At 40.6% G+C, this 576,716-nt stretch overlaps 10 protein-coding genes and 1 non-coding gene across 13 annotated transcripts in view; 4 read left to right on the top strand and 7 right to left on the bottom strand.

Annotated features, from left to right (window-relative positions):
* Positions 1-51,523, bottom strand: part of cep89 (centrosomal protein 89) — a 56,067-nt gene extending 4,544 nt beyond the window's left edge. Inside the window, exons 1-17 of the mRNA XM_061068712.1 lie at positions 51,310-51,523; positions 50,631-50,737; positions 49,514-49,660; positions 48,699-48,936; positions 46,614-46,665; positions 45,524-45,625; positions 43,872-44,108; positions 43,068-43,210; positions 40,697-40,747; positions 40,193-40,276; positions 38,291-38,394; positions 36,640-36,755; positions 36,240-36,420; positions 35,130-35,297; positions 34,142-34,283; positions 30,206-30,295; positions 5,890-6,038 (exon numbers count right to left, since the gene is read on the bottom strand). Of these exons, the coding sequence (XP_060924695.1) occupies positions 5,890-6,038; positions 30,206-30,295; positions 34,142-34,283; positions 35,130-35,297; positions 36,240-36,420; positions 36,640-36,755; positions 38,291-38,394; positions 40,193-40,276; positions 40,697-40,747; positions 43,068-43,210; positions 43,872-44,108; positions 45,524-45,625; positions 46,614-46,665; positions 48,699-48,936; positions 49,514-49,660; positions 50,631-50,737; positions 51,310-51,348 (2,150 nt within the window). The 5' untranslated portion in view covers positions 51,349-51,523. The remainder of the gene's footprint in view (positions 1-5,889; positions 6,039-30,205; positions 30,296-34,141; positions 34,284-35,129; positions 35,298-36,239; positions 36,421-36,639; positions 36,756-38,290; positions 38,395-40,192; positions 40,277-40,696; positions 40,748-43,067; positions 43,211-43,871; positions 44,109-45,523; positions 45,626-46,613; positions 46,666-48,698; positions 48,937-49,513; positions 49,661-50,630; positions 50,738-51,309) is intronic.
* Positions 6,113-20,313, top strand: zgc:165481 (uncharacterized protein LOC100073327 homolog). Its single transcript, XM_061068497.1, has 2 exons — positions 6,113-6,176; positions 19,571-20,313. The coding sequence occupies exons 1-2, from the start codon at positions 6,113-6,115 to the stop codon at positions 20,311-20,313; spliced, it is 807 nt and encodes a 268-aa protein (XP_060924480.1).
* A 1,608-nt stretch (positions 51,524-53,131) lies between the features above and the next one.
* Positions 53,132-83,604, bottom strand: rhpn2 (rhophilin, Rho GTPase binding protein 2). 2 transcript variants are annotated; one of them, XM_061068129.1, is made up of 15 exons: positions 83,385-83,604; positions 78,236-78,351; positions 73,022-73,150; positions 67,568-67,643; positions 66,989-67,066; positions 66,337-66,461; positions 65,731-65,897; positions 63,464-63,651; positions 63,122-63,278; positions 60,961-61,080; positions 60,574-60,768; positions 59,700-59,776; positions 57,608-57,754; positions 56,339-56,494; positions 53,132-55,361 (listed from the first exon to the last, which is right to left on the bottom strand). In XM_061068129.1, exons 1-15 carry the CDS (start codon positions 83,448-83,450, stop codon positions 55,095-55,097), a joined length of 2,064 nt encoding a protein of 687 aa, XP_060924112.1. In that variant the 5' UTR covers positions 83,451-83,604; the 3' UTR covers positions 53,132-55,094. The 2 variants fall into 2 exon arrangements, with proteins under 2 accessions (XP_060924112.1, XP_060924113.1); XM_061068130.1 differs by having other exon boundaries at positions 59,730-59,776.
* A 10,949-nt stretch (positions 83,605-94,553) lies between these two features.
* Positions 94,554-120,711, top strand: slc7a10a (solute carrier family 7 member 10a). The gene is made up of 11 exons (XM_061068364.1): positions 94,554-94,665; positions 102,577-102,781; positions 104,170-104,321; positions 117,352-117,477; positions 117,766-117,919; positions 118,225-118,348; positions 118,736-118,839; positions 118,983-119,079; positions 119,220-119,369; positions 120,342-120,519; positions 120,611-120,711. Exons 1-11 carry the CDS (start codon positions 94,554-94,556, stop codon positions 120,709-120,711), a joined length of 1,503 nt encoding a protein of 500 aa, XP_060924347.1.
* A 5,205-nt stretch (positions 120,712-125,916) lies between these two features.
* lrp3 (low density lipoprotein receptor-related protein 3) lies at positions 125,917-134,899 on the bottom strand. The gene is made up of 8 exons (XM_061067666.1): positions 134,886-134,899; positions 134,705-134,787; positions 130,920-131,058; positions 130,628-130,833; positions 128,841-129,457; positions 128,107-128,579; positions 127,651-127,783; positions 125,917-126,774 (listed from the first exon to the last, which is right to left on the bottom strand). Exons 1-8 carry the CDS (start codon positions 134,897-134,899, stop codon positions 125,917-125,919), a joined length of 2,523 nt encoding a protein of 840 aa, XP_060923649.1.
* A 2,181-nt stretch (positions 134,900-137,080) lies between these two features.
* Positions 137,081-137,154, bottom strand: trnat-agu (transfer RNA threonine (anticodon AGU)). The gene has a single exon. It is a non-coding gene; the product is annotated as a tRNA-Thr (tRNA).
* Positions 137,155-141,788: 4,634 nt separating this feature from the next.
* Positions 141,789-156,655, bottom strand: dnaja2a (DnaJ heat shock protein family (Hsp40) member A2a). Its single transcript, XM_061068297.1, has 9 exons — positions 156,496-156,655; positions 154,645-154,704; positions 151,925-152,151; positions 150,692-150,772; positions 150,442-150,575; positions 150,145-150,341; positions 145,580-145,724; positions 144,050-144,177; positions 141,789-142,913 (listed from the first exon to the last, which is right to left on the bottom strand). The coding sequence occupies exons 1-9, from the start codon at positions 156,571-156,573 to the stop codon at positions 142,725-142,727; spliced, it is 1,239 nt and encodes a 412-aa protein (XP_060924280.1). The 5' UTR covers positions 156,574-156,655; the 3' UTR covers positions 141,789-142,724.
* A 4,598-nt stretch (positions 156,656-161,253) lies between these two features.
* Positions 161,254-176,142, bottom strand: LOC132998977 (neuropilin and tolloid-like protein 2; the record flags this gene model as incomplete). Its single annotated transcript, XM_061068736.1, has 9 exons — positions 161,254-162,027; positions 162,979-163,109; positions 163,219-163,332; positions 167,584-167,812; positions 171,650-171,777; positions 172,310-172,357; positions 173,394-173,642; positions 175,680-175,823; positions 176,079-176,142. Coding segments are annotated over 9 exons (1,881 nt in total), but the record flags the coding sequence as incomplete, so codon positions are not given.
* Positions 176,143-183,751: 7,609 nt separating this feature from the next.
* itfg1 (integrin alpha FG-GAP repeat containing 1) lies at positions 183,752-321,631 on the bottom strand. Its single transcript, XM_061067927.1, has 18 exons — positions 321,413-321,631; positions 321,034-321,118; positions 320,693-320,826; positions 319,566-319,620; positions 318,882-318,959; positions 318,676-318,770; positions 298,095-298,144; positions 290,365-290,446; positions 277,098-277,195; positions 264,602-264,753; positions 241,886-242,042; positions 240,205-240,313; positions 218,375-218,418; positions 216,760-216,838; positions 198,364-198,488; positions 193,432-193,514; positions 192,548-192,665; positions 183,752-183,894 (listed from the first exon to the last, which is right to left on the bottom strand). The coding sequence occupies exons 1-18, from the start codon at positions 321,588-321,590 to the stop codon at positions 183,835-183,837; spliced, it is 1,782 nt and encodes a 593-aa protein (XP_060923910.1). The 5' UTR covers positions 321,591-321,631; the 3' UTR covers positions 183,752-183,834.
* A 512-nt stretch (positions 321,632-322,143) lies between these two features.
* On the top strand, positions 322,144-433,079 carry phkb (phosphorylase kinase, beta). Of its 2 annotated transcripts, XM_061067946.1 has the most exons (32): positions 322,151-322,207; positions 323,653-323,762; positions 325,023-325,109; positions 349,024-349,162; positions 351,598-351,697; positions 355,918-356,025; positions 357,084-357,164; positions 360,461-360,576; positions 365,962-366,025; positions 369,652-369,747; positions 372,185-372,382; positions 376,799-376,856; positions 377,788-377,865; positions 380,895-381,053; positions 381,447-381,541; positions 402,901-402,956; positions 403,605-403,698; positions 413,012-413,095; positions 413,987-414,091; positions 414,525-414,607; positions 415,204-415,294; positions 419,252-419,310; positions 419,661-419,823; positions 420,938-421,019; positions 421,242-421,299; positions 421,681-421,771; positions 425,787-425,992; positions 427,032-427,166; positions 427,527-427,656; positions 428,874-428,981; positions 429,304-429,444; positions 430,475-433,079. In XM_061067946.1, the coding sequence occupies exons 2-32, from the start codon at positions 323,708-323,710 to the stop codon at positions 430,610-430,612; spliced, it is 3,258 nt and encodes a 1,085-aa protein (XP_060923929.1). In that variant the 5' UTR covers positions 322,151-322,207; positions 323,653-323,707; the 3' UTR covers positions 430,613-433,079. The 2 variants fall into 2 exon arrangements, with proteins under 2 accessions (XP_060923928.1, XP_060923929.1); XM_061067945.1 differs by lacking the exons at positions 323,653-323,762; positions 421,681-421,771 and adding an exon at positions 424,472-424,562 and having other exon boundaries at positions 322,144-322,207.
* A 39,232-nt stretch (positions 433,080-472,311) lies between these two features.
* On the top strand, positions 472,312-528,835 carry adamts18 (ADAM metallopeptidase with thrombospondin type 1 motif, 18). Its single transcript, XM_061068536.1, has 24 exons — positions 472,312-472,413; positions 472,662-472,743; positions 474,430-474,743; positions 488,017-488,308; positions 489,172-489,386; positions 490,183-490,266; positions 490,360-490,519; positions 492,293-492,398; positions 493,256-493,393; positions 493,491-493,644; positions 495,137-495,232; positions 496,817-496,965; positions 503,026-503,198; positions 504,182-504,312; positions 506,148-506,271; positions 506,545-506,789; positions 514,825-514,945; positions 517,397-517,523; positions 523,071-523,275; positions 525,008-525,202; positions 526,366-526,436; positions 526,620-526,785; positions 527,610-527,805; positions 528,720-528,835. Exons 1-24 carry the CDS (start codon positions 472,312-472,314, stop codon positions 528,833-528,835), a joined length of 3,762 nt encoding a protein of 1,253 aa, XP_060924519.1.
* Positions 528,836-576,716: the final 47,881 nt, after the last annotated feature.

Here is a 576,716-nt window from a genome sequence, read left to right as displayed (position 1 = left end):
GACTTGTTTCTCTAAAGACAGTTGCCTCTGAGAAGAAAGGAAACATGTTTTCATCTTAATTAATGATGTTTCTTTGAACATTTTGTCCGTTGTCTTTGTTGAGTAAAGACCCTCACAAACTTCACTCTCTGCTAATTACCTCCAGGCCAAACAGCCTTACCCATGGCAACCACACTCATTGCTTCCTATGAAGCACTCAGGCACAATATCAAGATGGATCTTGCAGCCATAAGAAACGCGGGCTTATTTGCATTTTGGTGGGAAAGCCGTGGTGACCAGCAGGCCACGCAGCAGCGGTCAGACCTGCAGTGAAAGGCTCAGCAGCAGCTCTACTGCCCCAGAGGAGCTCCATTACAATTATAGCTGTACTAAGCTGCACCCACCTCAGGATTTAGTCAGTCACTCTACAACGGACTTCACCCTGTCAGGCCAAACACTAACATTATCCAGTAGTATTCTGAGCAGTGGGGTTTACAAGGCAGGTCTGTCTGTGAGACCACTGCAGGGAGTAACACCAGCACTAGTATTAGACAATCAGTCACTAATTATCACTTCAGGAAAGCCTTTGTCCTCATGTTCCATATCTGAAGAGTGTGTCACTTCACCACACAAACTCACATACTTCAGTCCAAATACAACTGGACAATTTAATGTCTTTAAATATGATGTTATGCTTATAATGCTTAATCAAGTTAGTTGTGTTCAGAAAACATTTGCACAAGCCAAATAATTCTCTAAAGCTGTATTCAGGCATGCACTGAACTCCGGATAATCTACAACAATTTATCAAAAGAGGATCATTTCATGAGGATTACAAAACCGAATCTTGTGCCGGTTGCAGCTCTACAAATGGATTACGGATTATCTGTGTGAAGCACAAAACAAACCTAGAGACACGGGGGGTCAATTATTATGAATAACTTAGAAGCTGCTTTTAGAAATCGCTGTATGATCACCACCAATTACTGTTAATGTCAAGTTCCTGCTTAGCACATTTCAAAAGATTCTTGAAACTGGAGTCGCAACAACATAGATACAATAAGAAACTCAGTAGGGACAGAGAATCCGCCATGACTCTCTCTGTTTGTTTCTGCTCTGCTGGATACCGCAACCTCGGAACCACTCCTGAATGCGTTGTGAAACTAAGGGATAATGAAGTACTACTAAAATGTGTTTATCTGCATTCATGGGCTTTAGCATTAATTATGCATGAGGTTCCAAGTGTGTATGCCATTAAAATAATGTCAGCTATTTACACTGCTTATTTTCCAGTGTGTGAATTCTGGAGAGATTAAGACTGCAGCAACCGTGGGCTCCAGCAGGCAGACTGAATTTAGATCAGTTGTAAAGTAGTGACTGAATCTCTGTTTCACCAAGTTTAAACTATTTCTGAACAAAATAAGATCATCCTGCATTAAATGATCTGGGGACTATCTATAAATATATAAATTTTACATCGATTAAAAAGGACTCATAAAATGTAAACAGATATAAAGCACATAAAGTTACTATATCCATTTAAAAAAATATAATGGATCCTCCTTACTATTACTGAACTCATCGAATCCTGAATATAACATGCCTTCCAACCAAGTCTTAATTTTCATCTCTAAGGCTCAGCACATTAAGTGTAAAATAACATAATTACATTTCATTTCCAAGTTTAAGCTTTGTTTGAGTAAATTAACATGAATTTAGAATGAATTATGAGGGAGGTATATAGCCACATAACCACATGCATCGTATCCTCCCTGATTACAAACAGTCTAGTCATCACCGTGGGGAATGCAGCTCAGACAGATATCAGCTGACTCACTCGGCCAGTCGAGAATATTCCACCTCTTCACCCTGAAAATCTCTTAGGTTGCTTTGGCAACATAAGGATTGTTGTCATGCTGGATACTGAAATGTCATCCATGAACTTTGGATTCACCTGTCTCAATCTGAGTTTTGCTTCTATGTGTTCATGTCAAATTCATTGGCAGACATACATGTTCAAAATATAACCATTGTTGACAGATGAGGTGGTATCTTTGGGTCATGAGTTTTACCTTTTAACTTTCCACCAGTGGTATCTTGTGGTGAAACCTGTCCTGCAGAGCATTCTTGACTTAATGTGCAGTCATGAAGCACTTTTCTTCACAATGCAAAATATTTTCATTGACCCTCTGAATTTGTGCTCACTTCTATTTCGTAGTAAACACAACTGCTGATTTTTTCACACAAACTATTATTGATCTCTCTGATAGATTTTAGCTTTAGTGTCTTGTCATCTTTTCCTTTACATGCAGGTTCCCTCCCTCAGTCCTCATGTGGATCCAGAGTCACCTCTGTTTTGAAACCACACAAAACTCCCCAAGAAAACCGTTGTAGCCAAGTGTTGAATTACTTTTGAATTTGAATTTTATCATGATCTATGTTAAAAGGAATATCTCCCACATTGTTCTTTCTCTAGTGATGTAAACCTTCTTAAATTAAAAGTTGAGACTTGGCATTCTAATGTTTTACCCATTATTTTACTTTGAATTGAATGTGCTGTAGCTCAGCTCAAAACTATCACTGTCCTTTTACTTACGGCCTTGACTAAAAAACGTTTTCCCCCTGTTGACTGTTGAAAGATTTCAAATGAAAGCAGACCTACTTGCCATAATGAAAATACAGTAGAAACTTCAGCTACATTTATGAATATCACTCTTTCCTCACATACAGCAGACCTGACTATGTTTCTGTGGTTATCACGGGTAACACAGGACTGCTTCCTGAGCTCCTGGAAGTCTCAGGCAGTGCTGATTCCCAGGAGGCAGAGCAGTTCTCAGCAGGCAGGGGACAATCACAACCTCTCACCATCTCTCAGGAAATAAAGCAGTGGATCAGAGAGAAAACACGATGCGGCAGAGTTCCCTCTGTGGTGGTGGTGAGAAGTTTGACAGCGAGAAACCTGGTCCCAACAAACCACAAGTCAAACAGAAGCTCACTGAAAACAACTACATTGATTTTATACTGAGCCTGGTAAACATTTTCTCCAGCTGCCATCATATGGTGGTCAGGGCTTCACCCACTTGCATCTCAATGACTTACGTGGTCATGTGAGTGTGCTTGTTTGGTCATTTAGCAGATTGTGGTGTGGTGGAGGCAGTAGGTTGGAGCTGTAGGTGATTTGTGTGATTTGTCATTAAGATGCCCTCAGGGCAGAGCAGGACAGGATCTTCTAACAATCTGATTAGCTAGCTTTCATTTGATAGCAGCAGGCAGCATGCCCAGAGACTGAGCTAAAAACAGCCGTACTAACAGGAGGATGAAGGGGAAGTGGTGGGTTGCTTGAGGAACAACAAAGTAACAGCATGAGGTTTTCAAGCAGTAACAGTAAAAATACCTTGAAATAATCCCTGAAAAGCGTTTTTTAAACAATTCTATGTGCTACAGTCAAATACTTGCATGATGGGCAGATTTGCAACTACTATCCAGAACACGATATCTTCCCTTATCAGGACAATTCAATTAGCTTAATGCAATAGTGGATGGTTATCATCATTAACAAACAGCCTATATTTAAAAGGGTGCTCTTTTCTTTTTCTCTTTTGCCAGAGTGGCAACAACTACTATCAAGGTATAAGAACATATATTTACCTTCGCCAAGGACGCTATGATTCCGACTATTTGTTTGTTTTGAACATTCAATCAAGTTGCAGCAAAGTGCACACGTTGATTTTTTTTAATCAAACCATGAATATGACATGAAAATGTCAAAAATCACCCTAGCTCACAATATTAAAGAAAATGAATTACTATAATTGGATCTGCCCCCTTATCCGAATCAACACCACCACAAATTAATGGGGTCTTCCCTGACCCATATCACATGATCTTACTGAGTTTCGTGTAAATCCGTTCAGTAGTATTTACGTAATCCTTTGATCTAAACCAGTTGAAACATTACCTCCATGGCGGAGGTGATACAAATCCACAGCATACATATATGTCATTACAACATATACAGAACAAAATGCAGCTTTACCTTAACCAATTATTCCCTATCAAGTTATGTTGTTTTGTCTTAGCAGTAGGCTTTTCTCTGTTATTCCAAATTATCATGTCTCAGGCACCTTCATCATGCAAATACTTTATAGTATAGCGGATGTGATTGTTCCACCCTCAATGACATGGCCGTTACAGAGGGTTAACTGATTCATCGTGGAGAGAAGGGATCTGTGTGATCCTCAGAGATGTCAGCTTCTACCTCCTGAGCCAACAACAAGAGTGAGATTAGCACTGTATAGACACTGCAAAAACAGAGATGTACTTTAGCAAGAAGGACTGATGTCTTGTTTCAGAAGAGATGTGTTGTGTGTTGTGTTTGTGGCTGCATTCACAGGTTGTGTTGCCCTATAGTGTGTTGGATTGTTGAACTGTAATGTCTTGCACTGTATCTTGCAAATCCAGGTTTCTGCAGCTTGTAAATCCAAAACTTTAAATATGGACACCAAAACAAAAAAGATGATTAAAACAGATCAAAAACAAATAGCTGAGGTGAACTGCAAAGCAGGTCATCATCTATCATCCCCTACAGGCAGGGTTTGTAATTTGTTTCTGAAACACTTTTTATCTTATTTGTCGAAATCCTCTTCATGTCCCAATAGCCAATAATAAATAAAGTCATCTGAAAAAAATAAGAAAAGCTGTGGTCTGTGGCCCTTGCAGGACTGTAATGAACAAAGAAAAGTTCTAGTAGTTATCAGGCAGTGAGCGTTCATGTGTTTTTGGGTGTGTGGCTTTGACGAGAGGGCTGATTGGAGGGGTGGGTTTATCTATTGCATTTTTAAAAAATGACAAATAAAGCACACTGACTGTATTATCAATGTTAATAATTGATATAATCAATATTGCACAAAATTCCACAAAGCACTTGCTTGGGCAATTAACAATACACACGCCTAGTATGAAGTCCATAAGTAGAACGGTTCTCGAGATATGCAAGCCACAGATAAACAGACAGACGTCTGTGTAATTCTTAGACACAACCTGTAACATGGTTCCTGAAATACCTCAAAGAAATGTTTGTTCCTCTATTCATTGTTATTTATAACCTAACATGTGCTTTATGTGGATACCAGTATGTCTATGACAAGGTAAAATTTAATGATAAACATACGGTGGACTAGTGGCAGAAAACTTGGACTACTGGCAGAGAAGGGGTTGCTGGTTCGACTCCACGGTTCGTCTCCTCGGAGTCTCCTCGGAGTTTCGGCGGAAACTTGCCTGGATGGTGTAACGAACCTGGACAAGTTCAAAAGGACTCTTCTCCCTACCCTGTCTAGTGCCCCTGAGCAAGGCACCTTACTCCCCCAACATCTGCTCCCCGGGCGCCGTACCTGGCAGCCCACTGCTCTGCTCTGCAGTGTGTCCTGCACCAGATGGGTGAAATGCAGAGGACTAATTTCCCCAATGCATGAGTGTGTCTTTGCATGTTTGTGCATGTGTGTGGGATTAATAAAGTGTATCTTCTTCTTCTTCTTCTTCTTCTTCTACATGCAAATTTCTGTACAGCTTTTATTGTTGTATGGTCATGTCGTCTTGCTGAAATAAGAATAATTATTCTTGACACAAACAATTGAAGAAAAGAGCTTAAACGGATCTGTTAGTCTAGACGTCTGTTTCTAGTCAGTAATTGTTTTGTTGATGTGACCTGCTCTGCCTCCATGCACACCTTACTGCTGCCTCTGGCCTCCCTCCTTTTCAAAACTGCACACGCACCAATGCCTCACTCTTCTCCTCCTCCTCTCATTCACACAATCTCTCCCATCCTCCTCCCTTTTTCCTGCCCGCCAGCCTCCTGCCAGTTCTCCTCCACTCTCTCCTCCCTCTCTCGCTCTCCTCCTCATCCCCTCCTACCGTTTGGACTGCAGCAGTCTCTCCTCAGCCTCCTGTCTTTCTCTCAGCAGCCTTTGCAGGTGAAGGATCTCCCTCCGGTGAGACGCCGTCCTCCCCTCTGCTGCCTCCTCCAACGCTGCCAGTCTGGTTGACGCCTGCCTCCGGTACACCTGCACATAACACACACACACGCACACGCAGAGGAATGAGATGTGGAGTGTTGCTATGAACAAGGTGGATATACATGAAGGACAGAACAGCAGAGACAACTCGTGTGGAGGAGGGAGAGTCACACACATTTGGACAAGGTGAGGAACAAAACACACACACACACACACACACACACACACACACACACACACACACACACACACACACACACACACACACACACACACACACACACACACACACACACACACACACACATACCAGCCTGCCTAGAGCAGAGCTGCAGGTTTTTTGCATCTGTACCTGTGCTGCATTTGCTGTTTATTTGTTTGAAGTGTGTCTTTGTGAGCGAGCCTCCAGAAAAAAACAGTTCTATTTCAGACTTCTATTTAAGTTGTTGTATCCACAGATGAGCAGCCGTTGGGCTGCTGACACTTCATAACTGCTCCTCTTAGCAGTGCTGCACACACACACACACACACACTCATACAAGTGGAATACATGTTTGTTATGTGGACTAGTTTACCTCAGCGAATGCAGTATCAAACTCGCTGCCAATAAAGCAAAAAGAGGGACAGCAAAGATAAGAAATAACCAATAAGAGAAAAGAGGGAGGCAGAGGAAAATGAAGTAACTGCAATATTATGTGTGGCTCTGTGATCTGCAGGTTGGGAAGAGAGAGAAGCAAGGTCTGAATAAAGACAGACACGCTGCTTGTTTTCTGTCAGCAATAGATGTGATGTCTCTGTCTTCTTGGAAAAGGATAAATCAAACAAGTTGTTTCAACACTTTTACCATACATCCTCTTGGCTTTTCACTTTTTAATGATACTGGTCATGATTTTGATACAGATTAATATAAATGGCTGTTCTTCTGAAGCTCACTACATCAAAAAACATGGAAAAAATGGTCAATGTAATAACTGGGTACTGTTGAATGAGTTGAGCAATTAACAGATAAACTGTTACTTATAATATAAAGCAGTGAGGTACCATTTCTCAAATAGATGATTGTTCTCCTATTGTAAGTGAACAACCTGTAAAAGAAAAGTATTTGAAATCATACAGTGAACTCTTGTTATCTGTTTCAATATTTTGAATGAAAGAACATGTATATGGCTGACACTGATTTCATAAATGGAAAGTGTTTGGAAGCTTGGTCATCTCCTAGGCTATCTGATGAAATATTGGGGGAGAAAAGAGAGATGGATTGTCCAGGACAGACTTGAAAGCAAAGAACATTTTAAAAAGTTTTTCTGCTTTGTCTAAAAATAGAGGTAATGTCACTGAAGATAAAATAAAGAAAACTAACAAAAGTTTCCTTAGAAGTAATTAATGAAATAACCAATGAAAACGATGCATGAATCTTCTTTTGTATGCACTGATGCTTTGCAAGATCATACAACACACACTATAGTATATATATAAATATATAAGAAAGGGTCAGGGCTTAAATTAAGGTTAATAAACTGTAAATGGACTGTATTTTTATACGAATCGCATTCAACCATTTACACAGATGCCGCTGTTCCTATCAGACTGCCGGCACAGCTATCAGGGGCAATTGGGGTCCAGTAGCTTGCCCATGGAATATTTAGAATGCGGACAGAGGATGTGTTGGGGGTCAAAACACAAACATTCAGGTTAGTGAATGACCCTCTCTATCTCCTGGGTCAAGTTAGAGCTTAAATTTGTAAGAAAACAAGCAGTACATTGAAAAAGGAGAAAACAATAACTATTTTTTTGTATTCATTATCAGGACACAGTGGACCAATTTTACTCAAAACCAGAAATGAAATGGCTGTGTATGCTATAGTGTGTGACATTTTATAAGATGTGTGATTTGGTCTGTGTAAACAGAGTGAACTGAAGGCAAAACAATGACAGGCTAATTACCATCACTTTTCTAAAATGACCAAAGACTGAGGGTTTCAGAAATCAACCTTAGTAAAAGTGCTGATTCAATGCAAGTGGGATTGTGTTAAATAAAGTTTCACAAAACTTAATCAAACCACCACTGAAAATAATGTAACCAAGATGTTCTGACAATTCTACGTGTATGTATCAACTTGCTCATATTTACTAATATACTGACCACTGTAAGTGGCACAATCATTACAATTCTAATATTTTCTATATTTTGGACTATGCAGGGCAGCCCGAAAACTCTCTACAAATGTGAATACTTTTTTCATTTATTCATGTATGTATTTGCTGTGGTTTTCTAAAGGAGGTCACACGACAGCACACCAGATGACATGTTTGAGAAACATTAACACACGCCAGACACATTCAAAATGCACTCAAAGAGAGTTCAGCAACAGCACAGTGCCAACCTTATCTCAGCAGGGGGGGCAGTCCCTGCTGAATATCTAAATCTGAATATTGAAATGAAATGTATTTGAATCTATTCCTATTAAATACCCCGGGACAGTTAAGAGCCTTGGTATTCAACATGGCCCTATCTCCCCATCAAGCATGGCAATTCCCTGTTGTGTTCATAAATGAATAGAAATGCTATTGTATGCTGGAGAACTATAATCTGGGGGGCAAAATGTCTCCAAAGCTTGGCTTGAATCTCCATCAACCCCCCAGGGAGGCAGCAGGGCGCCAGCATCAGCCCAGCTGAAGCGGTGACATTTAGCCCTCACAACAAGCTGAGCTGAGCAATGCCAAACCAATATATCTCCCCTTGTAGCTGCAGCCCAGAGGCTGGCTGACCTTCTCCACCCAGTAATAACAAAAATACTAAAAATTCAGAGCAGACAAGTATTTCTTATACCACATCCCAGTAGGGGATTTTAGCTGTATTAAAGATGTATTGCATCAATTTCTAGCACTTTTACACATGAACAAACACTTGTCCTTTCAGATAGTTTACTAAGCACAATTCACTTATTGTACTAATCACAATCAGAATCAGAATTCTTTTGTTGGCCAAGTATATTTTCACATAGAGGAAATTGACTGGTTTGTGCATACAGCATAAAACAACAATATATAAGTATAAACAAAGCATTAACTGAAAATTTGCAAAAGAGCAAATATTAAAAAATATCGAAAAATTTAAATAAGAGATCAATGTTTTATGAAAAAGGGCAATGAGTTATTTGGGCATGTGCTGTACTAAGGTGCAGTGATTTGGAATTAGGATAGTGCCAATAATATATAAATAACACTGTAGTGCTGTGTAGAACTCTATCATCACTCTCTGCAGCAGGTTGAATTTCTTCAACTGCTGCAGGAAGAACATCCTCTCCTGGGCCTTCTTGATGGTGGAGGTGATGTATCCTAGGTCCTGTGCAATTATAGCCGTACTTACTAGCAGGACACTTGACTTGTCTCCTTCAACTTGCAGGTTTTACAACATTATTTCCCCGAAATGACCAGTCACATGATACCTATTTGTCAGAGCCAGCTGAAGTTGATCTTCTAAGTCCTACCGCCTCCTAGAAGTCTGTGTAAACAGATTAACCTTTTCTGCTGGAATTGGCTGTCTTTTGTCATTAGCAAGGAAGAACCTAGCAGAGGTAGTAATGAAGCAGTTGCATAGGGCAGGCAAGAGAACACAAGACCTTACTCCATATTCATTTATAAGAGACGAGAGGATACACAGAATGAAAGTGAGACTATGGGCCAGACTCTGTAGCAGGTGGCACAAAGTTGGTTTACTAATGTTTACCAACTATGGTTTACTAGTTGGTTTACCAGTGTTAGGCTTACTGAACTAATGGTTAGTAGGCATTATAGCAGGAGAACATTTTTTGAAGCATGTTGAAACTGATGGTTTGGTTCTGTGTATGCCCTCTTCACTGTCATTTCTGTAGTATAATCATTTAGAGGTTAAGGTATAAAAAGATGAGTCTTTTTCACTTACTTGGGCTGGATAATTTGATTCTTTCTGCTGTACAGAGCTGTTTCCAGCCTAATGGTGCCTACAAATTGCCCTTGGTTACTGCTAGCTCTGCTGCCCAGACGGGTAATTTGACGTAAATGTTCCACATTTGTATTTGGAGTATGATGTGGACCCTGTGGTTGTGGTTACTGTGGTATTGAGCTGAGCTCCTACCCACTCAATCAAAAGCAGATAGTAGATACAGAAGAGCTATTCATGACACCAGCAGCGACACTCACATTGTTACTGTCACATACAGAACATAACCTCATTTTCATAGTTTTGTTAAATCACTAACTTTAATCACTTGAACACTGAGGCACCTCTGTCATTGTCACACGTACAACCGGATCTACTTTGTTAGTTCTCGCTTGTCTCGCTGCCTTACACAGGGAGCATCCAAACTGAACCACATCCTCTGACATGCAGTAATTGCTTCTTATAATATACCTTGAAAAATGGGGTCCTGACAGTCAATTGTTTGTGTTTGTGTTTTGAATCCACAGATTTGTCTGGGTCATAGCTAAAGAACATAGAATATAGAACATTACCTGTATATCAGTCCAAATAACCACAGCTACAAAAGTTGCACAGGCAGAATATTGAATAGGTACGTCACCACAGATTCTAAAACACTGTTCTTAGATAATCCAGCCAATGAAGCAAATATACCTGTTATTCTGTCACAGAAAGTCTGCTCTACTTTTATGTAACCTTATTAAATTAGGAATTTCATTCAACTGTGTTTGAAAATCTTTGCATTAAAATATGCAATGGGAAGATTCAGAGGCTGCTTTTTTATACTTTTAGAACATATCTTGTTTTTTCCTAGAATATGCCTCCTGACAGGGGTGGAATCAACCAATTGGGATCCTTTAGAGGGAAATCACATTGATATAGGGTTGAAATTTAGGAGGCGTGTATGACGGTCCCTTTGAATACCAATAACAATCGTCTCTACCCGCTCAAACTGAATTCAAAGGAGATTTCAAAAGGTATCTATGCAGAAACATAGTTTAGGCTTAAATCCTTCTTTTTTTGTTTGAAATCTCACATCCCAGCATTGCCCTTTGAGACAGAATTGTTAAACTGGATAATTTGCATTTAGAGTAACACATCCCTTGTACTTTAAAGAGGAAGTGTATATTTTGTAAGAACAGGCCTTAAGGAGACTATGAAGGCCAAAGAAATCTGAAGTTTAATGAAAATATTATCCGCAAAGTGCAAAGTTTTGGGACCATTAACAGGCCATCTGTCAAAAAGTACTAAGCAACCAAAATACTTTTTACATCTAATTGTTGTAAACAAGGATGAAAGGTCTGCCACCAGCAGCATGAACGTAATCCTCTGGATCAATGGTATGATTCAGTAAAGGCTCACCAACAGGGGTGGACTGGCCATCGGGCATACCGGGCATAATCCCGGTGGGCCGTTGACCCAATGTGGGCCGGTCTGGTCCGCTATGTTGTTGTTTTGTTTTTTTTCTCTTCTTCCTCTCTAAATTCCCTCCAATTGGGCCGGCCAATTGGCTACAGAGGGCTAGCAGTGTGTTGCCAGCATCGACACATATTATTGGTCTATTGTTTGTCATTGTCAATCAATCATGGGCTGACAGGCTCAGAGAGCCCTGACAGTGCTGTCAATCACAACACAAACCAGGGTGGGGCGGGACCTCATTGCATTGGCGGTGGGAGTCGCGGGACGGGCTGCTGCTGAAACAGAAACTTAAAATGGATAATAAGAGTAAAAAACGCATCGGGGAAAAAAAGCAGAAGTCTCTGGAGGTGGAGGCTGCTAAATGTGCCAAACTGACGGACCTATGTGGTGCCGGGTTCACCAGCCCAGCAGCAGCAGGTGCGCCGGGAGACGAGCGAGGAGGACTCGACAATGATGAGCGAGTGGAGGCAGACATGTGAGCGCGCATTTTCAATTTTCAATACATTCTCCAAACTGGCTCGTTACTTGAGCAGCGGAGGTTGGCGTCGCACGCCTCTACCGACGGCGCACCTCTCTCTCTCTCTCTCTCTCTCTCTCACTCGCTGCCCCCTCCCTCCTGAGATGTGCAGGTCCCGGTGGCGTGTTTGCCGTCGGGGGGGGGGGGGGGGCAGCGCGAGAGGTTGGTCTATCCCTCCGCAGGTTCACCTTCAGAAATCTTGTTACGACTTTTACTTCCTCTACAATAGGATAAGAGATAGTGTCTTATTTTGTGTGCCTATAGTATAGTGGTTATACTGTGGTTTATTAATGTTCTTGGGCAGACACAAGAGGCACTTGTTTATAGTTAAATAGAAGTTCAGATGCACTGGTCCATTACTATTTGAACCTCAGCATCTAGGGTTCAAAATTGGTAAAATTATACATTATATGCATATTGTTGTTGTAATTTTTCAGTCAGTTGAGATAAATCTTGAGGAGAAACATTTTGGGTTGTTTTGTGTCTGTATAGACCTACTATAAAAAGCAATTTGCATTTTTAATTTTAGTTCTTGTACTTTTGATACTTAAGTACATTTCAACACCAGATACTTTTGATACTTAAGTACTTTTAATATGAGCTACTTTAAATTGACGTAACTTATGTCTTCTAAATGTCTTAATGGCAGATGTGCTCGGCTAATTATGTGGGCCGGTCTGAGCCAAAAAATGCCCGGGCCGTTTTGTTCTCCCAGTCCAGCCCTGCTCACCAAGCAGATATTCCGACAGCAAAGGTCAAAGCTATCATCAACTATCCACCCAGAGAGGAGTTGGCAAGAGGCAGGGACAGGCTAATAGGGAACATACAGTATTTTGAGAATAAATGTACCACCTTGTCTGACATATGATTTAATAAATCACAAGACACACACAGACATGTACACACACACACAAATGTGTAGCCATGAGCTCTCAGGGACAGTGGGGTTCACTAGGGGCCTTTTTTGTGAGATATGTATTGTGTAACACCTGCTATAAGTTTGACAGTAAAAATGTTGTAGGAGGTATATATTCTCTGTAAGTGTGGTGATAGTTACATGTTGCATTTAAGAGACCATATTTGAGGCTATGTTTGATGATATTTTACATAGATTTAACATTTAACATGACACATTTCACATTGAGCAGTTCTTCACTCAAATGGAAAAGCACGTAAGAAAAATATATTTTTCCAAATTAATATAATATTGTCACAAGAATCGGGCAGTCAAACTGTGAATTTTAATCAACAGGGAAATTCTGTTTCATAAAAACGAGCGAACAGTATATCTTCTATTTTGCCCATATTGTAAGCTACAGTATATATGCAGGTAAAACCAGTCTTTGATCTAATTCCTCTTGCCAGGACCTATGCAGAATATTGATTGTTTTGTAATCCTGGCTGTAAAGATCCAGGTCCAAATGACAGACTGGGGCTCAGTGTTATTCAGACTTCTGCAGCTTAGACTTTGCTCTAATCTTGGAGTCTTTTTTACATTATGTGAGTAAAACTGATTGATCAAAGCACTTTTTGCTTTAAAAAATTACATCGGCTTGTTATTTGTTGTGGTTTAAAGAGGCATTTAATATATAACTTCATTGATTCACGCCATGGGGAAACTCTCCTCCTGTTCTACCTCCTGTGAAAGTCAGCTACAAAACAGCACCAATGCAGCTGGAAGGGTTTCACGACGACTTGGTGGTGAGAACACACAGTTTTAACTCATTTGTCAAAATGAAATGACAAAATGCATTGCTTTAGATCAACACTTTTCTGACCTCCTCCTTACACAAACCTCTTTGGTCAAGAACACCATCATCATCTTATTCCTTTATATTTTACCCATCCTAATTAGGCTACTACAACCACAAGGCTGTTGACTGGAAAGTAAGCATGTTGTTCTGGGCCCTTGCAGACATGACTGATCCTGTAATTAATCTTGGGAGGACGGCCTAATTCAAGCTGCATGTTTTAGTGTCTGAAGGGGATAGCAAGTTCTGTAATTATAGCATAACAAAGGGAGACTAGCACAGACAGAGCAACTGGTTCAGCGTGGTCCAATGGGATGTAGTTGCAAGTTGACAAGGCCGTGTTGACTTTAGGCAAGCAAGGTCCCATGATGGATGTCTATGGGGAGCAGGTATTTCATGGTATTGTGATGATGTTATATTCTGCAGTGATATCTCACTATCACTGAAAAGGCTCAGACTTTCTTTGTACTTGCTTTCTTTTGTTCCACAAAATCTTGACTCAATGGTTTTATTTTGTCATCTAACTTATGCTTAATTTTCTTCATTGTCATTTAAGAATCACCCTATAAAGAAGCATCAATCAAATTGTGATTCTACTCATGTAGTTCTATTGTAATGGCCAACATGGCTAGCAAGCGCAGAAATAAAAGCGTGGGCTACTTAAGAAAATTGAAATGTCCATAAGCCACTCCTGCATGGTTTCCGCTGTATAATTACATCTATTTTCCTATTGGAAGGTGAACCTTCAGCTCAGTCTGAGGTCCTGAAAGATCAGGTCGGGATTTTATCACTCTACTTTGCTCTGCTCAGTTTTCCCTTAGCCATGACCACTGTCACTGTAGCAGGTCATGAGCAGCGCCTGGTTTTCTGCAGACATGACACTTAATTGTTCCTGGTCTCTTTCTCCCCCTCTCCCGCTCTCTTCTCTCCCTTCTTTTTCACCCATTTTCTCTAGTCCCCCCTACCGGTCGATGCAGATTTCTCTCCACTGTCGCCAAACTGCTGCTCATTTTGGGAACTGTTGGGTTTCTCTATGATTGTTAAGGTATTGACCTTCCCGGTAAAGTGCCTTGAGATAATGTATATTATGATTTGGCACTATACATACAACATTGAATTGAATTGAACTTGAGGCCAAAAAGTTCAATCATGGTTTCATCAAATCAGAGAAACTTTATTTTCACACACTTTCATGCTGAAGCTTTAATGCAAATTACAAGAAGGCGTTATTATATTTGAGTCAGCTGAGGGTTCCGTCTGGACACCCAGTGCCCATTGGGTTCTTGTTCACCTGAGATCATTCACCTTTGATGTTTCAGTTTAGCTAAATGACCAGCTCACTATGCAACTTTTGCTGGGCAACAGCGATTAACTGGGTTTTTATATAGGGAAAAATCATATCCCCTCAATTGAATGTACCATAAGAGAACTCCAGCCAAATGCAGATGATCAAGACGGATGGGAGGCCCCTGAACCATCTTGTGTCCATGTGAAATTTTGTTTTCTCTTTTTAATAAATTGCTATAATAAAAAAAAGTGAAAGTGTCTGAACTTTCTGAACACCTTATAGATGAGTGTAACAAATATGTGAAAGTGACAATTCATGTAAGTAAAAGCTGTTTGTGTTTGGGGGTCAAAATGTATGTATGCATGTTTGTTAAACAAAAATGTATAGGCTTGGAGAATGTGTGTGAGACCCAGACTTTATTTTCTCCTTTATGCCCCCTTATAACCTACAATATGTAACTGGATCTCTAAATTGCTCTGGTGAACAGGAACACTATTTCATTCTTTCTTGCCTCTACTCTGCCGGAATCTTCCAATTCCTAAATGTCAAATGTCAGCTACGGTCCAGCTCCTCCCCTGTGCTTTTCCACATCCACAGTGGACCTATACAAGCATTAAAATTGATGTCACACTTTTCAAATGTGACATATTTACCTTGGAGATCCAACTCAGTAAGTAACTTAGTCAATAAACCGGCAACTAGGTCAAATAACTAGTCTGTCATCAATACACCAGTCAATCAACTCAGTCAGAACACACTTACTATAGAGATGTTAATTGTTAAGATATAAATCATAGCATGCTGTGTTACATGTACTGTAAATTTAATAATGTATTGGCTTGATTTTCATCTCAAGCCACAAGAGTGCATTGTAGAGGGGAAAGCATTGCCTTACACGATGAGGACTACCCTAAAATGTATCCACATCACCAAAGGCTTCCTCCACTAGTGATAGACAAGATTGGGTTCATAGACCTTCCAATGGCAAGCTGAAAATAATGTCAGGGTTGAGAAATGAAGAATCTGGCAACAGATAAAGATTAGATCAGTTTTTGAACCAGAGCAGCTCAGCAGAAAAATGTTGTCCTGGATGACAACATGGCAGAATTGTTGTGGAACATCCATCTGGTAGGTCGGCAAAGTGATGACAGGCATTCGTGTGGAGTGTTGCATAGTGATGGAGACTGTGGTTATTAATAGTTTTGTACACAGTGATGTTCCCCCTCGCTGACCAGGAACAATGACAATGTCAGTAATGTAATTACTAAACTCATACCACAATGTGAAGCTCTAATGAGAAGAGCTAATGGCAATTTTTGTAATTGTTCAAAAAATAAAGTGGCTTTTAGGTTCGCAAATGAATGGCTGGTACCTGGTGTGGATCAACTGATTGGGAGTGTGACCTGTACATAGAGATTTCATTATTTTTGATATAATCTGTTTGCAGACAGTTTCACAAGAGGCTTAAAAGGGGAAAATGTTTGGCTCTAGTGGAAACTCCTAACTGGATGAACACTGGCAGCTGTAGAGCGATAATGCATTTTGACAGCTGGAAGCAGTAATGTGCCATTAAAGGTAACAATGAGAAAACGAACTTTTGTTAACAATATGGTTTTATTTCACAAGCTTTATAAAGACTTTAAAATGATTTCTAAGAGCCTTGAGTACTAGTCAAAAGGGTTAGGGTTAGGCAACATTTTTGTTATCAATGTAAACTCCACAGGATAGCGTGTGAATTAATGTAACCTTGAATTCAGGTTCATGTTGTATGTTGCACAACATGGAGCTGGATTTTTCTTTCCAGAGTCCTCACACTTTCCCATTTCCCCACAACACTATTCTTCCTGACATCAGAGTCAAATTGGCCGATTCTTCTACGAGGATTGATGGAGTCAAGCCGGTTCTGTCTGACATCTTTCTGACATGTTTCAGAAGGCTTTTTAAACCCATCAGAGTGGTGGTTAAAATATTGAACTGTCAGCAGGTCACGGAGAAGCCTGCTGGGTAATTCCCAATGCAACATCCTCCTTTTCAATCTATATTTCATGGTCATATTGAATGAATGAATGACTGGACTCTATTTAGCATCTTCCTGCGGGGAGGGGGACTTGTTGATGACCAAGTAATGAAGTGAAATAGGAAGTGACAGGAGTTCAATAATTGCACCAAGAGGTTAGAAAAGCACTCGGTTATCTTTCTGAAACTTCTCAGGTACTCTCCAATTTGTTGGGACTGTGCAAACCTATCCGCACCAACTAAGGGATAACTGATTATCAATTTTCCATATATTACATGTTCTTATTGGGTCTACTCCCTATCACAATCTTTTTAACACAGAATCACAATTATGATCTGTATTGCAGATTGTTTTCATGTTCTCTTCAGTATGTTCAAATTCTAACCATTTATGGACCATTGAACTCTCGTAGTGATGGTGGTGATTCTCATATTTTCTTCACAGGGGTTGATCTGTACCACAAAGGTATAGGTGATGATTGTCCCTGAGGACAAAATGTACTACACAAAAAAAAAAACAGGATTCATGATTCTGCTTTTTCTGTATGCTATTTCAAGAGTAAAGAGCATACAGAAATAACCAGGAAATATAGAAAATAATAGGACTTAATCAACTCAAAGCATCAACTACATGGTAAGATGTTCCAAAATAGTTAGTGATATGCTTCTCCATAATCCTTGAAGAATAGAGATGATATTTATCTCATATGAAATGGTAATGTTAGTGATCACACCTCTTTCAAAGCTCTCAGAGACATTCAAAAAAATCCATTAAGTCTTAGTTTTCTTTACCAAAGATTATTGAGTCTCCTATTAATTACCCTGACTGAAAAAAGATTTGACTTCTTATTATAACATAAAATATGTCTAATGTAGTGTTTTGTGTTGTTGTTTCATTATATAGCTGTTGACAACACTTTTTATCCAACCCTCTCTCTCTCTCACACAAACTCTTAGACAACTAACCTGTCTATTGGGGCATGATGTATTTAACATAGCAGAATATTTGTGGAATCATATGTGTTACTTAGCCTGCTATTAAATGTGCAACATGTGGTTTTTTTTGCATTATATTTTATTTTATCTGCTCTTGTTAGTCTTGGTCCTGTTGACCTAATGAGGCCAGCGAATAAATAGATGCTGTGCTACGTATTACAACACCATAACAAACTACAAGCAGACCATTTTTGCATATTTGTGTGTGGTGCACATTGATATTGCCATTAAAAAAAAAGTGGAATACTGTGCAACTGACATCAGAACATGTTTTTGTTGATCCAAATTTCAATGCGCTGTCAAAGCACCTGACACACCCCACTTTGGGACCAACATGTCCAAGGGTGTTCAGATGGGACAGGTGCATTTGCCTTTTACACAGTGAGAGCTGGACAAAAATGACAACTGTGTCAGTCTGAAACTAGTAAAGATAGAACCCCTAGTGGTGTCTTTTCTCCATGGAATTTGATTTTAATCTCAAAAGCTTCAATATATATGATGCAGTGTACAATCAAACTAATAAATGTATCAGGAAAAAATCTGGATACTAATTATGAAAGTATGTCAAAGGGCATGCAATATAAAAAAGCCTGAATTATTAATTAATCACTGTATTGATTTTAAACGTAACCTTGATTGCTATCATATCATAGAGAAATCTTAAAAGAGCTTTACATAATTTTCCTGCATATTATCAGCCACTGTAAAGGTCTGAGGGATAGGAAAGGTGGTGGGGGCTCTTTATCCTCATTCCTATTCATGCTCGGTGTCTATGGATGCTTGCTTACAGCTATTTGACCTTATTAATGATGACGGTGTCTTGCTGTTTCTCCGTAGAGAAAACTGATCATTTGAGTCTTCTCAGCTCTGAAGCACTTCACTAGCTATCAGCAATTATATAGAATCCCAGTGAAGCAGCTGGTATCACATAGAAGTGATACAGAGGGGACAATAGCAATGGTGTTGATTATCTGCACACACACTTGATCCAGATCACAACTCAAAATTGTCTTCATGTGTTGTGATGATTGAGTGCAAGTCAGTACTGTGTAATGAGTAATGTTGTGTGAATTGTGATATCTGAACAATAATGATGCATTTATTTTTTATTGTAAACCAAAACTCTAAATTGCTCAATGATGTAATTCAGTATAAACAGCATAAGTGAATAGCTTTTAACAAAGAAAATAGCGTTGCTATATAATTCCACAACAGGGCTTTAAGGGACAACAAATAAACACAACAACAATATAAATATTTGGTTCATTTAATTAAAAACTGCAACAACAATGTATCCTACACAAAACACTGAATCAACAAAATATCTATAAGGAGAAGCTATCTGTGCCGACTCTCCCCAAAGATCAATAGCATTACTGGTTTTTACTTTGCCACAAAGGACTCTGAGATGACACACTGATCCAATTCCCAAACCATTAATCATTCATCAGCAGCAGGTACAGAGCAGCAGCAGTCGGGAGAAAAAGTCCTGACCTTTTTCCTGTTAGGCAGACTTAGACTAGATACTGTAGTCAAAAGCATTTGCTTGTTGCATCCTATTCATCTAATGCTAGAAAACAATCTTTATCCCTATAATGACATTTTTCAATCTGTCTCTATATCTTTCTCCAGAACATGACTTGAAGATGAGCTGCCCTCAGCCTGAGTTGGAGGAGGACTGTCCTCCACCAGAGGAATTAGAGTGTAAAATTTGTTACCAACGTTACAATGCCCATAACCGCAAGCCCAAGATCCTGGACTGCCTGCACCGGGTCTGCGCCCGCTGCCTCATTAAGATCCTGGACCTTGCTGACGGGGCAGCCTGCATCTCCTGCCCTTTTTGCAGACACCAAACAGAGATCACTGAATTTAAGGTGTCAGCCCTCCCTGACGATGCCAACATCATGTCCCACTTGGCAATGCGTGACAAATCCTGGAACTCCAACCACAAGAGGGAGGTAGTCCTGACTCCAAAGAGTTTCTCCTCATCTAGCCCATCTCATGAATCCTCCAACTGTCTGGTCATCACCATTATGGAAGTGCAGAGGGACTCACAGCACTCTCCAACTCGCAACGGTAGCTCTGACATTTATGCTGAGCAGAGCTTGGACTCGGAATCCATGGGCTCGAATGGACCAGTTGATCAGGACGCCCTGTCCAAAGTCTGTAATCATGTTCCACGCATCCTGGTCTGGCTGCTGGGATTCTTATACTTTGGCTCACTGCCTCTTGGAATTTACCTATTAGTAATCCAGAGAGTGACTCTAGGTATTGTATGTGTTAGCTTGGTACCATCAAGCTTGACAGTTTGCCTGGTCTATGGATTCTGCCAGTGTCTTTGTCAAGGTATGTGTGACTGTTCCTCCAGGGGCTGATATGACACCTCTATACTGATGGGATAAAGTCAGCTGCAGAAAACAGGTTCTTTGTCTCTTGTAGATGTAGATGTAAAAGAATAGGAGGCCCAAGCGTAAAGGTGATGCCTGTAGCAGGAAACTGACTACCTGACTACTTGTCAGTTATTCTCATGCACATTATGTGCCAGTCAGTAGACCGAAGAAGACACTTTTCAGTGATGGTCTATCCTTTCAGGCTGATGTATGGAACACCAGTTTGAGGAGCTCTGTGTGTGAGAGAAGCGCCTATATCTGCATTTCTGTGACCCTATCTGTTCTGTGTTGTGTGTATGACCTAGTCTGGCATCAGATTTGAGATTAGACTTTCAATGTTTGATTTAAAAAATAATAACACTGATAAAGTCATGGACCCTCATTTATCGATCGTTATTAAGTGACAGTGGGTTTGATGAATTTGTATATTTAACTTAGGATGACTTTACATCTTGATTCAGCTCTAAACAAAAATAGCCCGACAGATGAAAGACTAATTCACTAGGTGGCATTGGTATTTACATCATGGACCACATGAACAAACAAAAAGGACAAAACCACAGTATTAAAATAGTCTGATTTAAAGGTAAGTTTATTCCCTTGGTTTTCTCTGAATACAATTATTTGATTATAAACTGCATTTATGCATGGCTGGATATTTGTCAATTGACATTATTTTAAATTTTCATTTTAAATGTCCATTATTTTCAAATGAAACAATTATTTGTATTTGGTGTGTTTATGGTAGTTTACCATGTTACCAAATATTTCACTCAATATGTCCTTTATTTATTATAGAATATTAACTTTTACTTGTTACAGCTCTAGGTAAATCAGGATCGAATGGCTGGTAGTCGTTATGCTAAGAACACCTGAACTAACTTAATATTTTATGAAGGATGTGTTGTAAGTTAAGAGTCTGTTGAACTCAGTGGTATCCTGTGAGTCTGTTGCAATGTCTTTATACACTATAGCTGACACACTGTGCGAAACAGAATATGGAATACTGTGATTCACTGGTCATCAATCAACCAAAGTTGCAATGAATGTGGACTAGTCAATTGCTCTGTATTATGGAACAATGCAAGGTATAATCCCAGACAAAGAGTGTCCATGTGGCTTTATTTTCTCACTGCAAAAAATCCACTTCATAAGGAGGTAGAGGGAGGATAATGGCAAAGCACATTTCGACATATAGTACCAAAGAGTACCAAATGAACTGTGATTTGGCAATTTCACTTTGTTACCTGTTTTAATGTCACAGAAGTTACTTTGAGAATGCAGTATGTCTGATGAGGTTGTTACTTTTGCTTATTTAATGTTCCTGTCTCCTCCTCTCTTTTTCTTTCTCAAATACACACGTGCCATTGGCCTAATGTCTTAGGTTTTTTTATACATTTTTCAATGTTTACCTGTTAAACTACAATTTCTTTGTGGGTTGAAAATAGAGGCTGTTAGTACCGGCTGTCAAAAGCTAATTTGGATAAAAACTACAATGGTAAATGAGTTATCCTTGGTGCACACACTGTTACACCTAAGCCATTTGGATTTCTTATTGGACACCTCAAGGTTGTGTCAATTATTTGCGTTCCCCTAAGAAACAATTGGAATGGGCAATGCTGCCTTTATGTTACACTGAGGACATTTGGGTTGAAGATCAATATATGAATAAAAAAATCGTCAACATCTAGGTGTTTTAAACAACAAGGACCGTTTGTTTGAAGGCACCCATTTTTCAAATGAGTAACGGTATTAGATCACATGATAAACAGGTGTTTCAAATTGCCCAGAGGTTGCCTTTTGGAGTAAATCTTCAAACATAAAATATACAGTAGCTCTGAATGTCCTCTGTTGGACAAAAGAGGAAAAATGAATTCCATTTCACAAACACTGGGCAAAAAGGATACAACAATTTGCAAAGTTCTGAATAAGACAAAAACTACAGGTGAACTGAGCAACAGACACCAAACAGGTTCGGCTTAGGACAACAACAGCAGATGATGACAGACACATTGTGAGAGCTGTGAAGAAAACCCCTAAAACAACCAGCAGTGACTCCCAACCTCCACAGGGCACGAGTGAGACGACTGTGAGAGAAGCAGAGGCCGCAAGATGCAAGTCAGTCATCAGCAGTGAGAATCAAAGGCCAGATTGGAGGTCGTGCACAGGTAGAGTTTAGAAGTTTTATGGGTTGATGAGATTAAGATGAATCTTCATCAAAGTGATGCAAAAGCCAGAGTGTGGAGAAACAAAGGATCCACTCATGATCCAAATCATACAGGCTCGTCTGTGAAGAACAGTGGAGGTGGTGTCATGGCTGCTCACTATATTTATTGATCAGCAGAGTGAACCCAGAAGTCTACAGAAACATTTTGTCTGCCAGATAACATATAGAGTGTGGATGTAAACATTTTGAAATGATATTCAGTTATGGTTCAGGCTGGCCACATTGACTGGGCTGGTTTTTCACACTGCATATGCATATTGGGGAAACCAAGCAATAGCCATGCATGTCAGGGACAGTGTAACAGGGTAACACAATCTCAGTGTAGCTCATATTAACTGCATGGGGCTTGTGTCGGGTTTGCAAACAAATAACAAAATGCCTGTTGGGATCCAACAGATTAGCATTTCACCCCCCGTAGAGAAGGAAAGGAGCCAAAACTGACAGAGGCTGCAATAAAAGATAAGCATCATGAATGAAAAATTTATATTTTGGAGTTTCAGTGGATTTCAGTGGGTTTTAGGATTGATGTAATCATTTCAAGCAAAGGTTATTCATCTAAAAAATGTAATGTTAACTTTTAAGATGGGGGTCTCAATGTAAATACAAGTAAATTTAAGCTGAGATTCTTTTGATATTAAACCAAATATCATGTACAACATGACACTAGTAATAGTATCATATACCTATAAAAGTTAGGTAATAGAGGGAAATGTATGGGACATCTTGAGTGTGAGGGAAGTGCTGCCCCATGTGACCACAGGGGAGCATCTGGAGTTTTGACTTATAGGAGTCACAATGACCTATCTTGTTGCTATAACAATCATGAAACATTTTCAATATAATTTCAAACTTATCACCTCCTGCGGTTTAAGCCTCTGCTGTGGATTTCAAAAAGTATTTTTCCTTATAGCTCTGTGGCCACAATATAAATTCTACATTGGTAGTCTGTCTTCTGCGATGTTTTGCATTCATGCCCAGTGAGTTACATTTCCAGCAGTGCAACTTGCAGTTCTTGTGCTTGGTGGTTTACCTCAGTGGATGTTTGGAGGGATTTTTTACCTTTGACAGTTACCAATTAGTTTATACACACAAGCACTCAAGCTACACTTTATTATAAGAAGCAAGTCTTCTCTACAACCTTGATAAGTGAGGATCCTGGACTGATTACTCTTTAATATGTTCAATGGTAAACTTCAGGTAAGAATATTTTTCATGAAAATGGAAACATTTTGGAAACAAAACAAATTTTGTTTCCAAAATATACCCTTCCCTGATGTTGTTCTTAATTTTCTTTTTACATTTCCATCACTGTTTCTCCACCTGTCTATCTACCCACTCCTTTATTTCTATGTTTCCCTGGTTCTTTCTATGATCTACTAATTGAAGCTATCAGCTTAGTGCCACACTTCTGATTAAAGATGCTATTAGACAATGAAATAAATTGAGGATTATTTTCTAAAAATAGCTTGTGTATTTATTATTTATATTGCTGCTGCCTGCTGATCCACTTTTTAAATGAAACACAAGTGACACAATCAGTAATATTGTGATCAGTTTTATATTCTGCATGGTCTTTCTCATCACGCTCAAATGGACTAAAGGCTGTTGATATACTTCAGACAAAAGGTGAGAGCTAATCTGCACTTTCACACCAAATGAAAATGATTGGAAGGGCACACTCTATATTCCCTTATCAGGCAATGCTAATCTTTCTATATTGTTATAAAGCTATTTCATAATGATGTCATCGTAACTACATTTATACCATTTGTCAACAAATGAGAGTCAGTCGCAAAGGTTAATCTATTACTAGTGTGACGACCCTCCACTCCACTAGGTGTCCTTCTCTCTTTATTGCTGGTTGTCTTTCAGGTGTCCTGTGGGAGTGATGGGTCATCAGGCCTGATGAGCCACACCTGTGCCCGGGCTGGGTATATCAAGACTACTCTTCCAGTTTGGGGGGGGAAATCCCTTCCCGGCTGCAGACGGCTGTACTTCACTCGGTTGTTGACTTTGGCTTGTTAAACCTTAGTGTTATAATAAATACTTGTTTTTGTTCATCCCTCGTCCGTCTCCCTCTTTGTTGACAAAGCTCCGAGTCAGGCTGCGTCACACTAGCAAGTGGTAACCCACCATAATGTCACCCATTGGTTTGTGAACTTTTGAAGGCTTGAGTTTGGGAATTTTGTCTTGCGCCATCTTTGTTTTTTGAAAACCAGAAGGGACCATATTTGGGGAAGGTGGGTGAGCCTGATAGAGAGTGCAAGGAAACTACATGCCAACCACCACTTACGATCTGCCTCTATTGGACCATACTGGCTGTCAATCTTACTCTATCTATTTGACTCTAAATCGAAGAATAATTTACAAAATGAATATCATGTTGTTAAGAAGTCTTGAAACTTACGATTGAGACTATAAACTTTAATGCTCACTCACGTTATAAATATGGAGAGAAGAAGTGTCAATTTCTCAGGACTTTCATAGAAACAGACTTGTTATTGCAATCATCATCAATGCAGGCGCCCTCTGCTGGACATTTGAGAGAGTTTCAGTTTCAGGTGCTTTTCATATTGGCTTCATTTTGCACACTCTACGTCCATTTTCTCCAATCCAATGTTGTCCAATCCGAAGTCTCCTTTCCCATTTTTAACAAAAAGCTTCTCTGAACATCCCAAAGGTTAATAAGATCTGATTGCACAAGGTCAGTTGTCAATAAAAAAGTGATATCTCCAAAGATATCTCAGATGTCTCCAAAGAGCACAACAAGGTTTTTACAGGTAGTAATGAAGTCACGCCATTGAATTATAAAGTGTGACCAGCAGGACAGAGACAAAACAAAAGGTTACAGAAAAAAGAAAAAGACATGAGAGACGGTGGCAGGTCAGACAGTCAAAAGAGATTTTATTCTCTGCCTGACTTCCAAAGCTATTTGACAGTAGTGTTCACAGTGGAGCATTAGTCCTGCTGTTTGTACTTTCCTAGAGGACCCGCCTTTCAACTTTCTCAGCTTAGTAACAGGTTCCATAAAAAACTCTTCTGTCTGAAAACATAATTGCCATTTGTGTCCAAACATAAGACAACTCTAAATCAACGTTCCTTGTCCTGGCCACTGCTGGTCATCAGTTTTATACTGAATGTTTCTTTCTTTGAAAACAGTGCTACTTACTGAGTTGACAGTTTGTAGTGAAATGCAGTTTATCAAGCACAAGATGTGATAATAAGCAATCCTTGATTCAACTCACTGCCTAGTTTTCATCTATTAAGCAGGAGAGTGCTCTAAAAACACTTAACCTTTATTTGACATTATTACACAAACTGATTTGATGAGATAAATGCCCTTAATTTAACCAATAGAGATAAGAATAATGAGGATCAAAAGTGACAGAATACAGGTAAAATAAAAAAATCATAAAATCGTATGATTAAGGTTGTAAAAGTTCTTGAAGAAGAAAGAATTGAAGACTTATAATGTAAGTAAGTAATTTCTAGTCAATGTAATTCATCTCAGGCTGACGTCAAGCAGCACTGGTCATGCACACTTGTGACCCGGTTATATTTGTACATGCACTCACTAAAATATTCAACATTTTCAGGTGTTTCAAAAAGATGGTGACATTAATTTTAATTATACATGAATAATGTATTCACAATCTGTTCTCTCTCTATAGCAAACACTTTTCAATTCATAAGGCAGCAACATGCAGCACAAAAAAAGCTTAAGCTGAGTGAGTTCTTTGGGTGGGTACTAAAAAGAAAGAGTCTGTCGGAATAAGATATTTCTATATTTCATTTCCTTTTTATAAATAATTAAAGCTAGATATAAAAATAAACATTAATTTAAATTCCCATGTGCTAAATGTTGTAAGGATGAGCAACTCATCAAGTTCTGCAGCCCCAATATGATGCAGTTAAGTACAGAGGGTTGTGGAAATCCAGCCAGGTAAAATGGTAATATTTGATTTTGATTAATAATTGAGCTTTAATATGGATAATTAATTATCCTGTGGCCTCCTCCTTTTGGACTTTTTTGTCATTTGAGGAAAAATGATTGAAATCCAGGAACTCATACAGGCTGAGAGTTCATCAGGCAGGGAGCTGACATTTGGTGAGATTATGTGCAGGTGTCATAGCACTAATACAAAATCTTTCATTATCGGATTAACTGCTGGAGTGTTAAACCCAGGCTACATTTGACTTATTTCCACCACTAGGATATTTTTATCATCTTCACTGATCTTACTATTTTTTTCTTGAGATGGATGTGACTTGATATAAAGTAAATCACCATATGTAGTAGATAAAAGAAAAATATGGACTGGGCTAGTTAGCTAATATCAAAGCTATTTAAAGTCTAATTTGAGGACTTTCAAATGTTGTGAGGTTATGTGGTGATAAGACTTGAATCAGGATTGTTGAAATTGAATTAATTTCTGTTCATAACGGTATCCTTTTCTTTTCTTCTATCTCTTAGGCAGTACCATCCCTCTTGTCCAGCATGAGGGTCATGTATTATTTATAATCTGTAAATGGTGAACATCGTTACCTCAGTGAATTTTCCGTATTACTGTTCATGTGTGTGGCTTTTGTTTGAATGATCAACTTAACTGGTGTCATTTATTTAACAACGCATGCTGGTTATTTCAGAGGTCTGTTAAACATCGACCACATATTCCGATCCCAGTTCAAAACTTTTAGATTAAAAGCTCTGTAAATGAGCTCTATGTGAAGCATTGCAGCAACAAACTTTGTAAACAGGAAGTGATTATATGAATGTTGCTGCCTTGACAGAGATCAGCACCCAGGATGCCCGTAAATGGGGATAGGGTTGGTTTTTATGTCAGTCTGACATGATGAAATAAAAACAACTAAACTAAATGATCTGGCAGGACACATTTTAAAGGCCGCAGGCTGCCAGTTGATGACCAGTGCTGAAATGTATCCATGGACGATGGATCCAACTCTGTCTGCAGACTAAAGGCACACTGCCCTGCCCCCAATGACTGCTACAGAGTGTTGTTCTGTAAACAGTGTGCAGCCAAATCCAATACAATTGAAGTAAATGTAAACAGAAAAAAACATAAAATGACTCCATACTGTTCCTGTGGTGCTATCCAAGTGTCCGGAAGCCACGACATTCATATTCCTCTCACATCAGCGTCATTTTTATCATGATTTTAGCCTAAAAGTCTTACATCATCCTCTGGAGGCGCGTTCACATGAACAGGCACACACCGGAAACACGCACAATGCACACAAGCAGTGAACTTGTCGTAATTTGGACTTACAATACGTTCATAATAAACTTTAAATAAACATTCAACCAGCCCCCTGTAGCAGCGGCAGCTAGGACTCATCAATGTATATACGCTGTTGGGTTCACGACAACGGCAACAACTGATTTTCCAGTTTAGGGTTCTGTGTACTGAGTCAAGCTTCACTGAACTTTAAATAAACAGCTCTTGTGCAGCACCAGTGACATGGCGTCATAGCTCTGTGGACTGAGCCCTGCAGGAGGTCTTACTTGCCTCGGCTCAATTACTGCAGTCCGCTTTTACAGTTTCAGAAAGAAGGCTGCATCCAGCTTCAAAGAGACAATCAAGTATCCCACTCCAAACAGGCAGGTTAACAAGGGGCATTGGACAAATCATCACATTAAGTTCCAGTTTAACATCTGCAACACTTTGAAGAAGTGAAATTCCACCTTTACATGCCATTTTAATTAAATTCTTGATACTCTGGTGGAGAGTACACAAATCCAGTATAAAAGGAGGAAAGAAAATGATGTCCTCCTATACAGCTGCAGCTTTCCTCTTTCAATGGTCTGATCACCACCAACAGAACACACACAAAAACACAGAGCTCCTTCTCTCTGGGCTGTTGCTATAGAGACACTAATAAGATTGTCAGAACCACTGAGATGTTTTTCTCTGGTGTGGCTCGAGTGACAGGAGCTGCTGATAGCTGGAACACACAGACATCCCTGGCCCTTGAGCAAGGCACCAACACTGCCACACTAATGATCATGTTTACATTCTGTCTTACAAACAAACAATCAAATGGTGGGTGTTCTAACTGGTGTTGCAGAATACTGTCAATGATACCGTGGAGATTTTCAGACCAAGGTGGCACTGTAGGAAAAAAAGGTTTCCATGGTGACTCGCTACATTAGGTTCCATTTTATTCCTATGGAGAGCGAAGGCTGTTTTTGTCAGAGAATAGATGAGGAGAAAACAGGTTCATCTATGATCATTTTGATTATTACAAACATTGACTTGTTAGTGAAAAAACATCCATGGTCAAAAACATTCAACAGGAGTGAGATCTATCAGACCGAATAAAATATGAGGGGATATTTAACAGACAAACAACCGCTAAGAGCACAACTGAACCAAGCGATAGGTTTAATGTGAAACTAAGTATTTTCAAAATTGCTTGAAGTCAAAATTGCTGCAACAGGATTCTGCATCAGATTCTGCACCCTTTGAGCCAAATTCATAGCTTTCTTGTGCGCCATTCCACTGGGATCTGCTATGGTCCTGGTGACATTAATGTCGTTATCCACCCATGTCTGCTTAGGTACGAACAGGCCCCTGTGTGGACGTCCTTGAGCAGCCCAACATTTTTGACTTTAATAGGGGCTGTGTAGAATATTTCCGTTGACTGGAATGAAATGTGGGACCGCGTACACATGCATGGCCCGCCGACCCTCGTTTTAGAGTCAATGGAACTGTGTGCATGTATCTGTGACTGAAGCGAGTACGTAACACTTAGCAAACACAGAAAGTATGTTCGACCCTTTACCCCTGCAATTTGTCTGCACATTTGCATTATACTACTCATCAAGTGTACATATACTTCTCCCCAGAGTTTACCTGCCTGACACTGGTCCTTCAGATTACCACCTTCCAACATCACAATACAGCTCTCAGTTCTGACATGTCACACATGGACCATAAAGTAACCGTGAATTTGTTTATTTCCAGCTGCTAAAATAGTATCGTGGATATGGGAGTTATACCTCCAGGATAGGGCACTGTGCATTAACCACAGATATATGTGCATATGCTGGATAACCAACCGCAGCAGTGTGACAAGGATACTCTGAGTTTATTGGACCAAAGTCAAAGAGAAAAGTACACACAGTACCACTGCTGTCATTGCTGATCACTGAGTGTGTTGTGATTCTACACAAGTTAGAAAAATACAGTCCTCAGACACCCAATGAGCTCATGGAGATGTCAATCTGAGAGGCACTTCTCTCCATCAATTTGTACTTTCTGAGTAGTGACGGCCGATAACAGATGGTTCATCAGGCCAGAAGAGTGGACTGATCAATAGGGAGTAAAGTGGAGGGTCATCCTGGGCAAATAGACATTTAGGTGAAATGTTCCAGTCTGGTCCATTGAGGAACCAGCTGAGCTGAAGTTGTAGCATCACAAGTTTGCATAGTTGGGTATTATTTAACAGGCCAGTTTTACAGAGCTATAGCAAATCTTTTAATTCAACAGCTCAGGTTAATACCTCAATAGTCGATGCAGGCTACTAAAAGACAAACCTACCACAGCAAGCAGGGCAGTCAGGCAGTGAGCGAGCCTTTTTAAAGGGGTTGATGTCTTGACAAAGTAATGTTTGAATAAATGATCTTACTTTGACATCTTCCCGCAGTTTTCCAAATCGAACTGTGCCATTCAGAATTCTGCTGATGAAGTGCTGCTTTTCCTGTTGAAGGTCTGAAGCCTGCAGAGGGAGAGAGGGAAGACGGGGGGTTACTGATCTAAGAGAGGAGCACAGAGGGAGGTAGAACGCACGTAGGATGAAAGAAAATAAAGGATTATGAGAGAGGTGGATGACAGGAAAGAAGAAAAGACTGCTGAAACTGTAACCAGTTTACAGTAGTCATGTGTAGGGCACGAACACTGGCACAAACTGTCCATTAACATGTTAATATAATCAAAGATCAAGAACTGTTAATGTTCAGGATATAAAAAAGGAAATACAAAACAACAAGCAATATTTACTTAATATCAATGTCATAAGGTCTGTACTAAGTAAAGTTCACATGTCTTTATATAATTTGAACTCTAAAAGTAGTTACACACCTGCACAGCTTTATTAAGGAGGATTTTAATTGTCAGTAAATCATATAATAAAATGGTTCAAAATACTATTATACATAAGGCTAAATGCAAAAAAAATAATGTTAAATAATAAAAATAATAATATAAAGCTTATCTTAACAAAGTTACAAAGTACTTTACAAAATACACAGAAATAAAGCAACACAGATAAAACAATACAAAGCTAAATAAGCTCATGTTTGCATGTTTGGCTTCGAAAGGGAACATCACCAAACTGTCTATTGACATGAACATAAAATATTGTTATTCTGTTAATCACAGTCCATTAATGAAGTCATACAATCAAAGTTAAATTGGACAGAATGTTAATGGACATAAACTACGCTGCAGCACAAAAACAACACATTTATACAAACAAACACACAAACACACACACACACACACACACACAGCTGGTTGTTATTAGCTTTAGACCCATTACCATGAATATGGTGTCAGTCTGACCTTCTCCACATTGTGGGTTTTTGCTGACCCTTTAAACAGTTAGCGATGGCAAAGTCCCTGCATCTATTAACATTTACAAGATAAACTTTTTCCATTCCTCTTCCAGGCACGTTGCCAACTGAGCCAAGTACAAACTGCAGTACTTTCTCTGCTTACTGATATTTTCTCTTTCAGTTGAGCTGGAGTTCCTGATTAAGCAAGCCTGTATATTATGGCTATGAGTGTATATTATGCTGATAACACTGCATCAGGGAGACCAAATGCAAGGCCTGAGTGATCAAAGTATTAACGTATATGTTTAAATAAAAGGGGGAAATATATTACAATAAACAATATTACAATAATAAATGATAAAATGAACAGTTATACGGGTCTCAAGAGTCAGCTAAGTACTATGACACTACAAGATAAGCTGTGATTCCAGTAAGGTATCAAGCCTTTGAGAAAACAAAAGATATTTTTAATGGGATGTTACAGTCTTCTGTTTATCTAGACAGGGTTCCACAACCACAGCACGTTTTCCTATTTGTTTAGTTTTTATGCTGAATGTAAATAAAATGGCTAAAAATCAAACTTATTATTTTTGTTAAGGCTCTCCTTTTTTCTAATCATTTATTTTCTCAGTACCGGTAAACTGGTACTAGAATTAATCGATTTTTATCTTTAACCAAACTGAGGCCTAGGGAAAATAATAGAAGGCTTTCATTTTCTGTTAATTGTCATCTTGTTTGGGCGTCTGTCAGCAGCCTGCTAAAAATAAAGCTACAACAGTTAGTTTACTTGACGTGAGGGTATATTTAATCCTCTTCCCTGGAGTGAATGCACCATTTTCTCAAAATTCTGTAGCATGGAGTTGGCAGTCTGTATATTTTCCACACCTGCACTAGTCTGGGACAGATTTCCAACATGAATATTATTATTCTATGTGCACTCGTGGACTAAGTTTACTACACTCGTATTCATCGAATTTAGGAGTTGCATTCAGTCCCATTGCCATTGGTTGGACTAAGTCCCTTAGATCCAGTGAAGAGAAATCTTAATGCTTCAGCTTAGCAAGTCATTTTATGCTTCCAAATATGTGTTTGGAGAAGGCACTTTTCTGTTCCAGCATGAATCTGCCCCAGTGCACAGAGCAAGGTCCATAAAGGCATGGTTAGGTGAGTTTTCTGTGGAAGAACTTGACTGGCCTGCACAGAGCCCTGACCTCAACCCCATCCAACAGCTTTAGGATGAACTAGAACGGAGATGGCGAGCCAGGCCCTCTCGTCCGACATTAGTGTCTGGCTTCAAAAATGGATGTTTTCCATGTACAATCTGGATGAATGGGCAAAAATTCCCACAGACACACTTCTGAGAAGAATAATACCTATATAAAAAAAATTAAAAAAAATAAATGTTATGTAATACCTCATTTCCCTGCAATTACAGAAGTGTCAAGGGAATATAATACACCGCGTTCCACATTATTATGCAGATTACACTTTGCTCAGATTTTCCTAAATAGTAATGCAAATCCAGTCAGTATAATTTTCAAGTCATCAACTGTTAGAGTATAATTCAAATTTTATTGAACAAACCTCCCAATGATAACAGTATTTTGTTATTGGTGGATTTTCAGAGTTTCAAGATATTTTATAGGTTGTAAAGAACTAAAAATTTTAATTTGTTGAATTTGCAGCATTAAGGTCATATTTACTGAAATCAAAAAAAGTTTGAATCAAAAACATCTTAACAGGTCAAGTTACATGTCAACATAGGACCCCTTCTTTGATATCACCTTCACAATTCTTGCATCCATTGAACTTGTGAGTTCTTTGATAGTTTCTGCTTTAATGTCTTTGCAGGATGCCATAATAGCCTCCCAGAGCACCTGCTTGGATGTGAACTGCCTTCCACCCACATAGATATTTTGCTTGATGATGCTCCAAAGGTTCTCAATAGGGTTAAGGTCAGGGGAAGATGGGGGCCACACCATGAGTTTCTCTCCTTTTATGCCCATAGCAGCCAATGCCCCAGAGGTATTCTTTGTAGCATGAGATGGTGCAGTGTCATGCATGAATATGATTTTGCTTCAGAAGGCACGGTTCTTCTTTTTGTACCATGGAAGAAAGTGGTCAGTCAGAAACTCTACGTACTTTGCCGAGGTCATTTTCACACCGTCAGGGACCCTGAAGGGGCCGACCAGCTCTCTCCCCATGAAAACATGACTCCGCCACCTCCTTGTTGATGTCTTAGCCTTGTTGGGACATGGTGGCCATTCACCAACCATCCTCTACTCCATCCATCAGGACCATCAAGGGTTGCACGGCACTCATCCGTAAACAAAACAGTTTGGAACTTAGTCTTCATGTAGTCCTGAGCCCACTGCAACCTTTTTTGCTTGTGAGCTTGGTTTAGAGGAACGAATAAAAGGTTTAAGGACAATTGCAAACCTCTTGAGCATCCTACATCTTGAAGTTTGCGTGACTCCAGAGGCACCAGCGGCTTCAAACACCTGTTTTCTGCTATTCAATGGCATTTTAGTGGCTGCTCTCTTACAAATTTCTTCACCGTCCGATGATCACGCGCAATTCTTTTGGAAATATCCAATGTTGTGATACCTTGACCAAGGTATTGCACTATTTGCTGCTTTTCAGCAGCGGAGAGATCCTTTTTCTTTTCCATTTTGCCTGAAACATGTAGCTTGCTTAATAATGTGGAACATCCTTCTTAAGTAGTTTTCCTTTGATTGGGCTCACCTGGCAAACTAATTATCACAGGTGTCTGAGATTGATTTCAATCATCCAAATAGCCCTGAGATACAATACCATCCATGAGTTTAATTCAAAAACTAAAAAATGAATGTTTATGACCCTTAAATCCAATCTGCATAATAATGTGGAACGCGGTGTATACTACTGTGAAATACAAACCTGGTATTATTTGGCCTATAGGACATCCGTAGTACCATGTGTACTATGAATTAAACAATATAATACTGTATTAGCGGTATAAGTAGTACCATGTGTTGTAGTTGGTCCCTCTCCTGGGAAATGTGGTCCGCCAGAGACATGACAGCTCCGAGATACTGCCGAGTCTGTTCCGCCTTTAAAACACACTCTTCCTTTTGCAGTTTCAATACACACATCCTCCGCCCAGCCTTCCTGGATGATGGAGAAACAAGAGATAAGAAGGGAATGGGTGAAAGAGAATTAAAGAGTGATGGAAAAAAGGAGAAACAAGTAAAACAAAGGAGCATATTGAAGAAGGGAGAAGATTTAGGAGAAATACAGGACAAAAAAATGTGGCCAAAGATTAGGGAAAGGACAGATGAGAGAACAGGAATCACAGTACAGAAGAGAGAAACTAGAGTTTGCTGAATGAGACTTTGAAACAGACAGGGTGAAAACACTGTTGGTTAATCAAACAAACACATCCTGACAGTCTACAAACTTCAGAATGAGAAGGTTCACATTAATCATAACCTTCACAACCAACTCTACAACCTGACTGCACTTCCCTACCTAGGCAGAGCTATACCAAAGATTATGCAAGATCATTAGAACTTCATGCACTAATAAGGAAAAGACAGCATATGAGTTGCCATGCATGTACTGGTGCAACAGTATGAACACCATACTGAGGGAGATGTCATTCAAACACAGTGTGTTTACTCCCACACAGAAGACTCTCAAACAAGCAAAAGGGTGAGAGCACACTTGTGGGTGGACAACAGGTGAACAGTCTATGTACTGAATTCAACGACATAATAAAATGGCTTTATACTATGCCAATCCTCTCTTATTGACTTCAACTGTAACCTAATTTGTTTTGATTCTACTTGACACATTTTTAGATAACGTTAGGTCGAATAATACAAAGAGAATTTGCAATTGATCATGGGATGACTTAATTGACCACGAATATAACTTCGAGAAGTCAGACTCATTAAGATTTTGTGTGGCATCCACACAGACAAAAGCTGACAATGAACATGGAACATTTGGTACCTATTGTCTTGTCTGCAGAGCTCCAGCTCAGCCTCCATCCTCTTTATATCAGCGCCCAAGTTGGCTTTGTCCAGAGCCAGACTCCTGCTCTCTTCCTGCAGACTGGACACACGCAGAAGCAGCTCGTCCATCGTGCTCTTGCTGCTGTTCTCCTGCTGCTCCAGCTGCCTGAGTAGGCGAGAGAAGATTATAACACGACATCTGGTACTTGGTGGACACTTATGAACAAGATGTGTCCAGGACTCTTTTAAGCACCAGTATAAAGAGTTTTGTTTGTGTAGTAATAATCCTGCTAGCTTGCATCCTTACAATGCATATTTTGCATGATTTGTTGGAAAGCACAATATTCTGTTAAAATTGTTATTCTAAACAAAACACTTTCAGCTTCTGTCCGACTACGTGATTGTATTCATAATATCCCAGTGCTTTTCTATAGCAATTAAAAATGAAAAATCCTCGGATCCTACTAGTGTTTGTTCTTCTTGTCTTTTTTTATATGCTGAAAATCAACTGAATTAATAATAAACTGAGCTGAACTTAGACGAGTCATCAAACATATTTGACGGATAACGATAAAGAACTCTGCAGGAGCCTTTTTTATTATAACTTTGCCAAGTGATCTCCCCCGTTACCGTGTAATGGGGTCCAGGGGTTTGGTTTCCTCCTTTCTAAATCACCAGCTCAATTAGTTTGGTGGGTTACAGACAAATAAAGGGAATAGGGCTCAGATATTTTCTGTTGACCATAACATTTTGTATTATACAACCAACAGAGGGAGGAGTCTATAATATTGATAAAACCCACAAATTACTTCTTAGACTCATGGATCCTTTTTTGAACATGTTACAGTGAGGAGTCAGCTCCATCTTTTCCATTGCATGGATAATAGTTGCTAAAGGGTTACACCAGGTGTTTTTGGTTGAGACTGTGGACCCAGAAATGTTCACCTTTTCCTAACAAACATCCAGTGAAAATGTGTCACCAATATAAACTGTTGTTTTCCTGTTTCTTCTTTTTTGTCTCCTGAAAATAAATGTGCCCTTGCTCAGGAGCAGAACAGCTGCTAATACTGACTTATTCATATGTTAGATAAGGAATGAGACACCATACCCTCTGAGTTTCCCAGCAATGCTGCAGTGTTCGTCCCAGGTGACAGCATCCTTCAGGCGGGCCTGCAGGACTTGGACCTGCCTTGTATTTTTCTGCGCCTCCCTCCTGCTCTCTTTCAGTTCCTCCTGGGAACGTTGATTTTCTGCCTCTAACATCATCAGCTGCTTAGACACCTTGGACACTACAAAGAGAGGAAAGAGAGGAGAGGAAACACTGAGTATAAAACACTGTCTAACTGAAAGCAGCACAGAACAGAGAAAAGGACACAGGACCACAGTGAAAGAGAGGAATGCTAAACATTTACTCACAAAGGATTGTTATGTGTAGCTGCCTTTACATTTACCTATGAAGCATTGATTCAATTTTCACATCTTCAAATCTCAGACTGTACCCAGTATACCTTCAGAGTGGTGTCTGCTGTGGTTGGCCTTGGCCTTAACGTGCTGCGCCTCAAGCTGATCAATCAAAACCTGGTTCTCTTGTAGCACCAAAAAGGCCTGTTGTTGTAGCTGATGACTGCAGAGGGAAAGAGGGAAAGTTTAAAATGAGTTAGCAGAGGGCTGAATAATATGAAAACAGCAATAAAAAAAATTATGACAAAACAAGCTGTCCCTCTTTTAATTGCTACTGAATACGTTCTTTATGAAAACGGAATCGTTTTTACTTTGAAGATTATACTTTACTAGTATGTAATACTAAATTAAAGTCAATTTAAACTACCTTAAGACCCGCCATGTTTTTTTGAGAAGGTTAAGAATGGATATGGTAAATGGATTTGTATTTATATAGCGCTTTTCTAGTCTGATGATGACCACTCAAAGCGCTTTACAGTACAGTTACAGATTCACCCTTTCACACCCACATTCATACAGTGCATCTACTTGCAGCACTTTGTTATTCTAATGGGGGGCTATTGAGGGTTCAGCATCTTGCCCAAGGACACTTCGGCATGCAGATGGTTCAGACTGGGGATCGAACCGCCGACCTTCAGGTTGGAGGACGACCACTCTACCCCTCAGCCCCAGCCGCCCAAATGTAATCTTTTAAAGACCAACTTGCAAGTTAATTCTTTTCTAAATAATACAAAGCACGTTTATTCAGGATTTTTTAGGTTCTTCAAGACATACGTGGAAGAATTCAGAGCAAAAAGTGGCGAATTTCATCAAAATCAAATGCTTTTTCCAACTTTACAGAGGGGAATCATCTGTACTGTAGAATGTGCAGTAGTAGTTGGTAGTGATTCTGAGAGGTTGTGTTTTTAGAAGATGAGTTTAATGTAGTATTGCATTGAAGTTCACCTTTTGTGATCATGCCATGTCCATCAGTACATCATGTCCACAGTTGTCCTAAGTAGTGCTAGCTTTTGTACCTGGGTGCATTTCCTGCAGGTGAAAAGATCTAACTGGGTTCCTCTAAACTTTATAAAATGAATTAATCCACTAACATACAGTGTAGTATCAAAATGTATTGATACTACATATTGCATATATATGGATCATTGTAACCACCCAAAAGTCTTGTTTTTTAATTGAATTTTTAAAATCATTGTGTTATGTACACATGTATGTTATGTTTGAAGTAGTTCAGTCCAAGTGAATGCAAGATGGAGTGAACAAGTTGACAAAGGGAAGCCTCTGGGCTTATATCAGACTCACTCACACTGAGCCAATGTTAAAATGTTTTTATTGGTCAGGGCATAAGAGGTACCACTTTCCACTCACACCCTGTCTCTTACTGCAGGTGTGTTGTGTAAAAAGAGAGTGACTTACCAAAGCTATTTACAACCATTACTTAAAACTATAAGTTTGTAGGCGTCAGCAATATTATTCCCAGAGGGATCATGAAAGCAGTAGAAGTGATCATGAATTTATAGGAGCAGAGAGGAGAATTTAAAGGCTTTATTGCTTTTGGTATATTATTCAATGCAGTATAAGCTCTAGTAACACAAAGACGAGCAAGCAGCAGGGAAATAGAGAATACAGGAGGTATAGAAAAGCAAGTGCTGAACATGCTGAACCACACACACACACAAACAAAGTATTTCTCCTTACCAGTCCTTCTGGTTGACCTCTCCGATCTTTGCAATTTTATCATGGAGTTTCTCATTTTCTTTGATCACCTCCTCCACATGAACACGCAACCTCTTTACCTCTTCCTGTGAGAAGCAGACATAGACACATAAAGACCTCTGATTTGAGCAAAAAAATAATAATCAAGAAATATAAATAGATATAATTAATTAATTAATGTAAATTATTCGACCACCACATCTCTGCAAGGACAAGATATCCACCTAGCAGAAGACGGCAAGTACGTTTGGCCAGGGGCCAATTTTTTTTAACAAAATCAAAAAATTAATATTAAAAAATGCCTCTGTAATTTGTGACAGACTGTTACAAAATCTTTAGTGAACTGATTTGCTGTCATTAAATTGTGTTAACAGAAAGAAACATAGACAGTATCTAGGTTTTGTGGAAACATCATACCCCAAGTGAACACGCTAATTTGTCAAGACAATGAGGTGAGAGAGCGCCCCGGTTGGCGGTGTGTTTATGGCATTCAACAAGATCACAGCGAGAACAAAACAGAGGGTTAAACTTCTCTATCGGCAATGGGAAAGGAGCTCATTTACTTTTAAGTGGGTTTACCTGCTTTTCAAAAAAACATGTATAGCTGTTAATTTTGGTGTTAAAAGTGGTGTAAGCACACAATAACAATAATAATTACACATAATCAGGCTTGTACCTTTATTCCCATGCGTGGAAAATGCAGATGAAATGGTAACAGGTGGGTTACGTGCTATGCAGTGTGTGACTCCCTGACATCTTTTTGCTTGTAATTTAAATTTCACGTCACCATTTAAAATAACAGCTTTGCAACCAATAAAACTAGAAAGGTGCTTTGTGAATGTACCCTTTACATTTGTACTGTAATGTAAATTTTTTAGACATGGCTGATGCCCTATTTCCCCAAGTCAAAGTAATGTTTCCCATTAATTATGTAGTACTGGCGGCCCTTCACATTTATAATTTGTGCTCGCACAGATTCATAATAAACCAAATAAGGTTCACACTTCTATGCATACATAAAAGAATTTGGTGTTTTGCGCCACTGCTGCATTGTATAGCTATTTACAGCACTATTTGCCACATGCTCGCTCACGCACACATCCATTAAGTTTTTACTGTCCACGCAGACCTTATAGTTTTAGTGACAGCTGTGCATGTACCCCCAGGGGTCATGTGTTGCAGTTGTCTCTTTCACCAAAAACTTGTCTTCGGGCATGAGTTCATGTACGTGCACTCTCCACTACCGCAATAGATTTAATACATTCTGAGGGAAATGCTGCAGAGAAAGGGAAATAAAATTGTCCTACCATTAATGGGATCTGCACCAAAATCTAAAGGGTTCTTTCCTAACCCATACCACATCCTTCCAACAAGTTTTGGGGTATTTGTCCAGTAGTTTTTGCTTAATCTACTATGCACTACTACTACTAACTCACAGACAGACAGACAAAACCAAAACATGACCTCCTGTGTGGAGGCAATAACACAGCCTTTATTTTCCAGGAAAAGCATTATTCATCAGTAAAATGATTATCATAAGAAATACATATAAATGCTTAAGGTTCGCTTTCATTGTCTGATTACAGGGATCTTTACCTAACCTTTCAGACTCTGACTGTGAGTCACAGTCAAAATCAGCTAAAAATAGCTTTCAGAAACATACCAGCACTTGAATTATAATCGCTCATGTTCCCCACCAAGTGAATTGCCAGTTTCGATCCCATGGGCTGTGTATATCGAAGACAGCAAATGTTGATTAACTGTTTGCTGCTCATGTCTCTAATATCACAGCCATTTTAACATGCTCATGAAAGCTAATGTGACAGATGACTGAGGTGGTATTAAGTAGAAACTCACATGAATGCATACAATCAGTCACTTTACCTCTGTGGTTTGCAGAAGTTCATCTTTCTCATTCATCCTGTCTTCGTATGCCAGCAGTAGGGGAGACAAATACTTCATATCGAGCTACACAAAAGAGACAAAAACACATAGCATAAATGATCTACAACATGAAAGGGATAAATCATTAATCTATTGTATAAAGGATTATGGCAGGAATAAAATAGTTGTCTAAATCTTAACCATACCAAGTCCAAATTGGCTTTATTTATCTGTTCAGCAGGTTTCCAGTCATTGTAGATGGATAGTAAACAACCAGCTATTATGATTTGGTCATTGGAGTGATAAAGCCTTGAAATCACATACTTGCATTTATTGGCTTCCCATCTGTTTTAACTTAATGGACACTATATCATCCAACATTTCAAAAAGTACTTGCCTGAACTAGCTATCAATTGATACGCCTAATGTGACTATTAACCAACTACACAGTTATATGACTGTGCTGCCATGTTAATGTAATAATACTACAATACAGATACTGACCAGCCAGGGAGGCGGAGAGCCTGTTTTTGGTAAGCCACTGATTTTGGAGCTCTGAATGAGAAAAAAGAAAGACAGAGAAAGAAAAAAAAAAATTAATTACACTGTATAGGGCTGACAATTTATATTTAAAATTCCAACCTGCTTTCGAATATGGGATGAAAAGTTTGTATTGAAGTGTAATGACCAACTCAAATTCAGATTATAGAGTGTAGAAGGGACCAACCGAAGCAGTTTTTCTCCTGATCCAGCAGAGGGCGATCACTGTAAACTTGACCTGTTGCATGCCCTCTTGAACTATCAGTCAATTAAGCAAGTAATGTTCCAGTGTTATGCTACTAAAATGGAGGGCATGATCTAGCAAAGGCGTCCTGAGCAGACAATCATGACACCAGAGGATCGAAGATACAAGTGGAAGCATTTTGGACTATACATCGTAAACAGCAATGTAACGATCAGAGCTGAGGCTGTTAGTCGTCTTTGTACCATGCAAATCCCCATAACATATAAGTGGGCCCACCTGTTCGAGGCAGCTGAGGAGGGACTACAGATGAGTGGAGAAACGTCAAGTGTTCAACCTTGTGAGACTATTGCCTTGATTGTTGGAAAATCAGGCAGCCCTATTTCTTTGGTTTAGCTTTAAATAGTGTCGTTCATACAACTACAAAGTTAATATAACACTGAAAGAACAAGAGGATTAAAATGGTAGGTTAGTGATTTGTTTCTGAATTACTTTGTTTTATCTGTGGAAATCCTCATCATGACCTGATAGCCATCAATAAATAAAAAATAAAAAAAATCTGGTGAACTGTAGAACTGTAATAAAGACAACCAATCATTGCCTTCAGAATGAGTGACAAACACAGCTAAAGCAGAGATGATTGTCAGTGCACGTTCACGTGTTTTCAGGGCGACGCTTTAAAGACGGTCGTTTGCATTTTAGTATAGCCTGCTCTTGCTAGCTTTTCTAGAATAACCAGACCTAGCTTTAAGTCTCGTAGAGTACATACTATATATACCATATACCATATACCAAACCAAGACCAGAAACAATGTATGTTAGGTGTTAGAGAAAATTCACAGGGAATCTATACCCCAATTTTCTATAGCAAAGGGCATTATGGTTTTATAACAAGAGAATAAATGTGCTAATAAATGTGCCTCTATAAGGCCTATACGGAAGCACACACTGTAAGCTAATTTAACAATTCTCTTCCTTCTCTCGCTATTGTTATATTTTACAGCGAAACTATGCCCTCGTTTTATCCCTTCATCTTTTACCTCCACCGGTCACATTTGAGCTGTCATTAATGAGGGGTTCCATGGACATCCAGCTACAAATGAAGCAAACTGGTAACGATGGGCGCATGAGATCTCCCGGTGTGAAGGCACAGCATGAGGTAGCCATGAATATAATCTTCTGCAGTGTAGCGCACACACACATTCCAGAATGGACAGACAGAAACAAGAAACTCCTTTAGTCCAACAAATCAGACGGAGGGACAGACAGAGAGTTTTGCTTAGAAGGAACCTGGTTCAAAGGCAGATTTCCATCTTAAAGGCCTGGTTACAAGAAATGGTTTTAGTGCTAAAAATGTGAAATAAAGTGATAATAGATTTGGTTTAATTGATTTAGATGACGAGGAGAAGTGATGAATGGACTACACGACAGGATTAAACAGATACAATATTTTTCTGATACTGAAATGAAGAAATGGTTTAATTTAAAGAGATACTGCAGACTTAACTGCTTTTTCAGTTGTAAACTAAATTTCATGAAGTTTTTTAATGAAATACATTATTCAATTTATTACCATATATATGAAAAATCTACATTTACGGTTTGAACAAGGTCACCCAGGTCCCAAACCGTCTTGGTCCTTTCAGGATCAATGCTTACATAGAATCAACCATTTGGGATGTCTCTACATCATGACATTTATATATGTCATAATTGTGGTGGGAATCTTGGGAGCCGCATTCATTTTCCAATCTAAACCACCACATAGTCTGGGCACGCCCCTCCATCCTCTCCGCTTGCACCGCCTGTGCAAGTGGTACTGTGTTCTAAAGGCATTTTACCCGAATTGTCAGGGAGAGACACTTGTACCAAAACTTATAGAAGAAGTTGCACTTTAACTAAGTCAACTTGAGACAGGCTGAGATGTGGAGAGTTTGCTGGTATAATTCCTTGATAGTAGTGGTTCTAAGATACAGGTAGGCCAGTTATTCTACTCTTCTACCAACATTCTGAAGGCATTGGCCCTTAACAGTTTCATGTGGGCTACAACCAGTTCTCACATGACAACGCCACTTCTTATATAGAACAAGGTACTTCTGAGAAGCAGAGGCATCTGCTTGTTTCTTGTCATACCTCCTGTTTGGACAACGGTCTGAAGCGGGTTTGGTAGCAGCTCAGCTCCACATTCAAACGGTGAACTGTCAATTTGAGAGCATCATTTTCATCCACCAGCTCCTGAGCATGTTGCCTCGCATTCTGCAGCTCTGCCTGACTGCCTGGAAGCACAATACTTCAGGCTATCAAACGTTTTTATACATTATAGAATGATTTTATGTTATAAAAATGTAAGGCACAAGAATAAGTTATGAATCTCCCTATTCTAATACATCACAAACAAGATGTGTTAAAGTCATAGAGCTTGGACAACATGAAACACAACACCCATACTAATTATTATTGGAGGAAACAACTGATGGCTAACTGAGATACTGTGTGGTGTGCTGGCAAACACTGAACTTCCACTGAGTAAACTGGTGTATAATAAAGTACATAATCAATGCATCACTAGCAGTGACTGGCAAGAAAACTCCAGTAATGTTCCATACTGCTTTCTCCAGGCCACTTGGAAATCCTAATCACTCACTTAAAACTCTCTCTTTTCTTAAATTTCATGATTCTTTTCATTGCTGCTTCCCCCTCTTCTTCTTATCATGCTAAGGAGAAGTGGCAGAGATCAAGGACCAGAGCCACATCCTCTGACAGCTGCATCTCCAGCACCTTCCTTTCACCCTCGCATATGCATCTATCTGCTGTGACTCCCTGGGTCACTCCCGCTCTGTCTTCCTCATTTCCTTTCATCCATTTGCTTCTGTTACTCCCTCTTTCCCTTTCTCAATTCTGTGTGTGTGTGTATTCCAGTGAGTTCCTCTACTCCACCTGCAGATGACCTCAGGGTTGAGGAAGCTTGGCTGTGACTGATCTGCTGTTCCAGGCGTAGCAGTCTCTTCTCCATTAGCTTTTGTTCATCTGACACTCTCGCTTCCCTTGGCAGGGCTGGTGCTGCCTCGCTCTGCACCCCACCGTGTGCCCTGCTGGGCTCTGGAGATGGCTGGGTGGGGTGTTTTTGGCTTTTGGCTTGGCTGGGGAGGTCAGTGGTTAGGATGGGTGGCACAGCTGGAATATGAAGGGAAAACAGTTAATGTGAGTAAACAATAGGTGAAAAATAAGTAGTCTTAGTACAGATTAAGGATTACTTGGTGAAATACTACAATAAAAAAAATAAAGCAAGTATTTCCCGTGGTTATTAAATCCTGGGGAGTAAAATACATTTCTCAAGCTGTTATACATTAAATAAAGTATATGAATTTGACTGTCACTTTGACAATGGCTCAGGTTATATTATGTTACTAAAACTAACAACTCTATTAGCATACAATACATGTACAGTAATAACCTGAATAACAAACGGCATATCATAAATTAGTGTTGTATGTTGTTGGTTGCTTATTGACACAGTAATACAGAAATAGGGAATCAGTAAAATCCCAGACAGTTTGTTGTACCGTTTCAAACCTTATTTACTTTAGCTGCTGTGGTTTGACTGATACTGTCCAGCGTCAACCAGAGTTAGCAATTCTCAAAGACAGCTATGAGTAATTGTGCAGAAGAAGTGGCAAAGCCACAGATTTATTTTACTTGTCTATGTGGACAAAGTCAGAAGTGAGCTTTGTGATGTGCAGACTGGGGAGGGAGAGATAGATGGGGACAGTGGGCTGTAATAGCAGGAGAGCTGCTACTGCTATTGCCATAGCTAGCAAATGCTAGCATCTACTGTCTCCACTACTGGCTCCACTTCGCTTTGTGTTTGAGCCTGACATGAGATCTTGAGCAAGCTAAAGCCTTCCTTCTTCAATTTAATAACCATGTTAATTTTGGTCACTAGAATTGTGATACAAAGTTTTAATCTCTAAACAGAAATCATACACAAATGCAGAAAGCTAAACAAGAACAATACGGACACAAGAACAGAGGAAAACATGAGAATTCAATTCACTGTCGAAAGGTTCATGTGCTGAAGTCTCTACCATTTCCTTTCTTGGTGAAGTTTTCATGCTACAAGTACCTCATCTCAGAGATCTGTTGTGACTGATCTGACATGACACTTTGACGACATATAGGAAGAGGGCAGCACGACCAATCAACAGCAGTGAGCAGTAGTGTTACCAATCAACAGTAGTATGAGGTGGATGAAAAGTAATCATAGGCAATGGCTGAAATTTTTTCGTTACGGAATAAAAGGTGATCCGGTTTACAGACTTCTCAGATTGACCAAAGGGTTTATTTACAGCTTTTTTTTTTTTTAATTCACTGAGAGCATCAGTGAGTGCACTGGAGAGAGCTCTTTCTGCTGCTGTCTCAGAAAGAAAACAGCAAGAGGAAGGGAGGAACAACCGAGGATCATCTCTTTAATGTTCAATATATAGAGACACACTAATCAAGTTGCTTTTTATCAAGGATTTAGCTAAATGAGAACAATAAAACTTAAGTTAAAATTACAAGAAAACAGCAGTTTTAGAATCTCCACCCACCTTGTTCATCTTCTTTCTGTCTGCAGGAGCTCCTCCTGATTTTCTTCTTAGAGGAATCACAGCTGGCCTCAGGAGACTGGACACTGGTTTCCTCAGTGAAATCTGTGACACAAGATCATAATTATCAAATGAATAAAATAGGGAGTAATAATAAGGAGTAAGGGCTTGATTATATAACTACATTTTACAATTAACTGCATTGACTGACATTCCCCATTGCTTGAATGTGTTGCATGCAGCCTCTATGTAGCATACACTGATCAAGGTAGGAACATTTTTAAATGTTTTAATTTGGCACCACCGAAAGCCTGAAGCCTGCTCTGGTAATAACAGCCAGAATGAGCATTTCCATTTAGCTCTAATGAGCTAAAACTACATTATGGCTGTTAAGAAACAGCGTGTTGGTTGAATCAGAGCTGTGTCTAATTTATTCGCTAAAGGCAAGGGAGTAATGTATGTAGAAGCTGCGCCTGTCCGATTCACTGTATGGACAAGATTTCTAAAAATCGAATATCCCATCTTTCATGAAGCTTTCTGAATGGACTGAGTTCCAACTATCTTTGGATTAGTGCTGAAAACTGATCAATACATTTAATATAACATGGATACATCTATTGAGTGTCACTGGGGGAGCGGTGGGGTACAACAACACCCACCACATCACAGGGTCAACATACAGAGACAAACAACCATTCACCCCTACAGGCTGCAATTTAGAGTCTGCAATTAACCCAACCCAAACTGTCAGTCTTTGGACTGTGGAACTGGACTGTGGAAGCCAGAATATCCACAAACCAGGATTCGACCTGGGAACCCTCTGGCCATGAGGCAACAGTGGTAGCCTCGACACCATCTTTTTAATAGCAGAGATTCAACAGCCAAATGCGATGAAAATATTTGAGATCTTTCATCATTTATTGTATTCAAGATAGCCTGTTGGAAATCACTAATGGTGTTGTTTAATTGTGCTGTGCAACATGCAAGTTTGTTTTTTTACGACAACCAATACATTATGAGTTAATCACTACTGTGTTCATATTATATGCCTAAAATAGTGTTAACCCATCTCTCATTGGTGTGAAGACAGTACCTGGAGCAGGCAGTCGTCTGCCAGACATCTGAGCTGGCTGAGACGTTCTGGTCTGGAACAAAGATAAATGGACAGACGGTCAGACAGTCAGTCAGAGAGAAAGCCAGTAAGTGAATTAGTCAGTCAGTCAGACAGAAAGGTAGTGAGTAACTATTGTCAAACTGATTTCCAAAGCTCTGCTGTCAGGAACCCATTTGTGCAAGGCTATTTCAGAGACTACTGCATTTATGGCCATTGTCGATGTGCACAATTCGATCTTTTACATTTATGGACACATTAAAGCAACAAGACTGAGTCGCAGTGGTGGGTTTGGTCTGAAGGAATGAAATACATGACTAAGGAAGGCTGCTCAGTTTGTTTCACACCATAATTATAAGTCTAATGGCCAGGGGCATAACTACAATGTCCTAATAAGGAATACTATAGAACACTTAAGCAGTGCAGTGATTCCTTCACGCCCACTCACATCCTCATCCTGAATAATAAACACGGCAGCTGATAAATGCGATTTTTTGTTTACAGTCCTGATTTCTTGTATATCATTAAGTATAGCCTGATGATTCTTGTGGATCTTGTTTTCATGTTGGTACATTGTTCATTGCTCTGACTCCAAAATATGAACTGCTATTCTGTGCACCCACTGCTCACCTTATATTATGGTACAAGGAACAGAAACATCATGTTGTGTGTGGATTAAAGGTTTTCAACTAACTTGTACCGAGTGTTGTTGTGAATAACCCAGTGGGCGGCTCGACCCGGCGACAACCTGGAGAGATGACTAACAGGAAAATAGAGCCCATTGGGGCCATTAGAGGTTAATCACCCAAGGTAGCAGTCTGCAGGACCAGAACACGAGCTGAACAATTTCCCACAAGTCTGTGCAGTATCTTGGGGATACAATCACAGGGATATTGAGCAGAAGCCTAACAAGAAGAAATGGCATATACTGTATAGACCATGACAAAAATACTTAATGATGAATCGGTAAGGGAAACCATCTCAGACACAGAGAGAAGTATATTTCAGATGTGTGGCTATACACTGAAGTCAGAGACTACTATGAGAAACAATTACAGGCAGCATGCAGGTTGGAACAAGACCGGAACCAAGCCTTAGGTGGGAGGCTCTGTAAAATGATTGCTGAATAGTAATTGGAGAAAGGTTAGCTAATAGTTTAATGACAAAAGCGTAAAATCGTCTATGACACAGAAATAGGAACGGCAGCCAAAAGTAAATCACAAGCAAAACTGAAGAAGTAAACGCTGACTATTGACTTCTATCTCAATACTGAAGGCTATGAGTTTGCAGTATTTAAACAACTGCATGCCTAATGATCGTAGGAATTTTCCGTCCATTGCAGTTTTTAAAAACAGATTGAATACTTTTTTATTCACAAGTGCCTTTAACGATACTATTTTACAAGGCCATCCCATCAATTACTTTATTACATTTTTCTTTTTCTCTTTGAAACATTTTCATGGGCTTTAATTTTATTACTTTTCTCCATCAACTTATTCTAAAATAAATTTACACTGGCTATTTGTATTTCTTTAACTCCTTTTATTCTACTCTAATGAATCCATAAGAATTCATAAAGTGTCCTTTCAAATTTTACATTGATTTCTTTTAATTTTGCCTCTTAGTTGTTGAATCTACCTCTTTGTATGAAATGTGCTTTATAAATAAGAAAACTGCCTCACTTTCCCTTAAAGTGACTAATCCATCACAACCCTGTCACAGTAACAGCAACATCTACATAGATCGCTTTCGACAGTTCAAGTTTATCTTGTGTACGACTGTGCCTCCCTGTGGGAAACACTGGTATCACAATTGGCTTTGTGAACCTCCAGTCTATCATGAAGATTTAACATGTGTCCAGTGCAATTCCTCTGCTGCTAGTCAATACTCCAGTTACAAGTTAACTATTTAGAATTTAAAAAAGCTCTTTGCCAGAAGACAGTTATTATTGGTGGAAATAATGTTTCTAGTCAGCTTCAGTAACAACATTTTTGCTACTTAGATTGCAGCAATAATCATTCTAGTCCAAAACTCACATGAAGACAAGATCTTTGAATAGAATACTACCTTTGGTTTTAGTGGCACAGCATAAACAGGTTCTGTGACTGAACAAGTGTCCCCTCTATCAAGTGTTTGGTAAATATGGTCTTCTCTGTCCTCTTCATCCTTCTCCTTCTCCTCCTCCTCCTCATCCTCTTCCTCATTGTCATCCTCATCCTCTTCCTTGTCTTCCAGCTCCCTGTCTGAGTGATCAGAGGAGGACAAGTGTCGCCTAACAGGCAAATCTGTCTCTGACCATCTGTCCCTGAGGAGGATAAGAAGATAATATCTCAAAAAGAATAATGGAGGAACATTAGCTCCAATCTAAATTTAATTTCACTTTTCTTGGAGGGAAAAACTAATAAAACCTTTTTAACGTCTTCTAAATGTACTTCTCACAGCAAAACTCATATTGAGGAAGCCATGAAAGACTGACATTGAATATGCAGGACCAAAGTTTCTGCTCTGGCACACCCGACCAACATATCAGATTTACGTGAAGCCTTCTTGTGTAGATAACATAATTTATATGCAAATCTTGTCAAATTTAATTGTGTCAGAATTATTTATATACATGTAGCACATTAAATGATGAGTCGATGTGCTTTCAAAGAATGACAAAGGGAGGCAACACAAGCATGGACAAAAACAGACGAAGTAGGCTACAATGTTTAAAATGTATTCTGTAGAAGAGAAAAACAGAGAAGATTCTTTAAAAACACATAGATAAAGTAAATGATGAAAGGCCTTCACAGAATCAAAATTGAGACTGAAGCTGAATTAAAAGCCAGATAAAAAAGTGTCTTGTGATAATACTAATATTATTTTCAGAGGAGGTTTACCTGGTGTAAATTGCTGTGCTAATGTGTGGTTCAGAAATTAAAGACTCTGAATGGTCACTCTCAGAGAAAGTCCTTGGTCCGGCAAGAGGGATGGCCCAGGGCTGTCCAGTGAGCGAAGAAGACAAGATGGCTGCAGCTAAAGCTGATCTGTGGATGAGAAGACACAATTCACATGAGGAGAGACAGTGAATTTGTGTAAATGGTAAATGCTCTGTAGTTTATAGTGGTTTTCTAGTCTTGAACTAAAAGAACCTTACAGTGTAGTTTTGCCATTCACTTATTCAAACAGACATTCATACAGTGTATCTGTGCAGAACTTTCTCTACCATCACTCATACATTACTTTTAATTTTACTTGACGCATTTATCCAGGGCGACTTACAATAAGTGCATTCAACCATGAGGGTACAAACCCAGAACAACAAGAATCAAGTAAGCACAATTTGCTTCAAAAAAGCCAAACTACAAAGTGCCACATGTGAGTACCATATAAGTGTAACTCTTTTTTTTTTTTTTTCTTAGCCAAGTTGTAGTCAGAAGAGATGTGTCTTTAGTCTGCGGCAGAGGATGAGTAGACTTTCTGCTGTCCTGATGTCAATGGGGGGCTCGTTCAACCATTTAGGAGCCAGGACGGCACACAGTCATGATTTGGTTGAGTGGTTAGGAGTGTAAGATTTGAACATGTCCTGGATGTAGACCGGACCCGATCCTTGGGTAGGGCGGAAGTAATCCGTGCTGTGGCACAGCCATCATGAAAAATTTGGGGTTCAGTGTCTTGCCCAAGGACACTTCAGCCAACTGCCTATATATATTGTCTATCATGTGTATCATAAAAGCACAAGAAATGTGACTTGCCATATTACAAATTTAAATTGTTTATGTTTTCTAATCTTGATACTTCCGTTAGATGAGTTAAAAACCTTGTTTCACATTCAACATGTGGTATAGTGTGATTGACCCAACAACACAAATGTACCCCTCATCTACCCTCTATTTTTAAAGGTTCAGTGTGTAAGATGTGATGCATGCAGGAGATTATAAAAATACAGGTCTTACAGAAAACAATGAGACGCAAAAGAACAAAACAGGGGTTAAGCTAGTGAGGAGCGTTAGGTACCTGGGTCTCTCAGGTGAGGGGTCTGGACTGCGGGGGGGTGGGGTACGAGGCACAGCAGGTTTAGGAGCAATAGAGGCAGCAGGGATCAAACCAGGGGCTATATGCTTCTACACAACACACATGTAGAGATTAGGTGAAGGAGAGGGTTAGAGTAACATGGACATACTGTCACACTAACACACACAGAGTGTTGGTTCTATGGCAATGATTGAGGAGGGAAGCTATTGATAATATTAATAATAATGACAATGTTAAATGGAGCTTTACAAGGAACAGACAATGAGAATAAACACTGAAACTGAGGAAAAGCTAAATAAGAAGATAACAGAGTCAGAGGTCTGATCTGGTCTGATCTGAACAATATGCTCCACATTGACATGTTTGTCAGCCTGAGGATTTATTCTGCTGGAAACACTCTGTGTATCAGATATTCATGTTCACTTTAACTGATTCAGCAACTGACAGCAGATAAACACTGGGCAATACATCACTGTTAATCATTACTGTTTTAATATGGGTGAACAAAACTAATCCCATACACAAGATGTCAACACACGTTAGCTTGAATGTTGAGTCTGCTCGGTTCATGTTATCTCCACCAGAAGTATAAACACTGAGCCTGTTAGCTAACTAGACACAGGAAAAGCTGCATGTATTCCCTGAACGACTCCGAACTTACAAACGCCTTGTCTTTGTCCCTCTGAAGTTTCTTCAACATGGTGTCAAACAGGTCTTGGACGTTTCCTTCAGCTGAGTGACTGTCCCAGGTCGGAGGGAGACCAGTTCACCGCGTGGTCCTTCAGTGTGGAAGCGTCAGGAAAGCCTCTGTGATGTTTCTCATGGTCTCTCCTGCTGGGACTCGCGATGTGAAGTTTCAGGAGCAGCTGGACTCAACAGGCTGCTGTGTTGACACGGTGACGGTATCCAGACGCTGCACAAGCTGGAGACACGTCCAAACAACACGAGCGTTGATTGGATGAGAGCGAAGCAGGAAGCCAATCAGGGACTGACTTAATTCACCTAGCAACCGTGCCCTTAACAACAGGCGGAGCGACCAACAGGCGGCGGTATCGTTCCATACAAATACACTTTCTACACATATATTCATATTATTTTATTTAATGTTCCCCCCGCTTCAACTGTTGGTAAACTGCTGCTTCTTTTTGCTTTGCTATGTTATATGTTATATGTTATATGTTATATGTTATATGTTATATGTTATATGTTTATGTTATATGTTATATGTTATGTTATTTTTATTTTGTAAAGCCCTTGCCTGCCAGGTCAAAAGATTACAGGTCCCACTTACTACGTACTTACTACATATATATTCATATTTTTTTGTTTTAATCTAATATTCCCCACTCCACCCGGTAAACATCTGCTTCATTTTAATATTTTTCTGCCTCATTTTAATATTTTAATATGTTATACGTTATATGTTATATGTTATATGTTATATGGTATGTCAATTCTTTTTTTTAAATTTTTGTAAAGCCCGTCTACTGTGTAGATGCTGCCTGCATAGATGCTGCCTGCCATGTCCCAAGAATTTCACTGATCCAATGACGCTGTCATTGGTGCATGTGACAATAAACTTTGATTTGATTTGATTTAATGATAAACTCTTTCTTTCTTTCATTCCTTCTTCAATAAATAAAACGTGATATTTATACCGCTATGTGGACTATACAGTAAAATAAGTATGATATGTAATATATCAAGTACACACTACACACATTACATTGTGGACCATTCAAATATTTATCTTGTTTTTTCAATAAGATTTAAACTATTTTAAATAACTAAACAAATCTGACAAATTAATTGTATTAAAGATCCAGATTTAACAATTCTTCAACATCTCCACATTTATCACAGTAGATCTTTGGAATGTTGGTTTTATGTATAAATATTTTGACGTAACAAATCTGTGTAGTTAAACACACTTATTCTGTGCAGGCGATTGAGAAAATATACTCCTTAAAAAAGGGTTTCCCCTTTTGGCTGTAAATCATCTGAAAAAACCTGTGTGTGTTTTATCAAGTGCTGTCATTTGCCCTGAGGAATGGTTGAAATAAGAATCCTGTAACCGAAAGCCAACAGATATGATTCTTGCAATATTCAATTGTCCTGCAAAAATAAAACTCAACACCACAGAGACTTTACCCCTTGGAGGATTCATCTCCAGCTAAACCCCACACAGGTACCGGGCATTGTAGAAAGTCTGATGCTATGAATGGTATGGATGAAGAAAGGCCTGCTGGGTAAAATTTGTATCACATGGTGTTTCTCTTCTGCTTCTATGGTAGTGGATTAGGATGCCATGTGAGCTCAGAGCTGACTTTAAACAGTAACAAACCCCTGAGTGTTGACTTAGTGAGTGACGGCTCGCTGAGGCCTGTGGTCAAACTTCATTCCAGTCATTCCCAACCTGCTCGACAGTTTCAGCCAATGAGCTGCATAGAGCCGCTCGCATATTAAAAGCAAACCCAAGAAACTTATTTTGCCCCCATTTTATTGACGTTTCAGTTTACACACATAACACAAAGACTTACCAACAACGCATTTACACCACAGTTGCTATGAGTACAGATAAGAAGCAAAGGCAATCTGAAACCTCAGAAGAGCAGGAAGCATAACCATCTGCAAATACACCAAGGGCGTTTAAGATCACCGTGCACTGTGAAATGAGAGCAAAGATATGTTTAAAACATCTTACCTCTGTTAGCTGTTTACTTGGCACTTACTAATAAGAATCATTTACTGCACATTCTTGATATTATGACACTTTCTTCATGATTTAGTATTAATGGCACTTCAGACACCATTAAAAGGTAAACAGATTGTTACATCTTCTCAGTGTTACTGTCTAAAAACATTTACATTTTAAAATATCTTTACAAAGACAACATGTATCAGTATATACGTTCACCAAAGGATTAAGCGAGGCTAGTAAAATATATTCCTCAAAGACACCAACCAAGAAATCCAACGTGCAAAAATTCACAACTTGACCATTCATAAACTACTTCTGAAACCTACATCATACAGGTAAATATATATTTTTGTGTGTACTTTTTTTCGTTACATAAATAATTTGATTATCAAATGTGTATAAGAATCTACTTTGTAGATAAAGCCATAGTCCAACACTGCAAAGTGTCAGGTGAATGTCGGATGTGACAAGGATTAAGACGGGTAGAGACAAATAGAAACCTGACTGCGGGCTTTGATCGAAGTCACTGTTGGGTGACCAGCTGTCTGGGTTCAATGCAGGAATTTCATCAGTCTGCCCACATTCTTCCCTTCAGGAGGTAAATAACCTTTTTACTGCATGACGATTCACATTACTACTGACTGACAGCTTGTGCTCGTCTTACCGATGGACAAACTACCAGACAGGGGCAGCACTGATGAGGTTAAGAATAGTCAGGTAAAGGTATAAACAGGCAAAATGGGGATGTGAAGGCATTTTGGTTTGTGGCATGACTGGTACATTAAGCAGAAATGCCAACATTTCCATTTCCAACAAGTCCCAGGCAACAAAAATCCTCAAAGGCTGTCTCACAAATACAAAAGTGACATTAATATGGAATCAAAGTATGTATATATACATTTTTTAGCAGCTTATAAAATATTGCATTCATCAATTCTCCACAGACAAAACAAAAAACTGTACGGCAAATTCTGTTTCCCTCAATCACTGTTTAACATACTATAACAAGGTTACATTTATTTATCTATTGAGAAAATATATGTATTTTTCCCCCCAAAAAATGATTAGTGTCCACTGATTGCAACAAATATTGTGGCAATGACCAACGCCTTTGCATGTACAGTATGAAACATTGTATTAAGGATACACACAGGACGTGACTGCTCAGTGCCCAGCTACATCTGTACACAATGGCACTAAAAAGGGATAAGCCACATTTAAATCACTCCCCTGCAGTCGAGTAGAGAGAACGACTCTGGGTGTGTTCTTGCAACTTTTGTTTTCGTCCTTCAATTCGTCTGGAGCGTTTCTTCCAGAAAACACAGTGAGATGAGAGGTTCACTTAGAAACCTGTCTAAGAGCTGTATAGATATAGCCTGGAATTCTATATTTTTTCCCACGGTGCATTTGTACTGTGCTGTACGCAGACTGGCATGGTACACAATGATTTTCCATTATGTTTTAGTTTACAGTCCAGTTTACTTCAGGTACTGTACTGGTGAGGTCATCAGTATGGGCACAGCCACTTTCCAAGGTAGCTGGCAGTAATGTCACATTGTTGACACACAAGGACAGCGAGCTCTACACAGACTGCTGCTCAATGTTCCAGTGAAAACACCAAAGGGCACTGACACTGGACCATCGCAGGTCCAGTATGCGTACAGCACAGCACTATATGCAGCCATGCACGGCTCAGTATGGATACTGCACAATGTCTGCAGACGATCAAAAGGTCTGCGGCTGGTTCAGTACAGGACGCTGTCGTTGTTGTAGGAGCTGGAGCTGGGGAAGGTGGGACAGGGTTTGTTCCAGGGCAGCGTGCCAGAGTTGTCTGATGTGGGGAGGCTGAGCGTGCTGGCGCTCTTTAGCCTGTTCTTCAGACCCCAGCTGAGGAAGGACGACTTCTTGGTCACTTTGCGGGTTTTGGAGTTCTTGTCTTCGTCGTCGTAGGCCAGACAAATCATGGAGTAGGTCTTGGGCAGGTTTCCAGAGAAGGTGGCACTCTTGGTAGGCTTGATGGAGAGATAGAGAGAGAGACAATTAATGGTTTATTTAGTAATCTTTCTTATTATTATCATTATCATCATTATTACCAGTTCACTCTCTTTTTCACTCTCCCTGCCTCTTCTAATCAGCTCACTGTCCATTGTTTATGGTAATCCAATCAGATTTTGCCATGATCACAATCAGACAATCATGTCTTTGCTGTCCTGTGAACCCCCCTTCCCCCCTGTCACCATTAGTCACCATGTCCGGGGCACTGGTCGAGCTTAGCAGAGTCATCTCATCTCATCTCATCAGATCCTCAACATTCTCTTGATCCCATAAACCATCATCTGTGTCTAGACCCTAGCAGGGGGTCCTATACTATGGAGCCACGCCCTCTTTCAGCCTTGATGGCATCGCACAGGGTCTAAGCATCACTTTTATTTCTTATTGTCAAGTCAATACATATTATTCTTTCTTCAGATAAAGTCTCTCCTGATTGAACTATTATTACCTGCTATCATTGCTGCTGTTATCAGTATTAACATTAATTATATCTATAAATATACCCGTTATTATTGTCATTAAAAACAACCAAGGACAGTGCATAAATACAACAACTCTTCCGGGTCTCTCTATCTCTCTTTTTCCTCTTCATCTCCCTCTCTTATCCCACTTCTCCTCTCTCCTCCATTTCTCTTCTCTCATCCAAACCAGTGTTTGTCGCTGTTTTAAAACTTGATAATACATACACAGAATCATATCAATAAACTAGTTTTAATGCTCTCTGTTTAATTCCATCCATGTAGGTCACATCCAAAGGTCTATTTCTCATGAGAAACCGTATGGACTACTAAGTAAGTCAGGAAACACTACCTTCAAGAAGAAACCTGACACTGTGTCAAGTCATCTGATACTAACACCAAATTTGCCATCACACTGTTTGAGAGATGACTTTTCTATTTTCTCTCAGTGAGTAGGAAGAAAATAAGGCGTGGCCTACCACGGCAGGATTGCTGTCCATCATGCTGACCACTTGGATGTCGATCCCCTCCTCGTCCACGTCCTTCAGCAACCGCATCACATCACTCACACTGAACCATTTGCAGTCAGTCTCGCCCACGGCAATAATGTAGTCACCTTCTTTGAGCCCATCGGCCTGAGAAAGACATTGAGGTAGAAGAGGCATAGAGAGAGGAGGGTTAAAGTCAGGAGTCCTGATGTTGTGGCAGCGCAGAGTAAATGTTTACAGTGGAAGGTTTGTTTGAAAGACTGGTTCACCTACTTTCCTTCAACACCCTGGCGGTGGAGGGGATCAGCAGAGAAAACACTGAGGTTTAGTCCCAAACAAAGAAGGGAATAAAAACTTCATAGAGTTTGTGTGTCAAGAGAACATTATTTCATAGCTGTGGGAAATCTGTCTTATCTACACCTCCTCAGCTATTTCAGTCCAAAAACCCAATCTGAGTTTGCTCGAAGGCGGATTGGCAACTCTAGAGAATCAGTTGGTTGTAAAATAAATCCTGTTGAATGCAGCATTAAACGTTATAAAGAGTCTGACCTAGTTAAGCTTATGCAATACGACTTGACTGTTTCTCTGTATAGGCTGTGGGGCGTAATAAGAGTCTGCTCATTGTCAGCACCTCTTAATGAGCAGTCAGACTGGGTTAATACTCTCTGATTCTTAATTCAATTAGTTGCCAGAGTGGATGAAGGGGGGGGGGGGGGGGGGCGCTCCAAACACTTAAAAGGCCAAATCTTGGTTCGGCGACTGACTTTAATTAATCAACAGTTCTCTAACCAAATAGGATTGTATCATTTTAACTTATTTCATATTCACTATGCAAACATGCTTTACATTTAAAGCTGTTAAATTCCACTCACTGCTGGTTCATGCTGGTGCACAGAGTTCAGATTTAACAACTTTTGCATCTGGCTTTTGTTTAAGTTTGGCAGTGGAGAGTACTGAGCTGGGCCCCTGCTCCAAAAAAACCCTGTTTGTTAACAGCTTGGACGTAAAGAAAACTGTGTTGAATGAGTTCATAAGTTAATGAAGATGAGAATAAATCATAGTTAAACTATAAAGTGGCTAAAAGACAATTAAACTGCATCAGAGAACTTTGATAATATATTTAATGATGATTTCAAGTCTCAGCAAGAGAGCATGATGTTTATACCTTACTGACATTAACTGAAACTAAAAGATGAATACATTATAGAAAACGTAATCTTGCCCTGTTCTGTGAAAGATAAGGAGGTTAGGTTTACTTACAGCAGCTGGGCATAGCGGGTCCAACGAAACCACCTGGACTGGGGATTCTCCTTTCAGGGTGAAACCCAGGTCTCTGTCTTCTGGGCGGAGTCGTAATGTCCGTGGAGCCGTCCACCGCTGCTTGGCGGAGAAGACGGACAGAGGGCCCTGAGACGACAGAGTAAGGAGATGCACTGTTTAATATTGGTACTGGTTTGACATTTTGGTGAAGGCTCCATAATAATACCTGTATAAATGTGTACATTTCAGCCCCACTTAACAGGTGGTTCAGGAAAGTCACATGACCATGCACCATATTTAAATGACCACTCTCACACAACAGATCCTCTTGGTTTATAAGTTTCTATGTTTAGTGAACAAGTCATTTTTCTGTTTTATTACTCACAGGCACATTCACAGTTTCTTTGGAGAGAAAAAAAGAGGCCTCAGTGTACCAAGTGACTCATATAAAAACATTCCCAACATACTTTATGTTTGACATGTTGAGTTGTAGATACACAGAACCTGCAGTATTGTATAAAATAATAGACGTCAAAGAATTGGTCAAACAGTAAAAAATACTGAAAAGTATCTTCTTTTCTAATCAAAGGAGATTGGGGTTTGTCTATATTGGTTAGTTATTTAGCAGCATTACTCATAAAGCATAGAACTGAAATGTTGTAATGTTGTATGGCATAACCCCAGGAAGAACCTGTTGAATTTCTGATCCAGATTTTTTTGTCTTTCTTTAACATCTGAAAATGGGGTGTAAAAATGTTTCTTGATTTCTTCAGGAATCTTGTGTGAACCTTGAGTTTATGAAATTTCTTATGAATTTAAATCGAGTGGATTCAAATGTGGTTTCATAAGGCTGTAGGCTTTATTCAGACATTGTATAGTAACAAATAGTGCTTGAAACCTGTAACTACCAATGTGGAGCTGAAATAGTAATGGTGACTGTTGGGCCTTTGCAGAGGTATGTGCTCTACTGAGTGCAATTCTAGATTAAAATGGTTTGAAAACATGCTTTTTCAAGACAAATATTTGTACTTTTAAGATGACTTAATTGAGTCATCTATTTATTTTCTAAAGTATAATACTGACTAATAACATCTCCACTAAACGGAACTGATCACAAACATATCCTACGTTCCCATTTAGACTGCTGAAGCCAACTGTTGCCTTGCATTAATACCCTTATCTGCTGGGAAAATCTCGGCTCCAGTAAAGCCTGACAAACAGCATTGCCTCTCCTACCACTTAAATTATCACCATAGCAGTTGTATGGAGAGATAGTGCAGGATTTATCTGTTCAGTCTCGCAGTGCCCGGCAGATCCCAAGGGATTACTGTCTTGCTGCTGAGACTGTTAATGAAGAGCAAGGTACCAGAGGGGGAGTTATTCAGAGATTCTTACACCTGCTACCTGGGAACAAGCTCTGTTCCTTAACCTCCATAACAGCTATCTGCTTAGAAACCTGTTTGTGTTAAGATTGAAGCCTATTTTTATTGTTATACTCGTGTCAAAAAGAGGTTAAATTGCAAGTATGCAAGTTTAGTTTACAAGGATGCAGACAGAAGATTCCACATCCATTGAAAGAATATGCCAGTGCCCCCTCACAGCCACCACCATAATATATGTCCAGTATAATAATATGATCCCAAATAAACATTTTAGTATGAGTCATCCCAAAAGAGATCAAACCCCAAGCTTTGGGGATATTTAAGAAACTGTCTTAAGATAAATTAAAATAAGCAGGAAGGACTTTATGACAGATTTTTAGTTTGAAACTTTAGCTCCTGCCATCTGCCTCTAAATAGATATCCCAATAACCTGAATAGAGTTCAAGCCAGTATCCATGGTTAGTGTTAGTTTTGCATTTATTGCCCTGGGTGGAAGCCCAGGAGGCTTTAGGAAGAAGAGGGGAACAAACGTGCCAAAGCTTCCTCGACTATCACCATTGGTTGGTTCTACTCAGAAATAACAACAAATTGACTCTAGGTGTTAAAAACATGTGAATACTTTGATTTCAGATCTTTTACTGAATAAACCAACCAACATGTACAAACAGAAAACAGCATTGTGAGTGGAAGAAGATTAGTAACCCACATACCAGCCTCTGGAAAAAGTCAGTGACTTTCACCTTTGTGGTTGCGGGAACCTCCATTTCTGCTTTGTGCTCTGTCTTAGCTAAGGAGAGAAGGGGGGAGAAAACAAAGCTGTCATTCTACAGTGTCTACTTTCACAACCACATTTTAAACAGTAGCTCGGCAGAGAGGCGGGCAGGGAGTTGACAGTGTAAACATTACATCATCTGTGTCTGGAGGCAAACGTCACTTATCACATCTGATTGCAGCTGGTGTGGTTCACAATACAGCAGAGTTTTTATGAGCTGTTTCCTCGGCGACGGAGCTCACACATCAACAACGCGACATTAGTGTCATTTGTTTGTTGTGGTGACTTTAAGGTGACTGCTCAGTTTCTATGTCGATCCCAGAGTGAATAGTCGTCACTCAAATAAAGTTAACAATCATCCTGAAGCTATTTTCACATCTCATATTTACTTTCATGATGTTTATATTGATTGTGGTGCTGCTCTCTCTTTAATCCCATAATACCAGTGGTGGGATGTACATTTACTTCATTACTGTACTTATGTTGCTTTTTTGGATCTGCAGTTTACTAAGTAGATTTATTTTGAGGTGATTTTCCCATTTATGTCACTACACATCCTCAACTATTTTGTTTACAATGCATTACATAACATTGTATATTCATTTAGTTTCATTTTTAAAAGTAATCAATAACGACAGGGGAATTGGTCCATTGATCCAAGCAGTGCCGGCAGCTAACATTAGAGCTTGCCTCCTTTAATGAGAGTAAGGGTCAAACATAAGCTCATTCAAAGAATACATTTAGTCTATTTATTTGTACTTTTACTTAGGTAAAATATTTCAGTACGTCCCCCACCGCAGCTCAACACTCACAGATGATGTCGGGTGCCTCCGTGTAGTCTGCAAATTCTTCCTCGTTGTCATTTTCGCTGAACTTTTTGAGCGAGCGCTGGTGACTGGCTTTTAAAATGTCCTCCAGGTTATCTAGCTTGGTCAAGTGGTGGCACAAACTATAAATCCTCAGAGCCTCTTCGTGACCCAGGATTGCGCGTCTGATGTGTGCTTTGCCTACAGAGAGGGAGGAAAATGTATTTATAAGATGGATGAGGGGAGGGATAAAGGGGAGAGAAGAAGAGAATGAGGAGGAGAGCCACGAGGTCGGACTGAGATGAAGAGGTAGAGTCAGGTCAGGTGTCAAAGCAACTCTTTCTGCTGTGTTCTACTGTTTACATTAGCTGTCCTCTGGGTGTTCACTCTTACCAATGCGCTCACGCTCTTCTTTGTTCTTCAGGATGTCCAGAGGAGAGCGTCCTTCGGGAAGGCGATCATAGACCTGAGACAAGGTCTTCTCCTGCTGGTCCTCATCATCATTAGGCCCCACTGCACATACAAACAACACCATGAATTAATCATATATTATATATGACAAATATCACAAAATATTATATATTTATCCATTCATCCATACATTATCTATACCACTTATCTTTTGAGTTGCAACGGTGATGGAGCCAATGAGAAATATATATATTTTTACCTCCACCAAATTTAACTGAAGTTTGTCTCTTCGAGTCTAAAAACTCATGCATACGCAGAAGTATACGCTCTGCTGAGGGCCATTCTTGTTTCAGAGAATCATCTACCATGCAGGACACTTTCTGAAACAAACAGCTAACACTACACTCACACAATGCGACATATGAAAGGAAACTGTTAACAGATAAGTCAGTAAACACAATGCATAATTCGATACAGTCAAGTGCACTGAAATACAAAATAATATATTTATCAGAGAGAACAATCTATCTATCTACCACTGATATTGATGACTCGGTCCTGAGTTGAACTTAACTGCCTTCACATCCTGGCTCATCACATTGAATGGTAAAATCTGAAGCAGCAGATCTTTCTGGAAGCCTGACGAGTATGTTTCACAGAGACCGTATGAAGCATTTATTTAGCAGTGTGTTTGTGGTTGACCCGTTAACTGAAGTGTCCTTTATTCTGTCCCAATTTCTGGGCCTAGTCCCAGTTTATAGTTCTGTGGTAATTGCTCTATTCTCCTCAGGCACACAGGAATCTGTTAATGAGCTGCCAAACTCAAAGCTGCTCCGCTCCACTGTTCCCCTATTCAGTCCCGTCCCATTCACAGTCCCGAGGAGAACTAGGACCATCCACGGTAAAGCTGATGACTATCTACTGTATTCTGTTTTAGGTTTAATCTCTCATAAATTTGAATGGTGAATATGTAATAAGAAAAACATGAATCCAACAACAATGCTAATGATGATACATATGCAGAAGTAAATGTTTATTTTATGAACTATTGGATGGAAATAACCCCTAAAATCTAGTGCTTTTAAAAGATTAGTTGTGAAGTGGATTGTTATCCCCAAAAAAAGGAGAAGCCATTAAGAAATGAAACAATATGATAAATGATTAGCAACAAATGCCACCACAGTTATTACTGCAGAGTTTTTGTTAGCTCTAAAAGCATCCTTAACATCCTCCCTCACTCAGGCTCTGGCTCTCACACTACCTCTATCTGCCATTTGATCATGTAGACAACCTTACGATGCTCCACACACTGTTATTCTCCAGCAGTCTACAGTACTTACACTTCACTCAGTCCAACTGTCTCTTATTTCTTTAAAGCTCTCTTGGCCTCTCTCTCTAAGCAGCATTCTTGGAAACACAGCCTCTCTTAACCGTGGGGTGTGTGTCCCTTAAATAGCTGTTATGTAATAGCATTGTGGCCGGCTGTGGCTCAGACCAGCCATTTAACATGACCAACGTGGTGTCCTACAACAGCAGTTTAAGAGATGGATCCGGTTTTACAAGGCATTCAAGATCAGGCAGATGGAGTCTTGTGTTTTTACACCTTGTAAACCAACAGTGGCACTGATATCAAAGAGAAAGTCTATTAAATGTTATGGCAGGTGTTCAGATGGAGAGGAGGAAAAGGTGGACTACATTCACTAAATCTTTGCAGACACTAAGTCCACCTGTAAACATAAACTCACAGAGCTAAACAGTGTGGTTCCAATGGTAAAAATCTGATTATCAGCCATGATATTTAAACCATCTTTTATATACTCTAGCTACTGCGAAGATGGTAGTTGATTGTTTAGCGTTTACAGTGTGTGAAGAGCCCACCGCTCTACTTGTTCTTACTGTATATATTGTTGTTTTATGTCCGATTGTTTTTTTATGTCCAATGCACCAACCACACCAAGGCAATTTCCTGTATGTGTAAATATACTTGGCAAATTAAAGAATTCTAATTCAGATTCTGATATAACATCTAGTTCAAAGTTCACACTATATGCAAACTATTATGCATTGTCCTGCTAAAACAGTGGTGCTCATCACTATGTGATGAGTATAAGATTTTTTATTTCTCCATGTACAGTTTACTTACGCTGGTGGTCGAGAAGGGCTGAGGCTACAAAGTAGTGTGCCATGGAGCGGTAGTGGTTGGTTTTGACTTGCGACATGGTGGACCAGAACAATGGGACATTGTCTTTGATTGGCGTCTGGATCATGGACTGATGGACTTGGTCGTAAATTTCCGAGACCTGGCAGGAAAGGGAAGACAGAGTTACTGAGAGGACAATAATAGCACTGATGTGAATAAAATCACTGGTGGAGATGAAGGATCTGGAGGTGGTGGCATTATAACTTTACATTTGAGTACATCCTACTGATGTAAAACAAATGTCTTTTAAGATGTGAGGAGTGTGTGGCCTGTGCTGGTATATACCTTTGCAGACTCCTGGGCCATTTTCATCAAGGAGGAGAACTGGTTTCGAATCCCAGGCAGTGCAGTCTTCTCAAACAGACACTCCTGAGCCTGAGCAAGCATCATGCGGATCAACATACTGAGCATGGCTGGACTCATGTCGTAGCTGGGGGTGTGGGTGAAGGTCTCCTTCAGTTGGTTCAGGATACCTGGAGGAGAATGAGTCCTCAGTACAACTCAAAAGAAAGATTCCCACTCCGCAATAATGATAGTTAACACTCATTTAATACATTTGGGATGTTCTGAGACATATGGGAGATTGTATTCATGCTTTCTGTTTTGGCAAAAATAATTAAACGGAGAGTGGATCCCAACTAACAACTTAATTTTGTGAATTCGTAGTGAATCTTTTCGAAATACTCAATAATCCATTCAAGAACGCATATAGTTTACCGGATCACAAAAAAACAAATTGTGGGGATATTTACATATTTTTCCTTACAATTTTAGAAAATGTATCTTAAACACACCAACTTCGAGTGGAGACTGCTTTTCAACCAAGGTGGTACTATTTAATATTTGTCAGCCTATTTATTGCAACGCTATTGCAAAGTTATTTTATTACCTTACATTTTGACAATCTTGATTCCTCTGATTGTTTTAATCCAACATTTAAAAATGGCTTTTATTACGAGTAAAATGAGTATTAATATGACCCTATGTTATTGTTTTGTTCTCCTCTTTTCCTGTCTCTATAATTTAACTCAATATGATTGTAAATGACATCCCTCAATATTTAATAATAATAATAATGGTTAATAATGATAATGATGGGTGTAATCTACGGCAGTAATGTCATCTTCACCATTAATATTGAAGATTGTAAATAGTTTGTCCAGCCTGAAGGACCCTTTAACTTCTTAAGTCCACACCAGAGGTAACAAGCGATTATGTGTAGTAAAACAGAAACTGAAAACAAATATAAGCAGTTTCGGTAGCTTACACATAAACATGCATTACATAAAGTACAAAATAGCCTTGAGTTGATGAACAATATAACTATGATACATGTTTTGAGAAGGTTCCACACAGAAGTTATGTGATTCCATATGTCAGATCATCTCCACATTTCCCCCTCTGAAGGTCTGCTGCATTTACTACAGTATTCAGTCAGGGAGAAAAGCTCACTGCCAGCAGTGGGATCAATGTCAGTTTGTTTCTTTAGAATTTAGCCAAAACACAAACCCTCTTCAATTAGTTTTTCATTTTTAATGGGAGCAATAAGACCATGAGCATTCCAGCTGAGGGAGCCTCCCTCTTATTTTACGGATTAAAAAGCTGGCAGCAGAGACCTGAAGACAACTTAATAACAGAGCACTGACTCCATAGTCTTCATCTGAGACTCTGAGATATCTGACTGGCCCCTCCCATCCGCTTTTGTTTCACTGGCTGAAGGGCACTGCGGCAGCCCTTCAAAAGCTAGCGTCCATTCCTGTCACCTACTGCCTCTTCACTCCAGTAACAATGCTCCTCATCCTGTTTCACTAAGTACAAGCCTAAATTACAACTATCAAAGCAATACAACCAAACCCCCTGCTCATTCAAAGCTGTAATTATAATGCCATACTCCTCGTACGAGCCAAAGTCATAATTCTATGAAGACTCGTCTGAGCTTCCTGAACTCTCTGAGAGCTGGGGAAGCAGCTTGTATGATTGGTACTTTCTGGAGCGCAGCCACATGACAAGAAGCCAGAGAAGCATCAAATGGATTCATTCTCCGTCACGTAGCCAAAGTCAGAGGGTGGAGGCTTATATAGTTTTTCAAAATAAGGCTGTGTTTGCACTCATACTCATTCACAGAACACTGTGTGCTTTTTTTGGATGTTAAGGTGAATCCAGAATGTTTCCAAGGGAAAGGAACCCTTCTTGTTCGGATAAAAAAGGGTCACCTGGGGATGTTCAGCTAATTTGCATGCCAAACCTTTAAAAGAACAAAACAATTGAGATGACAGGTTGACACTACTGTTTATTATCTGTCTTATTTTGCTTCCTCTCTATTTTATAATCACTCATCATGTGCTCCTTCTGAACAGTTTCTGTCAAAGCCATTTTTTCCCAGTTTTTCTTGTGTGTATAACTGACAGCAGATTTTGAATGGGGTCACAGATACAACTGGCTAGATAAAAGAAATTTGGAAAATAAAGTATAAAGTTTGAATGTCTGACAAAAGCACTTCAAACCGAGGAATAATCACTTTCGCCCAGTTTACCACACCCATCTTTTCCTACCTGCAGCTTTCTGGAAGGAAGAGATGGCCTCCGCCAGGCCGACTATTGTCTGTCTGTCACTGCGGGTTCCGATCTGAGAGTAGAGGGCGGCCATGTTGAAGAGGATGCTGGCCTTCTCCAGTGACAGGTTCTGTTGGCACACTGGCACTCCTGTGAATGAGTCATACCTGAGGGAAAGAGGAGGAAGATGTCACTGACTCATCAAAACCAGCCCAAAATGTTTTACACAAAATAAATCAAGTCAGGGGAAGGTAACGATGTAGAGGATACACCTAGTAATAGAGTATATGACATTTGGAATGAATATGTTAGCCAGGAGATAAGCAGGTAAATAGGGGAAAGAAACATTTTGAAACGTTATATTCAGTAACAATATATATTCTTCTATCCTCCATATTTAAAGGTAGTGATGGTTTAAAGCTGTGGCTCATCATCTCACTCTTATCCATCTCTGCTGAATGAAGTGAATTCAGCAAGGGCAGATTAAACCCCAAACATGTAATGGCTCATGTCAACTACATTAAATTACAGCTTAATTTATAATGCTATTTGCATTTCCTGCTGAAGTACATTCTATATAACAAATGTTATAGTTATATATGGTACCAGGTGAAGAAGATGCCGGTCGGGCGGTTTGGGGAGAAGAATCTGCTCTCCATCAGAGGAAGATGGCCGAAGTATTTTGCAAACAGGTCCACTCCAGCTGCGTTTCGACTTGGTGTTCGGCAAGCCTACGACATGAAAGAAAACAGATCAGATACAGTTCTCGATAAATGGCTCCAATAAGTCACAGTTGAGTTCACCAATATCACAAAAAAGGTTATTTGAAAACTTTTCACAATTTCCCCTAGCTGTCTGAAGAGTTTCACTTTTAGTCATGCGACTTTAAGATTTGCGTTTCTGAAAACTGTGCCAATTAAAAAAAAAATACACAGCAATGAAGCAGCACACTGCTGCAAATTCAGCAAGGTCTGCGAACGATCCAGAGAAAAATGATTTCAGCTGTTTCCGTGAACTACAAAATACCATTATCAGATTATTATCTCAATAATTTAGAAAATAAAAACAATCTTTTTGTTTTGGTGATTATACTGCAAACATTTAATTGCTTGATTTATGAAACTCTTTAAATACCCCGGAAGAAATGATCAATCTAAAATGCTTTGTTTTATTTGTCTCTAAAGAAACTAAAGATCACTAGAGCAAAGCAACAAATCAGAAACATATACTGTCAGATGGGGGTGTGAGTGTTTACTACCTGTCGCAGGTCCATCAGATCCGCGATCTCATTTTCAAAACTGTTGCCATCCTCACTGTAGTGCTCCAAGATAAAGTCCTGTCAACAACAGAATAAAATCATCATCTCAATAAAACTTTTCTGTACTTTGCACAGAAATCAAAGCGGCTGGTGAGAACCATCACCTGCTCAAAGATTATCACATCAGAACAACTCTCACGATGTCTGTCAACAAACCACAGGCTGCTGAACATCATAACTACTTTCTTTTTACTTTTTGTCCCTACTGACAAACAAAACACTTGAAAGGCACTTTGTAAATTCAAGCTATTATTATTATTATTATTATTATAAAAATATCTACAGTTGAATCCATGTTGAAAATGACTATATCCTTGTGTGTGTGTGTGTGTGTGTGTGTGTGTGTGTGTGTGCGTGTGCGTGTGCGTGTGTGTGTGTAGAGAGGCGTGGGTGTGAATGCAACTGTAAAGCGCTAAGTCGAGCCGTTAAGACTGGAAAAGCAGCTTTATAAATACAGTCACTTTTACATTGTGCTGTTGTAAGGAGGGAATGGTGAAACTGCGGTGGTTTCTTCTGTACCTTGAATGGAGTAGAAAAGTCAACTTCTTTTGTCTCCTTCAGTCCCAGAGCAATGAGGGGGATGTTAGCAGTTTCCCTGCACACAAAAAGAAACAGAGAAGTCATGACCAATCATTTCATTGTAATCATTATGCATATGAGGTAAATACTCTTGAAGTTTGCCTCCAGACGTGTTGACAGTGAGGACAACAACACAGTAAACACGTTACAGCAGGGCCTCACGGTAAAAAGTTCAATGCTGTGCTTTTTTGATTCCTTGACAATTAAGCAAGGCTCATTCTGTAAACATCGACCATGAGTCTACAGATACATAAAGAGGTTAATGGTGAAGAAAAGCAGTTTCTGAGGTGCGGCACATGCTATCAATAACCGAAACTCCCTTTGACCATAGACCAAGCCTGGTTATGGATATCATGCTGATGACAGTAATATTAGTTCATAATCATGTGTACATTACTGGGATCAGCCTGGTCACATCAGCCACAGCTTTGTGGCTTTAGAAAGTTTATGTTTTCATTGAATCTTAATTGTGGTTTCATGGTAAGTCTGGATTAGACAGATGGTGCTGTTCGAGCAAGGCACTGCACACACTGCAGGGGTCAGGATTTAAAGGCGAATGAGGCCCCCCCCACACGTACCGTCTTGTAAAGCTGCACAGCTTTACAAACAGGCTTTTTACCCTCATTTATTGAAACTCACCAAACAGTTAACATAAGGTGCCATAAAACACCATGTTAACCCTCTGTTTTGATCTCAGTAACAGTGATAACATTTGTCATGCTGCAGTTACCTGGAGGTCCAATCTGCCGACAGATAGAAAGCAGGTTCAGCTTGTTATCAGAGCTGAGGAAATATAAACTGACAGGTACCTGCTGCTGATCAGAGTCTACTAACCGAGAGAGAAGAATAACGAGGCGTCGCTAAATGCATTGCTCTTTATAAAAACATACCCGGGTTGCTTCAAGACATTTAAGTTATTATAAAACCATGAAGGCAGCACTATTTCTCTGCACAAGACATCAACAACAGAAGCTCCAGAAACCAAACTGCTCACACTCATTCATCACTTGTTGATAAGGCAGCATTCCTCTGGCACACTGGCTCTGTGATTCACAGAAAACCTCATTCATCAGTAACACTGACCGAGCACGGTGGAGGCTGCAGCGTGATCCATTAGTGCCTGTAGATGAGATCACAGCTCTTTTCTCTGGCTTGGACTAAGGGAGAGGGTGGGAGGAGGGGGTGAGGATATCTGTTCTGTAGGGAATCTGAAATGTTATAAGCTGCCTAAGAAGTTCACCCACCCCCACCCCCTCCTCCTCCACCACCGTTTGAAGTGCTAGTGTTCAGGACATGGAACAGGCGATCACCCAGTGCAGCCCCAGCTCTGGTTTACAGTGAGAATCTTGTACAACTTCTGATGTTTAATGAATATCAAAATGTGCAAAGTCACAATCTTAAAATTAAAGCCCCATGAACAAATATACTTGAGATTTCAAGTATATAGTCATAATAGTTTGAAATTCTTTATAAGGACTTATTCCTTGAGATGTATTATCTAGGAGATCATCAAGTATGAAAAAAAGGTTTTACGAGAATAGTCACATTTTTATGAGAAAATAGTCATAGATTTTAAGGACTGAAGTCATTAAGTTGTAATGTTTTAAAGTAATATTTCCAGAAAAAGTCATACATTTGATTTCTTAATATTGCATTATTAATAGTATCAGGAAACCTAGAGAACCCACATACTTCTGTTTTGTAGTGGTCGGATTTAAAAGTATAATTTGTTATCTCTGTGTTCTCTTCAAATTTGGTAGTTTATCAAGAAACAGTGAGATTGGTTCAAGATTTAGGTCCAGAAGGAGTCAAATTTAATACTCTGTTGTACAATCTAACCATTTATCATAGACAAGTAATTGTTTTTTGTTACAAACAACCAGTTGTTCACAGAAGCAGAGGACCTCTCTAAAGTAATCTCATATTCTAGTGCCAATGACTCTATCCACTCTATCTCAGTTATAAAGTGAATGAATCCGCCTGTGGTGCTGATATCTTAATCTGACTGTTTTCATTTGTCATCACTTCTGGATGCTGATCCAGAGGAGGTTCAGGTTGTTGTCCAGGTCAAGAACAGTACAACCAGGTACTGAACAAACATTTACTACTTCACAATTCACAGAAGAAACAACAGTTTGGTATCAAGAGTGTCACAGACTGAATATTATGATATGATTAATGCACATCATTAAAAAAAATGTATTTCTGTATTTGTTTTGTCAATTGATCAGATAGAACTCAGCCAGATTAGCTGCTGTTTTTTCATTTGGTGCTGAGAGTAGTTCACCCACTTCACATACGGCATGTGTACTGCACCAGTCACATTTACTGTACGTGCTCTCTGTGTTGCAATACCTCATGCCAAAACCAGCTAAATCTGGTCTGAGTGAGAAATACCTATTGAAGGACACTATTCAATGGATGACTGACCCGGTGGGAAAAGCCTTGAAAGGCGAGCTGAGGTTTTTGTTTCTGCAGCTAAGACTGAGGCTGTGTTTCAGGCTGAGAGGAGGAGGCTAAGTCTCCATTGTGGCCGTGCAGCGTCATCCCTGAGACAATTGCTCAGAAATAACATGGGAGAACTTTCTCTACATATCTGATATTCCCACGTACATGCTACCTGTGCACCTGTATGTATGGCCTTTTGTATATCTGGTAGTGTGAATGTGGTGACATGAAACCATTGGACTCGGCACACGTTTAGTTTTCTTTTAAACAGACACAAGGGTGAATAGGTGATGGGAGTTTCTCACCCTGTTTGTTTTCCATGCACAGAGCAGGCTGAATGTTCCCACACTCGAGTCCCCATGGTCCCATGTGACAGGGGACATTTAGGCCAAGAGATTGTACAGAGACGCAGCTGTTTGATGATGTTGCTACGATGTTCATTATTAGTAAACTAATTGTTTTTTTCTTAGTGGCTGATATCTAAAGCTATTATGCCTCCACACCGGCGACAGGCAGTGGCCGAACGCCTTATGCTTTTCAGTTGTCTGTCTGAAACAGTATCTTAAAAACACTTTGAGGCTTTATCTTCACATCTGGTAAATGTACATTTTGGACACAAAACACATTTTGTTCACATTATATTGTGAAGGTGATATGTCAAGAACACAAACATCACATCCGGCACAAACATCCACTTGGTTTCAAGGATGACCTCAGTAGCATTGGGGGTTAAAGGCCAAGGTCACTGTGACCTTAAAACACGTTTTTTGCCTTGTGAACGCTTTATCTGAGTAGTGCCCTGAGATGATCCTTCCAAATAGGCTACATACATCCACTTGGACTACCATATTAACTGATTAGATGTAGGTGGTCAAAGTCACAGTGGTTTCACAAAACATGACATCTCAAGACTGCTTGAAGGATATTCCTTTAAATTTTGAATTATAGGGTGGTTAAAGGTCACAGCAACCTCATACCAGACTGGAAATGTATACAGGCTGAACCTGCACTGGTTGGTGAAGGCATGCAACCACAGTGCAGTATTTCTTGTTTTATAAAAGATAAGAGATGGAGGAGGATATTTCTTGTTGCTTTAAGCTGGACACTAAATGCCTTCACATCAAACAAACTGTACGTTCCTGTCTGTAAGGACATCAGTTCAGTCCCAGAGTGAAACACAAAATGCATCCAGGAAAATCTTTACTCCAGGAGGCAGAGGAGGCAAACAAACTAATCTGGTCTTTTTCCACCAATACGAGTAGGCATTTTTGGTTTTATAAGGTGATCAGCAGAACTGGTACTGGAACGCATTACAAAACAGTGTCTCATATTTTTACATGCAAACAGTCTGATCAGCAGCAGGTTGATACTAAACACCTAATCATGTAGGATTTCTATCAATGACCCTCAGAACCATCACCATAGTTACCAGCACACAACACTGCAACCTTCACAAATCTACACAACCCCCCATATCTGCCCCATCGTTTTACTGCTCTGTTGTTATTTGTTGCCATTGGTAACGTGGCATCTACTACAGAAGACTGTTTATGTTTGTAGGTGTATAGTAGTGTATATATGTATCATGTGTATTGGTACCTCCTGGATGTGGAGTACACAGGCACATGCGTGCGTGCATGCGTGTGTGTGTGTGTGTGTGTGTGCGTGTGTGTGTCCAGGCAGATGGCTTACAGAGGCCTCAAGTGTTCTTGATAAAAAGAGCCAGCTGGAGGCAGGCGTACTTCAATCAAGCAGAACAACCATTTCAGTGTATTTTCAGTAATTTACCAAAAAATATACAAAGCTTTTTATCTTCAATACATTACACGAAGGAAATATAAAATTGGCCTTAATTTCTTCTTTGTTTACATATCAAATTGAGCCCATTCCACTCAAGTCTTCAGAGTGCTGTCCATGGTTACGTAGTATGTACTTAAACCTATGTGGTTATTTTGTCCTGATGTGTTTTCTTGAGGAAGTAGGAGTTATCTACAGCATACATAGGACATTTTATCAATGTCTTTATTTCCATATTCCAGTTATCAAGTCCTTTGTGTTTAACTTGACACATGACATAAACACGTGTCAACCACACCCCATAAACTTGAAAACAGAAAACACCAGCACCTATCACCGTCACTCACACACCTCAACACACCCGGTCATCAGGCTGAAGATTTTATAGTTAATGTTTTTCATGAAATCAAAACTGAAATGTCTCTATTATTGATCACTTTTGTAGTTTATATTTAAGTTTGAATGATTTACTTAACTGGTGTTATTTTTTCATATTGGCTATTTCAGAGGTCTGTTAAGCAAAGAAAAAAGCTCTGTAATTCAACTGGATACAAAGTATTACAGCAACAAAACAGACACTGTGCTTTTACTTTAAAGACAAATCGCCAAAGGGGGAAGGGACTCTGTGAAACATTTTGCCGTGCTCAGCACCTACAACACCTGTGACTGTCTGTGTCAGTTCGATAAATTAAAAAAAATATATAAATCAAAGTGATCTAGCTGCGATTTTGACCAGAATTTGTCCCTGTTGTCCATGGACTAAATGCACTTGTCGCTACTTCATTCAATTTCCAAACAGTTTAATATTGACCATAACACAAATCCAAATCAAGACCAAACTCAACACTGCACTTTGCATGACCACAAAGAATACAGATGCAAAGTATAAAGATGATTAGCCGAGCAGTTAGTAAATATTTGACTTAGTTGAACAATAACAATCCATTTAGTGGCACCAAGTCCTCTTGAACTTTAGACCATATTTAACTTCTTCAGTGTTCTCCATCTGTCCTTGAGGTTGACGTTTAAAGACAAACGATTTTGGAATTATCAACTAGATGATCATTTGAAAAAGAGCCAGTGTCTTGTATAGGAGGAGTATAAACAGTAGAATTAGATCGAAGAAGAAAGAGTCATGTTTATACTCACTGGGTGCTCTGGTAGACCTCCACTGAGCTGTTCAGTTCTTCTAGCTGTCCCATCAGTAGCTGCAGGTTGGCGTTCACATAGCTCATCTCCAACAAAACCATCTCTTTAACCTTGTTATTAGATGTGGCCCTGCTCACAAGATAGGTGGGAGAGATAGGGATGGAGAGAAAGAGAAAGAAAAAGAAAAAAGGTCAGAACATGTTTCACTTAAAGAGATGGCAGAAAAAAAGAAGTATCAGCCTTGTTATTATCCACTCTGAGCCAACCCAGCTTTCCTGCCTCTGATTATTAAAACAAGTGGTATTCTGGACCACAGACCTGCGTCACTGTTCCCTGCTGTGCACTCAGATCTACAGCTGCATTGTAGCTCAACAGCTCATTCCCACGGTAAAAATAATTCTGCACAATTTCTGAAACGAATACATTTTTGTGTTAAGGTGAAGATAAACATGGTGCTAAATCTGTCCCTGTGTGTATGTGTGTGTGTGTGTGTGTGTGTGTGTGTGTGTGTGTGTGTGTGTGTGTGTGTGTGTGTGTGTGTGTGTGTGTGTGTGTGTGTGTGTGTGTGTGTTGTGTGTGGGTGTGCGTGTGTGTGTGTGCATACAGAGTATCTATAAGGAAACCCAGATAAGGGATTACGATTCACTGCACAGCAGAGATAAGGCTGTCATGACACTCTGGGGGGGGATCCTTTGAAATGCAGAATTTATGATACAATATCACTTGCTGAGAAGACAACCTGTAATTCACGTGGATACATGGTAACACACACCGCTCGGGGTGTGACTATATCCTTATCGCTGGTTTACAGTCAAACCCTACATCTATTATCTGTCAGTCATAACTAATGGGACCCACATGTAAACACACCCCTGTGAGCTCACAGGCCCTGGCTGACTGTTGTCACCTGATTGCTCTCTCTCTCCCTCTACCCTGTAATTACAGAGGATGTTGTTTTTTACGAGGTGAAATGTGAAGAAGCGCCAGCAGCTTTTTGCTGAAGTTTATGGAAAACAAGGGTTTAGTCATTATTAGACTATTATTAAAGCCATCATAGCTGTTCAAGATCTGCATACTGTGGTGGAACCTGTGATGAATATATTAAGAATCACTGGATAAAGTATTGGTTGAACCAGATGTGTTTATTTCAACACGGAACCCAAAAATTGGACTTTGGGGGGGCGTTCCTGATGAAACTGCACCCTTCCCAGTTCAAAGGGTGCATACCATACCTAGTCTTTACAGAATGTTGCATTATGGGTTATCTGTAGCCTTTGTTGTTGCTGATGTTGCTGGGTGACATACAGTGTGTGAGTGTTTTTGAGTGCGTTTATAATGAGTCGTTCAGAGTATATCAGCCTGTGTTGGTTCGTCCAGTTTAACCTGCATGAGTGTGAAGGCTGATGTAACATGCTCTGCTGCCACTGAGGTTTATATGATCATGAGAAGTGAAACAGGGAGAAAATCGGTCAAACAACCACTAGGTCTGTCACAGATGATGAGCTTAAAAAAGTCCAAAAACTGTTAAATCTTGTCAGAGAGAGATTGACTCTTTGCGGTGACTCAGTCTGATGACTATAGTGTCTCCTGGAACAGGAGTTTGTTATCTACTGATGTCCAACAGGACAAGATGTGTGGTTTAGGTTTTAACAGTGAGACTGTGAGGGATGACTTCAGCACATAGCGTTCACTTTATCAGTGAGCATATTTGCTTCACTTTTTTTCTTGCCATTGCCAACAACCTGTTGAATATCATCCTGCAGTGCGTGGGAATAGGACTGTGAACCAGTAAGTGTGTTTTCACTCAAGATATAGCTATTCTTTTCAAAGTTTTTTATGTTTTGGTCAAGTAAATTCTTTATGGGGGAAAACATGGATCTTAGATCGGCTCTAACAATAGATATCACTGAGCTAATAAATGTTAACTTTAAGCTTCAACAGGTCAAGCACTGCTCGGCTTTCTTGCTCTGCTTTTCACTAAAAAGTGGAGTGTGTTAGCATTTCCCATATATCAGCTCTACAGTAGTTGGGTGGCCCTACCCAGAACGATAAAATCATTTGGTTTGAACTTTGATAAATTATATATTACTTATTTCACACTTTTTTAAAGGAAAGTGTGTGTGTTCTCAAAAATACTATCTCTGAGACTCTAAAACCCCTAAAAATGGTTAATGGAATAAATTGGTATCAATAAAGGCCTTGGTTGCTCTCTACCAACCTGAGAGGAGAAGAGAAGAGAAAAAAGAGAACTGGTCAGACCAGACTGACTCCACCTGTTGCTGATAGAGAGAAGAATGCAGAACCAGAGAGAAGACGCAGACATGCACACACTGTGTAACTGTGTAACCCTGAACAAATAGCAGCCTGAAGCCTCAAACCAAGTCTTAACCCTCATAAGCAGTCTGGACCCATGGGGGCCTTGATTTGACCATAGGTTGTGGATGTATTCAGTCCCCACAGTATTTAACCACTCACACACACACACACACACACACACACACACACACACACACACACACACACACACACACACACACACACACACACACACACACACACACACACACACACACACACACACACACACACACACACACACACACACACACACACACACACACACACACAGTTTTGGCAAAGAGCTTAGAAGAGATTTTAACACGTCATCTCTGATTTTTTCCTCCTGGGAAGCTGAGAATCTGCTTTTAACATGAGTAGAGGACATCGTGGCTGATCTTGAAATAAGAGAGGTACCAATGACAACCATGTTGTGGGCATACCAATAGACACAAACACACGCACACACAGATTTGGGAGATTGGAGAACTACATTCAAACCATGTATGATTCAAGGCCTTAAAAATAAAGCTGAGGGCATACCTGAAACTCAAAGAAGCACCCAGGCTGTTGTCTGGGCTGCAGCTGTGTTGGCACACAGACACAGACACAAACAGACACACAGAGAGTCCACTTGCCCCTGGCCTTGGCTGGGCAGACTATCTGAAGGACTGAAGGAATGTGGAGGTTTCTAAAGCTGACTGTAGTCTTAGACAGGCCGAACAGACGCACACACACACACACACACACACACACACACTCACACTAATCTTAACATAAAAGTTCAGAGAATTGACCAGTAATCCCAGATCCCAGTGGGCGAAGTTGAGGTTATTGTCTTATAGGAGAAGAGGTGTGTTCCTCCTGACAGGAAGCTACAGCCTCAGTGACATATACCACAATACTTTTTCATAGAAACCTTATGTCACTAAGTGCACCTTCATAAATAGAAGTATAATAATCAACTGCAATTCAATAAAGCCAGCCTGCAGTAAACACTTCTTTTACAAAGCTTATAATTTTCCAAGTCTGTTGACACTGTCAGTGAGCTGTTCTCCAGTTTATTTTACTCTGAACAATTCTGAGGTTGTAGCTTATCCACACCTTGTGCTGTGGATTTCCCGTAGAGATTAACTGCAATAATAAGCCATAAAAAGATGACGTTTAAACTCTGGATGTTTTCTGCTTCCCATTTTGGTCTCACCAGGAAGCTAATAGCTGAGAGACTTGTTTTTTTTTTCAGTGTAGCAGGTTCTGGTGGTGTTACAATCTCTTGATCTCCTTGCCCGATGTTAACAGACAGATTCACATTTGATAACGCTTCTCGATTCATTTTCAATGTCCAAGGGGATTTATCAGTAGTCAAAGATTAGAGCGCCAGCCGATCAGAGCAACAAAACGAATGACAGACCAAAGAGGGACAGAAACAGATAGAGTCTACAGTGTGCAGCAGGTGCTCCTGCTTTAGCAAGAATATAACACCCAGTTCATTCAACACGGTCTCAAATGCAGATTCTACAGACTGGAGGCTGAAGGCTACAGAATATGACTATTATGGCAATCACACAACAATACATTTCACACACTTACATAAATCTGTTCCATAAACATGCCTTATTTTGTTTTATTATTGTCATAAAAAATCAACAAATATCTTGAAAAACAAAAGTGTTGTGAGTTCTTTACTAATCAGCATCACTTACTTACACCAAGTTTCATGGAAATTTGACTTAAACCTATTCTCCTCAAAAGAGGTAAAAACAATAAAGTAAAAGGAAAAAGAGTTTAAAAATAAATGTAAACACTGCATTATTGGTCCATCTCAATCAAAGGCTTTTAAACACAGAAACAGTACAAACATGAAAGTGTATTAAAAGCCAAACCTATATTTGTTTTATAGGTGACTCTGAGTATCACAATATATATTCTACATTATACTGTTTGTGTCACCAGTCACCACAGAAATATTTAATATGCTGTTTAGTTTCTATTCTAGAAATGAAGTTAGTGTTAGTCATCAGGATGTTGAGTGTAATCACGTTGTAGAAAAAAAGTCCCTTGCATGACTGGACACAAAGCACAAGGGTTCAGAGGCTGTGACAGAGCAGGTGAGTTGCTCACATTTCCCTGTTGCATTGTACCTGACGGGAAGTCTACTCTCAAATTCAGCCATACAATCCTGAACAGGTATTTCAACAGAGAGAAGATATTTCTCATTTTATTTTCAAGCTCTCAGAGAACAGACACATTTGGCTTCAGACTTCAGACATCTACAACCAAACAGAGAACCAATGTAAAATCACAAAAAGCACACAGATCTATTTCAAAAGTCCTGGCAGGAAGCATCACTGCTTTGAGACTTCTAATAAAAAACTAAAGCCCAGGAAAATGTCTATATCTGTTCTCAGGTCACATTTCTCAGTAGCTCTTTGAGCACATGAACTGCTCCTTGTGTTATCATTTATTACCATCGGCCCACGTTTGGTTGTTTTAAGCCTCACAAAGAATTCCTGGCACCTCATAAACACGGCGATGACGGAAGAGAAGCTAGACTTGTCCCAACATCAACAGAGCAGAGTTTACGATGGGTCACATATACCACAGTGATCTAGCTGCCAAGCAATTCAGAGAAATGAATTACGCAACTATACATGATGTGAGCACAGATAATTAGAATGGCTGGTCTTCCCTCATGTAACTCCTCCAATTGCACATCTGTGCACATGTGTATTTATGTTGTGAGGTTATGTTATGAGCAGAACCAATCCTGCACTTTGTTCTCTGTATGTTTTAGACTGATTCCATCTTCCCACTAAAAAACACAATCAGACACACAGTATGTACAATGTGTTTTTTTATCGCTCATGTTGTGCTTACTTCAGCAGGTTCTCAGCTCCGGCCCTCATCCTCATCTCTTTGATGATGTCATGGTTCAGACTTGCTCGCTTGTTCTGCAGTTTGCTTCGTCCAGTCTGGGCGCATGGGTTACAACCCTGAGATGAGGAGACACAAGAACAGTCAGATCAGCAGAGAATAATAACATAATGAAATGTTGTGAGCGAGAAAAACTGAACTGAAATGAACCTGCGGCCAGTCCGGGAGGATCAAGCCTCGGTGCACCAGGAGCCCAGGTGAGCTATTGGGTGCCACTATCACTTCAGAAAATGTAACCTATCAGCTGTATGTTCTTAAATGTATTTGTATTGTTCCTAAAAATTATAATTGAATATATAATTATTAGATATGTGTGCTAACTTACAGCTCATATTTGCTGTATACATTTCTGTGATTCTTTTGGAAAGTATTTCAAATGTTTGGCTTTTTATTATTACTTATTTATCTTCCCCCTTGATTTAATAGTACATTTGTGTGTGTATGTGTGTGTGTGGACATGTAATGGCCTGTATGTGGCTGTACTGAGTGTCCTTGTTTTAACAACCAGTGTCCCAGGATCCTAAGTCAACAGACTGTCACTCACTCACAGCAGCATAGATAAACTGACCTCAGACATTCATAGTGATTGACTAACAGCACACCAGAGGTGTGGCCTATACTGTATGGAGACCTGTCAGCTCAGTAAAACCAGTTAGTTTACTGTCCTAAATCAGCATGGGAAACTTTTTCATTAACGTGATTCATCAGACTAAAATCTAATTTCAGGAGTAAAATCAGCTTCAGTTCCTGCTGAGCAGCTTCAGGGCCAGAGGTCACAGCTCTCAACTTAAACCATGTACTAGATATAAGTTTGATCATACAGATGCATGTCATCCTTCCTTTGTGCCAAGGTAAGACACACATCAGCATAAGGCCAGCTTATGACTCATGTTCAAACAATAGCCTAAAATGGTGCCACCACTCTGGTACTTAAAAAGACTTGGGTGTTTTTTCAATATTGGTTTCAGTGACTGAACAGGGGGGAAATTAATTCAAAAAACAAAAAACATCGACAATTAAAAAGTGTAAAAAAATAAATCATGTTTACACCTGTCCAAACTTTGTCTTTTCCCACCAATTTTCAACCCATTTCTCCCACTGCGTTCAAAGTAGAGAGGTCGCAGACAGCCACCTGGCTCCTTTACACATGGTGTCACCTGATATCAACAAGACCACACTCAACATCCTCTTATCCACTCACAACTTCTGCTCAGTCAATGATATACCGGTACATTGATCCCTCACTCGCTTCCCACACATCTATACCAGAGGTATCCACACTCTAGTTCACTGACCATATATACTGATAATCATGGCTCCAAATCAATATCCTTATTTATCACGTGATTAGTTGTTTGGTTCATAAAATACCAATTTTTGCCATTAGAGGAGCAAAGAAACCAATGAGTGTGTGTGTCAGCATGTCAGCTGCTCCTTTAGAGCTGGTCAGAAACCGGAAGTAAACAAGGATTTCTCCTCTCGCTGGGAACTCCTCCGATGGAGTTGTTCAGCGTTGGTGGAAATAAGCCTTGGTGGAAATAATGTTGCTACTAAGGTTCAGTAATGTGGCTCGCACACACAAACAAGCGCCATTTCATCGCATGGAGCACACACAGATTACGTGACACGTGAGAGGCAGGACACCATAGTTATCTTAGTTATATCTTAGTTTTTACAATTCTTATGTTTATGAAACCGGGACGTTATGAGACTGCAGTATTATACCCTGTACCACCTGTGTCCCTCCACCTTCCACGTGGATTTAGTGTTACATCTGAGTCATATCACTGGGAGACACTCCCTGTAAGATACAGAACAGGACAGAGGAACCTGACAGTACCTCCTGTACTGTAATAAACACGAGAGTTCAGACTGTTGTCATGGGTCACATTTAATTGGTCAAATATTTTTGTTACACTGTATTTCCCTCTTCAACCACTGAGCATCATCACCTGGGTGTTCCTCTACAAACACTTCAGCAACCTGAGAGTGTAATGATTAACCATTAATACAAACAAAAGCCTTGGTAATTACCAACTGAGCTGTATTGAGGCGGAGGACATGGTGTGGCTGGAGAGACTGGGAGCTATTCTCGGAATGACGGCAGGGTGAGGAAATTAGTACACAACAGGGTAGGGCATGGACGTATTGCACCGCGTCATCAAGCAGATCGTAACATCAAAAATGGGGTGTATGTTTGTTTAAGAGAACAAGGGAGTGAACTGTAGTTGATAGTAACCACAGCAACAGGATTCCATTTCTGATATCGAGGACGTTATAAAACATCAGCCTGTGATTACATTCCAGAAATATTGTGGCGCTCATTCAAAACCTTTTAAAATTTGTCTTTTCATCAAGACAACCCTGATGGTCTGACATCACACCTTTAAATCAGAAGAGCTAAGGGAACTGTTGTCCATTGGGAAGGTGTCATTCTGAGAACCATTCTAGTTTCCTTTTCTCTCCTATATTGTTTTTCTTTTAGCCTGCAACTTTTAGTTTGTCTACCTAATATATCATCGCTGGAAAGTAAAGTGGTTCTAGTCACTGCTGCACAGACATATTTGACATCCTGGTCTGAGGGAACAAACAGGGAACTGACCCTGTAAACATGGCTGCTAGCACTGCCAATGCCTTGCCTAACCCACTGAACCACTCAGGGAATTGAACCCCTCTTAACGTTGGCATGCTCAAACAGTGCAGCCTTTCTCTACAAGCAAACAAAACACTTAATTAGAGCAAATAATTTGCTGTTGTATAACTGAGGCCGCTTCATAAAGAACATGTGGAGGAATGGATCTTTGGTTAGTTGGTTGAAACGGGTGGTGATTAGGACTGGAAACCAGCCATTGACAGCTTCACTCAGTCCGATGAGAGACAAATGTAAAGTTTGTGAATTGATGTAAGATACAATATAGGATCACAGCTGAATTTCTCATTTGTGTTTGCCAATACAAACCCTGGTGAGGGAATCTCAGAGTCTCCAAGTCGAGGGAGCTCGTCTGCTTTGTGCACCAGGACACATGTTGTCAATTTGTGTCTGTGGTCTGGCTGAAAGACGGCCTCGGGCCAGATGCTACGTCAATGCTCTCACTGGCCGAGGAGGATGAGGGGAAGAAACATGCCGAATCGGCTTTTTCTTGTGCCATGTTTCCATCCTGAAGCCGTCCATTCAGACATCAGCCAGCTAGAGGTGAAACTTTGGATGTGCTGGGAAGGAAGCCCCGAACCACAACAGCTCCCTTGGGCATCGGTCGAACCCAGCGAGGCCTTGTAACTCATTAAACTCATTTTCACCCAAGAGAAAGTGGGGCAGAATAAATGGCAGCAGAGCTCATCTTGGCTCCGCTTAGTTGAAATTTGACCAAAAAGTTTCCAAATTGCAAATCTCTTTACCATGACACAATGAGAAAGCAGAACTCATTACTCTGTGGTATCAGCAAACGTGCAAACGGAGGAGGGCTGTGCAATGAAAGATTCCCTAACTGAGACATAAAGAGGCTAAAAGACCATGTAGAAAGACAGGAAAACATAGATGTAACAGTATTGAAGGTTTAGTCGTCCAGCTCCTATGTCTTCCATCAGGTCCAGTGGCACAGTCCCACACCCTGGATCCCAATGACCTTTTTATAGACACAGGAAGTGCAGCACAGAACCTAAATCCAGACAGCGTTCAGAGGGGGATTCGGGGGATTGAAAGACACAAAGGCCCTGTTCAGATACCCATCCAAACAAGCTTGTCTATAAAAACACTCCAGTTGAGGACACTGTTACAAATGTGGAGGAATGAGACATGGACCAGTGCATGGCAGACGGGGAGCTCAGTAAAAACACACTGGATAATCACTGAGCCACTGCCAAGTGTCTTTCTCACAGACAAGCTCCAGTCGTAGAAACATGGCAACATGAAACTGGTTAGAGAGGTTTCTCTGCTGGTGGAGCCATGAATGCTGATTGTTCCACTGATGACTGTCGCCGTATATAATTAATCTCCATAATGAAAAGGTCTTTACTTCAAACCAAATACAGACAGGGAGATTAATCGCCTTTCCTGAGTACCAATTTGGATATCACTAACATTTGCATTTCAAAAAACTTTTTTTAAGATGCTGAACATCTCCTATCATGTGCAACTCTAAGATATAAATCAACTATCAAGAAGTTCGAAGGTCCGATATTTCGAGGTTTAACACCATTCCCTAATATTTTTTACCAGGTTAACAGTAAGAACAAAACAGGTCTGACCAAGGGGGGGAGGTTCATCTGACCTCAGTTTACCAGTAGTATCAGTCAGGCCACTTGTTGATTGTCAATCACTCTCACACCACTGACAACAACCAGGGAACTGAAAAGGTTTGGTCACTGCTCTTTCAGTGTCTCTCACTATCAGCAAAAGCAGGAGATATGGCTATTCTGGGAACGCAACACATACACACACCCATACACCCACACACAAACACACACACACACACCCACATCCACACACCGACACCTGAAACTGACAGGGTTGGGCTGCTGTTGACATACTGTATCAGGAGCTCCCATGTTTGTTACAATAAATTTAAGAGCACTGACATAAAAAAAAATATATATATATAATAATTTTTGTTGTTATGTCTTGGTGAACTACAATCTTGAATCAAATGAGCAATTAATTATTAACTGATACAAAATATATATTATAATAATAAAATAATCAAAAACAAATGTATTAATATTGAAAATATAAATGACCCGGTATATTAAAAGCATTAGATAAATACAATACTAACAAAAAAACGTTTAATGTGTATTATTTAACAGATTTTATGTCAAATATAACTGTGGTTTCAGCTGATGTGTAGTTTCACACCGTAAAGACGGGCTGGCTACATCCTTGGAATACATAACCAGGTAGTTCAGTAAATGTTAATAAAATGATATGTTCGAGAGAAGAAGAGAATAATTCAAGTTCAACTAAAAGTTCAAGCAGACGCAGCAAGTTCCGGTGAAGTCATCGTTCTTCTATGTGCGAATGTAGATGTGTTATCGGCCTTTCTGCGACGCTTTGAATGGTTTGTGTCGGAAAGTGAAGAGACGAGAGTCCGCTCACCTTTCTGAAGTAGCTCCTGTCTCCTCCTCCGTCCTTCAGGCCGTTCGGTAGAAGCGTGTCCGTCATCCTGAAGACAGCCGGGACCACAGCGGGAACAAGAACCACAGCAGGAACCAAAAGTGAAGTGAAGTCAGTCAAGTTTTCAGGCAGAGCGGTGCCGCTGCTGCTCCTCTTCTCCAGGTGAGTATCCTACACCGTGTGTGTGTGTCTGTGTGCTGCTGCTCACACACACACACACTGAACCAGCTCCTCCGCTAACTCCGCCCCCCCGGAGAGACACAACGCGTGGTGCGTTCACGGCCTCACACTCCCACCTGAGTCAGTCGGGCAGGCACGTCATGGGCACGTCCACCAACAGGCTACATGCTAACTCTGCTAGCAACACTGTTCCCCCGATACTGGTCACTATGGTCACAACCCCAGTCTGTGGTGACAACAGAAGACTGAGCTGCAGAAGCTAACGTTAGCATCGAGCATGTTAAGCCAAATAAAGTCAATAACTGTTATGATAAAACAGCATGGTTTGGCTGATTCAAGACCAGAGGATGTTTTCTATATTTTATATTTTATTAACAATTAAATAATCATCCATCAAAGTGGTGATCAAATCTGAACTCAGCCACAGGAAAACATACAGGCTACAAGGTAATACTTAGCGAAGCTATAACAATAATAAAAACCTTTATGTCTTGACCAATCTATAATGTCTGATGTAGCTTAATAGATATGTCAATATATAAAATGTAACTAAACCACTGACAAAGGAACTAACAGCAGTAAACTTTTTTTACTTAATATTGCTATTTTTAATTTCTTAACTTCATTTCACATGAAGCCAGTGAGATAGATAGATAGATAGATAGATAGATAGATAGATAGATAGATAGATAGATAGATAGATAGATAGATAGATAGATAGATAGATAGATAGATAGATAGATAGATAGATAGATAGATAGATAGATAGATAGATTTTCAATGAAGAATAGGAATAAGTGAAAATAGGAATAGGTGAAAATAACTTATGTATTTTAAGAAGGAAAAAGGTTATCTTACATCTACAATGAGCAGTTTTCATGTTAATAGCAGGGCCTATCTAATGTCACTGTCCATTGTTTTTCCTCATCACACGTGGGGCTTGAGACAGATGGTCTGACAGATGCAGACATTAACATACAGATCAACACAAACACCACAAAAAGTAATAAAGTAATAATAATGTAGAGCCCCTGGTCGATAAACTGCAGTTGTATTTGGTTTCCTGGCTACTTCAATAAGGCAATTTCTGATTTCCCAGTGAGAGGGTCTACCCCTAAATTAACTCTAATTAAAGTTATTGCTTGAGGGTACAACAACAGCATTTGTGTATTCAGCATTGTCAGTCTAATTGTGTCTGAGGTGAAACAAGTGACGCTGTCGGCTTGTGTGTGGCTGGTTTTGCCAGTTAGAAAGCAGGTTAAATTCCTGTGTGTGGAAGAGGTGGTTATTAATGTCAGGGGAGGATTATTGATAACAACTAATCACAGGGGAAGCCATGGTTTGGGGGTGTTTCAAAACTAGGCTAATCTCTCTTTGTCTGTGACCTTTCTGCATGTGGAGTATACACAAAGGTTTTTAGAGCGGAAACATGTTTATTTTTAACCTCATTTGACATCTGTGTGGCTGAACTATTTCCTGTCTCTTTTTTTCACTGGATCCTAGTTTAAAAAGATTTTCAAGAACTAGTGTGTGTTTCATGCCAGCCCAAAGCAAGTAAACTTGAGACATAACATTCACATATTTACACATGTTTTCAGGGCTATGACACAAGAGATTACAACTGCACAAGATGTAAGATCTAGTTGTAATTGACCATTCACTCCACTTGGGTGTTTCTCAAAGTACAGAGCTGGAAAGAAGTTAAGACCCTGCCGAACCAGTCAAGCTGGTTATGTAAGTGACCAGCTCACACTTAAACTTGGCATTAATCTACTTCAGTCAGCTGACACATTGTCTTTCCTGTCTTCAGTTTCAGTCTACAATGTTGTTTGGATTAGAACAGCCAAAGAAAAGCAAGTTTGTATCATCATTTGTCAGCAAAATGTTTGACAGTCAGCACTTTACCGCTTCTTGTTCAAGGTCAGAAAAGAGACTAGCAACACTTGTTTGTATGTTTTTAAAAAAATATATTTGACATATTGTACGTCAACATGATAGTTTGAAAACAGGAAGGAAATGAAATGAAAGTTTAAAGAGTCCAGGAGCTTCAGAATCTGTGATTATGATGTCTCTTGTGGTTGCTGATCATGCCAAATAGTACAGTTGTTCATTAATGGACTGACTGAAAATGAATTGTCATAAATCATTTACGTTGTCATAGAAATGGAGGATGGTTGTTGTAATAAATTATGTCAACCACTAGGTGGAGGTAGAGGTTAATACTGTTTCCTGTTTCTGATTTTTTTTCAAACATTTAACTCCACTGTGCTCTTACCAACACATATTAAGACATTTGTTTGATAGGTCGACTTATCTTCTAGATTATCTGTTTGGAATAAATCATCACTATATTTGCAATCATCCTTTCCCTTGTCAAAAAAATCCAATCCCATTTATGATTCCATGATAACGCATCAAGTTTTTAGTTTCCAATTCCTGTAATGTATGAAATAAACAATAACAGCTGTCCCAACTCTGTGATGTGACTTTATGTCTGTAACATTTACAGACCCTCAGTATGACGCTGCCAAAGACCGGCTTTGTTTCTAAAGACGAAAAGTTTTTCTTGCCATGGCAGGTGCCACAGGAAACAACAAGGATGACCAAGTTTCACTCAGGAAAACCACCTGAATATATCAGGGGCGCTGTAACTGCCACACCAAAGAAATAAATCAACTGCAATTGCTACAATTTGGCATCATAGACATTTGCCTTATTAGCAGGAAAAACCACATGAAAAAAAATATAAAACAGCATATATTATTATTATAAATATAGTGTTATTATGAACTTTATTTATATAGTATAACAATTTTACAAAGTTCTTGGCAAGAAGAAAGAAAGGCAGTTGACTAAAAGGACATTGGCAACGTAAGATATGAAGCAATAAAAATGAATAAAACCCAAATAAAACAAATAGAAAAGCTATCAGTGAGAAGAAGCTTTTAAGACAAGTAGACAAAATAAAACTTGTAGTAGATCATCATTTTGATAAGCAGACTTCTGTTTAGTTTAGAGCTCACTCAGTTAATGTGTAGTGCTAAAAATGTGTAGTCCATACAGGTAATGTTATTTACCTTACTTAGGTCAAAATAAAAAATATCCGGGATCCCAGGAAGCTATGACCCATGTATTCAGGATGAACGTGCACCTAAATGTAATGCAGCCTCAATGACCTGTCATTAAATAATTTTCTGCTATGACATGTCAGCTGTAAAATTATGATATATTGATCCTCATATATTAAAGGCCTTAAAGTCTGTTGAGCTTCCGAGTGCAGCCAATATCACAGCAAATGTTCCCCTTTAACGTTTTTATCAGAAGATGTAGAGGTCCACATGTATGACAATATGTCCAGTCAAAGACATTATGGATTGACATGTAAAGTTAATGTCTGAACTACATATGCTTTTAATGTGAGTTAACCCATCAGGTCCTGGCAGAATAAATTATTCTTATCAAAAACACATTTCCCACTCAATGTTATAGTGTTTTGCTGCTGAAAATGTACAAGTGGACTTTCTTCACCAACATGGCTGCATGGTCTACATTTTAGAGTTGAGGAGATGATTTTGCTCATGCAACAATACAAATTAAAAGGTAGTCAAGTTTGATATAAATGATTCAGCTATCAACACCATCATTCTAAAAAAAAAAATTATTTTTGGCTTTCAGAAACAGATGTAAGTTCAATCATATTCAAGTCCCTGCCTGTTACAGAGAGCAGTGAACACAGAATACTTTGCTTTTCCGCTCACTTCTCTTCTCCTCACAATGCAACACAAAGCCGTTTGTAAGTCAACTGCTTCCCGGCTGCTTTTCTGAAGGCAGAGAGGGTATGGCAGTGAACAACAGGCACCGGCGTTCAACCCCCGACCCAACAGGAAGTGCTCTGGGGTTGCTATGCAGCTCTGCTCCACAACCGCAAGAACTCTGGGTTCCCTGTTAACAAATGATGTGTGGTAAAGGCCGTATTGCAAACCATTTGAACAGGCACTCCAGAAGCTCTACAGTAAGAATAGATCAATGCCGGGATGAAAGAGAGAATGAGAGGGAGTGATAGTTTGTCCTTGGCTGCAAAGTTGTGTTGGGTTCACGGCCTCATCTCCTTCCTTTCTCTCATTCCAACCCCTTTGTTTCCTTCTGTCTCTCTCTACCTGCCTTTGTCCTTCATTTCCTTTTCCTACCTTTCCTCGCTCAATTACTCTCTTTTCTTCATCCCTTGCTTGTCTTTCAACTCCTTCCCTCATTTGACCCCCTTTCCATTCCTTCCAACCTCCTGTCTCCCTTTCCATCATTATTTTTTGTTGTTGTTTTCTTTCTCGACCCTTTCTGTTCTTAAAACTTGGAACATACTAATTGGTTTATCTGCCAATTATACAAATTTTTCAGGGAATTACAAGCCTCTTAGTAGATGATATAACCAGGCCAGAGTACAATAGAAAATAATAAAATGAAACCATTTAAACCGTATTACCTATCTGCAGATTAAAATATGGATTTATTTTGAATTTTATAATAGTGATTAACAAATACTGTTGAGTAGAGATTTAATATACTGACACTGACCTCCGACCAGCTAGCGGAGGTCTTCACCTCCATATTCAACCTCTCCCTTCAACTGTCAACAGTCCCCACCTGCTACAAGCAGGCCACCATCATCCCCATACCCAAGAAACCATCCATCACCTGTTTAAATGACTACCGCCCTGTAGCACTGACCTCCACCATCATGAAGTCCTTTGAGCGGCTGGTCAAAACCCACATCTGCTCGACCCTTCCGAACACCCTTGACCCCCTGCAGTTTGCATACCGTACAAACAGGTCCACGGATGATGCTATAGCCCTCACAACACACACCACCCTCTCCCACCTGGAAAAGGCCAACACATACGTGAGGATGCCGTTTGTGGATTATAGCTCAGCGTTCAACACGATTGTGCCTGCCAAACTCGTCCCCAAGCTCAGGAGCCTGGGTCTTAAAACCCAACTGTGTAACTGGATCCTGGACTTCCTGACGAGCAGACCCCAGGTGGTGAGAATGGGCAACCACACATCCTCCTCACTGACCCTTAGCACCGGGGCCCCTCAGGGCTGCGTGCTCAGTCCCCTCCTGTACTCCCTGTACACACAGGACTGTGTAGCAACACACAGTTCAAACATCATCCTCAAATTTGCAGACGACACCACCATCCTGGGCCTCATCTCCAACAACGATGAGACCGCCTATAGAGATGAGGTCAGGGGCTTGGTAACATGGTGCCAAAAGAACAACCTGTCTCTCAACGTCTGCAACACCAAGGAGATGATCGTGGACTTCAGGAAGCTGCAGAGGGGGGGTCATGATCCCATACATATCGATGGAGCTTTGGTGGAAAGAGTCTCAGAGTTCAAGTTCCTCGGTGTGTTCATCACAGATGACATGACCTGGTCTAAACAAGTGGACTCGGCGGTGAAAACTGCACAAAAGCGACTTTACTTCCTAAGGCGACTGAAGAAGTTTGGCATGGCTGCAAAAATACTGACAAACATTTACAGGTACACCATCGAGAGCATCCTCTCAGGCTGCATCACTGTCTGGTTTGGTAGCTGCTCTGCTGCTGATCGCAAGGGCCTGCAGAGGGTGGTGAAGACAGCGGAGCGAATCATCGGCTGCCATCTCCCTTCCGTGCAAGGCAGCTACAGCACAAGATGCCTGAGAAAAGCACAGAAGATCATCAAGGACCACAGCCACCCAGGCTGTGGTATTCTCACACTGCTGCCGTCTGGGAAACGCTATCGGCTTTTGAACAATCAACACTGACCCTCTGAACAGTTACCATGCACATTCTGCTCCACCACCCATACAAATACACTTACTACACATATATTCATATTCATATTATTTTATTTAATATTCCCCACTCCTTCACCCGGTGAACACTTACTGCTGCTTCTTTTTGCAATCTGCTACTTCATTTTGATATGTTGCTGCTTCGTTCTGCTATGCTATAGGTTATATGTTATATGTTATATGTTATATGTTATATGGTATGTCATTTTTTTAAATTTTGTAAAATGCCTGTCTACTGCGTAGATGTTGCCTGTCATGTCATAAGAATTTCACTGCTCCGATGACACTGTCATTGGTGCATGTGACAATAAACTTTGATTTGATTTGACAAATTATAAATGTTCTCTAACAACCCAGAGCTTAGAACAGCTAAAGGCCTTTGAAGTCAAGACTGAATCCATGGATAATGAATCCAAGAAACATTTGTTGGAGCTTGCAGCACCATGATGATATTATCAAGGAGAATAGAGACCCAGAAACATTTGGATACTTTGGGGTGGATGTGCAGAGCAATTTGGAAGAATCAGGGGGATGCCCTGCCCTTTAAACCAAAATGACTGAAGATCCATCCACCTTACCTATCACAGGGGGTGACAACGGCCGTCCCCTTGTCAAAGATTAACAGAGCATCTAATGGTTATAATGGTAACAATGGTGTTTATAACATAAATGCCACACTAGGGTAAACAATAGCTAATGACTCCTATTTTTATTATTATATTCTGTGAACTCGAATCAATAATTTGTTGACCAGTGATGGGGAAGACGGTTGAGGTTTGCCAGATGTGTCTCCAATGTGAAGCAGTCCAAGATAAACGGAGTATATTGTCTGGTGGACAATAGTTTGAACGCAATTAAGTTTTATTTTTAACTGAGTGTCACGTTTCATGGCCTCTCAGTTATCTGTCATATTTCAGCTCCCCACCAGATGTCCCCAGACTTTCTTCCTGTCTTAATTTCCACCTGTTTACCTCTCTCTCTCTCTGTCTATCTATCTCTCTCTCTCTCATGTCCGGATGTCGATGGGGAGCTCATTCCATCATGTAGGAGCCAGGACAGCAAACAGTCATGATTTTGAGAGATCTTGGTAGCGATGTCCTTATTTTACATCCTGTATTTGTATCTTCTATTTGTATTTTGAACTGCATGACAATCTCTCAAAGTATTGGTCAGAAAAAAAAGGAATCTCGTCACAGCCACTGAAATGACTGAGTAAAAAAGGTTGAACAGCCACATTTATTTGCTAAAATATCAGAAGTGAGCTGAGTGTAAATTTATATTTCATTATGTCATTTAGTTGACGCTTTTGTCAAAAGCGACACTAGGGGCCATTCAGGGTTCAGCATCTTGCCCAAAAACACTTAAGCATGTGCTGGGCCTGGGACCTTCTGTTGGAGGATGACCGCTCTCCAAGCCAAAGCCCCCTCATGCTTTCAATTTGAGCCAAAAGTGCACACTGTTGTAATGTGCACGCTGGTTCTCTGGTATTGCCTCAGTGACACACCTTCCGAGCTGGAAGAGAGCTGTCAGTTTGGCCCACATGTGGTTTCCTGGTTGCTGGTTAGAGCTCTGTGTTGCTTCTTATGAGTTTACTCAGTTTGTATCGCAAACAGGTTAGTATGTGCATGATTAACCAGAAGAACCAGAAGAGGCGGTGTGGCCTAGGGGGGTAGAGTGGGTGTTCTCCAACAAGAAGGTTGCCGGTTCAATCCCCACTCTTCCCCATCTGCATGCCGAAGTGTCATTGCCAAGATACTGAACCCCTAAATGGCCCCTCATAAAAATGTTGAGTGTACTACAAATGTAAGTCGCTTTGGACAAAAGCGTCAGCTAAAATGACATGTAATGTAAAAGATGATATGCTGCATTTTTCTTATTAATCCTGTTAGCTGCATGAAGATGAGACTTAAAGGTGGTACAGATCTTACTAACTTATTATCAGTTATTGATTTTAGAAATTTAGGTGGTGTGGGTTTTCCTCAGGTGAGATCAACCATATAACTTCAATCGACATCTTTCTCTGTCTCTGAGGCAAGACGAAGCTTCATATCAACTCCCAAACCATTTTGTTAATTCTTAGCCGCAGTCTCCAAACTCCTGTGTCATCTTTTTCCTCCTTTTGTTATTATTCTCCACTATTTTTTTTCTGCTGCTCATGCATCTGTTCTGCCTGCCCTCTTGGTCCTCCTCTTCCATTATCCTCCTCACTACTCCTCTTCTTCCTTCGACCAAAGTTGTTGGATGCTGTGATGTCTTTGTTTACAACACAACTCCTCCCAGTCCACCACAGTATTTTGGCTGTTCCCCTCTACATCTCCTCTTCCTCGCCCCCTCCCTTCATCACTCTGAAGCCAATGTTTCAGCTTGCCTTCCTGTCGCCAACAAAGCAACTCTCAACTCCTCTCTTTGTTGGGGCCTCCTTTTGGACAGGGAGGCCAGCCTCCAAGTTAATTGTGTATTCGTTAGCAATCGCCTCCCGCAACTTGACACCTTAACTCTTTAAGCTGTAGATGAAGTGGTGTGGGTGTGTTTGTGTTTCCGGCTGGAGACACATTACTAGAAGAAAAACTGGATGCACCTAATTCAAACTAAGATTCTAACCCAATAGTTGTTGAGACGTTTGACGCAAAACTACAAATGTCAACCTTCTGGTGGCACGAGAGAAAAAGTCAAGGAATCCCCAAAGTCATTAAGGACAATTTCACACCTAAAAGGTTCATGTCTTTGTGACAATATTTACATTTTATCCAAACAACCAACTTACTTTAGGTGCAGTACTCAACATTTTTACAATTTTAATGTACCAAATGATTGTCCTCCATTGTCCAAACATTATATCGTCTGAGGCGAAGAGTGAAAGCATTCCTGTGAGTCTGAGCACCTCCGTTTCTGGAGAGACCAGCAAGTCTTTCCCTCCTTTTCTTCTTTTCTTGTTTGATGTTGTCTCAACTTCCTGCATTTGGTCTCAAAGTCGAAATTATTTAGAATTATCACAAAAATCTGCATAGGGTTTTTCCACACTGATCAGAACTAAAATATCCGACCATTTTACAACCTATAAAAATGGATATGGACATGGTCTGAAAAGTGAGGTGCCTGAAACCTGTAATCTCTCAAATGATCATCAGAGGGCGATTCTTTTTTCTGAATTATGTCAATTTCTATGGAGTTTATTTTCACAATCACTATTTTCTAATCCTTTTTGCATCATGTTCATTTTCCATACTATGGTCTCACTTGGGGAAAAATAGACGATAAAGCATTGAATGCATTGGGGGATGGATGACAGCAAAAACCCTCCAATAGTTTCAAGTTGCTGGTGAAGGTGGGCGTCGAGAGCCCTCAAGTTTTCAGTCAGGCTCCACCCCTAACTCATCCAAATATGGTTACTGCTGATTTCAAAGAACAAAGATGACGCTAGACAAAATGCCAAACTCAAGAATTCAAAATGAAGGTTTAAAAGTAAATGGGTGACATGGTAGGCTGCTACTTGATATTGACATTGCCACTCAAAAATTTGAGTCACAGATAAACCTAATCTGGATGTATTTGGACTGTGGGAGGAAGCCAGAGTACCAGGAGAACATCCACACAGGTTAACCTGACACAGAAAGGCCCTGGCACCTAAACCCACAATCTTCCTGCTGTGAGGCAGCACATTCATAATGACAGGTGCTGTCATTATGAATGTGCTGCCTACAGTTTCCATGTATTTGAAAGAACAATAGAGGTTTTAGACTAGTTTAACAGGTACAAGTAATAAGTGGAAAATGTCAAGTGCACAGTCTGTTCTCAGAGGAGATTATACTTTTATTTGAGTTTAATGCTTTTGATGCGCACGGTTAATGGGCTCTTTCCAGATTAAAAAGTTAAAAAGAAAATTGATCTTTCCACAAAAAAAGTTTACTCAGACTATTGTTATCTTTGCAATGCAATTAAAGACACATAACAATTTTTTTTACGCCAAACTTAAAAAACCTGAATTCACAGTCAGTGCTAACACTCTTGTTGTCATCAGTCTTGTCCTGGAAATGCAGTCCTTGGTGGTCCATTGTGGTATCATCAAGTGGCAGTTTAAATATGAAAATGAATCCCCTACTCATTAGAGCCTCAGGACAGAACTGGGAGAACAGCTCCCATGAAGGAGTGTCTTCGGCTGTAAGGCAACTTTGCCATCCATGCCCCTCAGGCCTCCACTTCTCTGACAGGATTTCATGATGGATTGCAGGTGTTGCTCTACTCCTGAAGAGAAACAGGTAAAGAATAGAGCGAGAGCATGAGAGCGAGGGAGAGAGCAAAAACACATGCCCATGATAATGCACATGCTGAGTTACATGTAACATTTACGTACAGAGTAATCGAAAAAGAAGAAAGATCTGCCTTCTGAAAAAGGGCCATGTCCCCTCCTGCGAATTACACCCCTGCTTATTAGTACATTTGATCATTCTGAAGTATTAAGCTCAAAGCACAGCTGTGCTCTTGGTTTATATCTATTCCAACTAGCTCACACAGCCTATAAATCATATATGAAACATAATCTGAGTGATAAGTTACGTAATATTATGTTCTTGGCAACTAACATCTTAAATGTACAGTACTGATCGAACTGGTCTGTGTGGAAGAGAACTCTGTCGACCCCCACTTCAAAAGAATGAGCAGAGGCTCAGATTACAGCAGCACACAATGACAACACACTCAACTGAATCATGTCTGTACACATTTAGAACTGGAGAAGGAGGACCAAACTGCTGATGTGTGTTCAAAGTTCAGCTGGTAGAGTTAAAAAAAAAAAAAAAATCATAATATTGATAAGACATTGAATATTTACATTTCGTATATATTTACATTTGTGTAAAATATAAAAAGTGGTTGAATAAATATCTGTTGCCTAAAATGGACAACGTTCACTGCCCCTTGGTAAAATACATTACAGCTACACGACTAGTGTCAAGTGAGAATTTCATCAGTTTACCTGATGCCAGGTAGCAGCTCGAGTGGAGCGTCGTGCGCATGCGCATGTCCTCCTCCGTTCATCAGTATGATGTTGTAGGGTCGACCCAGAGAGCGGAGCCTGGTTCAGTGTACAGTATCTGGACCGGACCGAGGCGGGCAGAAGGCACATTTGCAAGGCGGAGGAGATGGAGGACAACGAGAGCGAGACAGAGAAGAGGGAGAAAGACTCGTCCAAGAGCGACAGAGTGACTCTGAAGAAAGAAATTGGACTTTTGAGCGCTTGCGCTATTATCATCGGTGAGTGTGTGACTTTGTGTGCAGGCGAGCTGCTGGTGCGGAGCGGGTGGAGACAGTGAGGGAGACGCGAATCAGAGGGGAGAGAACTACTGTAACGTGGCGGCTGTGCAGCTGTTGCTTTGTAGTTGAAGTTACAGTATGTTGGCACAACACTTCTTCTTCCTCAGCGGGTTCAGGTTTAGTTCTGGTCCTGAGCTGCTGTTAGGATACCGAGTGGATCTCCCTGCAGTTTCCCTGTGGAGTTTCTGAATGGTACGTTGAATTATGGCACTCAAACTGCCAAAATACGCACCGAGGGTCGATTTTACGCACGGATGCTCCTCCTCTGATGTCTGGATCCAGTCCGGACTCCTGGCTTTTTGTTCATATGTGGAAACGGTTGCATCATTCGGTGATGTTCTGAAAATGGGCATGCTTACGTGGCTGGATCTTCCTACGTACCGCTTGAAACGCAAAAAGCAGATCCTCCGTGTGGTTCTGTGCCACAGCTGAGTTTACGCTCGAACTTTGACTGGGTTAGGGGTTCGATTTCCCGAGTAGTCTCACCGGCATTAATGCAGTTCCATCCAGTGACCAGCTATGACCAGCCTATACCATAAATGTACTTTTACTGCAGAACAGTAACTGTACAAAATGTCTGTTTGAAGCAGGAAGTTGTTAACTATGCAAACCATATAGCGGTAACTGGACGTATTGAACGATGCCACAACAGTATTTAGTGTAAACAACTTCAGCTGCAACAGTAAATCTACCGGTTATTCTTTATGTGTTATTATAATGTGACATTAATGCGGAGGCCTCCTTAAAGCAGCAGCTGCAGATGATAAGCGGTCTGGGTTTGGATGCATACAATATCTAGCCTCTATTTCTGGAGTCAGGGGGAGGACACGCGTCTGACTTAATGAAGGCTGTCATGAAGTTATTTTAGTCTGTTCTTCGGTTAAGAGACTTTATCTCACCTCTTTGTTATTGTCCAGCATTGATTGTTAACCGCACCTTGTAGAGTAGGGTAACACTGCTGTTCAGAAATCGGCATTGTGCCCTTTATCCTTTGTTAACATTGTCAGACAGTTTTCCAAAACCTAAGTTAGATTAACGCCTTGATTAGTTGCTACATGATGAAAATAAACAGAAATGTTCCAACACTGCTGTCTTGAATGTGCCTGGGGGCTTTCTTCATTCTCAGGGTTTTATTGTACATCTTGAGTTAATTAAACTGGCCTAACTTTCAGTACAGGCACGATTGGACAAAAATTGTCATGAGACACATGTAGTTAAAAGACAACGTATTGTATATAACAATATACAGCTTGCCCTAACTTAAATAACAGTTGCATGATTGACACAGTTAATGGTGAATAAAAGGCACTTATATGGTGCTTTAGTCCTAACAGCCGTTTAAAGCACTTTACACAATGAGTTGCATTCACTCCTACATACGCATTCTATATTGCTTCTCTGTTACATCCCATCCATGCACTGACTTATATTAACTGCTCAACAGGCTGCATCTGCAGCACTGGCAGCAGGTGAGTTAATGCAGTTGAAGTCCTTCTGATTGTGAATGGTCGTTTCGTCGTTGGTGATGCATTTGGAAGACTGAATGAATGAGGGAGTGGATGAAGAGATAGCCTAGCCCCCTTGACTTGAGGTTGTCATTCATCAGCGTTACAGATGTTTCAGCTTGCCTTCCTGTCAAGCACCAAAGGAATACAATTAAAGTCTGTCTTATGATTCTGCTTGCTCTCTTGTGTGAGCAAGTAGAATCATAAGACAGACTTTAATTGTATGCCTTTGGTGCAAGCTTAGTATCATGAGGCATTAGGAATGTGCCACTTAAAACCTACAGTATTCCCATGACTTCAATAAGTCTCCGCTGTGCCTCTGCAGACAGCCACCGACTGATAAGGTTGTAAACCAAGAGTAGGCGCACTTCTCCAAATCAAAGGGATAGCACAACAAACCAATATAAATAGAATATGAAGCCAGATTATGGACATAATATACTGTAGATCTGGTGGTTTCTTTTTGTTTTAATGTATGAATATAAACAGGTTCATTATTACAAGTAACAAACACGTTACATGAGATCTCAGTGGAAGGTACGACAAAAAGCACAATCTGTTTCATTCAGGGAGATTTACAAAGGAAAAGGCAACAGGGTCAATGTAACATTATCATTTTTATCTCAATGCCTATTGTGCTTTGATAAAAACTGTAGATGTACAATTCTCATGCTCCACTCTCAACGTACAGGACACCCACAGTCAGAGAGCTCTAATGGATATGAAGTCTAGTTGGTCTATTTTACGATTGCAACAGTGAAATGAATGATCAAATCACTCTGAGATGGAGTCACGTGTGTTCGGCTAGTGCACACCAACAACTTGAGTGATGCAACGAGAGACGGCCTACACACAGCCTCACTCTGGTGAGGTGGAATGTTGAAGCTGTCAGTGTGGCTGTTAGCTGCTGCTTCACTGAATGTAACTACTAATGCTACTGCAAACATTTGGAGCTACGCACCAAATCAAATTTAACGATCACATTCAGTAATAACATCTACAGCAAACGGATTGTACTTCAATCACACTTAATAAAGTGAAGTGTCCTCTTTTGGGTAACTTGAAGCATTACTCATATTCAGAACTGTTCATCCTAACCAAAGCTTGGCAATGTGAACCACCAATGTGCAAATAGAAGTAAGGGGCGGGGCCGCTAACAGGCAGGTAAATTAACCAGTTCAAGTGAGGATTGTAGGCAAAATGGCCAAGAAAGGTTAGAGCCCTAGGGCTTGAATAAACGACACACGATCCAGCAGGGAATGAGTGTAAATACAAAGAGCTATTCAGAGAATAAGGAATAGGTGAGTAGGTGGGTGGGGAAGAGTCAGGTGCTTGTTTAGGAAAGTCAGTGCTACTGAAGGGCAGTGGCAGTGTCTGAAATGGCAGGAGAGTTATTTTGTGTCTCAAATTGGTTTGTGCACACTGTGTACTCACTGGCACAGTGTGTATATTCTCACGAAGAAGCGCTCCAAATCAATCACAGCCACTATGCACCCACTGGAAATAATGACTGTATATATACAGTATATATACAGTATATATATATTCTAGAAGGAGCATAGTGGTGATTGGATAGTGAGTGAATTTTCATTTTTCTGTGAACTATCCCTTTAAACCACCACCTGACCTCCTCTGTTGGCTGCCATTTTCACATATTTGAAAATATGTTGGTGGTCTTTCCCTTCCACAACGTATAGGGCTACTGTTGAGATTGAGAAGAATCTTTTTGAGAGTTTTGAGTCCCACCATCCAGGTACTTATAGTGCTCTGCAATGTTGACATACTTTTGTCTAGCACATTTCACACTTTGATTTATAAGTCGTAAAGCCAGTCTCTGTTTTTCATATTGCTTGTCATATCCTTTTAGTGTTTTATCATTTTAAGTGTTTTTCGGGCAGGTGAAATATTCAACTCACTTTTATACTGCATTATTATTTTGGGTCTTGCGTAATATGTCCTTGTGTACATTTTTGTTGTTGTTGTTTGTTGTACAATGTACTCTTCTGCAGCTGCTGTAGTACTTTGGGCCAAGACTCCCTATGGGACAATAAAGTATATTTATTTTTTTCCTAAAAATATTGGAAATGCATGAATAGACAACCGGTAGATTAGGTAAAGGCAAATTAATGCGTAAATTAAGTGTGACAATATGGTAAATATATCTGATCTGTGAATAGGAAACAAGTTACTGCACCTAAGACAATAAGTTTCTGTAGTTTAGTTTTACTTTCACACAGAGGGCTGATTGGGTGATTTTTTACCCTTCTCCATGAACATTACCTCGCCAATGCAGGGAGGCTGAGAGGGTCAGTAGGACTCTGATTCATGCTTTCAGCTATGATGCCAAACTTTATGACATAACAAACACAACACACAGGCATTATATAACTGCTCTGCATCTCACCACGGCCTCCACAATCAAATCTGACAGTGATAAATGCACTGTTCAGACCCCCTCTCTTGCTCTGCATCATTAGAAAGCACTCAGAGCTGTTCTGACAGGGAAGCTGCGATTGTGTGCCCCACTGGGCTTTAAAACCCATTTAGCTGTTATATTGGACGGATATATATTTATTTTTTGTTAGGCCCCTTTTGTCCTAATGTCCGTCAACGAGGGCAAAAAACATGCAAGACTGTGCAAAACATTTTTTGCTTGGACAGCTGCTAATGTGTTAGTTTTTGTTTCATCTTTTTTTCCCCTCAAGATGGTGTTGAAAAATGAGTGCCAGGATGGATTAGAGTGCGTGACATGGTCACTTATTAGTCTGTATCTCAGCCAACTGAGCCATCAGGGAACATCTCTTTACACCAGATTGGGGGACAGCTGAGCAGGGACCTAGTGACTCATGTTTCCACCATGTCACAAGCCCTAATTGGCTTGACCAGCTCGATTTAAAAATATGTCCACTGTCATAACCCACCGTACATAATTTATATGCATTGTTATGCAAGTAGCTTAACAAGTCCAAAGGTACTGATTTCCTTCAATGATGAGTGTATTTAATAAAGCCAGATTTGTGTGGCTGTGGCTAAGGAGGAGAGCGGGTCGTCCACCTTCCAGAAGGAAAGCGGTTTGTTCCCTGTCTCCCCCATTCTGCGTGCTGAAGTATCGGTGGGTAAGATCCTCAACCCCAAGTTGCCCCTGACATTTGTGCTGGCAGTGTATGATAGGTGTTTTTAACAGAGAAAGTGCTCCACATTAATGCACTGTGTGTGTGTGTGTGTGTGTGTGTGTGTGTGTGTGCTTTGAATGGGTATTAACACTAGAAATACTGATATATTTGTTACTTCTTCCTATATCAAGCCTAAAATACATTCCTTTCATAAGGGATTCATAACATTATCTAAGTAATCATTGCCATGTGATGAGTTAGATATATCGGTATTTTTTTACTCCATGATATTTGTATTTAGGAATGAAACGATAACTGTTTTTATGGTTTACTGGTATGAAATTCCTGAGAGTTACTTATACTGTTTAATTTTATTAACAGTATTTACGATGATTATTTGGTGGATACTGACCAGCAGCAATCAAATCGTCAGCAAATCTCCAGCATGTTGTGTGTGTTGTAAACACGTGGTGGAAGGAGCGGCAGGCAGGTGTGGGCTGTAACAGCAGCAAAACTCTGGAAAGCAATCTCTGGCCTTAGCTAACAATGCTAACATCCACTGTCGCTAAATTACGTGCATAGAAACAAGATGTCGACCTTTGATAATTAATTAAAATACTATCAGAATTTAAATTGTTGTAAAGGCATAGCTCTTCAGTGAAGATTAAACGTGAAACGGAACGTTATACAAAACGTAAAAACATTCAGCTAATAGCGCTCTGTACCGTCTATTTTTATTATGATTATACTGAATGTATTTTATATGAAAACAATCTGACGACAGAATGTAAATAGTTAAACAAGAAGTCCTGCAGTCGACTATTTTGCTATAATGAAACACTGAGGGTACAGACCAGAGCTTCAGTCTACTCAGACGAGGCTGTGCATGAGATGGTCGACCAAACATGGCTAGATTCAACCCTTTACTCCGTATGGTTGTTTAAGCCGTGTTCTTTCTATTGCTATTCCTCTTGCACCCTATATAAGAAAAAGGAATTAAGGGAGATTGCTCCTGATCTAGATATATGAAAACGTTTCATCTCTCATACAAGCTATTTAACTTCTTACAATGTCAGTGATGTCACTGTTCATCAATGCTTCTTGCTGTTGCAACAACAGGTATAGTCAGTGGAGTCACCTGAGATCAGGTGTAAACAGCTGCTGTTTCGTGAGTCACAGAGGGTCAGGTTTAAATGGTTGTTAAATCTCCTGGGAAGAAGGTGTTTTTTTTAGGCGGGGGGGGGGGGACGTTGTGTTGTAGACATCCTCCTCTGTCAAGGGATAGTCTCTATACTCCGGTTTCATACCACCTGTCCTCCCTATGCAAGATATGTTAATGTTGTTGCAGCAGTGGCCTTTTTCCTTCATGTGTAGGTAAACTTCGTCTTAACCTGAGGGATTGACCCTCCGGTGTTGAGTCATGTAAATTAAGTTCATGGCCTTAACCACAACCCCTGAAACTTCCCACCAGTCAGAACTAAAAGACTGAGGGTGCTGCCCTGAGGTAGCTTTGATGTTGTGCCTTTGGGCATTCAATGAAAATTGTGCTATCATAATAATATTTAATATTAATGTTAAATAATAACTTTAATAATAACCCAGAGGTAGCTTTAATGTCAATTAAAAACATTGTCAGTTGAAGGATATAGAGTTCTTCGCAGTGTAGAGGTTGGCAAAATTCACACTTATGAAACATTAATGACGAAAGCATATGTGTGAAAATAATAAAGGTAAAACACAAATCAAACTTATAAAACATCACACTAATATAATTTAAACAGTCCTGTGCATAGCCGAGTATAATAAGCCCAGTTTTGTTACCATTCAATGAAAAGGGGGAAGGACTTTGTGTTATAGCCGCCCTTGCTGACGTCCTTAGGCAGGCTCCCTGCCTGTTTGGAAAGTTTAAGCAGTCTGCTTCAGACAGGCCTGCTTGGAGGTTGGAAGAGCTTGGGTCGGGAGAATGTCTCCCTGATTGGGTAAGCAGGTGAAGTGATAAGGAAGAGGGAGAGATACCCACCTCTCCTCAAGAAGAAGTGAGTAGAAAGAGAGAAAGCAAAGGGGGAACTGGAGTTGTATTGGCTTGGTGACCTCAAAGGCCTTGAGGCACACAGTGACCAATATCAGCCGGAAGTTGGGTCCAGGGGCAGGTTTCACACCTATGTGTGAAGATGAAGGATCATGGGAGACTGAGTTTTAGAAGCTCTCCCTTCTCTTAAGGAACAATGCAGACACGTGGTTGCAGGCTTTGACTACAGATGTAGGCCCAACTTTTGTTCACAATAGTAGGTCTCAACATGTATGAGAGGTTAGACATCCAGAAGTTTCTACAACACAACTAAGTCAAGCTGCTCTCAATTGTAATATTCTTGGATTACAATGACCTTGACAATAGAAAGTCATCACAAAAACCTCTGACCTTACTTATTGATGTGTATCTAAATATGTTACCGGTTCTGCTGTTACATTTAGTGTTTGTGAGTGTCAGCCATATATTTACTCTATCAAATATAATAAAACAAAAATGGTTGAAACCAGTGTCACACAACGCAGATATATATTGTTGATTTAAGGTGTTGTTTTAATGAAGTCACTAGATTAAACATAAGTCAGCTGAAATAAATCCATAGAGACCTATTTGAAATGGCTGGAATGTTTTAATAAGCCTTTTAGGATTTCTTGGCTGTTTTGTTTTTTCTTTGTACAACCAAGTTTTAGTTTTCATCCTTTTGTCGTTGACCACAAAACCTTGAAATGGTCGATGGAAAAGGTTCAAATATAACAAGGGATTTTTTAACTGGGAAATTTAGTCAGAATCTGAAGTCTGAGAGAGCAAATGTTATTTAAAGGAGTAGTTAATCCCAAAATGAAAATTCACTCATTATCTACTCACCGCTCCATGCCTCCATACTGCTCCTGTGGTGTCACCCAAGTGTCCGCAAACCACGACATTCATATACGACTCGAAACAAGGTAATTTACACCTTGTTTTATGCATAAATGTCCTCAGATATCGTCAGACGAGGTGCATCCAGGGACCGTCAGAAATGCTAACGTCTGCTAGCCACTTCTGTTGGACTTTAAAACAGATAATGAGTAGTTAATGAGTAAATTTCCATATCTGGCTGAACTATACCTTTAACGTACCGAGTGTGGTAGCATTTTGTGTAACCACAGGCACTCTTGTTTTACAATGGTTTGTAAATAATGTTAATCTTTGCTTTTCTCCTCAGGGAACATCATTGGCTCTGGTATATTCATCTCACCTAAAGGAGTGTTGGAACATGCCGGCTCAGTGGGGCTGTCACTCATCGTCTGGGTTTGTGGAGGGGGGATCTGTGCCCTTGGGTCCATGTGCTATGCTGAGCTGGGTGTCACCATCCCGAAGTCTGGAGGAGACTATTCATATGTGACAGAGATCTTTGGCGGGCTTGTTGGGTGAGCACTGTTGTTTTCATTTTCTTTAAACTAATAAGTCTGACATTAATTCAGCTTTGAGAAGTTTAATATTAATATTGTTATGGACATGCTTCTAAGGTAAATTTGAGGTTTGGTTTAGAGGACAGCTTGTCTGGAACCAATCCCCTCTGAAGGTCTTGTGACTTTCATATTGTCATGTGACATGTCAGCTGATCATAGAGTGTTATTATAAATCTGCTAAGGTCAAGCATGTCCAGCACCATGCATGCCTGTGGAGGAACCTCTTTGGTCCTCTGTGCACTTGTCTTGCTCACTCATTCGCACGTGTACAAAAGGCAGGTGATTTTCTTTTTCCATTAAACCTGGCAAGCAACAGCCACCACAACAGATCAGAAATAACCTCCCCATGTACGGAGGCTTGAGTCCCATGCAGCAACCACAGGTTTGGTTCTCTCCCTCTAACCTTACGTTTGCTGTATGTCCCCCGCTCCCCCCCCCCGCCTACAAAACTTAAATTCTATCTTCTTTTTTTTAAACAACCCACCTTTTGAACAAGAATCAGTTTTAAATGCTCAATTTTAATTATACCCCTACATGTAGCAAAACAAATAAATATTTAATATTAGCTCTGGATAATCCATAACTATATTACACCAAACAGGCATTTTATTTTATTCCGGTTTGCTTGGTAACTGGCTAGGGACCACAGATCAAATTCACCCATACAGCTAACATTGGCTCATTTACAGTATTTTGTCTGTTGATTAATGAGCACTTTTCCAATGAAATAAATAAACAAAATGAGAAAAATAAAAAGGAAATCTGACAAAAATCCACAGGAGAGCTCAATAGTTGCAGAGTCATTCAGAGCAAGGTGAGGCATACATTCTGGTTCCTACAATTTCCACCAGCTAAAGAGGGCCAGTGTCTCCTCATGTTACTTCTCCAATAACTAATGCAAGGATACTTTTAAGCAAGTCATCAAGGCCTGATTGCTGCAATGCTGTACAGAAATGAAAAGTAGGAAACTGTGGTTGCAATGACAGGGCTCAGTACAAGTGTGTGTGAAATCAGGATGTAGGGGACAGGGAGGCCTCTTTCCTTGTCACGTTAACAGTCGACACCCAACACCTTGTAGCTGCATCTTCTCATTATAAATCTTTGTATATAAAATATTGCCTCACCTCTGCCAAGAAGGTTATGTTTTTAATTTCCATTTTCTGTTAATTAGCAGATTATCTAAAAAACTGCTTAACCAATTTCCATGAAATTGTGTGGAGGGATAGGTCACAACCCAAGGAAGAACCCATATCATTTTGCAGCCGATCAAAATAAATGTGCCGATCCAGGATTTTTTTTCACTTTAACATGAGCTAGGGCATCAACCTTGTCTCTTTGTCTTGCAGCTTCCTGTTGTTATGGAGTGCCGTCCTCATCATGTATCCGACCACACTGGCTGTCATCGCACTCACCTTCTCCAATTACGTCTTGCAGCCAGCCTTCCAGGACTGCCTCCCTCCATACATCGCCACCAGACTCCTCGCCACGATCTGTATCTGTGAGTCACAAACAAAAAGTCTTTTAGTCCAGATGAGTTTAAGTCATAATCATTAGTTATTTTGTTTAGTCTATGAAGTTTGTGTTTTTATTATATTTATGATGAAGCTCCAGTCTCTGTATGTGGCCCTTATTTCTTAATGTTCAGTCATTGTAACTTATACTAATCAAATAGTTATTCTGTCGATCCTAAACTGACAAACAAACTTAAAGGTCCCATTGTATGAAAATTCCACTTTTGTAGTGCTTCTACACGTTAATTTGGGTATCTGGCATGTCTACCGTCCCAAAAACTGTGGAAAAACACAACTCCCGCGATCTGGTGTGGTTTCTCTATGTCAGGAAGTATGCGCTAGCGAGCGTCCAATGGGGTTATGGGCATTCTTTACGTCATTGGAAGTTTTACGTCAGCGCAGAGACCCCCACCAACACTCGACCCACCAATCGATGGAACCACAATAGATTTAAGAACCACCCACTTTATTGACCGTCCATCGGTTTGCGCCGCGATTGCATTCTTGCGAGCCTTGTAAACACTTGGATAAGCTATCTAGCAGCATGAAACGAATTCGACCACCGAGAGCCACCGCGTAGCCCATAGCCCGTAGCCTGGAGCCCGGGAGGCGAGAGCCCGGAGCCGGGAGAGTGAGCAGTTGGTGTTTTTTCCAGGTAGGAGCTCGGAGCTGCTTCACTGTGTTGATGCTGTGGTTATGCTGCCTCAACTGGATGTGACTTTGTTGTTGTTAGCAGCAGCAGCTAACGCTGGCTTCTGTGTGTGTGTTTTGCCCCGGTGGAAGCAGCATGTATGAATACAAAACAGCTTGCTGCTAGCGACGCTAACGCTAGCCTAGCGTTAGCTGCGGCACCGGCACCTCCGTGCACCGCCGCTGTCGGGTCCGGGATGTCCCGGTGAGGGCTCCTTGGAGGTGCCGCTGTTAGCTCCGGGGACGTCCCAGTGAGGGCTCCGGGACGTCCCGGTGAGGGATCCTCGGAGGTGCCGCTGTTAGCTCTCGGAGTCTAGCTTGTGTGTGTGTATGTTTGTGGCGTCCCGGGCATGCAGCACGTTTACATAGAAAACAATGCACTCGGAGGCTAACCCGACTCGTAGCTTCTGTGTGTGTCTGTCTTTGTTAGAAACTAGCATTGGAACGTGTTCAAGGAACCCCCCCGGTCTCCGGTTGCATTGTACCGGTGCCGGTGGGCTCGCTCAGCGCCAGGGTGGCGAAGCGGAGGAGGAGGAGGGGGGCAGAGAGCTGCACATTATAACTTTTGTGGCTCTTACAGATTTGCTCCACGCAGCCCGAGCTGCACGAACCGGTGCCGGTCACCAGCAGCTCGCTGCCGCCTCCGTCGCTCGCTTTAAAATAGACTCATACCCGGGGTTTTAAGTGCATTTCGCCGCAGAAGTTGCAGCAGTGTTAGCTTCCAAGGCTAGCCCCCACATCCCTTTGCCTGTGTGTGTCTGTGTCTATCTGTGTGTGTGCGTGTGTCTGTGTGTGTGTGTGTGTGTGTGAGCGCTCAGATACAATTATATACTGTATACACACATATCTAATGCATGTATTTAAATAAATGTACATCCTTATCAGAGGGTGTAGTAGTTTTAAAATTGTAGCTTCAATGAAGAAACACAACAAACAAATACAGAAATATGTGCAGGACAGTGACTTAAAATTATTTTAACAACCTTACATATGCTAAGGAGAGATTTAAGACGTGAAAGTGGATGTGTGTGTGTGTGTGTGATTGACAGGGGGGGGCGGGGCGGTGAGAGAGGGGGGGGGGGGACTCAAAAGAGGTCAATCTTAAGAGGGCTGTTTTAGACAGGGTAAAAAGGCTGTTGTTTTAAATGATCCTTGTGGTATTTTGACCAAAAAATGTTACAGACATTTCATTAAGACCCCAAGGAACCATATCAACTGTGGTAAAATGGGCATACGAGGGGACCTTTAAAACACATGGAGTCCGATGCAGAAGAGGGTATTTCCATGGCACAGGCTACGAAATACTGTCAGATGTCACAGAGTGATTTTTTGATACAGAATAGTTTGCTCCCATTACAACAAACATTGGCATGATCCTTTCATTGTGGGGCTATAGAAAAGTATTCAGTCATTTTGTGACATCAACATATTACCGAGTGCACTTTAAATTCTATGCAACATTACATATTACATGTTAAATCTCACTTAGGTAGCATTTTCAGCCTTTCCCAAACAAAAAACAAAGTATGCACTGCAAGGCATTATTCCACTACAAAAAATAGCCCAGTCTGAACTGCTAATCTCTCTTTTACAGTCCCATACAAAATGTCTCCAAAATTCAGTTTGTGCAAGAGATGTCCCCTTAAAGTAAAAGGAATATACAGTATCTACATTATGCTGTCCAACAACAAAATAAATGAAAATGTCTGGGTTATTCAATTAAAATTCAAAGAGGTCCAGTTAGAGAGAATTTCCTCAAGCAAAGGTCAGAAACACCATAATGTGTAACTTCGAGATGATTCAGTGCCATTTATTTTAAAGTAGCCTATAGTTGTATGAACGTCTGTATGAAGTATGACAAAAAAGAGAGTACAATTCAAAATATTTTAACAATGTTTATTATTTATTTTCACACTGAACTGGAGGGAACTGTCATAATAAAATAATAGTAAATATTTTTTCTTTTTTTTCTAGTTTCAAGTAAAATAAGGTTTGCATTTAAAAACTAAATAAAAGACTTTTGAAAATGGCATCTTAAAATAAACTGCTTAATTTGTAGAATATATAAATCCATTAATATTCTTAATATATAACTACATTACACATATAAGCATCTCAACAAATATTAACAAACAGCTTTAACTTTCCTCCTTGTTCCCACTTTCTCTGGATCAGTGGATGAAAGTAAACTCTACTGGGTGCTGCCAGGATTTACTAACGTGAAGACAAAAATGCATTTTTGTTTGCCTTTGATCGAAGAAATACTTAGCATTGAATGATGTTAGATCATAAATAAGTGCTCAGCAAACGAGCGAGACAAACCTGTTCCCAACTGGCTATATAGATATTAATCAAAGAAAAGGGAAAATTAAACTGTACAGGACAAGTCCAGCTACTTTCTTGTCATGGCTTGAATATATTACGAGACTGTAATTATAGTTCACAGTAAGCTGACAACATTGTCCTTTGAGAATTACTCAACAAACGTTGAGCTCAATTCCAGTCTCTGATCAACGCCTTCCCTTGAAATGTGGGAGAACAGCAATATGTTCCAAGAAGCTAATGCCAAAAGCAGTCTGTGCATGTATGTGGGCGTCATGCCAGCCAGTTTGGTCTTGTTTGCTCTGGATGGAGTAAAGGAAACAGGGGTATGGACAGGAAAGGCTTAGCAATCTGTGCATGAGAGTGTGTGCATGTGTCAGGCTAGCTTTAGCATTAACAGAGCACACCTTCACTATTTTTAGCGACAGAATGTTACAACTGCTGCTTGGTTAGGCCAGTCGCCCACTCTGTGAGTGTGATTGTGTGTTGTACCAGTTTGTGTGTGTGACTGCACACGTGTGTGCCCGTGTGTCAGTATCATAGTCAGACTACATAATGGTGCCAGCCTTTGAGGACGCCGCTAATGAGAGGGTGTGTCTACGCCATTGTGCATTGTTTCAGAGGGTCTTCGTGATGCTCCTGTCACTGAGCACCATGGAAACAGGATATGGGCAGGACACCTTGCAAATCAAAGATGGGGACTCCAATTGGCCAGATGACATGCTGGTTGCGTGTTTAATTTCCCTATTGGCTGCTTGGTACCACCCCCCATCCTCCTCTCTGGTCCACAGCATCACACTTCAGAGCGACAGGGACATTGTAGTCAGCTGTCTGTAGTTGAATGAGCTTCTGTATGCATTTCTGAAGCTTTATCAGCAACTTGAGCAGCAGAAGTGTCAGATTCTGATCAGATGGAGAGGATACTTCTGTGAGCAGCACAAGAATCATGGATGATAAGAGAAATACATATTAAAATGTCTTTCCAAACTTTTGCTTCAACATCCTAAAATACAAAAGTTGGTGTAGGTGAAACCTGTGACTCCTCTATAAGCTGTGTGTGAAGATAATAAACTGATGATTGTTATAATCCCCACCTTCAGCAATATCTTAGAGCAGAGGATGGATTTCTATTTTCATTCCAAAGTCACACATTCTTTTAGCCTTAGGTTACAGCTCTGGATGCAATGAGACACTTTGCACATGTGCTTATCTTAAATGCTTCAGACATAAACCATATACACCATCTTCTGACAAATAGATAAGGAATAACATATTACTAATGATTTATACTGATACAGATTCAGGGTATCGCAATTAGCTTTAATTAAGACGAGAAAGAAAATGCACATTTCTCCATTTATATACAAAAATACACAGCCCCATTAACAGCTGACTTGCTAAAACCTCTACTTTTAACAACATCGTCAGACTGCAACTAAAAAGCCATTTATATAGTTATATAACATTGTTGAGTGTTTCGTTGTTTCAGAATGTATTATGTGCCGCCTGAGATCAGTGTTAGGTGACTTTAGGAAAGAAATGTTTCCGCTTTCAAATATAAATTGTTAACACTTCTCAGCTCTGTGTTGACAGATTTTCTGAAACACTCGAGGAGAGTAAGTGGATTAAATGTTAACTGCACTGCTGAGTCTTACTGAAGCTCCTGTAGAGTCAACAGAGATTTTCCCAGCTAAAGGTCCACGAATGCGAGTCAGCCTAGATTACAAACAAGACAGCACTACACACACCAGCTATCGACACTATAATGTATAGTCTCAGTGATCCATGCATCGATTACACATCCCAACTCACTTATTCTGAGGAGAAATAACAGTATCAGCTTCTGCTGTTCATTCCAGCACAGCATGGTGCCAATTTAAGTCTCCACATGTGTGTCTGCCACGTCAGTTCGCTGGTGCAGCAGAGGAAGAAAGAGAAGGAATAATATGTTTCAGCCAACCAGATGTTACATTCCACAAAAACAAGCCTAAGAAATTATACCATTATTCAAATAAATATTCAAACTGCCCTTTCCATTTCATTTGAATTTGTTGAATAAAAATCCCGATGATCCGAGCAATCATTCAAACCTAATTTGAATTTCAATCATTTATATTCTAGTTATGGTAGAGTTGTAGAGACAGAGAGTGGTACGCAACAAAGGTCACCCATGTGACCCACACTGGAAAGTATTTTCAGTTGTAATCTGGATAGCAAAATATGGATCACGTCTGTGTTTACTCATCTCTTCTCTCATGACGTCTTTCCAGCAATTCATGCATGTTGGGATGAACATATGGATATGGAACCCTACGTCTGTATTTACACATCTCTTGTCACATGAAGTCTTTTCAGCCATGCTTGTGATGATGAATGTGCCGGTGTGAGTGGTGTCAGCAGCACTCACAGTCAGTAGCACAGAATAGTACTGTCACGTGTTTCAAAATTAGGGCCTTGTGCCTTGAAAAGCATAGTTTCTGTACAGTAAAACGCTTCAGAATCTCGACACAGTTCGAAAGATCGGTATTGAGTCTTCCATCCCTACTCTGGTCACGTATGATAGGTTTCCCCATACTTCAATATTTCCCATCTGGCAAACACTGATTCTAATGCATCAAACCTAAATGAAGGGAAAAGGTGATTATATCTCCAACATGAAAATTAATGAAAAAACGTATCTGTTGAAGACACAAAGACAATCAAATGTAAATACAGCACAGTAACAAAAACCTGCCATCTAAAGGAAAGACGAATGTCCTTGTGGTTTCTGACTTTAACAAACTACACACATTGTCTACACACAACTCTGAACTACAGAAGAACAAATAAAAAAATAAAAATAACTCCTGTCAACCACACAGCAAAATCAGCATACCCAAATTAACACTGTAAGAGTTGATCTTAACACTTTTAAAGTGACTATATGGGTCCACACCTCAGAGTGTTAATTTAACACTTTTTCGAGTGTTGGTACCTTTAAGGCCAATTTACGGTTCTGCGTTTTTGAAAAAACGGACAGATAAGACCGCCTCTTCCGTCGTGAAACGACCTCTCCGAGCGCTACGGAGAGCTTTTCGTACAGGTCTGATTTTTCTAACTTCTCCGTGTTGTGTCGGAGACCCGACCGACAGCTCTTGGCTGTGATTGGTCCGCGAACGACATCATTTCCGTATGACGTCATTTCCGTACGACGTCATTTCTGTTCGACGTCATTTCCGGACCTGTAACTTCCTGATTCACAATAAACACAACTACGATTCTACGATTAATGTGACATGTGTGTTAAGCCAGCGGAGTTGTCCGGCTGACGGTGGCTCGTTCGAGCACTGAGGGCATGTGTGCACGGTCACAGACGGTTATAACGAGCTTTCAAAACGGCGCTAGCAGGCTAGCGGGCTAGGCTAGCCACCATGCTAACTACGGTGGTAACAGTGCAAGAACCCGCCGTCACGACTTTAATTCCACTTCTATCATGACACTGTTTCTATAATACCGTCAGGTTAGAAGCAAACACTGGGTAGTAGTTAGTGCCGGGAGTCCCTGCTGACTCTGTGTGGAAGCTGGGAGGGGAGCTAGCTTCAAGCTACACGGAGCTTCAAGCTGTGGAATCAGCAACACAGTTCGGAAACAAGACCGGGGAACCGCTGCGCTAAGAAACGATAACATCAGCATCTTGACCTGCTGGGTGTCACTTTATTTAGTTCTGTTAGTTGCCATGGTTCAGTGTGTGGGACGCAAGCTAACAGATGTAAACAGAGACACGTGGACTTCTTCTTCCCAAATGGGGTAGGCTTCTCTGAGCTCGTCTTCCGTTGCGCCACCTATGGGTTTGGCGGTGAATTTTACACCGCCAAACAGTGGTCGGATTAGTAAAAATCAAAAAGACTCTTCGCCCCCCCGTGGAGCCCTCTCCGAGAAACGGAGAACGTAGAAGTATATAAGAGCCTTTACACTAAGTTAGTGTAAATTTGACTCTTTTTGGAGTTAAAATTTAACACTGCCTAACACCAACCGGTGTTAGTTTTTTTTAACACACTCTTCTTTTTTTACACTACTTAGTGTTAGCAATTAACTCTCTCAGAGGACTATATCTTAACACACAAGTGTTACCCCCATATCACTTAAAAGGTGTCAATATAATTCTTATATATATATATATTCCTAAAAAAAATACTTGGAAAATAAACTTTGCTAAAATAAAAAGGTAGTCATGTTTGGCAGTTTAAAAACCTTTATTTTCAAACTTGCACCACAAATATTAGAACATGCAACAGTAAGGCACAATGTATGTCCTCTCACTCTCATTCCCTGTAACATGGATGCAGCAGAAGTTGTTGGCTGTTCAAAGATTCAAACTCAAAACATCGAATGTGTCGGCATCAACCTCAGTCTCTGATGTGTCAGTCAAGCTGAGCACACCTTCAGTCACAAGTTGGGCCTGCAGACTAAATTTGTCTATTACTGGGAAAAATAAAAAAAAATAAAGTTACATTAAGTTTATGATCAACCATGTCATTTAAACATTTAGAGCATAAAAGCTTAAAAACCAAACAGACACACTACAAAAATGAAAATATTCTCTAAAATGGCCTATAAGGCTTTTTTTTTTAAGCCTTAAATGTGTGGAGACAAACCTTCTTGAAGAAACTTCTGGAAGGCAAAGTTTTCATCAATTTGTGGAATTTTGATATATTTTTGGACTCCTCCGTATTCCACCTTTGCCAGCATTTTCTACATGAATTCAGTGAATTAAAAGAGAGGATAGCTTAGCCCATATAATAAAAATATCTTACCACAAGAAATGCCAGGAGACATTAATGCAGCTACACATTTTAAAAGACAAGGCACAGAAAAAAAATATTCTTAGTTATTTTCATGTCATTGAGGGAACCCACATTGAAGTGTCTCCCAAGATAAACCATATGACACTTAGAAATATAACTCCCTCTCAAATAATAGTGATATTTCGGTGTGACCCAGTAAAAAGACATCGTGCTGTTTTGGCACTGTAAACATGAGCAGGCTTGCTAGCGTTAGCACCACTTTAGCACGCTAGCTAGCAACTCCGAACCATTAGCATCATCTTATCACGTTTTATATCTATGGTTACAAAGTGCATGACTCATGTTACAGTGAGACCAGGCATGCATGCTAACCTCTAGCTCATTAAGCAGGTGTTTGGGTGGTGAGTAACAGCGTGACGAGTAAATTTACCGTGGCTCACCATTTCAAAATGACCGGTTGCCCGAAGAGTAATATTAATATAAAATACAATATTATCAGATACTACTTCATGTACTTACCGAACAGTGTAACCGTTAAAAGTTGAGACGTAGCTCTATCTTCAGCAAACCGATTGACACCCAGTCGAGACTGAACCTGCTTCAGCAGAGCGGTGTTCGTATGGTGTAGGGGGGGGGGGGTGACGTTAACACTTGAGGTGTGAAATACAGGATCAGAGTTTATAGTAAGAATTTCGGAGTTAATATTTAAACATTTACACTTAGAGATTTGATTTAGTGACACTTCCTTTTTACACTCGGTTTTGACAACAACTATTTATCGACTGAGAGTTAATTATAATGGATTAACTCTATCCAGAGTATAATTAACTCTACTAGTGTATGTCTAGTTTAACACCAAGAATTCAACTCTTCTCAATTTGCTGTGCAGGAACAATATTTTGACTTTTGCTGCGAGCTGATACAAGTCTAGTTGTTGCCCCAGAGCAAAACGGTGCAAACCCAGGAATGAACGTGTGAGTTCACCCACAAATGAACTCACACGTCAAAAGACAATCAAGTTCGTATATTAACTTGTGACATAACTATGTGTTGCCTCATATGTCAATTGGTCTTTGCAGACCTCTTAGCTTTATTTACTTTAAGAAGTTAGATTTGAGGTGTGAATGGGAGTTCACATGTACAAAGATGAACAGTAATGACTTAATGCAGCTTTCCTTTTATACACTACTACTCTGCATAGCTAACTGTACTATGCCGTCATCGTCAGTATGTCTATGTGTATGTCCCCCAAACAAAATTCAGTGTATGTAGAGTAGTCTTTAGGGATTCTCGGGTCAGATATCTTGTCGTTGGCAGACAGGATTTGGAGGTTATTGCCAGTTCAGTGATTCCAGTGACCAGGAGGAGGCGTTCCCATGGTTGAAGCCCCCTGATATATCACAGTTTGGATCAGAATCCATTAAAAGTAAAAGCAGTAATAAGTTTAGTATTCTAGTGTTGAGGCAGCCTTCAATAGAAGTCGTGACAGCAGGACACAGATTTACCTGCGCTGTCACTTTCAAAGACAGCTGGCACCTCCTTCCTGTCAGGGATAACACAGAGGGGAGATGGGGGGTGTTTCACTGAAACACAGGAACGGAAATGTGTGTAACACCCCAAGGGTAATTGACTATAAAACACTGTAGTGTTGTGGGCAGGAGAAAGCTCTGCCCAGTGCCACCAAATCCTCCTGCCAAAAATGCACGTGTGTGTATGTGAGTGTATCCGTGCCAGCGGAAGCAGTTTGTTCGGATTTCTGTGGTAGGAGGGCAACCTTGCCTCGTTGATGGATGACATGGTTGATAACACCCCTGCCCATATACGTGCGCACACACACTGCTGTGCTACTCTTGCAGGAGACTAAACTTGTGAGTAAAAAAAAACAGAAATGAGACGCCAGGAGAGAAAGTAAGAAGTACAGTTTCAATAAGATATACATAGAGGAGAGAAACAAGACAAAACATAAAGATGAAGAAATCATAGACAAGGGACGGGGCAAAGAAAGACGAGGAGTCTAGTCAATCTTGTCAATCGTGGATAAAGGCCAAGGTAGGGGTGCTCACAAACTATATGAACTTCACCACCCATAAGGCACATTCAGCTATTTCCAGTTGATATAGTACATAATAACAGTGGGTATACGTTAATGTACTTTTTTCATAAATACCAAACATTACCACTGAGTGGCCAAGCTAACCAAAAAAGGTCACTGCCTCCGGACATTTACAAGAAAAGATGTGTATTGGCTTAATTAATTAATGTTTACACTAGATTTGGTTTTGGGCAGCCTTACTTTTGTTGAGCACTCGGGGGGGGGGTGCAGTGTTTCACATAAATCAACCAAATGTGTTTTATTTCCATAGAAAATAAATAGATGCTGGCGCCTAAATTTAATGTTAAACTGAGGTTTGATAATTAGATTGTATACATGTACAGAGTTGGGTTGGCTGTTGTTTTTTCAAATTAAAATCGAATAAACTTAATTGTTTCCGTAGGAAAATTTGTCTTGTGCCCAAGATTTGTCGGACTGGTTTGAATTTATGTCAACCGGTTTCATCGACACTCATCGTTATGACAAGGTTTTGCAAATTAAAAAGTCACCACATCAGCAGACAAATGGTGTGCCAATGATGTTAAAGCTCTTAATCCAACTTGTATTATTTTCAGTGTTGTAGTACTCAAGTCCATGAGTTGTGACTCGACTTAAGTACAGGTGACTGGGACTTGAGCATTGACTAATTTCAGACAGAGGTTGAAGACATACTTTGGCATAAGATATTGATCGTCATGTGAATAATGTAATTATTCAATTTCATTCAAGGGTATGGACGTATGGCACAACATCAAACCCTAAAGAGACTTGCTGAAGAGACGCCCGATTCACGTCTTTAAGGGCCTTAATCTTTGACTCAGGAAGAAACTGGTCAGAAAGATAACAAACAGCATTTCTGAAAGGGTCGTATGATATTATTTCTAATAATGTCTTTCAGAATCAAATTTGTGGTACAGTGGTTACAGAATAATTAATTTATATAATATAAAAATAAAATAAAACTATGCAAAAGTTTTCCAAATTCCTCTCTGTGCTGGCCCAACTCATACACATCACTAGGTTTACCTGGGAAGCCGGCTCTTGAGTTTCAGGCAGCTGGAAGACCACTTGTATCCACTCTGATTGGCTCAAAATGAATTCTGCTCTTGAAAAAACAAAAAATATCTTCATGGTTTTACCATCATTATCAACAAAGCTAGTTAGCCATGCTGCTTCCAGTTGCCCAATTTAGCACATGGTCTTCTTCTTCTGGTTAGTTTAACAGTTGATGTATATAACAGTTGGATTACTGCCATCTACTGGCAAGTGACTGGTGCTTCTCCATTTTCTTTGTGTGCAGAAAATAGAAAAAGCAGTCTCTAAAGGCTGCACATTTACTGACAAATATCGCTGTACGATTGTTTGTGGATTGTGTCAGAAGAAATACAAGTAATGTGACATTTTGCTTGTCACCAATCACAAATATATTGAGTTGTTTATGAATAATGAAATACCTGTTGTTATAGAGGCACAGATGCAGATGTTTAGATACAAATCACTGCATTTATTTGTGCATTATGTTTTGAGCTACGTAACTTGATATCTGTTTTTTAGTGTTGTGACACACTTTTAACAGTCAGTCTGAGGGAGCAATTTGAGGAGCAGGGGCATACATGATGACTTCCTACAACATACACACACTCTCTATGCAAAGAGGAAACAGAGGGTAGGAAGTCCTCAATTCCTTCTGTCTGTTTGTCAGGAAAGATGTTCTTTTTCTTCTACTTATTTGTGCTGACAGAAGAGGATTGTAGAGGATGTGAGAAAACATAGTACCATAGCATCACATGACTGTAACAGTCCTATGTACAATACGAATGAATTTATATACGGCAGACAATCATACTGGTATATGGAGATTGATTGTTGCAATTATTAAGGACACAGAACCTTTCAAAAGATGATTATAAAATGGCACTTAGAGTTTACGGTCAGTTATTAATCTCTTAATAACAGATAATTGGGCAATCAAGATCAATTTTCTCTTTTGCGATTTAAAAAAAATGGTGATAATTATCTTAATATAAGGCATATTGAAGTTTTCCATTTGATTTACTTCCTGTTTTTCATATCAACGTGTCTGTTCATTAACCAGCCCTTGTGGACTTCTGAGGCCTTGCAGAAAAACATCTAAGTTACGATGAATTTCATTCAATCATTCTGATATTAGCTGACCACTTTTATTTTTCAGTTAAAAATCTTCATCCTTCACTGTAAATGAAATTACACAAACATGTTAACATTCTAACTTTTCTAATGACAGTACAAAAAATGCGTACAGCAACTGACTTTAGATAAGTTCAGAGGAGCTGACACCAATCTAGTGTATTTGGGACTGCAAGTAAAATCAGCCTTCCCTAGCCTAACCTAAAGGAGCTCTTTATATCTACATCATTAGCAGGTCCTCCTTCAAGGACTCTGCCATGTTGTTTTTTACAGTGTTTCACATACCCCCATAGTATAAATTGTTATTCAGGTCCATACGAGGGCGTACTGTGGGCATGTTACTGGGCATCACAATTACTCTCTCCCTCTGCTCCAATTTCACTGAATCTTGAAGCATTATCCTTGTATTTCAACACGAAAATAGCTTAGAGGGCTGCACAGACCCACAGATACATGAGACTTTCATGTTAGGCTACAGAAGTCACAAGTGTTTTTCTATATAATTTTTTTAGAATAGGCTTAACAAGTATAAAACACATGCCCTCTTTGTACTGAAACTAACTTTGGTGGTTAAATAAAGTCTTTTGTGTCCTGCACAAAATGTCACCACAAATAAGATTGACTTGAGTTTTTCACACATCCCTCACTTTCTTTTCCTGTCTATACATATGTATGTCTTACACAGTCTACATTCAGCATGTTTAGATCTAAAGATTTCAGATTTTTTAAAATCATACCCAATAATACACAGAGGCAGTATTGTGGGCCTGAGCTCTCCACTCGTCAAACCAACTGATGCTATGAACACAGAACTAGTGACATTGAAGTTAGACTTCAGCTGGTGAATATCAAACTTCAACACATCCAGCTGGTGAAAAACCCTGCTGCTTTTCCCGTGAGGTTCAGGTCTTATTTCATAAAAGTGTATTTATTTCTTCTCTTTGTGTATTTGTGTGTGCACAGTGTTCCTGACCTGGGTGAACTGCTCGAGTGTACGCTGGGCAACCAGGATCCAGGATGTTTTCACCGTAGCAAAGTTGCTCGCGCTGGTACTCATCATAGTGGTGGGACTTGTCCAAATATGTAGAGGTACACACACATTGTTTTTTTGGTTAGATGGTTATTCACAATTTCATCAAGAAAGGGGAAAATGTGATTTGATAATTTTTCACTCTCAAGTTCTAATTTGGATAGAGCTATACTGTACAGCCACCTGTTTAATCAGTTAAAAAGTGGTGTTAAGTATTAATACATTTTGAAGCCGATAATCTGTGAATTACATTTTTTTACTCTTCTATTTGAAACGTATGAGCCACACAAGGTCATGACATCATTACTGTTTCAACTTCTGCTGATTTTCATCTCGCCTGTCTCCAGGTCACTACGATCACCTGCGCCCCAGTGTGGCCTTTGAGTTCCGTCAGGACCCGTCAGTGGGACAGATTGCTCTGGCCTTCCTCCAGGCCTCCTTTGCCTACAGCGGCTGGAATTTCCTCAACTATGTCACAGAGGAGATTGTGGAGCCACGCAAGTACGGCACACACACACAGACACACACAGACACACACACACACAGACACACACACACACACACACACACACACACACACACACACACACAAAGAATTTTCATATCTCTTCAGTATTTTATATGAGCTAGTATACAATAGACATCTATGTCTATACTGTGGAACATTTTATATACTAGAACTATAATAGTCATTTTAATTCATTAATTATTTTCTTGTTTATATTTTTACATAATGTCTTGTTTAATGCCCTGTAAAGCCTACACAAAGCTTACTCACAGTATATCATTATTGTTCTCAATATCAGAAACCTGCCTCGTGCCATCTACATTTCCATCCCACTGGTGACCCTGGTGTACACTTTGACCAACATTGCCTACTTCTCCTCCATGTCCCCTGAGGAGCTGCTGGCCTCCAATGCTGTGGCAGTGGTGAGCTTATACCAGTTTATTTACTGCTTAACAAGACTGGCAGTTGTCTGGAAATATAATCACTGAAACTGTTGAGCCTCTTGAGGCTGAAATTCATCGCATGAGACAGCGCCTCAAGCCATTTATTCAATCAGTAAATAAGTCAATATAATTATTTATTTATGTCTCAGAGGAAAATTTGGTGAAACGGTAATATGAGGTCAGTTTGTGACTTTTTTATTTCATCAAACTGTAAAAACAAGTTGAGTCCTATCTAATAAGGAAAAAGTAAAAACTATTTCCTCTGTACACTCAAGAACTCTCGTGAAATGAATCACAAATCAATGAATAGGTCAAACAATCTGTAGAATTCAATGATATAATACATTAGTCACTGTGTTGTTCCAGACATTCGGGGAAAAGCTTCTGGGGATGTTTTCCTGGGTGATGCCGATCTCGGTAGCACTGTCCACCTTTGGAGGAATCAATGGATATCTGTTCACCTCCTCCAGGTAGAACACACATACACACGTTGGTTTCTTCAAACAAACTACATGCCAAATAGTTTGAATTACCTTATGTGCTCAAAATAACACCTACAATGTCTCTCAGTAGAGCGTATGCCGCCTCTTAACACAAATGGGTATGTTTGTAGATTGTGCTTCTCAGGGGCCAGAGAGGGTCATCTGCCCTATCTGCTGGCCATGATCCACCTAAAGAACTGCACTCCCATCCCCGCCCTGCTGGTCTGTGTAAGTACTGTACCGCCAGGTTTGTCTATTGTTTCAAAAGTAAAAGGGAAAAGAGAGTCCCCATTTTCCCCATGATGCAAATTTGTATGATTTTTAAATTGGTTCAATATATTATTGATCCTTGTGTTCATGTCCCACAGTGCGCTGCCACAATATTCATCCTGTGTGTTGGAGAGACACACAACCTGATCAACTATGTGTCCTTTATCAACTATCTGTCCTATGGGGTAACCATCGCCGGCCTCCTCTACCTTCGCAAGAAGAGACCCAACCTACTCAGACCCATCAAGGTACACTAACCCATGACACACATAACCATGATGAAACAAACAAGATGTAACTTAAGACGTTGTCAAGACAAGAATCCCAGAAAAGGTTCGGGAAACTGTGCTCTCAAATCTCGTCTTTCCAATTTTACATGTGACAAATGTCTGGAGTAATGAATTCAGACATTTGCATTCTTACAAACAGCCCCTCTGGAAAATTGCAGGAAAATGTCCAGAGTTTCGTTTATTTTAGCTGTAAGAATAAACACACTGTTATCTAACTATCAAGTCATAAGTCTCTACAGTTTACTTCAAAGTAACTGAAACAACAAAACTCAGCCAAAACTAATGCTCCAATATTAACCTCTCAACTCATTGTCTGTAATTGTAAGACTTGTGCCACATATTTATGGATTGATCCTTACTGATAAGTGGCAGTGGTAGTTAAAAATATATTAAACAGCATGAACATTTCAAAGCTGAATAAATAACGTTAAGCTTACCTTCCCTTCAATTTTCCTAATGACTATTTTTCTTTAGTTTCAACATCTAAAAGTCTATGTGATTTATGATTGTTGTGGCCACATATGAGTGTAGACTGACAGCTGTCATCACTGTGAGTTATAACATTTATGTCAGACATAGCTTTAATTTGTCATTTACTTTTGTCATTTACTTTTGGTAAATGACAACATTGGCGGTGGAGAATATTAGAGTGCCCCCTAATGTCTCAAAGGGAAACTACATGATAATGTTTGTGTGTGGTATTCTGACAGAGGAAGAATAACACATACATTATTTTCAAAATAATAAACATATGAAGTTATGAATGATTTTGTCCTATGTATATATTGTTAATTGTATATATGAAAAAGTATGAGTTTCCAAATGTGTAATTTGTATCAAATGTTTAATAATGTGTCTCAGATGGAGAAATGGATGGAATGAATCAGTGACTGGAGTGAAATCCTGGGTTTATGATTTTGTTATGTGCAGGTGAACCTGTTGATCCCCATCACCTACCTGATTTTCTGGGTAGTGCTGCTGTGCTTTAGTCTCTACTCTGAGCCGGTGGTGTGTGGCCTGGGCATGGTCATCATGCTGACCGGAGTCCCTGTGTACTTTGTGGGGGTTCACTGGAGGAACAAACCCAAATGGATCCACATGGTAGTCGGTAAGTTGCTGTGACACTGTAGAGTACATATTGAGATTATATGAAGTTGCTCCGGCTTTTTAAAACACCTACTGTTGGCTTTGTTTTGCAGAAAAATGCACTTATGTGGGCCAGAAGTTGTGTTACGTGGTGTTTCCTCAGGGAGATCCTTCAGAGACTGAACCCCTCACTTCCTCCAAAGCCACGGACTGAGCACCACAATGAACCAGGAACTCCCTTTTTACCTTAGGAGCTGTACTTACAGTTTTTGCGTTATAATTTTTCATTTTGTTTGGTCAGTTTTTGAATGCTGAAGGGATTGTTTTACCTAAGTTCATCCATGGGTGCAGCCTGAAAGGGTCTGCAATGACTCCTCCACTATAAAAGAAGTGGGTGGTTTAATTAGGACTTCAGCACGTTAAGCCCCAAAGCTAGGGCGTGGTTTTTTAAATCTGTCTGTTTGGTAGTACTGTCCTTCCATTCCCCTCACCAGTACGCCAGGTTTTCTCCTTCATACAGATTATGAAAATCTTCTCACTTCTACTCACTGCTTCACTTCCAAGGTCTTTTACTTTTGTTACCATAACTAAATCTAATGTGCCTTATGAAACGTTTGTGTTGGAACCCTGTGTTGGTTTGTGCAGGTGTTTGGACAGCATCGTAACTTTTATGAGGTAAATCTATGCAAGCAGTTTTTGCCCTTAGCAATGTTTCCATATTACTGCTTCTATCTTCAACTCTGTTACACTAATTACTCACATGATGTTTACTGCTTGTAAACTGTGGATGAGTATTCTACCTGGCAACAGTACCTGGCCATGCTTTTTCTGTAAATCTCTCACTGCCACTTTCTCATACTATCATTCTTTTTTCATGAGATATACTTTTTAACCTCTCCGTTCTTACAAGAGATGTACACAGTGACACTCATCTTTCCCAGCCATATCTAAATGACAGTGGACTTTATGGCTTAATCCTGAGGAATGAATAACACTCTCAGAAATGAATAAGCTGCATTGTTGCGACCCATGATGACAGACTGGTCTTCTGTCTTTTTAATCCTCAGCAATCTCTTCTGTCTCTTGAGTCGAGCACAACAAGCCTTTGTTGAAACTTTGGTGCTTTGGAAATGTCCTCATCTCCGGGAATGCCACTGTGAAAGAAGCCTGAACTGCCAAGACAGTTTTCACTGGTTTCACATATTTCATCTGACGTGATGATACAGTTGTACCACCTACGTGTTGTTGGATCACATTAGCAGAATCAGCATTCACAGGTAGGTTGAGGGCTGGCAGTGGACCCTGGCTCGGTGACTTTTTTTAGATCAACTTACTGTGATACCATTGACATAATATGGTAGAATTAACTACAGTCCCACTGAGCTTCTTTCTGTTGTCCTGTCCCAATTTAAAAAAGAAGTTCGCTCCAAATGATTTGGGTCAAATTAATCTCTTTTTTGAAGTTATGATACGTTTGCCTGTGGTCCTGAAGATTCTAACAGTCTTTCATAGCACTTGTCTAAGGTCTTTATGTTGTTTATAGAACAGAAAACATGAAGTTTGGGCCTTTTTAACATGATGTAAACCAGCTGGTTGGTACCTGGATTAAACCTTTTTTTCAGGACAAAGCGACTGGGATTTTCCCTCTCCATCAAACCCATGGACGCACAATTAAGAAAACATGTCTGTCTGTAGTGTCCAGGTGCTGCTAGCTCAGTCGAGATCTGTAAATACTAAAGAAAGAAAAAAACTGTTACAAATGTTCCTGGAACTCCTGAAAAGATCATTCCTCAGACATGTTTTACATTTACATACTGCACAATTGATGGGTGTACCTCTGTTTTGTAAAAGTGTAAAGTTGAACAAGAATAACAATGTAATTGCATATTAAAACAACAACTTCTGAGATGCATCACTGTTTTGGGGGGTAGGAATTGGTTTGTGCAAAATTGACTACTCACTAAAAGAACTTTGAATTGCTGACAAGATAAAAAGTATATCCTTGTGTATTTTCTACACTACTACAAATTTTACAAATGAAGACCAGCTTGAACTTTATTAATTGCAGGCACAGGAAAACAATGATAAATCAACAAGAAAGCTCTCATGTATCATTACAGGAATTTGATCAGCAAATCTCAAAATGTCATGGTGGTATTTTCTCTTTCAGCAGGAAATATACAAATATAGATTTGAAAAATGAGAAAAATGCTTCAATACAAACGCGGTATTTGTTAACTTCAGCGTTTTAGGCGTAAGAAGCTTCAAAACCATACAGCAAGGAAAGGGGATGTCACTATCAGACCATCACATCCACCGATGGCCTTGATCCAGTGTATTTACCTGCATGTTCATACCTGACAGATAAAACTTCAACTTAGCCACAATTGCACTTATCACATAAAACTAATTAAAACAGAAAAATTTTGCAATCCACATTACTAATTATTAAACACCCCAATACAAATCATAGAGAGTCTTGCAGATTATCACTTAAATAATCATGTAAATACACTGAGTTAAGGTCACTGGAGGAAACATTTTCGTTTCACTAAGTATCCTCTCATAATAATCCCAGAGTCAAGATTCCTGATGCAGTATAGTGCCCTGTAGATCATCAGTGTCATATCACACGCAGTCAAATCTAATCTCTTCAAACATGTAAACCACAGCTGTGATCCGTGAAATGATCAGTAAAATGGGAAGGGAAAACCATTAAGGCATTTGGAAAATGTCTTTACATTACAAAGCAAGGACGGACAGCAGCTAACTATTTCTATTTAAGTCAAATATGTACTTACAGGCTTTGAATTTAAACAATAAGGCAATGCAGAATGAAATTAAGCAGAGAATGCATGAGACTAGGAATGAGTAAAGAGGTTGGGATTTCTCCATAAAATAGCTCAAAGAAGGGGAAAGGAATCAGAGCAAGTCTTTAGGCAGAAGTAATGGGGATATGGGGTATGAAGACATCTCTAATGGCACATAATATGTAGCAGCCGTTCACGATAAATGTACTATAAATTGCACGTTAAGCTCACTTGAATGAAAAACAGCAGGATAGACAAGTGTATTTAGTACCGAAACCTGACTCTTCAGCTAAACATCAGCCAGTTCTCTCTTCAGTATTAATGTCCTACAGTAAAAGAAGGAGAAACTCACTGATTTCAACAAAAAACGAAACAGGACATTCTGTTAAGTCCAACAGTGATTAACAAAAAAGGTAAGCAGTGGATGCAGCGGCTTCACAAAAAGCCTCACAGGCTTAATCTAGTTCAAGTTCAAGTTTGTCAAGGCAGAAAGAGTTGTATAAAGACTAGTATAGGTCTCCACTGGAGGCTGAAAAAATAGAGGTCTTTGTTTTAATGTCTTGTGAAAATTCCACAGCATTGATATGATTTCCACTGAAATAAACCAGCAGTCAAGACATGTGCAGCGTACCAGTGTGCAGTCAGCCGTGCTGCAGATGGACCGCTGGGAAGGAAAGGACTCTACCAACAGTCATTATTCCCCAAATTTCCTGGATATCCTCGCCAACTCGTAAATCAGAGCTCACGGGCAGATTCCCTCGAGTGATGAAAGGCTGGAGAGGAGAGAGGCTGGGTTTGATTCAAAGAGAAGCTGAGCAGAGGAAAATACTCCACTGTAACTGGACTCAATCCAGTTTACATCCAGGTTTTGCTGTTTTAAAGATGATGGTGTATAAAGATTTGAAATCCAAACACCACTTCCAAAAAAAGTAACTAATAGAGGTTTGTTTAAAGTATCAGTGAAGAAGACAAGCAACGAAAACAAACATGTTGAACAAATACTGACAAAGGTTTGGCATGGTTAAACTGCTTGTCGAATAGTTTGACATTCTTTGAAACTATGATTATTACTAATTGTCTCATGCTTATTTCATATCTCTACTATACCATGAATCTCTGTCTGTCTGTCTGTATTTGGCTCACATATCTAAAGAACCATTCATCTTATCAGCTACAGTCATGGCATTTGAATTGTTAAGGGCCCAACAAAGTGCAGTGTCGGATTGGTTGTAATCTGGACAAGCGATATGTTGAATATTAATAGAAATTGAATTATCAACTATAGAGCTAGTGGCATTGTCGACCCGGAAAAACAGCACGTTCACGACTACTTATTTTAAAAATTCATCATCACCGAACTTTGAATAAACAGTTGAAAAGCTCTTTGTGCAGCAGCTGGGTCGTGCCCCCGTGGTTCTGTGGACAGGTCTTAACCTGCCTGGGTTTTTGACCCTTTATCCAGTTTTTGTGCAAAGCTAACCTGAGCTAAACAATTACATGAAGCCATATATTAAAATATGCTGTATCAATTGTGTCATCTCCTCAAATTAATATTTCCCGAAATGTCAAACATTTGCTTTTGAGTGGTTGCATTTAGGTGGCTAGTCTGGTCATTTTCTATATTTTCTTCTTGTCAACAAACCCCAATGTAAACACCAAAACCAACAAAGTACTGTTTGTGTTGTGGCTAAATACTCTGGGCCACAGAACTCCATCATCCAAAATGCAATACTTTTGGGACAAATTCATTAAAAACACACATCTCTGGCATCATAAATGTGCACACAATTGTTAATTTTGTCTCAGTGCTAAATTCACCACCCTGCTACAGCAAATACACACCAGTTCACCAAATGTGTATAAAAGCACATCTGAAAATAGTCCCCAACAGACACTATTTACTCCTCTTTGGGATATGTTGCACCAAAACTTTACCACCATGGTATTTTAGAAAGTTATTCAGCCTCAATAAAAAGATAATAAACAGTAAAGTACATTCACAGGGAGGTGAATTGGAAAAGTACTGACAGATGGACAAAAGCATTGTTGGTTTGGGCATTAACACACAATTAGTTGACAATATAAAAAATATAAAATAATGCCAGCTTCATCCTTGAATGTGAAATGTCATATAATGATAATTATAACACCACCTCACACAATAAATTGGGGATAAGACAGGGTAGAGGCAATCGCTCAATTGTTTTTTATGGGTCACAGTATATAGCGGTGTATAATGGCTCTGGGTAACGACTAAAAGGCTGCTTTGGCGGACATGTAGCCAATATTGTATTGGTACTGGTGTCCAGAACTGAGTGTAATTTACTATAACAGTAAGTTAGGTTTAACAGTGAAGTCTGAATGCAGTTGCCTGCCCAACGAGATACACAGCACAGACCAAAAGCGCTATCAGCACTAGATGTGGGTAATTTCCTTTTTAAGTGTATAAAGAACATGAGTGGTTAATTTTCATTGGGTGTGATGCTATCCCTCCTCCATGTGTCGGGCTAAGGTACGAGTCTGACCTCTGGATCTGGCGGGGACACATGTCAAGGACACTTTAGCAGAACAGATATTATCAACACCAGGTGGAGAGTTTACTAAACTTTTCAAGATGGCGTAGTCTTCCTCCCTGAGTCTCCTTCCTCATCACTAAGGGTCCTGCTGAACCTGCAGACGCCGCTCTTGCCCTCTCTCCTGTCATCCCTGCTTCGTCTGTCCCCGATAGATACTTCCACTCTAAAGTGGCTGTCACTGTCCTCTGCTTTCACATAAGAGGACAAGGGCCCAGTGGGTGAAGTCACACCTGGACCCAGTGGGTGGGACTGGGATGTTGGTGTCTGGGAGCTGCTGGGAAACACAGGGGGGGAGATGGGGGACAAAGGCCCTAGAGGGGAGTAACGTCTCAAGGAAACTCCTTTCAAGTTAACTGCGAGCTCCAGAACAAGTTTCCTAGAAGCCCTGGGGTGGCACAGGGGCACCGAGGCTTCCTGTGGGGAGGGATGATGTCTGCTGGCGGCTGAAGAGTCACAATGTGGAGTCATGGCTCCTTCCCCACTGACAGATGATGGCTCCTCGTCCTCTGGACTGTCCGCTGACTGCGAGGAGAGAGGTGAGGCAGGGCTCTCTGGTGAGCAGGGCTGCAGTTCCATGGTGGCGGAGTAGGTGGAGCCTGACATACCCACCACATCAACCTCATCCCCCAGCTGGTCCCTGCCCTGAGGCCCCTGCTCCACCACAGTTCTGTAGCTGTGGAGCCCCAGTATGATTTGTGTGGGACCAGGGGGATCGAGCAGTAGGGCCTGGCCTCTGGATCTTCCTCCACTGTGAAACAGACGACTCCACAGATGCCCGAATCGTCTTCGAGAGGAAGAGGATGAGGAGGAGGAGGAGGAAGTGGAGCGCCGTGATGAATGACGTCTGATCTGTCTGCGCATCGCCAAACGCAGGTTCTGTAAGATGGAGGCCTGCAGGAGGAAGAGAGGAGACAGAGGAAGACACAGAGAAACAATGAATCAGATCGCCAGCAATTTAGAGCCATATTCTTGTTCTGGAGCAAAGCTACAGGTAAACACAACACAATGTAATTCCTTCCTATATTTGTTCTCTTGCACTCCTGGTTCCAAAGCAAGCTGAGGCTGTGTGGGTAGTTTTGAAGTTTATACAGTGAGAGCCTTAAGAGTAGTGAAGCCTGACCTCCGCTAAAGCTGTTACATTTTTATTTTAAGCTCAAAGTGAAATCCGAAACCATTTCCTCTGGATAACATAAATGTATTTTCCTGTTGCATAAAGAGCATGATTCTACGGCTCCATTTTGACATCTCACACTTAATGCAGTAGCAGCTCTACAGCACATGGAAGTGTATTCATCACCTGATTGATTGTCTGAAGGAATAGTTTAGATTTCTAGGAAAAATGTCTAGTCATATCAATCTTCTCATTTAACTCTTGACAAGAATGTGAATAAGAACATAATAAATCATAAATAAACTGGAACAATACCCTTAATTTACAATAGTAGATCTATAATAGCAGAAAGAGTCAATTTATCTCATATAGATAGTAGATAGATGTCATTTAACTACTACAAATAGTGGATGGATGCCATATATCTTCCAGAAATGGCACATCATATCATATCTAATAAATTACAACAGCTTTTCTGTCAGTTTAGGCCCATTGGTTATGCAGAGAGAGGAATTGGAGTGTGAGGTTCAGGCTTCCACTAGAGCTGGTTACCAAAACTGCAAAAAATTGGTTTGTCACAGCTGGGTGCTCATATCCAGAGTCACTAGAAAACACACGTATGTATGTATGTGTATGATTATGTATTGTTGCACCACCTGGGTGGGGTTATATACTGGGAAATCCTCCACAGGAGGGATGAGACCCTGGGCAATCAGCTGACCATAAGAGGGAGGGGCCTCTCTCTGAACAAACTCTGCCTCCATGCGAGTCATCTGGGTCTCAAAAGCTCTACAGAGGAGAGAGAGAAACAAGGAGGGCACAGCAGGTCAATAAAAGAGCTTGGGGTAAATCAATTATCTTATTTTGAAAAACAGTAATTTCATCCCTGTAGAGTTTGCAGCATCTACCATCAACAGCAATAAAACACAATAATAGACTGAGTGACAGCTTACCTTTGAACAGCACTTGTCATTGGAGACAAGGTTTTTTTGTGTGTTACTATGACGACATATAAATTCAGGCACAAGGCAATAAATAAATCCAGAAGGAGAAAAACAAGTATGTCAACAGTAATACAAACTGAATGAAGGACAGAGGTGTTGTGTCCTCACCTGTACTCTCTGCTCCTGAGTGAGTGGAGTTTGAGGGCACAGCCGAGGGCAATGACCAGCAGCAGGCTACACACCAGGCTCCCGATCAGAGCGGCAGTGATGACCTTCCTGGGGACCGCAGCCAGGCAGTCCCTCTCGTCGCTCCCGTCCAAGCAGTCCTCCTGGCCGTCACACCGCCACGTCTCAAAGATACACAGGTTGGTCCCACAGTGGAAGTTCCCGGGTTGGCAGTCGTAGCAGTTCTTCTCATCCGACCCGTCGGGACACCTCTTCTGGTTGTTGCAGCGCTCCGAGGCCGGGTAGCACACTCCAGTGCCGCCCTCACAGGGAAACTCCCCATCTGGGCACATCGGGCAGGCCTCCTCGTCGCGGCCGGACGGGCAGTGCCAGTAGCCATCGCAGCGCTGGCGTTCAGAGTAGCAGCCCTGGTCGCTGCCGCAGGGATGCTCGCCGGGGAAACAGTAACCTTTGACCTGGGAGTGGGTAGGAGAAATGCGTCACCGTCTAGGCACCAAGAAGATGAGATCACTTGACTGAGTGTTTCCTCTACATCTACAGAGCAGTTACTTTCTCTATCAACCATTCAGAGTATTGATTCCTTAAGATAGTTGGAAGAAAGAGATGAAGGTTCAAAGCTCGAGCAGACGGAGCTTCAAGGAGTTTCAAAACATTAAGTTATGAGGGATGGAGGGACATTTTTCAAAACAGGATATATTATCACGAGATTGCTCAACCTGGTATGTGGCGTTGAAGCCGTGTCCAGGGCTGCGAGGCTGGGCCGTGTACAGGACACTCATCTGACCCCGGCTGGACTCCAGCAGAGCCAGGCGCCTGTTGTTATGATACGACAACACCTGCAACAGATGCTCGGCCTGATGCAGCAGGCCGTCGTAGACGTGCAGTGAATCTCTGGGCCCGAGCTGCAGGTCCAGCTGCAGCACGATGGGTTTGGGGTCCTGGGTGTCCAGCAGCCAGGAGCATCTCAGCTCGGACACGGCGCTGCGATTGGGCCGGAAAAAATCAGGGGAGGCAAAGGAGCCGTAGAAGTTCCCCAGACGTTTCCCACAGGTGGTGTCGGGACAGCCGAGCTCATCGGTTCCGTCAGGGCAGTCCCGGGCTCCGTTGCAGCGCAGGGCGGCCGGCAGACAGCGGGTGGACTGGACCTGGGTGCACGGCAGGGAGCCAAAGGGGCAGAGGCCAGGCTGGGCTTCAGTGGGGGGGGGGGAGCAGCTGCGTTCATCGCTGGCATCGCCGCATTCATCCTGACCGTTGCACTTCCAGGAGTGAGGAAGACACTTCCCGTTCCCACAGAGGAATTCATCGGGCTGACAGCTGCTCTGACCCAGGTGACCTACAGAGGAAAGAGATGAACACACTGGAACTTTAAACTATCACTCAAGAACAAGAACTGACATGAACGTATGAGCCAGCACTAAACTGAGTGCAGCAACACTCTCAGATTAAATGTATTCGCCCCAAACAGCACTTCATCAGATGCAGAGGGTTTAACACATCAATACAACAAAAAGCAGCCAAAGACGCATGGACAAACACAACACACTTTAATATACTGTGAGGCTTAACACTGCCTAATGAGTTCAGATTAACAGTTTTAAGTCTAGCAGCTAACACCCACTAATTGTAATGCTCTTTGTCTGGATTACTATAAACCCTGATCCACTGTTCAGAGCCTCAAACTGTAATTTACTGAGAGACACCGACCGTCACCATCAAATTCCTGAAAACAAGCAGCCATCATCTTTGATTAGATATTAAAAAGAAAGAGAAAAAAAACGTGACATTATTGGTAATTATACTAACAAGATCAAGATTACCCTAAGCCGTATCACCCTGTGGCCTGGAGTATCTAGTTTTAGGGTCATGGTGGGACCGGCTGACAGGGTCAAACTGGTCCATGCCCCCAGTTGTAGCCTCCATCAGCTCATGGTGGCTCCAAACTAACCAGATACTCTCACATTCTGACCAGAACCAAGAGCCCAACAATGTCTCATGACAAGAAAACACATTTCTATAGGAATGAAAACACTGCTGTGGTGGGACTGAGATGGTATTTTAATTTAACTAATGTGGCAAATTACTGCATGACATGAAACTAAGCCAAAATACTCAAAGCTTGGCTTTTTTACCCAAACATTACAATGTAATGAAGTTGTATATTGTGTGATGTGAATTATTTTGGTCGATATTGATTTAATAGATTACCATATTATTTCCAGGTTTAAGTTTGAGAATTAAGATAATTCAGTTAAAAGTAATTTTGATGTGGTCGTGCACCTTACATGCATGTAACGTGAGTGATAATTAAGTTTAAGAGCCATTTCAATACATGTCCTCATTTGGTAAAATAACTTATCATGACATTTTAGTCAAAAATGGACTGCACTTAATTATGTTTCTTATTTATAATTCAGATGATTGACATTTTGTGCCTCACAAATCTAGACATTTAAATTCACTCTGGTTACAGATTCCTCACAAGATGACATCACTATCCTCTCACCTCGGATGTAAGAGAGACGGAAGCCCTGAGCTTGCCCAGAGCCGTTGGCCTGAGAGTGGAAGTAAAGCCACACACGCCCCCTGGTGGAAATGACGGGTGGAGGCAGCATGGCGCCGCACAGCCGGGATTCCCCATGCCACATGGGAGTCAGCATGAGCCAGTCTCCAGAACAGTTTCCAGACTCCGCCAAGTCAAAGTTACGGAAACTGGAGGAGAGAGTTTTTTTTATGTCAGGTGCTCACACAGAGACAGAACTCGTGTGACAGCTGTGTGTTTGAGAAGTGACCTTTACCTGATGGTGATGACCTCTCCCTGACCTCCCTGGATATGCCAGCTGCAGTTGACTCCAGCCGGGTAGTTTAAAGGCCACGAGGGGCTGTAGATCACACCCCTCCGCTCCGTGTGGACCTCCGCCTTCTCACTGCAGCCTGCTGGATGACAAAGAGACCGGGGGGGGGAGACAGGGATAAACACATCAGGGAGGTCCATCTCTGCAATCCTTCTGTACATGCTTAATGCCACCGATGAAACACTGACCTGGAAGAAGTGTTATTATTTTACAGTGTCAGGTCCTCATAAATAACTGAGATATAAATTAATAAATGTCCTCTGCAGAGTCTCACTATGCTGCTTCACATACTGACATTCATTTTCTTATTCAGCACAAATCAAATTAGATAAAAGGCTGAATTTCAAAGGCTCTACTAAAGGAATAGATGTGATATTAGACTTCCCCAGCCTGACTGTTGCACCAAAGCTCTTTCTGTGTTAGTGCAGGAGTGAATGTATATGTTTTTGTTTATTTTTTTAGTAAAATAGTTGGGCTCTATGTTTTTTGGCAAACGCTACTCAAAGCAAGATAAAATAATGACGTTGAAACTATTTTCAGCTGCAGATTAACACACACTTGATGTGCTAGTGAGTAGCATGATGTTGCATGTGTTGAAGGTAATGAAGGAATATGTCACCCAGTGCATCAGTGGGGATCAGTGATGTGTTATTAATAGTCTCTGAACAACAATGCAGCGCTATGACTCACACAGGAATAATCATGTATCATGATGCTGCTCAAAAAGACTTGTTACCAGGATCAATTGATTGAGATATTTTCAAAGTGTCAGTAACAGTAACTTCAATCATCCTTTTTTTTTTACTATTGCTTGTTTGTTTTATCCTTTTCTTTTGCAGTCACTCTTACCTTATGTTTCATTATTTCACCTGTTGTCTTTGATTTAAATGACAATTTCTCTGATGCTTTGTATTCTTGTGCTACACAAATAAAGTTATTGTTATTATTATTACAAATCTCGTCTGTAAATCTGCAACCTACGGCAACAAAACTTTTGAACGTAGCCACAACAAATCATTGCCATCTTGAATTTAAAAGGGAAAAACTACAGAACCTTTCACAAGAGAGTTGTGAAAGGTTGTCCTTTATTCATGATGAACTTAGAGTTATGCATGCTCAGCAGGATCCATACTGCTACTGCCAGAACACACACACACACACACACGCACACACACACACACACACACACACACACAGTAACTTTGTCTTTTTTTTTCTCTGATCGATGCCAAAACCTAAATACAATCACTACGACATGACAAATGACCTTATTGCCTTTCAGCAGAGCTTTGTGCTGATCACACGGGAGCCAGAACCGACGCAGCAGCAGTCAAACTGGCAGCCACGGCAACAGCATCGCCTGCTGCCATCGCACCAGGCCCCAGGGAACGCCACAGTGTGGGGTGGCCAAGAGGAGCAGCAGGAGTAAGGCCTGTGCAGAGTGCAGGCAGTGAATCCCATTGTTTTCTAATAAGTGAGGACATCAGGACGAGGTTTGGTTTTGATAAGAGAAAGTCTTAAAACCAGAGGACGGAGAATTATTCATTAACTTAAATCGTGATGTAAGCGTTACATAATTAGGAGGGATTTCATTCTTGTGCTGAGAGCTCATCTCATTATTGCTTAACGCCACAGTAAGAGAGACACTCTTAATTAACCAGAACCATAACGACAGGACATTAGCTGAACGGCTCCACCATGATTATCCAACACCAGCACACAGCGGCAGGTCTGCTCTCTCTTCTGCTGAGTGTGTGTTTGTTACAGGCTTTCCTGATGATTCAGTGCAGTCAGCAGAGTGAAACAGGAGCGGAGGTGGGGTGGAGGAATCCTTAAGACCTCTGTGATGGATATCGACGACCCAGACCTAGTAAGTACAGCTGCACAATGAGGATCTGGTGCAATGACTCTTGGGTTTTTGATTGTCGGGGGTTGAACGTCCCTCCTGACAGATTATCGTGGGAGCAGGTCTACTGCATCACATCTTTTGTGATCGACAAGGGTGGCATGAAATCATCAGGATCTTCTAGAAAGTTAAATTCCCTGGTTTTCAGTCTCCTTTTGTGTTTGGGTTGATTGGGCTGCTGTTTTATCATCTGCACCAGTTTAACCCACATCAGTCTCAACAGACCAGAATGCACTGCAGCTACATGATATTTTATTTTGAATCCAGACACAAGTATAAATGCTCTTTTGTAAGGTGTAATATACCAAACTTATTTTTGGCTCTTCATGTTTTTAGGTGACATGAATCATTCAATTTAATTAAAAGCAGAGGGTTAATTTAAACACAGAGGGTTAAATTAAGTCTGAGCAATAAAACAATATCAATAATTATCACAGAATATCAATAGCAATATAACATAGGTTAAATATCTATATACCTATTATTGCCCGGCCCCATAGGTTAAATATGATCACATTTCCCTCTGGAATGCAGTGGAGTAGAGGTGTAAAGTAGAAACTAGAAAAACTCACGTCAAGTACAAGAACCTCAGACTAGCAGAGCTAATAACAACCAGTTTTTTTTTGCGTGTGTGTGTGTGTGTGTGTGTGTGTGTGTGTGTGTGTAACGAGAGAGAAGAAAAGAGACGTAATTATTCTTCATAGTCAAACAAGTCACAACATGATGTGTTCACCATAATGTGGTGTATTCCTCAGGAAACCTTCCCTCTTCACATACACACATTTGTTCATCCGTCTTTATGAGGACACTCTGTGACATGATGAATTATTGCTTGACCACAACCGTACAAGCAATAATCTGACCCTAACCCTAACCTTAGCCTAAACCTTACTAACCCTTACCTTAACGTAACCCTAGCCCTGAACCTAATACTAACCTAAACCTAACCTAAACCGCATTCTAATATAAAGCTTACCCTAACCTTATACTAAAGCTAACACTAAACACACTACTAACCTGAACCTAGCCCTAACCTAACACTACCCTGAACCTAACCTTAACCGAAACCTAATTCTAACCTGAACACTAAAACCAAGTCTTAACCCTCAATCAGCCCTTTAAAGATGTTTCAAAAATGAAGGACTGGCCAAACTGTCCAAAAGGTGTGATTGTCAAACTGGTCTTCACAACTTGTTGCCATGAAAACTCACACAAACTCACACAGACACACACAGACACACACACACACACAGAGACCTCTAAAAACACTTTGATAATAGAAAGAGCGGAGGGGAGGGGTGGAGGGAGAGAGGGGGAGAGATTGAGTGGCTGCAGAGAAGCAGTGATGTAATGCTGATAGCAGCATCACATTTGTGGCAGAGCATCCATGTTTCCACACACAGCCTGATCATTTCACCACCACAGATCGATGGCCCCACAGGTCCGAGCAGGATGATACCCTCATCTTCTCACTCCGTCCCTTCGCCCCAGTGGAGACAGGGCTGTCTCCCACCTCTTCATCACAGGGACACGGGACAAAGCAGCGGGCTAAAGGACATCCACCACTGACCCAGTGGACAGAGGAGTGCTCTGCTGAGACAGGCTGGTATCGGAAGCTTTGTGAAGTACACGCTCCTCAGTGGTGATCCAGATGCAAACAAACACCAAGGGACACAACATCTGTTCAATGACTGTACCCGAAGCACCAGGAGCGAGCACTGCTGTGTTTCCCCAGGACACAGAGACGTGCACACATCTCCATGTCAACATCTCAGCAGAGAGGATGCATTGTTTTCTCTCTCTCTCTCTCTCTCTCTCTCACCTGCACAGGGCAGAGCGGAGCGGAGCCACATCAGCCCGAGCAGCAGCTGCCTCACTCCCATGGTCCTGCGGGCACGGCCGCTGCTATCCGGAGCACAGGTCCAGCGGTTTGCTCCACATCTGTGTCCTCCAGCACAACATCTGTCTTCATCTCACACACACACACACCGACGGTGCCTCACTGAGGAAAGCCCATTGTGTCCTTTGCAGAAGCAGCCAAGACACCGGAGTGAAGTTGGCTGAGTCATACAACGCGACTTCCGCTTATTGTCTTCAAAATAAAAGCTACCAAACCAAGAAAGTGCATATAAGGACACTCGTTAACCCTTATTCAGATGTTTTTATAAAGTTTATTTTCACAGTATGCACTATTGGATCTGTGTGATCTACCGGGAAAACACACAATAAATACTCAAAGAAGGGCTGCAGTTATATGACTTCTAAGAATGACATATATAATTTTCTATTAAAGTGAATGTAATGTGTTTTTTTCTGACTGTTCAACAAAAATACTTCTAACACAAAACTAAAACAAAGTCTAACAAAAAAAATCCATAAGCCAAGAAACACATATTGTATATTGCAAAGAATTTGAACATTGCACGACTTTATCTTGATATTGCACATATAGAAAAGAAGCCACATATATAGTAATAATAACACACTTTATTTACATATTACTTGTCATACAAGAAATGCAGCTCAAAGTGCTTTACATATAATGGATACAAATAAAAAAAGTCAATGAAAATAAAAACATGTTAATAAAAAATAACAAAAGTTATATGAGATAAATATAAGAGAACAGATTTTAAGTCATATAAAACACGTTTAAAGGACATTTAAAATAAAAAGGGGAAAAAATACAAAAATTTGAATTAAAAAATGCATAAAAACAGAAAAGAAAAAAGTTATACAAATTATAAAACCACAGGAGTGCCAGCAAGTGCAAGATCTAGTTAAAGGCTGAAGTATAGAGAAAAGTATCTCTAGTATTGTTTAGAGTATTTCTATCCATATGTTATTCATGCTAGATTATGTTTCTATTCATATTTTGTATTACTTACTACATTTTCCCCTTCTACTTCCTCTATGTCTGTTTTGAATTATTTATGCAGTGACCAATAGAAGGTACATGTTATCTTATCTCAATCTATCTTATCCAATCCACTTCATTCATCTGGCCAGATAAGTTGTAAGTATGAACATTCTTTTTATTCTAGTTGTAAGGAAAATGAGAGGGAAAGGGATTATAATTTTACAACACAGCAGCATCAAAATAAATCATTAAAAAGCATAGGTGTATGTAATTACAGGGGAAAACGGACACAAGAAATGAAACCGAAGACTACGCTGATGCAGTGTGTATTTCAAACTTTAAAAGTAGCATTATGACATATAACATATGGTCAGACATGACTGCAGTCAACGGATGGGTCTACACTTTCAAAATGAATCGTCTCAAAACACTGTTGAATGGTGCAATAATGGTGTAAAGTGGTCTCACAGACTGAAGCTTTTATTTTGAAGAGAAAGCTGTCCAACTTCCGCTCTGCCTGATCTAATCTGTGATCTGCTTGCCGCATCTCCCTGGATACAGCGGACACATTCTTCTTTGTTTATCTGTCTGGTTCTGTCCTCACTGAAGGACTGAATGACACCAGCAGTAGCTCTGATGTGTGTTTCTCACCACAAGCTGAGGCTCCTTGTTCAAATGAAGAGTTCCTGGGAGGAAGGTTCCTCAGGATTGCCCTCATCCTCCATTGTAGGCTATATATATCGTCTCAGTGCCGCCCCCGTGTGGTCAGATGCATGCACCGCAATTTTCTGACAAAGTCAATGAGCAGAGCATTTGCACAGAAGCTCCTCGGTGGAAGAGGAAGCAGGTTGTGTTTTAAAGAAGAGGAGGCAGTTTGTGTTTTAAAGAAGAAGAGGGGGAGGCGGTTTGTGTTTTAAAGGAGAAGAGGAGGAGGCAGGCTGTGTTTTAAAGAAGAAGAGGAAGCAGGTTGTGTTTTAAAGAAGAAGAGAAGGAGGCAGTTTGTGTTTTAAAGAAGAAGAGGAGGCAGGTTGTGTTTTAAAGAAGAAGAGGAGGCAGGTTGCGTTTTAAAGAAGAAGAGGAGGCAGGTTGTGTTTTAAAGAAGAAGAGGAGGCAGGTTGTGTTTTAAAGAAGAAGAGGAGGCAGGTTGTATTTTATAGAAGAAGAGGAAGCAGGTTGAGATTTAAAGCAGGAAGAGGAAGGAGGTTGTGTTTTGAAGAAGAGGACTGTTGGTTGAACTATAAAGAAAAAGAATACTCCTCTGGTACCGCAGATGGCAGAACCTGGGTTACTGTACATACAGTCTCTGGGTAGAACCCAATGGAGGAGTAACAGGGTAAAAGGCACCGCTGGGATTTGAACCCAGGATCTCCTGTTTACTAGACAGGCGCTTTAACCATCTAAGCCACGGCACCGATGGTGACGCAAGAAAAAAAATCTTTATATAGTACTCAAGCACTCAATCTGTGACGTCATGATATCTTTTTATTTCTTTCTTTTCTGCACGACATTCAAGACTCACGTTTCCATGGGATCTAATAGTCCCGATTTAATGAGAAGGACTGTACAACTAGAACAGGTTGACTCTACTGGAGGAAACGTACAGGTCAAATCACTGGAGTTTACATGTTGTTGTTTCCGCCTCTTTCCGTCTCACTGAAAAAACACCAAAGTTGCTAATTTCTCCTGCGCTTCTATCTATTCACTTCATAAAGTGTGTGATACGGTCATTCCAAAGGTCAAAGTGCATCATAGGCTCGTTACCTCCGCCTCTGTCGAGGAAATAGTGCCAGTCTTCTGAGCCCTCCACAGGAGCCGCATGGCCGATCACCTCCAACTGTTGCGCGTCTGCACGTGGTGTTACGATAAAGCTGTTGGGTACGGAGCCCCTGAGGTCCCAAATTTATGTTTTTTTATCTTATGCTTTTGTATTTTGTAAGCACAGGACATTATGTTCAGGGGATGAACAAGAAGGAGGTGAAAATGATTTGTCACATCTAGAGAAATTCCTTTATTTAAATGATTTTTAAACTTTAAAAAGAGAATGTTGTGAGTGCCATAATGAACAATCTTCTTCATCTTTTGTTAGGACTGGCTCTTCTGGACAGTGACTTCAGATATACCTGGCAGATGTATCTGTTCTCGTGGTTCTTTCAGTACCTGGTGTTACTGTCAGCTTGGATTGCCACATCTATCTCTACTGCCATCCTCTGTTCTTTGTCCACCACCACTTAGATCAGTTGATTAGCCAGAAGTCCCCCAGGATTTTAGCTCTGTTGACCTCAGCCACCTTTATTGGTATGTTCTATTTAGGGTCCTCTAATCCATGCTCAGCACAGATGTTCCTTCACTATCCCAGCCACTTGTTTTGCCCAATGTGGGCCGGTCTGGTCCGCTATGTTTTTTTTGTTTTTTTTTCTCTCTTCTTCCTCTCTAAATACCTGTACTTTCTACTCCTTACATTCTCAAAACTGGCTCGTTACTTGAGCAGCGGAGGTTGGCGCCGCACGCCTCTACGCACGGCGCACCTCTCTCTCTCTCTCTCTCTCCCTCACTCTCCCTCACTCTCTCTCTCTCTCACTCGCTGCCCCCTCCCTCGGGAGATGTGCAGGTCTGGGGGCGTGTTTGCCGTCGGGGGGGGCAGCGCGAGAGGTTGGTCTATCCCTCAGCAGGTTCACCTTCAGAAATCTTGTTAACTTTTACTTCCTCTAGAATAGTCCAGTTTGATAGTCTTCTCGGCTCCGCCAGGGCCGTGACCGACTCTGGAGGGGCCCGTCGGAGGACCTCACTAAACCATCCAATGGGGAGTAGCGATGTGTGTGGGCAGGGACTTAATCAACGCATGCACACTCCCCATCCATCTATTCCCTTTAGAATGATCCAGGTGCTCATGCAGGAGCTCGGTTCAGTTCAGTCTTTAGTATTCTGTCTGAAATTTGGCAGCAAAACGAGACTGTGTCCAGTGATTTTTTCTTCTCTGTACTAGCCCTGCATGTGCAGGCTGTTTACAAAAGAGAAACTATCTTATTTTGTGTGCCTTGTTTCCCTTTGCTGAGTTATCATAAGGGGCATTGTGTATCACTCTTGCTACTGATGAGAGGTCCATGTCTAGTGATATTTACAGAATGTTTTAGTGGTTATACTGTGGTTTATTAATGTTCTTGGGCACAAGAGGCACTTGTTTATAGTTGATTATTTGTTGTCTCTAGAAGTTCAGATGCACTGGTCCATAACTATTTGAACCTCAGCATCTAGGGTTCAAAATTTAAATTATATAATTTTTCAGTCAGTTGAGATAAATCTTGAGGAGAAACATTTTAGGTTGTGTTGTGTCTGTATAGGCCTACTATAAAAAGCACTTGGTACTTGTACTTTTACTTTTGATACTTAAGTACATTTCAACACCAAATACTTTTGATACTTAATTACTTTTAATATGAGCTACTTTAAGACTTAAGTAGACTCAAGTCATTTTCTGACGGGTGACTTTTACTTTTACCGAAGTCACTTTCAGGTAAGATATCTGTACTTTTACTCAAGTATGGCCTTCAAGTACTTTGTACTCCACTGCTCCACTCTCTGCCTTCACTGTACCAAAGTTTGTCTGTTGAGTCTCCTCTAGTCTGGTGAGTTTATCATTTTTTATGTTTTATGAAATCATACTTAATTTAGATAGATAGATAGATAGATAGAGTACTTTATTCATCCCCGAAGGGAAATTAAGTTGTCATAGCAGCCGGTATATTTGAATACAATAAAATACAATACAATACAATACAATAAAATTAAAAATAAAAGGTAGAAAGAATAAAAAAACAGAAGCACAAGATAAAAATACAATAAAATAGGTAGATAAGGTGCATTGGCAAGATGATGGTAAAAGTACTGACGATATGATGGTAATGGTATTGTTAGACAGTATATAAGAATAGTACAGTATATATAGTATATAATATAACATAATATATATTTATATATGATAGTAATTATACCAATATAAAAGCAGTATATGGTAATAATGGCAGCAACAGTATATATAATAATAATAGTAATGGTGATATAATAATAGTAATTATAACATGTACACATAAATAAATATGTGTATATAGACTTATGTAAACAAGAATATACAGAGAGTATGATATGATATATAGTAGAAGTATGAATATGAATATAAGTATTTGACTATACAATAGGTAATATAATATACTATGAGTCTAAGAATATGTATACAGAGTGTGCAAAAGACAATATTATTGTATAAAATGATATATAATATCAATATGGTTTATATGCACACATATCACATATTTGTGATGATTAGAGACATTATAATGTATCCATGTCCTTCTCAGGTTGACCACTTGACATGTGAGAGCCTGAGGAGTTGTTTTCCAGACACAGGTAGAGCTGGCAGGGGCGTCACCCTGGGCCTGCCCTTTTGGGCTGGGCTTCAGCTGCAGATCTAAAGGCTGCTTCCAGGGGCATGGGGCCCTCAGCCTTTGTTTTTCTTTGCTTCTGCACCTTACAACATACATCACACCTTATTTTCACACATCCAAACACTGTTAACACCACTGACGCGTAACATATTTTACACATCCCACTACGTAGTTAGAGCTATCTTGATTTGGAGTTAAATAAATTAACTTTTGGTTTGAGAGGTTTGTGTGTGGCCTCCCTTCTTGTTGCCATCTTTGAGCTAGGTGGTAACAGTAGTATGCATGAGAGAAGACGCCGCGAGATTTATGCACTTCTATGTGGTGTCCGCTGATAATGTAGTGGGCTGGTCTGGACAGACAATGCCAGGGCTGAATTTTTGTCCCAGTCCACCCCTGGTGTACGCTGTCCCAGCCGACATCTTACACCCTGCTACCATGTGCTGGACTGTTTCAGAGGGATCTTTGCACAGCCTGCACCTTTGGTCTTGGCTGCCGGTGTAGACCCTGGCCTCTATGGATCTTGTGCTTGGGGCCAAATCTTGTGCTGCCAGGATTAGGGCCCTAAACTGTCTGTCAGCCCAGCCTTTTCCAGCCACTGGTAGGATTTCTTGATATCAGCCATATATATATATATATATATATATATATCTCACCGGCCACTTTATTAGGCACACCTGTTCCATTGCATGTTTTAACCAATAGCTAATCAGCCAATCAAATGGCAGAAACTAGACGTGGTGAAGACGACTTGCTGCAGTTCGAACGGAGCATCAGAAGGGGGAAGAACGGGATGAGTGTGTATCCCTACATACGTATTTCCTCCATGGTATATATATGGGGTTTATCTTGTTACTTTGTCAAACATGAATACAACCAAAGCAGGCTCTCCCGGCACTGAACTGTTTGCTCTGAAGTCCTAAAGGCTCTGTGCTGATCTGGAGCTGCGTTTGTTTCCTGACACAGTTTTAGTGCCATTGATTCCCCTCCTGGCACCGGAGCTTGCCGTCTGTCCATTTCATTTTTTTATTTAAGGTTTAAATTAAATTTTGCAAATCCATCTCTAAGCTGATGAGTGTACTCTTGCCCGAAAACTGTGGACATTGAAACCAAACTACTGTTACCTGCATGACAGAAACCCTCAAGTGGACATAAGATTTAATTCACATTTTTTTTTTACATATGCATAATTACAGCATAAAAAGAAAAAACTGACTTCAGCTGCCATGAGTATGTTGTTCTTACCATATAGACACAAGATGATGGAAAACTTTACAGGTTCTGAGACAGATCTAAAATAAAAATTTAGGCATTTTAGGCAAGTTGGATTTGCTTTCAGAAGTTACTGGATTAATTCACAATTGTTGACATCTGTGGATTATCCCCCCCACTAATTCACCATGTCTGGCTAGAAAAAGTATTTCTTTTCCATTTTAGTGTTTTCAAGCTACATCTGCCAAAAAAACAATTCTGCTCATCCCTACTGTGCTTGAGTGATGGCAAAAGTGTCAAAATTTGATCTGCTTGATAAAACCACAAGGGTGGGGGTATTTTTTCATGTTGTTATGATTATTGATCAGATGCAGAAAAAGTATGACACACACAAAGTACATATTTCAACAATTTATTCAACAACTTCATAGACTTTTTACTTAAGTGTGCTGTATTATCCGACTGATGTTTTGATTTGAAGTGCAGATACCAAAGCTTTTTACATGCACATGGTCTCAGCACAGATACAGGCTATAGAGGCTTTTGTCATTTCACTTGTCATTTTTCTTTTTTAAAAATCACACAACTTTGATTACAGCAGCTGAAGAAGCTTACCAACAGTTCAAGGATAAACACAATAACCAATCTTTTGTTTGAATTAAAATATAATGAAAAAAAACTAAAAACCTATGAAGAAAATAAAGCTGTAAAAATCTGAAACAAATCCTACGAATTGCGCCGAGTGAAGTCCATGAATACATGAGTCCGAGGATCTGCAAGTCACATTTGCTCAGCTGCTTTGTCTGTGTATGCACATTTGTTAGTTCTTAAATTAATTATTGTAAATACTATGAAAACAAAATGCAAGTCACACACTCGGCAAACAAGAAACATTCCTTTCTTTGACTGATCTGGAGTTCGCATGTTCACAGGGGAATGGATTCAACGGGATGAAAGAGGAATAGAAAGGTGGCGGGGGGGTTGGCTCTAACACCAGATCACTTTCACACACAGGCGAGGTGTTCACTGGGGCAGCCACTTGTTTTGTTACATCTAGTTTATCATCTGATGTTTATCTGACGTTTAAGTTTAAAGTCTCTACGTCTGGTTTGCAGGTGCAGTGTAATGAGACTGTGGTTGCCCCAGTGAGCTCCTCACACACAGATCAAATAAATCCAAACACACAGTCAACAACAATAATAACCAACAATTCCAGGTGCCATGTTTCAATGTAATGTCTGGTCTGTGCCTGAGGATCTGTCAAGCCTTTTTCCTTCTGGTTTACATTTTCTCCCATAGTAGAATGTGGGTCGTGTGTGTGTGTGTATATGAGATTACTGGTGTGCACACTGAACCCCCGGCCCGTGGTGTCCCCCCTCTTCGTCTGAGCTATCATTGTAGGCCTCTCTGCGGTTGCCTGATGACGAGCTCTGGCTGACGTCGTAGTCCTGCAGGTCGACCTCCTCTGCGTCTCCGGTGATGATGGGCGGCTCGGACCGTGAGGGCAACATATCCTCCAGCTCCTACACATGAAGAACAGTCATGATGCAAAAAGAAACTCTACTATGAACACAACATCTTCAGGAAGAATAGGTAGTACAGTGTGAATAGTGTACATGTGTGTACATTGCACACAGTTAGTTATTAGTGAATGCAGTTATGGAAGAGCTGTGACCACTTATTATTGGATCTCACTCCACTGCTCTGTGTGAGTCTACGTGTCAGTGAGAGCGATAGAGGGGAAGAGAGCAGGCCGAGTCAGGAGGGGTCGAATCAAAGAATGAATGTGTTCAGCTACAGGGAAATATTTGACTTATTTAAGAAAAGTATTGTTTATGAATTTGTGATCAGTGTTGATAATGTGGCAGAATTCAGCTGATTCTGTGTTAGCGATGTATATAACTTAATGGAATATATTAAGTTATGCCAGTTCGTAGGTTAATTTATACAGTTGAATGAGTGAGGTATGACATCATAGCAGAAAAATAAAATGACAAAATTCTGTTGCTATCAAAGACTAAATGAAGAAAGCTGGAACCGCTGTATTGTTGTCATTTACTCAAAACAAATACATAATTAAGTATTAAAAGACTTGATTCATGTGTTGATCTAATACGTGTTGGTATGTGCAGTCTGTCTGTCTGTACATAAATGTGAACAGGACAAGGGCTTTAAAATGGGAGGAAGCGGAAACTGTAGGTTACAGGCAGTAAGCTCTCTTTCCCCACTTCATTCAAAGGCTGTAATTTACAGAACTAGTCTGTGTACATTCTGTCGGCCATTTCCTCTCAGAGGCTCAAATTTTCCAAACTTCAAACAGTACATTTAAATTGTGAGATGAGTGTAGCAAGTCTAACAGGATACGTGACAAACTAGTAGTGTTAATTAGTAATTAGGAGATTTTATAGACCAAAAAAAATACTTAAACAAGACCCTTAATCTATTTGTGGCTCTAAATTTATATTTGGTATTAATTGTACGTCCAAGCTTGTAATGTGACTTTGTAACATGACTAATAAACATCACTATTAGTATACAAATACTGGCAGATGGATGAGGTTTTAGCTCTTGTCAATAGCTGCTCTGAATGTTTGGGTCTTCACAATGGAAAACCATCACCTGACAGACAGTTATCAACGAAAGGAGTAATAATTCGTACCACAAGTTTTTCAGGGCTGATCCAGTTGTTGTCAGGGAACTGGACATCAAACTTGATATACAGATCTCCCTTCTCAAAGGGGTTTCGGTACTGGGGCATACCCTCTCCTCGCACAACCCTGACAGAGGCTGGAAAAGAAAAACATTTCATTCTATTTAATTTCATATTCTCTACAAACAGTTTTAATCATGCAGGATAATGTTATATTGCTCATTTCACAACAAATCCATGATGTTTATGGTGTAAAGGTATGTATTAATGCACCAAATGCATAGTAGTAGCCTCAGAGTGTAAGAGGGAGGTGTTTTATAACTTTTCTTTCTAGAGCTCACTGAGGATGTTGCTGACCCCAGTCTCAACTCATTTATCAAGTACTGTGTTGTGTCCTTGATTTGGGCTCCCACGTCCGAGTCTATTTTATAAAAGCTGCCTCCTTGCTGTGATCAGTTGGAACTCTAAGTGGCACTCTGAGATCCTCGGATGAAGAGTGCCTTACAAATAAAATGAATTATTATTATTATTATTATTAAACACATTACATTAAGACAGTCATTTTTTTCTCTGTCTCAGCTCTCCACCCAGACTAACCCTCACCCCAAGGACCTCCAAAGTGTGGAAACCTTAAAATGCTGGCTTGGTGATCCAGTGTGTAAAGTTAAAAAAAAATTGCCCTAAGTCAGCCCAGTGAAGGTCGTGGCTGTGCGGCAGCAAAGCTGAGAGCCTTCAGTGGTGCTGATGTAGCCAAATACACAACAGCTGGTGTCATTAACTTGGATTTATGTTGATTTTGTGAGACGCCAAAGTTACTATAAAATAAGTTTTATAACACCGCAGCACAGCAGCTCGGGAATGACTGCTGGGTAACACGCCGTGTTTATGGCCCATGTTTAAATCACTAACAAAACATTTTAGGTGACCACAGAGAGCAGGACAACATTGACATGGGTCTTATGGGCTTAGGAGTAACTTGGTGTGTATGTGTGCATATGCATGTGTGTGTGTGTGTGTGTGTATATATAACCTGGGCAGGGGTTGTGTGGCAGCAGTTAAGATGACAACTTTCTGTCATCTTATTCTGTAATCACACATTTTTTACGTTGGTATTGGTATTAAAGCTTCTGTGACTCACAATCCTAAAACAGCCTGTCAGCAGTGATGACTGTGTTTGAGTAAAGCTTGCACATCTAACCAATCAGAGCGGGCCATAGTCAGGGGTGGGAGGTGTCAGCGATCATTCAATACACAAACATGCTACTCCTGTTGCAGGCTACCAGTGAGCGCAGGCTGCTGGGAAATGGTCCCTCTAGCTACCTCCAGGCTAACAAGCTCCCAAATCCCACATGGCTGAGACAGTGAACGTGTCATGGTTGAGAGTGAAAGTTTTTAACAGCAGGGAGAGGGCTGGGTGAGGGCAGCATTGATTGACATGATCACTTTATCTGTGGTAATAAAATTTGCCCGATAAACATGTACCCATGTCACATACTGTCAATTTAACTAAATCCTAAATAAAGTAAAAAATAGTCTTACCAGGTTCAATGACTTTGCCAGCAGGATACTTCACAACGATCTGTCTGCCATCTAAGTGCTTCACCATGAACTGGAAACCGCACAGCGCCTCCACCAGGCCGATCTTATGGTTCATGAACAGGTCTTTGCCATCTCGCCTGTATGTCTGAGGGAGGGGGGGTAGAAAAAGATGGTTTTATAACATGGTTGATGAACTTTTTATGACTAAGTGACCAAAATGTCTCAACACTAAATGCAACAGACATTACACAATCAGCATCTGCTGGTGAAAAGGTAGAATCCCAAACATTGGTGCCAGGAGGGCAGAGGCAGGGGAACAGGAGACTTTGACCCTTACTTCTGGGTTTTGTGGTATATAAGAGGTAACATCTAAGCCAAGTAAAACTTTAGGGGCAATGTGAGAAGACCATCATCACGATTCACCAGCACTGGCTCTTAATACGGAGGGGTCATCCCTTGTGCTCAGTTATTCAGGAGTGATGAGCACAATCAATACTTTGGATAATACGCCATGAATAGACCATGAATGTTTTATTGCAATTTATTTTTTTTCGAACCTTATTTAAATAATTCAAAGACTTAATTGGTTACGGTCCTCAAGAGTGAAGAATAAAATGGTCTGTACCACCAAGCTACTTTTGAGTCTGCACCCAATTTACCATAATTGTATTTCTCATTAGCCGTTTTCAGGCACAACCTGCGGGTATAATCCGGAGAATTGGCTACAGAGTTTATCATGAGTTTGCCTTTCACATATGCACAACACAGCAGGAGGTTCTCTACACAGATGCCTTCACAACAGCAACAAATCCTCCGGGTTATTCAGACGAGATGTGGAGCAGCCGGGTGCAGCAGACTTGGCAGGAAGTGAATTATTAACTCTGCTGTATAGACACTGGTGTCAGCTATTTTCACCACAAACTGTATTGACATCTTTGTCTGTGTCTTCTTAGTTTATGACACTGCTTTTTCACAGAGATATATTTGTTTTCTTTTTGTTTTTTGAATTTTTGCATCTGTCGCGTGTTAGACGTGTCAAGTAAATCCAGCGGGGGGCTGGATTTACTTGCTCGCAGTGAATCCAGCGGGGGACCTCCTGCTGTGTTCTCACATCGTCTTCTCCTGGATTTCTACAGGCATTAGACTAGGAGGCCAGGCAGAGAAAGTCAGCAGAGATTGCAGAGAGTCGCACTCGGACATTTGTGTTCACACATGCTCCTCCTCCGGAAAAAATACGGGGAAACTGCAGACTTTTAAACCCTAGTAACAACATAAAGTTAATTCCAATGTTAAAACCAAACTTAATTTTGCTGCAATCTTTTAATTTCATATTGATTTCAAAACAATCTCTTTGAGGGGTCTTGAGGATTCAGTTATACCACACAAATACCAATATGTAAACTTGTGTACAGACATTATGGGCAAAATAGTAAACACATGACTCTGTTTAGACTGGGGATGAAGGATAAATGTTATCTAGCAAACCTGAAATGACTTACAGATGACAAGTCTGTTTTGTTGTATGTCTACATGAGCAAAACTGTTGAGCAAAAATATAAAAGTCATGTACCATTTCACAGATAGACGATTTGGTTTATGTTTGTGAATCAGCGACAGGGCCCACGATTATCAAATAAAATACACAATTTGTAAAAGCAAAGTGACACTCAAAGTCAAATGCAGCGGGGGACGAGTCACATCGCAGAATAGTCTCATTATTAGTGTCTTATTAGACAAGAAGAGAGTTGACTGACAGAGCGGAGGATTTGAATTTAGAGAGACGAAACAAAAGCAGTTTCAAATTTAAACTGAATTCCCAGAGGGAACCTGGTAACATTGATAAAACGTGATCCGATGACGGTGGCAGCTTCTTAAGGTAACACTATAAATCTATCTAATCCAATCAGCCATGTCTGGTTAGAGTTCCCCTAAGCAACAATTTTTTTTACGTAAACAGTAATAATTAACTTCACACTTTACAAGACTGATGTGACACAAGTCGAGTCATATAGCCAGCCATGAAACTTTGAACTTAAATAAACTTTTAGTGCGCATTTTAATAACTTTAATAACCAAATGCATGTATAGGCCTGTCACGATAACACATTTTTCTGTGCGATTAATTGCCCCAGAAATTATTGCGATAAGCGATAATATTGCCGTTTTGACACCATTTTCAACTTCTATAATGATAATGGCATAATAATGCAAGTACACCCTTTCGAAGATCAATAAACTTTTATTTTTAAAGAACACTGTAACTGGACATCTGGAAGACATTTAAGAAAGACTTTTTTATTGCCAAATATATGAACTGTTTAAAGTAGATTATAAATATAAATAAATACAAAAACTTTTTAACTTAAAACTATGAATAATATATGAACTGTTAACAAAAGTTTACACTATACTTAAATAAATAAAAATAAATACAAAACAGACACACTCTGACTCGTGACTCCGGTGCCTGAGCCAATTGAGCCCCGTGTCTCCTCGGAGACCCCTGTGTCAGACCGCTCGGAGACCCCCGTGTCTCCGCGGCTGGGGCTGTCGCAGGCAGGCTTCCGCCCGCCTTCGTCCCCCCGAAGGCTTTCGTGAAACCTTTCTCGCCGTGGTCTCCGTTCCTCCCACCCCGAGCCTTTCCAAGCCGACCCGGAGCCGTCGCGGCGCACCACGGAGGAAATGCGCCCGGCGGGGGCCAGCCAGCGCTTGGGAGAGGGCTCGCGAGGAGATCCTCCCACACCTGCACGGGAGCCCTGACGCACGCGGGGCGCGGGCAGCGCGGAGACAAGAGTCTGTCCAACGGCAGCCGCGGCCGACTGCCGGATGGGATCTGCATCGATCTCATTTTTAGCCTTATGCGAGCGGAGTTGACGGACATCCGTCATAGCGACGGAAAACTTTAATCCCTGAATTTATTGCAGCCGGCAAAAAATTATCGCTCATTTTAATTTATCGCGCAATTAATTGATTTATTGCATATCGCGACAGGCCTATGCATGTATACATTTTACACAACCTTTTAAAGCCCAAGATAACTTTTTAATTCTAAATGTAAGCTGAGATCTACCCCCCCCCCCGTTTCACTGTTTATTCTGCTGTGAATCGTGAGTAATGTTTATCTGTCGAGTATGTCACAAATATAAATCTTTGCAACACTTCCTGTACCAGTTTAAAAATAAAAGCACTTCAGCGTTTCTGCTGAATCAATCCATTAATATGCCTTTGAATATTATCTCGAGAGTGGAAGATGCACCTTTCATTTAGTTGAGCCCATAACCCGACTTCTGTTCAAGGGAATACAGAAGATATACCAGCAGACATGCTGCCAGTGTGAACAACAAACTACTGCAGAGCATTAAGGGGATCAACAGTGAAGGCTTTCGAGATCAACCAGTGGTTCGAGACTGACCTGTTGGCTACCTCTGGTGAAGATAATCTGATCCTACAGACAAGAGCTTTGACACCACCAGCTGAACCCGACTAATCAAAATAATTGCTCATGTAATTGTCAAACTTATTTAGCACAAATTTTTCTAACTTGGATTAACATTATAGCTACTTCTACAATACATCTTGCAGGAAAGAAACAAAACTAATCAATAATCCCCAATATGTTGGTATACAGCAGTGCACTGGACCATTGTTTTGTTATCCCTGCTCTAACTCTACAGATAAAAGAACGATACATTTTTGGCAATCACACAAATGTCAAAAACCTCCTAAAAAATACTTTCAAAACTGCTACTTTAGAATAAGTGTTAGTGATCAGGTGACTCTTCTTAGGAGAGATACCACTAGTTTAAGTTTTTCTTAGGAATATTTATGACACTGCTTAATAATTCAATCCACGAAATCTGTTGAAAATGGATCAAAAGGACAACACACAGCCAAAGAACAAGGAGAAAAGAGGCTTGTGTTTGAGATCGCAAGCTGTTTGAAAGTGACTTTTACTGTGAGGCAGCTGTGGGAACTGTTGAGCTATATTCACTGAAATAAATCTTTGGTTATAATGTTTTTAATGAGGTTTGGATACTTCTATACTTGGAGTTTTTGCACAAGAAAAAAATAACTGAAAATTATACTATTTATTCTAGATTCATTCCGACAAATTCTTTTGTCATATTTGGAGAAAAAAAGCCTTTAAAAAGGTATGCAAAAAAGACCTCCAATAACCCCATTCAACTTCGATACAGCCCTTCACAGTAGATCAGATGTCAGGGGCACAAAAACTTCAAATAGATGTTTCCGCACATGTGGTGCATTTTATGCGTAAGGAGAACTTCACCAAAACATGGAAACTGCAGCCTGCAAATTTTTGTATGCTATGAATAAAAAAAGAAATTGGAAAGTTGTGCCTAGGCAAGGCAAGTTTGCTTAGAACTACGGTCACCTTTATATGGGCAGAGAAGAAGTCGTAACTGACAAGTAAAATCATGATATCAGCAAATATCAGCAAAATTGTGCCCAATTAATAATATAATGACACACACAGAGAGCTCTGATGATACAGAGGGCCGGGTGAGATGAATACATTGACAGTATTGGGAGACCGGCCCACCTACCTCATGCTCTTTTTCCTGCAGGACAAGGACAATATCCCCGGGCTCGACGCCAGGAGCCTGGTCAGCTTCCCCTCCGAACGTTATCTTCTGGCTGTGCTTCATGCCTTTGTCCACGTGTACCTCTAGAATCTTCACCTCTTTCACAACTTTCTTGCCCTCGCATTTTTTACAGCGGTCCTTCTCACTGATAACTTCACCTGGGTGGGTTAGAGAAAACAAAAGTGAAGCAGGTCAAGACCTGTTGATACATAAAAGAGACGATTGATTGTGGTTTGATTCCTGTGTCCCTTTCCTTACCTTCACCGTTACAATCAGTGCACACAGACTGCATCTGTTGGACCATCCCTGGGGCCAGCTGTCTGATCATGATGCGCATCCCACGCCCCCTACATGTTGTACATTTTTGTACAGCACCTGTCTTTCCTCCCTGCCTGCATCAACACAGAGATTAAACTGAGAAACAGTAACAGGATTAAAACAGCAATAGACTATACAATGAAGCAGACATCGGTGGGGACTAGAGCACCACAATATTTATACAACTTACCCATTACAGGTGCTACACAGAACACTCTTGCTAAGTTGTAGTTTAGTTGTTTTCCCATTGTAAACGTCCTCCAGTGTCACCCTGTAGTAAAGTGCCACAAAGTTGAAGTACAATGTTAGCTTGTACTCAAATTAAAAGGTTTTAATTCATTCTGAATACAAAATATAAGTACAAACGTATCATTCAAGCAGGGCTGGGCGATATTCTATATATCAAGATATAAATAAAATCAGCTGAGCTGAGGTGCGTTACTCTACGCAGGTCAATAAGGGACCATGCTCCTCTGATTTTTTCTAAACACTCACACTCTTTATAAAAACCTGCTGAAATTATATTTATGTTTCTGGATAAACAAGTCTTTGCTTCTTCTGCAACAATGAAGTAAAATCACAAGTTGCGTCACAATTTGCGGGAAGAACATCGGTCTGCAGGAGTGTGCGAGTGTGAGAATGTGTTGGCCTGTCTTTGTCCCTTACACACAAACTGATAATCACATGTATTCGGTTATGAATCTGATGGTGTCGGATCATGACTCTGGATCTTTCCTGTCACTTTAACCCTGATGTCCTGACTGTGCGTCACTTTAAGTCTTGTGTTGTGTAGCAGATTTAAACGTGTGTCTCATAAACTCTAAAGTGACTCAAACAAACACAAAGTAAACATCAGTCCTGTAGGTGTCCCAATAACTTGATCAGTACTGGTGTTTATTGTTAAAGTGTAAAGTGATGCAGATCAGAGGGGGAGGAGGGGGAAGCAGACTCCAACAGAGACTCGGACACAGTACGACTGGACCTTTAATGAGCGTCTGTCCTGAAGCAGCACTGGTTATAATTATTCCGAGGTGGAAAACCACCAAAACAACAAATGTAGCGTAAAACGTGAATCATTTACGTTCGGTCACTTTATCAGTGCAGAGTTGTCCACCTCTCTGCAGGATCCCAAACATTAGCACGTGTGCTGCTGCTGCTCCTACACTCTGTGCTGTGTGCGTCAACCTAACTTGATGTGGGTGTAACTCTATTCCAGCCACATGATGCGTTCAGCGTGGTGCTTTTCTCATTATCATTGGCTGTTCAAGTAGTCTGTCAAAACATGGTTGGGATGAGTTCTTCAACATTTTATTACATTTCAAGTCTCATATTTCTATAGAGGAAATGTTATATTATGATATTATCCTTATCGTTTTATGGCCCAGCCCTACACGTAAGTAGTTGTGTCAAAGCTAAGTCTTACTTGAGTGGATGGACCATGTCCTCTCCTCTTCTACGGCCTCCATTCCTCGCACGATTCCCCTGACCCATGAAGCCAAAGAGTCCACCACCAAAGATGTGGGAGAAGATGTCGTCCATTCCTGCGCCACCCCCACCTCCTTCCCGCAAGCCTTGTTCTCCATAGCGATCATAAAGTTCCTTCTTTTCAGGGTTGGTCAACACCTCATAGGCGAAACTGATTTCTTTAAACTATGATTACAGAGGACAGAAAACAAAATCAACCATAAAAAATCGTTTCAATTTGAGAAGCCAGAACAGTAGAACTGCAGAACAAATGGACAGCAGGTTGAGGCACACAAAACTGCAAATAGTGGAACAGAAAAATTGTCACATTACATTCAAACGGTAACAAGAGCCATCCATTTTTTGAAAAACACTGAGGATCTTATAGGTCCTTTACATCAAAAGTAGTGGGTATTATTACCTTTATCTCATGCATAATTGCAGCAATCATTCACAGCATCATTTACTATGCTGTAAAAGCAACACGATTCTGGGCTAAGAATGCTTTAAGCTGCTGTGTGGTTACAGAAGGGTCATTAAACAACCTGCCACCTAATATCCCATATAACCCTTATAATGTCCAATAGATACATCAATATACAGAATAAGGTTTTTGAAAACAGCACAGTACAATGCTGTTAATCATGAAAATTATAAAGTAACTTAAATAATTTGAATGGATGCCCAAAATAAACTAGAACATAACTGCATTTCTTAGTCAGCACCTCTAACATTATCTCAAGAAAAACTCAACATGAGTCCATCTCATTGATATTAAAAAGGATGACAACACACATTATCTGCTTAAATGTGAGTGTTTTCACTGTTACAAAGAACCACCTGCAGGCTTAATGCTCTGAAGCGGCCATTTCCTGTAGCTTACACTGTGATCCCCTGCTGAGAAAACGGCACTCTGCCATGGGGAAAAAGATGAGATGAAAGCGAGCCCTTAATGTTCAACGTTTCCACTAATATTCCACAGATACTACATTAGAAGCTAATGACAATATCTTGTAGAGCGATGGGAGGTCCGTGATGATACTCTTGGGGGGCTCAGAAAATTCAACTGCATGGTTAAAAACTAATTAAATAATGGCAAAATGTATTACTAGGGCCTTGGCCTAGTTACAAAATAAAATTTCACTAAAAAAGGTGTGTAAATTAGGAGCATTGTCTGCATTAAAGAAATTATTAGAAAATAACATTAAAGCTGGGCTCAGACGACCAGAAGTACGATAGATTTTACACTGATTCAGCCGCGTGAAATTCCCATAAAATCATGAGTGCCGCCCTGACAATTATCATACATGTTTGATAATAACGAGTTTAAATGGGGATGATTACATCAGCAAAAACACAACAGCCAATGAGAAAGACAGAGAGATTTGAGCAGCTGATGTGGCTGCCAAGAAACAGTTGACTTCCAGCAGTTGTCTGTAAAATGTCTGAATATTCTCTGGAGTTTGCCTTTCACATATGAAGAACACAGAAGGAGATTCTCAGGTCAGGCGCATTCACAACAAAATAAACATTTCCAAAGCTTTCAGGTGAGGGATGGTGCAGCAGGCAGAGGCCCCGATTAACTTGCCATGCGCCATTATTTTCGCTTCTTGAAGTGTGGGCGTGTCTTAGAGTAGAGAGAGGGATGTCTCTAAAGATTTTACTCAATATTTGTCATTTCTATTAGGTTTTCAAACCCAATGTAGTCTGAGCTCGGCTTAAGGCTGCAAATGTATCAAATATCAGACATTTATCTGTGACAGTAGTTATTAATTATTGGGATATTTATGAATAACATATTGTTTTCAGGAAAGCAACTACTCTGACACTAAGGCACCAATCCGAGGACCGCGGACTGGACCCAGACGCTGGTTTATACGACCCAGACCATTTATTTGATTAGTTTCCATTTTATCCTGCACAGCTTTTCTCGCATGTACGGTAGCCATTTTTTAACCTGCGCAGCTTTTTCTGTCTTTACGGTATTGAATCCTGGCAGAACAGGGTAGAGTTTACTTCGCTGAACAAGAGTAAGTAGGGAAAAAACAGAAAAGGAGTGTTAAAGCTGTTTAGTTAATATTTGTTGATTGTTCATTTGTGAAATGCAGGTAAGAATAAAGTTTAAAAAAAAAGGGAAACTCAAACTACATATTTTTTACCTTCTAAAACCAAGCACTGTATTGTATTTTAAAATGCTGTTTTCAAATTCTTTCTAACTGGACCTCTTTGAACTATAATTGAATACGCCTGATGTAAAGTGTAGGAGTTTTTAGTCAGAGCACGGTTTTCATTTATTTTGATGTTGGACAGATTAATGTATATTGATATATTCCTTTTACTTGAATGGAACATTCGCAGTTCAGACTGGGCAATTTTTTGTTGTGGAATAATAATGACTTGAAGTACATTCTAAGTTTTTTGTCATAATTGTTTTTATTCAGGAGAAGATGATATATATAAATGACAAGTTTTTACATTTTATATTTTTCATTATAAAATTAATTGAGTACCAAAAAATTATCGTTAGATTAATCAGAAAGGAAAATAAATAGGTAGGTGCAGCCCTATCAGAGACACATTTTAGTTACTCTTGTTCCCATTGTCATTTAGAGAGAGAGAAAAAAAACTCCATACATTCACTGTCGATAAAAGTGAATCAGTGAATCAAGTATATCTTACCTTGTCACCATGATTTGGGTTCTTGTCAGGGTGGTATTCTTTGGCAAGTTTCCTGTATGCCTGTAGGAGAAGCCAAGAGATGAAACTTGATTAGCTAATGGATTGATCGTTACAGACATGTACTGTTTACTGGAATCACACATGACTCAAACACACGTGAAGGGATCTTATCTGCTCTTTACGCAATCACAAGTCACTCTGACTAAACCAGATGTGGCGCTGGTGTTCCAGTTTAACAGGTGATATTTGTTCTCTTTGTTCCAGATGTTGTCAGATTAGTCATTTTCATAAAAAGGCCTGTGTCTGAGGTGCGGTGATATACTGAAGGTCTCGTTGAAATAAACAACAAAAACACATCACAAGTTTATATAATATGTCGCTGTCAACATCACCATCGAACAACAATATAAACCACATGGGTAAACTCTGTCAGCTGTATAACACTTGATGTTGTTTAAGGAATCCCATGTGATCTGGTGATAGTCCGAGCACAGATTAAACGCTGCATAATTCATAACTTGCCTCACAAACTGATGCTCATCGTTCATCGTGGACCCCGTGTGTAATGAAGAATACACACACATGGCCAGCTCAATGCAAAGTTGATGATCACAGATGATCAGTCTGAACAGTGTGTTGTCAACATGACAACTAACTAAAGGTCCTCATTGTTGAACAACGTGTTGTGTCTCTTCTGTCAGAAGACTAGATGCTGTTGGAACTGTGTCAATCGAAGGAGTAACTATGACAACTCTGGCTGCGTATTCACTGATGGTGTATTTCATTTTAAAACGTTTTGTGGTAGTGTTGCGTAGTTGGCTGCATGTGTCCCCCTGTGACGTGCGTATGATGACTAATCTACAGCAGATTAACTATGGCAGCTATTCGCCATCGCTTTCTGTAACGTGCGTATGCTAATTAGCATCTCTAGCTAGGATGAGACGCAGGTGACGAACAGATAAAACTGTCGAATGTGACAAGTTGGCTAAAGCCTCAGGTATAGTTGAGTCAGGGTAAGGTAACAGCACAAGTGAAGTGAATACTGACACCACAGCCGTGTCACATCAGATCCATGACTAAACAAGATCACAAGCTGCGGCTTCAAGTGACACGCCGAGTGCCGGAAGCTAGCTGATGCTAGCAAAGCTTGAACTTGACATTAGCAATCTCATCATCAGCTAATCTCTTATTAACAAGAGCTGGTTCGACAACTGTGGAGGTGAAAACAACATTTAGGCTCCACTACAGTGATGCCAGTAAAATAGAGACAATGTCACAAAGCCCACATTAGAGTGTTAAACTGACTTCAGGTGTCGCTAATCCAACTATCTGCGACTTGGAGATTAGCTTCCTGTGACGTTGTTCAACAGTGACAGTGCAGCTGTGTTGCTAGTTAGTTAGCTGTAACTAGTCTCTAGCTGTTTGGACCCACTAGCTAACTCCCTTACTACACCTGCAACCTTCGACAGTTAGCTAGCACCATGACAACCACCGGGGCTAAAGCTAACATGGGGTCAACCGATGGTTTCCTACAAGTCAAGTTAACTCAAGTTCGGTTCCGGATGACGTTTCTCACGTAAACGGAACCGTTTAAAAATGCCAGACTGGTCAAGCAGAACATTGAGAATATCACAATTCCACTGAACCCATGATGGTTAAACGCTAGAGCCGTCACATGATCCCCCAGGCCAGCTAGCTCACCGGAGCAGCAGGCTAGCTCAGCCCTCGGCTAACGCTAGCTAGCTGCGTATAGCAACGCATTTCCTGATCGCAGCAGAGTGAAAAGGTCGAAACTCTGAACAGACATTGAATGAATAAACGCAGTTTGTTCGGCCTCTCCCACGCGGTTACCTTCTTCAGTTCGTTCTCAGTCGACGACGGGGACACTCCCAGAATGTCGTAGAGTTTGGTATCGACTACATTCGCCATGGTGTCGCTGTGGATGTTGCTGCAGCGGGGAGGGGATGGACAAAGAGACGGAGCCGGTGGAAAATGTTGTTGCTCGCCTCGTGTGTCGGTTTCCGGGAAGCGAGAGGCTCAGTGTGTCCGCTGCTGCCTCCAGGCTGCAGGCATGATGAACACACACACACATTCACTCACAGACCAACACATTACTGAAATAACAACATAAACTGATTAACTTCATGGTGCACCATAGAAGTCAAGTGCACTCAATTAAATTAAATAATCTGTACACCGTTTAATGACGTCAGGTAACATGTATCAGTACAGCTCATAACGTTCATATGCCTGGCTGACATTTCACTGATAGTGGTATGGCTGCAAGGTTATATTGGTTTGTTTAATGCATGTTATTATGTTTCATTATTAAGAATACGTGGAATATATAGGTGTGTGTGTGTTCCAGGTTTTACTAGTGTTGTGGGGACCTAAATGTGTTTACACATTATGGGCCGTTAATCTTCCTTATAGGAACAAAAAAACAGATCCCATAACGTAAATCAATACATTTTTTGTTTTAGTTTTAGGTTAGGGAACTAGTGGTTTAGGTTAATTGCCAGGAAATAAATGAAAGTCAATTCAATGTCCTCTGAAAGATATATAAATAAAATGACATATATATAAATAATCTGCAGTGGTGTGTGAGGAGCATTAGCTACTGACATGGATTTCAGTTTTGTAGACTTGACAAAGGGATGTGCTACAGAGTTAAACCAGTTTTTTAACAGGTTCGAGTCACTAGTGCCACCACAGGCCTGGGGGGCTTCTCTCTCTCCCCCATCATTGATTACTTAAAAAGTAACACAATGCTGGTTGAACTGTAGAGGAGAGCAAGTACAAATATTTGCTTATCTATGTAGTGCAGTTAAAGCGAAAAGTACCTGAAAAGCAGGGAAAGTACAGACAGAAGGTGGTGTGGGTGTGTGCAGAGCGCCTGGGGCAGTGTTCCATCAGTTCTTCACCTCTACCTGAGGCTATAAAAAGTGCAGCAGATCTGGAACACCCCCGCTCAGTCTCCAAGGACTCCATCCTTCTCAATGACCGCAGGCCTGCAGCGATAATGTCACATGTCACGAAGACCCTTGAGAGGCTGGTTCCTCAGCACCTCAGGGCCATGGACTCACTGTTGGTTGAGCATCAGGCCAACAGCGTTGTGGAGGATATCATCACCTACCTGCTCTACATAGCTTACATCGACCTGAAGAAGCCTGCACAGTGAGCATAATGTGCATCTACAGGAAAGGACAGAGCAGGCAGTTCTTACTAAGGATGTCCGGGTCCTTTAATGTGTGCACTTGGCTGCTGCAGATGTTCCACCAGTCTGCAGAAGCCGGTGTTATCTTCTTTGCTGCTGTGTGCTCCAGGGGAAGCACCGGGACTTATGGATGGTGCCAACATACCTGGCGAGCTGGAGAGGAAGGCAGGCACTGTGGCGGGATTGGAGCAGACTAGTGTGGAGACTGTGACAGAAAAGAGGATCAGCTGAAAGCTGTCACAGACAACCACTCTCATCCTCCCTATGCCGAGCTGAGGGGCTCAGGGGCCCGTTCAGCCACACACTCAACAAGACACGTGCCTCAAATCACTTGGGGGGCTCTTTCATTCCTTTAGTCTTCAGACTGCATAACGCCACAGCACCCAGTATCTTCTACCTGCACTCATTGAGACTTTATATTGCATAGACACATCTATAAACATGTACATCTATTTGTTCTATATCTATTATTCCTATTTTATCTTATTAATATTATTATTTTATAAATTGACTGAGTATACATTTTAATGCAACGCTAATTAAATGTCTCTCATTACATTCAGACATTTTACAATCAAGCACTACAAAGATTTGCAATAATTGACCATAGGGCTACATGGAGGCTTAAGAAGAAATAATTGTAATTTTGAATTCAAGTAAAGGATTCAGTAATATAATACTTTAACGATACGTTTTGACCTACAAAATATCAGTTGTTACAATTGAGCTATTTTTATAATCTTTTGCTTTTGCTCTGTTCAAAGAAAAGTGTTAAATTATATTGATTGAATCATAAAAGATCAGATTTTATTTAAAACATTTACAAAGAAAGTTGTCTATCCTTAAAACGTGAAAGTTTATCTTCATGTGTCATCTGATGAGTAAAAATGTTTTACAGTACAGATGCCATTTTGTCATTAAGTTAGTGTAGATCGACGCTTCCTGCACAGAAAGCTGCTCAGCCCCTCCTGTAGGTTTTTATCATCAGGAGATAAATAGAGGAGTCTGTCTGCAGGTGGAGCTGCTCTCATTTGTTTGCTCTGTATGATGTTTATATCGTTCCCTGTGATGTTCCCTTAAGGGATTATAGTTGTAAAAATACGCAACATGGATAATGCTTTAATTCCACCTAAATCCTTATTTTGTACTTTCCAGCTAATTCCATGAACTGTATAATTCAACAATAAGATAGTTTTCTGTGAGTTACTTACTGAGCACAGTGTGTGATGCAATGATCCATTTTCAATGACAGTTATTTTGAGTAATTCCAGCAGCCCAGCGGTGTCGGTCTGTCATCACAGCATCATATATTGATAATCATCACACATCTATGACTTGAGGGCTCATGGACCTACAGGCATCTTGCCACATCTGTGTCACAGAGGAGCACGTCACCAGAGCACAATGCATGTGGCCGTGAGTATCTGACATTTCAAAAGGATGCCACGAGCATTCGACAATTAAATGCATCATGACAGCAGCGGGAAAGTGGAATCTGCATGTGAGCAGGAGTGAGTGAATAGATGCAGAAAATACTACAAAGATTTACCAAACATTTTCTGAGAAGATCAAGAGGATCTGCTCTATCTGCAGGGTTCTGTTGTATCAGATCTGATCATATCGCAACAAACGGATTCAATCACCTTGAAAAACCTTTTTATTTTAACTCAGTAGGTTCACACACAAATAAATCATTACACGGCAAAAATAAATTAATAAAACTCAAAAACTCAAGGCAACTTATTGCACTGGATTTTTGAATTTTTAATACACCTCAAATCCTAGAGTTTTTTTAGAAAAGTCTAGCCAACGATTCATTTTTTGTTCAGATCATTTATCTTTAATAAGAGCCTTACGTTTTCGGGTTTTCCATCTGTCTATTCCCTTCACGTGAACGTGATATCTCAAGAATCTCTTTCACTTTTGATCAGTTGTCATTTCGACTAAGATTTTCAGATTAAGCAATTATGTTTCAGTAGTCAAAGGTCACAGTGACCTTATATGAATCTTGAAAAAAAGTATGTAGAAATATGTACACAGAAACTGCACTGGTGGAGGCATCCAACCGCAGTGTGGTTACTCTAGTTAGCTGAATCACCTTTTATGAATGTTTCCTGTCAATCCACATGTCACGATATGTATCTTACCTGAACGTGACATCTCCAGCTCTTTCTTGGTTATAATGAACAGAACAGCTCAACCCATGGGAGGTGAGTAAGCTCTCGTTTAATTCAACAGAATGAAATTATACAACCAGTGGTTAAAATAAGAAATGAGTCCCACATAGGCTACATGTCTGTCTCTGAAGGGAAACAGGTTGTGCTTGTTTTAAACACCCGGTTCATGGGGAAAGTGAGAAATCACATTATGTCTTGATAAGGTGAAAGGGATGGGGGTCTGAGAGTGGGATGGCTGCTATTTTAAATTCAGTCCAGGCCTCACAACCAAGCATAATTAATAAAAGATTACTTATTGCCTGAATGCCCATATGCAATAAAGCTCACAGAGCAGAAATAGTCTTTTCTTCAATTCTATTTCCTACCAAAATAAGAGTCTCTTCATGTGCTCTTCCTGAGGAGAGACTGGATGGAGCGTACCTTCTCTGAATGTGTGAGGTACGCATGAAAACTACATAATAATTATTGTAATATCACATCATTTGATTTCTGATCAGCATCAAACTCATCATCATCATCAACACCACACCATGGATTAAGTCATTTTCATTAAAAATCATCTGAGCAACATTTGAAAAAAGATTAAAGAGTTAAAAGCCAAACATCATCATGAGGCTGAATATATACTGGATCTAATAGTACATTACACTGACAAAAATAAAGACTCAAATAAATTATTAGAAGACGCACTATATATCATATATATATATATCTGTGCATGGCAGGTGAATACATGTAAAAAGTCAGTCTCTCCATCTCTTTCTCTCTCCCAGTATCTGAGCGGTTTCCTGGTCTTTTAGGCGACCGAGCAGAGAAAAGTCTGGATCTGCATGCGACAACATTCTCCTGTACGTCTCTGATGGAGGGAGAGATTGAATAAGTAGAATACTGGAGATGAAAGCAAATGTCTCCACACTTCCTGCATGTGAAATCCTTCAAGTGAAGAAGTAAACAACTTGTTTCCTCAGGGGTTCTCTTCTTCTGGTGCCTCATTTCTTGTCTCTCATTCAAATCTCCACATGTGACTGTGTGGAGAGGATCCTCCCATGTTACACACAGTACTGTTGAATGCATCTTGGATAGAAATAATAAAAGAAGAACCAGGAGCGATCAGTTTAGGATTATTGTGACTCTTTTCTTTGCCATTTCATCTTGATGAGTGAAACCAAAGATCTGCCTGCGTTCTCTTCCTGCTTCTCTTCCCCCTCTCTCCATCTAGAAGTCCATGGAAATGGAGCGCTGTTGGGGATCAACTATGGTGGTGCTGTTACGAGCGCTTGTGCCACGGACACTGAGGGTTCCACAGGCTCCCGCCATCCCACCACCGATACCTCCAGCAATGCCACTTGGCCCTGCCATGCCCACTCCACTCGGCATACCCATTCCTCCACCTGGCATACCCATTCCTCCACCCGGCATACCCATTCCTCCACCCATCGCCAATCCTCCTGTTATCCCCACTGGCCCTCCAATTCCTCCTCCTGCTATTCCTGATGGGCCTCCCATTGCTCCTCCACCTGCGGCTCCTCCTAACACTCCTCCGCCACCGCGGCCGTAGATCTCACATGGCATCTCCTCCGAGACGCGGTCCTCAATGACCTGCTGGTCGCAGTCGTGAGTCTGTGAGTGCTGCTTGTAGCCGTAGCAGCTCTTCTTGTAGCTGGCCGTGGAGTTGAAAGTCTTCATGGGCGGTGGCTTGGAGAAGTCGTTGTGGTAGGACAGCTCCATAGAGCTCAGGGTGGTGCGACTGTGCTTCATACTGCCGCCACCAGTGCCCACCGAGCCTTGTGAGCCACAGTGATGCTCGTGGACACAGCGGGACAAGGTGGAGGAGCGCCGCAGCTTGTGGAAGCTGTCCAGCTCCTCAGACAGGTCAGCAAGGTCTGAGGAGATCTCCTTGTCCCGTAGAGAGAAAAGCTCGTAGTGCGGAGGGTCAAACACCTCTTGGAATCCAGCCTTGTTGAAAACACCGGGTCGACGTGCTACAACCTGGAAAAGAACCATTCAATTAAGTGATTAGATAGACCACTAGTTCTCACACTGATACCAAGACAACAGATGTAAGAACACTTATGACTCTCCTATGAGTAATACAGGAGAACACATTTGTTTTTGAGAGATTTCTGTTCTGCATTTTTGTCTATAATGCTCTTACTGGATCTAAGTCAGTTAGGCTCAGCTCGGGAAAACAGGTAGCATCTGTGCACCGCTCATAAACTAGCAATGACTGTTTTATAATTTGAGGACAGTTTGAAGGTTGTTGCTTCTGCCAGATCACCGTCAATCATATCTTATTAGTTGTGAATATTTATCATTATAAAAATTACCAATGTTGTCCATACTTTAGGTTTTTCAATTTTGAAGCTTCAGTTATCATAGTGTAGTTTCCATAAGAATGCACCGTAACTGTGATGGTAGTGTATCAGTCCTAAAATGATTTTCATACAGTTGCAGAGTGAGAATAATTCAACGCATCAAAACCATCTGCTCAGAGCCAAAAACCTAGAGATCCTTTTGAGCATTTTTCACAATGTTTCACAGTCATAGATGGAGAAATGTATTTCAGGAGTCAGAGACATAATAACATATTTACAAACAAAAGATTCAATAGACCAGGTATAAAACCTCTTTCTGGTTAAGGAGTGCCATGAGGTAATTTAAGGAAATCACAAACACAAAAAGATGAAGCAGGTTAATAGAAAGAACAGAAAGACAACTGGAACCAAACAATTCCAGTGCTATGCTAGTGTTTTTTTTAATTTTTGTGATGGTCAGTAATGGTGTAAAATCCAAGGGATTTCTTTTTTCCTCTGTCTTCATAGCTAGATGTGGCCCCATCTGGTCTGGAATCCCACAATCCCTTTCAATTAAGTACCTCTACCTTTCTGGCTTGGTATGTTTTTTTGCCAATCAACACGTCAGTCACAAAGGACGAGTTACCTTTTTTCTTGGCTGTTTCATTTGGACCAGGATGGAGATAATGAGAAGAACCAGAACAATCCCCGACGAGACACCAATGACAGTGCCATGGGTCTTAGTGATCTGATGGAAAAGCCCCTTTGATCGCTTCTCTGCAGAGCACAAGAGGGCAAGACGAGAGAATAAGAAAACAAAATAAAGTAATGGAAAATAGAAAATGTATACGTAACAGGCGATGATTGGCAGAAAGACAATAATCACCTTTGCAGTGGTTTTCATCCCATGGGTAGACACAGTTCTGGACCCCATTGCACACCAGAGAGTTGTTAATACACATGTTGCTATGGCAAAAAAACGTACTGGACGAACACGGGGCTGCAGGCATAAGAGACAAGAGAAAACAGCATTTGTTATAACAAGCAGAAAAGCAACAGCTTTCAGTGCAGAGTAAAAGATGACGACATTGAGATAAGGACCAGAAGCTACTCATAACTGCAAAACAATAACGCAGATAAATAACCATTTGGCGGCAGAAATCTGTGGTTGCGTGTAATAAAAGATAAAGCGTTCTATTATGGTCTGAAAGCTCAGGTCTAATGGAGACAGATCACACAAAGCCTCACATCCCCATTTCCTGCAGAAACAACATGTGACATCAGGGACTAATGAAGGCAGGAGATGGCAGCTTCACTGAGCTGCAACCTTCACGTCAAGGGAGTTTGAGAGAGGGGGGAGAGGGGGAGAGCAGTTGGGTGCGTGGATAATTTTACAATAGGGACAGGAGGAGAGGGGCAATAAAGAAAAAGAAGAAAAGAAGACAGGGGGTTGGGGGAAATGGTCGAAATGGCTCTGGACCATCAGGGTGTGCAGATGGTCAGGCAGGTGCCGTGAGAGCCCCAACATTAAAGTGAGTGTTAGCGTATGAAGGCTGAGATGGCAGAGACAGAGATGAGCAGTAATTGAAGCTGGCTGCTGGGCTCCGGAGATCGATGCACTGCCAGTCAGAGGAGAGAGCGAGGCGGAGGGATGAGGCTGATACCTGGGTCCTGCTTTAGATTTGGAGCCACTGTAAAAGCTATGGGAAGTGTGGTTTTAATGTATGGCCACAGATGGGTGAACTGGACATCGGTTGAAAAGCAGTGGTGTCATATCGTGCTGCAGGTCCAGAGGAAGTCAAACCGGGGGTTGTGTAACAGACAGGCATTCAATTTAATACTGAGCGTTTAACGCTGTGTTTAAGTTTTCGATATAGTGGAGGACAGCCAATCTCTAACACACCTTCCATAATTGAGCTGAGTAATCAACTAAGCACGCAGTCAGCCATATTAATTAGTTTGAACTGAACGTTAATTTACCTTCCGTACACTGCAAATTAAAAAATTACGCTTTACAACGAGGCATGTTTGTGCAACTAATTAGATTTGATGCCTGTCAAAGTCCAAACCTTTGTAAGACCTAAGACAATATGATGTCTAAGACAAGTGGCAAATTTAATCTGAAACCAGCCGTTCATGGAGCAACACAGTTGTATCACCACAAACTGTCTTGACATCTCCATGTATTCTATGTGTGTGTTACCACTTTTTCACAAATTTAAAACGTGCTTCTTGATCATAAAAACGTGTGTATTTGCTAAAAGTAGTGTTAGGCAATTGTGAGAGAAGGGCATTCAGTGAAACATCTGACAAGTTCACATTAGAAGCTACAATTAAAACTGTAAAACTACAATTAATTTTGAAATTATCTTCATGGTTTTATATGTGAAGATGTCTTGATGGCTTAAACTCCATTAACTTCCCAAGTTATTGTCCCGACTTGAATTGGAGTTCGCCTGAATTCGTCTGCATTTTATACAGAATTAGATTTATGATTTGGATTTTTCCTTTGTTTCTATTGAATCAAGATAAATCAAGTGAGCTTCATTTATATACAAAAATATACCTTTATCTGATTATAAACGTACATATATGCAGGAGGATGTTTGAACTGAGCCTATAAAACCTTGATGTTACATACAATTTTATAAAATAAAACCACGGAAATCTGTTCGGAAGTGTTCCCATGTCTCAGTCCTATTATCAATTCTTCCCAAATTATGTTCATATGTTCAAATCTAAACAATTTCATTGATCCATTCCTTTGCTATGGGACATGCAGGATTTGTCCAGTTGGTAAATATGAGTATTGCAGCCTTGATAAAACCAACTTTTTAAAACTGAATTTGCTGGCCAGTGTGTCTGGTTTCATTGTTTTGTCACCAAGGAGACGGAATTGTGCATGTAATGGTGGAGCTGAAAGTGGCAAATTCACCATTATTTCCGGCATCTCACAACAGCAGGAGTGAACCAAGGTACCCAGCTGGCTTTTACACTTCCAACGTTCCACTTCATGAAGTCTAATTGGTTTCCAGTAATATCTGTGTATTACATCATTTTGGATACATTTCTCTCTAGCTCCTCTTATGTTTCTTCCCTGGTTTGCTATAATATCTGACCAAATTTTACTAAAAGGTACTCCTGCCTTTTTTTGTTCTTGTAACATTGAACCCCTTTCTCTTATGATTATATACAAGTCTACAAATTATCCTTTCCAAGTCCCCTTGACAAAAATGTTCCTTGTCTCTTGTTTAGCAGAGGCAGACACACTCTGAATCTTTATCACAACTGAAACAGATTGTGGTTTGCTCCACCAGCTCCCCTCTCCTATGTGCTCCACTGTGTTGAGAGCTCCGAGTCCAGATGCTTCTTCTGCCTCAGGGTTAAATAACTCTGACAAAGGGTCATGTATGTACAGTATGTGTGTGTGTGTGTGTGTGTTGAAGATGTGTGTGTATGCGTTGTGTGAGCGGCCTCCCCATCTCCCAGGTTGCCTGTAGACGAGGTCAATCCCGAGACACTGTGATCACTTCAACATTGATTATACATCTCCCGCCTTCAAAATGTAGTTTCTCAGAGGGTGTCAACGAAGCCTCGCCCTCTTCCCCCCCACAAGCTCACAACTCACATCTAAATGTATGCGCTGTGTGTGTGTGTGTGTGTGTGCGTGCGCAGGAGGGAGAGTGCATGTGTGGATTAAGGAAAGTCTTAATATGTCTGGTGTACATTTCAGCGGGGGCTCTGTCTGAAGATTAGAGCACATTAAGGATGATGGAGTGTGAAAGGCAAAACTCATCTTGTTCTCAGAGTGACAAAGATTAATGGTTGTCTCTGACCTCCGAATAAACTGTGAGCTGGTGGCTGACTCTCACCAAATAAAGTTTGGGAGTCATTCACTTCAGACTTCTCTAAGATGAACTGTGTGATCAGAATTAATGAGCATCCAAATGGTCTGCAGGATTCTCAGAGTAAAATAAAACCCCATCCTTGCTGAATTTAAAATGCCATTAAGTGCTGACTGAAATGGTTATGGCTTTGCTGATGAAAACAACGTACGCCTTCAACCAGGGTTTCAGAAGAGCGCAAGAGAATGTGGCAATTAATATCTCCTTCTTTTCAGGCTTTTAATGAAAATAGTATGGTGCACCAACAGAAACAGACATTTCCGTCTCCTTATGTTCAACCTCATTTTTTTAAAATTCCCTTCTTCTTTAAAATTTAAGCCCAATGTATAATTATTCCCAGGAGATCAATTAAACCCAATCAACTTCTCTTTCAACCAAAAAAGAGAAATCATTTTTTTTGAAAATATATATATATATATGATGAAAAACATATTAATCTGGTACATCAAAGAATTCTTTATGGGAAAAAAATGACTAATTGTTTGGCCTTCTTCTCTGAAATGACCCTTCAGTGTTCGTTAGTGGCTACTGATGCAGACAGAATGTTGAAACTCCTACAGCAACTGTTTTTCTGTTTGTGGGTAATCTAATGTGGTGACCGGTTTTGGGTGTTGTAATAAAGTGATTATATATGCTCCTTCTGTAGTCTATGATAGTGGTTATCAAATATTCCCCCAAAGTAGTTAGCTAGTGGTTTAATCACAAGGGACACATTTTGTCTAATCCCTGTCAATGTGTGATAAAGAGACAGGGCGTTTAATGGTCAGTGACAGGACGTTAAAATAAGTCTCTGATTGTCGTCTCCCTCCCTCGACTCTGTGTGCGCTCCTCCATGCTAACTTTGCTGCTGCTAGCGTTAGCACTAAGCCTGTGTAGCTTTACATGGTTATGGGTAGCGCTGGCCTGGTATTGTTGGTGAACAATAGGGCAGCCTAATTTTTTTTTTTTACTTTTTATTTCAAGCATCTGAATCTGGTCATATGGCCATATTTCTTTCTGGCTCTTGCTACACGTGTGCTGATTTAGTTCCCACCCTGCAGTGTTAAAGTCACACATGACAACTGCTTGTCACTAACAGCGGTGCCCCCTACTGCATATCTGCTGTAGATTCCCCTGCCACCGCTTAATTACTTTACCGTGCTAAACCCACAGATGAACGATTCCACTATTCACAGTGTCAACTAATGGTTTTGATAGCCAACTAGTCGGGTAGACTGTGACTCACTACTTCACAGTTATAGGGGGAAAATGAAGCGGGAACAGAGTTTTATCTTTCACTGATACAGTTACGGTGTTTAGATTTATAAGGCAGAACTCTAAAGTCGACCAAGACAACTGGTACTCACGGTCAACAAAGGAAGTAAAGAGCATGCGGAACCGGCTGAGTCGACTCTTCTCATCGGCCCACATTCGCACGACGCCCACGCCATTATCCAACATCACGTCATTGGCCACGGTGCTACAGAACTTGGCCTTGAGGTTCTCGATGGCACTGCTGCCGTCGTACACGGCCACAAAGTTCTTCTTGCACTCATTAGAGTGTTCCATCTGGTACTCCATGAAGCGCAGGTAGATCTGCAGACAAGGTAATCAGAGACGGAAATCAGTGTGGAGGCTAACAAATGCGCCAACGCCACTGCGATCTTTAGTCTCACCTCACAGCTGTCTGAACATAATCAACAGCTGTGCGCTTATGAGGGCGAATACATGAAAAATATGCTTTAATTGAATCAAGTAGCAGAGAGTCCCTGGAGTGCACTGGGATAGGAACAGGTTGCACAGTTTAGAAGATGGATAGAAGATGCTCCGACAGACAAATCAAATAACAACCAAGTAAATTGAATCTAATTTGCAATGCAAGCATGCATTATTCACATACTGATGGCTGGCTACTTAATTCAACTTTGAAAATATCTGACATGAGTACTCCCTGCTCTATCTCCTTCCCCATGTCTCTGAGCTGTGTCTCAATTCAGAGAATACCACAGGGATTGAAGAGCAGTGAACTGAAGAGTGGAACGGTGAACGCTGCAGTGATATACCAGCAGGACATTCCGGCCTGTTTCATGATGTTGAAATATTCACACAAAAGTTCCTTAATTCTAGAATGTGATGATAACAATCCAACCACAACTGCTCAGTAAATCAGTCTGATGGAGTGATTATATGCTACTTTAGGGATGATGGGGATTTCGTGATGTGACGGTTTAACAGTTCACTGGAACCAATTTCTCAGTCACTGACTATATCATTTTTCTCAGCAAACATCATAAATTGTCAGCAAGTGTAAAAAAAACACTGGCGTAACTAATAACATTAACTGGCTCATCTAAATGGAAGGCATCATTAATAATGTTAATAATTACAACACATTATGGTGGGTGATGGTGTGGCAAACAGATGAAGAAGTGTATGACAGGGCAGCATTTCCTTCTGTTCTCTGTTTGCCATAAAAGTGGATATATCTTATTAACAAAGAGTCAAACTGTCCTAACCAACATTTACATCTTGTAAAACAACCGCTGAATAAATAATGCATTTAATGTGTAGAGTGTGTGTGTGCTTTAAAAAGATTATATTCATCATTATGCTTTTATAATATACAATCACCTGAAATGATAAATTGTTGTGTTTGTGTTAGATTAGAAGGAGCCCCTCATATCGACACTGGGATCAGGACCTCTTCCACAGAGCCCTATACCATCATGTGTCTATACCAGCCCAGAGAACTAAACACTGGCTCTAGAGGGGCGATTCTAGGATCAGTTCTTTAAGGTGCTTAGCCCCTCTATGAGAATGTGACATGCATATATGTGAACACCCTTCTCCCACTGATTTCAGTAGACCTGGCTGTTTCTATCTGCTGTGACACAGTGCTGTGTGAAAGAAGTCGTTGTAGCTGTTCCAGCAAATTATACTTTCTTGACCCCACCATTCACTTATACCTCCTTTCCAAGATTTTGACCAAATACCCGGCAAGCAAAGCACATTTTTCCGAGAGGAGTATTGTAGCCGTTTAAAGCTCTGGAACCAGTTTTTTTGGAAGCTCTTCTTTGGGTACCAAACTGGTCGTGCTCAAGCACACCTAAAATATGCTAAACTCGTCTATGCCTGAAGGCCACTTAAATTTTTCCTTCATGCTTGTGAAAGGAGGAGTGAGTGGAGGGGTATGCAGCAACCTTGATTTTGTTCATATTCTAATAGATCTAAATATCTTCTGTGAAAAGCTCCGATAAATCGTGTCAGTAACTTACATGAACACCACCGTGACCTGGCTGCACCGCAGTGTCATGAGTTAGCCTCAGATGAAATGTGCACATTAAGCACACAGGCACCTGTAACCATGCAGCCGTTAAGTAGCTGCTCTCATGTTGCTGCTGGATGTGCTGCTCTGTACCTTCTGCTCCGCCGAGCTAATTTCTGGTTAGGCAACTCAGTGCTGCTGCTAAATTCAGATCCTCTTAACGGCTGCCTCACACTGCACATGTCGGACCAGTGAAATATCTGTGGGCGACAAATCTGTGTCTGTGTGGGAGGAGTGTGTGTGTGTGTGTGTGTGTGCGTGTGTTAGTCATGCACTTATGTTCACATGTGTGTGTATAAAATATGACTTTGTATACAAATGTGTAATTGCTTACAGAACTGTATGTGACAGTGTATTATGTAATTTGTGACTGAATGTGTGCATCTGCTCTGTTATACTTCATTAGATGTGTGTGTGTGTGTGTGTGTGTGTGTGTGTGTGTGTGTGTGTGTGTGTGTGTGTGCATGCATGTGTGTGTTTGTGTGAGTATATTATGGCCAGTGAATAGCATATATCAGTATGCTGATGACTCATTTAGTCATGAGGGAGAAACAGAGCAGCTATGAATTGAGGCTTGCCCGGCTATGGTTGTCTTTTCAGTGGGATTTCAGATGTCCTCTCATAAACATCCTAAATTATGAGAGCACATCAGTAGGCTTTCATTTTTTTTTTTTTTTAAATAACATTAATTTGTCTGTGTTGCTTTTCCCCCATGCTAGGCCTTTCTGTTCACACTGCTCACAACCTTCATGTATTGAATTACAATCAAAACAATAGGAGAGGATTTGTTCTCAGTGACTGGAGCGCACAATGATACTACAGCACTTGCACTCACTCAAAATGGTTGAATGAGGAAAACCACTCCAGGCTTTTATAGATCTACATCCACTTCACTGATTGTTTACTTTATTAATTACCTTTGGAACAGAACAGATCCAAATGTTACTTCGCATTTAATTAAACAGTAAGAAAAAAATGTTTTCTACTAATGTTGAGAAAAGAAACTGTTGTGTGTGTACCTGAACGTGGCATCTAACGTAGATCTCTATCTTATTCTTCGGGGCACGGCGAATGCAGGTGAATGTTGTGGGTCAAAGTTCACCAGAGATGAAATCTATATGAAGCCAGGCTTTGCATTGGCCTCGCCACAGAAAGCAACTGCTTTATTCTTTCTCTTCCTGGCTCTCACAGATTAGAAGTGCTAGTGCAGCCTTTGCCTTTCTGTTCCATTTACCACTGCTACATTCAAGCGTAATTGCCACATTTGAAAAAGCCTTCGAAGTGGGACAGTCTGAATGTGCTCTGTGTGTCTCCATCACTTGGAATCTGTGCACGACAGCAATGTGTATGTGTGTGCGGGTGCATCCCTGCTACCACCATAGATTGAACTAATTATGTGGGAAACACTGGAAAAATGTGAAGTGCAGGAACAACTTCAGTGACAGATGATGGGAACATACTGAAAGTACACAGGGTGAGTTTAGAGTAGACTCCGCAATTATTAAGAATTTCTGAGCGGTTCCACTTGATGAGAAATTTCGCAATCATTTTCTCGTCATTCTCCTTTTTTGGATAACCTTTTATAGATCTGTTCTGAGATAGACTATGGAGCGCCTGAGTCACAAGTGAGAGATTTTGTATCACTTGCTGTGACGTTAACCCTGATAACAATAATAAGGCGACATTAGGGTTTTGACCAAACACATTTCTGAGCTGGGTGTGAACAGAGCCACACAGCTCTTACAAAGCACTGAGACGGATGAGCACCATCTTCATGGATACTGAAATATAACTAAACATAACGGAGAACAATTGTACTGATGAGTCAAATGTAAAATAAAAAAATTCCAACATTGTTCAGTCTTTCAGTGGAGCCAATGAGATGAGATGAATAACTGTCCGCGAGTGCTTTAACAGTAAGAAGTCAGGATGTTTAGAGATTTTTTATCACTACTACATGTTATAAATAAAGTCCTGTATTTTTTTTGTCAAAATAAAACCAAAGACCAGACCGACAGACCTTAGCTTTATTGAAATGGATTGTTTTTTAAAGTATATAGCAAACATGAGCCACAACAACCCTCCCTACACTGTTCTCTCATACTGACCTTGGACTGAGGGGGCGCCCTGATGGTCCAGATGCAGTCCAGAGCATCACCAGGCTTCACTCGTTCTTCCTCTTCCACCTGACTGGAGCGGATAATCCCATCCCATCCGCCAATTTCAAACTGACAGTCTGGAGGACGACAGAAGAAATGTGAAGGAGAGGAAAGAAGAAAAAAGGTGTGGGAGAGAGGAAGGAGTCACACAGAGGTACAAGAGTTGCAAAAAAGAAGAAAGAAAAGGAGAAAACAGAGAAACAGAGTGAGGAGCAGAAAGTAAAGAGGAAAAAGTGTAGGGTGAGGCGAGGAGAATGACAAACAGGGAGAGATGAAGGATTTTATTCAGATAAGTAAAGACTTTAGGGTGGAGCTGCAGTGAGCGCAGCAGATCAGGATAAAAAGACAACAACAAAACAGTGGAACAAAGGCAGCGAGACAGTGAGAGAATCGCAGGATAAAAGAGGTGTGTGTTCTTTCATGTGTTTAAATTTGTGCACGTGCGTGTTTGTGTGTCCTTTTATTTCGTGTAAATTGGTGCTTATCAAGGTACATTTGTGTATTCAGCATTCACGTCAGAGACAAAGATTGCCTCCGGTAAGCTTCCAACCACAGAGGAGCCCTTCAAAAAGGATCGAAGACAAACCAATGAAATACTGAAGAGCTTACCTGGTATGGGGTTTAGCAGTCCACCCACGTGCAAATGGAAATCAGGGTCTGAAATGATAAGATTTGGAGGCACATCACTCTCAATCCACACGGCAGAAATGCGTAAGCAGAGAACACAAGATAAGATTCTATTAAGGGAGGACAGATAAAGCTGAAAAGGCTCTGTTTGAAGCTAATGTCTGTCATAGGATGGGAGACGCTGATTTCTAGGTTTAATGGGTTCAGACTCAGGAGCCGTTGAACATTCTGTTTGCTGAGAAGCAATAAAAAAGGAAGGGAGGAGGCCTAAGACGATTGAAATATTGAAAACTGTATTGGGGATCAGTGGATGTCCAGCCTGCTTTTTTATTGTCTTTCAGCCCTGGTATTAACATCCGTCCTGAGTGATCCAGTCATATGTGTCAGCTCCAAGTACACGTCTGAACACAACCAAATGCTGCTTGAATGTGTAATGAGATCTGACTTAATATAACACATTCAGAGGTGGTCTTGGTCACATTTGGCCATCTTGTTTTCACTGTGAGAACCCAAATACATCCTGGGCCACAGGTGAAGGACCGCCTCCTCAGCTTATGTCCTCTGACCTGCAACATTTTCACAGCGAACGATTCTCAGTTGATTTGTTTGTGACCATCACCACAAAATCAACACGATGATAGGAACACATTTCTAAAATTGGGGACACTTTCTTCATAGCAGAGCTGCACATGATTCACTCAGCACCTCATGACTCCTCTCTCTCAATCTCTCATCTTCTCACTCCTGCCACACGCAAACAGGCAAACTGTAAACTCAGACTGAGTTTAAAAAAGACATGATTTGATCTTCACAAACACAAATGACAGTTGAGTTTATTTGCATGCCTGTGGTCGGAATAGGAGACATTCAGGATGCATTATAATGACAGTTCTAAGTCCGTAACGCTGTCACTTGTGATCTTATCTCTCAGGACAGATGTTATTATCAGGTCATAACAGGGACTTTATAGCCAGATCCAGTTCAAAACCTTTGATATGTACATACAATAGTGTAAAAAGTCACAGGGTGTGGTGGAGTTGAATTCAAACAGTTTGGGTGTAAATACCTGCAATGAAGGTGTACTTGATGCGGAAGCCAAGACCCTCCAGCTCCTCGTCACTGGTGAACTTGATCCACATGAAACGTCCCGTTGACGTGACCAGGCCCGGGTTCTTTCCCCCGCAAAAGCGATCGATCATCGGTGAGAACCCAAACGGCCCATCACGGATTTCTATGTGATCAAAGCGGCACTCAAACGAGGGCTCAATGTAGTAATTCTTATCGAAAGCCAGCTGAATCCTTTGTCTAGGGAGGGCTTGGGTGAACAATGGAGAGAGGAGAACGAAAGAAAAACATGATAAGGATAATATTAAATGTTGCTTTTACATGACAACGACAACTCAACATGGAATTCTAAAGCAGAGATTAAATAGTAGAGTCAGATGTGAGTTCATGCTGCTACCTTTGTATGTCAGTAAGTTGGCTCAGACCTCTGTGCAGGCTACTATCATATAGGCACATAAAGCCTTATTCAGCCAATGAATATGCAGCACGGCATCTAGTCAGGTCATATCTGACTTTTCCTGAATGTTAGTATTCCCTACAGCTTCATTCAAATATGAAGGGATATATTTATAGAAAGAACCACAATGATCGTGCAACATTAACACGAAAGATAATTATATCATAGCAATTGTGGTAACTACTATTATGAACAAATTTCTCATTGCAAAGGCATGAAAGAACAAAGTCAGCTAAAATCTCACCATGATGGTCTCTTAAACCTGAACAAGAAGGTGCATGTTTTCTCATTTGCAAGCATGTGTCACGTCATACACAGGACACACACACACACACACACACACATACACACACACACACGCACAGAGGAAGTATTTGTCAAGGGCAAGTAGAGCCTGCCTTAGGAGATGAATCATACTAAATAAAGATGCTGGTGATGGGGAAGCTGTGAATCATGGTGAAGCCAAACATGACCCATTAGAGAATAAAAAGAGCGAGTTCAAGGGTGGAACATGTGTATACGTTACAGCGTGCAACTGCAGTAAAATAATACAGAAGAATCTCTTCTCTCTGTGTGACTCTGGGTCTCACTTCTTGTCTTTGAATTTGTTATCCCTCTCTGCTTGAATGAGCAGCTTGTTCTCCTGCACTTCCTGCTCTCGGTCTATCCCTTCCCTGGTGTGTTGATTCTCATTCTCTGTGTAACTTTCAATCTCACTCAATCTGTCACACACACAAACACACACACGCACGCACACACACACACACACACACGCACGAACGCACGTCACAGCTTGATAGAGAAAGCGCATCAAGTATAATCACTCGATCTATTGAGATGATGAACTGGGGGACACGACACAATCAATGATCATCACTAACCACAAATCATGATTACAAAGCAATCTGATTAGCACTTTCGCCAATCGTGAGCGTCTCTGGGTTGCTATAAGAGGCAGAACAAAAGGCTCAGCACTGCAGCTCGGATATGAATATGACTAAGGCCATTCAAGAACAAATGATAGCAAATGATAGGTTCCATTTGTTGCCTCCCAGACCGACTGTGGTGCACCACTGCACACACCCCACTGGGCTGACTGTGACAGGCACTGCTTATTCCTCAGAGACAGACCTGGGCTTGCTTTGTCCACAGGGGGAGCCCTTGAGCCATGTGTAAAATCTATTACCCACCATGGCAATGAAGAATCCCAGGCACACATCTAATCTGCATGAAAGAGAGTGCTTCACCCTCATGGACAAACAGGTCATCAGTTTATTATGAAAACAAATCAACCAGTGTCCCAGACCTCTCCTCCTATAGCTGCTAATGATGCTTTTTGTTATGCTTCCAGTGCAGCAGGTCACTAATTTACTGATGGATGTGATTATTGGTGATAAATGCTAAAGGGATGACACAGATTTGTGCAATTCAGAGTATACACCGTTATATCTAAGTCGTGTAGTCGGCAGATGTTCCATCTCTTTTTATGTTTCATTCACTAGCGGTGTCTTCTACCTTGCCAATAGAGATGAACACAGCACCAGCCTGATGAGGCCATAAGCACAATGCGCTACTTTCCATCATTTTCAAAAGGGTTTTAACTGTGAGGTGAAAACAAAATCAGGATGGCTCATTCAGAAAATATCCGGCTTGTTGCCCTCCAGAAAATAGAAGACAAAAATCAGATAGGGGCAAGGTTATATAAAACAATGTCAGTCAGACTAATGACATTCACTAAAAGAGGCAGTGCGCTGAGAGGCAGGAAACCATCAGCTGCTCTGCTACCAAGCAGAACATGAAGCGTTCAGAGGAAAAAGGAGCCAGTTGTACCTTCCAGGATGTAGACACACTCCTTGTTGGGTGGGTAGGTGTTGGGGTAGTTCGGCGACGTGAACACCCCCCCATTGATGTTACGCACCCACGTGCCACAGTCGTTCTGGTTGGGGCTCTGGGCACCATGTTCGCTCTGGACCTCTGAAAGCAGAACAGACAGACAGATTGGTTATTGAGTTGGGGGATGAATGAGGTAGAGTGGAATGAGGGTTGGAAAAAACTGACAAAAAAACTGATAGGTAATAAAGAGGCAGGAAAGAAAGGACAGAAGTGAGAACGGAGCCATTTTGTTTTAGGATACAAGTGCAGACAACTCCTCCTATTTTCAGACCAGTCAGAATCAGTTTGGGCGAAACAACATTAGCAGAAGAGAAAGGAACTCGAGCTGGAGCTTACCTTTAGCTCTCTGTGCCAGAGCGAAACCCTCTTCTATTAGGAAGAAGAGTACCCACGCTGTAAAGGAGAGATATTACACATTAGCTACAGGTGACATAAAACGCACTTTAAATCTTTATGATCAACTTATTCAGCAGCCACAGAATGTGTAACCATATGCCGTATTGATTTCAGCAGACCGTGACGAATAGTGAGCACAATATACATATCGATTCAGTTTAAAGTAATTCTCTGAGAAAGGAGGAGAGCTGTGAGAGAAAAGATAATCCTATAATGTAGTATGTAGTGGTATTGTAAATGTCATCATATCACTGCCAATACAAAATCATTCACGAATGAGCAGTAGTGACAAACATCCTGTGTTTAGTGATGAATCATCTTGTAAAAGACAAATGAGTAAGACTGAAGATATTGAATATTGAGCATTAGGGAGTTGCAGAGGCTGAAGTTCACATTTTCTAACTGTGGACCAGCAGGTTGAGGAAAGTAAAACCTTGAGATCCCTGAGATGCAATTTGCTTTGCAGGCAATAGTCCAACACAATTACAATACATTACATTCACGGCACAGATCCATCAAACTGTCCCTATCTTCAAGGATCACTATAGGCACAGTTCTAATTTATTTAAAAAAACATTAGCAGAAGGAACAAAGAACAGTATGTATCTGTCAGTGCTCCCATTAGGTTCTCAGCCATGATGGGAGCTTCAACATTTAATAGATGCCATGGGTCCAAGACAATTGTCTGTGCCTTTGCCTAAGCGATGGCCTATAATTCAAACAGATTCTAAAAATCACGAGAGACAGCACCAGAAATCTTATGGCAGAGCTGGACAATTGTTGCCAGTTTGTTCCTGTTTTTCCAGTGAAGACTCTCAAACCAGCAAACCCCAGGGAAAGAAAGGACAGACCCACTAAAAGAAGAATAAAACATTTTCATCAATGTCAACTGTTGTCATTAATTAAATGTATGATATGGTCCAGTGTTACTAATCTAACTATTGATATTCCCCAATCGTGTACTTGTTATCGACTATATGTCAACTCCCTGACACACAGCATTAATGAACTGTTCTCATCCATTGGTCATATTCTGGCTGCTTGGCTCAGTTCTCAATTAACTGAACTATGGCTGCAAATGATTGTTTTCCAGACGGACTTCCAGATGAACTGATTATTGGTTTCTAAATTCTCAATAAAGGAGCTGGAACCATTGCTTATGTGAAAAAACTAACAATTCACTCATCAAACACTATTCCAAATCTTAGTTAGTTTGTCTCAGCTTATCAGTTTTATCTTCAGCATTAAAACAAAGTGATGGTCGTGTTTTGGTTATAAAACATGATATAAATTGTAAAGAATTTAAGTGGGTTAGGGAAGAAAACGTAAACGTCAGTAGCAGGAATGGTAAAGTAAAAGTATAAGAGCTGAATATAACAATAAAATAATATATGTGCAGCCGTTGCTGGGGAACTTGAACCACCACTCGCCATAATAGGTACGTGACGGTTAACAGGAGGAGCTAGTAGGTCATTAAAGACAGATTCAAACCATCACCTCTCATCCAAGCCACTCCACTCTCACCCACTAATCTGCAGCCTCTGGGTACAATAAACATAAAGCCTGAGTATAAAAAACAGGATTACAAGCTCCGAGGATTATACAGCGCTGATGAGGAGACAGGCATTTGGGCTGAACATGACTACAGACAATAGGTGAAATATGTTGTATTACAATGATATCTGCAACAAGGGGCGAGCATGTTACAGCTTCTGCCACTGGCTCGCTCTGATAAGCTGCTGTAGACCTGATCCCCACTGAGTTCATAATAGGTTGGCCCACTCACTGCAAATTAGAGAGCGATTGTGAGCCTGGCACATTGCATAATGGCACCCAGGCAGGAAGGAAGGAAGGAAGGGAGGAAGGACGGGGGGCTGATAAACTGAGAGAGAGGGAGGGAAGGAGAAGAGGGGGTTGTAATGAAGAAGAATGCATGGTTAACATAAGCAGTGGCAGGACCGGCACATTTAAATGGACTCATTTTGAAAGACACACAATCACCCCCAGGATCCTCATTACGTCTATCTCCAGTATCGTAGGTGGAGGTATGAACCACCGCGGGAACGTTTACAGAGCAGACCTCCCAAATAACAGGCGGACGATCTATGTTTCCACTGAAGCTCTTGTGAAAGCCCATCGCTAAAGCTGCAGAAAGAGGGAACTAGAGCTGGGCAATAAAAGAATATAAATAAATATATCATTCATATATTTCATCAATAGCAATATAACAAAAGTCCATGTAATGCTAATGCACAGGGAGAAGGTATAACACATCCTGATCTACCTCAGATTTGTTAAAAGTTTGACTGTTTATCAAGCGTCTGTCCTACTCTGCTCATAAAGAAGAGCCTTTACCCCGGAGCACAAGTCATACAAGATAATAACCTAACATTTGTCATAACAATTATCAATATCCACTGTTATGAATATTTTTCATCATCATACAATAGTTGGCCATATCGTCCAGGCCCAGCAGGAACACTGCAAACAAGCTACACTGCAGGCAAAATGGGATCTAATCGTCTTTTCACCAGGGCCTGTGTCTGGAAAGGTTAACAAATCTAAATGTGTAAAAGTTATGAGCACCTACCTGTGCTGCACTCAAAAAATATCAATGATGTTGTGCTCACGGCTACAGAGCTAACAGTAAATAAGGAATGACTTAAATCTGCAGCTTACTGAATCAGAAATTGTGCATGGATGTTGGACACATAATTGACTCCTGTGTATAAACTGTGGCCCCGAGTTAGAAAAATCCTACATCCACCAATGCACAAACTGAAGAGTTGCAGCCATTGTCAGGTAAAACCAAGAGAAGATCTTGTGAACGTTCACAAATGGATATAGATAACAAACAGTCACAAGCACCACACTAAAGCATCTCAATAAACACAATATCTCACAAACTGCATCACTCATACTATTATCTTAATCCTCACTTTGCCAAATCCCCATACTCTAGTTTAGGTGTGGTCTGCAGGACACCTCCTGAAAAAGACATTGCCTAATCCCGTTGAGCGGTTTCATGACGTCACACTGGTTGCTGTTCAGCCAGTGTGACGTTCAGCGGTTCTGTCAAACGTCAACATTTAGTTTTCATCCTTGACGAGTGGTTTGACATGAGAAGGTTTGTTTTACCTGTTGTACATCAGTCACGTGGTGTGTGTGAGAGAGAGAAGAAGACCCAGAGAGATAGTACTACTGCCCATCACCTGAAGTTCTTTAAACTAACTTTGAATTAGCCTTGTTGAGGTTTCTGGCAGAACTACTGTATTTCCTTGTATAAAAGTAGTCCTTAATACCAGTACTAGACACAATGCATTTTCTGCTCCAGCAAAGATTTTACGATAAGAACCTTTAAATAAATTGATCCAGTCAACAGAAATGCTTGTTTGCTTTTATTTTGAAAAGAGTAGGCTACAGGAAGTGCTGCAAACATTTATGTTCTTGACATTTTGGACGGCTAAACATTAAAACTGATCTGAAAGAGTCTTTACGCGAGACCACGGCTGAAGCGGCAGCTGAAGCACAGCAGCAGCAGGTCTAATCTGTTAACATGGGCGCGTGTGTGCATATAACACCTGTATCTAACACAGACTACACATATTTACCTGTATATAATAACTGTATATAATATCTGTATATAACACACCCTACACATATTTACCTTTTTATAATACCTGTATATACTATCTGTATATAACACACCCTACACATATTTATCTGTTTATAATACCTGTATATAACATATGTATATAACAGACCCTACACATATTTACCTGTATATAATATCTGTATAAGGTAGCCTACACATTTTTACCTGTATATAATACCTGCATATAACAGCCTCTACCCCCCCCCCCCCCCCCCCCCAGCTACATGAACTCTCATGGAAGCAGCACCAGCTGCGGCGCGTGCCTCAGGTGTTGATGGCGCGAGGCTGCACGGAGCTGTGCGCGTGCAGCAGCGGACACGCGCTGATTGGACAGATCCATGGACACGTGATGAGAGGTAACACGAGCTGAGAGGAGTTTTATTCACACTGTTTCATGTGATTTCAAATCAAACTGTGGAATCCTCCTTTGCTTCTTCCTTCAGTCTGCACTAAGTTTCCTGTAGCAGGTCTGGGACACGTCTCCCTGGAGGTGGACCGGCCCATGTGTGGGCTTCAGATCATGTTTGACCTTAAGTGTCCATTAGAGCCATGACTCTCAGTTTAATGGACAGAGACGCTCCAACCTGCTGCTGCACAATCCCCTGCTTCCTCTGCTGCTGCCTTTTCTCACTCGAACAGTGAATAACGAGTCAGTTCTGGATTGGTCCTCAAATGAAACATCTGGGATCAGGTGAAGTCAGTTTCAGTTTCTCTCCCCTCGCAGAGACTGACTGTGCTTCAAACCCAACCGGTCTGTCTCTGTGCTCAATGAGAGGCTCAGCAGCTCAGCCACTGAAGAGGTGCATTATAGAACACTTGGTACTGCCGATGTCAGTGGAGGGCAGAGAAAATTAAGATTTTCAATAAAAAGTCACAAGAACGCAACTCGATGCTCCAGAGAACGCGAGTAGACATTGATCAGAGGACACTTTGCATATCTTTACCTGCAGATCGTCATTTCTGTCTCAGTTTATCAGAGACGGAAATTATAAACTGTCATTTCTGTGACAGTTTATCACAGAAATGATAAACTAGTATTTCTGTCTCAGTTTATCAGAAATACATAAAAACGAGGACTTTGTTTTACGATTCACGCCTTAATGTTTGATGCGTGTTCGAATGTGAATCAGCTGCAGATGAAATATCCACCGCACTAACAGGAGAACATGCAAAAAGAAGTGATGGATGAATGTATGACTCCAAGCTTTATTAATAAGAATACATAATGAGCTGTGGGCTCTTCCAGCCCAGTGCACCGGACCCTGACGCGCACCACACGGCTCCTCGGCAGCTTCTCGTCACTCACCTCTGAGCATCTCCTCTCCCGGTGTGAGTCCAACCCCAGCAGCCGCTTCTTTCTCTCTAAAAACAACCTGCTCCTCTGTCCATCTCAGGGAGCGCTTCACTAAATCCAACTTTTCTGCGCCAACAGTAAATCCATTACGCAGAGCCGCGCTCCAGAGGACAGCAGCGGCACCGGAGCAGCTCCACGGTCCGAGGCTCAGCTCGCGTTGAGGCTGGAAGATAAACGCTGCGGCAGTGCCTTTTAGCCAGGCATCACCACTGCACACACAGGGACCGGAGCGCAGGTGGAGACATGTGGAGACGGACTGATCCTGACGCGCTCTAGGAGAGGTAGGTATCCAGAGGACGCAGATGGATGCAGGGTGGATGGAGACAGAGAGAGGTGGTAGGAGTACGGAGAAGAGGAGGAGGAGAGAAGGAGGAGGAAGAGGAGGAGAGTGTCTGATCTCCGTCTGTGACAAAACTCACAAACACTCCTGAACCAGCCTCATTTATGCCGTGGGCGCTGCTGACATCAGTGAGTGGCTGTCAAGGCAGACACACTGAGGGCATCCCTGTTCCGGTCCTCTCTTTCAAAATAAAACAGTACCAATGAACTCATAGATCGTTATATTAGAATAGGTAAAACAAAGGAAGAGAAAGGAACACATGAAACTAGTCACACTAGCCGTGTTTTTTGCTATTTGCATTGTTTGGTAATTTATAATGGATACGTGCAATAACTAAGTTATGTTATTAGACAGAGTGAACAACACATATACGTTGATCATTAAGTGCAATGCAGATTGTGTAAAACACTGGACTTACTTTTGTCCAATGGCTCCACTTAAATACAGATATCTTGCAGATCAATAATAATTTAACATGGCAAGTTAGCCGAGACTTATTTATTCTCAAAGAACATCGGTCTCATTCTGAATTTGCCTTAAGTGCCCATTAGAAACTAGAATCCACATAGTTATGAATAATCAAATGCAAATATTAAATCTTAGCTTTACTTTTACAATTATTTGTTTTAATATAATTGTAGGGTTTAGGGACACAACTATACCCTATGCACCTCAGCAGTAGGATGGTATTTGTTTCCATGCTTTCATTTTTTTGGCAATATTACCTCGTTTCCGGTTCTGAGTGTGCCTCCTCTGTGCAGCTTAACACAAGTTGTAGTGCTCCACCCCCTCATTGCTTTAAGACTCTCTCTCTCTCTCCATCGGAGCCAACTCTCACATGCACACAGCTGTGACTGTGAAGTGCATGTTAGTGTAACATCATGTATGATCGCCCATGACTTGCATCAGTTGTGATCTGTTTGAGAAAATCTCTCTCTCATTGGCCATAAAGGGAAAGTCAACACCCTCCTTGTATTAATTAGCAGGGTGGCTCCTGGGATGCTGGGACCAGAGGGTTTCTCAAAGGCGGCTCCGGGGGTCTCTTAGAAAAATAAAAGGCAGTTTAATTTCTGCACGACTTCACTCACTTCAAATTTAGATAACGAGAGCGTGTAGAGATGATTATTTTGGGTGTTAATGCCCCTCTAGCTTCCCTGCTACAAAACAAACAATGTTCTTAGAAATGAGTTCCAGCGGGGGAATTTCTTACAAGTGGTAAATTACGGGTTCGGGACCTAAACTAATGTGTTTAATACAAGATCAACAATATAATGTCTTATAAAGCACAAACCGAACCAACACAAAGTCGATTGAAACAGGACAAACCTTTATTATCAACGTAAGTAAGTCAACACATTTAGTAGCTTAAACATTCAGCTGCAAGTAAAATACACAAAACAAAATAAATTACAAACAACCATTGTTAATCAGTAGTTAAAAAAAGTGCAGATCACATGGAAAGGCATGAGCTAATTCTTGTAAAATAAATACAAATGTACAGCAGATTAACTTTCAGATGACAACAAAATGAAACAAGCTGGAGGAACAGTTTTAAGAGTATTCACTTAGCCTCGGTGCAGTAGCATTAGACATTTGCAAGATGATATACACAAACTCCTTTTTGGCACTCCCATGATGCACTGTGATACAGTCAGGAGTGAGAAAGATGAATTTTCTCTCAGCAAACCTGACGGCCATTCTTCATTTTGTGGTGAGATTGGTGGCAGTAAAAAGCACTCGTCCATTTTTGCTCACATTGCCCCGGTTGCTGCTGCAGTTGCAAGGCTCAGATCGATATCACAGAATTCCCTTCACTTTCATTTCCCAGGTTATAAAATGAAGGATTCCTTAACAACATCTCAGTCAAATGGAAACAGGAGGCGAATCAACAGGACACAGACAATAGACAGTAACTCATACATGGGTTTCAAGTAACATTGCTCATAACTTGTTGGGCAATTCAACACAAATCTGTCATTTTGTCAAAATAGTCCAAGAAACCCCTGCTTTACACTTGTGTGTGATCTCCATTAGGATTTCTCTTGTGTTTCCATGGCCTTGTTGCAGCTTCTGTACTTCTTACACTGGAATGAATACATGAAATGGAGCATATATTTTTCACAGCTGACTCGAGGACTGACAAAATATCAAAAAGAAACGTTTTGCTGCAATCAGGAACAATTTATTGGCCCCTTGAAATGAGCCTGTGAGAAAATGTGTGTGTGTGTGTGTGTGTGTGTGTGTGTGTGTGTGTGTGTGTGTGTGTTTGTGTGTGTGTGTGTGTCTGTGAAGGAGGGTGGCGGCCGGGCGGAGGAGTGCAGGAGAGGATGTTCTCCCATGATGCACTTCACATGGCATCGAAATGGAAACGGTGGGCTTCCTGTCTCTTCTCTCGATCATCTGCTTTCTGATCACACAAAGGGGGAGAGAGAGAAATGCATTTAGTTTATACAAGTTCAATCTCTTTTAAAAAAATCCTTCCACTTGGTCTGAAGATGTAGTATGTGTTTGTATGTTTTTACGATGATTAATGTTGTCAACAAAAACAATGACATTGAACTGTAAGTTTAACATAAAACTAAAACCTCCAACTAATCAACTACAACAAATTATTCTGCACTTTTTTTTTTAAACAAAAATTACTATAAAAACTACAACAATAACTAATAATAAATAGGAGAAAGACAAACAGAACATATTCAGACATATTCGCCTTCAACCAACCACTTGTAAAATCACACACTATAAAAGATTATCTGCCCCAAATTTAATCTTCTTCAGAGGTCAATTTAGCTGCTTGACCTTTCACACATTTAATGAGCAGCATCTTGCATATCTCCAGTAACGTGTCAGCAGATAATGTTAGTTAATAGCACTTGTTGTAAAGGGAGAAAGTAAACAGAAGAAACAGATTTATGAGCTGAATTCATCCACAACCTCACTGAAAATGAAACGAGTGGGGCAACACAGCACCAGGGGCAACTGATAAGAACCCATTCATTAAAGGATGCACTACCCTGCTTAGCCTTATGTGGCATGAGGGAACAACCCCAGAAACTCTTCCAAACATGGAGTACAGTTCAGATAATGAAGAGATAGCAAGTGTGGCTCAGTTTAACTTAGAGTTTAGGTATGACACCTGCAAATAGGAACAATGAAGACCTTTTATAATATTTGGCCTGTTATTACTGCAGAGAACAACCATTGACTCTTTATAAAGATGAAAAACTTGACGGTTTAAAGTGTCTCAATAACCACCTGGTGGTTGGCTGCAGTACAAGTCATAAAGCCTGCCTCCTCCATGTTAGTGTATAGCACATGGACCACGTGAAAAAGTCTAATTCTCAAAGATGGTTTCTTCTCTTAACTGCAAATTTGTCTGGTTTCTAGTTTTTAATGCTATAAGCTGCCATACAGCTGAGAGTGTCTTGATTGGTCGATCATGTGTATCAGCGGGAACTTGCTACCGACGCTCCTCCCCCTGATCACTACTGCTCAACATTAACTAGATGGCAGCTTCCGTATCCCAGACGTGTTGTTCATCTTATTTACAGTCTATGATGGGAACCTATTAATCACTGATAGTAACAGGTCATCACTGCTTTTGTTGCTAACATTTTAGAGTTGACCCCAAATGCAAAACATGTCTTTAAGTGTCTTTACTTTTTCATTAATTAACAATAATCAGATGATTAGTATATGACTACAGGTTTTATATATTTTCATCAGACAATACGATTATCAGATGTAAATCAGGTGTATGAGCAAGTGTGTCAACTGAACTAAAGCCCAAGCTGAGAAAAAAGAAAAGGTTGGAACATACAAGCTGCAATATTTCCTTCAGTGCTCTTTTTCAGCCGCATCATTGGATGCTGCAGTCACAACCTCAGTGAATGTGTTCAGATTATTAAAACAGCTAAAGTGGTAAGCCCAGTTGTGTGAGGCCAGGCCTACTGTAGTATTCACTGATTAAACATGGTCACACTGTTTAATTTAATGGACCCACTGGTAGATTAGTGTATTTAGGTCTCATTTGCCTGTTCAACAACAACTAAGTAATTAAAAATGAAAAAGGCACAGGGGAAAACGAGCACAACATAAATTGAAGGTGCTGTGTGGTAGTTTTCTGTCTGACTGAAGGCAGGTTCTTGCCGGGAGTGTATGGTAGAGCCGTTTGGTAACCAATAGCTTCAGTCATTGTTGTGTTTTTACATGATAAGAGGTTTATATTACGCCCTGCGAGCAGACTGAACGCTAGAGTGACTAATATTGGAGACAGGCGGGGATGGGGCTAGCTTGTTAGCATGCTAACTTCAGTGGAAGCAAATAAGTCAGTACGTTTACATGATGGCAGAAACCCGATTTCGGCCGAAATCGGGTTTCTCTATCCATGGGGGGTTAACTGCTCTATCTCAGGGTACATGGCACTGAGAAATCCGACTCTTGTCCGAAAGCATTTCATACCCCGCTACGATAGGTGGCGCTGTTTTCATTACAGCTAGTGGTGATCCAGCCATTTCCGCTTGACCTCGTCACCACTAGCAACACAAAAACAACAACAGCCTTCAACTCAGCATGCGAGAAAGATGACGTACGGAGAGCAAGGTGAAGCTACGTCCCTCTACATGATGTTGTGCATGTTTACTCTAGGAGTACTGCGAATGCGAACGGCGCATTTGATTAGAATGGTAATGGCGAGTGCCGGCCGGCACCGGGCAGCGACATTTTATCTACGTGTCGACTTCCGGGTCACGACCAGGGAGGGAGGGAGGGAGGGAGGGGGGGGCAGGATCTCAAGCATGCGCAAAGACGTCTTCTCCAGTTGTTGTCTAGCTTCCAGAGTTACATGCGCGCGTTGTCCGATATACATCCAGATCCGATCTACTTATCTGGGGGTGGTTATCCGACTTCAGTCGGACACAAGAAATCTAGATTTGTGGAGTTACATGACATGGATCTTCGATTGAAACCGGACAACGCCAGAAATCGGGTTTCAATCGGACACATGTAACCGCAGTGACTGATAGAGGCAAACAAGAGAAATCATTGGAGTTACTTTCCTCCTCTTGGTGAACAGAAGAATCAAGTTTAATTATGAACAAAACAACGTGTCGGGGCTGTCGCACACTTTTATTTGAAATGTAAACATTTGTTCAAACGTGAAAGCATCCGACTGTCTCAAGTAGTTTGCGCTGTCCAGCAGATGGCGATCACAGCCAGCTTGACTTATTCCATCCCCTGTTAAGTTAAGTATCGAGTTACATTACATGGTTTTAAATGAAAACGGAGGATGCTAGCAAGCAAAGCCATCATCAAAGTTACGAACAAAAGCAGGGGTTGTAGAACGAGTAGAGCAACAGCAAGTGTTCAACATCAAGTAGGGTGGGGGGTGAACATATGAACAAATTGCTTGTCATGTCAAATTAGATGGAAAATGATTCTTGGAAAAAGTGACAAGCGACAACAAGAGAACATACAGAACTAGTATTCGGCAAGACTTTTTTTGTTTAAATATTTTTTTTAGGCATTTTGCTTCTCTATCTCAGCCACATCTGTCCAACAGTGATCACATGTTCCGTCTTCATTCGGTTGCCATGTTTTTTTTTTGTGTCTTCTTTGTTCCACGGGCAGTTTGTGGTCACTGATCCTGGACCTGCACCTGCCACTTTCTATCTCTGACAAATATGTGAGCGCTTTCATTTTGAATGTTAATAATCAGTAAGTATCGGCCTAATCTGCTCCACAGGCATTTGTTGGTGTATGTAGAGATTCCGTTGGGAGTTCAATCCAGCAGGTAAAGTTGTAATGACTGAGTGAATTTGTAGATAATCTAAATATTTATCTAGTTTCATTTTGAGCTCTATTAAGTGTATCCACTGCTTTGATGAAACGTCTGCTGTTATGAATAGAGCGGTGTATATGTAGCTCATACTGTGTACAAGGGTCTGATTATTTCCTGACATGAGTCATTTGGACAAAATAAATGAATATTTATTTCTTCATTTGTTCATAATCTTTCTTTCTTTCTTTCTCTCTCTCTCTCTCTCTCTCTCTCTCTCTCTCTCTCTCTCTCTCTCTCTCTCACTCTCACTCAGACTCACACAAACACACACAGTCCTTGTAAACATGAAAAGGCCGTGTAAGGATACGTGTATAAAAAGGGCTCGTAAATTGTATTTATAGGCAAAAGGCTGTTATCATCATGTGGGGATTGGAGACGGACAGACAGGTGTGATGACTGGAGGCAGCCGTGCCCAGCTAAGCTGAGAACAAGCTGACAGACTGCGGCATAGACCGCCACACCCCTCACAACATCTCCTCCCCGAGGGTCCCGCTCACGTCACATGCTCCTAATAGTCCTGATGTGGTGAGGAAACATTTGAGACAAACAGCCGCAATTTTGCATTCTTTGGGCTCTTTGAATCTTTGAAGTGACAGCCGACATTGCCCTCTATAGACTGAGAACATTTCATGAACCGAGGGCCTGAGAAATACATTCTGTAACATTCAGAGTGCATCCCCACAGAGCACAGATGATCTACAGTTGTTTCTGAACACAAGGAGAGAGCAGTTGTCGGCGCTGTGTGAACATTTGCAACAAAGGTACCAATGCTCACAAATAAAGGCACAGTGTGTGATAATCAAAGAAAGTCTGAAACCTTTTGTGATGGTCCACCAGCCGACCGATGCAATGGCCCACTAGGATTTGTCCCTGTGGTCATGGTGGCCACTCACACAACAATGAAGAGACCTCAGACAGTTTAAAGGCACAAAGATATGGTTGCTGTCATGTTTCTGATTTATAGTTCTTTTGTAATTTCGTGATTATAGCACAGAGTAATGACTTGGAGTGCTGCATATCACAAAATGCTATGAATGGTAATGTTAGGTTTCATGTTAGCTGGGCTACACACCTACAGCCTAACAGCTTTCTGGAAATTGTGATGTTAGTTTGATTACATTTTTATGGGAAAGTTATACACTACAGTATTATATTGTTATATATGGAATTCATTATATGCATTATACTGCCATATTATGCAATGACTCCACTGGATTATTTTAAATGCCTTGACGTTTGACTAGCCTTATAAACCATAAATTACATTTTTTTCAAAGACCCACTACATGTGCAGGCCATGTATTTATCTGTATCTATATATTTCTGTATCTTCATAATTAAGTTAGAGCCTACTCTCGAGATCATTTTACTTTCTTTGTAGTCCTTTATAACTACAACTGTGAGTTAAAATATTCATCTGCAGAGTAACCTGTAACTTGTCAAGTTCCTCAATATTGTACTAGAGAGCAATATTTGAGTAAAGGCATCAGTGATTAAGTTAATACACAATAGATTAATTTAACATGGAATACCACTTTAAAATGTCCTAATGATTTAATTCCTGAGATCATAATGGCTCAGAAAAGGACGGACATTGTTTTTATGGCAGCGCAGTGTAATGAGGTTTGATGGGGCCCGGGATGAAAGGGCTGAAGCACATAATCATACTTTTTTAGAGGTCACTGTTTGACAGCAATTGAGCACTAAATTACATAAAAAAAGACTCTGTATCATCTGGACTGGTGACAGTGCTGTCTACCATGTATTAACACTCAATAACTTATATGAGATTAGCGATAAATTGAGGACAGAGAGAAGTAGGTATAGGTTTAATCAATCTAACGATTCACTAAAAAACACAGTTTGGTTCAGCGAATTAATCTGAAACTTTTAACTTGTGGCTGTGACTGGACCAAATTGGATGTGTATTGTTAAGAACCAAATGAAGTGCATTGGCAATTTAAGAAAGAAAACTGCAACCTGCATCACCCCAGGCCAAGTAAACAGCCCATTTTAAACAGGCAGGTTTACAACAGGCACGGCACTATAGTGAGTTCCTCAGTTTTATACACTTCACTCTAAACATTAAAGTAAGATCCTGTTTTTGAATGATAATGACTGAACCCAGTCTCAGAGCAGCTGACAGACTTTGACATGACGGTGTCGTTTAAAGGACAGCCAATCCTCCCCAGATGTTGACTAATGTGGGGCCTGCAGAAAATAGCGAGCAACAAATTTACTGCATTTTTTAACCCATCAGTTAGGTTCCAGTTACCAGCATATTATAATGATTCATGTTGTTAATTTTTTGAGCAACATGTTTTAAGGGGCAGATGGATTGGCGTGATGTTCTTTACTTTGGATAAATAATCCACTGGGCTGTGCTGTGGTTGGAGCCTGATCTAATTGACTATCCAGGGAATGCTAGAAAATTGTCATCTTGCAGCCAGATTCATCATTAAGCTGCAGAGACATTGATTTGTGTCAATCAGAAGGAAGCAGGTGGAAAGTGAGTCATGCTGGAGTCTCAATGGGATCTAATGTCAAATCATTAAGTCTGGCCTTCATGAGGATGCTACATCTCAGGTGAGGAGAATACATTCTGCATCATAACATAGTTTCGTTACATATTTGAACCTTTCCTTTCCTTTCCTGTCCCGCCACTTCCCATCCCGACATGGGAGCGGTGTGAAAGCTGCGGTTAGCTGTAGTTGTTAGGCAGGGCAGCACATGCTTCTGCCCTCTACGCGACTTTGTTATTAAAGGAGTTAATACCAGAGGCGGCAGCGCAAACACACAGAAATGCCAAATGTCACTCAGCTGTTTGCCCTGACCTTACTGGACGCCCTGCCGCAGAAGAGGTGGGAGAAGATGAGATACGAGGGAGGACGTTAGCGACGGGTTAACAGGATTCACCCTGACTCTTGATTCTCTGGATGGTGCAGGAGGTCACACCACATTATCCTGACAGTACCGATGGATGTCCATTAAAGCAACAATACTTCAAATGTATTGTGTTAACAAAAAGTCTGAACACAGTTCTGTAGCATATTACCTCTGGTAATCCAAACCAGGTAGGGACACTACTGCTGGGATGTAGGGGGCAGAGAGACACTGTTGCATGGTTTTATACACAAAAACCTTAGATAATGTTATTATGTTTTTAAAATCTTGAAGCACATAAAATAAAAATGAATGTTGTGCTTTAGCTGGTATGCAAACTAATTCAATGTGAGTGGAAGGCCTCCATTGCTCCTTCTGTGAATTCCTGGTATAACCACATGGGTCAGAGAGCAGCATTGGAAAAGCTTTTTATCAGACAGAATAAAGTTAACCTTGGGCAACTTGGACACTCGGGCTCTGATGTTTGACTCATCATTGTAAAGCTGTCTATCTGTTTAATGTGTAAATGTATATAAAATTAATTTTTACTATTTTGGTTCTGATAGCCTTCCTCTCTGTCATTGAATGGAAGTTTACTATATTTAGTGCATTATTAAAGTGAATCTATAAATCCAACATCTAAACCAGGTGTGGGCAGGTATGAAGCTCAGCTGGTACCTATATTTCTGTTGCATGAGATGCAAACAACGTAAAAATCTAGAAATGACTTTGCATCTTAATTTGTAAAATCATGGGACTTTAAAGGATCCGAGGCAAGTGACATGATAAGGGGGATGGAAACCTTTTGTTTTCCATATCCAATCACGTTGGAGCAGGCTTTGGTTGCCTGCAGGTAAACAGTCTGTGTACAGAACAAAAGAGGGGGAGCTCCTTGACTGAAATCTATCAGCTATCAGCTTTTTAAATGATCTACATTCATATGTAGATAGCTGTTAATAGACATTATCCAAAACGCCATCTCGACCTAAAGGTGTTTGATAGCTAAACACCATCAAACACCTTGTTTTGTTTTTTTCGGGGAGAAACATTTGACTCATGTAATAAAAGGAACTACTTGGACTGTAAAGGATGTACGGAAGTGAGAGTCTTGGCCCTGATATCAACAGTCTAAACTAAAAGCCTCCAAATATTGGCTGTTGCCTCCAGAGGCTAATTTTTTGTCTAATAATAGGTCATCGGCTGCTAACTAGAGTGAATTTTCGACAAATACGTCGTGTTTGACATTTTGTCCCAAAAAGCTAATGTCTTTAGAAATTAAATGTTGTAAATAGTTAAAATGGGTAAATCTATGCACAGTGATCAATGTGTCCTTGTGGCTGCAAACCTTTCATTTCGTCTGTTAGCATGCCAGATTTTATCTCAAATGAAGTCCAATGCCAGCCCATACGACTGAACAGCCTTTTTATTTTCACTTTCCTTTTACTTCCCCTCATTACCCTCAAAAGGCTCCACACAGCCTTCAACCCCCCGCACTCGTCTCTCCTCCCATCCACCTGATCCGACCCCGCTGTATCTAGACGCTGGGTTCAGGCACCAGCCATGTTCTTTTAGGTGCAGAGTTGGTTTAGATCAAGCTGATGCTCACGGTTGTTTCCCCGAAAGAGGACAATTAGAGTGCTTCTGTGTGTGTAACATGCTGCTCGCACGTAGACACACACACACACTAAGTGCACACACTAGCACAGCAGATGGCTTGGAGAAGATGGCAGTGACTTGCGGCACCACTCAGCCCAGCAGTCAGCATTACCACAGTGCAAAACCAGACAATCCCAAAAAATACTTAATGTTTTGAGAATCAGAGGTAACTAATGTTTGTGTCTTTGTGTCTTCCACCACGCTATGTCAGGGTACATTTTCCCGCGACTGCACCGTGTTACTCAAACAACAACTGGACCAGGAGAAGCCGTAGCACAGAACACGCGTGAAAACCTGTACAGGCTCCCTGTGGGGTGCATTTATGGCTGTAGTGAGCAGCAGATCTGCCATGCTGAAAGGACAGAAGCAGGCAATTACTGCTGAATGTCCTTCCCGGTTGCGGCCAGGGGAGAGCGAGACTGATAGACGGAGAAAGGAAAAGAGAGAGAGAGAAAGCATATATGTGGGTCTCAATGGGAGGCTAGAGGAATACAGGATGGGGACAGTGAGACCCATCTGCTGCTTGTTGTTACCAATCTGCTCTCTCACTCCCACTTACACACGCACACACACACTCACACACGCACACACTCAAACACAATCACTTCGAAGCAGTAAATCATCAAGAAGAGGCCAGCACTAACTACACCTCTCTGTGTGTGCGCGTTTGTGTCCTTACCTTCTCTTTCCAATGCAGGATGCCAATAATGACGAGGATGAAGACGCACACTCCGATCAGTGCGATGGCCGTCAGCAGCACGCTGTTGCTAGGAGTCAGGTACAGTTTAGCGCTCCAACTAAAGAAAGAGAGAGGGGCAGGAAAAAACATTGTAATTACCCAATGGTACGCACTAGCAGAGATACTATCAAAATTAAGATAAAATAAATGAATGAACATCTTCACTTCACAGTTAAACAAAAGCTGGGCTCCATTGCTGATTCACGGGAACTGTGATTCCAGACATTTAGCTACTTTGATATGTTAAATATATCAACTACAATCTACCAAATGATATTGTATGTAGGACGAATACCAATGTACCAGTTTTTTATTTTGTGGGATCTCATTTCACTCGTGGTGTGCATGTGGGCGCGTTTGTGTGTGATGGCAAGTCTGGCAAGCTTGGTGAGTACACAAGTGCTATGTGGATCTGGAAGAGGGAGCACGGGCATGTGTGTGTGTGTGTGTGTGTTTGTCTGTGTTGAATAGCCATCTGGAGCTCCTCCTGGGGTTTGGGCTACATGTGAACAATGATAACATGAGAATACATGGTATGGTATGTGATGAGAGAGTGTGACAGTGTGGGAGTGTGTGTGTGTGTGTGCGAGAGAGGAGAGAATTATTTTCCAGCTCACATTTGGGCAACGGTTTTGTTACGATACACAGAGAGTAAATCTGTATTGAGCTCAGGTATAATTTCAATATGTGGTTGAGTGGTATCAGATGAGTGGCGAAAAGCATAAATGGGTACGCCTGGAATAAATTGACTCTGCTGTGACCAAGGAAAATGGGCACATGTATGGTTCATTTGTACTGTGTAATATCTTTGAGTGTGTGTGTACCTGTGGGGCTGGTCGTGTGGGAAGGGGATGACGATGAGCTGAGAGTTGGGAATGACGGCCGTCCACTCCTTCATCCTTATCTCCTGGAGAGATCGAAAAGACACATAAACTCAGTGTGCACATATTTGGTGATAGAATATAGTTACAATAAAAGCAATCGTGTTCAGATTTCCATAAGAAAAACACACACAGACACACTCACAATATGTATGTTAAGTCCTCTGGGGCGGAGTAAAAGAGTCCCATGGTTTTTTCTAAGCTACCGTGAAGTGGCTATTTAAAGCTGTAGGTGTATGAAACGGACAACCTGCTACTTGAAATAAATGAATGTTGCTTTGGGGAGCAACTCTGTTTCCCCGACGTGTGTGTGTGTGTGTGTGAGAGCTGTGGTGTGTATATCTACATGTGTGAAGTATTTCTGTGGCTGCGAGTGAGAGCTCAGCGTCCTGCAGAACAAGTCGCTATCTCAGTCTTCAAATACAAACTCTGAGGTGACTAATGGTAATTACTGTCACAACAATTTCTTTCAAGCTGTCCAGCAATGACTAACTTGATTATCATCCATTGGAATGATATTGAGTGACATGTAATCTAGTTGATTGTATTATTTAATAAGACCGGAGGAAAAAATCTTACAAGGAACCGTTGCACAAAATCACATCTGAGTTAACAGGTTATTAGAAGTGTAAGTCAAGATATTCTGAGAATTGATAATATATTGTAAAAAGTTATGAAAATAAACACAGCGACCAAGATAATAGAACTCCAGGATCTATGCTATTGCCGGAAAACTGTATAAGTTTGTGGCTCACATATTTCAATAACCGTTCATCTTATCATCTTTACACTTGGGATGTGTATTTTTAACGGCCCAAGGAAATTCAGTGTTGAATTTGGTTCAAATTGAACTTGTGATGTGATCAATATAAATAAGCTTTGAATATAGAGGAGACCAAACTCTGTAGCAGCAGCTTAGGATGTTTTACATGACAACAGCCCATTCACAGTTCTGCGTACTGAGTGGAGCTGAACTTTGAATAAACTGGTGAACAGCTCTTTGTGTAGCAGCAGTGGTGCAGCTTCAGGGTTCTGTAGACTGAGTCCAGCAGCCGGTCTTTACTTACTGTGCCTCAATCACTGCAGGTCACTTGAACAGTTTCAGAAAGAAAAATACAAACCAGCATCACCACAGGCCAAGTAAACAGCCCATTCCAAACACGCAGGTTTAGAATGGTCCCTGCACTATAAAAAACTCATGAAACATAATACACACGTCACATTTGCTTGCACCTACTCAACACTGTCCAAACATTGGTTTTGGTTTTTACATGGTGTACTTTGTGTTTGTGCTATCTGGTTTACATCCTTTGTTTACTTCACAGTCCTCTTTCTTCTGTCCACTTCTTCTTTTATTGTTATTAATTAATCAATTAGAGACAGATCCATGAAAGGGGATTGATCGTTGTGGTCAAGGGAGGAATCCTCTGGACGATATGATGCACAAAAACCCGGATGTGCAGCTGGTCTGGACCCAATGTCCGCCTCTGTGAATCCAGAGCTGCTTAGGGTATAATGTTATTGCACGTGATGGCTATGACTGTTGACGGTTTTTTGTAACGTTGTTGTGTGAACAATCAACTTTTATTTGTATAGCCCACATTCATTCATCCATCCATCCATCCATCCATCCATCCATCCATCCATCCATCCATCCATCCATCCATCCATCCATCCATCCATCCATCCATCTATCTAGCCATCCATCCATCCATCCATCCATCCATCCATCCATCCATCCATCCATCCATCCATCCATCCATCCATCCATCCATCCATCCATCCATCCATCCATCCATCCATCCATCCATCCATCCATCCATCCATCCATCCATCCATCCATCTATCTATCTATGTAAGTAATAGTGAGACTTTTACTGACTTTGAAGACTCCAACATAAGTTCACCGTCAGGACCTTAACTGCAGTAACTTGCAGCACTGTCTTTGATAATGGTTTCACTTTTCAACTTTCATTTTCAGTTTTGCAGCTTAAAGGCTCAGCATCTAGTAATACCATCCATTATAAGACATAGACTGTACTCAACCTCTGCGTACAGTTCTTTGATATCTGGGAAACCCAGCATCATCATCAGATTTAGTCTGTCTTCTTATCAAGTTTTCCTGAGTCAGATTTTGACTTCAGTTTTGATGCTGCCGCTCTCTATCCCAGGCACATCAGGGGTTAAGAGTTCACAGTGGTTATGAGATATTAATAGGGGGCGAGGGCATCAAATCAGCAATTTGAAGCTTTAATCATGCCCTTGGCTGGGAGGAATTCATTAATATCCAGATCTACATTTGGCAGATTGTGGAAGTGCCACTGCTCTTTAATTGTGGCTCTCCGCTCTCCTTCAATAGCGAGGAACTACATCTCGCAGCTATTTTGAATAAGCGTGCAACAACAGCATTGCTTTTTACATAACGAGCACATTTTCGCCGCCAGCCATTGTCGCTTAGCTCTTGGAAAGTGCTGCCGCCGGTGCGGCAACTGGCGGGGGAGCAGAGCTGGAGACGAGTCAGACCGCACCGCTGCTGCCTGGGAGCAGATCCGATCTGGCTGTTTGGAAGAGAAAAGTGTTCCCAAGTCTTCAGAGGGAAAAAGAGAGACTCTGGTTCAAAGCCAGGGAAACTGGCACAGTGATGAGAGAGCGAGGGAGACAAACGCAGAGATAGAGGGTGAGCGAGACACAGAGAAAGAGTGAGAGTGACAAGTAGGGGACTGATTAGTGAAGTAAACCACTTTGAACAGCAAAGGGAATCCCCAGGGTGGAAAATAAGTGAACAGGAGGAGAGGGGCTGAATAAGAGAGAGGAATGATTGGACAGAAGATGGAAGATTTACAAGTATATTTTACAAAACCTCTCCCTCTGCGAAACAGCAGGCAGGAACTCTAAGTTTGGAGGAGAAAATTGCAAAGGGCACAGTGGGGAGGAAAGTGAGAGAATGAAAGCAGGACAGAAATAAAGACAGAGACATAAAACAAAAGTGAGAAAGAGAGATGAAGAGAGTTGACAAACCTGCCTACTGAGCAGGGTGCTATGGCGGTCAGGATTTTGAAGCCTACCCCTATCTCCTAAAGACCTCGGCAAAGCTTCTCCTCCTCATTACAGGTAGATCTGATGGAGTTACTCCACTTCCCAAGTCCCTCTGGGTAAAAAAAAAAATCTACTCTGCATAATGGACCACATATTTAGGCATTCATTAATTCACTTTGTAGAAGGAATGGGCGAGGAGGAGGCAAAATGAAGGGGGAGAAAAAAGATCAGATTTCTTTGCATAGAAAAACAGGAGTGTGTGGAAAGGGGACAACAAAGCAGCTTGTTTGAGATGAGTGTTCTCTGTGCACCACAGTCTCCGAGTCGTGGACCGACCTATCTGCAATTCTAATCAGCTGCTTAACGAAGACCTCGGTACCACACGGGAGGGGAAAAAAGGGCCCTGTCGTGCCTAATACACAGCGTGACAAGTGCAACGTGAGCGAGAGAGAGAGAAAGAGAGAGAGGGGGAACCTAAGAGATGAATGATGATAGAGTGAGAGTGCTGAGCTGAGGAGACCTGACATTTGAGGAAGTGTAGTGTAGAAATGTAGCTGACGAATAGATTAAAACCATTAAACCAATCAATTATTTACTAGATTTATATAGGCGAGCTTGTAGAATGACAGAAGGCACATACACGACGGGCCCCATCCAAAGAGTCATTCATACATCCTCTATAATCACAGGCCTGTTAAATAAAGATATGTTTGCAGAATAATACGGGAGTGTCGGTATTTCATTCTCCAGTGAGGGAGCTCACTGCACCGTTATCATTTCCCCAAGTAATGTCATCAATCACGCCATTCAGTATGAACAGGACCTGTTTATAGTTTATAGTTTATAAAGTGACTGCTATCACCTGACAAATACTTATCTCCACTGAGCAGGGTTAACTTAATAAAAAAGACTCTTGAAGTGAAACTTGAAATAAAATCATATCAAATTAGAGACAGTCTCCTTATGAAACCCTATTTAAATTCACTAGATCCAGATTTTAGTTTGGGTCTGAATAAAATTTGCCCCAGAAAGTAACAATTATAAGTCCCCTCAATATATGCCAGACCTTTGTCATCAAGAGCCATGAATAATTCTCTGAGAAATTGACGGAAATTGTGAATAACACCCTGTCAGGCAATTTAAAAGTAAGTTTATAAAAACAAAACACTCCAGATCAAACACAGATGAAAACTACAATTGTTTGCAGAGGTTATAAAATAAAATAGTCAAAAATAATTTGCAGGATCCATAACTATGCAATCAAACGGAAGACTTGCCATAAAAAACTTAAGAGTGAAGAGCTGATTAGTATTGTGTCTTTATTTTTTGATGTTGGCATATATAATATGATCAGTCATTTAAGTAAAAAAAAGTGGATGATTCTCAAATGCTCTGGTTATGTTCTAATCTATACTATGACAATGTTTTTAACACATTATCATGATTTAATAACTGATACAAACACCAGTTGTTACATATTCTGATCAAATTCAAACTACTTCAACCAAGCACTATGTGTTTTTGCAAGATGCGGGACACTGCCATTTCTGTTCATTTGAAAAGAGAAAAGTGGTGGATGTATGACTTCATTAGACTCCTGAGTGGCCTGATACATGTTCTTCTAGGAAATAAGTATTTAGAGGCAACTTGTGCCCAGTGGGTTGACAGAGTTTGTTTTAGTTTGGATTAGAGACCGACATTCCTTTTCTTAGTCTGTGGAAGTACGCAAACACCTCTATGAAAGAACATGCTTTAAATTTAAAAAACGTACAGCCTGTAGCAGTTCTGCAGGAGTGCTGTGAAGTGTTGGAGGGATAAAACACTCTCGTATTTCCTCACCGTGTCTCCAGGCCGCCGGGGGATGCCGACATAAAGGTGGTCCAGGAAGTTGGCGCTGCGTCCAAGGCCCAGCACAGTGTAGGGCAGCTGCAGGGAGAAGTGAGCAGACTGGCTCAACTGACCGGCTGCAAAAGAGAAAAAGAGAAAAGATTGTGTTCAATAAAAAAGGGAGAATTCTTATGATATGGAACAACAGCAGGATGCTTATCTCAGCTGGGGCTTTTGCCTTATTATTATTTTAAACTGCCACTTTTTTCCATTTGACTTTTAGTCAGTGAGTTATTCCATCACTTTGTAGCCTTCACCAATGAGGTGATGGTGTTTTCACCCCTGCCCTTTTGATTGTTTGTTGCTTTGTTTGTTTTTTCTATACAAGCAGGATAAGACTTTCTTTAGAATTTCAAGATAGGGAACTGTACCTTAGTAGTTGCAGACCAAAATACAATGGCTATAAGGAGAGGTATAACTCCACCAAGACCCAGCAGGGTCTTGGTGGAGTTATGACTCAATCCAGCTGCACCAAATTTCACACACAAATGTTGAAAACCGCCAAAAGTTAGATAAAGTGAAAAGAAACCCCTAACCCTGATCTAGATCCACTTTAAAATTCAATGGGTTCTTTCATGACCCATACCTTATGTGGGCGCATCCATATAGGTGAACTAGGTAATCGCTTAAGGAGGCACTTTGGCAAGGGTGGTGAAATGTGAATTGCTGAAGAATGTTTCACTGGGCAAGAACTTTTTGTGGAGTTGACACCTGTGACCTGGGATGGAATTAGTTTTCAAAATTGAGGAGGCAGGACTTTTGCTGCTACGAAGGCCCCGCCATGTACAATTCTGAAAGTTAAACTTTATTTGCTCTCTAGTTGTTGTTTAAGATGCTGATGAAATTTCTCGCGCACATTTCATGCATGTTTGTTCGATGCACATGAGAAAGAGAGATTTGTACTGGTATTATCTAGTTTGAGAAGTGGAAATTGAATTATTTGGAAATAGCTGTGTATATGTACTGCCAAGACTCATAATATGGATCCGCAAAATTGTATCATGCATACCTTAATACTGTTGTCACTTTGATCACTCTGGTGTTGCAATAGATTGCAATGGTGGTCTAGTGCAGTAGCACTAGTTGTTATTCGTCGAGTCATTTTTGCGTAATAATGCTAAAAAATAAATCATCTATACAAGTCTCCCCCAGGATTAATTCTTTAACTTTGGGGATCCCTTAACATTTCCTTTTGTGAAATCATCAGGTCAATTCTTACGGGTCCAGTACTTTAAGACCAACATAATGTTAGCATGCCAGCATACTAAACTAAGATGGCTAACATGGAAACATTCTACCGGCTTCACCTCATCATGTAGGTGCGAGTGCAGCTGTAGACTCTTGTGACTGAAATATTAATACACTTGAGCTTCATATGACACATGAATGTTTGTTTTAAATCCAAAACTTTGGTTCCGCTTAATTCTGAATTTTCTTCTTCTATTGGTATTGCCGATACTTCATGCTGATCTCTCAGTATTTTTAGTAACTATTTTAAGCCTTTTCTTTTCTTAAAACACAAAAGGATTCTTAAACTTCTGTAGATGTAACCCAGGTCACTCTCTTGCAATCATCTTTTCAATCTTTTAAATATTTAAAATCAATCTTTCTAATCATATGTTTTACATAATATTGTCTGACATTTATCTCATGATCATACAGTGCTTTGCTGCTCTTTCTTAACAGTTTGTGAAGAAAGCCGACTGTGAGATTCACAGCTTTAGGCTGTAAATTTGGCCCGGATTTCCCAAAGAGACCATTCAAGTTTTACCTAATGCGATGTAATCAGCTCAAACCTAAGCTTGCCGGACCATGAGTGTCAGGGAAAAGACAACAACGTTCACGTTAACACACAACAGGAGCGATGGAGCGTGAGACCTTGTGTTCTGACACTAAGACGCATTATAAAAGATACAAATCAGAGCGAGACACCTGAGGCCAGGCCAGCACCTCTGCACCATTCTAATCCAAACCTTAGATTCCCGTGTCCTCCTCTCTGCTCATCTCTCCTCTCCCCTGATACATCACTTCGATTTGGCCTTACTTGTTTTGCTTCCCCTTCGTCTCCTCCCTCCTGCTCGTACCCCACCCCACCCCTTCAGCTGCTGTATCTCTCGCCCACGCCACCCAACTCTGCCAAGTGCAGCCGACATAAATCAACCTCTACGTGGTAAACAAGGAGAGGGAAAGAGAGAGAGAGAGATGGAAGAAGAAGAGAGAGAGAAAGCCTTGAGGCAGCCAGTGATCAGAACTAATGTGGATGGACTGCATATCGCAGGCCGAGAGGAGCAGAACAGTTTTGTTTCTCTTTCTCCCTCATCCTCTCTCTCGCTCTCTCTCTCTGTCTCTCTCTCTGTCTCCATTTCCCTTAATCACTGCCTAACTTTAGCTCAGTTAAAAGAGAGACGTGTCCTTCTCATCTGTACCTGGGTCCAGTCAGCCCAACTTAATGTTTCTCTCCTTCAATGTTCTTATGGCTGCCATTTTACCTTGGGATCCTCTCATTGCGATGGAAAGACAAGATCAGCCAATGGTTGAAAGTGAGAAGCTAACCAAGGTAATAACCAGACGTGGCAGCTTTGGGGTGTTAGTGCATTAAAAGCCTGTCCATAACACTGAATGGACCCATCGACCTTGCCCCCTTTTACCAGAGAAAGCTTTTCATAAGTCGTTTTTTTCTTTATCTCTTGCTTGCTTTTTGCTCTATGTGTTCTATTTTCCAAGCTTTTTACTGCTGGGTTATGGTGTTGTGACGAAGCAGCATAATTGCCATAATTCCACACCGCAGATAGCAAAAAAGAGAGCGGAGAGAGAGACGAAGAGCATGGTCACAGAGATGGACTAGTATATAATGTCCCGGATTCTAACAGACGCTGAAAATGAAACCTGGGGTGTCTGACATTTACTGAGAGGTGCATGTGCGTGTCTGAGTGGGTGTGGGCAGGAGAACTGCACCAGGGCTGTAAAGTGGAAAGCTGTGTTCTGCTGTATGAGTTATGATGTACACATGATTTTAAATCATAACTTGGTAAGTTCACTGACAAGGAGGAGGATGTAAGGTGCGAGTTACACAGTCAAGACCAGGAGTCTCATTTATACAACGGTGCGTGGGATTCATACTAAGAGAGTGAGTGCGCACAAAAGCCGGAAAAGGCATACGCAAAAGAAAATTCTGATTTATAAAACCGTGCACAGGCACACCTGAACGTAATGTTCACTTTATATATAACGTAATGTGCACAGTCCACCTGGAAAAGTTTGTACGTGGATCTGCCTTCAAGTCCACCCTCTACAAGCCCACTAAGTTTTCAATGCAAAGCAGGTCATGAATTTTAAAATATGCTGCTGACCAATGGGTTTCCACAGTGAGTCATGACAGAGTCACGACATCAAGCAATGAGAAGAGGAAGCAAAACTTTCTGACATTGACTTTGAGGTGTTTGTTAGTGAGGTGGAGGTGAAGAGCAGTTTTATGGAACAGCAGTGATGAAGAAAATACACTGATGCTCTGCTGCTGCTGTGGATCACAGTGAGTGAGAGTGAGTACGATAGAAAGTACAGAGCATGAAATAAAAAAAAGATCCAATTCAGAGGTGGAGGCAGAAAAAAAAACACCCTCTCAGAATTTGAGGGAATTTGTTGTATTGTCTGTTCGTATTTTAATCATCCAGAACTGCAGGATTATTAAATTCAGAGACAGCTGTGATGTCCCCAATCTACAGAATTTAACAGAATTATTATTATATGCTTGTGTTTGTACTGGGTTCCGTCGATCGATCTGTATGAAACTGGATTCAGTTCAGCACAAGGATCACAGGTCAATAGAATCTATATTAGATAATCCTCCTCATCCTTCAGTTGCTTGCATCCATCACGCAGAATCACGCACCAGTGTCACGGCAGTATTTATTTATTTAGAGCATTCGGACCGATTACCTCACATCAGCGGATCCTAACCTTCACTCTGGGATATTATTTGGAAAGTTTCTTCATTACTTGTAAGTGATCTCCATTGCGCTCTGTGCGCCTGATGGCAAAGTCAAGCTCACTGCAGTGATTTGATGATACATTCACAGTGTTAGAAGATATTATTAAAAACGGAATCTGAACATAATTTGCTGTAAGTTGTTATATTTTTCAATTAAAAGGTTCTTGTGGAACAGATATGCCCCACGAGCACAACTAAGCTGTTGGTTTTATTGTATATGAGGAAGTGGCTCAATAATCTGGCTTCAGTTCAACCCCTCACATCTGCATCGCCACTTACCCGTCTCCAAAACATTCGTATGCATGGAGCAGAGTTTGCATGGAGATGCGCAAATTTTCCTGCCAAGTTTGTTTTATAAATCCCAACGTTTGCGTGACAAGTGGTGTACGTATGTTTCAGGCTCCGTTATGTGCGTACGCAACGGTTATAAATAAGACCACAGGAGTATCTAGACAGTTACACATATTGTGTTCAGGGGTCTGAGCTTCAGCAGTTTGAAATAAAACAATGGATAGTACATTAAAGTACATTAAAGTATCAAATCTGAGCTTTCATTTGAGTTGGTTAACAATAATATTGAAAGACATGTATGGGAGATACAGCCCCTTTAAAAAATGGTGCCCAAATTGTATGGATTCCAAAGTAACTGGACAGATATACATTAAGTTAAATAACTCGTCATATTAAGCAACACTAGGTAGTTTTACACCTTAAAATAACACTTTAAAATCGTTTTGATGGTACATAAACTCACATTTGGGGGAATGGCATGTCTGTCATTGCAGCAGTGCCCCCTGGACACAATATAGCTTTGGTACATCGTGCTGAAACATTACGACCTGCTTTATGGCAAACGTCACACACCAACAACCAGAGCCGGGGCTAACAGCAAGCTATAAGAGACAACTACCTCACTATTCACAGTGAGGCCATCCTGGCACCAAAGAAACCGAAAGGACGTTATCAGAGGACACGAATAAGAGGAAAACAGACAGGGAACAAGTAAGAAACCAAAGAGGAGTGAACATCTGAGCATTTCACTCTGCAAGAGCTAAAAGAGGCCAAAGGATGCTGGAAAGATGACGACATGGAGTTGTCATTATTGTTATTGGACAAGCCGGTCATAAATGCTCTGCTTGACATAAGTGAAGTAGTCGACTCGATAGTTTACCGTCAGATGCCAGGTAAACCGATTTCACTGGAAGTTTAGCAAGTTAACACCTTGCTTGCTTGCTGTGTTAGCTTGTATGCTACTCTTCCACTCTGAGTGTAGTGAACAGCCACACCCCAAAAACCTTGTCAGACGACATGATTTGTTGGCTCATGAGGTTGCTGGTTTGTTCTCTGTGAACTTGTCAACAATGTATATGTTTAGAACTTTAGTGTACATGGGGAGGCTCAGACCTCGAATCGTATTTACAACAGTGAATTACACGTCCCATCTGTGGGGGGAGCGAGAGTATAGCAAGGAGGGAAACTTGCATTGTCTTTATCTTCCCTGGTGATAATCTCCCGGAGCATCACTGCAGCTAACCTTCATTCAAAATGAAAATCAAGATGTCCTGCTGCCATGCACACATAATGCATGCTATCCATACAGTCTAGTAGCACTCAGACAGTGATCAAACCGTCCAGAACAACAAAGTGAAAACTGTCCCTCTTAATCCATCCGTCTGAATCTGAGTTCACAGAATGCTTCTGTATGCCTCTGCATTTATTCCTGCTACTATCAGCAGTGAAATCAGTTAATTCCAGTTTTGTTGGCATTCTTCCATACCTGAGTCATTACAGAACCAGCACCATGTTTGACAGATGAGGTGGTGGCTTTGGGTCATGAGAGGCTCCTTTTTCGCCACACTTTCCTCTTTCCATCATTTTGATGGAGTTGAGGTTTGTTTCAGTCCATAGAACTTTGTTCCACACCTCTGGCGTTTTCTTTCTGTGTGATATTACTGGTTTGTATTTTGGTGGGGAATCAAATGTCACAAATACACCCTGCAGAGTATTCTTGACTTACTATGCAGTCAATAAAGACTTTTTCTTCACGAGGATAATTATATTCTTTTCATCCACTGGATTTGTGCGCCTCAGTTTACAAGCTACTTTGACATTTTGTACCTTTTCTGCTTTTTTTAGAATGAACCCATCTGCTGATTTTGGCAAACCACCTATATATTCATCTTAGTCTTGTCATAATCACCACTCTCAGTCAACTCTAAAATATTTAAATGTGAGTAATTTAGAGGAAAATAACATTTACTCTGGAAAAAACACTTCTTTAATATGTAGATATTTTTATGTGTTTGGAGGTCTATATCTCACACAGTTCTTTTTTAAACTGATGTAAATATCCTCAAATTAAAGAAGAGACATGGCATTTTAAAGTGGCCCTCAAAGATCTTCATTTAAATAAATATCTGTTGAATCACTGCCTATCGAGGTAACACAACTGACCCATATGGTCAACTGATGAAAGTATTGCAACACTTGTTTTACAATTTGGGTGCTGGTGGCTACGTTAAAATAAACAAAGAGTTGCTGCTCATACAAATTGTATCTTTCCTACTGTTGAACTTTCACATTAAAAAAGCAAATCACTAATTGACTGTTATTATGAAATTGGCACAGGGAATGTCAGTTAGCTTCCCACTTAATCACTATCAAAAAATATCTACATATTAAAGAAGTGTTTTTTCCAGAGTAAATGTTATTTTCCTCTAAATTACTCACATTTAAATATTTTAGAGTCTAACTATGACCTGTTGGCCCTAGAGTGGGAGTAAAGATATGGATGAAAGTGTACGGTATGGCCACACCCACTAACGTTACTTAAATTGAGATATCTCTCCATTACCATTTTTTTTTTACTTAGCTAGCAATAAAGCATTCTCAGGATTTTCTAACAGCCACCAGTTTGAGATACTGCAGTGACACAGTGGATGAGGAGTTGCAGGTGCCAGGCAGGACCTCTCCAACTATTCAGTGAGGTTACAAGTCTTTGCACTGCTGAACCCTGTTGTTCACAGATTCAATGCTTTTGTCCAGCATTAACTAACATCACTGTTGCTCACAGGATGACTGAAAAAGATCATTTGTGGCCTGACAGTGACCCAACCCTTGCAGGGACATACCAATTAAACCTCACAGACAATAACCATCTGCATAAAAGCAAATTTGAATTTCTCTTTTTCCTTTTAGTTTCACTGCCCATGCTGATTATATCTAATCCCTGAAACCCATTCTTGTGTTTATTATTAACCATGGCCTTTGTGGTCAAGTTTTTTCTTTTTGTTGGCATCATTCAGGTCGCTGACCTGAGATGGATCAGGTAGAAAAAGCAGTTCTAAGCAGCTCAGTGCTCCACACCGAACCTCTTTGGGCTGAACAGGACAGGATTCTGAGCGGATTGGACCTTCAAGCCCGTCTTGGTTTGATGTTTCTGAAAGACTGCTGCTTTGTGGTGGACGGCTTGCACTTGGCCACTCAGCAGGGTGGAGTGGCTCTGAGTCTGTGCGCATGATGGGGGATCAAGCAGGGTTACGTTGTAGACAGGGAGCCTGGCTTAGCATCTGCTGAGTGCTGTGTGTATGTGTGTGTCTGAGTAGACTGGCTTGGAAATGTGGCCATGGCTGGAACAAAGCCATTTCACAACATGGGAAGGCTGGCAAAAGGGTATTATGTAGAGCAGTGTATCGGAGTGTTTCTGTTTTGTATGTGTGTGTGTGTGTGAGTGTGAGGGAGAGTGTGCTGGTGTATTTCTGTCCTATTTCCCTACAGCAAAGCCAGTGGCGGCCTTTGCAGAGAATTCTACCATGCACCATAACTGACAGCCGACAATTCATCTCATTAGTCTCCTCCTTCAAGTTTAATGATTTTAGTTCTTTGGAAGGAAAACAAGTTTCCACATGCACACAAAAACACACCTACAGCTGTGTCCTCATGACTTCAGAGAGCATAACATTGACTCAGTGACTTGATTTTTGTCCAGATAAGGAAGACAAGTGCCCATAATGTGATGGTGTAAATAGATTCCCCATCACATGACATAATGCCTGGACCAAACACAAACACACATAAAGAAAACACACCTGAGTTGGTAAAAACCATTTAGTAAAGGTTAGAATAGGAGATTAGACGGCAATTAGTCATCAGAGAAAGAGGAAAAAGAAAGATACAATTCACAGAAGATGCTCTTTTAAAAATCTTGCCAAAAGTGCAGGATCTGGGGACAGCTCTGGTGGCTTTCATCAATTATTGGAATGGGTTTAGATTATAATTATGCTGTTGGTAAATTTACAGCATCTGTCTACTAATTCCACAAATCTATGTGTCTTTCTGTCTGTCTGTATGTCGAACAGATATCCCAAGAAGGATTCTTCTAATCAGCTTCACACATGGCATTTGTATTTTAATAGTCCGAGGAGTTGCCGAAATTTGGGATGACTCAATATTTTCATTACTTATCAAATATAAATACAAAGACAAAAAGCCCTTTTTAGTGTCTGCGGACTGAGTTAAACAAGTCTTCTTCTATGTCCTCAGATAACCTACAGTAGTTGTTGACAACTGGCAGCGATAATATCTATATAATATTATTTATATTTCACCATATCGGACTGACACAGACATTCACAGGTTTTGTGGGTAGTGATTACCTCCTCATTAACAATTTGTCTACAAAGTAAAAGCACAATGTTTGTTATATTGCTAGGATATTTTCTATTTAAGCAGAATTAAAGAGCTTGCATTTTGAAGAGTTGTGAATTTGGGTCTGAATATTGTGTCAATTGCTAAATGGATCTTTGAAATAGAGGTTTAAAACAGGCACATATCCAACTGGTTATATTACACAAATTTTTTTTCTTTGTCTTGCTGGTCAATAGTATAATATAATAGTGTACAAATGTCTCCATGGCTCTCTGTCCCTAGCACCTCACAAGCAATAACGTTCCTCTGTAGCCTGTCTACTCTTCAGTCTCCCCTCTAGACTCTGCACCATGAGTGACAGAGCCTTGAAAAGGACAGAGCCTTTAACGTAGCCGGCTCTTAAGGTCTGGAATGCTCTCCCCAGCGTCTGTGACACATCTGCTCCTCCTTTTAAGACCCAATTAAAAGCTCACCTGGTAAGATCGGCCTTTCCTGGTGCTTCATGGAGGGTAATCTCTTTTTATCGAAGTATGTTTCATTGTTGTTGCTGTTTTTCCATCTTGTTTCTGTATTGTTATATCAATATTCTTAAGCGTCCTTACGTGTCTGGAAAGGTACTTAGAAAGCAAATGTATTCTCCTTTGTTTTATTGACTAAGATTAAATTGTTTTGTTTGTTGCAATGTGGAATCTGGATTTAGGATACATCACCCGCAGTGGTTTGTTGTGTGTGTGAAATTTTGATAGGTTCCCATACTGCTGTTTCACATTTCTCAAACAGCAGAAATCCAGGTGGTGAAGACAGAATCAAGGATTTAGGGATATTAGGACTCCCACTGATATTGAGGCTAACAAACTCGCACCTCCTCATGGGCATGAGAAGGCGATAGGCAAAACAAGTTAGAAACATCAGAGAGAAAAAGAGACACAGAGGACATGGATGCCTCTGAGGGAGCTTCAGCATCCTAATGTGTTTGTCTGTGTGTGTGTGCGTCTCTCTGTCTTTTTGTGTGTGTGTCCATCTGCTGAGGTCTTATGACACATCTTCATGTAAAATCTCATCCTGTCGGGAGGTTTAACCACCTCTGGACAGACAAGCAGTAAGGGTGAGTGTGTGATGTGTAACATCAGCCTGAAACTGACTCAAGTGTGTTAATGCATGGACACTGAAGGGCATATAATTTTTCATACAATAGAAATATAACAAATCAAGATTAAATGAGGAATCTAAAATATTCAATATATGTAAACACAACTGTTAACAGAGACAACATCTGCAAATCCAGTGAGAAATACACAAATATTATGATCCCAGGTGTTCATCATACAGTGCTGGCACACGCACGCACGCACGCACGCACGCACGCACGCACGCACGCACGCACGCACACACGCACGCACACACACACAGTCCAACTCGCCTGGAGAGCCCCCTTTAGTGCCCACACAACGGTGTCAAGATGTGTGTGTGTGGCTTTATAGTCATTCTGTCAATCATCATGCAGCTTTGCATTGCCTGTGTACTGCAATGAGGCATGTCAACACCAGTACCTGCCCGCACAACACCTGAAATGACACTGTGTGCGTGTGTTAGTGTTTCAACGTATATTATTAAATGTTTCAACGTATATTACTATGTTCCCTTTTCAAAGATGCTAGATGTCATTAGTTTTGTCATATCTTCATAGCTTATGGTGATGATCAATCAAATCTTATATTTTTTGCCATGTTTTCTTAATCTTTTTAATGATTTATCTATTAAGATAATAACAAATGAAACAAAATGATTGGCTGAGATACATGTGACTGCTGCTGAGGTGTTGTTTTTGGAAAGCACCATTTGTAGAGTGTAAGTTTGGCTCTGTCCATTGCACTGAAATGTAGGAGGAGAAGATCAATAGACAGACAGCCATGTCACTTAGCTTGGTTTATTTAGCTGTTTACTTTTCGTGGGTGTACAAACATTTTTTCAAACGTTTTCTCAGGACTTTGCTAGAAATATGTTGATTTTACTAATTTTTAAGGTTTTAGTCGAAGAGTTTTACTAGATTATGTTACACAGTGTGAATAATAGGTTGACAAGCATTTCAGTCATATGTTTAGAGACAGGAAGAAATGGCGGCAAATTAAAAGCTAAACAGTCCTTTGACACTTCATGATTCTATAAACTGGTGACAGAGGAAAGATTACGGGGTGAGAAATATAAGAAAAAAACGACAGATGAAAGCGGGAGGAGGGCTGGAGGAGGGATGGGGAGGAGAAGAATGATGAGGAAAGAGAGACGGAGGAGGGAGGCTAAGGGATGAAAAAATGGGAAGAGAAAAAGCACACTAAGACCGATCAATAGTAATTCTCCATATCTCTGCAAAAGGGTAGCCTCTCCCCTCATTTTTTCCCCACTACACTTCAAAATGTATTTCTCTCCCTTCCTCTCTTCTGATTTCTCTGAGCTCTTCTATGCCTGTGTTCTATTGTTCTCTTCTGTTTCACCCTCATTTTCACCCCTCTCTGCTTTCAGCTCCATCCTCTGCAATCTCTCCTCTTCTCTCGTTCCGACTTTTCATCCACCTACTCGCCTATCACAGTCCCGTATTGTGAATTCTCCCTGTGTGCTCCAAGCCGATATTCCATAAGCTGTGCAATAAAATGGTTTGAGGATAGGGTAACACTCACTATTGACCTGATGAGGACTCTGAGAACAGGAGTATTCTGTGTCAATAAAATCAGGATGACAGTACGTGCAACAGGCTGGTTTTTGCGACTCTGCTTGGGGCATTGGCATGACGTAGCATTACCCAACATGAATGTCTACCCTCAATGTACAAGTCAACACAACTCAACACACGCGAACACACACAGACTTGAACACATCCATTGAATTTGCATTTAACATTTTTTTGAATCTTTTAAATGTCTTAAAGGTTAAGATATGATAAATAAGATTGTGGATGAGTAGCTGCAGGTGAACATGTGTTTTTTTAAAGGTTGTGTATGCATGTTCACCGAATGTGTGTGCTGTTTGAGAGTGTGTGCGTGAGCCAGTGCTAATCCGCTGAACTCATTAGCCTAATTGGACGGTCTGCAGAGAGCTCCACATTGATCTTTGCCTGATATCATTCTCCTCCCTGTGAGCTCTCACTCTTTTCTCTTTCTGTCTCTCCCTGTCCACCCTCTTCCCTTCTCTTTCAAACATACTCCTTCTCTTTCTTTATCCTTTGTATCCTTTCTGAGCACAATGAACTGGCACCATAGACACACTGGCTCTATCTGGACAGCAACTAATTGGTGGGACTAACAGCCAAATATGTTGGGTTGAAAGAAGCTAAGGCAATGAAAGGCAATAGCTGGATGAAGTACATTTATTAAAGCAATGATGTGTTAAATTTGAAAAGCCTTAGTGGATGGTATATTATGACAAATCAGTGAGTTGCTTCCAATGATATGTCTTCCACAACTTCCCAGGAAAGCAGTGCATGTTGCTGACTGCTACTGTGATACAGGTCATTAGCTAATAACTGAGAAGATGTTTGTTTTCACCAGTGTTAATGTTGTTTATGAAAAGTGACAGTAAATTATTATTGAAAAGAAAAGAAAAATGACACAAATAATCTTTTTAAGAACCCTTTTTCTGTCAATGAATTAAAACTGACCAACAATGTGAAAGATGGACAAACAGACATGTCTTCACGGACAGTCTTTATCAACAACCTGGTTTTTCGAAGTTTCCCTAGCTGCTTTAAAAATCTCCTGTTGCTGTGCTATGAGTAACACCTTATCTGGTGTTATATGTTTGTTGAAATGGAATAAATTAATCTAGAATCCACTGAGAAGAAAACAGCTGAGAGAAAGTATGAATACATACAAGTAGCATGATATTTATAAAATAATCACTTTTAATCAGCTGGGTATAAACCTATGTTTGCTGCTTACAGGAAATGTTCCACAAATCATGTCAGTGATCCGTTAAATCCTCCTCTTGCATTGTAGGCAGCTGCAGTGGTGCTAGGTTAGCAGGAATGAAAGGGGGGGGGGGGGGTCAGTCCAAAAAGCTGATGTAAGTCATAACCACAGATGCACAGAGCCCAAGCAGTTTTGAAGAACAGTGAAATGCAGTGGTTTAAATTTTAGCAACATTTTTATTTAGACATACAAATTCTATTTTTACAAAAAATTAGACAGAAAAACTGAAATTTTGCCTTTACCCTTTGCATTACAAAATGTGTTTGGGTGCATCTAGGTGCAAAAAGTGAAGCAGTCTGAAAACTGAAATAAGATGATAGTATGTCGTGACCCTGTATCAAACAGTAAACTGTATCTACTGATAAACAAATAATCAAACTGTTTTATAGTCAGTAAATATAATTTTTTTCCCCCTGATATCTTTAGTAGATTTATAAAGAGTTTATTCTTCTGATAACATCTAATAGAGTAAAAGTATTTTTTCTCTTCTGTTACTTTATAAAGTCAGAATCATTTTTTTCCTTGTCCTGTTTATCATACAAAAATGTTCACCAGTTGTAAATGGTGTGTGTGTGAGGGGTAGGCTGAAACAAATCTAATATTTGAGGAGGCAATAACAGTAATATTTTTTTTTTACGGTGATTATAAACTCACTGTTGCCACGGAGAGCCAGAAGCTACCTCTGAACACTGTTCCCTAAAGTTATGTGAGTAAGCAGGGACCCGACGGGAAAAACACATGGCTGTTTTTTTTCCCGCTCTGCATCCCCGAGAGTGTATGAAGAGGTTGTTAATGAATAACTTCAACTATACATCTCCACCACCCCACCTGTCTCTGCCCCTTCCTCCTTTCCTGTCTCAGCAGGAGTTAGTTGATAATGAGGCATGGTGTTGTCAGAATCACAGTCCAGGCTCATCCATCCAAGCTGCTTAGTAAGGGCCCTGGTACACCACTGTCTGGTATGTGTACACATACACACACGCAAGGTCATGAACAGACAGATGTCGGGGTACACACACACACACACACACACACACACACACACACACACACACACACACACACACACACACACACACACACACACACACACACACACACACACACACACACACACACACACACACACACACACACACACACACACACACACACACACCTTTCAGAATGGCTGTTGACTTTTACTTGTCAGAGAAATGCATTATCACATGTGCCTGATACAATATGAGCTGTATGAATGTGCAGGTAGTGAAATCCTCCTCAGGTATCACCCCCCAGATTAAAGATAGCTTTACCTTTCCTCTCCTCTCCACATCAAAACTATCTCTCCTTCCTCTCTTCATCCTACCAACACACTGATCTCCTTTTTTAAATCATTCATCTCTCATATCTCTCGATTCTGTGCCTCCTCAGTCCCTGTCTCTATTTCTCAGTATATTATAATCTCTCCTTTCCTCTCTCTCCTCCTTTCAGGAGGGTGAAGGGTAAGTGAAGATCGTTGGGCCCCAGTGGAGAGGCCTGGACATTGTGTGAGTTGGAGAGTGAGTGTGTGTTTGTGTTTGTGGGTGTGTGTGTTTGCGTTTGCCCCATCATTGCTCATCTCTGGCAGTCTCTGTGGCAGTTCCCCAAGCTACAAGCTACAGAATAAATACACTTTAAATCACCACACACGCACACGCACACGCACACGCACACACACACACACACACACACACACACACACACACACACACACACACACACACACACACACACACACACACACACACACACACACAGCCTGCTCCCTGGCAGCACTTTGCTGCTGTTAAATGAGGGGTCTGGGGAGTTGTGCCGGCAAAGCCTTTGGCTACTCACACTCTCCTCCTCTCTATCTGTGCATTCAACACACTCAAACACACACCGGGAAAAATAAACCGGAGTTATGATGGGCAGACTATAGTAGAATATTATAATGTTGACTAAATGTCTAATGACTAATCCAGAAACACAAATAAACAGGAAAATTCATAGTTACATGGCGTTAGCTTTCAAAGTCAACCACCACTGTGCTTATTTATACCTCTTAGAAAGCCTGTGAGAGAAATTGCAATATGATTTAATTGGATCAATATTCCGAATTTCCCACCATCACTGACATACTAGATCTTAAAACCATAACAAACAGTAGGCTACACAAAAGCAATTCAAATGCTTAATTGGTAAAGGTAAATACAATTTGATTTAACAATTTTAATGTATCTAATATTCATACACAATATTAACATTAACAATATTTTTGGCAGTTGTGATATCAAACAACACATCACTTAGTTTGTGAAGACATTTCAGATTCATGCTTTAACTAGAATTGCAGTCAGTAGAACTCAATGAAGGCCAACAGTCCTCTTATATTCAATCTAGCTCCACCAAATTGTACACACTTACCTATCCATGTATATGGTATATCCATGCATTATACCATATTTGTAAAAATGTAAATATAATGTAAAAGAAAGTTTACTTCCCTGACCTGATACCATATCCTTCCATCAGGTATGTGGTTATCATCCAGTAGTTTTTGAATCATCCTGCTAACTAGTAGACGGACACACAAACATAACTTCCTTGGCAGAGGTAATAATGAAACAAAATGAACACTAGTTTAGTAGCGAACAACTTCAACCAAATCCAGCACCTTTTGAATGGACTGTGACACCGACTGCCTGGCAGAAATCACCCAACATCAGTGGTCAACCCCACTACCCTCTTGAGGCTGAATGGCAGCATTCAGAATCTTGAGGAAAGCCAGGGGATACACTTAGATGCTAGTGTGCATTATGTTATGTCCAAATACTTTTAACCATGCAGTGAAAGTAAACAAACATCCATCAATCCATTATTTATACTGCTCATCCTTTACAGGTGGCAGGGGGAGCTTGAGCCAATCCCAGCTGACATAGGCGAACGGCTAACATTCATACAATGCATTATGGTCAACACTATAAGAATGGCACAGCTGTCAGGGACAATTTGGGGTTCATTATCTTGCCCGAGGACACTTCCGCATGCTTGATGGGAAAAGACTGGGTTCGATCCGCTGACCTTCTGGTTAGAGGACGACCTGCTCAGGGGTATCCACAGTGACGTGCCTATGCAAATCACTGGTTTCTTTTCAGCCTCTCACCGTTGTATGTTTTTAAACCCATCACCAATCTCCACATTCTGTTGGAGTCTTTATCACTACAAATTCTCTGCAGTGGATGTGGGTGCAGGTGGTGATATAGCCCTCCCCTGCTCTCCCTCGATCTCCACTGTTTCGCTTTCTCTCTTTGCCTATTCAACTGCATATTTGAAACCAGTGGAAAGTTTGGGAAGGAAATTAAACGGTGTGTAGCATCACACTTTAAGTCTAAATACAGGACTGGACCAAATACACCTCAGTGAAAACTGCAGCCATTAGAGGACTGATTTTATTGCCAGGAGCTTGAAGCTGTCTATTGGGGGTAAAATAATAATGTTAAACTGTGATCTATGTATTCGTTCTTTAAAAATGAATGATTCTAACTGCGCCAACAGATACGTGAAAGAATGGAATCTGTTAAAGTGGGGATTAGGCTGTACACAGGAATACACGTGCACACACACAGACTATATATATCCCTGACCCCAGGCTGTCAGCGCATCTTGTCCTCATCCGGCTCTCTGTCCTTCCCACAACGTAACATCAACTAGGTTAACTGTAGCTAATACAACACAGCACTGCCGTCCTCAATGTCTCCATACATCCCTCTACCTATGTGTTTCCTTCCTTCTTAATTAGTGTGAAGCAGTTTGAGGTAGGTGCAAGGATTATGACCTCATCCTCTGGATACCCATTGATCCTACAACTCACAACATGACAACGATACAAGTCATAATTTATGTGACAAGATGAGTTGTGACCAAGCCTCATATGTGGTATCTACTTTCTTAAACCCAAAGGTACAGATATTGACAGGTAAAAACAAAAGAGGGAGTCGGCCTCTGAAAAGTGGAGCTGCTCTTACATATTTAAAAGGTTTGTCATGAAACCAATTGGTCTTAAAATGGCGAAAATGTTCCCTGTATCCCCACCCTCACAGCCCACCCACAAGTTGGGGACAGGATCAGTTTCTGAGGTTTGTGACACCACAAACCTTGACTGAATCTTTTGTTTTCAGACTTGTTTTCGTTTACTGCAGTATTAAGGTGGAAATACTCAGCCATGGTGTTGACTGCTAATTTGTCTTTTATCAGAGAAGGCACAATGGGGACATGTTAAAACCCTCTCTCGGCCAACAAGCAACATAAATTCACTGTCAGTGCTCTTCATCACCATGTATCATCATCATCATCATCATCATCATCATCATCATCATCATCATCATCATCATCATCATCATCATCATCATCATCATCATCATCATCATCATCATCATATTCATCATCATCATCATCATCATCATCATCATCATATTGGACATCACTGCAAAATTAACCTTTAAAAACACAGGTCCCTTCTAGTTGGAGATTTACCTTGGATGTAAATCAGACGACAAAATGATTGTTGAGTCTCACTTTGGTGTTGAAGAAACTTAAATTTCCCTAATTGTGGTTGTACACCTTCACTTTCCAGTCAAGTTGCAGTTGGCATCTATGTATTTTCAGATGTAGGTTATATAAGTAGTGAATCCTTGAAGGAATTCTGTCCACATGGCCAACAGCTGATGAGCTGTGCTCCTGAGGTAGTTTCCCCAAAGTCCGAATTGCAACTCAAAATGTCCATGTGTCAGTTAAAGTCATTTTGAAAAAAATTACATATTTTCACAGAGGTTTGTAAAACCATCTTTCCTTTATTCTTCTCTGGTCTTCAGTGGACTTATCAAAGCAAGTTGAACTCCAGAGAGAAGTTGCGCAACAAAACTGCTGCTTTGAGTACAATAGAATGTACTGAATGTATTTTGTCATAAGGATCATATATGGTAACGACTATGCATGACTTATGCAAACCATGTTTTTTGAGCTCACAATAACCTTCACCTTTTATTGACTGCCATTGTTGGCAGGGATACTCTTGTTGTTCCCAGAGTTTTTTAAGCTTTTACTTTATTTCTCTAGCCACTGTAGTAACTCAAGGTTTAATGTTTGATTGATGTTGCTGGAAAACCTGTACTTATCTTTTATAAATGAATCCTGACAAGCAATAACATTTAGATTTATCACAGCATTAAAAAATGCAAATGTAAGCGAGACCTGTATTCATAGAGATTCAGTAAAAACTAAGTAACCAAGCATGTAACAAGGCCTTAAAATTACTTGTAAAGTGTAGAAAGAAAAGGTGTGAACTAAAAGCACGCCCTTCCGTGGTACCATGGAGCTTATCAAACTGATTTACTTTCCTTTCAGTTACACAGCTTTTTAGAAAGTTCTTCTCTCTGTCTTTTCTTTCGCTGCCCTCTCTGCCTCAGCCTTTGTCTTTGAGGCATAAAGGCTATTTTCACATTAATAAAAAAAGAAAAGCTAGAAAATAAAATCAATATGTTGCCTTTTCTCCACATTCTCCCCCTTCTAAAAAGCCTGTGGTTTTCAGCCTGTCTGAGGACAGCTGTCATTGTTAGGAGGTTAAGTTATTAATACGTAGATGACGTGGATGTAAAATAAGCTCAGGCAGTGACATTTTCAGAGAAGCAAACATCGCTCTGTCATTTCCACAAGCTATGCCTGAGAGACATTAGAAGAAAAGAAAACACTCACCTGAGGCATTTTTCAGGTAACCTTTGGAGTCCACTGTGGTGTACATGACATAGGGACCTGGCTGGTTAACACCAAAGGGCTGAAAAGCACACATGCAAACACAAATGAAAAGAACTGACAAATTTTGACATTTTGGAAATGTTTTTTTCACATCAGCTGCCTGTCAGTGAGGACGAGAGAGGACAGGGGAAAAAATAAACATTGAGGGGCGACGGAGAGGAACAGGGGAAGACATGAGCAGGAGTGGGCACAAAGACTGACAGACACATTGTCACCACGGCGACCTTGAGCACTTTTTTTACAATTTTACTCACTAAGCGACACGACAAATGTCTGATTTATCTGCCTCAAATCTAAAATGTAAACAACTGTGACGGCCGTGTGTTTCTGCGCCTGCGTGGGCGGACACAGTGGGTTGTGTTATCTCTTCATTATGAAAGGATGACAGTTATAAAGAGATCCGCCGGGCCAGCCTTCACTTTACATGAGCTAATCATGACACTGTTAACGCATGCAAACATGCACACTGTGACAGAGACCTGGCCCTGTAAGCTGTGACACTCGGCAGTCGGGTGAGGGAGGAATAGAAACGAGGTCAGAAAAGAAACAGAGAGAGAGAGTGAGAGAGTGAGAGAGTGAGAGAGTGAGAGAGTGAGAGAGAGAGAGAGAGAGAGAGAGAGAGAGAGAGAGGAGCAGACTGCTGGGCTGAAAGGAAGACAGCGGAGGAGAGGTGTGACTAAGAAGAAGAGGAGTGGGAGAGCGAAATGAAAAGATAGACAGGGTTGATGGATGGTGAGAGGAGAGGAGTAGAAACAGCCGCGAGCTCCACTCGTCGACTGCATTCATCATAGCTTTCAGTTAGACAACAAGCGGGTGGAAGAGAAGACAGAAAAACCAAAACAACTCTAGTACCAGCAGCCTCTTGTTGGTGTCAAAGCTAATATGTTTTGCAAAGGACTTTCCACGGGTCAGAGGAGGTGGACGGAGTTGATGCTATTGTCTGCAGTGATTCCACCGTCCAAGAAATGGGCCAACAAAATACCAGCTATGTTAAACTCTGAAAGAGGTCATGTAATGTTTTTCATGCAAAACATTTGACCTCATTCAGACTTAGACAGTGACGTAGGTCAAACCTGCGTCAGGAGTCTATCTGAACTATGTTAACATGGCCACCAATATTCGGACGAATTTACTTATTCAGTATTATTTTGACTATGATGTTATTGTTATCAAGCAGTTATTAGATATTGAAAAATATATAGCAAAATGCAGTGAGGACGTCATAATGTGATTAAGACCTAAGGTCAATATACTTCACAAGACTTATTCTATTATTGCTTATTCCGAGATAAACCTCATTCAAGTTAGGATAATCAGAAAATGCTGTTTAAACGGCAACATCGAATTCAGACTATTTGCTTAATCAGGTTAATAATAATCCTCAAAAGAAAAACTAAACAGAACTTAAAAGAATGAGACATTTATCATAACAATTATAGATGTTTACTGATATGACCATATCACCCAGCCCTGCCATTTCACCACACAATACAATTTTTGTTTTGTCATTAAAGAGGTGGACAAATCAAAAGGAAGACGCAGACAGATTTCTTACCTTCACATCTTCTGGGCAGCTATTGGAGCAGAGGCCGCTGAGCACTGAAAGACACGGAGGTGGCAGAGTCAGACATGTTGCTCAGCATGTGTTACATGACTGGCACAATAACACTCGTCTGTGAACCATCTATGAAGCTGCCGTTTCTGTGCCCTAAGGACCACTGTATCCACACGTATCAAACATCAAGCAGTCAAACTCACACAGAGAAATAAACCTTGATAACACAATGACTTCAACAGCCGAACAGCCACAACTGTAAAAAAACAAAACAATTTATATTAACTGTGCTTGAGGATCCCTAACACAATTCTCACATTTTAATCATCTTTGTTAAGGTCGACCCTGACAAAGCAGACAAGTAAAGAATGGATGGAGGGAGGGCTATAAATAAATTGCTAGCAATGAGAGACATAGAAAATAAATATGCAAACTATTAAGAGGGCACATGTGTGTATGTGTGCGTGCACACGAAGAGAGCATTTCACTCAGCAGGGACAAAATCTGCTGAATTGCTAATCAGTTATTAGAGAAGTGACTTTATTAACATACTAATGGGGTCCTGGGTCTGGGTTGCCTTGATTTGCCTGATGGAATCACGCTGAAGCCCAATACTGTGTTAATAAGGTCTGAACCCAGTGCTGCAGTAAACAGAAGCCAAACTCATTGCACCCATTCAAAAGGAACATTACTGTAGGCCTGGTTCATTCGCCTAGACAGTGGGCGGGTGGAAACCAAGTGCTCGATTGTTCATCACAAATAGTCTGAATAAGCCATATACATGGCCAGAATTGTAACTACTTTATAAAGGCTTTTTAGTTGTGTATAGGCTGGTGTAATGGGTTGTTGTACACATAGATGAATGGCAGAAGTCACTGGATGCTCAAAACAACATGATCTCCGTTCTTCCTGACAATTCCCTAATTGTTTTTGTGCACATTTCAATCATCACAAGGGTTCCCCTATCCATTCTTCCACAATGTTTACAGATATTTATAGAACTGTGCAGCACACCATTAAGCATTAACAAACTACTCATAAAGGCCTAAATAAAGGAAGCAAGACAGTGTTCTATTCTTCTGCAGCTGCTGTCTCACCAAACAAATGTGTCAGTTCACACCATCTCTTACACACGAGTGAAGACATCCAGCCCACTGATTTAAATTCGACCACTTTGGTCCAGATCAAAATCTCTTAACAGCTACTGAATGTATTGCTTAAAACATATGAATTACATTAGTAATAACTTGAGTTTGCCTTTTATGACAACATGAGGTAAACATTGGTATTTATGACTGATGTGTATGGAGAACTACAAAACTGATTGCTGTGAAATTTTCTTTTTCACTCAAAATAACTCGGGTTACCCCCAAAATCGAAGACACCAGTACCATTCCCAAAATGATGAGCTATACTGCGTTAAATAGGTAAAAAATCTGAAACTAGTGCCTGCGCCATCTTGAATACATGAGCAGTGCTTGTGCATTGCAGAGCATCAGAATTTTTATTTTGGTGCTCATGTAATCAGGTTAGCCACACTGCCAGTGTGAGACATGCATCTCAGGTGCATTGACTGCGAGTAAGCCACGCCGTTCTTCTAGAGAGTCAGGGTCTTGCCTATTTTCTCTGCGTACCACATTTGTTTCAAAACTAAATATATAGTGAAAATTCAGTTTCACTTTAGTTTCATCGTCTATTTGTCAAATATGTCAAAAAAATACATATTTGCACACTTCATGTATCCGTCTCAAAGTAAAAGCACTCAAGCATTTCTGTTGACTGAATCCCGTCATCTATTTACACCCGATTTCTATAATCGCAGGACTGGTAAATGCAGGTCTTAATACTGTAGTGTCCTGGTATTTTGTTGAGTACATAGGCTACTTTTATTGAAGGAAAAACAGTAGTCAGACCACAAACCTTATGTAGCAGCTCAGCTGCAGACACGCAGGAGACTCAAATTTTGAGAATATGCACAGTATCACAATGAACTAGGTTTCACTTATGGCTCAGTAGATGTTTCATTAACACATTATTTTCCTGTAACTGACTGTAATTGGACTAATGTCAAAACAAGGTGTGACCAAGTACAACATTTTATTTATATAAACGCAGTAGTGAAGGGTTGATGACTGCATTGCACCATTTTTTTCTGATCCCTCTATGTGGTAACCCTTCCATCATTTTGTGTGAATAAACAAGAGGATTTTTTTCCACCAAAGCTTTGATTTAAGAAGAAATGGTGTACGTGGGGACAAAGCAAATTTGCTTCTTTGATGTTCACAAGCTTATTAAGTATATGCCTGAAATGGAATTCAGATGGAGCTCCCATCAAAGACAAACATGTGTACATTGACCCCAACTGACCAAACTGCGTTTCAGTCACTGTTTGTTTTGATGTCATTTAACATGGCTTTTCGAAGCATATTCTGTAATCACATACTAAAGGTACTCTAAGAAACTTCCAGTAATTGTTTGCACTTCAAAATGTTTTCAAGTCAAGGGCATGAGAAGAGGCCTGCAGCTACATCAGACCATTCATGTTGTTCTATAATGACTCAGAAACGTACGTGAGAGAGAAATCTGGAACCTGTAAGGCGACTGCAGTTAGTTTTGAGAACTCAAGGCTATTTCTGGCTCTCCTAGTACCCCATAAAAGCTGAGTTGAATGAAGTCAAAAGAAACAAAAAATCATTAGGTGATTTAGTTCTGAAGAATCAAAGCCTTTAGCAAAACCAAAGGGAGCCTGACGTATTCGCAGCAGAGTGGTCAGAGACAGCCCTGCCTGTAATCATACCACTCATCAACTCTGAGCAAAAACCACATCATCACATCACAAGCCTTTGGACCAAAGACGTCTGGGAAGGACACCGCTGATCAATTAATCAGAGGGGTCGGATTATTCATCGTTTGAGGTCAGGCTATAGGCACCAGTATCCCTGACACTGTAAATCAATAACACACAGGGATTAGACTGCCATTGGTTTGAAGTTGGTATCATTTGGGATTATCTGGAAAGAAAACACAGGACGTAAGACAAAGACAGGAGCAGGACTCAGAGCCACCACACAAAGAGTCACTGCATATCCCCTGATCTCCTCTGCTACAAGTTTACTGTATTATTTCTCCCAGGTCATTTCGCAGCACAGAGGATGTTTTCACACATTACAAAGCAACTGTTTTCACTTCAGCAGTTTTCTGTCTTAATACGTTTGTGTTGCCATTGCAGATCATTTGAGAAAGCTGAAATGTGCAAAAAAGTACACTTCCTACAGGAGTCAGTGCATTTCTGTGGGCTGCAGCACAAACTGTGAACTCGTGTCACCATCAGTGTTACAGAAAGAGATGTCAGTTCATGAAAGGACCGATGGGAACAAACCATGTCACGCAGCTTGAGCATGCACACACGCCAAAACACACACACAGGTTCGTGCAGCTGTCCTTATTAGGACTTCCATTCATTGTGGACAGCTTAAAGGGATAGTTCACTGAAAAATTTGAATTCCCTTATTATCTACTCACACCACTATGCTGATGGAGGGGTGGGTGAAGTGTTTGAGTCCTGAAAACACTTTAGGAGTCTCATGGGTAAACAGTGCTGCAGCCAAATCCAATACAATTGAAGTAAATGAAGCGGGACCCCTTCTTCAGACGTAAAAAAACCCGTCTCCAAACTGCTTGTGTGGTGTCATCAAACTGTCTGGAGCCCTGACATTCATGTTCAACTTGAATTGGCTTCATTTACACCATGTTTTAAGCCTGAAAGTCCCCTGTTATCCTCCTCAGGGGCGCTGGCGTTCACATTCTCACGGACACACAAGAAAAAAACGCAGACACTTTCCCCCAAGGAAACACTTTACCCACCCCTTCATCGGCATAGTGGTGTGTAGATAATGAGTTAATTTTCATTTTTCGGTTAACTATCCCTTAAACCAAAGCCGTATTTATCCCTTACCTTAAGCATGACCAATTATGCCTTACTATTATAATCTATTAAAAGGTTTGTTCACTTTTCTTAATTTATGGGTTTAGTTATGGCATTATGTGGAGTGCATTGTAGTTCATGGGCCCACTAGTCGAGGATGCTGGGGCATTTTGCTGGGTTTTGATGAGTCTCCCCGGATTTAGTTACAATCCAACTAAACTACATACACCAGAGGGGCTGAATTAAATGTTACCAGGTGAAAGTGAAGGAGCTAGCTGATGAGAATATGCCTTTCATCGTGAGATACATGTGAGTTCCTCTTACTTCATTAACCCAAACCATAACCAGGACATCAAAGATAATGGTTTGGCTTGTTCGTACTGAGCTTGGTCCCCATGAGGTCTGCTGGTCCTGAAAAGGTCAGTGTTTATGCTGGAAAAGATCCTACTGAGGTAATTGATTACCTGGATTAACTGATGCGGAAAAAGAAAGAGAGGAGGGGTATAGACATAATCTGCATGAACGCAGTCCTTCACAACTTAATGGGCACGCCGTCGCTCCTGGAAGTAGATGACTTGTGTCAGGGTGGGTATTCGTGCGTTTGTGTGTATGGGTGTGTGTGCGTGTTTGAGTGTTTGTAAGGCAAGGCTGTCACTACAGAAGAAACTTGAATCCAGTATTACTTCTGTGAGGCCGCTTTGTTCTTCATACTTCAATCTATGGTTGACATGTAACAAGTATGTAACATTTCCTCCGTGGCTGAAACAAGATCCCTGGAATAGCTTGCACACATCCTGTGAGGTACAGATGATGTTTCTCGCACGCACGCACACACGCACACACGGCCTCCATTAGACTGAGCTAGCCTATTTTCTAGAGTAATATTAAGACTGATGGCAGCTCTTTCGCAGTACTAACATAATCAAGTGGAGGACGAAATGGTCTGTGTACGTTGTGTACTCTGTGTGTGTTAACATCACAGCGAGCAGCATTTTTATTGTTACTAAAAAAAATGCCTGTCTCTATGATCTAAACATTTAAATAAAGTCGGAAAACAGAGAAAAATAGGGATTGTCTGTTTATGTGTACAAGAGAAAATATAAATGTGTGCATATGGTGATGCAAAAAATAATTAGATAAAATAGAAAGGTCATTTTCCAGACCTCCAGAAGAATCAGGAAGCTTCTGTTTGCATTTGAGATTAAAGTTCTCCACCAATGAAGTTGTGTTTTCACCCATCTCAGTTAAACCCACAAATGTTCTATTGGATCTAGTTGAGCACTAGGCTCCAGAAATTAAGATTGAAAGATACGGCTTTAAATTTTGTACACATGCAAAACATAATCAAAATACACAAATAATAACACCAAAAAATCAACAAGGAATATAGTAATCCCACCCCATGCCCAGCGTCCAGGTAAAGGACCACTACAGATCATCACAGCAAAAGGTCCTAGAGGTTCACTGAGAACGTGCACCAAGCCTCGACAACCCACTCTCTCATCCCATGAACCTGAGCAGTCGACAAGTGCAAATACTCAACATCCAGGCACAAGAAGAGAGGAAGCCAGGAGGCTTCCAATGTGTGGTAACCAGCCCCCTCTGTAAGCCCTAACAACAGCCGAAACCTAAAAAGTCACCCAGACGAGTGCAACGTGTGATAATGCAGCCCGACCCCTGAGGCATGGAATTAAACAAATATTTCCATCAATTTCTCTTAATAATATATGAATGTTAATTAAAAATATTAGCTATATTTAGGATTGTTTACCCTTGGCGGAGGTATTCGCTCCACTGAGTGTCATTCTTGTTAACATCATTGAGGGGTGGAAACTGTGTAATATCCCAACAGGGACACATTCCTTTGAGCACAGTATTTAATTACATACAATTCTTGAACATCGCTGAATTCGAAGTCAACACGCTGGTCTCCCGCTGAGAAACTCACATCCCCAAAGAATGGTTTAACTGGCCTGTGAGAGATCGGCTTAACTGGTTCATCCCAATTAGAGAGTTATTTGACGAATCCACACAGTTTTAAATAAATGTTGCCAGTCACACATTGTGAGGGAGAACACTGTTTTCCATAAAACAAACCATGATGTCACAACATTTTGTTCTGTGAGGAGTAACACCAGATGTGATCAAAGATCGAGATTTGTAGAATAATATGATGGATGTTTCTTTTTGTTAAGAATCTGATCTTCCAAACCATGAAGAACTATCTGGTTTAATAAAGCACCGCTCAGTGCGTGAGTTTATGGCCAGTTTAATGACCCGAACTGCTTTGCTCATCAATTTACATGTTGGGCCGTGTCTAGCTTCAGTGGCAACGTGACTGCAGCTGCCAGTGATTCATAACTCAGATTTAATATTAGAACCACACTGATGGCTTTGGATAAAAATGCCTCACATTGTAATATCTGCTGTTATTGGGGATAAGAGGAGCTTCTGCGTTCCTAATCCGTCTTGCAAGTTTGTAGTAGGACACCAGAAATCAGGTCATTTCTCACTACATAGAACTCACTTATTGGTGTAGTGCAGTGGTGGAGGAAGTACTAACGTTTAGTACTTAAGTAAAAGTACAAGTACACAGGAAAATATATACTTAAGTAAAAGTAAAAGTACTACATCAACAATCCTACTTAAGTAAAAGTAAAAAGTACCGGCTTTTAAATTTACTTTAAGTATTAAAAGTAAAAGTACTCACGCAATGGGTTGTCTCTCGATGTCTAGGCTGTGCCATTTTGATAAAGAATGCATATATAGCTACTGGTAATACTCATGCCTCTACAGATGTCACTACTAGTAATAATTATAAGCAACAGGCTGTCTGTTGAATGTTTCAGCAAAACAGGCAAGGTTGTAGTTCTGCTGCCAAACGCGCTGTTGCAGGTATGGCCTGCCCCTTTAAGGAACGGGCCCAGAGAGTGACGTAGTGCACCTGGGTAACTTGCGCAAGAAGTGTGTGAATACGAGAAGTGAACGAGCACCTAGAGGTGATGAGAGTGTTGCTCCGGTGGAGTCAATAAATAAAGTGGCGGCGTTAAAACTAAAGAAACGTCTCCTCCTCCTTCTTCACGGAGTGGTCCGGACGGCTGCTTACCGGCCACTGTGTGTGACTGTGTGTGTGTGTGCGTATGTGTGTTTGTGTGTGTCACCCAGATGCGTATGTGTGTGTGTGTGTGTGTGTGTGTGTGTGTGTGTGTGTGTGTGTGTGTGTGTGTGTGTGTGTGTCACCCAGATGCGGAGCTGACGAGTGGGCACCCTCCGTCGTCCCAGCGCTAAACAGAATAGCTGATTAGATAGTTATCAACTATGAACTTTAACAGGAAGAGTTGAAATGTTTGTTGGCGTGTGTGTGGCTGCGTGTGTGACTGTGTGCGTGTGTGGAGCGCTGGCGGAGCCGCTCCGTCACAGCAACATTTTAGCGAAACTGTGTTCATAAAATGTAACGAGTAACGACACATATTGTAGAAATGTAGCGGAGTAAAAGTATAGATAATAGCTGCAAAATGTAACGGAGTAAAAGTAAAAAGTATGCACTATAATTTTTACTTAAGTAAAGTACAGATACGTAAAAATTTACTTAAGTACAGTAACAAAGTAAAAATACTTCGTTACATTCCACCACTGGTGTAGTGTGCAACCAAATGCCGGGGGGGATTGTAGAAAAGTTGCACAAAACTGGGGATGACAATAACCTACAAAATTACTACAAGTCATCTACGGAGGATTAGAAAAGTTTTTCTTGTTTTCTTTACTGCAATACATTTGTGACAGCTTAACAGTTCTGAAAAGAATTGAGTTACAACTGAGGTGTTTGGTTTCGGGTGCCGACGTTTAATCATGATCTGTAATTTTGAGCATTTATTAACAAGCACAAGCAATGATTTTATCTGGTTTTCTAATGAATATCAAACCAGACCTCAAATTTTAAGTATTTTACTTAATAGAAAATAAACACCTTTGTCTTATCTCATGTAGATTAGTCGCTTTAAACAAAGTGGAAACTGTTGGCATAACTCTTAGTTTATGTGTTAAAGGTAGAGTTGGTAATTTGTTGCCGAAACACCAACTCTTATTTTTCCTGACAGCCATCAAAGAATTAACTTCTCTAAAAAAGCAATAACAAAAACAAAAAGCTTGTATCTGTGGCCATAACAACATTGGGACCGCTATGGTTAAGACCGAGTGAAATGATTGGCCGGTGGACCTGTTTGTCCCTAAACAACCTGCTCGCCTGTGCACTCCATAACAGCTCTCACTGCACATTAAGAGTCTTCAAAAGCTGGGGGGATATACATGGCTGAATCCGAGACGATAGTCAGAAGTCAGTGAGGGAGTGATGTAAAAGTTGACTTCCAGCAGTCGCCTGTCAGTGCACGTTCATGTGTTTTAGGGGCGAAGCATTGATGAGAGGGCCGATGGGGTGATACCAGTTGCACATTTTCAATGTATAGCCTCCTCTTGTTAGCGTTTCCAGGATCTCCAACCCGTAAAGAACATTTACACAATTTTAAGTTTCTTTTATCACTCAGTGTATTCTTGTGTAGCACATAGAACACTGTTTTCTATTTTTGATAAAGCAAACGTTTGATCAGATACCAAACAAACTGAATCAGAACACTGATTTGAAATCAACCTTGCAGCATGAAACCGTCATAGTTCCCAAATATGCTCTTTCACCCACTAGAGAAAATACACAGCAGCATGCATTAGTCCTCACAGTGAAGAGAGGTGTAAATATATTTGTGAAACTGCACTTATAAATACACAATCCTGCATGCTTGTCTTCGTTTCAAATATTTTTGTGTTTATATAATACTTGTCTTTATCAAGCAGGAGCCTCACCTGTAATTGCAGCCTCATTGGCCCTCTATAAAAAGAAACTAAGGGGAGCCATGGTAACTACATGCATACGTCACAACTCAGTCTCTAGCTGTTGGGTCAGCTGACGTCACACACACACACACACACACACACACACACACACACACACACACACACACACACACACACACACACACACACACACACACACACACACACACACACACACACACACACACACACACACACACACACAGACACACACACACACACACTCATAAACACATGACTACACGCACAAGCGCACACACACAATAAAGCATAAACTGTGGCGAGCAGATCTTGACAGGGGGGAACATGCCATGCCGTGTCAGCACTAGTGACTACAAGCGCAAGTCAACGAGAGACGAGCAGACACACACTGTACTCGCAAACACACTGACAAACAAACACAACGATATGGCATTTGCTCAGAGATGCTAATCACATCTCATTGTCCTCAGGGTGCTTGTGCTGACCGCAGGGCTGCTCACAGACATGCACAGGCACGACACATGCCCACATCACCCCCCCACACACACACACACACTCACACATACCAACACAGACTTTGACTGACAGCAGGCTGACATCTTCTTTTGAAATGCAAGTTATAACTTTTGAAATGACCACTTGCTCATTGCTAAATAATACATGTTAAAAGGATAATCCAAACACTATTGGTAATGTACACATAGCATATGTGTGACAAATCAAAATATTACACAGTTATATAGCATTTCCCGCAGGTAAATAAACATAAAAAGATATTTTGATATTATTAGTAAAGGCTGTGCAGTTAAGAGCTGTCACACAACAAACTGTCTCCCATTTAAATAGTTGCCTCAACAATGCACAACTGATATCTAAAATAAAATCTACAATTGTCCGTATGATACACACTTTAATGGCTACTGTCTGGTCAAAGTTTAAGTATGACAAGGTACTGCTGAGGGGGATTCAGATCCCAGAGGGAGCTTTTTATGCTCGCTGTTCACATTGGGTTATATTATTATCATTATCACATTGTGTTGTTTAGTCACTGTGCCTGAACAGCTGGCAATGGCTTGCACTGTGTTTCACTTTTAGATGAACACTAAATATATAATGTGACCATTATGGTAATTGGCCATATCAATTAGAATAACATGCAACCTCCTCACTGAGGGTAAAGGAAACTTCATCTAAATGTTAGTTATGTTTTTTTCTCATTAAAAGCATAGTAAGTGAAAGTAAGTGAACATTCAGCGTGTGTCACTAGTATCAAGTCCAACATTTCTGTGCTGCGAAAGATCCAAACACACTTTCACAAACACAATACCAGGTAATAGCCCTATACAATGTAAAGTATGTAACATTAACAAACAAAGCACTATCTTGACATTACATGATTAAAACAATACAAACATTAGTGATGACTGATGTTCGACAACTTTGTAAAATAAACCCTGTACATTTACTTCTTTCCTGTACTTCACTCAAGTTGATTCACTTTCAGGTTATTTTCTCTTTGACTCCAGTGCATACATCAGAAAATATACCACTAATTTTTTCATAAGGGAACTGTTCCACCAACCAATCAGAGTGGGTGGGTAACATAAGACCCAGCCATCTTCAGCGAGAGCAAAGTGTGACTGCAGCATCAGCATCACTGGTGAAGAAACATCAAAAATGGATTCAGGTGCCATCGCCAGGACTCAGCTGTTAATTAATATGACAATCAGGTGTTTTCACTTGCATCATCTGCAGAGTTCTCCATTTATATGTCAAAGTCTGTATTATTGTTTAGGAATAAGGTTAACCTCTGCAAGTAATTATCCTCTCAACACTCAACGGTACTTTTACTTTTAAAATGTAAAATGTTTGAGTACTTCATCCACCACTAAATAAAACTGACTGGCCTGCAACAACGCTCCATATTAGCAAATGGCAGATTCAAAAGCCAGCCCGCTAGTGTCTCCACTGCTTGCTGTAGTCTGGCCAGACTCAGTGGGACTTTGCCTTGGTTAGCAAGTTGTCAGTTGCTGAAGAGAAAAATAATTTGCAGCTGATTTGATTAGCCGTCAGAGCCATAAATCAAATGTCATGCTCAAGTCTTATTCAAAATTAGGTGCTGGCTTGTTTTCATCTTCCAAACCACTACCCATAATTTGCTAATTGGTCTGTCTTCCAGCCACCTCAACTCTCAGTGGATGTGGTCCACACCAATAAAACTGAACTTGATAAAACCTAATAACATACAGTCGACTTCATTTTAGAAGAACTCCTAGCCAGTGACTAATTTGTATTGTTTTCGTATGGATCTACCATAAAGATAAAAGGTAAACATTTTACATTGGGAGAGGAATCCCTGCTATTTGGCTTTTGGATAGAAGTTATACTTTACTAAAAGAAAAATATGAAGCCTTGCTCCCTACAGGTAATGAATAAAAAGGCTGTAATATGTAGTGCACTGTATTGTATTTCCTGTTTGTGGTCACATTTGCAGGCAGAGCCAATAAGTCTTCATCTGTCAACAGAAGCTGCTGCAGGATGCTATTTTGACAAACATGGCAGCAGCCACTCCCACTCAGTCTCTGTGTGCTGCAGCAGAGAAACAACATTCACACCCATTTGAATATAAGCAGCCTCCAGTCAGATCCTCCTCCGGACGACAGAGCAACACAGACTTCATGTATATCTCCTTGTTGTCATTTGTATGAAATGAAAAGAGGGAATAAGAGCCAACTCTGACTGGCAGACTGCAGAGAGGCGGAGAGGAAGCAGGAGGACAGGAAACAAGACATTTATAGAAAGGAAACAAGAACGGAGGCACAGTAGAGGTGAGAGCGAGGTAAAAAACAGGCTGAGAGCATGATAGGAGCGGAAATGAAAGAGGCTAAATGAGAAAATGGGGAGAACAAGAGGGAGAGTAGAGGAGAGAGAGGAAACATGGAAAGAGGGAAAAAGAGAGCTGTATTCGGTTCAGGAAGAGAAGAGATGAAAGGAGAGGTGAGGAGTGGAGAGAGGAGAAAGAGAAGGGGGTGTGTGGGCCTGAGAAAAGCTCCCAGATGTTTCTCAATGCAGCTAATCTGCATCCTAATAAGTCAGCAGGAAACTAATCAACTCATACAGTTCTGCCTGTCAGTCTCTCTCTTCATCTTTTTAACGCTCAAACACACAGACTCCAAACACACACACACACACACACACTCACACAGTCGTGTCTCCTTGACTTCAGAGGTCATCTTTCCTGGACACTCTCTCTAACCTTAACCATACCTAAAACTTGTCTAACCCTACCCTCTACACTAACATTACCCTGACCTTTAAAGAGTTTCAAATTTAATAATTTATGGGGGTTCCTGAGCTCTCCTGGTAAAGTGGGTGCCCTGCATGGAGGCTTTAGGAGGCTGCAGCAGCAGTGGGTTTGGATCTGACCCGACCCTTTGCAGTGCTCCTCCCCTAATCTATATCTCTAGTTGACTTTTACCACTCTGTCAGTAATGGCGAAATGCCCCCAAAAACATTATATAAGAGAATATGACTTATGGATTCACATACTTCATACATGTGAGGTGCTCTTTAGATCATTCTCTCTAATGTTGAAGTTCAGGATTTCTCCTATCTCTACCTCAATCAGTTTTTGAATTCGCATGTCAAATATATCACTTATTGCTCTTGGTCCCAAATTCCAATATGGACCTGTGGAAAAATTTATTTGCAAGATGGAATTTCCAAGATCTAATTCTTACTCAAACCCTAATTGGACAGACCTCAGGATGAATAGAGCTGATTCAAAATGTGAGTGGATCCGACAAGTGAACACAAACACTGGCCGTGATTAATGAGCAACCACGTTCAAAAGGAGTAGATGTATAACTTGATCTTTCCTACAATTAACAATTCACACTCCATATCTTTCTAAAAAAGACAAAAACTATTTTACCCGTGATGATTAATGCAACACATGATCACAGCTTAACCTGAGTCTATAAGAGCCCATATGAGTATTGGACCTATTAACAGAAATCAAAACAGCGTAGGGCTAAAATGTGATCCCTTGAAAATAAATGTAATTCAGACTTGGCCTGGCTCAGGTTGTAGGAAGGGTTTTGTTTGACCATTGTCATGATTGCGTAATTGTCACTGCCCTATTGATTGGTTGCCTTACACCAAGAAAGCGTGTGGAATGTTAGCCTGTCAGACACAGACAGTAAAGAGCCAGCTTATGTCTCTCATGTGACCTCAAGATGAAATAAACAAAATGAAGAGTGGCGTGGAGTGACAACTTACTGAAATGTTAATAAACATAAGCAAGAGGCTAAACTAGTCTAAATAATAAAAAGTTTGGAGAGACGTGGTCAACACAAGTTATCTTTATTTCCTGTGAGATTTTAACTGACACTTATATATGTCAACAGTAGCATGCTACCTGACGTTAGCCTCAGAATGTTTACTCTATGCTCGGCAGCACTGTCAGCTGCTCCGTTCTCGCTGTCTCAGCTGTTGTAGTTCTGCTCGGAAAATACTGATGTAATCGTCCCAATTTTGAATCCTGAATATCAAACATGTTTAATAATTTTCGGGACGGCTCAACAGTTCAGGAGGTTTATGAATGGCTCTGTACCCCTCACACCACCAGATAATCTGGGCCAAACATCGGTACCATGGATGTTCCATACTAGCTTACTCCTCCAATTCCTAGGGCCTGAATTATGGTTAAATTGGCCCAAAATTCCTGTCGTCTGAGACCAGCTTAAGTAGTGCTATTAAGAGGCAAGGAGAGGGAATGCAACACCACTCTGCTGGAACTTAAAAGGCATCCAAAAGATAAAAAATAACTTTTAATCTGTTTAAAGCAGACAAACGCTGGTACAGCAGTTGGCATTACATTATAAATGAGTTCTGACAGTATCTTTTGTGCACAGCTTACTGATGGAAAAGCTACCCCTTCAGTTGATTATATTCCTGCAGCCGTCTTAAGGCAGCTGGAGAAACTTCTGGAAAGACAACCAAAACTGCAGCACTACGCAGAGGAAGACTATGGTAAGCAGCTGAGGGCCCAAGACTAAGATGCACAAGATTTTCTGGTCTGATAAAACCAGGATTGAACTGTGTGACCTCAGTTATCTGGAGGAAAACAGACATGACACTTTGAATTTGGTTGTCCCTCTGGAAATCTCTCTCATCTCCACTCAGGATCTCTGGAGCTGGGCCAGAGAGACCATCAGGTTCTTGGTCACCTCTCTTGCCAAGGCTCTTCTGCCTCTGATTGCTCACTTTGGCAGGGTTGTGTTCTGCCTGTTATGCAGGAAGCATTGGATTACAGGAGATCATTAATCCTATGACTCTGCTTTCCAACTCTGTGTGCAGGTTTCTCAGTGGTTCGTGATTTATTCTTGAAATGCCTCACAATATACTGCGGCACCACATTTTAAAATTTAAATCAGGATACAGAGGAGAATTACGACTTGAATAACCCTAACATTATTTTTCATTATTTCTTTGTTTAACTTGCTGCTGTGTTGTGCGTTCACATCATGTCACTGTGCAACATCCAGCAAGCAGTATGATTTCCCAGCCAATTTTTCATTTGTTGAGCTGTCAAACTTTAGTGTGATTGGCTCAGCTGTTTTCTGGAGCTGCGAGACCAGCGGTGTGACTGACTGACACATTTATTAATCCCATCTGTGTAACACCTCACACAGTCATTTTGTGATGCTGCTGCAGTCAGTATGAACCACAGGCAGTTTTTGAGTCCAAAACCTGCCAGCCCCCACGCAAGTTGAACTCACGGGGGTTCAATTTATGCATATGGACTGTGTACAGCATGTTCTTGCCAAATTCAAATGAAAGTATCTCGTCTTTTCAACTCCACAAAAATTCTTTCATTAAAATGTATCGTATCTAATCTTTACTGTATTACATCTTTCAAATTCAGTTTTATGTTAATAGTGTTCTCGTTGCTTGTCATTACCATTTTTCTGTTCTGTGAACTACCCTGAGCAAACATTTCAAGGTCTGCATCCTTTCTTAGCTGACAGCCGAGGAAAATGTCTTGAGTTTAACAGATATTTGAATTAAACAAAATGGACCAGACGGTTGTGCCCACATTAAAGGCAAGGTATGAAAGGTGAAGCTGATCGTGTGGGATGCATCTCACAGCAATTCATCCAATTAGGGCTGAAACGATTCCTTGAGTCAATCGATTACTTAAAATCATCGATTCAAATTCTTTGCTTCGAAGCTTCATTTAATCCACATACTGCCGGCAAATGTCTGTAGACGGGCTCTTGTACTGCTCAGTGGCCACTGTGTTCCACATTGATGACGATAACTGTTGCACAACATGGTGTTTAGAGGGCAGAGTTCCCCCCTAGGTGCCAACAATTGCCTGAGAAAGTTCACAGATTACGTTGCCTTTGCTGCCCTTTGCATTACAAAGGAATCGAGACGACAGAAAGCATTGCTTATAAAGCGAACTACATTTACCCCATAAGTTTAGTTTTTCTTCAGGTGCTGTTGAAAAACTAAAATAATTTCTTGTACGATTACTTGATTCATCGATGGAATAATCAATAGAATGATCGATTAATCAAATAATCCATAGCTGCAGCCCTACATTCCAATAGTTGCTGAGATATCTCAATAAAAAAAAAAAAGTCAATCTCATGGTGGTGCTTAACTCAGAAGACTAATAAAGTCATCAGAATATATCAGCTGGGAACCGCAAATCCATCAGGTAGACGTTAATATATTCATCCATTCATCTACTGACATATAAATATCTATGGTAAATGAGTTTCAGTGTGAACCCCAAATATCAACATCATGGAGCACTCAAGGTAAAATCAGGGGATCACCAATATCTGACATTTTAATTTTCTGGGGATCATTAATGTCTCTATACATGGTAATCTATTACATAATTGATGAGATATTTGAGTCTGGGCCGAAGCAATGCACCGATAAAAATCCCTAGAGGTCAGATAACTAAAATATTAGCCACTCAAACATTAGGATATGGTCAATAAATTAAATAAAACAAGTAAAAACTATGTTAGCATTGATTCATTACCATTCCATGCAATGAATGCCTGGGACATTGAGTTAATAGCATGACTGTAAATGCATGTTTTTTGCAGAAAACACTGAAAGGCGATAAAACTGAAGTTCAACTATGATTAAATAATGTTCAACCAACCACTTTGAGTAGAGCCCTTCTTGACGGAGTGTCAAAACAAAAGGACAAACGGGGCTGATGTGCTTTTTTCTTGGCTTTCAGGATATATATGTGTTTTTAAAGAATGGCATCATAGCTGCCAAGACTTCAACTTGGCTGCAGCTTCACTAAATAATATATGCTCCTATGGCAACAGAGGTAAGAACGGGTCTTGATGGAATGCACCAGTGAGTGAAGTACCGCATGTTGTGCACATGGGAGGATAAGATGTCAGAGCGGAACAGGTTCAGGTCATCTCAGTGTGAAAAGCCCAGCAAGAGTCCAGGCCTCTGGCAGGCAGAAAGGCAAGGCTGCTGTGTGAGGCCAGCCTGTCATGAATTTATCCCAGGAAGTCTGTGTGCATCATGTGATCTTACCTTTTACTCATATACTACTCACACGCACATGCACACTCACACGCACTCACACACACACAAACGAACACACACACCTAGTGCGACACAAAGTCAATCCTTCAGCGGGTGTTGTTCAATAAGGCTCAGGGGAGGGTTGAGAGATGGCATTTTGAGAAAACAGGATACCTGATTACACAACAGAGGACTGGATCAGCCTGCCTGATACATGACTGGCTGATATAATGTGTAAAGTCTGAATCTGACTATCAGATATGCTATCAAACACAACTGAAAAAAAAAGGTAACAAACCAATTCACCTTCTGGGGTTTTTCTCGTAAGGTGCAAGCCTATTAAGCTGGATTCGAGCTCACATTCACCAGGGAGAGGAATGAAATGTCAGCAGGTTGTAACACTACTTTTTTTTGATTGCTTGTTGTTTACTCACTAGTCTGCATTTGGCTGGATGTAAAAAACTCAGCACTGACCATGTATAAGATATTAACAACGAAAATGTAATTAGTGAAGTTGAATGTTGAAAGGTGGGAGAGCTGAAACTGTTCGCATCGACAGGGGGGAAACAGGCAATTTGGTGTGGGTGTATCTGTGTGTGTGTGTGTGTGTGTGTGTGTGTGTGTGTGTGTGTGTGTTTGTGTGTGTGTGTTTGGTTAGATTTGCTGCAGTGAAACGAAACATGGATAACGAAAGAACAGTCGCGGGTAGAGCGGTTGGTACAAAGGGAATTCAAGTCACAGCAGGAGGAAGGGGGAGTCAAACTCACTGACCTACGTGTAATGCACAAAGCAGCTGTCAGAATATCTGAAAAAAACACTTGAGTCAATCCACTGAATTTGAAGAAAATATCAAATTTTGATATCTATTACCAATATTGAGACTGATATTTAAATTTTATATTTGTCTTATATGTAATGCTCTGCACACTTATATAATGCACTCAAATTGGTGATTTAACTTTTTTTGATGAGATTGATCTTCCCGACTTGTGGCTGATGATTTTGGATGAAACCTTCATCATTTGTATTACCTCTGCCAAGGATCTTATGTTTTTGTTACTGTAGGTGTGTTAAGGAACATCTTCAGAGCCAATTGCATTTAATTGGTGGAAGTGTGGGGTATGGGTCAAGAAAGAATACATTTAAGTTTGGTGGATGGATCCCGAAGAAGGTGCGGATCCAGGATCTGTTTTTTCACAGGATAATTCTCTCTCTTCTTAAACTTAAGGTTAGTTGGTGTTTCTGAACTAAACAATTTTTTATCTTATTTGTTAAAATCCTCTTAATGTCCCAATAACCATCAATAAATAAAGTCATCTTTAAAAATAACACAGGTGTCTGTGTCCCTTGTAGAACACTAATAATAAAGACCAATCATTTCTTTCAGACCAAACAAAATGATAAGTTAGTGCGCATGAGTGGAGTCTTCAGCCATGGAGACGCACACCGGCTTCTAGCAGTTGTCAGTCAGTGCACGTTCATGTGTTCTGGGGGCATAGCTTTGAAGATTGCCGATGGGCGGGGGTGGGATGTATTGGCTGCATTTTTTTCAAAGTGCCTGCTCTTGTTAGGAATCTTATTTTTCAGAATAACCAATCCCAGCTTTAAATACATTGCTCATGAGTGTTAAAGCCTAATCAAAAGTGTGGCTTTTGCAAAGTAAAAATTACACTCATTCAATTTGAAAATGATAAATCTTTCAGGACCAGTCTGGACATGGCAATATGTAAAGGACATGAGCATAACAGGTAGATGATATGTTGCACACAGACTTCAATTGGACAACTGGAAACCACTGTATCCTATAACGGTACCCAACAGTTGCTTCAACACCTGGCATCTTAAACAAAGGACCCACAAATTGACCATGCCATAGACCCTTCTCATGGCATACATTTTGAAATGTCAAACAGATTTTGTTTTTTAAAAAGTGACCCTAATATCAGTCCTCGCATCAAACGTGCATCATTTTGAATAAATGATTGTGATTGGCAAGACCTGTATTAGGATGGATGGAAATCTGTCTATATGTAATGAGCTTGCTGAATTGTCTGGTTGTGAAATTAGTCTATTTAGGTCGACTCCCTGTGCAGTAGCTACCATGACGTCCAGTTAGCGTCTAGTCTCTCTAATCTCCTGCAGAGACGTCTAACCTTATCTTGAAACCCCAGTGCTCAAGGAAGTCACCTGAACTTTCAAAAGTTCCTGTATAAAATGTTTTTATTGATTTTAGAACACATAAAATGGTTCTAAAATCAACAAAGGATGTTACTGTGTCAATTTTAGAAGCTCAGTGTGATGCAACTAATCCTCATCTGACATAGTCTCATCATTAAAATCATTGTAGAATCATCCATCAAAGTTGGGCACAGCTCCCACATCAATGCAAGGTTGTAGTGTGTCATTCATTTGGCCAAGAGAGAAGTTGGCTACTTTATCACATCAAAGACCTGTATCAGGCCCCCCACAAGGATTCTCACTGTTTGACTTCCTACCTCTCAAATGATACTTCATGTGTACTGTTGCTTCATCTTGAAGTGTATTGTACCATTACAGTAAAGACACTAAAAACCGTACAAAGATGAAACACATACACAATTCTGGACTTGATAAATGCTAAGAAACTCCACAATGAACACAGCCTAGCCCACAGCTGTTTTCTGACTGACTGGAGGCTATGTACTATACCAGCCTTGTCATTTTATTAATTTAACTTTTGCTAATTACCATAAAGTTTCTGCAGGTTTCAACAAGTGCAACAAATACTAAGAGCTCAGACGCTCTGGAGCACCCTGAAATATGGCAGACTGAGTCAAAAGGTTCTTTAAAATCAAAGCTTAAAATGTACTTCGATCGTACCGCATTCCCTTTTTTTACCTAATTCCAGTATTTTTTATTGTAAGGTCATGCTTAAATTTCTGAACAGACAGGACAAATTTATTTATTGATCAGTCAGCGTGTTTACATTGGTTATTTCAGTGAAATGTTTCTGCCCCGCACTCAAAACGGGGGAGTAATGACTGTTTACATGCTTGTTTTGATTGCGTCAAGAGTGAATTAATTACAATGATTAAAATCATGGTTATTTTGCTTTAAGTGGGTTCCTGGTTACACTACGGTCAAAGGAGTGTTTGAAGGGCTAGACGGCCACTCCCCCTACATCACATGGAGAAATGGGACAACACTACCCCTTCACGGCCACACACAAAACAAAGGGGTAGGGCCAAGTGGTAGGGCTAAGGGATGAATTGGGTCAGGGGCAAAGACTACCCAGTATTTAAGACCTAGAATATAATATTCACAAATATTTAAGACTTTATTTATTATTTTAATCTATCTATCGATTTAAGACCCTGCAGAAACCTTGCATGTAGTATAACCATTCGCTCCTGCTATGAACTTTTTGTTTGTTAGTGTTGGCTTTTAATGTTTTTGTTCTCAACATGTTTGAATAATATCAAAAAAACGGATGTTGCTTAATGAGTAAAAGTACCATATAATGTATCTCAGGCGGTTCTTTATGTATTTTACAGGTCAAATTTGCAAATATGTAATACAGGGCAAATAATATTCATTCTTACACATATTTTAAGTGTTTTAGTAAATGATGTGTGTACTGGTGTGCATTTACAAGGGCATGTAATGATTTATGAGTGCGTTTGTGTGTGTTTGTGTGTGATTCTGAAAGCAGAGGAGCTTGAGTGGCCCATCCCTTCCCAAAAGACTAAACAACAACTGTTCGCCAACTGTGCAGAAATGAGCTATGCTCCTTTTCTTACTAATGAGCAGTGCAGAGTGACAGATTAAACTGTGCAAAGGCCCACCCTAGAGTGGAACTATTTTTGCTTTCCTCAAATGTCACTAGGTACTAACGCTGTACCAATATTTTGACTTCAAAAGAGCATGTCTTGATTTTTAGTCAAACGCTCTTACAATAAAGAATAAAAGAAACATAATCTATTAACTACGAGAGAAATAAGACGTGTGCCAAAAATATATGGAACTATTTCTGAGTGTTGAGAGCAGATATTGATGCTACGGCTGATTCTAGTCAGACATTATCTGTGACTGAAACGGCACAGATGACGTTTGCCATTTCTTTCGAATTAGTTTACATTCAGTCATCTTCAGTGCACAGACAGAATAAGGTTAGGAAGGAAGGAAAGGAGTAGGTTCTACTCTGGCATTTCTGACACCTTTATCAGTCAATAAAAGATGGTAAGTGCCACATTACATGAGGAGAGAGCGAGGAGGAAAATGTGCATAAATATGTAAGTGTGGCTTTGAACCCAGGGTGTCGTTTGTACCCAACATTTGTAGGACTGAAACTGTAAAATCATCAAAATTAAATAAATAAACACTTCACGGAGGTATCATTGATTTATAACTATTTTCATTTGCTGAAAATCTGGCATGGAATCAATCTTGGCAATCAAATACTAGAATTCCAGCACTGTGGTTGTATGCCTCCACCAACTAGTGAAGTTTCTGTGTACATATGGGGGGGGGGGGTTTAGGGCTAGGTGTCAGAGCTGACGACCGTGTCGGGCTGCTGTAAACAAAATCAGGTGATCTACACAGTCCTAATATATCACATACACAGGGACGTGCAGTCTCTTTGAGACCTTTGAATTACAGGCACCAACATCTAATCAGTTCATCATGGAGGCCAAGTAAACGTTAATACCAAATTTGAAAACATTCCATCAAGACGATCATAAGACATCACGATCAAGAAAAACAAAACATTCTTTAAAGGCCACCATGACCTTGAACTATGACCACCAAAGTTGAATCAGTTCTTCCTTGAGTCCAAATTAATGTTTACACAGAATTTGAAGGAATTACCTTAGGGCGTTTTGAGATATCGCGTTCATGAGAATGGGACAAGCTGATGGACAACCCGAAAAATTCAACAAAAATAAAGAAAAATTGGTGCTATGTAAACAGTAACAAGACCCTGTCCTAATCAACAGGTTAAAATGACCACTTTCACTTTGTAGGCAATTACTGCCTCTAGAGAATCTGGAAAGAAGTCGGAGGCAGAATTTAAAATGGACCTTTGGGAGAAGGTGCATTTACTAGAGAAGTTTTGTGCTGACTGAGACTTAATTTAGGCTAAAATAAAAGAAAAATGCTCAGGCAGGATTCCTTTTTTCTAAACCACCAACTGAGAAGCTCCAGGCTAAAAACGAAAATCTAATTATATGTCAGATAATAGTCATCTGCTTTCAAGGGCTTAAAAAGAGCTGCCCATATTCAGTGATTAAAATTGGTGTAGGAGGGGCTATCATTGTGCAAGAAACACACTTAATCATTAACTATTTAAATTCCATTTGTGTGTGTGGTATATGAAAAGAACAGTTGGGTCATCTTGCTGCAGTTGGCCGTTTCGAAACACTGCTATAGGAATGAGAAAAGGAAGGCGGAACAGAGCATACTGAGCAAATCAGTCACTTACCCATCACTTTAACGAAGTAGGCGTCAGCTTCAAAATTGTTCTTTAAAGCGTGGATGATCAAGTCATTTTTGCCCGTTGTCTGGCTCAGAACCAGCATGTCTAATATACCCTGCAAATGAAGACAGGCATATAGATAAGGGACAATGAGAGCATGGCATGTGTATATGTGTGTGTGTGTGTGTGTGTGTGTGTGTGTGTGTGTGTGTGTGTGTGTGTGTGTGTGTGTGTCTTCTGATGTACATTTTTATCCCTCTAACACCCTGGATGACTGATCCAGCATTATCTTATCATCTCTATTCTTTTCTCTTCTCTTCACCACATCCCTCTCTCTCCTAATCCAAAACCTCTGTCTCCAGGGTGAGAGAGAGATGAAAAGAGAGAGAGTTGAATTCAACAGACAGACCACATAAGCAGTAATAATTAATTCTGATAATACAAGCACATACATAGATTGCCATAAAGCTACTGCACGATGTGCATTGGAATCTGGGAGCAAAGCTTGGAAAACACAAAAGGGGGGCTTGGACAACTGCATGTATGCAAATTAGTTAATATGTGCACGGAGTGTATGTACGTCTTCTTTTCTATGTACTCTACTTCTGCAAGACTGTATCATTAGGTTTCTTTAAAGTTGCTGCGTGGTGTATTTTAAAAACAAAACACATCATTGTCACTATAGCTTGGAATCGAGGAAGAATTACATGAAGATAGAATCTAAGTATATAATGAAAGCTTGTACGGGTGTGAAAAAACAGCAGCAGCAGAGCAGACAAAGAAGATAAATAAGCGCTTTGTCTCGTGAAAACAATTGCTGGCAAAGATGGAGCAAAGTCGGCTTACACACAATCTGCTGTGCATGCTCTTCACTGCATTACTGATCACAAACAAGCACTAAACTATACATGACACTGTCCCGGCCTTAGTCCAAATCTGAGCATGAAAGGAAATATTTATAAACTTAAAATCATTTTTGTTATGTCAGTTGAGAAAAAAGCTTCACACGTAATCCACTTTTCTGCATTAGAGGAATCAAGTCTTGTTGTATGCTCTGTGGGGTTTAATCAGCCATTTGGCATCAACGTATAACGCTGTAGACAAAAGGAGATGCCAGTTTACTTGCATATCTAACTGTCTGACACCACTGTCCATGAGAGACTGAGAGAGACACTTAAAAGACACGTGGCAAGAGAAAGAATGAGAGAGAGAATGGTGTGATCCTGTATAGGGCGGTCACTTTTTCTTAAAAAAAAGTTTGAATGGATAGATTTGAATATTTCTCCCCCCTCGTGCACGCAGTTACATGAGGTTGAACACTTTGAAGTTGCTCAGCTCGTCAGTGGGGCTTCCGCGCTGCAGCTAACAAGTGAGTCCACAGATTTGTTGTTGTTGAAGAGACAGTCAGTTGCATGGTACAACGATAACAAACAGCCTTTAACATTTTGTTTTTGTCTTTGTTGTCTACGGCGAAGAAACCAAAATACGTCCACATGCTGCTTCTCAGATGCTTTTGTGTCGTGATTGGCTGTTCAGGACATCTTCAAGAAGCAAAGTATATCTGACAGTTTGACGAATATTCCCCCATGTTCAAATGATTGTTTGCATTGTGAGTAAAGAGTGACAGCCCATGCACAGTATGACCAGAGCAAACCCAAGATTATTAGAGTCATCAGAAATTACTCACGTCCTCGTAGATGTCAAAGAATGTTGCCATTATTGCATTTTGGATGGCTCCCAAATCTGATTGGTCCCAGTGGATGTGAAACATTCTTCCCACACTATGGCAGCTGACGTTGTTACAGGGCACGTTCTCCAACAGGAAGGCCTGCTGAACACTGGGACTAGGAAAGAGAGAGAGAGAGAAAATGCATGTTATGATTTGATTCTGCTAACAACAGGATGCAGTGCTTGCTCAAATGCAGCATGTTTATATCATCAGCAGATCAGAATGACAGTTTCTCAGCAGAATCATGGCCAGTGACACAGGTATAAAGTATAAAGTATAAACTGGAAACTCCCTCTCTCACGCTTCATTCCATTTCTGAATCTGAATCTGATCCTGGTCCCTGCACACACTGTCTTAGCAAGACATTTCGTACTTTAGTCTGATATAGGCGTATGGTTTTACTTTGGCTTTTGAATCTAAATGGCATTTGTTAGATTTTACAGCAAACATCATGGAGCCAGAAAGTGAGCATTTGTCCTGATAATCAGCGTGGGAACAACTAAGTATATCCATACCTCCACCCACCCTGTAAAGCACTGCAGCTCCAACCAAGTGTCACCTTTCAGTGATAAAAGAGATGTCAGGTGGATTTACTCAGAAGCCAAACTGTAACCTCAACACATGCACTAAAATATGCACATATAAAATAATGAACATATTAATTGATGTGCATTTATGTTTGTTTTTTTTTGTATCTGTACTCAAGGGCATGGTCTTTTTAATTTTTAGAGCTGGGATTGTTTTTTCAAAATTCCCCATACATTTTTTTTCCAAATCTGAGCACAAAATCGATTGAGTCCAGTTCTTAAAGACCATTCCCTTGTATAAAGATAGGTCAAAAAACAAATAGATTTGTAGTTGTTCAGTTTGCTGTGACCACACCCTGTATTCAGCATCTTTTTTCACAACACATGGTGACTAATGTATTCATGATAAAATAAAACCCAAGCAGAATTTTTTATCCAGCGTTCTGCCTGCACTTTGTGAGCTCAGACTTTGTCACATTCTCCCTTTAAATCTGTGGGAAGATTGAATCCCCCTCTTTTTTTTCTCTATGTGCCTTTCTAGCCCTGTGTACCTGTTCCTAGATCTCTGTGGGAGTGGCGACCTGAAACTAGATCCGACTGAAGAGCCTGACTAAAAATAGAATAACCGTGAAAGCCCTCCCTCTCTCAGGATTTTTAATTACCCCTCCCCCCTTACTCTGTCTCGGGAGTGGAGGTGAAGGCCCACCTCAAGCTATGAGCCTGATGGGACTCCTGTAATCCAGGATGCCTTGAGAAGTTGAAAGACTGTGTGAGGCGGTGATGGAAAAACATTAAATCTGCCTTCCTTGCAGTAAAACCTGTCACTGGGATAGATAGAGGTGGAAGATAAGGGATAAAAAAAAGAAAATGTGCTCCTTGATAAAAAGGTGGATTGATTGATTACTGTCACTCATATTATGTTGTCATATAAAATGCACATTTGTTGAGAGTTTAAACTAAAGTATGAGCAGTGAGTTAGAGACAGAGATAAATACATGTCCCCATATACGACGAGACTGAACAAGTTTATCTCATTATCATGTCTCCTACAAAAGGGAATACAGAGAAAAACAGAAGCTTTCAGCAGAAAAACAGCAAATTGGGCGATGCCAATTATGACACACACACACACGCTCAGTGCACAGTAGGGGGCAGATATCAGGGTGATAAATGCTGATGTTACATAACAGCTGGCAATAAAGCAATACAAGTGGTCAAATAGGTGCCTGAAAGTGCTCCATAAGCCTCTCCTCTGTTCTCAATCTGGCTTTAGGAAAATGGTTGCTAAGTGAACAAACAATAACAGAGTGCAGTTATTTTATTTTATCATATTCATTCTTCTAACATTCTGTATCTAATGGCTGCTTTGATTGCAGTTTTTCATTTTCATGGTCATTTTGGTGGCACTGGATCTTTTGTGTCATGCATGGTGTGTTGCACGGAGAAGGCAAATTTTGATGAAACATTTAAAATTTACCTAAAATGTTACCCAAACAGTGTATTCTAGCTTTAAAAAATGGAAAACAACTTGTTTCGATAATAATTACATACAGTAAGACGACAGTATTGGAACATACTCCCTAAAACTGCTGTATCCTCCTCTTCTCATGAACATTTTTACAATCTTTGTAACGTCACAGTTGCCTGGGCATTAATCCAATTTATGTTTGATTCAGGCTGCATGGTAAATAGCATTACATTTGTGTTGAATGGACTGTATTAATATTGCACTTTTCAATGTTATCAACCCCTGAAAGTGGTTAAGAGTTCCTTTCACCCACACACACACACACACACTTTCATACAGGATTTCTGCACACTGCACCTTTTTCCCCATCACCCAGCATTCATACACTGTCAGCAAAGCCATTAGGGGAAATTTGGGATTTAGTATCTTGCACAAGGACACTTCAGAATGCAGACTTGAGGTACAAATGGGGATCAAACGGTTTGTGGACGACACGCTCTACCTCCTGAGCCACAGCCGCCCTTGGATCACATTCCTCACAACGTCACTTTTTTTCTCCACAGAATATGAATCATTATTACTGCATCCAACTAAGGGAAACAAATTCACTTGTAAATTTCAAGTGCTATCTTAAATTCCCCCCTGACATCAGCATCAACAGTAAACCTTGATATATGAGGAGTAAGTGCAATAATCTGGTTATTGTATGGGCAGCAAGAAATCCAGAAATACTAAAGTTATTGGGTCAGGCCTCTACTTAGCTCCCGATAATTACAACATCTGTATTTTAAATAGGCAACGTGCAGCAAAGTTCAGAAATTTAATTAATTTTTAAAGTGAACACATAATGCTTCAGGCGCACAGATTGAAATGGTCTCAGTTGAGATGACAGTTTTCTCTGCAGACGTGCTTGTGATTCAGGATGTCTGCATCGTTGTGCGTGGGGGGAGAAGGCAAGGAGGGAGGATGGGGCTTGTGCTGGTTTAACTTTGGCTGTGATTACTTGATATTGGCTAGGGGTTTGGTTAAAGGTCATTCTGTGTAATCCATCAATACTGTGTCTTCACTGAAGCCCCCCTCCCTACTCAAACGGCATAGCTTTAACAGTGAATGTGGCCGGTAGTCACTGAGGACCTGCAGGACCTCCAACTCTTTCTCAGTAAGGCGCTGTGTGCGTGAGTCTGTGCGCAAAAAGAGATTTAACATTTAAAGTTTCAGGCTGAACTTTAGACGGCATTTGATTGTTATTCACCAATGTGTGTGTCCTTTCTGAGATTTTTGAACTTCAAAACAACATCTCCCCAGCACTGCAGGGGGGGTTGTGGAGATGAACTCAGGATTATGAGGTGGAACACACACACACACACACACACACACACACACACACACACACAAAAACATTTAATCAACATTTCTTCCCTTTGTGTTGACCACAGCTAAATTAAAGCATCATTACCACTTAAAACATGGCATTTTAACCATTTAGCAAATGTCACATATCCAGCCAAACACCAAAAAACAAGAATCACTGCTGCTCAGTCCAGTTCAAACGGCCCCATTTCGAAACAGATTAGATGGATGACAGAAACAGCTTCATCAGCCTCATCATTGTTTGTCTTCATACTGACCATTAAGAACTCTCTTCAGAATGTGTTTAAAATCAAAGTTTAATTCTCCTGATCACAGGTCTGATTCAGCTGTCCTGATGATCACAGGGGGCGTTACCGATTTGTGGCTGATTAGAACAGATCATCCTTTAATGTGACGGACTTACAGACATACCAAACATGTTTGATATTTTCCGATTCGAGATCTAATGCTGCCGTATGAAAAGACCAGCAATTGGTTGGGTGAACAGAAAAAGAGTCAGTAACTCGATGTTTTGAACTCGATGAAACAAATGTCTGCCTACAATGTAAATAAGACCTTTGTTGGGTGGATGGTATAAAATGGGGATAAACTTGAGAAATTGACAACAGTGTGAGTGCATGTTTAATGTATCCAGGGAGACATAAACATTTGACATTACTCAACAAAGTTTAACGAAACTATGTCAATACAACCAATAATCATTGAGAGATTGCATTTGAAACATTGATAGTGGCCCTAAAGGACACTTCACAGGATCACAGAAGCCATTAGGATCCATCCTCAGGGCACCATGAATTTATGGACTAAATTTCACCGACAGGTCAACGAAACGACTTATGGACATTGCCATCCTTAGAGCCAGAGGACTAAGAATCATAATACAGAATTACAGATAACCTCACTTCTTACTAAAATGTGATTTATAAAGTGCAAGAAATTACTAAATCTGAGCTAAAGCCAAAACAAGGCCTTTACACCACTTACAGTCTTAACACTAATATCTCTCTATGCCTGGGGGCCTCCATTATTGTATGAACCTGGTGTCAGCGCTGATGTGTGTGTGTGCGTGTTGGTGTGTGTGGGTGTGTGTGTGTGTGTGTGTGTGTGTGTGCGCGCCTGGGGGAGTCTTCAAGTGCTGCTAGCTCTATCCGCCTCCCTTCTAATTGGCCTCCAGAGGGGCATGAGGATGGCAGGAGGCTGACCAGCTGATCACACAGATGACCCTCCTCTCCCTCACCTCAACTGCTTGGAAAGGCCAGGTGTCCACCTTTACTGTTTGCTCCCCATCCATCTCGCTCAAGCTGAGCTATATTAACCAGGCCACCTCCTTCACTATATCCTTCTGTTCCTTTCTCATTTCCTCTCATCGTCTCATCTACAATTGTACTTTCTCCCCCCCTCCATTCATCCATCCATATGCCTTTCTTCCAAACTTAATTCCCCCCCCCCCATCAATAAAACACTATGGACTCTGTTAAAATGCTCACAAGTTGCGCTTTTCCCCCAAAGCATTGTGTGGGAGCATTTGATAATGCCCGTTACAGTTTTGATGATGGAAGCAACACAGCGGTGCACTCCTCTCTACTTTCCTTGACATTTTTTACCTTCCATCCTTGAGTTAAAGCTCTCTGCTATCCTCCTCCACCTTCCTAACCGTCTGATAAAGAGAATATCTTTCAAGTTAGTGTAGTGTGAACGGAAGCACGTCCCTTTCCACCGTCAGCATCCATCTGAGGGGTAAGCAGAGTTGAACTGGCCTGCAGATTTGCCATAAGACTAACTAGCCAGTCATGACTATAATAAAACAAATGTTTTAATAATAATAATATGTATATAAGATTTATACAACTTGAACAAACAGGCAACAGCACCTTGCCAGCTGTGCAGTAGTGGGGGAGGGGCAGTGAGCCTTAACAGTCAGTCTGTGGACTGAGTTGAACATGTCTTCTTCTATGACCTCAGATAACCAAGCGGAACAGGTGTTTTCACTCCCCGTGATGATTAGCAAGCATAATCAGATGATCGAGACACTTTGAATAAACAGGCGACTAGCGTCTGTCCACGGGGCGACTGGGATGTTCACGACAACGACAACTGCTTTTCCAGTTAGGCATTCTGCATCTAACCTGTCAAATATAAGTTAAATTGGAATTAACTTAACATTTTCTACACTGTTTTAAAAACACCCACAAACAAACACTGCAGTTGGAATGACTCAGGTTCATGTGTCACCTATTGACAGAGATAGAGAGAGAGAGGCTGACAGTGAGAGAAAGAGACGTGGACCAAAGGTGAGCAAAGACAAGCAGTGGGCAGGTCCACGTAGATGAAGTGACAGTCAGACAGCGATATGTTGTCAAGGCCCTGAGGCGCTGTGGTTTCTCACTATGCGAGCCACTGTGGTGATGAACACAGGCAATGACACACAATCAAAGTCAAAGTACATCCTTTGGTTGTGTCATTCCTCCACACGGTCTGCTTGCCGTCACTCACTGGTTCATCCTCAATGTCTCTCCCTGGCTGTGACTGTCCCACAGACGGGTTTGCTACCAAGTAACCTTTCTTTTAGTCATTCCTCATTTGATTTTTTGTTCACAGCATTATACTACAACAGGAATTTACAAATTAGTTTGTTTTACAGCTAGGTTATACGCAACTTTAATTAGAAAAGAAAATCTGGTGCAAAAAGTGCACTACATTATCATCTCCATCACTTGCCTTACAAAGTATTAAGTATTGCTAGCAACTGCAGATTTGCGTGTATTGCAGGTCATAGTAAGGTTAAGTTAGTGTCGTTAGCTTGACAGTGAACAAGCTAGGGAACAATGAAGACTTAAATAAATTTGAATTGTTGAGTAGCTACGAACATGAGTAGGACCAGGAGAAATTTCACTGGTAAAAAGCACTGGCAAAGCTGGGTCTCAATCTGGGTGTAGGGCTTAATCCCCATTTGTCAGCACAATACTTTAACCCACTTTAATACACAGGGATACAAGACAGACTCATAGCTTTGCTGTCTTTAGCTACGCTAGCAGAATGGCCTCTGGGGTTGCAATGCAGTTGGACAGGTAACCAGTCGTGAATGACAACATATTTATCAAATGTTGTTATTCATTTAAAAAAACAGTTCTATTAGTTCTATTAACATTATCATGAACCTCAGCTGTACTTGGTGTTTATATACTTAATAATGTAATATGGTTAAAAACGTGGAAATAATAAAATACAAAAATCGAATTTGTGTTATTGTTATCGATATGCTAGCATGCTGACATTAGCATTTACCTCACTTCTCAACCCACTATACTAGTTAGAATTATTTGCTGAATACATGGTAAAGACAAGTATTTAGCAATAACTTACGAAGTAAGACCATTAAACTGCTTTTATTGAAGCATTTTTTGGGGGTTGGCCAGAAAACATGGCTCCATAATAAAGTCATACTTAGCAAAACCTCTCTGCCAACATGATGATTTTACTACATTCAGTACATTAACATCAGTCGTTCCCCAGCTCATGCTTTAGCTACAATAACTAACTTCAATTTACAGATACCTATGCCTTAATTTCTCAAAAGATCTTCCACAACAACATATTTGAATTTCAAAAAATTAATAGGATGATGATAAGGTGAATAACCAAACCAAGATTTCTTGAAAAGGGTTAGTCAAGTTTCAGCATCTTCAGCAGAACCCCCCACTACGTTTTCAAGCATGAGATTACTGCATTTAAACAATTTTGAAATGTTATGTTAAATAGTTGGTGGTTTTCTTATTAATTTAAGATATCGAATGGTTAATAGCACATTTTTCTCTAATGTGTATAGATATTTATTTCTGCTTTACATGGACTATAATGAAGCCCACATACCCACCTCTGCAGATTTTACTGTAATAGCTTGGAGGGCTGCACACTAGAACGTGGCATAATTATTTTAAACCTATCAACACTGCATTCCATTATACTCTAACTGAGCAGCTCCCTAGAAAGTGAATTTTCTCTGTTGGAATGTCATCTGAGGCCACACCAGCCTCTCTCTAAAAAGGTGCTTCTTGAAAAGAAAATAATGGAGAGGTCTAAAAAGGCAAATGCCTCACACTACTACGGCTTCCACCCTAGTATTAGCAACAAAACCGAGAGACAAACACAGCTGCCATACAGAGCTAAGATACAGAGAGAGATGGATTTTTGAATAGCATTGCCTAGCAACAGCCTGCTAAGCTCTAAGCAGTTCCATGGTCGGGATGCATACTGATATATGGAGACAAACACGCATAAGCATTCAGAGCAACACTAAAACCTAATGTGATGGAACTCATCACAAGGTGAAGAGCAGTGAGCTTTACATAACCAAGAATACCAATTGTTAGTCTGCTCTGATTAGGCACGGATTGGGGTGTTGTCCTGACTTAAACTTCAACTCTGAGTTTCTTACATGAAATTTGAATTTTGTAGAGAAGTCGACATTACAATACCGTCACGTTAACTGATTCCACTGCAAAAGAAAGGAATTAGTATTGTGTTTTTCAGTCACCCATATACAAGACTATATATAGAGTAGGAGACAAGAACAACTGAAATTGAATTATATTGACCAATAATGTTTAATAATAACAATAATAAGCATATTATTGAGAATATTATTGATATTGTATATTTGTACTGGTGTGGGGTAAACACGGATGGAATCTAACTAAGTACATTCACTTAATTACGGTATACAAATTTGACCGACTACATTACTTGAGTGTTGCAATTTTCATGTTTCTTTATCCTTCTACTCCAGGAAAATATGTGTACTTCTATCCACTTTTATTTTCTATCTCACATAGTTGCTAGTTACTGTACAAATTAAGATGTTTCCATACAAAACATATTAAGAGACAACAGTAAAATCCTGCTCTTGCATGAATGTGTGTGTACTAATTACAGAAACAACATACACAGAGTGCATTTATTGTGAAAATGGCCCGGTTAATGTTCAGCCAGCATTATTGAAAATTAAGTTTAAAATGTTATTGTAAGCAAATGAAGCCTGATTGAGCTCGTCAAACTTCACACAGGCATGTTGTTAATCTCACCAACTGATAAACAAACAACCACCTGTAATGTAAGCTGTATTTTTTGGCTGGACGTTTGAAAAAGTGACGGATCTGCTTCCCTGTCGCTGTGCTTCTAATGCTTCTACACCGGGCCTATGTTCTCAACACGATGACTGTTGCAGTACTCTTCGTCACTGCAGGGGGCGTACATGCATGTTTACGTTTGTACACGCCATCACATCACAAGCCAACATGACAACACACACAGCCCTCTGTTGCCCTAGGTTACAGCGTCTCACATCGGAGAAACATCTGATCTGGGATTGGACGTTTTAAGAAGCTGCTGCATCACATGGAACCGTTCTAACAGCATGGAGGAAAGAAACCACAGAAACTCAGTCAGTTTGCAACAGGGACTGGACTTTGAGAGTGTGCAGACAGCGAAGGCTGAACCTTAAGGAGACCGGAGAGCAAGGGTCGGGTGACAGGCAACAGTGAGAAGGGGCTGGGACAAGATGAGGCTGTGCTCTGAAGTGTCATTAAATGATCAGGAAACAATAATGTTGAATTTGTCTCAAACTTTTAAAAATCGTGTGAGTAAAACCTACATAAAAAGGTGTGTGAAGGCTATTTGTATTACCCCCTACCACAGCCCTGTGTGTGACTAGTTTCTGTTCGTGGTTGTTGACCCCAATAACTGGAAGTCCGAAAAGTTTAATAAATTAAGTGTAGATTCAGATCTGTATCATGAATGAATGATAATGATTGTGTTTGCCATACAATGATATGTACAATAGGTTTTTTGAGTAAGATTTCTTTTTTTGTTAATGCCTTTTGCTAAAGTTTTAACTCAATGCCCAATGATGACAAAGCAGAAAACATAAATCACAATACATTTCACAAACATTTCACATAAAGTATTGTGACCCTTTGCTATGACACTTGAAAGTTAGAGTCTATCTGTGGTAAACTCAATGTATTCCCCATGGTCTAGAAAGACACAGAGCTGTCTATATGCAGTCACACAGCCGACAAGACATCAGAGCAGGTGTGTGACTGACTATTTCATTAAATGTGAGCTAAATGTGTAAATGTTAACATAGTAGTACCTAATATAGGACCAGTGTCAACTATTCCCAGTATTTAAAAGTATATTTTCATCTGGTGCTTTCCATGTGATTCAATATTTTTTTTGGGTATTAGATAGATAAGTGTAGATAATTAAATTGAGGCCCAGAGAGTAAAAGAGTCATCACAAGATATAACGCAACAATAGTATTGGTCAGAAAAACAGTTATTACATATTTTGCCCAAATTCCCCAAATTTGAATTCAAGAGCAAATAACAACTACATTAGATCAAAACCTGGACTGACAAATTAAGTATAACACTGTACTTGTCCCACTAACCCCAGTTCTATGTCGGTGCATTGTGATGCAAGAATAAAGAACATAGAGGAGTGTCAGAAGCAGAACAGTCAGGCCAAGACTAAAATTGGTAACAAACTATGGGAACAAGCAGTGCACTGAGTACACAGCTGGTGCAGTCAAAAGGATTAAAAGGTCGAGTTCAGTGGGAGACACTTCTAAATCTCAATGGTCACCATCTTGGCTATGCATAGGAAACAGGTGGGGAGAATCATGTATTTCAAATTTGAGGAAATGGCAGCCAAGGAAGTACTCTTTAACGGTGGAGTAATGAAACAGTTCACAGACATGAATGTAAAACATTATTTTTGTATCATGTGAGCAACAAAGATGAAGGATGTTTTGGTGGGTAACAATCACTGTGAAATGTTGCAGTCATCACTTCCAAAGAGTGCATGACTGTGACTGATTTTGTGGGTCTAAAGACTAAGAAATTGATTTGAGTTTAGCTGCACTCTTCTGAAAAAAAAATCTATCTTTTCCTTTAAAAGACATGTTGCAGCATGACTTTTCGTCAGCAAGACCTTTGTTGTATTTTTTTTGCTGGGCAACACCCTGCAAAAGAGGTTAACCACATTATTCAATTACTGTCAGACACTCACTGACCTATAGCCTGAAGACATCTACACTTAAATGTGTGCTATGTCTGTGTAGGCACGAGTCTGTGTCACATCTCCTGAAGGCCTTTCCTGTCTTCTTGTTGATTTACACAACGTCAGAGACACAGAGTGACATCTGACCATTGCATCTTGATGGATCCAATCAGTACTATCCGTAATCCCCGGTTATTATTGGGATGTGCTGTCAGGTAGTGGTGTGAGATACAACAGAAATCACTTAAATTCGGCCGTCTCCATCTGTGACCTAATTTCGTATTCCAGAAATAGCTTCCTCTCACCACATACTGCTACATGCTACATGCACACTCTTGCCTACACACCCGCACACACACATGCACGCACAGCAGCCCAGTGGAGGGTGGAGTGTGACATTTAGACCATTTCTCCTGCGATAGGGGGCTCTTATGAAGCTGGGGTGGACCATTTCAACATCAAACACTCAAAGCCGGCAGGACGCTCTGTTCCCCTGAGGGCACTGGGTGAATGGAGTGTGTGTGAGTGTGTGTCTTCCAGTGAATTCTGGGCCTACCTGAGCAAAGAGAGTGGCTTTGCTGGCGGCTGCTCTAAAATATAATCTAGTATATAAAAACAGACTTGTAGTCTAACCACATCTTGCTTCAGGGAATCATTGCTTTAGTCATTGTCATCATAGCAGGGGACTCTAAAAAGCTGCAGGAGCTTTGTTCTCCAACTACGTCATTACTGACTTAATCTAATTTAGTCACTAATGTAGAGATCACACTTTGCTGTGCTGCTATGGAAATCACGCTGCATGCTGGGTGCTTCGTTTACCCAGCGATTATTATAATAGCGACAGATAAAGTGCTTCCATTTTGATTCTTTTCGATGAGCATACAACTACGATTACTACTGCTCAAAAGGCATTTTAATGTCAGGTGTAAATGGGGTACACAAAGAAATGCAGACACCAATATTGGTTACAGGAGAGCAGCAGACAGCACACAGCTTACTGTCTAATCCAATCTACATGACTATAAAGCAAAGATATCTTTCTCTTTGTGTAGGTCTGTTTTTGCTCAGGTATGTGTCTGACCTTCCTTCACATATTTTATTTATTCTGTTTAAAATTACAGGGACAATGCACATTAGTAAATATTTCTGTAAATGAGCCAGTTTAGCCATTTTGGATAATTGTCAACTGTAATCCCTGGGCAGGTGTGAAAACAGCTACAAAGGCCATAGTACATGACACATGCACACTTCATACGAACACATAAAATGTTTGAAAACTGGACATACGTAACATTTGAACACAAAACATAAAAGCACGCTAAGGCCACTTAAATCTACAATTTATAGTCACAAACTTGATTATCTTTCAACCATGATTTTAAGTTAATTTTAAATAAACAAAATATAACACAGTCTCTGATAGATGCTGGCAAACTGTTCAAAGTGTGAACTGCTCTAACTGAGAAGGCTGACTGCCCAAATTTCATCCCCCTAATTTTATGTATTTTATTATATCTCGAGAAGTGTTCTTCCTTTCGACTTCTTACTTGATGGGTTCATTGCTGTGGAATTTTGGCACGCAACACATTTACCATCAATTAACTTTGAATAATGGGCAGCTCTGCAGCAGTGGGTTGCAGCTTCAGGGCTCTGGACTGTGTGTCATGTTGACAGCCATGATCAGATCCGTGCAGCAGCCAGCAAGAAGAATATTTCATATGCCATGCTCTATACATCAATATGAAAGTGTTTTGCAAAGGACTCTGAACTTTACTGATAACCACTGTTTTGTTTTAAACCCATCCCTTTGAATAGAGTAAATTATTTCTTATTGTTTACTTTCTCAACATTTCGTTATGCCACTAGAGTCCAATTACTGCTTCCTACTGACACACTGAACAAACGAAAAGCACAACAGCTGTCCAGCAAACAGACAAATATCTGATAATCTGTGCACCTAAATCAATTTCTGAGTGGATATTCTGGTGCAATAATCATCAGTTTTAAAAGTTGAGAATTGAGAGTGAAATGACATTGTCAAGATTTCAGTATCTACTTATTGCATCTGAGTGTATTCATTGAGCATTTGTTTGGATGAATACTCACAGTTTGATAAAATGATGGGAAATGAAAAACAGATCCCAAACACATCCGTACTACAGAACAGAAAAGCAAAAGTAGTGCAGATAAGGTCTGCACTTGACAAAACATAAACTGTAAGCTTAATGAAATGAAGGACATCCTAATATTGACAATCTTTCGTTTGGTCTGAATGTTCAGACATGTCAGGGTAGCCTATCTACAAACGTAAAGTATAGGTTGACAGTGATGACAACACAGTGCACGTATGCCATACACAAATGTTGAGTCCGCTCCCTACATTGCTATGAAATCAAAACTAACCAGATCAAACGTAAACAATGTAACAAAGAGGTTTAGCATCCTATCCTAAAATTAAACACAAAGTCTATTTAGTTTCAGCAGTAAAATAAAGAAAATGTTTGCCTTACAGACGGAACGTAAACTTTATTGTTGGAGTAGCAAAGCTGCACTGCTCCGAGCAGCAGAGGAGGACATCAGTGGAACTTGCTCTTGTGTTTAGTGTGCATTCCTCATTCATCTGTCTGGATGAGTCAATGGCTCGCTCAGGGACACACATTATATAATAATCCTATAATTTCTTGTTCTGTTTCCTTTTCCTCCAGTGCTAGCGTTCACTATTGTTTTACCATTCTCTTAAAAAAGTGGAAAGCAGGGGAGAAAGGAAGCAATTATGTGAGGAAGAAAGCAACAAAGACCTATTATATGAACATCTGGGGATTTTGCTGACTTTTTAAGTGATTCCATAATTTATCTTCAGTGTAGACTGTGGTTGAATAAGTAGCCACTGGTGCTGTACGATGACTTGCTCCTCCAAACAGAACAGTCAGAAAATCAGTACAATCTAAAATTGTTGTCCGTTTAGGGAGCTCTCCTCCCTTTCTCCAAGCAGCTGTCTCCAGGCATTACAATATTTCACATAGCCTTGGCAACACAAACAGATATTTCTCCATCTCTCTCTCTCTGTGGCACAAATACTGGACATACACAGTCCCTCTCTCAATCCCTCAGAGATCCTCAAAACCTTAAAGGAGACTTAATTAAATTTAAAAGTAAATGGATGAGCAAAGATGGGGCTGTTATCTTTATTCTCAAGGGTGGCATTGTGTGTTTCCATGGAGGAGGCATCTCTTGATGTATTCAGGAAAACACTCTGATGATGTACTAATTTATGGGGAGGGAAAGAGAGAGGGAACAGGAATGTACACAAGCCTATTGATTTCCTGTGTGTCTGTATCTGTACAATGTAAGAGCAGGTGGATGGTGAGATTGTTAGTACGTTACTTTAAGAGTCCTCCGCTATGATGAGTTTTTCTCACATTTGTCAATTTAACAGAGCCAATATTGTAAAAAAAATGTACAAACGTTAAAGGGCACTTTTATAACTACCTTGGTCTGGACCTTCAGACTTTTCAGTTTGGTCTAAATAAACAATTGAAAAAAACAGATGTGAAAGGCGCTCAAACCTGTGATCTTGGTCCAGATCAAACTAAACTATCGTTTGGTTTGTTTTCGGTGTGATAACACTTCTTTGGATGGTTCATACCTTGAACCAATTGCTGGAATTGGAGAAAACATTAAAACAATAGTAGAAGAAAAAGAGGCGGGAGCCGCTCGCAGGTTTGTTTGAAGTCTTCAGCTCAAACAATGTACCATTTGTAATGTTTGAACAAGGATGTTCATTTGGTGCATTCAAACTACTTCTGAGTTTCTCGTCAGAGTTGGTGATGCTGGTAGTAAGACCAGAATGATCAAACAGAAGTCTTTTTGTTGAACAGATTTAAAAAAAAAGACTACTACCCACCGAAAAGACAGAACCCCAACGTCACACGCATGCAATTGTCCAAACCAATTAATATAAGGTATAGGTAGTTGCAGCCCACTTTAATTATGACAACAAGAGGCATGTATGTATGTCAAACAAATATCTTTAGTGCGCTCCCTAAATTGCAATGTCAAACCAACCGTAACAAATGTAAACTATTAATCATAGGAGCCCTCAAGAGCTTTTCGTGAGGAATCTTGCACTTTTGGACCTACTTTATTACTTGGAATGTTACAAATAATATGAGATATATACACATTATATATCAGAAAGGCAGCACCTTTATAAAAATGTCTATGTTACAGCAAAAGTGTATGTCTCAAGTTAGAATATGTACTGATCATGCAGTGAGAAAACCACAAGAGACACCAATACAGTAGCCTCATGGACAACATAGAATTCATTTTTGTTCAAACCAGAAACAGTTGGTTTTTTAAAATTGCAACTGTCATTTCCAACAACAGATAACACCTGTCTTCTATATGAGCGTTTGTGTAGTAGGTGGCATTTACCTCTAAAAGCCTGGAGGCAGATTTAAAGGTCTGATCAGTATTTTTCCTCTGACATTAGCCACTCTACGCAAGCTAAGAGAGCAGAGGGAGACAGCTAGTGCTGCCCACGCTTCGCATTCATCACTTTAATTCGACCACCAAAACAAAAACACTCCACACACTTCATTAGCAGAACAGTTTAACACTTCTACAACTGCAGCAGCACAGTGACTGACATAAAGCTCTCCACACCTGTATGCATACAAATGCCCTTTAAATATTGACATGAACAAACAAAACACTGAGGATACCTGTGGAACTCAACACCTACACACATGGACACACACACACACAGACACACACACACACACACACATTCTTTCATGTATCTTAAATGCACAAATTACACAAAATATGAGAGGTGGTGGTCGAGTAACAAACTTGCTGTTGCTGTTGAAAGAGAAAAACACAGATTCAAACTTCTTTATCTATATAGTAACCAAGATAGATTTATTTTCATTCTTTATCTGAAACAGGGCGTATGTGCCCTAATAGTATTTAAGCAGGTGGGGAAAATGTTGCTGCTGTGATTTAAATGCTTCCTGAAGCCAGAGCCAGACCACAGGAGATACGGCATGTCCAACAAAAATGTACTATGGTATTTCTGTTAAACTATATCTGACAATCAATAACGGATATGATGCTATCACAATTCGTGGGGGAAGATTTCAACCACTACCCCTCTTAACTTTCAAGGGGCACGATAACCCTCAAAAACAAGGAGCAAGGTTAGGGGTAGGGAGGGGTGAAATGGGATTACACTGAAACAACCACTGTAGGTTTTAAATGCCTTCGCCACATAGTTACTGTCTCCCCTTTAATAAACCACTGGTATGGATTGTATTAACATATTGTGATTTGTGTTAATTTATTACATTTTCAAACAGTAAATTAGTTGTTACCATATGACTGTCTGTAGTAATCAGAGAAATTATGCAATGAAGGAGCTTGTATCACAAACATCCCACTTCCTCTGATGTCCTAAGGGGCCAAACTCAAAGAGTTACATTCCCAATCTCTGCAATCAGGACGATTTTTCTGGGGATATTAGAGCTGCAAAATATGGAGAAGAAAACCTCCACGACAGCACGTTATACATTATTAATTAGCTTTAACTATTCAGCCGAGACAACAAGACACTGCTGGAAATAAAGTAAGACAAGCATTAAATTAATGAATTATTCTTTCCACAATGGAGCACGTTGGCACAGCCTATTTCTATCGCGGATACCAAGATGACGGTAGCTGCAACAGATAAACCAGGAAAATAGAGTGATTTAGAATTCCAGCTGCTGAGACATAACCACAATGTCTCCATAGAAGGGCAGGAGCTTGTCATTACTATGCCATGTTGCCGCTCACTGACTCATACACTTTGAAAATTGTCTCTTTGAAGGTTTCTGATGATGGGAGTGACAAGACAGCGAGGGATGAAGAACTGCCTGGAGCTGGTTGCCACCAGCCTCCAAGGCAATACCCTGAGGCTAAAACAAACAAACCATATCCATATTTTAAAATAAAATCAAGGCAATTTTTGTTTTGGAATCTACCTACTAATTTCACAATCTGTCAGTATGTATCTATGTATACATATCTATATGTATGTGTGAATATCATATCTCCTGAGTCCTGAACCCTTCATCTTAATGGCTTGACACTTGGTATCTGAATTCTTAGTGGCCCAGGGAAGTGAATTGATGAATTTTGTGCATATTCTGTTCAATTTGAATTAGAAATCTAGTAAAAACCGGCAACCAGCACTCTGTAGCAGTCGGTAAGGGGCGGGGTAGTGTAACTGGAGGCTGAGTTGAACATGTCTTTTTCTACATCCTCAAATAAACTACCGCAGCAGTTGTTAACTGGGTCAAAATTGTCGCCAGACACTAAATACATTTTTTTATTTATTTAGTGAAAAGCATGGACTATTAAATCGTAATTGCAAATAAGCCAGGTAACTTCACTTTGCACCAAAGAGTGTTTATCAAAAGACCTGCCCAAAACGACGAGGAAACAGACAATAAAAAGTGACAGTATATTGTAGAACGGTTTGAGGAGGACACACTAATGACAAGGAATAATTCTAAAATAGCTCCGGAGCAGTAACACAGGCTAAAAGAACAGACCCTTTGAAAGAGGCAGGTTTAGGACAGGCAGTGAAGGATTACTAGTAAACATAATGTAGTTTGATGAATATATCTTATTTACACTGACATCGAGTAGTCTTTTCTGAATGTGCTGCAGCTGTCTCGAATGAACAGTGGTTTGTAAGCATGCTGAGTTAAAGGGTGTTAAATCATTGTGTAAGGCATGAGCGGGTAATGAGACAGCTATGGCCTATAGTAATCTGTTGGTCTCATCTGACTGGTGGTCATCTGCCAATGTTACAGGTCACTGTGAATGATGACAGCCTTGGCTCTTTAACAGTCTCCGATCTAGGAGGGGTGCTGATCTGCTGGAAAGGGAGATCGCAGGGAAGGTGATCTAGCAGCTGTTTTTCTAACACTTGAGAAACACATGGTGATGTTCACATTTGACACAAGCATACGCATGATTATATCGAAGTTGCTTGCGGCAAATCGCACATTAAAGCTGACCTATGCACCTTTTAATCAGTGTATGGATGCCACAGTGCAGTGGGGGGGAAAAAACGCATGATTGCAGCTGAAGATAATCCCATTCTATAAGAGCTTATGTCTGACACATACAATCCTATAGCGCACACACGCACGCACGCACACACGCAAACACACACGTCATGTGAGAGTGACCCGTAGTTGATGTTGTTCCAAGAAAATGCTGTTATTTACTGATGTATCAAAAGCACAGCAGCAGGTGCAAGTGTTAAATACTCTCTCAGGACAACTGCACCTCATACTGTCCTGGTCAAAATGATTGGCACCAATGAATATCATTTACATAAATCACAATATCTCCAATTGGAATGCAAATTAACCTATTTTATATAACCAGACTACCAGAATATTTTTGTACAATGCCCAAGGTTGCTAAAGAAAAGAAAAACAACAAAATTGAATTTGCCTTATAATGATATTATGCAAACAGAAAATGTGCCCTGGACACAACTATTGCCACCCTTCATTAATATTTGGTTACAGAGCCTTTGGAAGCAATGATAGCCTTCAATGTTTCTTATAATCAGCTAGAAGCTTTCTGCATCTCTCTGGTTTTAGTCTCTGCATTTAAGCTCTTTTAAGTTGCAGGAGTCCGTTTTGCATGGCAGATTCTGGAGGTTCTCAATGGGATTCGGGTCAGGACTTATTGCTGGACAGGTCAAAACAGTCGATCTTTCCCTTTAAATCCACCTTTTGAAAAAGCAAGATGTGTGCTTTGGATTGTTAGTCCTGCTAATAAAGTCCCAAGACCTTCACCTCACACCTAGTTTTCTGATGGCAAAAAACACATTTCATTCTTAAATGCCTTGTCTTTTCATCATTCCTTTGATACATTTAATGCCTTCAGTACCACAGGCAGGAAACCAGCCCAACAGCACAATATAACTGTTTTAGCATAGGCAGGTCAAGTTTGCTTTTATCTATCAATAGAACATTATCCTAGAAAGACTGTGAGTTATCTATGAAAAGGTTTAGCAAACACAAGGATTTTTGTGTCTTCTTGTCAGCCGTGGTGTCCTCCTCACATTTCAACCATGGAGAATGTTTTGGTTTTCTGAACGGAGTATGTAAGAACTGAAACCATTAAAACAGATTGTGCCGCAGGTCAGCTTGAAGCTCTTTAGATGTCTATAGTATTTTCCTTTCAAACGTCGAGTTTTTGATAAGAGTTTATGATTTTCTGTCTTTTTATGCAGTGAAACCATAATTTATTAATTAATGCAGATCATGTGAACGCTGAAAATAAATATATCTTCCCCAAAATGCCAATTTTATTTTTTAGCAAAAACACCTATAAGAGCTACTTCCAGCAAGGAACAACGGCCTAATTTTATTTGGTGTGATTCACCCCAGTGCTTAAAGCCACCCCAGTGCTTAAAGTCTTAAAAATTGGATGGATGGTTAAAATGGTTTCACAATATTGGATCTGCTTACCAGACCCATTCTCTTTTTGCATAATTTATTGTGATATTGATTCATTTTTAATCGGATTTGCCAACCAGTGTACACTCAATAGGCCAGAATGTGTATTCTGTTGTTTGCAAAGACTTTTACTAGGTATCAGCCCCTCTAGCATCAATTATAGTTTCCAGGTTTCTTGGGTAAGTCTCTACAAACTTTGCACACGTGGATTTGGGCAGTTTATCTTTATATTCTTCACAGATCCTCTCAAGTTCCACCAGTCTGGAAGGGAAGCATCTGTGAACTGTCAGACTCTCCACAGATATTCTATGCAGCTAGGCTTTGACATTTCCACTCACGGAGAAACGGAGTCCCAAAGCTACTCCAGCTTGTCTTGGCTGTATGCTTTAGGTTGTTGTTTTCCAAGGTGTACTGTTGATCTCTCTGTATTTGGCTTCATTAATCTTTCCCTCACTTCTGACCAGTCACCTTCTTCCTGCCAATGGTGAAGTTCCCCCATAGCATGATGCTCAGACTGCCAATACTTGAATGCAGCAATGCCTAGAATGGCCAAGTGAGGAGCAGTGCCTGCTGTTTGCCTGACATAAACTACTGTGAAAGACCCTGTGACCAGGATCTTTCTGACCCAACTCAGATTGAAAAGATGGCTATATCAAGGAAATGTATTATATGTTTAATATAATTATATATTTGAAAAAAAAATTGCAATTTTATCAATTTAGAATGAAACCTATAACACAAAATCTTCATAGAATAAGGTCTGAATAGTTTCTGAAACCAGAGTTTATCTTGAATCATCTGTACATACAGCCGTTCATAAATGGTTATCTATTGGTATGTTTGTACATGTGTGCTAATGTGTATGTGTTTAAGGTGTTGTACAGAAAGTATAAAAATAAGTAGGGTAATCAACCAAAATGTATTAATAAGATAAATAACACCCTATATGAGGCAATATAACTAAAAACACTGGTATATGTTTCAGTTGTATCCAACAAACCTGAACTGTGTCAGAAAATAGTCTCTTAAATGACCTCCCAGCTCTCTATTTATTCCTTCTGCTCTCTCCATCTGCTCATTGTTCCATTGATTCCACCCAATTAATCTCATCTCACACCCTCTCTCCTTCCGTCTTTCTATTTTGAACACTTAAAAAGGCATTTGTTTTGATGATGGTGACGCAGACTGGCAGGACTTTTATCTGAAATGCAGCTATAAATAACTACTTGGAAGGACGAAGGAGAAGAGATGGATAGGGAAGAGAGAGAAAGAAGGACAGGGATGGAGAGGGAGTTAAAATAGAGTGGAGGGCTGTGCAAATATTTAGTAAGCAGAGAGCATTTGGTTAGAAGGAAATCAAAGACAAAGCGAAGGCCGGTGCATGACAAAGTGTGGAGTGCAGCTGAATCCAAAGCAGGCAAGAGGACAAAAGGCATTTTTTAAAATGTCTTTAGAAAAACAAAAACAAGCACATCTCATCACTAAAACACGACCCCGGAAACATTGTTAATTTGTAGATCAGAATTACTGCGACTGAATTGACTTGTTGGAGCTCTATTTAATTTGACTGCTCTTTAGATCAAAGAAGTTGCCATTTAAACAGACGATACCGTTGGAATTCATTCGCCTTGTTCTGGTGCACGGTGGTAGAAAGATGTCTGGTTTTACTGCCTCAGGGATTCAAACCGGAAGGCATCTAGGGATAGTCCTCTAACCTTTGAAACCATTCTTCTTTCTCATCAACCTGACCTTTCCTCTCTTCATCCCTTCTCCCTCCATCTTCCTCTTTCCTCCATATGCTGAAGATGTGATTTTGAATGTTTCTGTTGGAGTGCCACAATAATGACAGGGCCGAGTACAGGATTAAAATGGTCGGGCTTAAAATGAAAATGAAATTGAGAAAAGGGATGGAATAAAGGGTGAAGCGATAGCTTGTGTGATTAGAGGTCATTTCTAGATGAGGATGACCATAAAGAGTTAAGCCTGACCAGACTTACAATGATTATATAGAGAGTAGACAAGAAAGTAGGGTTCTGATGCATGTGTGTGAGTCTTTTGAAGCTCTTAGTCAACATCTTACTATTTCTGACAGAGCAAGCACTCAAACACTCTCTAAGATATGCACACACATACACACACTCGGCCCAATCAGTATGCACAGACAGCCTTGACCCTTTTGGCTATCTTATCTTCATCTCTGGGGCCAGATAATCCACATAGGTCCTTCAAAAATAACACACACCACACACCACGCACACGCACACGCACACACACACACACACACACACACACACACACACACACACACACACACACACACACACACACACACACACAGACCATGTGCAAGTGTCCATGGTGGCTATGTCCTAGCACATGCTGTAATGATTTTTTTTATAGGGCCACCTTATCAGTTGTCATGTCCCTAGACTGAAGAACACCCTCACCTTAGCTGTCCCTGTTGGTGCTCTAGTAAACTGGATGCAATCACTACTTAATTATACTACAATGTCACAGATTCTGATTGCAAATCATTCTAAAATTGTTGTTTTGTATTGTATTGTGTTCTGCATTGTGTCATGAACGTCAGCGATTATATAAATGTATGTCTTACTTATTCTTTAGCTAATATCTTAAGGTTTATTGATTGAATCAATCTATTGCTTGAAAACGACTATAAATATATGTATGTTCTGTTTTATTAAGAGTTGTTTTTATCTTTAAAAATAATCTAAAATGGGTAAAGATGAATCAATCAAATTTGATTTGTACAGCCCATATTAACAACAAGATGCGAGTTCCACTTCCGTTAATCCTTTCTACAGCGAGAAAAACAAACATAGAAACGTTAGCGAGCCACATGTGAGGAAACCCTCTCCCAGAACGGAAAGTGCAATAGGTGTTGCATGTATAGATAATAATTATTTTCTGCCCATGTGTATCAGCATTAAAATGTGCAGCCGAATGGAGAGTCAACTGCTTTGTTAAGCCTAGCAACTTATACTGAAAAGTTTAAAACACCACATCATTGGGGCGACTGCTGGTAATGAAGACATGTACAGTAATTTCACAGTAATTTAATGAGTAAATCCGCCCTGCATGTGTCATCTCGTGGAAAAAAACACATTTACAGTTCTGAAAGCCATTTAAGTATGCATTTTCAGTTATTAGGTGTCCAATCAATTCAATTTTGTGTTCAGCTGGAATACTATAGTTAGTATAATCTCATCAAAATGGGAATGTTACATGACAAATTCATATGATGCTTACAAATGAAGCCAGTGTTCATGAATGCTGAGAGAACGTGGATTTGCATGAAATCCATGATTCTCATGACATCAGATTCCTAAAACTAGGGTAATAGCATTGCAAATGATGTTTGTATGGAACTGTGTTCTACATATGCAGGCCCTGGGCCGGCACACACAGTGATGGCTCCTGAACTGAGGCATGGTACTGGAAAGATTAGTTGGAGGGGGGGTCAGGGACCTACTTGATCGAATTCCAAGGGAACCCCAGCCAAGTAAGGATTTCAGCAATATCTCATTCACTTAGTAGACATTACAGACTTTTAAATTAAGAACTTACACTAACTTGTTATGTGTATAAGCCAAAATGATTACGAGACACCTCACCAACAAACACGACCCAATTTGAAGACTTGTGAGAGAAAATATTAAGGCTTAGGTGAGAGTGTGTGCATATTTTTCCCTACCTTCCACTGGTGTTGCGCAGGACCACCAGGGCATCAGGGAAGCCATCCAGGTTGTAGTCCCCAAGGTGCAGGGCCAGGGGTTGGATGGGGCTCCCTGGCACAAAGCTCCAAACTGTTTCCCTCTGCTGGAAATCTGACAGTATCGGTACCCACTGTAACAACATCAGCGAGAAAATAATGACACTGATCAGAATTCACCTGTACAACACAATAATAGTGACAGTAGATGATGATAACCAAAATTAAGAACATCTAGAACCCTTTTAGTGAGCATAGGACAGCAAAAGCATTGTCAGCCTCCGATTGGTTAGTAAGGATAAGAACATCAGAGTAAGCCTGTCAGAGACAGAGTCCGCTTTAGTCTTCCTGAAACAAGGGCCTGCATATGAAGAAACAACCATGTGCCACTCCCTGAGTGCTGCAAGCCAGCAGCTCGGATAGTGAAGATAGTTTCGCACCCTCATCTGTGGGCGCTTCATCCCCGCCAGGGGTCAAATAATTATCTGTAGTCAAATAATAATTTGACTCAAACACAACACTCAATTGTCTATTTCACAGCATTTACTGAGAGTCCAATACTTATCTTAACTTTTAAAGCTTTTACTTGAGAAGTAAAAGCAAATATTATTTGCTGAAATTTACTTGTAGATCATCAAATCAGCAACTCCTCTCCTTAGTGTTTTTTTCCCAGGAAAGAGCAACATATGACCAAATTTGGCAGAACAAATCAGAAGTAAACAAAACATAGTTGAAGAAAGTGGTCTAATTTCTACTTACACCAATATCAAACTACTGCTGCATTACATTCATATGTGTTAAGTTAAATTATAATCATAATAGTCTTGCAGGTGCCCTGTGTGTGGTCATAGCACTGCATCAGACAAAGGTCCTGAAGAAGCCCTCAAACTCGTCTCAACAAACACAAATACAGCATCTTTCCCTCATCATGACAATTTAAGTGTTGAGGTAATAGGGCCTTCAAGGGGGTTCTTGTTCTAATGCTACAACTGACTGATGTTTACAGAGGGAAGTAGTCAAGGTGAGGAGGTACACGTAGTAAACTCCATAAAAACAAACAGCACGCTGGAGACAGCACTTTAAAAGACCTCACTGAGACCATTATCACCTCTCACTTAATATGAACGCTATTTCACCAAGCAGCTGCATCATTTCTCAAACACACTAAAGGCTTAAGCCTTAACTCTCACCATTTATGTCATACCACCTTTCTCCTCCACTGTGTCTTTTGCAAGGTAACAGAGAGAAGCTATTCTTTTTCATTTTGCAGGAGAAAGATTTTACGGCCCATTTTTTTTTCTGTGAATTAATTTTAATAGAGTTCCAACCATCGGCGGGTATGCTAGTCCCCTTGCTTTCATTAGTGCCAATTCAATGAGTTGTTATCCAACTCCTGTGAATTACATATTGGAAAATACAAGAGAGGGACGTGATACCAGGAGAGAGACAGAGAGAGAGAGAGACCATTATCATTGCTAATTCACACAGCAACCAATCATAAGTAGCAATTCCGAGGAAGTGTGTCTCACCATATGGTACAGTACAGTCAGTTTGGTCCATTAATTGTTTCTCAATAGTCTAACAGAGTCTACTTATACTCCAGCTCTGAGCACATACCAGTGTGTTGGGCTGGGTCGGAAATCAATGCCTTGTTCACTCATTCACTGCTCATCAAAGAATAGTCACTCAATTGTAAACTTTAGAATGAGAATTTAATTGCATCTCAGGCGCTCAATAGTCACTATTTACGGTTTTATTTTAGATTTAGTAAGGCGAGCTATAGAATACAACATATGGCCTTGTGAACTCTTCAGCAAGGTTTTACTCCATTTTACTTCACTTAAACCGTGTTGGGCACAAGTCCTTCTCCCAGTGGCATTCAATACATTCATCACAGCAAAGAGATCACTAACGACTTGTCACAACAAATACCAGAAGGGGGTTATCACTGTGGATGTGTGTTGGAATATTTGGTTGCAACAGTTTGACTGATAAACATACACTACTAAATTAGTCAAGTCATGGAGACACAACCGTGTGTGTGTGTGTGTGTGTGTGTGTTGTATGTGTATCTTCGAGGGTCATTTGGCCAGATGCTGGAGATTAAATGTATTCATGAATGTTAAACAGTGAGAGCAGGTGCAGGGGAGAGTCTCCAGAGGGAACTCACCAGAACTGCCACTAATAGCTCTTAATAAGACCAGCATGGCTGAGAAAGACAACCACAGTCTATTATCAATTATTTTGACAATTATCACACAAACGTGATGTCACACATGTGGGTAACCTCCGAACCAGCTGTGCAAACTTTATGACCACAGGCCCTGATGTAGAGTTAAATGTGGCAGCCATGGTGGTGAGGCTCCAGCAAATCGAGGAACCTCAGATTCAAGAGGAGTTATGCAGGTTCCATCCTGAGAGTGCTGAGGGGATCAAGGGCGTTTGACCATTCTGTCCAAATTAAAAATAAATAAATAAATAATTTGTGCAGTAAAATAATGGCTGTGCTACCTACGGAACCCTATAAAGTGTGCGGGATAGAGTTGCTGCTCCTTCACATCACAAGTTTAAGTTGGTCGGGCATCCGATTAGGAGTACCTGGTGCTTTTCAGAACTAATTTGAGGGGTTATACATCTCATCTGGTCTGGAAATGCCTCAAAAGAAAGTCTGGAATTCCCTGTTAAGGTTGCTATTACTCAGCCCCAACTTCGGAGATTCATATAACCTTTTGATTAATCAACACAATAAGGATTTTTGGTCTGACTCAGCCACCAAGAAGGTTTTACTGAGACATTGTAATAATTACACAAGTAATAAAAAATGGTGTACTTTGAATAAGAGGAAAATAATTCTGACATGATATTCTGTACCATCAAAGGTTTCTTCAGAAATATATTGATTCATATGTATCAGATTTGTTGATTTTATACCCAAGATATATCCAGACATTGAACCTATTTCGCATTTAGCATGCACAACACACTTTTCAGTTGTTATTTTAAATGGCAGTACAATTTAAATGACATAAACCTAAGCTCTAACAATCATTTTTCTTGATGTATTATAAAGAAGGGGTGTAGTTAAGCTCCATGAATTGAAGAGAGTGACTTGAACTGAATGAGGTAAGTTGACAACAATGAATATGCACCTCTACATACAGATGGTGTTATATAAACAGTTGCAGACCAAGACCAAGGTTGAATCTTTTTTTTCATGTTTCGAATGAACTCAGAACTTGAATTAGACACTAGAGAGTCAAGCTGTCATTTAATGACTGTTGAGTGATGTGGAAAAGCAGTTTTAGAGGAAGACTGTCTGCCATATGGGCATTAAGCTATAATATAAGGATTTGATTAATCCAATCAAGAGTGGATAGGTGTACTGGAAATGACCACAAGTGAGGACACCCGAGTTGCGGACGCAGGCAATTTTGTAGCCAGCAATCCCAATGCTACACATGGGCACACATAAACATTTCCATTTGCCCACACTGACATGGGAGGAACCATTATTACACAGTTAAAAAAAAGGTTCCAGGGGGAAATTAGTTAATCTCAGTTATTTATAGTTCAGAGTGAGGTTCCATAAACTTTATTAACTCTGAGAGTAACCTACAAGAGCAAGAGCTGGGGAGAGAAAGTAATACAAGTTATGCGATAGGAAAGGATTGGGTGAAAATTAGAGACACGCACCTAGTTTGAACGATACATTACTGTAGGTCCAAGTGACGGCTCATAATCCAAACTACATTTGGATCCACTCCGAAATCCAGTATCTCTTCAATATAATAAACTAAAGATAGGAATAACCATGGCATTCCAGATACGCTAGCTTGAAGAACTGCAGATATATGTTGATCTCATAAATACCAACTATTCATTAGCTATCCTTTAAGCTGATATTTTCACATAGCAGGTGGCCATGTTTTCAAAAAGCAGCAACATCTTCAATTTCTTTGCTCTTCACAAAGCACATAAATTCACTGGCGAGTTAATCTTTAAACTGATGTCCTTTGGTCTGTGCTCAGTGCTGCCGTGATGTTCTCTCTCAGGACAGAGTGAGGCCTTTGCTGGCCATCAGTTTTATCAGCAGACCGCTGTGCTAGTGTTTACCCTGAGGCAATCAGTGTACTGTCAGTTGCCTTTTTTTCTTAATGCTGATTACAGGAGGAGAGAGAGTAGAAGTGCGGAGAATAACAACAGCATGTAGTGAACAGTGCAAAAATATAGACAAACACACGCAATGAGTCAATTATGCGTCAGGTTAAATAGATGTCTGCTCTGGCACGGCAAGATAGTTGATGGTATAAGTAATCTTTAGTCTCTAAGTAAAAGTTTATCGCTGCATTGCAGCAAAGGGAAGAGGTACAGGTAAGAAGATGATGAAAATAAGTTGAAAAGAGAAGAAATGCAGCAATTATGGTGGTGTTTTATTGAGCACTGCAGCCTCACAGCACTAAGGTTCCTAGTTCGGATCCTGTCTGCATGTTCTCCCTATTCTTTAGTGTGATTCTCCCGGTACTCCAGCTTCCTCCCACAGTATAAAGCAATGCAGATTGGGGTTAGGTAGTTTGGAGGATCTAGGTTGTTTGGAGGCTCTAAATATGAAGTGTAAATATGAGTGTGAATGGTTGGTTCTCCCTGTATGTTGGCCCTGCGATATGCTGGTGACCTGCAGCTCCACCCTTGACCCTTGAATGGATAAGCTGTGTAGATGAGGGATGGATGGATGGAAAGGAGAAATGACCAGGTAGATCAAATAACCTGATACAGAAACAATGATACCCAAACTATATGTGAACATACGCATTTGTATTCAAACATACAAATGAGAGACGCTTCGTCAGGCAGGAAAAGAAGATTAAAGGAATAAATCTTGTGGACTTTCAGGCTTGTGTTGTGCCATTCAAATATCTGCTAGCCCCGAAATTCATATTTGACTCGAAACAAGGTCATTTACACCGTGTTTGAAGCCTTAATGTCGACCAGAATATTTAAAAAACCTTTAAAACATGGTGTAAATGAACTCTTTAGAGGCGAATATGAATGTCGGGGCTTGCAGACACTTGGATGACACCACAGGGGCAGTAGGGAGGAATAATATGTTTTTTGCTGTTCCTTTTTTTACGTCTGAAGATAGCTCATATATCGTAATATCTTCAGTTGTATTTGATTCGGCTGCTATACTGTTTACCCTTAAGACTCCAGCAGTTTTTTGTGGACTCAAACACTACACCCACCCCTCCATCGGCATAGGGGTGAGTAGATATTGATTGAATTATCATTTTTGGATGAACTATTCCATTAAGCTTCATACTTTAGTATTGTCTGTCTTAAGGTAACTGATGCATTATATTGTTTACTGGCAAAAATGCTTGATTGTCTCTCTCAGATATTACCTCATGACAATAATAGGTGATGATCATGTTGTGCGAACATATGGCAGAACAAAAGTAGATGATTGAAGACTTAATTGTGGGTAATTAGCAGGTCACAGCAGCAAATTGGAAGTCACAAGATCAGTCTTTCTCAACCGAGCAGAGGAGGGAAGTATTAATCTACAGCACTTTTCCCTCCAGCAAAATGAGCGTGTTTACCCTGTTTTGTTTTTATTGCTCAGCAGTATTGTGTGGGGACTTTGGGGCTGGGGGAATTATATGGGCTTTGTGAGGATATTAAAGGTTTCTAATCTGATCAAATCATTTTTTATTTGTGAAGCTGCAATGGATAGCCAACCTGACACAGGAGCTCCTTAAATAAGTCATGAAGCAGTGACTCCCTCCCCCGTGGCTGCAGAAGATTTGACATTTAATCAGTAGATATTGCAGATTATTTCAAGAATGTCAAGTGTGTCTCTTTGCAGATTAATCTGTGGCCAAACGTCCTCCTCGTCAAACAGAGTGCTACTTAGTCTCAATAATTCGATACTGACGTTTGTTGGTTCAAATGTCAACATATTAACATTTTGAGAAACAAGTATGAGTGTGTGTGTTGATGTGTGTTAGTGCAGAGATCCACAGGACCTAGTTAATGGAGATGAAGACAATGATGTGATTTGCACTTGCGAAGTGATCTGATACCTTTAATGGTTGTGAGGAGAAAGATCCTGCATACAAATGGGTTTTTATCAAACAGCAGGAAAACCCAGAGTGTTTGCAGGCAGCTCATTGTGGCCCGTGCTCGCATGCAGATACACACACAAACCATGGAAGCCTGTATATAGAAGCACACATAAAAACCAGGAGGGGCACAAACGCAGACACCCTCCCAGCCCAACATCCCTTTCCTGGCTTTACTGACGACTAAAGTGAAAAAGCCACGGCATGCTCAGAGACTCCCATTGATTCAACTTGCTGGAGAGAGATCGCGCTTCATTAGGCCAAGAAATTAAAATGCGGGCGGCCTGTGGTGGAGGTGGGAGGTGGGAGCTGCGTTTACGGTGCAATGTGGGAAGGTGCTGTAACATCAGCAGACACCACGGCTGTCCAAGGCAATAAAATAAAGGCAATAAAACAGGCATGTAATGAAGCAATGGCTTTTATGATCCCAGTGATATAATGACTGTAATGCTCATCACATTAGAACTGGCACTGAAAGACAGCATGGGCCTGAACCAACGAGTGCGTGGGGAGAGCACACGACTGCTTCTCAGCAAAGCAGAGGTTCAGCTATATTCCTGCTATAAACTTGGCGACCGAATGATATTAGCTTTCATAATGGGTCTATATGTATGTAATGATAGTTTTTTGGGGGATACAGCGTCTGAAATATTTGACAATATATTATGGTTTGCAAGTACAGAATTGGCTACACAGTTACGCAGTATTTATAGTAGGAGTTGATGCAAGTATCCTGAAATACCAAGGCACAGATAACAAATATTGAAATGTTATAAAGAAACTGCGACAGTTACTACTAATTCCACAAATGTCTGTCTGTATCTGGAACACATATCTTATTAATTGTTCATGTTATTGGCTCCACACATTGCTTACTAACTTCCTTACTTACTATGTCCTCAGATAAACTATATATACATATATATATATATATATATTGGACTGACACAGACTGACCCGTGACGGGTGCTGAACTCCGTCATGGAAACAGCATTCATAGATTTAGCAATTTATTTTCAAAATCAAATGTTTTGCTGCAAGGCCTTGAATTCAGCTGAATTACAGAGCTTTAATTTTGAAAATCTGTGAATTTGGGACTGGAGATCGTGTAGCTTGCTTAACAGACCTCTGAAATAGCTAATATGGAATGTACGAAGAAAATAGCAGAAGTTGAGTCAATCAGTCAAACTAATATATATATCCATATTATATATGTAAACGTAAAACCCATAAATAGTAATAAACCAAACTGGTTGTATTTTACGAAAAACATTGACTATAAAATCTTTATTGCAGATAAACCAGGTACGATGTAAATAACATTTTCTAACTTCACTCTGCACCATAGACTGTTTATAAAAAGCTAGCACAAAAACAATAAAGACATTACAGTATATGGTGGAACTGTTTGCGGAGAACTCACTGATGAATTGGAATAATTCTGAAGTAGCTCCAGAGCTTTAGCACAGGAGAAGCAAACAGTCTATTCCAAACAGGCAGATTTTTCAGCAGGCACAGCACTCTTTAGTTGGACAGAGAAAATATAAACTGCTCTACGTGGATGTTCTTTCACGATAACACTTTGTTAGTCCGACACTAGCAATTCTTAAATGTTATTTTGGGAACATGAAAATGGATACAAGAGTTTCCACCTTTTTGTTAAACTGAACTAATCACTCAATGAATTATCATCAAAATGTAACTATGCCCCTATTCACTCACATTGTTGGACAGTTCCTTCAAATGGCTCATCTGTTTCCCCAGTCCAGCTGTTTACTGTTTGTTTCTCAAATTAGATTTGTTGCTAAGCATGTGTCCAAATATTCAACAGCACATCATTTTTTAATCAAAAAACTGTTCATCAAATCTATGTTCCAATCTCGTCTCATAAAACCCAGCTGGTTATTTAGATTCACTTCCCATCTGTATTAAATGACACAGGGTAAACCAACTACACAAAAATGGCACTGACAGGTCCTTAACCACATAAACCACGAAACAGACTGTATTTTATTACCAGGTGGAAATAGGGCCATAGTTTGTCCATCAAAACTAAAAAAATACAGTCAAGAGCCAATGATGGAGCGAGACCATATGTCTTCCTGTCAACTGGGCAGGATGGGGACGCTGCTACCTGCTGTCAGTGTCACCTCTTTGGCCACTGACTGACCGGCTGACTGGGATGACTGGGAGGAAGCTGTCTGGCTCATACTGGCTGCCCTTGCACTGTCTGGGCAGCACCAGTAGGCATCTGGCTCAGCCTTTATAAGGGGCGGTATGTGTGTTATGCATGAGTGCATTGTCAGGGTTTTACCAAGAGAACAAATATGCAAAGAAATGTGCATAAAAAAACAATGCTAAGGGAAATTGAAAGATGCCAAGAACAGAATTGGTTGACTCAATATAATGAGTTCTGTTTGTTAGAAGGAAGCATGGCACGCATTATTAATGGAAACAACCTGCTTCTCCAACCTATTGATAAGAACATACAGTGATATTAAGGACATTAGTTTGTGTGTAATTACTTTCCTTCTGTCTTCAGACACCACAAAATATAGTCAACATTAGCAAGTACAAAAGAACATTAACAACAACCTGGAAGCTTGTCAATGTTTCTTCCTGCAACAGAGCCAGGGGATCTGGCCTGGAGCCAACCATTGGCCAATTTTGGTCACTCAATGCTGGATGGACTGTGTTTGAGAAAGTTACGGTCCAAGACCTTTGAATAGTAATGTTTATTCTATAATTAAGCTATGACGGATGAAACCTCATCTGTCTTTAAGTTTTCCAACAAAGCAAAAACATGCACTGACAAAGTTGATGTTGAGGGAACTTCACTGGTAGTATATGTACACATAGGAGCAGATAAGGTTCACTTGATTGGTAGTTCATTCCTGGCAAAATTTCTTAACTTGACTATGCACTGTATTATGGGATAAAGAAATTAAATACAGCAGCAGATGTTAGTGTGCAAAGGGAATGAGAGAAAACAAATCCAACTACGTAGATGTGCTCCGTGTTCCAATTATTGCAACATTAAGTAAAAGTTGTTTGAGAATTTTGTCATAATTCTACTACTTATATACATAATGGTCAATAGATCCTTCAGCGTTGAAAGATATTCTTTTGAGGGGCCTCTGTGTTAACTGTTGTAAGATTAGATACATTATTCTATACATTACATATTTTACTTTAACCCTTTGTGTTTTGTGCCGATTTGTGTCTCCATTTATTGAGTGGCTCAGATCAATTTCTAGAACATGTCAAAACAGTATATTCCAATATTCTGCAATGTAAAAAAGGAAGACACCTGTTCAAAGTTAAAGTCTGAATATGTGTAAATCTAATAGAATTTAAGAAATAGACAATGGATAATTATTAGGTTAGATAAGATTAGAAAACATTATTTGTAAAGCCTTGTCAGCAAAGGTTTAAAAATGCTGATACGTTGATCCGCCTTTGCCCAGCTCTGCAACATAAATATTCCTGTGCTGAACTGGAAAAGAGCCAAGAACCTGAAATATACACTGACAGGCCACGTGCCCAGACAAATTCATCGCTTATTCTTATAGAAGTGCTCTCAGACATTCACCTTTTTTTTATATTTCTATGTTACAATTTCCTTGACAGATGTAACGCCCTGTGGCGGTATCCAGTTGCATTGCAGAACATAATAGCATAAAGAAGGGGGTCCAGAGTCCAATAAATGTGATCAGTCTGCGTCTGAGACAAAACAGAATTAGGCAGGGAGGTGTAGGGAGCCCCCTGCAGTTTCCTCCATTATGGTGAACCAAAGGGCCTGGAGCTGCTGCGAGCGGAGGTACAGGCAGGGCTTTAGCTGAGAGAGCAGGAAGGACAGAGTGAAATGCTGTTTGTAGATGAACTATTGACACACGCTACTTTCTACTCAGCGGGAACTCCATGCATACCCAAAGGCAGCTCGCCACTTCTTTGCCTGTATACTTATCATTTGCCTTACTCACTCTCCGCCCCTCTTTTCTGCATTTCCCGCCCTCATTCCGTCTGATGGGGTACTCCTCTCAATGTGGTCATGAAGGAAAAACAGCAAGAGATTAGATTTGTTTTGCCCTCTCTCAATTTCCTTCCTTCCCTAATCTGCCTTTCCACTCTTCTACTTTCCTTTTTTCATTCCAATTTCTCTTTCTCTTCTTCTTCTATGTTCTCTATCTCTTACACTTCTCCTCCCTCTATCTCCTCTTCCATTTTCTCTATCCATGTTGGTGGGCATATACCTCTCGGGAAGACATCTGCTGACTCGCTGCCACATTAACATTGCTGGGGAGCCGCTGTTATGGAGCCACACACGCATGCACTCCCGCACACACACACACAAACACAAACTGACAAATGATGTGAGATCGTGTGTAATAACAGCTCAGAGTGTTTACACCACAGATAACGACAATTTGATGAGATCATTACTGTGATGCAGAGAAACAGACCAACTGCACATGTGTGTGTTGGTTTCTGTTGAAGGCGGTTGTCATTGTGATTGTACGCACACCATTTCCATAAAAGCACGGCATCTTCGAGTGAGGCTGCTTTCCTTCTCACTCCGCCCACCCTTCCCTCTCCGCCTGTCTCCCTCTTTGACAGTGATGACTGTCTTTCAAACACATAGCCGCACAGAACACAACATGTGTTCACTTTATCCATCAGTGCCTACAAGTCCTCCTCTCTCCACTTCCCCTCCTTCCCTTTCCTTCAATCATTTTTTTTCGTAGCTGACAGGCAAACAAAAGAAGGCATGTCCACAGGGAGTGTGCGTCTGTGTACCTCTGTGCGCATGTGTGTGTATGTGTGTGTGTGTATATCTTTTGTGTGCACATGTGTGTGGGGGGGCGGACATGCAGATAAGCCTGTAATATTTCTATTTTGGATTGAAAGAGAACTGGAAGCTAGTTCTTCGGTGGCAGAGGAAGGATAAAAAAGGACCAGGGTCTACTGCCAACTGGTAGGATGCAACTGAAAAGAATCACACAAGATGGTTCTCTACGTGGGTGGTGGGGGTGGAGGAGAGTGTAAGGGCAACTGTGAGAGAACATATATGTGCATGTTAATCGTATGGGACTGTGTGTACATATCTATTACTTCTATCTTGCACAGCTCCGTAAACAAAATGACGCCTGCTGGATCAGCCCCCGATGTCTTTCTAAGCGAGAGACCCCTGCAGTGAGCAACATATTTAATGTCTTCCTGAAATAGACAGCCATTTTACCGGGAAACAGTGGCTCTGGCATTGCAACAGAGCCACTGGTGAGGTGGTATTCGTCAGAGAAGTTTGAAAAAGGCACCTGTGGTGGAGGTTCAAACAAACACAACCTGAATTGAACCTGCCATTGACCACAGATGAAACCAATCAGATCTCCAATATGAGTCAGTCTCTTGGAATAAATAAAAAATATTTGCAAAAAAAAATCTGGATAATTTTCTTGATCAAAAAAGAAATCAACAAATTTAGTGAGAAATTTAAATAGCTGTCAATTTCATTTATTTCAACTGACTAACTAATTAACATACAATATAACAGAACTGACATGTTGTTGTTTATAAATTAAACATATGTCAACTACTTGTTTTACTATACTTCTACAAAAGTGCAGAACACTCATTCCACACAAATGTTTACGAATGTAAAGAACTGAAAAAGCTATTTTATATTGTTGTAGATTTTCAATACTTGGAGATGTCAATTTTTGCAAAGCTACAAATGAGGGCGCAAAACCAATTCTTAATATTTGTGAGATACAGTATAAGGACTTCTTCCATTTTTTTATAGCTGAGGTATTGAGTATACTTTAGGAGGTGCTACATGTACAAGAGTTTGCATGTTCTCCCCGAGTCTTTGTTGGTTTTCTCCACCTTCCTCCAACAGTCCAAAGACATGCAGATTGGGGTTAGGTTGATTGGAGACCCTTAATTGATTGTTATTGTAAATGTAAGAGAGAAAGGTTGTTTGTCTTTGTATGTTGTCCCTGTGATGGACAAGAGACCCGCCTCTGGCCCAAATTCCCTGCGGTCCTCGCAGGATAAGTGGTATAGGTAACAGATGTAGAAAAAATGAGCAATTAATGTAAATGAAGTTGAAAGCAATCAATTATATCCATAGTTTGCAGTCTACCTCTGTCTCCTCTGACCATGAAGTGACAACTGAAAGAAATGAAACTGAGCCGAGCAGTGTTCAGAAGGGAGTGTTTTTAGCAGGAGGGGCAGAGAGAACAGAGGAGTTGAATAGCATGGGATAAGAATAGCTCACAGAACAATGACAAACGAAAAAGTGGTTTACTGGATAGATAATGAACTCAGGAGAGTGACTTGTATATGTGTGTATTAATTACCTCTTGTGAGCCTGACTTGGCCAGGTAGATGGCACTGCGCTGACACTTTGGTCCATCCAAACACACAGGGAGGAGGTGGTCCTGATAGCCATCACCATCTGCCAGAGAAAGGACAAAGAATTTTATTTTTATATCAACAATGCTGAATTGTGCCAGTGGGAAGCCGCCTCCATTGTTTTTTAAAACTGTGGTATTTTAATATTTAACTCCATCACAATACCTCAGATTTGTTCTAGAGTCGACTTTGAGCTCAGCACAAAGAAAGTTATGAGTGTTTTTTTATTTTTTTATTTTACCACGTGTGAGATGGATCACAGGAACACCTGCTTGTTTCCTACGAGCAAACACACATCCAAGCAGCGCTCATATCTTTGAATAATGTCAGTTCACTTGAAGTATAATTTTCTTCACTGATTTTAATCGCTATTAATTATTATTATCGTAATACATGCAGGCTTCATCGTATAATGTATGGACAGGTCTTCAAAGAACACACTAGGTTCACAGCTTCACACAAAGATACAGACATACACACACACACACACACACAAACACACACACACACACACACACACACACACACACACACACACACACACACACACACACACACACACACACACACACACACACACACACACACACACACACACACACACACACACACACACACACACACACACACACACACACAAACACAAACACACACACACACATACAGGTTTGTACTTCTATCCTAGTGAGGACACTCATTGGCACAATTCATTCCCAAGCCCCTGACCCTAACCCTAACCATCGAAAACCAAATGCCTAACCCTAACACCAAGTCTTAACCCCCAAACAGTCCATTAAAGGTGGGTCAGAAAGTGAGGTCCGGCCAAGAGGTCCTCACTTCCGAAAAATGTCCTCACTCCGTAGGTTGTAGGCTTAAACTGGTCCTCACAAATACAGCCGTACAAGAGCACACACGCACTAAAGATGCCAAGAACATTCCATAATTTAATGTTGCTTAATTCTTTCAAATTACTTTTCACCACAAGGATGTCTGTGAGAAGAGAGTTGTGACCTACTTGTTGTTTTCCCATCTTCAGGTCCTCAACTTTGTGAGGTAACAAATAAATCAGCACATGAAAACCCATGACAATAAATGATAATGTTGCAGAGAGGAAATAGAGACATCTCAAACTAGTCCAAATTGCACAGATTAGAGGCGCAACATAAATACAATCACTCTCTTTATGCAGCCCCGTGTTACTAAAGACGGGTGTGGTGACAACTGAAGATAATTTAATATATTTTATTTACTGTTGGTCGGACTGAATGGGAATAAATATTTAAAGGATGGTGAACATAAACACCAAATAAAAATGTACGATTAAGGCAAAACATTCAGCATCTCAATCCCCCATCAAGGGAAGGATGTTGTAGTAGCTCACCTGACAATCAAGACAAAGACCATCTTTGAGAAAACTGTATTTAACGTGTGAGTTTTGTTTAAGTTTGGTGCATGTGCCATCCACTAACATGGAGGCAGAATTTATTTATTTATCTGTTTCGCAGGCAACAACAAAGTGGAGTTCAAGATGCTTTAGCTTCACTTTTAGGGAGCCACCATGTGTCCAGTCTTTTTTCTTTTACCTTCTATGATTGTGAGCAGCATGTACTGCTTACTGTCATACTCAAATCATCTTTTAATTATTAAAAAAATTATCTGTATAATCAATAATGAAGATGATAATCAGTGGAGTCCTGAATATTATGCTAAATATATAATGCATCAGTGCATCTTGAGTGAGGTTCTTCATTTTGACTACCTAAATGTCAACCTACAATGAACCTTTGTATATCACCTGGTGAGTTCATAAATACAGTGCACACGCACTCAGGGGTTGTCATGCACATTGACACCAGACATAAAGAGGTGAAACTGCTTCCAGGCCTCTCGTCACACAGCGTATCTGAATCTGTTTCAACAGTGCAAGTGCAAGACTCCCAAACAGATGTTGTGCCATGTGGAAGGGGAGAGCTGTATGACACTGATGATAAATGACAGTACCAAGCAGGGGAGGAGGAGAAACTGAACGTGGCTGTCAGGGGCAACTATGCAAGAGGCAGAGGGGGGAAGAAGAAGTGAGGGAGATAATGAGAAACAGTGGGATAGATATTACGTCAACGAGTCCTTAAATGCACTATTCCTTTTTGAAAATCATTCTCTTTAAAAAGTTGAACAAAACAGTAAAGGTCCAAATGTTGACACATTTGTTTAACATTTTTGCCAGTGTCTTATTCTAATTTGAATTAAAAGGTTAATTGAATGTAGGATAAGGAAATCAAATCACACACCCATTTTTTATTCTGTGCATTCTCAGGAAAGTGTTGCATACAATTTAAACAGATTTTATTTATCTCCTCCAACATATTTATGGGTTAATTGCCTAATTGTTTTTAAACTCGTTTAGTGTAGTACATTTGCAGGGGGTGAAATCAAGGAAAGCAAGCAAATACCATTCTGACACCACTACATATTTGGTAAAAAAAATGTAATAACGTATAATCACCATTGTCATTACTGAATTGTATTTCTATTGACTTACTCATGGGGTGTTGCAGCAAATTGAAACACAAATCAGTTTGCTTGTGAGAGGGTTTGTGGATGACAGATATTTAACAGTCTTTGTTACAAAGTGGAGGTGAGGAGCTTTTTCAAGGCCGAGAGGGTCAAACTAAATGAAAAGATATTCAGACTCTGCAGCTTTAATTTGGAACATTCACTCTTTTACAAAGTCCCCTGACTTATGTGCAAGTGCCCTACTTTGATTATTTCCTAACTATTTTGCTAACTCCCACTCTGCCTGCATTCTAAAGTGCACAGCCGTTAACACACATCTTCACAAAAGGCTACAGGCCTGCTTCAAATGTCGACTACCGATTATTCTGTACTGGCTAGAATACAAACTGTGCTTTTTTGTAGACAAAACATTTAGATGAGGGCAATGAGTTCGAATGAGTTGCATCACTGTGGGTGTGATGGAAAAAAGCTGGGACTGAGTATGCGAGCTGTATTTTGCAGCAGATAGACACAGCGGTGTGTCGATAGGAGCACTGGAAGCAGAGGAACAAAGCAGCAGAGAGAGAGACAGAATTCAGGACTGAATCAGCCTAACACAGGTTATCACTCACCATTCTGTCTCCCATGCTTTACTGTCAGTTCTGTTAAACACAGGCAGGTCCCCTCCCTGTGTCCCTCCTGTCTTTTCCTCCATCACTACCTTTTTTCATTTATCTATTCATCTGTCTCTCTCCTTCATCTCCTCCTCTTTACACTCCCTTCTCTGTCACTCCCTCTGTTCCTCCCTTCTCACTGTTAATGGCTGCGTTTTTGTCTCGGTAATTTCTCCTCCTCTTTATTCACACCCATTTTCTGCCTCCCTTCTTTCCTCCCTCCCTACCACTTTTCCTCTCTCCCTCCTGCTGACTGTGTATGGTGTGATGGATATTGGCTAAGAGAGCCGCAGAGGGAGGGAACTGCAGGTAGGGTTGAAACAGAGAGGGCTTTGAAGAGAGGAAAGACCTGGGAGAGGACGCAGGGAAAAAAGAAGAGAAAATAGCTAAAGGCAAGATAGGAAAGAGAGAAAGAGAGGGATGAAAAGAAAATACACTGTACGAATACACACTGGAATTCAGAGTATACAGCACGGCGCCAGAAACAATGCAAATTACAATATGCATGCATACGCAAAATGGTGAGATGCTTTGTCTCATTATGAACCCTATGATCTCATAGAGCAGAGCTTTGTGCGTGTGCCACTGTCAAGTGCGCAGTTTCTATAAGTGTGTGTGCTAAAGGCGTAATAGATTGTGAGGAATGTGTGTCATATGACATAGATCTTGAAACTCAAGACTGAGAGAAAAGAAAAACTATTTCAATTTTATATTTAAAACAAATTAAGCAAGTTTGCAAGCTTATGAGTGAATCTTGCTTTGATATTCTGCTCCAGGTTGACTCGATTGTATAACATCATTTTCATTGATTCATGCTGTTGATTGCATATTCTGACTCAGCAGAAATCCAGACTCATCAGAACTGGCTGCATTTTTCACTCTTCAGCAGTTCGGTGCTGCTCAGTCTGTGTCCACTGCATGAGTGGAATCTGCGGTCTGCTGCTGTTAAAGCTGATCCACCCCCGGCTTCTACATGTTCTTCTCTCTGAGATGAATTTCTTCTCATCACAGTTAAAGAGTGGTTATCTCAGTTACTGCAGCCTTTCCCCCCTTTCAACTCTCTCACCAACCAATTGATTCAGTCCACAGAACTGCTGCTCTCTGGGTGTGTTTTTATTTTCACTCCATTCTGATTTGTCTCGAGAAACTGTTGCGTGCGAAAATCCCAGGATATCAGCAGCTTCAGGAAAAAGACAAACTCAAATTATTCTTGATTGGCTAATTGTATAATTGCATGAAAAACAGGTGTGCAAGTGTTGAGGACTGTTCTAAATACCATTTTGTGGCTTTGAAGCTTCAGAGATAATTCACTGGGACTGTGTTGGTGAATGGTTCTAATCAACAGGCCCCACTACAACTCCCTGACCTTCTTGACCTTTTCTGAAACCCAGTACGCACCTGTCCGTTTCAAAATCTGTGGCATATTATAAAAATGTATAAAGGCAACATGATAAATCCTGAATTCCTCTTAAAATGCCGAACACATGTACCATGCCACACTGTAATGTTTTAAAATGACTTCAAAAATTAAGTGTTAATTAGTGCGTAGATCGCTGTGGGTGGATTCTTATAATTGAGAGTACTACTTATGCATAATTACTGAGCAGTAGATATTAGACTATGAAAGAGGGAGATGTGGGTTTAACCTTTAATGAAGGACACTTTCGTGTCAGATGTGCGTTGCCGTTTGCATATTCAGATGTGCAAATGAATATCTGAATTCAAAAACGGTAAGCCTGGGAGACTGCAATTTGCATTTGGACTGGAATATTTTTAAATGCAAGAAATATCACAAAATGCTGCTTGATTAAGATATTTTATTTTTCCCTTTGCTGCATTTAATATGGTCTGGAGGGATGCCTTTAACAAAAATGCAGATCTATGTTTTTTTATGTGATGCTGCTTACACAACTTGCTCGGGTGTTTACTCGTCAGGCAGCACTCCAAAACCTCTGGATTTTTCTAACAGGTAAACCCATTTCAAGGAGTGTGACACAGAGAGAGAAAGTGATGGAGAATGTTAAACTGGAAAAGCAGAATAGACGGGTAGAAAACTTGACAAGGCAGCCAAAAACAAAAAAACTGTGGAACGTATGCAGTGGTTACAAAGAGAATGAGGCAGACAGGGGAGAGGAGGAGGAGAGGTTGAATGTAACACAATATAATAAGATGAGTGAAGGAAAGAATGCCTGAGGGGAGAGCAGAGAGAAAAAGGCCGTCCTGTTAACATGCTGACTTACCTGCACGCACACACGTTCGCATGCAGACGCACACACACACAGCATGATGACAGCCTTTCCTATTTTAAAAATCATTTCCAAACACAATCCCGTCTCGCTGTCTGAAAATTTCCCTATCTTAGCGAACTGCTGGTCACAGAGCAGCCTCCCCCCATCCTACCTGCGGTGAAGCTCGCTGACACACTTCGTTGTGGGACTTTGTTGCGCTTTACCTAATGATGAATTATGCATCGGCCGCTGTCACTTTGAAAAATGCAATTACCTCAGTGATAAGGCAGATGGGCCTGTTTTGTCTGGCATATGCTGTGCATCTATTAAGAGTTTCAAGCTGGAAACAGCGGCACAAGCCCACAAAGACAAGGCATGAGGACGGGTTACAGTATGAATCCATGAACATATACATACGCATGTACACACACTGCAGGTTTAGCCAATGTTTGCCAGCCGTGGAAGATACACAAAAACATCACTTCACAAAAATATGTAAAACGAGCAAACATAGCACTCAGATCTTAATGATTTCTACCTGTTTGGTGTTTACAGTATTTATCATTGAGAGCATGATTGCTCTCTTGTCAGTCATGCAGCTGAGAGGTTAGTGTCAGTTTTCTATTATTACTATTATTTAGTCAAATTTCAAAGCATGGTATTCGATTGATTGCGAGTGGTACTTATTAAGTGTCAAATCCCTTAGTGTTCAGTTAAAAATCACCACACATTGACAGTGAACCTAGGGTTTAGATTCAGCTTTAAGGCTAAATTAATGAAATAAAAGATCCCTGCATTTATATCTACAAATTCGTTTTTCTGAGAATGAGATAAAGGTTTTTAGTATAAAATCTAAACTTAAAGTCACTGAGCTTGAATACAAAGTCTAGTTCTGCTGGAGTTGGTCACCGGGAAAAAAACTTGAATGAATAAATAAATAAATATAATGGCCCTTAGAAGAATGCACATCTACACTAAGACCCTACAGTCCCCTAATCAAATCACATTTAAATTCACTAAATCCGGTGTATTATTTGGATCTCATAAGTAGTAATAAAAAAAAAAAAGTATTCTCTGACAAATCACTGATTCTCTGAAGGAGATCTGAACCAAAATTGAAAAGGTTCCCCCCTGACTCAAACTACATCTTTCAAGCAAGCATGTTAATCCTTTCACTGGTTTTTGCATAATAATTAAGAGTGAAATAATAACCTTCTTCACGCGGAGGTTATAAATAAAGTTGTCAAAGGTTCTACTAAGTAGGTACACGTACTGCAATTAACACACAATGCCACTCAAATTAGAATTGGCAGTTAACTGTATATGTGAATGTAGAAAGAGAGAGAGGGCCTCCGTATATTGTCTGCATCCCTTATCCTTTAGAGCTGCGGGGGGTGGAAGGGGGGGGGGGGGCAGCGTTAACCCTGGACAGACAGCCCAACACACTGACATTAATGAGAGAGAGCATGCGGGTCCAAAAGCACATTCAAATTTGAAAATTTAGGGCCTGAAATAGATGGATTGAGACCATCAAAGATACAGTATATGAGAGTAAGATGGCACATACGCCATTAGCTATGATGCTTCAGACACCAAATGCCAAACTCACAATATGAAAACATGTTACACATAACATTACATGCAAAGAGATGCTTGGGCAGGTGGTCTGGCTGCTCCCAGCAATTCAATGACCTCCCTGCTGATGGAAATGCCAGGATATGTGTCACTACACAATCTCAACACAAACTCAATATTTATGACTCTAACAGAAGACAATTACAGATTCTGAGACAGTGGTAATCATAACAAACTGAACAAACCGAGAGGCAGGAATAACTGAAGATAGCTACATAGGGAATTAAATATATGCAGTCAATGGAATTATGACTTAACTACTTTAAAAAATTTAAATACACAGTTCTTTGTGAATCCCAGAGTGACTGCAGTTTAATAAATTAGCTCTCCAACAGATCCTCGATAAAGCTCAACACCACAGAAAGGAGGCAGAGGTGCAGCCTCACAGCACTGCATCTAGCCAGCAGAAATATGAACACAACATAACTGGGATGACACTCAGCAGCCACTGTTGGTTGGCAACGATTTCCTTTCTAATGTATAGTTTAGAATTATTATTGCAGCGGTTATTATTGCATATTATAATATATATTATTTCAAATCCAAATATATAAATTGGAATTTGATGACAGATACAGGGAAGATTGCAGTGGGAGACAGCGAGCGAAAGGTAAAGGTAGAAGGATAGAGGGAGAATTAACACTGATGTGTGATGGAACTAATTTCCTTTCTAGATCAGACAGGGATGCGATGCAGCTCTCTGCACTGCCTCCTCCTCTCCTCTCCCTCCTCTTTTCCATAATTCTTTCATTATCCTCCCCGCCATCTTCACCTCCCCACTTTCCAGATCATCCAACAGAGCATATACTCATATTTTTATCCTCTTTACTATCTCGGCTCATAATATCTTTGAAGTGTGCCGTTCCCACTTCACTCTTTCATTTGCCTCACTTTTTCTCTTCTCTTTCGTTCAGCCTCCCTGTGGTCATTGATTCAAGGGAAAGCCAAGATGTGCTCTTTAGTTAGCCTGGAGTGAAGCTGGTCATCATAAGATGGCAACACACAGAGAGACAAACACTGACTGATAATAACACCAACAGAATTCCACTGGTGGACAGGCACATGCTGTTATATTGGGTAGGAGGTAAAATAGGGGAGGATGCAAAAAACAATAGCACCTGAGCAACCTAACAAACAGTGGTATATACATACATATTAGCTACACAACAGTTAATGTAATTTCAACAGATTGGATAACTGGACGTAGGAAAAAAGGATAACTAAACATATAACCAGTGATGCTGGTAACGTGCTACTAAGTAACGCGTTACTCTAATCTGACCCCTTTTTTCAGTAACGAGTAATCTAACGCGTTACTATTTCCAAACCAGTAATCAGATTAAAGTTACTCCTCCAAGTCACTGTGCGTTACTATTTTGTCTACTTTTTGTTCCTCTTATTATCATCTACACAAACGTGTGCACTTCTCCCTCTTACTCCGTCACTCGCTCACATAAACAACACTTCACTTCCTCATTGCCCCCCCCCATCCCCAACACAAGCAGCCAATGAGGGCCTGACATCCCCAACAACGCCATCCTATGTGTCCAAACAGTCACATGTCCCACCCCGACCCCTTCACAGACCCTCAGGATATCGGAACTCTCCTTCAACACAGTGTTTTACTGAACATACGTCAAATCCCGTCTCTGGGAGTGAGGTCATGTAGCCTATGCGACAATTAAGTTGAATCGCCCTCGTTTCGTGCCATAATAAACAAGATCCCTACTACTGTCAATGCCGGGCTGCCTCACAGAACAGCTTTTTGTAAAACCACTCCTTGCATCTCTAATGCTGTGAACAACAGGTACAATGTTCATAAAACATGTTGAAAAGTTACATTTATAAACAATGTAGATCATAAGTAGTAAGTTTTTCCATTACAGTGTTAACAGTTAAATATGTCAGGTCAAGAAAGATTGTCATTCTTTTATTTTTTATAAAAACAAGTATTTATGTTAAGTGAAGTCAAGAAAGACTGTCTTTATTTTATTTTTATAAAAACATGTATTTTTTCAGGAAATAGTTCAACTTCAACTTAAAATGTCAGGAGATACATTATACGTTGTTGTTGTGTACATTTCTGTTAAAAATGCACTTCTAATCAAGTGAGTGTTGGCAAAACCGGTTGTCATTTTTATGTTGAGCCGGCGGGGGTGTTGTCGGCAGCTGCGGAATGTAACTAAGAAAGTAACTAGTAATCTAAGTTAGTTACTTTTAAAATCAAGTAGTCTGTAAAGTAACTAAACTACTTTTAAAATCAAGTAGTCTGTAAAGTAACTAAGTTACTTTTTTTAGTAACTGTGGCAACACTGCATATAACTAGCTATAATATGGGACAACAATATAATAATGTTTACAGCCATGCTAACAGATCTGTTAATAATTTGTGCTGCACACCCCCAATCGAATCGAGCAGAACCGACCAAATTCTGTTGTGTGTGTGTGTTTTTTGGGGCATGCTGTGTGTCAGAGAGAGAGAGAGAGAGGGAGAGCGAGAGATAGAGCTGAGCAGCGGAGTTAGAGTGTGTTTGTGGGTATGTGGCACCGTTAACTTTGCCACAAGTTCTGGGACTATCTTATAGAAGCTACGCAATTACTTTACACCAATCAACTGCTCATAGTGACAAATGTGGCTGGGACGAACATGATCACTCTAAGTGGTTTCCACTCTACTAGAATTTTAACAGAAGGCGGAGGTGGCACAAAATTCGACAGAGACAGCTGCCTTGCAATTCTCTATGCAGAACAAACCTGTAGCCCCTATCATTTGTTGGCACCTCTTATATGATTTGTATTAAGTAGGGTTTGTTTATTGTCACTATATTTTAATGTAAATTTGTTCAAATACAAATTAAAATTAAGAGAAAATTGTACTAAAATACCAACTCGATAATGCAACAGCACACTGTCTACAGTTTTATAGAATATTTAACTAAAAAACAGTCTTTTCTATAAATAGATTTTATGCAAGCTCTTTTAAACTCTGTAGATATACTTAACATGGCCAATGATTGGTTTAGACTTGAATACTTGACTTTTGCCTACCTCACAATCTTAAACATATAGAGAATATGTATATGTGATATACTGAGGTATCACTTCAGCGTTCACTTGAGCTGAGTGCATGTTTGTTTTACATCTACACCAGATTATAAAGGATAGAACAATAGATGCTTCAGGCTGTAATACATCCACCACGGACAAGTGGCATTTAAATATTGAAAGAATTTGTACACAAGACTTTGAATGTTGTTTTCCAATTATGTTGTCAGAGTCAATGTCCTCTTACTCATACTGAGTCTTCCATTGAGCCCAATTTATTTGATAAGAAATCCTAACTCTACTGTCGTAAGAACAGAGAATCTCTCTGTTTCAGCCTGACAGTATGGGAGACACAAAAAATAAAAAAGCAGAGAGATGAATGTGGTTCAAATTCAAATCTGATATTAATTGATTAGGTAAATCTGATGAAATCTGGCCTCAATTGCAAACATCGATTCAATTATTGCTTATAACACCCATATTATAAAGTATTTACTATCAAATACTATTACTAGAGTAGGAAGGCTCTGGTGAATATTTATTATTCTAGAGGAGAGAGGTTTAGAGCCTCTCTCCTCTCAAGTTCTTTTCCAACAATGTAATTAAGTATAAAGATCCATGTGACACCTAAAGCTGTTTAGATGAAGAAAAGAAGGAGGAACAAGCATGAAAAGCGAGTAAGCTGTGGATAGAAAGCAAACAGCAGATCAAGAGAAATAAAGATTGATAGCGACAGGCGAGGAGGGCTTCAATAAAGCAGACAAAATGGGACCAACAATTTGTTTTTTCATCCGGCAAGACATCTCTCTCTTAGAATTTGATAGATTATGATAAGCGTGACCCTCAAAGGATCCAATCCCCAGCTAACGAGGGCAACGTCTTGAAGTGACATTTCAGAGCCCAGGGGGAAAAAAAGAGGAAAAGATTAAAGAAATGAAAAGTTTTTGTTGAGATAAGCTTAAGCTTTAGATTTAAACAAAAAAAGATCACCGCCCGAGGGATGATGACTTTAATACATACATGTTTGCAAAGCAAATTGCAAAATAGGCAGGAAGTCACACAGATTCCCTCATGACACACACACAAATGCGTGCACACAAGCACACACTACCAAACACACACACACACACACACAGGTCATTTCCCCTGCGGCTGATACATTATTGGCAATTTGGGAAGGGGAAGTTTGTTCACTAAATATTTGATGGACACCCTTAGCTGCAGTGAGATTAACAGATTAATCTTGTCAATAGAGTTTCATTGCAAAGCTCTGTGTGCATTTGTGTATGTTCATGATCACAGGAGTCACAAAAGTTAATTATGAATGCACCCAACATTACACAACTGAGGACAGCACAAAGCTCAAACTTTACAAAGGGTCTTTATGTTATAAGAAAAATAAACAACTGAAAAAGGGAAAAAACAACAGTAGCAAAGCTAAATATGCTGTAACTGTAGATAGTTACCTGATTTTCATAAAATAATTAAAGTACTATTTTTCTCATAAAATAACCACAAGAAGTCCTGTGATCTCAGTTGATTTAATTTTCATTGTCTTGTAGGACGAATCCAATTATATATTTTGATGGATTCGGGTTTGTTTGTTAAGAATCAATACAACAGAGTCAAGCTGCCTAATCCAAGGGAAAAAAGATGGAACATGAGTGGAGGTACTGCGATATCTCCCCCTTGAGACATTCAATAAAATGTTCATTGTTTTAGGACAAGCTAACTTTCCTCTCTTAAAAACCACTGCTGCGAAAAAGAACAGGGCTCAGCTTTAAGTCCAGTGACACCAGAATTAAAAACACGGACATTTTGGGGGCAAAAATAGTTACCTTCTATGGAACCATTCCCTTCAGTGGCTTGGCTTTTAGGGGTGAAGAAACTCTGTCGATGCCAGTTTTGGTGAACTTTGACACAATCATTTTCTCCTTTGACCAACAGAAAACAGTTGTGACCTTGTGTTGGTGACCTTGCTGTTTTGTTTTGAGGAAAGCTGGAAACATGAGACATGTTGCAGCTTGTTAGCTGAACTGCACACTCTGCTGTCTCACTATAAACTGCCTCACACAGAGACATGGTTAGCAGTCAGTTGCAGACAAGAGTCAGTGGTCCAAATGCAGTCTGTTGATAGGTTGCTGACTGAGAGCGAGAGGTTGTCAGCAACACTAGTTTGCCAACCAGCCACAACATTTAGAAAAGCCATATTTTTCAAAGATAGTATCAATTAGCCTTTAGCTTGTCTGGTTCAACCCATAAATTGCATGTACAAATATGGACGACATGAAAGCTCCCAAAAGCTCAGTATCATGTGCTCAGAGTTTCACACTCAGAGTTATTTACATCTACAATGGGAGGTCTCCTACCCTTGGTCACCTGACCAGCTGCTCGTGGACATACAGCACATTGTCTATTTTGGAAGCAGAAGCTAAGAAAGAGAGGACTGTTACTCAACCCTGTACTAAATCCAGGCTGTTGTATACCATTAGGTTGTTTATCAGAGAGGGATCTACCTTGAAAAACAAGAATAAGAAGGCCCCTCCTCTGGCTGAGGAGTTTGCTCATACAAGAGCGACCAGCGGCCACTTTGTGGGGCACAGGCTGCAGCCTGGAGATTACAGAGCCTGCAGAGATTTGCTGAGGATAAATGTAAAGCTGAGCAAAAACAATGAATACTACTGGCCAAGATTGTTTTAGGGGATAAGATGTTCAGAAAACTGTGGCTATATGTGGGATTGAGTGTGTATATCAGAGTGTGTATCTGTGTGTCCATGAATAAGATTAGCCTTTCTGGTAAGGGCCGAGCATGTGTGGTGTGTGTGTGGAAAAAGAAAGTTGTGTGATGAGAGAGCTGTAGGGAAAATTCCAGAACCCAAAACTACGCAGCTTCAAATGAGAGGTGAGCTTGGAACGGGAAAGATCACCCACACATATACACTCATATATATGAAGTGTTTTACTGTAAGTGTGTTAACACAGTGTTTTGGAGATTTTACATTCTGATTGTCTAATAACAAACCAAATCCCCACAGTACAAGCCACTGATATAGGTTTATAGGTTCTGTGTCTCTCTCGTAACCACACAAATAAAATACACTGGGACTGTCAAAATGAAAAATCTCTGTCTTGCTCACCGAAGTCGACAAAGGAGGACTGTCCGACATTGTTGGCTGGTGGCTTTGCTGGCATGATTTCAGATTTGGTGAAGTTCCCGTCCTGAGAGAGAAAACAAATACGTAGAGAGAGAGGGAGAGGGAGAAAAGAAGAGAGTGAAGGGGATTAAGCATTGTCATAAATAATCATACATATTGGACTGTGGGCTGCTGTTGTCTTCACGTGTCATGAATAAGTCAACTTCAGTCCAATAAATGTAGTGTATAATGTCACAGATCCAGTGTCTCTGGTATGAGACATGAAGATCGAGAGCAGGTGTAACAATTAGCATAGTGTCTCTATGCTACAGGACCAAGGTTCAGGTGCCTTCAACAAACTATTGCAAAGTAACACAGGATGGCTTTTGTGGGTCTGTCAGTGTGCAGTGTGTGCATAAACATGAGAAGTGCATACATGTGCAAAAGCATCATTGCTCAGGAGCTGTATATATGAATATATTAATCAGATGCTGGAAAACCACAGCTGCATGCTTCTAAATAACCAGCAGACTGTGAGCATGATTTTTCGGCACGGAAACCTCCACTGAATGATGACATTTTATGACTGCATGCACCATACATCTTAAAAAACTGTGGAGCATATATCCCCCCAAATAGAGATTCATATAATGACATGAGATCAAATCTGACACGGTTTCAAAAATTAACTGGGAGAATTAGATATGTTTAGAGAAAACATTTTGCTCAGGTAACTCACTGAATGATAAAATGTAATTTCTGTTACATGCAGCTTGAAGCAGATACACTCATTGCAGCAGGGAGTTTGAAGTAAAATGTTAAAAAATATGAGCGAAAAATGTAATAATTCTTAATTATAATATATTATAATATAATCTTATATAATAGAAAATAATATCTTTCACATCTCCCAAGAGGTCTCAATAAAAACTCAAAAATGTGTCCAACCGATATTTCTAAATCTAAATCTCAAAATTGACAAACCAGAAATATTCTGACCTTTGTTTAACATTTATTTAAACATTGAGGTTACTCATAAAATCATTTTAGATAAAAAAAATTCAGCACAAACTGATCTTCTGGATGCAACCAAGGCTGTGGTTATTTTAAGAATTGATCAGATATATGTGTAATGTCATTTTAGTAAGTGTTGCCCTCTACATAACATTACACAGACCACTGTTCCCATGACACTCACATTGTAAAGCAACACACTGTCAGACTCTTCAACATCTACTACTGTCTAATGGTATCGGGACGTCCTAGTTTGAACTAAGGTTTTCCCAAAGTGAACACGTGTAAAACACTTGTTGACCGTGATTTTCTCTTCTCATCATAAATCTGCTCAGCTTCTAACAACAGGCAGAGTGATGGGAATATTTATTGAGAGGAAACTTCAGAAATGCCAGAAAGACCTGTTAAATCTTCTGGAGGTATCATGATTCTTATTCCTCCAGACAGACTGTCAAAGAAAGTGCCATATTGATCATCCTACTGGCAGACTACCTCGGGACATTTAGATTAGCAGACTAATGAATATTGCTGCCAATGTGATGGTCCAGTAGATTCATGATGGTGTAACCTGAAATTTAGGTCGGTTAGTACATCAATATTTTGACATCTGAAGGAGGACTTCCCCATGACCGCTCATCTTTGACAGGAATATCACACTTATATTGAATATATTGAATCTGGAGACATTTGTTGAAAGAACGAGTGACAGGGGAAAAAAACATGTAAAAATCTTAATAATTAATTGTAATACATTTCATGAATCAATTTAATGATCAAATCAACTGTAGGAGGCCTCAAGAGTTATATTGATTATTGATATGAGCTCATTTATTTCTTTGATATCAATTAATATGTTTTTTATATGAGTTTATTATTTGGGGGGGTTTATACCTTTTTCATATGCTTTGATTAAGTTAATTAAAAGTTGATTTTGAGTTTATACATTTCTTTGATACGAGTTTGCATGTTAGATCTTTTTATATCCGTTTAGAGTTTTTTTGGATATCCGGTTAGGGTTTTTTGGATATGAGTTTGTACAGTTTGTTCTATTTTAGCATATCTGTTTATTTTAAGCAAATAGTTGTATACTTGTGTATTATTTGCTTAATAGTTTGAATTTAGTTTTGGGGGGGAAAAAGGAGATATGTGTATATTTTTTACATATGAGTTATTACTTTTGATCATTTACAGTGAAACCACCCTTATGACTTTAAAGATTACATTCTGAATGTTACATGGATTTATTATCTTTCAATTCCAGCCTGTATGCTAATAACACTTATATCAATACTGACGACTGTGACAGAAACCCTTAACTTCACAGTAGATATGTAATTATCACAGTTATTATAAACAAACTTTCAAATAATATAATGCAACACATACAGTGAATTCATGAAACTTTGGAATAAGCTATAATTTACTAAATAACTTATATTAAGATACAGACAACAACTCTCTGTCTTACATGCATGTGTTCAACTGAACCATGGACAAGAAAATGACAAACTGTGAAGCTGATCTGTTCAAAAGCAGGGAGGGTGAACACATGTCAATCAGATTAAAAGCATCCAAACACACCCACACACACGCACACACACACGGGTGTTAATTCTCTATGTGTTGAGGATGAGATCTTGGTGTGATTTACTGGTGATGGTTGCTTGATTGCAATGTTGCACATGTCATGATTAAAACAGTGTGTGTGTGTGTGACAGTTTAGAAACAGATGATTGATGTGTGAAGATGAAAGGATTAAGCGTCTTGTTATTATCCTTCCCTTCTGTTCATATCACATCCAACACATGTAAGGCAGCCACGCACGCACACACACGCATGTTTCCACATACACACACATGCTTACGTGTTTTTTGTTTGTTTTTTTTACAGGAGAGGGAGTCTGGAAACCGTACAATTTTAACATGACTACAACAACAAAAAATCATGCAGTATTAATGACAGTACTAATGGGGAAAGTGTGTTTATGTCAAGTAATGTGCACTAGAAACAATGGTATTAAAGGCTGGATCTACTCAAAGTGCCAGTGTGTGTGACACTGCAGACACGCAATGTATCAATATTTGATGTATGGCTATACTAGCCAGGATAAACCTTTTTTCAATTGAAAAAGATTGTAAAACAAGGTGCCGGGCATTACTAAATAAAGCCTGTCAAATAAAACATATGATTATGCATTGAAGAAGACAGATTTTTTTTGCACTGAATATTAAACTGCAATTGTGTGTTGACTGTCATACAATTATATAAGTATCAAAAGAAAACAAGAATACACCATGTTTAATAATAAATGTCAGAATTTAAGGATTTTCCATCCGATAGCAGGGTAATTGGTTTCTCTCTATGTGGGAAGGCCTATGTAAGCTCTACTATGTGTGTATTATGCATTTAAACCCAGAGGGAACATGTGTAATAGTTATGACTAAGCCAAATTGGCATGAAATTAGCTATTTTGTGGGTGGCCATTTCATTATTTTCCTGTGTGAAAATAACAAAATTAGAAACCAGCCCCACAGATTAGTTTGTTTAAGTGCCCAATAAAGCAGGATGTTAGGGTGTTTCCGATGTAAACAGAGTTCCTCCTTGTAATTGACCTTCCTAGAGGTTTACACTTAGCAAGTCTCTGACTGACGTTGTAATCCTCACTATCGATTAATCGGGATGTCTCTGTTTGCCTCTCCTTGTGTCAGGGTGGTAAAAACCAGCAGATGTGTATATTTCTTTGTATGAAAAATAAAAATAAAGAGACACATCAAAAACATTGCTATTCAAATGCAGCTGACTGCATTATGTCCATGTGACTAAGACAACAATCACTCACTATTTAACTTAATTATTATATCAATCATTGTAGAATTGCCTTTTAAAACCCCTTGACTCTACCCGGCTGCCAATGAAAACACCTCTCTTCACTCATCTCTCCCTGGCTTGTTGTCCCACACCCCCCACCCCTTCTGTGGTTGCCTTCTCCTGTGTAATCGCAGGAAAACAGAGGAACAGGAAGGGATGGAGGGAGACTTAGGGGGAAAGAAAACAGAGAAAAGTAATTAAAACAGAGTGCTGGAGAACAAGGAGTGTGCTGGCCTGTGACCGATAGATGCGGCTGCATTGAACCGAAGACCGCAGTGGGATTAACAGGGGTCTAATGCTCTGAGGATGCTGGGCCACTGCTCGGCCTTGTGTGTTTGTGTATTTATTTGCGAGTACGCGAGTGTCCGTCCAGGGTCATATATCTCACGTGTCTTTGGATGAAGAGTATTTCTGAATGTATCCAGACGTGAGATCTTATATTTGGGAATTTGAGGAAAGGAGAAAAACCTGAAAATGTGGCAAGATAGGATGAGAGCATTTGGCTTTTCCATAGATTGAAGGAGAGAATGAGACGAAGGGCTACAGCTAGACTGCAGAGAACAAGATTCTCTCCTGACAAGGTTAAAACTCATTCTGTCTGTAACTGAGTGTGTGTTCAAACTTGGTCTTGTTCCCAAATCCCCTCGCTCCGGTTCACCAAACAATGAAACGTTATCAGTCAATTAGCAGCTGGGACAGTGCTCACAATTACAAGACACACTGCCTGAGACACTGACCCATACTACAGAGAGAAGAACTATTAACAGATTGAACGATAAGTCAATTATTATAAATAAATGACAGGAAGAAAAACAAAAGGATGCTTCACACACACTCAGGGAGACAAATGCACACATCTTCTTTCGAAATATGATCACATAAAATACACAAACACTGATGTCAAATGGCATCCTGTTTTTACTGAGGCGTATTCTACATTTTTCGTTTTGCTTTATGTCAGACAAACACAGGATTACAGATGAAACAACAAGTACCCAAAGAGTGAGTGCCAAAGTTGAACACTTTAATAATAAACATTTTTGATGTTTTTATTTTGGCTTTAGATAGAAATCTGAATCAAATTACACAGTCACCAGATAAAAGATTTATGCTGTTTCAAGCAAATTCAGTAGTTTATGTCAAAATAGCAAAGCACAAAATCCTGCTATTGAAAACTATCAAGCTAGGCACACGGTCTAAAGCCAGATTAATAGCTGAAGCTCAATGACACTCTGAGCTAATGCTAATGTCAGCGTGGATGTGCAGAGTGATAATACTAGACTGGGGGATGTCATTAACTAATGTAATGGACAAACTGACATTTTAAACTTAAAGAGGCACTGGATGAAAGATCAGCAGACAAACTTTTTTTGGTCATTTAACAAATCATCTTCTGGCGCTCATGCAAGAAAAAATGCGTATTCATTGAAAAGTTGTCAAGATACAATATTTGAATAGAATTCAAAAATTCTAGAGCACTTTGGAGTAAAAGTCAACCCAATTTCTTGCTTCATGGATTTTGAATATAAGTTTTATGGATATTTTTGCAAAACTGAATTCACATTTAATAAAAAAAAACATGCGAACAGTGAAACTGCCTTATCACCACCTGGTGGCTGGCTGCAGTATATGTCATACACCCTCCTCCATGTTAGCAGACAATTGTTTTAGGTAATTCTTATCAAACTGATGAACGTCCAACTGATCATGTTCCTTTTAACTTCTGTTTCAATTACGTATTTGATGAAACAGGGTGAAACTTCATGATTGACAGCTGAGACTGAGCAAAGCTGCAGACTCTGGCTACAAATGACGTCTTCGGCGTAAGATGGCAGCCTTTATATCTGAGATATTTTGCGTTCATTTCTGGATAGTAAGAGAAAGTGGAGACCCGTTGTCCATCTTTATATACAGACAACCCCAGGGACATCGCTACCAAGTTTGTTGGCAATTCATCACAGAGTTGACAAGATGCAGCAATTCAGTCTCGACCAAAGTGCTGTCCTGACCGACTGGCAGACAGACACTGCCATCCCTACAGCCGTGCTGCTCACATGGCTAGAAACACAGATGACTTTGGGCTTACAGCCAAATGAGTTACTTGAAAAACCGCAAACTGGACTGATCCAGAATATTCTTTGTTTTTTCCACTGGAAATGTTCTTGTTTCTTCCCCTCACCTGATCAACATTCTTGCCACCCATCACGGATCCTCCTGGTCTTCGGGCATGGCAGTTTATTTGCAATGTTTTGCTCCTGCTCGGTCTCTCTCTCACTCTCTCCACCTTACACACATTCTGTCTCTGCCAAATCCTTCAATCTCCCTCTGTTTCTGTCTTCTTCCTCACCTCCTCCCCTTCCTTTCTCCTGTTCCCTCTCTCTGTGATAAGATAGACTACTGTTCGCCTGGTGCCTCAACCTGCTGAATTTCAAATAGGCCCCTTCGACAAAAACCCTGAGCCACGGTCTCCCCTCTCTGCTCTCCCAGAATATTAACTAGTCCTGCAGCAGTGCCAACAGTCCTGCACCCCCAACCCCACTAAAGCTTTGTAGATCAGTTTGTTGCAATAAGGAAATAATGACTTGATGGTCGATGGGTCATCACTCTCTGATCACTATGAGAATACCTTTGGTTGCGTTTAACAAAAGCACACTTGACCATTTCGATGGTTGCAGTAGTAAGTGGCAATCAATGGCTGAGATGAAAGTAATCTAAACAAAAATTATCATTAGCTCTGTATGTCTGCTTCACGGAAAACATAAGCTGCTTCCAGACATGCATGCAAATCTGGACATTTTCCTGAAATCTTCCGGAGGGACTGTATGTTAGAATGCAAATACCAGAGTCAGTTACTCCCGACATTTTCAAAAACTTTGCTTGCTTTCCCCCTCATAAAATGTCTGAAACATGTGAGAGCACAGCAGGAAAATGACAAAAACATTCACAGTGAGCGAGTGGGCGTGCTCTCCCCAGGACCCACCCCTCTGATCTGTATTGCTGCTTTCAGACATGCACGGAACTCCGGAGATTCTCTGCACTTTCTCTGGAGGGGGTGCATGTATGAACACAAATGTCTGAGTGAGAGCCCTTGGATTATCTGTGGACTTTCTCCACCTGGCCCCCTGTACCAAGTCTGCAGAAAGCGTAGATTCCAATGTTAGTGGGAATCCGAAGATATCTAGAGAGTTTGTGGCTATAAGAGTCGACACCGTTGCCTGTGTGTTGTCAAGAATATCGTGGGAACCCTGCAGCAGAATTGATGTATTACTTCTCGCCTCTGCCTGCTTCACCCGGCTGTTCCACCTCTCACCTGAATAATGTGGAGGGTTTGTTGCTGTTGTGAACGAATCTGTGCAGAGAACCTCCTGCTGCGCTGTTCATGTGTGAAAAGCAAACCGCGTGTAAAGGCTGGACCCAATTCTCAGGACGAGTAAAAATAACCAGGAAATATTTTGACAATGAATTTAACATTTTTGTCATTATGGTCAATGTACAACAATATCATATATTTGCTGGTTTTAACATCCCATCACTATCTATTGGGGATTTTGACCACAGGTATTTCAAACATCACTGGTGTTTTTGGTCCTATTGAAAGTAATAACTGCAGCAATGTTTCTGTAATATATCAACTTTATAGGAGGAATGTGATGTGTTATTTCAAAAAGAGAGAATATGAGCACTAACTAAACATATATGACTTGATTTCTGATTTCTACAAAATGATGATGCACACAGCACTCATGCTTGACTCACTCATGGCTACCCTGACTGAACTGAACAGGAACTTTCAAAGACAGGATTTAGAGACAAAGGAGGAAGTTGGGTCCAAGTCCAAGTAGACATCTTACCTTGCTCAGCCAGGTCTCAAATGCTGGGCCTTCAGTTGTTAGGAATAAATCTGTGATGAGACGACAGAGAGACAAAAGAGAGAGTGCAATTCATGAAGCAATAGGTCGATTTGTTGGGCAATAATAATCCAACAATTGGGTCCGGACATATTCCGTAATTAATGTCTGAAAATGGTTCAAGTATCATTGTTGCTATGATGAGGCGAGAATTAGCATTATTACACCGACTCCAGACAACATCAAGAATTATGTGCATGGTAACTTTTATTGCAAATATCAGGACTATTTGAACATTATCATGTGAAAAGGAAATCACAAAAGGTGTAAACGTCATACAGAGGGAGCCTGGATAATGATAAACAGCACAGACTTATACATACAGTACATATAGCTTTCAACATAACTCTGGAACTGACAGCGATGGTTCAATATAGGTGGGACTCCTCAAGTTAGAGATGAATTGACTTCTTAAAGCATCAAAAGAAAAGCATATGAAAAGAGGGAAAAAGGATAGTCAGGGAAATACCAATGAAAGCAACAGGATTTCACTTTGCTTACTGGAGGCTTCACCCCCTGGTAATGCCTGTAGCTCACTCGTCTGGAACCCTATAACCTGCACATGTCCTCATATCATTTGCTCTTGAAGCTCAGGCTGCAGGCTGCAAGTCTAATGTGGTTTTCTATTTGCCTCTGTGAGGGGACATTTACTTTCATCACTGCATTCTCCGGACTGCGGTTCTGCCCTTGTAATTGGACATAAAATAAATATTGGCATTGATCTGCCTTTGGGCCCCGCTATACTCCTACTTGTTGCCGTGCTCTGCATGGGAATATACAAATGATAATGGGAAGAGGGACTGACTGGAGGGAAGAAAGGGTGGAGCAATAATGACAGGGAGAATGATGGTTGTGTGTAATGATACTGTATATGCAGCTGTGGAAATATACATGGCTATAACCAGACTCGTCACTAAAGGTATAATATTATATCCAAAGAAAGCAGTTCACTTAGTTACAAGTGTAAAACCCTGTTTCTGGTGAATTTGTGTTTCTTGGAGCAAGTCTATTTAAGTCAGCCCTTAACTCTTATGGTTGATCTATGAAATGCTATTCCATGATTCTGCTGTACTCAGGGTTAGGGGGCAACTCCAGAACAAGAAACTCTGAGGAGGTTTCTCTTTTCTTATTTCCCCAGACAACTGCAAAGCACCATCAACCTAGCTGTGTGAAAGCTGCTATACATAAAATATTTGATAGACTGATTGGTTGAGAGAGCTCTCCTCTCCAGGAACATCTGGTCAGCGAAAACTTTTAAACCTAGCTGTTGATGAATATGTGTTTCATGCTTTGCAATTTCTATCCAAAGTCATTGTATTTCCCATTATGAAACATCCATCTGATGATCAGGATTAGATATAATGAACCTGGACTCGTAATCAATACCATTCAATCAACTATGAGTGCCGTCACTATTTATTCAAACTTTGAACATTCACCCAAACATGTGGGTGGGGTAATATTTGAACTTTAATGACCAGCTCTAATAAAGAATATACAGTCTAAAAGTGCATCAGACCATGTGAAGTGTATCAGCTTGCCCTATAATGCTCCTATGTTTTGCTGCACTAGCAAGCAAAGCAGACAATGATCACACCAAAACACAACGTTACGGCAAAGTAACAAACGATGGTAAGGCTGTTTGTCAACTTTGTACCATGCAACCATCTTACTCTTCAGTTAGAACACATCTGCAGACACCTATTAGCGTTCCACTGAAGTGAGGGCAGTAGGGGGAGGGGTGTTATTCAAATACATTAAAACAAATTGTGCTAATGCCAAATTAGTTCAAACTGACATTTCGACAACTTATTTTGTGTAAGAACTTACAGTAAGAGTTTCTATGGTACAGACTGTAACCAGATATAGATCACATTTTACATACATTTTCTAGTTTTATTAAAAGCTAATATTTATAATATTGTTTTTTAACGATTGATTTTATTACATAATTAGTGGCTCTGTGACTTTGTGTGTGTTCACAGGAAAATGATGGTGGCGATTTGAATAAACCAAACTACAGCTGCTGCAGAAAGGTTGTCATTTTCAAATTTCTGACCAATACCCCCAACCATGATTCAGAACCACAGACACACACGCACAGCCTTATGACATCATATTTAAGACCCAATTAAAAAGTCAAACCTTTTTTAAGATGCATTACAGTTCAAACTAAACTTTTAATCTTTGTTACTTTGTGGATTTGCAGACATGTTGCCCACACAGACTTTTTACAAATGCAAATAATGTTAAAAAAAATGCATGCATGGATTAGGCAAATGAGCGCACACACACACACACATACAGAGCGTATATGTGCTTGCCTGCATTACTTAGTTTGTATGGGGGCGCACCGGGTGGTGTGTTGATGAGCTTGGTTAATCAGCCAATCAGGCTTTATAGACAGAATCCTGTTGTGATTGGCTGATTAGGTGTAATGGCAGAGTGTCAGTGAGAGAGGCATGGGGCAGACAGAGGAGCTGCACGGCGACATCTTCATCTAGTAAACACTTAACATTCTCGTTGGGGGGGGGGGGACTTCCTCTCTTCGCTCCTCATCTCCCCAATTGCCTCTATTCCATTTGTTTACCCAAGTTGACAACTGCAAACTCTTTTCTCAAGTAATTTCTCCTCCTTTAGTCCAACGTGACACTGCTGTTCACTTTGCTGGTATGACTCTGACCACTGTTCGGCAATGTACTAATGGTGTAAACTCTTGACATTAAAGTTGAAAGTGCCTTTGAGTAGCACATTGAACTTCAACCTCCTTTCTTCTTGGACACTGTAACACATGAACTTGCTCTCTAGGAACACGTCAAGAGGAAAATAAACACGTAAAAAAGCCAAATCCATTCACTAAACTAGCAATAAGAGCATTTTAATGTGATTCTCTTGGCATTAGTCTCTAGTCTCTTCTGCTTTCCTCAGGGTTCCTGCCACGCAGTAGTCAACACAGTCTCATAAAGGGGTAGCTAGCAATATAACTGTTCCCACCATCACTCACTTTAACACAGTTTTACTGTTTCAGGGATTTTTACTGCTCCGCCAAGGGTCTTTAAGGGCCTCTTTCAAGTTAAAGCAATATTATACACCCCAAGCAGAGACGAACAGAAACAAAGTGGAGGCTAAGTGAAAGTCATTTGTGTAATTAAGTAGTTTAATTTCATTGCCATGCTTTGATTTCATCTTCAAATTAGTGTACTCACAAAGCATACTATTACACTGATATACCATTAATCTTTCCAGTTCTTCTGTTCAGTTCTTCAGTCATCCAAAAATAAATGTACAAATATTCAACTATATATGTCTGTTGTTAGTATTGAATCTCCTGGACAATTTACTGATAGTGTAGACCATGTCAATTAATTCAACTTTGAATGGATACTACTTTTTCTTTAAGTTGGGTGGCAAATTCTCACCTCTGAGTCTAACTTACCATTAATAATAAAGACGATGCTAATTTAAAAAAGGAGGATTTGATTTGTAGAAACTGCAGAAAGATGTCTGATACTTCATCCCAGGGTTCTGCTAAACTGACCCAGCATCTAAAGGCTAACTTGCTAAAAGCTGCTGAATACCTTGTCAGTTGTCTACAAACCAAAGTCTTTGGCAACTGCTAATGTCAGATTGAATGTGCAGCCTGCCAGCACCACAGGGAACAAAGCCCAATAAAATAAAACTCCTGTGACATGACACCAAAGTGTGTTTACAGGTCTTAGACAGTGCTATACTGCATACATGAAAACTGTTTATAAAACTTTTTGGGGGCCCTGTAGGAGCCATGGGACGTCGGATACACTGTCTCAAGGGATGCAGTGGTTGGTTGGGGATGAAGATTACAATTGTGAAAATGAAATAAATCTGGGAATCTGGATCACACACAGTGATGATGATACCAAACATCTGGAGCCTGCTACTTGAGGTCTAAGGTTGAGTCGGATTTTGAGCGCCCAACACGTTGGAGTTGCTAGTTTAAACCTACAGTTTTGCACTTTAATATTTGAGCCTTTATTTACATTTTGTTTTGTGATGCATTATACGGTGACATACAGTTTGTTGTTAGCAAAATAAAATTAACTGAATTGAAAGGGTCAATTTGATTTTTTTGGAGGAAAATTTATCGTTTAGATTAATCGACTAATCGATAAAATAGTCGTCAGATTAATCGATAGAAAAATAGTCGTTAGTGGCAGCCCTACTTGCTGTATAGCCCCGCCAGGCCTATACAGCACTGGGGGAAACCCTGAATAACATCTGGGAAGTGGTGTGGGGAAGTTTGTTGTGTGCAACAAACAACGATAACACTGCTTTTTTTGTATCTTTTACCATGCAACTTCCCTTCTCTTCAACAATTATTTGGGCTCACCTGTAATCTATCCACCAAAGTGAGGCAGCAGAGGTGGTATCACAATTGAGCAGAGTGTTCAACTTTGTCTAACAGCATCATGCATTCCAATATATTCCAACGAATTGCCTGCCACATTAAATTTGTTAAAACTTAATTTTTTGAAAAAATTAGGGCATTGAAAAAGACTTTGCTGAAGGCATCACTGACGATTACTGGACATTTTCAATGCTTCAAGAAAGCAACATGACTTACTGATGAGCTATTGCATTTTCTAAGGAAAGATAATTGAAAATTTACACAAACCATCAGTTCTACCCAGGTCATCCAGTCCAAAAGTGAATTTTAAATTCCTACTCCATGCAGACACACAATCTTCTGCTGAAACAAAAGGGTAAATCTGCCTACACTTTCCAATCCTGCAACAAAACTACAGCACGTTAGACAATGACAGAACTGTCAGACAGACAGGATGAGTACAGAAGTGAAGGTAACACAAACAGGATTTTGATAAAAGGTGATTGCGAGGCCACACAGTAACATCAAGCAGGCACTGTGGCTGTCCTAGTATCATAACGAGCCACCAGTAATCCTGTTAGACCTGTATGATTGCTGCCAACCAACACGACCATCAAAGCCAGCTAATCCCATAAAGCCTCGGCTCAGAAGTAAAAGACGAGCAGGAACAGAGCTGAAATGTTGCAAACTGCCAAGATGGCCTGAATCAAAGGATTCATGAGGCCTGATTATCTCTTCCAAACTATTCCTTTGAAATCATTTAATTTGCATAATTTTAGGGCTAGATTCACATTTGCCATCATTCCAAAAAAGCTGTTCCCAGACAGCTGCTACATTTTTTTCTGCAAAAGTGGCGCAATTTTAGCAAAATTTCTTTGGTCATTACAGTACAGTGATTCGCACTGACACACTCTCAAAGCAACGAGGATCCCTGGGTTTGAATACTGGTTTTTCTGGGCTCTTCTGTGTGAAGTCTGCTTGTCCTTCCAGTTTTACTTTTCTCTGCCTTCCTCCCACCGGCCTATACCATGCAGGGCAGGAAAATTGCCCTTGAATGTATGGCTACATACACTATAATATGTTTTAGCTTTCACACTAAAATAATCTCCTTCCAGTTCAGCGCAGTATCAGAAGTAATCTCCATCCATAACACATCTTAAAATGCATATCACTATTGACAAACAGAGAGTATGCATATACCGCGTAAACAGGAAGCTGATTGTCTACCTGCGGCTGGTTGCAGAAAATAGTATGAACTAGGAATAAAAACAGCAAAAAGCTTAGCATTCTCTGTTGGTGTAAGTCGTTGTTGTAAGGACCAATCAGACAGACAAAAACCAGTCCAGCAGTGTTTTCTCCAAAGTAGTGGGAACACCAGGTGTAAATGTAGCAAGAGTGTTTTATTTTAAAACAAAAACACATTCATGTGGATGTAGCCTAAGTGTCACCCATGGTGTAACCTGCGTCTCCAATAGTGTCAGCTGGGATTGGCTACAGCCTCCCTGTGACCCTCAATTGATAAGCAGCATAGCTGATGGATAGATGGTTGAATGGATGTGGATTACTCCCTTCTTACACATGAAAGTCTGTGTTCAACCCTCTATTGAAACCATGGGTACTGCTGTGATTTCATTAGAAAACCTGTCAACACAAATTCCTCAATCAAATACATTGTCCATTAAATACTACCACTTTTTGACATTGTTAAATGTTCTTTGTAATTGGCCTTATTCTGAACTTGTTTAATTTTTCTTTGTTTTTTCCCCCATTAATTTAGAGTTGAGCTACTGTGCAGTATGCTTTTTATACCTGTGCTTTGACAAGTCTTTATATTGCTACCAAAAATGTGGTTGTGTTTCTACCTGTAACTACACAGAACCGCAAATGATTTAAAAACACACACATCTTTGTGCAGCTAATGCAATTGTTCTGGATGCAGCTTCATGCATCGGTTTTATTTATACTCATGACAATCCAAACCTAGAACGACAGCACCGATCTGGCCCTCTGTCGCATGAGTACATAGACACATTTTAAGTATAAGCTAATACCGCTGTCATACTCAACCACTGGGAAAAGATGCATACATAATTGAGGTATATAAATGTGTTTGTGTGTGGGAGGGTGGGGTTGCATAACATCAACAGGGATTCAGAGCTCTAAGTGGTATGTCATGTCGCCGGGTAATTAAAGACATTCTAACTGTGAAGGCTGGAGCTGCAGCTACACAAGGCATCAGAAAGCACATGGCAAAGGGAGACAGAGAGAGAGAAAGCAAATAATACCAGATGCTAGGGTCACCCAGTTTTCAAGGTGCAGCTGAATGTAAAACAGGCTTACTAAACAGAATCACTACAAAGCAAAAGCATGCTCATCCTTTAATTGCTTATGAGGGAATCTATAATCACTTGATTATTTCTTTTGCGTTCTTCCACAGATTTTTCTCTCTTGTTGTATTTCATTTTCCCGAACAAAGACAATTCAAAAACGGCCACACCCATATGAACAAGTACATGATGAGCAATCGAGTACCACAAACACACAAACACTCACACTGTATGGCTGATTTCTGCACATTATTAAAATATTTGTGTGTGCATCTGCATGTGAATTACTTTGTCATCCGGTTGTGATCCAGCCAATCATCTTCAATCAACCGCTCCTTTCACACTAAGACAATAATTGCAAGTGTGACTGTTGCTAATAGCAGGGTGTTAAGAGCAACAGATGCTGCAGCTCAAGTACACTGAAACGAATAGCACAAGGTAAACTGCAACACAGAACTGAGATGATACTGTTCGTCTCTGTGCTGTTACTGTTCAAACTGATAGTCCATTTGCACAGGAGTAAATAAACGGTTTGTTTTTCGTCTTGGTAAGGAGTGCTTCTAGAATAAAAAAAAACACATTAGCGCTCATGATTTTAAGGATTTCTCAAAAGACCATTTCAATTGATCCTTGAGAGATTGAGGAGAGCACATTGGTGAGCATGAGAGAAAGAGAAACCTCAAGTAATTTCAACAAGTCAGTCAGGCAGGAGTCAATCCTGTGTTCTCTATTAACATTTCTGCTGCAAGCACGTGACATGTGTTTGGGATCATCAACGTGAAATGCAAGCTGGACTTGGAAAAGATCAGTGTATTGCAATTCCTAATTAAAAAATGTAAGTAAAGTGAGTTAATCCAAGTTAATACTGAGGTTTAGACTGCTGAAGAGAAGAGAAGAGAAGAGAAGAGAAGAGAAGAGAAGAGAAGAGAAGAGAAGAGAAGAGAAGAGAAGAGAAGAGAGCATGGGGAGATGAGTGGCCCTTGAGTTATTCATAGCCTCTCCATCAGATTTGTTAAGGGGATTGGAAGCAATTTAAAGGCCTCCGCTGACTGTTTGACTGGAGCAGCATTATGTCTCTCTATTCCATTATGTTGAGCCGCAGTGTGGGGATAAAGACCAGGCTTCCTATTAGCCTCTGTATAAACAGATAGGGTGATGCTAGGCGGGTGCTAAGACTCGGCGGAGCACGAGAACTCTGACATTGAGAAGAAAAGACAGCAGCAGGGGAGAGCCTGTACTATCTCCTTGTTTTGTCTCACTATCACTTTCCCTCTATCTTTGTCTCTCTGCACACGCTGACCCTCTTATCTGCAGCACTCGGTAGCCCAGGACAGTAGCATCATTGCTGTGGATCAAGAGTTTTGTGACTCAGGAGCTCAGACAGACAGAGAACAGTCACAGGTCTTTACCGAGGTTTGGTAAAGACCTGTGACTGTTCTCTACAGTGGTGCAACCTGATAGATAAGACTTATATCAGAAATTTTCTTTCACATGATTTGTCAGCTCAAAATAACGCCAGGCCTATATTTTAGAATTTGGCACTCAGAGCCACAATGAAGTCCCTAATTGATCATTAAACTTTCAAAAAGTTAAATGGGGGAACTTCAAATCCTGGTGTGATTTCACCTGACTGTGGTCATTTTTAGTGCACTGACTACCATCCTCCATCCGGTTATATTCTTTCATATGAAATCACATTATTAAAAGGGCTTTTGTGCGAGTTTTTGCAATTGACAATAATAGCAGAAAATATTAAATCTTAATTCTACTTAATTCCTCTCTTAGGCAAGCCGTGTCCAGGTGTAGGAAAGCAACCCTTGTTTTGCCTCAATTTCTATCACTTTTGTGTCTAACGTTCGGGGAAATTATTTGGAAAATTTGGTCCAGTCCTTTTCCAGAGTTTGCATTTCACACAGCAGGTGATTGTCCAAGGCAGATGCATTGACAACTTGAGTAAACATCCTGAACATGCAGGTTAGGGGTGGTGCCTGAAAAGCACTCAGTCATGAGAGTCATGAGTCATGAGTCAAACAAGTTCCATTCACATAACACTACAATCATCATACAAGATATAATTTGAATTCTTGTCAGAAAGTAGTCTGATCCCCTCACTTTTTGACCACTCAAAGTGCTTTCCAGTTTTGCCATCTATTCACACACACACATTCATACAGTGCATCTATGTGCAGCACTTTCTCTATCACTGTCGTCACAGCCGTCTGAAGCAATTTAGGGTTCAGCATCAAAAGTGTCCCAAGGACACTTTTGCATGCAGAAGGGGAGGAGGCAGGGATAGTACTGCAACCTGCTCTACTTCCTGAGCTATAGCCACACGCGAACAACAACATTGTACAATGTTTTTCAGTATTTTGTTGAGATAATATAATGTTGAACATAAACTTAAAGAGGCCCTGTGTTACAATGAAAACATTTGCTATAGGTGCACTCTTGGGACCAGAGGAGAGGCAGGGTATCCTCTTTTATTTCAAATGACAAATTGATTGTTCTTGTTGCCTCTCATCACAATAGCTTCCACATTGTACTGTAGAAAACCTTGTACAACTCTCCAATCTCCAAACCTCCATTTCTAGCATGTGCAGAGGTTTATCCTCCTTTTCGTCTGTTGATTTTGGCTTTAATGGTTTCCTTACTCTTTGTAAATATCACAATAATACTTTTAATCAGCCTCACGGTAGAAAAGCAAGTGAATTTCCTACATTCTGTGAAGTCCCGCCCCTCTCTATTCTGATTGGCTATAGTTCTATGTTTGGTTACAGTTATGGCAAAATGGTTGGAAAGCCAATCAAAGGCAGAGTGGGGAAGGATCTTTACAGAAGACATGGCAGTTTCGGATGAGGAAACTGATGACGCATATTCAGTGAGTCATTACAATATCATAAAAACCTTTTAAACTTCCCCTCTCCAATCTCTTCTTGTTTTCCTTTTCTTCTCCTCCTCCTTTAAGCACTTATCCAGTCCCTGTTCATTGTTTTTTTTTGTCTGGACAGGAAAATTTGAAGTGAACAACGAGAGTTACAGTAGCATTACATCCCCATCCTCGTACCTGTAAAAGCCCTTGCAGCAGCAGTAGCGGTGCTTTATGCAGGATGCAGTGCAGAGTAGATCTGACAGCCAGCACCATGGCTGCAGCATTAATGTCTGATCCACTGTGTGTGTTTGTGCATGTGCATGTGCACTGTCACTTCACTCATCATCACCACCCTCCAAGCTGGTTGGGTTAGGGTTAGCGTGTGTGTGAGCGCGTGCGTGTTGGTAGGGCAACATTAAGTGAATTTTATGACAAAAAAAAGGAAAAGTACAACATAGGAGGACAAAAAAAGCAACAAAAATTAGGAAAAAGAGATGGAGATAAGGGGAAACACTGTGATAATGTGATAGAAAAAAAGAGAGCAGGACAGACATAGACAGTGAGGCAGTGATACTCTCTTTTCGTCATGTCCCGAATGCCCCTGAGCAGGTTATTTGTTAGCCTGTTACTCAGTGAACAAGCTGTGACTCCTATCCCCCATTGGCTGTCAAAGAGACACACGTAGAAATTCACAAACACGCACACAAGCAGACACACAGTTGTATGCTCTATCCCCTCGGGGCTGCTGGGGAGATGGGCTGAAGGAAGGCTGCCATGCCCACTGATCTCATTGCGCTGTTTGTGGAAGTTAGGGGACAAATGTCCACTTTGTGTGTGTACTTAAGTTGCTCTGTGTGTCAGGGCGTTTGAATGAGTCTGACCGTAACGAGGAAAAATGAGAAGGATGAAAGCACAGAAAAATCTTTGCACTGGCACTTGTATCTTCTTGTGTATGTGTGTCTTGTGTATATTTGTCCATAGTCCTGCCATAACCCATCCTGCAGCATATCAGTCAAGTCCTCTGTGTTTGTCTGTTTGCATCGATTTGCTCCCTCCGTCTGTAACCCTCCGACTGATCCATGCCTCAGCTGGACAGCAAGAGGGCCTTTGGCATTCTGAGGGAATGCCACAGCCGTCACAAGTGAAACAGATACTTTGCCTCCAACAGATATTGTGGGTTGCAGCACTAACTTCAAGGCATTATGATTAGTCAAATATGCAGACCTTCAAGTCCAATCTATTGATATCTGCTGCCTGTTCCAATAACAAAAAACAAACTGATAAAGACAGAACTTTAGTTCTTCAAAACAAGCAAAACTACATCATTAACAATACTTCCAGTGATCACACAAGCTGATAATCCCATAGAGAACAAATCTGTTATAAATATCACCTGTAAACAGACAAACTCTTATTTGATGCTATAATAATGGTGTGAAACATCATGGGTGACAGCTGAGAGTTTGAGACTGTCTTGTGATTGGTTGAGCGTGTGCATATGCCGGTCCTCAGTAACACTTCTTCGTCCTCTGATCGCTACTGTGCCACATCTGGTTCCAAATTATGTCATTGGTGCAAAATGTCAGAATTCGTATCTAGGATATTTGGCTTCATTTTTGGATAGTGTGAGGAAGTGGAGACTCATCTATATATGCAGTCTATGCTCTAGTCAGTACTTAGTCTTAATAATGGCAGTTGCAGAAGAATCTGACACAGCTAAGTATATAAGTTTCCGAAGACCCCAAGGCTTCGCAAGTATAGGGGTTCTATTCACGAAACAAATGTGAATTGTACATTGGCAAAATTCTGATGGCATACAACAACAGCACAAGTGGAGAAATTCAGACTTTTCGAGCCCTACTGCATCTATAAGGTGGGCAGCAGGGATGCATGGAATACATAACACAAGTGTGGTGAGGTGCAGCATATAAACAAAAGGCTGTACCAGGACCTTGTATATCAGCATGACAGCGAGTAGTCTGCCCTGCAGCCTTCGGTAAAAAAAATAATATATACAGTATATATACATATATATGCCAGCATCTCCTCCAGGTCCTTTGTACCTGTAGGCTAGAATGGCCTGTGCAGACCTCTACATAAAACTATGTTTTAAGATAAGACTTAAAATATGATACTGTAGCTACACAATGTGTGTCTGCTACTGCCGGCGGAGCTGCTGGTTTATCTACTGCATTTCCTTCAATACAAGTTGGATTATGTACAAAACTAAATACCAGGACACTATGGTATATAGACATGCATCTTCCGGTCTGTTGATAACAATCAAAACAGAGAAATGTATCTTTCAGTTTTAATATTTATCTGCTAAATGTGACATATGTAACGTACTAAATGGTTGCAACAATTTCTTTATGAGTTTCTAAATAAAAGCACTCCAGAGTTTATGTTGACGGAATCCACTCTTTTGTTTGAAAATAGGTTTTAATTGTGAAATATTTGCAGGAGAGGAAGATGCATGGCTTCATATGTATCGTACTGGCATATATATTTGAGTACACAGGACTACATACAGTTTTATACAAGGACAAAGTCATAGTTATGGCCATATTCAAGGCAAAGCCTATGTTAAAACATTGTGCTGCAGTAGCAGGTCCTCTGCAAAAGACATATTGTTGAACTGAGAAGCTAAATATTGTGTACTGAACAGATGCTGTAAATATTAATTGATAATAATATAAGTGATTATACACTAATGAAAACAGAATTATATATTTTATATACATTTTCTGTCTATAAATCCTTCTAAATTCTCAACAACGGACCTTTAAAGTAATGAGTAACACCATGAAAAGACCAATATCAATATGGTTTCAATCCAAAATCATCTTAATTATTGGACCATTCTGAAGGGTCACAGCCATTCTGCCAATAAAGGTAAAGAGGCCATTAAAGCGGTGACAGCAATATTAAATAAAGCATCTATAATTTCTACTGCAGAAAATTATTATTGATTATATTTTTGTAATGTTCCCTCACAATGTTTTCAAGATGTTCCTCAAGATTTAGAGTGAAATGCACAATGTCAGAGTGTCCCTTTCAAAGGTGTGGGGCAGAGGGAATTGAGCAGGCTGGAGCCAAATCTTCACTGGCCACCTCTGCTGATATGTGGCCCTGTCCCTCTGCTAGTAAGGAAGCAGCCGACTGTGAAACGAGCTTTTCCAAACTTGTCCAAAGCCCACAGAGACGATTTACTATAGTGTCAAAAGACGGAGCAGAAGAAAAGCTTTAAAAATATATATATTACTGTACTGCTACCTTGTCGGCTGGGGGAGAACAGTCGGGATAAGACGTGCTATTACAGACACTTCACTTTTTAATGCAGTGAAATATGTCAGTCACTTTTGAACCCTCAGTTAAAATGTCTGACAAAGGCTGAGAGGTTGAGAGATTTCTTCAAACATGCTTTTCTCTTTATTATTTTCCCCATAGGCTACAACCTGGCTTGCTTAGTAACTCTGTTGTAACATTTTCAATAAAGAAAGAATGCTGTCCATCAATGTCATGGCAACCGCACTGTTTTACATGAATACCCTATTTCAATACCAATGTCACACACATACACAAAGCTTCACAATTTACAGCATAGAAACTGATGTAAACTCAGACATGCAACTTTATCTCTCACAAACACATACAGGAAAATCATTAAACTGTAGCAAACACCCTGATGTTTGTTCTGATGTTCAAACAGTCACATTAATACACCCACAGGCCTCCCGCACATAACCAACACACACAGACACTCAAGCACACAAATGCTCAGATAAATGCAGAATCCAGTATGGGAACAAAGTGAAAAGCTGAACAGAATAAATCCGTCTCTGAGCCAATATGTCGGCCTACTCCACACTGAGTGACTTCCACACTGATCCATCAAAACGACTCATTCACAAACATGGCAAAATACCCCAGCAGAGAATGGAGCTATGCTATTCCCGGAAAAAATAATCTCCTAAAACCATTACAGGGAACAACGTAGGTGCAGTAGCTACGGGGAGGATTATGGCCAAACCCTCTCAAAGACACAAACACACACATTTCATCCTATTTTGTTCAACACAACACTCTTTATGCTGCACTTGTGCGTCTATGTAAATAGAAACAGTTCACAAAACTCTTGTAACAAGCAAAGAAGAGCTTATTCTATGGACTGGAACAAACCGTGTACAGTTTATTTAAATGTGTGTGTGTGTGTGTGTGTGTGGATTTGAATGCGTGTTTGTGTGCCAACATCAAGAGCGACAATCATTGTATTACCACTGAATACAGTGATATGTCTGTGTCTATTTTTGTAAACTAATTTAATTTATAGAGGGCACAGTACAACATGGCATGCATGTGAAGAATCAGAACCTGTAGGTGAGAAGATGTTCGGGCCGGAAGACTGTTTTCAGTTTGACCAATCACGTTTGAGCAGATAAACATTCCGTGTGGAGAGCAAAAAAAAGGCAGAGCACATGGACTAAAATGCATCAGCTACTGGCTTTTTTATTTATCCGCATCATATGCTGTTTATAGAATTAGCCAAAATATTATCTAGACCTGAAACACTCAAAATAAAATGAAAAGCTGTTTGTGTTTAATGTGGAGAAACGTTTGACTTGTGTGATAAAGAAACTAGTCGGACTGTAAACACTGTACGGCCAACGGAGGACAGCACTTGGCCTGGATATCCGCTCTCTTAACCAGAATTACCCAAATATTGCCTATTGACCACAGGGGCTAATTCATCCTCAGAGGTGATGGACTCTGAGATTGCTCACAATGCAACAGGCTCATGTTTAACAAGTTAAATGTTTACCATTTTAATAATCTTAATTAAGTATTTTGCATGCCAGAACTACAAATTAAAATGTGATTGTGTGCTCCAAATTTGTATCCAGTCCAACCATATAAGGCAGATATTTTACTGGATATTGAAAAAAATACTAGTACTGACCATGATTGTCTCCAAATCAAAAAGGTATATGTGTCAAATATCATGGCAATCCATTGACAGAATATTTGTGTAGCTAAACCAGGGGATCGGTCATCCCATGGATAATGAATGTCTGTGCAATATTTATTTCAATAGGAATCCATTGAAAAGATGTTGAGATGTCATTTGTGACTGGAAACATTTATGGTAGACTGACAAGATCATTATCCATTGAGTCAAACTGTATGCATATCTCGAAACACATCGTTTTAACAAGACGTTGAAAGCAAAGACTACGGTCACAGTGCTGTGAGTATCAGAGAGAAAATGCTCTGCCTCATTTATTCCTATTATTCATTTATCTGCAAAAACACTCATGCTTACCAAAATAAACACGGCGTCTCTTTTGCCTGTTTGACGCTGCGCCAGCTTTCCTTGAGGCGGAGATGTTACAAACGAACCACACCTCAAAGGGCTGGCACATCGCACCAGGCGCCCCTTACATGCCTGTGAGCTCACTCCAAATCATTATAAATTGGGGGAAATTAGAACATAGGAACAGAAGCATATGCAACTGAAGTGTTAATGCAGATGTAGGCTACATGTGGCTGTGGTATCTGAGGCTTTAGCACCAGGAGATGTTCTTCTCTGCCTTGGAATGTGTACACTGAAAAGACAGTTGTTTAGATACTTGAAAACAAGCCCATCTACCAATTATGCCTTCTTTCCACACAAAGCTTTTCCCTCCACTGAAAACAGAGACTTCGAAAGCCCTCGCCACAGTGGATACATTTGTGTGGATGGGGAAACTTATCAAAAACACAATACATGGCTTTTAGAAAATGCCTCACTCTGCCATCCACATGTAAATGTAATCCCTGTTTAATCACTTATTTTTCTTGACCACCCTTGTTAGGTGTTCTCTTCCCCAACCACCATCACTACTGCATTATTAGTCAGACAATCAACAAACCACTCTGACACAGAGTTAGTTTAATTGGATGCTGCACACAGCATTACCATTCCGTTGCCTAGCAATGGAGCCTTATGCCAATATTCTTGTCTTTGAGCATGTTTTTCCCAAAATGGTTCTATAATTACTTTGCAATTACTACCATGTCTTTCTCAAAACAAGTTCTCATCGTGCTCGTCATTCCTGAATAGCCGTCCTCTTTCTGAACTGACATGATGTGATTCGGCACTTGTGAGCTACTATGATTCTGTGCAGACAGATCTAATACTGGGCTATACTCCCAATGTATATCAATCAAATAATAAGGACATCTCCTCTGGTCATTTGGCGATTTGACAATTACAAATGATCTTAGTACCAATTCACATCAGCCATCTTTTCTTAAAATGGAACATCCTGGCTGTCCTGCAAAAAGCTAATTGGCTGTCACTGTGGAGAAAAGTAACCTGAACAGAGCAATTACATCTACAAAGCAGTCAATGCTTTATGATGTTTTTGCTTTTGTGGTAAAAGACCAAGACATTATGGCAATATATTGTACATAGAACTTTATTTCATGGTAACATTGTTTCTAGGTGCCAACTAAAGATAAGCAGGTTTTTTTTAAATTCAGGTAGACCCAGTAAAAACAGATGATTGACTCATATCCCATTGCCATTAGAGAAGACTTCCTTTCTGGGGTTCTTCCACCGGTAATGCATGTTTGACATCATAAATGCATCAGAAACATAACAAACAACAGAAAAAAGCCCCATGGAGAGCACTGACAATGGAGCACTTTTCGATTTTTTACTACAGTCCCTCTTTCAAACCAAACGGTGACTGAACAATTTTGGATCACTTAGAAGTTCAATGCTTGTCATAATGTTACGCCAGAAAAGGTGCAGGGTCAGCACTGATATAGAAGAAAACGAGTGAATGCCAATTGTATTGATTTCCACTGCAGACAAAAGCCAGAAGTTAGCGGGTGTAAGTGTATTTTTCTTTTACCACTGGGAAAGTAACTTTAAAGAGGAAAATCAGTGAGTCTGCGAGGACTGCAATCCATCTTCTAAACTTCTGTTACATGCATTTAACTCTTCCTCTCTCCTGCCTTTCTTTATAGTCTTATGACTCCTTTCACTGAGTATATTTTCTTGAATCAAGAACAAAAGTAATTGAATGAGCACCAACAAAAATTACCTTCTGTAGAGGCCTTAAATGTGTGAGCACAGAGGCAAAAATAATAACTTGTTTTTGCAACAAAACAGCATCAACTCAAGGCTGTAATGAATGCTTTGCTGTTACAGACAGTGGCTGGAGGAGGATGATAGCAACAAAAGAGATTAGGAGCCATATGCAGTGTGCCGCTGCCAGGTTGGTTAACTGGAGAGTCCGTAGTGGGCCAAAGAAGGCCTTGACGGCAGCCAGGAAATAATTCCAGACTTTCCTTCATTGAAAGCGAGTTCAGACCTTAGTGAGGTCAGCCAGTACACTATCAAAGGACTGTTTACAGCTATGACACTGGTCTGAGATTGGAGTTGGAAACAGCCCTGAAACTCCTTGGACTGCACTGACAAAACACCTCACTGTATTACTTTAGTAGCAGGTGCAAAAGTGAACACTCAGGACTTCTCGACAAAAAAACTATGCATAAAAATTACGTGAAGTAAGGTGTGACCTTTTCAGACACCAGAATTTGCTGAGAATCCCCTCCCATCGCCAGGTCAGTTTTTCACCCATGGGGAATTATACTTGATTTCACGAACGTGCTAGCAACTTTCTCATCTCGCTGTCTCGCCAGTTTAGCATTTTGCAAGATTTTTGCATTCTGCACTGTTGCTAGTTTTTTGCAAGATGCAAAAAGCATGTACACAAACGTGCATTGATCTTAACACGCCACTATCCTCAAGTTCAATACGCAGAAAAGGTGCTACAGTCAGTAGGCAGGCAGCCAAAATAAGGAAAAGAAGAAGAAATTAGGTCAATCACCTGAGTGTCATGTTTCCATCACTGCCAATCAGTGACAGAGCTGACAAAGACAGATGTTACTGGGTGTTCATTTTTTTTTTTGGCCAGTGGAAGAGGGGGCTTATGATTCCAACTTGAATTAATATTAAACTTACTAACTAGCAGGCCACAGATTGTCTTCAAAACTGATCTTTCCCTGGATAAGCCGCACTGTGATGCTCCAGCAGGTGCTGCTTAGAGGAGCAGGTGGTCACAACAGACAGTGAGCTGAGCTGTGCTGAAGCCTTACCAAACGCCCTGCTCACCCGGCCCCTCCCACCCTTCCTCTGCTCTTTATCGTTCCATCCATCCTTTTCTTTCAGACCATTCATCCAACCATTCATCCTCTCAACTACTCAGCTTAATTTCTCCCTCACTTCCTGCATACTCTCCTCTTCTCTCTGGCGCCAAGCCTCCATCTGCATCCCCTTACAGACAGTGGCAGCCAAGGAGTCTGACATCCACCAGATGTACAGTGGGTTGTTTTTTTCACGTGTTTTGCTCCTCAGGCTGTTAGTCATGTAGCACATTAACCCACAGAAGACTGAAAATAAGGATTTTATCATCACTTTTAATGACTGTATGTAAAGATGGATGACATGACAGCTCCCCAACAGAGAAGCCACTTGTCCTCTCCCTGCTGGCGGGCTGCAGTATAGGTCATATCCCTCTTCTTCTGCATGTTAGTGGATGGGACGTGGGCCAAGACTTAAGTCGACAAAAGAATACATAAAATACTTATTTCTCAAAGATGGTTTGAATACCTTTTTACTTCAATATAAACCAGGCAAAATGACTCAGTTGACACTGAGACTGACTCATGATTGGTCAATTGTATGCATTCTAGGGGCCTCACTATCACAGCTCCATCTCCTGACCAGTACTGCACAGACACTGGCTACAGCCAAAATGGCAATGTTAACATCTGTGATGTTTTACCTTCATTTCCGGAAGGTGAGATCTGATTTCTGAAAGAAACATAATTCCAGCTTTTTTAAATGTAATGCTTCATCTGCATTAACTGTAAGTTTGTCTGCACTTGCTGTAGCTCTAAATGATGCCATTGACCAAATATGACAGCTATTGTACATTACGGGATATTTTGGGTTAATATCTGGGTAGTGGTATTCTCCATCTTCATGTGCCGTCTCTGGGTGGGATTTAGTCTTTAAAATAAGCATGACCTTCAACCATATGAACGGTCTCTCTAACTAATTCATTGAGGTTGATAGATAATAATGCATTTATCCAAAACACAAACATATATTGTGTATATGTCTGGGAGTCGGAGGACGGGGATATCAGTAGTCCATATTTATATCAAGAAAAGGATGTCAGAGGTGATTTCTTACAGCAGACAAAAGCAAAAGAAAGTAGACAGCTGACAAGCAGAACAACACTCTGACTGACAGATGAGTTGCAGTGAATTAATTTAGTACAAACCAGTGATGTACGACTAACACATCCAATCTCTTTTCAAACAAACAAAAAACAACAACCAAAATATTGCAACCATTATTTCTTTTCTTCAGTCTCTCTCAAAAAGTGCGTTTTTGACACTCTCCTAATCCCAATAGATTGTATTAAATATGAATATAAATCAGCTCTGGTTAAACTGTGACAGCCCTGGGAAAAAGAGATACCTGCAGTGAGTATGACATGACTAAATCCTCTCTGAATACCTTGAACACAAGGATTAGTTTCCAGAGGAAAGAAAAAATCCTACCATAAGTCTAAGTGACAGCGCTACACTTAGTGGGCAGGGCAGGAGCGAGATGCTGTAAAACAAGAACGAGATGATTTCTCCATTCACTGGTTAAGAAAATGGCTCTTCCCTTCTCTATAAGACAACTTGAAAAATGTTGGCATAGAACATATGTTTCGATCTCTGTCTGGTTGCTGAAGTTCTTATAGAGGAGCATGAGAAACTTTGTGGAAGTCACTTCATGAAGCAACGTTTGTGTATTTGCATTAGGATTAAAGCGTCATCACTTCATGTTTCCTATTGAGATCAGCATGTTCTGGGGCAGAATTTATAAACCAGACAGCAACAGAAAATTAGGAAATCATTTCACCGACAAATACCCGGATTTGATAAAAGAAGGAGATCATGGATTTTTGTGTCGCATTAGAAATAATGTTTTACTCATAATGGCAATTTCCAATAAGCACGTACTTTATGCAACAGTTACAGCTCCGAAAATGCTTGAGTTTGAAGAAATTGCAAATGAGCTGCTAATTCAAACACCATAATTATAAGTTAAAAAAAACAATAAAGAATTTTTGGATTGGAAATTGTTCTTTACAATATAATTTGTACATAGTTTCACTAATTCAAAATCATTTTCATAAGCTCAATTAACAATGTTTGATGACCAAATGTATTATTTATATAAATAAAAATATAGGGAGGAGTAGTCACATGCTTTTGTACAGTTTATCAGGAAGGATGAGCAATATATAGCAAATATAACACCATGCATGATATTTAAAGCAAACAGGAAACAGGTCATTAGTCAACGACATAAACTTAACAACCTGTGATGCCATTGAGACACGCTGTGTTTTTGTTCTTCAGATACAACTTCCAGACATTAGACAAATAAAGCAGTGGCTTGGTTTCCCACTACAGAGCAGAGATGAAGAATGACCTGCACCCGACCTGACCTGCCAGAACTGCACAACTCAGGAGAACTGCTCATGAGGTTGGGAGCTAAAAAAAATCCTTTTAAGTACAATGTCTATTGTGATATGACATCTACAGGTATCTAAGGTGGTGTGTATCTAAGCTCACTTCATGCACCTGCCATCCTGAAAACAAACTTTTTATTTTCAAAGATTTCAGGCCTAGACAGAGAAATAAAGAAAAAATAATTGTATGTACTATTACATGACCTTAAGTTTGAACTCCAATTAACAAATTCCCTTCCCACACAAACCCTGAGAGATTAGAAAATAGTTTGGGCAGATTTTTGCTAGAAATTTGAAGATTTGAAGACATCCCAGAATTACGCTGCAGGACCTAAAAAAACAGCAAAAAGAGGACTAAACATCACTGACTTACCAGCTGTCAAGTCCTTGTTGAGGTCAATGAAAGCGTTAGAGTGAAGGTTTCGCATTTTGATAGGTGAAGTCAGCACATTCTGCCACACTTGAACCCTAAAGGGCAGAAAAACCATCAGGCAACAGCAGGATGTAAGAATGTTACAAAGAACGAGAACAACAGAAATATACATGTTGAATGATAAGTCAGTTTAAGGGTTACATTACCTTTTGGTGAGATAGCAGACTTCAGTAAGTGCTGAGTCGGTGACTCCAAAAATATCTGGGACCATGTCCCCATTGAAGCTGTGGGACAACACACTAAATTAGAACTCATGTACAGAAAATGCTCTTAATAGAGTTTTTGCTCACACAGGGAGAGAGATATAGAGGTCTGGACCCAATGGTTTTGTTGTACTGAACTGCACTATATTGAGTTGTTTTAAATATACATCTAATAATTCCATAAATCTCTTTCAACCTGTGACTCAAATATCTCAATAACCGTTCATCTTATTGACTTCACACTTGGCAGTTGTATGTCAAGGGCCAAAGAGGGTGCAGTGTTGAAATTGGTGAGATTACAATATTAATATTTTGAATAAACAGATGGTCAGTCGGCGGCTTGACTCATATATGTAAGTGACGTCTTCGGTCATGACAATGGTGTGGCAACGGCAACGACAATGATTCTCCATTTACTGGTTCGGTGTACTGAGTCTACCTTCAATGAACTTTGTCGGCCTCATACCTAATAAACGTATTATTTTAATATTGTCTAAAATGAAATACACAAATACAAAAAACGTAAAACTGTTTTAATTTGATTCTAAAAAACCTAAACACAGCCATCATTTTGAGCAAAATATCTAAACTACAGTTTATATGAACACAATCCTGAGGGATACTTACTCCATCACAAGGGGTTGATCTGTGAAGGTCTTGTTCAGTCTGAGCCAATCCATATCTACAGAGGATGAACAGAGTGAACAGGCCATGAGCAAATCGAAGCAGAATAAAGAGTGAATTTTCAACAATATATCACTGTACACGTAACTATATAGAAACAATTTATTAAATCATGTTAAGTCATTTCACAGATGTCCTGTTCTGGGGTGAATGACAACAGGCCACACAAGCTCTGTTCTATTCAAGCCACGACATTGTAATTGGGAGCTGGCATAAACAGTCCCAACACTGAAAAAACAAATCCAGCCATCACTGAGGGCAAAATTATGACAATGTAACAGTGGATTGATTCAGAATAAAAGCCCAAACGGTGCCACATGTCATTATACATGATGACGAAAACGTGAGTGCAGATTATGCTCATTTCAAAAATCTGAGGTAAATCAATTATGTCTTTTGACTCCTCACTGTACTGCACAAAGGATTATATCGACATGTATAGCTTTGTAACTTTGCTATTGATGAATATTACAATGCGACATTTACTACCTCTCTCAAGGAGGTTATGTTTTCATCAGTGTTAGTTGTTTGTTAGTTCAGGCTTAAACTAAAACTACTAAACAAATTACCACAACATTTAGTAGCAGAATTTGGTAAAGGTCAGGCAAGAACCCATTAAATTTTGGTGCTGATCCAGATCAGGGGGCAGATCCTAGAATTTTTGCCACTTTCTTTAACATTATGAGATAGGGTCGTTTTCAATATTTCCTTGATTTATCTAAGAACAATGAGTGAAGGCTTTTTACACCTGCTGTATGGTAACAAATGGGGAGAGACACCTTTAACTGAAGCGGAGAAACTTAGTGTGTACTATAATTTAAGGAGACTGTTGGGCCATAGCAGAGGTAAATGTTCTACTGAGTGCAACTCTAATTGATATCGTTTTATAGCCCAGCCGAACTGTATATTTGATAAATATTACACATTATTACACATTTATTGGCGTACCACTGCACATGCTTGGTCAGTTCTATGAGCTAAAGATGAAGAGTAACCCTGAGATTGCAGACCCCACCCAGGGTACATTTAAGTGAGAAGTGTGCAGCTTCCTCTCGCTGTCGAAGGTTTACCTAAAGTCTGGTTGTTCCCCCAGAAGATGAAAACAGATGTTGCTGCTGGGGGGATGGTCTGAGTTGTGAGAAGAACATCCATCTGTGAGTCTCCATCATAGTCTCCAGGAACCACACTGGTGATGATGGTGCTCCTGTCGCAGGAGGAAAGACTGTGTGTTAGTGGTCACATGGTCACATGGTGCTCCTTCCGCTCCTATACAAACATGTCCCTCCTACAGAGCAAACATAACCTCCCTATGAGGAAAGACACCTTGTACTGAAGGAAAGAAAAATGGAAATGAGGACTTTGCATATTACAAATGTTACATATTGCAAAATTAACTATTAATATGATTTACCTTGGCAAAGAGCTTTTAACGTTTTGGACATGGGGCTTGAAGTAGGGTATTTTTGGGTCCGCCAGGAATATGACCAGTTCAGACTCTGAAACAGGAAGAGGTCAACAACATGCATATTAATTACTTATTAGTAAATAAATTAAATGAGCTGAAGCTTAGTTCCTCTCCGTCACAGTCTCTCTCTCAATCGTTTGTTTTACGACACTGGACGTCAGACACTCAACAGACGAATTAAATCATATTTGCGTTTCGAAAGTCAACGTCTGTATCATTACTGCGACACCGCTGAATAACATTGTATCTGTAAATAATGTAAATGTCGCCGAGTCTCACAGTACTCGGGGTTAATTAGCAGTAAAGTGCTGAGGCGTTCACGTACGTTCTCTGATCATGAAGATGTCTGTCTGTTTATCCGAGTTAAAATCCCCAAACGCCGCCACCGTCCCGTAGTTCTCGGCACCGAAGAGGTCCGCAGTTACATCCTGAAGAGCTGACGTGTGGTACCGTCCTACAAAAGCTAATAAAAAAGCCAAAGTGTTTAATTGTGATAACCACATCCTTCTGCTCTTTCAGCTCCCCACAACAACACCGATTGCAGTACGGCACTCCGCTTTACGACAGGCTGGACGACAGGGTTTTTCACTTCAATGACGCATTATGTCATAAAATCCATCTTCAAGTTCGATATGTGCTCTTAGGTTCTCATCTTGTCTGAAAACCCGGAATAAACGTGCAAGATAAGGATTAAATCATGTGAAATCAGCGTTTTCTTGTTTACGTCAGTGTCGTGCTCCCGCACGTTTGACAGTTGACAGCTGTATCAAGCTAGCTAGTGTTAGCTAGAGCTAACTCGGAAAAGGAGGAAGTTTACTTTCAAACTAAATGTATAGCATAAATATAACTTGAAATAAACATAATATTGCAAACATACCACATTAAAATTAGCTTATATTAATGTGAATGTAAGCTCAAATAGTAAGTAAATGGTTTATCAAAAGGTCACGTCAAATTGTAAGCATGGCTGCACGGGAGCAGAACTGCATGTCTTTTATTTTGAAAAACGATGCCGGAAAAGCTTAAACGTGCTAGCGATTTGGACGCTGTTTAAACATGGCGAGCCTGGCAGATGTCGGTTGGAAACTCCTGGAATTCAAAGCCCGATCAAAACGATCAGGTCTGACTTATTACTTTGCATGACCCGTCCGGTCGTTGCTTGAGTGCCGCTGCTTGTGTGACACTGTTTGTGTGTGAAGCCCCTGAACGTGACGGTGCTAAATAATATGACTCGATCTGCCCATTTAATGTGTCCACTGCAGTGACGGTGCAGGCATGAAAGGTCAGAGGAGCTATATTAAGGTCCTCTCACCAGGTCTGCTTTCACTGTCACATCTCACCCTGAGCTTACTGTGTGTTGTGTGTATGTGTGGGTTTGTTTGTGTGTTTGTGTAAGCAGACTGTGGCTTTCATACACTGGTAAACACGTGAAGGAAAGTGGTCCCACTGTATCACAGCATTTAACAGTGTAGGGATACAAACATCACAGCAGCAGGGGGTTGTCACCACCTGTGTTGACACTATCATTTCTGAATCAAGACAAATCCACTAAATTAGTCTTCCCTACACTCTGATGTACCTCAAACATAATACATCCATATCATTGTAGGATTGTAAACTAATCCAGCTATTCAATCTGTAGGCTACGTGTTTTCATCCTGTTAGTTATACTTCAGTCCTAAATACACCGTCCCCATAGCGTTATTACAATTGCTTTGGATTGAAAACTCAATCTGCTAAAAGGCAGCATGAAGGATAATTGGAGTCACACAGATCCTTAATTTTCTAACAATTGAACTAACTATAATTTGCACCTGTTTTCCCACTTGACATGTGACATTAACTCAGCAGTATAATATTCTGAAACCACACCGTCTTCCAGTGGCTGTTATGCAGCATTATAGGTCATAATTTGTCAACTGACCTAATTCACTGCCGCAGTTATTCTATTACATTCCTTACATCGCCCTCCTAATGATTCACTATTACTCTACATTTCTCAAGGGCAGTGGTGGATCTAGAATGTTTAGAAACCAGGGGCCATAAAGGTGCCACAATTTACTCTGAGGGGTCAATTATATGTCCAAAATCCATGTACAATTCCTGATCCAGTGAGGTGCACATTTAGGTCATTCCTTGTTTACTGTAAGCTCTATAACTTGGAGCAAATGTACAAATTAATAAATATTTATTGAAAATGATTCTTTGTTCAAGCACATTGTATTCTTTACAATCATTTAGGAAAAGAAAAAAAACCTCACAAAAGTAATATTTATCGTTAGTATTGTTTGTAAGTGAGAGTAAGACAACTGATAGTACAGAGGCACTTTAGAGCCAATCAGATTTCAGCTGAGGCCACTGCCCCCCTGACCTTACAACTGGATCCACCTCTGCTTAAGGGTTAAAACATCTTTCAATCCTAATTAAATACAATCCATTGTCAATGTTTGTGCTTGTTGCTCGTGATGATGGTCATCATTATAACTCCATTGTGTAATTCATTGTTGATTCTCGCATGTCTAAATTCTAACTGTGCTACTAACTCCTTCCTGTGAGTTGCTGTAGATTTGTGATTTAGCTGAGAGAGAGGGACGATTGGCCTTAATTTCGCCTTTTGAGAATGGCTGATTCAGGGGCCGCGCCCCCCCGGCCTCATCTGGAAGTTCTCCGACTCGGTAAGTAGTGGCAGCAGATCTGAGGAAAGCAATGTGGTCAGCCAGGCAGAGGAGACATAGGGAGGTGATCAGCAAAGATCATCAAAGGAAATAATTTTGTTATCTGAACATCAGAAGCTAGCTTATTATTTCATGATCACAGGAAAACACCTTTGCTTAATACATTGAGAAATGGAAATACCAACAAATAAACCCTATTATTTTCAATCCTGTATGGTCATTGAAGTCTTGGATAAAATGTGGATATGCAGAATAGTCAAACATTACAAATAATTTAATATAATTTGATTGTTGAGTCTTTCATGTGGTTTAAGCTTTCAATCATCTTGTTATTCTTGTAAGGATGAAAGACCCATAGATGACACCAAACTAAATTACAGAAGTCATATACAGTATTTTACTGCATTGTTAATGTTAAGGTTGTCAGAGGTCTGCATCACTCAGGTTTGTCATGTGATTGTTGAAAACCATCCATACACGACAGCCCACATTCTACTCATCTGAAATGAAAGCTGGAATATTGGACTTCCTATGCTCTTTAAAAGTGTTATCTGTAAAAAGTGATGGATTGGCTTTGTCCCCTGCAACTTTTAACATGATGGAAATTATGCTAATTTCAGTTTGAATGTGAATTTTTCAGTACCTGTGGTATTGACCCAAGGTCAAACCCATTAAAATGCAAATCTCAGCAGTGAAAAGTCTCTGAAAATAGAGAAAGTCTTAGAGACGGGGGTTTCCCTCAAACTCCTGCCTGCTCGCGCTCAGCTCAGAGGGAAATGTTTGAGTATCTGCTGGTGAGTCAGATTACCATTTGAATTCATACGCTCATGGCCTGAATATTGTTTTGTATGTTGAGCTGTCTGAGTTGCAGTGTGTTGCAGTGAAAAAGCAAATTTACTTATGGCTTGTGTCTAATGTGTTTTTTCCTCTAGTGCTTATTTTCCTTTATATTCATTGAAAAATTGGGATGATTTAATGAAAGAAAATATCCATAAGCTATTGCTAGCTGCAAACCTTTGTTCATCTGCATATTGGAATATAAGAAATAACACAATGGTCTCAAGAAAAAAGAGTAATAATCATGCAAATTTAACAGGAAAGCTATCGATGCATTGATTTCACCTGAGGCTAGTTTAGTCTTTCTTGAGGCGTAATGTTTATTAAAGCAAGGAGAAAAGGATCCATGGACAACTAAAGCGTAAAATAGAGGAGAGCCACACTGGTAAAGTTAGTGTCTAAACAGATGTCTTTCTTCACCAGGTTCCATCTATGAACCTCTTAAGCTGTCCAGTCTCCATCGTGAGGATGAGCCCCTATGGGAGAAGCTGGACCGCTACTACAATGCTGGTAAGTACAGTGGCGTTAGTGGCATGAACCTAAAAATAAGGACACATTTATAACACTTTTCGCATTTCTCTCAGTTATTCAAAGAATATTTGGTTACACATGACATTTAGCTGTTGCAATTGATCCCAACCCAAGGGACAGCTGCAGATCTGAGATGGTTAAAATGTGTTAGAATTACAGCAAATTTCACTTTTTAACTTTTGCACTCTGTCTCAGTAATTACAGTAAACCGATAGTATGTATGATTTTGTGTTATGCTTATACGCAAAACCGACCTTCTTTGAGTTAAGTGCAGATATAACAGATGTTGTTCAGTCTCTTTATATTTCAGTATAAGTCAGGAAGGTGGAACAAATGCACTGCAAAGTAATTTTAATTCAACATATTATTATAAAATTTCAATTGTTCATTTTGAAAAACTAATTTTATCGTTCTCATTGTTTGTTTTTGTATGGCTGCTTAGCTTAGGAACAAATTATTACAGCTGCCCCCTTATTTCAGCCATAAAAAAACATTTTATGCTAGCTACACACACTTACAAACTGATTTTTTTTATTAACACCAGAAAATGCAGAAACACCTGATGACTCTTTTGAACACAACTGACGATATGTCCTTATCATCTACTTGTGGTCGGCAACTTATCATCAAGCAGGAAACCTTCAAATGTATTGACCAATGTTCTAAATAGAAAAAGGTCAGGAACATATGACAAAAATGCTTATCATGAAAACAAATTATTTCATACATCTAAAATAAGTTTTCAGCAATAAATGCGGAAGGAACTGCAAGATGACTTAAACAATCTGCACTGCCCTCAACCACCAAACCAACAGTTTTACGAAGTGCATTTTGTGAGACTGAAAAGCTAGGAACTGATCATTTCAAGGCCTGACTTCAACATGGCCACACTGTTGCTCTAATGTATGCAACTGTAAAGGCTGCAGTTGTTTTGTCATTGCCAATATTCCAAAATTACAGCCTTGGGTTTTGTGATTACATCTTGCAGACACACCATATTGTTTACAGAGAGATTGCTCTTGGCTGGCGAGAGGAAAAGTAATGCATGGGGGTTTCCTCAGTGCAAAAAAAAAAAACATTTACCCAGGATGCACTGACTTGAATTTAATTTCATGCAAAGGTGCTCTTTGTTGACTTGGCACTGCACCGAACGCAGTTGGCAGTGTTTCACAGTGGGAACTGACTGAGGGATCCTGTGGGTGCTGATGCTTTAGAGGCTCTTAGATTGACTGAGTCCTGGTTGCAACAGATATTGAGAGGATGGCACATGCATACATTTCTTTTAATATTCCTCCAAAGGACAATAAATCAATCATATTCACTGAATAAAGATTTTGACGTCACTAAAATGCACAAATATTTACCCGTACTAACTGACTTTGAGAATCTACCTGAACTAAACAACTTAGATTGCTGATTGAATACAGCACCTTTTAATGGAGGTGTGAAAGAGGTAAAATGACTGTGTTTCTGAATGGTTGTTTCAAATCCCTCGATTCAAGCTGTTAAGACAAACTTGAGAAGGACAGAAACTCAGCGACCGATTTACAAATCACTGGTGCAACCCACTCCAGGTGATGCTGCTGGCATGAGTAATCAATAATGGAGTCTAGAGCCTCGCTGCAGCAGAGATAAATACACATTAGTCCTGATTACTGAATTACCAGAAGCTGTGGGTGCAGCACTAGATCAGCGAGAGTAACCTTTCCAGGACACAAGAGGAACCACACCTTACCGCCTCAAAGCTGAATACACAGCACCCTTCCATTTCTCATTCAACAAAGTATCTCATGTTGGTCTTAAAATGAGATGTGGGTCAGGAACCTTTATGGTGCTTTAAAGTCTGAAGTTAATAGCACAGTATTTAACTTTTATTTTAAGAGGGCACCTCATGTAGGTTTGATTCCTCCTTGACTTACAGTTGTGTTGCTTACTTTGTTTTTACACACTTAACAATGTGTGTGTGTGACTCATTCTGTACTTTTGATATGCTTATTCCCAGCAAGTAATTGAATGTATAACTTTATATATATACAGCGTGACCACTACACAAAAGTGAAGCCAAGACATCTGGATCGCCCCTTGGGGGTTGGTTTGTTGTATAGGTCATAAACGTAGTCTCCTCTTTAATTCATTATTTGATGCTAAACATAACATCCTCAATGAGTCCAGATTGATTGAGCACAAGTATCAGAGGGACCTGAATAACATTGTCCCACTCCCTGGTCACTCCCGCACACGCTCCAAACAACTTCAAAAGTGCAAGAGGGCAGCGCTTTTATACAAGTGGAGATGCGTTGTCCGTCTTCACACACAGTCTATGGATCAGCCTTGATCATTTGTACTGAAAATAATTTGTGCTTTTGCGTTGCCTTGTGATGGCAAACTAGATTTATTCTCCTTTTTATTTCACATTAAAAATCAATATGGGTCGAGGCAGAGAGCCAAAGAGGGGATATGCCACACACGCACACCACTTCTTCTAAGCAGATAGAGTTGGGTTTAGCGTGCAGACAGCCGGATCATGCGTTGCCTCTGGCTGTGTGTGGCCCTTAGATTCTGGTAATACAGCTCAGGATGCTGTCCCTGAGGATCAGGGCTGGGTTTTAGCCACTGTGGACGTAAGCCAGGCTTTTGCTCAGCTGCTCTTTTTGACGTAACAAAAATGTATGATTCAGTACCGCACACTAATGTTGACACGCTCTAAGGAGGAGTTTATCCATACCTTTATACTTCAATCTGTCTCGCTTTTTCAAGACAAATTGATGTGTAATAATACATATTTGGTAAGCTATGTGCAGATATCCCTTTATGCACTGTGCATAGTTATAGGGATACAAAAGAGAAACATTACATAAATAGTAATTTAGCAATTAGTCATGCCTGATGCGGCTTGCCAGTGCATCTCTAACTGTGACATTAAAGTGATTACAGACCTCTTGAACTAAGACTTACTTAAAGGTGGTACTTAATTTGAATTTGGCAGAAGTTCATCAAAAAACACACGATGATTCCTGGGATAGATCTGCCTGAGTAGGATCCAACTGTTGGATGCTCAGTAATGGGAAGATGCATTTGTTGGAGAACCTTCAGAATTGAACAGCCTACTCCCACCGCCATGACACAATCTGTGTTTATATGCAGCCTCTGAAGGATGCGGCCCCTTTATTGAGACGCAGCTTCACCTATAAATCCTCCATCATGTGGTAGTTAAAAAGTTATTTTACTTACTCCAGCTTACATTGACTGGACTGTAGTGCTGGATATAAAAGAAGTATAGGGCTGACAACTCCCGAAAATCAACAGAACTCCCTCTCAGGCAATCCTCTCGTCAGAAGTAGGTTCAGATGGAATCAATTTGGGTTTGACAGAGAAGGAGAGAGCACTAGATATAAATAAATGTAAGTATAGAAGTTATATGATTGTGTGTGTGAATGACTCATGCTGCAAAACACTCGTAAAGATTAGAAAAGCACTATATAAATACAGTCTCACTATGCACAGGGATGCTAAGGGCTACAAAACCAGTGGAAGTGAATCACAGTTGGAAACAAGTTGCTGTCATTGCCACATTACAGGATTGTCTAGAAAATGTCACATTTGTTTTTTTCGTCTGTAAACAGTTTTGTTTCCCTATAACAGGTTTGTTTGTACACTTTTATGCACAAAACTTTTTTATGCTGACTGATGTTTATGATACTTAAGACTCAGTATCCATCAACAATGCCTAACAGGTATAAAATGCCATGGCTGTGAACAGTAGAGAAGAAAAATAACATTTATAGATATTCAAGAATACAAATCACAGCTCTGGGTCAGGATTCAACTGGATTTACTTAATAGATAGATGAAAAATTACAGCTTTGCCAAAAGTAAACTCTATATGTATTCTTGTGTCGTGTTGTTTCATTGTACAAATACTCAGAGTAAAAGTAAAAGTCACTTCCTCTAACCCAGGTGTGTAAGGATTGGGTGGTTGTCAATGCGTCCTGAGTTAAAGCTTTGGTTCTGGTCTGGATGAACCGTTTTCTCACATGAACGCATTGCAGGCAGATATGACACAACCCAGTGGTCTGCCCTGATGAAGACAGGGTAGTGTGTGTGTGTGTATGTGTGTGTGTGTGCACTCACGAACCTATCTAACAGTGGTCTTCGGCGTCGTTACACATTCACCAACAGGGGACCATGGAGCCAACAGGGGTCATTTTTTAGGTCCACTGTTGGACATGCTTTAAATCATGTTAAAATCATGTTAAAAACCATCTGGTGAATTTTTTTAACTTTAGCCAAGTGGGGACCTGAATGTGTGTGTGTGTTATAGTCAATGTTCAGCTGTGCCCCTGCTGGCTGGAGCAGGAATTTCAACGACCCATTCACACACGTCGCTTTTGACACCCCTCTATAGTGTGAACGACTTGGAGCCCCAGCAGCCTTTCAGACTGTAGAGAGGCTGTCAAACAGGTTTCTTAGTGAAGAAACTAGTACCTTGAAACATAATGTTATTTTTTGAAACAAGATATTAAGGTACAGTTTTAATGGATGTTTTAAGTTTTAAGCTCAACACTGTATTAGGTATAATACAAATTGAAAAATTTGGAAAAATTGAACTCCCAGGATAAAATTAGAAATAAAATGGTCAGCATTAGAACATTTCCTTTGAATTTTGATTATCAATCAATCAATCAATCAATCAAGTTTTATTTGTATAGCCCACATTCACAAATAACAATTCGTCTCATAGGGCTTTAACATTGTGTGACATCCTCTGTCCTTAACCCTCAGCAAGAGTAAGGAAAAACTACTAAAAACCCTTTTCACAGGTAAAAATATGTAGAAACCTCAGAGAGAGCCACATGTGAGGGATCCCTCTCTTAGGACGAACAGAAGTGCAAGAGATGTCAAGTGTTTAAGAAAACATCATCAGGATTTTTAGCAGCATCCATGAGGGTAAACATTTTTCGATTATACACTAAAAACAAATTGGTCATGCTATTGTTACTTGTCTAGTTTTTTAAGCACAGGGTTTTAATTTTACAATAAACTTGTGTGCTCAACCTGTATTTAAAGGAATTTTTTGGTTGATTTACATCACAGAAAAGGGTCCACAGTTGGTTTATATGGAATGACAGGGGTCAACTGTTGGCTGGTATGTAATGACACAAGTTCCCACTGAGTTAACATGGAGCGACATACACACTCCAGCATGTATGAATAAGAAAGAAATAAGAAAAATTGATAGTTCTTAAGAGAAAATTCTCATCTAATTTAAGACAGACATTTCCAATAAAGAAGCACTGCTAATATTATCATTGCAGATTTTTTTTAAATGTGGGAATGTACTGTGGAAACTCAATAGCAACCTTTGATGATATAGTGTGTAAGTAAACCATCAAAAAAATACTGATATTAACGTATTGGCACAACAATTAAACATGCATGGGAAAATATAGGAGGAGGGGGGAGTCATCAGTTTGTCTGAAATACGAGGAATAAGTCATCTATAGGATAGATTAATCGTACTAAGTCCTATGTTAAACTACTGGAGCACACACTTCTACAGTGTATTAATTTTTCACCCCACTGGTGTTTTATATCCTTGACTGCATTGTTGTCATGAGAAAAAATACTTACACTACTCACAATTTGACACGGCCTGATGGCAGGAGATGTCATCCAATATCACCCTAAACTCAAGTAGACCACTTTTACCAATGTCCAAAAACTCACCCGTAAAACATTGACTGTAATGACACAGATTTACTGCAATTACTTCAAAAATGTAGTTTTTGTCTTAATAAGTTTCTGATAGAATGGATGGGGAAACATAACAAAATCCTGGATTGTGTTAGATCAGAACTAACCTTTAGTTCATGTTATGATTATTCCATTCACTAGCAGATTTCTCCCCTGCATTTCTGACAATCTGATGAATCCTAAACTCTCATGCCATGTAAAGGTGTTGTTCCCAACACCTTTTCTACTGGTAGACAATGGAAGCACCATCCCCCACACTGCCGACAGTCAAGGGCTGTCACAGGTAACCTGGCACAGATTCACATTCCTCACTCAGTTCACTCACTTCTCAGAAGCCAGTTCCACAATTCTAGCTTAAAATTAGGATCTGTTACATACATGAGTGCTGGTGACTTCACTACCTCAATGTAGAGGAAAGTTTTTGTGTCCACATCATAGACTGAAGACCCATTAAAATCTTTTAACTCTACTCTTCTTATTTCTAACTTCGAACAGACCTAATGTCTTGTGACTAAGGATCTGAGAGTTTGCATAAAGTCAAAGGGGCACAATAAAAGCTGTTTTCATTTCATTCTGATTCTAAGCAGAAATGGGTCTAGATACTTTCCAGATATGGATATGGACTGTACATACAATAAAACAATCTAATATCAGCTTATTCATAGTATCTCCTTTTTGAAGTGGATTATGACCAGTTTAACTAAGTGTGTTCAGAGCGTGGCAAAATGTTATCTTTATCATTTATTATTAGGAAAGTGTGTCTATTCTTTCTTATGTACTTTTCATACAATAACCTTATGCACATTGTAGTAAGCAATGCGACAAAAAGTTTTCTAAGTAGAGTTAAAAGATTTTAATGGGTCTTGAGGAAGACACATTTGGAGTGACGTCTGGGAGAGACCTTTGACCTCCAGACACAGGTCTTGATTCCTGTCTGTTTCCTCCCCCAGGCAACTGGATCCACCTTGATCACTATGTTAATGTGTGCCCCACTATATCAACCTAAACTCCAGTAGACCACTTTTACTAATGTCCAAATACTCACCTGTAAAACGTTGACTATAATGACACAGATTTACTGCAATTACTTAAAAAATGTAGTTTTTGTCTTTAAACGTTTCTAATAGAATGGATTGGGAAACATAACTAAATCCTGGATTGTGTTAGATCAGGGGCCTGTTGTTCGAATGAAGAATAAAGAAATCCAGCATAAGTGAAAAAGCCAGGTTAGACAATTAATTATTAAAAAAAAAAAAACTTGAGAAAATTGGAACTGGAAATCCAGAAACACATGAATAGGCCTAATAATGATGGAAAAAAATAACCTAATAAATATTGTAAATGCTTCATGTATTTTGATTATTGTAAATGTATTTTGTTTGTTTAAAAATCAGGCCAAAATGTACATAAGAACATGGAATAACTGTATGAAACATTTATTTCTGATAAGAGTGACTGCTGAATTCACAGATAAGACAACACAATCAATTAAGCCTGGCTGTTAGCCTGGTCTGGAGCAGGCTTGCTGCAGAGAATAATAGCAACTTGAATTGTAACTTGCCAAGGATACATTGAACCTGCTTTCTATAAACCGACCTGAGACTAAATTCAGCCAGGATAACCAACATATCCCGGCTTAATCCCTTATGAAGGTTTAGAAAAACAGGCCTCTGGTGTCTAGATGGAAGACACAGAGCCTTTATATGAGCTACCATTGCTTGTCAGTAGAAATGTTGTCTGGTAACAACACCTTAACATGGCATGAGTGTTTAGGATTCATCACATTGTCAGAGATAATGGAATAACCCCAAACAGCCCACTGTTGAACTACTGTGACACAAATTTCTACTCAAAGTAGCTCTACTGGAGTTCATGACTACCTGTCTTCATTTTTGTCACAGGCAACACTAATAAACTAAACTTTAGTTCATGTTATGATTATTCCATTCACTAGCAGATTTCTCCGCTGCATTTCTGACAATCTGCTGAATCCTAAACTCTCATGCCATGTAAAGGTGTTGTTCCCAACACCTTTTCTACTGGTAGACAATGGAAGCACCATCCCCCACACTGCTGACAGTCAAGGGCTGTCACAGGTAACCTGGCACAGTCACATTCCTCACTCAGTTCACTCACTTCTCAGAAGACAGTTCCACAATTCTAGCTTAAAATTAGGATCTGTTACACACATGAGTGCTGGTGACTTCACTACCTCAATGTAGAGGAAAGTTTTTGTGTCCACAACATACACTGAAGACCCATTAACATCTTTTATTTCTAACTTCGAACAGACCTAATGTATTGTGACTAAGGATCTGAGAGTTTGCATAAAGTCAAAGCGGCACAATAAAAGCTGTTTTCATTTCATTCTGATTCTAAGCAGAAATGGGTCTAGATACTTTCCAGTTATGGATATGGACTGTGCATACAATAAAACAATCTAATATCAGCTTATTCATAGTATTTCCTTTTTGAAGTGGATTATGACCTATTTTAACTAAGTGTGTTCAGAGCGTGGCAAAATGTTATCTTTATCATTTATTATTAGGAAAGTGTGTCTATTCTTTCTTATGTACTTTTCATACAATAACCTTATGCACATTGTAGTAAGCAATGCGACAAAAAGTTTTCTAAGTAGAGTTAAAAGATTTAAATGGGTCTTGAGGGAGACACATTTGGAGTGACGTCTGGGAGAGACCTTTGACCTCCAGACACAGGTCTTGATTCCTGTCTGTTTCCTGCACCTCCCCTCGGACGTCTGGAGCCGCCTTGATCACTATGTTAATGTGTGCCCCACTATATCACCCTAAACTCCAGTAGACCACTATTACTAATGTCCAAATACTCACCTGTACAACGTTGACTATAATGACACAGATTTACTGCAATTACTTAAAAAATGTAGTTTTTGTCTTAAAAAGTTTCTAATAGAATGGATGGGTAAACATCACTAAACCCTGGATTGTGTTAGATCAGGGGCCTGTTGTTAGAATGTAGAATAAAGAAATTCAGCATAAGTGAAAAAGCCAGGTTAGACAAATAATAATAATAATTAAAAAAAAACCTTGAGAAAATTGGAACTGGAAATCCAGAAACACATGAATAGGCCTAATAATGATGGAAAAAATAACCTAATAAATATTGTAAATGCTTCACGTATTTTGATTATTGTAAATGTATTTTGTTTGTTTAAAAATCAGGCCAAAATGTACATAAGAACATGCAATAACTGTATGAAACATTTATTTCTGATCAGAGTGACTGCTGAATTCACAGATAAGACAACACAATCAATTAAGCCTGGCTGTTAGCCTGGTCTGGAGCAGGCTTGCTGCAGAGAATAATAGCAACTTGAATTGTAACTTGCCAAGGATACATTGAACCTGCTTTCTATAAACCGACCTGAGACTAAATTCAGCCAGGATAACCAACATATCCCGGCTTAATCCCTTATGAAGGTTTAGAAAAACAGGCCTCTGGTGTCTAGATGGAAGACACAGAGCCTTTATATGAGCTACCATTGCTTGTCAGTAGAAATGTTGTCTGGTAACAACACCTTAACATGGCATGAGTGTTTAGGATTCATCACATTGTCAGAGATAATGGAATAACCCCAAACAGCCCACTGTTGAACTACTGTGACACAAATTTCTACTCAAAGTAGCTCTACTGGAGTTCATGACTACCTGTCTTCATTTTTGTCACAGGCAACACTAATAAACTAAACTTTAGTTCATGTTATGATTATTCCATTCACTAGCAGATTTCTCCCCTGCATTTCTGACAATCTGATGAATCCTAAACTATCATGCCATGTAAAGGTGTTGTTCCCAGACAGAATTTCTACTGGTAGACAATGGTAGCACCATCCCCCACACTGCTGACAGTCAAGGGCTGTCACAGGTAACCTGGCACAGTCACATTCCTCACTCAGTTCACTCACTTCTCAGAAGACAGTTCCACAATTCTAGCTTAAAATTAGGATCTGTTACACACATGAGGGCTGGTGACTTCACTACCTCAATGTAGAGGAAAGTTTTTGTGTCTACAACATACACTGAAGACCCATTAACATCTTTTATTTCTAACTTCGAACAGACCTAATGTACTGTGATTGTCTTTAAAAAGTAGAAGTCCAATGCTAGGTGGCCCCCACAGGGGTTCATATGGGATATTAGGTGGCCAAAGAGTAACTTTTGGTCCTGCTGGCCCTGATAAAGTCACCTACAGCATCTGTCAAAACCAGCACAATCTTTAAAGAGGGCTTTATATGTCAAATTTTGTTTTGCACATTGTGCTCTAAAACAGAAAAGTTGATTCCCACTTGCATTGTACAGAATAACTCAAGTCCCCTCTTTGCCTGAAACTAATGACAGTGGTCCCCTGTTAAATGGTATAGAGTGACACATTGGTGGTAATAGAATAGAAAACATGGTAATAGTGTGTATTCTTTCTTATGTACTTTTCATACAATAACCTTATGCACATTGTAGTAAGCAATGCGACAAAAAGTTTTCTCAGTAGAGTTAAAAGATTTTAATGGGTCTAGAGTTGGAATCCAACTAATACCACGCCAAAATCCCATATTTTCCCCTATTAACCTCCCACATGACAGGTGTCCACTGTTGGCTGGTACATAATGGCACAAGTTCCCACTGAGACAGAATGGAGCGACATATACACTCCGGCATCAGTGTATAAAGAAGAAATTAGCAAAACTGATAATTCTTATGAGGAGATTTTCATCTAAACTGGATACAAACATTTCGTATAAAGTAGCACATCTAATGTTATTATTGTAGATATAGTGTGTATAAGTAAGCCATCATCAAAAGTTACTGACATTAAGGTATTGACACAGCATTTAACATGTTTAGGAAAATAGAGGAGGAACAGAGGGTCATCAGCTTGTCTAAGATACAAAGGATTATTCTTCTGGAGGGTGAATTAAGATCACAAAGACCGATGTTAAACCACTACAACACACATTTCTACAGTCCATTAATTTTCACACTACTGGAGTTTTATACTCTTTGACTGCATTGTTGTCATGAGAAAAAATAACCAACTCAAGGTTTGACATGACCTGATGGCCTGGAGCCACACAAAAGTATTTTTGTATTACATTTAAATTATAAATGTATCTTTAAAATGGTCAATTTAGTTTATTACATCTTTATTTACCCATGATGGAGTGTGTATGTCGCTCCATGCTATCTCAATGGGAACTTGTGTTATTATGTACCAGCCAACAGTGGACCCCTGTCATTCCATATAAACCATGTGTGGACCTTTTTTCTGTAATGCAAAACAATAAATAAAATCCATTCCTATACATATAGATTGAGGATGCAAGTACATTAAAATTGATTGTCTTTAAAAAGTAGAAGTCCAATGCTAGGTGGCCCCCACAGGGGTTCATATGGGATATTAGGTGGCCAAAGAGTAACTTTTGGTCCTGCTGGCCCTGATAAAGTCACCTACAGCATCTGTCAAAACCAGCACAATCTTTAAAAAGGGCTTTATATGTCAAATTTTGTTTTGCACATTGTGCTCTAAAACAGAAAAGTTGATTCCCACTTGCATTGTACAGAATAACTCAAGTCCCCTCTTTGCCTGAAACTAATGACAGTGGTCCCCTGTTAAATGGTATAGAGTGACACATTGGTGGTAATAGAATAGAAAACATGGTAATAGATGTATAAATTGACAGTAGTTCTCAAAGTCTGACAGAAAGGTATTACTTAGTGTTTGGACATTTTTATCTTTTGCAAATATGTTTCTTCCTCTGTGTCTCTGCCGAGGTAAATACACAATTTGTACCAGTAGAAATGTAGAAATGCAGATAGAGATTTTCTCATGGGGGGGAATGGAATATAATTTAATTCATGTTTTTTTTTATAGCTTTAGTCTTTGTCACATCAAGATTTAAATGAGTGGGTGAACTGATAAGATGGATCTTTAAATATCCTTTTATGCTAGATCTGACAAAGGCTGCAGGTCACTCCACCATTAAAATGTCAGTGCCTATGTCCTTTAAACTGTCCATGTTGAAGAAAAATTTCTGACAACAGTATCTGGGATCTGTAATTCATATCAAAATAAAATAATTCAACTCTTTAAGATAGATTCCAGCTATGCAAGATTGTATCCACCTACTGTGTGTTGTCTAGAGAATTTATCTTTTACACAATTTAGAATACAGAAGGTCCCCTCTTGTACTGCTAAGAATGACAGAGGCAATGCAACTTATCTTTATTAAGAAAGAAGAATTTATCTACATTTAAGTCCATATAAAATAAATTGTGTTGCTAAACCTCAGACCTTGATTATTGCATGCTGCCATGTTACTTCTGAATTGCATGCAAAACATTATTTATTCTCAGATCGGGCAATATTATTGTTTTAGTATTTGTATTGCAGAGACTTGTTTAAATAATGATAACAGTAAAGTTTAACTATTCAATTTTGAAAGAAACCCAAGAAAGTCATTGTTGTAAACAAACCACTCATTAGGTTAAAGAATGGGCACAGACAGCTCCAATGCAGTATGTGGAGGTCCACTCTTTGATAGGTAGACATCGCTCAGAGATCCAAGTCCCCTCTTGGCAATTTTTTTAAAAATAATTAAAAGTCACATTTTCAGTAATATTATGGTAAAACACCTTAAAAGTAAATGTTATATTCCATTTTTAGTTTTTCAAAATAAGCAGAAACATAAGACCCCTCTTGACAGGGTACCATGATAGTCCACTGTTGGTAGAGTTCGTGTGTATGTGTGTGTGTGTGTGTGTGTGTGTGTGTGTGTGTGTGTGTGTGTGTGTGTGTGTGTGTGTGTGTGTGTGTGTGTGTGTGTGTGTGTGTGTGTGTGTGTGTGTGTGTGTGTGTGTGTGTGTGTGTGTGTGTGTGTGTGTGTGTGTGTGTGTGAAATGCTATGGCTGTTTGCTTGGTGGGTATTCATTAGGCTGCATGCGACTGTGTGCTTGCAAAATAACAGAAGACAATAAACAGAGCTTAGTGTACAACAGGTGTAGCCATCAGTAGGAACTGATTTGCTGCTATCAGCGAGCGCAGCGTTGCCTCCAGCATCAGCTGCGTGGCAACTCCATAGATTTGCAGAGAAAAGCCCCCGCCAGATTGCAGTGTGTTGAAAACGCAGCGTTGAACATTGGGCTTGTTTAATTGTTGTGTTGGGTGGCGGCTGGGAGCGCTTGTCCAATTCTAGCGGGGAACAAAGCCAACATTGTTATCGCCAGCACCCAGACCTGCCTGCCAATATACCTGCTTTCTTTCAGTTTCAGGAAGGAAAAGAGGTGGAGAGGGGTGAGGCTGGGCTGACAATGACAAATCAAACCAGTTAAATTTTTCCTCCTTTCTCTTTCTTTGTTGTTTTGTTACAAAGCCGCCCCCCAGCTCAGTCGAAGGCAGCGGTATTAAGCTTATGCGGCTCTTGTGATAGGGGACTTGTTTTCTGTCATCAAAGAAACAATATACAGGGGGAAAGTTTACCCCTATCTCTTCTAGTTCATCTCTCCATCATCTCCCCTCCTCTTTCCCTCACCCTTCTATGGTTTCGTATTTATGAGGCAATGTGGCTACACTCCATTGACTCACCCTGCTTGCTGATAATACTGGAGGCAGAAGGCACTCTCGCTCCGCCGTCTGGCTCACAGCGATTAAGGAATGGAGGAAAAAATAAAACTCTTTTTTTTCTTTTTATAGTTTTATTATTAAAGTTATTTTTGTGAGTTTTCTTCAAAAATATATGGTTGTCTGAACTCTCCTTTGTAATTTTCAATATTTGATTCTCTTTCATTCTTTCCTGCGTTTCTTATTTTTCAACTTCTCACTCTCCCCTCACCTTCTTCAGTGTTCAGCCATTTCAAACCATTTCAATTATGTTATGTGTCTGTGATTTACTCCCTCAGTTCACAATCCTACACATGAAATAGTAAAGTAGTTGTTCTCAAAGCACTTGGATTTTAATTGTCGTTGGATTTGTTTCAGTAAAAACAACTAAATATAAAACAAAATCAGGATAATGCATCTATGGTTGATGGTGCAAGTTGTGACACTCCAGTAAATTAGATTAGATTTCTTTATTTATCCACACAACGGGGAAATTCACTTGTTACAGCAAAAAAGAGAAAAACAGAATTTAAATAACAGTGCCGAAGCAGCAATAAAAAAGAAAGATCAAAATATATACACTACTAAACTACACATAATGAGAGTAAAAATATACAGAAAACAAAAACAAAAAAACAACCTGCAAAACAGACACTGTGCAAAAGCAGGTACTGGGGAGAAAGTGGAGTGATGTAAGTGTTATTGTAATGAAAACAAAAGTATTATAAGTAATATTGCAACAGTAGTGACCATGATACAGAAAAAATAATTAAAAGTAAGTGACCATAATATAAATAATACTACAAGATAGTATAAAGGAAAATATAAATATTGCAATGTAACCATTATAAGTGACCATGATATAAATATAGATGTAAAGTGTTGAATATTATTGTGCATAGTAGTGATCTGAGTAAAAAAATAAAAAATAAATAAGAAAAATAAAAATACAAATACAGCTATGGTGAGAGGTTGAGTGGAGATAAAGATAATAGACAGGGACTACAACATTATCAGGTGGTGCTGGTGTTGTAGAGCCTGACTGCAGCCGGGATGAAGGACCTGCGGAACCTCTCCTTCTTACACCGTGGGTGTAACAGTCTGCTGCTGAAGGAGCTGCTCAGGGACCCCACATTGTCATGTAGGGGGTGAGAGGTGTTGCCCATGATGGACGCCAGCTTGGCTAACATCCTTCTGTCCCCCACTTCCTCAATGGAGTCCAGAGGACAGTCCAGGACAGAGCTCGCTCTTCTTATCAGTCTGTTGAGCCTGCTCCTGTCTCTGTCCGTGCTACCCCCCCTCCAGCAGACCACAGCGTAGAAGATTGCTGAAGCCACCACAGAGTCATAAAAAGTCCTGAGGAGAGCCCTGCACACTCCGAAGGACCTCAGCCTCCTCAGCAGGTGGAGGCGGCTCTGGCCCTTCTTATAGAGGTCATGTGTGTTGTCGGACCAGTCCAGTTTGTTGTTGAGGTGAACACCCAGGAATTTGTAGTTCTCCACCACCTCTATGTCCAATCCCTGGATGTTCACTGGTGTTAAGTTGGATGCTTTTTTCCGGAAGTTCACGATCATCTCCTTCGTCTTGCTGGTGTTCAGCTGAAGCTGGTTGAGCTCACTCCAGCTGACGAAGTCTGTGATGACCGCCCTGTACTCCAGGTCATTCCCCTCAGGAACACATCCAACGATGGCTGTGTCATCTGAGAACTTCTGGATGTGGCAGTGGGTGGTGTTGTGGGTGAAGTCGGAGGTGTAGAGGGTGAAGAGGAAAGGGGAGAGCACCGTACCCTGAGGGGCACCTGTGCTGCAGAGCACCACGTCAGACACACAGTGATGGAGCCTCACATACTGTGGTCTCTTGGTGAGGTAATCCGTTGTCCATGCAGCCAGGTGTTGGTCCACTCCCACGTTCTCCATCTTCACTTTGAGCAGTGAAGGCTGGATGGTGTTGAATGCACTTGAGAAGTCAAAAAACATGACCCTCACAGTGTTCCTGCTGTCCTCCAGGTGTAGCAGGGATCTGTGCAGCAGGTAGGTAACTGAGTCATCCACCCCAATCCCAGGCTGGTAAGCAAACTGCAGGGGGTCCAGCTGTGTGCCCACCAGCAGTCGTAGGTGTCTCAGGATAATCCTCTCCATCGTCTTCATCAGGTGAGAAGTCAGGGCAACTGGCCTGAAGTGGTTAGGCTCCTTGGGGCGCGGCGTCTTCGGCACCGGGACCACACAGGAGGTCTTCCACAGGGCTGGGACTTTCTCCAGGCTCAAACTTAGGTTGAACAAATGCCTGATCACACCACAGAGCTGGTCAGCACAGTCCTTGAGCAGTCTTGGACTGATACCATCCGGGCCCGGGGCCTTCCTTGCCTTGATCTTCTTGAGTTGGCTTCTCACCTGATCATCTGTTATAGAGAGGGGGGTGGAGGATGACTGTGGTGGGGGTGTGGGGGTGAGGAGTGGTGAGAGTCTCAAGGGGGGATGATGATCTGGAGATGGGGTGGGGGTTGGCTGGTGGGGGTCAGGTGTCGAAGGTGGCAGGCTGAGGAGGGGAGGGGGAGGGGGGGCTGGCCAGGAGAGGTGTGAAGAGGGGGCAGGGGGGGGGAATCAAATCTATTGAAGAACAGATTCAGTTCATCTGCCCGGTCCTTGTCCCCGCTGGGTTGTTGTCTTCCCACACCTTTTCCGTGGCCTGCAATGGTCTGCAGCCCTCTCCAAACGTCCCTGGCGTTGTTCTGCTCCAGCCGCTTCTCCAGTTTCTTCCTGTAGCTGTCCTTCCCCTTCCTGATCATCAGCCGGAGTTCCTTCTGGACTCTGCGCAGCTCCTCTTTGTCCCCCGATCTGAAGACCCTCTTCTTCTCGTTCAGCAGGGCCTTTATCTCGGGGGTCACCCAGGGTTTGTTGTTGGGAAAACACCGTACCAGCTTGGAGGGCACAGTGTTCTCCTCGCAGAAGTTAATATAATCCATGATGCAGTGGGTCATGCTGTCAATGTCAGTGCCATGGGGGCTGCAGAGTGCCTCCCAGTCTGTAGTCTCGAAGCAGTCTCTGAGCCTGGCACTGGTCTCCTCGGACCACTCCTTAACAGTCCTCTTCACAGGTCGTTGTTTATTCACCACAGGGGTGTAGTCTGTGACGAGGTGAACGAGGTTGTGATCCGAGCGACCAAGCGGGGGGAGGGGGGATGAGGTGTATGCATCCTTGATGTTTGCATACATTAGGTCCAAAGTTTTATTGTCTCTAGTGTGGCAGTTCACGTACTGGGTGAAGGTGGGAAGAGCAGAGGACAGAGGGGCATGGTTGAAGTCACCGGAGATGAGGAGGAGGGCTTGGGGGTGCTGGCTTTGAAGATGCGAGATAACTGTGTGGATCCGATCTGAAGCTACAGCAGCGACCGCCGAGGGGGGGATGTACACAGTCACAACAATAACATGTGAAAACTCCCTCGGGAGATAGTATGGCCGCATGCTGACCGCTAACAGCTCCAAATCTCTGGTGCAGAGCATCTCCTTGACGCTGGTGTGTGCCGGGTGGCACCATCTATCGTTAACCAACACAGCGATCCCACCTCCTTTCTTCTTACCGCACTCCGTTGCTTTTCGGTCCGCTCGTACGAGTTGGAAGCCGTCCAGATTTACGTGTGAGTCCGGAGAAAGATCAGTCAGCCACGTCTCTGTGAAGCACATGAGGCTGCATTCCCTGTATTCCCTCTGCAGTCGGGTCAGCGCCGTCAACTCTCAAAAGACAGAAGCAGTTAATTGTAAAAACTTCTGCTGTAATTACGGAATGGTCTTAGAAATGAGCTACAGCAAATGAAAATACATTTGAGAAACACATTTCAAAATGCTTAGGTCATGCACATTTACATCAATAGCAAGACCAATACCAAATATGGTCAATGTGCAACATGGAGAACATTGTTGAAAGCTGTCGTGGAACTGTAATGTGCTAATTAGCATATCCATGACATCATCATGTCATATTTACATGACTGTTCATAGTTTATTGTCATATGCCGAAGCCTTGCACAGGATTTGAGTCAAATCACCTTAACCCAGCCCTAACACAGTTATAGGAATAGTGCATTTGGGAAATAATCTAAAATGAAAAACTAGGAGAAACTGCCAATATACCGGGATCTTTCTAAATTAATAAAAAGCCACCAGTAGCTTGTTTGATGATTCACAGTTTGAGATGTTTCCTGTAAATATTTATTGATGAATAACAGCAGTGTGAATATTGGCCGAGGATAACACATCACTAAGCTAGTTGTTTGTCCATATAGCATTTTTGATAAGCTAAACATCCCCTCCTGCGTTAGCTTTCTCCAGACATGCGATGGATACTGATCTCCTCCTCATCTCACCATTGTAAAGAAAGCAAATTTCCCCAAATTATTAATCATTCCTTTAAAAAAGTTCCCTCTGAATTTTTATTAAGCTGTCAGTACTGTCAGCATAGTAGGTTTTTATGGCCAGTGTATTTTTCTTTTCACTAAACCGTAACTCCTGTTTAAGACGTTATATTGAGGGAACATTATGTTAGCATCAGTAGAAGTAGACACTGGCATGAAGAGTGAAAATCACGTCTGTGTATTTCCAATTTCGGAATCTTGTAGCATCTGCTGTGGAACTGTGCAAAAGTCATCTTGCTCTTCCCTCTCAATTGTTTTCTCTTTTCAATCTATTTTGCAGTATTTTTTTCCTCGTTCTCATCATCTTCTCTCATTTTCTCCACCCTGTCAGTGCAGTGAAATGGCCCATTGTGAAAGAGCAGATTGTGTGCGTCTGAGACATTAGCTGCTGATTTAGTGGGACATTAGCTTGATGGATGGAACAAAACTACCAACAACAGTTGATTTGCATTCCAAGAAACTTGGGATCTGAAAATGAACACCGTTCAGCATTCTCATCATTCATGTTCTGCATGTAATGATGACTTCCACAGCACTACTGTATCGCAAAGATGAAACCATTGCAGTGTCCGAAATCACTCACTTATCAATATATAGTGCGCTATATAGTAAGTTTACCATTTTGTAGTGGCGTTTGAATGTTAAGTGAAGTTTTTTATACCAAATATATTGCAATAATTGTTCCCCACAATGCATCGTGAAAAGTAGTGTCACTTACTGAGCAATATAAACCATCATGCATTGCAATGCAAATGCAATGCATTCATGCATTGCGCTCGCGGCAAGAGATGAGAGGAGTGAGGGCAGCAGGAACAGCCCGTCCTGTCGTACCAATGTAAATACAAGCAGTGCAGCACTTCATCTCACAAACTGCGGGAAACAAGTTTATTTTTAAATAAATATATATTTATATATAGTGAAGTAGGGAATAGTGAGTGAGTGGGTGATTTCGTACACAGCCCATAAATCCCTCATAAGTTCACATTAAGCAGTATCTTAGCACATTAACTCTTCGTCATGTTATCCCAAAATAATACGTTTGTCAGTATACATAATTGATGTCACAAAGTCAAGGTTTTTATTTGGATTTCTCCTGACATAGACCCCAAAAAATATGAAAATTCTAGCACAGGCTTTGACTAATAATATATCTATAACAAAATTATTCTATAAGAAAAAACTTTTTTTGTGAAGGGTAATTTGAGAGGAGAATATTATCAAATACTTTTTCTTAATGGAATTGTGGTTACCAATACACACAGCATACTGACACGCACCAGTGTGTGATAGCCAATCGATTTTATGGCCTTTTCCTTACTGCCACCATAGTCACAGTAAAGCTAGGCTATACCCAGTGGCTATTAACAATACAAATGCAAGCCAGATAAATGAAGGGTATTGTGTGTGTGTGTGTGTGTGTGTGTGTGTGTGTGTGTGTGTGTGTGTGTGTGTGTGTGTGTGTGTGTGTGTGTGTGTGTGTGTGTGTGTGTGTGTGTGTGTGTGTGTGTGTGTGTGTGTGTGTTTGTATGTGAGAGAGAGTTTGTGTCTCAGCATGTGTATACACTTTACACTTAATTTGCTCTACATTGAGACCAAGTGTCCACACAAGGGCACAGAAATCAATCCGTATATTTGTTTTTGCATGTGGGCCACTTTATATTCAGCATTCATCTTTTCAAATGCAGTTACTTTAATAAGTCTAGCGTCAAATTCAGTATGAGGCAGTTGAATCTCTTAAGACTAGTAATACAAATGCGTGTGTACATGTGTGCATGCTAGAGTGTACACTTCATTAGTCTGATACTACGGTGGTGGACTACCTGAGAGGTTTATTAATAATGTTCCTTATTCACCCCCTCCACCTCTTTTATCTCACTGCCAGTGTGACTGCCACCTTCAATTGACCAATACACACACAAGCAGGCAAACCGATTGACATTCCCGCCCCTTGTCTCTCTCCCAGTGCCCATTACTTTGATGCTTTTTATTTACACACACACACGCATGGACAGCCGCACGCACATGCCTACACACTCACACACGCTCTCTCTTTCGTGTTTCTTTACACACACAGTCTTCTCTATCTCTATTTCCCCTCTTCTCTGTCTCTTCCCATCTCTCTCTCTATCATTCTCCTTCTCTCTGACTCGCTTTTGCTCTGTGGCAAACAACAGTGCAGAATGGATGTCCCCTTCATTTGCACCGGCATAATGTTCTGATGAAAAATGAAGTGATCCCTCCAGACAGATTAGTCATCAGTGAGGAGACCTCTGCAGGAGAGAAGGATGCGGGTGTGTGTGTGCTTGCGTCTCTGTGTGTTTGTGAAATAGATAAATTACTTTCCCGGAGGCCTTCTGTTTGAGTATGTAATATTTCAGCATATATTATTGGAGACTATGATGTATTAGCAGTAAGAGCTTTCCTTCATTGTCCTCTCCTCTGTAACTAATGCCAAGCATGAACTTTTGTGAACTTGAACCATCTTAGTTTATCTTTGCTCGTCAGTTTCGTGCAGTCAGAAAGTCATATCCCTGGCGGAAAAAGGTCTCCCCTAATTCCAAAGAAGTTACCTTATTGTGCACTAGAGAGCTTTCCAGTCATTTTGATTACACCAGCAATAATGAATAGATGTTGGTCCCTTAAAGTTGATAATGCTAGCACTGCACAGTAGGAATTCAAGCTTATTTTACCGTTGCACCCTCATCCCACTAAGTATTCATCTGATCAAGAGATGTCCAAACAACTCAATTATCTTGTGGGCTGAATTCCATCTCTCTGTTATTATGTAACTGCTGTTTCTGGGCTCTGTAGGACTTTATTTCAATGCATTCATTTATATAGCCTGGTCGGTTTTAACCAAAATATGTAAATGTTCTTTTATATGGACATTATCAGACTACTACTGGGCAGATTCCAATCAGGTTAAAAGTGACATTATAGTCGACAACCTTGTTTTTTCATACACTAGTCTATTTTGAGATTTTGGGCTATTTTGCTTCTCAAAAGTGTTTTCTTCCAGACTATGAGGAAATAAAACATCCCTAATACACCTTTTGTATCTGCAGATTTCAATCTCAATTCAAATCTTTCAAAGGCCATTTTCCTGAAATAAGTTCTGTCATGCTCTTTGCCAGAAATCACAACTTCTGTAACACCTCACTTTCCAGATATATCCCTGTCTATATTCTGAAGGTCTGTATTGAGAGGTTTTGTTCATACATAATTCATATTTTATTTGATTTAGTTGCTGTTGTCGCAAATCATTTTAACATTTTGTATTTAGGTTATTTTGAATTTGTAAAACAATTAAGTTCATAATAGTCTGAAGTGAGGACTACAGTTAGTTAGTAAGGAGAAGAAGGGCATACATTATTAAAGTCCTCCGATGGGAATAAGCTTTGTAAAGTTGTTCATATGACCGTATGGTGTTATGATACAAGACATATAAGGAGTGAAATAAGTTAAGGTTTATCTGACATTAGCAGCATGTTATTAGCAGTTTAATAAAGTAATGAAGATGAAGACTCATGTTAGGATTATGTTACAAACAGAGTGAGAGTGAAACATACGTACATCACCATTTTGATACTTTGATTTGACGCCAACCTTGTACAATTTACTCTTCCTCACCCTTTTGAGTTGGTTTCTGGTTGCTCCCTATTTTCACCGGCACATTGTGTAGCACACAATAGCTAGCAAAATCAAAAACAAGCAGTAGATTGCGTGTGTGATGATGCAGAGTCGCAGCTGCAGGCAAGCGGCTGAGAGGTGGGTGGAGATAGAGGTGGAATCCATTTGCATAATTATAGATTAGCAAGAACTTAATGAGGCAATGAGTTACCTCCAAGACATTTTTCGGTTGTGATGGGATTCTTTTCAAAACAAGCTTCTAAATATATAATTTCAAGGAACAGAGAAGATGTTTAGGGGTTTAATCGATGCCAGAAGAGACACTGGTCTCCAGCAATGCTAGTGGCTTTTACTAGATATAGTAGCACTTTTAGCTACATGCTAATACCAGCAAATGCACTAGTAAGGGTTTATTTCTTTCGTGACATGAATTCCTGCACAAAGTTTGTGTCCAAAAGGCTTCACAGGAGTTACGTGCAGATAATTTTGACCTGTACTATTTAAGTTGTAGTTGACTGTTAGTTATAGTCTTATTTCATATTAACTAGTCATGTTATTTTTCCTCAGTCAATTGTCAAGGAGCAAGATGTTGGGTTGAAGTTTGTGCTCGACTTGCAAACATGCACCATCCATGTTTCCTTGGTTGATGTCTTCATTTCCTGATACTGGTGCAGAAGTTGAGAAAGACCAAAGTTTTTTTCAATGTTATATTTGTTAACTGTTTTAAACACGTGTAAGAATATCTAAGTCTCCCAGAGAAAGATCAGAGGTCAGATTCAGCTACAGAACTCCACTGGAGCTGGAATGGGATCAGCATATTTTTCTTTTAGAAGTTGCTTCATCCGAGTAGAGGAATAATAATTATCTCACGCTACTGAGATGAGCTGTTGTGACAAATGAAAGTAACTGTTTCTGCTTACAGTCATGTGAGTCAAGTCTGGAAACATATCTGTCTTGCCAGTGTGATGCAAAACACTGACATGGACAAAACTGCCTCTTTGCAGCTTGTCCGGTCACAATATAAGTGCACTGAAGTTAAAAGATTATATTCTTCACATAATTATTGATTTTCTTCACTGTTGCAGCCATTTACACTTATCACAGTTCACACTTTGGCGCATTTAAATAGGCATTCATCTGTTATCACACTCCATCTGTTGTCACACTTGCACAGCGGATGTTGTAAATATCTACATAACACAAACTGAACAAGCTCCAAGGGACTTTATTACATGAACTTAGGTTTACTTTGATAAAAACAGAAAAGTTGCAGCCTTTTTATGCCTGTGCACCAGCGACAGCCATTGCCGGAGGCTCTATGTTTTCATGTTGTCCGTTTGTCCCACTCTCTTAAATGAAATAGCCTATCACAGGAATGCCATGAGGGAATTTCTTAAAATTTGGACCAAATGTTCCCTAGGCCTGAAAGATGAAACGGTAACTCAATAATTAATTAACTCATTAGGACAAAATTCACTTAATACATTTGATTCAATCCCTTTAATGTCTTTACTTTATTAATCTGGGCTGTAGCCTGAATATAAAGAGGAACGACGTGTCTCGACTTTCTCCCGCCATCCTGAAATGTAGCGAAGTATCCAGGATAAGATCACCGCTATCGTGTTCATTTGGAGCCAGAGTCTGCAAAGTAGTGTTTGGGGAATGGAGCCGCGGCTGCGATGTCTCATTGATGCACACACTCATACAATCTTGAGTCAGACTCAGCTGTCAATCATGATGTTTCACAACAATTTCATAGAATCAGATAACTTATTAAAACCAATTGAGTGGAAAAATTAACACTTGAACATACATCAGTGTTATAAGAGCAACCTAAAATGAACGAAACCATCTTTGAAAAATAAAAAATTGGACATTTACATTTACTTTTTGGCCCGTTTTCCATGCATTTAAATGAAAGCGATGTAGATCTATGACCTACACCGCACCAGGTGCTGACCAAGATGCTTTGTCTTCACTTTGGGTGAATGTCGCCCATCTAACCAGTATATGGTCTGGAAAGTGAACTGCATCTTATATGGTGGGTGGAGGGATTCAACCACAAGAGTAGAATTGAAGTTCTAGATTGAATTGAACCAAAAGTAAGATTTAACTACAATTGTTTGAATATGCATAAAATGTACAGTACCTGCATCTAAACACTGGATCAAAAAGAGGTTGTTTAGGTGTGAGGGAGTGATGGAAGTGATGCTCCTGCGTAGCAGTAAAAACAGACAAACTAAGATCATGTAATGTTTGTGGGCATGAGAGTGTGTGTGCTCTCAAAAACAGTACTGTCAGTAAAGACTGGAACTGAATAACCTACTGTCACTTTAGATTGATAAAGTCTGATGGAGCAATGTGTACTGGCTTGTTGTGTTACATGTGCTTTCTTCACTGATGTTTTAACTAATAAGAGAACCATCATGCAAGAACTGTTGAGTCACAACTTCTGCTTTCTCTCTTCATCTAGTCAAGACAACCATTCTGAACTACCAGAGTCCCACCACAGGCCTTTTCCCTGTCAAAACATGCTCCGAGTGCAAAGAGGCCAAGGTCCGGGACTCCCTGTATTGTGCTGCTGGTGCCTGGGCCCTGGCCCTGGCCTACAGGTTGGTGTATGATGTACACACACATGCACAAGGAACAACACACCCTGTATATCAGCTTTGTACTCAGACTATCTCAGACTATCTCATAGAGATTTATTTTAGAGCTGAACACTGTCCATTGCAGACATACACAAAATAAAGACTTTTATTCTTTCTGACTTTCTGCCAGCAACCAAAGATTGTTCTGACTAAAACAACAGCATATTGTAGTAGCTAATGCTAGCTAGCCTATTGTTATGCATAATATTGTGCTAAAATGCTGACAGTAAAGCTATATACCTCAGCCAAAAAGCATTTGGATAAAGACTAACCACCCTTGCTGCAAAAGTGACAAATATCACTTCTGATACATTCATCAAACATAATGTGGAAAACAGACCAAGAATCAACACTAAATTCTGTTACAATCATTATTTCACAATATTCTCCCCCATATCCCTTTGTCTTGAACTTATGGTTTTGATAAACTCTCAGTAAGTTTCACACTTAATGACCCTGATCTTCAATCTGCCTCTGTATTTTGAAGGTTTTACCTTTTAAGCACACTTTCCTTATTGGTTCGAGGAGAATAATTTCACTGAGAAGAATCAATGCCCCACATTCCTTCAGCAACTGTCCCCACTCTTGATGCCTGCAGTGATTAGTCTCTAAGAAATTCCACAACGTGAGCAACTAATACAACAGAGAAAGTGGAGTAGTGTGGATGGAAAGAAAGATACGGAGGGAGAGCAAGAGAGACTGAAGGAGAAGATATAAGGCGGGAGTTGGAGGTTAAGGTGGGCAGAGGGAGGAATCAAGCGAAATGAGATTGAGGGGGAAGACAGGGGTAAAAATAAAGTGTACCGCAGTGATGTGACCAGCGGCAGATCCCAGTCATCAGTCATGGCTGCCTCCTATTAGAATTGTCACTGGGATTTAATTAAGATTATTCTCATCTGACAGGCTTGGCTAGTGCCATTACTTACTTCACGCCCAGCTGCTGTGGGTATATGTTCGAGTGTGTGTGCGATTCATTGACTAAACTGGCAGTGGGATTTTCCGCAAACTTCTTCCCTAAGTAGCCATGGTACGTTTTTATCCACTACCGTGTCCAGTCACATTCAATTATTTATTTTATGACTTTTTATGCGTTATAACTTTTTAATGGGGGCTGGGCTGTTTTTTAACCTTACTGACACACGTTGTATTTTTCGGATTAATTGTAATTAAATTAAAAGAGCTGGGTATGTTCCCGCAACCCCCCCGGTCACTCGAGGATCATCTCATGCATATTAGATGCTTGTACTGTGGGAACAGGACGTTGGGAGATGAAAAGCCGCCTGCTTTACCCTCTGCCTACAATCAGTTTTGATGTGGAGGGTCACATTTAAAAGACAGCGTGATTAATGCACCGCGTAGCATGGAAATTCAAACAGGTTTCACTTCAGTGGTTTGGCTTTCCTTTGTCGATATCCAAAGTCATTATTGGGATGACCTTTGTCATGAGCATTTCAGATCCGCCAGCCCTGACAGGAATATACTGACTGCCACCGCAGCCATAGGTGATTGATATTTGAGTAATATGTTGCCAAGATTCCTCCCTTAAGATCGACACCGCAATTTTAGTCCACAGGTGATTTTATTACTGTAGCTTCTCTTTTCATCAGAAATTGTAATGATACACCTGTTAGCATAGTATAGGTTTAAGGCTTTACAAATTGCAAAATGTTTTTTTAAGCCATTGTTGCATGCCACTGATGAGATTTTAAGGCAGTCAACCTTAGAAATACTGCTTGCAAAGTAAAGCAAAAGTTGTTAGATTCTTTGGAAGGTGCTCACATAGAAGGAAGATCTATTGTCAGTAGAGGGGGCCTTCAATAGGGTCGGACCCATGACTTCAAATCACCTTTTGTTTTTTTTATGGCTTAGTTTGTCTTCATAATGTATAATGTCTATTTTTGCTGTGTTAAGTTACTTTCCTTATTATTTTTGCAGATAGAGCTGGGAAAAACACAATTTATTTCTGCGGTGCACTTCTTCTTTGACCTGCATTTATTGTCGTATTGCATGTGAACAGTTTTCCTGAGCAAACACTGGTTTGCAGGATCACCAACATTTTGCGTGCATTTCTTTTTATTTATCCAAAGAAAGTAGTTAGAAATGGAGACATCTTTGAACTGTTTTTGATTTTATGGTTTAATGATTAAGTTCAAATTTAAACATGCTGTAAGTGCATCTTGAAAACGTCATCTTTTGAAGGCATTACTCTCTGATGTCTTGTCTGCAGCCTGTCTGATCCTCTGACTGCTGATTGCCTTATTTACTTTGTTAAAAACATATTACCATTAGAGAGAGAAAAAAACCCACTATAATAATAAGACCAGCTATTCATTGTTATCTTTTAAAAACACTGTGTCCTCCCCTCATGTGTTCTCCCTCTTTTCTCTGCTGTGCAGACGCATCGATGACAACATGGGGCGAACCCATGAGTTGGAGCATTCTGCCATCAAGTGTATGAGAGGGATCCTCTACTGTTACATGAGACAGGCTGATAAGGTGAGTTTTTCACTCAGCTCTTGCCTTCACACTGCGTGTTTGCAGAAAAGCACCTCGCAATTACATGCTGTATTACAGATCAAAGTCGTCTTTACAGAGCTGCTATTCATCAAAGCCACTCAGAGCTGGAGCACTGGACACATCTGGTTCCACTTTCATATCATAACAAAATGACAATGGGAGTCGGCTGCTTTAGTCCTAAGGGCTTAATAACCAACAATCTGTTAATTGCCAAAGACTTTAGCTCTGAAGGGGAAAATTTCACGCCGCGTCTGTTGCAGACTGTGAATGAAAAATTGCGAAAACTAACCATTTTATGCACCTAAAGCAGAACCAAGTATATCCATTGTATGCTGGTTTTTGATTCTTCACGAGCAGCATCTTTAAACAGAGCGGCCTGCTGTGCCACTGTGTATGTGCATGTGTACAGTGTTTGCCTTTGAAAGCCTTTGTGTTTAATTTTGCTTCGACCTTGACGACCTAATTCAGGGGAGAGCTTTTCTGTGTCTTAATTACAAAGCTGCGTTTACACAGTTAATTACACAGAGCAGCTTTCGTTACAGGCCTGTCTCCGACGCTTACTGAGAACATGGCATTTTTAATGGAGACGTGACACAGGGCCACTAAATACCAGCAAATATCCCTGAGCAAATACAGCAGCTGGTCCCCGCTGTCATCCTATATGATGGTATAAGGAACCATGGTAGTCTCCTTTAGACTGTTTTATAAAGTGTTTTTTTCTTCTTTTTCTTTTGATGAAGAACTAGTATGAGTAGTGACTCATACCAACTATGTAGGAGTTGGTGGAGTTCACTGTATGAAGTATAAAGTGATGCAGATGCTGCTACCGAAGTACAGAAGTATAAAGTCATTCCTCAGATAGAAACCTAAGAAATAACATTAATTAAAACAACACATATGCTGGTACAAAACATAATCGAACTGTATTTGGGTTATCTATAAGTGTAGTTAACTATATATACAATTATATGCAGACTCACAGTGAGGTTGTTGAGAGCAGGTGGACCCAAATGCAGGAGCAAGGCAGGAGGCTAGTCCAACTCAGCAAAACTAAATTTAATGAAAACATAAGATATAGGGCAGGCCCGGCAGGAAACAAAAAGGCAAACTCAAACTGTTTAGGACAAAATCAAGGCAGGAGAAGGATTCTGAAGCTGACAGAGACAAAACAGGCAGTGACTAAACCAAGAACAACTAATCAGACGACGCTGCAAAGACAGAACTGAGGACTTGACTTAAACACAAACTGAAGTGATTGAAAACTAGAGACAGGCGGTACATGACAAACAGGTGAAGCAAATCAAGGCAACAAACAAAACTGAAGTGAAAAACGTAAAGGCAGGAAGTAAAACACAAACAGATGAGGGAGATTATAATTCCAAAATAAGTCACAGATCTAAACACTAACCCAGGTTAAAGTCAATAAACCAAAGAGTCCATAAAAAGAACCAAAATAGTCTTCAGGGTCAGAGCAGAATCATGAAATGATCTTGCAATATAATATCCATACGTACTGACCTCAGCATTATAATATTTTTCTACTGTTTAGGCAATCACATATGTTTTTTCTATCTATCTTTATTTAAGAGTGTGGTATATCAGTTTCGGAGCAGTCATTTCATACGGCAGCAGCATGATCGTGAGACGAGCTGAAGCTGGAGCGCAGGGAGTTTGAGAACAAGCAGGGTCTATTTGAGTGCAAGTGCAGGGTTTTGAGGGACAGCATTACAAAATCTACAAGTCCTGATATAAAACTGAAAGACCGTGCTCTTGAATAAAGATAGGAAGTAATAACATACTTACTGCATTCGATTCAGGTTTGAGGAAGATTGTGGTCTGGTTTTATACAGAAAAAAGTTTACCACAGTGTGTCATGATAATCACAAAGTTGTTATCTACAATCAAAGTAACCCTTGATGTTTCTCTGAATTCAAACCCTGTTGTGCACCTTACATACCTGTCATCCAGCCTCACCACCTCCAAGCAACTCCACTGATGTTCATAAATGTAGCCTAGGTAGATTTTCAGAAGTGCCTCCAATAATTTTAACCGTCCTCTAGAGTAAAAAGCCTTATTCCTGACTCCCTGCTGTCTGAACTTCTGCAATTATCTTGGCTTTGTCCCCATGTAATCATCGTTGAATAATCAGAAGTTACAAGCAGCCATTGGTTTGATGAGATGTTTTGGTTGGCTGTAGATGCAAAATAAATGCATTAAGGCGGACTTGTACAATAGCCTATTACTATGTGGAGCAGCAGGCATGTCCTGTAATTTGAAGCTTGTAATGCTGTATTGCAGCACTTGAAAGAATAAGCAGCATGTGGGGCAATTCAGAATATTCTGCGAGTAAAGAGCCACTTAACTCTGTGGCTCGGCTTGGACGAAAATCGGAGAGACATAGACTAAAAAAGTAGGTTTTACATTGTGTACATAGAGAGCTAACTCTGTCAGCAGCTTACACTATCTCCCTCTCAGTCACACACACACATTAGGCGCTGTGGGATGGCAGGAAGTGGAGCAGTTTAGGTAAAAGTGGGACAGAGGGTCTCCACTATGACCGACTTGGAGGAAAAGCGAGAGAGGGAAAGGTGGGCAGAGGGAGTGTCCCAGAGGAAAGGACAAGAGGAAAGCGTGGGAGTCTGTGAAAATGAGAGCAAGAGGGACAACAAAGACAGAGACGGATGAATAATCGAAAGTACTAGGAGAAGAGAGGCAGAAGTGAGGAGCAAGGGAGGGTGGGAGGTAGAATGAAAAATGAAGACTGCGATGGGGGACTTGACGATGGAGAGAGGTGGGGAGAAGAGAAACAAACGAGGTAAAAATGGGACAAAGGGCCAATTATTTATAGCTCTGTGCGATGGGGCTGGTGGCCTAGACGTGATTCAGTGTGTAGTCGAGTCCATGCGGCAAACACACAAACACACAAACACACACAGCCACCAACAAACCACTGCACACAAAAACACAACTCAACATGTTGATTGGCCCTTATCTGCTTCTTAGCAGTCTGTGTTATGTTGAGCAGTGTATCAGCCCGGGTTATTGTTCACAGCACAGGCACACGGCGGACTGTTCCAGTTCATTTCATGTGAGAAACAACATATTATGTGTGTCACTGGTGTGGTTGGGGATTCATGCATTCCTGAATTTCAGTCTAAGGCTTCACGCTTTAAAGCTTACTTTTTTTAGGGACTAGAAGAAGCTGAGTTGGCCCCGAGTGGTAGCAGAGGGAGCAGGTGCCCTTAATATCCAATAAACACAGCAGCCATTGCAGCATAGACACATTCCAGCACGAAGATGGATCATTATCGGGCATGACCTTAAAACAGAAGGTTTCCAACTGTGATTAAAGCTGCCGCTGTGGTAGACTGTAGCTGTGTCCCAATTCAGGGGATGCCTCATTCAGAGGAAGTGTTCAACTCTTTTGTTGGTTGCGTAGGGGATAAAAAAGCTGATTCGTCATCAGCTCACAATCGCCCCGCAAGGAGCAATTAAGTAGCAATGACCGAAGGTGTATAAGTCCGAACCAACCAACACTGGAAAACCAACAACAGATCTGCAGTTCGGTTCAGTTGTAGCCTGGTAGATTGTCACCTTCTTTGAAATAAAATTAATGAGAGCAATAAATCCTGGGATAGGTTTACTCAGAGAAGGATCAATCTTTACGGAGGACATTTATTGACAGTAAACGCCCTCTGTAAAATTTTGTGTTTCTTTCAAATCATCCCTTTTTTTTTTTTTCTTTTGTTTACATTTCGTGTCAGTTTACTTCCTGTTGTCATGTGTTTCCCGGCCTTTTAACAATCCTCGACTGATCTCCACCTGCTTACCTGCCCCTGCTGTTTTCCCCCCGTTGAACCTGTTTAAGTAATGCACTGTGTTCCCTTGTTCTCTGGCAGACTGTGTGTGTGTGTATCTGATTGTGTGTGCATTGCTCTCTGATTTCTTACTTGCCTTTTGGTTTATTTTTGGCCCGTGACTGTTTGACTCCATCAGACTGCTGACCTCAGTACGACCCTGGGCTGTCTGAGTTAAGATCTGGCTGTTTTGAAGTTTAGTCTTCTTCCTGTGTCTTTCTCTGCACCTGCATGTCAGTTTGTTTTTACACTCTGTCTCTCGCTCTCTTTTATTTGCTCACTGCTTTCCCTCAATCTCTCATTCTGATCCTCTCATTCTGTCTTTGCATCTCTTTATACTAGGTGGAGCAGTTTAAACAGGATCCCAGCCCCTCTAAGTGTCTGCACTCAGTGTTCGACGTAGACACCGGTAACGAGGTTCACTCCTACAGCGACTACCACCACCTGCAGGTCAGCCATTGAGCAGACATGTGGAGAAATCCTTCAACAAAAAAATCCTTTACATATATGTAAACAATGTATAGTTGTGTTTTGGATGTATGCATTACTATGTATGTGTATATATATATATATATAATCCACTTCAATAAAATATCATGATGAATTGCTCATATGTAAGGTTGCTGGTTTCAAAGAGTGAATCTTCCTCATAGACTGTATATTGAGATGGATGACATGTCTCCACTTCTACGCACGACCCAGATATTATGCTAAAATATCCTGGATTATATGAATACAGCCATTTTACATAGAAATATTTGGCATGTTCTTTCTTGTTGTAGTTTGCTTCATGTCCCATCCGTTAACATGGAGGAAGCAGGGTTTATGACCTATACAGCAGTGAGCCACCAGGGGGTGATCGAGACGCTGTGGCTTAATTTTAGGGAGCAGTCATGTCATTCATCTTTATATACAGTCTGATTTAACAATATTAGAAATAAGTGGACTGGCTTTGGTGAGAAAAGAAACTCAATGAGAAGTGACCCTCTTAGTGACAGCTTTATTTGTTGAGTGTCATGCAGGGGAATAAAAGTGCCACTTGCTCTTCTGACCTTGGCATACATGTACAGTTGTAAAAGGGACTTGACCTCAGAGGTGAATGTGCATTAAATTGGAAATAAACGACTTATTATTCTGTCAATGCAATGGACAGAGGTCAATTTGGTGTGTAATGTGTGGATGGAGGGTGGCCAATAAATCAATAGAGGTAGATGGAAAATCAGAATAAAACCACAAGGTTACTTGCCTGTGACAAAGGAAAACACAGAAATCATCAAAGCTGTATAAATGTTAAGCACTTACTCTGTATCCATTTATTTCTTGGCTGTTATTTCTTATTACCAATACAATGCCAAAGGCCTAATAGCGAATATACTGCTCGCGCCTCAGTCACAACAGTCTGTATGAAAGAGGTGTATTGGCAATTTTGGAAATATCACACAGTGTACAAATGGCATTTTTATATATCTTTGGTATGTCATCTCTCCTTTCCTCTGTTATTGCTTCAGATCGATGCTGTTTCTCTGTTTCTGCTGTACCTGGTGGAGATGATCTGCTCTGGTCTTCAGATCATTTACAACACTGATGAGGTAAACAAGACACTCAAATGGCTGCTGAGGTGATTGATTTATGGATTTACACCCTGACCTTTTGATTTTATCTGATCTTTTGTGTTTCATCTACCAGCAGCAATCAGTGTCCATCTTAGGTATAACCACTGACATCATTTTATAATAAGTATAATAATAATAAGTAATTTAGATCAATTTTCCTAGCTGAATTGGAAGTGTTTTTAGTCTTGCAAGTACAATATAGTGGCTCCAGCAGTGTCTGTCAACAACATTGGTTGAAACTGACATATCTTAACTATTGTATGCACCCTAATACCGGTAGGGTGAAACCTACGGACTGGATCAGTCCTGGCTTTTATTTAGTGGCAAGAGCAGATCTAAATCATAATTTGTCTACCTGCTTTTTAAGCCAATTACCTGCAAGAGAAAATGCATAACCATCAGCCTCAAGAGTTCTTGGCTTGTCATGCTAATCACAAACTTGCTAACACTAACATTCTATTCTTGAATGGAGAAAGCAGTAAATATTGGTCCTGCTAAATAGCAGCATGTTAGCATGTTCATTAGTATGCTGATATCAGCATTCAGTTCTATTTCTGTTTTGCCTCAGGAAGCTGCAAACATTTGGATAAGCATGCTGATATTAGTATTTAGTAGTTACAGTTTTGACTCAGGAAGCATGGAGTGTGGAGTTTTAGTCTTATTTATCCTTACTTAACTTGACAGTGAGTATACTATCTGTCTTTGAGTATACTGTCAGAAGTTACAGGTAATGGCTGGATGGATGAACATGTTCTGTAATAATATGAACTGAAGCCTCTTTAAGCTTTTCATTTAAAAATGTTTTTGTGAAAATGTATCACTGTAAAACAGTGTTTACACTAAAACTAATTTTAGACCCACTGATATTCACAAACATACAAAAGTGTGATGCCACCGCCTCAGGTTCCAACTAGCTGCTTTAAAGTGAGACCTAGAGGTTTATAAAGCCAGTTAGATGTAACCTAAATCCCCCCCCAGATATCCTAGAGCCGACACAAATGTAGGATCAGGGGACAGTATCTCACTTTTATAGCTTGGCTCACGTTTATATTTTTTCTGAGACGCTCAATCTACTTTCAACAGGGAAACGTTTCGATGATTTCATTGTGGGGGCTTTAATGTTCTTCTGGGAATCCAACCAGTAACGTCTTATTTGGCAGCACACCAGCTTTATTCATGACTACCACTGAAAAGCTTATTTGAATGCCCCTTTCTTAGTTTGATGTATCTGTCCGCTGTCAGTTTTTGTCTTCTTTACGCTCGGCTCCTAATAAACCAACAAGGTGATGCAGCTGTTACGTTTACGCGCTGTGCTGTTTACTGTGTGGCCTTCAGGAGCAGTTGGAACTTCAGTAATTCTGTCACGTTTTAATAGTCGGCTCATTTGCAGATTTACTAACTGCTACAGAGCGACAAAGTTTTTACTGCTGGTAATGGAGTTCACCCTTTGTTTGCTAGATTGGGCCTTATCTTAAAGTGAGGACATGACCAGTGGGCACTTATAAATGGGAGCGTGCTGTCTTCACTGTGTTTACACAACCACTCCTCAATAACCTCTCATTTTCCTTAATTTTCTCAATCACGGATGGCAAAGGAGTTGACATATTGTATTGTTGTCTGAGGGCTTTCCTGTGTCTGCAGCAGCTGTAATTTGCATGTTTAAACAGTACTTATCGGGTTGTGTAATTCCAACTGAAGCAGTCTGACCCCCCATCGTCCTCCGCCACCCACCCTTGTATGAGCAAACATCAAATCCACTGAGCAAAAAATAACTTGTGATTTGTGGTCCCACTGAAATGCATTCAATTTGGACTAAACGCATTATTATTTTGTTGTGAGCTGCCACTGCTTGTGAGGTCCAATGGCGTTTACTTTACTGAGCTGGAAGCTGCATTGCAGTAATATTTTTTTTTTATCCTTGAGGTGGTAAAGAAAGGCTGGTGCATGTGCACTATCAACCTCTTTCCAGATGCCATTTTCAGTTTCATTCAGCATGAAATGGAGCGTCTCTTTAGCTTGCAGGTATCTCCATCTTTGTGTTTTTTGGTTTAGTTTTTTCAAATGATACACGTGTACGCATTTTTTTAATATTCATAAGATGATGGTTCTTGAGAATGTGTGCAAACACCCTCCAAAAGGGCGACAGAGAGCCTTGTTTGGCTGGTGGGCAGTAACATTCATTAAGATACCATTAAGATACTAAAAAGTGCCCCTATTTAATCACTCCTCTCATAAAACCCCAAATAAGAGGCAGAGCAAGCACCTTTCTCTCTTTCTCTCTCGTCCCCTGCCTCGTCTGCTTAGCTCCTTTCTTCCCTGCCCTCCTTCCTTCACAATCTGGCCTATTTAAATCTTCACACAGGTTCTATCTACTTCTATCTACTTCTCTCCATCTTTATCCTTCACTCTATCATCTCTCTCTTCTCTCTCCCCTGCTTTGTCATTTTAGATTAAATCTCCCATCAGTCAGGCACACACACATACACACACACACACACACACACACACACACACACACACACACACACACACACACACACACACACACACACACACACACACACACACACACACACACACACACACACACACACACACACAGAGACACACACACACACACACAAACATACACGCTGCTACTTTCAGGTCTTTTTAATCATTCAAGGCCTTTAAGTCATCAAACATTCCTTGTCTCTCTCTTTCTGCTTTTCTGGAAGTTCACATTGGTTTTGAGTTGTATTTTTCCGCCCAGCCCATGTGACCAAGATGACAGTTACGAGAAACTTCCCAACTTTGTTAATTATAACTTAGAAATTATGAGTCCACTGTCTTTTTTTTGAGGTGATGGAATCAAGGATACTACTGATTGGTGCCTGGAGTCTGTAATGAAAGGGTGATTAAAAATCTGCCATTAATGGAATGAAGTTTTGATATGTGTCCCTTTAGTCTCATGAGAAAATGATGCTATAGCTATACATGCTACAGCCATTTAATTACACCTCGTGTGTGGCTGCAGGGCGAGTTTGAGCGTGAGCACTGATGAGGAATCGGCTTTCATGTCTACTTTACTAACCTTTCCAATGAGAGCGAGAGTCACACACCTCAACCCAGATCAATATCAAAGGTCGCGCATTACTGTATGTGCATTTACAGCAGACTGTGCATGTTATATGTAGCTGCAGCAGAAGATGTGTGTGTCTAAGCTGCTGTATGTTTGTATGCAGGTAGTCTTTATTGCCTTCCTGTGTTTGATTTGTGTTTTCTGTGTGCAGGTTTCCTTCATCCAGAACCTGGTGTTCTGTGTGGAGAGGGCCTACAGGGTTCCTGACTACGGCATGTGGGAACGAGGCAGCAAATACAACAATGGCAGCACTGAGCTGCATTCCAGGTCTGTCAATAGCTCAGCAACACAGGCACACTCACACAAACACACATCAATGATTGTACCTATTGGAATGACTGGGAAATGCCGATACGCAGTCACTCTGAGGGGAAGACTTTGCTGGCATACAGTATCTGTAACATCCACAACACTTAACCAAGGTTGTCTATATCCCTGTAGCCAGCTGCCTCAGTGTAGTTTATCACTCACCAGCTTGTGTTGGTGTCGATAAAAGAGAAACAATACTTAGATCACAGAGAAGCTACAGGAAGGGTCTGACCAAAATAGTTTTTTTATTTTCTCCTAACTGCAGATGGGAAGCGTGCTGTAAAGAATAAATAAAACATGGACATGAATATACTCCCACAGATTTATAAAACAGTGTCACGAGTCACTGCTGTAAATTTTACAACAATTCTAGCGTTTTATAGATTCTGCCGCCCATTTCCATGAAGTGTGTCTGTGTGTGGGTGGGTGTTTGTATGTGGATTTGTTTGTGGGTATGTGGGTGTTTGTGAAAGCAGGAGGGTCTTCAAAAATAAACTGAAGGTAACAATCTGTGCCAATTACAACGGGAGAGAAGTTGTCTCTCTAATGTCTCTCTAACCTTAACACAATGTGTAAATGGGTAAATAGTCAATTCAACTACTGTGAGAGGGAGGGAGGATGTAATGGTAGGAACGTGGGGAAGTATAACAGGATAACATATGCAGATTTTTTCTATGTTTGCATTTTATTTTTAATCAACTGAGACCACAACATAAAACATACCATATACAAGTCATTTTATATATCAGAAAGCAAAAAGTAAATCTGTTTTGAAAAGGAAAGTCATTTTTATTCTCCCTTTGAACGAGGATTACACAACTGAAATGTGTTAATTAAAAAAAAAATACTAAGCCTTTTAATCAGCTTTTGTTTGGTCTTAATTTTAACTGATGGATACCTCCAAATAAATGTAATTTTTCCCGGTGTTATATTTTTTGCCTGTATTAAAGCTGGTTTCTTTTAATGAGAAAGAGAAAACATTACATTTTGGTGCAGATCTGGATCAGGGGGCAGATTTTGGAATTCTTTCACTCTCTGAAACATTGTGGCATTTTGTGCGCTCAACATTTTAGCTGATTTCTCAGAAAATTATTCATGGAGGACTGATATTTATGAGTTTGTGCAATTTGGTGCAGATCCAAATAAAAATTTGGCCTGATGAATTTAAATGTGGTTTCATTAAGAGACTGTTGGGCCTCTGCAGAGGTATGCTCTCTAAATGCTCCTCTAGTTACCTCATAAAGTTCATATGGGGAAAGCTTTAGACGCAGGGCAGCTTTAGCATTTGTGGGGGTGTTTGTGTACACCTGATGGAAGAAGACCAACATTCCCCAATACTAACTCGTCTCCACCTATTCCTGAGGGAAATATCTGTCTGTTCTGCTGCTAAATGCTTCACTATCCCTATGTACTCTGGTCATTTGCTGGTTGAAATGCGAATGAAAATAATGCTGCTGAGACAGTGACAGAGAAATAAATGAACTTTAAGTAAAGTTTTGGACCGTAAACCCAAAACAATCTCTTACAAATAAAACAACTGCATAAGTAACGCTTTTCTTAACCCATATCTAAACCAGCTTGATATGCAGTAGCACACAGTACCCATTCCACATACTTGACACTTGAAAGCTTCAATGTAATCTGCCCAGTAGTTTTTGTGTAATCTTGCAAACAAACCAACCAACCAACGAACTGTAAAATACGGGTTTAAATATAACCTCCCAGGTGGAGGTAACAATATTTTTGCAAAAGGATGCAGCAGCAAATGCTGTATGTATGAAACAAAAGGGGGGGATCATCATCATCAGATGAGTCTGTAGGGATGGAAATACACACTTTGTTCACTACCTATTCTCTATCAACGAGTAACTAGAGCTTTATTGAGTTAAAATGTGATGGATCAATACTTTGACTTATTAACTTCTATAATAATACGGATTTCTGACCACATGTTAAAACACCACCACTGCCACTGAATTACATTTAGTTTTTGTTACCTGGTCTTAACTGATTCATCTTCCAAGGACGAACTGCCCTCCCTCTCCCCCAGTGTCATGATAAGGATCCTTGGTTTCTCCCACTGCTTATTTGGAGGAGGCATGTTTCAGTTATTTTTCTCCAGCTAATCAAGGCTATTGGCAGCAGCTTGCCAAGATATCCTCAAGAAAAGATAACAAATTCAATGTAATGTACAGCCACTGTGTCTTGTGCCTCTTCTGGTTCCTTTCCCTTGTCGTCATGCTCTGGATTTCCACGTTTAGTGAGCAAGCTTACACACGTAGTTGCATAATATGATTAAAAATGCAAATAGTGAACTGGGGCAGGGGCAGATACAGAATGGTTCCACGCAAATAGGATGTGTAAATAATCTAATTGAGCAGTCATTTCTACTCCCAGAGTGCCGGTGGGCACAAAAAGGCTCAGAGAAAACGAGAACAGGACAGGATGTGTTCGTATTGAGTGTTTAGGAGAAGTAGTTTGTCCATATCAAATCAAATCGATCATTTAAATTGCCTTTGCGTCATGTTTATCCCCACACTCGGTCAAACAGACAGACTGGAGCGGTTTTATTTAAAGTAACATATCTAATCTCATAATCATGAGCTGTACTTAAATATCTCAACTTGTGATGAGATAAATGTAATTTAATTACAATTAGTAAAACAGGACTGTGCTCATATTTCTATGAATATTTCATGAAAGTGTTTTAATTTCATCAGTCCAAATTAAATTTTTTGCCATTTTTGCCCTTCCTATGATGTTGAATGTGTATCAAAACCAGACCAGTTTAAATGGTTTCTGGTAATTGTATTACTAAGTACATAGTATTGACTTAAGACAACTATTAACTTTACATTACATTGGGTCCTGAACTAGAAAACGTTTTGGTCCTCTCTTGTTGAGGACTATTTTAAAAGGCTCTAAACCTTTCTTCTTTCTCAAGACCATAAGCAATGTTAGTGTGAATGAGTGTGTGTGTTTGCTGGGACTGGTTGGGGCAGTGTGTTTGTATGTCTCATTGTATCATGAGTATGTTTTTCATAATGTATGCTGCTTCTGTATCATCGCTAATGCTATGCCACTGTGTCGCATATGTTGGTTGTTATTTTTATGTATTTTTCTTAAATGTAAAGTATAATAAATTAATTTGTTACGAAATGTTCCTTATAAAAACATTGCTTTGCCTATTTCTCTTTTTGGCCAACACTCTCCTTCCGCTCTAATCAACCAAAAAATCCATCTTGAAACACCTGCTCAGCAGCAAACAACTGATACACCGAGTTAGTAAGCATAGCTAATAAACCCAGTAGAGCATATTTCCCTCATAAATTCAGACCATAAACACTAGAGTGAAAAATCAACTTACACTTGTCAGGTTGCTAGAAGCACTACTCCAAAGGAATGATAATGTTGCTCTGTGTCTGTTTGATGTGTAAATGAGAAACCTTTAGTGAGCATGTTCCCCACATCGACTTAAAAAATGTTTTAATATGCCAGTGTCAATCTTAGACCTTCAGTAACTCTTCTTTTGTTCTTTTGTTGTTTTTATTGTTGCCATTTGGGATTAGTGGAAGCAAGTTATCTTCAGCTTTTTAGTTGAAATGCTAAACAACCATTATTTGCTTGTTTACACAACCAGTAGTTATAGACCAACATTTTCAGTCCTGGTTGATTAATTTAAGCCAAATATTGACTCTCTTTTAGCTCAACATTTGGTCTCAACCAACACCAGAGAGAAATATCAGTCTCTTTAGTTGCTAAATGCTCAGTTGTGTACAAATCAGCTTTTTCATAGGAAGCAGCGGTCTACTACACAGCAGGAAACGATGGTATGAGAGCTGTGAGTGTGAAAGAATACAATTATATTTTGGTCCAGAGCTAAATACAATGAAGTCGCGTAAAGCTGGACAGATAGTCAGGGTAATATTTGCCTTAGCTTCATGACTGCCAGAATTGTCTCATTGTTAGATTGTTATCTAATCTGCAAATCTTAATTACCTCTGCAAAAGAGTTTGTGTTTTCACCCCTCTATTTTTTTCAGAATTAAGATTTCACAAAAACAACTAAATTGTTTTCTACAAAGGTTTGTGGAAGTATGTGGTATTTGTAAGGGAAAGAACCGATTACACTTTGTAATTGATTAGGATCAGGGGATGGATCCTGGAATAGTGTTTGTATCTATTGCTTTAACACTTGGAGATAGGGCGTTTTCCATTTTCCATTTTCGTAGATTTCCCATGGATTAATTCATTGAACTTGATGAAAAAACATTACACACATTGAGCAAACTGATATGTATGTGTTGCGGCCTGATTGAATTTAATGGGACTGGAGGTATGGGCTCTACTGAGGACCATTCCAGTTATAGCAGCGTTAACATCTTGTTGTGCTGATTAAACACACAGCAACCTGGGCAAACAGGGATCATACACAATGCACCAGGGACAAGACATTGTGTGGTTTTTGGCAAGAGGGGCCCACATAATATCCGAAATACGAAGAAGCAAATGAAGCAATCAATCCAATATGACTTCAACAGTACTGTATGTAAAGAAATTGACTGTAAGAGTAGCATCATATTGTTTTGGCAGTCTACAGAAAAATCTCATGGACTAACAGTCTTACAGCAACATTTTCATCATGCCAAACTTTGGCTCCTACTGTCAGTGGAAAGTTTTGCGTCATGGTGCTATTTCCTAGAATCACTATTTAAAAACACCTCCTGTTCCCTTTTGAAGCATCAGATGTCCTCTATCTCTGTGTGAGGTGCTGGCAGCTCCACTGGCCACTACTGGCCATTTTCCTGTATGTGTGTGTGTGTGTGCATGTGTGTGATCAGAGCTTTCTACGGAGCTACTGTCACAGAGATCTTTTCAGTTCAATTACCCAACCACCCAATGTATTTTAAGCGTCGATTCAGGCTTCACTAATGGCATTGAATCCATTTTTGATATGTTAGCAAATCTGCTGCCAGTCTTCGCCAAGTTTCCTGCAATTTTTTTTTACCTTCCCCATTTTCTTTTCCAGGGAAATGTTGGCAGGGTAGAAAGGGAGACAAAATGAGAGTGAAATGTATTCACATTTAGACTGCATTTCAATCAGAGAAGCCACCCAGAGAAATTCATTGTGAGTTTGTTTTTTTATAGAGATTCATCATCTTCAGTAGACCACAATCTCAGACCCTTCAGGTTTATGAATCTAAGCTCATAGCAATTTAGGAGCCACGTGTCATCCTGAGTGCTTTGTACTTCGATTCATATTCATATCACTGCCCTCATCACAACCCATTGTAGGATATTTTTGTATATCCTCATTATTGAAATCAGTTTCTTCTCTCTGCAGCTCTGTGGGTCTGGCAAAAGCTGCTCTGGAGGCCATCAATGGATTCAACCTGTTTGGAAACCAGGTATTTGAATAATTCACCTACTCCTCGATCATTTTCCCGCCCTCGTATGTTTCACCTGTGTCTCGTCTAGTTGTGTCTCATGACACAAGATCGTGTTATAGTTAGACGGCCTAGTTTCTAATTCAAGAGAGGCCTGCAGAGGCCTCATTACAGCTCCTTACCTCAACAAGATGCTTGATGCGTGCAGCACCATCAGTAGGTGAATGACTGACAGGCATGGCTGTAGACATCATAAGCATAATTAGTATGGATGCAACATTTTGTCACCATCAGGAGATTCATTTACTTTGTGTTTGGTTCTGCAAATTGGTTGTGTTTCTGCAGACTTTGAGTGATGCCCACCGTTGATGTTTGTGCCTACTCTGCTTTACAATGTCCATTAGTGCATATGTGTATTTTTTTTTCTTGCTTCGGGGACATTCGTTACAACTGCTAACAGGTTTGAAAATGAAGCCTTCCACTTAACGAGCCTCCTCCTATTATCTTACCTTCTGCTTCTTCCTCTTTTTTCCATTTGTGCACCACTTTCTCCACTTGTCTTCTCAAGCCACTTAATGCTTCTGAACATGGTGTGGGGCCGTGAGGAAGAGTGCATATTAAAGTCAGCGTTGGTGTTTCTCTTCTGATCAGCTGCAAAGTTATGGGCTCTAACCATGCCTGGAAATAGATTCTGTCATCGAGCGCAGCTTTTCACAGAATCCATTTGTAAATGCTGCTTTATGATCCATGATCAACACTGTCCGTGTGTGGGTGTATGTCTCTGTGTGTGTGTGTCATCCAGTTTCTTGTCCCTCTGTGGGAGTAGAAGTGCTACAAGTTATTCACCTGCTTATAAATGATCACTATCATTCTAGATTTTCCAGGTAACTCTCATCCTTCAAACACCAAGTCATACCCCTGCTGCCCAAAACCCTTTATCTGCAACATTAAGCACATTATGAAGTCCACTATCACATCTTACACCTTCTGTAGACTCTGGTGGGTGTGTGACACATTTAGTCTTTGTACTAGATCAATGGACAGGCAGCCTTCGGTTTATGAAGTTTTTATTTTCAATGATCCTCAGGAGTCACAGAAACGGATGCAAAGATGGCAGCTTTGCGGGCTGATGATTCATCTGCGAGAGGAGGATCCTTCAGCTTTAAAGCCAGTCATTAAATTCACAGAGCTGTGTACACACACGGATGGACAATCAAATCCTAACAGGTTAAGCTCTCTATCCAGGGATTGTCACCTAATTCACACAGTCAAAGAGCAGGGAGGCAGTGGAGCGGACCCACACCTTCCTCAATCCAGCGATGTCCTCTTTTTCCTTAGTTATTTATATTCCCCTCGAAAAGTTTAGTTTTATTTGCACACATGAATCTTTGAGTTTAATTTGTGCATATCACTGCCCAGAAAGCTGATACGCATTGTGTCATTATATGGTCTTTGAAAGGACTATGCATGTTCAACTTTCAAACTTTAATTATATACTATAATAACAGCATTGACATTGATGCCTTGCTTGAATAGATCATGGTGGCTCATAATTGACTCATATTGTAATCACATTTTCATTAAAGATTGGCGAGGGCTAAATCCCTTGAGTAGGTGGTAGTGGTTCTGATTTGTTCTACCTCTTGTTGATATTTGATCCATCTTGCTGAGCAGTATGTGTCCCCAGAGAGCCATGCAGTTCAGTTTTCAGAACCACCCCTTCCTTCCAGAACTGTTTATAGCAATATGACCTTTTTAATGTTGTTCAGTTGCAGAAGTGTCGCTGAACTGAATGATGTAGGCCAAAAAATCTAAAATACATAGAAGTACTTTAAAAACAGGTACACTCGTTTAGGCACTGCAACTGTTCTAAACGTTATCGGGGCAGGAGTCTGCATTAAACAACAGAAATACAGAATAAAAGGAAAATCAGAAGAGGCAGATCAACCTACCCAAAAAACATACACCATTCTTTTAAAATGCCTTGTATGTCACTTTTACCATAAATGGACATCTCAATAGCAGCATGCAGTGTTGAGCACAGCAGCCCCATCGCAAGAAGGTTCTCGGTCCGAATCGTGGCTTTATTCAAATCCAGGTTCAAATTTCGGTTTGCTTTCTGTGTGGAGTTTGCATGATCTCCCTGTGTCTGTGTGGGTTATCTCCGGGTCCTCTGACTTCTTTCCACTGTCCAAAGACATGGGGTTCGGTTAATTGGAGACACTACATCGACAAAAGGGGTGAATGTGAGAGGGAAAGGTTGTTTATTTGTTGGCCCTCATGACCTCTCGCACGATGTTGAGTGGGATTAGTTCAAGCTCCCCCTTTGACCTGCAAAGGATAAGCAGTACAGATGATGAATAGATGGACACCTCAGGTTCATAACTTAAAAACTGTGTGGTAAGCTCAAAATAAATAGAAAATTAAACAAAAACAAATATTTCTCCACTGCTCTTATTCCAGATGAAACTGTAAAGTTTTAACCAACAGAAAAGACGGTTTGGAATAATCAGTTTTACTATATAAAGAAAACGTTAACCCACTGAATGCAACCACAGCCTGAGCACACATTCAAGGAAAACCTTGATTCGTACATTGTGCTGCAGTAACAGCAGAAAAGGTTTCTCTGAGAGGGTCTCTTCACTGATGTGTCATGCAGCTGCCTACATCGCTGGCCGGCAATCCACTGCATTATGCAAACTACCACAAGAAAGATTGCTGATTTGACTAAAAGTCCAGACAAGACCTGTTTTTGCAGGGACAAAAATAGACTCTGACAATATTCATACATAATGTATCTAGCAGTACATTAGAAACTCCTTAGCAGGTAGCAGAAATTGACTCAGTTGGTTTTATGTGGGCAAAGCTGATGGAGGGATGAACGGGCCAGGTTTGACCACCTGCCTGACTAAGTAAAAACACGAACTGCCGCCCTCCCTCTCTCCCAGAGTTGTTTAAGTGCACTGGACACACAGGCTGACTTTTCACTAGCATCACTTTGTTGTTGTACATGGGGACTTTTCAAGCGATGGGATGACTCTTGACTCCCTCTCCTTCAAGCACTCCCACACTGTACTTCAAAAACACAGGCAACCCAAAAATAGCATCCTCGTACAGTGAAAGAGTGTGTTTTGATGTGCGGAGGTGTGAGTTGTGATGGTGGGCGCTTTAAAGGTGGTTTCAAAGGAGCTATTCGTAAGCTGTATACTAATGCTACATAACCAATGTTAGCCTTAACAGTTGAGGGCTAACAAATCAAGTGCAGACACCTCGTGTTCAGAATTAAATGTCATTGCTCTACTTGCCAAAGCTGCCTCTGCTGGAGTTAGTCCCGACCCTGCTGGCCCGGTTCATCACTTTCGGATACTGCAGCATCAAGTCTCCTTGCTCAGATTACGTTTTTTTCTCATGTCTTTCAAACACATCATGGGAAAAACAAAAGCTGTTTGTTAGCAAAGAAAATGTACAAATGACACAAAAGTTGAGCTGTATGCTCTATTTTTTCCTGATAAATAATGGAGGAATGTGCATTTCTGTGGAGAAATTTGAATCTCTATTGTTATGTAATCTATGTTGCTGTTGTCTCTGTGAAAGGTGAATAGTTCAGCCGTGTCAATGATTTCTTATTTATGTGTTTTGCTCTGCAGGGCTGTTCGTGGTCAGTGATATTTGTGGACCTGGACGCCCACAACAGGAACAGGCAAACCCTCTGCTCCCTGCTGCCCAGAGAGTCTCGCTCCCATGTGAGTCCATGTGAGATTTGTACAGATCATTGAGCAATTATATGAAATCTGGATACGATGTAAAAATGCATTTTAGATCTCATGTTTGTACAGTGGCTGAAGGGACGACAATTTCAACCTCTCCATCACTTTGGTCAAGGCTGAAATATCTTAACATCCATTATCATAAAATGTTATACATTTTTGGTTCCATGGCGTTAAGCCTACTGACTATTGGTGATCTTCTGACTAATGTTTTGTGAAATATCGCAACATCTATGAAATTGATTGTAAATTGTCAATGTTCAAAGTGCCCAGAGGATACATTTGACTTTGTCTGTTGATCCTACGACCCTTTATCTACCACAGCTATGAGTTTAACATCAGTGATTTTTTAATTTATCTCAACAGGCTTTAGTGCTTATTGGCAAATGTTTACAGCTAACAAGCTAATCTCACATGGTTCATGTTATTCCTGCCAGCAAGCTGATGTTAACATTTAACTTAAACTCTGCCTACAGCCTCAGGTAGAAACTGGAAGGACTGTAGAATTTTTTGTCTTTAAAAAAAAAAAAAAAATGTCTTGGTTAAAAAAGACACAATGTATTCATTAACTATATCACTGCATTACATAGTTTTTTATTTATTTAAATAAGTTTTGGCTCAGAGCTAGTAAGCTGATCTCTGTGTGATCTTAGAAAAATGTCGTCTATTGCATGTTGTTGCAACCTCCTCCCCCCTTCTCGCTCTCTTTGACTCTGAGGAGCAGCTGTGTGCATAATCTCTACCAATCAAATACTGAAATAGAAGCCTGCCACACACATGCCAAATCTTAAAAGGTTCATTTCACACATCGAACAAACCTCTTACGAACGTCAATACATCCAGTGAATATCGGTACTTGGACGGTGCATTTCCCTCATGTTGCCCTTCACGGCCCTGTCCATCCCTGTGCTTTTGATGGTTCCATGTTGACAAGTGGTGTTTCAGAGCTGCAGGGAGGCAAAGTTAAAAAAGGCAGCAGAATGAACAGAGGGAAAGCAGGAGAAAAGTCATTCCCTTCTCTCCACTCCACCGCTTGCAGGCACTTAAATGATCACAACTCTCTCACTGTGAGGGCTGCATATTTCAGGCAGAATAGCCGCCATCAGCGTGTGGGGAAATTAGTGTAATTGAGGGACACAGTGTGTAGCCGTAGAGATTGACGGTAAAAAGTGTAGTAAAGAGCGAGAGATGAACATACCAGATGACGTGAAGAGACCAAAGTATCAAGACATTATCGGTAACTCTTTTGCTATGGTAGAATGTTTTAAGACAATAATTTATTCTAGCCCCGTTCAATACCAGCACCAAATGTGTTCTGTTAGCTGCCACAGCTGTCGAGGATGTTAACATGTAGATAGGGGTTGTAACACGAAGTCGAACAATAAGAGAGAACTGGAGTAGACGGAGCAGCAATTGGCTCCTCCATGAACTGTAGAGATCCGCTCAAATTAAAAATGAGATTATAGTTCAAGACATAACAGTGGCATCAAACAGTTAAACACATCTCACACTGACAAACTGGTTCATGGCTGTTTGTGACACAAAGAAAACACTTCACTGCTGTTATTAGTTCTGCTAGCGCGTAGACAGCAGAGCCCACACAGAACATGGAGAGCAAGTTTAATTTATGGAAGCTCTTTTGCATTTGAATAAAGCTTAAATATTCATAGCTCTTTGCAGTGAAGCTGGTGCTTAATAGCTTTCATTTCCATTGCTTAATAGAGTAACCATACAAAAATGTATAATAGTCATAATTGTTTGTCGGGCCTAATAACAATATTCATTCCTAACAATTGCTCCAATTGAAATTTAATTTGGCAGTCCTTGATTTTAAATAAGGCAACTGTGCTGTTCATACCCAAAGGCTTTCCCTCTTAAGCAGTGAATCCAGACTTCAATTTACTTCACTATAATTAAAAAAAGATGTTTCCACTCATCAATCTGTATTGAAAACTGAACTTTAAAACATTTAAGAAATCTATTAAAAGAAAAAAGACCCTTAATTCAAGAACCTCTGGCAACAATGACAACCTTAAGTCTTCTAGTGCAACCGTACACCAGCTTAGCACTCCTGGATTTGAGGATCATGTATAATTCCTCTCTGCAGATCCTGAAGCTCTTTCAGGTCGGGTAGTGACCATTGGTGGGCAGCCATTTTCAGGTCTATTTAGAGTGTGTGTTGATTGGATTCAAGCCACGGCTTTTACTGTGGCACTTAAGGACATTCTCAGATTCGTACCTAAACTACTCCTGCATTGTGTTGGTTGTGTCATTAAGGTCATTGTATTAATGGAAGATGTATCTTAAACCCAATTTGAGGTCAATAATAAGCTGTACAAAAATACAAACTACTGCTTCCAGGTAGAGATTTTTCCTTCCAAATACTAATTCCGATACCTTTTTCTACCTGCAGAACACCGATGCAGCCTTGCTCCCAACCATCAGCTATCCTGCCTTTGCGGTGGATGATGATGCTCTGTACAGTCAAACACTGGACAAGATAGTTCGCAAGCTGCGTGGAAAATATGGCTTCAAACGTTTCCTCCGCGATGGCTACCGCACGGCCAACGAAGACAAGGATCGTCGCTACTACAAACCTGCTGAAATGAAGGTGGGTGTTGTAGACAATAGATAAACCCCAAGAAATACTGCAATGTTGAAAGTGCTAGTCCACATTATCATATGAGACTTAAATACAAAAAAGAACTTGGCCTTGGGAAGCACCACAGGAGACAAAAGTCATGATAAAGAGAATGACCTGTTTCGAAAGGTTCGAGCAAAACCAATTTTACATCAGCAACTTTGCAGACAGGTGAATAAATGGCACGGCCCACAGGAACCCAAGCGGATTTTCAGGTCATGGATATTTAAAAAGTAATAAAACACTGTGTTGACAAAACAGGAGCAATTCTTCTAGTATAATGCAATGTTCAAAAATGTGCTTAGAGTTTATTCCAGGCAAACACCTGTTGAATCTGAGGAAAAGGAACATGTCTTTGACTGCCAATGCATGATACCTGAAAAAGTTTGAAAGTGTTTGAATGTGACATTTAAAATGGATAAGCCTGGAAAGGTGTTATCCTTTTCTGATGCTTAGAGGTCCTCCTGTGACATAACCTCTCCTGTTTCACTGTGTGTCCTTTTCTGATCCCCTCAGTGGACCCTGTGATCCTGGCAAAATGACAGAGTACTCAAATCAGATTCAGCTCAGAGAGTGAACCATGAGTAAATCCGAGGCTGGATTCTTGATGCTAAACAAATTATTGCATAAGCTGCAAAACCAACCCCTTAGAATTAATGAGCTGGTTGAGTCAGATAGAGAAAGTCACAGAGATCTATAGCAGCCAAGCAGCTGAAGAGAAGGATGTTTACATCAGTGTTTGGTGAAGACCCAAACAGATATACTTTGTTACAATAACCAGGTGGCCAGAATTAAGAAACAACTCTGTTGCTAACTATGTCTACTTTATGTTTACGACTTGTGCTGCCTCCATGTGGCCAAAAATCAACAACACAGATTTAACGTACAGTATAGTCTAGTGTGTGTGTGAGTATATATATAAATATAATACGCATGATGTTATTGAGGTACTAACATCAATTAACATTTTTCTTGAAGGATTCTCTTTTACAAAGAAAATACTATTTAAATCTTCCAAAAGGCTTTTCTTTAAATATGTTTTTCAAATAGCTACACACATAAAATGTAGTTCAGCCTTGTGGCTGGCAGTGACCTGATTTTTAATGTATTTTAGCAGGACCTGACAGATTGCTGCTCGTGGCGCTCACAGCTGCGATGCGGCTCTGACAAATGTTTGAAACAATATCCCTTTCACCAAATTAAATTGCTTTTGGCTGTTCTTTTATCTTCCGAATGGTCAGAAACTTGAGAAAGGTGGAAATGAGAGTTTTGCGGGTGAAAACAAACAGAAAAATGTTTCAGTGGTAGGGCAGTAATAGGGCGCTATCTCTGAACCAAGTGGATTACTTTGAAAAAAGCTTTCCTTAATCCTGCAGCAATACTGATACAGAGACTCTTAAGGCTAAGAAATAAGAATGTAACTTTGCTCCATCCGGCCCTCAGTTCCACCAGCAGGCAGACAGATTTATTGTGGAAGACACTGATGCCAATTAAGTATCAGAAAGTAAACTAATGATCACTGCTGCTGCCATTTGCCTTCCATCTACCAACAGCAATATATTTGCTACAACATCAGCAAATTAAAATAAGTTAAAATAATCTAATTATATAAGAGGACACAGTGCTGCATTGTGTTATTTATTTCCCAATGCAGTAGATATTACATAAGATTTAAGATTTCATGGTTAGGGCTTTAAAAAAAATGTAGATCTATCCCCCTTCCAGAAATCTCCGAAAATATTCAGGTTTCGCGGGCGCTCGTCTCCATCATGACAATAACACTCATAGAATCAGTTCCTTTATAGGAATTTGTTAGTCAAGTAAAAGCACAACAATTGTTTCATCGCTGAAATGCTTTATATCAGGCCGGATTAAAGTTTGTATTATTCACTGTGAAATGGACAGTTCCAAACAGGCAGTTTTAAAACATGCACTACACTAGTTTTTGTAATGTTAGAAAAGTAAAACATTTTTTGGTGTAACATGATAATAAGTCAAAAAGAAAAAGGGAGTTTTCCCTCCCTTGAGTGATATGCCAAGGTACAGATTAATACAATGCCAGAGGAGTTTCGAACACAGCGTGAGCTCCGTGTGGAGAAGAGAAGATACAGTTGGACAAGGTCTCCCTGCAGAAGACATCAAGTGAAGTTGTTGTTGTTGTTTAAGAGAGAATTCACAGCAGGGCAGGCGTCTGTGCTCCCTGTCTGTGTACCATTGACAGAGAGCAGCAGCCTGTGTGATAGACAGTTTTACCAATCAGTCGAGCTGCTCAAGCACAAAACACCAGGGATCCCTGCCTGTTTACAGCCTCAGTGGACCAAAAAGCACAGGCCTCATTGGGTGACTGCCTCAGCTCTCCCCTTCCCTCTTTCACTCTCTCCCCCTCCCTCTAAATATGCCTCCTCCTCCGCTCCGGTGTTTCTTTTACGCACTCCCCCAGTCTTTCGTTTCTCTCCCTCTCATCTCTCTCCCACCATCTGATAGCTACTGTTGCTTCTTATCTCTGCTGAAACACAGTTTGAAGCCATGCATACACCTGCAGAATCACGTGGTGCAAACTTGAACCATTTAATGAAGCACAGTCAAGCCTACTGTGTGTGTGTGTGTGTGTGTGTGTGTGTGTGTGTGTGTGTGTGTGTGTGTGTGTGTGTGTGTGTGTGTGTGTGTGTGTGTGTGTGTGTGTGTGTGTGTGAGAGAGGCGATGATGGATTTTATAGAGGCTGTTACAATTTTGCAGCTTGTCTGATCTTTTTACAGGTTGACCTTGATTAGTTTTTTGTGTTTATATAGAATTAAGGACTTAGGGTTATTCTGTAAAGACAGAGCTGCTAACGCTGCTGCTGCTGTTTGTGTGTCGGTCCTCTGTAGGCGACCACAAACTGAGATTGAATGATTGGAATTAAATAAGATTCATTTGACTGCATGTGATGTGCAACTTAACGACTTCAGACAGCTGGTGTGTGAATATGTGTGATACTTTTGACATTGTGGTGTGCGAGCTATAATAGGATTTATGGTTTAGTAATATTTAGAGAATAATCCAACAAGTGATGATGTTCATAGCGCTGTGAGCGTTTGTCCTGGAAAAATTCCTTTCCAGCTTTCACATGCTGGCTTTTATTTATCTGTATTCAATCGACTGGAAAAAAAACACGCACTCACTGTCAACAAGTTAATCATTCAGATCGATCAGTTGGTCAGTCACTGAGTCAATCACTCAGTCAATCATGGCTTGGCAAGAAGAGTCAGAGGTTTAATTAAATGAAAAACCTGATTAAATTAGTGGAGCAACGTGACGCACATGCTTCCTTAGAGGGCACTAGAGGTCAAAATGGTGCGAATCAAATGTGATCCATAGATTTCAAAAGACTTCCATAATTGTGGTCCAGCATCTCACTCAGGGCTTTTAACACCTAACCTGTTAAATGCAGTTCAAACACACACAAATACATCTGCCCACCGTGGTTGGATTGGTCAGGTTGGTGTTCATGCTGTCAGTCAATCTGGGGTAGAGATTTACAAATGTATAACAGGATTTCATGATAATAGATCAGGGACTCAGCTAAGTCAAAGTACTGTTAAATCTAACACAAGATCATGATCTATGTATCACCCCTTATTTTTAAGATCATTTGGCAACCATGGTAGCACCTTTGTCAGGTACCCTAAAAAAATTGCATGAAACTAAACATTGAAACTGTCCCTCCGTATGGTAGAAAATTCCAATTTTCCACCAGTCCACGGTCAAAGGTCAAGGTCACATGACCTCATGTTCGAGTGAATTTGATTTATCAGAAACAGCCATAGTGAATTCCTGGCTAAAATGATCTGGCACAAACATTAATTTGTCAAACAAAGGTTACGGTCATGGTGACCTTCCAAAGCACGTTTCTGGACTTGTAAACACGTCATCTTAAGAACATTTAGAAATAATCCTTCCGAATTTGGCACAAATGTTCCCTCAGAGTCACACATTAACTGATTTGATTCGGGTGGTCAAAAGTCTAGGTCACAGTGGACTCGCAAACATGTTTTTGGCCTCTCGAACCTGAAAGCTCAAGTCTACCTTTTTGGAATTTCTACAATTTTCAATGTTAGACTGATTTATTAACAAATCTATCATAAAGACTCAAACATCTCAGACCTTCAGTTATCCTTGTCGCAACAAGCATCACAACTTAATATTGAGATAAAAATTACCTTAGAAGTTGTTCTTTGTCAGTTTTCATTCACAATGTCATTTCTTGTGTATCTTTTCCCTGTGCCTTGCTGTTCTATATTCAGTGCTACTAAAGTTCAGCCATCTGCTTCTTTAAAGTCCCTGTGCCGCTCTCCTCTTTCTGAAGTGGAGAAGCAATAATTCCTTCCCTCTCTGTCTCTCTCCAGCTTTTTGATGGAATCGAGTGCGAGTTTCCCATATTTTTTATCTACATGATGATTGACGGTAAGCCTTGTTCTATCCATAGCTGCTTGTTGTGATGCTTAAAGTGGGTCATTGGGAAGATGGAAGACAGAAATTTCATTGTAAGTGTTTGCCAAGATTTGGAGACCCTTTAAAAAAAATTGATTTGGGTGATATTACTGTGTCAATCTGAAGGAATGATCAGAAAAAATAAGAAGTATAGTTTTTCAGAGCGTTGGGCATCGGAGAGTACGAGAAACCTCTCTATAAATCTCATACCACGTCTTTAAAGTATGTTGATTTCACCACGATTTAAAAAAAAAAAAAAACTTTCCTGGAAATCACCTATTTTTAGCTGCTCCAAATCATAAGTTGTGCTGTACTACTGTTTTTAGACAGGTGAAAAATATGTGATTTCCGGTACTGTAGCACTAGCCGGAGCTAGCTAAAATGTACGTTATTTGGCAATATATCACCCTGAAAAGTGAAATGCTGACATACACTGTATGGCACTAGTGTTGCCGATTACCACACTAGCAATAGGCCATACAACAAGGATGACAATCATCACTTTCATACAGGATAGGCAGATCCAGAGGGTTTGATTTGGGACACATTCAACAGTACTTTAACATTAACACACAACACATTAACACAAGCTGCCCATATCATATCTTTTTTGTTCTCTATTAACACTGGATGAAGTTACTGCTGTTTGTGTATATGAAACAGATGGTTCACAGTGATGAACATATCAATTATCATCCATGATCACTCAGCTTTACTCAGCATTCAAACATCTTTCAGTTCATTGTTTGGATTTTATGGCCCATGAGTTTTCTGTTTCACCCTCACTGCTCTCAACAGCAGGAGAAAAACCCTGTAGAGCACCTAACACAGGTTTTTTAATGCTTGAGACAGTATGTGTTTTTTTTAAGTTTCATCCCTGTGTATGTGTGTGTGTGTGTTGCAGGGGTGTTCAGAGGAAATAAAGCTCAAGTCAAAGAATACCAGGAACTCCTGGATCCCATCATCTTCCAGTCATATGAGGGTGAGTAATTCCTGACGGATGTAAACAAATTACAGATACACAAACGCACACCCAGACACGTATGACTGTATCTCATCAGACATCATTATGATTCACTTTAGAGCTGCGGAGCCGACTCCTGCTCCCTCCTAGCAATGAAAATCTTTCACTTATTAAATGGTGTCATCCATATTCATCCGCTGCATGCAGTGACAGAGGCTCACAGAGGCGTTACATTCGAGTGAACTCATACTCTCATCACGAGCAGAGTGTCTGAATTCTATATGCACCAGTGCCTGTGGAAGGAAACAGTCAAATGATAGGGATGTCAGGAGCTTTGAGTTTCTATCGGTCCGTTCATAATAGAACAGGTAATAATAATTGGAGAGCAGAGAGGATCATGATGTGAGACAGAGCTGACTCTCCGCTGAGCCTTTGGACTGGTTATGTATGAATTTACCAAACCCATGAAGATATTGTCCGGGTGTTAAAGGCTATTACAATTATGATTTCTTATTCTTTCTTAAATTCCAAAGAAAAGTCTTAACCTGCAAATCAATATGCTGCTTTCAAAGGCTGCCATTGTCTTTTCTGGTGCAGGTCCAACAGACCTCCCAGGAGTCATGGGCTCCCATTGTCCCTATAATAGACATATTTAGGCTGCAGCTCTAGGAAACATGCTACTGTGATATAATGAATGGACATCTCAGTCCAGTTATGTAAGTCTTTGAATCAGTATTTTCCTTTGAATAAGGTTAAATACTGACAATATCTACCTTTATGAACCTTTATCATTTGTATAATCTGTTTTTGACAAAAAGTCAATTTTTAAGATTATTTTTGTTTAGTTGCCAGACATAAAATACCCAGAAACATGAAACTCTTCCATCTCGCATGCCCAGAACTGCAAATTACATTGTGTGTGAATGATGTGGGAAAGAGAAAGGGCTGCACACAGATACATTGTATGAATGTGTGTTTGTGTGAATGGGTAAAACTGTGCAATGAGGTTCTTTAAGTGCTCGTCAAGACTAGAAAAGTGCTATATAAATACAGACCATTTACCATTTACATTCAGGAAGTTATTAGTTAAATATTTGCCAAATCAATCAGTAGCAAATTACATTATCCGTCACACTTCCCATGACACTCAAGCTTTGGTAATGGTTGGTAGGAGCAGTCTATTTAACATTTCTTAACAAAAGGAATCATAAAGAACTATCGTCAGCGACAAGAAGAACAAGAAGTTTTGCAACAAAGTTGGCTCAGTCTGGGATTATATGAAGAGAAAGGTTCACAACGCTTACTTTGTGTGTTCACACTTGGCATTATATAAGCATCTCCATGTGTTTCCTGTGACCACTTCCCTGCTCTATATGCAAATACCACACTTATATAAATTCTGCTCACAGAGACCAAATATTTTGCTGTCTGTAGCCAGCCTGAATACAAATGGACAGGCCTGTTTGTGTCAGCTCTGCGGTTAATAAAGGCTTTATTCATTTGAAAAAGTAAAAAAAAGTTTAATAAACATTTAAATAAACATAAATAAAAAATAAATAATTAGGTGGGCTGCTATCAATTTATCACTTTATGTGAAACAGTGAAGGCTCCTTTATACTTCTCCGTTTAAGAAAAAACGGACAGATAAGACCGCCCTATCCGTCGTGGAACGCCCTCTCCGAGCGCCTCGGACAGCTTTTCGTGCACCTCTGATTTTTCTAACTGTCCGTGTATATTTCGGAGACCCCACGGACAGCCCTTGCCTGTGATTGGTCCGCTAAAGACATCATTTCCCTACGACGTCATTTCCGGATTTCACATTTCCGGACCTCAAACCTTCTGCATCACAATAAACACAAACACAACTACGATTCTACGATTAATGTGACGTGTGTGTTAGGCCAGCGGAGTTGTACGGCTGACCGTGGCTCGTTAAGAGTACTGACGGCATGTGTGCACGGACAAATACGGTTATAACGAGCTTTCAAAACGGCGCTAGCGGGCTAGGCTAGCCACCATGCTAGCTGCGGTGGTAACAGTGCAAAAACCCGCCTTCACAACTTTAATTCCAATTCTATCATAACACTGTCTCTACAATACCGCCAGGTTAGAAGCAAACACTGGGTAGTAGTTAGTGTTGGGAGTCCCTGCTGACTGTGTGTGGAAGCTGGGGTTGAAGCTAGCTGGGAGGGGAGCTAGCTAGCTCCGTCTAGCTTCAAGCTACACGGAGCTTCAAGCTGTTGAATTAGCAACACAGTTCGGAAACAAGACCTGGGAACCGCTGCGCTAAGAAACGATTACATCAGTATTTTGACCTGCTGGGTGTCACTTTATTTTATTTAGTTGCCATCGTAGCCTACACTGTGAGCAAGTTGGGAGTAAGTAAATAAACAGAGTGGACTTCTTCTGATTACTCGTGAGGTAGGCTTCTCCAAGCTTGTCTTCCGTTGCGCCACCTACTGTTCTGGCGGTGAATTATTTTCAACACGGAGAAGTAAAAATTAAAAAGTGTCCGTCCGACCTGTCCGTTCGTCCGTCCGTAACGGATTACGGAGTAGCATAATGGAGCCTTGAGATGTGTACAAATATTTCCATTTCATTATGAAACTGAAGCGGGTCAGCGGACATCAGCTGTGTTGGCAGTCCCTTAATGTGACACAGGACACATTTGCATTTACACTGCTGTGAGTGTGACTGTGCTGAGGATCTCAACTGTGTCCTCAATCCGTCTTGGATGCGTTCACCACTATACTTATCTTTCGTGGCAGAAATGGTGCCAATGGTAAAGAAGAGGTCTCATAATGACTGTTGAATAAAGATAGTGTGTATGCCAAAATGTGAGGAAGTTTTTCTTCAGGAGGAAATTGGTTTAAAAGTTAAAAGCACAACTGTTGCTACTTATTGTCACTACTGAAGTCTTACTTAAGTATGGTTTCTGTAGTATAGTAAAGGGTGGTCTCTCTCCACACAAACACACACACACACTGCTCACACACACAGGCACACAAACACACACTGCTCACAGGTCTTGTTGTCCCTCTTGCCAGGCCATGCTGTGGTCCCCAAATACTACTACGTCCCGGCTGATTTTGTGGAGGCGGAGCAGAACAAGCACGGGAGCCAGAAGCGTTTCCCTAGCAACTCTGGACGTGATGGGAAGGTCTTCCTGTGGGGCCAGGCCTTGTACAACATCGCCAAACTGCTGGGTATGCCAGTATACGTGTTTGTGTGTGTGTGTGTACGTGCGTTTGTGTAATGGTCCACACACTGACAGCCATTCTGCTCTAATTTCAGTCTGTAAGTTCATTACTGATGTGACCATAAGGTTTATTATACCACATTTTATGTTACAGAAGATACGTTTAAATTGGCTTAACAGCAATTAGTTTTTATTATATTGATGATTACTTAATGATATAGCGATGTAAATAAAATTTTTACTACAGAGGATTCAGTTTAACTCATCCTTGTGTGTCATTAAATTATGTAAAAATTGTGAAATATTTATATATATTTTTAACACTTTCTATATCTTGTAAATGTGGGTGTGTGTTAATTGTCTTCATCGATATGTTTGTATGTGTGCGTTCATATTCCAGTGGATGAATTGATCAGCCCTAAAGATATTGATCCCATCCACCGCTACGTGCCCCGCCAGGACCAGCGAAACGTCAGCATGCGATACTCCAATCAGGTATAAGCTTCAATGTAGCTGTGATTCATTGTTGTCACTGGCTTTCACTCTCATTGTGCTACTACACTCAAGTGCTCCTTGTAAACTTGTACTAGCCCTTGTGAATTAGAGTGCAAATCAAGTAGCCTAATAGCTTTCTGCTGTCGATACAGAGAGTGGGCTGCAAGTGAACTGCCCACTCATGATGAAAGAAAGTAAAAGTTTTATATTTGGAATGTATATGATATATTTTCAAGCATAAATACATGGTAGCACAAAAGTCAACTCTGACTGTTTGAGCTTCACATGAATAGTTATTTGATATATTGCTTTGTACTTTCTGAACCCACACTGTCCAAGAATGGAGAAAGCCCTGTAATACACACTTTCTCTGAAGTATTTGCCAGATTTGCCGTTAAATTGCTGCATCTTACATTTGAGAGGACGAGGTCATGCTACATGATGAATCAAGTCTGCATCAAGCAAATTCCTTCAAATGTTTGACCTGTTGTCAATGGAACAAATATATAAAGACTTAGGCTGTAGTGTGGATATATTTTTGTTATATATGCCCTTAACAAAATCTTATAAGAGTTTGCTCTGGTTAATTAATTGAGAAGCACAAAGAGGCCCACAAGACAAGACTAATAGTGCACACAGCTTAGGGAATTTCATTGTGTCCTCCAGGAGCTGACTCTGGGTAACTGCTGTTATGACTGAAGTTATCGTATAATATAACTTGAGCGAGTAAAATGAGCAACATAAAATGATTGCCTGTTCGTGTCTTTGCGTTTATTTTGTATGTCAGTGAAGGGCGGCTGCTCGCAAAAGCTGTGTCTCGATTTAGAAGCTGCATCACATAGTAAGACCCGGTCCACGCAGCTGACGTGAGTTGCATCCTTCATGGGCTGCTCAGACATTTAGACTGCAGATCAGCCTTCAAGTGCAGCCTCTGAAGGATGTGGCCCCCAAATTCGGACACAGCTAGTGTGCGTGGCGTGGACACACATGAGGACAGGAAGTGAAGATCTCTAAAATGAGGTGACAACAGACATACTACAGAATAAAACAAGAATTGAATACGTGAAAGAGCTACAAACAATAACGTGACCTTCAGTCATAGCATTAGACATAACAGTTATTGTATTAACAGAAACATGTATTTAAAAAAAAAAGGAAATGTATAGCAGATAGTACCAGCTACTGCATAAAAGGCTATCCAACAACATATTTATAAATACATGATAGCAGTCTTGTTATTATATTCAGTGAGTTGAGCTGTATGAAACTACACCAAGTGTAAAACCACCCCAACTTCAGGCATTTGATTTATAGGTTTTACAGTTGAGTGTCAGATAAAACCCACTGATTTCACACTCACAACACTAGATGGATTAAAATCATGTGTGATTGGTAGAAGTATCCTCTTGACCTGGATTTTTGTTCCTCACAGTTAGTGGAATGGATTTGTACTTGACTTGGAGTGAATTTGTCTCATTACAAAACCCAGTGTGTAGTTAAATATGTCATGAGCTACACGTCAGCTAAGGCATAGCTGCATCAGCTATGAGCATAAACTTTGGAGCTATGCAGTAACTCCTTAATACACAACGGGAAACCCACCAAAACTCCAACATCAAACTCCACCTGCTTTTATGTAAAACATAAAAAAACACCCCAGTAGTCTGCTACTACTCTGCTACCTTTGTTGTGTAATTCATGTGTGCTAAGTTTTAATAATGTACTTCATCCATCAACACCTGGGAAGGGTACTCAGTTGTTTCCTAGCCAAGAGGCCATTCTTGTAGATGAGAATGAAACCGAGTTCATTTCCATGACAAACAGCGTCTCTGAACAGTGGTTGTGTCTGGGATTTAGTCCATATCTGAGCAGCAGCTCTGAGCTTCACACAGATGAAGGGTGGAGATACGTGCACAGCGGCCTGACGGTTCATTCTCTTTGCTTTGCAGTGTGGATTGATATGTCCCAGTCTGCTCCTGCGCTCTGTATTCAGTTCAGTATTTTTTTAGCTGGGGCGATAAGATGGAGCTAGAACAAGTAGCAGCATTGGTCCACAGCGGTGGAATTTTCTTCAAATTGGTTGCAGGGAGAAAGATCAACAGAGAAAACAACAATTAGGGGAAACATAGAGACAGGCAGAGATGGACAAGAGCATGACAGCCAGTAGAAAACATAACAAAAACAGAGAAAGAGTTGAACATTTGCCTCTCACATGTACAAATGTGTTTTTTAAACTCTGCAGGACATATCAGTATTCATCAGCGAAAGCCCTTGTAATGGTTTTGGTCACATGTTTTGGCATTTAAAGGCATTGGCGTTTCAAGCTTCTACAGGAAAAAAGGGGGAAGATTTCATTCCCACTTGAGAGAAATGTGTCTGTCTGTATGGGCTGATTGTTTGGGCTGTGTTGGTCAAGTGTTTGCATACAAAAATGAGCCATAACAGAACCAAACAGAATGTACAATTGCCTTCTGTTTTGGTTCCAAATGCACCAATGGTGATTGTGGCCAAAGAGCTCCATCTTGATTTCAGCGGTCCACAGCTTGTGTCTCCAAATCGACTCCTAGACGTTGCTTTTTTACACTTTTTGCTGATGTGCATTACTCCAGTTTTATCTGAACGTTTTTTTTGATCTTCCAGAACTTCTATTGTTCTTCTTCACATATCAGGGTCTAGAATTTTCATAATATATAATATGATTAATTATGTAATTTCTTCACCTGACATAAAACACCTAACAGGTCAATTAAGGCTTAATGGAGATCTGAGTGTTTTACGACTACCAGGGTTCCACAGCTGTTGTAAAGGTCACAGTCGCGGTTTAATTGTTGTTTCTTCTATTATCTAATTCATAAAACAGACAGCAACAGTGTGATAACATTATGTCTCACGAGGGTACAAATATACCCCGGTAGGGAATCATTGAAAAATGTTGTATGATTTTCTTTCCAAGCTGTCGATTCCTTCAACTGGGATCCAACAGACAGCGTTTTTCATTGTTTGTATAAAATCACATCAGCTTACAAGTGTTACGTGATGCAGAGTGATGTTTCACTGGAGGGAAACAGGATTAATACATGCAGCGCTGCAATGCTGTTATGAATCCAGCCTCCCAACTAGTGTGCAGTGTGAGCAATGCCAGACTCCCCTCAGGTAGGCTGCATTTTTTGTCGAGAATATCTGAAGTTTCATCACAATACACTTTGTCAGTACTGGATGTTCAGGCAGCGTGATGGCCTGCTGTGAGCCCGGCCTCTAATGGCAGCAGGCAGCGCTCTGCGGGCAGGCAGCCCATCAACAAAAGCCTATCACATCTAGTTTGATGTTTCCAGCCACATGTGGTCCAAGCAAATAAATGTTTGAATGGGTAGTTTTACTTTGACTATATTTCTGGAAGAGGAAAAATTAATATTGTTGGCATGGTGCTTTGTTGCCAGTGATGAGGTACTATGTTTCCAGTTTAAACGGAACCACACAACTTAATTAGTTAATGAGGTTATTAAAGAGCCGACAACTTGTTACTGACATTAAGGCAAACCGTGTAGGCTAACTGAGTGTGCTCCATTTCACCAGTGGACAGGGTGTATCGGTGGGGAGGAGTTGATGACTTCAGCCCACCCACTGGAGCGTCAAGGTGAATGTCACATACGCTGTAGTGCACGGCTCAAATGGATGGGCGGTCACAGAGGGAAGGGGAGAAGAAGGCTTGGTGCTCATGAGAGCCCATTAACCCTTTGAACCCGGTAGATTCCACTCTCATCTTCTCTGAGTCGGACAGTGCCTCACATCACCTCTGAAATTACAGACATATATTGCCATAATAAGTGCAATGTTTACTGTCCGAATGTGGCACATTCTCTCATCACATGACCAATCCAAAATTCAAAGGAAAAGACTGGGTTCAACCTAAAACGAACTCTATCCACACAAGCATTGTGGAAAAAATATGTCTCGTGACCACTAACATACACTAGTTATGCGTGTTCCGTCATCATCATTGTAAAGTGAACTTCACTGCACAACAGCTGTTAGCAAAGACAACAGGGTCACCAAAACCCATGATTGACTATCCATGTTGTGTTCTACACTGGTAGCGATGATAATGCCTGTTGTTTTCTTATGGAAGGGATCCTGTGATAGTAACATGACAAATCTGCCAAAGTAACATCGTAACCAAAAAGACCAAATCTGGAAGCATCAGTGCGTGTCTATTACATCGTTTCCAAACATTTACATTTCTCTGTTGTAGCGGCTCTAAAGTGGATGCTTTTTTCAAATCGAAACATAGTAGTATGGGTGTTGCCAAATCCACTTACTATTGTCGTCTGTTCATCTGTGGTAGCAGTGCAATCAGGGACTGCTTGTAGCAAAACATAAAGAAATAGAAGCTCAAAGAGCAGCTACAGCATGAATTTGTGTATAGGGGGATGAAAGCACACCTGAACTTTAACTACAAAATTTAGCACAGCGAGGATGTGTTGGGGGGGCAGTGGGATAAATACTATGGTCGTGCGCCATGGTCAACGGCAATCAGTAAGATAGAGAATTTTTCTAGCTCTGTAAGAGAATTTCATTCAAAAGAGTTCACGCTATCTAGAGAGAGCTACCACTAAGGTTTACCAGAGGGTCGGTGGTTCTATCCCTGACTCCTCCAGTCCGCATTCCGAAGTGTCCTTGGGAAATACACTAAACACCAAATTACTCTTTAAATCTGAGTGTTAATGTTGCGTGATATAGAAAGCACTTTGCATATAAGCACTTTAAGAATTAATGTATTTATGTGACTTGTACTGCAAAGCACGTTTTTAATCATCCATCACCATTTGTTGTACATGTATTCAGTTTCTCTAATACATCCATGGGCTTCGATTAATTTGGCAACATAACATTTTTGTTTACTTCTCCCAAAGGCAGAGACTTTCCATTTCAAAGCGTACCTGTACTGTGCCCTCAGCCAGGCGAAATTAAATCTTGTTATTTATTTATTTGACTGGCGCTAAGCTGAGCACTTTTCATGGTCAAATGGACCCAACTTGCTACTCCTACTATCCTCTGCTGCTTCTACCTCTTTGTCCTGCTCATAGCTTTTTACCACCTCTCCCTGATTTTTTTTATTCTTCCTATTTTTTATCTTGATTGTTATTTGTGTGATTGTCTCTCTCACACTTCTTCTATCTGAGCCAGACACTTCACATACATGTGGCAATGGCAAAGATGTCTGAACTTGGCAGGAAAAAAAACAGGAAAAGACAAGGGGGGGAAACAGAAAAGTAGGCGTTAGTAGCTGCACTATTTTAGGTTACTATTTTATGCTTTAAGGAAGACTTTGTGTGCGTGTGTGTGTGCGTGTGTGTGTGTGTATAGCAGCTGTCTTGTTGCCTTTGCATCATTGACATCCAGTGTTTGGTCTGCAGGCAGGAAAGGCACATGGGCGTGCTGAGCTTTCACATGCAGTTAAGGCCTGATTTCTACGCTCCCTCTTTCTTCCCCTGTGTATGTGTATTATTTACTTTCCATTTTGTGTGCCCCTCAAAAATATGTGCTGTGTATGTGCATGGATCTATCTTTACATATCACAATCTCAGTCTATGCATAAGACATATGCGTGTGTGTGTGTGTGCATATGTGTGTTCCTGGATGCTGTCATTTGCAAGCTTGTTTTGTGTTTATGTATGCGTGTATTATTCATACCGAATGTTGTGCTACCACTTTAAGTCCCTGCATGAATTCATTCCACAGCTGGGGGAGAATGAAATGCTGCACAATATTAAACACATGAATAGACGCCAATATTGTCCTATGTGCATATCCACATAGAGACTTATATAAGGTTACCTCAGGGTTATTTGAGCCTTGGGATTCAGAATTGAAAGAAGAATGTGTGTAGGAGCTGGCAAGGTTGTACCCACCTTATTCAATAATGTCCAGATACCACTTTAAGTAGCTAATGCATTGTGTACATCCTTTGCACCTAGATATCTACTGCACCTAATTTTAAACAGTTGGATGTTATGACACGAGACATAACACGAGTATTAGCTGCATACAAATATTATTACCAATGCAGTCTTAATATTTTTCGCCCTGAATACAAATCAGTAGCTTAATCCACTTGATATTTTACAACATCACAATGTAACTTTTTTTATTAACATGCTCTATTGTCAAATAATTCCCACATAAACCCCGCTATGACTCCTACACCCGGAAATGCCCTGCAGAAGAAGTAGTGACTCCCGACGTGTTGAAGCTGACGTAGCAACACTGCCCAAGCAGGACGTCTTAAGAATGTGCACAACACAGCATCAATTTTATATGGCAGGTCTAAATTTAATTACGATTACACAGCACATATTCCCCATATTGCACGTGTGGAATACGCCCCCCCCCCCTGTCGGTTTAGGCGAGATGTATTAAATTTGCATCATGTGTACATCTTTTACATTACATTACATTACATTACATTTCATTTAGCTGACGCTTTTATCCAAAGCGACTTACAATAAGTGCATTCAACCCTGAGGGTACAAACCAAGAACAACAAGAATCAAGACAGTAAAATTTCTTAGCAGGAAGGGAGCATTGGCTTTGCCTTAAACAAGCAGCACTTTGGGGGTGGGAAGTGGAGATTTGGTTGGTGAATGGGGCTTTTATGCAACTTTAATGCATAGTGAAGCGTGACGTACAGGAATGTTTTACAACCGTAATGAACTTCAAGCATGTTAAATATAATATGAAGCTGGAACATAAAGCTACTCAACTTAGATATGTGGATATGTTTTGCAAAATCTGCAAAATCAGCTTAAATGCTTTACTACAGTGCTTTCAGCACCACTGTGTCCTAATATTAGTGACAAATGGATTTTATTTGGAGATTGACTTTGTAGATAAGTGCAGCTTTTGCTATATCTAGCTTCTAAAGAGCAGTGGTCAACTGTGCTGGGGTTTTATCTGCACAAGAGACAACTCGCTGCCGGCGCTGTGAGGGTGAGTCAGATCAAACGCACCCTTGGGAGTGTGGCGTGACATCCCACTGACAAACATGCAATAATACGCAGCAGGCGTAGCAACTAGGGGCGGGGGGGGGGGGGGGGGGTGTTAGACAAGTCATGAATAGCTATAAAAAGTGAATTAGCTGGTTATGTTCCTTATGCCACACACTTGCTTTTAATGTTACCCTGCTAATCCATTTAGCTGCTCTGGCATGGCAGCAGTGTCACACACTCTCTTAATCTTTTCCTCCATCTGCCTCGTTCTATTTTCTTGGTTTACATTCAACAGGCCACGTACTCTCATAAACCTGCACCCAAATGCTTGCAAGAGCAGCTCTTGTGTGGATTACAAACAAAACGCAAACCACTCAACTGTGACCTTGAAAAACTCTTGAGGAACCTTTGGCTTAGGCGATTTCCCTCATATCTATACATACATATCTGACACCATGTGAAAACAAGGTTAATGGAAAAGTTGCAATGTGGTCTACTCTGCTGGAGCCGTCAGTCATCAATCAGAGATAAGGCGTGGGTCAAGAGAGGCCCCCGATTGGATAGAACAGCTTGGGGAACGAGCATACGTCCTTGGAGGAGAGGTGGAAAAAAGGAAGGAAGCGGTGGGGGCAGGACAAGGAGGGGGGTTAAGAGGGTCAGAGAGAAGATAGGGAATGAAGCTGAAACATACACGGAAAGGAAGGGAGGCAGAAAAAGAGAGATGACCTAATTTCATTCTGTATGTTTAAAATTAATGTTTGTTGGAAACCTGGCCTTCTTCAGAGGAACCTGGGCACCACAAATACATTGCTCTATTTAAAATGTTTTTATCTTAGCACAAAATGTAAGAGTATCTAATTTAGAATCAACATCCCAGCTCTGAGCATCTTTCACCTCCAATGAAGTCCTACCACAAACTAATTTAGTCGCACATTAGATATGTGTATTAATGTGGGAAATGATTCTACATGACTGTTATCTGTTTGTAGTTTGTTTGGCTTACTTCACATGACAGATTAATATATTCTTTTACCCGCGTTTCTTGCCAGTGTGAAGTGGTAATGTCACATGCTTCTATCAAGATTCTCAAGTCAACTTTATGGACTGTGTTTGGTCAAAAATGTGTAAGTTGGTAGTTGACAGTTCTGGTTACATTCTCTCATAGATACCTAATAAACAAATCTGTATTGCAACATAAAGCATAAAAATCTTCATCTGTTAAAAATCAGTTTTGTCATTCAGAGCTTCAGGTGTCCTCCAGCAACCAGGGGTTTGATTCCATCCTGGCCCTTTTGCTGTGTGTCCTCCTCATCTCTGTCCCCATTCAAAGCAAAATGCCCTGAAAATCTATTTCATGTACAATTTGGTAGTACAGAATAGCATCTGAAGAATGTCCCCAATGAAATGATGCACTCAACTACTGAAACAGCTTTACAAGTAACCACTTTTAATGTTGTGGCTGGATGTGAATATCAGGATTAAAGTCTGAGACTGTGGCCCTACAACCAATGTTTGGGGAAACAGTGCCCTCTCACTCGACCTTAAGTTACTTGCATAGTTTTGCCAAACTTCTATGTGCCTCTGAGGCATTTACTCATGTCTGACTGTGAAAAAGTGTAAAAACAGTAAAGTTCCTTATCTCTTAGGCTAAATCGAATGCATTTAGGCTGTTTTACATGATCTCATGTAATATTTATTTTCTCTACAATTCACAGAGCCTCCCCTCAAAATGTTTGGAGTCCCCCCATGGGAGACCCAGCATCCACTTTAAAAAACTCTGATATATATAATATATATCTTCCCTACGAGGGTTTTTTCTGAAATTAAGAGGGAAAGTAGGGACAACAAGATTAACTGAAACACATTCAGTAATAACAATCCACAAAGACCAGAACAGCGATAAAGATAAACTAAATACAGTAGGAATCAGGACACAGTTTCAGAAAACTAGACACGATACAGGTTTGTTACTAAATCAACCAGGATGTATAATGGAAGTGGGGAAGTGATCACTAGGTGAATTCCATGATTTAGCTAATTTCACTGAAAAATCTGTTTGAGCTGAAGATGTTTGCAGAATGAAACTTCACAGTTGCCTCTTCAAACTGCTCTGGAGGTTCGGCTGCACCTCTGCTGTCTCTTGAAGTGTTTTCAGGAAGGCTGAGGAGTCACTTTTACATTTAAACACAAACTCTGAAAACCTTAAAGCTTCTATTTAACGGTGCTTCCTTATTTGCTTTTAACCGAGATTGTACAGAGGATGTAATTATAGTGACTAGTTGGCATTTGTGTGAAAGCTTTCAGATACTCTTCAGATTATTATTGCAGTATATTTCATGTGAAAAGGTGTTTGAAATATCTAGGTGATGTGGGCAGTTATTTGTTGGAGTGCAGGTGGAGAGGAGAGGTGACCTTGCTTCATCCTGCTGTGAACAATACTTTTCAGTCAATTTGCTGCAGGACATGAATGTTTTTAATTGAGTTTCTCCTCACTGTTGTTTTACCTGTGATGGTAAATAGACAAGACAATGTAGCATGGCCATCGCTTGTCATTGTAGAAGACACAGCGGTTCTGTGGTCACATCTTAATGTACAGATACCTGCTAAGATCAATAAAATATTAATATGAGTCCAGTTTGAAATGGCAGAACACATGTTAAAAGTAAATCATTTGAATATCTTCGGACTGTCCCAGGATGGAGGGCAAAGAGACACCTTGAGCAGCATGGAACTGATACACTCATTCACCCATGCACACATGTGCACGCACGCACACAAACACACACACACACACACACACACACACACACACACACACACACACACACACACACACACACACACACACACACACACACACACACACACACACACACACACACACACACACAGAGTTGTCTTTCCATGACTTCAGATTACATTTTATTGGCTTTAATAGATTTTCTGGAGACTTAGACTTACTTTTGTTACGACTTACTACTTGCTTAACCCTCACAATCACCTAAACCTTAACCTTAACCTTAACCTTAACCTTAATCTTAACCTTAACCTTAACCTTAACCTTAACCTTAACCTAAACCTAACTTTAACCTTAACCTTAACCTTAACCTTAACCTTAGCCTTAGCCTTAGCCTTACCTTAATCTAAACATAACCTTAACACATGTCTTCACCTTAAAATTGAATCATTTAAATTATGATCACTTACTTTGTGTCCCCACGAAGAGGACAAGAACACACATTGTGAGTGTAAACAAATTATATCTTAGTGAGGACACACTTATTGACTAGCCCCTTACCCTAACCTTATCATCCAAACCAAATGCCGAACCCTAACCTTACTCTAATTCTTACCTTACCCTCAAACAGCCCTTTGAAAAAGAAAGGGCTGGTCAAAATGTCTTCACTTTGCAATAATGTATTTACTCTGTAGGGTCTATGCTTAAAATGGTCCTCACAAAGGTGTAAGTACAGGACCACACACACACACAGATTGAGTGTTTTCTTAACCCTGCTGTTTGCCAAATGGCCTGGTGGCGGGCAGCAAATGTCGAGCCCAGTGGTCTGTGACAGTAAGAGCCCCAGAGAGATGGCAACTGACCTTAAGCTGCAGGGAAATGGATATCACTCAGACATAGTGGCACACTTTGCATGCATTAACACTCGACACACCACCTGTGCTCAAAAGCATCCACAAAGCGCCTTCATACCTTCACATGTACAGTCTATTTTTATATATATACTCAATGCGTGTATGCGTTTTGTTTTTTTTACAACACACCCCTGCAGACTCACCTCCACGGCTTCTTCTGTGTTCCAGCCTGTACTCTGTGCCAGAGGGGAACCATTAGTGGCGTCTGATAGTTTTGGCCCCGCTTGTTTCTTCATCTCCCTGTCAGTGTTATTGGCCAGCTCCGGTGTACAGTGTCTTCCTGTTTCTGAAGTATCACACAAAAGGGAGGCAGGCAGCCAGGATACACAGCCTCAGGGAGGATGGTAAAACAAAGAAAAAGACCCGAGCAGAGATCAAATATTTGAACCTGCTGTGCTCAATTTATACAAACCCTCGCCTCAACAAGAGGCTGTCACTTCCCTCGCACATTTAGGTGCATCAACGCTTCCCGCTGCTGTACTCAGAGGGTTTGGTGTATGTGGAGTTTGTGTTTGGAGCCAGTTGTGTTGAGAGGAGGAAGCTTGGCCTCTGTTAGCTGATAGTTGGTGGGTACTGATGACATTGTACAAGCACCCGCTTCATCGTGAGGGGCTTGTTCTCCCAAGTGCAACCACCAGCTCTGCTTACATCCTAAGTATTGTTGTGAGTTCAAGGTAGATGCAATGGCACTGCATTGTAAGGCTGGTCCACTTTCATTTTGAGTTTTTTAATCACCAAGTCCTCAGTCTTTTTCCACCTGGCAGTAATTCCAATCACAATGTGGCACTAGACTTTATTGTGAAAAGGTCGGCATATGAGACTAGATTGAACATGTGTGACACCAGGAATGAGTTACACCTTCTGTCATCTGTCAAGATCTCATTCACCTAGTAAAGTGATAATTTATATGCGTTGGCATTAAGAGCATTAATACACCCGACATACTTTTTCTTCTCGCTCAAAAGTGTCAGATTTTCTCTGGTCATTTAAATATTTACTGACTACTTCAGTTCCCTTGTCACCAATAGGCCTAAAGTCCACTGGAACCTGCTGCGTTGTGTTGTGACATATACGTTCAGATATGTCCTATCCTCTTTAAAAATGACCTCTGACTTTGCAGATACCTTGATACAACCAATTCATATTTCAATTCAAAAGCTGTTGTTGAAATCATAACAAAGGAAGTAATATACGACCAACCAGTGGATTTTGATGAAGGAAACTGCTTCTCATTTCCCATTTCAATCCAACGGTCATCGTTACCAATGACGGTTTTGAAATGCATTCATTATTGTTTTTATCGTTTACGGTATTTCAGGTTTCAGATTTTAGGGTCAAACTATCAATATTGTCATTCAGGTTGGACAAGTTATCGGTTTGTCTCTGTGATATGCTAATCTCCGCTTTGTAAATGAGAAGAGTTGTGTCTGACACAAATCTATTTTCTGTTCAAACACAGCCGTAAACTAAAGTAAACATATATCACTAGCTTGAACTTATTTATCACTACTTTCCTCATGTCTCCAACATTATATAACACTCCTTTTTTAGACCTCAACCATTCTTATCATTTGTGAGTTATGTATTTATGTTATCCCAAATACTTCCAGCGAGAAATCTGTGAGTTTAATACATTTTGGCAAGCTCTGCACAGGGAGGATTGAAAAGGGAGAGAAAAAGATCCTATCAAACTGTTTTTTCCATCCTTACCTGTGGGTAACTGTTCACTGAGGACACTGAACCTATCAGGAGTTGAGCTGATTTCCTCAATATTTAAGGGAACTACATCTATTGAATTTTTATTTAATATGTGTCAGTCTGTATAAGCATACAAAGAGATGGTGACCACATATTGCTGATGTGGCCTTGGCACTTGAGCCTTGCTGTTGACAAGTGACTGACATGTCCCTCTTCTATAGATTCTCCGTGGTTTGACATCTGATTTCCCACTTGATCATGCCCGTTAGTACATGAACAGGAAGTGTTGGGACCAATTTGTAACTGCTTCTCTGGCAGAAAGGATATAACAGTGCAGTCTGTTTAGTCTTCCAAACATTTTTTCCACAGCTTTTTTGAATGTGTGTGAATGGGAGAGAAAAGAGAGAGCGCGCATTGGAGCCATAAAGCCCATCTGTTCCCAACGTTTGTAATAATGTGTGTTGTACATCTTTTTGTGCAAACATCTGAGTGTGTGAGAATGTAGCTCATCATAGGGACTGAGGACATAATTGTTACAGGGTCATTGCCAGAGCTCTCACACACACACACACACACACACACACACACACACACACACACACACACACACACACACACACTGACAGATTATAGAGACATTGCTGGTCTGTCCTTTTGCCGGCCTGTGTGTGTGACTTTGAAATGACTTGTCAGAGGAAGAAAAGTTAGAGCATTATCCAGAATTACATTCACACAAACACACACAAGGAACAACATAATAACATCACCTGTCACTGCTAGGCCTTCGATTTCCATATGTTGCTTCAACTGTTCAAATCCATTTATATTTCTTTGCGGTATGGAAATCATAATGTGTAATGTCAACCGCCCTCCCCACCACCACCACCTCCTTCCACCTCACTTCCACACATACTGAGTGTGTACGCTCTCTCTCCTCCCTGGGAAGCTGAGTCCAGGGAACAATGTATCGCTCTCTCAGTCAGGGCGCCTTCACAATTACACCCGCCAGTGGCATGCAATCCAATTCTTCACTTGCTTCTCCTCTGCTGAGGTGATTCCAGCATGCATCTGTTTCCCTCTTTCTCTACGACCGTCTCTCCATCCCTTTTTCTTCCTCCACCTCGTCAGACTGAAAGCATTTCCCTAAATCAAACTCCCACCTCATCACCTCAGCACATTTCCCTGACTGTGTTCAATTTAAAACGGTGACAGAGTCTCGTCATGTTCTCATCTTTATTACCACAAGATGACCTTTTGAAAAGATCTTACTTTAAACACGTACACAAGGCACAATCCTCTCCCACATCAAAGAATGAGAAGGACTAAGCATTTCTTTCATGTTCTTTTAACCTATCCCAATGCATCTCTCCTAAACCCATGGAACTTTGAAACATCAAAATATGAATCTCTGAGCTGCACAGAGACCAACTTCCTGAGGACGTTATCGAGCCCATAGTCATTCGTCTGTGCAGTGGCATGAAAAGAAGGGATTATTCTAAGTTTTTCTTTGGTTGGGGACGTGGTGGATAAATTCCCTCACTTGCTTTTTAACTTCATGAAAGTCTTTGAATGTTTTATTCCTTTGTGATGTGACGCTCGCTTGAGGCTGCCTTCCTCGTGCTGCGCTTTGCCAGCCACCACACTCTGAGGGATCTGACCTTGAAATCACATCGTAGCATCTCACTGAGTTCAGGAGTAGTTTTTTTTTGTTGCATTCAAAAAGTTTATTTTTTGTATTATTAAATATTGAACTGAAAATAATCAATAAAGCAATGTCAGCCCATCAATTAGTCAATCAGTTAAAAAGTCACTGTGAACTTTTGTATACATTTGTCCGTACGGAAGAATGTGTGTGTCTGTTTGTATCGCTGTGTGTCAGTGTCTGTCTGGGTGTGCACATGTGAGTGAGTTATCTCTAAAATAGACATTCACAGCAGCATTTAACACTGTCTCCGTAAACACTCCCAGCTGCTTGGTGCCGCCTCAGGACATGAACACACACTGCTCTCACCTGCTCCTCCGTTTCCTCTCGGTGCTTTTCATACTTACACGCAGTATAAATCATTTTTATTGTATACTCTACATTCAGACATGCACAGCAGACAGTTAAAGTGCTGTTAAATTGCTGCACTTACGGAACCGTCTTTAAAGGTTTTCTTGATTTAGAAAATGAGAGAAGCACAAAGTTTCGGTTCAGATGTTTTGATGTTTTGTCAGGTCGATGATTTTCAGACTTATAGACAGGTCTGAGAGACAGTGAGACTGAGGAGAATAGAGGAGGAAGAATGAAGACAGGTAATGACAAAGAGAGATATTATGGGAAAGTAAGTGAGAGAAAAGGAAGGAAAGCAGAGAAGTTAAAGAAAGGACCAACGTACAGAAAGAAGGAAAGGAAAAGAGAGACATGGTAACAAAGAAAGAAAGATTGAGATGGAGGGACATTAGGACAAATACATCAGAGAAAAATAAGAAAAATACTGCAGGATGGAAAGAGACCGAGATTGAAGAAAGGAAAGACGAAGGACAGAAAGTAGAATGTTGGGATAAAATGGAGAAGGAAAATATGCAGGGTGGAAGCTACAGCAGAAAGATTAAAAGAGAAAACGATGGAAATATTAAAAAGCAGAAAAGGCAAAGAAAAGGAGGGGGTATATGCAAATAAGGAAGTAATGAAGGATATAATGAATAAGGGGGGACAGAACAGTTGGTTGGATGAATGGACAGAGAAGGAAAGAAGTAAAAATTCAAAAGAGGGCAGATGGAAAGGAGATGAGAAATGGGAAGAAAGAAAGAATAATAAGAAATACTAATAGAAAACATTGACGAAACATAGAAGAAAAGAGAGGGTAGGAGGGCAAAAAAATGGGACTGAGAGGAGAATGACTGAAGGACTAACAGAGAAAAGAAAGGAAAGAATAAAACAAAGATTGGATGGAGCAATAGGGAAATCAAGGAATAAAAGACTAAAACAAGGAAGGAAATATGGAAAACAGTAGGAAAGACAGAAAGAAAGAGGGTTCTCAGACAATTTCTCATCTTGTTTCACAACTGACTGCTTTTAATTTTGGGAGAAAAAGTCAAATGAAGCGAAGCTGAAATTCATTTCTGTTCTGCAGGGACTCACAGCAGAATTCTGCGGCAAATGGCCTTTCACTTTGTCAAATTTAGTGTAGCCATATCTCTGAGGGCCTGACGCAGCTACCAGGCCTGTTGTATCCTCCGGCCAGTAATCCAGTAATCCAGCACTTCTCTTTCTTTCCTTTCATTTTACACCTTCTTCTCTGGGTGGATACTTGTTTAGAATTGCTAAGCTACAGGTCAAAGGACACACTGTGCAGTTTTCTGAGATCTTTCCATGTTGTCATTTACATCTTTTTTTTTCCCGATGGATCATGTTGTAATATCAATTACTGAGTAGTGATTGAGCCTGTTGAATCCGAGCAAACCACTTTGGTGGGTTTTACAATAACAGAGAGCTAAGAGCTGTTTCTTTTCTTACTCTGTCTATTATTGTGCAGAAAGGAAGAGTCGGTTTATTCAAATTCGTTTTTTGGTATAAGTGTCTGCTATTTCTTTTTGTTGACGTACCTGTTTCTTTCTTTGTGTTTGTTTTTCCAGCCACAGACACACACACTCACATTGCTTACAACAGCTTATTTGATGGAGAAGTTCAGGTGCATTGAGAAAACAGATGGCATCAACCCTAAATTTAAAAAACCTGAGCTAAAAATGTAATCAGCAGACAGTGACTTCCTGAGATATGAGAAGTCCCTTGAGGTACTTAAAGAAACCAAAAATGTATATTTCCCAATATGTTAAATGATTCCTTTAATTGTTGAGCATGTCCATGAAATAGGTATCAGTATGAGGTCAATCTATAGGGATGAAGTTCTAATAACTATAGCCATAGACTCTATATAAACATGGAAAACGTTCTCACAATGTGCAGAAAATGAACCCTAAATACTCAGGAGCTTTAATGAGGGTAATGACATTATAGTAGCCAGGTAACAGAACATGCACTGAAACAAGTCCCTATGAAAACTTACCTTCTTCATGGAGTCCTCAGCACTAAGAAGGTTTGAATATGAAGGAATGTTAAAATGTGAGACTTCGGCTGAAAATTATGTTTAAATCATTGTTTATGTTTTGTTTTTTCATCTTTTTTTTATGATGAAAGATGAAATAACAAGCTTTATCATCTTAAAATAAGTATTTGTCAGACTGGCTCAGACCAGCGTTCCTCAGCATAGGGCTGTGACTCTGGGACTGCTGACCTGGTGTTTTCCATGTGAAAATAAATGTCCTTGTGCTGCTTCAGAAAAATGCCCTAAATGCCTTTGGCACAGACTCCTGTAATTCCTATCTGTAAGTTAAGTGCTATAGTTTACCATTTCATTTTGATTAAGTACCTTTATACTTCAAGTCATTTGATTACGAGCAAGTATTTGGTAAAATGGTTTAAATGTTGATTTTGTCGAACCAGACCAAATTCTGCAGGATGCTCTATTTAGGAACAGAGAGGATGAGTAAACCTTTTGTCATTCCATCTTGTTAAGTTTCTCCTGTTTTCATTTCCATATTTAAAGCTCTTTGCCAAACTTCAGTGTATGTAACTATTGTCCAGCCACGCTGCCTTCACCACCTGCCAACTCCTGCTAAAACCACAAGCTTCACCAAACTGTTCTGCTTGTTTTCAAGCACTCCTCCTACAACGAGTATTTCATTTATGGTGTAGCTTTATAAATTAAATATATTTTACAAATCAATTCAGTGGAAAAACAAAAGGCGCCAAATTTTGTGGTTTTCAAATGATTTTATTGAGAGTTGTGGTAAAAACTTTTACTTACTCACCCCTGCATCTCAGATTAACAGATGCATGAACTTGTTGGAGGTTGCTGCTCTTGCTTGCCCGTATTTTTAACAGGTCTTCCCTAAGGAACACCAAATATTGATATTATGTGTTGTTTACTGTATTTGCAAGTATAGTTCAATATAAGAAGAAGACCTCAAATTGGCAACTTAAAGTTATATTGTGACGCAAGGAGTACAAGTAACTAGTCCATGAAAAGTCTTTACAAAGTCCTGGATATTTTAAACTTTAAATATTAAATTTGTTAAATATTGTTATTTGTATGCATAGGTCTTCATTAACACATTGACCACTTGCTCAGTGGAATATGTTAAAAACAAGACTAGTATCACCTTTTAAGTCAATTTGGCAAACTTGTTATCAAAAAGTATTAAACGTCCATGAGACAGTTAAATCAAACTGATTTGTTTTCCGTAGAAGTGAGATTCCTTTGAAATCTGGGCTGCAACCTGCCTCTTCCCACACTGCAGTAGTGGGAGCAGCAACATATCCAGTTGCTTTGCAATGTTTCAATTCTTCTTCTCCTGCTTATCCTCAAAACATCCATGTTCTATGCCGCACAGATATTCTTCCTCACTCCGACTTTCATGCCATTGTTTTGGCCAATGCCCAGGATGCTTACTCATGCCACAAGAACATGTGCAAGCATGACAGAGGAAGCATAGTAATCCAATGATGTTCAAAGTCATGCAGTGTTAACGTGGCAGATATCATCAGTCTGAAAAGTTGAGTGCATTCCAAGACTTGTTTCCTATTGAAGTGATGCAGTTAACGTTTGACCCCCCCTCAACCTCCCTAAGCCTGCCTGCTCTTCTTCGACTGCACCTAGCGATTTGCAGTAAAACTTTAATTACCTGTGTTCAATTGCGACTCATTTGTTCAACCAACCTTTTTTTACTTTTCATTAATTAATCTGAAATCGAATCCAGGTAGTGGTACAAAAGTCTTTAATTGTTAGATTTGTCCTGAGCTGTTGTGTGTCTTTCAGACCTGAGCCAACATTGGGGACATCCAGGGTCCAATATGATTGGTTAAATACCCTTTTGCAGTGTGTTGCAGAGTCCCTGTGGGGAAATGGCATATCTTTTCCACTTCCCTTCCAGACTTGACACCATTCGGTCACACTGCATTGCTGTTTTTTTAGGGTTCTTCTGAAAAGGTTGTTTAAAGAAACATTTGAGGCCTCATTTCATTTTCCTCCCTGAGGTTTTCTGAGTTGTCTGTCGACATAGTTCGACAGTGGTGCACGGAGAAGAGAGGAAGGGAAGGATCGAGGGAGAGAGATGGAGAGAGAGAGAGAGAGAGAGAGAGAGAGAGAGAGCGCGAGCAAGCGTACACTTCTCTCATGTCTCCATTATGCATTTCCATATCTTGTCCTTTGCCAAATGAGTCCTTTGTCTGCTCAGAGACCAGCGCTAATGAGAGTTGCATTGCAGTATTTTAGGAGCCATTGCTCTGCTCTTCATCAGGAGAGATTCGTGCTCAGCTGGTTCTTTTCTTCTGCTCAGCCACCCCCACTCTCTCTGTTCTCTCTTTACTCTCTGATTGATCAAAATGAGCTTGTTGGTTAAAACTAGCTAAGATTGACCAAACAAAATGGCTCCCAGCTTTCTCTCTCTCTCTCTCTCTCTCTTTCTCTCTCTCTCTCACACACACACACTCTTTTAATGGTTAAGACTTGCTGTAAGGGTAAGAATTAGGTTTGGGTAAGTGTTAGGGAATCCATCACCGAAATGAGTGTTATCACTAAGATAGAAGCACAAGATTGCTTGTGTTTGTAAGGACCACTTTTTAATTTTCTGACAGACCATCAATGGGCTATTTCAGGGTTTAACACTTATAATAAGATTTAGGTTAGGGTTAGTGTTAGGCATCATAGGGACTAGAGAATGCATGAAGTCAATGAGTGTCATCTCTTGTGAAGGTTTGTGTGTGCATGTTCATGCACAAACACCACAATGATCATGCTTACTTCTCTGTTGTTCCTTCTCTTACAGTTCTGTCACTGGCTGAATCTAAGCATTTGTGCTCTTGTGGTTTTTATGTGTAAGACTGTGTGTATGCATGTATCTGTGTGTGTGTGTGTCTGTGTGTGTGCGTGCGCGTGTGCGTGCGTGCGTGCGTGTGTGTGTGTGTGTGTGTTTGTGTGTGTGTGTGCACAAATACCCACCATGAGAACAAGATGAAAGGCTGCTGCTCCTGTGAGTCAGAAGCTGCTGCCTGCTTCCTTAACGGCTCTGAATACACTGTTACTCAGTGCAATGAAGATGATCATATTTCTGATGATCACACACACACACACACACACATATCGATAGGACTTCTACAATAACAGAGAAGATGAAAGGCAGTGACGGACATACAGTATAGAGACATTTAAATGTGCACAGATATAACAATATATACAATCTTGTATGGAAAAAAAGGAAAAATAAATGTTTGTTAACAACGCAGAACCAATCATGGATAAAAGTTAGAGGCAAAGAGTTGTACATGTGCATTTTAGCAGAGCGTAGTAGAAAGAAATACTCACACTCTGCTGAATCAGACTTGAAAAGACAGGACAAATTGACAGATACACTCATATCTCACATTTACAGGCATATAAATATAACAGGGGAACAAACAAAGAAAGAGTGATAGAAAACAGACAAATAAAGCATCTTCCGTCACTAAAGACAACACAGGTTGTGTAAAGATATTCTCCTTATTCTTCCGTCAAATTTCAAAAGCACATTGATGCAGTCTCGGCTTTGCAAAGCGAAAGCTTCAAAATTCAAGTTCTCTTTCAACATTTTTGCCTCAATTTGCATGTGATTTATTCTGTGTTCAGGTGCTCTGCTAAAAGACAAACAACTGCAATGTCTTGTCTGTGTTTTCCTTGATTGTCCACAAGCCTAAAAGGTCTGCGAATTATGGGGATAAAACCTTCTTCTATCTTTATTTTGTCTTTGTTCTCTCTCTTCTATGTTGTCTCTCACCCTGCATTGCAGGCACCATGAGTGATGTGATGCTCTATTCTAGACATTTGTTACTGTCTGTGTGTTGTTACCTTGTTATGATGTGATACCTTGACTTTGTTCCTATAGGAAAGCAGTTGAAAAACAGGCTTTTGTCGTTTCAGTTTTCACTGATGTTACCTATAGTACAGTCACAAAGCCTCAAAAGCACTTTCCATACTGTATACATTAACGGCAATTGTGTCTGTGTAATACTAATGAGTGATGAAATTGATCACTATACTCAAGAGATGTGGGGGGTAAATCAAAGCTATAATGTTATCTATAAATGTATTAACTGTATTATAAAACTAGCGCTGAAGGTTTTAAATATAAAGTTGTCATAAGCAGAGGCTCCACAGACCTTTTTATACAACATCACAATCAGATATTGCAGAGGTGGAGAATTTGAATCTTTTGGATTGTCTGCCAATAAGACAGGACTTCATCTGACATGATGTGGGACCCCTGGAGAGTGTGTGAAAACAGTTTTGTCTGATCGTTAGTTATAGTCTCTTCAGTATTTAAAATCAGGAGGATATGAAAAAGAGAAAATAATCAACTCACTTGCAACAAGTAAATGCATTTCTCCTGAGTATGTGAAACATTCCATTTATTTTAGATTGGAACTCATGTTCTGGTATCTGAGATATGCAAAGAATATTATTAATCTACTTTGATGTAATTTCATTTCGTCTCACTATGTAGGCACAAAGTGGACAAAACATCAGTCTAACAGCCCCATGCTTCTCTCAATTTATGCTCGTCTCGCTCACTTCCCATGTTCTTCCATCCCAACCCACAGCTCGCACAACACTTGTGAACTTTTGTTGGTTATTCAGAATGTGTGGAGCCAATCAAAGCTCTATGGCCAGAGGCAGGGTGAACCCTGGACTGATCACTAGGGCACTTAGTTATCATGCATGCTCACATTCACACCTATGGTCGATTAAGACACATGAATTAAAGCAATGGGAGGAAACCTGCCTACGCTGAGCAATCCCACACAGACATGAGGCGAATATGTAAACCCAAGACAGAAAGTTAATTGTACCTTCATATAAAGTAAAATGTATTTGATTAACAACATATTGAAGATGTAGCAGGGACCTGGTTCACATGTTGATTTCTCTTTTCTGTCTTTTTTCACAGGGCCCCATAGTGAATGATGTTGTGATTCACGTGGCGCTTATTGCTGAGAGCCAGAGGTAATATGTGTATGTGTTCATGCAGACCATGAAGCATGGCTATTTTCCACATATCCTTCAGCTCTGACTGTGTTGTTATTGTGGGGAGCTCATAAAGCTGGAGCTCAGCTTGACCTCTACCATCATCTGTCACTTTTCCCATTGTGGGTTTGTTTGTGTAGGCGTGCTAGGATACATGTCCAAGACAGTGGGTGTATGAGTGTTAAACAGGGTCAAAGGAATGTGAAGGCTGTTAACTTGTAGCTTTAAGTATTGCTTCTGCCAAAACCCCATTATGACTCCTACAGCCTCTTCTCACAGCTGTGTTCTTATGCTACACACAGTAATAATCTGTTGATCAGCTAAATGATATTCATAATTTTGTGAATATATCTCTATTCATAATAGATAGCTGATTTATATGATATATATATATATATATATATATATATATATATATATATATATATATATATATTTACAAGTACACAAGACAGATCTTAACTCATTGAACTTTAAGGTTGTACTTGCAAGTATAGCTTTTACTATAAATAATGAAGCTGCATTTTTAGCTGCTGTGGGCCAGTGTGAGTGTTATTGTCCAGCTACAGCTACATGTTCAAATAGTCAGTTTGATGTTATATTTCTTTTCTCTCTGTGCATGTACAGATTGCAGGTGTTTCTGAACACCTATGGCATTCAGACTCAGACGCCCCAGCAGGTGGAGCCGATCCAGATCTGGCCTCAGAAAGAACTGGTCAAGGTAATGCATTTACACCTTGGTACTGTTGCTACACCAAGCATTATGTTATTGAACGGCACATATACAGATTACAGTGATAGGGTTCATGATCACTTGGGGTCCTTGACTTCAGGAACAAGTAAACCTCATTCAGTTTTTACATTTCTATTGGGCAGATGAAGATGACGTGTGTATGACAGTCTGTCAATTGGACTGTTCATCTTCAAGTGGTGGGGCGTGTTTTTAGCAACGATTTAGCTACAGTATCGAGCATTAACTATTTGCAACTCAATCTGCAGCAGACTTTTTACTGCCCCTAGCTTCTATCAAACTGATAAACCTGCTGCATTGTCGCCTGTCACAAACTTAGCTGTCACTAGTTTCCCATGTGTTCAAAATGTAAGTAAAGGAGTAACAATGTTTTTGCATTAAAGTTCGTTTGCCCCAGTGTTATAGTACAATATACCCAATTTAACATTGGACAAAACCACCTAAAACACACGTATCCGGCTTTGTCTGCAGTATGAAAGGATATATTCGCCATTTATTCCTGGGTCAAATGACTCTGCACTAGTCACTGGTATTTACGATCTCCAGCTCGGGTGGACACATTCATTTTTGCACCACTGCACTAACAAACACACCTGACCACCTCTGTGTTGTTAAACTTACAACACTGCAGCTTATTTTTATACAGTCTATGGCAGTGGATGCAATTTCACTTTTTTTGGGGGGAAAGTGATCTTGTGCTTTGTGACCACTGGTCTTTGGACTATAAACAGCAAACTGAGGCTATACTAAGGATCCTAGCCATGCTAACTAGCTGCTAGCCGCCATTTGGCTTAACGAAGCAGTTCACATATTGGTCCATACAATGTAGAAGCTCCAACCCACAGATGAGATCTGACTAATTCATTTTAACAGCTTGCAAAACAGCTAGCAGATCACTGTCAGTGAGAAAAGAAAGGTTACATGTCTACAGCCAATGTGAAAACAACCAATCGCCTTTCAGAAGATGAGATATAGAGGAGTCAGGAGGGGCTGAAAGAATCTCGTGCAGCAGCTGTGAAGAAATATTTAAGAAAAGTGTCCATGTGTGCTGGTACACTTGATTATGTGGCGGTTACCAACATATGGACCCTGACAAGCAGTAAAAATGTGTTTGATTTATATTGAAACTGTAAAGGGTCAGAAGATGTCAGCATAGAAGGCGGTCCTTCATATGTGACCCAGACCTAGTTGCTTTCATGCAGCTTAAAGAATGTGGCAACATGTGACCACCTCTCACTGTGGTTTGAGTGATCACATCTTAGGATGCATGGGCAGATGAATGGGCGTGCATTCAGACCTGTACTTAGCGCTGACCTCTAATGATCACATCACTCAGGCTGGAAGTTAATACCAAGTCTTAACTGTGATTTTGATATGGCAGCTAACAGTATCTGTCAAATCAGCTCGTGCCATGAATGTGTCAGCTTTCTATTGCTAACATTCTACCTTTGAGCAGTAAAACACAGTTTAATCAATTCCTTACACTTTTGCTCTTGCCTTCTTTGTTCTAAAAAGACTCCATCCTCCAAACTCTTTATATCTGGAATACTCCTCTTACTACAGCCCCCTGAACGGAAAGCTTGACGGACCAGCTGTGCCTAGTAACAGTTGCTAATTAAGCAGATGTCGTACGAGGGAGGGGTTTTAACAACCCTCTATTGAAACCCCACTGATTGCAGACATTTTGTAGAGCAGGATTAGCTGCCTTGTCTTGCTGCCTGGCCTCACAGTGTAGCTTTAAGTGTAGAGGACATTTCCAGTCATCTGTGACTTGACTATTGATGGCGCCCGACCACCACGTCCTCCTTTACAACTGCACAAATCAATCCTACAGTCAGGTAGATTACATCTGAGCTATCCATATCCCGACAGAACTTGGCTCGTTCAGTCCATCTTCTTGTCAGTCCAAGATTTTCTGCTCTTAAGATTTTCCCATCAATCAGAGCGAAACTCCGGATTGGTTGATGTGATTGATTAGTCGAACAGTGATTGCTCATGTTGATTGATCAGAATGATGGCGGAGCGGCCAGTGTTTCACTCTGGCAAATTGGAGGTGCATGGACCTGAGTGGCTTTTAAATTTGTTCTCAGAAGGGTGCGTTAGATGATTGCATAAGAGATTAAACATATATAATTTGAATTCACTTCCGTCATTACCTTAACAACTGTTTGACTCCTGCAGTTAAGCACTTAAAGGTCACAATGATCAGATCAGTTGCCTAGGAGCCTGAGGGAAATATAACAGAGCTGTGTTCTGCGGGTGTTAATCCTGGTAACATCTTTAGAAAACTTGTATTTAGAATTGAGAGAAACAGCTCTTTAAGGGATCTTTTAAAGTACATGATTGCCTAATAAGCATCCTTAGGGTTCTGTCCACATATAAACAAAAGTAAAACAAGCTTTTTAAAACTTCATTACAACCCTTCTTTAATGGCTCTCACAAGTGTAAGGTGATATTCTATAGTAAAATGACTCCGATCTTAATGTTTTCAGCAGTCATGCTGCTCTTACAAGTCTAACATTAAAATTTAGTAGGAGCACAATTGAAACAGATCATTTAAATTAACTATCCAAAATCTATGATAGTATTTTTCTTTATTTAATAAGACAAAGTCTTCAATACCAATCTGAATCCACTAGATAAGCCGCTCAGCAATTTTAAATAGAATATGAATTAAATTAAATATACATACAATTACAATTATATACAATTTACTTAATGATGGAATTGCGTATGTTTTAAACATTATGCATCCTCAATAAGAAATGTGAAAGTAAACTAACTACATATTTGTCACCAGCTCATTTATCCAATTAGCTGTTCCTGTGGTAACGGTTCAATTCATAAAAGGCATGAAATCATAGAAATACAGGCCAGCAGCCTCAGTCAAACTATACATGTAAAAAACAGAAGGAGAGAGGGATGCAATCCCAGTGACTTTGAATCTGGCATGATTGCAGGCTTGTATAAGTATTGCTAGTACACCTGGGATTTTCATCCACAACAGACTCTAGAGTTTCTACTTAGAGTGCAGCCTAAAATGAAAACATAAAGTGAGCTGCATCCAGCTGCAGATGGAAACGCATTTTTAATGGGAGAGGTAAGAGGAGGATGGCCAGACTGGTTGGAGTAGAAATGGTGTCTGGATTTTATTTTTTTGGCAAACTTTGCTCCCTTGATACCAATCAATCAATGACACAGCCTCTCTGAGTGGTAAGGTGTTCCTTTCAAAGTGTAAGTAGGAGGTTTTAAAAGTGATTTATTTCTATTGAGAAGTAGAACCATCCATTTAAAAGTAAACCCAAGTGAAAAGAGTGAGCAAGGTAAGATGGGAAAAATAAACTACCCAACTATGCCTGTCTCCAACTAAAATCTGATTGTCCCCTGAATGGCCTTTGTCCCGTCCATAAATATACAATTTGTTGTTTTTGAAATACTCAATGTCTTTGAACAAAGAACATTTTTATAAATATATTCAATCACGTGAGGCTTTGCTTCGCTACTGCCTGGATGGAAGTAATGCCAATCCTGGGTTAGAAATAGCAGTCTTTTTCTGGGTCTAAATATTCCAATGAGATAACAAAAGAGAGGATATCACATCTGGAATTATTTTCAGTACACTTTGTTGGTCTGTTAGTTTTGAGTAATAAATCCAACACTAGCTGCTATTTTCCTCCTGTCCACTCCTCTTCTTTCATTCGCAGCAGATGACAACATTTGTTCTGTCATATCTGAGACACCGAGCACAACATCCCTTGCTTCTAACGTCTCTTTTACTCCCATATCTTCTTTGTCCCTCATCTGCATCTTTACTGTTTGAAGTCTTCCATCTCCCAATCTTCTGTCTCTCCCGTCTTATCCGTCCCTCAAACCCTGGCCTCCTCCCTAGCCTCTGTTCTTCAGCTGTCATGTCGGGGATGGGCCATTTGTTTTCCAACCTTGTTCTATAAACAATCTCTCGTATCATGTCATCTCACTGGGCTCGCTCCGCTCCTCTTGGCCCTTTCTACCTTCTGTCCCTCTGCTAACACAGTATACCGTGACATCGGCTTCTCCTACCCTATTCTGCCCTCTTGGCCTTCATCCTGCCCCTCCCGCATTATGTCTATTACGCCAAACAACTCAGCCCTTCCAGGTCTATCATCTCCCTTTGAACTGTCATACCTGTTACTTTTCTCCCTACTTCCCTGTGCACCTCTTTCTGCTGCGTGCTGCCTCTCAGATGGATATGCAATAGTGAGTCAGAGCGAGCCCTGTGGGGAATATTAAATCCGAAGCCGGTTCCTTCTTCCTCGACAGAATCTGTTTATCTCAGCGTCGCCACCATCTCCAGTGCTGCAAGCTGCGTTTGCTCACCTCACCTCGTCCCTCGCAGCAATTTGATTGTGTTGACAACAGCTGCCTGACGATGGGAGAGTGGCAATTACATTTTGCAATGTGTTATTCCCACCCATATACTCCAGTGCTTATCCCCTTGCAAATCACGGCTTTGCACAAAAATAGCCTCCCTTTAAGCTTTTTTTTTCACCTTCTTTTTTTGAGGGAAGGACTCAAAAGACTATAAAGGAATATTCCAGTATTGCATGTGGGTCTTATTTTATTATTTTGTCAGTTATAAATATTGATCAGAATAACATTTGTCAGTTGCACTACTTCTGTTAAAGAGCTCATGGAAAAACATGGTATGTTGAATAGGGAAATGCGAGCCTGCTACAGATTTAATTTGAACTGAAAGGAGAATGGCAATGACTGCATAACTCTGCCAAGGCCCTAAATTCACAAGATCCAATTTTTTATTTGGATCAGCACCAAATTTCACACACTCGTAAATATCAGTCTCCTAAATATGTCTCATCTTTGTCTTCAAGAACCATGAATTATTCGGAGAAATTAAAGTGTTTAATCTCAGATTTCCTGGATTCACCCCCTCTTCTGGAGCCGCACCGACATTTATTGAGTTCTTTCCTGATTTATACCACATCCTTTTAATAATCAAATAACCAAATTTGTACAGTAATTTTTACGTCAACATGCTAAAAAAACCAAACCTTTTCACAGAAACAACACAAAATGTTGTCTTATAGATGCACTGATGGCTGTTGTAGCAAACCTTTTTTGAGTTCAAAAAGTCTTCCCTTTGTAGCTATCTCTACACCAAAGCTGACAAGGAAATGCAAGAGAAGTACTGTATATCTGAAAGACATTGTACATTTGGAAGAGTTTCACTAGATGTAAATAACTGTGACTGCAGAAGCCTGACGTCTGTCACAAACCAGAATGTCGTTGGTTCAATCCCTGGCACCTCCAGTTTGCATTGTAAATGTCAAAGTTGTATGTTTTGTATTTAATTATTGTGTTATAGTTAGATGATTTCATATAAGGCATTCCTGCTTTCTACCACATCCTACTCATATTTTTAACATTTCATTTATGTATTTAGTATTTATGTTGTGTACAAAAAACAAAATCTAATTTACCCCTGACAGCTGTGCAGACAGTGTATGAATGGTACCTGATTGAAAAAGCGCTGTAAGTGAATGGAACAGACAAGTTCATTTGTACGCAGGAGCAGGACTGAAGATTTTTGCCCAATTCACGAGTCTTTTAGGAAAGGATTGGTCCAGAAGAAGAACGATTATAGCAATCAACAACTCTTTCATTGAACATATGAGGATGGCTAGTTTTGAGATATACATAAAAAAAATGCTATTCTATTTTATTTGAACACATTGTCAGGGGGCGAAACAGCAGGTCAAAAAAATGGTACTGAAGCAGAAAGTTGGATTCCAAAATTCAAAAGACATGAAAAGTATTATTTTGAGCCTTTTCAGAGAGATGCTCAGCCCCTACACTATAAGTCCCTCTGGATGACAACATCAAATATAAAAAATGCATCTGTGATCCACACCTTCACACTGTTTGGGGCAACCCAGCAATGACAGCACACATGAGCTCCTATCAAACAGGAATGTGTCTGTAGTGAATTGCAACTTTTGAAACCAGGAGCCGGTGGTATCCTCTCACACCTTGTGGCCACTGTGGACATTTAAAAGGCAGCCTATAAATATGTCTTTTTTTATGGTCCCTCCCACCTGTCAGGCGTGTGGTTTGTGCTGCGGTCAGTGGAAATGTGAGGGAATGAAAGGATGCTTTGATAGTCTGCCTGTGAGTTGTCGTTCTTCATTGGTATTCTGCACACAGGAAGTGTTGGGTGCGAGGGTTCGTCCAGCCTCCCTCGCTTTCCTCCTCCAGGTCTCATGCTTGTCTGTTTGGCCAGTGATTTGCAGAGTCACTTTATCTTCAATTAGCATTGTTCTGCTTTAAAACCTAAAGACAGTACTCTCCCTTTTTGTTTAATTTCTGTTATTTTCTCCAACATCAACTCCTGTGTCCACTGCAAGCCTTTCACAACATTTAGCAAGTGCACAGGAGTAGCAGAGCACCACCTTTTGGCTGACATTGTGTATTGCAACTAGTGTGAGACGGTAGAATGTGGCACAGAGGGCTTTATGGGAAGGTTTCCTGCAGATCCTCTCGAGTGTGTGGGTGTGCTGATGTCGTTTCATGATAGGATGTTAAAATTTTGCATTTATAGGCTGTCACAAGGAGATTAAGTGCTTTCGAACCCAGACACATGAGAACACAGGAGTGTAACGAACGCACTTGTACAGTAAATTACATCTTGTGGCAAGCATGTCACACCACTGTGCTTGAAGCAAACAGAGCAGAAAAATCAACGTCCATCTCATCTCTCTCTGCATCTTTGTATCAGCGTGGTCTGACTGCGGGCGACACAGCGGTGAGAAGCTTTTAACTGAATCACCAAGCAGTGCTCTGGAAATTGAGCTTCTGTCTCCTCCTTGCTGCCATCCCTGAATGCATCTCGGAGGCAGTAGGACTTAGTCGTATGTTATGTATGACTAGTATAGGAACCTTATGACCTGATAGTTGGGTGATTAGTGCAGCAAAACACTCTAGGATTTCTATTCTTGCTTTTTCCTTTTTATTTGTGTCAACAAAACAGCATTAACAATGTAGTAAATTGGCGCTTGTGTTAAAAACAAGCTGAGTCAGCCCATAAATTGAACTTTTGGGTGAAACATCCTCTTTCTGACAGCACAGGATTTCATTCCACCAATTAAATGTGAGCGCTGACCTCGGCTAACCTGAGCCCGCCTTTTTCTTCAGCCAAAAACCTATTGAAGTTGAGTTTTAAATGTCAAGCTCTCCTCCAGCCTCTTTGCTCTGGACACTTCTACTCTGCTGATGTTAACATTTTCTGCTCATGAACTTTATACTTGAGATCGGACCTGACCTCTGGATTGTGATCATGCTGCAGTCTGGAGACACATCTACTGTTCCTCTACCAGAAAGAGTTACAGTGTGAGAACAGATAATGCAATGAGCAGGCAGAAATCCCTCCCACAGGCAAAATACAATACCTCTTCCCACCTCCAGTCCATATCAATCCTGTAATCGTCTATTCTGAAGAACCTTCCACCAGCTTATTCGTTTGTAACACAGACTTCTTGTTCCAAACGTTTTTTAAAAGTTATAAAAGTGTGATGTATTACTTTGAAATGTTGTCTTTAAATGCTACATCCAACATAGCTCTGACATCTGGGGTATTTGGTCAGGCTTGAGAAACATCCCCCTGGACCACAGAAGACATTTTTACAAATGGTTTTCTTGGGCTGAGTAATTTTCATCATGATGATTAATTGGACCGTTATAGATAAAATTGTACAAGTTTCTATTTAAAGAAATGTGAATCACAATTGCCATCACTCAGAAACATTAGCAATATAGATGTACTAAATACATATGATCTATCCATTATCTATACCTCTTTCCTGTGAGGGTCTCTAAAGTCAATCCCAGCTGACATTGAGCGAGAGGTGTGTACATCCTTGGTAGGTCACCAGTGTATAGCAGGGCCAACATACAGAGAAAGACAACCATTTACACAATATATAGTATCTACTCATGTATAATATATAATAAAGAGTGGTATATAGATTTCACTGTTCTCATGTTTGTAGGTGGTGTGTTCTTTTGTAGAAAGAGCTTATTCACTGTGTTTAGCTTTTCTTACATAAGATGCACATGTTGCCATAGCAACTTATTATGCACCCATGACACAGATTGTTCTGCCATGAATTAGGGTTCTATTTCCAAAACTCAAGACTAAATCCTTATCGTGAAACATCATTTGAAAATACATTATATATTTATTTATATAAGTCATAAACTTTACATTTATGTTGCCTTTTTGGGTATATTTTATGAAGAGTAAGGTGTTTGTTGTGTCTATGTGCACATTTTTGACCCTTTCACAGGTTCTCCCTCTAAAAAAACAAGTCATCTGGAAACTAAAACCAGCTGGAGACACAACTCGAAGTTAACATCTATTGGCCATCAGATTAAATCTCCTAGCAACAGTTAGCGTCTCAGCTGACAGAGTCAACAGTTGTCAGCTAGAAGTGAGAAGCCAGCCTTTGTTGACTTATTTTGGAAACTAAAGACCCACTGTTTATACATTTGATAAATGTTTTAATGTTGTGTTCATTAAGTGTGTGACTCATATGGAAACCAACAAGCAACGTGCTGTCGTTTATTCTTTGTAATTAGGACTCAGCTCTTCATATGGGCGTCTGCAGCTCACAACAACACTGTTATCAGCTCCAGTGCACCTGGGTGCACTTGGGTCCACTAACCATGTCACTGATGGCAGCGTGGGGACCTGTCATTATCTCCACATCTCGTAACATTACACAGAACTAATATCACAAGGTGGTTCAGCCATATGGAGGTGATTTCAGATTATGAGTTGTAACAACACAAATGTCTCTGTGGGACAAACGGATGACGAACTCACACTTTCATTATGTCAAGAAATGGAACTGTGCTAACATTTTGTATCAAATATGTTTTTTTTTTATCTTAAAACAATGCTGATGTAATCGCAAGGAACTTCATAGATAAACAATTTAGTTTTCTCTGAAATGGCCAGGGGGGCACTGGCCCCAATTTAAGTCTGATTGGCCCCTCAAATGCCCCCTTTCTTTTTAGAAGTGTTTTTTCAAAATATACTTATATGAACACTAAATATTTTGTCAAGAATTTTCTGTGCTTTTTTGAGGTACACAATGTGCTTGAACACGGAACAATTATTCGAAATACGTTCAATGGTATGTATCTCTGCTCAATTGCTTGTATCTCTCTCTCTCTCTCTCTCTCTGTGTGTATGTGTGTATATGTGTGTGTGTGTGTTTTCTCGTAGGCATACCGTTTCCTGGCCATTAACAAGAAGCTGGGGTTGAGTGGGCGTCCAGAGAGGCCAGTGGGCTGCATCGGGACCTGCAAGGTATGAAATTGCCCAGATACTTACATGTACACACTCACTGATATGTGCAGTCCATGTTTCCCTGCCACACAGGTCATGGGTGACTGCATAACACCTCCCACATATTGATCTGCATACATCGCCTCAAGCTCAGAGGAGTCAACCATTGCTTGGAAAGTCCACACAGGCACAGACAATATTCAGCTTCAAGAACTTTTCTCCTCCTCACACATACAGTACGCATCAGTGAATGCTGAATAGATTTGGCTTCCTCTCAAGACGGCCTGCATTTTATTATGCTAAACTGCTGTCAGACTGTGTGTATGGGTTTTTGTATGTGTGTGTTTGTGTGTGTGTGTGTGTGTGTCTCCATTTGTCTCCATGTATGTGCTGTGCCATTGTGCATTCGGACAGTACATGTGTGCTTGGTGCTAATATCTCTTGCTGATGTTATTCACAGTTTCTCCCAAATGAAGGTCACAGCACGAACAAATAAGTTGAGCTGTAGTAGCTTTCTTATACAAAGGCATCGCCAAGCAAATGAATCATGGCTCCCAACGCATGGCTAAGACAATATTATAATGGAACATTTATGGAGGAAATGGCAGACTGCCAGAGGACATTATCATCATCAGTGTGTCTTCATATAGACGCTCATGTATGTGTGTGTGTGTCCTGTGTCAATCTGCATGTGTGAAATGGTGATTCCGTATGTACATGGAAGTGTATGTTCTTTATGTGTGTCATCAGGAGTGGCCGTGTAGCTCCTGTGTGTCCTCCATATCTAAGGATTGATGACTTGTTTTATACCCTGCCCAGAATAATGTATACGTGGCTACTTGTGAGCCATCCGTCTTCTAATGCAATACTGTGTGTGTGTGTGTGTGTTTTTCTCTGTGTGTTTCCCTCCAGATTTATCGTATCCTTGGCAAGACGGTGGTGTGCTACCCAATAGTGTTTGATCTAAGTGACTTCTACTTGTCCCAGGATGTAATGCTGCTGATTGATGACATCACAGTAAGTTGGGGTCACACGCAGAACTCTGTGGTGTCACTGTTCCACAGCCAACCGCTTGTGATGTGCTCACAGCACTAACACTAGAATGCCCCGAGGAGAGCTCATTTAAATTGAGTGCAATTAAATTTAAATATAGCCTCCTGGTTGAGGTTAATAATAAGCCAATGCCATATTTGTATCAAGCCTGATACTGTTGACAGCAAGTAAAAAACAAACAAATAAACAAATAATATATATAAATAATCCCATTTAAACTGAAGTTTATCCTTTGAATAATTTGATACTATTCAACATAAGTCAACAATAAATTCCGTTATTTAAATCCTGGCCCTCAATGATTTTATCATTAATTTAACCACACTTGTTAATTCTGTTCAAAATATAGCATATACTGTACATGCCACAAAATGTGTGTGTCTGTGTGTGTCTGCAGAACGCCCTGCAGTTCATCAAACAGTGCTGGAAGATGCAGGGACGTCCTCTCTTCCTGGTTCTCATCCGTGAGGATAACATCAAGTAATAAACACACACTCCATAATAGCTGTTTTATCTTCTTTTTTTTCGCTCTTCCTGTCCTATTATAGCTTTTCATAACAATCTTCGTCCTCCAATCTCCCCATATATCACCTTTATCTCTCTCTCTGTCTGATCCGGCTGAAGCTCACAACAAAACTTATTGACAGAGTCAGTGTGATTTATCAGGAAGGTGCTACTGTAGGTGCTTGCTGATTCGGTGATAATGTTTCTCATTTGTATCACTATTGCTTGACTGGTGGGCTGATTACAGCAGTATTGACCATTACCCAAAGAACCATATGTTTAATGTGCTACAAACGCTTGTACATTCACACCGCAGCATCTGGGATGAGTCAGTGGGTTCTCACAGAAGCAACTCAATAGTCATTAGTTTGCTATTGATCGGGATGATGACCTGTAGAGACGATGACAGCGGAGCGAACAAAGCATCGAGGGTGTGGTTGAAGAGCGTTTTAATATTCACAGGTTTCAGCTGTGATTATTCCATGCTAATTGTGGCTTTGAAGCTGATGTTGTGATTGTGAAAGCGGGAAATAGAGAAAGGGCACAAAATGTTTTGACCTCTGTGTCGCCAGGGGGAGCCGCTTCAACCCAGTCTTAGACATGCTGGCCTCTTTCAAGAAAGGCAACATCGGTGGGGTCAAGGTTCACGTCGACAGACTTCAGGTTTGTGGATCTAATTAATGTAATGAGCTTATTATGTATTGATGTATTTCGTCTTTCATTCTGTCATTCTTAAACACACTTTATATTACGCTTGTTAATGTCCTCAATGGATTATTTGATGTGTTACTAGTCAGTCAAAGTATTTCGTTGGGTTTTTTTTGCATAACAACAGCATTGTCCATACTGTAAAAATTTAATTAGGTATTTAATCACTAGATAAACATAATTTTAATTATGATAAAATACAATGGGGTGTTCAGACTCCCTTTTGTGACTATTCAGCAAATACTGAATATAACAAATGCTGGTGAATAACTTCTTCGTTTATGTAATTATTCTAAGGTTTGAAATCGCACAACAGCACAAAACTGTCAGCAAGTAGAAAATAAGAATATAAAGTAGCAAATAGAAACAGCCTCAGTCTCACAGGTTTTAAGGCAGATTCTACACATTTGTATCGCTTAATGATCAGGGGAGTTCAGTGTGTTTAGCACTGGTGGCTCACTTTAGTATCATCCAACTGCTGAACACAAATGCTCAGGTGTTTACTGTATTGGGGCTGATAACAAAAATTATCACAATATAATAACAATATAAAAGAGGTTCATTATTTTTATATTTATATATAGTTCTGTTGCATTGTGTAAGCACAATGAGGAGGTATAACACATAAATGATCAGATTTATCATTTGTCATTCTCACAACCTTCGCTCAGGAGCAAAGATCTGTCTTTAAACTTGAAAGAAATAATCTTTTATTGTGAATATTGTTGATATAAACATTTTTATCATGGTTACATTTTTGGCCATATCACCCAGCCCTATCCTTTATACTCTAAAGTAACTCAGTGGTGTTAAAACATTCAGATCAATTCAATCGGATCATTGTTGCTGTCTTTGTTTCTGCGGTTTTGATGGTTTACATATTGTGAAGGGTTTTCATAGGAGATGATGTCAGGGGAGAACATGCCACCCGCTCTCTTCTGTTTGCTCAGTTACTGCGGATATTACCGGTGTCTCTGAAATAAAGGTGGGCTTAATATTACAAATGTTTCAACAAATTGCTTTTCAGGGCTTCACCTCTTTCTCTGGTGAAATGTGAAAAGAAAATCCCAGCTCCTTAATCTGGAGTCCCTCCTTTTCCAATTGCAATGCAAGTGTTTATCTGTGTGTTGAACTCGCTCGTCAGATTCAATTTCTAGGGCAGTCTGTTTTTGTTTGCCTTGGAAAGGTGGACCTCGATTCAGATTCAGCTTGGGTTTTTTTTAAAGAGAGATGGGGAAAAGCTTTTTGTGAAAAATACACTGGTGCAGCAACAGAAATTTTAATGGTATATTAAAAGATTAGAAATCCATAAATGTGTCTTGTGACGCACTGAGAGGACTGTAGAGAAATCTGAATCAAAGGCTCTGTGCCAACATGCACAAAACCATCAGTTTACATTACGGAGTTATCCTATGTATGTGACATGAGGCATGAATGGAACAATAATTAGTGACAGAGATGCTAATGAAGGCAGCCACAGTACAACAGAGGAGCGGTCAGACAGGGTTTCAGAGTTTTTGTTTCCCTGGTGGACTTTAACATGCCCTCACAAAGGGGTAGTAAATCACATCTTTTAAAAAAGGACCACAAATAAAGCTGCAGTAAAAATCACTTTATAATCATACAGTAATTGACTTTGAGATTATTACTCAATTAGTTATTGGAGAGGGGATGAAAACACTAAACTTCTTTGAAACTGCTGTAATCAATATTGTGACTTTGACAATGGATCACATGCAAAGTCACAGTGACAAAGCAGAACTATCACCTGGCTCTGCAGTTGCTCTTGTGCTGTCTGTTATGCATTTTAACATCTAAAGCATGTAACCTACCCAGCCTTAAACAAAAGACACTCCACAAACCACTAACTGGTGATAGTTGAGAATTTAGCAGCTTGAGATCCAGATGTGATTCTCATGAGTTGGTGGAGACCAGAAATGGAGCTAAAAGGAGAGTGAATATGGGATGAACATTCAGCATTTGGACACAAACAACATTCCAAATGAAAACGTCTATATCTCCAGTTCTGCTGGTTGAGTGAGCAAACAAGGTCCTCATATCCAACAAGTCATCTTTATCAAAAAGATGCATAGGTCCTTGCTTTTCCTTTTATTCTTGTTCGACTGAGTATTACGGTCACATCTGAGATTTCAAGCCTAGTATTAAAAGAAAAAGGCATTATATTATGGGGAAAAAAACATAATAGGAAGTCGTTATTTTATTGTTTGTCGTTACAATGTGTTAAAATGAGGAATTTGTAGCATCTTGTTAAGTTATAGTAAAAGTCTCACACATAATGTGCTATTTGCTCATTTGGCTCATCAGAAAATATTGCAGAGTAAACTGTGTCTATTCTCAAGAAAGAACAGCGCAGACTTGTAGGAAATTGCCTCTTTTGTGGAAATGTTTGTCGGTGGTTGACTGCAAGGTTATTGTTGGTTAAATCTGAATGTTATTAAAGAGATTTTTCTACAGAAACAAAGAAGTTGGTCATCAAGAATTTGAATTCTCTTATTATTCTCTCAAAATCTTTTAATACTTCTTTATTAAAATGGACATCCTATTATTGCATATTTGGGTTGTTAAAAATATATTGATACATTTGATTGTAGCAGTATTAGATTTTAATAATGTACTGATTCAAAAATGTACTGATTAGTTTATGTTTCACGACTGACCACCTGCAAAGAATGTTGTAATCTAAATTGAATATCATTATACTCTTACCAATCCAGAGCCCTATTGCAATAATGTCCATCCTTTTACTGGTTAATTGCTAAATGTGGAGATGCTTCCTCTGTGCATGTTTAGCTCACAGCAATTCTCCGAGCAGTGTTCATTAATTAACAATGAAATATCAACATTCTACTGTAGACAGTTTACTGCAGATCATTCTCAGTTGTCATGGCTGAGTTTATGGGTTTAAGCTGCAGAAAACAATCTATCTTCATGATGGCAAAGAGCAGGGACCAAGGTAGCAGTAGAATTATTTTCAAATTGGTTACTTTTAGCAAGTGCTTTGTTGAACTCTTGAGAGGTTTTCCAAACCGATCTTCTCTCCTGAAGTGTTTGTGGTGTTCAGCAGAGGCTTCCTCATATGGTTAGGCTTTTAAGATCTTCCTTCCATTCGCCTATTTGCTATTCACTTCACAGTTAACTCCTACAGCTTTGAAACACTTCCCCTCTTCATCATCTCATTGTTATGGGGAGCAGGATCGCTCCTCTCCTATGTTCCTCTTACTTTTGTTTTGGAGTTGAGTTCAGTTGGAATGGCTAATATCACATTTTGACCACAACAGGCGCAAGTCATGTTGAACTGTGCTCTTTACTCCTACACAGAAATGCTTTTAAGATACTCAAACTTTTGTCAGCATATTTCCGTGTTAGACGCTCTTGTTACTGCAGCCGTACACATTTGTTCGTTCATACCTCACTTCTCCATGTGTTATTTGTTATGAGCGGCAGTATTCAAGAGTTGGTCTGAGTCACGTAGCAAAGCTTTCCTCTGGGAGTTATAAAGCTTCCTGTATTTTTGAGCACTACAGTATAATTTCCTATTCACACATATTGACAGGTTTATTACTGTTCAGTCGTTTTTGGGGCGGCTGTGGTGTGGGGGTTAGAGCAGTCGTCCTCTAACCACAATGTTGGCGGTTCGATCCCAGTCTTCCCCATTCCGAGTGCCAAGTGTCCATTGGCAAGATGCTGAGCCCCAAATTGTCCTTTCTCATAGAAACAATTGTGTAAAACTGTGCTGTAGAGCACTTTGAGTGGTCATCAGTGCTAGAAAAGTGCTATATAAATATAGACCATTTTCCATTTGATATATTTCAGCCTGTAAGTAAGGTTGTAGTATATTATCACATTGCAAATTATGAAATGTTTCTGATCATTCTCTCATCAACCTTTTAGACCCTGATATCTGGAGCAGTGGTGGAGCAGCTGGACTTCCTTCGTGTTAATGAGGCAGAGTAAGAGCTTCTTTCAGTTTTCATGCATGATTTGTCAGAGGTCAGAGCTTTTGTGCTGGTCAAAGTTGTTAAACTGCAGCATAACTGACACAAAGACCTGAGCTGAGATTTTTTCAGGATCAATAGAGTAATTTAGCATAAAATAAAAAAATATCCAAGGAACGATGCTCGCATCATTATCATTTTTTTCAATAGTTAAAATTGGAAATATTGCAAATGGGAAAAACTAGCAGTTAACTGCATATTTGTTCTATTTCTTATAATAGCACACACATAGAGTAACGTGTGTGTGTGTTTGTGTATTTGTTTGTGCACGGCTTACGTGCGTGTGTTTGTGTACGTGTGCATAGGATCTCTGCGTTTAAGAGCTTTGAGGAGCTGGAGCTGCCTAAACACTCCAAGGTGAAGCGTCAGATGAGTACGCCCAACGCCTCAGACCTGGAGCAGCAGCCAGAGATCAGTGTGGAGGAGTGGCTGAACAAGCCCACCGATGAGATCATCCAGAAGTTCCATGTGAGTTGAATGGCTTCAGGAGAAAAGGGTCCACACACACGCACACACACACACAGACACGTTGAGATTAACATAATTTTAAATTACTTCAGAACTGTAGTATCCCTTATTAATATACTACTATATGAAATGCTGGTAATGGCAGTATGAGCAGTTAGAGTTACTCTCTGTTGTTAATAATGAAGAAAAAATATGTAGAAGAACAAAACATTTGTCAGGTTTGACTTGTGTTTAATGTTTGTGAACAATTAAAACAAATTAAACATACAAGATATACCAGCTTTCTTTTTTCACGATACATTAACAACTCACAGATCCTCCTGCTTCCTCTTGTGAAACTTTTGCATCAATATTTGTGGGAAAGATGAACTCTATTCACTCGCTCTTCCCTCCTGTCGACTCACTGTCACACATCTGTCTTGTCATGGCTCACCTGGCCACATGTCTCCTGTCGCTCCCATTATATCTTCTTATTAATATGTTTAAATACATTTTTCTTCATGCACCGGTATTGCGTACTGTCTCCCGTCCATACTCTGAACAAGAATATTTTTAAGTTGTTCTTCATCATATTTTAAACATGTTCATAAGCATTTTAAAGACATTGGAAGTTAACTGTAATTTGTTGGCTCTGTATGAAATTCATCGTAGAAGTCAGCAGAAAAAAATCTGAAAAATCACATCTACATGTGACTTTGTTAGGTTTTAAGTGATTTTATTCTATTTTATAATTAATTAATGTTCCCATCTGCTGCATCTTTGCATGTGCACTAATGCTCTGCCATGTAAGTTTGTGTTTTACTTATTTAAGCACGTTAGCAGCCATATAGAGGCCACCAAAAATTACAATGCTGGAAAAAGTCGGTCTTTTTCATATTTTAGACACATTAAGACTGTTATCAAATGTATATGAGGCAACACAATACAAACCAATGTATAAATGTTTTATTACAAATGTTTTAGCATTGCAAACAAAACAGTGCATCTAAGAATTTCAGCTTGGCTTTTTTCAGTTTGAACTATATTTGAGTTTGTTTCTGTCTTTATTTTTTTTATTTGTGTGTCGTATCCATGACTAAGACAAGCTTTTCATTTGTAATTATATTTGTCACAGGACTCCAACTGCTTGGCCAGCCAGGCTCAGCTCGCAGGGATCCTTCTGAGGAGGGAAGGACCAGACTTTCTTGCTAAAGATGGTGAGTATGCATTTCAATAACAAGAGGTCAAGTTCTCTCATTAAATGCAAAATAAATTCAAGTCTGAAGTGTCATCAGTTAGCAGTTTTTGCCAATATTACCCTTAACATTTAACATTAAGTCTCTCAGTATAATAGCTGAGTTTTATAGAGAATGCTGAGATTTGTATTTGTCTTAATAATGTTATTTAATGTCTTAACACAAAAACATGTGTGCTTGCAGAGAACCTGTCGGCTGAACTGGAGAGAATCTACAGAAGAGCTGGCAGCAGAAAGCTTTGGTCTGATATTCTCACACGTACACACACACACATACAATGCTTCATTGATCTATTTGACACCAAAATGATTCCAGATCAGACTGTATTCATGATCTTTTCTGAACGGAAGGGATTTCAAAAGTAAAATTAAGCATCCAGATCCATCCACATAAACTCCAAAGATGTACATTATCAGTCATTGCTCTATAGACATTGAATTTGTAGTTTGTATCAGAAAATTGAATGAGATGTTAGAATTGTGCTTCATATTTTTTAGTTGGGTGACCTAAATCAAATTTTGTGTGTCCATTTGGTGTTGTTTCCACACTTTGTCATCCATTTAAAAGAATCTTTCTTTCGTACACGTTAAAATAACTTTTATTTAATGTGGCTGAACTGTAGGCTGGTAGTGCGCCACGCTGCTGCCATTATGAAGAAGTTTGCCAGCTCTATAGCTCCTCACATCACCACTATTCTGGTGAATGGGAAACAGGTAATATTCGGGCCAAGAATGATGGAAATCTCTGCATGTTTGCTCCCACTTAGCTGGCTAGCTACAGCTAGGCATACCTTGAGAGCTGTGTGAGGTTCGGCCAATCCTACTTTACGATTCCTCATAACCAGGTTGTCGACAGAAAAACTGTTGGAGACTAATTTGATTGGACAATTGCAAAGTCTGAATTTGTGACTCAAATATTTCAAAAAGTCCCTACATCTCCTCCTGTTAGCTCATAATTAAGTTAAAGTCAAATGTCTCATGCCAGCTCCCCAAAAGTGAAGCCAAATCATCTCAACCAACCCCGGTGGCTGGCTGCTGCATAGGTCGGGATCCTTGCCTCCTCCAGTTTAGTAGACGGGGCAGTGATAAAACGAACTTACGCATCCATTGAGGAAGTTCTTATCACACTGTTTGTTCAAGTGTTTATGTTTGATTTAAGTTTCGTTAAAATTACTTATTTGATGCTATAAAAACAGGGTGAAATGTCACAATTGGCAGCTGAGACTGACTCGTGATTGTATTGGTGGAACCTTGATAGCATGATCACTACTGTGCAAGCTCCAGGATACTTTGGCTTTATTTTTGTACACGGAGGAAGTGGAGATGTCTGGTCTATCCTTAAATCTATTACTTATTATTCCTATTATTTATTTATATACAGTCTACGGTTAAGGCTGACTGTACTCAACATAATCCAGGCAATTTTTTAAATACAACCTATGCTAGTCTCTCAAGTTGAATTTAACTGTAATGGTGATATTTAACTTGCCAGTAGACACGCAGGTAGAAGTGGTGTACTGCAGTAGTCGACTAGTATCTTAGCATCCAGCTAAAATATTAAGCAGCCAAAGGCACTTCTGGTTGAACCACTGAGTTGAAAATGGTAGACTGGCTTCCTCTCACACAGTTATGAGTTTGACCAAACCAGCAGGGCCAAGCTCGAAGGCTCCTGGACTCAGATGTGTACAGGAACCTGTCGTTGTTTTGCTTTCTGTCTCCATTAACCATCCCAGAGGCTCGACACTCATGCTCTCAGACTGGCTGTATGATCCAAGATACACAAATTCAGCACAACAGGAAGTAAACATAAAGTATAAGAAGTAGTGCAACTGTATGGAAGTATATTTAATAACAGTGGGCACAAAGGACTTTGTAGAATTTAGTGGCATCTAGTGGTAGAGTTGCTTATTGCAACTAGCAAAAGCCCCTCTTTAGAGCAGGGTTTGAAACAACAAAGTGCAACATGACAGACTTAATGGAAGAGGACCTGCTTCCATTGTAGATGTGAATTTAGATGCGTATTGAAGAAGTTTGCACAGTTTTTGTAGTGAAGGAATACATTTTTAAGAAAATTATCAGTGCCCACCGTTGAGGGAAAAAAATTGTCCTTCTTAGTTTTTTTACCACAAAGCTACCAACATTGTATTTGTGGTATATTGCTCGGCTGATTCCCAAGGAATTATCTTAATACTTTAATAGTTGTTCCAACATGTCACATGAGCTTTCGTCCCACTCTACAGTCGTCAGTGTTTTCTGTGACCATGCTTTGGTGGAATTTGTCAGGTTAATTGACATGAAAGCTTTTATTGTATGAAGTTTTACTAATTTATTAAATAAAAAATAATAGAAATTTGATTATCCCGGCGTAGAGGGAGAAAAAATGCCTGAAGGCTGATTTCCAAGTTGCTGGGAAATGGCATCGATACTCAGTTCAATTTACTTTCTCATTTGCCTAACATGGCCGGGAAGTGAAGCTTGAAATAGGTTCCTGCACAAAGCACCGGTGGACTGACACCACATCATGACTTCTAAACATCACAGCTTTGTTGCCTTTTTATTCATTGTGCTCAAGATGTGCCGTCACATTTCTGCAGGTTTAAGCACTGAATAACTGCACACACATTTTGACTGACACACACACACACACACACACACACACACACACATTGACTGACATACACACAAACACACACACACAAATCTGAGTTGCCCTCAGCATATAATAAGAGGAAGTTGCTTTTCTGATGATAATATTAATTTCCCTGTTCGTGAAAGCATGTCATTTGTCCACTGCTTCTGTGAGAATTGCTTCAACTCCATATCTGTGTGCGTCTTTAGCAACCCTGGCTGTGGGCTCCTATGTGAAGATATGTGTGTACTGCTTTTTCCTCATAGGATTCCTGCAGGCAAGAGGAGGAAGTGTGATGCTGCACAGACGCTTGAGAATAATGAATACCAATATTTAGTGAACATTAAAATATTTTGTGAGAAGCCAGAACTTGTATTTGGGCCTTAGTTAAATTAAATTAATTAATTAACATAATTCAAACTGTTTGTTTGTAATTTAGAATATGTTTGATGGTTCACTGGATTTTGTTTCAATGGGCAAATGGGGAGAAATTAGCACCAACCAATACTCACCTTTTAATCATTTTAATAAACCTTATAGATATTTACTAAACATATTCATCAAACATTTGAGGAGGGCCGGTGATCTAGAATTGAAAGTCCATTTCATTCCAGTGCTATTACTATGACACACACAGTACATGTACACTGTATCATACGTGCCAGTAAAGTTGAGGGATTGGCTCCTCGGCCTTATGTTACAAATGAACAGATGTTTAAGTCGTAGCTGTTAGTTGTTCATCTGTCATGACGTGAAAAATGTTCTTGTGTCTTTTCACCCACTAGGTCTGTTGTCCGTCTTGCTGCCAGTCTCTTAACTAAGCTAGTGGACAGCCTTGCTCCCAGTATAACTAGTGTTTTAGTGCATGGCAAGCAGGTAAGTGGACACGCAGACAGCAAGGCCTAGTAGTTCACTGTTCCTTTTTTGGAAATATTTATATGAGACAATTTGGGGGAAACAGCATGGTAGGACAACGATTGTAATGTTCACTGATTTAGAAAACGGGAATTCTCAGCTCCTCATGCTGTGATCCTATAGGAATCACTCAGCTAGCTGCATTTTCATGTTCCTCATCACGGCTCACATCCAATGTGTGTTTGTTTGTGTGTGTGTGTGTAACTAAGCTTTTCAGTCGTAGAGAGGCTGCCAGTATGACCACCGTAGAATCCTAATATGCACCGTGTCCATGTGTCTAGACACACTCCACAAGACGATTGATATATTGTGACGCAGGACTTTGTCTGATGCCACTCCCTTATCCAACTTAACACTGGATGAGTTTGGGCATCGTTTCCCGTCAAGTGTTATTCAGAGATTAGACTCCTCTCAAGAGTGTCACTTATCTCGGCCCATTTTTACCCTTCTGAACAGTTTTAGGCGTTTCATTATCCCGGAGTAGCTCAAGGTGTGAATCTGCATATAGATTGCCTACCGGAGGGAACGCTCCTTTCAACATGATTGGAAATGCTGATTTAAAATTTGAGACGGCTGTGTTCCTCTGCTAACAATAACAGCTCGGTGGGAAGGAATAAGAGGCACCGCCCCACTGAAGTCAATCCTGACTTCAGTTTTGATTAAATCTCCCTTCAGTATTGAAATCCAGCTATGTATCCCCCTCCAATTCAAAGCTAGTCATTTCCAAACATTATTTTTTAGATACAGGCTTCCTGCCTTTTTTCCTCTGCCAGAATCAGTAAGATGTAAAAATGAATGATAACACCTAAGTCTTCAAAGTGCTGGATTTCATCAGCTGAAGACGAGGATAGAAGTGTGTCCCCTATATTGCTGAGGTGCAATTTTCATGAAATGCCTTTCAGAAGGAGCAAAATACAAAAGAGTAATCTTGGAATCGGTCATTTTTTTCTCCTGCTCACTTTAATGTGACTGCGGGAGAGGAGGCCAATTTAAGCTTGATGGATCAAAGATACTTGTGAGAATTGCACCTCAGAGGTAGAACTGTGTGCACATGCAAGTTTACGCATGTTCACATTTTACACTGCTGCTCACAGCTTCCTAACAGTGTGTGGTTATGTGTATGCTCTTTTTTCCCCGTGTGCGTATGTGTGTGTGCATGTGTGCGCGAATATCTGTGATTACCAGGTGACTCTCGGGCTATTCGGCCATGAGGAAGAGGTGATCTCCAACCCGCTGTCGCCAGGGGTGATCCAGGGCATCATCTACAGCAGGTGCTCTCCTCACGGTGGCGAGCGGGAGGCTGTTCTTCAGCAGGAGCTGGTCATCCATATCGGATGGATTATCTCCAACAACTCAGAGCTGTTCAGCGGCATGCTCAAGATCAGGATCGGGTAAGGAGAAAGTCCGGTTCTGCCTCACAACTCGAGCACCTTTACTGATGCGAGGTGGACTCGTAGAGGATGAGCTCTTTGCTGCGATTCTCTGTCCCTGGAGCTCAGACCACTCAACAAGCAGTCAATATGTCGAGCTGTCAAATATATTGTGACCATACCAATGAGACCCTGCATTTTGTGTTGGTTCTCACTAAATAAAGCACAGTGCAGCTGCACACTGAGATTCTTCAGAGTTCCAGTCAGGCAAGAAAAATACAAAGTGTTGTGTGGTTAAGAGCAGTGTAGCATTTTAACAGGAAAAAACAAAATTCCAATACAGGCTATACTCTGCTGTTTACACCTTTTACCAAATATAATCTTGAGGTACATACCGGTACTCTAACTCTCATTTTAGGATGTTTCTAACATTACAGTATTCTACCAACGTTTTTTATAGGGTACATAACCTCGATGCTGTGATCTGCATCGATATATCACTTTTCTAGTCTTGATGGGCACTCAAAGGGTTTTATATCACAGATTTTCCATTCGACCAGTCACACAGTGCATCTATGAGCAGCACTTTCTCTATCACACATCACTCACACTGCGGGTACAGCCATCAGGGGCCATTCTAGGTTCAGTGTCTTGCCCAAGGACACTACTGCACACGGAATGGAGGAGACCGGGATCAAACTGCCATCCTCTTGTTAGTGGACGACCCCTCTACACAGCCACAGCTGACCCCAACATCAAGGGGCCCATTAAGGCATTCTGAACACATTAATCATTGCTTAAGTGGTGACTGTAGCTCTGGAAAGTGAGTCGTCCACTGAACAGATGGGCGGTGGCTCGATCCCTGGCTCTTTCAGTGTACATTTTAAAGTGTCCTTGGGAAAGATATTGAAACCCAAATTGCAGTGTACGATATGATGAAAGTTGAACTGTAAAATACTCACCCTACTGATTAGAGGTAGCCACCATGTTGTCACAGGGAAATAGAGGTTAGAGCGAGTGTGTGGATATGAAGCAAGTAATCCTCATCCTGTATCTCCAGCTGGATCGTCCAGGCCATGAAACATGAGCTGAAGATCCGGGCAGGAGACATGCCCCCCCAGGACATCTACCAACTCTCCCCCAGCGACATCAAGCAGCTCCTGCTGGACGTCCTGCAGCCGCAGAACACCGGCAGGTGCTCTTCTAACGCACCTTCACTCTACATATTTATTTATTATCTATGCTCTCTCATCCTTTTCATCTCACAAACCTACCTTTGAAGACTCCACATCGATATCTTAATTCTTTACTTGCATAATCTTTTTAGTTTCAATTATTTTATCTCCTGTGCTGTCTTGTCTACATCCGTATCTTATTATCTGCTAATGCCACAACCCAATTTCCCCATGGGAATTATTAAACTCTTATCTTATCTCATCTGATCTAATACACATCGACTCAATACACAATTTCCTTCAGCACACTGGCTATCAACATTATATTTCCCCTGTCTCTAAGGACCTGTTCAACAGTTTTGCCCCCGTGTTTCCCACAGGTCATGGCTGAACAGGCGTCAGATCGATGGCTCTCTGAACAGGACCCCTTTGGGCTTTTATGACCGTGTGTGGCAGATCCTGGAGAGGACCCCCAACGGTATTCGTGTGGCTGGGACTCACCTCCCGCAGGTACCTGCCTGTGACACGGATCAGTGTGTGCTGCTGACACAAACAGCTAGCAGTTATATAAACCTGTATAAACACCAGTACCTGTGCTGATATTCATAGATTTTTCTGCCGAATGCAAAATCCGTTAAAGTATTTATAAATGTCTCCATTAAAATGAAAATCATTTTTGGGTGTTAATGAGATGGGGAAATGTTTTATATTAAATTAATATAATATATATAATTAATAATTATTTATAATTGGACTTAGTGACATCATTGCTGATGTTCTATCTTTTCTATTCACATATTACAGTAGGAACATCTCAGGTGTCAAGACCAAAATTTATTCCATTTTGTTGGCTCGGTTTGAAATTACTCCCACGTTTATGAATCCTTTGTCAATGTTATTAGTTAATATCTGAGTTTTTCTGCCATAATCATTTTTTGCCCTGTAGGTTTATTTGGTGATATTGTTATTATAACAGTGTGCAGAGGTAAACTGATACCTGTGTTCTAAAATCCATTTGGGTAAGAAAGGATGTGAGCAGAATCCTTTAAGGACAATATTTTATTTTATTTCCCAAAAATCCAACTGAGACTACCCTTACTGAGAACTTTATGTAGAATGCAATACCAAGGGCACGGTCACACATATGCAAGGCGAATATCGCCGTTCAAAGTTCACAAGAAAGATGTTTTATTTACCCCCCTACTCCCAGTGATTGAATGTGACCGGTAGGAATCGATGTGTGCCCTTATACTGGTTAGAGCTTCTGTTGCTCTCTAAACAGCCTCAGTTCTCTGGAATGGATTCAACAACATGTTGGAAACTTTTCTCTGAGATTCAGCTCTATGTTGAAATGACTCCATCACATACTGTCTGCAGATTTACCAGCTCCACATTCAAATGTCTTGGATCTGGTGACTTGGGAGGCCAATGAAGTTCATTGAACTCATGTACATAATAAGCAACAAGATATAATCAAATGGTGACTGGTTGGTATTGGAATTGGATATATTTTTTTCAAACACACTGACATATCTTTCAATTTTACTGAAGAAGTTAGAATAGCTTCACCTGTTTGAGGATGCAGTTTGGTCTCTTCACCACTTTGATACATTTATACTGTCCACTAAGTGACAGAGGACGTACACAGTGATCATCAATCACAGCAGCTGACCTTACACTTCACTCTCATATGAACCACTTTCTGTTTTCCCGCTCTGTCTCTGCAGCAGCCCACACTGTCTGACATGACCATGTACGAGATGAACTTCTCCCTGCTGGTGGAGGACACGCTGAAGAAGATTGTCCTGCCTGAGTACAGACAAATCATAGTGGAGGTAAACAGACCATCACAAGTGCAGAGAATAGATTTTAAATAAACAAATAATAACTTAAATTGAATTAGACGTGTATGGATTTTTAATCAACAAAACACTGACTTTGCTCGCTTCTTTCTGTCAAAGCACTGCAGCGTCAAGCAGCGTCATTAACTGACTTCATTAGGAGCAAATTTCCACTGGCTGTCTTCATTTAAAGTTAATTTAAAGTTTCCTTGTGATCACAAAGCCTGGTGTAGACCTTAAGAAAAAGTATGCACTCGACTCAATTGCTGTTTTTTTAATTTCTCACTGTTTTGTCCCGTTTCTGCTGGTTGAGTAGTTGCTGATGGTGGTGTCCATCTTGCTGGAAAGAAACCCGGAGCTGGAGTTTAGCGACCAGGTGGATCTGGACATTTTGGTGAAGGAAGCCTTCAGTGATTTCAAGAGGGATCACAGCAGCTTAGAGGGCAAAGAGAAACAGGTAGAGGTCTTCCTCCTGGCTGATTTTAATATTTTCTCCTTTAGTCACAAAATGATCTCAGCACCTTTTTAAAGTCAATATGCTTCCAAACTGAACTGAGCTTCTGTTCCAGCCTCACACTGATAATTCAGCTGAGGAGTTAGTATAATTAAATGGTGTTTAAATGGCCAGGACAGACATTTTCCAAGTCACTAGAGCCTTATTAGATTTGTGAGATTTAATCCTTCCCTGATGTTTTCATGTCGCTAGGTATTATGTTTGTCCAGCAGTGAATTAATTAAATAAAAAGCTCAGGAACAACTTGAGGGAATTAAGTCGGATTTCTGCACAGTTGTTCATTTGGACTCAAAGATGAACTGATTAATTTTTGTCACTGGAGCCTCACAAAACATGTTTTGGCCATAACTCAATAACTCAAATGCTAATTGCAAAACATTCACACAAATATCTGATTGGGCAAAAGGTAAACTTCAATGTGACATCATGATCACACTTTTTTGGCCATTTATGACCACATAACATTACATATGGTCAGATACTGAAGTAGTGGGGACCCAAATTAATTCTGTGTTTGTAAAGCTCCTAAGTGCTGCCAGGCTGCAGGCGTGTGTGAAGCATGTTTTATAATTCATGGCTTCTTTGCAGCAGCAACATCCATATTTGACAAAGTATGTGAAAACCTAAGGAATTTGACCTTTTTTTGTTTCACTCTGTAAACTCACATAATTATACAGTAGTCATAGCGAAACAAGAACTGTAGAGTTCAACATAGTCGAGACAATCAGTTTTTATAGATCCCTAATGTCCTCAGGATATACAGTGAATGAGTGTGGGCAGACGAAGATTTAAGCTGCAACTTGAATAGTTGATGCAAGTGCACAACCCAGAGGCAGTTATTTTCGGTTCTTATAGCATCTAATACCAAAACAGCATTTCATTTTGAACCTTTTTTTTTCATAATGAGAACTTTTTACAATTCTTGCAGGAATGTGATCTCTCTCCATCTTTGCCTCTGTTGCCTTTGTCCCAGGATGGTATGGAGGCCTTCTACAACACAGCTCCTGTGGGAAAGAGAAGCACCTCCAGCTATCTGACCAAGGCAGTTATGATCCAGTTACTGCAGGGGGATGTCAAGCCCTGCAAGGATGACCCCTGCTCTGTTAGTTAGATTAACAACGTTAGAGCCGCTTGTCCCGCCCCTATTCAGTGTAGTCATCAAATGGTCCAGTAAGGACAACTGAGGATCCATCCCACATATTCACAAGAGAACCCCTCTCCTACCCACTCCTCCTAAGCTTCACATGTTCTGCTTCAAAAGCAACTGAAGCGCTAAGCAGAGGTTTCAACTGTGGTAGATGAGCGTGTCCGTAGATTGTGGCAGGTATTATTATATATTACATCTAGAGGTTATGCTTAAACATTTTTTTTGTCAGTTATAGTGTCAACAGAGTCTTATTTCTTTTATTTCTATACATATTTGTTCTGTCAGAGTTTCGCATTTTGACCGCATTGCATATCAAATTAAGATTTATACTGATTAAATGCCACCTCTTACCCTAGGTCACAGATTGGCAACTTTTGCGCTAATGATTTCAGCACTTTGCCCCATTGGCTAATATACTGTACATCCACTAGTTATGTATGAACTTTACTGAAGCTGCTTTCAGACACTGAACTCCTGCTCTGTACGTTTTCCTGAGATTTACCTGCCAATCCTGTTTGGTAAATGTCAGAGTGAGTCCATGTCAGAATACAACAGGAAATTCACAAGCAAGGGAAACTTTCCCTTTTTCAGTTTCAAGTTTATATAACAGAATGCAAATATTACATGATTCAAAAAATAATCCATACATGTAGAAGAGGCAGAGAAGATGGTAATTTGGAAAGACAACGATATTGAAGGGCCTTTGAGCCAATGTGCTGTTGAAAAATACGAATTTCCGCAGCAGAATTTATACATAATATCCTGCCTCCATCAAGCTCTATACAGACAAATGTACTGCCTGAATGTTCCGCACATTTTCCTGTTGTTGTCAAAACATCTGACCCAAACAAACTCCTGCTGTGTTCCTCATGTTTAAAATGCAAACGTTTTTCAAACATCCTGACCCAATTTTCCAGACGTGTCCCGGAGTTCAGTCTCCCAACTGGGATGGGTTATCAAATTGAGGTTTAAATACATATAGGTGGCTAGCTTTTTCAGAGTGCTAGTTAGCTAACTACTGTTAGCTTACTCTTTCTCCAATGCTAAATATTTTCTTATAAAATAAATCAAAAATAAATAACAATTAAGGGAAGGAAGAATATTACATTTTGTCCAAATGTATAAAGGGAATTGAGGCTGAATTGACTTAAGCTGTAACAGTACATTTATGTGACTGGTATCAATCTTCTCTTCTAATATTTTTTAGAAAGTGAAGCAGCATCTTTCACAGAATGTGGAGCTGTTTCTTAAAATGTTTTGTGTTGCTTAGACATCAGTTTAAAATGTTGTGCTCTGGCTATCAGGTGTACTATGAACTGTGCTACATGAACAAGGCTCAGATGTAACCATTCACCAGCAATAACATAGCAATTTAATATGCAATATGCTATTCAATCAGTATCAGGTCATACTGTTTCATCAGAGATGCGGTTCTGAAATTGGCTCCAGGGGCCTTAAACCTCTTGAAACGTATATGAAACAGAAAGTGGTGAATTTTGTCATATTGTTACATTAATTATGAATCCTTAAAAATAAACATATGTATCCTGATCAAAGTGCAGCTTTAAGAGTCCGTGTGTAAGATTTAGGTGATGGGATCTATTGGCAGTAATTCTAGTGATATGTTCACTATTGTGTTTCATCTAATTTGTACTACTTGATGTTTTCTTTACCCTTGTATGGGCCCTATTATATTCAAATACCCTATGTTAACACACAATTTGTTTTGAGTGTGTTGACAACTGAAGACTCCCACAGGTTTTCCTTCATGTTTGCAACAGGAGGGTGAGGTGAGGAGTATTCAGCTGCAACATGCAACTTCACCTCTAGATGTCACTAAATTCTACACACTGAACCCTTTAACCTTGTAAACCTCAGTCACAGTATCAGCAGGTCTTTGGCATTAGATAATTTCAGAACCACAGCAGAGAATATCACATTTTGAGTTCAACAATATATATTAAATATGAAAATACAGACATGTCAGCGTTAGGTGTGTGTTGTACTGTGTTGAGATTCTCTTAGAGGAACTCTGTGTGCTCTTACCTCCGTGCATGCACAGTCTGCTGCATGACAATAGGCACTGCATTAACCAGTGTGATGGTTTCTATGAATGTTAGAGGCTACAAAATAGAGTTTCTGAGAGACCCATTTCTGCACAATAGGGCTCTGCATGACAATGACTACTGCTCATCTGAAGTGGCGGGACAGATATGCTGGTTTCTTGAATGTGTGGGCAACTGAAAATAATACTGTCAACCTTATGTAGAAATGATGAAAGGTTCTCTATTTTTAAAGCGTGCCTTTCTGAATATCATCACTGTGATGAACCTGCCTAACCTTGTAACTGTGTATGTGTGTGCTGTTTACCCTTTTCATTTAAAAGAGGTATTTTTGAAGATACCAGAATAAAGTCATTATGGAAACGTTACGCATCTGACACTTTACTATCAGCTGTAGAAGCTGCATTTATGATTGCTATATAAGTGCAGCTTGCAACCAGAACATCCCCTTTTATTCTACAGTTATGTGATTAACAAATATGGACGTGTAATTACTCCCCACGAAGCGAAAAAGCTCCTGTTCTTTGGCAGAGACTGTAGCGTAAATGGAGCGTGACTGCCACAACCCTGAGGGGCGTGTTTGGCATTTGTATCAGATCCTTCCAGTTACACCCACTTATGTTGTCTGAACCCCGTATCAATCTGCATCTCGCCCCTAAAGTGTAAGTGCTGCCTGCAACCCTGACTGACTGTCAGAGGGAGGTGGGAGGGAGCCAGTGGAGAAGATAAACAAGCTTTGCCTCATAGATGTATTCTAATAAACTTGGACGCTGGTGAAAGGAGATCTTGCGTGTCTTGTTGAATAAATCTTCTCTTCACTAAGACATATCTAAAAGAATATTTTTCTCTGAAGAATAGGTAAGGGGTTTTAAATAGGTTTTAAGTTTTATTTGTATTTCTTTTGTTGACATTTGTATCTTCTTGAGATTTCATGTTATTTTAAACTAAGGACATTTTCTGTCTAACAATAAGGATCTCTTAAAGGGGAATTCTATCAATTTTGAAAATGAAAGTCAGGTAGTAGTCATGGAGAATAATGATTATACTATGTTATTAGGTGTTTAAGTCTGAGTCATACGCTGTATATAAACACACGTCTCCAAGATCACCCACCATCCAGAAATTAAGCTTTTTTTCATTTAGAATACAGGACAAGATGGTAAATATTCCATGTAAGTTTGAAGGTCCTCTGCAAAATGTAATTTACCGTATGGTATTTCATAATGTGACTGGGAAAAAAAGCTAGAAATAGATACACGTGTACAGCATAAGGAGGATGGAGAGAGAATAGGCTGATGGTTACTCCTTGAGACTGAAGCACGTTCTGTCAGCTGGATAAGATGTAACACTGAGTAATAATAGTGATATTTATATTAACTGCAAATGTGTGAAAGCACATCTCATCTATTCCTAACTTTCCACTCTGGTTTTCTCTCTTTTTCCTGCCACTAAGGACAATTAACTTGTGTGCACAAGATAAAAAATTATCTTGTGTACAAATACAAAAAATATATCCTCTTATGGAAGCAAGCACAGCTGCCACAGGGGGAAAAAGTCTGTTTCTCTATCACACCTCCTGCTATAATACAGCATGACATCCTCCCTTGGTGTTAGCTGTGTTTGAGATGTTAGTGCCTGCCAGACAGTAGATTTAACACCATAATAATGTGTTGAGTCTACAGGTGGCCAACCACAGGGGAATTTATATGGCCCATCCACAAGTGGTCGTCATCCATACATCATGTAAACATCAGTCAAAAGAAAGATAATTGGTAGATTGTGATCGCTGACCTTTCTGAAAAATCCTTTGTGTCTTCTAGGTTGCATTTTAGTCTCATCTATAATAGCCATGAAATACTATGAAGTTACCTTTCAAAGTACCCAGAAGATGAATCCTTCTTGACTGCGAGTCTCAGCAACTTTTGGATCAGTCCCTATTCAGGATTGTACTGACTTGACACCTTAACTCTTCATCCAACCCCATCATCAAGTCCAAATGAAATTTTTATTTTAATACTTAAAAATCATCGTCATTAACTGTATTGTATTTTACTGTATTTTCTCCTGAATGTTAACAAGCTAAACTAGATGGTAAATATTACACCCTCAACATTATGTATTTTTTGCTGAGCAATAGTGCCCTCTGCAGGTACATGTTGCAATTCATTCTGTTTTGCTCCTTGTCTCAGCGTTAAAAGCCTGGTGCACTTTACAGGATTTTAAACTCTTGCGAAAAAACACTAGCTGAGAAGACTTTTACATTTTGCAGCACGTGCTGAAGGTGATTTGGAAATGTATTGTTGATTACAACTGAGTGGTGGATATTAGCCATGATACCAGGCTTCCTGATACAGAAGAGGTGTAACAAATACACCAAACTTTGTTTATAGTTCATCATGTTTTTGCCTTCCTGGTGTTGTACTATGAACAGAAAAAGTTACAAATAAAAAGATGGTGTATCACTTCTCACCTCAGCTATCCTTGCTGGGATGAGAGGATTATAAAGATACAGAAATAAACCCGCCACCCCAGCTTTAACAGCAGAGAGTTTTAGGGGAGTGGGGTCCCAAGCTATTCAACCATCAGCCAGGCAGTTGTGATGAAGCGTGCTGGCCTCTTTAGTGAGCTCATAATCATCCTGCTGTCATGAGAATAACACAGGGTTAGTATGGCCTTGACCTTTGACCCCCTTCATTTTGTTGCAGTATGTTTAAATTACTCCTAATTGATTGATAACACAATCGCAGTCATCACAGCAGCTAAATGACATTGTATTAGTGTGTGTAATCTAGAGAGTAGATTGTCCTCTGAGGGACGGCAGGATAGCAGTCTATTGTGGGTCCCCTGAAACAGTCGGCTGGTGCGGCTGTGACCCAATAATTTAGTATCAGTAATCATTAGAGCCAAGGTGACACAGATCTATCAACATCTCCGGCATCACGCCCAGACACACACACAAACAAACACAAACACAGAGCATGATAAGCCACCTCCTCTCTGTCTTTTAAGTGGTTCACTTTGTGCAGCTACATGTCAGAGATTAAAGATGTCAGTCCATTAAATGAGCTGAAAAGGCGCTACAGGGTCCTACGTTCCCGGACCAGCAGGTTCAGGAACATCTTAATCCTGTAGCTGTCACTCTGCTGAATCACCGTGGCGCAGACTTCATATGTATTTTTCATATTAGGGTTAGGGTTAGATGAATGTCCGCCCTGTTTTTTGTTTTAACGATGAGAGAGAAGCGCATAGGTCACGTGTCCCCAGCCTCCTGACTCACGATTACGTGGAATTCATACGAATTCTAGTGCATTACTTGTAGTAGCTAGTATGGCACTAGCAGGTAGATCTGCCAGGAGGGAGTTGAAGTAGTCTAGGCGTGAGATGAACAGGGCCTGGACCAGAACCTGCGCCTCCTTCTGAGTGAGAAGCGGGCGTATTCTCCTGATGTTGTGCAGCAAGTATCTATAGGAACGTGTTGTTGCAGTAATGTTGGCAGTAAGGGAGAGTTGACTGAATTTCTGACTGTATGTGGGTGCTAGATGAAAATTCTGAGGAACAGTTCATCCTCTGGAACACATCAATGTCAGTAGCGGTATGTATTTCATAGAAAGTGACACTGTTTGGCTCAATCTGGAGGCTATGCTATGCTAATTTAGGCTAAACACCGATACATGACAGCGTTTGATGCTGATGTACAGCTCAATTTGTGCTTTGATGTGTATGTATAGGGTTACATTTATGGAATAGTTTATAGTGCTAAAAGAAATACTGTATGTCAATAAAAAGTTACTTTATACAAAAGAGTTGATGATGTCGCTGTGGGGATCAGAGTTTTTCAGGAGGCGATTGGGTGCCGACAGCTAACCTGCAGGCTGAACATATAACTGTATCTCTGCATTGTGTTTGCAGTTAAACACAACTTACTTTAAAGCCACTTACTTTAACTGCTTATAGGGGCTTCGAATTGGATTGTTGATTATTCAGGACTTTATTGACCATGGATTAAACTTGAAGATTTCACAACAAAAGTACACTGTAAAAATGGTAAATTTCGAACATAATAATATATTATGTCCAGACTTAAGGACAGACAAGTTTAAACCAGGGAATTCATCGTGGGATCTGGAGCCAGCTTTCCCTTTACAAATATGGTGTGATGAGAAGAAGTGCTTTAAAACAAACCTTCCCCGGTAATGGGGAGTATTTGAGATTAACGACAGTGTGAACACATCCTCCCATCTACACACTCCCCCGTCTGGGTCTGGAAGGGGGCAGCTGTATGAGAATGATATGGACATACCAGAACTGGACAATTCCCAGACAAGTTTTACCTTTCCTGTGGAAAACTGATCCTCTCCTCTGTCCACAGCTGAACCCAAGTGAGGGTTAATGCTTTCTGCACATTGACAGAAGAAGACAGGAGGAGGTGGAGAGACCAATAGAGGAGGTCAGTGAAGAAGAGATGTAGAATAAGGAAGAGGAGATGGCAGACAGGCAGTATGACAGAAGGATGGTGCAGGGTGACTGGACTTTTGAAAGAGTAGGAGGAGGAATTTTAAAAAAAAATGTCCAACCTCCTGCTGTGTGTGTGCTACTCAGGAGCAGGTCCAGACTTAGGATGAATGGAAATCTGTACAGAGACCGGAGGGGGTACCACAGTCTGTCTGACAGAAACCTCTGCCAGCAGGAGGTTGACAAATAGACATTTTTTGCTGAAGACAGGAGTGAATTAAGCCAGACAGAGGACTGGAAAGAAACCTGGCCTGGTGCACTCTGAGTCAGGGAGAGTATGGTTATTAGCAGGGAACACCAATAAAATGTACGATAGAGATAAGAAAAAGACGACCTGAGACGTGGAGGAGGGTAATGTCTACAGCCACTTTCTGTACTGCTGAATTATGAAGAGTGCTGTCCTGCTATGTACAGCACTTCAAGCATAACTTCACTGACAAAGTCCAGTTACATGTACTATTCAGGTCTTCTGATAGATCTGTGCCTCAGGAGGAGTTCAGGGTTCAGTGTTTGGTAAAAGGCATTTTGAAAGTGGCACCATTAAAGCAACACTAAGCAGCAGTAAATAGCATCTACCTTCTGTCTCAATTTTGCTGTATTTATAAAAGAAGAATCCTCACAGCAAATCAGATCAAACTTTTTTTAAGCTCTACTTTATCGTGCTTTGATAGTTTTATAGATTTCCCTTTTTACCTACATACAGACACACTGGGTCAGACCATGCTAAAAGTGTCAGGGTTACTACACTATAGCAGTTACAGGTACAGTTGTGGCTGCTCGGAAACTGTATGAAACAGACACTAAAATGTGTTAGTTGTAATAGACAGGAGACCTTTGCCCTTTCTCTGTGTGTTTTAATAAACCTCTTATCAAACCACCTACAAGCCCATGTGTGTTACATCACTGCTGCAGGGTCTACAGAGCAGCTGTTTGAGGTGCTGTGGAAAACATCTGAAAAAAGGGCATCTGAACTTGCACCTTTTCCAGAGCTAAAATAGCTGAGCTTGCCCTCTGACACCTGTGGTCAAACACAGTGTTAGAAATACAGTTTTCTATTGGAAGAGAAAATAGAATCGGGTCAAAAGCCAAACCTTGTTCATTGCAAAAGCCAGAGCATGTCTTTAAATCAATGTCATTTGTTTTGTCTTTTCAATCAAAAGAAGTGAGAAATCATAAATTAATGTTTCCACCAGTACAGATACATAAATACATGATTTCTAAAGAAACAAATTAAAATAGGGAATGAATGATTGCACACCTGTGGATAAAAAGAGTTTTAAAACAGCAATTTTTTGCAGTGTAGTGCCCTGCAGGCAGAGTCCAGCGCAGTGTGAGCACAGTGGGAGTGGGGCTGAAAACATGGGACCGTTCCCCCCTCACCCTGACCGTGCAGTAAGTCTACCTTATAAATCAGTGTCGCCCTGGGGCTGGACATGTGGTCTGTTGAGCTATCTGTCTTCCACACTGCCCACCAGGAGGGTGACAAGCTGCTTCAAACAGCGTCACATCTGCTGGTGTCATGTCAGCTGATTATACCTCTTTTACCTTCACAACCCCTTTATCTCTGCCTGTCAGTTCATCCATTTGTCTCGGTCGGACAGTTTGTCCCTCTGTCTCCATATGTACAGTGTAAATATATATATATATATAGTTCTGGTTGAAATGAGATATGACAACATTTGACCGATCTCTGTGGGAAGCAGTGGCAAAAGTAACACAGGGGAACATGCAGAAGGGATAGGAAGCACAAAAATAGAATACAAAAAAGGTGTGATAATATACACTCATGCACAAACATTCATGATCAAATGAACACAGGTTCTGATGCTCAGGCCTTGGAAGTGTGTATTTCTGTGACCTTGAATGAGACCACACTTCAATTGCCTGAGATCTATGATTTAATCTTTCATGTCACATCTTGTGTGTCTATTCTGCAGCTGAAGTGACCTCTGACACTGCACATGGAGACCGACAGAACATCTTAAAGGTCAATACCGCATAACATACATAGACCCTCCTTATATTTAATACTGCAGTGCTTTTCATCCCAGCAGTACCAAAACAGGCCACATGATGGCGGTAGACACCAATACATTGAACAGTCAGACAGATAGCCCTTAATAGTTTTAAGTATTATATGTTCATATGTAGAATAAATGTAGAATAAAACAAATAGGTTTAAGACACAGACTTATATACAAAAATAAATTGTCTATATTAAAATATAAATATAGATCATGTAATCAGTGGTGAAGCCGAACAAAGTACCTGTATATAGTGTGTATAGTGTTTCAATGGCCTCACCTGTGACTACAAAGTGAAACATCCCCTGCCATTACTATTTTGCCATTTATTTCATTTTAATAATAATAATAATTCATTTTATTTGTAAGGCACTCTTCATCCGAGGATCTCAGAGTGCCACAAGTACATAGTTAAAATCAAAGTCCTAAAAACTCAACTCAAAGTAAAAACGCCTTCTTGAATAAAAAGGTTTTTAGGCCAGTCTTAAAAGAGTCTTGTTTGAAAGCTTCATTTTTATATAAAATACAAAGTAATCCTCCATATTATGCTGCTGCAAATTTCTGATGATGAAGGTCATCTTGCTCAGCCTGTTCTCCTACCTAACTAAACCTAACAACTCCAAACAAAATGAACATTCCTTGGAGAAACTACTCATGAACTACAATCACACCATCATAGTGCTGGCGAGGTGGTGCAGCAGCAGCACACACCGCAAAGAAATGAGGAAATGGCTTCTGTTTTTGTTTTCTAGCAGGAAGATTGCAACACACAAAACCACAACAAATATATTTTTTTAAACTGAGCAAAGATATTTAAAGAAAACATTTGGTGAGGCCATTTAACTGTGATTCAAATCAACTAACGATTTGTATTCTTACTTCAACACTATCAAGAATAAAACATGAACCCCTGAAAAACCTGAAAACTAATTTAGAACCGAAGAGTCATAGTGCACAGGATTAATGAGCTTCTCAACAAATAAAGCTTAACATGGTGGACTATTGTGGATACTGGATCTGCACTGAGACACTTTCCAATCAGAGGCGTGGGTGAACCGAAGAAGCTTTTCGTACCATATAAATCAACTGTGGACAAAAGATACTGTCAGAATCAAAAATCTGAAATTGTAAATCAATGCAGGCTGCTTTAACCACAGGGTACCTACTTTAACCACATTAAACATCAATTCTCCTGTGCAGATCGAAATGCATCTATTGGCAGGGGAGTATTTGATTAAAAGGTTTTATTTACATTTGAAGCATTATTCCATTATTACTATGTTTTTACTGAAGTAATTGGATTTGCTCATGTTGATGAAATCACTAAAGTGCCAGGAGTGAAAAACAGACGTGCTTCTGAGATCTTAGTACTGCAACAGCAACAACTCACTTTGCATGTCTTCATCTGAATAAACCTCCCACCTGTGCATCACACATTTCAAGGTCAGGAAATGGTTGGAGAGCTGCTTGCACTTTCAGACTATATATAATTAGTCATACAAAATGCCCTGTGTGTGTGTGTGTGTGTGTATCTTGGCAATGTGTGGCCATTTGGCCATGTTGCTGGTGCCCAAATGGAAAGCAGTGGATAATTGGTTTTAAACTAAAAAAATAACCGTCCACACCTGCATGCCTGAAAATGCATATCACATGACCACTAACGTACAGTGAAGTGGTCGAGGTCAAACAGGAAGCATGTGGTTGTTAGTTGCAGAAAGAGCTTGGCTACAAACTAAAAACAAGAATAGTAATAATATCAATAACTTTATTTGAATAGTACTTATCTAATGCAAAGTGCATAACAGAATACATGGCAAAAATGAATGAATAGAAATAAAAGGAATAAGGTTTAATTCAATTTTAAGCGTATTAAAAAAAGACCTACAAATGAATAGAGAATCCCAACAGTTCTCTCAGGGAAAATTCAGAGCAGGCATTTCTTGTCAAATGTAGAATTTGACTGTGATTTGATGTGGACCTCACGACATGGTGTACGATGTGATTAAAAAAGTGACCTTTGTTAAAATGTATTGTGGGGACATACAGCATCAGTCTTTCTGCTCTGATACATTAGTGTTCCAGCTGCATTTATTATTACAGCCAGACAAGTGGTTCTGTCTGAGTCGTCTGCTGAACGTGAGCCTGCTTTTGTCTCTTCCTGAAGTCAATAACTCCTTGTTTAAAGAATACTGGGAATTCCTTGTGGTACATTTTGGTTATGACTGTGTTCAAGAACTGGTTGCGTGAACCAGATATGTTTAACCACTAGCCTACACTGGAGCAGGTAGGGTTTGTGATAAGAGATGACGAGAGAACAGCAGAGACATCCTTCCTCAGGACCCTGACAGGAACAAGGACTTTAATGTAAAGTGAGAAATAATGAAGTAAGTGGAAGTGGAACTTGCTATAAAGTGCAGACACGCGATGTGGCAATGCAAACATACGCTGTTTCCAGACATGACCGCCGGAGGATCTCCACAGAACTGGCTCTGGACTTTCTCCTTAGTTTTCCTGTCACACTTGAGCCGCGCAGCAGGAGATTCTCCACTCAGACTCATTCACAATCGGGAGGAGTAAGGTGAGGGGGGGTGCAGCAGACAGAGGCAGGATGCAACATATTGATTATGCTGCGGAGATCATTTGGCACCGGTGTCGGCTCTTATCACCAGAAGCTCTGTTGACATCTTGTCCCTGTCTTTTACTTGTATGGCTCCGCTTTTGTATGCAGAGATAATTGTTTTCATTTTGGTTTTTTTCATTTTGCATCACAGCACAACCCTCTCATTGCTCAAAGTGAAACCTGCAGAGGATCTCCTGCTGTGTTGGCTCCTCCAAGTTTCTGTGGACTTTATACTAAGAGACCAGTCATAAGCTGCTTTCAGACATGCACTGAACTCTGCAGATTTTCTCCGGAGGAGGTGCATGTGAACACAAATGTCCGAGGGAGAGCCTCTTCAGTTTCTGCAGACTTTCTCCGCTTGGCCTCCTGGTATAAAGTCCTTAGAAAGTCAGAAGAATTTGATGTGTGAACACAGCAGGAGATCCCCTGCTGGATTCACTGCAAATGAGTGGGGTAGAGGACACTTCTAAAAGGCAACAGATGCAAAAATGAAAAATGCCTTCACACATACGCCTCCTCCAAGAAACTCCAGAGGTTCTCTGGAGTTCAATGCATGTTGGAAGGCTGCTATAGGGACGTGAACCTGAGTGAAGGGATCATATCATGTGGTTTGTGTTCAGCACTTATGTCCTGTTCAAAGTTTCCATATGTGTATTTATATAGAAAGGTTCAAGCAAATCTGTGTGTGTGAGTGAATCAATTATTTGATTATTAGATAGACGGTTGGATGGACGGTCAAACTCAATACTTCATTATTTGATGCTTTTTTTTCTTCTTAAAAATATAACATATTCAGCTCTCATTTTAATAACAAAGAACTTATATTGCATTTTGGGATATTCTCTGCTAGCAGAGTTGTTGAGCTGTACGTGTAGAGCTGAGAAATGAAGTGAAGTGTGGTGCTGATCTGATGTTTCTTCTGTTTGGATGTATGACAAATATTAAAGCCCTGTCTCCCCCTGCAGTCAACACAGGGACGATGAGAAAACGAGCCACATTTTAACTCCTTCCCCGTTTCCCTGAACCCTGAGACTCGTCTGCTGCTAATTGGTTCTGTGGTGTTTATCAAAAGCCTAGCTGCTATATGTGTGCTCTAATAACAGCTTAATTATACACTGGTGCATTTCAGTGCACGTTTGTTGCTGTACAAAGCACTGTTTGCAAACAAGGGTGGCCTTGAGGCAACAGGAATTCTATGAATAACTGATTAAATGACCATGTTTACACTTGGGGTTTGCAGATGCCCGTGTCCTGCCAATGCTGTGTAGCTTTTGAATAAAACAAAAGTAGAAAAATTCTACTTCTTGCCGCCCAGTTCTGCTTATAAGTAATCATTTAATCTAATGGGATGTTTCTTTTTAAATGCTTAATTTAATGCGTGTAAAGAAATAAAAGCATCAATTCATCTTTCTCTCAGATTTTAGAGCCGTGAACGACGGTTTGCTGCAGGTTCTGAGCCCATACACTCAGGTGCAGCTGAACCTAGAAAGAACTGCACCAGTGCTGAATGTAATCAGACCAGGAGGGTGGTGCTGGTGTGCCTCTATGTGCAGGCACGTAAATGCCTATATAAAATCTTTAACACTTCTGTTGTTGGGAAGTAATGGTAGCTGTAATTGTTATAAGAAACATGCCTATTGTAGGCCGAGCCAGCTAACTGCCTGCACTCACCAATGCCAAGAAAAAATGCTAATACGACTTGTCAGCTTATAAAAACATCTTTCACAGCTGCAGAGCGTATCGATTGAGCTGATCTCCGGTGGTTTAACTTCTCACCTTTCTGCAGCCATGTGGAAACATTGTACAGGATGTGCCACTACACAGGGACATGACTGCTGGATGTGGTTACTGGTGCAACTCAACCCAGCACACCTCTGACCACATACCAAGCAACGTCTATCAGCGGTGCTGGACCTGGACACGTGTGTCATTAATCCCTCTGAGACTCTAAATACTGACCCAATGGTTTATGTTGTGATGATTTGGAGACTAATTGTGAGAGTGTGTGTGTGTGACTCCTAAATTCTTCTTTCAAGACCAAAGTACATGACATGATCTGCACTTTTTGCCACAATGTCAACATTCACACACAATCCAGAACTCTTCCTGGGGGTTGGACCAAATTACAGGCGCATATTGTCACACACGATTGGTGGGCACTATGAGGAGAGCAACCTGCTGAGAGGAAGCGCTCTGCTGGCATGAATCGAATCACATCCTCAAATGAGCTCCAGTTGGAAATTAGAAACGCGGCGGTAGAAGACCAGTTCACATAATTAGACTGTAGTTGAAACCATACTCTTGGCTAATAAGTTTTGTGTCAGTTTTTTTTGTGTGTGTGACACAATGTCTACCAGTCAAAAATGAAAATCTCTGACATTAATGGTCTGTCTCCAGCCCCAGTTTTCAAATGCTTCCTTGTCAATCAGTGCACAGATAATGTCTGTTTTTGTTGTGTTGACGTTCTGGCACTATCATGTCTTATTTGTAATCCAAGGTGAGAATTGTGGCTTTTGGTTTGGTTTGATTTTTCTTCAAACAACTGTTTCACACTCGTTCATCTACAGGGAACGGGTCCTGTGCAGACCTGTGCGCTTGAATGACTTGTTTAGGCAGACGCTTGGAGCTGATGAGGGGATTTCTCTCACACTTAAATTTGATGGTTTCTCAGATCATGTTTCTCATTCATAAAACTTCACATTATACCATGGCGCATATTTTGCTTTATTAATGCTGCCTTGGAAAAAGTAATAAATCTCAGCCACCACCACATGTGAGAAAAACACTGATGATGACTGACTGAATTTTGCTCAGTGCTGATGAAATTGAAGAGCTGTGTGAGGCTTAAGACTAGGCTTTAAGAGTTAAAGTTAGAATTAGGTGTAGGTCAGGGTTAGGGATAGGCATTAAGTTGTGGTTTTGGTTAATGTAAAGGTCTAGGGAATCCCACAAAAAGAGAAGCCAAAGTGCATTTGTGTACTTGTTTTTGTTACCTCTAAAAACACTGACCTTCTCACGATAAATGGACCTCATTGGGACCTATAGGTTAACATAATTTTTAGGTCCTGGTTAAAGTTACTGTTTGAATTACTTTTATGTCAGGTTTATAGGATTTAGGTTTTCAGGTTGAGGACAGTTTGGAGGTTAGGAGTAGGCTGTTAGCTGTGATGATGGAAGTTAGGGAAAGGGGTAAAGGAAAGCATTATGCCAATGAGTGTTCTCACAAAGAAAGAGGTATGTGTGTGTGTGAGTGTGTGTGAGAGTATGTGAGTGAGAGAGAAAGAGATGATGAAAATTGCATGGTTTGGTTCTTGGTGTGTGGGAGGATGTGAGCGCTCGTGCTTGCCAGAGCACCCTCAATCCATGTAACCTCTCACTGCTCGCTCTCCACCTTCAGCCCAACTTTTACATACGACGTCTGTTCCACGTTTTGAGGCCAAGGACTTTGCAAAGGCTCATTATCGTAGCGGTTCCTTGCTGAAGGAAATTAGTAAAAGACCCGGAGCAAGGGATACGGGTCTGGGCGTAAACCCTCCCACTGAACAGATTGATTGTAAAAAAAAAGCAACCACGCTGTAAACCCGAGTGTAAACAGTCATTACCCCGAGCGATGATTGAGTCATAATTTTCACAGCGATTTGAAGAGATATTAGGTGGAAGTCTGGCATATTTAAACTCAATCCCTGGTAACAGTGAAAACAAATCTGTAAAAAATTGTAAACTGTGCTGCACATACACATACACACACACAAACATACATACACACACACACACACACACACACACACACACACACACACACACACACACACACACACACACACCATCAAGACCAAGCATGCCTTCATGTATACAGTAATTTAATAAGGGTTGCTGCAGGCGGCAGCTTAGTAGGAAGGAAAAGCACTGATTTTAAAGAAAACTCTTTGTTGTGTTAGATGTAGTGTATTAGTGAGCATTGTGACATACATGTAGAACCTGAAACCTGAGCTTATATGTTACACACACACAGGCTGCTTTGTGAATGGGTCTCAAGCTGAGCTCTGCATCTCCACCTACATTTAACACTGTGACGTTAAGGATCTAAAGTTAAGTTTTTACTTCTGCACATGAACAGCGACATAAAAGTGCTCAAGTGTCTGCGGCGCTCTGCAGTTCCACTGCCTGGATTTCTGTACCAGTCAGTTAAGCGTCTTGAGCCCCTTTGTGCACTTTAAACAATGGCGATGGTAACAAAGGCATTGTGTTTGAGTGAGGTAAAGTAAGTATGGAACAACAGTTACTTTTATTGACATTACTACGACACAGAAAAGTCCAACTCAGGCAGAGAAAGGCTGCTTGTTCGGCCAATGAAGGACATGAATGGATGACATGAGAAGCAGTAAAGCAGACCAGTTGTTTCAGTCTGTGGCATCATGACACTTTGGATGGTGCAACTCAGGCTGCAGCATACAGCACTCGTTTTGGATTTATTTCCAAAAAATAATGATAATATGTGTTTCCATCCACTGACAATATTAGGAAGTCAGCATGTTGATATAAATAGTTGGGTAGCATTAAGCCATTGTAGTGCAACAAAATGAACCAAACGAACGATGGCATTTATGTTTTAACACTTGTTCATTTGAAAAAACATTGCAGTCTCCTCATTGGGTATATACAAATCTGATGTGATCTGGAACAATTTCTCTATCGCCAGTGTCATGGAAGCATCATTCAACATTATAGTCCAATGCTTCAAGTATGTCATTAATCTTTTTTTTTTCTCAATTAAGAAGCTAAGTCTTTCGTAATTGTCAAATTTTGATATGAACATTTTTGCAAATATTCCTGCTTTTTTGGCATTTCCACTCTATTCCTTTCAAAAAACGTAACTTTATCTCTCTAGTGGTTATATATGTTTGGGTGAAACAATCTTTCCATGTCTTTACAATTTTTCCTCCATTCTATTGATAGATGATTTCGGACCCTGTTCACAGAGTGATCTTAGACCTGCTATGATCAAAGTTATAAAGGTAATTTTCTCAGTCCATACTGTATGTTCCCTTGAAAAAGCCACATTTTTATCGAATATCCATTAAAACTGAGAAGCAACAATGTTAAATATCTCAAATATAGAGACTTTTTAAAGGCTAACAGTTCTCAGTCGTGTGCATCCTTGGCACGTAAACAAGTATCAGGCCTGAGATGATGTCATGTCTCGAGCTGTAAGAATGTTATTTCTCTTCCACGCTGTGAACTCAGAGAAAAAGAGAGATACACAGATTCAGCTGAGAAACAGAATGACCACTCATTCAGTCCAATCAGGGCGGAAAATCGAGGGACAAGAGACCCCTTCCCTGCTGGCTACACACACACACACTTACACACACAAACACACACAAACTACTCTCCCTCCCACACAAACACACTTGTACACTGATGATGACTGGCTTCCTATGGCCCTGGCAGCCGATGAAAGCAGTCGGTGGGATCAGACGAAATGAGTTAGGCCTCTATTGTAACAGATGACTAGAAGAGCCGTGTCACCACTCTGAAGCTCCCTGCCACGCCGATGTGGGATGGGTGGGGCTTGTCGGAAGGATGAGCTCATGTGCATGCTGGTCGCTCTTGTTATCATTATTTACTCCGGTCGGTGTTTGGTTGTGCTGACATGCAGCTTCTTTGTGGACAAGAGCACAGATCAGAAACCATGAAAAGTCTGTTATTACTGGCAAGATCAGCCCATCTTGTAGAAGACAGGTGTTCCTGTTGTTTACAGCTTGGAGGGACAAATTGCACAATGCTCCTTTACTAATGGACTTATGTTGCACTTATCGCTGCTGGCACAAGACATGAAGGACTAACTTTACTGCCCATGAGCTGAACTGATAGTTTAATGGTGCTTTCACACCAACCTTGTTTGGTCCGGATCTTCTGACTTTCCAGTTCAGTTCAAACCAAAGTAACAATCCTGAGAGTGCCTCAGATCACAGTCCAGACCTCCAGACCTAAAGAGGTGGTCTTGGCCCGGATCAAAGTAAACCATGGTTCAGTTCATAGTGTTAAAACACGTTTTTTTGCAGTGTAAAACCAATACTTACCAGATGATCTGTTCACATGGACCTCGACTCAGACTTTTAGATGCTAAAATGCCCTAACTACCAGTGAACAAAACTTTAAAGTGCTACAGTGAAGTTATGTTCTACCATAATCAATATTTTCGATGTGAAATTGTGAAATATGAAAGAGATTGCTCATTGTGATGAATCCACTGATACAGTGAGGTTCTCCTCAACAGAGAATTTACCATCTTTTAAGCCATTGATTTGGTCTTTATCTCCTGCTGTTTGGATTCACTCTCACTGCTGTCATCAGTGTGGTTTCCAGATGCCGGCAGCTGTTCTGAGTGAAAAGTGCTGTTATAAACCCGCTGTAATTGCAAACAGAGTTGGCTTAAGGAAGAGTGATTATAGGACTGATATTGGGCCGAGGCGGCCAGAAGCAAATTCATTCTAATGTAGCTTGATGTCTGCTCGCTGTATAAAAAAGAGACATTTCATTAACTTCGCCATGTATAACATCATAAGATTATATGATGTAAATGTTATACTTGCAGATATTTGCCCTGCTTCTAAGTGGCTATTTTAGGACACAAATAGAACAGGTTATGTATTATTTAAAACATTGTATAATGTTTTCAAAGAAGCAGTGAGAGAGCTGTGAGCTGTTTGCCTACAGAATTTTGCAAACAGTAGAAGCCTATATCTTCAGGGAGGTAAAAGCAGGCAATAGAAGCCTCTGGCAGCATAGCACTTGGGTTTACACTCTTCATTCGGTGATAAAGAATATAACATTACAGTGTTCTTTTTTAAAGCTATCGCAGCTAGATTATATCTTGCCTCTGGTCACAGGGCTCTTATAGCAACAGGAATAATGTGGCATTGTCACATTGATGGCTAGATTACCTTCATTAGTCAGCCCTATGAAAGATTATCAAAGACCTCTGCTTTCTTTAGCTGCCTTGGCTGCAGTGTGTATGAATGAGCCTCAGTTCTCTGTCTCTTTGATACTGATATTAAATCACTTTCAGTCCAAATCACTGGAGAGATGAAACCTCCCACAATGTAGAAAATCCCTTAATCCTCAGCGTTTCTTTTCAACAACAACCAAGCAAACATCCTCTGAATTCCCCTTAAATCGGAACAAGAGTGCATTTTATGTTCACGTACTTGACGGTGACGAGGGAGGGTGTGTGGCAAAGTAACGACTAGATGAAACAGGGTCAACAGGATGATTTAAGGCAGCGTTTCAAAGTTCACGAGTCTTCTGGTGTCTCTGTGCCGGTGTTAAACGGGGAGTGAACTGGCTGTGGAGTCTTAATTGAGAACTCATCTGTTAAGTGTGCTTTTACAGCTGTCCTGGCTCAAAGCAGTGCAGTGATTTACAGATGAGAAAGGGACGCATTTTTCTTGTCCTAAAACATGATGCTCAGCAGACACACAACACAGGACCGACAATCTCGCCTTATATAGAATTCAGTGTAATAAATACACACTCATTTCTTAGTGACAATAGTTGTTACAGATTTTTTATATGTGTTGATAAATATTTCTACCGAAGTTGACTGTCCTCATATGGCTGTGAGAAGAATGCCTGGGTTCTCTGCTCTCAGATTAATGCTGTGGTAGTATAATTAATATTCTGAAACTCATGTTAACTCATGAAGTTTATATATATACTTAATTTCATATATAATCAAATAGGCAACATAGGGCATTGTTGAATGATGTTGCCTTGTGGTGAAATCTGATTTAACAGTTTGGTTAGACATCACTGAGTATGTTTTTGTCAAGGCACTGATGTTTGATTTTAGGTCAAGTGTTTGAATGGGATGTGTGTTTGTTGCTGCATCTAATCAGAACAGCTATCTCACACACTGATGGTGTGATTGTGTTCTCTTCAGTCACTTCCATGGGTTCTTGTTTGGTTGTGAAGACATGCTTATCCTGTATCATGGGACTCTAGATTTATTTGAAACCAACTATTTAGAGTGGGTTATGTCTTGATACACTGTTAAAAATAGAGACCAGTAAGAAATGTTTTACCCTAGTAGTAATTTCACATATCAACCCAATGTCAGCTGGGATCAGCACCCCCTTGTGACCCTCACAGGATTAGCAGTAGGGATGATGGATGGATGGATTGAACGTGTCTCTTTACATGCCTGATGACACCGGTGGCTTGCTGTATCAGTGGAAATGAATGGACAGACCTTAAATATGGACAAGGCATAGTTTGAGCATTGCCACAGAAGGGGTAGCAGGCTAAAAGAGAGAAAACTAATGTATTTTTATACTTGTTGTTACTTCATACCTTTTACACTATAAGTTGAATTTTAAAGAAAGATGTAATTACCTTTTTTCTTCTTCTACTGTATTTCTGCTTCATCTTTTTGTTTTACAAAACACCCTTAATTAAGTTTCTTGAATATGGTACTTTGGGCCAATACCATTTGCTACTTCAGATAATGTCCTGTCAGATTTAATTGCCAGTGTTTAGGCTGAATGATTTAATCTTTGGAAATTGTGGAATGGTTTGTTCTGGTAATGTTACAGTGCTACGTGTTTTTATGACTGCACTCGATTTGGTTTACCTGGAATGGTACATAGCAGCAGGCAGTGAAACACACTGTATATCAAATCTCTTATCAGGTGAGAGTGGCAGGTCATGTGGCTGAAGTTTGTGGAAACACTGCCTGTTGAACGTATTAATCAAGTACAAGTCACCCCATTAAGTCATTATATGTCACTGAGCGGAAGTCACCAGATGGCAAAGACAGCTCTATTAGTAATTTTTCCATTTGGATTCAGCCATGCAGAACCTAATTGAAAATATACCAGCCTACATTGTTTACAATGCCGTTAGTAGGATAACAGTTGGTGCTTTGTTTTCCTTGCCACACAATCCTTTGATTCAGGTTGTTCATTTGTGAACAGCTCGTCCATCCTGTACACGTCAGCACTGCACCATTGGTGCTTTGAGATCACCGCCAAGGACCAGGAGCGTATTGTTCTACCACAGGAGCTGCGTGTCACTGCATCTTCCAACTTTGTGACCTCATTGATGTCACAAGGTGTTGCTGCACATAGTGACATTTGATCAATACAGAATAAGAATTTACAGCGCTTCCTTCGAAAATCTAGAATATGAGATAGAGTGGAAATTAAGTATTTATTTTAAAACCCAGAGAGAAAAAAATCTAGTGACAAGATTCCCTGGGATGCAAAACAATGCACGATTGTCCCATGATCGATATTGTTGGACTTTGTTATTGAAGTGGGGGAGTGACAAGCAGAGCTGAAGAACCAAGTACACCCCTTCACCACCCATGTTGACCGAGGGGACTAGTAAAATAACTTTGATATTCAAGCACAATTCTCTCTTTTACTTGCTACGGCCTAGTAACGCTTAGGAAAGTAAGACTGTAATAAGGAAGGTGAAAAAATCAACTGATCTCAAAATGTTGGAAGCGGACTTGTCTCTTGCAAGTTGACATAACAGAACACCACCGATGCTACTGTTAGCTACTGAAGTTTTATACTTGACTTAGCTATATTCTTTGGATATCGTTATATAACTGTTGACAATTCTTGTTTGGCTTCTTAAAGAGTTAAAAAAATGTCGAGGTCTGTATTTGCCTTGTAATGTTGACTATGTTGCACAGACAAGACAAGTCAATTTTTTCTTTATCAGCATATTTAAGGCACAAATGCACAGAACAGCATATCAGAAGTGTATTTTGTCCCCAAACCATTTAGTGCTTTGTAAATCATTAGTGATACTCTGAAATCAATTATTTCATAGGAAGCCAGGGCAAATCTCTGATAACTGGGCTGATGTGTTTCCTCTTTCTTGGTTTTAGAGAGGCCTAGGGCAGCAGCCTTTTAAATAAGCTGCAGTTCAAAAAACACAATAATTAGTTCACAAAAATTAAGTCTATTAAAATAAAGGCATTTATCCAAGTATTATAGAATGAAGTCCTTCAAGTGTAGCTAAATTTAATGGTAGTTATTATTTTTAACTTGTTTTAATAAAATGTATTTGTCCTATGACCACAAAATTTGTGTTAATTTTTTAAGCTGGTTAATATTATGTAAGTGTGGATTATTTCAACAACTGCCCCTGATGGGGTCATTGCTTGTATTTTATTATTATTATTTGTATTATGATAATAAAAGTGATTATGTTCTTACTTTTTGAGAAAGAGGATCAATTCTTCTATAGAAACACAACCCTTTTTCTTAATCTATTTTCTATAGGACAGAGACTTGATGCAGAGTTCACATAGTAAAATGTCCTGGAACATTTTGTGTTCCCATCGAAAATTATTTCAGATTTCTCTTATTTGCCCAGTAGCTCATTCTCAACTAAAGGAAATCTGCTCAGAGCTCCCAACAATCGAAAATATCGATATGTGAAATTGTTGTAAAATGCTGTACTGAATAAAGTGCATCAAAATGTTGTCAATTTGTGTGCTTTGTTTTTTCATAAATGTCCCAATCTCTAATGAGAGATAATGCTTCCACTGTGATGTCAGTGCTTTCTCATATAAATATAAACATTATATTGTGAAATTATCTGGTGTAGCTGTATGTGAGATCACAAATGGCAGAGTCAGAGGCTCTGAACTTTCTCCGGAGTTTCTCCTGCCAGCCCCAAAGTAAATCTCCAAATAAGCCCATGTAAGTCAGCAAGAGATAATGCAATTCACTGCAAGTGGGCTCATTAATGATGTTTCCAACAAGTCACATACCAAAAAAAATCTTTAAAAGGACACATATCCAAAGCTGCTTTTGAGATAACAGTGTAATTTGCCCTGTTACTCGCCTACTAATGCTCGGGAAGAAACGACTGTGGAAATGACTTTCTATGTAAGTAACATGTTTTAACCCAGGTCTGTACGTGTTTGCAATAATGTGGGAAATGTTATAAATGATCTTAAAATGCTCAAACACAGCTATAGCTAGTCATCCATCAAAGAGATGTGCAAATGTCCAAGAATTGCTTTAAGTAGAGCTATCTGCTGTGGTATCATTCCAATGGATTTGTTCTATTCTTAGCTTTTACTGACTAAGCACTGCTTGTCTTACCTGTCCTGATCTCACTGTTTTATTGACACAAACTGGAACACAGCATCTCATTGTCTCATGCACACAAAGACAAACTTGCACCAGGGACACGTTGATGAAGTCTACTTGTCGCCCGGTGCTGTTGTGTTGCCTGACTCATTATGCCAGCTCCTGGGGCTACTTGCAGAGGAGGAAGATGCTGCAGATGTTTTGTGTCTACACATCTGTCTGCAAATTACATTATTAACATGTGCACCAGTGGGAACTTTTAGTTTACCTCAGTTTATATGAGGAGTAGACGGAAAATAATTTGTGTTTTCTCCTATTGATGCTTTGCTTTGTAACTGACTTCAAGAGAATTTTCAGTGCTTGCCAACTCTCAAAGTCCTTGAGCTTTAGCTTTTGTTAACTCAGCAGGCTTGAGACCACAGAGTGAAAAGACTGCATGGTGCAGCAATATCCTGCTCCGTATTGTGTAGGTTGAGGAGGGTGGGTGACAATGAAGATTGTGTGTGTGTGTGTTTGTGTGTGTAATCCTATTTGAAATGATCTCACCTCTCTTCAGGTCACTTCATCATTGAGGCCTTCCATCTTTTGTCCTCTCCTCTCTCTCTCACTCTCGCTGTATTTCCTTCTGTGTTTTTCTTTTCATTGAAAAAGCAAATTGGCTTACACACACACACACACACACATCACTGAGAAGAGAGGAGATAGAAAAGTCAACATCACCGGCAATAATCCAGTGCTGTCCCCTTGGAGGACAGGGTGTCAAGGGTTTGTCTTCGCCCATTGTTCATCCGCAGAGGCTAGAGCCAGGGGAGGGTTTCCACATTCTACCTCCAGACAATGGGGCCCTTGGAGGCGAACGGGACTGACAAAGTACAACATGGCTCCAAGTTCAGATAGAAGAGGTCAGAGAGGTCATTGGACTTCACACCTCTGCAAGTTTGATTTTTGGTCTTGACTGTCGGGAAAATAATCAATTTGAATGAAATTCAATCCGAAGAAGTTTCACCTGAAGCATGAAAGACATTGGGGATTCAAATTTTAGCTTTATACCATACTCCAAGATATCCCCGAGATAATCTCTTTTCCCCCCCAAAACAGAAGGTTTCAATTCTTAAACTATGATGGTTTCGCCAAAAAAAACAAAATTTGACATAAGTAAATGACCTCCCTGCGGTTCAAAGTTCTCTTGTGCACTCTGCTTGCCTTCTACTTTGTGGTGCATATTACAAACAAGCAATGCCTACTTATAAATACATCAAAGATTGGCCTTTCCACCCTAAGTCCTTCGGAGAAGCCACAAATTGAGATGCATGTGCAAAAGAGGATGAGATTATCCCTGAAAAGACAGGTTCTAAATACAGCAGGCCGACGTGCCTTCCCCCCGTTGCGCCCTGGCGAACCTGCTGGTTTTTCTGCCCCTTGCTGCGTGGTGTATTTTTACAGGAGATGTTTATCCTTAAAATGCCAGTTGAGCTGTAATTTTGGGTCATCCATCTGTCTCTGTGTCTGTCTGTTGCACTCTGGGGGGAGGAAAGAGGTTGTGGCTGCTGACCACTAGCACAGACTGAGGCCGAGCTGCTCACACAGCTTCTCCTCTCCTCCTCCTCTGGCTGATCCAATAACGATACTGGCGCAACGGGTATCTCCTCTCATAAGGTTAGGACGCTGGCTACTGAAAAGCTTCATACTTGAAACTGATATTCTGCTGAGTTTGTGCTTCGACGGCTTCAAGTCTAAAAATATCTATTGCAATCCACTAACATAAGGTTGTCTACTTCTTTATAACACGTGGAGCATAAGTCATCCACTCTGTCCTTGTATCACTGCCTTCATACAACGGCACAACGTAATCTATTAATAACTACATGGATGGATAACAGTCACTACAGATAAGATATTCCACAAATATCCACGCTTTTTACATTTTGTTTCAGCACGTATTGATCCTTTTTGGGGTTTTGACATAAGACATGTTGACAGACTAAAACAGGTTCAGTCGTACCAAGGGTTGATTTTTATTAAATTCCCACTGCTGCAAAACTGAAGGGCTTACACAATCAAAAATAAGAATATTTTTCCCATCTCCATGCAGCCCATTTGAATTCCCTCTTTACTTTTTTTGAGCCAATATTCAACAACTTTTTTGTTCCAGCATGTTGTATTTGCATGTGTTTTCATGTCGCATCCTCCCGTCTTTGAGGATACATGATGCACTTGATTTATCTTTTGTATAGCAGTGATGTTACTGAACTTAACTGCTCCTCAAAGAACAATGCATCCTGGCAGGATTGCCCACAGACCACTGCTAGCAGCCTGAAGCTGTGAGCTTTTGATTTATACATGAAATAATGCAGAGCATCCAAGCTTTTCAATTTCCATTGGATCCATTGGCAAATGTCATTGTACTGTACCATTATAATAGTACGGAGGGAAATCAGGAAAACATGTCCTGAGCATTTACCTGGTAATTTGATTCACCTGCATTAGCATAGAGGTTATTCGATAATATAGGCTTTTCACTTAATTAAATGAAAGCAATATCATTGGTTTATTTAAGATAATATTACAATGACATCCCTGGCAAAAATATGTTTCAAGTCTGTTTACATCGATGACTACTGATGACGTGTTGGGTTTCCAGGACGACTGCTAATGCTGTAACGGCTTCTTGAAGGGCTGTCCCAATTCCTAGGGGAAGATTTCAACCACCACTCTTGTGACTCCGGTTCAAGGTGCAAGATAACACTCAAAAACAAGGGGTAGGGGTTAGGGCAGGGAGAACGGCTGAAATGTGATTGGGCCTAAGGTGAAAGAGATCTATTGGCAGTAGTTTATATATAAAATAATCCTTGTAATTAAATAGTTGTATTCTTCACAGTACAATGTGCCCTTTACATTTACATCGGGAGCGGGTCCTCTCTACGGAGGCCGCCATGTTTTTTACAGTTGTCCAACCTGGACAAACACCTTTTGAGTTACTGTTGTATGTTCAGAGAAAAGCCTACCTGCACTAATCCCCTAGGGCAGGGGTGCCCAATACGTCGATCGCGTCGACCGGTCGATCGCGAAGGCAGTGTGGGTCGATCGCACAACTGGACAAGAGGCAGTCACGTGGACGCTCCAGCGCACGTACCGCCGCCGCCCCTGCCCCTGCCGTCGCCGCCACGCCCTGGACGATGTTGCGAACGTCAACCGCGGCGGACTGTTCATCACGCCGGGTTCACACCTTCAAACCGGACGCGGAAGCGATAGATCTTGGTAGATCTTGTTGAGCTGGTCATTTCAAGAGTAGCTCACAAGCCTATAAAGTGTGGGCACCCCTGCCCTAGGGGGAGGTAACGTTGGGGTGAAGGGTTAAGACACAGGGTTAGAGAGACAATACCAGAGAGGAAGTGAAGCTGTGGCTATGCTATGTATGTGTGCAGTGGATAATAAACAAACCTTTAAAACAACCTATCCTGTGGTCGTGAGGATATTACAGTTACCCTTTAGACTAGTGAAGGTTACCACAGGTTCTCTCTCATGCTTGGAAGGTGAGGGGTATACAGATGCAACCTGCAACTTCGCCACTGGATATCACTAAATTCTACATACTGTATCTTTAAGTTTATATCTGAGAGCAGCTTTATAATGCAGAAATAAAGCCATTCTACTGAACCCTATACTTGACACAGTGTCCCATTGGTTACCATTCAGGCTGGGGCCGTTCTGTGCGGAGTTCACATATTTCTCCATTTAAGCATTCTAAATAATTAGTAACATTGTTATATAAAACTTCACAGAACTCTAAAATGCACTGTTGAACCAAGTCAGCGATAAATTTCAGACTCAGACTGCAACAGATTACAGAGCACATATGCAAAAACAGATTTCAGAAATGCTCTCCAGATACTATCAGGAGAAACAATGACAGATGTGGCCTTTGTTTGTCAACATCTAAAAACTATGTGCAAAGAGTCAGTGTCTGAGAATAGAGCCCCAATGATTTGTGGATCATAAAAGATTTAGTCAGTGCTTATCAAAGTTCACATCAGTTTTTTTCTAGGCCAAGGTCTCGGAAGCAATCATATCAATGACGTGTGGCATAAAAAAAGCCATGGTAAGCGGCAATTAGCCCATATTACCATGGCATGACAGCACAGCTACGGACCTGCACTCTGTCACGTCCCCCCAGGAAGCGAGCGGGCCCGACTCAGCGTCAGGGGGAGGGGGGTTTAGGGGCACACCAGGACTGAATATGGGAAATCCAAGTACGCTGGGCCAAGCCAGTGTTCCTGCACTGATGCCGAGCCAACAGACAGTGGGCCATGACATGACTGGGATGGGATTGGGGTAGCTGTGTTGGGGAGGGCAGGCGGGAGGGACATTGGCAGGAGGGCCTACGCAGATGGAGAGGGATGAGAGCTGCCAGTTGTCACGTTGTGTTTGTACCACGGTGGAAAACAGAACCGCATGTCTGAGGCTCCCGGCCGGACCTCGTTATCCCATCAGCTCTGAAGTGACTCACTGAGGCAGACTTTCTCCTTCTCACTCTGTTTTAGCTGCTGCATCGTCATCCTCCTCTTTCTTTCACTGCATTTTCAGACTAAGTATAGTTTAATTATTCTACTCTTTCTTTTTAACCCCTACAAGTACAAGTAATCATTTATTAAATAAAACTGGAATGCATTGCAAACACTTGGTTGGGTAGTAACTAATAGCTTCTTTTTCAGCACAGTGCACCAGCAATATGGTACGAGTTGTATCCATATGACTGTTTTCTGTTATATGTGGTCATGATTTTCCACTCTGCTGACATATTCCATAGTTTTCAAGCTTTTTACTAGTGCACCGGCAGTTTGTACATTAATAATTGGGCATTTTTAGATATCTGTTGTCTTACAAAGTTATATATCTAAGAGACATTCATCTTAATATTATCTGTTTTAATTCCCTTGTGTCTGCTCTGGCCATGTTCAATAACTGTTTATTGCCAGCTAGTTTAGCCTCCTTGAAACCTCCCATATAGTATATACATGTCGTGTAAAAAAGCAATTGAACATCAGTGTTTGTTGACAAGTACTGATATACTGAGAACTGTCACCGAACAGCTGACAAATGTGGAATTAAAGGGAACAAGAGCGTGTTGCAAACAAGTTGGCTTAGCACGCACAAGCTTACCATGCTCACATTTGATGTAAATCCATTCAATTGGATTTGTAGCTTCTCTAAAGTGAAACAAGTGCTGAGAAGAAGGAAAACATTTTGAGAGACAAACAAACAAAAAACCTCAATAACAACAATCCACATGATGACGGATCATGACCGTAGTAGCAGCTGATCATGGATTATGATTTCAACAAGACTGCTTGATATACAATACGCCTCCTCAGATATTTCTGCCATTACTGGCAATTACTCCTCCATTGCTATTGTTATAGCTTTTCCCTTCATTTCTATCAGATATTTTCCTATGTTTAAACACTTTACGCATTGACACACACCAGACCATTCCACGTGTTCAGCTACACGTGGCATCTATTGCACCTCCGTCTGTCCTGGGAGAGGGATCCCTCACATATGGCTCATTCTGAGGTTTCTATGTTTTTTGGAGTGTTTCTTTACTCTTGTTGAAGGCTAAGGACAGAGGATGTTGCACCTTGTTAAGGCCTTTTAGACAAATTGTAATTTCTAAAGTTCCCTGTATTAGGGTGTATCGTTTTCTACGCTAGCAAGGTGTGCTAACATTTTGGACAAATTTTCAGCTTCATAAAACATCCTTTTTACTTCCACACCATATATTTGTTGTTGGAGTGTGTTCTAATAGTAGACCCTTTTACCACCTTGTTTCTAGTCTGAAGAGAATCATCTTGAAGCTTGTGTGTGTGGCATAGGCTTTCGAGAAAGTATATATAATTTGTGGTTGTAAGAGCAGTGGTTTGACATTCATCTGTCCAGACCCATCTGCTCTTTTTCTCTTTTGTACTTTCACGGCACAAGTCAAAAGGTCCTTGCCGAGTTCAGATGGCTTCAGTAATGGGTTTTACTTTAGGTTATGGTGTTCAGCTGTAAAACACCCTCTGCCTGTAGAACATGTTAGAATACACAACGACAGAGATTTGGCCTCTAACACATCTTACTGTAAATGATGACTCCAGTAACTGTTTACTACCTCTGTGTGCCTCCAGTGTGGCTTAGCTTCCACTCTTTTCCTTTACATGATATGTATCTCATGCTACAGCTTCATCTCACATTTCAGTAATACATTTTAATGGCCTGTATCATATATAATGTTTCTCTACACTTTGAGTTGTTGCCTTTTTTTAACACAGGGTTTGACTGCAAAACAGCCCACAAGAGGACGTGATAAACGGTTGCCTAACAGATAGCAATCCCTTTGGAACTTTCTAAACAGCCCTCCTATGTCACCCATATTAAGAAATTTGGATTTGCCCAGCTTCTGAAAAAAATCTGAGATTCTCTTTAGCCTGCTGAGTGTTAGATATTCTTCAATAGGCAATCTTTTGCTTTGCTTTACAGCATTTTGCGCTCAGCTGGTGGCTTGTATAGATGGCTGGTGAGACTAGATGAGGCCCTGTTCTTACATAAATCTAGGATAATGTAATTTTTATGCAGCTTTGGTTACAGGAGTTGTTGCTATTTCGCCCACTGACATGTGATCTATCATAATTTATGTGTTTGATGAAGGCTTTTTCATTTAAGTAGTCAACCAGTGTTTTTCTTTCCCTGGTACCTGTTAAAATAGTTCAGCTTCCTTGTACAAAGAATAGCAAGAGGCTGTAGAAGTCTGTAGAACCCTATGGAATATGGTTAACTCACCTCTTCCACATACTGTTATTCATATGTCCATCTACTGTACAATCAGTGTACAAAAATATGAACCTTTACTTACCAAAACACATCTCATCAAGATGTTCGAAAAGTGTTGGAGCAAACCTGACTGACCGATAACAAACTTAAACTTGTTTTTTTAATTCTCTATCCTCGATGTTAATTTCTGCCATGTTTGTGTCCCACAATCAAATGTGTTGTAAGGGATGCTCACACTGATATGGTGTTCTTCTGTAACCTGAAGACTTCTTAACAGAAAGCAGTGTACTTCAGGGGCCTGAAAAGACCTAGATATGAATGGAATAGTGCTGACAGGGAGGTTTTGCCAAACATTAGCTCTTTTTATCACCTGTCACCTGACGCCTGTACCTCTTTGTCTGTGTAAAGCCATTAAGCAGGTATCTGCAGCCGCCAGGGCGCCATGTGACACAAAACAAACGCCCTCTGTTATTCTTTACCTGAAGTTCCAGCAGGAAATGCGATGAGGTAATGCTGCTCCGCTTACATTTGTGTACGCGCAATGACTCTCTTACACTCTCTCTTTCCTGGACACACGTGCACACACAGACACACATAAACGTATGTGGAACTTCCTATTTAATCATACAAGTACAACCAAGCAAACAGGTAATAAACATTTATTGTCTGATTGATGAAAAGTCAAATGTCCCATACCTTTTTCTCTCCAGAAAACGTCTGTAAAAATTTAGTTATTTGTATTTCTTTTAAAATTTTCTGTTATGCATCCTGCCGCACATCATTACCATGCTCACCTGCTTGCAGTGAATCTTTCCAGACATTTCCCTGCTGGTTTGGGGGGCAGGGAAAGTTCCAGGATATATCCAGAGCAACTGATGTGGACATGTTCCTTCTCACATACAGCCCCTCCGGAAAATCTCCAGAAAATGTCGGTAGTTTAGTACTCCCCAGAGTCAAGGGATTAGACCTTATACATATTTTGGTCCGATAAGAGTTTTATAAAGGGCTTCCTATTTTCACAGGAGAGGGAGTGAGGGGAGGGGTTGAAAGCTACTTGCATTCTCTTTCATTGGCATAGTTTAAACCTTTCAGCCTTACCATCATCCTACTCATCACTGAGAAGGATAGTTGGCCACACACTTCTGACTCATCTCTTGAAATACTGTAGGAACTGTGTGTGTGTGTGTGTTATATCAAACACATGTACAGTACTCTTTGAGAATACATGGTATGCAAATGGGTATGTTTTTTTCATGTCATCTAAAAATAGTAAACTGTGTCTGTGTGGGCACTAAAGTGATTATTTTCTGATTTTCAAGACTTTCCATCCAAAGGAAAAAAATGTGAGTCAGTCTGACCTGGTTTTGTGGTTGAATAGAATCTATACTTTGTGTACTGTATTTAAAGTAGTAGTGACATCAGGCTGTTATTTTCTGTCCTTTCTCCTAAAGACACGTTTTTAAAAAAAGGTCGGTAGGACTGTAGGGCGGAAATTATGCCATTAATCCACTACCATACTGCTGTTACATTGCACTACTGTGTCAGTGACAGTCTGGAGATGACATGGTGCCATTTGAGACAATGAGCAAGCATCTTTAGGGGGTCACTGTGCTTGATGCAGCGTGTTATCCATCCAAATCCGGAGGAATAGATTATGCCTGTTTCTAGGTCTTAAACGTCTGTTGAATTAACCATACAAATGGGGAAAAGGGAGGAAAGCTTGTGACAGGATCTCCTCCAATAAATTTTGGTCATTAAACACAAAAAGTGATGAAGACTAAACCTATGAAGAATAGAAAACGAAGTTTCGGAGACAAGGTAGAATCTTGCTCGATATTCATACCTTCAAACCTGGTCATTGCAAAAGTAACAGTGTCGTTAAAGTTCATTAAAATGACCGTTCGAGATTATAATAAAATGGTATCTGTTAATAGCTGTTAATTGACACTACCTGATCGCAGATCCCATCGTGAGCACAATCCAGGGACCTCAGCCGGCTGCAAAGGTATAACATATTTCTTTCGATATCGCTTTTCCTAGAAAACTACATTTGCAAAGTAAGAATCATGACATCACATAGGGGACTAAATCACCAGAAAACTTTACATCACTTTCTTTGTGCGCATGTTTGGTAAACCGATGAATTGAAGTCTCTACTATAATTCACTAATGTTAGCTTGCTAGCATATTTAACCAAGATGGTGAGCATGATAAACATTATACCTGTAAACATTATTATACCTATATAACAACCGTCCAACAATCCTGGCTTCCTGTTTTCTAAGATTTTAAAATCTTACAATTAACTTTTACATCCCTAAACGGACTGGCACCGCCTTACTTAGCCAAACTTCTCCATACGTAAACACCAGTTAAGGAGCTGTATTACATGTAAGACTACAAATAAAATATATTAGTCGTAAAAATGAAAACGGACCTTTTGTCTCCGAATTGAGTTAACAATTAACAACATTGTTGCGCATCAAATGACTTGCCAATGATTTACTGTTCTTACTTTTATTACATCAGCCTTTACTAATCGAGCACTTGTCTAAAACAGTGTTACAAAGTACTTTATGAGACAATTATATAGACAGAGCCTGTTGCGAGTGACGAAAATATGTTCTCCACCAAGTTTCCTCCTTATTTGTCAATTGGAGTGGGAAAGCTTTCTAGACTGAGACACTAATTAGAACAAGGGTTTACCCACATTCATTTGATTTTCTGTTAATGAAATTTCACTAGTGACGAAGTGAATCTGAAAATAGTCTCTCGCGGTGCCACATGGGCAGCAGGCTTTAGTTCTGCCTGGTAACAAAGACTGAGACACATGAAAAAACACACACAACACACACGCCTGCGCACTCTCACTAGCACGGGCCAACTTGTCGTCATCAAAAAACGAAATCCCAGGTGCTGATGGGATAGGAAATGGTCTCTCTGGCTCGCCGCTCACTCCTGGCACCTGGCTGACAACTGATGACATCTCCCTTTTCATGTAATGATCCCTTTGACTTCAAAGTGAAAGTGGGGAAATCCCACCACACTAACACACACACACACATTTGGATATGCATATACCTAATTTTTCTTCCCAGTGGCAAGGTGTGAGATGATTATAGCTGTCATTTCCTTTTTGTAAATATTCTTTAGATGTTCCAACTCTTTAAATACAGGGTTTCAAGAGAAGCATCTTTTTAAGTCATTATGGTCACATTATGTGAAACCCAAGACGTTTAACAACAGAGCAGGGAGCAAATGGATGAATGAGTTCACTGATAAAAAAGACTTAACTGGTGTAATGCATCATGTTGTAGACAATAATAGAAAAATGACTAGCTTTATGGTTTTCATTATAAGAAAACTGACAAAAAAATCCCCCATTGAAAATAAATATATATACTCAAAACTACTAAATAGTGCCAGAAGGTCTGGCTGCAGAAGAGCCAGACAAAGATGAGGCCATTTATGACACTGACTGACACTGGAAATACACACACAGGGGCATATACTGTAGTTGCTGCATGCATTCACATTCATCATGAGTGGTTGTTTTCTGGCTACATCCACACGCTGTTTTTGGTGGGAAACACAGCAACTCTGCTACGAAAAGGCCTGGTGTCCAAACTACTCCATATTTTAAAACCCGCAAAAATTGAGACGTTTGGAAATGCTGCTGGCCCCGTTTTAGTTTTTAGTTTCTCCAGCTGCATTTTAGTCTGGATGGACAGAAACTGAGATATTTTGAAACAATGCTGTAGACACCCAAAACTGCTTGCTGATTGGGTTTTTTTGGGCATAACAAAGCCTTTGCTGATTTGTTGTGCTCCTATCACATGACCCCCATCCAGAAGAAAACAACCAGGATCAGCCTTGGCTACCAGTGTAGAATGCAATATGGATAATCGATTACAAGTGTTACTGACCCTGTTGTCTTTGAATAGCTGTTGTGCAGTTAAATTCTGTATTTTACAATGAAACAACTGTTTACATGCATAGGAGACTAGTAATTATTTGAGCATCTGTGTAAGTAAGTGCATGCCTTCCTGTTCATACTGACACGCACATGCCCAGTGTACGTGAGTGGTCATATAATGTGCGTATCAGGCATGTTGGTATGGACACGGATTAAATCTGATACAAGCACATATGTCCTGTGTGTGGTTAGCATGCGCTCTGGGTGTCCTCATGGAAGTACTGATCACACAAGGCCGCAAAAGGACAAAACGAGAGTGACAGGCGAACAGATGCTTGCCGCTGTGGCTGACACAGCCAAATATAATCCTGGTTATAGAAACAGAGATTTGCTCCAAAGAAGTCCCACAGATATAGGCAGCAGGGAAATTAAACGGTCTGAAACGAGGACCAGATACAGGCAGAGAGGCAAGGACAGGAGAGAGGAGAGTTTTACAATCTGGTGCTCATGGTGGAAAATGCAGTGCCACATGACAGGCAAAACAAACAAACAAACAAAAGCAAAGTTAAAAGCGGAGAAAAAAGGGGAAAGGCTGACATATTTTTGAGGTAACAGCTTGCTCCTCTTAGGGCTTCACTCAAGTGTTTGACTGTTCAGTAAATAGGCCCAGCATCTAATTAGAAACAGAATGTACCCACTTTCTCCAGCACTAGACTCAGCCTTGGATGAGAGGGATCTTCCATGAGTAACTCTGTGGTGCAGGGGTTTAAAGAATGAAAGTGCTGATGAGTGATGCCACTGGGGCCCAGGCCATCCCCTGAACCAAGGATCCACTCAGGACTGTGAGTGTGGGGATAACCTGCAGCATTTGAGACAGTAGGTTAAACAAGTTTTTTCAAATGTCCCTCTCACAGGCAACGTTCTCTAGCCTCTCCCGAGGGATCCTGAGGGATTCACAGGCCAGATGAGATATACTGTATTGTATCTCAAGCATGCTCTGGGTCTACCTGGGCCTCATACCAGTCAGACAGGCCTGGAAAACCTCCAGTGGAATGCGCTTCCAGGGGGCATCCTGATCAGATGCCTGACCCACCTCAAAATACATGTTATATTGTTCCACTGGTGGGCTGCTTGATAGCACTAAGTAAATTGTATTCCTTCACAAAACTGGATGAGACGAAAAAGGCTCCAGTTGGACCCAAGTTATAGGAGTGGAATGTCAAATTCTCACTGTCATCATGTTTTTGTTGACATTCAGACACAACACTAGGAAAGGGGATATTGATATTTTAAGCTCGTTCTGGCACTAGAAGAAAAGTAAGAGGATCTCCAGAGTCATTTGGATGAATCGTCAGGGGACCATGAACATCTGCGCAAAATCTTGTGTCTATCCCTGCAGCAGATGTTGAGCTATATCACAGGATAAGTGAGAACATGTCAGTGGCGTGAGATGCAAAATGAGCGGTACATCAAAGTCACTGGGAGTCATCCACTGGGCACCGTGGTTGTCAAGACAGAGGCTGATAAATAATCACACTTGGAGTAGATCGAGTATTAAAAAATGTCACTGTAAATTCAATGAAGCAGCAGCAAGTTTAAAGTGAAGTAGCACAGGGTCAAGCAGACCATATTCACCCTCATGATAAACTGCTTTGGGAACCACCTTGTAAATAAGTGTTTTAATGCCATGCATATGTTCTTACCCATTGAGTTCAAACACATTATGTCTGAGGAGGTATATTATTGCAGTCTACGAGTTTTAAGATACCATCGACTTGTCAAAGGGTCTCTGGACTCTGGTTCCTCTCACGTGCGGTTCCCAGGACAGAAGGCGTAGGGGATAGATCTCATCTCAGTGTGGTCTCTAAATCCTACGGTCTATTTCCAACGTTGGCCGGACAACCCAATTGCTTATATTTCCAGCTGCAACTAGATCCGTTGTATCGCTTTTGTGGAAACAAACAACGAACTGGCTTGACAGGTCCTGGTAACTCAACAACACAACTGAAGGAGAGACCTTGTGAGAGAGTAAGCAAGAGAGGGAGATACTGCTAAGGGCTTCCGACAGTTGGTTTAACTTGCCATAAATAAGCACATCGTCTGTCAACACTGTGGCATGGTGCGACGAGCTGTGGTGCGCTGGCGTGTAACACTGTTGCGATTTAAAAACATCTGCAGCCATCATGACAGATCAAACTCCATTTTCAGAGGGAGAGATGCTGAGAGATGCTGAGAGAAACCAATCAGCAGTGTGGGAGAAACGGCAAGAAACAAAGGACAATAACCACATCGGCCTCTGAGGCCACAAGTCTTTCCACTTCTGCAATTTCAATGTTGTATGTTTCGGTTTGGCTCTGTACATGGAAACAAATAGGTGGGCCCGAAGGAGAGTAATCAGGTAGTCGGCTGGAGTGTCAAACATGGACAAGCTTACAGGACCATCACTGTGTACTGCGGAAACGCTGTGGTTGAGTTTCTTCAGTAACTCTACATCCGAATGTGCAGATGACAGTGCAATTACCCTCCAAACTACAGTGCAAGAAATTTCCCAGCAACCTCAAATCACTGACACTTCCACTAACACTGAGGCTGAGAACATGGCCACCAAAATTGCATCTACATGACAAGCAGATGTCTATTCCCATGAAGGGGTTTGTGCCATAATATAACACCTTCTATCAGGAGAGAGTGAAACCATTGCATGTATTTTTTTTCTAACACACTGCTTATCAGTGACCCAAAGAGGTAGTTCCATTTTACAGCCTCATTATTTTCAGCTTTCACTATTCTTTTTGGACATAACAACATCCTACCCAGGTGTAGGGGGAGGCCAGCTAGAGGCTGGCTCGGACCGCAATTTTCTGCCTGAACTCCCCAAGCCTGATATGAACCTGACAGGCATTCTGTTTTTTGTATCTGAACCCGACCAGAGTTGGATGTTTCCCAAATTATAGGCATGAGCAGTATAACAAGATCCAGTAGAATGCTGAGCCAACATGACCGAACCTGACCCAAACCTGAATGTCATTTAAAGATTCTTGTCCGAACCTGCCGGCCCATGCTCAGGTTGTGTATGCACACTCTCCTATAAAGGTAACCTATTTGAAAGAAAACAACACATCAATAGCCTGTGATAGAGGGTAGCCTTAACCCCCTTGTTCACTGATGCATTTATGTACATGCTAGTGACTCCTAACCCTAACCCACCACCTGGGAGCAAAGTGCAGTGCTGCAAACTTTCAAGATTATAATGTCAAAGCTTTTGGCTCTGGCTCTGCTGCTCCAAACAAATATTAAGGATGAAACGTGTGGGTGTGGAGGGTCCTTTGCTGAAACACATCTGAGTAGCAAAAAAAAAAAAGTGGTTTATGTAAATGAAATTTAGATCAAAATCTGTTGTTTAGTAAAACAATGTATCTAATTTTTAAGCGAGTAATATTAATGTTTGATTTGCAGCTCCCCCGCCATACTGCTGCCTAAAGGCCAATTTACGGTTCTGCGTTTTTGAAAAAACGGACAGATAAGACCGCCCTATCCGTCGTGAAAACGCCCTCTCCGAGCGCTACGGAGAGCTTTTCGTACAGGTCTGATTTTTCTAACTTCTCTGTGTTGTGTCGGAGACCCGACCGACAGCTCTTGGCTGTGATTGGTCCGCGAACGACATCATTTCCGTATGACGTCATTTCCGTATGACGTCATTTCTGTTCGACGTCATTTCCGGACCTGTAACTTCCTGATTCACAATAAACACAACTACGATTCTACGATTAATGTGACGTGTGTGTTAAGCCAGCGGAGTTGTCCGGCTGACGGTGGCTCGTTCGAGCACTGAGGGCATGTGTGCACGGTCACAGACGGTTATAACGAGCTTTCAAAACAGCGCTAGCAGGCTAGGCTAGCGGGCTAGGCTAGCCACCATGCTAACTGCGGTGGTAACAGTGCAAGAACCCGCCGTCACGACTTTAATTCCACTTCTATCATGACACTGTTTCTATAATACCGCCAGGTTAGAAGCAAACACTGGGTAGTAGTTAGTGTCGGGAGTCCCTGCTGACTCTGTGTGGAAGCTGGGAGGGGAGCTAGCTTCAAGCTACACGGAGCTTCAAGCTGTGGAATCAGCAACACAGTTCCGAAACAAGACCGGGGAACCGCTGCGCTAAGAAACAATAACATCAGCATCTTGACCTGCTGGGTGTCACTTTATTTAGTTCTGTTAGTTGCCATGGTTCAGTGTGTGGGACGCAAGCTAACAGATGTAAACAGAGACACGTGGACTTCTTCTTCCCAAATGGGGTAGGCTTCTCTGAGCTCGTCTTACGTTGCGCCACCTATGGGTTTGGCGGTGAATTTTTTTCTATGTACAGTGGTCGGATTAGTAAAAATCAAAAAGACTCTTTGCCCGCCGTGGAGCCCTCTCCGAGAAACGGAGAACGTAGAAGTATATAAGAGCCTTAAATGTTCAGGATGCTATGATTATGTGTCCTGCATGCTTTGGCATGCAATGTGGAATGTGCAGCCTGTTTGGGATGCTTACAGCAACAGGTTGTGTGTTACTACGATTGGCTACACAAGGAATCTCAAAAACAGACAGTGGCCCATTTGCTATATTATAAAGTAATTTCACTTGCTTTCAAGCTTGAAGTTCTGAATTCTCCATGTGCTGTCGGCATGTGCCCAACCAGAATATACCCTTTAACTTCTTAACAGCCTGTGCTAAGACTGATGTCCTGCATCTTGTACCAATAAAAAGTACCAATAAATGAAGCAAGGAAGAAAATTAGAGATGATATTAAAAAGCTATACACTATGTATTCTACCTCTATAACCATAACCTTTGATTATGTAGTAGAATTGTTCAAGGATACTGAAATATAAGTCCAATAAAATGACACGCTGTATCCTACACAGGCTGCTTTCAGACATGAACTGAACTCCAGATGATCTCATGACATTCTTCGAAGTGGCTGTATGCGAGAAGGCAAATGTCTGAGTGAGAGCCTACACAATTTTTCCTGAGTTCCTCCATCCAGCCACTAGTAAAAATTCTAGAGTGTCAGAATGAGCCAATGTGAAGATACAGTAGAGATCCTCCTCAGGATTCACCATTAGCGAATGGGGATGTTTCTAACACGTGACCGATTTAAAAATCACAAAAATGAAAACAACGCAAATATCTTAGAGTGAAAAAGCAGTGGCACACACATAGAAGAAACTGACGAAAAGATGTCAAGGCAGCTTTTGGTGATAATGGCCGATGTTGATGTGCTGTAAACAAAAACGTGTGATCTCCACATCGGAATGAATATGTTATATCCTACCCCTGCCTGCTGCACCACCTGGACACTCCAGAGATGTCCGTGTTGTTCTGAACACATCTGAGCAGCGAAGCTCCTGTTCATGTGTGAAAGGAAATCTCCGGAGAAAGTCCAGACCCAATTGTGCGGTCACCCTAGAGTTCATGTCTGAAAACAGCCACCATACAAACTCCACACTGTATATAATAGTATCATTAAGAATCCATAAAGCTGTCCCCACAGTGCTTCACGCATTTTTTTGTTATATATTGTTATATTGTGTTGTAGATGTGTGATTAAAAAAATACCATGAAGGGTGATTTGGTAAATTTCCTTTAAATACATGATTAAGTTGTGGAGACATTTGTAGGGCCCATGAGAAGATTGCGGGGTCATTAAGGTGATGCTTTATTCCTGAGGCACTTTGTGCTCCAGCAGAAAAGCTGGCATGAGCTGTGAGAAGCCTTATTATGCTCGGCGGAGTGTGAATATCTGTGGTGTGGTGAGCTGGGCCATGCTCTCTTTAGCTAAGTCTGTCAGTGCATTCCAGCAACCTATCCAGGTGTTTGCCAGGCACCGGAATGGAACAGGCGGCTGCGGGACCACCTGTTCACAACATTCAGTACAACACCCAAATTTTAACAATACGAACCAGGATAGTGCGCTGGACTCATCACTTCAACATGTCATGACTTCTGAACGCTTTAGCTAGCCATTTTGGCTAGTTCAACTAATAATGAAAATTGTTGCTGGTTGGTTACAGCATAGTTCTGCCTTCAAATGCTGTCAGCAATGTTAGATTTGTAATGTGAGTGAACCCTGGAAAGGGGTTGAATTCATACATACAGAGAATATTTTGTTCATATGTAACTTATGAAGACCACATTTAATAAAAACCCAACTTAAAAACATCTTAAATTTTGTTTCTTCAAAGATACAGTTTGTATTTGTTCTATATCCCCTGCATATATGTTGTTGCCGTTATTCACATGCTTTGTTGTTTTCTATTTGTCCTTGCGTTTGGCACAATGTGAGGAGAACATAATGTTATTTGTACCCCGACGATATAACATTTTGCCGACATTTCCACAGCTGCAGATGAAACGGTGCCTAAAATGATTCAAAGTACTTCAGGGACTCCTGCAAATGATCATGACATAGTGGAATAGTTAAATAATGAGCCTTAAGCAGTATTTAGGAAATCTGCAGCCTCTCTTCTTTGTGCATCTTAGCTGCCAGGTGTTTATGTGCAGCCCGCCCACAACAAATACAAAAATCTGCACCATAAAGGGGATGAAGACAATAAAATGCCCTGAGAATGCAAATTTGTGGAGATTGAGGCCGATTTGTAGGACATTAGAAACAAAAGTTGTCATTGCACATAGTCTGTGACCAAATGTGTGCATGTGACAGCCTGATAAAGACTTGTTTTGAAATGCAAAAACATTGGTTTCAGGGTTAAGTAAAGACCATTGTTTTTATTCATGGCTTTGCAGTGTCCCTGATTATTCTGTCTTTCACTTCTGACGATGTTTTTTTCTGAAGAGCCTCTAAACAGCTCTTCAGTTGTATAAGACTTTCTTTTTTTACTACTGTGAAAACCTGCAGATCATTTTCCTCTGGTTCACTGATGCAGAGAATGAGGAACAACCATGCGATCTATAATATTAATTGCATCATAAAAATATCTATGCAATAAAATCTGTTCATTTGTAAAATGCATCTCACTAAATACTTAAATTGATTCCTTCCTAACGTTCTGTGCTTGTGCTGCAGGTTTCTGGAAATCGTGTATGAGCAGTTTTTTAATTGTAAGTGTAGAACTTTCCAAAAAATATTTACTGATTTGTACAGCCACTTTGGTGTCAATCTTCTCATCCATAATCATCATCCTTTACACTTCATACAGAATATGAGGGTGTGAAAACAGTGTGTGATGAAATCTATAGGCTGTGTGAACATGGGTTAGTGCTGTGGAATGTAAGCATCGCTGCTTTAGATTCCTGAGCTCCTGCTTCTGGTCCTCTGGGCCCAAACTCAGCATTTCTTGTTATGGCACCACCATCTGGTCAAGCAGTATATACTTTGACAAACTGAAATAGTGGGGGAAATTCTAGTACCTTTTTATTTGAAAGTTTTACTTCAAATCAAACTGAACATCTTTGTTGCATTTTTGAAAGAACCATTAAAAATATATTCATAAGCAAACAGTTTTCATACAAAATTCTACAGTACAAATAAAATGCTTTTAAAAAACAAAAAGTTGACCAAATGCTTCTTTAGGTATAAAATCTTAACCCAGACTTCTATTGAAATTGTCAAATGTAGTGGAGTGAAAAGTTTATTTTGCTGCTAAATTAAGCCACTAAAAATGGAAAATCTTGTGTAAAAATGCAGTAACTGTGCTTTAAGTATATTTAACATCACTGCTCGATTTGTTCAGAAACAATTTTCATAAAGTGACAGAAAATGTAAATATTTTGTGTATGAGATAGACACTTTATTGATCCTAGAGGACATTCAGGGATCCAGGGGATTAAAACACACGTACAGGATAAGAGATGCATGCAAGAATTATGGAGGTAAAGTGAAAGAAAAATGCTGGTAAAATGGTTGGCAAAAACATCAGTGATATCTATAAGAAAATACTACACTCATGAGAGTTGAACGTGCACATGTAAAACAATGTTTTAATTCTGTATTTTTAGTATGTATTTTCTGTGCATATTTTATCCTATTACACTTTTAAGCCTAAAATATAGAAGTGTTGAGGTCACTTAGGTGATGTTTGCATTTTCTGCTCTTCATCCCGTCACTAAAAACTCACAGAATCCACTATTGACACGAGTGAAGTCACAGGTTTGCTGACGGAACTTTTTAAGGTAGAAAAGTACGAGCGGCCCGTGAAGGCAGCATCGGTCCCGCTGCTGCCAGAAGGAGAATCTCTTCTATCTACGCGTGGTGAATGATGCTGCGCGCTGATTGGCTGCTGGCCGCTGACTTGTGCTCCATCCCGCAAGCCGACCCTCACAGAGCCGGGGCCGGGTGCTCAGTCAGCTGCTCCCGGTCACCGACACCGCTACCTGCCGCTGCTCCGCGCACACACACACACACGCACGCACACACTCATGAGTGCGCTCCGTGTCTGCGCGTACCACCGGCTGCTGCAACCTGCAGACTTCACCTGAACTAGCAGAGCAGGCGATGCGCGCACCCTGCAGCATGTGTTCCCGCAGGTTGTTGGTCCTGGTGCGCTCCTCCAGGAGGTAACGGGGGTGGAGGTGTCAGCGTGCACGCCATCATCATGGATTGCCTTTTTCTTCTGATGTGGACGTTCCCCAGCCCGCTGGTCGGCTGCACCTCAGTCAGGCTCCTCTCCACCCTCCTGTCCTGGAATATCATCAAGGCATGTGGCATTTAATTCTACATGCGCACACTGTTACATTCAACACATGCAACTCTGGAGCGTTGGTTTGTTTGATTTACAGCAAGCCGGTGCTTGTGGTGAAAAGTCAGACAGATGACTGTCATCCCAAATTAAACTCATGTTTCAACAGACGAGCTCCTTTTTATCACTTTTATTTTGGCCTCCACTTCTCCGAGTGCTTGCAACCTGTTGCTACCTGTCCATTGATATGTTGTTTCCTCTTCCAGACGCTGCACGTTTACTGCTCACACACCTCCCACACCGTTACGGCCAGCTATTCTTCCAGCGACAGCCACGGATTAAATCATGGTGAGTGCTTGCCTTTTGACATGTGTGGATGTTTCTTCCAGCTGGCTCAGCTCCAGTGTTTGTAGAGAGAATGCGAACAACACCAGATACATGGCACTTGTTGGTTCAGTTTAAAGGACCAGGGAGTGCACACAAATGAGGTGATAGGTCTGAAGCTGATCTGTGAAAAGTGTGATGGACCCATGCAGAAGTTTTTTAAAACACGCTGGTCTGAAGCTTTGCAGTGTCCCTGATTCTTCTGTCTTTCACTTCTGACGATGTTTTTTTCTGAAGAGTCAATAAACAGCCCTTCAGTTGTATAAGACTTTTGTTGTGAAAACGTGCAGACCTATTTACTCTAGTTCACTGATGCACACAAGGAGGAACAACTATGAGATCTATAATATCAATAGTATCATAAAAAAATCTATAAAATAAATTGTCTTCAATTTTCAAATTCATTTTTAATTGATTCCTCCCTAACCATACATGGCACTTGTTGGTTCAGTTTAAAGGACCAGGGAGTGCAGACCGTCTTGAATATAGCAATAAGGAATATTACAGTGTCAAATGAGGTGACAGGTCTGAAGCTGATGTGTTCAAAATGTGATGGACCCATGTAGAAGTTTTTTAAAACACGCTGACTCTGCTGCAGTGGCTATTGAGACCTGTGAGTGCAGGGATTCCCTCTTGGCTTCTTTGTCCTGCAGAAACCAAGGAAACAAGCTGAAGTGATTTACATACTTTGATTTGCTGAGGGAAATAGGGAGATGGACTTTTTCCTCTGGTTGAGCAGAAAGCATCTCACTTCTCTCGCCAGCACACCAGAGAATGGTTATTGTACAGGAAGTCATATCTTTTGCCAAATTAACACAGAAAGAGATGGGAAAGAAAACTCAAACTCTCACTGCTCTCCTGTACTGAAACATCGCAGTAATTGCAACATTTTATTCGACTTGAACACCATGACAACTGCATGAAATCGGGACAGTCTAAATTTACAACCTCAGGTTTTGAAGTGTTGACCCATATCTGACATGCATGAAAGTATGATGTTGGCACAAAAGCTTCTGTTAAAATCCATCTGCGATCCATATGACTGGCTGCACTCTGGATTTCAACTGAGCAGAAAATAGACAAAGGTTTTGTTCCCTACTCACAGTTCTTTAAGTAAACTTTAAAGATGATGTATCCATCAGATTTGTCTTCATCCATCTAAATTATCAACTGAAATGTTCCTGCAGCAAAGAGTTTTTTTCATTAGAAAAGATAAATCAGTAAATCAGTGCCAATATCTTTTTAAATAATATAAAAGTGCAAAGCAATAACTGGAGTGTTTTGAATAGAGGCTCTAACAAACTTTATTTTCATACTGTGTAGGGATTAGTGGCATCAAGTGGTGAGATTGCAGATTGCAACCAACTGATTCTAAGATGAAGAAAACCCTATGAATCTTAGTTTCAGTCTATTATACACGAACGAAAATGCATTTTGTTATATTACAAATCAATTATACCAATATCTCCCCCTAAAATCTTCACACTGGACCTTTAATATGGTGTGACTGTTACTCTCCATTTGCGATCTGTCCAGGGTGAACCCTGCCACTCGCTCAACGTTAGTTCGGATTGGTATGATCATCTCATATCAAGTGTTTGTTCTTGGCATTTTTTAATGTGATGTCCTCTCCATCCCTCTGCCTTACAGACTACGTGTTTGTAACCCCTGTGGAGGTGGACTCTGAAGGGGGATACCTGACGCATGATGTGACCAGGCAAGGGCATCGCAGCAAGAGGTCCCTCTCCTCTTCTCTGCATTACCGGCTCTTTGCCTTCGGGCACAACATGCACCTGGACCTGTATCCGTCCTCTGTGGTCGGCCCGGGCTTCACCGTGCAGACGCTCGGCTCAAACGGCATCGCCACGGTGATGGGGGATGAAGGCTTTCACAACTGCCTGTATCAGGGATCTATTCGCAACCTGACAGCCTCCTCGGCAGCCATATCAACGTGCACTGGACTGGTGAGTGTCTGCCACTCACTTTGTGGAATTTTTTTGTTTGAAAATCTCGACAGTCATTGTATAATTGACTGTACCTGATTTGATGGTTTCTATATTGTTTGGAAAAGTCTTCCATCCATTAGGTTGTTGAAACATCAGAGAAAACATCAGATCATTTAACCTCAAAACCACGTAGGACTCATTTAGTCTTGACGTTAGATATGTCCACGTATATACGAAGGGAGCCGTCGGTCCATACAATTGATACTGACCAAACAGAGCACTACCACAGGAAAGTCAGGGGACAGTGTAGCCAATACTTGGAGAAAAGAGTAGAGAAGAGGGTTATGAAAGTTGTTCTGAGATTTTAAACGGTTGTGTATAAAGCTGCAGACGACTGTAGACGTTAGATACATTGAGGCGTACATAGAGGCATGTATGTGAGCAGTGACAGTTACATCTTTTGCAATGGACATATCTATTTTTGTGCGTAATGACCCATAACAGGAATGCTGTGTTTTCAGTTTCTGAAAAGTTTAAAATATACTCAACACTTGACTCCTGCCTCAAGCTCCATGTCTTAATTCCCAAAAGTCTTATGATCCATATGTTTTGATGAAACATGGTATGCCCAAATCCTGGGTAACATGACACCATTACCCATGAGAGTAAGCATCGGTTTCTCGTGCTGTGTCCTGCACTTCTTTGAGGAGTGAAAAAGGAATATGTAATTACGAAAAGAGGAGGAGGAGAGAGATGCTTCAGAACAACTGCTTATTGACACACTCAACCTATTGATCAGAAAGGACAATCACAGGAAGATCTGATTTACTGTGTACTTCCTTTACAATTACGTGATGTAATATTTGTTGGAAATTACATTAGTTTCACTTTGGTTTTGGGAGCGCCATGGTTAACGGACTAGCTGGCTCACAAGACCATCTTTCACAACAGCACTAATTAAACAACAGTGTACTAGTGCAGGACTGGTTGTGTTGCCTTGTGGAAACATGCATTCATCACATTTTCTATGTCAATGCCTTTGTTGACACATCTATGCTAATTTTGCTTAGTGTTAGTTCTGTTTTTTTCCTCAGGCTCTGTAAGAATGAATATTCAAAGGAGTAGCTCAACAGTTGGGACGTAGGCTTATTTCTCTTATAAAGAGTGATAAAGAAACATTATCCCCAATCTCTATGTGATTTTGTACAGAGCTGGTGTTAGACCGGTTAAGCCCATTGCCCGAGTAGTACATTACTTCATGATATCTTTTACATAGCATACCCTTCAAAAAACCCTAGTAGGAAAATTCGTAAAAAAAATGTTTAACCGTTATCCCGAAGTGGGTTTCATTGTCAAGCTGTGATCTCAGAGATCTGCTTTCAGCCTGGAGCATGTTTCCCAGGAACAAAACTAAAGTTCCAATCCAATATTTCCGCAGACTGCGACAATGGCCAGTGCTGTCTGTAAATATTTTCCTCGAAAAAACATTTAATCTTTCCAGGGAGACAGAAGACATCTGTGGATGCCTTGATACTGATATGGATTATAAAACCTGCTGCTGGAACAAGTAAAAAAATATATTTAGACTTCTCCCCTAAGGTGTGCGAATAGGAAATGCTATGTAATGTAACACTAGCTTAGCTCGAAGGCAGGAAGCTGGGCCAATAGGATAGCTTTTTTTGTTGTTGCTAAAAAAGCTTTAAATAAGGTTACCAGAACCTCTAAAGCAGACAAATGTACGCATATATATGTGTTATCAAGTAAAATGGCAATTCAAAAATTACAATTAAGCTGCTTTCAGACATGCACTGATGTCTTAAGACATTTTCCTGAATTTTTCTAATGGGGCTGTATGTGAGAACTCTAATGTCCAAGTCAATTGCTCCAGACAGTTTTCGGATCTTTTCCCCACAAATCCTAAATAAAATGTTTGGAAAATGTCAGCGTGAGTCCATGTGAAAATACAGTGGGAAAGTGCAGGGAAATTTAAATGAGGTTTCTTTTAAAGAAATTCGATCGGAATGTTTGGCAATAAGAGCAAACAGGAAAAACGAATACACTGATATCTCCACAGCAGAATTGATGTCACATCCTGCCTTGTGCATGCTCTACCCAGACCTGGTCCAATTATGTGAATGCAATCTCCTCCGACATTATTAAGTGAAAAGCAAGAGTTCATGTCTGAAAAAGGGCTTCAGCGTTTTGCTTACAGTTTTTTGCTACAAAAGCTGTCCGTTCTAACCCTAGCTGGACATATTAAGCAGGTTATTTACTGTTTGTAAAAATAGCACCAGCATGTTACTTGTCTTACTTTTTCTATTAGCACAGAGTCAGGTCAGCTACTGTTTAACTCTACCTTCAGTCATTGCTCACCAAGCTACTGACTCTGTTAGCTTGATTAACTTCTTAATTCATGCTGACTTGACTTTACTCCTGAGCACATCACAGGATTCATGATGCTCACATCAGACCCAAGTCATGCTGTGATTGGGCTTGAAGTACGGTGGATATGTGGGAACTCTTCACATTGGAGATACAGATATGTTTCCTTTTAGGACAAAGACTCTGTAATTACAAGATCATCTGTTTTCATGTGCGCTTTATGAGGCGCCTGGTCCCATTCCTCGACATATCTCACACCAGCCTGGACCAGATGGACACCCTGCACTCCATAAAAGCCAAAACCTCCATTCATCATCCAGTCTTCATACCTCCTCTTTACTCCTCCTTCCCTGCTTGCCCTGCTCTTTTGTCCTCTGTTTGCCCTGCTTCTTCGTCTCCTCTTGGTCGCAATTAACGCCAGGGTGAAGTTTGAGCTGCCTGGCTGGCACTGCTAATCTTCACATTGTCCCTTTCATTTGGATAGCTCCAACCCACAATAAAACACCACTGACCCGTTCTCTTAAAAGCGCTGCGAGGACACAATGTGATTGGGTCATGATTGCATTTGAATGGGCCACGATGAACGCTTTGATCTATTTTTTACTCCTCTCTTCTCCTCTTGAGCTTTTGCTTAGTTTTTTTCCTTCTTCCTCTCCCAAGTGGGACTCCAGGGCCAATGCTGGTTGGATGTTCACTCAGCCAGTTCAAATGGATTCATGTCTTTTATATTTCTGGCAGATGAGCAACAGAAATGAAAGGTGAATGAAAAAAGTGCATCAAAAGTGAATTCTTTGACTTTCCCTCCTCCGCCTGTCTCTTTCTCTTAGTGCATCTCACTGTGTGTGTTGTTAGACTGCTGCAAGGCTTACAACAACGAAAGCAGTTAACCCCTGCTTTGCATCTGGCCCTCTGCCCAGAGTATTTGAACTAAGTACAAATGAGGAAGGAGCCATTTAAGACTGCTCGATGCAGTGATGAGCTCGAGGAAGAGATTAAGGTGGGATTATAAACAATGCTGAAGAGGAAGAAGTCAGGACAAAAACACAAGGAAATCCAGGAAAACAAGAGAGCAAAGCAAAGAGGGTGAAATAATGAGCGAGAAGTGAGCGAGGCTGGGCTGGAAGAGCTTAGAGAAACTGCTGCTCAAGATTAATGTGAATTCATTGTCTTGGGTGGAAGCTCCCAGGGAGGCTGGATGGTCTCTTTATGGAGAGTTGAAGAGATGGATTGAGTTTATGTCAAAGAGCTTTGGAGGAGAAATGGGGTGCGGTCAAGAATGAAAGATTGCTCTCTCGTTCCTCACGTCATTGTCTCCTTTCAACAGAGACAAGGGAAGAAGAGAAAAGGGAGAAGCGAGTGTCTGAAATAGGGTTTTTGGACTTGACCCTGCTTGTTAATAGCGCTGAGGTGTCAGCACCAGCTTCTGGGCCAAACCCACACCAGCCTGTTTTAAACATTCACCCTGACCCGGGCCAAGCAGATGGATGTGGGATTCAGCAGTTTAAATGAAGACAAGGCCAAGATGGTATTAAGAGCAGGGCCGGATAGATAGATGGCAAGTTCAGGAAATCCCCATTAATTGAACATGGTGTTATGTGCGGGCTTTTAATTACTCTCTCCGTGTCCTTGCAAAGCACTGCAATTCATGCTTTTGAGTGAAATGAAGTTGTCTGCTCTTCTTTTGCATGAGAGATGAAAGGATGTCATTTCAGATGTAATGCTCTCTGATTTGTAAAAGCAGGGGAGGGCAGGGGAGCAGAGGAGGGGGCTGGTGCTCTTCACTTTCTTCTTTTGAGGGTTTCTCATCTGAGGTCGCTTCGCTGGTTGACCCCAATCCTCTCTGGCGTATGGGGGGTGGGTGCATGGGAAGGTGGTTGGAGGGGGTTTCAACCTGGACCCTTGCAGGCTCTTACCACTGCATATGGAGCAAGTTCAGAGCTGCTCTCCACTCTCGTGAATGCTGAGGAGAGGGTGATTTACTGCTCCCCTCTGTCCTCCTAGCCCCTTCCCAGGATTGGATTCTTCCCCGGAGGTGATGAGGGCAGATTTTAGTCCTGCGCTGCCACTGTACTGGTCCCTTTGAGAAAAAAAGTTACACCACCTTAAGATTAATAATCTTCTTTTCTGCTCCTCAATGAATGAAAACAAAGAAGTAATTTAAATAAGCAAAAAATCAAATATTATACATAACATTGTCCAAAATGTTGTCAACAATGTTCAAACCTAGAGAAATCCACATTTAGGTAACGGGAGTTTTAAGTTTGGTCGCCTTTATATAATATCTGCTTTACCCCTTTCTGCTATGTCTTTACGTCTGACTACGTATAGCGAATGAAAAACCCTCTGCTAGCCAGCTAGCACTTTAGCAGGTTAGTAATTTTTTCCTTCCACTGTTTTTATTGTCACTCATAGTGGATCACTATTATTCAGCGCCGTTTGTTGGGTAACTTGAATAAAACTTAAATACATTGCCTAATCTGTGAATGTGATTTGCACCTGAGTCACATCATGTGGATTTTCCTCAGCAATTGTGGGGGAGACCACAACTCCCATGATCCCACACTGTTTCACACCAACAAAATGTCAGAACACAAGAAAAACATACATACCTAAAACACATTATATAAAACAAAAAAACAAGTACATAAAGACAAAAGAGTTAGGGCGGAGCTAGCAGGCATTTGATGAATACCTCTTAATCAATTTAAAATATATCTAATAAATCTATCGGTTAACTAACAATATTGTCAACCCGGAAAACTATATAATTGTATACATTTTTCGAATGTGGGGAGTGGCTTATGATGCAATGCCTTTTGGGGAATCTAGAGAGCACCAAATATTCTACGTTTTATGTTCCTGCAGAAGTCAGCATCTAAAGTTGGATTATTCATTTGTTGTCAATTACCGTGGATTTATGGATGATGTTAGTGTTGGTATATATCATATAGTTGATGACTTGGCAATCCTCACCACGACTTCTTCACTGAAACATTTGAGAGGTGTATGCACCGCGCGTCAGGCTGGCTGTTTCAGGTTGTGGCAGAGCTGACCATGACCTCTGCTTTGACCTTTCCCAGGCCCCTGTAGGCCAGGTCAGAGACAGGTTGGGCTCTGTGGAAACTGAGCACTCAGCTTCAGAGTAACCAATAGGTACAAGTCAAAGGATCAGTTTTCCTCTACTGTAGCACTGTCCTTATGTTGCTCCACCGTGAGCTGTGTCATTTAATGGCTTTTCAGTGTGTGGCGTCCAGTTGTGAGGAAAAGCTGAGGAGATAAGGTTTTTATATAAATTGAACTGAAAAGGAGCCAAAGTCCTCCGTCAGAGCTGTGCGTGTGTCAGTGTCCGACAATTCCTGAAACTTTCCGAACCAACAATCCCACATTCACTGCACTCGATTTGAACTTTTGTAGTTCTCCCTCTCCCTTTGTTACACAACCAAGTGCCGTGCTGAAGAGACTGCTTGAAAACTACACCATTATCTTTGAATCACGTCTCAACCTTCTCTATGACGGCAGCCTTTTCAGATCAGATCATTGTGATGTTGGACTTCGTTGGATAACACTTTGTACAAATCACTTGTTTGCTACTATAACTTAATTTGATGCATCTAAATCCACAACTCCCTAATAATGAATTAGCTGATTGTAATTCATCTAGTGACTAAATGTGATGGCACAGGATCCTCATGATAGAGATGAGCAGGATCTTTGGCTGCTTCTGCAAAAAAAGAGAAATCAACGTACAGTTTTTTTTTTAGTTTCTACAGATTTCCCGATTTGCCGTTTAGACGTTTTCTTACCTACACTTTGTTTAGATTTCTGTAGTAACATATCTTGAAACCTTGTTAGTTTTTAATAATGCAAACATTTTTAACCACAGTTTAGTTTCGGATTAGCCCGAGGCAAAACTGGGATGTGTGGTTGTAGTATTACAGTTTATAGCCTAAATGTGCACATCCACGTGTGAGAGGAAGAACACTAAAGAAAGTGTCAATACACACCTCCTTTATTCTCTTCCCCCAGCTCCCTTCATCTTGTCAGGCATCTCAGATCAAACCTGCCGTTTGATGGCTGTCGTTGACACGGTGCCGCATGTTGTGGCAGGCCCCAGTGACTGTCGTACGACAGGAGCTCGACCTACGACCTCTGTCTGTCTCCAGCAGGCACAAGGTGACATGTGGTGTGAAGAAAGCCTTTTCTCTTTTCCCGGACCCTTGTTATTGATGCTGGGTGTACTGGAGACTGTGGAGGGCTTTATGGTTGAAGGACACATCTCAGTGTGATTATAATACAGGAGAGGTTGAGCCCCATTACTTCTTTAAAAAATGTGACATCCTCTAGCAAAATTCTTTCTGGCATCAAATAATCCAAGTTCGTTCTTTTTTTTAACTTTTTGAAATTTTTAAATGTATTTCAGGCTTAGTTAGGTAAGTTATAGTCAAAAACTGCTGTATAGGATATTGAACATGAGATTCAAATATCAGAAAAATTGTCTGTACCTCTGTAAAATTAAACCATTTGGCCAAAAGACATACATTTAAAAAACTCACTAGCTCTGTTTCAATATTTAACGTATGCAGATGTGATCCCATTAGACTCACATGGAGCTGAGACAGTGTATTATTACTCATCCGTCGGGCTGGGAACAGAGACAGCACATGATGTGTGAATGTTTGCCAGTGTGCTCCAAATCCCTTAGGTTTTTGCAGAGTAAAAAATGACACTTGAATGACCGATTTCCAAGCACCGCTCAGGCTATTTGTACCTGTCCGTTTTCTGTAAAGGCCAACAAATTGGACCGTCTTCCCACCACAATGTGCCTCTCTGGCTTGGCCATAATTCAGCGACAGGGCTGGGCCACAGAGGAGCTCAGAGCTTGGCGCTACAAGAGGAGAGTGGCCCAGAGCAGTTCCCTGGTGGTCTAGACACTGACAGTGATGTAGTGCCCACCGTTAGATGCCAGCAGGAGAGGGGGGTCAGGTTCTCAGCATGGGTGTGAGATGTTGTGTGTGTGTGACAGAGAAAGGAAGAGAAAAAACAGAAAGTATGTGCGTGTCTGGGTGTGTGTGTGTTGCGTGCGTCCTTTATAGTCTGTGCAAGGTCGTTCTCACACAAGACTAATGGCTGGTGTTCAATTCTTCAAGTGGATGCTGCAAGTTCTACAAACAGAGCCCATACATCAAATGTGCCCTACTATTGTCACCAGCACATTACATTCACTGATGCTGTGGGGAAACAGTCCAGGCTCACCAGTAAACGTGGCACGGTTGATAAAGAGTAATAAGCCGTTTGGTCGTTTTAGATTGTTTTGAGTTTGTATGTATGTTTCAACATTTCAGGCCCTATAGTAAGGGACACGTGATCTCAACTTTAAGTTCTTGGAAGGAACATTCTGGGATTAATGGTTTTATCTGGTTTTGACCTGCTTTTTTTTAGAGTGTCAGACTGTTGTCAAGGTGCGGATGTTTTTTCTCATAGTAGTGTGTAGAATTAGTTTTAGAGCTTTTCACTTTTACTGGATGCTCTACCTTCAGTTCTTAAGTATATAAGTCACCACCTGGACAATCTGCCAAGGGTATATCTAATTATTGTTTCAGTGGGACAAATAATTTTGCCGTTGTACTTAAAGGGAGGATTGGGAAAAGTTAATCGCATGTTTGGTCTCTCACAAAGTTGTGTGGTCTTCTGTCTCAAAAGGCAAGTTGTACAAACAGTAGAACTTATTTAGAGTGGCTATCTTTGGACGTATGAGAGCGTCATCAAAGTGAGTCAATTACTTATGTGGAAATAATTTCTGATCTAAAATGTATCTGTTGGATATGTATTAGATCTTCTATGGTTGAAGATTTTCCCTGAGCACCACTGAGCTGGAATGGTGCGGCTCAGCAATAACTGCAGACACTAACCGAATTAGGAGCCTGGTGAATGTGGACAAATTGTATAATTGGTCAAGAGACTTGTAGCCATAGCTTATTCATACCAAAGCACATGGGTTACCACATGTGAACCCACTCACAGCACCAACTGCAAACATGGGTTTCAGCTTTGGTAAGCTGTACGTTTGAACCAATGCCTTTACTTGTTGTGGATAGTACATGTTTCCACCTTGTCCGTTTTTTAGTCCTGTAATTCATTAATCGATCCTAACATTTATGGAAAGTAAAATAAGACACTTAATTATTCTATAACTGTTGGTGAACCAGTCTGATGATGAGCTACTCTAAAAAAAAAGACCATTCCATTTATAAAACATGGACCTTTTTGCTTCCTTAGAACTCACAATTCATTCATCTCCTCTGTGTGTTAGGATTTGACTTTCCTTCTCTATCATCTCCACCTTTCCAGCCCCAGGTGTTATTACCGACCTGGTCGACCTTTGCTGGGAAAAGTCCTGGTAACATCTTTAGCTCATTTATTTGCCTTTTTTCTTGCACAAATTTAAAGTTGATTTAATTGCACTCATTTGCATCCGAACAGCACTGCATTTTAAAGTCAATAAAAGTGTTACAGCTGTGCTATAACCCCGTTAGAGTGCAGTTAACAACACTTGGAAGGAGGACATTTCCATGTGTATGAACTGGTGTGGGAGTTGTCCTCCTGTTTCCTGCTGTGTCTCCACTGGTTAACGAGTAGGACCGTGCTCAGAGGCTCCAAATGACAAAAGACTCATCCAGTGCCATCAGTTTCTCTCTTTTTGTGCGTGCCCACCTCTGCTGTGTTCCCCAGACACATTCAGACAGTGTCAGTAGGTTGTTCAAAGACAATTAGCGTGGCCACACAAGGACTACAGAACCCTGGGCTATTGACACATTGTGATCCTAATCAATCGTACATGAGGAGGGTTATCTAGACATGCCATCAGCAATGGAGTGATTTTTTAAATGGCTTTGCTGCAGTTCACCAATCCAGCCGTCTCTCTCTGAATGCTGCAGTGCTGTGATATGCAGTCATTAGACGCTAAAGGAGGAGAAATCCAACCAATGTCATGCCCTGTCATTGCTGTTTGGCTCCTGTCTTCTTTTAATGCGAGATCCCAAATTACCATCTCTTCTCTACCCGGTTCTTACCTCGTTTTAAAGACACATCATTTCTCTTGAGCAAACTGTAATTACTCAGATTTTGATTCCGTTGAATAAGTTTGATGCTTGAAGGGCTCGCTCTGCTCCTGAATGACTTTTCCCCCCCAAACACCACACACTGTGTTCACATGAGTTTCTGCTGAGCTGGAGTGCAGATGTGCTTTAGAGCGCAGTAATCACCGGCTTGGGGCTTCTCACCACTTGGCCCTCGCCTTTAACAGCATGTAAGCACTTACTCATTTGCCTTATAATATCATGGTAGGAAACCTTAAAAGGAGCTGCAGTTTATACAGAGACATGCTAAAGATGCCGTCTCCCTTGACATGAATCAGTATGCTGCAAAAAGACAGAACTTCTTGTTGGAGTGGCCTCTATTGACTTTATCCAAGGAAAAAGGAAAAATCACGAGTTTTATTCTCATGTTGAAAATACCACAACTGCTGGACTGGAGGTGACCTGGTTCAGCCTGTTGTCTGTCTTTGGGGATTGTGAGGGAGAGTCAGAGAAATGTGAGAGTCTTGCGTGTTAATGTAGGTGGAAAGTAAAGTGGTGTTTAGCAGAGAGTGCTCATCCCTTTAATCTAGTCAGGTCTTACAAGTGTTAATGTACAGACGTAACTATAGGTCTGCTGCATCATCACTAACTTGCCCCCTGTAGTCTGCAGACGACCTGAAGAACCCTGTGAAACTCTATACAGCTCATCTATCTTTAATGCCTTAAATGTATACCCTGGTTCCGAAGCGTTTTCACCAAAATGAGAAAAAAAATGTCAGCACGAGGAATAATGTTCTAAATCAGTAATCTGCAAGATGCTATATATTTAAAAAATGTATGACAAAAAATCTAAATCTTTGGGGTGAACATTTTTTTTTCTTTTTAGCAGTGAAACTAGTAGATTCTGACAACTTTAACTTGACCTGTCTCCATTGACTAATTGTCAAGTAGAAACACATTTTTGGAAAACTATTGAATTACTCATAATACAATTGTTTCTCGAGGCTGAGTATTACATCCCATTGTGAATTAAATGGACTTTTATGTGTAAAGTAGTTGGATTGAGCCTGGAACTAATGAAGTAATAAAATGCAGCATAAGTAAAGGATTATGTTGACTCCCCATTCAGACAATTATTTTAATTACAAACAGAGAGCAGTTCTTATTTTAGGTATAAATAAAAGTGAATGGTGATCACTGAGGTTCAGCTCTGCAATGAAAGACTACTGCCACTGGAACCTGGAAGCAGGGGCGGATCCAGGGGGGCACTTGCCCGAGAAAGAATCTTAGAGGCCCACTAGTTTTCTCTACACACGCACACACACACTCACACACACACACACACACACACACACACACACACACACACACACACACACACACACACACACACACACACACACACACACACACACACACACTCACACACACACACAGACACACACACACACACACCATCATTGCCATCCGTGCAGATGGAATTAATTTCATGTCATTTTCATCAGTCACCTCCATCTGCTAACTGCTGGATAACAAAGTGGAGAGCTGGCAGATGATAGAGGGATAGAGAGAGAGAGAGAAAGAAGTTAATATAATGTTAGTAACTTCAGACTGTTGGACCTTCAGTTGTAGTTTTATTGTAAGATTGTTTGGGCTGGGGGTTACATAATTCCACATTTCTCCAATGGCAAATTATTTTTAGCATAATCTCATCTTTAAAAAGCCGTTTTCATGATAAATTAATGAGGCCGGTGTGATGGTTCCAAGGTGTTGGTTAGGGGAGGAAATTTATGAAATTTTCTCCAAGTGTTGCGAGGTGAATACACCGATCACTCGACTGAAGGAGCAGCCACAAAGAAAAGATTAAAAGGGTTTCATCTTTAAAGGAGGAATATTTGATGAGGTGTGTGTTTTTACAGGTCAGGGCTGTTGTAAGTGGCAGACAGAGAGACAGATGAAAAGATGAGTAAACGAGAGATGACAGCAGTGTGTGCTGACGGGAGACACCTCCTTTGACCTCCTCCAGCTCTGTTTTGAATTCCAATCTATTTTTGCGAAGCTGCAGTCAAGTTTTTTGCCAAGGACCTTCTCTCTCCCTTTGATTTGATATATTTCATTCATGGCCTGGGGGACAATTTTTGTTTCCACCCTGTGCGCACAGGTTCAGCCTTTCTGAGCGATGATGCTGTAGCAGGTAGCTGTGAAGTGTCTTGCTTAAGGTTGTTTTGGCAGTTTTCGATGTGCTGGAGTTCAAAACATTGACGCTGCAGAACAGAACTCCCAACCGCTGGCCCATGTGGATGTTACATGTAGTCAAAATAATGAAATCTGACGGTGAACTTCCTGCAAAACTTCCAACTACGCCACGGATTGAAGGAGGATATGATTTATGGACAGATGAAAGATGTGCTGGCAGCTGGATGGATGGATGGATGGATGGATGGATGAATGGATGGATGGACGGATGGATGGGGCTGATGATGGCAGCTTGCCATGTATCCAGGCACTGTTTTGACAACAAGAGCCTCGCCATGGCTTCCCTTTTGTCCTGCCTCTGTTTATTTTGCCACCTGCTAGTCTGGGGGGAATGGGGTCAGTGCAACAGGAGCAGGGCTCTCTCTCTCCCACACACACACATGCAGGCACACGTGCACACATGCATGGACACACACACTAAAGGCAGAGGTCACTGGGTCACAGGGTGTATGTTTTTGATCAAATCTTTGTGTGTGTGTGTGTGTGTGTGTGTATGTGTGATTGCACAGCTATTTTGTGTACGTTCAGTGGCTTGTGGAGTGAATTAGGTAGAACTCCCTGGTCAGACGGAATGTTTGAGGTTCAGTAACTCAGTCCCTCAGTTCAGAGGGCAGCTAAGGCCACTCCATTAAAACACAGAGCCAAAGCACTGAGGTGACCTGTGACCTTGACAGTATGGTGGTAAGCTGGCCAAGCTGATTCTCTACGTAATGTGTCTGGGCACAAAAACAAAAAAAACATAGGCTCAATATCCACAAATGTAGCCTTCCTCTGCAGAAGTCAAAATAGATTAGATCAGTATTATTACTGTAGTGAGACCATGTTCTGTATGCATGTCCATATGTTCATATCTTTTTCCAGTTAGAGATTAGACGAAACATTAGTTCACTGTGTCAACCCAGTAAATAGGATTAGAAAGGGTTAGGGAGTAGAATAAGAAGTGGATTAAAGGTTTCAAAATTGAATGAAATATTGAAAAAAGAACATTTACCCATAAACTTTATTTAGAGAAACTGGACCATAAGCTGGGCAGATTTGTGTTTATATGAATATGTCAACAACAAACACCACAGTATTTTGCAGCTTTGAGTACATTTTTGTTTTGAAGTAAAGCCCCTAAACTGGATTGAACTCATTCTGGTTGTGCTCATGATTTAGATTTTCGCTATAATCAGCTAAAAACATAACTTGGCTCTCCATAAAAACTGCAATTTTACGCTTTTCTGTCTTCCAGCTAAATAAGACATCTCCTCCTCTCAACAGCTGTATGCACTGTGCACATCTGCCAAATATTAGGATGGAGTGGAGGTTCTCAGTTTAGGTGGGGCTCATGTAGGTGGAACTGGGGGTGAAGTGTGTGTTAGCCCTGTGGTTAGAGAGCAGAAGGGATTGCTGTCTTAGCCAGAGGCTGCCTCAGCTCTTTGAAGGCCAGGTAGTGGAGACTCGGCTGTTTAAAGATTTACTAAATAAACTAAATATTTAACAGCAAGTGAACCATGAAATATTTATCTGGAAGGTTTCTGTGAGGAACCTGTACTTTTTACTCATTGTCCATTCTCTGTGTGTGTGTTTTTCAGTCAGGTTTGATCCGCTTGTCTCAGGAGGAGTATTTGATCGCCCCGTTACCGCAACATCTGGCCACCCAGCACAACTACAGCGCCCCCAGTGGTCACCACCCACATGTCGTCTACAAACGCTCAGCGGAACACGAGGTCCACAGAAGTTCTGGCAGTTCCTTCAGCACCAGTTCACCCACACCTGACAATCCGTACCTTCACCATCATGAACATCACGAGCAGCAGTACCATCACCATGACTACGAGCATGGAAAGCTGCAGAGGCAACACTTCTGCGGACGCCGCAAGCAATGTATGTAAGGGAACCTTATATTCCTTATATATTCCTCATGTTCTCTTCTTCACCTACTGATAATTGTGTATTAATGATGAGGAAGTGAAGTCACTGTGAAATGTCAGTTTATTGCAAGCGTCCTTCATACAGACTTCACATGTCACTGAGGTGACTGTGATGTGTGATATAAATCAGGCTGACTGCTGTTTCTAGCCTTTACATGAATTTGCTATTTAATCTTGTGCTTCATGATTGATTCGGGGTTGTAGGGAAATAACACGTCTCTCCTATGAAGTGCACATCGTTAATCAACATGTTTGCACAGTGTTCTATGCATCACTGGCTTGCATATGAAAACAGTGCATGTGGTTAACCTGCTGATTTGAATACATCAATTTGTCAATATTAAGTTTAACAATGCAAATACATTATTCAGTCATTGTTTTAATAATAAAATGCCAATTCAGGGTGAATGAAAAATGTGATAATACATTGTTAGTTTTCCAATGACAGAAAAAGTAACACCAACATAGTTCTATTTATTTTGGTTTGATGTTGTTGAACAGATTCCTGAGGTGGTGGGTAAACCTATTAGACGTATTATTTATATTTATCTTTAAATGTAAAGCTTTAAACCTCAACCCTCTGCCATGGTTGCAGTTTTATCTTTCCTTCTAGTGACGAGAGCTAGGAAGCAGCGTGGGGAGTGAATTTCCTGTCTTTTCAACAGCCGACCCTTTACTCTTATCACCCGGCACGAGCCAGGAAAAGTTCATTCATTTGACCCTTACTGCTGATCTGTCTCTCTCTCCCTTTGTCTTTGTGCTTTATACTCTCTTTTTCTCTCCTCCCTTCCGTCCATCCCTTTTTCCCGATCATAGACGCTCCCAAGCCTCCCGCTGAGGACAGTTTCATCATGCCCGACGAGTTTTCGACACCTGAGGTGGAACGGCCAGGAAGGGCAAAACGATCGCCTATAAACTCCAACAGGGTGGGTGGCCTGAATGTGGAGACCTTGGTCGTGGCAGATAGGAAGATGCTGGAGAAGCACGGCCGGGACAACGTCACCACCTACGTCCTCACCGTCATGAACATGGTGAGGGTGGGAGAGGAGAGGGGAGGAGGTGGAAATGAGAAGGTGGCGTGTTAAACACCTGATGCCATTTCTCTGTTTATCCCAGAGCTTGGTCTCATTATTCATGTAGCATCTACCAATTTGGTGGCCTGCTATCTGTTAAGTGATTGAAACATGATTGACATACATTTTCCAGCTAGCACAACCAGAGTGTGCTAGGATAGCATGTTGACTATTTTTCCAGGCAGAAATTCAAAAGGCCTCTTTTTCAGCTCTTTTTAGAAATCCATTGATATTGAATTAATTCTTAAAATGAGGGGATATAGAGTGTTCATAGTGTTACAAATGTAAAGAAAAATAAACGATAAAACCTACCCTTACTATGTAGTAAGGCCAACAGCTTATTGTGGCATTCACAATAACAGGAAAATGTCTGGAACCTTCAGGAGAGGTGTTGCGTCTGGGTAGAGCACGCAGGAGGCAGCACATGACAAATAGATTCTGCTGCGAAAAGGACTGGGTTTTTTTCCCGCTTTGAATTCTTCATTTTCCTGCTCTATTCTCATATCAGCTCATATTTTTACTAGGGGGCTGGCTACTATAGCACTGGAAAATATCGGAAGCAACTGACGGGGACATATGCATTCTCACATACAGCCCCTCAGGAACATTTTAGTAGAATATCCAGAGATCAGTGCATGTCTAAAAGCAACGTGAGTCTGTTTCTTCCTGGAAAGTTCCGCTGCAAAGCTTTATGTGTGGTTGCCAAAATGTTGTGAGACAATATTAAAAAAGACTGTTTCCTATGCTTCTGCAGGTTTCTAGCCTTTTCAAAGATGGCACCATTGGGAGCGACATCAACATTGTGGTAGTCAGCCTGTTGCTGCTGGAACAAGACCCAGTGAGTAGATTGTTTTGCACTGGACACTGGTGATTGTTTAATACACTCAGTCACTAATCCTCTTTATCTTTGTTTCACTCCCTTCATTTCCAGCTGGGCCTGACCATAAATCACCATGCTGACCAGTCCCTCAACAGCTTCTGTCAGTGGCAGTCAGGTCTGGTGGGGAAAGGCGGTAAGCGGCATGATCATGCTGTTCTCCTCACCGGACTGGACATCTGTTCCTGGAAGAACGAGCCCTGTGACACGCTGGGTAAGACCGTGATCATCGTCGTCTGATGAGGGTGCTGTCTGCATCTAAACACAGATATAAAGTTATACATTTTTGCTCATGTAAACTGATTCAGAGTTGATACTGTTGTAGTCATTACAGCAGGTAGTGATGGATATTTGACAAGTGCAAGCAGAAAGGATGAGTATCCCAGCCACAATTGCCTGGAAGTGACTCAAATGTAGATGCAGGCAGGAAACATGGAGGGGGGGGGGGGGGGGGGGGGGTATGACCTGCAACAGTGGTCCCAAGCTAGAAATCTCCTTGATCAGTTGTCACTCTGGGGGAAAAGACCTCATTAAAAAGTATCCTGCCATGGTTGTCTGTGCAAGCAGCGTGAGAAACAACAAATGTAAAACACACCTTTGTCTGGATGAAAAAAAGATGTCAAATATGCAACAAAAACTGCTTCCAGACTGAAGTCCTGAGATCCCAGACATTTTCTGGAACCTTTCCTACTGGCCTGCTTTTATATTGTTACAAACATGTCCGAGTGAGCCCATTTGAGAATACACCATAAATAATACAAATATCTTAGGAGGAACAATAAGTGCAATCCACTTAGAGAATGCCGATTAGGATGTCCGCTTGAAAAACAACATTTAAGAGTTTTTGATGACAAGGCCTGACACTGATGTGGATGTGCCATAAACAATAACATTGGATTTCCTCTTTTGTGCTCTATCCAGATGTCACCTCTCACCTGAATGTTACAGACATTGTCCTGTTGCCATGAATGCGTCTGTACTGCCTTGTTCTCCATATGTGAAAGGCAAACTCCGGAAAATGTCCGGACCCTAAGTTGATGTCTGAAAACGGCTGAAGTGACAGATTTTAAACAAGAACCGTGGTCCACCATGTCTGAAGTGACTGGTGTACTTGTGCATTTACTTGATCATCCTTTACATTAATTTCAAAGTATTGCTTTCACACGACTAAATGCTAGTGATCTTTGCAGCACACAGTTTCAATAGCTGCTGTGGGTAAAAAAAAAGATCGAACATAACTTTTAAGGACAGAGATTTATCATCTTTATGTAACTTCTCTACTGTAAGTCTCATAGAAATAGGCCACTGACAAAGACAACACAAAATTGTTGTGAAACAGAGGTCAGGAGGAATTGGCTTTGAGAGTAACAACAGTAATGTTCTACCAGTGTTGTTTAAATTGCACATCTGGTTCTTTAAGTCACAGGCACATTCATCAACCACAAATTGAAGTTCCTACTGTACATGTTCTCAGTTTTGGTTCCATCAGGAGAAACCTGCTGCCAGAAAAGAGTTCAAAAACACACAGAGGCCACAATTGAATATTTTCATCAGCTTGTCAGTTACAGTAGCATCACGTCTGTTTCTCCTGGCGTTATCAGGTCCATCAGCAGCAGTAGTCGTCAAAACCTGATCATCTATCAAAGTCTTTTAATCAGTCTTAAAAGGAATAAGGGTAATAGACCAGACTTGTGAGGTAGCACGTTGCAGCTGGTGTGAAATTCCCCTCCTTGCATGTGAGTACGTGAGTGTGTTTGTGACAGACATCTGTCGCCTGCCAAGTCTTCAGGTTTCAGCAGAAAGAATGTGCTCGGTTACAGCAAAGAAAAGGGGACAAAAGGATTTTCAGTTACATATTTTCAGGTCTGGTTTTGATAACCTTTTCATATCATTCAGTCAGTGTGTTGTTAATACAATACATAATAACCAAGTACCCCAAGTACTCCTCATAGCTGTATCTCTCTCCTTTCTTCCTTTGCCTGTGCAGGGTTTGCCCCCATCAGCGGCATGTGCAGTAAGTACAGGAGTTGTACCATCAATGAGGACACGGGGCTGGGCTTGGCTTTCACCATCGCTCACGAGTCTGGACACAAGTATGTTTATTGAGTCAATCTTAATTATTCTATAAATGTTGGACACAAAATCACTCTCTGATGCCATAGTTGAGAAGCTGCTTTCACTAAGCTGATGAAAACACTGAGAGAAATCCTAGCAGTCACTTGAAACAGATGAAGCTGTGTCAGATGTCCGTGACGTTTTCGAGCCGTGCACTGTACCAGTCTCTGCTCTGGCTCTGGTTGTAATGAACCTACATTAAATGAAATGAGCATGGTCTGATTTAAAGAAACAAATACTCTCTGAAATAGGAGCATTACGTTAGAGCACTACTTCATCCACTCTATGACACTCAGTGAGAGAATAATGGAAACTGCCCGAGGCACCACTACTCTGTGTTTATGTTTTTACGTTTCCAATGAGATAGAAGTCAGTTCAATTTTGATATTTGCCGATTTCTTGTCACAGTAAAAGTCTTTTGTTTTCCTGGCATGCTGGCCACACAAACTTGGAACATGTTTTTTTTTTTTTATAATTCGGCTAGGTGATGATATGTCTGAGTGTCTTTAAGCTGCAGGATCCAAATGGAATTAGCCCAATTAATCCAGCGCAGACCCAGAAACATGTCGACTCAAGATCCAAAACTGACAAATCAACAAAGAAGTAATTGTTAACCTTGTGACAGTGACGCGATGACGCAATACAACTCGCTATATTTTCATTTAATTACATAGTGTAAAAGAAAAAAATGTGGGTAAACAATGACATCAGCTTGATCATCACCATCAATCAAAAGAATCAATCAATAAAAACTGTCACTTTTACTGGAGACCTCACACTGTGTTTATATGTTTTGCTTTGTGTGAGTCACCTGCTTCTCTCCTTCTCGCTCCAGTTTTGGGATGATCCACGATGGTGAGGGCAACCCTTGTCGCAAGACAGAAGGCAACATCATGTCTCCCACTCTGGCTGGAAACAACGGGGTCTTCTCCTGGTCCACCTGCAGTCGACAGTACCTCAGCCGCTTCCTTGGGTATAGGCCTAACACACGCACCAGGGTTGAATTTGCAACTGTTATTTGTCTTTCGCTTTCTGTCTGACTGACGCGGGTGGTGTGCTGTGTTCACCAGAACAGCCCAGGCATCCTGTCTGGTGGACGAGCCCAAGCAGATTGGTCAGTACAAGTACCCCGAGCAGCTTCCTGGGCAGCTGTACGACGCAGACACACAGTGCAAGTGGCAGTTTGGCTCCAAGGCCAAATTGTGCAGCCTGGATTTCGTCAAGGTGAGATACGTCTTCGCTTCATTTAAAGCTGTTATGATCATTTATTTTAGCAGGTGGAGAGTAACTGGGGAGGAAAATATTGATATTGGTGAGGGATATCTTTCACCTTAATCAGCAATAATCAAATTAAGACATATCGAGGATCTTAATCACATTATGTAGACAAACACATCTCTTTATCACATTATAACTATCAGAGTTTCCACAACGTTTTACCCTTAGTGTGATGTTATTATATTATATTCTACATTTAAGACAGAAGAGCAAAGGAAAGATCAGTCTTTCAATAGATCACTAGATTATCCCTGGCTGGTGCATTTGGTTAAGTATAGCAGTTGAGCAGATCTGGCTTTACATGGACGCCAACACATGTTAATGCATTCTTATTCATGTGTCACACAGTGCACCAGATGAGGCTCCAGTAATGAGGCTGAGCACTTGGATCGTATAGGGGCTGGGATTGTGTGCTTTAAGGCTCTAACCATGCAGTACTAAACTGGCTCTTTATTAATTAGCATGATCTTTGTACAACAACAACGTCGACCCCCCCTCACATTTGACCCCCCATTAAAATGCATTCAATCATTTGAATGGGAACCCCCCCATGTAGCCCCCACTGAATCCTTATGGTCTTGGTATAAGCCTTTATGTTCAGTGCATTCAGTGACTCTGATTCACATGTAAATGCTGTTTAAAATACCACAGGCTTTCATCTAGCAGGGCTGTAATTGCTGGGAAATCGACTTTGCCAAATCGTATATATATGAGGGATTAGCACCCATGACAGGCTACGTTTCGCGAACAGAAGATCAAGCACTACATCTGCATTTCTCTCATTTCTCCTTTTTGACCTGTGTGCTAGTCAGTGGGTGGTACATTAATCTACACACTGATTAACAGTGGATTTGGGGCTGCCTTTCACACACGCCTCGCTTTTTTTCTCCCTGATGGGCTCATGTAGAAAGATTTGTATTTTATGGTGGTGTGGCTGTCAACCACCTGCTTGGTGTCAGAGAAGTGAAGACAGAAACTCAACACACACACACACACACACACACACCAGGGCCTTCTCTCCTGCTCTTACCCTCCCTCCGTCCGGGTTTCTCTCCCGTTGCCAGTTGCAGTCGGGCGCGCTGCCAGACTCTGCCGCCTGTCTCTCGACCTCGGCTCTCCCTCTGTGCTCACTCGCTCGCTCTGTCTCTGTATTGTTGGGTCAGATGACACATGCAATTATAGCTTGTTTCATTAAAGAAGTACAGTGATTAGATTGGACATGGAGGCTTTGTGCAGAAGCTTATTCCTGGTTATCGCAGCAGTGGGGGTTTATCAACCAGAGCAATGGTGGTCCTTCCAAGAAGCAGGTGCTGTCAGGTCAGGAGGGAGGACAGAGGGGAGGAACACAGAGCCAAGAGGTGCCAAACTAATGATCACAGAAAACCCCATTTTTGACGATTGTCTTATCCTGTATGTTTGTGCTTGTCTTGTTTGGCAGGACATCTGTAAGTCGCTGTGGTGCCACCGCACCGGACACCGGTGTGAGACCAAGTTCATGCCTGCTGCAGAAGGAACCAGCTGTGGTCCGGACATGGTGAGGAAAGACAAGCTTGTTCACAGTGGCCATTCAATCAGACACCATTATAATCATATTGATTATAGAGTGAATCATTTAGACAATCAGTTATTAATTGAAAAATATTGACCAAATAGTGTCAGTATTTGGATACATAATATTTACATTGCCCCGTTCAGACCCGGAATGAATATCCATCATGAATAAGTTTGTCCATTGACCACTTCTGATCGGATCTCACTTCCCTGATCTTGATGCAAGAGAGAGAGAGAGAGAGAGAGAGAGAGAGAGAGAGAGAGAGAGAGAGAGAGAGAGAGAGAGAGAGAGAGAGAGAGAGAGAGAGAGAGAGCATGTGTAGTCAGGAGGGAAAGAAAACTATCATAATGTGTTTGTCAGTGTTCATATTGTGGTTGTGATATAAACAATTCAACATTGGACACTAAGAATCGTAAAAATACGTTTGATTCATACGAAGCTGAGAAGAATCCAATAATTACACTTTGATTATTATTAGGGTACAGTGCTGCTAGATTACCTTAGCTGAGTAAAGTTCCGTGTTGGAGTCTCTGCTGTTTGCCCGGCATGCTCAGTGTGACGACACAGTTCCAGAGTCATCGCTTCCAGCCAAGAAGTCGTCATAGCATCATAAAACATCAAAAAACCACAACTTGATGTCTATATACTTTAGTTTTTGTACAACTTGTAAATTGCATCTTATATGTTTCTCCAGCTTTTGTGATAAGCTGAGCTAACTAGCATCTGCTGCAAGCGTCATATTCACTGCACTGGAAAGAAAGTCGTATTGATCATTTCATCTGAGTTACTTAACAAAGAAAGTAAGTGTTTTTTTTCAAAGCCAGTCCTTTAAACAAATCATCAGTCAGGCCGACGAAGGGCAAACCTTACCCAGATGGTCCATCAACATCTATCACAGTTTACAGACCCAACCTGTCTAAACTGCTGCCATGTTTACAACTTGTCTGAACGTCTGACTGCTCATTTCCTGTCACTTCCTCCGTTGTTATAGTGACGTCAGGAAGTTAATTGTCACTAAGCTGTTTCAATAACTGATAGGGACTATAAATCTGCAAGAATGAGCAATAATCCTTCAAGTTAAGAAAGGAGCAAGGGCAAATCTTCGAAACCTGAAAAGGCAGCTCATACTCAATCCTTTTAAATGGAAACTTACTGGATGAACAGAAAATTACTTATATCAATAATCTATAAAGTATCTATCATGCTTGTACAGTCTGCACTTGCAAAAGCATTTATGCACTGTAAGTTCTCTCAGCTGGACACGTATCAACTGCACTCCTTCACATATTGACATTTGATATTTAGAAAGAGGGAGAGGTGACATTGTGGTTGTGCAGAGTTTGGCTTGGCTCGGTACGGGTGTGGTTCACAGTATGTGTGTGTTTGTGTGCGCGCGTGTGTGTGAGTTTTGGCTGTAGTGCTTGGGGGTCCAGGTGTGGTGTTGGGCATTTATCCAAACCAGGAAACTCAGGGAAGACGCCTGAGCCAATGCTCAAGTCCTGATAGGAAAGCTATTTACGTGGGTCTTGTTCTCCTCTTTCATTATCTTGTCTCTCCTTTCCGCAGTGGTGTCGGCGGGGGCAGTGTGTGAAATACGGGGAGCATGGTCCCCGGGCGGTCCATGGCCAGTGGTCTGCCTGGTCCCAGTGGTCCGACTGCTCCAGGACCTGTGGAGGGGGGGTCATGTACAGGGAGCGCTCCTGCACCAGCCCAAGGTATATACATTTACACACACTCGCATAGTCTTCTTATCATATGCATCACCTCCCTTTTAATGCCTTTGGATGGATATACGAGCCAAGCAGATGACAAAGTGATTCATGAGGTCATGTGGCTGCTTCTACTATGTAAATCTGAGTGGCTGTTCGGGCCAGAAAGTAATTCTTGAAGGCCGTGTGTCCCAAAGTCCTTCCTTTCTGAACACCTGAAAGTGCTGCCTGCCAGGTTGCTGTCAGCATAGACATGCACACACATACTGTGTGCGCACACACACACATGCGGCTCTCATCAGTCAGGCTGACAGTCCAGACAGACAGGCAGACAGACAGACAGAGAGACAGACTATCTCTGCCTATGCTCCAGACGAGGAAAACCTCCTAATAGCTTGCTTTTTTCTCCCTGAGCTGCCAATACAGCCAGCGAACGTCTCCTATTGCTGCTCATTCACACAAACATAATTCTACATATTTCCACAGACCCAGATCCCACAGTGCATAGCTCTTTGTTAGCGAAGGGCTCTGTGCTCGTCATTACGCACCCGTGAAAGATTCACTGTCTTATAGTTGTCTTTCATGACAGACGGACAGCCACTAGTTGGTATTCCCCAAACCACTCGGGAAGTGTATAAAATGTCTCTGTGACTTTTACTGTCATACAATACAGGACAGATTTATTGTTGTTCTGTTGCTATGGTGAGATCAAATAATTGATAGTCGTAGGCTGCAGTTTGCTGGCCAGCCCCTACAACACTTATCCCTTTAAATCCAATACAGCCAGCTCTCTGCAATGTGATATTTAGAGAAATGATTATTCTGCTGATTTCCATTCATTCATTCAGGCATTTCCCATCCTTTACTTTGCAGGACGGTGTGTGTAAGTCACTCTGACAGATCTTGTTATAGACTCACAAATAAGTTGCAATTATACGCAATGTTTGTTTTGTTGTGAGGGGTTTCAAATATTTTAACCAGCAGACACATGATGGGGATGGTGGAGGCAATTAAATGTGTTTTTTTTATTTCCCCCACTGGGAGCAATCAAGAGGAAATTTTGCTAACACAAAGTCTTTTACAGCCACTCTGATGTTTCTCTTTGTTGTGTTTGTAGCCTGCTGTCAAGTGAATCTTATTCATATCTACATCTAGAAATCTCTGTCTGTGGAACATATATATAGATCCCTTAATTTTATCGGCTTCACACGTCACACACGAGGAAGTGTCATGTCAGATTTGGGTAGTTTTGTAAAAAGTAAAGAAAAAACTTATGACTCTCAAACAATTAAAGGAAACAGCATTGGTAATTAGGACTCATATTTCTGCACGAGCGCACAGGCACAGGATAACAAGACAATAACATCCAAGGCACCACCTTGATTTGTGGACAGATCTCAAACTTAATCACAAAGAATCTGCTGATTGGTTAGTACACTTAATGATTGCCATCATATAGGAATTAGTCATAGCGTGTTAGATCATTGGGGCATGTCACATCCAATCCTACATGCATGACCACATGCTGTGTCTCTGTGTGTTAAAGTACAGGTGAGAGGATTACCTCTTGAAAATAGATACCAGGGACACAGTCGCTCTCTTATTTACTGTTGTTCCTACTCACCGACTTTCAACCAAGTCTGTGCATGTGACTTGAACAGTCGTTCACACAACTCATGCACCTTGACAATATCCTGCCGTTTATAAGACAGCCTCCAGAAATATTTGTATAAATGAAGTAACTGTAATTTCAACTGCACACAGTCCATCCACAAATAGTTTTCCCTTCTTATTCTTTATCACAGTTCTTCTGCTTTCTATGATAAATCTTTCTAATTAACTTAAAATGAAATTACAGTAACTTCAAATTCTTACGCACCACACATCGTCACCTTTGAATTTAAAAACAAAACAAACTTCTTCAGTTCTTACAAATTCAAAAATGTTACACAAAATACTCACACTAGTGTTTACACATAAGCACAGATTTCAGGGCTCAATCTTAAATTAAATCTTTACCCTTGAACCTCAACCAAGAATTCATTCACTTTCATTCAGGGCTTGGATTTCATTAAATTACCTCCAACAAGAAGGTTATGTTCTTGTCTGCATTTGTGTGTTTGTTAAGCAGGATTACTCAAAAACTAGTTGACCGATTTACATGCAATTTTGGGAGGGGTGGGTCGTGGAAGAACATATTCAATTTGTGTTGATCTGTATCAAAGATTTTATTTCCCACTTTCCCACCCAGATTTTTCAATATTTTTACTTATTTCTCAGAGAATAAATCACGTTCATCTTGATGAGAAGAATAGAACATGTTAAGGCAGATCTAGTTTAATTGTGGTTTCATAAGGGGACTGTTGGGCCCTGGTACAGGTATGAACTCTACTATTCAAGTTGATACCTCAGGTCAAATCAGGACTTACATTTATGCTGATCTTGTTTCAACTGTATTCCAACTGCGACTTCTGCTATGACTTCAACAGTTTGAGTGTTTCAGTGACTTCAAACTTATGGCTACAAGTTAATAACATCTTTTTCAGAAAACCTGAATTTATTTCTTGATTAAAATGGCCATTCCTATATTCACAAACTGCACAGTCCTCTTTACTCCACCAGTTTCATCACTGCTTACTTAGTCACTGGGCAGACACTGATGTGGCTGCTCTGTCCGTCACAGGCGACTTGTCTCTTAATCCCCATTGACGGATCAAAGACGTTTTCAGAGGCTGACCGGCCCTCATATGATACACATTATACACCATGACTGGCAGACCAAAAAGGGCCACAGAGCCCTTTAAACCAGGTTAGCTGTCAGGTTCATTTATCATTCCTGTGGCAGTAAAGAGCATTTTGTAGCTGCTACCGCTAAACACGTGAGTTATGGGTTCAGTGGGGCAGAGGGGGGATGCAACGATGGTGAGGGTGGAATATTAAATCCAATAATGTCACATCATGATATCATGATCAAATGCATACAATGAGCCAACTAGTTGTCAGATCCCCCAAGAACTTTAACGTGAAAAATTAGACTGGGGTTTTTCTAAATAGGACATCACAACCCTGCCACCCCAACACAAACCCTCCACTGAAAGAACTCCGTAAACACAATCATTCTAACTGCACTGAGTCATTTTTTAGTCCCTGACTCATGACATCCAGAATGTGTTTGCCCCCATTAATCTCTGCAATTATTTTGGAACAGCCCCTCTGCTCCTAATCTGTGCAGAGCAAGAGGGATTACCCTCAATCTGACAGCTTGTCTCTAATATCATCTTCACCCTAACACTGAACTGTCTGGAAAGACTGGGGTATCCCTGTCATATCTCTGGAACGATCGTAAACATTTTCCACTTTTGAACACATTTAGATTCTTGTCAAACTTGCAGTATATGTACTTAATGTATATGCATAAATTATATTTATATGTACCCGTATAAAGTTGAAATGACAGACTCTTGTACATTTTCCCCTCTGCGCTACCACAACATCTTTGCTAAGCAGGAGCAATCTTAAAGCTAGATCATTTGATTCTGCTCAAACTATTTTATGAGGGAAGCATTTATCGTTTGCTCAGTCTCGTAAAGAAGTTCATGTGATCAGCCAATTAAAGCCCTCTAGTCAGGGAGTTGCTCCAAGACGGAAAAAGAATCCTCTCCACTTCTCTCACTCCCTCCAACTCTCCTCTATTACCCCGTAGACCACCTGCCAGATCAAACACAGTCACCCTAATCCTCACCAACAAGCCTGGGAGATTAGGTTCACGATCTTGACCTGGTTTTGTAGGGAGCATATTTTGTCACACACTCGATTTAAAGAGAGCGGGGGTGTGCGGTGAGAGAGCAGAGGTGCTCAGACAGACCCCTGTTTGGCGGGGTCTCCTGATCGTCTTGTAAAGGTGTTTAACAGGGGTTATGCCTGCAGCACAGTAGCAGAATATGAATCTGTGTGTGAAGTTGTAAGAGGGGCCGGGATGGAGCAGGTGACACAAGGAGACAAGACAAGACACGATGACCTCTGACCTACAGGAGTTCAGTCTCAGCTTCTGTCGCCAGGCTGATTTAACAGGCTCCCGGGACATTAGAGCATCCTTAGGAGTCCTGTATTGGAGCTGGGTGTTGAGACTGAAAGAAGAATAATCGATACACAACCCGAGAACCTGTTGTATCTGGTTTCGCTCTTGTTGCTGGAAGTAGATTTACAGTTGCACCGAGAATGTATGATCTAGGGAGAGGAGGCAAAAGGGTGCAGAAGACCGGGAGTATTGTGAAACTCAGGGCCAGTACATAATCCATGAATTGCATTCAGCTCCCTTCTAAAGTAAACTCCATCTTCTATGCTCCTCTGATCAGAAGGCCTTGGCTGACGGAGTATAAAGGGTAGTCCCCCACTGGTCTGCCGTAAGCACATTACCATATGGACTACGTTTGTCTGCCGCTAAGTCTTAATAGGATCAGGGCTATGAAAACCTGGGCCAAATCTCCCCCTCACCAAGGGAAGCAAGAGCAGCGCAGAGCAGATTTACACACACACACACACACACACACACACACACACACACACACACACACACACACACACACACACACACACACACATACACACACCTTCAGTGGAGCTCCATCACTCTTGGCAGCTAAGTCACTCTGTGATTGAGTCCAGGTCCGAACGCAGGGGATGAACAGTTGGAGTCAAACGCAGGGAGGCAACAAAATGCATTTTTGCTTCTGATTGTTTCTCGCATTCGTTTCACACAGACATAAAGTGTCACAGGACATTCAAAAGAACCCCGTGTCTGGATGATTTGTCTTCCTTGTGTTAACAATTAGGCCCTTTTTTTCCCCAATTCCTCCATTACACTGTAAAACTTTGTGAGTTGTTTTTATTAGACATGTTTGATCAGCATGGTTCCACAGTCTGTGTGTGTGTGTTTTTTTTTTCTGTGGCAGCCACTTTGCTAAATAGCTAAACTCAATTTTCTCTGTTGGTGGCTGTGTTGGAAGACATGAGTCCAGAAAGCATCTGAAATCCAACATGGGATCCTAATGTTTAAGACATTCAAGACTTGTCTCTTACTTACAAGTAGCGATGACTTTCATCATTTTCATGATGCACATTAAAGCATGCTTTATCTATTTATGTTCTGTACCTTCATTCATTCCTGTATTTTAAGAGGTGTTGGTGTAGCAGAGCGCACAGGATCCGCTGACATGGCATGGCAGTTTTCTTTTGACAGAAACCATCACTAGCTTTAATGTTGTTGTTTCTTCAAAACCCTGAACTGTAAATTTACACTTCATGGACATCAGGGGTAAACATCAACTAACAGATGAGATGGGGCAATTTTCATGTATGAAAGCAGCACTTCTGATGTTGACTTAACATGTAAACTTAATGATCATTTCACAACACAATTATTTTGGGCGTATTGTTTGGCATAGTGTCTGATGAAGCGAAAAGGAAGTTTGACATTTTTGAAATAGACACTTTTTTAAAGATTAAGATGAAAGGATGGAAATCCATATCATGTCTGTCTGTTAATTATGAAGCAGCAGATGATTAGCTTGTTTTAGATTAAAGACTGGAAACACTGAAACGAGCATTGTTCTTTTCCAAAGGTAACAAAAACATATTCAACAGGTTAAATGTTATTTGTGGAAGCCGACAAGAACTGAAAATCTGACTCTTTCTCTACCGGGTGCATGAAAATTGTAAGGTTACCAAAGCAGTCAGTGAAGACACCAAGTGGAAACTGCACCTTCATTCGGTCTGAGCCAGGCAACAATTTAAAACAGTGGCTCAAATGTCCATCCATCCGTTATCTATATCGCTTTAGCTTTGAGAGTCTAGGAGGGAGCTGGAGCCAATCCTCGCTGATATTTGGCAAGAGGTGGGATACACTCAGGACAGCTCCCCAGTGTATCACACGACCGACATATAGAGACAAACCACTATTCTCTCTCACATTTACACCTATGGTCAATTTAGAGTCTCCAATGGGTCAAATCCCAATCTGTAAACGTTTTGTTTCTTCTCTTCTTCCCTGCCGTTTTTTCTGCTCAGGCCACAAAACAATGGTAAATTTTGCTCGGGCTCCAGTCGACTCAACCAGCTGTGTAACACTCGGCCATGCCCCCTCAACGCCGTGGACTTCAGGGCCCAACAGTGTGCCGAGTACAACAGCAAGCCCTTCAGGGGCTGGTACTACAAATGGAAGCCCTACACCAAAGTGGACGGTAAGATGAGCGGTTGATCAGACCCCAAAAGAAGAGAAGGAAGAGTCTGTCTAGTCCTGTGGTGCATTTATATTAAATGTATTATTTTTCACAAGGATGTAGTGGATGTATTCTTCTAGAGCTAAAGAATATTTACAGCATATTATTTTGTGAATTAACTGGCATTACTTCTCGGGGATTACAAAGACATACCTTGATTTACTGTATTCCTGGCACATAATGCAAACGAAAATATATCTCATTGTATAGAGTACAAAGCCCCACTACATAAACACAGAATTGCAGTTCCTCAGGGCAAGCGTCTTCATGTCTTAGTTCTCTAGAACTTTTATATTCTACATCCTGCTGTACTGTTCTCGTCCAAATCTCCCTTATAAAGTGTTTCTGTAATGCCAACCTCTATTTACTGCTGCAGTGATTAGGGCCAAAAAGCTCGAGGAAACTATCATTCTGTGTAATGTGCATAGGAGACATGTAGCCACCTGCACCCTCTGACACAGTGGGGATAGATTTAAAAAGGAAGCCTGCGGGCCAGCTTTGTTACACAGAGCAAGGGAGAGAGGGAGTGAAATGAAGGAGAGCTGTGTGTTTGGCTGTCGTCCCAGGCCTGTTTAAGCTGTTGATGAATGGGAGGTGATGTAGAGAGGAACAGATTCTGAACTGCCTTCTGGGACCTTGGGCCAAGTCACCTTCACCGTCATTTATTTTAATCAAAGATGGCTGCAGAGACTTGTCTGTGATAACTGATCTGAACTACAGAGTAAACCTGTTGCCCCACGTGAGTACCCCTGGGTGCAGTCATAGTCAGTTCCTGTCTTTTCCAATTCAGCCTCAGCAGGAGCTGCATATACTCTATGTAACAGGTTGCAGAACAGTAGCTACTAGAACTTCACAAGTAGCAGGCCATAGTAGAACTTGACTGAATTGTGACTTCTAATGATTCTAACTTCCTGTATGTACTGTTCTGTATATTTTGTGTGCAGATGAAGACATCTGTATGCTGTACTGCATTGCAGAGGACTTTGACTTCTTCTTTGCAATGTCCAGCAAGGTCAAAGATGGAACCACCTGCTCTGATTACAAGGGAGATGTCTGCATTGATGGAGTCTGTGAGGTACATATACTGCTGGGTGTGTGTGTGTGTGTGTGTGTGTGTGTGTGTGTGTGTGTGTGTGATAGCTTTGCTGAAAGAAAATGTGTTCCTTGACCTTTTTTTCAGTTACTGAGATACAGTCAATTCAGAGACATTATTTAGAGCCCTTTACTTTATCAAAACACCATTGTCCAAAAGAAATAATTTTAAATTGATGAAATTGCTATTTCTGTCCATCAATCTACACTCAGCAGCCCTGAATGATGATGTTGGCATGAGGCTTGTGACGATAATTACTATATCTATCTATCGTACAATATATAAACATCATGTCAGGACCTTGATAAATTGCCCATTGGGTTTACATGCGTGTTTGTTTTTATGAGAATGTCACCAACAGCGAGTTGTGCCGCTTCTCTCCTCTGAGCCTGGGAGTGAGGCGGAGTTTACACACACAGGCCCAGGGTCAGGCCCCACCCCTACTCACTAACAGAGCAAAACAGACAGTGAGGATGAAGTGAAAACATTTTGGGTTTAAGCTGGATGACAAAGGAGAGCCCATTAACGTGAACAAGGCAGTATGTCCTATTTGTTTAGAAACAGTAGCAACAATAAAGGGTTTCCACTACTTTCATTATTTCCGCCGCTGATTCAGGATTAGAGCTGTCGGGTTATCCTTCCACCCCACTCCCTCGCAAGCCTTCCTACACTTACACTTACTCACAATAAACACCAACACTCATCATAAGTTATTAGGACCTGAACAGGACTCAAGTTTACTTTCTGTTTGTTTGATTTGCTAAAGAGTTTATGGGGTAGGCATTGAAACAGATTGAAAAAAGTCCAACATTTAGTGGCTCTCAATTCACCTATTACACACAACTGCTGATGGTCAGTGTGTGAAAGACAGTTTAAAGGGGACGGTAGAATGGATGAGAGCCGAGACTTGGGCGACGGTCCAACTTTCAGCACATTGGTGACCTGAAGCAAACAGCCAAGATAAAGCTGGAGTGGTTTTGGGACAAGTCTGTGACTGTCCTTGAGTGTCCCAGCCAAAGCCCAGACTTAAACCACATAGAACATCTGTGTACAGGCGTGACAATAGCAGTTCACAGATGCTTCCAATCTAAGGGCGCTAGAGAGTATCTGCCAGGAAGAATGAGATAAACTGCTCAAATCCAGGTGTGCAAAGCTTGAAGAAAAGCTGTAATTGCTGCACAATGTGCTTCTACAAAGTATTGAATCAAGTGTCATTTTTTTGTTCTTGAGTCAACTTCACTTTTGCTGTTAATTGTGATTTTATTTATGACACTCGCAACTGTTATAATCTCTAAACCTCATTTATGAAGATAAACAAAGGCACATGTTAAGACACAAGACCAAATCCCTTGTTCCTCTCTGACCTACTGTATTTATTTTACAGCAGTGCAAAATATGATTACAGTGGACATTTGGGGTATGTAATCCCAATTAACTACCATCTGGAAAAAGTAAATAATTGGGTTAAAGTGGGCATTTGTTGAAAGCCTGTCAAGTTGTCAAGACCAGTCATGTTGTTGGTCATACACTCTGTCCTTTAAGGAGTCATTCTTGCCAAGATGTCATCTAATTGCTTGTAGAATGCATAAGGGCCCAAGGAACAACTCATTTTGTGAGCAGAGACGTGAATTCACCTTAGCATTTTAACTGCTGCCTTGGATCGCATGTGACACACCAGATGTCAATAGAGATGGAACAGATTAGTTAATGCCACTGACTACTGGCTACTTTTAGAAAACTGTTCTTACCTGTATATTGGAGCACTGCTGGCATTGATGGTATGGGTCTGTTTTGTGTATGTGTTTTTGTGTGTGTAGGCAGTGGGCTGTGACCAGACTCTGGGCTCCAAGGCCTCTCTGGACGCCTGCGGAGTCTGTAAGGGAGACAACTCCACTTGCAAGTTCTTCAAGGGACAATACACCCTACAACACAGGGCTAACGGTAATCTTGGTCTTTGTCTGTACTGAGTCTGTACATTTCTTCAAGCCAAAGGGAGATTTTAAGCAGACAAACAGAAACAGACACTTCTAATGGTCTGATTCACTTCATGCATTTGGGGTAACACACATATACCAGGGGTAAAGCAAGAACAGCGTGTGTGTGTGTGTGATGAACTGTTCCATAAGGTTTGAAGAGATTTCAAGGACAACAGTGATAAACAAATATCTAAGCAGGATTCAGCCTTGACTTTCCTCCCTTCTTTTCCCCCATCAGAGTATTACTCTATGGTAACTGTTCCAGCTGGGGCACGAAGCATTCACGTTCAGGAAATGGAGGTCTCCACCAGCTACTTGGCCGTGCGCTCCCTCAAAAGGAAGTACTACCTGACCGGGGACTGGACCGTGGACTGGCCAGGAAAGTTCCACTTGGGCGGAACTGTGTTCGACTACCAGCGCTCTTTTAACAAGCCGGAGAGCCTGTATGCTGCTGGACCTACTAATGAGACGCTAGTGTTTGAAGTAAGCCGCCGCTTTCTGGTGACGTCCGTTTGTGGCAATTGACAGTGACAGGGTCCCTTTTTTTTAAATGTCTGAACATGACGAGGCTTAGATGAAAAAAGGGGCTTGGGTGGTAGGGAGAACAGGGGTGTTTGTAGCTGTCTGCAATGCTTCTGTGGGGGATTAATTGTGTTGGGTGCTTGGTTACGTCAGGCATGATGTGTGGATGAGTTGGTGGTGTGGGAGGGCATTAGAAACAAACTAAAGGTTTCAAAGGTTCAAACAGCCTGTCCTGTGCAGGGCTGTCATCTCTGTGAGGGACCGGGTGAAAAGATTCACATCATATCACAGTCTTAACAGTTTACATTGTTGGTTCACACAGGGGACACAGTCGGTAGTTTTCAGGGAGTATTATTTCAAAAGAGAGTAAAATCGGTGGATTATCTAGAATTAACTGTGACTATATTTCTAAATCCACAGTAAATATATTTTTTATAAGTCAGCATTTATTTGCCCAAGCTAATCTACAGACATTAGTTGAAGCTTGCTGTAAACCTTTGTATTGTCAGTCTTTGTTCACACCATAAATCACTGGATTTACCCCAGTCATCATTTTTCATAGGGCACAATTTTTTTACGTAGAAAGTGGTTCTGTACAACAAAACCTGTGGATTATTTGATTCTAATGTGTGATGGACGCAAAACTGAGAAAAAACGAAAAGAAAACACATAGCTCAGGATGAAAAAGCGATGCCACACATGTAGAATGAACAGACCAGGATGTCAAGACAGCTTTTGGTGATAAGGGCCAACTCCGGTGTCAATGTGCTATAAAAAAAAAAGTGATTTCCGCAGCAGACTTCATACATTATGTCCTGCCTCCGCCTGTGGTGCCACCCCTCACATGACCCTCACCAGATTTCTGTGTTGTTGTGAATATGTCTTAGTGGAGAATCTCCTGCTGCGTTGTTCATATGTGAAAGGCAAACTCTGCAGAAGGTCCAGAGCCAATTGTGTGAAAATCCTCAGGGGGTCCTGTCTGAAAATGGTTTATGTGACGGCTCAAACTCAAACTGATCTAATAACTAAACAGGACCTCCCGTCGGTCTGTTCCCTTTCTCCTCCTTTACGAATGAATTGATCATAAAGCTTAATGGCTGGAAAACAGAACACAATTTGTATCAATTCATATTTCCACTGAAAACACAAGATCTGGGATTATTCAGCTTAATTGGCTCAGTGTTTCTGTAAAGTAAAAGGCAACATCAGCAGAAAACAGTCAGGGTAAGGAAAGTCAAGGCAAGTGGGAAAATACAGTAAGTCCATTGTAGTTTACTTGAACTGACCCTTTAAGAATTACTATGATGTTGGTGAGAATACTCACACATTAGAGAGAGGGAGATGTGGCACAATTAGGCCAAATCAGCCTTTGTGCCACTTTCCCTATTCAGATCAGTCTCACATGGCAGAAGCTTGCCCTCTCCTGGTACTGCCAGCCCCAGTGTAAACACAGTCACGTGTTTGTCCATGTACACATATTCAAAGGCATGGCTGTGGCCCCCCTGGCCACTGACCTCAAAAGCGCTTTGTTCCAGCCATGTGATTTGAAGCTAAGAGAGCAAGTAAAATCCCTAAGTCAGCTGGCCTTCAGAGGCACGGATGAAAAGTATAAAATCTGATGGCTGCTCAGAGAGAGATGTATGCACATTCTAGGTGGAGATTGGTGAGCTGATTGTAGTCAGTTTTTTTGCCCCATGTATGAAATCAGTTGCGTCTCAGAAACCCGAAAAGCTTGGAGGTTTGGACAAGTCTTAAAAACAGCAGGCGTATCCTCCTGACAGCAGAACTAATAATCGACAAATGGCTTTGTCAGCGAAAGCATTTATTTTCTCCTGAACTCTGACCTGTAGCCATGGCAACAGAAGTGGAAACCAGGTGACATTTGTTTCATCTACCTCCATCATGTGCAAAGTGATGGACATGTTAAAGCGAGTCCTCCCTCAGTCCCTCGTGCTGCTGAAGTCCTGCGGTCAGAGGAGGAATGATCGGCCCGTAGATCCAGGAGGACTGTGATATTTCCAACGTTCTTGGCTGGTCACTTGTTTGACTATCAGGAAGTGTTTTTGTAGCTATTTTAGAAAAGAGGCTTCTGTTTGTGGGCAGTTTAGCATAGAGTCTTTGCTGTATTTGGCAATTGAACAGTCCATTCTTACAGTATGTCCTTATGCGCGATACAGAGATGGAGACTTAACCATAATCTAATATTGTCATGCCCTGAAGAGGTTGTATGATGTCATTCTTATAATTTTTTTGCCACTTTTAAAACATTTCACCATCTTTCTTTCACAGAGCGTGATATTATTTTGAGATAATAAAGAGTTAACACTTTTATTTACAACTAGCATATTTCATTTTTAGCCGTGCTGGCTAGTGATGGGAATGTATGTCAGACAAGAAACTAATATCTTCTAGACGGACAAGCACAACATTTTGTACAGATATCCATGGCTCCCAGACCCGGGGTCAATACTACTGATTTATGATTAAATATCTGCAAAACTAGTGACTAGTGATCAGCTTCAGCTGTACTTTGTGTTTAGTGGCATCAATAACTTGGGGTTGCCAGCCAGTGGAAAAAAAACACAATTTGTCCAGTGGCAACCTTTTATATACTACATATTACAGAAGGAAATTCCATTACACCAGGTTTCAATTTTAAAACATGTTTTTAAACATCTGGCATTAGTTCCCATGATTGGTCAATGGCAAATAGTAGAAAAGCATTGTTGGGCTGTTGAACTGTAAAAAAACACTGAAGTCGGTTCAACCCGCAGGACACAACGTCACAGCCGAGCACACGCACATTATATTGAGCCTGTGGCACCATTATAGAAAAGACAATTCCTGAGAGATAGGACCATGGCCGTGTCACTGAAAAGAAGTCAGACAAGGAAAGAAACACAAGCTGTGGTTTTTCAAATGCAATGAGGGGATTATTACTGACAATTTGGGAGCAGGCACTTTAAGTTTTACCTCCAAATGCGGTGGTTCAATCTGTTGATAATCAAAACTATTGGCTTGTATAAAACATGCCTGTTTTTTTGACCACTCTTATTCTTGCACCATTCCTGTTGTAGCGATGCCACTGTGTTCCGAGATCTAATCACAGTGTTTTCATAACCGGTAGAAACATTGACCCAAACCACACACATAAATCCTAAATTCTAATAGGGATGAATTATCCTTTAAAGAGAGGATTGTGCTTAACCTCACAGGGCTCCTCGTGCTTGTCATACATCTGTCCGGCAGAGGACTCAGCTGTGGAATGGTGCTGATCTGCAGATGACACAGCCTATAATCTCTATAAGTATGTCCTGTAATTACAAAAAGGAGAAAGAGGTTGATAGAAAGACGGAGAGAGAGAGAGAGAGAGAGAGAGAGAGAGAGAGAGAGAGAGAGAGAGAGAAAGGAGGGGGAGGAGAGCAAGATTAAAAGATTAAGAATTCTGCAATTGAACTCTTTGGATGTGAGAAGTTAAGGCCAGGCCAGTGGGATTTCAACTAAATGAAAAGAGGCAAATGGAGCTTTTTTTTCTTGCTTTACTTAACTGCTGATCTTCATCTGTTTCACACATTCTACTTAACTGGCGCTGTCACAGAGAGGAAGAGAGAGAGAGAGAGAGAGAGCACATAGGGGGAGGGTACACGCACTGATCACTCCCAGACCCTTACTCAGCTTGAAACACTCAAAGAAAAACAAATGTTGAGGAGTGTGAGCGTAAACTGTGACAAGGTGTTCACATCTGCACAGCTGCTCTGCTGGTCGGGAGGGGGCGGGGGGGAAGGGGAGAGGAGCAGTTCACAGGAGCAGGAGGTCAGAGCAGACACATTGCTGTCTCCGAAGGTCTCAGCCGACACCAAGGAGGATTATTCCCACTGGATTGGCCTCCTTGTGAGGCAGTGATTTGCTAGTCAAGGGCAAAGCATTGTGGGTCGACATGAGTAGTTGGTGTCTGCAACATTGTAAATCCATCATCGTCTCACCTGACCCGATGAGTGGTGTGTCGCCTGAGTTGTGAAAACTAAGATACTCTGTGGTCTGAAGTGTATTATAGGCGATTGAGTGGTGCAGCATTCTTTCTTACTGCGCTCTTGTGTTTTTTACATACAGACACAAATGTAAAAGTACAGACTGGTGCGACGTATCAGGCAAAAAAAGCTTTAAAGTCTGTTACCTCTGCTCCTGAAGGTCGTCAGAAGTTAACTATCATTAAATATTCAAAATATATTCAAATCAGCAGCCTCACTTGAAATTGAAATCTGTTCAGTCACATTTCAATTTTTTTGCTGGGCAATAAAACCCAAAATTATATAAAATATGTAGATTTTCACAACAGTCGATATTAGTAATTATCACAATAAATATAACATTATGATTTATTTTTAGGTTTAAAGGCTGACTTTAGCTCCTGATTAAAGGTTGTGGTTGTAAACTCGTCTTTATGAGCAGAGAATGACAAACACTTGATAAACACGATAACATTTTACAAACCTGAAGTCAATCAATTATGTGTGTACTACTCACTGTGCATAAGCATTATATTTATATATTTATTGAACTTTTAAAATAAATATATTGATTGCACAATGATGGATTATTCCCTACTGCATAACATCCAATCACATTCAATCAGCTGAGCATTGCTGACATTATATTATGATGCTCCAGTCTTTTACTGTTGATTCATCGAGAGCAGAGCTTTTACTGCCAAATCTAAGTGTAACCATTCGCTATCAAAGGTCACTCCTTTGACGTTGAGTGTGTCTGACTGAACCTTTGGCCGACTACGGTTGTAGCTCTATCCAAAAGATAGAACATTGAGGAACTATTGGAGATATCATTGCACAATGGACAAAAACACTTCAGCACCCTCGGCCCTCTGTCCTTTTTCCACTCAAGCTCTGGCCAAGGGATATGGATTCTAAGACCATGATCAAGCTATGAAAAAAATGCTTCAGCGATTAATCCTCACTTGCAGAAAAAAGCAGAAGCCCAGCTTGTGTGATCTATTCTTAAACTGCATTGAAATATACTCTCCGAGGTCACTGTTGCACTCATTCACCACTAACTATTTCCACTGACAGTAGTTTGTGCTGTTTTTCAGATGAGGCTAATTTCTTTACTAGCTTTGGAGTGCAGGTTGATTACTATGTGGTGTGAGTGTGACTAATATCAAGAAAGTTTGTTGGTGCTGTTGCTGGTTTTCTTTGACTTCAGGGGAGTTCTAAGGCCAGTGCAAGCTTCATAAAGTCAGTGTTTATATTGTAAGTGATTGCAGGAGGTTGTGGGATTTTGGTTTGCAACATGCATAGGTAGATTATTCTCCTTCGCTCTTAGTAGTTTTGGTGCGTCTGCCGCACTTGTACCAGACTATAGACGTGGAGAGGGGACAGGGTTGTACACGAAATTATTGTTTGAAAGTCTGTGTCTGTCCTGGCAGATGGTGTTCACGCTGCGGTTGCTTGGGTTTATTCATCATTGTGGATGGCTTAGGTAAGTGAGCTCAGTTATTTAGAAAAGCTTCAAGGCTTCAAGGCTTCAAGGGTGTGTGGGTCCTCTGTTCGGTAGAAAAAAGAGGCTGAATGTTGTTTTTAAAACTGCTGGTATGCACATCACAGGATGTTGTTTGGCAAAGGGGAAGGAACTTTGAGAGTAAGAGTTGGTTTTCTTGGATAAACATAAAGTCCTAGTGTGGTTAGTGGCGGCAGTTGTTTCGTGGCAGTGGGTTTGGGTCTGGCTGAGGTGGGTGGCAGCAGAAAAGGAAGTGTGGGTGTAAAAGTGTTGCCGGATCCTGCAGTTTGGTAGAGGCCACAGTTTTTTCATTGTTGGCTAGACATAAAGCTTGAAGGGGACATTGTCTGAGACACTGAACAAAAAAAAACATGATTTGACTTGTGGCTTATTGCCAAGAGCGCAACATTGGTAATGTGGCAGAGATGGAGAGAAGTAGCCTGTTGGGCGCTAAAATGCACAGCATTGATGTTTGAGTTGGATGTTTTATGAGTGAGCTCTTGTTTTGTTAACATCATGCACATGGACGCACACACAGGCCGAATTGTGTTCCACTGACACAATTGGTGGCAGTAATGTGACAAGAAATGTAGCACTATCTTAACAAAAGCACTTAAGAAGAGTGCAAATGCTTGTTATCTCAAGCATTTGCTGGATTTGTTTATGCCAACCCTGCATGTAAGAGAATAAACAAGTGGACAGTGTTTCTACAGCACTGGCATGCACCTGTCCTTCTTTACTTCAGTCATCCTCCCTCATACTTCTCACTCAGGGGAGTCATGTCTTGCAGTTTGAAGCCCCTGTTTTACCTTCTCCTGCTAAGCATCTCTCACTTCACCTCGACTGACCATACACATGAAACAGTTAACAAGCAGTGCAACGTGACTGGTCCAGTCATTAGAGGTACCCCGGGCCTGTTGTATGTGGATTGAGCCCAGAGGTAGCTTGGCTTCCCAAAGACGGATGGTTGATGGCAGAATCCTTGGTACTGAAGGATAAACCCAAAGAAAATACACTTGTCAAAGCTCATTAGTTCAGATGCTGATAGACTGGTATGCTTGTCAGGTGTTGGAATGGATGTTGACAGTTGGACTTAATATAATTTACCTAATGGATTGAGGATTATAACCACCTAAACTGAGTTAAATTTAGGAAGGATGTGAAAGAGACAGTTACTGAAGACAATCTCAGTGTATTGGGCTGTGCTGAGGGGTAGAGTGGTCGTCCTCCAACCTGAAGGTCGGCGGTTCGATTCCCAGTCTGAACCATCTGCATGCCGAAGTGTCCTTGGGCAAGATACTGAACCCTAAATAGCCCCCCATAGAATAACTAAGTGCTGCAAGTAGATGCACTGTATGAATGTGTGTATGAATGGGTGAATGTGAAACTGTACTGTAAAGCGCTTTGAGTGGTCTTCATCAGACTAGAAAAGCGCTATATAAATACAAATCCATTTACCATTTATTGTTTTTAAATGGTTTAAAATGACACACCATGAGCTGACTATGTAAATATGCCTCCCTCACTGAATCCTCACAGGGTTGTTTTAATGAAAGCCTGATGCTTCTCCTGTAATGGGCATGTCTGCTGTCATTCATCCGTTTGTCTGTGCTCGACTTGGATATCCAAATTAATCTCCTGCACTGAAAACGTTACTCAGAATCACCAGCCAGTATAAAGGATGTGGAGTCAAGGAGCCAGTTTGGACGAGAAATTGGAACAAAGCGTAAAGTTTTCTGGTTAGTAGGTAGTGGCTCCAATGGCTCAGTGGGGGCCTAATGGTTGAATGAGGTCGCCACACTGTGAATGGTCTTACCTTTCTTCCGCTCTTTTACTCACTTCTGCCTTGTACATTTGTGTTGATACATTGTGGATCTACTGTGTAGATTCACGGGGTCCATTCAATGAGAGAATGGCTCAGAGAGGGTATACATCCAACTATATGTGGTCCCGACAGTGTGGCAGACTTTTTACTATCCAGAATTAGGGATACATAAGACTATAGCTGAAATTGTTCGTCAGACTTCCCTCTAGAATATTGTACAAGGGATGTGTCATTGTTCAGTAAATAATGACAATACTAGTGACAGTAAATTGTCAAACAAATGCAGATTTATCAATGCTGATATTTGTTGCAGATAGCTGGGACAATAAGAGAGAATAATTTCACCGACAACCACCAGTTAATTGTTCTCTAGCAAAAGCCTTGTTAAGTGTTATTGTTGACCTTTGATAAGTCCTAGAGAATCTATTGATTGATGTTTGAACAGGTAATTCTCTTGTATCTCTCTTCTGGTGATTTTGGGGGAGGAATATGTGACTCATATGACTTGCTGGGGCAGCCAGGGAAAAAGTGATGACTGGACTCCCAGTTTATGGTGAACATTTGAATGTGTGATGCTTTCTCTGCATAAATGAAGCTTAAAATACGAACTGTTTTCACACATGTGACACCTTTCTGACTGACTGTGTCCTTGCCTGACAGATCCTCCTGCAGGGGAAGAACCCAGGTGTGGTGTGGGAGTACACTCTGCCTCGCACCGAGAGGAAACCTGACTACAGCTGGGGTGTGGTGCGCTCCGACTGCTCTGCTCCGTGCGCTGGAGGTGAGACTGTGTTTGAATGTCGGCCAATACAAGTTTGTCTGAGTGTCTGTGTGTTTTTCGTATATCAGCTGAACTTTTGCTAATGTGGCTAATTCCAATATCAGACAACACAACTGTCAGATCACAGAAGAGTTGACACTGCGTAACTTGCCGTTGTGTGATCAGTAGTCTTGCAGTCGTTCATACTACACAACTGACTAGACTACTGTGTGTCTGGGCTCCAATCTACGTTTGATCCAAAAAGCATCACGATTAACCTCTGACAGTCATCTGCTACTGAAAATCGTGTAGTGTGAACAGTCTTAACAAGTTTACTACCTACAGTATAAATATAAGTTGCTCTGTTGTGCTTTTAATTGGACTTTTATAGTCAAGCAACTCCAGTCAGTGTTGCTAATAAGAAATAAGATAGTAAATGTAGTCAGATTTACCATCACAACACATCTGCTCTTCAAACAGGTTTCCATTGGAATATCATCAGTGCATGTTTACAACACTGAATGTCTTCCTGGAGAGACAGTCTTAGAATTTACATCACTACACCCAAATGTTATTGGATAAACTGTTCTCTGTCACAACAGGGTTTTCACTCCAGCTTGATTTAGACATTTAGATCAGGTATAAACACTAGATGACCAACATGGCCTTCTACCATTTCATCAGGTTAAATTCACAGTCTTTCAATCTGTGTCCGTCCGAAATATGGGACCCATTGTTTCAAAAACTACAAAGTGGTTGATCCACCACAGTAGTAAACTGTGTGCGTGACAGACAGTACAACAGTAACAGCGAGTGATCAGATACAATATAAGACAGATAGAAACGTGCATGTTCATGTCAGTGGATGTGATTCAATCTGTTTCTTTGTGTGTGTGTGTTTTGTATTGTATTGTACATGTCCCTCTGCTACTGTGTGTTCAGGAAGTGTGTGTTGAGGCTAATGAAAAGCACCTTTGTCACCTGAGAACTTCAGACTGTGTTCATCCCAAAAGACTGTCAGCAACCCCAGTGTGTGTGTGTGTGTGTGTGTGTGTGTGTGTGTGTGTGTGTGTGTGTGTCTGTCTGTTCCTTTTAAACAATGTCTTCATTGAGTTTCATTATACAGACGTCAGCATTACCATGTTGCAAGTTTACACACTCACACACTCATTCTGTCTTTAAATCTCCCTTACGTTTAGAGCCAAATTTTAACATAAAACACATGACAAGATCAATCAATGGTACCTCTAACAAAGTAAAGATAAACATAAACAACATCATTGCAACGACTTTCCAAATCATGCCTCCATCCCCTCTGGGCTTTACCACCACTTTGGTTCTTTGTCCTCAGTTGTCCTCCTGGTGAAGATCTCCCTGTACAATTTATTAAATTATTAAATGTTTTCCAGATTCACTTTTAAACATCCCATTTGTTTGTCATGTTAGTTTTTCTATTGACATACTTTGCACCATATTTCTGATCCGAGCAGAGTTATGTTTGGTTCCAGTTAAAAGCTTTCATTTGTTATGCCTGTTATTTACCTAAATGGAAACATTTTTGATTCATTGTTTCTTTCTTAGGTGTTAGGATTTTGTGTCAGCCCTTTATATAATACATTAAAGTTCCCTGGGGTTCATTGCATTGAAAACATTTGTCAGAAATAGTAGTTAAATTAATTCAGTTTAACAGATTACATACTCTAAGTCCACATCAACCAATTATATTGAAGTAGTTTTAAATTAGTGCTGGCTGTTTGTATCTGAGCCTCCTCGCAGGCTATGTTCCAATTCTTATTTAATATGTTCCCTTTTAAATATGCCCTCCATGCTTCCAGTTTAGATACTGAGGAATCATTCAAACCTAATGTAAGCCAATGGCATTATATATTAAAACAATCATCCCCTTAGTACTGCAATCGTCGCTAATAATTTCTTCCACAGGTTTAATTGCAGGAATTAGCAGAGACTGGTTATGCAAAGAATAAATTAAACTCCTCCATTGAAGACATTATAAGACATTTTAATTTTAGGATGTTATACGGTATATGTACAGAGAGAGAGATTTCCTCAAAAGTCATTTGAACCTCTTCTTTATAAAGACATACTTTAGTAAGACCATTCTTTTGAGTTAGAGGTATTCATGTTTCCTCGCCTCATACCATGTGGGCAGTATGGATAAAACATAATCTGAAAAAAGCATTATTCTTTATTCTATAGTATCAGTGAAGACTTGGACATTTCAGAGCCCTTCTATCATATTGAAGAACAGAGACAAACAAAGTCCAGGACACTTCTTATTCCATTTATGTGTTTGTGTTCTGACAAGTTACCGATTTCCACCCGAGCTTGTTTCATGACAGACAAACGGACTTAACCCTGACATTTACTAAATGTAACTGAAACATTAAAATAGACTGAATCAACTAAATCAACTCTCTCTCTCCGTCTCTTTATCATCCATTCTTCCATCAGGTCGTATCTCTACTAAGGCGATCTGTCTGCAGGACCAGAAAGTTCAGGTCAACTCCACCATGTGTAATCCGCTCTCCAGACCAACACTGGGCTCCCACCTCTGCAACACACAGCCCTGCCCTTCATAGTAAGTGCTGCTGGAGTTGTGTGTGTGTGTGTGTGTGTGTGTGTGTGTGTTTGGGTCAGGACATCTGTGGCGTGTATGTTTATGTTGCCAAATTTTCAGGCACTGTTTATATTATAGGCATGCGCACGTGCGAACACAGATTGACACGCACACACACACACGCGCACACACACACACACACACACACGCACACACACGCACACACACACCGACACACACACAGTGGTTTAGCAGTCTAGAGACTGCCTGTGGTCCATTTGCTGTGGCCAGCCACCACTCAGCTCTGCCTGTGTTCTACTTGCTCCTCTCTTCTTTGCTCACTCTCTAATTTCTCATCTTTCTTTCCTTTTTCCTCTTTTGAGAAAAAACTCTTGAATCAGTCTCTTATTGCATTGCAGTGTTTTCTCCAGCTCTATATCCGTCTCAGCGTTACTCCCATGTTGATGACACTGCATAGAACTAAATATTTAAGTCTTTTTAACTTTAGTTAGCGACACCTATTTTAAACATCATTCACCTTTTCAAAGGAATATCAACCTTGTGCTCTCAGCTCTAGATTAAGCGGAGGTCAGAAAGCAATGCTCACTGCTGTCATTAGCATAAGTAGCATTCCGTTTAGAATGACATTTAAATGACATTAGAAGTTTACAGTGCACATGTTGGGGATGTGTGTTGGCATCCTTACACCCTATAGACAAGGGTGTAGGAAGCAAAGCAGCAAAAATGTGTTTAGTTGTGATTATGCAATGATCGGTAAGACCTCGATATTGGACTTTAATCCCCCAATCACTATTGTCAATCTTTATATGGACGTCTGTTATTGTCACAGTAAGCCTGCTGATGTTAGAATTTGGCAAAAAGTAGTTCTCTACTTTGGTTAGAGGTTATGGTCAAACATTTCTTAGATGGGTGGGGTTCTGTTTTGGAATATGGACTTTCGACCTCTATTTCAAAAACTGTGTCTCTGTGTCTCATGTCAAAGCCAAGATGATCTCTAAAGGCCTACGCCCATTACTGTACATCACATTTTTGACTTTTGCATGACGGACCAAATTGTTTATTTTTACATTATAGGTAGGGAAAGTGAAATTGCATTCGACAACTATGTCAAGGCCAATTAGGGAAGATAGAAATGTACTCTTATGTGCCTCACAAATACATTATACATTTTTCACAAATACACATTTTTGACAAATTTATTTGCAGTTGATATAGGCCCTCTTTTGACCCAGGACCCAGGTTGCCCTGGGTTCCCGTCACATTGACAACACTGCCTGTCAGAAACATCTTATTTCAAAGGAATCCCCAGACGTAAAGTTCGACAACTGGTTGACGGTTTTTGTCCTGAAGTAAATACAGGATGATGTTTTCAGTTCTGCAGTGGATCTTTCACTCAAGCGAACACTGGAGAATAAGCAAGGAGAGAGAAAAACAAAGAAAGACAAGGCTGAAGGGAACGAGGGAGACATCAAAGCCAACCCAGCGTGATTGTTGATTTCTGTGAATATCATCCCTCTCGTATATATTTTCGGCCAAACGCTGCATGACTTGCAGCGAAACCGTGTTTTGACTCGGTTGTCTAGACGTTGTACTTAATGGCATTTCTAAAGGAGTCTTGAGCATTCAGGCCAGTGCAGAAAGCGAAGGAGGAAACCAGGCTGAAGTGCAGCAGAGTCACAAGTTGCAATGACACTGAATAAATGGCCCCTCTCCTATGTAGGCCTTTGGCTGAGGGAACTGGAGCTAACTTGATTTACAGCGCTGCTCCAAAGAACAGGCAGGGAACTGTGTGGGGTTCAGTCAGAGTGTACACACACCCACCCACACACACACACATACATGGCAGCATGCACATTTACAGTTTATATCCTCAAGTTTTTTTATGTATGATGGTGAAATACTCAAACTAAAAATATAAATACAAGATGCTAGTGTCCGACGTTAATGAAGTTGTCATCTTCGTCCACCATCAGCCAAACTGCAACAAGTCCAGACCAAACTTTGTCCTGTGTTGGACAAGCCAGACAACTATCGGTTACGCCTCCAACATAAAGCCTCTGTTTCTCACCAAGTTTCCCACCACCCGAGAGGGCATTTCCTGCCCCTAATCTCGGGCATACCATTACTCTTATCTTGCCGAAAGGTATTAAACAGCCTTCGTTGCATGTCCTGAAATCCCCCCTCCTTTTCTGAGTGAAGGAAGTGGTATAGTCCAGATAAAAAGCATCAGGTTGTTCATCCGGGAAGATAAAGCTATGTTTATTACTCAGCAGCTGACACCGTTTCTCAGCTTCTTATGTGTACAAACCAATTCATGGGCTCTGCACAGGAAGACAGTTGAGTTGGCTGAGCGGCATTGAAAGCTTTAATGACAGCATTAAGACCTCCTGGATGTATGGGCACGCATGCATTCAAGAGCCCAGCAGAGAAGAACGAAATCGACAATGAGGCGGGATATGTGTGTCAGTGTGTGTGTGTGTGTGTGTGTGTGTGTGTGTGTGAAGGGGGAATGTGAAAGTGCCTGCTTATCTCTGCAGTGTGTATCTCGGGTGCTGACAGGCCTGTCCATGTTTTATTGCGCAGAGACGGCGAGATTCCCACAGGGCCCTGCCAGTCTAGCCATGCAGAGGCAGTCAACCCCCCCCTCCTTTACTCCCATCTACCCCCTCATGCTTTAGACCCGTTTTAAACTGTCACTCAACATATTGGTGTCTGTCTGTAGCGTTGAAGCATTTCCTGAGCGTAAAACAGGGATGCGAGGAGAATTTGAAGGCGTCAGTTCAATCCTCCAGCTCAGCTTGCAGTCAGAAGTCATATTTCATAGAAGTTTGTGTACGGTCTTGCTTTGTCCACTTCCCAGCCCCCATCACCAGTTTCTACAACCTCTCTATCTTCCTCCTCTTGGTATCCATCTCTGCTGTTTGAAGTTACTTTGCTCTTTCTCGTGGCAGCAGCCATCTGTAGACTCGCTCACCACAGGTCGGGGATTTTTCTGTGTGTCAACACGCAGCAGCATAGATGGACACTAGCGAGGCACATTGTACCTGGGCCAGAGAAGATGAGCAGAAAAAAAGAGACAAAGGATGTGAGCAGACGATGCTGACCAGAGCCTGTATTTATTTGAGAGTCAAACTGAAGAATGCTCTAAAGAGCCAACTTGCAAGTCAAATATTTCTTTGCTGAAAGTGAAGAATGAGATGCATTTATAATGTGACTTCTACTCACAGCAAAGTTAAATAGCAGCTCTTGAAAGACCACATGAAGAAAAAGATGTGGTAACGACATGGTAAAAACATATGTGACTTTTGTCATATTCATTTTATATTTATATAAAATATGTATATTCCCAACATTACAATCTATATTTGTGGTGAATAATTGTATTATTAGGGATGAAATAACAGGAAATGTGCTCAGTGGGAAACAAAGAGAAGGAAAGTGATTCTGCTGCTGGTAGATGGGGTCAGAGAAATGCTTGAGTACCAAATTGGCAAAAATACAGCAGGAATTAAAGTTGGCAAATCATGCACTGTTTGCACTGTTGGCAAAAGTTAAACAAAACCAATAGTTTTTTTTTAAATAGAACTAATGGCACTCTAGACAGCAACAGCTTCAACACTTTAACTACACAATTCTGAATTACACATATTTGGATGACATATTGCTGAGTAGCATGTCTCGCCTCTGCTTCTGTTCTGCAAACTACTGGAACCGACTGAGCAGAGCCCCTGAGGCCTCTCATGTATGTTAAAAAAAAAGATCTTAAGTTTGGTTTCTGTCTCAGAAATCTAACATTTCACCTGCAGCAGTTTAATAAATACTGGTCCAGGTTTACATTTTAACAATTAACAGGCCTTTTTCAGAGCAGATGTGTTGAATTGTAACAGTAAGAAAAGGACAGGCATGACTAATAACATTAGTGATGGCTAATCGAGGCAACACCTACAGTACATATGTAGAAATGTTTAACGAGCTGTACCAACATCATGTAATACCGACAATGATATGGAAGGAAGGAATATAACTGAATGGCTTTCCTGGAAAAGAAAAGAGAGCAGGGCTGAGTATGCAAGTTAAATGAGTACAAATGGTAAAGTTCACCAAACTCCACCAATTTTAAAAAGGATTTTTAAAAATAATCATTTTGGGTTCTGACCTACAATCAAACTGAATATTAGTTTAAGAATAGAAGTTAATTTATCGGTGGAAACCAGTCTGCAGACTTACAATTACTTTCCAGAGCCTCTCCTGCAGAATTGCACCCTTCCTCCTCAAAATATGTCAGTTATTGAAACATTTCAGAGATACAAATTACAGTTGGGTCAGTGGTGGTTTGCAGCGAAGCAGAGTGGCACTTCAGCCACTTTCCCCTAATGATATATTGTTATTTATAAGCCTGGGCAAAAAAAAGCAAACAGTCCCCGAGCCAAAAATCCCAAACCGATGCTTTCAGGTCCCGATGGTTCACATCTTTCCTTCTTCCCAAATTGCAGTTTTGTCTGCGGCATTTGAAGGAGAATGAAAGCATTTTTCTTGCCCTGGAGAAGGTCGGGCAGGCGTGGAGGAATGGTCTTTGCGGTGGCATGTTGTCCCAGAATTGGACTGAGCCATCTGCCCATCTCTCCACGTCCCTCTTCTAAGCCTGTGGTTGTCAAACCACTCATTTGCTGTAATCTCCCCCCAGTCAGAGCCAATGCCAAGACAGAAGCTATTTTCGAAGCAGCAGTAGGCTTTCATCAGTGGCAAAGCAGGATTTCAGAGACATGTAAGGAGAGGAGAGGTAAAAGTACGATGAACTAAAAGAATAGACAGGAGAAATAAAAGCATGAACAGGTGAAAAACATAAAAAAAGAGGAATGAAGGCGACCGAAGAGAGAACTGAAGGATTGTTGACCACATCTGTCTGTGGCCTTATTTCATGTTGTATATTGCGGTTGGCTCTGTAGCCCTGGGACCACTGTAATGGAGAGCTGTTTATACAATATGGTTTCCGTGTTTACTTTCAGATACGAATAGTACTGAGAGAGATGGATGGATACGGGTATATATATTTCAGCGTGTGTATTTTCTTTGTATGTCGTTAAATACCACTTTGACCAATGACTAAGATCAATATGTGAAAATATTGTGCGTATTTTTAAAAAGTAGCAGGTCCAGGTTTTAATAGAGCAGAACGGGCAAAGCCCAGAGCGCTCACTGTTTGGAGCTTTACATGATAATAAGTGAGGTTGATAGCACTCACTGGTAATTTGGGGTGAAATTGTTTGTTTGGACCTAAAAGAAGTGCAGCAGGTTAGAGTTGGGACCCTATACAGTCTATGGTTGGGACCTGTGTTTGGCTCGTCTGATTAGCTCCGTCATGAGGCTGGGTTCCCGATGACAAGCTCCGCATGTTGCATGAATAACACATGTACAATTCAGCATTTTATTCAACCTCTCACACCTACCATTTTTTATATTGATACTATCTGATGCAAGCACTCCATGTTTCTTTTAGTCTCCTCACTCAACATCTCTCTCTCTCTTTCTCTCTCTGTCTCTGCACAGCTGGGCGACCGGCGACTGGGGCTCCTGCAGTCGCTCGTGCGGAGGAGGCCAGCAGACCAGGACCCTGCGCTGCCTGAGGAAGGTCACCTACCAGAGGGAGGAGGTGGTGGCTCACTCCCTCTGTCCCGTCATTTCTCCGGCCCAAGTCCAGCCCTGCCACACCCAGGCCTGTCCGCCCGAGTGGAGCACGGGGTCTTGGTCACAGGTGGGTTTGCAGAAGCATTTCAAAAACTGAAAATTGTGAATATGGTAAAAACATTATATAAAAACACCAGCATTTTGACATTGTTATTCAGAGCATGTCCGCATTATGCGAATCACAGTCTTGGTATATTTTTCAAACTTTCAGCTTAAACTTTCAGAGATAAATCTGTTTGCAGGCTGGCAGAGTTTAGAAGAGTGTGAGAACACGGTGTAAATCCACAGGAGGGATGAAATGTAAATGTGCAGACTCTGAACAGAAAATACTGTCTGGCTACAGTCAGTTATGAAAATTCAGCTACATACACTATTAAAATCTGATTCTGCATTGATGCAATGTGATTGAGCTGTTGTTAGTAATAGTATTTTTAAGATCTCACCTTACTTAATAAATAAAATATAATGTGACTCAGAATTGTAGGAAAAACATAAGAAAAGAGGTTTTAATCAGTCTGTGTACACACACACACATATACACGCACGCACGCTCACACACACACACACACATACTGAGTGTCTTTTGCAAGCTATGCAAAACGTTTCGCTCAAGCTAAAATAAACGCTCTACTGCCCTCTGTTGGAAACATGGGGAAAATAATGACTTGCTTGCATAAGATGTCAGAAATATTAGAAGTACTCTGTGCCTTCTGCTGGTTGCTGAAAAAACTATATGTCGTCATCCCAATAACATCCCTTTTCTTTTCCCTTATCTTTCTATTTGAAAGTTATTGCATTTGAATTTGTGGAGTTTAATCAGAATTGATTCAAATTAACCACAAAACAGCCACACAAAGGTGATCATGGCTTGGTTTGCGTTCAATTCCTGATTTGTTAAATGTTCATTTGCAGCTTTTAAAGTGTTTCCTGCATGAAAACATGAAGCATAATCATTTTAAGTGTCATGTCTATTTTTGATTGAGTCTGTCTTAAAGTTTCTGACCTATCCCTATGTGTCACACACTACGCTGGGCTTTTATTTCTTCACTCTCCTGGATACCATATTAACAGCTTGGCAGCAGATTAGAACGTTTGTTAAAGTTTGATTAGCTGCTGTGACCTGCCCAGTCCGGACACTCAGCCATCATGTGTTAGGGCGCTCCGAGTTCAGCCGCCGGTCACTCAGAGACGAGGCCAGTCTACGTGAAAAAAGGTCAATTGGACCTTTCAATGACAAAAGGACAATAGGGGATTTGTGTATCTAAATGGATATGCACAGATGTGTCGTGTGCCTAATAAATTACTGTAATGTTGTTGCATAAACTGCAGTGGTGGCCGCGGCCGTGAGTCCCAGTGGAGCAGTGTGACTCGGCCGTCCGCCTCTGAGCGGTTCACGTGGAGTTTACAGCAGCCATGTCTCTCGTCGTTGGCGACTGTGATGGGCCAGGGTCACATTCATCGCCCAGTTATTGGTTTATTGTATTTGATGTTAGACCATAATGGACTGTCGTCAAACCACTGACCTTCTGTTTGCTTGTCCACCATGTGGTGAATTGCAAATGCATTGACAGTGCCAAGGATTTAACCTCTGTTAATATGGCCTGCTGCTTAAACGTGGTGAGAGCTGAAGGTTAAAACAATCATAAGTATCAGGCTGAGTGTGTGTGTGTGTGTGTGTAGAATTGATGATCATTAAACGTTTGCTTATTGAATCACTAAACTCCTGATGATGCAATCCTCTTTGCCTCTGCCCTTTACTCCACGCTGACTTCTTTTACTTCCCCTTCCTCCACTCACAGTGCTCCAAGACCTGTGGCCGTGGACTGAGGAAGCGCAGTGTGTTTTGCAGCAGCACCGACCCCGGGGCCAAAGCAGTGGTGGTGCCCGACAGCATGTGCAGACAGCACCACAGACCCAAATCCCAAGAGACCTGCGTCCTGCGGCGCTGCCCCAAAAACGAAAGGCTGCAGTGGATCCCCACTCCCTGGGGAGAGGTAAGGAACACAGAGACACGGAGCTCAGGGAGAAGGAGCATCAGAAGTGAAATGTCTGGTTTCCAGTTGAACAATTTCAAGGCAAGCTCCGCACTGAAGCACTCGATGTGTGTTGAAAGTAAGAGGTGATGCACTTTGTGTTGCATGGAGAGGAAGACATAAAAAGTGTCTGGGAAATAGAGGAGGTCGGTCAGGGGAAAAGGAATAACTGAAAGTGGATGGTAAATAAAGAACAGTATATATTTCATATAATAATTTATGGAATAATGATAATTTAAAATGTTTCATGCTGCATTAGTCAAATCAATTCATGACAATTTTTGTAATTCATTATTAGGCAAACTAGGCAAAATTGGATTTGTAGACTAGACATACAAGGACTGAGACGGACACGCGGAGACACATTAAGCTGAGCTGCAAAGCAAGTTTGAGTTTTGATTTGTATTTATAAAATCATGCTGAAACCTGAGTGGTTTGTCTCTGGCTGCTGTGGTTTTATTTCTCTGTTATATATGACATGATATTTATTTCACTGTGTTGAAAACACAATTGCTCAGTTTTTCCATCTAATTTTGAAGGTTACTTATGTTACAAGATAATTTACATTTTTTAAATATGTAAATTTGTTGTTAATACTAGACATTTCAAGTTTAGTGACAAAACAAACTAAAACTATGTGTTAACAACAAGAAAGGTTTAGTGTTAAATGGACTAATTTGGTATGTAATAATAATTGACAAATATTTCACCTTATATTTAAGCTGCAGGTCAATCTGTCGTCCATTATATTTGAACAGTTTTGCTTTGTTTGTTTTCTGCTGTGATTTTGAAACGTTGTCAGTCACTCCCTAACGACTAGTTGGACTCAGTATTCAGTTTCCAGCACCATGTTAGAAAGATAAAACACATTCAAGATCTTTCCCAGAATGCTGATGATGATTTGGATGGAGAGAAGACCCCAGACACGATGACACATCAAATATTATTACTGAGAAAATACTCAGTTGAGCACTTATTGTCTTGGCTCTTTTTCTACAGTGACCTTGTGGTGTCTGCTGCTATGAGCATCCCTCTGCATCACACACACACACGCACACACACACACACACACTCAAAGAGTTCATTTTCTAAAACCGTTCCCCCCTGCCTGTGCTGTTTTCCAGTGCTCCAGGTCTTGTGGCTCAGGCATCCAGAAGAGAGAGCTTCGCTGTGGGGAGACAGACTCCCAGGGAGGGTACGTGCCTTCAACTGCACACCCAGGCATCTCTCACACTTTAATAGATCTGTGCACAGGCTCAGGACCCCACTGTGTCACCTGTGTAGTATATCCCCCCCGAGTCAGGATTTCAGTGTCTTCAAAACTAGCTCTGTCGGCAAAGTCATGTTGAACAGGCACCCTGCTCTCTCTCCTTCACAGGTATGCAGAGTTCCCCATACGCAGGTGCAGGAGCATGGCCAAACCGCTGGTGGATCTCCAGCAGGGCTGCAACCGAGGTCCGTGCCCAGAGCTCCCTCGGGTCGTCCCTGGCAGAACAACCTCCAGCGCTGTGGTGTTGGGCTGGTACCCTTCTCCCTGGCAGCAGGTACACCTGCTCATGCTTTGATGCCAAAACCAAACTACATGACAGACTTTTAGTTATGTGTTCCAGTCTTTCAGTTTGAAGCTTTTGTCAAACATGTGACACACGTATGGATGTAATGGTAGCGTGTGTACATATTTCCTTTACTCAAATATAACTTTGCTAATCCTCTATCGCTAACATCAATTATTCAATCCGAGCTTAATTAATTAGCTAAGGCAGACGTGAGAGGGGAAGCAACCACAGCTAAGGGGGAGGAGCCTTGTGATATCCAGGTTTCTGGAATCAGGATGAGCCCTTTATGGTTACCAGTTTCCTCCAATGATCCATCTGTTGTTAGTACAGTATTGTAGATGTAAACCTTGGCTGGCGTCGCTGTGCCTCAGTTGCCATTGAATGCTCCGTTCTGTGACGAAGCCTTTTGGGGCAGGTTGTGTAGTTTGTGTGTTACTTCATCTATGACGTAAAGAGTCTTAGGGGCCGACTCATGTAGCACAGTGTCTCATTCTGCTTGATGTGGAGCCTGTGATCGCTGTATGTTTCCACCAGAGAGAGATATGTCATGACAGCTCACTGGAGGGCAAGTACATGCTGGATGGGATGTTTGTTTTATTCATTTTTTTCTTTATCTCTGTATGGACTTTTTCTCCACCGATTCCCCTCTCTCCTCTGCTCCTTTTATAACTCTTTTCCCTCCATGCGCTTCAACATTTTGATCTCCTCCTCCTATTTATATCCCCGCGCTCCTTCTCGTTTCTCTCTCCTTCTCATCCTGCCTTCCCTTCACATTTCTGACTCTCTGCTGTTTCCTCCTGCCTCTGTCTCAGTGCTCCGTGTCCTGCGGCGGAGGGGTTCAGACTCGATCCATCCAGTGTCTCCGGCAAGGTCGTCCCGCAGCTGGCTGCCTGCCCCACCAGAGGCCTGTCACTTCCAGGGCGTGCAACACACACTTCTGCCCAGCCGCCCCCCCGGCTCCGGCACAGCGCTCCGGCTGGATGACGCCTGCCGGACCCACACTGAAAGGTAAATTCCTCAGAGGGAAGTAATTAATTAATTAAGTTTAATTTACTTGTGACCAAAGACGAGCAACAAGTGAAACATTTTCTGGTTCCAGCTTCTTAAATGTTATTTTTAGCTTATTTTCTTTACTTGCTTTATATCCTAATAAAATGAAACTCTTGAGTGGCAACGCTCAGTCATTGGAAAAAAACAATCAAGATATCACTTTCGGTTGTAGAAAATTGACCCTTTCTCACTACTTCCTGACATTTTTGGCTAAACAATGAAAAGCGCTCTGTACATTAAAGTGCTTTGAGTGGTCATCAAGGTTAGAATCATGCTCTATAAATACAGACGATCTACCATTTAAACCAGAGGTCTTCAACAGGGGGTCCGCGGAGGTACTGCAGGGGTGTCGCAAAATCTTTGGTTGATTAGACAATTATTTAAATTTTTTATAAATTTGGATCTATTTTCAAACCAATTTTTTTCCCACAAATTTAAATGTCTTTAAATACATGTATGTTTAAAATAAAAACATAATTCTGTAAATTATTGTAATAGCTCAGTGTTGTATGTTATGTTAGAAATGTTATAAAAGGCAGTGGCATGGCCACCCTGTACCTTGCACATGTTTAAATTAAAAACATGAATATATGAACCCGTGTAATATTTGAATAGCTTAGTATTGAATGCGCAATAATAGGGTAGCTATGTTTATACATGGCACTAGGCCCAGTTTAATATAAAACACAATTTTTTACAATATATATAGTAGGGGGTCCCTGCTCCATCTCTCCACCTGTTTGGGGGTCATGGCCTGAAAAACTTTGAAGACCCCTGATTTAAATGATCAAATAACCAATCCAAAAATAAAAATTAAATGTCCACAAAATGTAGTTGTTATTAAATAATTTTTCCTGTTTCTTTCTCTGCAGAGGAACACTGTGTGGATCATTTCAGCTGGTGCCACTTGGTTCCGCAGCACGGCGTCTGTAACCACAGGTTCTACGGACAGCAGTGCTGCAAGTCCTGCTCCAGCAAGAGGCCGTAGAGCTCCGGTGCATCTGAGTCTGTGGCCGACGAGCCTCTGAAGGACACTATACTCCAGAGGTGGTTCAGGGGTGCGAAGACACAGAACTGTGGGTTTTCTTCCTGGAGTACTTGACTAATGGATTTTGGGGGGGAAATGGCAAATAAAACAGAATCAATGGACTTTTCTTTTTAAAGAAGGCAATGTGTCGGCTGATGCTCAGTGAGTGAGTGATCACATTGAGACTGGAAAGACAAATCACAGGGCATCTGAAGACTTGTTGATGTTGTTTTTCTGCAGAGTGTTTTGGAAACCTCTGACTTTACAAGCCATCCAGAGAAGAGGAAAGGACAATAGCGTTCTCAGCTTGCTTGTGTACTTTATGTTGTATGTTTTAAAGGTGGTCTTGCACGCCTTTATTTAAATTATTATGGTTCCTAATATATGATTTACAATTTGTCTGATGTACAGTGGATCTGTGACATGTTATTTCTATGTTTGGATTTACTATAGGATTGTGTCCCTTGAATCCACGTCATGAGATTTGATGTGAGGCCTCAGTAATCGCCGGTCTGAATTTGTCCTCCTCCTTCACGTTGGCTCTCCGCTCGTCTGTTTTTGCTGCTCCTGAATCAAAGACCGATTCTTTCCTGTGCATTCCATTCATGTAAACACCATGAAAACATGCCTGTGTGTGTGTGTGTACGTAAAACATTATACTCAGTCTCTCTGTAACTGGTCATTTTTATTTCTCCTGTATCGTTATGTTAATACAACTTGAAGATCTATTTGTCTTCTTCCTTTATTCCCTGCGCTCTCTCTATCGATTACAGCCGCATTAAGGAGGTGAACAGAAGCTGTCTGCAGGCCTGGGGGAGAGGAGAGGAGAGGAGAGGAGGCAGAGGGGACAGAATATATATTTTAACCACACTGGATGATAATGAGAAGGGCTCCACCACAGAGGATTGTCACACATCCTGCAGCTCCCTTCACTTTTGAGTGTTTTGTTGTCTCTGAGCAAATTCTTTTGGACTTACTGCCCATGGTCTTACTGTTTTGATTCATTACCACTGTTCTGATCTGTGTTGTCAGTTGAGAAAAGAAGAAAACTACTTGTCCAGCACGGCAGACAGACCATCATGTTTTTTTACATTTTCATTGATTTCTAACTGAATGAAAAATGGCTCTTGATGAAAAAAATTCCGGCATATTAGAGGCCTGATATTAATGATCCAAATAAAGATCTGGATCTGAGGAATTTAAATGTGGTATGATGAGGGGACTGTTGGGCCTTGGCAGAGGAATGCACTGTACTGACTGACATTCTAGTTCAAATCAGTGCTCACATTTAAACTGACTTCTTTCAACTTCTTTGAGCAATTGTATTCCAACTGCGACTTCAGCTATGACTTCATCTGTTCCAGTATTTCAACTATTTTAAATGTCTTAAATCCAAATTGTGTGCTGCGAGCTCATGTTTTAATCTTCTACTCTTATTTTTCTTCTTGATTGTATCCACTCTCCACTATATCCACTTTCCCTTATCAGTGGGTTTTAATGAAAACTTTTCCTGCCGAAAAACCAAAACAATGAGCTTAAAGACACTAAAAGGTTCTGAGGGGAACTGCAGATTGCTTGAGGTTTTCTGTGGATTTTACTCATTGAATCAATTTTGGTAATAAAAGATATTAACAGAGCCCGTTTAATGTTTTTACGACAGTGTTTTCCTTTATGCTTTAACTGTTTTCCCCAGGACGTTTTCGATGGCCTCTGCTTATCTCACCACTCAGTGGGGATCGGCAGCACCATCGGCCTCTTCGGCAACTTCAGACACTCGATAACTTTTTGCCTCCTCAAAACTTTCATAACTTGAAGCGTGCTGAGACTTACGCTGCTTAACACTGTTTTTCTTACGGTGATTATCCCACCCTCTCTCGCACTGCGGGGGCTGCGATTGCTCTTTAATCAAACCGTCTGCATGAATCACGGAGCCTGGAGGCCCCACATCGTCTCGGCTGCATGCTGTTTACTGGCATGCTGTGAGCCAGACACCACAAGCCCAGGCCCACGCACATTCACAGACAAATATGTCGACTCAGCTAACAAACCCATATAACGTGTCCATGGGGCACCGTGTGCTAGGTGTGAAGGTGTGCGTCTACGGCGTTTGGATCTGTGTAGGCAAGAGTATGCATGTGTAAATTGTGCGCGCATGCATGTGTATCTTGATTTGCGGATGCGTGTCTGTGTTTCCAGGTTGTTTGTCTTTAAATGGAGAGGATGCTTGTTCCATACATATGCATGTCCTTAAAACCCTGCTTAAGATGTCTTCCTCTCAGTGGGGCAGCAATTTTACTGCCGGGCTGTGGTGAGAATTTATTTTTCTCCAGCTCTTCTTGCTCTCACTTCCTGATGGGATTCCATTTCTCTAGTCCATATTGGTTCATAATAACATATTTTGATTAACTAAGCATGGGGAGCTACATCCACCATGAGTATTACTGCAGCAGATAAATAAAGAGGCGAAGACTCGAAATAAAGGTCGAGACAGAAACTGAGGGATATTTTTTGTTTTTATCATGGCTTTAATTTGGAGCTGTACCCACATGTTATGAATCTCAACCCTTTCAGCACCAGAACAACTGAGTCTGTAGCTTTGAGAATTGAAATATGCCCAGAAAGTCAGAATCAAACAATCATATTTTTGTTTACTCTCTAAAGCAGAGGTCTTCAACAGGGGATCCGCCACCCCTAGGGGGTCCGCTGAGGTACTGCAGGGGGGGTCGCAAAAGTTTTGGTTGATTTTTTTAATTTGTAATTATTTTGTAACCAATTTTTTTCTTTAAATTTAAATTTCTTTAAATACAAATTAACAACATATTCTTGCAAACGGATACATGTTTGCAGAAGACGTTATCTTTCAGTCAGCAATGCAACCTTTCAGCTACAGACAATAATAAAAACATGAATATATGAACCTGTGTATTATTTGAATAGCTCAGTATTGAATGCACAATAACAGGGTAGCTATACATGGCGCTAGGCCCAGTTTAATATAAAACACTATTTTATACAATATATATAGTAGGGGGTCCCTTCTCCATCTCTCCATAAGTTTAGGGGTCCTTGGCTTGAAAAACGTTGAAGACCCCTGCTCTAAAGGAATCACATCTCTTCTAAAAATCACAATTTTACTTCACTTTTATAATCTTAGAGCTACTGATGCTCTTGCTGATGAAAGTGGGACGTTTGCCGTATTTATCCAAATAGACAAGGTATAGACAAATACAGTAATATAGTTTATATACTGGTAGAGAGGTAAGATTAATTATTGGCACTGATATGAATGTGTTGACAATGCTGCAGATTTTTGGTCCTCTCTAAATTCCTGATTCGACCCATGTCTTTTCAAGGACCACTGTAACAACCTTTCTCTTGAGACACCTTGTCCAAAGCGAGCTTACTGCACCCCCCCCCCTTCCAATGAGTCTGCAAAACACGCACACTGAGCCAAAGTAGATGCCCCCCCTCTGTCAACTCCAAAATAGGCCCGTCTCTCTTAATACCTCCCCTACCCAGGCTGATCGATGCAGGTATCTCTTTTGTGATTTCAGTATGCTCTCCAGGTCCATCTTTTCTTTTCTTTTCTTTTTTTCAGTTGGCAAAGCAACACTCATTGTCGGTCCAGCTGTAAGTCAGGGCTCGCTGTTATTTCCAGCTTCAACATTCCTCCAGCCAACTGTCAGGCAGCCCGGCTAAGACGGTCGTTTGTGTGCGCTTGGCGTGCAGTGAACCTTGATAGGACCTCTCACAACTGACAGTCAGCCTAATCACATCTTAACAGAGTTCCATCTCAGTGTGGGTGTCAGTGTGTGTGTGTGTGTGTGTGTGTGTGTGTGTGTGTGTGTGTGTGTGTGTGTGTGTGTGTGTGTGTGTGTGTGTGTGTGTGTGTGTGTGTGTGTGTGTGTGTGTGTGGACTGGGAGAACGTGAGAGTGATCTCTCCATTTCTCGCAGGGCTTACTGCGAGGGCCGGCCTCAGAACAAGTGAGAGCTGTCATATTTCAACGCCATCAGTACCTCTGTATCAGGCAGAGTTCACTGAGCGCGTGCCCACACATACAAAAAGATAACAGACACACTCTTGCCCCTTCCTGTATTTTGTTTTATTTCCACCCAGTCTTTCTCTCTCTCACACACACACAGACCCACAGACACACACATAGGCAAGGAGGCTGCCTGCACAGGGGAGCACCAGGTATTTGCTGCAGGGCGATGGCAGGTGGCTGCAGGGCTTGAGAGGTGCCCGGCTGTGTGGAAGTCACAGAGTGGGGCTCATTTGTTGCTGCCAGGCGTCTCCTCCGACGTTAAGAGGCCTACCCCTCACAGATCTCCGTGATTAACAGCTCCAGAGACGAGTGACAGCTCTGCGTCAAGCCAAGCTTTTGTGCCTCTGTCACGCTGGATGATTTAAGAGTCGGGTAAGAGACCCGTGGATATCTCACCCGCGCCCCTGCTAAGCCTCCTTGGCTCCCCTGAACCCTCGACCCTGGTCCTTAACCACCACACACTCCCAGGCTGCCTGTCATCAGCCTGCTCCTCTATCCATCTCCATTTGACTTGTTTTTTTTTACACCATCCCAACCACTCCAATCCCTCTCCTTCTCGTCCTCCTCCAACTTGATTTCTCTTGCTCCTTCATCACATCTCTCTCTCTCTCTCTCTCTCTCTCTCTCTCTCTCTCTCTCTCTCTCTCTCTCTCTCTCTCTCTCTCTCTCTCTTGTTCTTGCTCTCTTCTCTCATCTCTTTCAGGTTGTACTGTTGGAGCACACACATCCCTTCACAACCCACCTGCTGTGTGTTTTGTCTGCAGTGGCTATCACCTGGGAACCAGCTGCCGGGTCTATAAATGTGTCTATACATGTTTTACAGGAGAAGCCTCTCTCGGTTGGGAGCATGGGCCGTATGGTTGGGAGTCATCGGGATGATGATTTTCTACACGAAGTAAAGTAAAGGAGAAAAACAACCCTTTGCTCCTGCTTGATAAAGATTCTGTTTGCATTGATGACTGTGGTTACCTGAGCACCACTCTAACACAATCCTCCTTCTCACTTTTTGAGAATACAAGTACAGAAACATACTAAACATCATTACATTACATTACCCTCCCACCTTTCATGTATGTTTCAGAACCATGAAAGCCAATCATTTCTCTTCTCTTGCTCCTAATCTGATTCTGCCCCTCTCTCTGACTCAAGCAAGGTGGACACAACAGCTTTGTTTCCGAGCATCCCCGCTCAGATCCATCGGGTAAAAAGCTTTTACTTAACGTATTTTCTCCTGGAGGCTATGAATATTATTGATCTGTGTGTTTGCTGCAACTCTCTCTCATCTATCTTCCTTTGAGTGGTTGGTTTCTCATCATTTTTCCCCCACTGAGAGCTGATAAGGGTCCCCGGGGCCATGTGGGCACCAGCTGCAGCAGTGCCCACCTGCCTGTTAACCCTTCGACCTTGAGGAAGCAGTGTCCAAGTAGCTCCAGAGAGCTCCTGCTTTATATGAGTGTGTTTGTGTGTGTGTGTGTGTGTGTGTGTGTGTGCGTGTGTGTGTGTGTGTGTGTGTAACTTGTCTTTTCCCCTTAATGTTGTATTTGTTCAGTGTCGGTATGTATGTGAATTAATCAATGTAAAGCAGAAAGCGCATCCATTTCACCTTGCATCCTCTGCCTCCTCCTCCTCCCCCTCCTCCTCCCTGGGGATCCATTGCTTGGATTGACATCAATGTATTCATATGGAGTCATATACACTATATGTACACACACATGTATAAATACACATGTGCACAAAGGCACTCTTTGAAATGTTGTATTTGACAGTGGAGCAGGCTTCAAGCTGCCGCGGGCACTGGAGGAGAACGAGGCAGCACTGATCAGTACCTTGCCTGACCACCAGAGGGCAATGCTTACCCAATAATTCCAAATCTGTTTCGCCCTCATCCATCCACATTTTAAAGCTCATTTTAAATGCAAATTACAAAGAACATAAACAAAGAATAACAGCAAAAAAGAAGCATAAATCATACTCTCTTACACCTACCAGATACAAGCAAATAGATTACCCACTTGATTTCTTAGTTCCCCAAACAGAAGCATTGACTCATCTGACCTCTGCTGCCGAGTGCAACACGACAACTGCAGTATTCACATTCCCAAACTTGATTTTGACAGGCGTCAGTTCAGTGTTTGTAACAGTCATATTTTATTGATGAACCGTGTACTCACACTGGCCGGAGGGGAATACAATCGCACAACAGATATGTTAATTCCAGACCTATCAATTTTTCAGACTCTTTGGTCCGCCATGCCAGACGAATCTCTGAGGTGATCCTTCATTTTCGCCCCTTGCGGATAAAAAGACGAATAGGCACAAAAACAAGCCAGGCTTGATTTTTTAGACCACCGGTGGTTTCCTAAGTAAATGAAGTGCGCTCCAAGCATGTCGAGGGCAAAGCCGAATTACAAATAATCAGGGGGAAACATCATCAGACAGAAAGAAACGAGGTCAGAACTATTACTGATTAAGTATTACTTTTTTTGTGCAAGGCAAGCAACAAAAGTGTTAGGGCGGAAAGTGAAGTGTTCTCCTTCATTGTGGAAAACAGCAAGGGAGCTTGTTTGTAGGTAAGTGGCCAAGGTTAGAAACCTCAATAAATCAAAGCCACGCGAGTGTTTCAAACAAGGACACAGCAGTGGTCACACTACGGCAGATGCATTATTTTCAGATACACACTTTAGTTGCCGACATCGTCATACCTAACGACTGTGCTTCCCACATCTGGCTCACAGCGTTCCCTGTGACTTGACCTCCCACTGCACGTTGACTTGTATCGAGTGGCCCACACGGTGGATGAAGAGCCTGAACATCAGGTCCACCTTCAACTGCACTTTTATCTGATCTTAACCCTTTATGGGGGTGAAGATATTGCATTTTGAAAGTGAAAGGCCTCATGCTTGAACAAAACGCCTCTGAAGTTACATCCGACAGATATCCGCTGAAACTTATTTCAACTCAATGGGGGGGGATTCCGGGATGTTTCGAATCGCCCCCATCTCTGGCAGCTCAGATCAGTGTAATGGATCAGAATGGCTCGATGAAATTTTCATGTCGAGCTAAAGCGGTGTTCCGCAAACCGAGGCGAGCTCCAGTTAAATCGCTGCTGCTGCGTGTCATCCCACCTCAGCCTCATGTTGCTTTAAATACCCCAGTGCTCTGTGGGGGCTGGTGTGACTTTCATATCAAGCAAACCTACAGCATTTACAGGAAGCTTTAGGAAATTGGTGTAAAAAGCCACAGATAGCGTCCATCTGTGTGTGCTGTTAATCTTAGATCTTAAAATTCTCAGAAAAAGTCAGAAATGGAGGTGTTATGTGACGTCTCAGACAGCACGAGCAGAAGCTATTTAGTGCCGTTAACAATGGGTGTGTGTTAGTGTTCTTGACATGCATGACATTTACGTGTGTGCACACGACAAAGTTGCGCAGGAATAAATCACAACTTTCCCTAAGACAATAGTGACAGTTGCGATTCGATGTCATCCCGCTGAATCGTCTGTGGCTGTCAGCAACTGCTCTGAAATGGAAAGATTTATATATATATATGCAGACGGAGGTAGAGAGAGGGGGAGAGAAGGAGAGAGACCGACAGAGACGGAGTGAGAGAGAGAAGTCTGACAGATTTCGGTGACAATGTGCCTTACAGCCACTTCCTCTGTGCTTTTTACCCGGTGCCTCTGGTGAAGTACACACATGAAAGTGGAGGAGGCATCACATGCAGCCAAATCGTCGAACGGCACCATTACAGATACAAACCATCTGTCACCTGAAGCTAGAGTCAGTCGGTTTGACGGCTTGGCTCACCTCACTTTCTGCAGCGTGTTTACTGGGAACTTAAACGGTGGAAATACGACAAACATCAAACCGAAAAAGGCTCTCGACACACACACACACACATACACAATAAATAAATCACATTTTACAAATGATTCCCTTTATTAGACGGAGCACTTGTAGCAGCCAGGACTACTCTCTAAATATACCCCTTTTGTTCTCTCTGAATTTGTATCAACCTCTGTCGACAGCATTCACAACAGCTATGGATGCAAATCCAAATGAAGCAAATCAATCAAACCGCCCGCTCCTTCGCTCCCCCCCTCCCCGTCCTCATCCACCCACTTCCCACCAGCAGAGAAAACAGCTGTCGATAAAGTGGAGCTAAAATGGGGAAGTTTGCCTCCGCTCGGGCCGGGTTTCCTTCGCAGAGCAGCAGGGAGTGAGTAGGGCGAGCGGGGAGAGGTGGGCAGGTGTGTCTGGCTGTGCTGGCGAGGTTCAAGTTTCCCAGTTACCTTTGCTACACCTCGGCTAATCATCTAGCTCAGTGGTCGGTCCACGCAGCAGGAGAAGCCAATACCCATACCCTCCCTCCACCCTCCCCATGTTGGCCTCAATTAGTGGGGAATTAAAGTCCTGCTACACGGATGGGATTCATGGGGGACGCTGCTCCTTAATTACAGCAGCTCTCCATGTGCTGCTGGGGACTGATTGCGAGGCAAGACATCCCCCAACCCAGCACCACCCCAGCCCTACTCGGGGCTGTATGGAATAGAGCGTCGTTCAAATCAGCAGGCAGATGCAGATTAGTTATTCAGCTGATACAATGGTGCAGAACTACAAGTGTCACTGTGACTCTCTTCATTTTATTATCCTGCTGCCTACAACACGTCCAGGGAGAAAAGAAGCTCTTTTTTTTATGCAGAAATAGTCAACAGCACAGCTGTGAAAACCTCTCTGTTTTTCAGGCATTTTTCTCAGTTTGAAAGTAAAATCTGACAAACTTTTGGAAAGCAAAACTTTCCTTCCTCCTTCATTCGGGCTAATTGTCTGTGGGTTTTTGCAGTGTGTGTGAAATGTATTCAATGTTTCAGACCATATGCTACACAATATTTCCTCTTTGAATTAAAGTTATGTGCTTGCTATAGTTTTTATTTTCCTTACAATTATTGTAATTTTTCACAATTCTCCTTATGACAATAGTCTGGAGAGCTAACGTAAGAGAAATGGTTTCCTGGCTCAGTCAGTGGAGTGAGTTGAAGTCAGAATCCTCCTCATGTTCCAAATGTAGAATAGAGACTGAGAAAATGCAAACAGCAGCATGAAGTGTCACAGGATCTCAGTAGGTTTTTTAATAAGACTGAGGCTCGTAACCTTTTTTTGGAAAGGTCATCATAACCTGAGCCATTATAAATTATGAGTATTAGAGTCATGTAAAGGGGAAAATCTTAATAGTACAGGAATTAAGTGTTAATATATTAGAATAAAGTAATAATTTAACTCTATGTTGATAATATCAGAAGATCTGTGTTCCTGCATCATGTGGAGCCTCTTGTTATACTTTAAACTAAATTTAAAGACCCTGAGAAAATTGCCTCTTCAAGACATTATTCTACTTATTTTAACATCATGAGGCTGTAAAACTACAACTAAAACAGTTTAGCCTATAGGCCACTACAAGCACCACCATGCCACTGAAGACTCTGAAAGCACAATATGTCGACGCTGGTGGTTATTTGAACTCACTGCGTCTGAAGTCATTGTTGTGGTGCAGCCTTCAGTGGAAAGTTTCCTCTCATCTGTCAAATCTAACTCTGCACAAGTAGAAGAGTTCTGTGTGTGCAAACTGAGCCACGGGTCTAAATTTACAATCACCTTTAGGTAGCAGCCACTTTCTCCACAGCGGAACTCCTCGTAGCAGCGGATCAGGTGACGGCTCCTTCAGCCGCAGCTGATTTAGCAGTTGAATGTGTCAACCAAGCAGTCCGACCTTTTATGCTAAGTTACTCCCTGTGCATCTCTCCTGCTTCTGTCCTTCTGTATGTGCTGAATGGGCTGAATATTAAGAGGAGATCAGAAAATGTGTCATTCTAAAGGGCACAGCCATAAAATGTGTTTTGCTTTTTATTCCTGAGGACTTGTTGAAAGGTTGTGTCAACTTGCCGTATTTAAAGGGGCCGTGAGGTCCAAGGGAAATGTGACATAATCAAAGAAATGTAGATTTAAACAAATTTACATGTTTTCTTGTTCAGCTTATCTTCAATTTGTAGCATCTTAATGTGCTGTGACGCCACTGGGAGGTTGCAAAGGTTGATACAGGCTGCAAAAAAAACAAAGATGAAATGTTTCAAATGACAATATTTGGTGCATAATTTGATTTTCTCTTTAAATGGATTGTAATGGATAACAGAAATGTTTGCATAAGTATGTTTGTGTATATTCATGCAGGTTTACTTACAATATTCTGTTTTACCTTTTTCTGTTTGTTGCTTTGATTTAAAAATTTTACCAAAAAAAAAAGAAACAAGCAAGAAGAAAGACAAAAAAAAGCTTTGCACAATCGTGCCCCTCGAAGCTTGGGATGTTCAATGTGCCTAAATAATTTCACACATCTAAATGATACGTACCGTGAGGGCTACGTCATAGGGGGTGCTATTGATTCATTTTGCCACACCCATGAAAAAGACCCATAAAATATATATATGTTGCATCTGCAATGTTTCCTTTCTCCTTCAGACTCACAAAATGATCCGCTTCAATAGCAAAGTACAATTAAAACAATTAGGAGAAGTGAATACTCAAAACTATGTTTTTCATTTCATAAATGAAATGGGAAATCAATGCACATAAAAGCGTATACATGTATATATTCCACTGACTGCTGCCACAAATGCATACTAGAGAGTATTGTATCCAGAAATAGGGCTATGAAGGGAGCTACACTTGTGCCCTCAAAGGGCCCGAGCTTGTGATGGTTTGATATGCATTCTTTATTTTGGAGGGCAGGAAATTACACAGCCTGTTTCCACAACCCACATCTCAGTGTGGCTTTCTGTGAAAAGGTTGGAATAATAGCCCTTTGTTTCTGCACCTGTGCGATACCAAAAAAAAACTGAAAACCCTCCTTGAATTTCTATGAAAAAGGCCACGAGAGCCACTTGTGACTGGGGGAGCAGCGGCGGGCTGAAGTGGCTGCAATATTCTGGAATTAGCAATGATAGCCGAATACTCAGGGGAGGCAAGTGGGTACACATCTCCTTATGTTATTTTTACATTTCATTTTGAAAAGTCAGAGGGAGAACAGAGAGCGGGAGGCATCCATTAAATGTATCATTTGAATTCTGCTGCCACTGTGAGCTTCCACCTCACATCAAGTCTGGCTCTACGAAATAAGAAGCCAAGTATCACTTCACTTCATTTGTTTTGTCTTTGAACAGCACATGACAACGTCCAGATTCACAGTTTTATATTCAGAGGTAGTATTCTCTCGTCGAAGCCCGTATCCCCTTTGAATAGAATCTGCTTTGTTGAATTAACTAAACTTTTTTAAAAGAAAGGCTCAGCCATCGCCTGACAAACTACAAACATGGCCTATTTCTCATTTCCTGAGAAACCACATGCAGACTGTATCCATCCCGTGGCTCTGACAAATGTCACCGGGCCACCTTTCACATTGGATTCTTGTATCAATAATCAGGGAGGTTTCATAAATCAGCCGAGACAAGTTTTTCCCAATCTTCTCAGGGCTTAGTTTTACAGTGGTGTCGATGGCATGACAAATGAGAACCATTGTCACTTTTGAAGAAAAAGGAGAGAGGGAAATCGAAAAAATAGATGGATATAGGTTGAAAAGAGAGGAGGAAGAAAAAGGATGAAAAGAGTGCTGTGTCGTGACAATACCAGATCAATCAAGCAGGTTTTGGCTTCCCCTGAACCCACTGACCCCAGCTAAAAACACTTATATTCTTTTTTTGAATCATGTCAAAGAAAATAGTACAGTTGTCATGTGCTTATGCATGTAAGGGTGCATAACATCTGTGAATAACTATCATGGAGGAGTGATGGACAGGAGGGGAGAAAAACAAGAACAGCAATGCGTCAACAGCAGAAATGAAAGTTATGCTTAAGTGTTTGTGTCTGTGGTTGCAGCATATTCTTAAATCAGGAAGGCATGCAAGAGAAAAGAGAATGCAACTTAAATTGTGGTATTAAATGAAGATGAGAATGTTCAATGAAAATGTGAGAGATGGAGAAAAACGTCTTTAATCAAAACTAACAACACCACGTTTTGCCCAAACCTACGAGAACATTACAGAACAAGAAAATAATGTCCATGTCTATGAACTATCAATAAAAACATTACTGTGTTATGGTAAGATTTCTTGCATTCGCAACAGAGTGAAAACTTTCAACATGAGCATCAGAGATTATGCAGACAAAGGACCAATTCTTTGAAGCTTGTTGGAGTGAACAAATGATTTGTCCAAAATGTGAAAAGATCTCTCATTGTACAGGAAGTGTTTCCACCCAACAGCTGAACTGAGCTAACCTGACGTTGTCATACTCATGATTCTAGTCAGAATATGAGTCTGAGACCGCTCCATTGGGCTGTGATTATGGGGCGTGTTTCAACCGAACCAGGAAAAAAAATGCCTCTTCGCTCAATTGGATAGACCTACAATCAATCAGAGCAACTTAGTATGTGACGTATGAATCCCGTAGGAAGGACAGCAAAAACATATTTTCGATCTACAAATGCCTTGATCGCGTTTCTCTGTTCCTCTTTCAAAATTAATGCGCTATCGATGTCTTCTAAAACAGACTCAATGGCAGCATCTACACATCTCAGCTCTCCAGTGGCAGGCATGTTTGTGGAAAACAAAGTCAACCCAAGCGCTCTTTGATGACGTAGTTGATTACGTAACTGTTGATCATCTGTCCATCATCGTATAAAGCCCGCCCTGACAATTTGATTGGTCCGAACAGCTTCTGTTCGGAGATAATTTCTCGCCAACAGAGCGACTCCAGAGCGAACTTCCCAACCAAAAAATGTTGTGGGCGGAGATAAGTTCGTCTGGCAACCAGGCTAGAACTGAGCACCAATCAACAGAAACCCATATTTCATCAATGGAGAGTCCAACAACTTTGAGAGGTCATGGGCCCTTGTTTGACGGAGATGTGATGTCAGGGTAGAGCACTAGTGACACCACAGTGAGGTGTGCTACAGATGCTGATAAATAAACAGTGTACAGATTGCATTCACCAAACATGCTGAAACAAGGCAGGATCCTCTGTTGTGTAATGCTCCAGGTTTTGGTGGCACAATGACCAATGGAATACAGCCCAGGAAGTTCCAATTCAGCAGCAGATCTGTAAACTTGACAGCATCACACAGCTGTTAGTTTGACTCAGGTAGTAGAATGTAAAGGAAGGAAAGACAGGACTTTTCTTTTGCTGAAACAACTGCTTGCTCTGGCTTGAGAGTCTGTGAATGGTGAGAGTGAGCCGTAGACTGCATGTGACGATGTGTCTCCACTTTCTGCTGCTGTTGAGCTGAGATATTCCAGGTACGGGTGCAGCCATCATTCCCTTGACAACGTCTGCACAGTAGTCATCATGGTTTTGAGCTGTGGCATCAAAGTCCCGCTGATACACGTCCTCAGCTGCCAATCATGCTTCGCACCGTTTAGCATCAAATGACTAATTCAAACTAAACTGCAAAAATGAGTCCTTGAATATTGCCTACATCAGTGTGGAAAGAGGTACCTCAAATTACAGAAAAAACATCTATGAAAAAAACTTATTTGATATGTACTTTCACCGCATAATTCAGTCCATGTCCCATCGACTAACATGTAGGAGTTTCTGTCCTATGGAGAAAGTCCAGGCCCAGGTCATGTCTAAGAATCCTGATTGATCCTGATCACATTAAATGTCCTGATGTCATCCATGATTAATATAAACATTTGGCTTAATGATCCAAGGCTTCTACATTACCAAACGTTATAAAATAGTCAAATACACCTTCACTTGAACCTTATATATCAGAGGTTTCTGCTGTTATGTACCAAAAGTTTTCACATATTGAATATACACTGCTGAAACTTCTTCTGACTGAGGTGAATGAAACTATTTGTGCTTCTCTAGGCTTTGAAAACACCCCCATTTGATTCAATTTCACCCCTATTTTATAGTTGTGGTGGCAGAGAGCTCGGAGCCTGATATCTCAAAACTTCACAGATATAAGCAAACTATCTGCATCGCTATAGGGCTTTGGGTGAAGTGAACCATTCCTTCAAATGTCAAAAATAATCCTCAGAGGATGATTGAAGCTGACGCCTTCCTCTTCTATAGAAAGTTACCCCAAGACGCAGGCAAATGAACCACTGTTGCCCCACCATAATTAAATGCATGAGTCATGTTGGAGCGTCAGAAACAACCTGAAGGTGGCCCGTGTCGCCTCAGTGTCAAGACAGCGATGCCACTCTCAGTGGCGCCTGTTTGACACCCTTTGTTTTTCGAGGGTTTGGCAGTTCATACAAAACGGGGGGGAAGCGAAGCAGCGGGTGTGTTAGCAGCACAAAATTAAAATGTCATTATGTGTCTCTATTCTTAGCCGAGACGGCTGCGGGGATCTCCCACATCTCTGACTTTGCTCCAAGAAGTGACATGTGGTTTCACAAAAAGTTCACAATTTCATATAAATTCCCAAATGGGACTCGAGTGACACCGTAACCTAACATCACATCCAACAGGATTCAAATATTGTGTTCACAGACTGTGGGAGACATGAATGCAGAGGCACCTCCCTCTAATAATAGTTAGAGCTGTGAAAAGGATTATCCAGTCGAGATAACATCGAGGTTTCGAGGTGTCACTGTCAGGTTTAATAACATAAAAGTCTCTTTTTTTCCCCTGAACTCTTGCAATGTTCGGCAGACTGGAGATGGAGAGATTTTATCAGAAAAGTTTTATGATCTCAGTGCTTTCGGGTCCATGCATGCATTAATCAGTTATCGAACACAAGGTTTTGCCCTATGCAGTGCAAATTATTGAGTACGGGTGGTTGGAACACAACAACATGTCTTGAATAGGAACAAGAGGGAAATCATTACAGGGTGCAGAGGCGAACAAACAAATTCTACTGAATATAAAGCCTGCATGTGTTTTCATAATGATATGTGCATTTTCAGAATCAGTGCTTTAGCATAATTACTGATGGCTTTGTAGGTCGAACACTAATGAAAGCCTTTCTTTTAAATGTCATACCCAAACATTTTGTTTCACTGGTTTGTTAAGGGCTGAAAAAACAGCTCTCAGGTTCTTCACCATGACAGATTGGGTTTGTACCTCCACAGAAAAGCCTTTTTGTGACTTTTTTGTTCATCTTATGTTCACGTTAAGGATTCTGTTTTTAAAAACGTGGAACTTGGGTGATATCTATTATTTAATTTTTCTTTAAAAATTTATGATTTTAAGAAGATTTTTCAACCTTGCATATTTGTTTCTACAACCACAGCTTATTAAATATTAATTTTGATTTGAACTGTTGCGTTTTTATGTGTTGAGCAGGATATTGTTTATCATCCTTATATAGTCAAGTTCTGAATCAAAACATTCTCTTACCTTTTGATGAAATTATGTTCACGCAAAGTTCTTTTCCAGAGCTTGTATCTCACAGTCTTCATCAGAGTCATGTGGATCTCTATGATACCTTCTGACGAAAACGATGACATGTAATGCTTATTCTGGAAAAGGCAAATAGGTAGAGCTTTTTTAGGTCAAGAATGAAGATTTGACCCATGCTAGATGTCTAATGTTTAGTAGGTATAATGTTTGACGTGTTCCCCATTCATGGCATAGTAGCATTCACTAAATAGCCCTAATCACAAAGAACAGATGAGGCTGAGGCACAAGTCAGTAATTTTGGAAGAATTTCAAAAAGTGCCAGATCCAAAGTTAAGGAAGTAAAAATGACCAGGTTATATCCTCTGGGCACCATGATTATAGCTACCATATGGAATGACAATCAACCCCTAACAGTTGTTGATGTATTTCCTAAAAACACAGCTGAAAGGTTCACCTCTGGGAGCTTCAGGATCAGGACAGGGTAACGTGTTGCTCTTTTTTTCTTTGCTAAGACGCATCATTATATATCCTGTATTTATTTCCTTGTCTTAAAGATTCACTCTCCGTGTGGAGCAACGGTTGCCAGCTCTCTACCGGCGCTGGTGCTACTGGCAGTCGCTGTGACACTATAAGCCAGCCAATCACATGTCATGCTCTGCTCAGACTGCAGAGAGCTCACAAAACCTGCACGATTTTTTTTTGTGCTATTTTCTCTCCTTTACCATTGAATCAGGCTGTCATATTAGGCCTTGTATTTTCAGCTCGACTCCAATCCTCCTCCTCCTCCTCCTCCTCCTCCTCCTCTTCCTCCTCCTCCTCCTCCTCCCTCTCTCCCTCCCTCCCTCCCTCCATCCATCCCCTAGGCAGTGTCGTGGGCATAAAAAGCAGCCTGTTGAGCAGCCATCAGTCTGCTGGCATTTGATCAATGGCCAGGTCCCTTTGTGCTGCTAAGCGACAGATAAAAGAGGCTGTTATCAGCTCCACAACATCAGCCGCAGATAGCTCCGTGGCAGCGGCAGAGCGGTGCCGGTGCCGGGCTGAGGAAGGTGGGGAGAGGGGGGGGTCACACTTCAGCAAAGTATCGAGGGGGAGAATTGGAGGGGGAGGAGAAGCGGGTGAGGACAGGGCAGCGCACCGTAGGTCAACGCCTTGATACAAGGTTTTACAGCTGTCACCAGCCCTCTGGAGAGAAACACGAGGTGGAGGAGATGAGGAGATGAGGGCATGGACATAAAATAAAAGACAGACAAAGATTACAGGGGAGAAACGTTGTCAGATCCGACCTGAACCTGCAGGAGAGGGAATTGGACTCTGTTGTCTGGTTGAACTATGCGCTGTTGACTGTGACTGCAAAGAGCACGCTGCCAAAACACAAGGCAGCAAGCACGCACACGCACAATCCAGCAGAAACACACACTCCATTTGAAATAATACACAAATATATGCTCCCGCATTACAGAGTATTCGTCCATCTGAATTGTGTCTATCTTACCTCCAGATGAACATGACACAATTAAATCTCCAGTTCTGCCGATGCTCACTGTCTCACGCCCCATAGAAACCCTGCCCTCTCCGCTTTGAAGAGTCAATAAGCAGCAGGGGTTGGTACATTTGTAACATCTCTTCTCTCAAAGACTCTATTGACAATTTTGTCAACACCTTCCTCTGTTTGAAGGAGACAAATATATTCAATTTGTGGCAGCGCTTTGACTAAAGCAAACAGAAAAGTTTATACTTGTAAACAGCCTAATGGATTGAAGTGTCCAATTCTGCAAAGCGATGGATGGTACAAATGAGCGTCGCTGCAGAACAAAACGGATTCTGAAGCAGTGCGTGACAAGCAGAGTAATGACACCGTGCTCACAGGGCTTTCTTTTTTGATGTGGATTACTGGGAGTGACAAAGAAAACAATGGAATGACAAAAGGCTGACAAGACTGCGGATATCAGCTGCTATTAAAGACCCGGGAGCGCAGACAGAAATAGTCTGTCTCTACCCTAATTTACTCAGGATGGGAGGTGAGGAGAAAGTTTTGAAAATTGTTTCACAAGATGTCGTCTTATTTAAAGGGAACAGGCTCAGGATCGTAGCAGAAACTATCCATAGAGAAAATCAGAGTGGAAGGCAGTTCAAGATCAGTGCTACACTCAGTATCAAAGACATTAAAGCTGCTTTCAGACATGCACTGAAGTCTGGACATTTTCCTGAAAATGCAGGAAGGGGCTGTATGTGAGAACGCAAAAGCTCCAGACATATCCTGAAACTGAAAAAATGTCCTGCTGGCTGCTTGGTAAAATATCCAAAAAATTTCCTGGTGAGCCCACATGAGAAAACAGCAGACAGACCCTAGACTGAAAAAAGGGTTAAACACTGAAGTATCTTATATACAATAAATTATGATTATATATAATTACCCATTAATTATTTAATTTCATACTACCATGTACTTCCTCTCCCCTTCACTTGAGACAGAAATATTGTACTTTCTGCTCCACTGCTCCCTTAATTTTAAGAGTAATTATGGGATAAAGTGGTTTAAACTACTTTCCAACCTGTTTGGCTTCTTACATCTTAAAGAAATCTCTGTTTGATCAGGTAGGGTCTTATTATTATCAAACCAACATACATATATATGTCTTTAATATTATATTCATTTGAAATATGCATGTTATATGAGATTCTTTTGATATGATATGTATTTAAAATCTTGTATAGCGAATCCATTCCCAGGCTTTTTAATTTTTTTTTGAAAAAGCACTTATACAGAGAACTCACTTATGTAGAATAGAGACATACAGAAAGTAAATAGATCTGTATAGAATAATACATAAAATAGAATAACAATAATAATACAATTTGAATTAAATGAATGAAACAAAAGTAGGCAAGTTATATAAAAAGCAGGGGGACTTAGGTTTAAAAAGTTACTTTCGTCTTCCCATAAGGAAGATGCCGATCACGAAACAGTGTGGTCCCCTGTGTTATAATCATCAGAACAGGGCTACAGTACTGTCTGTGTGTGTGTGTGTGTGTTAGTGTGTGAGTCTGTCCATCCCGCTGCTCCACCCACTGATCTCAGAGGTGAGTGATCTGCAGACTCTCTGTCATGCTGAACCTCTTCATAAACACTCCATGTGTTAAGCTGAAAATGTTCACGAGCACGCCACCATGTGTAAACACCTGCTGCTGTTGCGCAACACGTGTAGATCTCACCTGTAGAGATGTGAGCGTCAGTGTTTTATTATGAACAACTACTCACATTGATCTTCAGCAGGAAGCAAAGTGTGTGTGATACAGGTGGAATGTGTGTGTGTGTGTGTGTGTGTCTGTGTGGGTGGGTGGGCTGCTTGTTTTTGTTACATATTTCTGACTTTTCCACCATAAACACTGAGCTAAGCCTCATTGGGACTGAAGCTTTGTCCCGATAAGGAGCCTGTGTGTGTTTCCTCTACCTTTATTAGTTTTTACTAACTGTAGTTCAGTTTTTTTTTTTTAGTCTTTATTATTATTATGTCGTAATTTCCTTCAATGCAAAGCTTGAAACGTACTTTCATCCTACTGCATTCCTTGATTTAACCTCATTCTTCTGTTTTAACAATTATATCATGCTTGAATTTTGTCACACAATTTGAATTATGTTTATTTATTCTGTTACACTAGTTTTTATTTGTTTTTATGTTCATTTTTATGTAGTGTTACTTGTAATTTTGTTTTGAGAAGTACTAGATAACATAGAAATATAATTATTGCATTGTTTCCTTACTGAGGTGTCGTCACCTGTTATTATCCACTCACTGGTTCATTGATAGAGGCAGAGGGAAAATTATTGTATCCATGGCAACCATCAATACAAATAGCCTAATAACTAGTCATGGAGACTAACAAAGTACGTTTAACCTGCTTGATTACTTTTAATCTAACTGTAATTATACCCCTCTTCTATATGAGGTATTCATCTGTAGCCTCCAATGTGAAAGCAAAAAGGCTTTTCCTCTGTTTACATTTATTTGTCAATGATGCAGCTGACTTCATCAGCTTAACAAATGTTTTTGCTTAAAAAATGCAAAAACAATATGATACATCTTTGCATTAGCAGTATATTAAATACTTGGAGTAGATACACAATGTTAAATGTACTGCTACTTAAGTAAGGAATGCAGGACTTACAATTTAACGTATTTCCCATCAACAATATCCCCAAAAAATAGCAATAATTACATTCTCCCCCATTTGATACCATTATATTCACAGTTGTAATTTTAATCTTGTTTCTGCAGCACCTCCCACCTGATAGTCGGGCGGTTGTGGCTGAGGGGTAGAGTGGTCGTCCTCCAACCTGAAGGTCGGCGGTTCGTTTCCCAGTCTGAACCATCTGCATGCCGAAGTGTCCTTGGGCAAGATGCTGAACCCTGAACGGCCCCCCATAGAATAACAAAGTGCTGCAAGTAGATGCACTGTATGAATGTGTGTATGAATGGGTGAATGTGAAACTGTACTGTAAAGCGCTTTGAGTGGTCTTCATCAGACTAGAAAAGCGCTATATAAATACAAATCCATTTCCATAGTGGGTGTCCAATATGACAGTTTGAGAGAATGTTTCCTCCTTTTTCTAAGATCTGCTGTGATTGACTCTGCACGAGTGGGAGAAGGCCTGAGGGGAGTCGGGGGGGGGGTGACGAGGTAGGGGGTACGGACAGGAGGGATTGTGGGTGTGTCGACGGTACGAAGGAGGGTCTCTGAGTAGTGAATGTCTGTTCGCTCGCCCGAGGGGAGAGCGCTCGGTGTCAGAAGGTGCCCACACAGCCAAATAAGCTTTTCACTCCTTAAAATCTTCTCAAGCCGATAGTCGGTGAGAGAAGCAAGAAAACCCACTGTGACGCGCCTGCCCTCCCAGAGCTTGTGTTTCTGCTTTTGCCTCCCGCTCGTCTTTGTCTGCCACTTTCATTCTCTTACCTCTTATTGTCCTTGTCTGTTTTTTTTTCCCTGAATATTAAATGGCCTCGTTTTTGTGTGTCCATGCTTGCGTGGTTCGCGATTCAAGATTGCCTTATTTGTCCCAATTACACAGACAATTAAAGTGCAGTGACCGACATTCACAGTGCGTTCACAGACTTAATGAATGAAGACTAAGTGTAGACATAAACCGCGCCCGCACTTCCCTCCCTCCTTATTCCTGCAGTTGTAAAGCCTGGCTGAATGGAGGCAGTTTGTACCTGATGGAGGCCGTTTAAACGCAGGACAGGAGGGGGCCGCGGATAATTTTTACAAGCCTGTTTAGGAAGAACTGTTTGTGTGTGTGTGTGTTCCCCTCTTACAGTTGGGTTGCAGATCAGCTGCTACATCATACACCCATGAAACAAGCAGAGGATTACATGTAGAAGGATGCCGTGAACTGTGTATAGTGAAATGTTAGTGTCTGTCCTGCTGCCTGTGAGCACAGACGGAGGAAGGTGTGATAGGGCAAGAGCCGAGAGAGGTCAAAGAGAGGGAATGAGAAAAGTGAAGGCTCACAGTTTGTTGCCTTTTATTTATGCAGAGAAGGCGGACTAACTTTGACCTTACACTCGCACACATCCTGACCCTGGGTCCTGCCCACGAGTCTGCCTCTGCTGGCCACTCCCACTGCCTCAAGGCATTGCACTGGAAGATATCGTTTCACTTCCCCCCCTCCTTCACGAGATACAAGCGCCCAGATTTTTAGCTATCCATTAACTCTGTAGAAATATGGCTACTGGAGACGAAGATACAATCTTGCAACCACATCGTTTTGAACCAGAGTCAGGTGGGCCGAAGCCTGGCTCCGGGGAGAGACGGCCGGCTCCCCAGCTAGCGTTAGCTCGCAAGCGAACCGGGCCGGTTGAGCCGGGCCTTGTAGCAAGACTATAACGTAATTTCTGCTCGTAATCCCATTCGACGCCATCTAGCGTATCGTTTCTGACATAGAGGAACCACAACAAATAACGGTAGTTGTTTTTTTCCAGAGTTTTTGGGACGGTAGACATGCTAGATACCCAAAGTAACGTGTAGAAGCACTATAAAGGTGGAATTTTCATAATATGTCACCTTTAAGTAAAAGTACAAATATACAGGCAAAAGGTTATCAAGTACCACATTAAGTAATTAGTAGCTTTTTAATATACTTTGACCAAGTGTAATGTATTCCCTAATGCGAGTCTCAATAGGAGGGTTGGGTATCATTTTTTCAGATACTGGTGCTAATGTGATACTTACCAGAACCAAGCGAAGGTCAGAGGTAAGAGCAGCTTTTTTTTGGAAGTTGAAATTTAACATAAAAACTGTTAACAGCATAAATCACATAAATACGAAAATATAAATGCAAAACTTCTGACAAACTTACATAAAAAACATATAATGTACCATAAATAATGAAACACTACAGAAAATGATAATCACCTGACCAATAATGGTCTCTGATGAAAAATATGGAGGATATACAAAAGGAAAAGAATAAGAATAACTTTGGTTAAGTCAGAACCTCATATTTGACACAGTAGGGATCAGCAGTGATCATGAATAAATACAGTATACCAATTTTCAGAAATGAACTCTGGAAAAATGTCCACACAATGGGGTCCGAGCTTTCTCAGGAGTTTCACACATTTACGACGCAGCAGGAGATTCTCTGAAGCGTTCAGATGGTGGTGCAGCATGCGGGAGGTAGCACATAATGTATAAATCCGCTGCAGAGACCATGTGTTTGTGTTTCCATCTACACAGTGGTCAACCAGTGCTATACAAATGCAGATAAAAGACCAGATTTGTTTGCACATAAGAAACTTCCATGCTCCAAAATTTCCTGACAAATGCTGCCTCACACAATCACAGCGTATTCAGCATTTTGTTATTCTGCTTATATTTCCTCATGCTGTTTCCTCTCGTCGATACCGTGGGGCTCCCAGACTGTAGACTTTGCTGTCCAGAGGGCTTGTTTGTAGCTGGTTGTCAGGTTAGAATGATCATTTAAGTGAAGGAAAAGAGGGTGAGGAAGTGCATGCTGCACAGAAAGTGTCAGCTGTGTGTCTTTGGGGAGACAACTCTCTCAGACCTCCGAGTCTTGCACGAGGAGGCCTGCAGGCTAAGAAAAACAAGTCGGGGGTGATGCTGGGTTAAGGCAGGTTTTGTTGTGTGTGTGTGTGTGTGTGTGTGTGTGTGTGTGTGTGTGTGTGCATGTGTGTGTGTGTGTGTGTGTCTCTGCTGCCTTGTTTGCAGGCCACACATCAGGCGGCAGATGGCTAGAAACACTGCAAACCAAGGAGATTGACAGGCTCTATCTTGTGTCTGCGAGCTCCCATCCACCACTTGTCCACCATGTGACACCGCCTGTCACACCACTTTGTCACAGGGGGGGGGGCTTGCAACACAAGTCCATGCACGAACACACATACACACACCCTCCGTTTCAACTCTTTAGATCAGAGTGCGGGAGTGGAAGGTGCAGGGGGAGACGCAGAAAGACAGATAAAGTCAGAGGGGGAGAGAAATGGATTTCGTATTCGCTGGGGAGAAAAATGAAGTGTTGTTCAAGGATCTGAGGGGCCATTTAGAAGAAAGAGCCGCCTCAAAAATGAGCTGCTTTCTATTCATGAACTGAACTACAAACTCCCAATGTGAAGGGCAGAATGGAAAGTGCACAGCTGCTTACTGACTTAAAGGGATTCTTATTTTTCAGGCCTGATATTATAGGGTCTCTCACACACTCGAGAATCAACACACACCAGTGCCGCTCCATTCTCTGCTTGCTTTTCCGTATTCTTGCCAAAAGAAATGTGTACATCTTAATGTTTCTGACAGCAGAGCGTTCTTATCCCAAAGCGCAGCCCACCAAAAGTCAAGTGTTAACAGCACGGTAGTGCTTGTGAAATCGCTCGGTAGTAATGCCAGACAAATGCAGCGCCGCTCGAACCAAAGGCTTATTTCAAAAGACGTGCTTCATAAATTGTGTTGTATGCTACAGGGCAACAAAGTTTTTAAGTCGTCATTTAAGATGGGCAGGGTCGTTTTTCCGGCAGCACCGGGAGCTTAGAGTGAAAGCTGCACAGTTCATAAGTAAACAAATGTCAAGCCTAATGATTTTAAATGAGGGGAAAATAGTTTTCTATAGGACAACAGATTGGATGCTTGAGGTTGAGTGACTGCAATAAAATAAAAGCTCAGCTGAAGTTGGAGGGTTTGATGTTAGTAAAAGTTGACTTTCTACATGAAAAGGGTTTTAATGGGTTTTAAACCAAACTTGACTTGTGGGTTGATGTCATAGTGCTGAATGCAAGTAATACATTCTTTGTTAAAGTATTGACTCAAATGTTTGAGCTTGTTCTCAGTGGAGGTTCGGATCTATCACTAAGTCCAAAAATGTCTGTCTGTATGTGGGACGCATATCTTGACAACCATTCATCTTATCAGTTTAACACCTGGCCTGCATATTGTTAATGGTCCAGGAAAGTGCTGTGACAAATTTGGTGCAATTTGGACACATGATACTTTCAATATTAATAAATCGGTTGAAGTTGGTGGTTGCCTTCAGTGGGTAAACAAGTTGTCTTTTACGTCCTCATATAAATTACAGCAGTGATCGACAACAGTGTAAAGTCCTTGGTCAAATCAAAGCGGTATCATTTCATATCCGACTAACATACACATTCATGTGATTCACAGGTGCTGATCTCTGTCATGGCAACACCATTCAAAGAATCACCTGCTTTATATCAAGATGTATCAGCGAGCTTTCATTTAAAAAAGGTGTTGTAACTTGGGTTTGACGACTGTATTAACCTGCAATGAAAAACCCACACAATAAAAGCACATTCAGTATCACTTTACAATCTGTATTATAGATAAACCAGGTAGGATGAACACAACGATTTCTAAGCTCACTATGCACCTTAGACCAATTATAAACAAACTCTGCTCACAACGACCAGCACATAAAGAATGAAAAACTGTTTGAGGAGGACTCACTAATGACAAGGAATAATTCTGAAGTAGCTCTGCAGCATAAACACAGGAGGAGAAAACAGCCCGTTCCAAACCAGCAGGTTTAGAACACTGCACTAGTCTGATTAGAAGTAAACCTTGCATTACAGAAGGATATTGGGAACACATTTCAATATAATTTATACAACATTTTGTTTGACAGCTCAGACATTTTTCACTTAAAGGAGAAAGCACGGGTTATTCCTTCAGTCAAGTAGCTTTTTATTGTAGTTGGCACCTTTTTAGTGGTGTAATGATTCACTGATTTAAATCAATATTGTCAGTTTCACTTCCCTGATGCAGTGGCATCGATTTTTAAACTGCTCGAGTCCGGCCAGAGCCAGGAGAGGAGCTGTATGTGGCCTTGTCTTTAAAAAATCCTACAAAAAACAGGTGGCTCATATCTGCCTCTTACCCAGTGAGTGATGTCATATAGAATATGCCTCCTGTCTCTCACCTTTTATGTAATCTCACAGATGATGTGTGAATTCAAAAGATGTTCTGGTTTTGTTCCTTTGTATATTTATGGTTAAACTAGGGATGCATGATATAGATTTTTCTACTGATCCTGATAACAGAGAATGACCTGCTTCTCATGGTGATACCTGCAAGTGATAATCTCACATTTTTGTATTTAAAAAAGAACTTCATAAAACCTGATTGCTGTCGATGCATGTGAACTGGAGATCTCCTGTTCGTGCAGTAATGCCTTTCTTATGTTGAAGTCTTCATCCAGCTACTAAGCCATTAAACTAAGCATATACTCACTAATGTCAAAAGTCCGTGGTAATGTCACTGAGGTTGGTATTGATCAGACTGTGTGGCGACCATATCATACAGAGCAGGTAGGGAACCAAGTGAAAAGTAAGTAGCGGCTATAATGAGGTTCAAAATTAACTATTGGCTGATGAAACCCTGGATCCCCTATGACAGAAAAAGGCTGAATGTCATTAATGGCAAAAATGTCTGTGACTTTGTCGTTTATTGCTTTAGCCTTTTTGTTGTCCCGAGTGAACGTCTTACAGTTTCTCTAATGCCCATCGAATGGACATGGCATTTCTTTCTTTGTTAGGAGGCCCCATTAGCTGTTCTTCCTATGGGTCCACCACACACACAGTCATATGCACTACATAAATCGTTCAAGTACAAAAAAATAAAAATAGTCAGCCTTACCCTTTTAACAGATATTAGGCAAACCAAAATATATTCGATTATTTGTAATTCTTTAAAAAATCATAACATTCATTTCATTCACAAAGTTAAGTAATTATTCTTAAAATTGATAATCTGTGTTCTAAGTTTTGCTTTTACCAATCCTGCACAATTCCCACATTAAATTAAATTCCAAGGAAACAAAGTTATTTTATTTTTACTTGCACCCTAATCCATATATGATATTTTTCCAGTTTACACAAAGACACCAGTCAATTACTGCTCCAGAGTTATTTGGAGATGCTGGTTAAAGAACATTTTAACTGCTCTTTAATACTGTCCTGAACAATATGCAAACAGCAACAGTAACCTTTTATTTAGTATGTATGGTGATCGTGTCTCAAATTCATTTCTTTTCTAATTCAATTTTACAAGGCATAAGTTAATCTCTATCTAACAGTTAGCCAACTCAGAATGTCATGCGTATTCATTTAATTACTTCTCCAAGAGCCCTTTCTTTTGTGCTACTTGTAATAAGGGCTGCAACAACAAATCGATATAATCACTTGTAAACGATTCAAAGAATAGTTACCAACTAATTTAGTCAGGCCTGTAACACTGCACGGCACACACTGTGGCAACATCTCCTGGAGTGGAGGCGGTAAACCAGCCAATCCTGTGCCTAGTGTTGCTCAGGTGACAACGCCTACTCCTCTCAGGAGTAAATGTTTGAAAAATGGTGGCGACGAACGGTGCTAATGATGCAGCGGAGACGAGTCGTTAAAAGTGTGAGATCGTGTCTTCAAAGAAGACTGTTAGCTGCTAACTGTGTTAAGCTGCTTTCACAATGAAAAGCACCACAACATCACTGGTGGCATGAAACAAAGGAGGCAACGTGTTGAAGGCTTCTGCTTCTTCCTCATCTTCTTCTCTCAGTTTACTGGAGGATCGTTAACAACTTAAAGTTCATACCGCAATGATGTTGTGCTTCTGTTTCTTGTAAAATCAGCTTTACACAGGTTTTCTTTCAGGTTTTAATGTCAAATGTTGACACACTTTTAACGACTGTCGACATTGTTCGACTGGAAATGGCGTCATTTACACCATGTTTTTGAACACTTGGATTGCACAACAGGAGCAGTGTGGAGGCATTTTCAGTTTTTTTCAGTTTTGTTACATTCGAAGAATTTACCATTTTCTTCAATTATTGGATTCGGCTGAAACGTTGTTTACCCCTGAAACTCTAGAAGTGTTTTGTGGACTCAACCACTTCACCCACCCCTCCATCGGAATAGTGGTGACTAGTTAATGAGTGCATTTTCATGTTTGGGAGAACTATCCCTTTAATGATTTAATTTTCTATTACACAGAAAAGACTTCACTGTTTTTAGGTCTGAATTACTGTATTGTAAAAATAGTTATTGTGTCACAAGGAAACAGAACTGAATCCGATAACACACTGACTCTGGGTGGCTGTGGATGAGGGGTAGAGCGGTCGTCCTCCAACCTGAAGGTCGGCAGTTTGATCCCCAGTCTTTTTCCATCTGCATGCCGAAGTGTCCTTAGGTAAGATGCTGAACCCTGAATTGCCCCTCATAGAACAACAAAGTGCTGCTCATAGATGCACTGAGCAGCATGAGCTTCAAGTGGTCATCATCAGACTAGAAAAGTGCTATATAAATACAAAACCATTTACTGTCAGGTTGGCATTTATCTCAGCTACATACAGAAATAGACTTCTTATTAATATGTCTATTAAACCAGTGCCAGGAAGACTAATATGCGTCCCTCACCCATGAGTGAATTCAGTCTGTATTTTCTTCTGAAGCTATTCAAATGATCAGCCATGATCCAATACTGATTACATTTCATTAAGTCATATAATGGAGAATTAAACCCTGAATAAACAAATTCATCTACAATTTTAGCTATAATCTATTTATTCTGTTAAAACCGTGTGCATATAATAGTGCTGTTGTTTCATGTGGATATTCAATTATTATGTAAAATTGAATTTACATGTACGGTTAAATTTCAGCAACTTCTTATCTACTTGTGTTCATATTCATCTAAGTGCAAGTGAGTACCAGAGAAAACCTGTCGATGATGTACAACAAATCTTTAAAAGGAGCAACCTCAGTCATGGTCCCGCATAAAAACCTTATGATGTGTTCATCATTCATCACAGCTGGCTGTTCATTTTTGACAGGCCATGACAGCTTAACTGTCTCTGAAGCTGGACAGCATCTTCTGCTCCAGTGTCCAGTCCAGAGCCACATGGCCTGGAGCGGTGTTGTCCTCTAATATGAGCAGCAGTCACACAATTCCCATCTCAAGGAGGGGAAACAAGTTACAAACTGAATTTGAACAAGGAGAATAAGGGGTGTCGAGCACCCATCACACAGACGATAACAGCTTCCCAAACACTTGCATTACAACAATAAACCTCAGCAGGGAACAATTCTGTCAGTAAAGAAATCGACAGGTCAGAACTCCAGTTTTTTAAATGTGTTGCCTGTGGGCTGACAGTGGACATTCTTAACATTTATATTCCTTATTAAATTTTGGTTGTTCAATTCCAATGAACATAAAATATGACGTGCAGATACAGGACTATGACAGAAGCAGTGTAAACCTGCCTGTTTGTAATTGGCTGCTTGCTTTGCTTGTGGTGACGCCGCACAGTTTTCTTTCTAAAAATGTAAAAGTGAACTGTGATTAACTGGATTCAGTTTTTTTGGAAGGTCGATGTTTTTCATTAGATACAACTGAATTTACCTTATTACTGTTCACTTGTGTGGCTTATATGTACCCTTGAAAATTTACTCAACTGTTTCATACATTGTATGTCAGCTATTTCAGAGATCTGTTGAGCAATCAGACTTTTCAAAATAAATAAATCTTTAATTTTGTTAAGTATAAAGCAACGATGGAGAAAACAACTGGCTTTTACGTTGTAGAGAAATCGCTTCAGAGAAAATTACACTCTCAATGTTGCTGCTACGACGGAGATCAGCACCCGTAAATGTCTTTATCAGTCCACTATGGTGGAATGAAACTAATCAGAATATCAAAATCATCTTGCAACAGTTTTCACCCAGTTGCCGACCACTGTTGTAACTGAAGAAGAAGACATGTTAATCTTCGTCCACAGGCGGACTGTTAGGACTGACTGCACTATGCTTTTTGCCTGTTTGTTCACATTTTTTTATTGAATGTATCACATGTCCAAACCGCACCAAATTTGACCCTCTCAAGTGTGAAGCCATTTTGCAAGAAATACGTTCCATAGACAGAAAGACGTCAGTGGAATTAGTGGGCAGATGAAACGAGACAGAAGATTTATTCATGTACACTAGCTCGCTAGGATGCATACGTTGAGAATTTAGGGTTTGCCCGAGGAGAGTTGTTAGGCCCACTGGCTAGTAACCTTTGATGGGGGCCCATGGCCAAATGTCTTTTCTGACAGGGGCCCGGCGCAGGCCAGTGACTTCAAACCGAATATAAAAAAGCTATGACACAGATTCCATAGGGCCCTACATGAAATGTCACAACCTCTTCCTTTGATTTCGCTTCTACCTAGTGTGCAGTCTTTCTCTCTCCCTCCTTAAGAGTGTGTGTGTGTGTGTGTTATTGCACGAATGGACAAACAGAGCTTGAGTCAGGTTGCTAGCTGCCACTCAATGATTAGGCCTGCCATTAAAACCCTGTTCAGACTCGTCACATTCAGCTTGACTCCGGACCACATGCCAGCTCTACCACACTTCCATCCTCCACCTCTCAGCCCGGCACCCTGCTCATTCACATCCACTCCAGCCATCTCTCCCTCTTACCTTGTTCTCCCTCGCTCTGCTTGTCACTGGACTTTCCTGGTCCAGGTCACTGTTACCTTCCTCACCCAGAGTCTTGGGTTGCCTTGTGTAGCCTAAACAAAAGGTTAACTGGGCCTTTGGAAATATAACTACAATGTGTTGTTTAACTGAAGTCACTTATTCAAGACAAACCAAATACTCCAGAATCTTAAAAAAATATGATTTGGCATTGCACAGTCTTGAAATTCTGTGTGTTCAACTTTAACAAAAACAATAAATGCTGAATCATACCAGCCATGTAAGAGGAAGCAGACTAACTCCACATTTTAAAGTCACACTAATAATGAAATATTTTCTGACCTAAATATTCGGATCTGGTCTGGTCTGCCACTCGAACACAAAGCCTTGCAGAGCAAGAAGTTAATATTAGCCAGTAGCTAGTGCGATAACCTACAGTAGGTTTCTCTGTTACATTCAGAAGATAGACTGTAATCAACATGATGTATGGATGAGATGAATATTAAAATAAAGAAATTGTCTTGTTGTGAACTCTGTCTCACAGAATCTCCTGCTTTCATGTGTTAAAGACAAACTCACGAGAAAGTCCCCGGACCCAATTGTGCAGATATTCTGTCGAAGTCTTGTCTGAAAATGAATGAATGGACAATGGCTGTGTCCGAAATCACTCACTTATGACTATATAGTAAATGTGTTGAACAAACATTTATTTTCCATTGAATGACTTGTTGTTTGCCACTTCCGCGAGAATGAAGTCCATTGCAGGTGCTGACAAATTTCATTAGTGTCCGAGATATTTATTTTTGCTGATTAGCTCATGTATAGTCCTCTACACAGAAGAATCTATATAGGGAAGTAGGGGTTAGTGAATGAGTGGTTCATTTTGGACAAGTCCAATAGCTTGCACTGAAACCTCTTACAGAATACTGGACTTACTTTCACCTCTGATTACTGATCAGCAATGTACATGTATTGTATGATCCCATGTTTGGGTATTTAATGAGGGACTGATGAAAAGCAGAACGCTAAAGTAATTTTTGACAAGGATGTGAGCAGCTTGGGGCAATTTTAATTTTCCCAACAGTCTTTTTTTAACCTAATTTCATGTCAGGCAGTGGAGGTAAAACTTAATATCCCCGTTCCATAACTTCTTTTGGATCTCCATGCTCATCCTTTAAGACTCTTTCACTTTGTGTTTAAGTTTCCCATAAATAAATAGTAGAGACTAACCTCCTTAAAACTGATGGTGTTTGCAGAACTAAATCCCAGATCCTCTGCATTCAAAGTAAAAGACCTTCTTGCGACTTTTCCTCCATCTCCAAAGGATGGGAGAGATGAAATCAAATCTCTCGGCTGTGATGTATCAAAGACTAATAACTACAATTGAACGTGTTAGACGGCGCTAATCCTCAAAGCGAAGTGAATCTCCAGGTACTGAATTATTTCTGTGGTTTGTTTTTTTTGATATTTTGTGACAATTTTCTCTGGCGCACACACACACACACACCCTGGGAAATGTCACACAAAGTAAAGTCCTCCTCTGTCTTTTCCCTCACACTTAAAAGAACTCTGTGGTTTGTCTCTGCAGAATGACCTTTCCCCTGACGTCCACATGGCTGCAGCCGTCACACCTGAGACGAGAGGTAATCCATGTCCCCTCTTCCCTCCCTTTGATAGCACACAGACACTCCTACAAACGGCCTGTGTCTATATACAGGTAGTGGTTAAATACACAGTCTGCTCTTTCTTTATGGGTGAGTCTTTGTGAGACCAAATTTATTTTCATTAAAGCTACTACGTCTTAAGGCATTTTGGGAGGCAGTCGAGTCTTAGTAAAATAATAATCTTCCTGAAATAATAATCTTCCTGAAATCATAATCTTGCTGAAATAATAATCTTACTGAAGTGTAAGACAAATATTTTAACAGCGATGATTCTTTTTCTGTTTTAATCACTTCAGAAAATGTGTCCTGTTTTATTTATGTAGTTTTACAAGTCAGGGCTCATTTAACTGCTATTTGTATTTCATCTTCTAACAACATCCTCCAAGACTTTTATTCTGTGATTTCTGTTATCATTTCATCATTATTGTAACTGCTTTTGAGTTTGCCTAATTACACTGATAACTCAAAAGACCAAAGGCGATGGGACCAATCATTTTTTTCTTCATCTCTGATATTCTTCTAGACATATATTATTTCATTTAAATTCCCTCATGATAACTGGGCAGGTTCTGGGCTCTGATTGGGCTCCTTTTTGTCAGTGCAATTTGGCAACACTGTGTCTCGCAGTTATCACAAGACATTCTGAAAAATGGAAGAAATCCCTTCAAGACAGGCCCAGGGAAAGTCGGTACATCATTAAATGGAATTACGTCTCACATCACCACAGCTAAATAAACTCTACCCATGATTCAGTGATGATGAGTCTCCCCTGAAGGTGTTTCAGAAATATCTGCCCTGGAAAAAAACTAACTATAACCTCTCAGTTGAGTGTACGAGAAGTAAGTTTCAGACAATGTCGTACAGGATTTGACAATTTTTGTGGATTTTATTACTTAAAGGGGGTTTATAATTGTTTTCAGACATTAATCAATTGGATATTACGAACACAGCAAGAGGATGTGCGGGTCCGACACAAAAGGAAAAAGCATTCAGGCCAGCGGGGTCGCCTGGGTTTGTTCATGAGGGAAGCAGGACATGACGTACGAATTATATGTTTTGTATACAGCAATTTGACACAAAAGCTCAGATTTCATTGACTTTTAAAATTCACCTCTTCATTAACGTTGTCTACATGTTTGGCTACCCTTTACATCCTGATATATTTTATTCTTTCAATTTAACATGCATCGTGTGTAAGAAAATTCATTGACACTCTCACTGGCTTGCTGTGAATATTCTGATCACATGGGCACGCTCGTACATTTTCCATAGATTTTACGTGGGGATTGTTAGGAGGTGGTCTGTGTCACATACAGCCCCTCCAGAAGATTTCATGAAAAAATGACCACATTTCAGTGCATGTCTGAATGCAGCTTGTTTCTACTTTTGCTATTTCTTATATGGTCATCTGCTCCCAGCACAGCTCGTTCTCCCTAAACAGGTTACATAACCTTTATTATGGGTATTTAATGTATTTAATGTACTCTAGCAAAATAACCAAAGGTGCAGGTTTACTTGAAGACTGCCGAAGAACATTTGATAAAGGAACATTAAGTCTTTTATTTCCTGACAGAAGACATTATTCACTTAATGTGTCTTGTTAGCACATTTCCCACACATACATTATCACGGCCATATGGAATTTTTATCTACAGATTGTGATTGACAAACTAAATCACCCATATGTCACGCTTTAAGCAGGTAATGGGTGTTTAATTAACTGAGCTTAGACATCCTGTTTTAATCTTTGTTGTTGTTGATGTTCGTACTGTCTCCAACAAGTTTACATTTCCAATCACTTATGAGCTGGTGTTCACAGGCGCTGGGCACCGCCCCTTGGCAGGTTAATTCTGACAGAACATCGGATTTTGTGGTAAATGACACATGGTGCTAGGTTTAGTGTATGTGCAGGTATAAATTGTATTATAGTGACAACATTATCATGGTTATCAAAATTAAAATGTTCTAAAAGTACTGATACACAAACTAAAAGTTATTTCAATCATTATCATTATCTAAATATTATATTTATTATAAATGAAAATAATATCAAATTTGCAAGATGACCATTGATTAAGACAGACATTAACTTGTTAAATTACCTTTTTGTTTTAGGATGAAAACCTTTAACGCAGGTTTAAAATAGACCTGTGGTAGTTTTTCCACCATCTCCTGTCATGAACCTCAGTATTTACATTGGAGGTAGTGAAAAAAAGACAGGATGCATAAGAGTAGTGTTCTCGTGCAGAAATAGGTATGCGCTAATGTATCTTTGGTTTGCTGTGTGTATCTTTTGTTGTTTATGTTGAACCACATCTCGAAATTAAAAAAAAAAAAAAATCAACATAAGTCTTTTTAGGAGGAAGAAAGGCAATTCAGGATTGGTTCTGAATCCTGTGTGATCACGTAATTATCTTCATCTGCTGAATGCCCAACCAAGGTTGACTCGATGTTTACCTTGTGCTTTATCACCAGCCCTTCTGGCTTTTCTTTGTTCTTCAGTACTTTCTCTTCTTTTTTCCTTTGCTGATGCTGCCCGAGCATCGGCCATGACTACAAAATCCAACGGAACATATAATAATATCTAATAACAAGACTACTCCAGTTTCCCTTCAACCGGCCAGCGTGCTACTTATTGTGAAAGTTTGGCTTTAAATCCGGCAGTAAATGGTTTCTTTTGACCTCGCTGGGGATCTATGAGTGAGTAAAGCTGCAAGAGAGGGGTTATTAATGCACATCAATATGGAGAATGGTAAAAATCGTGTGACAACCTGGATTTCACCAATTACATTTACAGCATATATTTGTTGTTTGCTAAATTAAATAAAGCTTTGCTTGCATATAACTTCTCGTCATATCAAAATTCATGTTTTTGCAAAAGCATATTTTTCCGTGCTCCAATTCTCAAATGTCTTGCTTGGGAGTGAGGCACAAACATAACACCATATTTTTACACAGGGCCCAGTAAGCTGAACAAAGGTGAATCACAGCCGGTGCTGAAAAGAGCTGTCTTTGTGAAATTGCTCACGTGTACTTACTCAATCCAACCCGTTAATAATGAATAATGATCGGGCAGATGAAATCACCAGAGATTGATACTAACAGCATTAGCCCATACAGCCCATTCGCAATAATGATATTAATGGGCAGGCTGGGAGATGCAAGAATTTCAGCTGAGTAAATTCCTAAATCAATATTCTTTCATTAGGTGTTCACGCCCTCTAAGAGAAGTGCACAGAAGAACCTGGTTTTGTATGTGTGCAGGCATGTGTTCCACGTGCATGTGTTTGGACCAATGACCACGTGTATGTTAAACATGCCCACGGCCGTCACATCTCGCTGTTATCTTCATTTCTGTCCCTGCACCTCATCAGCAGCATGTCTATCTGTCACGCTGAAGGGAGGGCCTGACAGCGACCATTTTCATAATTATGTCCTACCCCCCGCTGCGCCACCACCCCACTCCGTAAATTCCTCGGGGGAACGAAAAAAGGCGCCACACCTTCCTACCTCCCACATGGGGACACACGCGTGTCAGCGGTCCCATTCCAGCTGCAACAGAGAGCATCAATTTGCATGGCGCCTACACGGTCAGACTATAAAGGGCCAGCCTGCGACTAGAGCAGTGGCCCGTCCTTCAACAATTACAGATAACAAGATGAACACTGGAATTGAAAGCCATCAGGGTTCCTCTTTCAGCTGAGCGTGAGTGACCGTATCGTCCCCCTCCATCTGTGTTAACCTTGGGTTTTTGTGTGCTCAAACTCAAGCCTGCCGTGTTTCCATTGGCACTGAAGTCAAGGTGGTGGCGGGTGGGCAACGGGCAACACTACCCATTTCACCCCCCTACCCACCGACCCACCCACTCACACACACACACACACACACCCTGCCATTGCTAACTCGTGTTTGCCATTTTCCCAGCAACACCCCACATTGTCTCACCGCCCCCAAGCTCCATCTGCTGGGGTTGAAAGGGTTTTAATTTTCAATCCAAACGCCTCTCGTTGGCTCCTAATGTGGCAGCGTAGTGTAGCCATAACGCGCAGGGATGTTTGTAATGTTTGTGTGGCCCGGGTGTTAAATGCTACCTGTCCCTGTTAAGCCTGTCTGGCCATGCAGATAGCCTCCACTCACAAGCATTAGGCACAACTGGAATAGTTCTCATCTGCTACGGGGAGCATGGTCGGGTCTGATAATAAGGTCTTGATAGAGGGCATTAACTTGATGGCTTCGGCAGCCTGATATACCAACAGACCGTGGGCAAGGGCAGAGACTCAGGGAGAGACAGAGAGCCAGAGACAGCAGACAGTAGTTGTGCGTCAACTCCCATATCAGTCATCCACGAAAATGAACACGTTGAATTGATTTACTTGCAAATCTGGATCGAATTTCTAAAGGAGCTTTGTCAGGTTGGACTATGTCTGGCAAGCTGTGATTGAAGTTGACATGCATGCAAAATCAAAATGATGTTTGTTGATGCCAGTTAACACAAAGAAAAGCACAAGGCAAAGCAGTTGATCAGTAGCAAGACAAATAACTCGACAAGTCCAAGACTGTTAAAAGGCTACTTTTGCATTTATGTATCGTATCAACAACTCCCTTGCTTGGTGCTGTTTGATGAGTCATGCAGCATGTTAAAGTGATCATGATGTGATCGTAACATTGTGTATTTTATGTAAGTTAACTATTTACTACTAATACTTCCAGACTCCAACTCAAATTCAACTTATAATGTTGACAATTAAATATGAACACCTCTGCTAAAAGTACTATACATGTCTATGTATAGTACTTATAGTCCTATAAATGTTATGACTCCAAGTCCCATGCACTATAAAACTACAACCTTTATAAATAAACAACAATTAGAGATTATAAGGGTGTAGAAAGTTAAACTATCAGCATTCGGTGTAAAAGATTGTGCCAACTAGTGAAGCTAGTGAACGCGAGGGAGTCCTGAAAACTAAAATCTTAATCCATGATTTATTACAAATAATGAAAGTTTTGCTATATTGCTTATTTGCATATACATCCTAGTTTATTCCATTATGGTTCAAAATTCACCAGAAATCCATCCTTGTTTCTATTATGAGAAAAGTTCCCTGATGGTCATTACAATTAACCATTAAGGATAATCAGTTTTTTGTTCGTTGGTTTGTATGTTTGATTTTAAGCAAAGCTGCATTATAACTGCTTAACAGATTTCCATGAAACTTGTCTGTTCAAGGTGGGAATGTTATGCTTTTTTCTACACTGCCATCTTACCTTGCAAAAAAGATACAAACACAGGTACAGTTTTTCGGACAATAAGGCTAGTCTAAGAGGTACCAGCATCGCTGGTCAAGGTAGCGCTGGCAGGACAGGACTCTGAGACTTTCGACTGACACGTCACTGACGCTGGAACTTTGGTATGTAATTTACAATCAGACCTTGGGTCAGTACTAAACCGGCTGTTTATTGTAAGCAGGCAAAATTGGCATGAGGAATCTGAGGATAGATTTTTTATGATATATTGAAAAAAGTCAGGTGCAAAAGATACCAATGCTTCTACTACTGCAACTTTCTGAATATTAGATGTGGTTGAAAACACATTGAAAGTATGCATATAAAAAAGTTTTGTTAGGAACATAAAGCTGTTGGCACTAGTGTCTCCCATGCATGTTCTTGCGTTTCAAACTCCAAAAAAAAACACTGCACACCTTGTTTTCAAGGAGCTCTCTAGAGCTCTTGCCAGGGGTTCACAGTAGCTGCCTTTTCCTCTTTCTTCCTGCAGGTAATTGTGTAGACGCAGGGTACAATCACTGACGCTGACAGTTTTCTCACCCTGAGTCGCATCTAAGAACGGATCAAGAACTTCGATCAGCTCTCTAAGCTGAGTATATGCTGACAGAGATAAGATAAGGCTTTTGTGTCCATCCCATGCCAACACAGTGGACAATTTGTGCATGTATAAAGGCACAAATTGCCTTCACCTGATTCAGAATGAGGTTCCATCATACGCCATTCATGTTGAAATTATTGTATCACCAAACCATGCCTCAAAGTGATCTTTAACTGAGGTGTTATTGTCGAAGAGGTTGGCTGCTTGGAATACATTGGTGTCTTTCAGCAGATCTGCAATGACCATATGCACTGATTGTGTAAGCAAGACAGTCTCTGCATATTACAGTTCTCATCCAAAGTGGCATTGACTGTTCGTTGATCAACTGGCTTCAGGTCTTGACTGTTTCATCCTCTTCAAATGTGCTGCAATCATGAACTTCGGCATCACTGGGATATCTTTGGAGAGGCTGGCCCGGAGAGCTTTTCTCATGATGGAAACATCAGATCATCCTTTATAAAAGGAAAGGAGAAAATGCTGCCCCACAATTCTTTGCGATAGCAACATTTAAAATGAAAACATTGTAGTTGCACCTGGACACACCCAGGTCAATAGAGAACAGCTTTTAACTCTCATGACATGATCCAGAACTGATGTGAACATCACATGAGCATCTGAGCTCCTGATTTCTTCTCTGTCACACCTGTCCACTCAACAACAAACATAATGAACTAATATGTTCAGTTCAAAACATTCATCATCATAATTAAACAAATATAAAAGTAATTTAACCCCCCCAACGTGGAATGCACACAAAAATGATTTTATCTATGTATATAAGGTTTTCTCCACGTATATTCCTGACATCATTATATTATTTCATCATTACAGTCCTATTTGTTTCATGTAAATGTGTTTTATTGTTGTTTCCTGTGAGTTTTTCCTTTGTATAAAATGAATTCATATATTCACATCATTTGTCATTTTCAAACAGGAGACCTTATTATAACTGTCAGCGCACAGCCTACAGCACAAAGTACCGTGTATTTTGTGCATACCTTCTGTTATAACCCTTTTTTTTAATGTCTTTTAGAGTGTGAGCGGAGTCAAATTGTCTCTGCACAGTTCTCATTTCCTAACTCCTTAAGTCGTCTGTTTCTCATCTCTCACCCCATGATGTATTCCATTGGGGTCAAAGAATAGTGATTAGAAAGGAGATTATTTCGACTTTCCAAACGCAGCCTCGATGTGGTCTTCCATGAGCGTTCTATAGTCAGAGACGACTGATGGCATATTGAGAAGACGGAATGCTAAAGCAGGCAGAGCAGAGCCGCTCCTCACAGGGCAAATAAGTTCAGACTTTACAGATAGTCATATGTTCACCAATGATAACAGACATATTGATCTTCTCGTGCCGGTTGTGTTAGTTTTAGTCTTCGGATGGAACTATTGCATTATATTCTATCTGCTCCAGTGTTATTTTCTGAATCTTAAATCTTTGTCTTGAACATGACTGTAGCCTACTTGTATAGTCTGATTAAAAACCCAGTGATCCTGTGTACAAAGACAATAAATCTCCGGGAGAAATCCAGCTGAGGAAAACAGTTTTTTTTTAATCCCCACCTCTATTACAGGCAAACAAAGCAAAGGATTTGTTTTGAAAACGAAGGATGATCCTGACTTGATTTAAATACAAAAGTTTAAACTTGTCTTTTGGTGCGGCATCTAGAACATGAAACATTGCATTTCACTGTATTGTGGGTGACAAATAAAACCTTTTGAATTCTTGATTAGAAATTTTGTGAAAGATAACATGTCATGGTCTAATCACCTGACACAAAGAAACAGATGAATGAGACAAAAATGAGGATGGAGAGGAATTCAGAAAATGATGAAACAAATCCCATAAAGCACTTGAGAAAAAGAATGACAAATTAACGGGAGAAAAAGAAGTCCACAAAAGATCATAGTGAAAAAATGCTGCTCTGTTTTAAGTGTCTGCAGCAGTCAGAAATCTGATAAGCACAGATCCTCCATAGCCCTGCTGCCGCCCCCCAGCCATCTCTACAGACTGAAGGCAGAACACGGAGCAGTGTTTATCACCCCATTGCCATCATTAGGAATTACACAGATTAGCCTTGACATTCTCGCAGATGAGAGGGGTAACAAAGGGAGCAGGCTATTAGCATGCTAATGCTCGTCAAAAGAGTTCAGAGTGGTCCTTTCATCTAGGATTAAGCACTCTATTCTGCTGAAAAGCGCACTGATAATACATTACATACATACAATACATACATGACTCACCTGCGAGCATGTCTGTGTGCATATTAAGTGCATGCAAAAAAAAAAACGTGCGTGTGTATCTGTGTGGGGATTTCACAGTGCCCAAAAGTGGGGCTACATTTGAGTTGCTTAGCAGTGACAATGCTATAAGAGACAGAACTGTTCAACTGTTACCAACTGTTACTATTTGTAATGGTCATTAGGCAGGCAAATCTGGCTTGATTTGCCTGCTACAGCAGTGTGTTTGCCTGTCTTTCTCTCACAAGGTGGCAGTGTACCGCCTTGATTTCCCTGCTCCAGTGGGAGAGAACCCGTCTCCTGGACCCGATCAAGTCTCTCAGTTTGGACTAAGTGAGAAAGGTTTCAGCTGAAGAATACAAATGCTGATAGTAGCGTCTCTCAATCCTAATAATTTGCTGCAAAGTGTTGTGCGTGGTCTTATCGAGTCGACAACTTGTGTTGAATGTGAAACGATGGCTTTGGTAAGGGCGTGTGTGTGAGTATGTGTGTGTGTGTTTGGAGAGAATAGTGTGTTTTTTACCCAATGTGTAAGCGTGCATGCGCAGACATGGACATTGCATTGATGTGGATGCACATGTGGTTCAATTGTGTTTCGAGTGATATGCAAGCGCCATTGTCTCATGTTACTTTGCATTGATAATTTCTGCTTCATCCTTTGTTCATGCAGCTGCATCGTTTGTTGAAAATGAGGACAACACGCCTCAAATCCCATGCTACACTTATACGGCTGTAAAAAAAGAGAAGGTTGGCATATTAAAAAAGGCTCAACTTGCACTTCTTTAAATATGAGTCTAATCCTCAGTCTGTTTTTCATTTCCTCGGGTAAATGGGCTTTAAAAGCCTTTAGTCAAAAAATACATTATTTAGGCCTCTTAACGACAATCTGGGCCTTTGAACATGTCTTCGGCGGCTCTCCTGTGATCCATATTGTTGCTGAATGAAGCTGATGTATAGAATGAGATGGCAAGTGTCCAGATACACATCAAGGCAGCAAGATAAGACGCTCTCTTGGGGAAAATCAAATAGAGCCTGGAAAAGACAGCGGCTTCACACAGTAGCTAAATGGTAGTTGGTCGAAACAAGATGCGCACAAGATCTGTTGCTGAGGATGAAGCCTCTGTGGTGTTTGCCAACTCTGAAATAGAGCTCAAACAAATACGTTTTTGTTTTTTTCCTACTCTGATTATTACATTAGTATTAATATTACAAGTTAATCTGGACTACATTGAATATATAAGAATAATGCTAGCTCATGATGGCAGCTAACCATGACCATGGTTGAGACCACACAAATGTCCAAATAAGGTTTTATCCTCTTAGAAATAAAAATGACAAACAATTGCTAGAGCGTCATAATAGTTGATATTTATTGTACACAAAGTAAAAGGGCATTTTAAGCACAAATCAAGAGACTTGAAGAGCTGTAACTTCCCCTTTAAAAAGATTCTCTGCTGTGGATAGGCAGGTGACCCCCATTAAAGAAACTGAATCCCTATTCAGATAAATATAGGAAGGTGAGAGATAAGGAGGATAAACCTGCTGTATTACAGAGAAAAAAAACGAGATTAAGGAAGCAGAACAGAGGGGCACTTTGTTTTTCATGATACGATCTATCTGCCGCATACCACACTCCAGATGTTGAGACTCTCCTGTCTTTCTAAGACAAGCTGACCATCTTAACATCTTTCTCTCTTCGTTTTTATGGCATTCTCTTCTGTCTCTTTCTGTTTTGCCCAAAAGGTCCACCACCTCACTGCCGGTCATCTGCCATCAATCTGGAAGCCAAGAAAAAAAGTATTGACTTTTCCTTGTCAGCCTGTGCAGGCAGATGCAAGCTTATTATTTTGGTCCAGCTCCCAAATATCTCGACACATAGTCCAGGGACTCTTGGCTCTATTGATTAACCATTAAAAGTCCTACTAGCCTTTGGCTCGGTGTCCTGTGCAGTGCAGAGAGACAAAACACACACAGAGGTGTTGATGGTGAAAACAGTTTCCGCCCCCTGCTTTCTCTGTGGTACTTGACCTTTCAACGGTACAGGGTTTAGCTCTCCACACCTAGAAGGAGCTCTTGTAGAGCATCTTATGCTTCTGGGAGCACCTGGAGTGTCCTCAGTTTCTACATAGCATCTCTTTCATCGATGCTCAAGGGCCTGTGGTAAGAAGCCACTATAATAATGTAGCAAGAGTCACCTCGTCAGTATCATATTAACAAACCATTTGAAAGCATTGCTGCCCTAGCTGCACTGCAACATGAATTCAAACTCTTGTGGTTTTGAGAAACTCACAACACAAAATCATTTAGCATTTAGCATTATATAGTATAATGTTACTACCAGACCATGAGTATGGTGGGTTGACATTGAACCAAATATATATATTGACCAAATCCGTCAGGTCAAAGCCGAACAACGATGAACTCTGACATGAATATGCTTGGGTCGGTTGGAGATTGAAGAAAAACAGGGAATGCCTGCTTGAATTGTGTCCAGTGCTTAAATAGGATACTGTATATGTGTATACTGCAAAATGTAATGTCCGATTCCTGCACAGGTCCAGTTTTGCAAACACGCAAAGCTTAGAACAAGAACTGAATGACCAGTCAACCTCGAATCAAAATGCAGACGCACAGGCCACACTGCCACTTTGAAAGTCACCCACATTGTACTTATGTGGGGTTTGCACAACGGTTGGTCTGAGGTTATCTGCTGTTTTGTCCCATTCAGATATGAAAAGCTCTCACTCAGTTGCTCAGATGCTTGTTGTTGGAGGCAAAATCAAAGTACCATAAAGAGAATCAAGTTTTCTGTAAGCACCTGTCCACATCCAAAGTGAGTGTGTATTAGGTAACGGCACTTTTACTCTCATCGTTATAGGATTATACAATAAGCTAACATTTTCATGTCAGTTTGTTGGGTTTCAAGTCTGCATTGATTGTATTGTAACCCTTGTTTATGAATTAATATAATAATATATTTTATAGCAGTAAACTATTTTTTTCATGGTTTGTCTGAGCTGGTAAATGGATTGATAAATGTTTTTACTGTTGGGGAAATCTATGACCACATCTCACTGCGTCCTGAAGTGGTGGACCCATGGATCTATAACATGTGGGTTTTATTGACAGCTGGATGCATTTAATGTTGCATCTAAACCTTGAAACACTCAGTGATTGTAGCCAACACAGTAACCATGTATAGTATACATGAGCCTGGTCATTTTTCATGTTAAACATGCTATTCTTTCACTGGTGACATATATTTAGAGAACTTTCAGGCCGGTATCGTAAAACGCCATCTGCTGGAGATGCTTGGTGCTGTGCTCTAAAATAAAATGCCACATTCCACATTTTCTCAGACCTTGAAATCACCGACCCCAGAGTCGGAATTTCAAATCAGAAGTTCAGAGGAACCTCACCACCACCAAGAAGGCTGCTGCGTGTATCAGTAGATGAAAGCTGTAGTTTTTACTGGTTCTTAGACCTTCCTGTCGTTCAATTTGTACACATAGTACTGTCCAATTAGTGTCTGTGGAAGTGTAACTATGGTGTTAGCATGTGTAAAATGCAGTGTAATATGTTATTATGAAGGGTATCCTGTGTGTTGGATCTTGTATCATGCTGGCAACTGCTAATGGTGGTGGACCACGATTGAGGTGGCAGCTGATAGTGAATCCTGATGACTGTTGACTGTGGCTCCGATCTTGATGGTGCTGAGAGGGATCCCTCACATGTGGCTCTCTCTGAGGTTTCTACGTTTTTTTGGTAGTTTTTCCTTACTCTAGTCTTGTTGAGGATTACGGGCAGAGGATGTTAAAGCCCTATGAGACAAATTGTGATTTGTGAATATGGGCTATACAAATACAAGTTGATTGATGATTGATGAACTGGTTTTGCTAACAATGGCTAGCTGGCTAACATAAACATTGTTAGCAAATTTGCCTGGAATGCTATCAACTCGGATTATTCAGGTGTGATGTCATTCTTAGGGCTGAGCTCCGAGGGAAACTGGAATGCGGCATTAGTCAGAGTCACTTTCACTGTACATCAAGCTAAAAATCCGTGCACACATAATAGACAAGATGAGGAAGAGGTTAAGTGAATTTCAGTTGAATCACCTGCAGTGTGAGTGATTTACCTTGCTTTAAAGATCAAATGAATAAGACATGGATTGACAGATGTTTTACTTTACCAAACCTCACCCTGATCCTTACAATGATACCGTGGACATGCATTGGGGTGTCAGAGGTATTACATTAAAGGGACTCTTACCTTTGTTGCATTTGAGAATTACAGCACATTCAAATCATCCCGCCTTCCTCCAATGCCCCACCCCCTCGTTCCCATCCGCGGTGTTTTTTTGAAGAAACTTTATTTACAAGCAGACTTACAATCTACTGCCTCCGCGCACGCACGTGAGTTTTTGTTTACCAAAGCAATGGATTCGGTAAGTTATATACATTTACATTCACATGCCTTGATGACGCGGGCCCGAATGCGCCACAAGAAGCAGACGGAAAACCTGCATGTCCATGCAGCAAACAGACAGGTCTGTCGGCCAATAAGGTCCTTCGGTCCGAAGAATTTTATTGGTTGAAGTTTTCACTAAATATTATGAGAGTGAAATAATTGTTTGTTTTTACTCCTGGTGGGTCTGTCTTGCATTTTAGAGTGTCATTACCTTATTAATACCAATTTAACCTTATCCAAAAAAAAGTGTAAAAATGCAACAAAGGTAAGAGTCCCTTTAACAGTTTACTTTTTTTATGGCACAGCATAAAAGTGCAGGTGAAAATGTACAAGAGGTTAACAAACAAAAGAGCAACACAGCACAGGCATACCAATACAATATAGATTTGCTGTTAACGTATTAAAGGAAAGAAAGCCGTGGATTTGCTACAACTCTGAGTATCAACAAAGGAGACAGATGTAATATAAATTTATGTACAGTCACACTTATCTGACCAAAGTCTTACAAGTGATAAACCAAACTGCAGTTTCCAATTTATGACGGAATCTTTATGTCACCAATAAAAACTCAATTTCTTCTGTCTGGCAAAACAACACCCTCCCCACGCCAAATAAAAACAAATAATGCATGCTTCATACAGGCTTTGTTATTTTTTAAGAACAAACACTGGGAGCGAAAAGCAGAGACCTAGAAATATAGTCTAAAATGTAACGTATTGATATTGTCTTGATCAAGGAAGCATGCCAGTTCTCCACAATAGCGAATAAGTTAACATAGGAGTATAAAGTAGCTCTTCCTCGATTGACAGAGGCTTCTCTACAGAGATCAACCAGTCGTCACTCGCTCTGTGTCCAGCCACAGCCAGCAGATGATCACCTCCGACTGATCGGGCCTTGGGGGATTATACAAGCCGTCACATTCCATCTATTCCCTTGAAGCTCCCCCTCAGCCGCTCTCCTGCCTGCAACTTGGCAGACATGCAAATGATCCTGTCAATATCGCCCTCGCCCTGCAGCCCCCAACCCTGCAAATAAGTTAAGGCCATTTGCTGAAATGGTGGGTCTGTGACCCAGGATGGCTGTCACACCTCGTACTGCTTCTCCTCAGTCACTTTGGAGGGAGCTCTGACATCTCAACTAACGAATAGTGGAAAAATAGAGAATTTTTTTTTTCCCTCCAGCATTTATTCATGGCACAATAAGAACCAGTTTAGCACCATTTAGAGGTGACAATATATGTGTCCATGCAAATGCATTTTTTGAGGACATAATTAAGCCTGAATGATATGGTTATTGTTTTTCTAATTGTACGAAAAATATATGCTTTTTAAATCTGTTGGTATCAAGTACTTGTAATGTTACTAGTTGATTTAGATTATTCTCTCAAGATTTTTAGAAAAATGTTCATATCACAAAAAGTACTTTAGTAAAAAACACATACTTAATGTTACAAATAAAAATAAAATGTTTAGTTTTTTTAATCTATTGTAAATAAATAAATTACACAAAGACCTACTTTGAATAATAATTTAAACAGATTTTAAAATGGATTTCCATCCGCTACTCCCACGCGTTGTCAATATGTGTACCAGCTCAGCACATGAGTACATTTCCTTTCTCCTCTTAAGATGCAGATGTGCTCAAGTATACTCACATTGTGACAGTGTGTCTTTAAGTTATTCCAAAGATTTTCACTGGGATTTAACTCTGGCTGGGTGACTCAAAAAATTGTCATATTCATTGTCAGAAGCCATTGGAGTGTAGATGCAGTAGCGTGATTGTGATTACTGACTTGAACATGAATTTTCTGTTAATACGGATTTTTTTGGCGGATTTATTTTGTCATGCATCCATTCATTGTTCCCTCTTTTCCTGAGGTTCTTCTGATTCCTGATGTGATGAAACTCCCTGCCACAGTATGATGCATCTTAAGTGCTCCATTGTATAGAGGAGCTAAACAATCGAACAGAGTAATTCTGACATATTGATCCTTGGCTTCTTGGTTCAAGCCCTTTGTTGACCTTATGTGGTCGAGGGTGCTGAGTTTGGTAAGTAACATATTTGAATAATCCATATTTCCATATGTTAAGCTTCTGTAGGAGCGTGACAATATCAGATGAAGCAGAACAAACTATCATGAAATAATTGGATGGACTGCCGGGAAACTTGGTGCAGATCTTTGTGCCATTGTATCATAGTAGCGGTATAAGTCATTATATTAAAATTGGTTCTGTCAAAGGAACCTTGTTGAAAAATCCCACTGTTGTTCAGAAGAATTAAGAAGCACCACGTCCGTGTTCAGTGCCTTTGCAGAACTCTCAGGCTCAGCATTGCTTTGTGGGAATCCTGAGGAAAAGTAGTGTACATGCCATGATAGAATATTTCTCATTTCATTGTATTCAATTTATAAGAGCACTATATAGACCATACATTTTGTACTTCAGGCAATGTTGTAAAATGGTAAAGAAAAAGATAATTTAATATAGGTATCTTGTAAAGTGAGTGATTTTGGACACAGTGAAGGTGGCAGATTACATTCTCCAGGTATTGTATGGTTTAATTGGTTTGGCCACCATGGGGCAAATTAAAGGAAGCTGCTATCTCACCCAATTAGTTGGTAAAACCATTCCAGCTCCAGTGCCACCGCACTGTAAATGTGACATGGGCTTCACCCAGGACAGTAAAGGGCCTGGTCTATGCCTGCTTAGCTTTAAGAGCCGCAGTGTTGGATTTGAACGTGTTAAACAGAGCAGGGGTCGGAGTTGTGAACGTGCGATTGTGTGCGTGTGTGTGGGTGGGGGTACCTTTGTTAAGTGGGCACTCTGCCTTCAGAAACAGCCTTGTCTTCACCTCGGCACAACAAGAGACATGACAGCCATACGGTCCCTCTGCAGCTGGCTAATTGTGCGCAACATGTCAGTGGAGTGGCTGCTTCAAGCCCCCCCACCCCACCCCTCCCCTGCCCTGCTCTTCATGACTGTGCTGACGACAAAAGGGAGAGACGTGCTCCTACGCTTGTAAAAGGGTTGATGGTCAGAAATAACGATTATTCGGTTGTGGTTATGTTGAGTTATAAGCTGTTATTCATCTGCTGTGATACCACACACTATATAACACAGAGTTACAGACGTTTATGGTCTTCATGAATGATGAATGCTTTGAATGATACTGTTCTATAGGCAGTGATAAAGCTCACCATTGAATTGTTATGTTACTGTGAATGTTGCTTTGAATTTTTATTGTTACCAGATCAGTCATTCAGTCCAGCACAGCCGAGGCTGAAATATCTAATTGAACTCTGGATGAAATCTATTAAGTCTTATGTTCCCAGGAGGATTGATCCCTTGACCTTTGGAGTGGTGCTGCCAGGACATTGACATATTTGGGTTTGTACGACGAATGTCCAGCTTTTGATGGAGTGCCATTATCAGATCAATGTTTCGTTTCTCATAGCAGTGGATAAAGTGCAAGGATATATAACTGCATACATTTGCATTAGTCACACCTGTGCTAGCTACTACAAATATATAATCTTGGTATGCTAAAACGCTTAACTAAGATGGTCACATTTCAAACCTCATTTGCATACATCCGCTACATGTGCTCTCCATTCATTATATTGTGTAATCATTTCACCAGTTGCATCAGTGTTACAGAGCTAATGAGGTATATATATATATTGAGGTGCTGTATCAAAACGGTGAGAGCCACAAACCTCGGATCCACAGAGAAATGACACTCTTTCCTTCATTGCTTTATTAGGTGGGTGGGAATTTTGGGATGTCACGAAGAAACGGTTAATAGCCTCAGGTCCAGCACCAGCAATTCAGATCCACTGTCCAACCGAGCAGCATATTTTTTTTGTGGACATAGGATTCATACCTTTTCCCTTTTTAATTTTATTTTGAAAATTAATTCCTGTTGTATTTCTCTTACTTTACTTACAGTTTTTTTCTTTTTTGATTACGTGCCCTTGTCTCTGTGCTTCACTCCAAATCGCTACCTAGTCACCTAACTTGTAACTCATAATAAACACTGTTTCAGTGGATCTGTCCTCGTCTACATTTGGGTCCTCACCCATTCCTAGACATTATACACTCGCCTTAACTTCACCAGTGGTCTCTTGTCTAAAAACAGTCCCATTCAAAACGTAATGTC

Source organism: Limanda limanda, chromosome 3 (assembly GCF_963576545.1).
Source record: "Limanda limanda chromosome 3, fLimLim1.1, whole genome shotgun sequence".
Classification (NCBI taxonomy): Eukaryota; Metazoa; Chordata; class Actinopteri; order Pleuronectiformes; family Pleuronectidae; genus Limanda; species Limanda limanda.
Note: the sequence above shows the minus strand (reverse complement) of the source record. Positions and strands in the feature narration are given on the sequence as shown.

Bases quoted from the DNA above. Each gene is read 5' to 3' on its own strand.
- zgc:165481 (XM_061068497.1), top strand. From the start codon at position 6,113: ATGAAGGACAGAACAGCAGAGACAACTCGTGTGGAGGAGGGAGAGTCA. The intron at 6,177-19,570 runs GTGAGGAACAAA...ATCTTTCTCCAG, and splicing joins GTCACACACATTTGGACAAG to AACATGACTTGAAGATGAGC.
- rhpn2 (XM_061068129.1), bottom strand. From the start codon at position 83,450: ATGACGGACACGCTTCTACCGAACGGCCTGAAGGACGGAGGAGGAGAC. The intron at 67,067-67,567 runs GTACAGAAGAAA...TGTTGTTGACAG, and splicing joins ACTTTTCTACTCCATTCAAG to GACTTTATCTTGGAGCACTA. The intron at 56,495-57,607 runs GTAAGTAAACCT...TGTCTTTCTCAG, and splicing joins ACCCGCTATGCCCAGCTGCT to GCCGATGGGCTCAAAGAAGG.
- slc7a10a (XM_061068364.1), top strand. From the start codon at position 94,554: ATGGAGGACAACGAGAGCGAGACAGAGAAGAGGGAGAAAGACTCGTCC. The intron at 118,349-118,735 runs GTGAGCTTATAC...GTGTTGTTCCAG, and splicing joins CCTCCAATGCTGTGGCAGTG to ACATTCGGGGAAAAGCTTCT. The intron at 119,370-120,341 runs GTACACTAACCC...TGTTATGTGCAG, and splicing joins ACCTACTCAGACCCATCAAG to GTGAACCTGTTGATCCCCAT.
- lrp3 (XM_061067666.1), bottom strand. The intron at 129,458-130,627 runs GTGAGAGGATAG...TTTCCTCTGTAG, and splicing joins CCGTCTCTCTTACATCCGAG to GTCACCTGGGTCAGAGCAGC. The intron at 126,775-127,650 runs GTGGTGCAACAA...TTCCTCCTGCAG, and splicing joins CAGTATATAACCCCACCCAG to GCCTCCATCTTACAGAACCT.
- dnaja2a (XM_061068297.1), bottom strand. From the start codon at position 156,573: ATGGCGAATGTAGTCGATACCAAACTCTACGACATTCTGGGAGTGTCC. The intron at 144,178-145,579 runs GTAAGACTATTT...TTTCTTTTCCAG, and splicing joins TGGCAAAGTCATTGAACCTG to CCTCTGTCAGGGTTGTGCGA. The intron at 142,914-144,049 runs GTACGAATTATT...CTTCATGTGTAG, and splicing joins TCAGCCCTGAAAAACTTGTG to GAGCTGGAGGATATGTTGCC.
- itfg1 (XM_061067927.1), bottom strand. From the start codon at position 321,590: ATGTGGTTATCACAATTAAACACTTTGGCTTTTTTATTAGCTTTTGTA. The intron at 242,043-264,601 runs GTAGGGAAAAAT...TCTCTTTCCTAG, and splicing joins CTGCGCAACACCAGTGGAAG to TCCCAGTGTTCAGCAGGCCT. The intron at 192,666-193,431 runs GTACACACACAC...CTCTTTCTTTAG, and splicing joins CCACACGACCAGCCCCACAG to TTGGAGCGCTAAACTGTACC.
- phkb (XM_061067945.1), top strand. From the start codon at position 322,144: ATGGCGAGCCTGGCAGATGTCGGTTGGAAACTCCTGGAATTCAAAGCC. The intron at 419,311-419,660 runs GTAAGAGCTTCT...ACGTGTGCATAG, and splicing joins CTTCGTGTTAATGAGGCAGA to GATCTCTGCGTTTAAGAGCT. The intron at 421,300-424,471 runs GTCTGATATTCT...TTCACCCACTAG, and splicing joins GCTGGCAGCAGAAAGCTTTG to GTCTGTTGTCCGTCTTGCTG.
- adamts18 (XM_061068536.1), top strand. From the start codon at position 472,312: ATGGATTGCCTTTTTCTTCTGATGTGGACGTTCCCCAGCCCGCTGGTC. The intron at 503,199-504,181 runs GTAAGATGAGCG...TTTTGTGTGCAG, and splicing joins GCCCTACACCAAAGTGGACG to ATGAAGACATCTGTATGCTG. The intron at 525,203-526,365 runs GTAAGGAACACA...GCTGTTTTCCAG, and splicing joins TCCCCACTCCCTGGGGAGAG to TGCTCCAGGTCTTGTGGCTC.